This window comes from Takifugu flavidus, chromosome 1 (genome assembly GCF_003711565.1).
Source record: "Takifugu flavidus isolate HTHZ2018 chromosome 1, ASM371156v2, whole genome shotgun sequence".
Lineage (NCBI taxonomy): Eukaryota > Metazoa > Chordata > Actinopteri > Tetraodontiformes > Tetraodontidae > Takifugu > Takifugu flavidus.
The window spans coordinates 24,872,360-25,429,614 of NC_079520.1; the positions used below are offsets into that span (position 1 = coordinate 24,872,360).

At 45.8% G+C, this 557,255-nt stretch overlaps 38 protein-coding genes, 3 long non-coding RNA genes and 1 pseudogene across 98 annotated transcripts in view; 17 read left to right on the forward strand and 25 right to left on the reverse strand.

Moving 5' to 3' along the window:
* Positions 1–529: 529 nt before the first annotated feature.
* LOC130527418 (C-terminal-binding protein 2) lies at positions 530–69,486 on the reverse strand. Of its 7 annotated transcripts, XM_057035969.1 has the most exons (11): positions 69,146–69,485; positions 38,371–38,579; positions 12,302–12,456; positions 9,268–9,412; positions 8,350–8,556; positions 5,793–6,007; positions 4,588–4,718; positions 3,885–4,012; positions 3,424–3,541; positions 3,035–3,109; positions 530–2,154 (listed from the first exon to the last, which is right to left on the reverse strand). In XM_057035969.1, the coding sequence occupies exons 2-10, from the start codon at positions 38,426–38,428 to the stop codon at positions 3,046–3,048; spliced, it is 1,221 nt and encodes a 406-aa protein (XP_056891949.1). In that variant the 5' UTR covers positions 38,429–38,579; positions 69,146–69,485; the 3' UTR covers positions 530–2,154; positions 3,035–3,045. The 7 variants fall into 7 exon arrangements, with proteins under 7 accessions (XP_056891949.1, XP_056891913.1, XP_056891904.1 ...); XM_057035933.1 differs by lacking the exon at positions 3,035–3,109 and having other exon boundaries at positions 69,146–69,486; XM_057035924.1 differs by lacking the exons at positions 38,371–38,579; positions 69,146–69,485 and adding an exon at positions 30,197–32,018.
* A 26,416-nt stretch (positions 69,487–95,902) lies between these two features.
* LOC130535666 (matrix metallopeptidase-21-like) lies at positions 95,903–101,785 on the reverse strand. The gene is given in 18 exon segments (XM_057050810.1): positions 95,903–96,425; positions 96,428–96,709; positions 96,914–97,086; positions 97,153–97,410; positions 97,677–97,818; positions 97,898–98,037; positions 98,111–98,671; positions 98,674–98,935; positions 99,001–99,175; positions 99,634–99,752; positions 99,824–99,922; positions 99,990–100,075; positions 100,191–100,274; positions 100,357–100,431; positions 100,766–100,840; positions 100,931–101,027; positions 101,118–101,201; positions 101,290–101,785. Coding segments are annotated over 18 exon segments (2,799 nt in total). The 5' UTR covers positions 101,353–101,785; the 3' UTR covers positions 95,903–96,401.
* A 304-nt stretch (positions 101,786–102,089) lies between these two features.
* On the forward strand, positions 102,090–104,298 carry bccip (BRCA2 and CDKN1A interacting protein). Its single transcript, XM_057026781.1, has 7 exons — positions 102,090–102,354; positions 102,639–102,713; positions 102,805–102,885; positions 102,968–103,057; positions 103,139–103,326; positions 103,407–103,575; positions 103,765–104,298. The coding sequence occupies exons 1-7, from the start codon at positions 102,214–102,216 to the stop codon at positions 103,933–103,935; spliced, it is 915 nt and encodes a 304-aa protein (XP_056882761.1). The 5' UTR covers positions 102,090–102,213; the 3' UTR covers positions 103,936–104,298.
* A 16-nt stretch (positions 104,299–104,314) lies between these two features.
* On the reverse strand, positions 104,315–109,065 carry dhx32a (DEAH (Asp-Glu-Ala-His) box polypeptide 32a). Its single transcript, XM_057026769.1, has 11 exons — positions 108,583–109,065; positions 107,807–108,000; positions 106,910–107,282; positions 106,594–106,833; positions 106,424–106,517; positions 106,194–106,343; positions 105,636–105,827; positions 105,438–105,566; positions 105,164–105,354; positions 104,895–105,085; positions 104,315–104,707 (listed from the first exon to the last, which is right to left on the reverse strand). The coding sequence occupies exons 1-11, from the start codon at positions 108,829–108,831 to the stop codon at positions 104,509–104,511; spliced, it is 2,202 nt and encodes a 733-aa protein (XP_056882749.1). The 5' UTR covers positions 108,832–109,065; the 3' UTR covers positions 104,315–104,508.
* A 634-nt stretch (positions 109,066–109,699) lies between these two features.
* On the reverse strand, positions 109,700–139,008 carry LOC130535790 (disintegrin and metalloproteinase domain-containing protein 12-like; the record flags this gene model as incomplete). The annotated part of the gene is made up of 20 exons (XM_057051083.1): positions 109,700–111,055; positions 111,132–111,313; positions 113,170–113,394; positions 114,497–114,614; positions 114,692–114,827; positions 115,010–115,118; positions 116,177–116,254; positions 116,348–116,546; positions 117,376–117,484; positions 117,577–117,772; positions 117,857–117,946; positions 119,832–120,009; positions 126,064–126,212; positions 127,438–127,522; positions 128,160–128,329; positions 128,689–128,760; positions 129,264–129,329; positions 132,043–132,229; positions 133,911–133,987; positions 138,853–139,008. Coding segments are annotated over 20 exons (2,652 nt in total), but the record flags the coding sequence as incomplete, so codon positions are not given.
* Positions 139,009–155,288: 16,280 nt separating this feature from the next.
* Positions 155,289–156,615, reverse strand: LOC130522405 (uncharacterized). The gene has a single exon (XM_057026795.1). It carries the CDS (start codon positions 156,461–156,463, stop codon positions 155,579–155,581), a length of 885 nt encoding a protein of 294 aa, XP_056882775.1. The 5' UTR covers positions 156,464–156,615; the 3' UTR covers positions 155,289–155,578.
* Positions 156,616–165,103: 8,488 nt separating this feature from the next.
* Positions 165,104–176,548, reverse strand: c1h10orf90 (chromosome 1 C10orf90 homolog). 2 transcript variants are annotated; one of them, XM_057026755.1, is made up of 11 exons: positions 176,016–176,148; positions 175,240–175,937; positions 174,226–174,292; positions 172,611–172,702; positions 170,143–171,364; positions 168,838–168,984; positions 168,545–168,636; positions 168,286–168,454; positions 167,420–167,483; positions 167,016–167,103; positions 165,104–165,635 (listed from the first exon to the last, which is right to left on the reverse strand). In XM_057026755.1, exons 2-11 carry the CDS (start codon positions 175,774–175,776, stop codon positions 165,597–165,599), a joined length of 2,517 nt encoding a protein of 838 aa, XP_056882735.1. In that variant the 5' UTR covers positions 175,777–175,937; positions 176,016–176,148; the 3' UTR covers positions 165,104–165,596. The 2 variants fall into 2 exon arrangements, with proteins under 2 accessions (XP_056882735.1, XP_056882727.1); XM_057026747.1 differs by having other exon boundaries at positions 175,240–176,548.
* Positions 176,549–178,261: 1,713 nt separating this feature from the next.
* On the forward strand, positions 178,262–299,418 carry dock1 (dedicator of cytokinesis 1). 3 transcript variants are annotated; one of them, XM_057031228.1, is made up of 52 exons: positions 178,264–178,531; positions 194,763–194,846; positions 194,974–195,014; positions 195,173–195,228; positions 195,610–195,706; positions 195,939–196,087; positions 196,653–196,788; positions 198,120–198,277; positions 198,700–198,781; positions 199,479–199,614; positions 200,805–200,877; positions 202,441–202,580; positions 203,974–204,099; positions 204,316–204,440; positions 206,861–206,959; positions 207,443–207,515; positions 209,860–209,963; positions 210,396–210,579; positions 213,461–213,558; positions 214,550–214,639; positions 215,522–215,622; positions 215,718–215,846; positions 217,271–217,379; positions 219,739–219,809; positions 221,289–221,395; positions 225,175–225,302; positions 226,987–227,082; positions 259,370–259,471; positions 260,794–260,888; positions 270,391–270,469; positions 271,283–271,383; positions 274,497–274,555; positions 274,931–275,079; positions 275,908–275,993; positions 276,245–276,401; positions 276,873–276,913; positions 277,356–277,446; positions 279,388–279,507; positions 280,495–280,584; positions 280,668–280,772; positions 284,064–284,205; positions 284,383–284,464; positions 285,701–285,785; positions 286,400–286,486; positions 288,172–288,348; positions 288,664–288,747; positions 293,805–293,942; positions 295,558–295,700; positions 295,956–296,154; positions 297,466–297,634; positions 297,904–298,055; positions 298,756–299,418. In XM_057031228.1, exons 1-52 carry the CDS (start codon positions 178,489–178,491, stop codon positions 298,849–298,851), a joined length of 5,664 nt encoding a protein of 1,887 aa, XP_056887208.1. In that variant the 5' UTR covers positions 178,264–178,488; the 3' UTR covers positions 298,852–299,418. The 3 variants fall into 3 exon arrangements, with proteins under 3 accessions (XP_056887223.1, XP_056887208.1, XP_056887217.1); XM_057031237.1 differs by having other exon boundaries at positions 202,501–202,580; XM_057031243.1 differs by lacking the exons at positions 295,558–295,700; positions 295,956–296,154 and having other exon boundaries at positions 178,262–178,531.
* Positions 230,144–251,457, reverse strand: LOC130524805 (inhibitory synaptic factor 2A). Its single transcript, XM_057031254.1, has 4 exons — positions 250,955–251,457; positions 242,129–243,347; positions 238,771–238,842; positions 230,144–231,938 (listed from the first exon to the last, which is right to left on the reverse strand). Exons 2-4 carry the CDS (start codon positions 243,340–243,342, stop codon positions 231,755–231,757), a joined length of 1,470 nt encoding a protein of 489 aa, XP_056887234.1. The 5' UTR covers positions 243,343–243,347; positions 250,955–251,457; the 3' UTR covers positions 230,144–231,754.
* Positions 299,419–306,010: 6,592 nt separating the features above from the next.
* foxi1 (forkhead box i1) lies at positions 306,011–307,892 on the forward strand. The gene is made up of 2 exons (XM_057039666.1): positions 306,011–306,678; positions 306,880–307,892. Exons 1-2 carry the CDS (start codon positions 306,081–306,083, stop codon positions 307,398–307,400), a joined length of 1,119 nt encoding a protein of 372 aa, XP_056895646.1. The 5' UTR covers positions 306,011–306,080; the 3' UTR covers positions 307,401–307,892.
* Positions 307,893–321,723: 13,831 nt separating this feature from the next.
* LOC130521689 (clarin-3) lies at positions 321,724–323,773 on the reverse strand. Its single transcript, XM_057025436.1, has 3 exons — positions 322,738–323,773; positions 322,439–322,624; positions 321,724–322,366 (listed from the first exon to the last, which is right to left on the reverse strand). The coding sequence occupies exons 1-3, from the start codon at positions 322,967–322,969 to the stop codon at positions 322,089–322,091; spliced, it is 696 nt and encodes a 231-aa protein (XP_056881416.1). The 5' UTR covers positions 322,970–323,773; the 3' UTR covers positions 321,724–322,088.
* A 260-nt stretch (positions 323,774–324,033) lies between these two features.
* On the forward strand, positions 324,034–354,275 carry ptprea (protein tyrosine phosphatase receptor type Ea). Of its 6 annotated transcripts, none has more exons than XM_057025297.1 (22): positions 324,034–324,305; positions 337,830–337,991; positions 346,304–346,375; positions 346,815–346,911; positions 347,376–347,449; positions 347,805–347,849; positions 348,264–348,400; positions 348,744–348,834; positions 348,978–349,054; positions 349,129–349,165; positions 349,238–349,335; positions 349,770–349,889; positions 349,974–350,137; positions 350,329–350,464; positions 350,538–350,687; positions 350,775–350,868; positions 350,942–351,018; positions 351,090–351,224; positions 351,300–351,425; positions 352,044–352,195; positions 352,274–352,409; positions 353,015–354,275. In XM_057025297.1, exons 3-22 carry the CDS (start codon positions 346,309–346,311, stop codon positions 353,087–353,089), a joined length of 2,088 nt encoding a protein of 695 aa, XP_056881277.1. In that variant the 5' UTR covers positions 324,034–324,305; positions 337,830–337,991; positions 346,304–346,308; the 3' UTR covers positions 353,090–354,275. The 6 variants fall into 6 exon arrangements, with proteins under 6 accessions (XP_056881277.1, XP_056881288.1, XP_056881307.1 ...); XM_057025308.1 differs by having other exon boundaries at positions 346,818–346,911; XM_057025327.1 differs by lacking the exon at positions 347,805–347,849 and having other exon boundaries at positions 346,818–346,911.
* Positions 354,276–355,113: 838 nt separating this feature from the next.
* Positions 355,114–356,237, reverse strand: LOC130521719 (uncharacterized). The gene is made up of 2 exons (XR_008949423.1): positions 356,097–356,237; positions 355,114–356,008 (listed from the first exon to the last, which is right to left on the reverse strand). It is a non-coding gene; the product is annotated as an uncharacterized LOC130521719 (long non-coding RNA).
* Positions 356,002–359,473, forward strand: LOC130521670 (ankyrin repeat domain-containing protein 1-like). 5 transcript variants are annotated; one of them, XR_008949410.1, is made up of 7 exons: positions 356,002–357,818; positions 358,011–358,142; positions 358,216–358,323; positions 358,423–358,521; positions 358,598–358,696; positions 359,070–359,332; positions 359,423–359,473. XR_008949410.1 is itself a non-coding variant. In XM_057025404.1 (6 exons), the coding sequence occupies exons 1-6, from the start codon at positions 357,675–357,677 to the stop codon at positions 359,277–359,279; spliced, it is 792 nt and encodes a 263-aa protein (XP_056881384.1). In that variant the 5' UTR covers positions 356,002–357,674; the 3' UTR covers positions 359,280–359,366. The 5 variants fall into 5 exon arrangements, 2 of the variants coding, with proteins under 2 accessions (XP_056881384.1, XP_056881399.1); XR_008949412.1 differs by lacking the exon at positions 359,423–359,473 and having other exon boundaries at positions 356,910–357,818; positions 358,912–359,168; positions 359,234–359,294; XR_008949411.1 differs by lacking the exon at positions 359,423–359,473 and having other exon boundaries at positions 358,598–359,168; positions 359,234–359,294.
* Positions 359,474–360,103: 630 nt separating this feature from the next.
* On the forward strand, positions 360,104–366,712 carry slc16a12b (solute carrier family 16 member 12b). 4 transcript variants are annotated; one of them, XM_057025385.1, is made up of 9 exons: positions 360,104–360,441; positions 360,774–360,936; positions 361,459–361,672; positions 363,149–363,252; positions 363,324–363,467; positions 363,675–363,959; positions 364,139–364,469; positions 364,583–364,842; positions 365,406–366,712. In XM_057025385.1, exons 3-9 carry the CDS (start codon positions 361,560–361,562, stop codon positions 365,561–365,563), a joined length of 1,395 nt encoding a protein of 464 aa, XP_056881365.1. In that variant the 5' UTR covers positions 360,104–360,441; positions 360,774–360,936; positions 361,459–361,559; the 3' UTR covers positions 365,564–366,712. The 4 variants fall into 4 exon arrangements, with proteins under 4 accessions (XP_056881365.1, XP_056881375.1, XP_056881350.1 ...); XM_057025395.1 differs by having other exon boundaries at positions 360,774–360,853; XM_057025370.1 differs by having other exon boundaries at positions 360,774–361,672.
* LOC130535800 (kinesin-like protein KIF20A) lies at positions 365,830–376,740 on the reverse strand. The gene is made up of 33 exons (XM_057051092.1): positions 376,605–376,740; positions 376,067–376,171; positions 375,900–375,989; positions 375,443–375,562; positions 375,206–375,344; positions 374,602–374,786; positions 374,432–374,468; positions 374,202–374,344; positions 374,022–374,094; positions 373,564–373,675; positions 373,356–373,427; positions 373,137–373,283; positions 372,845–373,007; positions 372,335–372,610; positions 372,266–372,291; positions 371,946–372,032; positions 371,754–371,871; positions 371,541–371,655; positions 371,377–371,432; positions 371,183–371,290; positions 370,449–370,587; positions 370,187–370,375; positions 369,944–370,068; positions 369,521–369,670; positions 369,286–369,437; positions 369,071–369,216; positions 368,860–368,934; positions 368,578–368,735; positions 368,368–368,493; positions 367,515–367,568; positions 367,363–367,438; positions 367,133–367,233; positions 365,830–367,053 (listed from the first exon to the last, which is right to left on the reverse strand). The coding sequence occupies exons 2-33, from the start codon at positions 376,166–376,168 to the stop codon at positions 366,970–366,972; spliced, it is 3,744 nt and encodes a 1,247-aa protein (XP_056907072.1). The 5' UTR covers positions 376,169–376,171; positions 376,605–376,740; the 3' UTR covers positions 365,830–366,969.
* Positions 376,741–376,902: 162 nt separating this feature from the next.
* Positions 376,903–380,182, forward strand: bbs1 (Bardet-Biedl syndrome 1). Its single transcript, XM_057025359.1, has 7 exons — positions 376,903–377,344; positions 377,559–377,949; positions 378,141–378,323; positions 378,396–378,527; positions 378,665–378,771; positions 378,844–378,964; positions 379,153–380,182. Exons 2-7 carry the CDS (start codon positions 377,581–377,583, stop codon positions 379,981–379,983), a joined length of 1,743 nt encoding a protein of 580 aa, XP_056881339.1. The 5' UTR covers positions 376,903–377,344; positions 377,559–377,580; the 3' UTR covers positions 379,984–380,182.
* A 106-nt stretch (positions 380,183–380,288) lies between these two features.
* lect2.1 (leukocyte cell derived chemotaxin 2, tandem duplicate 1) lies at positions 380,289–381,976 on the forward strand. The gene is made up of 4 exons (XM_057025442.1): positions 380,289–380,490; positions 381,098–381,209; positions 381,294–381,445; positions 381,709–381,976. The coding sequence occupies exons 1-4, from the start codon at positions 380,466–380,468 to the stop codon at positions 381,873–381,875; spliced, it is 456 nt and encodes a 151-aa protein (XP_056881422.1). The 5' UTR covers positions 380,289–380,465; the 3' UTR covers positions 381,876–381,976.
* Positions 381,977–382,448: 472 nt separating this feature from the next.
* Positions 382,449–388,473, forward strand: asah2 (N-acylsphingosine amidohydrolase 2). Its single transcript, XM_057025286.1, has 21 exons — positions 382,449–382,534; positions 382,990–383,102; positions 383,194–383,297; positions 383,896–384,039; positions 384,164–384,340; positions 384,471–384,598; positions 384,671–384,748; positions 384,824–384,944; positions 385,054–385,179; positions 385,394–385,480; positions 385,697–385,801; positions 385,949–386,030; positions 386,104–386,219; positions 386,318–386,412; positions 386,956–386,995; positions 387,095–387,193; positions 387,272–387,367; positions 387,543–387,689; positions 387,778–387,834; positions 387,923–388,011; positions 388,077–388,473. The coding sequence occupies exons 2-21, from the start codon at positions 382,991–382,993 to the stop codon at positions 388,327–388,329; spliced, it is 2,256 nt and encodes a 751-aa protein (XP_056881266.1). The 5' UTR covers positions 382,449–382,534; position 382,990; the 3' UTR covers positions 388,330–388,473.
* Positions 382,579–383,103, reverse strand: LOC130521711 (uncharacterized). The gene is made up of 3 exons (XR_008949422.1): positions 382,968–383,103; positions 382,804–382,839; positions 382,579–382,696 (listed from the first exon to the last, which is right to left on the reverse strand). It is a non-coding gene; the product is annotated as an uncharacterized LOC130521711 (long non-coding RNA).
* A 6,198-nt stretch (positions 388,474–394,671) lies between the features above and the next one.
* Positions 394,672–396,438, reverse strand: LOC130536185 (microfibril-associated glycoprotein 4-like). 2 transcript variants are annotated; one of them, XM_057051898.1, is made up of 7 exons: positions 396,345–396,438; positions 396,072–396,126; positions 395,791–395,967; positions 395,636–395,674; positions 395,456–395,552; positions 395,210–395,377; positions 394,672–395,098 (listed from the first exon to the last, which is right to left on the reverse strand). In XM_057051898.1, exons 2-7 carry the CDS (start codon positions 396,075–396,077, stop codon positions 394,842–394,844), a joined length of 744 nt encoding a protein of 247 aa, XP_056907878.1. In that variant the 5' UTR covers positions 396,078–396,126; positions 396,345–396,438; the 3' UTR covers positions 394,672–394,841. The 2 variants fall into 2 exon arrangements, with proteins under 2 accessions (XP_056907878.1, XP_056907869.1); XM_057051889.1 differs by having other exon boundaries at positions 396,281–396,385.
* A 4,121-nt stretch (positions 396,439–400,559) lies between these two features.
* Positions 400,560–402,210, reverse strand: LOC130517832 (microfibril-associated glycoprotein 4-like; annotated as a pseudogene).
* A 4,738-nt stretch (positions 402,211–406,948) lies between these two features.
* LOC130517502 (microfibril-associated glycoprotein 4-like) lies at positions 406,949–408,732 on the reverse strand. Of its 3 annotated transcripts, XM_057019637.1 has the most exons (8): positions 408,641–408,732; positions 408,368–408,422; positions 408,183–408,263; positions 408,081–408,143; positions 407,926–407,964; positions 407,746–407,842; positions 407,500–407,667; positions 406,949–407,388 (listed from the first exon to the last, which is right to left on the reverse strand). In XM_057019637.1, the coding sequence occupies exons 2-8, from the start codon at positions 408,371–408,373 to the stop codon at positions 407,132–407,134; spliced, it is 711 nt and encodes a 236-aa protein (XP_056875617.1). In that variant the 5' UTR covers positions 408,374–408,422; positions 408,641–408,732; the 3' UTR covers positions 406,949–407,131. The 3 variants fall into 3 exon arrangements, with proteins under 3 accessions (XP_056875617.1, XP_056875451.1, XP_056875536.1); XM_057019471.1 differs by having other exon boundaries at positions 408,081–408,263; XM_057019556.1 differs by lacking the exon at positions 408,641–408,732 and adding an exon at positions 408,577–408,634 and having other exon boundaries at positions 408,081–408,263.
* Positions 408,733–415,620: 6,888 nt separating this feature from the next.
* LOC130517679 (microfibril-associated glycoprotein 4-like) lies at positions 415,621–417,522 on the reverse strand. 3 transcript variants are annotated; one of them, XM_057019748.1, is made up of 7 exons: positions 417,423–417,522; positions 417,150–417,204; positions 416,902–417,045; positions 416,748–416,786; positions 416,568–416,664; positions 416,322–416,489; positions 415,621–416,210 (listed from the first exon to the last, which is right to left on the reverse strand). In XM_057019748.1, exons 2-7 carry the CDS (start codon positions 417,153–417,155, stop codon positions 415,954–415,956), a joined length of 711 nt encoding a protein of 236 aa, XP_056875728.1. In that variant the 5' UTR covers positions 417,156–417,204; positions 417,423–417,522; the 3' UTR covers positions 415,621–415,953. The 3 variants fall into 3 exon arrangements, with proteins under 3 accessions (XP_056875728.1, XP_056875815.1, XP_056875890.1); XM_057019835.1 differs by having other exon boundaries at positions 417,359–417,451; XM_057019910.1 differs by lacking the exon at positions 417,423–417,522 and adding an exon at positions 417,310–417,332.
* A 3,559-nt stretch (positions 417,523–421,081) lies between these two features.
* Positions 421,082–423,045, reverse strand: LOC130518007 (microfibril-associated glycoprotein 4-like). Its single transcript, XM_057020338.1, is given in 5 exon segments — positions 421,082–421,484; positions 421,487–421,654; positions 421,843–422,010; positions 422,108–422,327; positions 422,444–423,045. Coding segments are annotated over 4 exon segments (441 nt in total). The 5' UTR covers positions 422,133–422,327; positions 422,444–423,045; the 3' UTR covers positions 421,082–421,404.
* On the forward strand, positions 422,475–428,554 carry LOC130536167 (G2/M phase-specific E3 ubiquitin-protein ligase-like). The gene is made up of 7 exons (XM_057051870.1): positions 422,475–422,479; positions 426,234–426,323; positions 426,449–426,762; positions 426,889–427,067; positions 427,190–427,362; positions 427,824–428,038; positions 428,117–428,554. Exons 1-7 carry the CDS (start codon positions 422,475–422,477, stop codon positions 428,350–428,352), a joined length of 1,212 nt encoding a protein of 403 aa, XP_056907850.1. The 3' UTR covers positions 428,353–428,554.
* Positions 428,555–430,181: 1,627 nt separating this feature from the next.
* On the reverse strand, positions 430,182–434,631 carry LOC130518296 (prolyl 4-hydroxylase subunit alpha-1-like). The gene is made up of 15 exons (XM_057020813.1): positions 434,390–434,631; positions 433,965–434,042; positions 433,793–433,889; positions 433,485–433,636; positions 433,238–433,375; positions 432,902–433,156; positions 432,573–432,748; positions 432,217–432,393; positions 431,840–431,910; positions 431,444–431,543; positions 431,276–431,329; positions 430,925–430,990; positions 430,785–430,853; positions 430,592–430,688; positions 430,182–430,504 (listed from the first exon to the last, which is right to left on the reverse strand). The coding sequence occupies exons 1-15, from the start codon at positions 434,427–434,429 to the stop codon at positions 430,434–430,436; spliced, it is 1,641 nt and encodes a 546-aa protein (XP_056876793.1). The 5' UTR covers positions 434,430–434,631; the 3' UTR covers positions 430,182–430,433.
* A 526-nt stretch (positions 434,632–435,157) lies between these two features.
* On the reverse strand, positions 435,158–438,149 carry LOC130518469 (cytochrome c oxidase assembly protein COX11, mitochondrial). Of its 4 annotated transcripts, none has more exons than XM_057021211.1 (6): positions 438,015–438,149; positions 437,296–437,435; positions 436,505–436,868; positions 435,918–436,073; positions 435,712–435,837; positions 435,158–435,633 (listed from the first exon to the last, which is right to left on the reverse strand). In XM_057021211.1, the coding sequence occupies exons 3-6, from the start codon at positions 436,838–436,840 to the stop codon at positions 435,451–435,453; spliced, it is 801 nt and encodes a 266-aa protein (XP_056877191.1). In that variant the 5' UTR covers positions 436,841–436,868; positions 437,296–437,435; positions 438,015–438,149; the 3' UTR covers positions 435,158–435,450. The 4 variants fall into 4 exon arrangements, with proteins under 4 accessions (XP_056877191.1, XP_056877360.1, XP_056877101.1 ...); XM_057021380.1 differs by lacking the exon at positions 438,015–438,149 and having other exon boundaries at positions 436,505–436,563; positions 436,661–436,868; positions 437,296–437,469; XM_057021121.1 differs by lacking the exon at positions 438,015–438,149 and having other exon boundaries at positions 437,296–437,469.
* On the forward strand, positions 438,105–441,359 carry LOC130518359 (chromobox protein homolog 2-like). Of its 2 annotated transcripts, none has more exons than XM_057021017.1 (4): positions 438,105–438,274; positions 438,362–438,405; positions 439,000–439,065; positions 439,157–441,359. In XM_057021017.1, the coding sequence occupies exons 1-4, from the start codon at positions 438,247–438,249 to the stop codon at positions 440,495–440,497; spliced, it is 1,479 nt and encodes a 492-aa protein (XP_056876997.1). In that variant the 5' UTR covers positions 438,105–438,246; the 3' UTR covers positions 440,498–441,359. The 2 variants fall into 2 exon arrangements, with proteins under 2 accessions (XP_056876997.1, XP_056876917.1); XM_057020937.1 differs by having other exon boundaries at positions 438,160–438,274; positions 439,150–441,359.
* A 394-nt stretch (positions 441,360–441,753) lies between these two features.
* ankfn1 (ankyrin repeat and fibronectin type III domain containing 1) lies at positions 441,754–460,679 on the reverse strand. Of its 4 annotated transcripts, XM_057020532.1 has the most exons (26): positions 460,346–460,679; positions 459,736–459,863; positions 458,817–459,065; positions 458,442–458,635; positions 456,887–457,128; positions 455,678–455,715; positions 450,680–450,811; positions 450,089–450,284; positions 449,644–449,854; positions 448,618–448,812; positions 448,408–448,521; positions 447,663–447,760; positions 447,460–447,550; positions 446,967–447,074; positions 446,425–446,524; positions 445,988–446,120; positions 445,775–445,891; positions 445,484–445,699; positions 445,244–445,410; positions 444,981–445,146; positions 444,684–444,852; positions 444,431–444,597; positions 444,062–444,284; positions 443,787–443,979; positions 443,648–443,700; positions 441,754–442,150 (listed from the first exon to the last, which is right to left on the reverse strand). In XM_057020532.1, the coding sequence occupies exons 2-26, from the start codon at positions 459,849–459,851 to the stop codon at positions 441,984–441,986; spliced, it is 3,855 nt and encodes a 1,284-aa protein (XP_056876512.1). In that variant the 5' UTR covers positions 459,852–459,863; positions 460,346–460,679; the 3' UTR covers positions 441,754–441,983. The 4 variants fall into 4 exon arrangements, with proteins under 4 accessions (XP_056876512.1, XP_056876429.1, XP_056876591.1 ...); XM_057020449.1 differs by having other exon boundaries at positions 442,009–443,700; positions 460,346–460,678; XM_057020611.1 differs by lacking the exons at positions 455,678–455,715; positions 456,887–457,128; positions 458,442–458,635; ... (1 more) ...; positions 459,736–459,863; positions 460,346–460,679 and adding an exon at positions 451,785–452,195 and having other exon boundaries at positions 442,009–443,700.
* LOC130518664 (transmembrane protein 100-like) lies at positions 458,891–465,300 on the forward strand. 4 transcript variants are annotated; one of them, XR_008948128.1, is made up of 4 exons: positions 462,413–462,528; positions 462,885–463,364; positions 463,442–463,674; positions 464,241–465,300. XR_008948128.1 is itself a non-coding variant. In XM_057021621.1 (3 exons), the coding sequence occupies exons 1-2, from the start codon at positions 459,009–459,011 to the stop codon at positions 463,351–463,353; spliced, it is 432 nt and encodes a 143-aa protein (XP_056877601.1). In that variant the 5' UTR covers positions 458,891–459,008; the 3' UTR covers positions 463,354–463,364; positions 463,442–465,300. The 4 variants fall into 4 exon arrangements, 3 of the variants coding, with proteins under 3 accessions (XP_056877601.1, XP_056877685.1, XP_056877477.1); XM_057021621.1 differs by lacking the exon at positions 462,413–462,528 and adding an exon at positions 458,891–459,028 and having other exon boundaries at positions 462,942–463,364; positions 463,442–465,300; XM_057021705.1 differs by having other exon boundaries at positions 462,399–462,528; positions 462,942–463,364; positions 463,442–465,300.
* Positions 465,301–465,411: 111 nt separating this feature from the next.
* si:ch73-256g18.2 (small integral membrane protein 36) lies at positions 465,412–467,317 on the forward strand. Its single transcript, XM_057021803.1, has one exon. The coding sequence runs from the start codon at positions 465,891–465,893 to the stop codon at positions 466,215–466,217; it is 327 nt and encodes a 108-aa protein (XP_056877783.1). The 5' UTR covers positions 465,412–465,890; the 3' UTR covers positions 466,218–467,317.
* A 3,260-nt stretch (positions 467,318–470,577) lies between these two features.
* On the reverse strand, positions 470,578–478,473 carry LOC130530423 (hepatic leukemia factor-like). Its single transcript, XM_057041601.1, has 4 exons — positions 478,221–478,473; positions 476,087–476,425; positions 471,322–471,536; positions 470,578–470,889 (listed from the first exon to the last, which is right to left on the reverse strand). Exons 1-4 carry the CDS (start codon positions 478,348–478,350, stop codon positions 470,674–470,676), a joined length of 900 nt encoding a protein of 299 aa, XP_056897581.1. The 5' UTR covers positions 478,351–478,473; the 3' UTR covers positions 470,578–470,673.
* A 3,684-nt stretch (positions 478,474–482,157) lies between these two features.
* On the reverse strand, positions 482,158–496,306 carry stxbp4 (syntaxin binding protein 4). Of its 7 annotated transcripts, XM_057041570.1 has the most exons (21): positions 495,954–496,305; positions 495,514–495,648; positions 494,470–494,543; positions 494,304–494,399; positions 494,154–494,223; positions 493,949–494,023; positions 492,978–493,063; positions 492,338–492,491; positions 492,129–492,261; positions 491,934–492,040; positions 491,594–491,801; positions 491,435–491,513; positions 489,823–489,881; positions 488,686–488,782; positions 488,075–488,184; positions 487,535–487,657; positions 486,901–486,966; positions 485,929–486,111; positions 485,705–485,821; positions 485,150–485,199; positions 482,158–484,021 (listed from the first exon to the last, which is right to left on the reverse strand). In XM_057041570.1, exons 3-21 carry the CDS (start codon positions 494,534–494,536, stop codon positions 483,883–483,885), a joined length of 2,019 nt encoding a protein of 672 aa, XP_056897550.1. In that variant the 5' UTR covers positions 494,537–494,543; positions 495,514–495,648; positions 495,954–496,305; the 3' UTR covers positions 482,158–483,882. The 7 variants fall into 7 exon arrangements, with proteins under 7 accessions (XP_056897550.1, XP_056897522.1, XP_056897514.1 ...); XM_057041542.1 differs by lacking the exon at positions 495,514–495,648 and having other exon boundaries at positions 489,823–489,878; positions 495,954–496,306; XM_057041534.1 differs by lacking the exon at positions 495,514–495,648.
* A 2,880-nt stretch (positions 496,307–499,186) lies between these two features.
* LOC130528876 (hydroxycarboxylic acid receptor 1-like) lies at positions 499,187–501,483 on the forward strand. 2 transcript variants are annotated; one of them, XM_057038697.1, is made up of 3 exons: positions 499,187–499,279; positions 499,580–499,981; positions 500,564–501,483. In XM_057038697.1, exons 2-3 carry the CDS (start codon positions 499,601–499,603, stop codon positions 501,266–501,268), a joined length of 1,086 nt encoding a protein of 361 aa, XP_056894677.1. In that variant the 5' UTR covers positions 499,187–499,279; positions 499,580–499,600; the 3' UTR covers positions 501,269–501,483. The 2 variants fall into 2 exon arrangements, with proteins under 2 accessions (XP_056894677.1, XP_056894668.1); XM_057038688.1 differs by having other exon boundaries at positions 499,206–499,326.
* arg1 (arginase 1) lies at positions 501,390–504,454 on the reverse strand. 4 transcript variants are annotated; one of them, XM_057038709.1, is made up of 8 exons: positions 504,235–504,454; positions 503,965–504,037; positions 503,507–503,681; positions 502,880–503,039; positions 502,406–502,500; positions 502,187–502,324; positions 501,981–502,117; positions 501,390–501,861 (listed from the first exon to the last, which is right to left on the reverse strand). In XM_057038709.1, the coding sequence occupies exons 1-8, from the start codon at positions 504,331–504,333 to the stop codon at positions 501,698–501,700; spliced, it is 1,041 nt and encodes a 346-aa protein (XP_056894689.1). In that variant the 5' UTR covers positions 504,334–504,454; the 3' UTR covers positions 501,390–501,697. The 4 variants fall into 4 exon arrangements, with proteins under 4 accessions (XP_056894689.1, XP_056894697.1, XP_056894704.1 ...); XM_057038717.1 differs by having other exon boundaries at positions 502,223–502,324; positions 504,235–504,453; XM_057038724.1 differs by lacking the exon at positions 503,965–504,037 and having other exon boundaries at positions 504,235–504,409.
* A 296-nt stretch (positions 504,455–504,750) lies between these two features.
* Positions 504,751–517,222, reverse strand: heatr1 (HEAT repeat containing 1). The gene is made up of 44 exons (XM_057038678.1): positions 517,141–517,222; positions 516,092–516,244; positions 515,798–516,014; positions 515,352–515,595; positions 515,114–515,254; positions 514,689–514,900; positions 514,488–514,621; positions 514,338–514,419; positions 514,094–514,195; positions 513,858–513,972; positions 513,684–513,791; positions 513,333–513,431; positions 513,168–513,253; positions 512,824–513,023; positions 512,515–512,636; positions 512,239–512,436; positions 511,987–512,146; positions 511,768–511,916; positions 511,508–511,697; positions 511,144–511,316; positions 510,926–511,075; positions 510,604–510,846; positions 510,408–510,539; positions 510,171–510,274; positions 509,922–510,068; positions 509,692–509,810; positions 509,497–509,618; positions 509,300–509,428; positions 508,988–509,209; positions 508,783–508,912; positions 508,539–508,711; positions 508,216–508,268; positions 508,009–508,132; positions 507,792–507,932; positions 507,415–507,716; positions 507,159–507,309; positions 506,784–506,948; positions 506,566–506,700; positions 506,382–506,486; positions 506,145–506,307; positions 505,862–506,016; positions 505,484–505,642; positions 505,271–505,379; positions 504,751–504,906 (listed from the first exon to the last, which is right to left on the reverse strand). Exons 2-44 carry the CDS (start codon positions 516,231–516,233, stop codon positions 504,818–504,820), a joined length of 6,396 nt encoding a protein of 2,131 aa, XP_056894658.1. The 5' UTR covers positions 516,234–516,244; positions 517,141–517,222; the 3' UTR covers positions 504,751–504,817.
* Positions 517,223–517,789: 567 nt separating this feature from the next.
* On the forward strand, positions 517,790–525,963 carry LOC130534401 (SUN domain-containing protein 1-like). Of its 8 annotated transcripts, none has more exons than XM_057048479.1 (23): positions 517,790–517,947; positions 518,576–518,704; positions 519,527–519,679; positions 519,863–520,023; positions 520,124–520,150; positions 520,270–520,524; positions 521,455–521,586; positions 522,064–522,141; positions 522,467–522,574; positions 522,930–523,002; positions 523,080–523,117; positions 523,285–523,475; positions 523,606–523,818; positions 523,928–524,005; positions 524,073–524,101; positions 524,178–524,304; positions 524,377–524,622; positions 524,703–524,787; positions 524,992–525,107; positions 525,193–525,360; positions 525,424–525,516; positions 525,602–525,756; positions 525,840–525,963. In XM_057048479.1, the coding sequence occupies exons 3-22, from the start codon at positions 519,576–519,578 to the stop codon at positions 525,716–525,718; spliced, it is 2,439 nt and encodes an 812-aa protein (XP_056904459.1). In that variant the 5' UTR covers positions 517,790–517,947; positions 518,576–518,704; positions 519,527–519,575; the 3' UTR covers positions 525,719–525,756; positions 525,840–525,963. The 8 variants fall into 8 exon arrangements, with proteins under 8 accessions (XP_056904459.1, XP_056904474.1, XP_056904485.1 ...); XM_057048494.1 differs by having other exon boundaries at positions 524,389–524,622; XM_057048480.1 differs by lacking the exon at positions 517,790–517,947 and adding an exon at positions 518,123–518,328.
* Positions 521,258–522,589, reverse strand: LOC130534448 (uncharacterized). The gene is made up of 3 exons (XR_008952899.1): positions 522,294–522,589; positions 521,917–522,195; positions 521,258–521,634 (listed from the first exon to the last, which is right to left on the reverse strand). It is a non-coding gene; the product is annotated as an uncharacterized LOC130534448 (long non-coding RNA).
* Positions 525,964–527,857: 1,894 nt separating the features above from the next.
* Positions 527,858–531,693, forward strand: LOC130532477 (phytanoyl-CoA hydroxylase-interacting protein-like). Its single transcript, XM_057045145.1, has 6 exons — positions 527,858–528,077; positions 529,084–529,280; positions 529,572–529,746; positions 529,838–529,955; positions 530,409–530,589; positions 530,698–531,693. The coding sequence occupies exons 1-6, from the start codon at positions 528,005–528,007 to the stop codon at positions 531,070–531,072; spliced, it is 1,119 nt and encodes a 372-aa protein (XP_056901125.1). The 5' UTR covers positions 527,858–528,004; the 3' UTR covers positions 531,073–531,693.
* Positions 531,694–531,827: 134 nt separating this feature from the next.
* On the reverse strand, positions 531,828–539,294 carry a1cf (apobec1 complementation factor). 4 transcript variants are annotated; one of them, XM_057045126.1, is made up of 13 exons: positions 539,150–539,294; positions 537,663–537,813; positions 537,393–537,527; positions 537,194–537,324; positions 536,815–537,053; positions 535,996–536,160; positions 535,771–535,868; positions 535,567–535,701; positions 535,342–535,486; positions 534,553–534,773; positions 534,088–534,224; positions 533,255–533,409; positions 531,828–533,055 (listed from the first exon to the last, which is right to left on the reverse strand). In XM_057045126.1, the coding sequence occupies exons 2-13, from the start codon at positions 537,762–537,764 to the stop codon at positions 532,901–532,903; spliced, it is 1,818 nt and encodes a 605-aa protein (XP_056901106.1). In that variant the 5' UTR covers positions 537,765–537,813; positions 539,150–539,294; the 3' UTR covers positions 531,828–532,900. The 4 variants fall into 4 exon arrangements, with proteins under 4 accessions (XP_056901106.1, XP_056901097.1, XP_056901117.1 ...); XM_057045117.1 differs by having other exon boundaries at positions 534,553–534,797; XM_057045133.1 differs by having other exon boundaries at positions 532,910–533,055; positions 533,245–533,409; positions 534,553–534,797.
* A 734-nt stretch (positions 539,295–540,028) lies between these two features.
* The window catches only part of LOC130530853 (cGMP-dependent protein kinase 1-like), an 18,971-nt gene continuing 1,744 nt past the window's right edge, over positions 540,029–557,255 (forward strand). The window contains exons 1-18 of one of the 2 annotated variants that reach the window (XM_057042366.1): positions 540,029–541,301; positions 543,511–543,677; positions 549,967–550,080; positions 551,028–551,133; positions 551,414–551,477; positions 551,619–551,696; positions 551,765–551,859; positions 552,447–552,512; positions 552,736–552,810; positions 554,991–555,087; positions 555,587–555,726; positions 555,991–556,080; positions 556,250–556,391; positions 556,520–556,683; positions 556,759–556,881; positions 556,954–557,016; positions 557,096–557,162; positions 557,238–557,255. The exon at positions 557,238–557,255 is cut by the window's right edge and continues 1,744 nt beyond it. In XM_057042366.1, the coding sequence (XP_056898346.1) occupies positions 540,982–541,301; positions 543,511–543,677; positions 549,967–550,080; positions 551,028–551,133; positions 551,414–551,477; positions 551,619–551,696; positions 551,765–551,859; positions 552,447–552,512; positions 552,736–552,810; positions 554,991–555,087; positions 555,587–555,726; positions 555,991–556,080; positions 556,250–556,391; positions 556,520–556,683; positions 556,759–556,881; positions 556,954–557,016; positions 557,096–557,162; positions 557,238–557,255 (1,989 nt within the window). In that variant the 5' untranslated portion in view covers positions 540,029–540,981. Of the gene's footprint in view, positions 541,302–543,510; positions 543,678–548,658; positions 548,746–549,966; positions 550,081–551,027; positions 551,134–551,413; positions 551,478–551,618; positions 551,697–551,764; positions 551,860–552,446; positions 552,513–552,735; positions 552,811–554,990; positions 555,088–555,586; positions 555,727–555,990; positions 556,081–556,249; positions 556,392–556,519; positions 556,684–556,758; positions 556,882–556,953; positions 557,017–557,095; positions 557,163–557,237 lie in introns of those variants that run through there. The other variant, XM_057042376.1, reaches the window with a different exon arrangement.

Below are 557,255 nucleotides of genomic sequence, written 5' to 3' on the forward strand. Positions count from 1 at the left end.
AAACGCACCGAGTCCAAAAGGCTGACAAAGATGGAAACAAACCAATGTTCTCTAACATTCTGCAAGAGACTGGTGCATATTATAAATATTAGCATATTATTCAACTATTGATACATTTCTGCTATATTATTTCTCCCCTTTGGCAATATATGCCCCGCCCACCCACTGGTGCGTTTAGGGCCCTCTGCTCGGAAGCGTCAACTAACATGAAAAAAATTAACTAAAATAATGATTAAAAAAAGAATGTAAATTAATGAATTCAGAAGAAATTAGACCGGTTTTCATCCAAATAATTATCCCATCATTGGTATTTCGGCTTCAAGTTAAATTCAAAAAATTAAATAAATAAAATTTGATGTGCAAATATATCAATCTTAATGAAAACATGTAGAAAATTTGTATTCAACCTAAATTCAGCAGCGACTGAAGCAGCAGAACTGTAACTCCTGTTTGAGAAACTATTGCATCACATCCAGCGTTATCATGGATTTTACACTTTGAACAAAAACATTTCAGCAGAGACGGCTGGTTCGTAGAATCGTATCTTTTATTTGAACTGCACTGAATGCTAAATGTTCACCTTGTACAAGAAACAAATACAAATACTCACACTAAAAACAAAAACATACTGCTGGCTGCCTCTTCTGCTATTGTTGGGACACTAAACGAGTTTCTGCTATTGCTCTTACAGAGTACAGGATGCCCGAAGAACCTGGCCTTCAATAAAACAAAGAAAAGAGAAGGAGGAGGGAGGGAGAGGGTAGCTCACAGAGGACTATGGTTATAGGAACATTTAACTAGGCAATACAAATCTAACAGGACTCTTCAAAACTCTTTAACACCAAAAACGGGGATGCACCTCGTATATAAAAATACCACAATGGAGAGAATGAGGGAGGAGAGAAAATATCCAGACTAACCAGAGTAGTCTCTTTTTTTCCTCTAAGACAAAATTCTGGGAATAAACTATCTGCAAAAAGTGTTTTCCTGAGTCATTAGAAAGTTGGGTTTGCTTTACCCCTTTCCTGTCTCTGTTCTGAAATGTGCTCCAAGAAGCGAGGTCGGGCATCAATCGTACTGTTTTATGAAAACAGATATAAAACATTTGCTCTCAGCTCGCACTAAAACGCAAAGAAAATGGTTGTAGTGCTTTGTTTTTGTCGCTGAAAAAAAGGAAAATGCGGTTGACATCCCTTATGCTGTTCTGAAGTGCCCTCTGGTGGTGAAACTGTGTAACTGCAGCCGCGAAAGCCTTCGTACTGTTTGACAGGAAAGGGTTAAAACATGCTCTGCGTGAGATGAGCAACCTATTCTTCATATTTAATAAATGATAAATATAATTAAGTCAATAATTCATTTTAAGTCATTCACACTAATGATCAAAAGAAAAAAAAAAGAATCAATAATTCTTTTCTGAGGAATAATGAGGGGCCTAACCAACACGCATTAGTTACAATAAGGGGGCGATGTGGGTCGGAGGGAAGCGGAGAGGCGGAGCAGGCGGAACAAGGTCTTGGTGATAAGGGGGTTAAGGTCCAGTAGCACATAATGCCAAAGTTGTTTTTTTTTATCTTTCATTATTTGCCCATAGGTGTGCTGAGATGTCGGCCGGCTGTTCCCATGAGCGTTGGGATGTAGACAGATGGGTGGGACCAAGTCTCACCTGGTGAGTTAAAAACACTGGACTCTGTGTCCACAATCATAGGCATGTCCCGAAGATAGACACCCCCCCCCAAAAAAAATCCCAAAAAACAAAACAAAAAATTCAAACATCATCAAAGATTAAAGTCGGTACTGAGTAAAAACTAAAACAATAAAAGTACAAATTCCCCTGGAACACACTGTTTGTTCCCAGTTGATGACGGAATTAACAAGCTCGTGTTGCTTCACTGTCTCTTGGTCCCAGTTGGTCGGGTGTTTTTGAGTGACAACAGGTCAGATGAGATGGTTTCCCGCTCGCGTCCCTTCGGCTGCTATTGCTCGGTGAGGTGCTCTCTGGTCTCGCCGTGTTTGGAGGGCTGGTTGGGTGACGGGGCCTGGGAGGGGTGCGTACCAGAGGGCAGGGTGTGGGCGATGGGCACCCCACCGGGCACCATGCCCTCTAACGCCCCTGGGATGCCGCCTGGAGCCACTCCAACTACACCCGGTGGGTATCTGGGATAAGAGCAGTGTGGTCAGCGCTGCACGAAGGTGGCGACATCGATAAAGGCAACATTCTGACCCTACTGGCTCTTTGCTGCCGTAGCAACGCGTCTTAGTAACTGAAAATCACAAAAATCTCGATGAGCTGCTTTGTGTAATGAATTATTATGCTGTTAAACTGCCAATCATAAAAAATAACAGCATAAGATGGGACTTGATGGGCCTTTGATTGTTCCGTTTTCTTCCAAACGATATTGTGAGATTTCAATTATTTTTTTTCTAAAAATAAGAAAAGGCAACAATCACAGCGAAGAGGCTGAAACCACTTTATTCTTCGCCTTCATCTTTACAATCCGATTTTTCATTTGGTGGCAGAGAAGGGCCAAAATGAACAACTATGAACAAAGATATAGAGGAAATACTAAAATGACCCGGAGCCCCTGAGAAGGCACAGAACTACTTTTGCATCCTCACAACAGGTTACAAGAAACAGCCCGAGGCAGCACTGAAAAATAAGAATAGAGGGATGATAAAATCTAGACTAAATAACTGTTGCCATGGATACTGCAAGGATATGCAAGTAATCGAGGAACAAACGTCCTGCTGTGACTTCCTCAGGGGCTCCCTACAGTAACACCACACGCCCAGAGAAGTGGGAGGGAACAAAAGTCTGAAAACTTTCCCCCAAATCCCCAGAGAAGGCTGAGCATGGCGCCATCCATGGATAAACTCTCGCCACGCTCCCCCCTAACAAAACACCGTCTATTATTGAAGCGAGGGCCGAAAGGGAGGGAGGGGGTAACACAAGGGACACACATCAGATGAGCTCAGGTCGGAGGGTCTTAACCGGGACAACCAGAGAAGAGAGTCGGCCTGGATTGTTGGTATTTACCTGCTCCTTATCTAGGCAATACTTTTGTCATGGGGGCCGCCGGTAGTGACAGCCGGAAGAGTTTGGTTCACTTGGCTGCGTGAAAGAAGCACACGGAGGTGGACTTAGGACAAGCCCTTTAGGGAGTGGGGGCACAGAGATGTATTTCTACTTCCTTTATAAAAGTTAGTTGGGGGGGAGGGGGGGTTACTGAGCAGAGGCAGTACTGCAGAGGGAGTGTTAGAACACCAAATAAAGTCACCACAGTTTGCATGTTTATGCTCCAAAAAAAGAAGAGTGTCCGAAACGCTAAGAGAATAAGGGAAATACATCAAAACACACTTTTAAAAGGCAGTGAAACTTTCCAAAAACGATCCAAATGCTTTTCATCCGCACACGCGCAAGTTTACCTGTAGGCGGCGCCGTTGAGCTCGGGGTGAACGCCCGGCTGGTCCAAAACTGCCCACGGTGCCGTGGTGACAAAGAACTCCTTGTTGACGCAGTTTCTTAAGCTGTCCGGGATACGACCTTACACACACACACACACACACACACACGCGCGCTCAGTTAAAAGCAGTGAATCACAGCAGCATAATACACACCGGGGGAGGGGCCGGATATGGGACACGCGTGCAAATTAGGATCAATTATCGCGGCGAGCCGCTGGCTGGGCTCTGTTGTGCGTCAGGGACCTGATGATGACATCTATTAAGAGGTCCGGATTTAATAACGGCCCCCCCGAGCGTATCCACGCGGAATCACCACGTCTGGGCGAGGACGACGTGCAACAAGTCACATCAAACCGGACCCGGGCAGCGGGCGCGGCTAGCGCCCCCGGCAACGAAACACTGGAGGGTTTCTAAATCCGTACCCGTGATGGCCCTCCGGATCTCGGTGGCGGCCGCCTCCCTCATCTCTAGAGACGCCTGCTCGCTGTACCAGGCTGTGTGTGGCGTGCAGATCAGGTTGGGAGCGTCCTTCAGGGGGCCCTGAGCAAAGCTACCAACAAAAAAAAAAAAAAAGGTAAAAACAACAGTTTTATTACGTTATTAATATTAATGTGACATTACAAAGATTCCTGAAGCAGCTGGGAGCAACTTAAGCAAACTGTTTTTCCCACCGTAGAAACGCCACTATGAAGCAACCCCAGGAGACCCTGGGGAACCCGATCAGACCGACACACGCTAAAACAGCGCCCACGCATCAGCTCCACGACCGTTTACACGAGGTAACGGCAACAAATGGTTAGACGGAACTGACTCTGGGCCCAGGATCTGCTCATTCTAACAATTTAGGAGTGGAAAAGAATTCAATCCGCATTAATAATAATAACGCAGCCTTTCCACGAAGGAATTATCACACGCAGCTTAACTCCCATGGACGCCCTGGATTCAAGGGGGCCCGTTTCCAGGGTGTCTGGAGGCCTGTTCAGATCAACTCTTGGTTCCCTTCACTCTGTTTGTGTAAATCAACTTTCACTGCATCTCCGTTTTGTTGTGGAAGGGCCCACAGCTCCTTGGCCTCAGCCCCCACCTTCCTGCCCGTTCCTCTCCGTTTCCTCTTCATCTTCCTACCTGAAGGGCTCCGTCTCGTGAACGTCCAGCGCGGCTCCGCGTATCCTCCCCTCTTTGAGCGCCTGCGCCAGGGCCTTCTCGTCCACCAGGCCTCCCCTCGCGGTGTTGACCAGGAACGCACCCTGACGCATCTGCAGAGCACACAAACCAGCAGGGGAGGCGCAGTTAGACCCCGACTCGAGCGTCAGCCTCGCCGGCGAATCGGTTTGATCAAAACAGCCACAACAATGACACAGGAAACACGACTCGGCTGTTGTTCAGGACTCAGGCAGGCGGCACCTGGAAGGAAAAGAGATGTGGGACAGAACGGTCTTAATCCCAAACCAGGAGATGAAAACGAAGGCTGAAGCGGCGCCGCCGCCCCTCGCTGCTTATGAGGGAAAAAGGCACAACAAAAAAGAGTAAGAGGGAGGAAAGGAAAAAAAAAAATCAAATGATTATGCTCAGAAGAAAGTAATCCCTTAATCTTGACAAAAGCTGAAATCCAAGGGCATGAAAAGCCTTCACGCTGGCAGGCAGTCTTTTATTAGGCCTTGGTGGTTATGACACACGCAAACAAACACGCGCACGCACGCGCACGTATCAACTGTCGAGTGTGACTGCCAAGATTTTTGGTAAGGAAAGAGAGGAAAGTGTTTATTCACTGCAGCACTTAAGAGGCAGCTAAGAGTCTTGAGCTTCAGAGGAGAGGCAGAGTTAACACATGCGCACACACGTGCACACGCCCACACACACTCATGCAGACTGTAACTGTAAGATGAAACACAAAAGACAAAAGTGGCAGCGTGGAGTGATATTGATGAGGGGGGAGGAGGAGGTACTTTTCCAGGCTGGGTTAGGTCCTTGACTCTCCTGCAGGGGTCGCTCCAGGCGATGCCTGGGAGCTTCGCTAGCGACAAGGAGCGCTGCGCTCTCCCCACACACACACACACACACACACGCGCGGCGCTCTCAGCCCCCCGCCGTGTGGCCTAGTCGATACATTTGCTGTAGCTGTGGGCTGCTGCTAATTGCATTTGACAGAGCAAAGGAATGAATTTGTGTCCAGCTTTGGTGAAGATAAAGAGCGGAGGAATGTGCAGACATGAAGGGAGCTGCCATTCCGACGTCTTTTCAACCAATCACAACGGCATCCGGCCGAGCCCGCGGCGCCGCTGCACCGGCGGCGCCTGTTCTGCCCGTTAACGGCGCCGCGGCTGCCGTACCTGTTTGATGGTGAAGTCGTTGATGAGGTGGTGGTTGTGTTCGTTCAGGTTGCAGTGCAGGGAGACGCAGTCGCTCTGGTAGAGCAGGTCCTGCAGGGTGTAGACGCGCTGGACGCCCAGCGAGCGCTCCAGGCCGTCCTGCAGGTAGGGGTCGTAGAAGATGACGTTGAAGCCGAAGACCTTAGCGCGCACCGCCACCGCCTGCCCGGTACGACCTGAGGAGGGAAACACGGTGGGGAGATGTTCATCTATTGTGGTGTCAATCGAACCATCAAGAAAAAACTTTTGTGGCGTTTCTGATTTTACTCCTCTGGGTCTGTTTAAACACGCATATATTTAAGCTAAAACAGAAAAATCGAACGGCCTGTAAACATCAATATTGCGCACTAATACAGTGGAAACAGTCAATGTCACTCCTGTTGAATAAACACAGATGGCAGGAGAGGAGGAGATAAAGGAAAGGCATCATATTGACAGATTAATATCCTGAAAACATTCCTCTTTATTGGTGAACCCATCTGGAGGGTGGGAACATAAAAATCTTATGAGGAAAGCCATCAAATCAAAGAGCCCGTCTGTAAGCTGCAACCTCCCGGAACAACATAAAGATCATATTGAGCAAGCGGAGAGCTTGAAATCCGTGCCAGGGAATGAGGATGGAAAACAAAATAAGTGATGGAGTGATGATGGATGAGAGTGTGAGGTGATGGAGGATCAGAGCGAGCAAGAGAGAGACAGAGAGAGAGACAAGGACGCTGCCACTCACGGAGAAGGAGTTACAAAAGCTCCTATTCCCTCTCAAGATCCTCATTATGACGGAGCATTATGTCACTCTGAGACCTCACCGTGCAGGATAATCCCTCTCAGATGCTCTTTTTTTTTAAAAAAACATCTGATTCGATCTCAATCTGACAGGATTCTTTTGCCTGATCCCGAACGGGATCACGGGACGGAAATCACCGGTGAAAAATAAAGGTAGGGAAGATTTGGCTCAGCAAAAATGCCCGTGGAGCTTATTCATAAGCGGCGGTGATCTTCGGGGGCGGTTTTTCCTCGATAAATGTGGCTCACAAACCGGGTGCTGGATCCCGATTTCAGATATTCTGTAGAGAAAGGTGAGAGAGCGCTCCGATCTGAGCGGCTCCATCGATCGCTCTCCACTTTATGTAGCAGGCTTTTCGCTGGTGTTGCTCATTCAAACGCGTCGAAGGACGAGGATGAAGCGGAAACACAAAAACGCGGATTCAGAAAAGCCCGAGAGTGATGCGGCGGACGTGGCCGCAGCAGCCAAGGCCAAGGCCAAGGAAACGAAGTCTGATTTTAACAAAAAAAAGAGAGCATTCGGTATTTATAAGAGCGCTCATGTGCTGCAGCTCTCTAACACCAAAGGGATACAGCATTTGTCTGCCTTTGTTAATTAAACATCACTGTTACGTTTTATAAATGGCCTCGACTCTTTTAGATTTCAGTCCTGGTTGTAATTGATCATTTTTAAACTTGCCTGGAGTACTTCAACACGCACTTCTATTTCTGCAGGCCTGTTTAAATAAAAGAATCACTCACTTTGGCACCACGGGAGCACGACTAGTTTTAGGATTGATACGCTGCGCACGTTAGGTTTAAAATGTGATATTGGGGACGTGATAAAGTGACCTGTGGGGTGAAGCCAAACCACATTTACAAACGCTGATCTGAAGAGGCCCTGAAGGCCGGCGCTTAAAGAGCTCCTGAGTCTATTGTCACCGAAGAGCCAGAGGTTTTTATCCAGCCTGAGTGCTCGCCGCCTGCATAATGGTGCAGCTGGCTGAATCTTTGCTATAAACACACACCGGGAAGCCCGTCGCTCCCCACCAACATCCCTCTGACAATGGACATTGTTTTGGAGAGATGATTCAAGCCAGAAAAACAGAAAAGACCAGGCTGGGAGAGAGAGGGAGATGGAGGACGGTAGGAGGGAGGGGAGGGCATTAAGTCGAGGAGGCTGTCTGGGACCTGTAAGGGGCGGAGGCTGTGTGTTTGTGTGCACAGAGTGCATGTGGGCAGATAAGGCGGTGCTCTGTAAAATAAAAAGCCTGTGAGGAAACGGAGCATGTGCCACGGATGCTGAGACGGGGCAGAATGACGCACAGGCACAATCAACATCAAAACAGGTGGAGAGAGGAGAAACACACACACACACACACACACACACACACACACAGGCATCCAATCTGCCAGGAGCCACCCGATTACAACATGGCGAGGTGTCAGGGGATGATGGCGACAGAAGACAACTCGAAAACAGAGACAATAATAGAGATATAATAGCGAGCACTAGAGCGGTGGGATGAGTGAACAGCGCGGTGGAGAAAAGGAAGCCAGCCCGGAGGGAGGCGAAACAGGCAACCTTGAGATAATCTGTGGGTACGGGGAGAAAAATAACCTTATCAGGGCAGGAAAACAGAAGGCACACCAAGCGGCCAGAAGATACGTAAGCACACAAGAGAAGGCAACAAAAAAAAACCCCTGGAAACAGAAAAGCTGCGAGTAAACAATGTCGGATAAGAGCGGTACCCACCGAAACCGATGAGACCCAAGGTTTCGCCGCGGATGCGCGCGGCCCCGGACGCCACCTCGCGGATATGCTCCACGCTCTGGACGCGCGTGCCTTCTCGCAGGGCCTGGTAGAGCCAGGTGTTTCGTCGGTAGAGGTTGAGGATGTGGCACAGGGTGGAGTCGGCCGTCTCCTCCACAGCTGCCGAGGGAATGTTGCACACGGCGATGCCTGGCGAAAAAACACCACAGAACATCTCATCAAACGATCAGCGCTGCCTGTCAAGCTGTAAAACGAAGGACTGAGACCATCACTCATTTGATACGTTTGGTGAATCTGCGGTTGAAGCGCCGCCTTCTGGAACTTTCCCCCCCCGTTTGCAGAAGTTCTGCACACAAAAGCCCTCCAGGGCCTCTCTGTCAAGGTCCTCAAGCATGAGCAGAAGTGGAACCCATGACCTTGGATTACCTTGCCTCTCCTCCATCACACATGCGTACATTATCAACACTTAAGCACTTCTGCCCACCCTTGTTCTCCTCTAATGCCGTCATCCCACTCTGTATCTCAAACAGCACAGCCGTCTCTGGACAGCAAAAAATAGCCAGAGTCTGCTCAATCAATGGGCCCTTTTCTTCTCCCCGAGAGCGGCCGTCACATCTGCATCGCCTTTTCCAGGCTCGATAGCTGTTGACTCCTGCGCCGTGGAAAGCGCCGGCGGTGAGTGGGTGGCGGTTAGACGCGGTATCTCTGGCTGGCAGGAAATGGCAGCTTTGTCAAGTGGAACGGGCTGTTTGAGCCACCATCCCGCTGACATATGTCTGGGTGGTTGTTCAGAGACGCTGACAGCGCGGTGTCCAGTCATCATCTGAGCCCCCCCCGTTTTGAAATTGATCAAAAAGAAAAAGAAAAAAAAACAGCAAAGATGTCTGTGGCTGCTCCTACCCAGCTCTCCGGCCGCCTTGATGTCGATGTTGTCGTAGCCGCTGCCGATGCGGATGATGATTCGCAGAGCTTTGAACTTTTCCAGGTCCTCTCTGGTCAGGGTGATGGTGTGGTACATCATGGCCCCCACTGCCTCGTTCAGCACCTGCGGGCGCACAGGCACAGTGAAGAGCCATGACATCAGAATTCTGCTCACTCGTTCACCCCAACCCCCGGCTCCTCCTAGACCTTAAAACTCCCAAGAACCTGTGACAATTGCAAACGCTTTGACCCTGAACACTGTCATAGTTTATGAAATATCTGCGGCTCCTTGAGTTTTGGGGCCATTTAGGGCACCTGCGCTCAAGTGGAACAAGTCATTTTGTGTCTGAGAATCTTTGCTCCTGCGTGGTCATCAGAATTTCACACCTGAAGGGAGATTATGGACAAAATGTCTGAATACCCGGCTCTGCGGAGCAGGTCAGGGCGGCCGCGTGCTGAATAATAAACCTTCACGAGTCTGAAATGGTCTGCCACTGCAGTAGCCTCCCAGGTAAAAGCAGCATCGGAGGTCTGTTTTTGTAATTCGACTAACGTTCATTCTGCCTCCCTTTTTAACCAGTGAACAGTTGTCCGAATCAACCTTGCAATTATGGGCTGGATGAATAAATTCAACTCGACTTGGAGTCTGCTTGAGATGTACTGTGGGCTTCAAATTGGCAAAGGAAGAACAGAAAGTGTCCCTCTGAGCCAAATATGTGATCTCAATTCTCCCCCAATGTCGTCACCAAACCCCAAAATGGGTTTGTGAAAGAGCACGTTACTCTGTTTTAAACCTCCCCATCGACGGGTCCAGGCAGAGATGAACCTGGATCCCCTTGTTCGGCTGGAATCATTTAAAATCAGAGAAATTCGAAAATGTGCAGCTAGCGATGGCGAACGCGCACTCACGTCAGTAATGCGTTGATGTCGGAAGGAAAAACACCGATTAAGAAAAAAATACTGAAAAAGTCGGCGCATACTGTACTCTGGGCTGGTTCTGATTCAGTTTTCACTCTGAGAAAGTTTCTTTTAGTTGGAACAATTAAGCCTTTGAGGGCATCTCTGCTCTGACTGGAGTATAATTTAATGGAAACTCTTAGCTAATCTATATTCCGCGCTCCACTTAACCAAAGCTTTCAGTTCCGATAATGCCTGGGTCTTTCCAGCCCGTCACTGAGGCCTCTCCTTTGGAGATCCACAGCATTTTTATTTATTTTTTTGGAAGGGGGGGAGCGATACTTGCACCATTAGGGGATTTTATGATTCTATGACGTCATCTCTCCAGAGAACGGCGAGTGGATGAGAGATTATTTTATAGATGAGACCAATAACGTCTCCGGCTGGCAGGCAAAGATATGCGTTTTAGCATTTAGGGCTTGTTTAAGCCTTCGTATTAACGACACATAAAACGGTGCAGAGCGGCAACGCACCAAAGAGAATGCTGCTGAATGATGGCACCTTTCAAATCCTGTGCGGCAGCAGCAAAGATGTGAGGGATAAGAGCGTTAAAAGAAGAGGTTCTCTGCCAGAATACGGCTGGCGCAGGAATGTCAATCTTAAATTATGGAAACATCTGTGTGCTCTGAGAGTGTGATCAAAGATGTGTTTGTACAATATATACACTTTTTTTTGCTTTGTTGCAAAGAGTTGCAAGATACGGATCTCAGATGAGAATACAGAGTAAAAAGGGAAGGATAAGAACAGCCAGTTCTACCTCGTTGATTACATGTAATTCAACACATAAAAAAACCACAGTCTGGTGCTATTGCTATTTTATTGCTATATGCTATTTTCTGACATATAACAAAACAGCCATCCGTGCATCTGCTTCTCATTTAATCTGAATTTCTTCTTGCTCGGGGTTCCAGCAGGTGATGGAAATGGAAATAAACACTTAAATAAAACGCCAGGTACAATAATTAGAGGGTACACCTGGCACAACTTCACTGGTTAAAACCAAACTTTTTTTAAAGCCATCTGAGCTGGAGGCATAATGGCCTGTGGATGATGATGACGATGATGATGATGATGATGATGATGATGGAACGCAGGTGTATTTCAGCTAACACTATTGTAAACTGGCCAGTATCCTGCCCTCCTAACAGGGGAAATAAGACATCTCTGGCTGGAAGATTCCACATCATCACAGGACGCTTTCATTTTCCGCCCCTGACGAGCCTCGCCTGCAAGTTTTTTGGGGTTTTTTTTTAACGGCGTGGATGGAGGAGCGAACGGCAGCTGGTGTCTGGCCTGACAGCGTCGCATTACAGTATCCAGTTATCAACTCCGCAGAAAGCAGAAATTGGACGTTTTCAATCTCGGCGGACCCTCTGGGTATCTCGACAGAAAGTTATTACTGCGAACTGCTGAATATGCTGGCGAGGTGAACATTACAATCATGTTTCTCCTGATAAGGCGGTGTTAAAACAAACAGAAAGCCAACCCCCCCACCACACACACACACACACACACACACACACCACACACACACACACACACTCACACCCGCGCCACCTTCTTTCCTCCGTGCTGCACAAGGTCTGTGATTGAATTGATCTCTATGCAAATGCCTTGTTTTTAATATGTCCCATTTTCATAAAAAACATTGAGAGGAAAGATGTAGCGCCTCTCACTCCGTCTGCAGATGGAAAGATAGCACTTTGGTGATACCCATCTCTGTGGCTACATATTGTTTTGCAGCCACAGCGCTGCATAAAAAGCAATAAAGAGCCTCTACAAGCCAATGTAATTACACCGCATCCCTGCTATACAAGGCTCTCTATTAGAAGAATGGCACTGATGTAGACATTGCGCGCTGTTCCACAAAGTGACATTAAATCATAATGAAGCCTCCAAATTTTGGATGGCAAGAGCGCTGGGAGCTGATAACCGCACACATCAGTGCTGTGATAGGAAGAGAAAGATGCAGGCTTGAGTGAGTGATGTTTGTCATCAGCTCTCAGCTGCTGTGATGTGGGTGGCTGCGTCGGTGGGGGGGTGGGGGGGGTCCTACCTTCTCGTGTATCTCTTGTGTGGACTGAGCGTCGCAGAAGGCCACGGTAGCCAAGTCTTTCAGGATGGGCATTTCCACGGTGCAGTCGCGCCCGTCCAGGAGCGCCACCAACGGGCGCGGATGCATGGGCCCGTTCATGATTTGGGGCCTGATACCTGGGAGCAGATGGAAAAGAAATGGGCGACGTTAAAGAATATTTAAAAGATCACATTGCACTTTTATTCAAATAGATGTATACCTCATCATTTCTTTGCACTGAATGCATTAAGAAGCAAAAATCCATTTGAAGATGTTCTGTAATTGTGTTAGTGGTTTCAGATGCTGATTAGAACACACGCAGAAGCCCGAGTGGTGCTCAATAAATCAATGCAGCCACTGAAGACTGGATCAGACCACAACCTCAGCTCCAGAACTCCTCAATGTCCCCACTTTAGATGCGACTGCGTGACAGCATTATGAGACACGCACACAAGTGGATGCCTCATTATACCTGTATGTTTTCACGCAATCTTTGATTATTTTCAGAAAAGAAAAGCACAAAAGAAAAGATAACACCAGCCAGGGATTGAAATAAGTTCATCTAAGGGTGAGACTGGTTTACTTCAGCGTCTCCGGCAAAGTATGCATCACTATCCTGTCTGAGCCGCACTCCGCATTCGCTCTCCTCCCCCTCCTTTGTTTTGTTTTTTCTCATTTCTAACGTGAGCAGAGCTGAGAGGGGCCGAGCCCCCCGGTGGGCCCGACCTTCTCACACTTCCCACTGAAGGAGACATGTCGCGCCGAAGACAGACAATTATGAATCCTGATTCATACAATTTTAACAAGTGAGGAGCATCAATATTCAAGCGGCGGGCTGCTCGGGAGCCAGACAGCACCAGCAGGTGGATGAACCCGAAACCAGGAAGAGGCTGGTCCCAGCTGAGTACAAACACCAGAGCGGTGCACAGGTCAAAGACACGAGGAAGCGTCCGCAGTCACGGATCGATTCAGCGAGACCAAACATCTTTTCTTCCTTTTGCCGTGCTTCCACTTCAGAAGTGGACGCCGGCGTATACTGGCGTATACTGTGTTTGGTTCTGTTGTTCCAATAAGATTACAACGACGTCACCCCGTCAGGGATGGGCTCTGTGGGATTACTGCGGCTGCGGAGGCTGGTCATGGCAGATAGAGGCGAGATTAGCAGATTAAAGACTGAGAAAGTTCCCTGTGAGTGTAAGTGGTCAAAGAACACACCGGAAGATCGGAAATAATAGACCGGTGGGGAGTAAAATAAAGAAATACCAACTAGAGTGACCAGCTAGAAGACATAGCTCAAAGATTCTAGACATCAAAGGTGTCAAAATCAAAAATAAAATAATTGTATTGAAAACAGATCAAATATCCAGTGTTAACATTGAGGCGGCGCCTTCTCTCCACATACCATCTGGCTGATCGCCTAACCATCAACACAAATGCAGATTTTCCTCTCTGGAAGGACAGACAGAACCCGGTCCCCTCCCCCCACCTGCCTACACCGACCGTCGCTGCGGCGGCGATTGCTTAAAAACAGGTGACGTGATGTGGGAAACGGCTGGAGCCGCCGGTGTCACATCTGCAGCTGACAGCTCGCCAAGCAGCAATGAGCGCGTGCCGCATCGGTTCCCATTACAGCGGGTTACAGCGAGACAGAAAACCACACGTTATTTACTGGCATTCAGATTCATCATCATCATCATCATCATCATCATCCACCTACACATCCGAATCACCTTTTACTCCATTTTGGTTGGACTCAGCGGGAATAACACATTTCAGATTAAAGATGCTCGTGGTGATACGAGTCGTGTGTGGCTAAATAAGAAAATAAAAAGAAGAGTCTGAGCTTTGCGAGATAGAGACCGAGATAAAAGCGCTGATTATTGGCTTTGCCGTCTTCCCTGACTGGCAGCGACGGCCCAGAACACCTGTAACCTTTTCCTCGCTTCATTTAAGGCACTAGTCACTGGCTTACAGAGATTATAGATAGCAGTGGGTGGGGAAGAGAGGGAAGCTGTGGCTGAGGCAGGAGGGGCTGGGAGGCAGCGCTGAACCCCCTCAGGCAGAAGTTCGACAGGCCGAACTCTATGAATCATCCGCTGGGTTTCTCTCTGACCTTTTACTCTTTCAATCTTCCTCTCGCTGCAACATTTCACCATTTTGGCATCCGCGGAGCTGCATTTTCCCAGATCCCCCCGCCCCTCCCCTCCCCTCCGACTCTGTATGATAGCATCTTCTGACAGGTCTTCATCTCCATCCCTCCCTCTGTATCTTTGTTTGCACACCATCTTACCCTCTACTCCTCTCTCCATCCCCTGTTTTACCGTATATTTTCATCACCTGCGCCTGCCATCACTCACCGGCTCTCCCCCCCTCCTTTATATGTCATCTTTTCACCTCAACCGTCATTCCATCTCCTCCTGTACCATCATTTGCTTCCCGCTCGTTCGCTCTGGCCGAGAGCTGCGGTGTGTGTTGGTGCTCGTCTCTCGCTGTGTGACAGATTGATTCGCACTCTGCTGATTTTGATGGAGAGGAGACGCCGGTGTTTTCGGGATGGAGAAACGGGGTAGGCGACAGGCAGCACTCCCGCTGTGGTAAACTGACAGCATGTAGATCAAACTGGTCTTAACCAGAACCGTGGTCCACTGTCAGCTGCACAAAAAAAAACAGTTCTCATGTCTGCATGACGTCCTTGCATCACCATTTATTTCTGTGGTCAGCATTCACTAACTTAAGATGGCAGCAGGTCCAGGTTGAATTATTTATCTTAATTTATAGGAGGGAAAAAAAATCTACAACCCAAAGTTCAGTATTTGCTCTTTTAAAGTCTCAAATGCAAGTGGGCACTGTGATTATATACCAGAAAGTTCATCCTCGTCTGTGAAGTCTTCCAGATCTGACTGGTAGTGCTATGAGTTTAATCAGTTCTGCCATGTTCTCTGCAGTCTCCAGCGCTGCCCTTCTGGTCTACATCAGCTGCTGGCTGACACCCAGGACTCAAACCGAGCCACAAGTCTGATTTTTATACACGCTAAAGGCAGGTACCTGTTAAGAGTTGCGGAGGGGAGATCGCAGCTTAATTTCTCCTTCCCTGTGGGGCTTGCACGTCCTGTCATTGTTGCTAAACTGTTGCTAGGCTGCGGATAATATGTGCCTGTGAGAACTGAACTGGGCCACTTTCACAAAGGACGGTAGCTGCTGCCAAAGCAAAGTATTAAACGCATGTAACGCTCACACCCCCTGCTAGGAGCTCTCTTTGCACCAATATGCACATACATTACTGGGACAGGCGGGGTAACATGTAATTTTCCTGATCTAAAGTGTTTCCCAATGACAACTATTTTACAAGCAGTTATGCAGTTGTGAAATAAAATGAAATACAGGCGTTAAGGTGAAAATGGGTCTTGAGCTTATTCTTTTAAACATAACATCTGCTAGCAGTCTAAAAACAGATCGTTTTCCTCAATTAGAACACACGCAATGGTCGTCAACAATGAGAACGGGGTCACAGTGGAAATTATTTTGGAAATCTAGGACTGGAGCGAACCGGGAACGGCTTAAAACCCACTCTGCATGCTCCAGCTTATTAAAAAAATATTTGCTCAATCTTTCTCCGTCATCTCAATCTTATCGTTTCTGCGAACAAACGCTTGTGGAGCCCAAACTCGGCTCAGGTTCAAGGCTGCGGTCCCTGAGCCAGCAACACTTAGTCAGAGTCTGGCAGCGGGACGCAGCAGAGCGGCACACCGGGAGATGAGGCCAAAGTTTCCATTATGTGGGGAAGGGAGCGGGGTTTCTTCCTCTGCTGGCCTCTGCTGCTGGTGTTGCATTACTTCCAAGAGGGAACGAGGGACCGGGAGGGAGGACAGGGAAACTCTTTTGTTATGGTCGGGAAGAAGATTAAAACACACTCACACACACACACACACATATATATATACAGTATATATGCAGCGCGTACTAATGAGAACTGTCAAAAGCTCTCCATATGATCATCAGCTACTGCCACCGGTTTCCTAGCAACCGCAAGCTGCTGTTTAGAGGTGGCTCCATCTGGATAACAAGGAGTGGGTCCGTACAGGTTGCCACAGACCACCAGCAGTTCCTTTTTACTGAGCTACTGTGTGTTGCGCTGGTCTGAAACCCGACTCGCCTTGTGTGGTTAATGCAGGCAGCCAGGCAGAGAGAAGGAGGCTCTGTGAAAGTGTAGAAACATGCCCACAGAGGAGCGAGAAGGCTTGTGATACTGGCATTGTATACATAGAGGTGTGAGAGGATTTGGTTGTGATGCCAATGAAATTCATTCAAAAAAATAAAGTTCACACTTGCGATTTTTCTGCGTTGAACTGGCAAATATTTTGTTCCATAAACCAACAGTAGCTAATTAATGCTAACGCCCCAAAGAAGTTGATTAAAGGGCATACTTGTGCTTCTTAAGTGCCTCCTGCAAGCTGTACAAAATAATTTTACTAAACCACACACAGACTTTGTGAGTCAACTGATTTTCAGTGCAGTAAAAAATCCTCATGCTCTCAGCTTTAATAGCTCCCATTAATTGGCTCCAGGCCAACCCTAGTTACTCATAAATGATAGGAATCTTTGCTGTAATCGTATTCAGTTAAACTGCATCGAGCTTCCGCAAGAATCCCGAAAAAAAATCCTGCGTTTGATAAGTCTTCCCATGGAGGCACAGGTTGCGAAGGCCAAAACGAGGAGTGTGTAAGGGCATGAGCTACAGGAACACACTTGCATGGATGTGGCAACAAATGAATAGGAACCCACACACAACCTTGGCCAACCGCCAGGAGCTACACTGGAGAGTAATGGAGAAACTTGGCATAATGCACAGATGTGCTATTGGGTCAAACAACACTTTGTTTTCCTTGCTGGAGTTTCCTCCCTTTTCACATGGCACTCTGCCAGAGCCTGTACTTCAGCTTTACCGAGGCGGAATTCGTCATTTACAACTCTTATTCCTCTCTCTCTCCACACACACACACACACACACACCCTACATCTGCCTCTGACAGAGCAGGTGAGTTGTAGTGGCTGCAGAGGGAGCGATACGCAGGGTGAGAGAGGTGGGTACAAACACCCTTTGTTGGCAGCCGAGCCCTCCCCTTCACTTTCCCAAAAGTAGCAAACAAAGGCAGCTTGTCCTGGGCTGCCTGTGCCCCACCCCTGTCACAGCCAGGCTGCCCACCACGCCACACCGTCCCCTGCCAAGAGCCCACGCCTGTTTTAAATGGCACCCCGTGTGTGTGTGTACGGGTGGACCGGGTTCACGTTCCAACACGGAACAAAAGTGGGTGTCAGATGCATCCACGGCACAGCCGTGCGGGACCTCCCTTCCCCTCCCCTCCTTTTCCCGCTCTTTTATTCCCTGATGTTGCCCCAGGCTACAGAAGGGCGTTCGGAGCATCAGACCACAGTGGAAGTGAGCACACCGAGCCAAGCGGATTTAGACAGGCGGACTTTGCAGTGACAACACTATTGGACTACTTGCCGACCTCAACAACTACGCAACGCACACTCCCCCACTTCCCCTCATCCACCTACTTCCCTCCCACCTCCCACATGCCAGACTTTATTAGACATCCAGAAGAGAAAACAAGAATCATGCTGCTTGCCTGGAAAATGTTGTCTCCACATTCTTCGGCTTAAAACTGACACATCGTAGCAAAAAAAAAAAAAATACAAAAAAAAAAACCTCTGAGGAGAGGAAAGAAGTACAAAAGAATGAGGGGGGAGAGGAATAAAAGGAAGTGCAAAATCCTCTGCAAATAATCCAAGAAGGGCACCGGCTTGCTCTCTACCTCCTCGCCTTGCTTCACTCCTTCAAACCCCCCTCCCCCCTCCCCCTGGAGTTGCTCGTCTTGCCCTGGCCCGGTTGGTGAGGGGAAGGGGTTTCTGTGAAGGATGCTCGCACTAAGCTCCTGGCTGCATCATCTTCCGTCCATGCCTTCGGGGGCTGGGAAGAAAGCAGCGTACACCCCCGGCGTCTGTGTGCGCGCGCGCACGCACGGCGACAGTCAGGCTGGTGGCCGGATGGCAACGGGATGCAGAAGGCAAAGGGATGGGGAGGTGGGGGTGCTTTTGTTCTTCCAAAAGAAAAGGAAAAAAAAAGATCTCCCAGGCAAATATGTCTGGTCAGGGAGCCAGGCAGCGCGGCGGCTGGAAACTCTCTCGCTCCCGTCCGCTGCGCAACATCTATTCACGCCTCTCAATCTCTCACCGTCTCAATCGCTTTTTCTTCACCCTTTGTCTTAGATGATAATGACGCTCGAGGGGCAGCAAAGAGCGTATCACACGGAGAAAAACCTGAATCAGAAGTGCCGGCTCAAACATGCAGCGCTGAGCTCTCTCTCAGCTTGCACAATATACTCCCTGGCTGCTTTCACTTCATAGGATCGGCACGGAGAACACACTCCAGCACAATCCCTCCTCCCCTTTTCCCTCCTCCTCCGCCTCCTCCGCCTCCGTCTTCTCCCCCTTTTTTATGTTTTATTTTAAACCTGGACGCGACCGTGCCTTCAGGACGATTGCCTCCTTTTCTTTTTACCGATTCACTTTTACGGTCACACACTTTTGAGCCCCCCCTCCTTCCCCATTTTGGTTTTGCTCCCCTCCTCTTCCGATACACTTTCATGTAGACTTCAACCATCTCTCAAACACCAAATCCTCACCCTACCCTGACGTTTGCTGGGTTGCCGGGAAGAGATCTGAATGGTGACACACACACGCACACACACACTCTTGCAATCCCCACCCTAACTTTGAGCATGTAATACGCACACACGTATTTCAGTCCAGAACGAGAACAATGCAACATTCAAGCCACTCCAGTTAAAACATCACAGCTGTAGAGTTGGCTGTTTTCTCACACCATCGGGGAAGTCATCAGAGCCGAGTGTGTTAAGTTCACAGTTTGCTCCCTGGAGGCGAAAGCCAGTGAGGGAGGGGGGGCGAGCTGACAGATTGCTGGGCTGTACGACGGCAAGGACGAGCGGCTGAAAACACCCTGTTTAGAATAACAATGTAAGCGGAGCCCTCCCTGCGCTTCTGCAGCGTGGCCAGAGCATGGCGACGCACATACGTACCGACACGCACACCTCGCCGGCTGCATGACAGGCGCGACTAAAAGACAAAGAGCCCCGCGCGGTCACACGCCACAACCCATTACCACAGAGCGGCAAAAGGGACAGAGGGAGGGAGACTTTGCTACAGAGGACAGGGTGGAAACGTCTATCAGAGCATCATTGGTATTTTTATTCAGTTTCATCATTATTGTGTGTATCCTACAGTGGCCATCCGGGCTGTTGTTTCTCAGCCCAATGAGCAGTGACATGCCATCTCTGTCTCCAATGATGACACATCTGAGGGAGTGTGACCATCAAAGGCAGCAGACCCCACTTCCTACCAGCCAGACACTCACTCTCTCACTCTCTCTCTCACACACACACACAGTATTGATGGAGTGTGAGGATACGCCTGCCCCTCTGATCTTTCTCTCTTCAATAAAATTAGGCTGTTGGGGGTGTTGTGTGGGAGGATGACTGACAGTAAGATGTTTTCTGTGGAACACGAGAGCTCAGAGTTTCTCGAGGGACACGACTATTCTGTGGATGTGAGGATTTTTTTTTTCTTTTTTTAAAAAAAGAAAGGAAAGCGCAGTAAGATGACTGGACTCTATGAATGGCCTCTGATGAGTGCAAACACCGCCGGTCAAAATGTCAAATAGTATTGAGCTCCACAGAGAAGATTCTGACGTCTGGCTGCAGCTGTGTAGTTGCAGGGCTGCCTAAAAACATCAACTCTTCAATAACATTATCCTATCAGTGCAAAAATAAAGAATAAAGGGGACTTTAAATAGGTTTTATCATTGTTTGAATAATTCGCTAAAAGCCACACAGTGGATTTAAAGTCATATCTTGATGGCTCTGGTGCCAGTGAGAAAAGTACCGCTGCAAAGATATGAAATTAATTTGTGGTGAACAATGTTTATAGTGGAAAATAAGAATACAATAGAAAATTGTGGGGAAACCTTTAAAAACATAAACATCACCTATGTGCATAGTGTTTGAAGTCCCCATTCAGCACCTGACAGGAGCCTTCAAAACTATATTCTGCAAAATTAAATTAGCATTACCGGTACATAATAAAACCAGACCTTGAATTTTTAAAAAGAACCATAATTGCACAGTGGCTGTCATTGATTAGTGATGTGAAAAGAAATAAAGGGAAGTGAGATGAGCTATACTCCTACGAACATAAGTGAATAGCTGCCCGACCACTCTCCCGCTCTTTACCTGTTTCTGAATATTAACGGCTGGTTCCAGCATTAGACTCTCCCATCAGGCACCAGCCCAGAAGCGGAATGGCGGGTGGGGGAGTGGATAGGAGAGCTAAGCTGGTCCACGGCCTGAACCAGCATCCACACATGTGCTTTTGACAGACTCCAGCAGTTGACATATCGGAGGTGGGGGCAAGTCAACTGGAGTGAGAGCAGACCGGCACCTCGTTGAAGAACACGTGCACACACGCACAGGAAGAACACACATTTCTTCCTTTCACGTTTGGGGCAGCCAGGCCTGGCTCTAAATAACTACTGAAGGTTACATCTGTTCACCCCCGCCAAACTCCTGCGCCGCCGCCGCCGTAAAGGAGAGCCACAATCACACCTTAGAGAGCTTTTGGTTACGCAAACAAGCAGCTGTTTCTACAAGTCAGTCCACAAGCTTACGCAAGCACAATTATTTGATACAAAAAGAATGAATCTGAAGCTTGTTTATTGGTTTTCAGTTATTTGGTCTGAAAAATATCAATTTATTATACCAAGAAGCGGTGGTGAATTGGTTTTCAAGCTGTTTTGTCATGTCTGTCATTTTTATAAGGTAGGAAATCTAAAGGTTCCAGTACCTTTTCCTTTATAAAGCCAAATAAAAAGACATCGCCGTCACAAAAAAAGTGTAAAGGTTTCCTTCTCGTAAAAAGAAGCACAATTTTTGTTTTTTTCACGTTCTTTTCCGGATTCCAAAAGAGTTCAAACTTTAATCTCTCTATATAAATCTCTGCTTGCTTTCGCCCCCCTGCTGCAGGACTTATAACCCTGACCTTTAGTGCAGTCAAATATCAACGGCAGCGGTCACGCTCTGAAAGACCCGGCAAGCGGTCCGAACCTCCTTGCGGCCTATGTGGATTTACCATAGAGAGAGAGAGAGTCCTCATCTTTAACCGGCCTAATTATACTGTAAGCGCCCTTTTCCTGTAAGTGCTGGAACTTGGCTGCTGAGAGGACGCTGGATGTAGAGGCCTGTTAAATCCCACTAAAGCACTTAAGGGGATTTTAAAAAAGCGAATGGTAGAGCAGGCCAACCTGCTGCTTGGAGACCAAGCTTCAGTAGACCACATTATGCCTCAAGGTTCAGGGGTCCATTTCAGAAGCTGGCCTGGCACTAGCAAAAGAGCGGGTTAGATTCTTGTATTGAACTCGTTTTCCACTATTACTATTATAACGTAGCACCATTAGCATGCCTGCCCGCTTTGTTGTCAAACCGATATCGTCTAGTAAATGAAAACATATCTGTGAAATTCAGCCTTCTCTCTAAGACGACGACCTACTTTTATACAAACGTTTTGCAACATAGGTACCATAAAGAAACAGCTTTTTCCCCAGATATTATCACCTACACTTTTTAGTTTTAATGACTGACAGAAGGACCCCCTCACAGCTCTTCACAATCGCAACCATGACTGCAGAATTCTACCAATGCTCACAAAAATGTAGTTGTGCAGTTTTTTTTCCAATTGCCACAACTAATGAGGGGTGTCACTTTGGCTCAAGATTGCACAAGTCTGCATCCCGATATGTGACATAGTGAAAACTGTTACGCGCCACGTGCATTATTGCAGAATCGCTCTGCCCGCACTTTTCTACCACTAAACATGTGAGGGAACAATAGGCAGCCAGTATCAGAGGGGAATAAACATGACTAACTTGCTTTGATCAAACCCGGAGGACTGAAGTTGCTGTAAGGACAAGGTGAAAGCAGCCTCTATCATAGGCAGAAGGCAGCAGGGTAGCCATCCATCAATTCATGTGAGTTAAATGATCGAAGGTACCAATTAAAAAGGTCAGACAGAAAACAACATTGTATTGAAGCATGATTCCTATGGATTTAGTTTAAAACCTTTGACCTTTCAAAGCTGGATCCAACTAAAACGTGAGGTGTCTCGTCACAAAGATGCGGTAGGAGCACAACGATAGTTGACGGCTTTACATTTCTGGTACAAAACACCTACAGCTCTGAGATTTTCTCTGTCTTTTATGCTCAGAGACAATTCATCTGGGGTTTAGGGAGTAAAGATGCCTGCTTGGAATGGACGGTATGGATAGAAAGTGCAGAGAGGTGGTAAAAGAGAAGTCCTAATGTGGTTTTGGTGACGCAAGTCTAATTCCCAAATGATGAATATTTATTTAGGAGGCCTGGGTTTATCCTTTGAGAGGCACCTGCTGGAGCAGCCAGGATAAATAACCCCCTTCAGGCATGTATGCAGACACACATCCGCATAAACCAAGAGCCCAAACCCCCTCGATAGCTGTGCAGATAACAACCCTGAGTCAACAACTGTCTCTCTGCTTTTGTGTTCTCTGCTGCCCCCCTCCTCTCTTAGCCTCCCACGCCTGAATCCCCATGGTACTGCAAGGACCAGGGCTAGAAAAGATGCAGGGATGAGGGACAGCAAAATGGGGACTAAAGGCAAAACAGAGTGGAGACGGCTAAATTAGACCATGGAAATGCAAATTAGTGTGTTTTTAGGGGGGGAAGGGAGAACTAAAAAGGACAGGCAGGCTGAAATTTCAAGGCAGAAACTCCCCAACTGGCTCAGGTGCAGCAACAGTTAAAGGAAGAGCCGTGAACATCGCACTCTGCTTTTTAACTTCAAACATTTAAAAAAAAAAATGCAACCTACACCTCGCAAAGACTGCTATAGGCACAAAATAAAAGGATATTTTGGTGCCTCTATCCCTCCACCCTTCATTCACACCTTCCTCCTCGGCGAACAGCGAAGACGCACTAAACTTAAAACTCGGACGCAAATGGCAGCCTGTTGAAACACACCTCCTCCATCTGGAAAACGAGAAAGTGAGCATGAGGGAAAGGGATGAGGACAGAGGGAGCAGGGTGAGCCAGCTGCAGGTGGTCTCCAGATGTGGTGGCTCTGGGGACAAGCCACTTTGGCGCTGTTCAGGCCTCCCGTCCTTACACTTTTCTTCCCATTGCTCCACCTCCTGTCTCAGTGACAGGAGCCATCTGGCCTGGCAGAGAGAGCGGAGACACAGCACAGTCCCACCCTCCCAAGTGTGGCCCCTGCATGCCACTCGGCAGAGAGTACAAGCAAATAAAACGCACACATGCGCGCACATACACAGTACTTCACGCCCCCATCTCCCCCTGAGGCTGTCACATGGCTATTAACCCAGAGAAGCTGCAGACCAGCTGTGTGCCATTACGATAAATACACCAGGGGTCGTGGGGTCTTGTCAACTAGGAGTCAACCATCACAACTATGAGGTGTCTGCTTACAGCCTTTTAAAGCTCACTTTGCTGAAGAGTTACAGGCATTTTCATCATCATAAACCCCCTCTCTTCATCTCCTCCACTCGCTGGAAACAAACTCCCACCCACTCACTCACCTCCCTCCTCCACAGCAGATGATATTTCACACTGGCAGAGGAGTCCCCTTCTCCACTAAACCTGCAGTATCGTAGGGTCCACACTTTGGTCACATGATACGACACCTGGCTCAAATGACACCTCTAAGTTCCAGCGACGCTGCCCGACTTCCTGCATCACCTGATGCACATCACTTAAGCTAAAGAGCCGTAACACCCCCGATGTTCTAAACCCCATTTCAGACTTTCAAATTTTTCCTTGGAAACCATTTACGTATCCATTTTCTCCCTATAGGAAAATAAAGCTGCACCCTGCTTTCCAATTGTCAGTCATTGTAGCTCAGTTTAGTATACTTCTGTAAAAGGTTAGCCAGTCAAAGCTTTGGCTAATGTCTGCAGCCTCATTTAGTCTGTGTACAGCCTGGGAATACTCTAAAAAGGACAGGGTTTATGTGCAGTAGAAATGGAGGAAAATGGACTGTAATGACTGAAAGGGTACAGGGGAGCTGTAACCTAATGGTCAATGAGATTGATGCAGGGTTAATGCGGCACTGTTCTCTCAGGTATAACTGAAGAAAATAAAAACACACAGCGTGTACATGCATGGACAAAATACAGATCAGGGGAGGAGGAGGAGCTCGTCTCCTTTTTTAGTTATTATTTATTTTATTTACACGTTATCTTAGCATCTGCTTTCTGGCATTACTTAGGCTCTTTCAAGTCTCGCTTCTTTAGGGAAACAGCGTTCAGCTTTCTAGTTACACAAATAAAGACTCTAAAGCAAGCGAGTACACACAGAAATGCTATGATATTACAGAAATGCCCTAAAGATATAAAAATAAAGCTCTGAAGCCCGAAGGATCCCCTCAAAATCCTTTCCTTGCATGTTTTCAGACGGGAGATGTTCTGAGAGTCCTGCTGCGTTTGTTGGCTGCAGGGCTGCATGGCAACCAGCATCATTGATTTGCAGAGCAGGCTGCAGATCAAACCACAGGACAAACTGGGCAGGAGGACAATGAAGGACCACAGAATACCACATGGGAATGAAATGACAACTGGTCTATCAGGAAGGCCAAAAGCAACCAACGACCGTCCTGCAAATCAGAGGGAGCTACAAAAACCTGCTGTTTCGCAATGAGGAATTCACTAAGATAAACATTCCATGTTTTTATTCAAATCTTATTCATTTTTTCTTTTACAAACCTTCACTGAAAAATGAAGAAAATACATATGTGCACGAGGTAAGGCAATCAGTTAACCTTTGAAACACCCTGGCAATGAGATTTGCTGCTCTTTTAAGCTGCAAAAAAAAAGGAGAAGAAAAAGAAGGAAAAAATAAAACACAAGGTTGGCCACCACTTCAGAGGAGATATTCAATATCCATGAGCTTTTTCATTTCACACTGATGAATAATTCAGGGTGACCTACCCACTGCTGAGCGGTAGTGGAAAAGGGGGATGGAGACACAAAAAATGACAGGGAGTGTGTGGAGGTAGCTGTCCGTTATCGCGGTTGCGGCTGTAAGACAAGCGGAACGTCAAAACTCCTAAAAGCTGCACTAGTATGCAGCAAAACCGACGACAGATAATTGGGAAGATCATACGAAAACGCTGCCTTACTGTCAGCGAGAGTACACATAATTGCCATTCTGTAAAGCGAATAACCGTCACTGTAAGACAACCACAACACTGTCACCAAAAGGAGAAGGTTCATCACGTCACAAGGCAGGCACCCACACATAAACACCTTATTTTCTTCTCACAGCGCTTAGCAATCATCGCTAGTACAATGAGGGGCCACGAAGGGTCAAGTGTCACAACTCGTATAAGCATTGCTGGTGGTAACTGAAATTGACACTCTGTTTTTTTTGCCTTTTAAAGCCAAACATGTATGCCTTTTAAAGCCATACATATTCTATGTATGCAAAGTATCAACTGAGAACCCAACCATTGCTAACGCATAGGAAATGAAATGCCAGCAACTCACTGTCAGCATCTATCAGTACTGGAAGGAGATGAGCCATTTGAAAGCCCACTTGCTGACCCTGGACAGCACTTTTGACCCAGAGCAGAGGTCAGATGCTACCATCACACACAGACATAAACACACTTAAACACTCAAGCTGTCACAAACAGGGTGAAACCAGCTGTTCCTCATTCTCTGAAGAGCTCTGTTCCCTCTGTGGTTTGCCTGGCTTCAGAGAAACCATTAATCCTTCCGTGATCATACCTTGCGACAACAGCAATAATGGGCAGAACAACAGTTTTGGTTTGATGTCTTTTGGAAGAAGTACAGCAGTGGAAAAACTTAATTTCTTGCATATTCTCGTGAGACAAGCAATGCAAAAGTCAATTTTCATGTAAAATTTAGCAGGTTCTCAGATATTGGAGACAGGTGACATAAGGACGGTGCACAGAAAAGTATAAATGAAGCAGAAGGTGAGCGGTGGCCTTCAACATTCAATGTTTACAGGTTATTACAGTGTAATTCACTTACAAGTGACCTGCAAAAGCTGGAAGAGCCAAGAATGCAGATAAACTGCTTCTCTGCTTGATCGACCAACATAATCACATGAAGTTATTCCAACAAATCATTTCTTTTACTCACTTAGATCCAGACAGATGTCAACAGTGGGTTCAAAGGAAGCACATCAACAAATGCACCTGTTTCGCTTCTATTTCAAGGCGATGGAGACGCTCCATAAGAGGACAAAAGTCACCAAATTGTTCAGCATAACATATGTTGATCAATTATAAAGATTAAATAATGGTGTGTGATGATGGTGTATGATAATAATAAAGCACTACCCACTACGCAGCTATTAAGATTAAGATTAAGATTAAGATGTACTTAAGACTATGTACTATACGATGTACTATAGACTATGTAATAACCGTGACCAATACCATGTGATGGAACCCTCCTGTCTGCCTGTGCTCATTCATATTAGCGGGATTAGTGAGGATGACACACAATCCCACTGACTGACGTGTGATGTCCTCATAGTACCAACAACGCACACCAATACACAATAGAGAAGGATTTATTTTTCCACTGTGACACATTTGTACTGTTTTATCCCATATTTTCTGTTCGGGATTAATGTTGTTAAACTACATTCTACAAATTGTCTTACATAAGGTTAGGTCTCGTTTTTAAGTAGACCTGTCATCTTGAATCACATACACATGAATAAAGGTCAGCTTTAAGAATATGCCTACAAAAGCAGTCCATCCTGGGTCCTTCATCGCAATGAAAGCCTTAAGTCTCACAGTTCCACTTTTATATCCAATGTGCTAACGCCTCCACAAGAAGCTGTTCTGTACAGTCAATAGTTTAAACCGAAGGAAGAAAAAGAGACAGAGGAAACTTAAGGTCTTATCCCCATGTCCTGCTGTCACATCCAGCAGGCCTCAGATGAAGACAAACACACTTCCTGCTGCTCAGACGGAACATCTGTGGGCTGTATTCAGGAGGGGCAGCCACACTGTGTGAAATGCACATACATGTCCATATATTACGGACAAACCCTTTGGTCTTGTGAACTCAGGGCAATGTTAGATTAAAAAACAACCTTGGGGGTGGTCAAGCAGTAATACACAAACTTACAAACCCAAGCAGCGAAAAGGTCTAAGGACACGATATCATACAGGAAACAAACACTGAAATCCTGACACCTGAACAATGCCATTTAGGCAAGGACAGCTGTGAGTACATTAGACATGCATCCTTGTAGATGTCCTTCCAAATAAAAGGCAGGGAAATTAAAATCCCATTCAGGGCCTTATGGCAGCCACGCACAGGAAGGACACATAACTGTTAGTCATATCAACTGTGGCTTGCTAAAACCTGGCACAATTATAGGAATAACTACCGACATATCCTACAAGACTATTGGCTGAAAGGGATCTTGACCACTTCCTGTAAGCTATAAGCCCCGCCCTCATCGTGCACCACCTCTTAATTCCCTCCCTGGTAAAGAACAGCTAAAGATGTTCTGTGGATTATCCGTGCAAGGAAACCACGTGCTGGCATTTGTGGACGACTTTTAAGTGTCCACCTTAGTTAATCTTATGAGCATGCACACAACACATTCTATCGGCCTTTCACAGCTCTAGCTAACAGGTTGGCTATTCTGCTTCACGTGACACTGAAGTCAGGTTTACCCACCTGTGCTGCTCTGTGAAATGCCAGTGACAGGCAACTCCATGGCCAATACGAGTGCTGCAAGGCGCTCTCCCTACTTTGAGTGGAAAGGAAATGTTGCAACTAAGCTCGACTCAGCTGTTTAATGCCATTATTAACACTGCTTACTGCTTTAGCCAACCAAGACAGGGCCTAGCACCATGCATGGCCCTCCCACCTGCAGTCTTTACATAAATGTTTTAAGCTGCAACAGATTTCCCTGCTACTCACGTCTTTGCTTTCAAAACTCAGCTTTGAGCATAACTAAGAATTGGGCTACATGAAAATGCGGACACCTAAATGGCTGTGTGCAAATTTACGCTTTGATGTAATACGATGAAAAGAAGTCTGGCTTGCCTTGGTGAAACATGCAATTTATTCAGGAGGTGCAAAAAGAATAATGTGTTAAATTTTCATCAATATGCATGTTTGAACATGAAAAACCATGCATGGCAATAACAGAGGCTCTTCACCGGTACAGCCTTCTCACCAGAATGAGATCCAATCCCTTGAGATACACGGTTCAGATAAACAGTAGGGGACAGAATGAGTTGAAGAGAAATGTTTTCATTGAGATCCCTGCAACATCTTTTTCTGTTTCCACTGAATTTGCTTGTGAACGTGTTCTCAGAGTTTCAGGTGCACAAAAATAAATGTGCACCTCTGCATGCAGTGCTACTTGTTTTCCCTTTCCTTAAATGTCTAGATTATCTATCTCTGATATCCGCCAAACGCTCTGGTTGCCAAGCAACACGCAATTAACAAGTAAGCGTTCCCGTCGTCAGCAAAGGCTGCCCATTATTGCATGAAGTTACTGAAGCAACAAATGTTGGCTGCATGCAAATGTTGTTGATGCGACTTCCATTGCATTGCTCCCCTAGAGCATATCTCTTTTTATAAGGTTTTTGGTATTTTTAAGACCACAAGAGATGTCACATGTGAGTAACAAGAAAAGGAAGACTAACAGATTAAGTAGATTACTTTTTGACAACTATTATTTGATTACTAATAATAGTAGATTACTATTATAGTAGATTATAATTATTACAGCAAATTGATTTGTATATTCATAAAATTTATGGGTTTCCATAACTGATTCTAAAAGGTGTTAAGATAAGAAGCATGAACATGCGAACCATGAGCATACTTCAATTTAAAAAAGATACATATTTAACTGAAAATTTAAAAACATTTTTATGAAAATGTTCTAGTAAAAATTAACAATTCTTAAATGGAATACTTGACTTGTACATTTATACTCTGAGAAGATAGATGTCAACATTAAATACCACTTTTTAAAGTAGTAAATGTGGTATTTTATAACAGAAGTAAGACAACAGTAACCGCTAACACGCTGGCTATAAAAACAGCTACCTATAATAGCCCACACAACTATACATCCAATTAGTCTAATTGGATATGAGGCAGTTAAGCTTGTGATTAAGAGAGAGTGCAGTGTAAAGTAGCATGACAGCAATTTGGCATCAAATAAATAAGTAAAAATAGATTTCAGATTTACTTGAGGTGTATAAAATAATACATTAATAGAAGATCTTGGTACTTCTGTGTTTTGCAGATGGATTTGTGAGTGTTCACCAATATTAGCTTTCATTAGACTGAGTGAAAACATTCGAGAGATGTTTAAAAAGCAAAGCAGTGCCACAGAACCCAATAAAATGCAATGTTTTAAAGAGAATCATATCATCTTGTAGATGAGACAGGATGCCTTCTAGCAAATGACACATCTCTGTTGCAATATATGTGTTAATAGCTGTGTTAAAAAGACCTGCACAGCAGCTTAACGTGTCAAATACATTGTAAACGCTACTACAGGTTAATAAAAAAACATGCTAGAACTATTGAAGGACACCAAAAAACAATTTACAGTATATTGAATTAAATGTAACCATGCATATGATTCTGGGGGAAATAAAACCAGAAAATATCTAGAACTGGCAGAAGGTTGTGAGACAGACAAAGACATTGACATTAGAAAAGGAGCGATTTGACATTACTTGTGTCAGGTGTGGTGGTCATCGTTGACACAATGACTGGCGGACCAGTACGACGTCCTACTAACTTGGTGGTGTTGAGATTTTGCCCTTGCAGTGTGGAAGAAGACGTCACGGGAGCGATGGAACTCTCAGGCGCGACATTCATCCCTTTCCGGAGAAGTTGAGGGCTATGGAGGGGGCTCGGTGCTCCCACTGGTGAGGCTGGTGGAAGGTTGGGTACCCGCTTCATCAGCTCCATGGGGGAAAAGGAGCCAGAAAATGTTTTTGGTGCTGTTCCAGGTGTGCCAGGAGCTGGGGGTGGCTGCTGTCCATGTGCAGACATGGCCAGACCAGTGTGCGCATTATATAGTGACAAGGGTCTTCCTTGGGTCAAAGCACTGTTGTATCCTCCTGGACTGACTGGGAATGTTCCCGTAGCCAGGGGACGTGCTCCTGGATAGGTGGTGGTCTCTAAGAGATGTTGAGATGGTGCACTACTGGGTCTTCTGCCAAGAAATTCTCCCATCCTGGGGGACATGGGTTGGATAGCGGAAGGTGGTTGTTGCATTAAGCTGGGGTCCATAGTCAACCCCTGGGGTTGCATGTAAAAATCGTTGCGGTGGCTAAAGCTGCTGGAACGAGCACGTGTCGCTGGTCCATTTGTCTTGCAACCAAGTATTACACGAGAGAGAACTCGAGCCTGAGCCAAATTAGGGGCTACAGAGCGGACATCGTGGTCCTCCAGCATTCCCAGCGTGGCAAGGGAATCGAAGCCATGTTGTAACAAGAGAGTGATAGTACTCTCGGCCAAGCCTTCTGCTCGCAAGAAATTCAAAAAAGTAGGATCCACCATTTTCTTTGGGTCTGCGGCACTGGGATGGTGCGATGGTATATTGGAAGTCATTCCAGCTGTAGCAGCCATCATGGCTGAACTAGGATCATAATTTGGGTCATAAGGCAGCCTCTGGGAGGCCATCATTCCATAAGCCCGGGGAAGAGCGCCGTCCATTCCTTGAGAAGCCGGGTCCAGCGCTGAAAAAGAAGCAGCCGTCTGACGAAAGTTCGATGACAGGCTGCCAGTGTTATTGTAAGCTCGGTGTGTCGAGAGAGAAGGTGGCTGAGCAGCGTACTTAGGGAAAGGGGGCTGAACCCCGTACACTGCAGGAGAAATAGAGCTTCCACTGATACGCTCAACGCCTGGGATCGTCTTAGATCCCAGAGATTCCCTGTACAAATGGCTCAGCTCATAAATGGGTGGGGGAGGAGAGGGAGGCGGAGGAAGTGGAGAAGGTGCAGGGGCAGGTGTAGAAGCGGAGAGGACTGCGGGAGTTGTGGTTCTTGCCTGTCCTTGATCCCAAGTAGCACACGTGGCCCCAGTGGTGGACCCCAAAGGTAGCGCTGATCTCGAGACAAGGTGGTGGTGATCTCCGTAAGACAAGGAGTCTTCTGGTAGCTGACCAGATAAAGTGGCATCAGCTAGGTAGTAATCCTGAGAGGGTGCTGACGTCTGGCCTGTGACCGCCTGCTCTTGATACAAGCTGTTGCTCAAATCGGACATCAAGTTCTTCTTTTGCAGCTGCCGTCCCTGCTGGGTCGGTCTATAAAAGGAAGACTGGAGGCGTGAATCCTGTTTCTCTCCCACATTCCTTTCATGGGGAAACCAGATTTCCGGATTCCCCCAAACAAATGGCAAAGAACTCCTCCGCCCTGCAATGGAGCCACAGAAGTGGCATTGAGCTGCAGTGCTATTGTCCAAGTCTTCAGTCCATTCGGGACCAGGCTTGCCCATAGACCCACCAAAAAGTGACTGCTTGCTCGAGTTAGGCATCACGGAACACAATAGAGAGAACAGCTATAAAAGTACAAATAGAGCTCTTCATCCCATTTCAACTATCAAGTTACACTAGCAACCAATCAAAAATGGAGGAGGGAATAGGAGTGGAGAAAAGGTGAAGCATGAGTTACCAGTTTACCTGATCTGTAGCTGACGAACCCCCTCCTCCTCTCACTACTATGTCGGCAATATCATGTGGCTCCCTGCTGGCAGCCTATCTAAATAATTCAGCTTTGGAAACATTAGAAATCCATGAACAAGACATAGAATACACACCAACAGAGACAGACACATACACATACAGATGGGGGAAAACACACCTTTAAGCTGAGGCTCTACTCCATTTTACAGAAATGGTCATGCTTGTGTTCGGCACGGTGCTTGCATTCTAAGACCGGGGTTAAAGAAATTGGGATACAAACGCATGCTGGACAATGCCAAAAGAATGGAGGAGGGGAGGAGACGCACTAATCCCAGGCGGTTGATGCATGCCATTGGCAGGGACAACCTTTTCCAACATAGCGACTACCACAAGGGGATTAGCATTAACTAAAACCTGCTTAAATCCAATAGCCCTTGTGACATCACTTGAACCGGATAGCATACATAGCCAGCATGCTGCCCTGGCCCTTGAGTATAAGCTCCAGTATTTACAATGCTTACTGTTACTACTAACCCCTTCAATGTCCAAAATCCCTCTAGGCATGAATGGATCTTCCCAGAGGAACTGAGCATGTTGGGATGGCATACAAGCTGTAGTATGTCCCTAGAGAACAGGGGTAGAGGCAGTTGGAAATGCCACACACAGACATGCGCCCACACAGATGAAGGTCAAAGGTCAACTGGAAAATGTACAGCCGCCCCTTAAAGTGACATACATGAATATCCACATAGAAGTTATTAAATGGGCAAATGCACGCAAACAGGCCAAGAGGAAAAACAATCCGAGCCTTCAATTTTAACCCCTCCTCCCCCCCCAAATGTTTATTCATTCCGTGAATCAGCATGACTGAACCTTTACCCGCCGAGCCGCATTTCCTCTCACAGCACATCCACTTAGCTAGTACATACAAAAGATACACAACAGAGCAGATGTGGCTTATCTGAGATGTTGGCATCAGACAGATAACCACTAGTGTTTGCTTGCCTTGGGGAGAGCAATGTAAACAAAGAAAACAGTGTCAGGAAAAAGGAAAAGCGAGATTTGATAAGTGTGTGATGGAAGAAAGGCTGATAAGGCAGAAGGCTGCCAAGTTTGACTTCTCTTCTTAGTCAAGCACTGTGGGTTAGGACAAGGGGAAGGGGGTATGACTGACTGCACTGGACTGTGACAGTATGATGGGAAAAAGGTTTAGAAAAAGAAACGTGTACTCTCATCTTAGTACTCATCTCAGTAGAAACAAAGAGAAAGGGTGACTGAAAGGGGCTAAATTTAAGACAACAGATTTTAAACAGCACCGTCTGTGTGTGTGGAACTAAGGCTTTAATCATTGTGGATCCTTTTAAATTGTAAGTGAGAAATGATAATACAATGTTTAAAAACACCCTAATAGAAAATTAAGTAGGTCAGAAACAAAACAGATCATAACATATTCATCTTCCTGTGGCTCTTGGCAGTTCAGGATGATGCACTTCTAAAAAGGATTGTTTCTCTCATTAAAGCTATACCTAGCAATTTCCTCAGAGTGATTTCTCAGCACTGTCCTCCCAGGTCTGAGTTTCCTTGTGCTTTTTGTCAGCTGTAAAAGACATTATTAATCACACCGTCGCATCTCTGTATGGCCAGCGCTGACAATAACTTCTTTTAATAAGCCCCTTCCAGGCTCTTGTGTCACTCAGATCCCCACTTCCTGACAAAAATATTAATAACAATAATAAACGCCCCAAGTGCAGCCGGCCTGGTGTGGCTAAAACGGAACAAGGATAGGGCACATCATATCTCCTGCAATGCAAATTGCTGCATTTCCCACAATTCATAAACGAGGAGGAACTGGGGTAGCATATTCATCTTGTCTACATTCTGTGATATGCCTCTCATGAGAGCTGCTCCATAATTAAGTGAGCATGCTATATTACATTCATCAAGCAACAGGGACCCTGGAGTTGCTAGCATGAATAATAAAATACAAGAAAAGAAAAGCCCAAAACATATCCACTGGATATTAGTGAACAGCATCAGAATTCATGCCAACATGCTGTGCACTGGCTCATCGCATGTCTTATGGTGTCTTTGAAAGACCTTTAGGTACAATGTGTTGAGCAGACATCCAGCAACAGTCACGCCTTTGGAACAATCTGGCCATCTTTCTAGGGCACAGGATGCTAACGGCAGGACTTGGCAGACAGGGCAGGGAGAGATAGCCGCAGAATGATTTAGATAGCTGCAACTCTACAAATGCTGATCCATTAAACTTTCATGGGGCTTCATAAATTAAAAGCATGACTGGAAGAACTTGAAATTCTACTCAATTACTGTGATTGTACAGTATATTAAAGTTTTAACAAGCCTCTGGGCTTTTGCTTGCTTTAACGCAAGTAGAGGGAAGAAGGGGGGGATACAAGGAAAGAAAATGCATGTCACTGTTCCAATAGCTCTCTGGGGGTATGCATCTGCTGTGTTATCGGGAGGAAGTCCACCGCCTCTTTACGGCCTCAAATCTCTACAGACGATGACACACACAGGGCATGTCACGCATTTATAGGGGTGAGAACACAGAGCACACCAAAAGCTGCTACTGGAAATCTATCATCGGCTGGGCCAGATCTTGTGGACTCGGTAAGGCCACTGATGACTTTCTCCCATTTTAGTGGGCTGGGCGGTTTGCTACTTCTTTTTGCCTCGTTTGTAACTCTGCGCCTCGCCCGCCTATGATTATCAAGCCAGTGGCCCATACTGCATCACAGATGGGGTAGACAGAAGGGAGAGACGACAGCCCACTTGCTTTTTGGAGAGACAAGGAGTGTGCAGCTGAGTGAGAGAATGGAAAGGGAAAGACAGTGTTAAGAGATGGAAGGATAGAACAGGACCAAATTTGTCTCCATGTCACGATATGGAGACTAATAGGGATATGGGGTCTCGTTGAGCAGAAGGAAACATAACAACAATGATAAATTCTGTCAGGACCTACAGAGTTCAGAACATATATCCAGTTTTAATTTTACACAAAGGTACATTAATCATGACTAATCTGTGCGAGGTACTAGAGTAAACAAGCCCAACTGAAAGCAAAGACCATCTGTCTGCATTTTGTTTTAAAAGAATGGAATTTCTATAAGAAAAGACAATTAAATAAAGCTCACATTGCATGCTGGTAATACCACAATGTTCCACTCTAGTTGTTTGACAGTGTTTTGTTATTAAAGGACTAAGTTAGATAAATCAAGTAGGATTTATTCCACACAACAGAAACATTTACATATAACCTAATCAAATTTTGATGGCGCTAACATTTAATGACCATTACATTACAAAAAAATGAGCTGCTACTACTTGCTATGCAGTGTATGTGGAGAGATTATACTCCCAATTATGAAATCGTGAAGCATTATCATCATGCAACATGAATTAAAATGCAGATGCTGATTAAAACATTATTTGACAAGATTAGAGTGGGTCTCGTCTAACCAGCGGGAAAACAATATCGCAGTCAACAAACAAAGCCAAATCCTGTCAACATTCCCAGCATCAGCCCAGTTGCTGGAAAATAAGGGGGGAAAAAAACACCAGTTAAATTCAGATTAAACTGAAAGCACGCTTGGACCCGAGGCTGAGCCCCAGCATTTCACCAACAAATAAGAAAAACTAACCAGGGAGCTGGTCACAGTCTGTCAGCAGCTCCCTTCCTTTATTTACAGATCAGCCAGATTAGTTAAATCCATATCAAGGCGTTTATTAACTTAATGATGCCCTGTCATTAAGCCAATTGTTTTCCACCATGCAAAACAGCCAGAAATACTAAATCATGGAGGATTACCACTTTGTGCGCTGTCTTGGACAGACGGAGAAGGCAAAAACTGTCGGTAAGTAGGTGACTGAGCGTAGTGACCCGACAAAACCTCTTCCGTTTTCTACCTTATCACGCCACGACTGTACATGCAGTCAGTGGGACAACTTTGCCTGGTCGCTGGCTCCTGAACAGATCACAAGCTGTTTTCCTTTCCAACTCCTTTTTAGTCTTTTATTCTTTACGCCCTCACAATGGGATCCAGGAGACTGATTCACCGATGCTTTGTGTTGGCCATCTGGAGTGCTGCTCTGCGTGCGGGTGTTTGTAAATGAGCGCGCGGCATTTGCGCGTGAGAACAGGGGCCTGGGCAGGTAGCTAGCTCTGCACGCATCGCAGCAACACCTGTTACTGTCTATCCGCGCGCCTCTTGTGGGCTTTGAGCTTGTGCCCAACAGAGCAGACTAACTGTTGTTCCCTCAGGAATGACTAACTACCTCAGCTGTCTAATTCTTGCGTGCAACAGCTGGATGTGGACCGCAGCTCTAATCAGGAAGAATTTCCCCCAACAACCGACACACCTGTGCTATGAAATATGGCAGACCTGTATCTGTTACTCAGTATTATCGTTCACTGACTTTCAGCCTCCCTTTGGCTGCAATTTAAAAATTAGCTTTGAATGCCACTATTCTTTCTTGCCACATGTAAATGGAATGCAAGCCGCTGCCAACTGGACGACAACAAAAAGTCTGATAACGGGGAAGAAAACAATCAGCCTCGTTAAAGTTAAGAGAACCCAACTGTCTCACAAATCCAGGCAGTTTAGAATTTACATACTCCTGTCTTTCAAGCAGGCCTTTTTTTTTTTAGATAAAAGGATTTTAAAATAATTGGCTTCAAATTCAAGAGCAGAAAATTAGCCATCCAAATGAATGTACAAGAGTTTTGTACCTGAATCATGCAGCTAGGAGCATCCTCTGAGCCTGCACGAAAATGCAGGTATGAAATTAAAGCCTGGCTATAGTTTAATCTTTCCACTTAATAATGAAATTATGCATTTTTTGGGGTCATTTTCTGTTCTCCTCCCAGTTGGCACTGATTATGTAGCGTAATTTCTTTTCTCTTAATGTATTATTACATTAGCGCTTTGCATGAAAAATTCAACATAATTTTCCGGTGGCAGTTGCAGGGGCTATAAACTACGATTCTTAATCCACAGTATGAACTTTTGGGGGTTGTGCGACACGTGTCCTTCATTTCTTGAGCACCACAAAAGTGCTTATATCATGCTGCAAAAAAATAAATAAAAAAATGCTGGCACTGGGGGTAATGGTGCGTTTCGCTTCATTTTCCAGTACTGCAGTCATGTCTGCCTCCCTGCATGCTGGCTCCAGGAGGGCCCGGCAGCATAACAAGCCTCTCAGGGACCCAGACAGCACAGAGGAGATGATTTTACCTCGGGACACAGTCTGACAGGCACAAAAACACGTGCGTGTCTGCACACATGCGCTGAGCAAAGTCAAACAAGTGGGTATATAAACGCAACATCCATCGCGCTTTGGACAAGTTAATACGCCCACACAAAGGCTCATCATCCTTGTTTACTTGGTGAATTTTATAGTTTGGGGTCCTCCTATTCTGTGTTCAAGCATTTTAATGCAAGGCAACGCCACCGATGCGTAATCAACAACCCCAATGATCCACGACGTAAACTGTAATCAACACTGTAGTTTATGGTTTTTAAATTGGCTGCTTCCAAAAAGCCGTGACAAGACAGAAACCATTTACTACTTTGCAGGAAATCCAAGTCCAGACATTCTGAGGTCATCCATTTCCATAAGACAGATGCACACGCACGTGCACACACAGATGTGCGGTTACTTCATTTAGACCTTTCACATGGCCGCTGGGGTCAACGTTTATACTGTGGTTACTGTGGTCACGCTGTGTGCTAAGAGAAAATTACAGAACTCAATAGGTATCGATCATCAATAGGTCTCGGGGTTGTACTAATAACAATAAAGATGATTGGTTAGAGGATGATCAGCTCTGGGTATGCCGCAGGAGTGGTACCGCAGCCAAAAGCAACAGGACTAAATTCTATAGAGGTTTTTTATCATCTTCATCAACCTATTACCACTACATCAACATATTAATCCATCATTTAATTATGTCCCAGAAATCCAAATGTGTCCATATTGAAATTAAAACCGTTAAACAGACATAATGCATCTGATCAGAAAAAAAAACAGAGAAGATCAACATTCAGATGATTTAGAGAAAACGATTTGAGGCAGCTGCATTCCATTAAAGTCACACCGCCTGAGGAAATTTACCATGCAACCGAATAGAATGTCAGCAGTTCTCGCAATTAGGAAGATTTCACAAGTTAACGAAAGTTTCGCTGCCGACTTTACCTTCACAGATTCGGTCCAGTCGCTGCCTCTTGACTTTGTGTTTATCAGCCAGGGACATGGCGTCACACACTGCACGGCACAGGACGGCACAGGACAGCAGGGCACAGCAGGGTACCTCTCCCCCCCTCAGCTACAAATACTGACAAGGCTCAGAAACCTAGTGCACAGTCAGCACTACTCCCCGGGGCATACCGCCACGGCACATACACCTGCGAGAAAAGAAAAAATAAATAAATAAGAACACGCATGTACTGTATATGTATGTGTATACACATATTAACATAGTAACAGAGGGAAAACACTCAGACATGGGTAGGCATTAAAGAATCCCCGACTACAAAGACGCTCAGTCTCTTGCCGACAGCATCGGGAAGCTGCAGGCGGCAGTTGTAGAAAAATCAGAGACGTTCTCATGCGGAGTGATGGAGTTGCTGCGGGTGAAAAAGTGCCCCGTTTCCTCTAACATGTGACAGAGCCTAAATGCTCTACACCTGCCACGTTCCGCTGTTTGAAGTTCGCTTCCCCTCTCTGACAAACGCTTATCTGACGCCCCATCTGATTTGTCGCATCCCTCATTGATCGCGGTGACGCTGGAGGTATGTCGACTCCGAGAAGCGGCAGTCTGCTTTTACTCTGGCATACTGATGTTTACCGACGTCGGGGGAAAAGTTGTTCTAAGCAGAGTCCGAACGCCGAAGGAGTCGATCGAACATCGAGCAGGTGATTCGTCACCTGACAGGCCGTCCCTTGAGTTGATGGGCTGCACCTGAACAGCTGACAGCCTGTCATTTAGTGTAATTACACATTCTGGCCAACAGAGGGTGGTTAAAATCTACTCAGAAGGGAGCCATCTCACCTCCACGTCTCCATCAATACAGGAGTAAGACAATAAATCAATATTGCTACTAAGTGGCTGCTTAAAATACAAAAGCTCACAATATCTCATCAGAACAAAATTTAAGTAGTCCTGGCACCGTGATTAAATCTACGTTAGAGATAAAATTGTGGGAAAACCCACAAGTTAAGTAAAGTCACATCAAGGATGACATTTCATGTATAATCATTTTTCCTGAGAAAAGTTCCTGCAGCGACTCCAGGGAGGGACTGCAGGCTCCGCTGCAGTGCACTATACTGTCCTTATCATCGACTCCACAGAGGAGCGCCCCTACTCTCGGAAAATGCTGAGACGAGGAAAACATCGTCTTTTTTTTTAAGCTAGAAAACACTGGCAGAGTCATGAATTCATTTTTCGCCGGTCATCTCTACTGTCAGCAGAATAGACTTGTGAGGAAGGCGAGAACAAAGATTTATCAGGATTTGTCAGGTCTGGATTGTGATGTAGCGACCCCAAGCTACGGTTTTTCATAGATTATCAATATGTCTAATGTTAGTATGTACATCTCTTAGCGTCATCTTGCCACAACGTATAGTTAGCAAACCCCCACCATCTGATGTCTTCCTCCCGCTGTCTTCACATTGAGGGCGTGTGTGTGTTGCGCAAGACCTTTTTACTGGAACAGCCCTGTTATGAGAACAGGGGAGCTAAACTACCTGCCTGAGCAGCGGTGCTCATGCACAACGCTCCCCCGGCGCCTCATCTTGATTCTTGCCTATTTTTTTTTATAGCAGCATGTGCCAGATTCCCGGCAGGAGCGAGCATGAAAACAATCCGCGGAGAGCCGCATCAACATCGACCAGCACTTGACTTCTCAAGCATCTGCCCATGCAGCATAAGCACAGAGGAGGACGGGTCAAGGATAATCATTAAGCGGAACTATTAATCAATTATGACAGCTTACACTGTATTAAACGCGAATCCCTGTCTAAAGTGTTTTTTGAAGTCGGAGCAAGCTGAGACAGGTCACATCCAGGGTGATTTCCAACATGGCAGCACACTGGTTGCAGGATGTTGACAGCCTGCTGGAAGGCCGCGCCGTGTTACTCGATTCATTTTCGTTTTGTTCTCCTACCCTCCCTCCCTTTCATCTGTCCATCTCTCGGTAGTGCTGCTGCCTCTGAGGCTCTCACATGCTCATCCATCATCTCTCTTCCGCTGCGAGTGTCAGGGAGGGAGGAAAGGAGATAAAACCAGAGCTAATCAGAGGAAGAAAACCCATACAGAGGCCAAAAAAGGCCTTGCTAAATTTAGATAATCTTTTTTAACTTTATGACTTTATGAATTTCCTCAGTCAGCCATGAGAATAAAAAAGAGGAACACCCTTGGAGCCTATGCTGTACTGATATATAATGCAGGAAAACTAAGCCTGATATCTTCAAACCTGAAACAAAAGGCATAAACTCCACCAGCAGGAGCTTGAAAGGGTATTTGATGGGGGCTTTCGTACTCTCAAGCCAAACACAAAGGTCATATACATGAATCTTAATATTTAAGAGGCATTAAAAGTCAGATGATCGATAAAACCATGCCCGTGGGGCCGCAGCTCATTGAAGGAGAAACATTTGTGCAAGAGAAGTGCAGACAATAAAAGCAGAAATCCATATCCGCGACAGACGGCTCTGTCTCCACAGGCAGCTCCTCTGTGAGCACCATCGTGGTCCGCAAGCTCTGCTCAATGTCAGCGGCACACAGAGATCCCTGTCAGAGTCCCGCGTTCAGACGTGGGGGAAGGGGACTTTATTACCGCACAAAAGACAAACATTCACAATGAGCCGTCTCAGAGCTGAAGCAGTGGCAGATAAATGGCATAATTAACAACTGGCTAAGCTTTTAATGCTTTAAAAGAATCATCTTAAAACAGTGGAATTACAATCCTTTTCAGAAAGTCAGATAATCGATGTCAAATATTTTCACAGCGGATAGAATGTAAATTGAAAGTCTTTTTACTATAGTTGACGCTGACATCACGTATATCCAAACCCTCCCATTAATGTTCACATCTGTTTGTCCATTCTGGGCTTCTGTAGGAATATGTCAGAACAGCATATCATCATTTTTTACAAATAAGCTACTCTTAATTGACCACAGAAATATATCCTAATGTATATATACGCAGCAAAAATCATGTCCATTATAAGCGGTTGACTGATAGAAATATTTATCAAGGATTTTTGCTCCTTGTATCACAGTGGAATCCATATTAAATATTAACCCCAGACGCCCTTTACAACTGGTCAATTTAAATAAAGATCTGTCATCATTTAAAAATAACAGTGGTAAACATCTAAAGGAAAATATACTGTAGTTCTCATTATATCCTAACCTTTTAAAACTCGTCAGAAAGACACTGAAGGCACCCGATGACCACTTAATGCAACATTGTGATGTTTTATTGACCGATCCACTTAAATGCAGCATTAGTACCGATATTTGGACCATCAGTCTTCTGACTGATAACGCAAACACTGACCTAAAAAAAGCCTCTGATGTGATTAATTGCCAAAATGAGAAAATAATTTGTTGATTTAAACAGTTACAAGCAGACACACAGACAGACTCTCATTAAAAAGAGCAGAACGCTTGTTTTATTAGACGCTGGTAGGATGGGGGGGGGGGGGGGGGGGTAGACCTCTGAAGCAATCTCGCAGAGTTAGAATCAGCCATTATTGCTGCGTATGACTTCAGTGTTGACACTGAAGACGGCGTCTGCGGAGCAAAGCAGAGGTTTCACTTTGTTTCCTGACAAATTGAAACGTGTTTGGACAGGAGGGCGAGCGCTAAAGAGCCGAACGGGAGACGGCATCGACACATGAGTTGGAGAGATTGAATAATTAAAAAGGTCAGGCTACCTGCCCGTCGAGCGTCAATTCACACGCACGTCGACACATCTCTGAGAGGCACATTTCACGACGGGGATAAACACCGAAGAGACGAGTCATTCGGGGGAACGATCATTTTCCCCTGAACACGCCGTAGTTTGTGAACTAATTGGGTGAATCCATAATTAATTTGCTGACATTATGCCTTCGGGTTTGCTTGAGTAAGACTACACTTTCTGAGGATGTGATGGGAAAGCTGGCGAAGCTGAAGGCCGAATTTGTGCCCTCGATCTCGGAGGTAGATCTGCATGCGTCAGGCACCTACCGAAATCTGAGTCATTTACCGTTGCTTTTTTAAATTCCGGGCAAATCTGGACAGAAATGCATCATTTCTGACATGGAATACAGTAATCGTAGCCGGCTCTGAACCTCTTTTTAAATCTACTGGTGCAGCGGCCTCTGTGCTGCTGCTCTGCGCTCGGCGCCGAAGGCCAGAATGTTAAATCATCACAGAATATCACACTATCAGGGGTCAGTTATGACTGACAAGCCGGGCTGCAGCAAAGAAGCCAGAAAGAAAACTGTCATTTCTTCGTGCTTCCATTGATGATTGCTCCTTGTTTTTACCGAAAGGGACAAAATAACCTTCCCTGTGTTCCACTCATGTGCAGCTGCCTTTAATTTACATTAAGTTTAAAAAAAAACACAAATTAAAAGCAAACCAGAATAAACAAGTAAAATTGGAAATAATAACAGCAATAATTTTTTAAAACAGTAGATGTGATCCGTGTCTTGGTTTTACATCTCTGGAGGGATCAGTGGAAAACAAAGCGCTCAGAAAACAAACTCGGAGCGTAAAATCAATTAAAGGGATAAAATCACATTCTGGAATAGCAGATGCGAACAGCTAACTGGTGCCGTAAGCATTTATTTAAACTGAAAACGTGTGAGAATCTCTAAACAATGTCTAGAAATCACCATACAAATCAATCATCTCCCTTATGTGTGCCTCCTCATTTTAATGGTGTTTCTTAATAAAACAAGCAGGCCCTGGTGCTTTAATTAAAGCCCAGCATCAGATCGGCTCAGTATCAGCTGATATGGGTAAAACCCAGGAGCTCATATCAGTCGCGCTACTCAAAATCCCGGATGGTTGCTTCACCAGTGAAGGCTGCACTTCTGACACCTTGTTCCTTCTGTGCTGCTGCTCGGAATATCAGGAGCTTCTGGAATATACCCTTTCAATCATGCGTCAGTAGATTCAGGAAAACTTTAGATTAAAAATAATCAATTAAATGGAACTTTTTAAAAAATGCTGTTTTTTAAAAAAAAAAAAAATCCCAGTTTAGCTTTACAATTCCTGAATTGTAATGCAACATCTAAAGGTGACTCCTCTCTTAATCCTGGCCGAGACTCTGAAATCATCAGCCAGTTGTTTTCTTTTGATCGAGTTTGGATAACTTACTTCTCCTGACTTAATTTCCCAGCGGAGTCTCGCTTTTAAAGTTATCTGAAAGACTGCAGCAAAATATGTACATAAATATCCGTACTGCTTACAGCTGATTTCTATCGCCATAGAGCGCCTAGCGCCTTCAGAGACCCGGAAACAAAATTCCTCAAAGTGCGCACAAACCGCACACGGAGAAGTCACACTTTTGCCAGGAGAGGAAAGAACACGTGTCGATCCCCTAGAAATAATGAATCAGGCTCTCAATGACAAAGTTGTTTGTATTGACACAGCAACCAATTATTACCCGCTTGTTAATAAAAACAGAGAGAGAGACTGTTCTTTTTTTCCTTATTTGAACAATAGAGCACCCCTCCCGCCGCCTTTCAGTTTCGAGTTCCTCCAGAGGTAAATCTGTCAGCGAGGGGCCAAAAGGAAGAAAGAGAAAACAGGAAGGTGCGGACACCCTGCAGCACCAGCTGGGTTTTACTATTAATATCAACTTACATGGGCCAATCCTCAGCACCTCAGGCAGAGAGTGCGATTTCCACGAAGTAAACGAAGCGTGTGACAGCGTAGGCAGGTGACAGCTTGACACAATTATATTTAGCTTCTAAGTGTACTAAATCCATGTGTTCAAACCGAGAAATGGCGAATCTATCGCGGAATCAGGGAACGGAGCGCTGGAATATAAGGACAGCAGAGCTACTGTAGCCCACCTAGTGCTATTTACATCCGATCAATAAAATTGTTTTCAAAGTTCCAGAGGCTGAGGTTATCGGTGCAAGGCATATCTGCAGCCAAGGCTGAGAACACTTCCGAGTACAGGAAAATGCCTGCAGCGGGCCAACCTGGTGAGGAGAGGAGAGGCGAGGCGTGGCCTGCCTCTGCAAGGGAAGGTACAGTATGAACCGCTCACCGCCAGCTTGGTGTCAGCAGGAGGCCGAGCTCCTGCACAGCCTGCCTGCCTGAGTCCAGTTGGCCCAGCCTGATTCCCTCTAGGTCCTTCCAGGAAGAGCCAGCATGATTCAAAGCTTCCTGGTCCAGGAGAACAAGGTGCCCCCACCTCACGCCCCAAACTTCCCAGCCCTCCCCCTACAAAATTTGCCAATGAACACACGCACGTATTGCTCGGCCCAATCCCTGCGGATGGTCAGACAGCCAACTCTGTGCTGTACTTGGGCTTCTGTTGGGAGGAGGCCAAGTTAAACAATGTGTTGATAAAGTCCAGAGCAGAGTGGTGAGAGGAACCCGGAGAAGGAACACAAGGTCCGTGCAGCACACAACTAGGACGAGGGATTCAAACAGGCAAGGACGCTTAAATGTAATCATTTTAGTTTGTCCGTTTACTGCAGCTTTGGCTTTCAGCCCCGTGGGTAACAATAACAGTGCATTCAGCAAGTTAATTGCTTAGATCTGGAAACACAGCATTGCTGAAAGGAAGTCAGCTGTCTGTTGTAAACGTCAATAACAATGTGCAGAACCTCATCTTGCCTCAACTACTGTAATGTGATATACACCACTAAATAAAATGAGTGTTTTCTGGCCTATCCAGAAGCAATCACACCATCAATCAACAACATAGGGGGAAAACAATATCATATCATGAAGCCTGAATCCACGTTTATCCTAAATTAAATGTGTACCATGCTAACATCCAAGGTAATATGTTAAGGCTGTGAAAAATTGTCTGTAATAAATACACAGTGAGGCATGTGTGGTGGAACACACACCCTTTTTTTTCCCCACTGCAAAATACACTCGGAAAGAGGAAGAAATGTGGATAACGGGCAGATAAGAGAGACAGCGGCTGCTGCGGATGTATCGCAACCAGCGCTGCTATTTATTTAAAAGCTGCTGTGAACGCAGGTACATTTTAACAATGATTCCAAAACCCAGTCAGCAAAAAAGGGAATGGATCCATCCTGACTGGCTTCCTCTGCATCACACTGTGGTTACAGCGTACTGTTACACCCTTATCATCACTGATACACGATCCCCAAATATACAAAAACTACCAAAAAAAAATGCTTTCCCTGTAAATGCAAAATCAGCAGTGTGGTTTATCTTCCTCTTGAATTGCTGCTCTAACTGGCCTGTATTTCTGAGAGCCAGAGCAATAACTGGTTTTACAGGGGAGCTTTTTATCCGAGCCGTCTCGCTGGGCTCGCGACGCAAGGCTGCTCCTCTCTCTTCACCACATCCCATCATCTCAGGCTCTGTTAATGCACCAGGCTTCAAGGGAGTAGGAGTGACACACACATACATGTATATTCAACGCACACAGCTCAGTCAATTAGTCCAGGCCCAACCTTGCAGCGGAGAGATAAATGGTGTGGAGTCTCAGCAGGCTTTTGCGCGAAGCTGGGCTCCTTGTCCGCTGTATGTAGAACAGCTCTCAGGAGGAATACTTGCACCTCCACCAAGAAAAGATGTGGCAAGCAGGAGGCTGCAAGGTGTTGAGAGTTCTGAAGCTCATATTAAAATGTGTCCAGGAGGACAACCCCCCTCTCAAACTGCCTAATCAGAACTGGTCAGAAAGGGAGAAACAGAAGAGGCGGGGATGCTCTGCTGAGGTGCAATTTCAGATGATTCCATTTACAGCCTCTTATCTATTGGTTTGTGCAGTCAAGCTGCAACCTATTGTGAAGCAAACAATAGTTGAAGAAAAATACAAGCACGTATTATAAAGAGACAAAAATGCCGCTGAGACTGCATTCGCAGCAGCGCCAGGTGGGCCAGGTTTGACATTACGTGGTCTAACATGCAGTTTTTGGTTGTTGTTTTTTTTTTTTAAAGTCATCCTCAAACTCACCACTGTCAATAATAAAAACTGTAAGTGAACAACAGATATTTTAGTATGCCAAGAGGGAGGAAAGGGAAAAAATATGTTTTTTTTTAATCTCAGCGGGTCAAAAAGGACAGAATTTAAAGCGAACATCATCTGCTTCTGTGTAGTAAATCAAAAGGTTAAGACGCAGTCTGCAAGGACATGACAATCCTTTTAACACCAGGCACACCCCAGTTACAAGCATCAGCCCCCACCAGCTCCAGCCAACCTACAATGCAAAACCTCCCCTTTCAACTTATCAATCCTGATGCTTGGAGGCACCTTTGTATCACATCTACGATGCAGATCTAACAGATGGGAGGCTCTTCTGGGGCAAAAATGCGCAAATGCATAAAAAAAAACAACAAGAACGTGCAAACAAACGCGATCCAACAGCGAGGTGAAAAATTACACTCTGGCCCTGGCAGATTAACTGCAGAATAAAAGTGCTGATGGGCAACAAAGAAAGAAAAAAAACAGCTATTCATCACCCTAGAAGAGGATCAAACTCACACTTCTCAACAACCCCCCCCCCTTGAGTTATTGTTCAGTGGGGGTCTGGTGGCAGCTCCACAGATAATGCTGCTGTACCTGAATTGATGAGAGCGGGGACACATCATATTTTTTGGCCCAAAGATGGAGCCAACCCCTGCTTTGACTTGCTGAAGTGCGTGGGGGCCGATCACAATCGTTAACGACTGAAGAGATTTATTTTTTTTAAAGATAATCGAGCATGCAGTCGCTGTAATTTTAAAATACGTGAAATTCTGCTGCTTCAGCACGTTTCTGAACCTGGGGGGGAAAGCGAATGGGTGAACCTAAAAATCACTTTCCTGCACTATTCACACTAAATTACGTACTTTCAATTTATTGTCATCTAAACTGTCTACTACAAAACACTCAAAAAATCTAACATTTGGTCAAGTGCTGAGATTTAAGAGGGTTAAAATCTGCAGAGTTGCAGCACACAAAAGCAACACTGACAACAAAATAAACTGATTAAATGCTTGGCTGCTCCATTATATATGTATATTACGCAGAAGTGCTTATTAATGTCTACATTACTTAAACGACAGGAGATCCTTTGGCAAATCTGACGTGCTAGCTGTCTTGTTCGGCGCTCGTTTAATACGTTAGCCTGCACATTTTGCTGGATTTGTTGTCTTAACCTGTCGGTTAAACGACCAAATTAATGTCATATTTTGCTCTGATACTGCCAGTTTGAGACTGCCATAGGTTGCCTTTAAAAGTGCTGCATTAACATTTTGATGATCGTTTTTTGCAAATTGTTGCCCGACTTGTCCCCCCCCCCCTTCCCCTACAACCATCAATGTCACCCAGCTCCTCTCATTCATGACAAAGAGCCAAGAGGGCAGCAAATAACGTGGATTTTCATTAAGAGTTAATTTGGCAATGATTTTCTCAGTGTAACTTGACAATCTAATTATTTGGTTATTCGATGAGTGTCAAAATAACACTCTCCCAGATGGCTCGCTCAAAATCAATCACCGAAGACCTAAAAATCTTTACGTTTTCAAGTAAATCGACGAAAAGCATGGCCGTAAATCCTCATGTTCAAACTATGTTGTGATGATGGGTGAATAATCATAAGTGTTGATCAATCAGTCAATGAGCTAATGCTTTTGGAACTTAGATACTCAAAGGGGGCTGTGCAATCTCTGCTCCGCGAGCTCCCATCTGTTACACTTTAGTGCCTTCTTCCAAAGACCAATCATAGCACAATTTTATCAACAATCTGCACATCAAAGGGGGCCAATGAAAACCATTAATATGGACAAAATGTCAGCAGTTTTATCTTTGAACTGCTATAAGTGTTGTATAATATCAGTGCTTCAATAGATAGGCCATTTAAATGCATTAAAGTGCACAGTTGTGTGTGAATAGTCTACTAGGGCGTGTGTGTGTGTGTGTGGGTGTGTGTGTGTGTGTGTGTGTGTGTGTGAGAGAGAGAGAGAGAGACATTCCTGGCCCTGACAGTACATAGCCTTACACAACAGGGGAGGAAATGCCATGAAAAAGGATGAATCATGGGGTTGGACTGAAGACACACTAACCGCCTCAGGGTTTAGGTCAGCTGTGTTTGTCTGAGCTGCAGCAACAGACAACCACACACACACACAGACACACACACCCAACACATGCACGCATGGATTCATTTCAGGTTCTGATCTGAAAATCCGATGTCTTCCAATTGTTTTCATTTACGATCACTGATAAACCTCCCACCCCCCAGCCACGGCGAAGCTCAAATGCCACACGATGATCAACGGTGGCCTCTATTTCAACTCGGTGGGTCACCGGGGTCGCCACGCCTTGTCACAACGCAGGGCTCCTCTCTTGCCTGCCACAAAATGTCCCCCGACACAAAAGCCCTCGTACTTATACCAGTGCACTCCCACAGCACTGCCAACAAATGCGACCTCCTTTTCTTTTCCTCCCACTACTACGAGAATAAAGAAAAACTTAACTCACCTCTACCTTGCCAAGTGAAATAAAATAAATAACAATGTCCTCGAAACGCTGCCAAACCAGAAGTAAAATGGGTTTTTTTTTCCTCGCTGCAGCTTCTGCCTGACATAGTCGGGTTGTTAGAGTTAAGGTGACGGCTCCAACTTTCGTTGTGTTCGAGGCCTGAGGGGAAAAAAATGTGTTTTGTTGTTTATCTTTGTCTGGCGTTTCTGAGCCAAGTCATCTAAAACACGTTAGAAACTAAAACTGCTACCGCTCAACCTGTGAGGAAAATAAAGCTGAACTGTAATGCCACATCTTTGAACGCTATGTTCCCAAAGTGAAAGAAAAAGAAGGCTGTGCAAATACATTAGACCTATTCTGCTTCAGCCACTCTTGTCCTTTAACTTGATTAATAGAACCAAAAATCTTTATTTATTTATTTTTTTAAATCAGCAGGGCTTCACTGTCTAATTAATACCTGCTAATGATTTCTCAAATGTTGGAAGTTGCAGCTTTTCTTTGTTTGGTATCTGTGTAAAATCAATGACGCTAACCTTTTGGCTTTTGGACAGCATCACCTCAATCTCTGCAACTGGTACTGAAGATATTTACTGACATTTAACACTGGAAATAATGGTTGCAAGCCCTCATCTCAAATGCCATGGTATATTATAATATGTACTCTTGTCTAATGAGGTGTGAAACCCCCATCCATCTGCTCCCACGAGCACACAACAGTCACAAAAACCACACAGAGGGGTCAGCTCAGATTAAATCAAATGCATCGAGAGCAGGGCCCCGTTACCCCTGCAGAAGCCACTTCACTGGTGGCTTTACCAGCCAGCATTTCCCCTCAATTATGAAAGCACAAGGTTTCAGTCGGCTGGGAGGTTGGGCGGGTCAGCCCCTTGTACGGGTGACCTAAGTGAACTTGGAGATGGGGGGTGAGGCCAGAATGTGGGTGAAAAGGCCAGGAGGTGAGAGTCCACTTTCTGGGTGAGACTAACGAATGCTCGTGTGCAGATTTAGCTGCTGAAGCAACAGCAACCAGGCGTTCTCCTGGAAAAATAAACCTGATGCTGCAGGAAATGTGGTGGGAGTGTGTGTTCTTTTAGCCAAATTAACTTGCAAAGTAGAGGGAAAAAACACACAAGGGCTAGAAAAGGGAGAGGAGGGCGGAGGAGCAGCATGGGAGTAAGGGGTGGGGGAGGGCGGCGGTGTGTGCAGTGGATGACAGGCAGGACAGAGATCTGTGTGTGTGTGTGTGTGTGTGTGTGTTGAAGAGGTTGCAATCTCAGCACGGAAAATTAACAATCCCACCTCGTGCTGTGTCTGCAAGACATTAAATGTATGAAACGCATGAATTATTACAAGGAGGGGGGCCTGAATTAACTCTATATATCAAGTGCAGTCTAAATAGTTCAGGGTGAGGGGCTGGGCCACCGCTGACGGAAGGGGAGGGGGCGGGATGAATGCACGGCAAAGGGAGGAAGAGGGGAAAATAAAGTAACTCAACATTTCTATCTCCTCCCATTAAAGTTACCACTTCTCTCTCTGCAGAGCCATAAAGCTGTCGAACTGACCTCTGATTTATTCTGCCCTTGCCCAAGCTCCTGTCCTAACTGGCGCATGCCTCCAATTAATTTTTTTTTTGTTGCTCTCCATCCCATCGCTGTAAATGTAATGAAATTGCAGGAGAGAAAAACCGCTGACTCCTGTTAATGCACCATTCTTTAATAATAAACCGACAGCTGACCACAAAAGCAGAGGGAAGATGCACGGCGGCTCAATAACGCCATTTGGAGCATGGGATTTGTGAGCGAGGTAATTAACATTATGCATCGTGGGGTGTTTTGTATATTAGCACAATACAGATGCGACTGGAACTCAAAGCGGACTGCTTTGAGTTCTAACGCAATCGGTGAAAGACGGACGGCGACAAACACAATTCAGTCCACAGATTCGATCGCCGTTGCTTCCATTTGTCTACCTACTCCTCACCCACTCAGCTGTCCTTTTCAAGGGAGACCGGAGGAAAAAAAGAGCGAGCTGCTGCGCGGAGAAGAGGAAAAGCACTTTGCAAAAACAGGAGCTGGCCAGCGGCTGCGGCAAGTACGATCAGATAAGAGAAAGTGGGTCCATGTAATACAGAAGACTATATTAATAAAAGCTTAACATAAAAACACATTTTTAACAAACCCAATCGTAATGTTTACGAGACCCAAATCACCTTCCTGCCAGTGATCGAGCGGCGTGATGATCATCGTAAAGGGTGGGCTGCAGGTGCACAGTAGGGGGGATTAAATAGCCTGATTTGGTCAAAGCCGAGCACAGCTGGCAGGTGTTGGTGTGGCAGGACTTTATTACCCTATAAACCATAACAGACAATACACTCCCTCCTCCGTGGGCAGCAGAAGCCCTGATTCAATTACTGCTGAAACTCGACATGGGCAGCCCGAGGAGGCCCGACTCATTGTTCTTTATGTCACCCTCCTAAGTATACGTACAAATGTTCTCACACAGCCTGAGCGAAGTGAAAGGAAACGCTGCCAGTTAAAGATGTAACCCAACACACATCAGTAATACCCAGAAATATAAGGAGCGATCCGTTCCCCAGGGCGGCTAATAACTCTTTTGTCAGTGGGAGAAAAAAAAGAAGAAAAAAAAAGAGTGGAGCCAGCGGCGGTGATTGACTGACGGGTCTGGGACAATTAAAAACTCAAGGAAGCGAGTGTTTCCTCCTTGTTTTTTGTCCTTTGTTTGTGTGCACAGAGAAGATTCATTAGGCCTCTGCATTGAGGATTTGAGGCCTGCGGAGCGAGGGGGACCCGGCCCAAGTGAAGCATGTCAAATTAGGAAGGAGGGGGGAGAAAAATCAAACCGCTGCTACTGGGACTCATTAGAACCTCAACAAACACGGAGTATTTTGTTGTGTACGCAGGCGTCTTCGTCTTCCTCTGCGTGTGTACTAATGAAACAGAGGAGCGGCGTTTGGTGGTGTAGTTTAAAGTTATTTTCATCACAGCAGTTTGTTTTATGAGGCACCGATGCTGAGAGACTCTCCAAACAACTTTAATGAAAGTGAGGATCCAATGGCCTCATGGGAACACAAGTGCTAATCCAATTCTCCGACAGAATAACCGACACGCTGCAAAAACACCGAGTATCGGGTGACTTTGGTGAAGTACCCAAGGTTCCTGTCTTACAAAGTAAACAAAGTATCACTGGCAAAAGCAGCTTTAGATGTTCCTCTTTACGGAAGCTTTTCCAAAAAAAAAAAAGGAAATATATTTCTAAATAGAGAAATTTAAAATGGTAATGATCTGTTTTTAAAAACCAGTAATGCACTGGATATGGCTACTGGCAATTTTCCATTTATAATTAGACAATCTAAAATCATAGCAGAAAAGTGATTTGATATTAAGGGGGAAAGCTCCGAACTCTTGTTCTGTCTTCCTCTAGGGAGCCCAAAAGATAAGTTGAGCCGTTATAGCAAAAATATTTTGGAAAAGTTGATCCCCAAATGTTAGCCAAGTCTCCCTGTGCGTCATTTTGAAGCATAGTTTAAAACATCTCACTTATACACTGATGCTATCCCCACATTTTTATGCAGAACTGGAACTAGCGAGCTAATACTCCAGCTAAAAGTAGCCCGTGGCAGAAATATTATGGAGTTGAAACTACAGTGTATTTGAAATTACAAAAGTTTCTCATTTTCACATTCCCAATGTGACAGAATTTACTGTTTTAGAACACACAGATCAAAATAAGCTAACCAAATGCACCATGCCATATATCTAATGCCACTAGGGAATATTTGTAGAAGAAAACCAAATGGCGAAGCAGAACCCAACTTACGCCCTCTTACCAGGGGCCACCAATCACGGCAGTAAAATATGCAGAGCTTTACCCCCCCCCCCCCCCCCGCAGTAAGAGGAGCCCAGTTTGCAGTTGAAGAACGGAGGACACATTTGCCACCTCACTGATTTTTGGAGGTTAAAGGGAAGCTAATATTTCCCCAGGTGTATCCACAACAGCTCACCTGGCCATCAAACAACAGCCACCAGCACCTCAGTTAAGACTATTCTGGGACTAATCCCCCCCCCCCTTTTGTTTTTTCAGCCAACCACTTCTCCCACTCATTGCATGCGTACCTGGTGATTTCTCCCCTACTGGATAGGAGGTGTAGTGTTTCCTGCCTTTCTGACACACCCCCTGCCCCTTCCCCAGATGACCTTCCTTCCTCAGATCATTTCAAAGGGCACCCGCAATCAAAGTTGGTCTTTCAAAGTGGACAGTAATGGGGGATGTATTTAGTTAATCATTTATTTGAAGGGAATATAGGCCCCCACCCATCTTCCCCCCAGCGTCTGTCGTACCACTTTTTCTCTTTTCTCTATGCTTTCCTCACCCTCCTGAGGCCCTCCCAGCCCCACTCTAGGCATTTTTTTTTTTTAATATGCAGAGAAAATAAGCTTGCCATCCTCCTCTGGCAATAGATGGGCAAGAAGGAGGCCTTGAGAATATAGATCGGCTGCAATACTTGCTTCAGATGGATTCCTGAACAAAGATACCAGAAGTGCCGCCTGAACATTGTCAATCGGTGACCATCTGCGTACTATAACGTGACAATTGAATGCATCATTAGTCAGGATTTGACATTTTGTAACACCGTGGCTATGTCTGGTATACATTTATTGGGGGTCAGAGGAGGTGAAACACGTAAATTATAAAAACAGATGCATTCTAAAAAGGAAACCTCACGATGGGTGTAAAAATAATTCCCTGGCCAGACTACATTCTCTCGCCCTTTTGCATCTCACTCACTCACCTATCAGCTGACCAGCCTCTAGCAGGAGGAGTGACCCTGTGAAGGGACTTCGTCACACTCCATGCCCAACAAATCGACTGGGGCCTGAGGCGGCTAATGGCATAATGAGCTCACAGCAGCCTGGACTGACATTTTTGGCCACGGTATAGAGAAGTACATCAACGGTGGTGACGCGCGACCACATACACACGGACATGGAGCAGGGTGATTACATGCCCGCAGCCTCTATCCCTCCGACAATGGCTCCTAGTTACCCAGTGATGTGTGGAACTGCCCGCTAACAGCATCAAGATAACCCTGTTTGTCTGTGACACCCCAGTTTTGATCATTGCAGCCAAAGTCTTCTCCCTTGCGCAAGAACAACTGTTCACGCTTTGACCTACGAGTTATTTAACGTTCCTCACATTGCGATGTGTGATCGATTTACCTGAAGAGTTGGTAGAGAGCAAACAAAGTGAATGCAAAACCTCGTAAGATTCGCTACACATAAATCAATTTAATTGATTAAAAACTAGGTCATGTTTTTACGGGGATGAATGCAGTGTTGCAAAGAAACGGCAGCTCTGGAGTACAGATGCTCCTACGTTTGTGTGCTGGGGTGTACAGCTCTGCAAGGAGCTGATATAAAGCCATAAATCCAGTTTAACGTTTCTCCTTGCTTGCAAGCCGCCTAAATAGGCTATCGATTACTAAAAATTCTTATGGAGGCAGAAATTAGAGTAATGAACACTCTGGTGGGAATTATTAGGGTTGATCTTGTCATGGCAGACACACTATCCTTCTTGCAGCATACAGAGAGAGTTATCTGGTGCTGATTATCCTTATCAGCAAAGTGTAAACTATTTGGCCGCCCGGCTCTGCCAGTTTTAGGATGATTAGACTTTGGACCTTGGGAACGGCTATGACGTAGCGTTACTCTGACTGCACATATATAAAATGCACACACAGGATCTGTTTTGGACAGGAAGTGGAAACTAGGAATGGCAACTAGTTGCTCAAAACAAATAATGTTTTCAGCCACATCCTTGGCAACAACCTTAAGCATCTCCCGGGGTGCTATTTTGGAGGTAAGTGAGGAGGCAGCCAAAGAAAAGAGGTCAAAAAAAGATTTAACAGTGACCTCAGAATGTCACATTTAATGTACTACCTTTCACAGAAGAGTTTTGGGGATAGATGAGGGGGAGAAAGTGTTGTGCAGCACAGGTCTTAGATCCCCTGCAACCAGGGAAAACAGAGCTCCCATCAAGTGGTAAAGGCTTCCCCTTTTCCCCCAGCATCACTCTCTGACCTAGATGTGCACATGCACTGGTGTGGATATGAACTGCCTGAGCACCGATCTGAACTGGGTGGTCCCATCTGATTAGGTGTTGGCTGTTATCCAAGGCCTTCTGCCTGATTCACCTGGGGTGTACATCTTCACAAGTTGTGATCGTTCTGTTCTGACAGTTGAGAAGAGGTCTGAGAAGAAGTAGACCTCACAGAGGGAAGAAGTTCAAACTAGACACCGAAACCAAATAGCCCAGATGAGTCCACCCAGACAAACAGAAGTGGGCCAAGCTGTTCTCCTGCACCCCAGAGATGTCAATCATAAAGACTTGTTCAACTGGCTGGGGGGGCATTGGCTGTCTGTCCGTCTCTAATACATACACACCACCTTCAGAGTCCCCCGGGTCACTTCACTGCATGCTGATGCTGAGAAAAACACAGATCAAACACCAAGCTGACTAAACAAGACAACTTAATTTTGGCAGGGTGAGGAGGAGGAGCATGAGAAGTGCAATAAAGTTATGCTCTGCAAATCATCTTTATTTATACAATCAAAATCGTCTCAGGGCGCTTTACAGAAAACCAGGGCCAAGGAACAGTGGCAAGGAAATACTCCCTTTTAACAGGAAGGAACCTGGAGCAGGCCCAGGCCAATATGGGGGGACCCTCCGGCTGATGGACAGCTGGGTAAAGAAGGAGGAGAAGGGGGGGAAGAAAAGCTAGAGGAGAGAATAGACATACATTATACATGCACATACATTAATTACACAGAGGAATCAAAGCTAGAGCTGAGTGGGTCAGTGGAGCCAGTTGGCAGGTCATTCCACAACTATAGGGTCGGCGATACGTGTAAATGGATACAGAGAACAAATACTGCCGCGACACTGACATTCTACTGTTGCTTTGCACTCTAACACATTATATACATTTATATACATTTAAGATTTTCTGTACAGCCTTTACTGTGAGCTGCATGTCAATATTAATGAACATAAATTTGGTCGGAACTACTGCAGTGGGGTATTTTTTTTGTCCTGCAGGTCAGTGTGTTGCTCAGTAAATGAGCATTCAGAGGACAATGAGCAACTCTGCAGGCATAGGCTAATGAAGCCTTTCATGGGGCGTCCGCTTTGGTCCTCCATAGGTTAATTACAGAAGCCAAGTCCAATTTGCGCAAAGCAGGCAAGGTAGAAACCTAGATTTTACCTGGTTGTTAGCCTGAATATTTCCACAGGTCATGACATCAGTGTATAAGCAAGGTCTGAAACCTTCCATCTTTCATGGAAGATTTTGAAAATTAATTACACCTTCCTGTCGCCTATGGCTGTTGACACGTGTTGCATCATCAAGTGCTATGGTTTGTTTCAAAGACTCATACTGTTTCAGCCAGCTTTCTTCAAGCTTTATTAATTGACAGATCCATGTAAATGTGAAATCATTTTGTTCAAAAGGCAGGTGAAAAACATAAAACAGAGACACATGCAGAGTCCAGGCAACTTGCTACTTGCTAGCTAACAACAAATTTACACGTTACAATGGAAGCTTGTGCAAGAACTGGGTAAACAAGCCTGTGATACGTGACAGTGCTCACACAATGAGGTATCATATGCCGATTGCTCCAACCAATCCTGGTAGATCAACTCCTGGGCGGTACAACAGGGGACTGGACCGCGTGCTCTCTGAGAGCGCCCAGTTCAGGCCCTAAGGGCGCTGACTGATCACATTTCACAGCAGGGCCCATGCTGCCAACAGAGGAGAACAGCGGAGAGCTGGTGGCCCAAGGCCCAGAGGCCCACTTTAAAGACCAAAGCATGCAGAGCTGTTGGCAGCTGAGAGAGCAGGGAGGAAACGTCACTATACATAAACCTCTTTTGGACACATAAACCAGCTTCAAGTAGCTGTTTAGCAATGGCTAAAAAAGGAAAAAGGCTCTTTGACAACTCTGCCTTAAAACACAAGACCAACATACAGGATACAAATACAAATTGCGCTCTAGTGGAGTGGTCTAAGGAAGTCAGAATAAGGTGTTCATCCAAAAATAGTGAATTTCTTTACAAACAGCATCAATGTCTGAATTCTCTTCTGCATCCATATCTGTTACAAAAACTGCTCACTCGGCAAAAACTGCCGCAGTTGTCAAATGGTCGTGGATTCACGTCTGGCCACGTCGATATATTCCAGAAGATATATTCCAGGGCTATCCCCTGTGGATACCACTGTGATGGCACAGAGACCAGAGGGATGAGAGGATGAAGCCCCAGAACCAACACCTGAGCTAATACTTGAACATATTTTAGATACAGTTACTGTAGCAACTGCCAGAGAAGAAATGACTATGACAGTGGCTGTCGGTGGTTATGGGATAGATTCCCATGACCTCGATTAGGAACAATGGGATGATTAACAGAGGACAGACAGATGGATAGACAGCTGTAGCTGTTTTTACTGGAAGGGAATATTCTAGAATAAGTTATTTCTTCAAATATTCCCTAAAAATATCAACAGGCAGTTTCAAATTTTGAATTTACACCTGAATAGAAGGAACAAATTGACTAAACCTTAAAGGTCTCATCTTTGACCGCCTGACTCTTCTAATACGCTGTGCTCCCAGGCTGTGCTTAAACAAGAAAGACACTTTTCCACCAGGTCCTTTTAACTTTTTTTAATCCAAAATATTTGAGGATTTTCACTTCTTGCACAAAGTGAATCCATTTAAATGCCTTTCGCCCTTTCACGAGACATGCAGTTCACGAAGTAGGCGACCACATCTACCAAGTCACCTTGAGATAACACTGAAAAAGGCAACAACAGAAAGAAGACAATTTCCCATCAGCGATAAGCAGATAGGTGCTCTCAACTGGAAGCTGACTGGTTTGTTTATCTAAGAAAACACACTGAACTTCAAATGAACCATAACTAATGTAGACTCGTCTGCAGCCGGCTAAAAACAAACACTATGGGCCGGAGGATAGTAGGTGTCGTTCATTACAGCTAAATATGCCCATCACATTAGCTTTCCACACGAAGCGGCATCAAGGCCAAAAATGGCGTTTAGTCATTTATCTACATGACACAATGTATATATCAGTAGAGGAGAAAATGATTCTTCTACGTGAAACTAAAGCACGAAGGTGACATTTTCGAAACACCAGCCCAATTAAAACTTGTTTTTGCAATTAACTCCTATTCTCCGGGGAAGCGGTACAAACACAGAGCGACACACCAAAAGAATGTGGGATTTTAGTGCCGTTTCTTTAGCCAAACGAGAAATCTGACTGGTGTTGGAGACAAGAGATCTGAATTTAACATTTTAATTAGACCCGTGCAAGAAATAATAATAATAATCGCTTGCAATTAAGCGACTCCATCATCAGAAATTTGACAATGACCAAGCACGGCTGACTCGGTCATTCCCAACAAGCCCAATTCATTTATTTTACTAAAATGTGCAACCTTGTTTTGGGTACCACATTTGAACAATTGATGTTGCCTCTTTTTTACAAATGCATGTAAATTACAATAATTTTGCAGGATATTATACAGTTACAAAACACATATTGCACGCACCTCTGCCAAAACTGTTTAATTTTTTTTAGATATTTTATAAACATACTTAAACGCATCATTTAAATAAGGTGTTGACTTGATATTCAATAAATCCTCTTCACAAGGGTTTCATTGGCTCATCTAGTTGGCTAACTGTTATAGTCTGGTAATGATTCGCGACGAAGCTGGTGCCAACGCCGCTCTCTTCTTCTTCCCAAGAAATAATATTGTTCACTTTACACTTAATTAAGCTGATAAATAATTTAGTTTGCCATTAGAAAACAGACTGCCACCATTAGTCCAATCATTTGAAGGTAACCAAATAGTTTTGCATACTAGTGTCACTAGATAACAGCTACTTGGCAACACGGGCATTCGTCTTACAAGAAGACGCAACAGCCCATGACGATGTTACTGTACCGCTTCTCCAAGTCACCACTTCTTTCTTTAGAGCCTACTCATTAGAACATGTGTAAATACAGACTCGCTTCTCCGCTCTTCTTATATGTTTATGGAAGCAAACTCCACACAAGCTCGTCAATAGCGCATCCATAATTCAGTCTAATGGATTATATAATGTCAACATTAATTAGCGTCATCTCTTATGCTTTAGTTTAATTATGGATACAGGCCTCTTTTAAAATAGACACTGTTTGCTGTGGCAGAGTTCAACATCTGTTTTCAGCACTGCGGGAAGTCAATCAGGCCGAGGATGGCGGTCGTATAGCCGTCAGTCCTCGCTGTGGACTCTGAAGCAGCTCGAGTCAGATTGGTGATAGCAGGAGTGGGGGAAGCGAAAGTGCACATTCCTTTTAGGAAAACACTTGTCAAGCACAGCTGCCACTTAAATCACATTATTTATTGATGCGCACGAGCAGCGGCGAGATGATAAATATAACGTGTATGAAGCCGAAACGAAAAAGAATTCCGGCACAGAGGCGCTCGTCATTTTGTTCAGCAGCTGGCGTGACATGTGAAGACTGAATCCGACGGTGTCATCAGCTATTTGTCAAGCGAGAGAGATGGAGGGCTTGACACCTTCCTAGGTTTTGTTGGTGGCTCGTTATGAAGAGGCTGGCTGACAAATTGGCCGAGGGACACGCCATGTATTTTCAATCATTTCTTCCTAGAAAAGAGCCGCAGCGTTTAGAACAAATGACTAGCTTTACGGTACAAGGATTTTTTACATTTCCTTGCTTGTGTACCTCCGTCTACCATTTCCTTGCTCAAACTTTGGACAGAATTTAGAAATTAATGTTTAATATTGCGTACGGATAGTTTGTGATTGTCGTCCACAACTCCACAAGAGAGGGGAAAAAGAGAATAAAATATAGCAGGATATATGTTTCCATATTGTGAGAAATTTCCATGCAACGCTTAGGGGTGGGAAAAAAGAAGCTTAAAGATTCACCTTGTAGAAGTGACATTTAAATAAACAGGAGCCACTTTCTGTCTCAATCCCTCCCTGTTCTCTCTGTGCCACTCTAATTTGAGGCTGTCACAAACAAATCCTGCTCACAGACCTTTCCAAATGTCAGGTTCTGTCAAGCGGGAGGGGGGAAAAAAAATTCTCCTGGAAACTTGTGCCAGGAAACAGGCATATTTCTGGCACTTTTACCGCCACCCCACCCCCAACCCCCAACCCCCAACCCCCAACCCCCAACCCCACATCACTGAGTCCTGCAAATTCATAAAATATTGCTCAATATCTGATGCCGGTATCGCAACATGTTGCAATCGGTGCATCATAACTACAGTGTGAAGAGGCAAACTGGAGCACCACATTCCCAAAGAATAAAATCACTACAGTGAAAAAAATTTTTAAAAAAAATGGGTGTAGCAGCTGCGACTTCATTCAAAAATAAATAAGGACAAATTATTTTTGTGTGGGAGACGTAAAAGGTTACGGTGGCAATGATTCAATTATGTGACGCGATTACAATCAAGCAAGCACAAAAATTAAGGAGGCTTCAACGCACATTTTTTGGAGCGCTGAGTATCTAATTGTGGATTCTAATGCTGTGAGGCAGACTCAGCAGGAAGCCCCACCTCAGTGACACAGTACACACCTCATTACATTAAACATAATATTTACTTTTCACTCACCCCATCAAATAACACCATGGGGGCATTTCACTTTCCTCCGAACGCAGTTCACTCGCCACTGTCAAATCCTGACTAGCGCTGGCATCCATGGTTAGCGGCTTCACTGGCGCCAGTCAAGTTATTTAAAAATCTTAACGGATACGCGGATCCGAGTCCTGGAAGGCACCCGATTACCATTTTTATCTGAGTTGTTGCAAGCCTGATGAACACATTTGAAATGTTCCAGGTGAAAAATAGTCAAAAAACCGCCAGTCTCTAGAAAAAGTCATCAATTCAGCGACTCGGCATTCAAATCCCACATCATTTTAATAACGTATGGCATGAAGAAAGTTAACAAGAAACTGTAAGCGGTGCACGCAATCTCAAGAGTCGCTTTACTGCCCTGAGTGTGAGGGAATGAGATGAGGGGGAGCGAGGAGCTAATCAACTCTTACACTTCAGCGGCATTTCATGCATTGCCTGCCACTAGTACAGTGTGCACAAAGGGCACGGAGCATCAAATAGTCAACACGTCACTGCAGCGAGACTGGATCCAGACTCTGCACCCATGAAAAGAAAATCTTGCTTCAGAGCGAATGGAAGATTTAATTAATTCTGCACATGAACTGCTCGTAGGTTCCAGGTCGGGGTTTTTTTTTTTGTGCGCGCACAGAAAAGTTTAATGTGAAATGAAAATTCATGCCCCCAAAACAGGACCTGGCGTGAATTCAGCTGTTAAATTTGCATTTCTTAAGACAGAGTTCAAGTAGGGAAAAAAAGCTGTCCTCTCGCTGCACCTTGTGTAAGATGTTGAGCCAATTGAGGTGGTGGATGGGGAGAGGGAGATAGAGAGGTGAGAGAAAAATAAGGGAGCGGAGAGAGAAAAAAAATCCTTTTTTCCGCTTCTTTATTTTAAAGACGTTTGTACTGCCAACTTTTAATCTGTGCCATCGCAGCTGCATGTCGTGACACCATGTCCAGAAGGCCAGACTGGTTCGGGCTTAGTTCTTTCTCTCTTTTTTCCCTTCCCTCTTCCTTGCCGCCTTGCATCAGGCTGAGGATCTGAGGCTTTAATATGGCTGCCAGTGAGGCAACAGCCATTTAATAACAATGCAATAGTTCCTCACAGCAGTGGTCCAGTGTCACTCATACACCCTGCCGTGTGCAGATGGTACATTGTCTGTGATTTCCGAACGCATTCTCCTTTCTGAGATGTTTTGCCCCCTTTCTCCCAACAATACACACACACACACACACACACAGCTGCTTTTGACAGCAGTGTTTAACTCTTAAGAGAAACACCATGCAACTGCTCGGCCGTCTTGTTTCTGCTATCATTGCTCCTGGCTTGTTTCATAACAGGTCAGCTGAAGTGCCCCCGCCCAGAGATCTTTGTGTGTACGTGTGTAGTGTGTGTGCATGTAACAGGCAATAAGCCTTTTGCATGTGTTTCACAGCCTCCCGCAGTGGGGGGGGGGACATCTGGAGGAGGCGTTGCCATATACACAGGGGGGGGGGGGGGGAAAAAAACCAAGAGTTCCGGCCAAAAATATCATCCTCTGAGGACATTGCTGACTTCTATTAACATACAAAGAAGAAAATATGGCACTGGAATATTTATTCAAATCAGCCCAGATAATATTGCCATAATCCAGTCACCTTGACGAGTTACCATAAAACCCGTCCTTTCGATCACGGGCACTTGCCTGACTCGCCACTGAGAGTAATTAGGAGACTTTTTGATGAAAGCGGTTGGTAATTCAGTGTAAGTAGAGGGGGAAAAAAGGCTTTGGAACGACCGTTTCACAAGGTAGATGTTCATTACGCGCCAGCAGGGAAGGACCTCCTCTTAATAGAGTGCCAGACCATAAACATCCCTCATCATCACCCGGCCTGCCATTTGATCTCACCTCTGGGGGTTGTGTGCTGGGCATCTTCATTCATTTCTTCCACGTTTCACTGTCTGTTTACTCAGTAATGGACTCTGCCCTGAGAGTTGTTACATGGAGGGGGGCAAAGCGAAAGTGCCCGACACTCTGCTGTGTTGGTGATTAAAAGCTGAATTAGCAACTCTAGGTCACCTTTAACGCTGTGATGGATGGACCCAAAGCAGCAATCTGATATTTTCTGTTATCTGGGAGCTACAAGCGGGATAACAGGGGCCGCAACATGAGCATTTAGGAAAAAAAAATTTGCCTTTTCATTAACTACAATCAATTAACACTCTTTTAATTAAAATCCAAAGGCAATGTGGTTAAAGCAGGATGCTATATTGTCCTGACACTAAGCACCTTGGGAATGGGTGTGCACGGAACTGTGTCCACCACTGTCTGTAAAGCCCTAGTTAGCATTGCCCGAGTTCAGCTGCGTATGTGGCATCTCTCCTGTCACAGGCAGTTTACAAGACCGGGAACGAGGGTTGCCATCTGTCCCACCTCTACGGGGTGCACAGAGGGACATTTTGCACAGTTTTGGCATGCCTGACTTCCCGCAATATTGCACAAATGTTTAGAGACATTACATAAGCGAGGAGACCTTGACTGGGGTTAAGCGGGAAATAGAATAGATATTTGAAGAGGGACAGCAAGAAGCAAGGTAAAGATAAAAGATGAAAAATTTTTGTTTCCTCTCACTTACCCGACACTCAGGGAAAGAATGAACTGAAGTCATGAGGCTGCGTGGGACAGGTACAAAACAAAAGGCAAGATCAGGAGTGCAACTCCAAGGACTCTCCAAACGAATTTCAGTCTATTAATACAGAATTATACAAACACCTTTAAGGTGAGCACAATAAATCACCATCAGTAATGACCAAGTAAGAAATCTACACGTTTACTTATGTAACATTCTCACAATGTAGCACTATTCAAGGCTAACCGATGAGTGGTTTGAGCACCAGCATCGCAGTAAAAGGAAATAAAGAGTTGAACTTTTGATGAGCGATGACCTGTCAAGGTGTCTCCTCTCTAGTTTCCATTTCACTCGCTTCCATGTGCAGCAGTGAAAAGAAGCACTTGAAAATAAATAAGGCAACGCTAAATCGAGCGAATCACACATATAGTCTGACATTCGGGGCGGACAATTTACTCTTTTGTCATTAATTTTAACCCCCCCTTTCCCCACAGAACATCACCCACCATTTTGTCTTTCTTTAGTTCCACTCACCACAGTGGTGGGTGGGATCTGGGGATGGGGAGGGTGGAGGATGCTGTGAATTTTCTACATTGTCAGGTGAAAATACATGGATGTCACGTGGCTCGAAGCACATGTGGTCTACAGATTATAAGAGGAGCTGTACATAGAGCGAATTGCTCGTATCAAATTAGGTACTACGGGGAAATTACGCTGATAGAGACTAAGTCACAAGACGTGATATTAAGGGCAGGAAACAAAACCAGCTTTTGCTAGAGGAGCTCAGTCACATGGTACATTTTAGCTTTGTCTGTCAGCTCCAGTAACCACTTTTCTATCAGAAACATGCAGAAATTAATCCCAAGGCACAGCACTTAGGAATTTTATACTAGCAGTCGAACATTTTAAGGAGGGGGATATTTCTGTTCAAACAACGCAGGAAGACGACAATATCGATCTTTAACCATTCCTGTTAAGTGGCGACTGGTCAGATTTCCTGCAAAAATGTCGACTCCCAAACTTGCATCCGGTTATTCTCCGAGTGAGCTGAAAACTGTTGCTAGCACCTTGAAATCTTTTGCAAAAAACCATTCAACAGACACTGATGTGACTAAATCCAGAAACACAAATATTTGGCAAACTCCTGAATAAAACATTCCAAAGCTTAAAATTTGCCGAGCAAATATGGCTTACGCAGTACAGAGGCTACTTTGTAACGCTCCAATTAATCATTTAATTAAAGGTGAGTTATCTGTATTGTGCAAAAAAAAAATACATTTCACATTACAAATGATTAAATTCCTAAAACTTCAAGGAGTATTCAAAAGTATGTTATATGTCCGCAATCGTGTGGCAGCAGCGAGATATGCAAAAGGAGAATGACAGAAGGCGCAGTGGGGAGAAAGCGCTAACAGTTATATCACCCTCAAGAAAAGCCTGCAGCCCACCCACTCACTGACTACCAATGACACCCTCCATCTCTGATTTAATCAGAAGGCAAATATGCTGTGATGTTTCCTTCTGCTTCTTCAAATTCATCTGATAATGCACACATTAAAGGGGAAGGTATGCAGATACAGACGGGCGGTTGCTTCACGAACCTCTTCTGTGTACTGAAACAACCCCCCCGCAACTGGTGTACAGTGAATTAACTGGACGTGCACTGCCCGCTTGCAACTGTTTTTACACGATTGCATGTACGAGGGAACGCCTTAAGAATGCGTGCACCGCATTTACATCTGAGGGTTTTGCAACCGCTGATGAATTTGTAAGCATGCATCATCGCGTATAATTCCATTTAGGAGCCAAATGAACCCACGGTTTATGCAGACGGTAGAACCCCCCCCCCCCCACCACCACCACCACCACCAACCCACCCTCGCCTCTCATTAGGCGAGCACATCTCCAAAGAAACCAAGGGCAGAAGAGGTGGAGTTATTGCAAATCACATTATAGGACATGAAATTAATCCTGCCTCCCCAAACATTTGGCCTTGCGTGAGTTTAACCTTGAAACCGCCTTTTACTATTTAAAGAAGGACTTTGAAAACCCCCGCCTTAATCCAAAAGAACAGGTGAGGTTACAACAAGAGCTCTGGCAGGGCGATTATTCACTGCGATCCTTCAGCGTGCCGATGATACGTTGTAATTTCATTTCACTTACGCCCGTTCCATAATGCACGACAGAAGTGCGCAGGGGCACTTTACCTCCCCAAAGACCACTTCCTCTTTAAGATAATAAAAGTCTTTTGTGCTTGCCTTTGAGAAATCCTTAGTGGATTATGTGAGCGCGGATTCGGGAGCACATCAATTAATATGTATTAAATGAAAGAGTATTAAGTTGTAAGAAAATAATTAATAACTCTAATTGCTGCGCTACAGCTTTGCCCGACCACCTTGTTCCGCAACGTGAACAGGACCCTCTTCGACATCAGCAAAGAACAAGAGTTCTATGACCTTTTACGTGGCTGAAAGACAATGTATTTCCATTTTATTACATGGCTGCCTCACTCTCCCTTGATACCAATGTAGAGCAGTGTGAGATAAAAGCGCAGACTGTTACACACAATCCAATATCTGTGGAGAAATTCCTATCTGCTGGCCAATTCAGAACCACATGAGGTTCAGCCAGACTAAAATACATCTGTTTGTGTTACAGAATACTGTAGATCTGTTATGCGAGCCTTATCGCTGGATCTCGTCCTTTTGTACGGCGCAAAGAATAGTGCTAGCGCAGGGTTCCACTTTCCCAGTTACCATGAAAAAGACATTCAGTGCACAAATTATCTTTCACCCCTGTGAAGCACTGGAAAACACAATCGCTGCCACTGTCAATGAAATTATAGGAATGAGGGAATAAGTGATGACAGCGGAAAAATCTGACGGCGACGCCAAACTGGCGTACGCGGGCATTGCGCAATTTCTAACGTTCTGTAACATCGGATGCCTCAGGAGAGCAGAGGAATGGGAATGACAAGTAAAATGTTTCTTTGAGATATCTTTTCAATATAGCACTTCTAACGGTTAGATGAGTTCTGAAGGAACGAGAGAGAAGCTCCACTTGAGTGATGGCGCCTTTAGTTGTTGTGAGCGTAGAAGACATTGAGTACTTTCCGCTGCAGCTCCCGTGGTTTAAAGTTATTCGCTTGGACCAAAAGCGATCCGCGGCAAAGAATTGCCGTCTTGATCAGTTTTTAGTTCTTTTTCCGTGCATTTCCCCCCCCCCCTCTCAAAGATTACCCTGGCTTTCAGCTAAATCAATCTTGTCTTTGGTTGGAGATAATGAGCGTGCTCGCTGGGCTTCAAATGAACACCGTTGCTCTCGGGCTCCTCGAGCTCAGTGCAGTCGCATCATGCAGACACTTTCGCGGACGGCAGGAAAAGAGAACCCCTGGCCTTCAGAGACCAATTAAAAACTCATATTCAAATTGAAGGAGCACAGCAAAGGGTTCTAACTATGCTCCATCCGTACAGCTTCCCTTTGCTTCCAGGTTTATCCCAACTGTTTTCAAACCTGATCAACAATATCAAAACAGAGAGGAAAGACAGAGAGCCTGTCTCATCTCTGGTGGATCAAACGATACCAGAAAGTAGCGAGGACTCCCAGATACACTTATTTCCATGCAACCCCCTTCTCTTGTGTTCGAGATACTCTGGTACAATGTATCAGCGCTGTAGCACCGACTGCATAAATAAGATGATTTGCATTATAGTGGTAATCAAGTCTGAATTATGTCACAGATCTTAGATCACACTTTAATTAGCTTTGCCTGCTAGCTTCATCGCCCCCAATTTGCAGTGAAATATTTGACAGAAAAGTGTTTGGCAATTTTGCTCTTTTGACAGTTTCATAAATGAATAATGACGCCAAACAAAACCTTTAAGGAAGACACACTTAAAGAGAAGTTACAGAGAAGTTGACTGCAGCGCTTTCCTCGGCCACAATTTCATTTCATCTCGTGACACATTTGGCACCAGAGCCCAGCGGGTACGCAGCAGCTCTTAAAACATGCTCTGCCGTGCTTCCACAGCACTTCCAGGGAGCCTGCTCCCATAAATCCCATCTAATGGTCACTGGCAAGGGGAACTTTTTAACACAGAACTTAGCAGCCTCTGTTATTCACCCTTACAGCGAGACTCTCGGGATGATGGATAGTAATAAATATTGCACGGGGCTCACAGAGGTCCCCTCTGAGACGTTCAATTGCCTTGAGTGATAGGGCGCTGCTCGGCAACACAGGAGAGGGTGGCAGAGGGCACGCTCTTCACGGGGTCGACTAACCGAGTCTACTCAATTTCCCCTCTCAGCGATCCTGATTTCCTAAGACTGCCTCCATGAGCAAAAATAAGCTGAAAAAAGTCAAGTTTCTGCAAAAAAAAAAAAAAAAAAATTCAAGTTATCTATGGCAACTCTGTTGGCTGTAAAAGAAGAATTGATTGTCCCATGGAAGAAAAAGAACTCCACTGTGGCGCAGCAAGGGTTGCAAATATACCTGGAATGTGAGGGGGGAAAGGAACACTGCTCGACGTTATGACCATATCCCTTCTGCACTTGTGACCGGAGCAGTTTAATGGAGCTTTCTGACAAGAGGGCTCTGTTGCGCAGCGCTGCCCACCATCTTAACAGCTTCCTCGACAATAGCCAACAACAGAGCAGATGTCCAGGCCGCACACATCTGTAGCAGCCCTATATTACTTAAGGCGCACACCCCCTTTCCTCATCTAATACAAGCAGTTGTAAACAAAGGGCAGCTTCTCCAAGGTCACAACCCTTTTAGCTTAAAGACACCAATTTGGGAGTTCTTGTATTGGGAAAGATGGATACGGTCAAATCCTTATACGGGTAATTAACTGAAAAGTATGAGAGATAAGGATAGCTGCTATATTAACCCAATATCAGTTTTGCTGTCATATTTCCGGAGCAATCAGCAAATTAATTAGCCTAAAAGAATATTTTTGTGTCTAATTAACAAGTGAGCACAAGACAATTAGCAGCCCATTTGTACAAGTGGCTGTAAACATAAGCTGCATTTTAGTGATAGATTTTGAGCACAAACTGTAGTCAGTTGTAGGAACAGCGTGGTAACAATTAGGATAAATATCTAGTGGGGGGGGTCTGTTCAATCCAGTCCTCCAGGGGATACTGATGGAAGAGGTTATCTCCAATGATCCAGGGAAATAAGGACTCACCGACTTCACTTATCTCCACTCTACAAGTCAAAAGCGGCATTCGGGATCAAAATGCGGGGACTCTTAATGTGAAAAGAAATAAGTTTATAAGGACAAGAGTGTTACAAAGTGCGCCGCGTTTCGCATGGGCCGGTGACATGGTGATGGGGCAGCAGATGTGCAGCTTGTGTTCAACTAAAGAAGAAGAAGAAGAAGAGAAGAGGAAGAAAAGAAGAAGAAGGATGCACGGGCGAACCGGTGAGGATTACAGACGATGACGTCTTTCACTATTCCCGACAAAAACTCCACTCAGTCGACTCAAGTGTGAAGCACGGCAGGATTTACGAACACACGCACTCTCTCCCACACGCACACACACACCAACACAACTCCGCAAAGCACTTCCTATTTTCTTTTAACCGACACACTCCTCCGCGGAGTCCCGCTGCGTCCAAAAATCCCGGATACCCCTGCGGGACGTGAACGGCGAGGCTGCTCGCTATTTTCCCGTCCACATTCGACAGTTTGCTGCGTTTTTTAGGCGACTAAAACATCCCTGATGTGTGCAACCCGCCGCGACGGTTCCCTCTCTTCCCCCCTCCATCTTCATGGCGCAGTAAGGTGGACACACATGGTCAGTATGCGGACCTGGAAGCTCCGAGGGCGGGCGGGCGGTCGTATCCCAACTCCCATCAGAAACACGACCGAATTCGAAAAGAAAGAGGGAAAAACCCCCAGCACCGCTGTTGGGAATCTAACAAATGAAATAAACGCGGTCTTACCTGGTTGAACGATGTGAAAAAGCAAGTTGTGGAGCCGACTTCTTTCAGGCACACGTTGGCGGCGGCAGCATCATCCGCTTCTTCTTCGGGGAGAAATGTTTCATGAAGATTTGGGAGTAATTCTGATTCCACCTTGTTAATCCTCCGGGTCGCTGGGAAAAGAGGGGGTGAGAGAGAGAAGCGAGCAGATAGAGGAGGGCTGACAGGCTGGAAACGAGCGGGCTGCAGGATTTGAAACGCGTTCAGTTTATTAAAGCCGAGCGTAAACGCCGAGTAGCTGTCTGTCTAACTGTTCCACCGCTTTATTTTCTCCCTCTCTTCCCCCTCTTTCTCTCCCTCCACACACACTGTCGAACTCTCCTGCTTTCATCAAGGCGGGGTCTTGGGTCGTTTAAGCCAATGACATAAACCAAGAAGAAGCCCCCTCCCTCCTCCTCCTCCTCCTCTTCCTCCTCCTCCCCCTCCTCCTCCACAACAACTACACACCTTCTGTTTCTCATAAGCAAACATGATGCAGCCAAATCAGAAATCTCATCTATAGGGTGATGGAATATGTGATTGTGTGTTCGTCGGTGGAGCTGTGAAGATCTGAGCATATTTAAAGTCCTTTAAGGACCCTAAAAATCCACGCGCTGTGGTTGAAGTTTCCCCGAATGCCACTAAAGTTCTTAATGTAAGCAGAACTGCAGCCGGTGCAGTGCTTGAAGTAGACGAAGCCCCGATTCTTGCAAAATAAAACGCCTGTTTTAAAGTGCTCCAGCGTTTTTACCGGTGTGTCGGCGCAACATGGCATTTTTCCCGGCGCGTTCGGCCTCCATCATGCCGGGATGACAACGGTCCACCTTTGTAAACAAGGGCTCTGGAATGTCAAGTAGCATCGAACGACACGGAAGTGTGTGTAAAGTTCATCACTAACAAGCAGGGTATTTGTCCAATATATGTACCAAGTCTGGTGAAAAACTTGGCCTGTGCATTCCTGATGACCCTTTATTTAAACAAATGCGCGGAAAACTCCACTGCACACGTTACCTGAGAATAAGAAATTATCCACGAAGCAGTTATCATAGAATCTGCTAATCCTGATTTAATAAGTGTCATTTAATCCCACGGTCATGGTACAATAATGAGGGCGAATATGCCATTAGATCGATGTTATTCTGCAAGTAATTCAGCGGTTTCTGTAGGCTTACTCACTGAGGGCTCACCCATGCATGCGTTACTGATTCGACACAACTATGTGGCAAAGCATGTGACACCCTCCACCCCCACCCCCCACATCCCATTCCCCCTCGGTACTTTTCAAAAGGCGCGGGGTCATGGGTGATATCACATGATTGATTTCTACTGTCCTTTCTTGGAAATTGTTGTGCGAAGGACGACCGTCGATACAAACCTCATCAGAGCGCATCTGCATCTCATTCTGTCTTTAATGTCTGCCGGCGCGGTCGCGCTATGAGGTCAAATGAACGGCTGCAGATTATGTTAGGAGGTGCCGGTCGGGGGGGCTCAATTATCTACATCCTACTTTTTCGACTTCTGCTTTCGGCCTGACCTTCTTCGACTCCAGTATTGAGCTGTGATCAACGATTGTCTACCTTTTGTCAGCACGATCGGAGAGACGTAGCACACGGCGAAGAGCCCCTCGGTGGAATAATGACGCTGAAAGGGAGCGTGGCCAAATCGGGTTCTTCAGCCTCACAGCCGGAATTTTATTGATGCATCAGAAAGATTGCATATTGTCTGCAAGAAAATCGACGTTAGGGATTTTCGAAACACTAACATAACTGATTGTGTGTTGCTCCTTTGTGCGCGGGGGCTGCAACGCTTGAACGACCTTTTGTGACACATTTGTTAGCCGGGACCATTTAGTCTAAAATACAGTCAGTCACAACAACAGATGGAAAAGACAGAAAATACAGCCAAGGGTCAGAAGCTACTCCTGCTGCCGAGGTGTACACAGCTACCTGCAGCCAATAACTGAGCGGCTACCTTGACATCCGGAGGCGACAGCCAGCGATATTGTGTTTATCTCTGAAAGAGTTCTTGTTGTAGAGAATATGGAACATGTGCAGAATAGTGACCTGCATTCAATGCTGTGTCACTGTCCCATCCTGCGCTCTCATTGGCTACAATTTCAAGAACTCTGGTAAGATGTGCGACATGCTCTTAACATTTTACATCGAAAAAAACTAGGCATCAATAATGTTCTGACAGGATCCGTGGCGGTGTCAACATAAAACGCGGCCGATTCCACATGGCCATTGATTTATTGCGAGCCAGCTTTCAGAGCTTGGCAAAATTAGGTGTCACTATGAAAGTAAATCCTCTTCTGTCTAATTTGGATTTGAAGTACTTTTAAAATAGAAGTTAAATTCTTTTTTTGAATTTCAAACAAAACGCCACCTAGTGGCCAGATCTAGCAAACACAGTACCCACAACACCTAGGTTGTTCCTATTTGTGGGCCGATGCATCCATGGAGGGGATCGTTGAAGGGTTTGAAGGCCATTGGAGGTCCAAATTCATTGTATCACTGGTTTCTGATCCTTTCATGTTGAACTCTGACCCTGGTCTCAATGCTTACAATTTCACAGCCAGACTCCACAGCCAAGAGGCAGGCAATATGTTATCCACAGTCGCCCCTGGAGACACACATCTATCAATCTCTGGATGAATTATTAAAGGGACCCCACCCCCATCATGTTTCTTACATAGGTTGGAATTAGTGTCGTTTGCATCGCACCAGGGCCGCGTTGCGCTACAGTTGGTGCTCTTCCCACCTGCTCTTTTTTTGCTTTGGTCCTTTAACTTTTTTATTTTTTTCAAAATTAGTGACTCAAGGAAATTCTGTAGCATGAAAGCGCGAACATATACGTGTTTCTTTGTTAAATAAAAAGCGACCTGATTGCTCCTGGCTGTCAGACCTCAACAATGAGGGACTATTTTAAGATTATTGCCGAGGTCAGTGTGCCACACTGACATGATCCACTCAGCAACCCAATAAGCACTGAGGCCCTCACACACACGCGCGCACACACACACACACACTCACACAGACACACACAGAGCTCTCTTGTTGCTAATGAGGTGGCAGGGCCTCACATTGTAAGGATAAAGAGGGGGTGAACAACCCATACCCCCAACGGGTCGGCTTGAACTTGTGAAATAGGATTGACACCGCACTGAAAATGAGTTCGAACGGCACACTCGAGCCCCCCAGGAGGCTAAGTTGAATCAATTCTCCTAACGATGTTTGTAATTTAGGAGACTAATGACATGCACTATGAACTGGGAGATCAGGCCTCGGTGTCGCCTCTCAGAGGTGCAGCGTAAAAACATCTCTCTTTTTTTTAAATGAGTGCAGTGACAAGTCGTTAATGCCAAGTTAATTCTCCTTAGCCTTTTTAATCCCTAGAAATAACTAAACAAATTTAAATGAGGCTCTTTTTTAAGGTCAGATCTTGAATTAATACATGAGCATACATTTAAACAGTTGACGGAATTCTGTTTTAAAGCACTTCTTAATATGAGTTGAACAAGAGGTCATAATAGTAAAGGTAGAATAATGCAGCTATAAGTGATGCTAATAATTTTGTATCAGGTTGTTGAGTACACATTTTACTTCACACTTTCATTTCAAACTTGTAAAATAAATTGTGTCAAACGTCACTTGAGCCTGTTGTATGACCAGAAACTCCAGGAAAGACTGGATGTCTGTGTAATCATCCTTTTGAGAGTCTGACCATTTCTATTTGTTTTATATTTATGTAGATACACATTTAGTTTGGACATTCGGACTAAAAGCAATTTGAATCTCAAAGATGTTTTGCCTAAAGGATCAATCCAATATTCACTCTCCGGGTGTATTGAAGGCTGCTTCCTCTGTGCAGAGGAAGTGCCTTATTATACATGGTTTTAAGTGTTCTATGCAGCCTTTTTGATGAGTAAGTGCCCCCACATCAGTTTACACGCGTGATGTGTGGCAGGCGAACACCCACAGAGGAGGCACGGCAGCAGTGCACGGCGTGATATGCAAATGCAACATGTTGATATGATTACTCCACAGGCTGCTCCATGTGTTTTAGGCTGGTCATTAACAACCCATTTGAAGACTTTGTCAATAGGTGCCAAGACAACAAGAAGCGACATTGCTCCCTCTGAGCTCAGCCGCACTCCCCCACCGCCACCGCCATCTACTTGCCTTTCTCCTCTCTCATTAATATGGAAATGAGCCGCTCATTGTTGTTAGTAAAGAAGAAAGCTGTCACGTCTTTGGTGACAGACTCAATGGATGTGTTTGGATTGCAGGGGCTTGCTGTTTTTCTGAGACCATGTCTTATCTTTGTTTAGGCAGCGAATCAAAAATGTAAACATGGCTTCATTAGCATCTGTCAGCGAGCTTAACAGTATGATTTTTAATGCATGGCAAAACCCTCTGAACAGGCAAACAGCCTTCTATATCCTGTCACTTCTTTTATCTCCGCTTCGCATAGCAGTTAATTTCTCCAAAGGGAAAGTTGCTTAATCTGCAGCCTTAGTTGGCGGAAGCGCCACAGATTTGCTCCCCCCTCCTCCCTCTCCTCCTCTATAAAATTGCCTGGGTAGTTTAATTATGCTTTTTACCGGTCGATAATGGTGTTTATTATGTCAGTTGCTCCTGAAATACGTTCTGATTCGCAAAAGTCAGAAAAGGAACCAGACGCAAAGTCCACGGACAATTGTTAACCTTTAAGGGATCAGAGTGTTGTTGTTCAAGGCAATTACAAAAGCTTTCTGGATCACACTTCTTCTACTTGATCAAGACCTTCACCCACATCCACCATTTACTTGAAGCACACCTACACGTTCAATTGGCCATATTATAATCATCATCGCCCTCCCACCTAAAGAAGGAGCTCACTTGAGCTCACATCACATTGGATGGCAACCTATTGCTTATGGAAGCTGTGCTATTTTATTTGTAACTTATTTCTCAGCATAGTTTGAATTTTCTATGCGCTCTACAGGCACAATCAGTGTGTTTGGTGTTTTTGCAGCTGCAGTCTCCCCAGAGTGGTTACAGGGGTGGAGCTCTCAGATTCGACTCGAATTGCAGGAAAACATATGGTACAGAGGAAGTACAGAGAAGAAAGTGACAGATTTAAGTTACTGCACGTGAGAGGTAGCTCATGGAATCATGTGAAATGATACGGCCTGTTTGGAGCTGCACACTAATTTTCTCTTGGACTGAGTGGACAAGGGCTGGTGATTTAAGGACTCTTTTAAATTACCACATTCACCTCGGTGAAAAAACATTCCAGGCCTTCATGGGTTTTCTCCAGTTTACAGGTGCCCTCCAGGCTACACCTATCGGCCATGCACACGTCCGTTTGTTAATTCATGGGTCAGTTTTGGGCTGACTGTGCGATAAACCAATATAAACTATGATTTCAGCAGCGGCACCAAAACTAGCGGAGTGAGCAGGACTACAATAGTTTCCAGAAGCAGCTCCCAAGGAATTTTAGATCATTCCCTGAGGTTATCTAACATACAACAGAAGAAGAAAAGCCCTTCTTGCCCAGTCCCATCTTCCCATAAAACTTGTTGATTTTGCCAGTTATAGATCTTAATACTTTGTGTTTTGTTTTTATGGAGCCACTAAACATGCAGACAAAAAACATTAAAGCGGCTCCAGCTGTCAGCATCTGATCTGTTAAAGACCATCTGACAGCTGGGATCTCATCCAGCCCACTGAGAAATAATGAGGCTTTATGATAATGATCATTTATTACCAGTGTGGGCGCACTGGTGACAACCACACCTTCATTCTGCCGCTCTCGCTTCAGCCTTCCTGACTATCGGACTTGGCGGATTTGCCGCAACTTTGGGTCGGATAATCGAGAACCATCAACATCAACACTCAGTACCATGTACTGTATCAGCATGTCATATTAGAAAGCCTTTTTTGTGTGTAAAATGGCATGAATTACCCACAACACCATTAAAGCAAAAGCTGCTATAAAGATTTGTCATCAGTGAGGTCAAAATTCCTGTGGCTCTTTATTGACAAGTGTGTCGACGGTGATTTATCTGCTCTGGCATCAACAGAAGGGAAGCGGTTGTGGTGTGTATAATAGCTACACACGTGAACGTTCAGGCATAGATTCCCCCCCACACACACACACACACACACACTCACACCTTTTAATATTCTGTCAGTCTCTTGTTGCATTCCTAATTAACCATTCAGAAGTTGTTCCGATTGTTGTAGTGCCTGTACGCGATAGGAGGAGGACGAGGTAGGGAAGGATGAATGCCTCTGTAATGTTTCTGAATTTGTATTCCTCTATCCGTATCCCCTTAAGTCAGAATTGTTTCATTTCCATGTCAGTGATTTATGTAGGGAGATAGGAGGGAGCCTGTTAATAGGATATTTCTTTGGCTCCCATCATCAACAAAAAAATGTCAAATTAAAGATAAAAACAAACCCTACGCTAGCTCGGGAAACAAATGAGGCATTGTGGGAATGTTGCCAAAAAAATAAGAGATCTTGTCTATCATCGCAAACATTAAAATACCTTCGGTTTGGCATGCACCTTCATCTCGGGCTGTAATTGAAACAAAAATATGACTGTACCAAAACTTGGCTTTAAATGTATATGGCCTTAAAAGTATACAGGTAAACTAACAATATATAATTTTAAATGTGGGTTTTTAAAAGATTTTTTTACAAAGATGTGCAGAATTATCCCATCGGGTGTAGTTTGATGATGCTGTCTTTAGTGCAGGAATATTTCCAGATGTGAAGGCTGCTACAGGAACCAGGTCTAGGGTTTGGGATGCAGGGACCAACGCCTTACACAGCCTTGTTGTGAGGCTGACGTCGTTTATGCTGTTTCCCTGGACGCGGAGTGGAGTGGCCCGGCCGAGTGCGAGCGGAGCCCACAGAAACCAAAGTGGGTCGCCCACTAACCCTTACCCTCCCTCGGAGTACGGTGGGTCCGAGCCAGACTGGAAGGGAGAGGCGTCCCGCTGAGATGCAGAGTCTAGTCTGAAGGTAATGGGTGTGTGTGCGGGGGGTTGAGGAGGGCGGGTGGCTTTAGCCTGTGGCATGGCACACAATGAATTACTGCCATCTTTCTGCTCCTCTGCCTCACAGTGAGAGGAGAGTCTGGAGGGCCAGATAACGAGGGCACACAGGCACAAACTCAAAGCAAAATGGAGGACTGGCCGAAACAAACAAGCTGGCCTGGTAGAGTTCAAATGGCATCGTTTACAAATATCTGAATGTCTGATGAGCTGCTTCTTATTTTAGCACTTTAACCAACGCAGGCCATGAAGAAACTGATGACAGTAAATTTTGAAAAGCAATTTCAACCCCCCCTCCCTTCGTGCACATGTTCCTCTCAGTTTAACGGTTTGCTGAGCTCAGAAATTTCCCATAAACATGATTTTAAATATCCTCGGGGATCAATACTCCACCGTCGTGAATCTCGTCCTCTTGCCTGATGCCTGTTTGGTCCGCGCGGTTATGATCTCCTGCCCGACAGGTCCGTGCGCCATGGTTACCGTGGTCAGGATGAGGATGTAAGACGATACCATCTGAACCCCTACAACATCCCGGAGAGGAAGCCGCTCGCCCATATGTGCGATCGATGAACAGGGAGATTTTGGTGCACTTCCAAGGGATGGCTGAGAGTGTTTTAATGCACGGTAGATTTAATTTAAGTCAGGACACAGAAGTGGTGAATCAGCAGCCTTTCCCATCCAAACCAATATGATGCGACTTGCTGGCGTGGAAAAAGGAAGCTAGGTAATTAGGTCAAAGCACTGGGAAACTGATGAATTGCATTTTGATTCATCTTACTTTGCCCCTTTTTGAACATGTCACCTGCATGCAAATGACTCCATTTTTGTCTGCTTTGGGACGGGGGCTCCTTGAATTCATTGATGCCATTGTCTGGAGTAAGATACAATCAATCTGCTGAGGTGATGGGGTTGAGAGCCCCACAGAGATTACACAGAGGACTCAACATGGCTGATCCGAAACACAAAGCAAATCCACTTTTTCCAGCTATGGAATATAGATCTATGGACAAAGCTTCCCTGCTGGTTCGCTCTCTGCTTCGGTCAGAATCTCCTAATAGAGCGGACGCGATCCGAATCTGAGGGGTGCAAAAACAAATAAGCCAGAGTGACTGGGCGGCGCGGCACGTTCAAATAAAGCCGAAAATATGCAAAAGAGGAATCCCAATCAGCTGTGATTGCATTAAAAAATCCTCAAACTTGAACTGCAGTTCATATAAGAAAATCCAAAGACTTTCTTTTCCAGCACATTTGTTAAGCTGCTGCAATATTTCGATCACTCGAGTGGGATTTGCGGGTGTCTTACACTGAAGATGAATTCAGCGCTCTGGCTTCCCCTCTGATCCGTTCTCGCCCTTCGGATTAAAATGAGTTCAGCTGTTAAACTTTGAGTAACACCCAGTGTCCGTGCCGCTGATGAATCTGCCCCTGTTTGTTTGCCTGCTTTTAGCGCGTCGGCTGCAGAATACAGTTTTACTCCACTCAAAAGAAAAGGGAAGAATCATCTTTTAAGGTGGTTTTTCTAGCCAGATCTGACCCTGGAGGAAAAGAAGAGAAAGTGTGGTTATAAATCCACTGGAAAAGTGTGTAAGGAAAAGGATGACACAGAAACAAAACCACCAAAAAAAGCAGTGTGGGCCCAGGTGAGTCCGTGGCACTTCTTCTGCTGTATAAAGTCCATTCATGTCATCAGTTTAGGGAAACAAAACTTGCAATTCTGCAAGAAAAGAAATTGAAAAAATTACAAGGACATAAAAAAATAAAAGCATCACAATACCTCAGTGACGCAGCTCCTTATATCCTTATTTTGATGGCAAAATGCGTTTAAACTGTCACGTCCTTATTTTCCGTAGTACTAAAAGAACAGTGTGGTTAAAAGAAAAACAAAACCAATGTGGCGTTAATCAACTTCGTTGATATTGTCACCATAGCCCAAGTCATATAACAGTACAGTTATTATGTCCACCCCCCTATAACCACTCCATTAGGATTCAATTAAATTAATATCTACTTATTATTGAAACACATCCCAAGGGGCTGTGTGTCTGTGTGTGTGTGTGTGTGTGTGTGTGTGTGTGTGTGTGTGTGTGTGTGTGCTCTCTAATGGCTGACTGCTGGTAATTTGTTCTGAAACAAGACGGGAATATTGCTGCATTGTCACTGCAGTGTCACTACACACTGCGGGACAAATTTTGCTGATGCGCCATATCCCCAGGGAAGGGGGGGTGTTTGGAGGGGAAAGGGGTGGTAGGGGTGTGGATGGGGGGGGGGGGGGTGCAGGATTTACTGAACACTTGAGAAAAAGTCATGTTAAGTTTCTGAGTAGAATATAGCAATTAGCTGAGCAGCATCCCTCCAAACAGCGAACCCTCGTCTCTCCTGTGTAGAGGAGCCAAACAGCCACCATCCAGAAATCAATGAGCGCTCCTCGTAGCGGCACTGTCAAATTCACGGCTGCGATTTGTTTTGTGGTAAATTGTGCAGGCTCATGCGTGGAATCAATATCGGGGGGGAAAAAAATCAGCAGTGGGGGGGATGGATGTGTATTGATTCATATTCAATAGTACAAAAGGGTCGGGTGGTGTTGTGGGTGCACACCGGCCGATTTGTTCACCACAGGAGGGAAGAAGGAGGAAATGGAAAACTAAAGTTTAGTGTTATAATAACTTCCACTGCAACTTGACCTTTTTGGACAATCGCCCCAGAACTGAAACTCAAATAAGACGCCAGCAGCATCGAAGGTTGGCCAATTCTTCTGATTAAAAGAGAGCTGGCCTTATAAAAGCCGAGAAGCACCGACAGTATCTTTCCGAGCCCCTTTCCTTGTCTGGTTTTAAAGAAGCCGTATGTTAGAAATGTATTTAAAGTTGACTCAAGCACCCTCTGATGTGTCAGCATTCATTAAAGAATCGTGTTAATTTCAAATATATGACTGAAAAAAGGAATCCAGTCAGAATATTCTCATTTCAAAAACCAAGCCTCAGCCCGGAAATAATGTTGATGTTTACATGTTTCTGTTTGGGTCTGTAGCTCCGCCCTCTAAAGATCTAACCACTCACGGAGTCAGGAATGCATCCAGGTTGCCAGTTACCACTAAGCTTCCATTCCAAACATTACTAAACCTAAATGGCCTCGAAACCTCAAAATGATTCCCAACGTCAGAAACTAAACTCGGATCTGTGGAAGAGATGCCTTTGAAAGATGGAGATGGCTGAAAGTGGAGAAGAATTTGAGAACGCCAAAGTGGGTCACTGAATTGGCTAGAAAATAAATTGTTTGAGAAAAAAAATTCATCTCATCATTGCTAACATTAGCAACGCTGGGGGAGATACCACTCCACAGTATTTTGACGGTGGTTGTAGTACCAACTTTGGCCACAAGTGTACATTTTTCTCCTATAAAACATCCTTGATTCCTAACATCCACCTGCTCAGTAAAACCCTCCCAAGATAGAGAACAAAAGTAACACCAAGCTCGAGGCTCCAGTATGCAATATGCCAAAGAGTTTTTTTAATGGGTAAATTGGTTCAGCAGTCATACACGTGATTAGCTGGTGATTTGCCTGTTAACCAAGCATCTATCGACACCTCCTCCCCTTATTATAATTTAAAAAAAGCTGTGATGAGAAATAGCAAGCTGCTCTCCATTTTGCAAAAAGTCATTACAAAACCTGAGAGAGAAGAGAATATTGTGTGCCCAGACTTGCCTCCTCTTATTGCACCATTAATAACTTTTTGCCACTGACAATGAGACAGCACAATGCTCGGTTTGAAAGGAGCCTGCTAATGCAGTCAGTAAATTCAAACCACCATCTTCGTTTTTTCCTTGGACGGACCGATTTCTGTTGTCAGATTTCGACCTTAATGTTGTTTTTCTTGCTATAATAAATCTCCACATTCCAATCTTACTCTCAGAGTTAGCTCATTGTCCCTAAACCAAATCCATGTATTTCTTGGTGCCAACTTGACCTCAGACGCCAAGTTTTATTCAATTATTTGGAATATCATGCAACACGTTAGCTTAAATGTGTCCTGAAGACAAATGAATGCCATGTAAACAATCGCCGCAGTTACACAGTGTGATTAATGATGGTGAAACAAAGCTGAGAACAGTTAATCTCACCAATCTTCTCATGCTTATCTTGTGTCATTAATGCTCTTTCCATAGACAATCAAAGAACTTCTAATTAAGAGTAAATACCATAGCTGATGCAGCATTAGCATGCACATGCATGCCATTTAATTATGGGAGCATGCGTCTGCAGCTATATTGTGGTATATGATTGCATACATTCTACATTCTGTGGGCTTTTGGAACGATATACGCCTGGGATTTATTGTCAAATTCAAATGAACTGCCTGACCTTAATAAAAAATAGTTCAGTTATTCAAATGGAGAGAGGTTATGTAAATATATTATGCATTAAGCTGGCAATATGTGCAACAGATTTAAAGTTAGAGAAAAAGAAACATGCCTATAGAGCTTTTTTTTTTTCTTTTTAGAGAAAAGACCACAACTTCTAATCTGTGAAATTGGATGAGTTTAAGTTGCCTACCAAATGGGATTAAATTGTATTTGCTGCAGCACGCTAAGGAGGGCACATGTTTGAAAGGGATGGATACGGATGTTACAGTATTAAAGAGGCACCCATATATTTCGCCCAGGAAACAGTGGTGAGCATCCAGCGGGACTCAATGGGCTGAAGTGCCAGCTCAAGAGACGGCTTGACAAAGGCTGCGTGGGAGGGCGCCTGTACAGTGCATGCTCATGAAGTGGAGCATTGTCTCAAGTTTTCTCCCCCCCACACACGTGTTCTTTAAAACCTATGGACTCAGATACACCAAATCACAAGGAAATCACTTCTCCCACTGCAAAACTGTCATTTTGCACACAAGCTAGGTACCCGTAAGTATACTGGCCTTAACCTAAGTGCAGGAGGGCTTTAACAAAAGCACTTTAAACACACTTTGAGAGCAGGAAATTATATATAGATTGCTGTTGCCCTTTAGTCCACAGTGCACTGCAGAAATGGTCAATTACGTCGAGAAGAATTTGAATCTTCGCAACATGAGACATCTGTTCTTTCTAAATGCCAAAGACCAAATTTCTGCACCTCTGCTGTGACACAGAAGGCAGACTAATGCCCAAATCAACCGTGCATGTGCGTAGGCCGGGAGAAAAATTGTCTTTAACGTGACCGGCTCGGCGAGCGTTTGTATCTGGGCAGATGCGGATCATCGCATAGGGAACTAGAAATGTATGGTGGTGGAGCTAATGGAAAAAACGGTTGGAAATGCTACAAATCAGCTCATGTAGACATGGAGAATGGTAAAAAATAAAAGTATAAGTCTTCAGGTTGCCCTTCTAAAAGAGGAATAATGAAAACAAAGCAGCTGGCCGTGAGTGTGGAAATCCAAAGGCAGACTAATTGAATCAGTCTGAAGAACAACAAGAGATAACCAACCCGTTCTGACTCACGTCGTCTCCATCAGGGGGATGCTGATTAGAGTAGAGGGGTGTTCATTTAAACGTCTCAGCAGTCACATGACACGGCAACAAGGTGGTAACAAGGTGCCAAAGCATCACCCACTAGCTGTAAAGCGCCTGTACAGGAAGTCAGCATATAGAGCAAACAGCATTAAACGAAAAACGCAACATTTTGTCTCTTCGTACCACAAGAAACCACCAGTTGTGAGCAACATTATACGAGCATTATATCGTGTATCATTCTTGTCTCAAACATGATAAGCTGAAGTAATTAACCCCAGCCACCCGGGGCTAAAGGTGTTCATGCTACCTACAGGGGCTAAGCCAGTCAAACAGGGGCTAATAATGAAATCAGATACAGCCCCTGTGGTGGGTCACATGCTGCTCAGCCCAGCCCAGGGAAAAAATAGCCAAACAACCTATCAATAACAAGTCCTGAAGCCCAGGATTTGTTTTTTTAAAAAGTGTGTTGTTAATTTTGCAGAAAAGGGAATATATGGAACATCTCTGTTTCTTTTTAAAATGATTACCCCCCACGCAAAATTGGCTATCGGCATTAGGAGATCCAAAGCTCCACAAATGGCCTTTGTCCAGTTTTGTTGTCAAAAAAAAAAAGAGCAGCATTGGATCAGGCTCTCCTAAATAATGAGCTCCTCTCCTGACTTGATAATTGAAGATATAATGAGAGAGAAAGAAAAGACAGAGAGCAACCGTGTCTGAGCGGCAGAAAGTGCCCCATATTTTTTTGTAGTTGCCCTGGGGGCCCGGTACACACACACACCCCCAGTATTGTAACCTACTTTTGACACCCCTCCCTGGAAAGAAAAGGGCCCAAAGTGTCCCGAGCCCACATCCAATCTGCTTCTCGTGACACTGTTGTCATTGGTGCGGGCGCCTCTGCCACTTCCCTAAATGTGCCGCTGCGCTGCTTGTCCTCATGTTCGGTGTTGACTCTGAGCACATAAATTACAGCTAAGCAAACATGTAGACACGACGAGGGGAAAAAAATAAACAAGTCAACAAGGGGCAGAAGGCATTTGAGATGTGTTTATCTTTGTACGGCAGGAGAAATGCTTGTTACGCGCATTCGTGGGTTTTTTTCATAAGAGCAACGCATCAGAAAGATTTCTTTTTCCCACCGTCGGCCTCAGCTTCCGTCACACTTACGACGCCGCATCGTGAATTAAAAGTGAACAGCCACGACATTAGGATGCAAATTAAAGAGTGGTAAAAAGAAAAGTATTGAAGTTGTGCTCAGCTGCCTTTACGACACCCTTGTAATCATATTCACACAGTTCTGTCAACATGTAGATAAGGGGAAAAAAAGAAGGATTTGCCTCATTTACAAATGTCGTCTTCCACGAGAAGGTGTTGTTTCCGAGCAAATATTGAGTCATTTGAAATATCTGTGCCACGCGCTGCTAAATTTAATCCGCCAAAACCTCCTGCAGCCATGTTTTCCCCCCTCTGTGAGAGGAGCCCTTCCACGCAGTATGCAAACATATATATTATCTTTCATTATTGCTAGTGTTCCCCACGTGTCCAAATGGCGGCGCGTCAGCCTTCCCCTCCGTTTGATTCCCTCCGACATTAACAAACCGCGCGCAGACTTAACAGATGGATATTAAAACCGTGCCGAGGATCTATCAGTTTAATGGATTGCTCACAGCTGTAATCTTGGCATCTATTTTTTATTGTGTTTGCACACTTGGAAGCTATTACATGTCACTTGAAGCTTTGTGCAACCACCCAGGCTCAAGGGGAGATGATAGATGTGATGTTCTGCTCTGGAGGAGGATTTTTACTCCTAAAAATGGTGCCAATTTCCTTGAGTAGGGCTGCGCTGTTTTCCCTCAGAGAAGCTTATGAAAACGGTCTTTTTTTAATCTGGTCTTCACCCCTCTGCTCTGATTGGTGAGGAGGAAGTTCTGCCTCGATTAACCTTAAAAAGAACAATTCTACTCATTGTGTTTTATGATACGATTGCAGAATACAACCGAGCATGTTGCACATTGAGCGTCTCGTGTTTTTAACAAACATGACGTCATTGCGGGCGCCCCCTGCTGGCCAGGTGGCCTTTGATTTTAAAATCTAACTGATCTCTTGAGGCTCCCTCCCCGAGTTACATAACTGACTCGTGGACTCTGTAGGAGCCACAACTCAGCCCGAGATTCTTCTGGTGGAGGTGGAAAACCAAAGACGTCAAGGCTTTGAACGGAACCACGGGTCAAACGAGGTCAGTGAAATCTCTGAGATCTCATTTTAACCGGCTTTTGTGTGACGCCATTGTTTTATCTTACCTATTTCATTTTGACCATTTTCTAAAGTTCATTATTATTATTTCTCCTCCCCCGCCCTCCGTTTCTTGACTTGGGAGGATGCTGGAGCCTGTCCCAGCTGCCTATGGGTGAAGGCAGGCAGGGTACACCAATGAATGAGTTGCCAGCTCATTGCAAGGCCCTAGCATTTTGGGGTTGGGTACCTTGCTCAAGGGTACCTCAGCAGTGCTCTGAACATGCCCTGGCACCTCCCCCTGCTCCCAGAACACTGCAGCAGGGCTTCAACAAAGATATATTATTATTAGTGGTCGCAGTAGTAGTATTTCCAAACAGGGCGTGATTGCAGATGTGGGGGTATAAGACAACATATTTAGTCCACATTTTTTAAACCTCCAGATGGAAGCCTGAGATGGACCCAGCAGGTATAAACAGAAGATCCTTTTATTAAATCTATCGTGTATATATCGAAATCCTAGGTCACTTCGCCAGGGACGCAGCGGTAATTCAATTCCAATGAGGCTCAGGGAAGCTTTTTTTCCCTGCAACTTATGACTTCATTGTTTTCCCTTCCGAAACTCATCTCGCAGCGCGCACGCTGCACCTTTTGTTTACTTGCAGCGATCATGTCTCTGTCAATCACGCAGGAGCGACGCTGCTCTCCGAAAAAAGCAATAAGCTGCAAAGACGGGAGCGAGTCGTGGCTGAACGATTCCCCGCCTTTTATCTGTTTTCCGTCTCCATCCATACCTCTCGGCATCACCGTAATTGCTGCCAGCAGGTACCGCGTTCAATTAGACACCCCATTCTAGGATACAGGCAGAACACGTCTTATTTCTGGATAGATCTTGATGCATCCGAATTCGCTTTTGAACAGGTGAAAGAGCATTCAAAGGAAATTCAATCCGCGATTTTGCTTCCCCCCCCTCCTCCCTCTCTCTGTAAGGGAGCCGCACGCAGATTTAACAGCCAAGAGAACCAATTAAAAGCTGGCACGGGGTTAACTTACACCCAGTGGAGCAAAATCGATCAGCGGCATCCTGCTTGAACTAATCACAGGAGTGAGGGTGAAGCCAGCGAGCAGACATGAAGAGTACAGGAAGCACTGACAGAGCAAATGGGTTGGAAAATGCTCCTGATGATTGAGGAGAAAAGGTCGCGGCTGTGTCTTTACCCTCTTATTTACCTTCCCTTTGGACACTGTAATAGCCTCGCTCACACGCTTCCTTTTGGGTAACGTGGCTCGGAGGGATGGATGGACAGACAGGTGTAGACCAGCGTCACGCACGCCACAAAGGGATTGACTCCAGGTGCTGGAAGCAAGCCGGCAGTTGCCTCAGCAGACATTAAGCCCAATGTCATTTACACAAAATGGTTCCATACCATTTTCTTTAATCTCCTCTGTGCAAATTACAGCTCGCAGGCTGTGAATTACGCCCCCCCACCCACCCCCACTACCACCACCACCACCAACAACACCAGTCAACCCACTGGGGAGCATCAGGCATCATTTTGGAAGCAACGAGCAAGCTAATGAAATCTTTCAGCATTAACAAACATGACCGGGGAAGAATGTTCTATTTGCAGTCATTGTTGGCTCCACAAAGGGAAGAGAAGGAGACAAAGGTGCAGGGGTGGGTGAGTGGGTGGGGGTGGGGGGGTTTGAAATAAAAAAAAAGACTTCCAATTGAAGACAGCACTCATGGCGAAAGAGTAAACAATGCGGCTCTGCATACAGCTTGGAGACTTTGCGGAGCCATCGCCATGGCAACCCCATTTCCGAGCCATATCTTTAATGAAAAGGTAATGAGAGAAACATAACAGTCCCAACTTCATTACCAGAGAGAGATTCAGCAGTAAAAATTTCAATCTGAGTGACTGTCATTTAAGGGAGCAGCAGGTTTGCTCTTGTTAAAGGAGCTAGCTGCAGGTCAGGTGACACGCCGCCACGTTATTAGGCGTCGTCTATTCCGAAGCACGATTGATTATTCTGCCTTCATTTCCAACGACACGCATCAAACGACGCGCTGGTGTAGATCTTATATCACCCGAACACAGGCCGGACTTGGCGGGAAGCGTTTTCGGGGCTTCTGAATGTCAACCGTGTGACCTGTTCATGCCGCGTTTCAACGCGGAGCCACTGGGTGTTTTGGTTTAGTCGGGGGTGGGGGGCGATTACAACTATGAAGGCTAATCTTGCCAGGGCTAATTTCCAAATTACCGCCGTGAGTCAAGCTCGCTCATCAGGATGGGAACATCAGATATATAATTATATGCTTAAACAGCCGCGCGTTGGCAGTTGAAAGGCTGATAAATAATTACGGCTGCGTTTCTGACACAGGTACCGACGTTGATCTGCCAACATCTTCTCTGAACGTCTCTTTTATTTTTTTTTTACAAATGCAGAATATGCAAAATGTGCACTTTAAGGGGTGATTTTAAAGTATACTTAATTTTAAAATCATCTGATGTTGCAACGTTTCGGGCTTTAAATGCATGGATTCAGCTCCCGTTTGGCTTTGCTTTAGGTTCACCGCACCTTGTTTAAATATGAAAACATTCATTACAGCCGCAAATAAAGGTTCTAACTCTCCCACTGCTGTACGGAGGGGATTAAAAGTGGACAAAGGCACTTTGAACCTGAGTCTGAGTCAGAAATACACCGCTGAAGGTTCATTATTTGGACGGTTGCTATGCAGAAGCTAAAGGCGTGCGTTTTCTGGGGGGCACTGCCTGTTAGCTCCCCTCGCACTCCCATTTCATACATATTTGACCAAGCTATGACACAAGTGGAGGGGGGAGGATTTCAAATTTTTCAAATGGTCTTTAAGCATTTTCTCCACGCCAGGCTGGAGGCTGCCTCTTTCCATTTTACATGAGGACAAGAATCTTGCATTGGTCTTGTTTGTTTAATTGGATCTCACCTCTGGCGGGGGTCGTCCTCCAGAACGCGAGACGCGGCCCCTCATTTAGCGTATCGGCAAAGTAAATATGCATGACGCTGGGATCCAGGTTCAGCTGCGGCAGTTTCTCCTCCTCGTTATCGCTTCAACCTTGCGGTGTGGACTTTCCCTGATGATGAATGCTATTGGGAAAGTGATTCTAAATGTACGACAGCGCCACCCAGCTGACAGGTATCAAAGCAGACGCTGGCTGAGGCTCCAGTTTAAAAACAGGGCCCGCCACCGGCTCACCTCCACCACCACCCCACAGACATTTTCCATGCATAATCAGGCAGACCCCCCAGAGGATGGGTGCCATTTCTTCTTTTTTAGACGTCCTAAACACTTCGAGGCGGCGGCGCTGCGGAGGCCGCCTAACTGAAGATCGGTCTGATTCGGAGTGACGAGCCGCGTTCTCACACGGCCGCGATTTAATATTAACAGTCCAGCCAGCAAACAGACTGAAAGGCGTGATGTTGTGATATCAGTGTCAGCAGAATAATAAGTCATGGCCAAAATAAAAATTAATGGTAACAATGCCCTGGGCTGTGTTTCAGATCTCCATGCAAGCATAATTAAGCCAAGTTCCTGGGCTACTGCGTCTGCAATGCCAAAGCCAGACAGTTCAGAGGAAGGAGAATGCACAGAGCGGCGTGAATACATTCTTTCCTCATTGTCCTCTCATGACAGGAGGATCATTACTGGCTGGACAGATTGGCTGGCAGCACCGGCCGGCGTTATTATGCAGCAGTCGACACAGGTTTAACAAAGAGAAATTTGTCCAGAATTTGTTTATCTGGAAGAGCAGAGTCTGGCAGCAGCCGGCTAAGGTGGGTGGAGGCGCAACGCACGCACACACACGCACACACACACACACACGCACACACACACACACACACACACACACACACACACATCCGCCCACCACCCCCAACCGCCCTCATACCCATCCTCTCAATACCGCCATCGCCCTCCCGAGCTCAGCACTGATGCGCCGTGCATCCCCCACCACACACACACACACACACACACACACACACACACACACACACACACATCAAAGAGATGGTGTAAGGACCACTAGATTCAGCTCCCATTTTCAAAAGAATGTTACTCTTTTTTTGGGCCCTCTTAGATTTTTTTATTATGCATTTGGATTTTCAGAGTTCAGGTATAAGATGGGCTGTTGTGCCCCCCCCCCCACCTTTTTTTGTGCTTTGAAAGAAAAAGCTACAAACTCCACAAGCTGAACAGCAGTTATTATTCTTCTTGTGCGTCAATGTCACGACCTTTTTCACGCGTCTGCAGACGCTCTAAATCAGAGGAGTGAAATGTCAAGGTCCTCCTCCTCTAGGAGTGGCAGCTCTTGAGTGTCTGATTTTTATTGTGCCCCCCCCATCCTCCTCCCCAAAAGATTTTTGTTACAAGAAGAAGGGCAGGGAGTTTGGCTCGTCCTTGACCTTCACGTGAACCGAATATATCGAGAGTTTCTTGCCGAGGAGATTAACATCGCCGGGCAATGAAAGGTGGCGGGAACAAAGAAAGGGCTTCCTCTGTAAATCAAATGGAAATCAAAGGTGTCTACATATGAATGTGGAATATGACTCTTTTAACGTCCTCTTCCATTATATGTAATTTAAAAAGAATATCAGCTATCATGGGTAGAACAAAGCCTGGGCAAAAGCAGCAAAAACAGCAACAATTTAAGCATTAAAATATATATTAATAGCAATTAGTCATGACGGCTGAGGGTAAAATGATGTGAATCCATTGTTGGATCTGGGCTTTTTTTTTCCTCCAACTTATTTAAATTAAACAAACAAAAAATGACCCATCGGGTGCACCTTGCCTCGCCTGGGTGTTCCTGTAACCTCCCTGGGGAGAGGGTGGGCCTGATTTCCCAGCCGAAACTGCCGACCCCTGTGACCCGGACCAGAAAAAGGAAACTTAATGGTGACCCTTAAAACGTGGAGATTTATTAGTCAAACAGGAGAACGGCCTCCTCCAAAGAAGATTTTCTTCCAAATTTCTGGTTTGCGGGTATCTAAAATGCCACACTGCAGTCATTCCCTTCCATCTTCCAGGTATCATGGGAAAAGGAAACTGTGTCCACCCTCAACCGTCGTTAAGGAGCAGATGGTTCAAGCCAGGTGTTTGCTGCAGAAAAAAGGAAAAGAAAAGAACAGAAAAAAAGAGAACAGGCACCTGGTCCTTGTGGCGTAACAGTGTGGAGCTGCTCTCGCTGTGATTAGCTTTGCTTCTCCAACAGAGCGCAGCGAGCGACACACACCTACAAGTTCATTACAACAGAGTGCAGCATCCTTTCTTTCTCTGCATTCGTCCTCCACTTCACCACGTCTCCATCGCTGCAGTCTGAGCAAGAACTCGACCTGTTGACCTGACGTGCGGAAGTGACAGTCACGAAATGGAGAAGTTCTACTTGGAGTTGAGGAACCAACCAAACTATTTCTGAAAAACACACTTGGTTGAAACTGATTATGCGACCTCCTGACCAGCAGGGGGTGCTAAACAAGTGGCATTACAAGGCTGCAACAAACTTAATTTATTTTTCTACACTTTGCAAATGATGTGCTGCAAAAAAAAGAGAACACCGGCGTAATTTTGCTCTTTGGAAATGCGCCTGTTAGCTTTACTTTTGTGAGGAATAAAGATGTCAGGGGTGTAAACAAGGGTCGGATTTAAATTGTAGATTGCGGCAGAAAACAAGGGAACTAATTAAGCTTTTGTCTGAATGAAGTGTTGAGGATTGACTCCTATCAGAGTAAAAACTGGGAAATTGAAGTGGCTAAAGAAAAATCCCTGGTAATAAAGGTCATTGTTCCAAATTACCTAAATTTCACAGGTTATAATCAGAGTTTCTGCTCCGGTTTCACGGCGTGCGGGACAGATTTATGAGGAGAAATATCCCGGTTTTATGGAACAGGGTAACAACATGTAGCCATCATAATACATGGAGCAGGAAATTTCATTTGACACTGAACCTGTTCCAAAATTCTGCTGAGCTACAATGAAAGGAGACTTTACCACGGTTCCCTCCTCCTGCTGTGAGGACATTTTGGGAGATTCTGCTTGCTCAATTAGCTTTAACGGCAGACCCCCGGGGTTACGTTGCAGGTGCCCGACCTCAAAGTTCACCCCAGTCAGGAGGAACCTACGGCGTGCTTCTTCTAGGATGAGCGGAGGAAACGAGCGCTAACAGTGATGTTTGTATTGTTGGAGCTCGTGGGCCCACAGATTTGCTTTATTCATGGCCTCACTTCGTCTGCCAGCCAACCATTGAATAATTGAAGGAATTATCAGGCTCTAGGATCCAAAGCCCCTCAGAAATGTGTCATGCCCCAGAGCAAAGCCGTCAGGAAGGAAAAAGAGGGGGAGAAAAACCGGCTGGTGAATTCAGAGCTCAATCCAGTAATGTTCCATCTATATAAAGAGGCGCAAAGTTAAAACAGAGGTTGATGATGCCACGAATGGCAACCTTTGACTGGCAGAATATCAATGGCTCCTAACAGCAGGGGCCCATGCATGTCAGATAGATTTATGATTCCCTCCAAACGCCGCGCTGCCGCTTGCCTCTGCATCGGAGTAGATGTTTTTGGAGCCGCCTGATTTCGCCATGAGGTTTTGGCGTGCGGCCCTCGTGCACAGAATGTGACTGACGCAACATTAATCTCTCAACAAAGCGGCTGGCACAACTACTCCGCACAAATTTCAGGGCTGTGAGGTGGCGACGTCAGTCTGGATTTCTCGCTGCTGCTTCGTGGGCTGTTTCGCTCTCTCCTCATTCTCGTTTGAGATCGTACAAAAAGGTCCAGAAAGGAAGCAAAACGCCGCCGTTTAAATCTGCGACAGGGCGGCCCTCTCCCCCCCTCAATTTCCCAAATAGAGCGTCATGGCAAGAACTTTTAAATTTATCATAATAAGGTGTGACCTACATGGGAGCAAGCCAAAGCGCAGCTGGCAGCGAGATTCCTGCCTATTGAGTATTCCAACGGCATGAGCTGGGAAGTGGAGGAGTGGATCTCCCCTGGAAAAAGACAGAATTCTCCAAAGGCTGGATGTGCAGAACTTCCCAGAGCAGAGGTTAGAATACATGCCACATCCTTCAAGGTGAAAAGCATGCAATATTTACTTAACTGACACCAGCCAGGGGTTGCAATGTAATATAATCTCTCTGACACTGACATATGAAAAACATTCCACAGCTGACATTCATGAATAATAACTCTGAGCTATATTTTCAAATAGCTTTCCTGCTGCAGCAATGAGTGGGGTGGGTGGGGGGGGGGGGGGGGGGGGGGGGGGGGAATATTGTGCTGCTTGTGCTGAGTGGGGATGTTGGAGAAATGCATCATTCATTACACTGTAAATATGTATGTTTAAGAGGAACGAGAGCGACGAGCGGGACGAGGCCGCTATGATTCAGCGACACACGGAGATGGAGATGGGGGGGATAAGAGAGTCGTGAGTCAGTCAGAACGCCTCGCGTTGCTGCAGGATTTCATCAGGTATCACAGGATGTGTTACAGGATTACATGATTCCTTCCCCCTTATTTTCTTCTTTCTTTTACACCAGAGCTGACATCAAATTTCCCCCACAAGTCATCCTGTGTATGTGTGTGTGTGCGTGCGTGTGTGTGTGTGAGACAGCTTCGGCAGACGTGTCAGGGGGTTGATCTTTCTGAATGGTCGTATTTTCTTATCTTTTTAACCATTTTTATGCTCCGTTAACTGGGTACAGGTAAGGCACGGTGTGGCTTTGATCCTAGATCTCCGAAGGATCAAGGCCAAGGGGCGTTTGATAACCATAAAGCACCCTTTAAGCGTCCCGCCCAACTTCAGAGTTGTGAATAAAACCAACACCCTCCGGCCGTAATCTGCCGTTTACCCTCCGACATGCTGAGATCTGCGGAATCCGGCAGCAGGTCGAGCGGGTTGCTCGCCAGCATCAACAGCACCGCCGTCCACCAGCGGCGGTCAGACTCGGCCTCCTCCTTCCTCACCGGCCGACGTGCAGCAAATGGCCAAAAACCACAATTTATTATCAGCCACCAAGCTGACGTAGTTCTGTCTCTATGGCTATAGGATCTCCCCGGGATCAAGGCCTTTATTATTCCTCCAGTGAAGGCTCATGGGGCTGAGCGGCTGTCCTCTTCCACATGCTCTTGCCAGTTCAAGTCAGCAACGCGGAGTTATAGCATCTCAATATGGGGGGAGACACCCAAGTCTCCCTCCCCGGCTCCTTCCTCGCGTCTGCGAGTTAAGGTTTGGACTGAGACGCTTTACCAGCAAACAACCAAATCCTTTGATCCACAGTTGGATTTAGCAAAAGCAGGAGCAAACGTGGCGTTCCGCGCGTTCTTTCTCCTGCCTCGTCCGTGTGGAAAGAGCCTCCCTCTTCCTACTGAGACAGTAGCTCTGGAGATGCAAAGTATAATTAGCTGCAAATGTGTGGAAGCAATCAGCAGGAATTCCTAGCATCCTTTAGCATTTTTTCTGTGTGCTGGTAATGTAAAGCAGATTCGTGCTCGTCCCTGGTCACGTAAATAAATGATTCTTCCCGGCGTTTGATGCTCCTCTTTAATTTTTACTGACAAAAATTAAAGAAACATTGTGTTTGCTTTCGCGTTGCGAGCTGGTTCCCCCAGCTCACAGCATTTGGGCGTCATTATTATCATACTGGGGTGGGGGGAACATAGCTGTAATAAAGCAGAATTATCTTTCAGGACTAGACACAGGGGACCGTTTGGAAATTTCGGTTGCAGCGGCTTTAGATGAGGGTAGCGGTGCAGCGCGGGGAGCTTTTAAAGAAGCTGAAACACATGATGAATTGTGTACGAGTGGCTGCGGCAAAACGATAACCATTTATTTTTAAAATGAAATGTTCCTCTGATACCGACACGTGTAAAGCGGGAAAACAGGAGCCGCTCTTTTCCGGAGTCCTCCCCACACAAAAGAGCTCGTTAGGATGAGCAAACAGGCCCCGGAAACCTGGACGCGGATAGGGGACATAAGCTGGCTGCTGACAAAAAGTGTGACTCCCTTCCCCCTTGGTTAAGTAAGACGCCGTTCGTGTCCAACCGACGTTCCCCTCAGAGTTAAACCCCATCTGTTCCTCCCATGGAAACAGGGAAGGGAGAGGGATGGAAAATCAGGGGCGGAGTGGGGGAGAGGTGATGGGAATAATCAGGGTGAGATCCGGGATGGATGACGGAGGGAGGAGAGGAGACAGAGGCTCCTGCCGCTCACCGGTAGGTGTTCCCGTGTGTCTGGAGGGAACAAAAAAAGGCTCATCAGATGGAGACAATTACGCTGACAGGTGGTGACAACGGCGGGGACTGAACCGCTGTTGTTGTGATCAAAAGGGGAAATGAAAAGACAAAAGTGACTCGGCGGCCGCTGGTGCCTCATTGAGTCAGTGAGATAGAAATGAATCAAAGCCTCCGTGTCCTTTATGTCGGAATAAATAAATCCTTATGTGTCATCTTGCTTGCAATATAACCTGACCCGAGGACAGTTATCTATCCTATCCACCGCTGGTTCTTAATCGGGGTCACGGAGGGGTTCTGGGATGGATCCTGTCACATGCTGTCATCTTTAGATCATAGCAGGGGAAAGTTCTTACAGCAGCTAACAGGTCTGAAAATATACAAATTTACAGCGTTCCATTTCATGAAGTTCAGGAAACGGGCAGATTTCTGCTCAAAGCGAGCAGATTTTGGGTTTGTCCTCCCGTTGGAGCCGTTACAGCGGCTCAAATAAACTAAAAACACAACAGGAACCGAGTCCTTTCTCATGGGGCCCGCTTCTAAACATCCCAGCAACAGCTGGAACGCGTCTGGAGTTACTACACACCTTCGGAACGCTGCTTCCTGCGCTCTGTGATGATGTGTTTATGCTTTTAGAGGGGAAAATACTTTTTATGAAGGCGAGGGGTAACTTTGGCCGTCCGTCGTCTTCGACACCCCCCGACACGCCGCGTACGTCTCCTGTCACTTTCCCAGACTGAAGGTTCTGACGGGGGCCTCTGTGTGGTCATGCGTGGGACAGCCTCCCCCGCCCCCTCCGTGACCTGAGGCTGCCACTCAGACTAACGTGCTTGGAAAGTGCTTTTGTTTCGCCTCCCGCAGGGTCAAAGGTCAAGGTTCAACCCATATTAGCGGGTCTGTGGGAGCGGCTGCCTACAGTGGGACCAACACATGCCCCTCCACACCCGCTGGGTGTGTTTATTAGGTGTTTAGTCGATACCTGGAGGCTGCATAATGCATGAGGACGCATGCTTAATTACACATGTATGATTGGGACGTCTCAGTCAGACGAGCGCGTGTGATCGGTGGACTCTTCTCAAGAGGAGACGTGTAATTACTGCAGAATTTCCATTCGAGAGGGGAGTTTACATGTATGACGATGAAGTCAAGGATCTGTCATCTGCTCGGTTTCGTCTCCTTCTTCGGGGTATAATGGCGGCATTAAAGCGCGCGTTTGTTGATTTCCAAACCCTCAACTCTGCTGCTCGGCGAGGAGGACTTTGGCTTCAAACTCCTTGACGATGAAAGCTTTTGAAATATTGATTTGAATGTGAAATTGAGTGGCGCCGCGAAGAAGGCGTCAGCCAGCGTTGCCTTTTTTTCCTCCGCTCTTTTAATCCAAACTTCATTTGTCTGAGGGCAAGAACAGAAGCAGACGAGGAGGAGGAGGGGGGAGGGAGAAGAGGGAGAGAACATCTGGTGTAAATGCATCTTTATTGTCTTTCTCTTCTTTTTCTGACTGAGGTGAGAGATTTCTTTGTGTTTCCTGGAGCAACTGTGAACAAGCTAGAGCCTTGTTAACAATGTCACTCAGGGTTAATGCGCCAAGCAACTTTCAAATCAAAATCCGCTTTTCAGGAAGGTCTGAATTCCACACTTGCATCTGCGGAATAAATCCACACTCCAGCTTTGGTGCCAAACTCCCTTTTGGGCACGGTGAAACAAAGCAGAGGCACTTGGATTTATTTCCATAAAAAAAAACCAGACGGATGTCAGCTTTTCCACAGCAGAGGAGGTGGGGGAATGCCCCAAAATTAACAAAAATACACTGAATCGCGATTGTGCCCTACGCAAGCGTTTAAAACTGACAACAGTTTGTGTGAACTGGTTTAAAAATCCCAACTCCGAACATGGTTCCCTGCCTTCAGGCCTATTTGGATTATCGCGCGGGCCGAGGCTGCCCCCTACTGGCCATCTTTGGAATAAAGGAGCCGCTGGGGTCCGACCTCTTCTGTGCACATTTCAGTTTTAAGACGGCAGCTACAGATCTAGAGAAAACAGAGTGAGGTAATAGTGTGTGGGAGGATGCAAATGACACGAGAACCAAAGAGCAAAAGGCGCAATACTTGATAGTTATTTTGCAAGACTGAATAAAGAATGGTTTTGATACCACTAAAATATACTTTTACTTATTCCAGCCTTGAAATTTAGCAGGCTGAGCTTAAATGTATTTATGGCGACAGAGGCTGTAATGTCTCATTTAAGGGTCAACGTGAATGTTTTGGGACGGTACGATCGCGCAAACAGGTTTCTACTTCTGTTTCTATGAGATGAGTCTAGTTTATAATATCCAGTTCATTCTTCTTCCCATACTGTTTCATTTTGTTGAAGGGAGCCTTGAAATGCTGTCAGTAAAGCCCCCCCCCCTCATAAATCAGGAGAGACCATCACCATCGGCTAATGACAACTGCAAAAATGGTTTTTAGTGGAGGAGACTCGGGTGAATTAAGGACTTCACTTTGGATTTCTCCACACGGAGAACTGTCGTTGCCCCATCATGGAAGGAAGAAACAGATCAGAAAACATCACATTTTACCAGTGTGCCAGTAACCCAGACGGATGTCAAAACCCCCCATTCAAAGCATATTCCGCTTTATAGATGAACAAATGTTCGGTTTAATCCGAGATGTTTTGCATCCACACACACGTAAGATGACTCAAACTCACAAACAAGTGGGTTTATTTGTATTCTCACACCTTCGCATTTCATCTTCTGACAGCTTCCCTGTAGCTCCCTGACATTTTGCTCCTTTGCCCGTCATTGATTTCAACTTTGGTTTATTAATACAGCTCGCAGAGCGCCTGGAGCAGCGTGCTAGTTATCTGGGGCCCGCCAGGAGCCTAATCACCACAGACGAGCTAAAGCAACCAGTTTTCACATACGCCATCGATTACAGAATCAATGTCCATTTCTCTGGAACGCGCTCAAAATAAATTGCCATAAAATTAAACATTAGCTGCCACCACAGCGCCCCTTTTCCTCAGCGTAGGTTATGCTTTTGATAACGGGAGGGGTTGTCAGAGAACTGACGGACAGATGGTTCCCACATTTTTTACTGATGACGTTTAATTTGCGAGGGTGATTGTTTTCTGATCCATTTCAGGTCCGTCCTCCGAGGGAGGAGGCCGGTCGGAGTCGCGATGAACGGATTCTCCGCGCCCTCAGCGCTTCAGCTTGAGGGCGGTGGTGGGTGCACGTTGCAGATGTCGAACCACTGCTCTTCCACCTCCTCGTGCGGCAGCAGGCCGTTCCGCGGCAGAGGGAGCCGGCGCCGGCGTTCGCGGCTGCCCGCCACCCGCCAGAAGCGCGACCCTTTGAGCAGAAAGACGGCGCCGTGGGTGTAGGAGAAGTAGGCGGCGTCGATGTTGCCGTCTGGATGGTCTCCGCGCCGCACGGCGGGGAAAACCTCTCGGATGCTCTTGGGGAAGCCTCTCGCCAGGGCGTTGGCTCCGACGTTGAAGGCGTACACCTGTTGGAGCAGACACACGTGGACCGGATCGGTTTAATATGGAAGGTCGCTCCTGAGGAGCACGCCATTAAATCTACCACAGATCAATCTGCTGTTCTGGCAAAATATTGAAGTTTTAATGGAGCACTAGATCCATTAAAAGGTTCTGGCTTTGTTCCTCGCACCCTCGAATTTTCATGCACAGAAAAGTAAATCAATTCTTACGAGGGCATTTTTAAAGAAGTAGATGTGGGAGTCCCTCCTGTCATAGAAGGCTGTGTCGATGGGGCCGATCACCCCTGGGAAGCCCTCGGAGATCGGCCTGGGGTAGCGCCGACCTTCAGGGTCCAGTGTGAACACCCGGTCGTTCTCACTGTCGTACCTCCAGAACCGAGTTCCTGAGTAGAGGAACACTGATATCTCCTGCAGTTTGTGACAAAGGGAAACCACGCTTGGAGGCTCACCTTTGAAGAAATAAACCGTGTCTCTTTTTCTCGACCACACGTGCACGTACGCGTCCACGCCGTCTTTGGGGAGGCCGTGCCAGCCGATCTGCAGCGCGACCGGGTCGCCGTAGCGTGTCCGGTTGTTTCGGTTCTCATACAGCCAGTACCAGCCGTCCCTCATGAAATAGGTGTTAAAGCGGACGACCACCTCCCCGTAGGGCGTCTTCTCTTTCCGGATCCAATCAAACACTGTGCTGAATCGTCCGTTACAGCCCCCTTTGATCGGACAGAAGCTGCTGTCACAATATCATCGGCAAAAATCATTTAAATTTAAAGCTGCTTAAATCGCCAGATAAGCAATTAATACATTAAATGTACGGCAGCTTTTTCAAGCAAAAAATTCGTCTGAGATTTGGAAGATTGTGTTATAAATCCAAACAAAAACGATCTGCAAAATTTCCCCCCTTTATCAAATCAAAATTATTCATTAAAAACACTGGTGACTGCAATGACACAGCGCGTCCACTAGATGTCGCTGGTACCGTAGAGATGCTGTATGGCCTTTCTGTCCATCCAGCCCATCTCAAAGCTGGACTCCTGGGGCAGGTAGCTGGGCTGCATGATAGATCCCGATCTGTAGATGTGTGGCAGCCCCAAAACATGGCCGATCTCATGAACCGCCACCTCAAATGAAGAAACCAGTATAAATATTAGTCAGCGAAAGGCGTAATATTAACATTCCATAGTGTGTGTGTGTGCTTACTTTGAGAAGGCTGATGCCACTGCCTGTGTTTGGAGCAGTAAAATGCTCATCATCATCAAAGTGAATGTCTCCAAGGAACCACGCGTGTGCAAATTCCTGTCCAGTACCGTCAAACCTCTGGTTGCAACCCAGATGTCTTCCTGTTCGGAGTACAGGAACTTTAGAACAGCTGGGTTCTGGGTGAATCATTAAAAACCCTCTGCGTGAGCGTACCTGTCCCAAACCCCAGCCTGATGTCCACGTCCTCCAGCGGCGAGCGCATGTCCTCCACAAACTCCAGCGGCGACACCTCGCTCCACATCCTGAAGGCCAGCCTGAAGATGTACCTCTGCTCCTCCACGGTCAGCTGGCTGCTGTAGCCTTCTCCTATCAGCCGCCATTTTAACAGCCTCTTGGAAAAGGCCACGTAGCCGCGCTCGCTCACGTCCCTCCGCTGCCTGTTTTTAGATATCAGAGTAGCCAGGTGGTGTTTCCTGCGGTGCCCCGCCTGGCTCTGGTGCGTGCTAGCGCTGGTATTTCCCATGTCACCATCATGTGACCCATTAACAGAAGTGTTGTTTGATATGTGACCTTTTAGGTCAAAACCATCCGTGTCATTTAAATGATACGCGTCATCTTGGAACGAGTCGGCAGAAACAGAGCTATTAGTCGCTGTCCTGTTAGCGTCGGTCTCATTAACAGTGTCACTGGCTGAGGAGCTGCTCTCAGGGTCTACGGCGGCGTTCCGGTCGACCTCCTTGTCCGGGACTCCGCATCTGGGTTTGTTCATAGCTTCCTGGTGGCCTCATCAAACACGCCAGTGACAGGCAGGCCCGACACCCTCTGGAACTCCTCAAGTGCTGAAATAAAGGATTGACTCGCACCGTCGGGGTCCTTGCCGTCCCAGGCCGAGCTTCTTAAAGGATGCTGGGATGATCCCTCTAGGACGGCGTCTCCAAAGTCATCCAGGAAGTCATCTGTGAAAGCGCTGGCAGAACCCTCAAACTGGGCCTCCTCCCAGTTCACCGGCTTGATGAATCCATACCTAGAGAGAAATACCTGCAGGCAGAAGACAAGTGAGTTCAACACGAGCCCTGGCGCCAACAAGTGAACGTGCGGCGTACCTCTGCGGCGTGCTTGTCCGTTATAACCCGGGCCTGATTAGCGTGCGCGATCCGCACATCAGAACGATCCCGGCGGTGGTAAAGTTTCTCCGCGCCGGCTGAACCGACGCTCGTCCAAAAAAGCAAAAGAATCAGCTGGATCAAAGTCAGCATCGTGGCGCCGGTGTACTCGAGGCTTTACAGGTAAAAATGGCAGGTGAAAGAACAGGAGTGCTTTATAGGGAGACCACCGGGGTGGGACGGGGTGAAAAATAAACCCGCTTTTACTGGCCGGCATTGATGTGCTACACGTGCTCCGCTGGTTTTAAACGGTTCTGCTGTCGTTCGGTGGGAACGTGCGAAAATCCTCACTTCCCCGTGGACAATAGCGCCTCAGGACAGGCCGGCGTGTGCCAGCACCTGCTCTGAATGGATGAGACGCACACACGAAACACACACGCTCGCCGCACGGAGCCAAATTTATTTCCAACATCCGACTTCATGGAGCAGATTTCACAGAATTAGCTTGGTGCGGCTAGGCAATATACAAAAATAAAACTCGTAGGATGAGCAAACAGATCAAGCACATAAATAATACAGCCTGTACAATTCAATGGTGTGGACTGAGGCCCGACCACGGAGGGGGGGTGCTACTGGAGAGCTTTAGCTATCGCTGCAGCGAGGTGTCCCGCTGTCGGCTTTTCCGCGGCGCAGCTGACGCGCAGACCCTCCGCAGCCATCGCCTCCTCTGTCGTCGGTCCAATGGCGGCAAACTGCAGAGACGTTATAGAGAGATTAGCAGCCGCATGGTCGTGTCGGAGTTTTAAGGACGAACGTGTCACACCTTTATCTGAGGCAGCTGGTCGCCAGACAGCCTGCGCACCGTCTCCAGGCAGAACTTCACCCCCGATGGGCTGAAGAAAGCGATGCTGGCCGGCGTTCCCTGTGAACGTGGAGCCTGATGAACAACTGCGCGCAGCAGCGCTCTCCGAAAGTCCTTGGGGTTTTACCTGCTCCGTGAAATAGCTCCTTAGATTCTCCTCCAGATTGGGATGTTCAGCCGTTTGATAGACAGTCAGCGTCTCTAAGGGGACTCCTGGAGACAAAGACACAAACCCCCTTGATGATAACGATAAAGCAATTATTGCTTTTTAATTAGTATCGACCCCCAATGGGACTTTTAACAGCGCTTGACAGGAGGACAGGCTCACCGCTCCCTCTTAACGCCGTAGGCAGAACCTCTCTTTTGATGGAACCGCAGGGGAAAAACAGCGGCGGGATATTTGTGTCTTCTCCTGCGATGTCGAGGATTAAGGATCGTCAGAACAGCGTAGTGGCGGAGCTGACGGTGAGGCCCAAGGGCGTGCGATAGCTTACGTTCAATGATAACACGCGATAAGACCTCCGCCGTCCCCGTGTCCTCACCTAGAGGGGTCAGACCCAGACTGCGCACTGTGGACGACAGAATGCATCGTAATGTTTAGTTTAGTCAAATAAACCGCAACAGATTTACTGGCACAAGACAACTTGTAAAAAAAAAAGATAACAGGCTGAAGAAAAGGACGTCAGGAAGACGCTGCACCTGCTTGTTTGGGAAGAGCGAATCAGGTCGCATCACAGCGAAGCGTCACATTTATACGACCCGCTTCATCCTGACCGGAGGCAGTGACACCACTTCACACGCCGGTGTCGTCAAAACACCAGGTGGCCGCCACACGCTGCCGCTATTAGCAGCGACTATTCAAGTGCAGGCGAAGGAGGCAGCGAGAGGATGAAGGTCACTCACCTAAAGCCGCCGTCGCCTTCCCGACCACATAGACGGACTTGGCGTTCCATTGGTCTCTTACACAATTGTTCCATTCTGAAAATGACCATTAGGACAAAGTTTCCACGAGTCTTAGCGGGCAGCATTGGAAGTTTATTTTAAGGTGCGACGTAAAACATAAATGACCTTCAACTCTTTTCTCTGCTTCCAAGCACATCTTCACAGCCTCCACGGCTCTCGGACTGGTAAATATAAGACCGCCATGTTTTTCTGGTTGGAACAGCTAACATAGAAACAACAAGCAACATGAAAAATGATACAAATGCAATAACACATGCATTAAATGATTTAAACAAGGTAAATAAAACTTTACCTTATCTGACAATGTACTTAATGAGACAAACGCAAAAGATAACACAGGAATGAGGGTTGCTGTGTGTCCATGTGATGCCAGCTCCTGTGATGTCACAATAAGTTCCAATTTCAAAAGCACATAAAAGTATTAAAAGTGCAGGTTTATAATACAACTAGGTACAAGCATCTACCTTAATGTAAGGATCAATTCCAGACTCCCCATCTCTTGGCTCTTTAAGTAGTAACACGTGCATTTTGTCTGAGGAATTTAAACGAAACAGACAGAATGTGACAAAGGAAACAAGTGCAAGCGTGAAATTTAAATTCTGCAGGAGAAATGCAAACAGCAAAGGGTGTGAAGACACCGCAAGTTAGGCTACACCCTAAAACCGTCGTAATCTGCAAGCAGATAACAGTATAGCTGAGTCACCATTATTGTTCTATGTGAGAATAATCAAAATAAGACACCGACGTCTTGGCGAATTTGTGTGTGTGTACGTTGCTGAGACGTGGCTTCCCTCCTCTGTGTTGATATTAGCAAACACAGCTACAGCCCACAGCTGTAGACTCCTTAATAGGACCTGACATTTTTGCACAGCACAGTATGATACATGATTATTATGTTTCTCTCGTAGCGTACAATAACATAAGTATAAAAACGTTCTCGAAGCCCAAATAATGTAAGAAATTCAGATACCTTGAAATTACCCCACAGTTTAGCGTATGACTTCATCAAGAAAGGGGGGGGTAAAAATTAAATATCTCACAAAAAGCTTAAAAATGTAACTCTATAAAACTCAACTTAACTCTTTTACTCTATAAAATAGCGTATTAGAACTTTTTTAAATGAAACGAATCACATACTTGGTCCACTAATAAATTTATATGGATTTAATTTGACTGTGGTCCTCTTTTTTAATAAATGAAATGGTTTCTTCCATTTAGTCGCCAGGTCACAAGGCTACATTTTGGCTCACGTGTTGATCGCTTGGAAATAGAAATCCTTGGCGTCAGAGCCAAAATGGCGGTTGCCCTGTTTTAGCTTCCGGGATAACTGTGACGCGTTCTCTGCCCCGCCCACTGTATTTACACGCGTGTTGTCAACTGTTTTCGGCATGGCTTCTTCAGCTAAGAAGAGAGCGGTAGGTTTGGATGAAAATCCCGAAGACAGCGAGAACAGTTCAGAAGACATTCCCGAAGATGAAGACGATTCTGAAGAGGAAGACAGCGAGGCATCCGAGGAAGAGATTAATGAGGTAAAGACAGAGAAAGGAACATTATCTCAAGGCCTTGCTAGCCAGAAGCTAGTTAGCTCGCTAGTTGAGCAGCTGTGTGCTACTAGGAAACGACCATTGAAGGCTACCGTCAGACATTTAAGTTATAGCTATAGGAAATAAATCCAAATATAATGTTCTTTCAGCGGCTGAGCATGCACAAATTTTGTTTAAAGGAAAGTGAATACGCAACTTGTAGTAACAATTTTTCATAAAATGTGATAATCTGCCATGTGTTTCATCTATGCGCTTTATTGCTGTTTCAGGAGGTTGTGGTGGACTTTGAAGCACACACCATTTCTGACAACGACTATAATGGCATCAAAAAGCTTCTACAACAGGTCTGAACATTTCTTTTAAAGAAATGCTTTAAATTCTATTAATCCGTGTATTGCTTGGCCTCGCTTATGTCTCGTTCATGTTTGGAAACAGCTCTTCCTGAAGGCTCATGTTAATACATCAGAGATGACAGACATCATCATTCAGCAGAATCACATTGGCAGTGTGGTCAGGGTGAGTTCCCCAGTGGTTTTCAAATAAACTCAGATGTTACAGGCGATACTCAGGTTCTCCTCCATTATTTACTGTGCTCCAGCAAGCGGAGGTGCCAGAAGATAGCGATGATGATGGTGAGCCCGATGAAGTATTTGGTTTAACCACCATGCTCAACCTCACAGAGAGGAAGGTAACTGCATTAGCACGCATCACCAACTCTCTATTGTTGTTATTCATTTAAATCCTAAAGTCATGCCGCTGTTGTTGACAGGGTGTGAAGTGTGTGGAAGAAGTGAAGGAGCTTATTCTAAATCAGTGCGAGAAGAACTCGACTCACAGCATGATGGAGCAGCTCGAGAAGGTCCTCAATGACACCAGCAAACCTGTGGGGCTGCTATTGAGTGAACGCTTCATCAATGTGCCACCACAGATCGCGCTTCCACTGCACAAACATCTCCAGTAAGTTGTTGTTGTGCTATATATCATTTATCTCTTTAGAAGGTTGATGACAAATAAAATGAGCCTGATTATGTCTGCAGGGATGAGATAGCGGAGGCCCAAAGAACGAATAAACCCAGCGGGAGGTGTCACTACTGTCTGATGATCAGTAAGACCTGCAAAGAGGCGAGCAAGAATATTCCAGCCAGAGGAGGAGCTCCAAAAGAGGAATACATGTTTGTCAATGCAGAAGAGGAGTTCTTTTATGAGGTGAAGACTCTACAGTTGCATTTAATGTTAATCCTCTCACAACATACACGGATGTAATTAAAATGCGAACTTATTTGTACAGTAACGACTCATAACTCTCGACCATTGGGGCCAGTCCGCAATAAAATAATGTTAATGTGCACCGATCAATAATGCTTAAATCACTATTTAAATTTGTCTTCTTTACAGCAAGCCACCATCAAGTTCCACTACTCTGTCCAGGACGAGGCAGACTCCTGTTTGAGCGGCAGGTGGTCGTACGACGACGTACCCATGAAACCTTTCAGGACAGTAATGCTGATACCAGCTGACAGAATGCCTGCCATTATGGACAAACTGAAAGAATACCTAACGGTGTGAGGCTCACAATAAACGGTGACCTGCCCCTTGAACACAGTCAGGCCCTTGGATACAGTTCAGTAGGAGTATGGCGATGTAACGATATCAGGAATTTATTGGTTTTTTACAGTCTTCTCAACTCGATTGTACTGCTTTTGTTGTACAAATATACCTTATAAACAGAAACCAGTTTGTGAATTTTGACATGAACCCCCAAAGTGAAACATGCCGATATGCAGGTTTTTGGTACTGATGTAGTGATGTAAAGTTCCATGAATACACCTTCTGCTGATGCACCGTCTTGTTTTTAATAATTCAGTGCTCGTGGGAGTAGCATATTTCTGTAACCAAGTTTCACTCATCAATAAAGACCGATTCAGACCACCTTTTGTCGGTGCAGTGGGTGTAGGGATTGTCTTTATTTTAATAGTGGAGCACATAGTATCCACACACTGATTTATTTCTAAATTTCCAAAATTTGACATGAGAAAACACGACTTAGAACCATCAAAATGAATAACTGCATTTTACAGTGTATGATTCCCATTTCACAAAACAAATACATTTGGTTGTACTCCCGCTCAATTCATGACTTCACTGAATCGCACATCTGTCAGCAGTCTGCGGCGCCTCTGCACAGCTGCTCTTGGCCTCAGTGCTGGCTGTGGTGGCGCTTAGTTCCTCCTTTGTACATTTTGTAGACCCAACTGGGTCCAACATGTCTTGCAGCATCTCTTTACTTTCACTAGGGGGCAGGTTGTAGAAAAAGTAGAGCGGGGCCATTTGAATGAACCTAAAGAGTCAAAACAAACAGATTTAATGCTTTTCATTACATTAGGAATGACAGCTGTTGTAAGAGGATTAGATTTAAACTGAGGAAATGGCCCAGTTTTAGTGTGACACCAAACATGTTTGTTACAGTAATACGATGAAAGAAAGAAATAAAATCAATTTGTGCGTGCATATCTGTGTCGACTTACACCTGAGGGGAAATTTCAGAGACGGTTCTAATGCAGTTGTCCTCTGACAGCGTGTACTCGTGGAAGACCACCCATTCTGGCAGCCCCAGCTTGTGCGATTGGGCCCCGTAGCTGGAGAGCGGATGAATGAGGGCGACGTGCTTGTGTGTCAGAATGAAGTAGTTTCCAGCTCCGTCCACATCTCGAGCGATCTTAGGAAATCACATAGTTAAATCCAACCCAGACTGGTTGGACACTAATTGGACCAAAGATGTAGAACCTCCACATACTTGCATGAAGAACCCAGCCAACAGGGCTCTTTTGATGTTGTGGGTGTTGGTCTTGGTTCCAAACGAGGCTTCGGAAATGGGGAGCTCGATTCTGTTCAGGGTGTCTGTCAGCTCTGATCGGACGGCCTCAGCTGTCTTCAGGGACGAGTGATCTAGGAAATTGTCCTCGCACCACTTTTCCGGACTCGAATCTGGGGTAAACAGTGGTTTAATGTCAAATCACCTTGATAAAACTTACAAAATATAAATAAAACAGGCTGGAGACTCAAGTTACATTGTGCTGTTTGGCTTTGTTTGAAAGCATTGTAGATGTTGATGAGGGTGAAGTGATCGCCTTCAGGGTGCTGGAACTTCCTGTGTCGCTGGGCAGCCTCCCGCGTCATGTTCACGTAGCAACTTGGCGCTGGAGCACAAACCAAACGAGGACGTTGTCATCGACGAGATTCAAAAAGACCGGCCAATTTCCTCGTACCCGAAAGCATCGCCGCGATGGTCAGCATCTCGCTCACGCAGTCAAACTCGCAGGATGCCAGCAACGCTTTGGCCAACTGCGGGTCCAGGGGGATTTCAGACATTATGATTCCAATCTCAGACAGGTTACCATCATCATCCAACGCTGCGAGGTAATCTAGCTCTTCCAATGCTTGCATGAGACCCTCAGGACCTACAGGGAGGAAGAGATAAACGTTTCTTAAATACCATCTCCCGGTTTGCTGAGATTTTTGGAGATTGCAGCGTGTTAGACTCCATTTTCATTGTACTTTTCCGGAGCTGTCCTGACCAGACATGTTAATTGTTAATGAGCTGGCCTCTTTTGACCCGTTCTGTTCGTGGCAGGCGAGTCAGAGCTCAGACAATAGCAGCGAAGTCCTGTCATTTCAGCTAAATCATGGCTGACTGGACCCAAACAGCTACACAGGCGAAATTCATTCGGGCTTCCTCTCCACGAAGACCCCCCTCCCCCCACCACCCCCCAACCATCCGCCTTCTTTTGTGGGAACAGTGAACCCGGCTATTTCCACTCGCAGACCTGGTCTGTCCATGAAATCGCACTGCCTGAGGCCAGCTATCTCCATCCTCTTCAGGAACAGGACAGTGGGTGTAATGTTGGCCTCCAGGATCTGTGGACAGTTCTCTGAGGGAAGTTGACCGTCTTCTGGGTACAGGCAGAAACACTTCCCTACAACAGAAATTCAGTTAATCCAACATTTTTCCCAATCAGAAACAAACTAAACCTTTAGAGTGATTTCGTGGACATACCCGCTGCTCCAGACAACTGTCTCCGAAGTTGGACCTGACATCGACTGATTGGACCGAGCACTTCCGAGCTCGCCCTTATTCTTGGATTATACACCTTTGAGGCCCAAAATGACAATATCAGCAAATTCCTGATTTCAGAGAGTGCGTTGGGGTAGTTGGCCATGATTTACCATCTTTTTCTGGACCCCTGTGTCAACCACAAAGCTGACAGACTCTGCAGGCCACCACATGTCCTCTTCCCTCGGTGTTGCCAGGAAAATCTTCCTGGATCTCTTGGAATTTGGTTCCTCAGTCAGGACAGATGGTGAGCCTCCTTCAGGAGGACAAAGGATCACAGGCACCACTCGGCCCAGCTCACCCCCCTGCCTGGAACCTTCTTTCTTGAGGATCCTATAGGCACAATCAACCTCCTGAAGAAGACACCATGTACGTGACATTAGTAAAACGTGTGATACTTCAATCAAACCAATTAAAAACATCTTATACCTCGGATGAGGCAAAAAACACAATAACATCTCCGTCCTCCTTGGTGCGATGGATCTCCAGCACCAGTCTCAGTGCCGAGTAGAAGTAATCTTTGCTCCCGCCTGTACTGTGGACAACATCAGCAGCAAAGGAAACCTCCAGGCGGATTGAAGGCATGTCCCCAAAGTGGCTCAGGAGCTTGTCTTCCATGGGTGAGACGGTGAGAACCACCACTCTGAGATCTGGCCTCTGCACAAGGACGTCTTTGAGAAGACCCAACAGCACGTCGGTGCCAACCGTCCTTTCGTGAGCCTGATCGATGACGATGACGCCGTAGCTCTCCAGGAAAGGGTCGGACATCATCTCTCTGAGGAGCATGTTGTCAGTGCAGTACCTGAGTGACAGTTTAACAGGAACTAGATTAACAGGAATGGGAAACTTCAGGGTCATTTCAGTGTTAAAGACCTTGAAAGACATTTGAGAAAACTTCTTTCAAGCGAAAGAAACAAGATTATAGCGCGGTTATTTTATTTTTAGAGTGAAAATCTTGACAAAAGTGCAGAGGGTAGCAGATCAGAGAGATCACACAGAGGTGGCAGAACATATCCAGGAATAATTTGAGTTTTTATCAAACAGAAACTGGAAGGATGTTGGCACAGAGAAGATGAAGGGCTTCTTGGCTTATTTACCTGAAATGTAAGAGACAAGGGTGACATTTTGAAACAAGGTCTAACCTAAAGTTGAGCCCAGCCCTCAGTTTGACTCTGGTAACATTGTGTATGGGCTTTTTCTTTTTTAGAGACAGTAAATTGCTATAATCACAGCCCAGTGGACCCCAGTTCTGGAGGTAAGTGGCCCGGGGCTCATCCCTGCACATCAACATGGGTTAGCAGGCAGCTCATCGACTCATCAACAAACCTGAGAATGGTGTCGGAGGAGCAACAGGTCTCCAATGGGATGGTGTAGCCCACTTCGTGGCCGATGTTGACGTCCATTTCATCGGCCACGCGCAAGGCCAGACCTACAGCCTGCTGCCCGCTGGTCTGCGTGCACACGACCATGCCGTGCTGGTACTGGGCCGACAGGCAGAACTCGGCACACCACTGGGGGATCTGAAAGCAGGCTCAGAAAAATAGCCACAGGTTAGAATTAAGGAAACAGGAATGTATACGATGCAATATTTTCCCTGCAGTTTTCAGTGACACATGCTGCCTTGGAATCCAAACAACGGCGTCTGTGACAGCGCACAGTAGCGGTGACAGGAGATATCCTATGGTGTTATCTCTCATAATGGAAAATTGCTTTGGCAGCACCAGGCGGCTCCAGCGGATCAGGGCTTAGCAGCAGGGGCTCCCCTAACAACCCCCACCGGAGCCTTTGTGAGGCTTCAGGCAGCAGTTTGGACAGCCTGAACAGCATCTGCTGAGCTGGGCAGCCTGTTTATGCAGCTTGTCACAGCGGTGCCGCTTCGCGTTCGAGTGCATGTCAAAGAATGGAGAGCGGTGTAATTTTAGATTCAAATCAGCCCACACACTCACACGCTCGCTCTGGCACGCAGATTGGATGCTGGAGTATTTTGAGGCTCAAACGACGAGAGTAAAAGCGTTTTTTTCCATCAATATTTCATCAGGCCTGATTGCTTCACCCTCCGCCCCGCAGAGGAAAGAAGATGCATGAAGCCGTGTGGCCCCTACCTGCGTGCTCCTGCCAGTCTTTGCCGCTCCCGACACAATCACCATTTGGTTGTTCGCCAGAGCATCTTCAAACTCGCACCTGACCCGCCACACGGACAGGCTCTTCCTCTCCTTCAGTAGTTTGTAGTAACGGGAGGAAAAAGGCAGACCGTCGAACTGATTTAACTCCAGATCGTCACCGAAGCCGAAGGAGTCTTCTGTGGGACAGTCCTCACTCTCACTCTTCTGTGGGATACTTTCCTCGGACATGTTGGATCATGCGTAAAGTAGGAGTTTCCTAGCAACCCCGCGATCGGTCCATTCGGTTAGATGTGTGATTATTATTATTACTAGTTTCCCCCCCAAAAAAGCCTGTTAAATAAAAGCCAATTACCTAACAAACACGATCAGAAGCAATAAAACTGGCTAAACTTTAGCGTCGTTCCAAATGAGGGAGGCTGCTTGACGCGCGGTGCGCACCGGCGCGTAATTGTCGCCGACGTGTTCTAATGCGCGTCCGACAGAGCCGAGGGCTAAACTGAGGGGGTGTGGGGGATCAGACCCCACAGTCACGTGGAAAACAAGGTTTACCTCACATCCCTAATATTCACAAACGTACAGATCAGTAGATCAATATTAAATCAATAACAGAGAAATGTATTCGTTGATTTAAGACGGCTTAAAAATAAGCCCAAAATGAAAGTCACCTAAACATTCTTGTATTTTTGGTTAACATGAATTGTACACACGTAAATTGAAACTTTTGTGTTGTGACCATAATCTGAATTCGAGATTTCTTTTTCTTCGTCGAGACTCAAGAGTCAAATGTTCTGTTATTAAATGAATTGTACAATTTTGCAATACATAGATAAGAACTAAGGATTAAAGCTGTGATCCAAAGGTCAAATGTCAATACAATTTTAAATACTGCCTCCACTCTCTCTCATATGACACACGTATGACGTCCATAAATGTGTGTATTGATCAGTCCAGGTCAAACACACTGTTCCACCTTTGCTCCTGTCAATAGCTCTCAGCAGTGACTTCACCAAGGCTTCCCTCTTTATAAGCTGCTGAAACACGTTTTGAAACATGCTCATTTATTCCATTTTACTGCATCAAAGAAGAACTTGCACAGTGCTTGAAAACCTGCTTTAATAATACTGCTGAGAATACCAGGACCAGACACATAAAGTGTTTTCTTTACATGTGGTGTATCAAAGAATCAATAAAAACAAAGAAGCATTCATCACACAGACGGTTTCACCTGCAACATGGCGTTTGTACAGTCGGGCGACTCCAAGACGGCGTGCTGCAGAAAGGCGACAGAAACAAAGCGGCAGACGCAAAACAAGTGCAGTATTAAAGGTAACCGTATCAAAAGTAACAAAAATCTAAAACCAGCTAACAGGGGAGCAGTGGGTAAAGGAGACGCTGCTCACAGCGAGGGTATATACAGCATGTTGCTAAATGAAAACAGTTCAGTTATTTCAATCCCAGTACGTACTTCTTCTTTTTTCCTTCCTTTTGTCTGACGTGTAGATCAGTTTTAAAAAGTCATCCCAGTATCCAAAATTGGAAAAGCATAGAAAAGCAACCGAAACGGAACGAAAAATAAGATGCTTCGGTTCTTCATGGCTCATTGTTTACTGTTCACCCCCCGACACTTTGTGGCTGAGGTGTCCTTGTCAAGTGAATCCATCCAAAAAATAAAACGTGCTCCTTGTGTGTAGACAGAGACGGAGGGAAACACATGTGACCTTTAGCAGTTCAGTCTCTTTGTGTTGGCTTCATATGTTGCTACCCACAATCCCCGGAGCTTGTTAATCAAAACAGAAATGTCAGTGGCATTTTATAATTCAGCTCGTTACATTTCTGAGTTATAAACGTTGAAGAAACAGACCAGAACTTCTTCTCCAAGGACAACTATTCATTTCTCTGAGTGCACGCCTGTTGCAGCTCCCGCTCATCCTTCATTGCAGTATTTTTTCCTCCATCCCCTCTTGCTGAGCAAAAAAAAGCTCCCTTCATTTGAACACATTTCACAAAAAGCCTTTCTCAAATCAATAATTTCACAGATTGTTCCTTGTATTTTTTTTTTTCCTAAAAAAAAAGAGTTTTACATCCCTCACGAAGGACAATTCATGTAATGGACGCAAACGACAAATTTTAAAAAGACAGGAAACCTCAAAGTTGCTGCTGTGCAGTAAAAGTGTTGGCACAGTGCAACGAGTGGCAATAAATACAGAATATAAATACTTCACAATGTACCTGAGCTCAGACTGGTAGCACCATTCAGAGACAGAGCACCGGACGGACACCGTCTCCAGACAGGAAACCCGGAGGAGCCGCCGTGTTTTTAAGGTTTCCAGAGTTTTCATAGTGCAAAATTCTTAGTGTCTTATCGCAACTTCCTCCTGGGTCTCAGCTGTTGAATTTGACGTTGGCAACGAAGCAAGGCTTTGGTAGAGTTGGGGGGTGTTTGGGACTGGGTCTAGAAGAGGGACGAGAGCGGGAACGGTCATTAATAGTGTTGTGTCTGCATAAATCTGGCGAATAGTAAAACTGACCTCTTAGGGTGCAGGGCCGGCCGGACAGGTGTGGGTACCCGGGGGGCTGTTGGGGGGCCACAGACAACAGAGGGACCCTGGACTAGAATGTGACCCTGCACCACCGAGGGGCTTCGAACCACACGGGTGCTCCTCGGATCAGCAGGGAGAGGTTTCTGAGGCGGGCTGGGCTTTTCCATCTCCTGGGAGACACAAACACGTCCAAACAATTAGAGCCCATCACCACCAGGGGGCAGTCACAGTCTGACAACTGCGGCCCCAGCGTGCAGGCCCGGTCCCCCGCTCAGGGCGGGGGCGGCCCGGCCCGAGCTGCTCGCCTCTGTGAGAGGAACTGTCATGTGGTTTTAATCTGGAGACTGAAATCATGATGGAGGACTGTTACCTCGCCCTCATCTGGTCTCTATTCTCGTCTTCCCCTCTGGGGTAAAGCCTCCCACAAACATCAGGAGGGAACTCAGAGCTCACTCACCCATACAGCCAGGGTTTCCTATTTAAAACATAATTCCTATGTTTTATTCCACGTTTTGTGTGAAGTGCCACTTTCTTATTGGATATTGTCATGTAATTGTCCCGTAAATGCCCAGCAGAATGGAACGTTAGCAAGGTACTAGCCACAATGGCACTGGCAACACATGATGTATAATAATAAAAAATTAAAAATAATAAATCACTCCATGGGCTTCAACAAGGCTCTCATGTCCTTCAGCACAGAACTCACCCTCTGAAGAGAGGGGAAGGACGGGGGACTTTTTCAGCGTCTCACAGCAGCCAAACAGCTTTTGAGCAGTTTACAAAGTCAAAACATAAAGTGATGCCGACGGACATGTGGAGCTCCACACTTTGACGATGCGTAGCAGAAAGATGAGAAGGAAGGGAAATCTAGTTCCTGAAGTCACAACATGGCCAAGAGCTTCTGGACCTCAGCTGCTTCACAGGTGCTTGGGAACCTATCAGGGCCCACCAAATGGGCATTTTAAATTAGAGTCACGCTCGTTTTCTGTTTACACGCCACCCTTTACGTACCCGCGGGCTTTCCGTTAATAAACACATCAGATTATATTTTAGCTGTTGCGTTTTATTCACTGTTTACAATCTTCAATGTTTATACCGTGGCAGTTGTTACCGCAGTCATTAATGGCACCAGCAGAGGTAAAAGGGAATTTTTTCCCTTATTTGATAATTCCTTCATGTGCCTAAAACCCAGAGCACCGACGTGACCCCCTCCATTATTCCGTACGAGAATAAAAGCCCATTATATGTTGAGCACACCTCTAATTAGCCCAGCGTGCCTCTAGCTCCCCGGTAGCGCCATTTGTGCTGTAGCCTAAAAGAGACTAGTCTGTTAATCACTAGTGAGCCTAATAAATCGCCTTTCCTCTTCATTCTGTATGAGCAGCTTCCATCAGGCCGGTGAATAATCAATTATCCAGTGATTCATCTCTTAATTTCTCGTCCTCGAGGCAACAAAGCTGCAGTGGACCCGGCTAACGCCAGCGATGTCTGCGTCTGTAATTTAGATGATTTCGAGACACATCACGAGTGTCTGTATCGCCATGTTTCTGCCTACAGAGATCTAAACCAGATTAAAGTCAGATACCAGATTTAGGGAATTGCTGGGAGAAGGAGAATTAACGCTGCAAACCTCTGGCATTCTTATCCCATCAACAAAGCCATCAGAATCTCAGCAGCACCAGATTTACCACCCTGTGATATTTGGACGTACTTCCTGCCTCCAGTTGCTGTTTCATCTTTTCCCTCCGTCTCTCTGCCAGTCTGGATCCATTTTTATTATTTATGTGGCACTTCGTTGTGGATTTAAAGTCTGGATGAAGAGGGCTTTTTAGCGTCTTTATTCATGTTTTGTAGCTGTCATCATGTATATTTTGTGTTGTACCCTAAAACCCACAGGAGCCAAGAAAAAGGTCACATCAGACCCATCTTAGGAGGTCAGGTCATCATTTATTGGGATGAAAGGCTGCGGGAGTCCCAGAGGAGAAGGTGCAGAGGTTTAATGGCATAAAAATAAGAATTATCTCACCATCACCATCCTGCAGGAGCCGTGACGAGCTCTGCCTCCAACGTGGACGTGAGGTGGAGGCACCGGGGGCCTCGGCTGCATGGGCCCAGGAGACAGGGACAACGTCAGAGACACGGGGACGGGGTGGCTGAGGTGAACAGGAGGGCACTGGGGCAGTGGACGCAGGCTATGAGAAGGGTAGGAAGCGGACGGGAATACCGGCTCCAGCCGATGGTGAGGAGAAGCCTGCAGAAAGTTCAAAAGAAGAAGAATCAGAGAGGGGGCCATCTGGTCCTGCTGACAGAGGTGAATAAATCAAACGCTCCTTCTGCTTACTATTCTCCAACTCCTTCTCAGGTAACCTTTCAAAATGAAGGACCAAACAGAGCTGTTGGCAGCCACCGAAGTGAAGGAAACCACGGCTAAACCCCCCCCACCAACTGAGACAGAGGTGATGGGATCAGTATCTGGAGCTTTACCTCTCTTGTCACCGAAGAAGGCAAAAGCTAGGTTTGCTTTCATCAAAATTTATGAAACTGGGCAGCAAAACAGAAAAAAATGGACTCTTTAATGAAAAAAAAAGACTCATCTCGTTTGAAATTAATTAAATACAGACCAAAAGTTAAATATCTGCCGGCAGATTCATTGAGGTATCTAGATTTTTTTTAAAAAAAGTGTTGTGTTAAAAATCAAAGAATGCTGTATTGTGACAACACTCAAAAACACACGCAGCGATTCAACGCAGCTCCAGGTGGGAAGTGACCTAATCTGCACCCACATCAAACAGCCTTACATCCTTTCTCCTCTTACTGGGGAGCTGTAACGAAAACCACATGCTACTCACAGAGCACATCAATCTCAGCGAGAGACCTCCTCCACCTCCGCTCGCCTCACCCGCACGGCGAGGCGCACCGCAAATGTCAATCCTGCCACGGCCCCTCTCGTTGCAGCGGGCCCTAACTCAATCGATCGCAGGTCTCCCCCCATTAAAAAAAAAAGCACGCCTTGGCAGCAATAAAGCCGTTAAGTCGCAAAGAGATGTAGACATACAATTCATTACAGCTGCACTGTCTTTCAATTATGTGCACCAGCATACTCAACGTTAACCCCCCACCTCTCCTCCAACCACCACCCACATTAGCATTCTTTGTGTAAGAGGCAGCTGTTAAAAATAAAGATTATGCTGCTCCCACCCTCCCGCCGCCACGGCCTAATTGGATCAGAATGAGGTGCGGTGAAAACAACATGCCAATCTCGATTAGCGTTAGCTTAGCGCAACGCCGTGCGGATCGTGTCCAGACGATGTGTCAAAACCCCCCCATAAGATGTGCTTCTACATGGGTTCGACCTTGAAGACTTTGGAGCTGTGAGGTGGGGGCGGGGCCGGTCGAGACGGAGACGCCGTGCTCACGGCTGGAGGCTGGCTTGGCGTGGCCGCCGCTCTGTTCGCATCAGCACTGATAGATCTGGAATTTGGGAAAAAAAATGTCAATCTCAATCATCTTTAAAGGATATGAGTGGATGATGTCATCGAAAAACGCACCTGAGCTTCTCCATCGGGTTCTTTTTGCTGGTGAAGAGCAGCCCCTGGAGCGTTTTCCTCTTGACGCAGATAATCAAGCCGGCTCCCAGGACAGTGAGGAGGGCCACCAGGATGCCCACGGTCAGGTTCCTGCTGTCTGCTCACGAGCACACATGGGAACAGGGACAGCAAAGTCAGTTAATGAGTTTTTCCGTGGAGGATAAGTTGGCCGGGAAGGTTCATTGGAAGCCATAAAAAAGTTTGTAACTCTTGGAATGTTTGAAATTCTCACAGACTAGATGCTGGACTGGGCATCCTGGAGCGAAATGCCCAACTTACCTGTTAATCTAATTGGTCCGCTTTCGACGCTCCCCCCAAAACCCGCTTTGTCGCAGAACGGGGGGGCCCAGTGGGCCTCACAGTGGCAGTTCTTGTTGTTGTTGCACACCTGCAGCGTTTAAAATGGACAATTAACTGTTAAATGAGCTGAAACTGGTCTCATCAGTCCGTCTTTCTTCGTGCGGTTCCAGCGCCTGTCTGCACTCATAGCTGATTCTCTATAGATAAACTACTTTTATTACATCGAATAAATAAGAGGAGACAATTCTCACGTTTGAAGGCCGTAAATGTTTCCAAATAATTCCAAACAGCCATGAAAAACTCAAAAACAGTAGATACTGTATGTCATGTCAGGCCAGCGCAGATATTTTTAAAAACTCTATTGTCTCCCTGTCCAGATTCCTGGGAATATACAATAAGCACGGGCCTTCGTCCCAGGGCTCCATCTTGAGCTAATCTGTGTGTCCCGTCTAATCCGACAGAAAACATCTTTTTAGTGAAACAGCTTCACAGATCCGTGGAAGATAAACAGATAGGAATGTTGAATGTTTCCAGGGCAGAGGCACAAAGGTAGTGTCCCAGTGTTTGTCCTAATACAACCTGAGCTTCCCAACAGCTTTTGGGACAAGGACGACTGCCTGAGAGTTTGATGAATGGCGCCTCCCGCTTGGCATAAATGAAGCCATTATATCTAATTGATGGAACCCTTCAAAATCTGTAATGATTAACTGCGAGCGATTGCGACAGCTCCCCACTCGCTGTGTTCGGGTCATTTCGAACCTATTACTGTTAAAATTAGCCTCTGTTTTAAGCTGGGGAGAGAACAGTGAGGACCGTACATAAAATGTTAGCTTGTAATATTAAAGAAACACATTTTTAGCTATTTTCCCCTCCGCCAAGTGCGCTTTCTTTTATCTCCAGCGCGTCAGAAATGTCATAGCTCTTACCATAACTGTTCTGCAGCCACCAGAGGCCACTTGAGACTGCTGTTGCTATGGCGACAAATGCATGGTCTTGTACAAAAGAATTTGTCTGCGCAGGGCGGGAGAGGAGTGAGGGTCGGATCATCGTGGTGAGAGCGCCGCGAGACTGCTGATCCACCCCGAAACTGTGCCGCACGTGCGCAAAAGTTTTTGTATGAAGAGTCAAGCAAGGTACTGTGCTCACCCCTCGACCGCTGCACTTGGCCGAGCACTCGTGCACGCCAAAAACGCTGACGTTCTGGCACTGGCGATTCAGGCACATCTGAAGCGGAGATACATGTTGAAAAAAAATCAACCGTAACATAAAAATCGGAATTCTAAGAGGCGATGGGCCGCATCAGAGCCCGTTTCTCACCAGTCCCTCTCCACACTTGGTCCCCGTCAGGACCAGGCCGGGGTCGGGCATGTCGTCGCCCAAATAAACATGCGTACCCCGACACAGGATCCTCCCTCCTTCCTGCAAGGGAATATTCGTTTCTATGGAAACAGCATTGGTACCAATTACGGGGCGGTTGGCTCCTCCTTGACATTGGATTTTGCCACATTTAGCATCGCTGCAAAGAGAACCAGGAACAGGGGAGAAAAAAACTGCGATAATTGAATCACGTCACTTTACCAAATGTGTATACACTACATGTGGTTATTTCTTTATTATTCTGTCATTCTTGGCATCCAATTAGAGAGACTTGCCAGAGAGGAAGCTTGTTTATGTGTTTCTAAGGCCATAACCCCAGATATTTTCCATCAGCCTGGATGTCTCCAAGTCACTATAAGCTTTCAAACAGCATGCCAAGTGTACTAATTATATTTGTTAGTTAATGTTAAAGTTTTGGGGGGGAGAACGAGACGTTGGCAGTGCCCGATGGGAATTTCTCCCCCCTGATTATTTGCGATGAGGAGAAATTAATCGGATCTTTTTCCGATTCCATTTTTCCCAACAATGGATTCTGTCAGTGTAGGTAGTTGCCGCGGTGCTGATCCATGGCCAAGTGTTCCTGTCATCGGCTTAAAACATCTCCTCACTCTCACTGCTGAATCACGGAGGGAGCGATATTGTTTCGCTTAATTACGTCCCACCCCTGTCAGAGGAACCACTGTGCGGTCCGTTGAAGGCCTCTACACGCACATAAACAGACTTCCTTTGCCGAATAAATATATTTAATACAAATTAAAGAGCAATTAATTGAGGCGCTGGTTTAAAAAAAATGTACCAGCTTATCAGGCCAAGTGACACTAATGTACAGCTTCTGAGTTACACTCAATGAATTTTTAATTTTCAGATATGCTAATGTGAAACATCTTGCTGCTAATGTTTTCGCTGATGAACTGAGTGAGTCTAGTTCATCAGGGAATTATGGCTAATTTCCATCTTTGAGGTCTTACCGTGCTTCACACTTGGCAAAAGACCCTTTGGAGTCTTTGCCACAGTTGCCGTATGGGTCTCCTGCGGAGTTAACCCTTTGAAAGCAGATGCCCGGAGCCGCTTTTGCTCCTGCGCATAAAAAGACAATAAAAAGCGATCTTTATTGAAGTGTCCACGGGCAATGTGTTCCAGTTGAGGGGGGTAAGAGGGGCTTCACCGACCTTGGCCCCAGAGTGTTATACACTGCTGCTCGTGAGTCTGGCAGATGCCATTGTAACAGTAGCCGTCCACGTTGTGACAGGCGTGGCCGTCGTGCAGGTAGACGTTCGCAGGACAGTCGGGGCTGCTGCCGGTGCAGAACTCGGGGAGGTCGCAGGAGTTGCTGGGCTCTCGGCAGGGCGTGCCTGCCGGCTTCAGCTGTGTTCAGACAACAATCATTGGGTCGAGAGAATCTCAGCAGGGTGCCTTTAAAACGGCCTCTCCTGTCGGCGTAGGTCTCACCTGGCAGTCCTGGCAGCACTGCCCGTGGGCACAAACGGCATCGCCTTTCAGAGTGCAGGTGGTGGCGTTACAGCAGGGATTCATGCATTCCTACAGGGGGGGAAGGGAAACAGAAGAAGCCAAGCAGAGGAAGAAAATATAGGTGAGGCAGCACAACGGTAAAATGGAATAATATGGCACAAAGAGTTCATATTTCTGAGCAAATATTCTGACTTTCTTATCAGGGCAGACACGGCACTATCTGGACTACCAGGAAAACCGTCAACTGAAAGCAAATAGCACGTTCAAACAATGCTTGCATCTGATGGGAGCTCATTTCGACACTTTCATCGCCGCCGTGCGAGGGAGGGTGATGGGAATACAAAATAAGGAGAGAAAGCGCCGTCCAGAATTACCTTTACTTACAACAAAGCCACATCGCGTCCTGCCTGCCAGCATTTCCATGCTATTTCTTCTGCCTGGTCAGCTGGACTGACCATTCAAGCGTTCGTCTTTGCAAAATTTGCCTTGCAGAAAGTTCTGCTTTTCAGGTGCCGTGTTTCCTCATCACATCCCATTCAGTCTCTGATTCTGCCGCTTCTTTGGCAGAGCTCAACCTGCCTGTCTGACATGCATCCCCTCATTATTGGTACAGAGGAAAGGAAAAGCAAATACCGGTATGACATTTAAATTCTACACCAGCAACGCCGCCTGTGGTCAAAGGTGCTATTGAATCAATACGAAGGGCAGCAGATTGAATGTGCTACTTTGATTATTGGCTGCAAAATCAGATTTTCTTCCTTCACTTGTGGAGCAGATGCAATATTCTAGAATATTCCTCATTACGTCCCATTTCACCATAGAGGCCATCTACCAGCGTGAGCCGTCCAGCATCTGTCTTCTCTCTGATGCTAAAGGAAGCTTTTGTACTTCCACGTTGGTCGTTGCCCGTGTGATCTCACGCTGTGGCGAGCTGACTAGACCCCCAGAGGGGTTGTGTCTCTCTCACACTCTCTCTCTCACGCCAGTAAGCCTTGGATCGTCCAGGCGGTGCGAATGAGCACCGTCAGCGTTGGGGTGGGGTAGATGGATGGAGTTGGCAGGGGACGTGGCTGACATGATGGGCCTTCCAGAATTTCACCATTAAGAGCTTTTTCCCATGGTCTCCGGGGCCAGAGGAGGCGGAGGAGTCATGCTGAAAGGAAGGAGCCGGTGATTGTGAGGATCCAAGCTTTCTAATGAGGCTTTTTAATGGTGGAAAGGGGGTACCGCCTGAGCACTTGGTGCCTGCATGGGCTGGCACAACACGGCACAGCTCTGAGGAGAGCTTTATTATCACTGCTGGCTTTGTCCCGCAGGGCTTATTGTCTTGAAGGACAAGGCCATTTTCAGCCAAAAAAGAGACTCAATGGGCATCAGAGTGAAAACAAATGCTGAAAGACAACAAAGCATTCTATTATGAATCCATTACATAATTCAAATACGCTTAATAGATGTCACTTTTTAACAGTCTTGCTATTGTTTGCCGCTACTTATAGTCATTATCATAATTAACTTTTCTTTTTGCTCATCGTACAGTGGCTTAGCGACGTGTGCCGCCACTGAGCATTTGCATGCCAATACGCAGCCATTTAAATAATTCCCCAATTTACACGATGGAGGCATCGGCGATGTCTCCTCTCCGCCAACAGTATCACAATCAGCTTCCTTCTAAACAACTCCTCAGTGGCTGAAATGAATAGATTCATCTTCAAGATGCTAAGCTCATTTTCCGGAGAGCGTTGGCGCTCACTTCAAAAGCTACAGGCTCCCCTCCCCCGACAAACACACACGCAAATACTCATTCCATTTCTCAAAGGTAGGAATTGTAATTAACTGTGATTTATGAGTAACGGTAAAGAACGGGGTCTCAATTATGGCAGGAGCTTGCTCAAAAAAAAAGAAAAAGGACGTCTAGAGGTTGAAATGCTTTATTTCCCTGACTATAGCATCTCACCTCGAGCTCTCCACAGTCACACTCCTCTCCCTCCTCCACGTAGCCGTTGCCACACTTCTGTCCGCCGTAGAGCACCTTGATCTCAGGCATGTTGAACAGACACATCCCCACTCCTTTCTCAAAGCTGGCAGTCAGGTCTTTCTTGCTGCAGCTGCTGAACACCGTTGGGAATGGGTACCTGTGAGTGACAGCAATATATTTTTGAGAAGAGGGAGGTGGGAAATGACCAAAGATCCCCCGGCAGGGAACCAATTCAGTCAGAAGTAATCAGCGCTAATTGCTGCTAATCACAGGAGCTATCAACTGCTCGAGCTCGCTAAACGCTCCAAAGCTCCATTTTCATGTGAACCGCGCAAGGCCCTGGTGACAGTGAAGGAGAGATCTGATAAGAAAGGTTTTATGGGAAAAAGAGCTGGAGGGGGAAAAAAAGCGTTTCCATTGCTGTACTTGGAGTGGCCGTAAATTTGTCTGGAAATGCAGGAAGGCGTGTTCCCAATGTGGTTTTTGGAATGGTCGGAGAGGGTGGTCTGCTCCGAGGGAAAGCCAAGATCATTGCTGCGAACCTGATGTGGTTTATTGAGCTTCCCTGTCGTAATATAGTGCCGGAGATAACCAGATGTGTGAAGGCGTGCGGGTTCTTCTTTAAAACAAATCTACAAGTAACGTGCAGAGAATTCCTGGCCTCAATTTTTATAAAAACAATTTTAGATAAAACTTTTAAATGCTCGAGCACCCAGGGTCACAACTTCCCATAAACAACAAAGCTCAGTGGAGTTTTTAATATTAACAAAACATGTTTATCTGCACTTTTCATCCATAAGGTTTAAACCCATTGGGTGCATTAATACCTACCGTAAGCTGTATAAAAACCCTCCCCGCGTCGCTCGTTGGTGACAAACCTTTCAAGCTGCCGCTCTTTGATCAACTTCTACAACTAATGCAGCTCTAAAAATGTCACGTCACTCTCCGAATGTTTTGACATGACCTCATTCTCAGCTGGCATCTGATTTCATGGGTGGAGGCAGCTTACATCAGCCACCCCCGACCGGCGCAGCCATTCCATCCGCTCTTTCCAAGGGTCGACTCGGGTGAAAGAGTGGGCACTTTGATTCGGCAAACACTCCAGATTTAGGTAAAAGAGTTTAATGACACTAAATTGCAAAATGAAAGAGCAATAAGGAAAGCTGTAATAACAGCTATTATTGTGCCCTCTTTTCCCTTCCCCTCATCGGAGTACCTCAGGGAGTCTCGCCGTGAAGAACAGCTGTCAAGGCTGCTGTTCAACAGGCGGGCTTCTTCCTGAGTGACTGCTGACTTCCTCTTTACCCTAAAACCCAGAGCCAAAATTGCTCGCTCCAGTTGCAACCTCCTGATTTGCTGCTGTGAAGTCGGCCCTGTTCTACAGTTACCCGCCCGCTCAGTCCGTGACAAATGTCGGGTCTGTCACCAGATACAAGGGCAGCTCAGGATCCAGCTGTTCTTTATGAGAGGCAATGCAGGCATAATTGTCTACCCTGAACCGGTCTGGGCTGGTGAGAGGAGAAATAATAGCTGAGCATTACGTCAAATGGAATTTAGCAGCTGCAGCCCCCGCGGCCATTAACGCAGTGCCCGGGCCAGCTAGGGTGGGCACATCTGGGGCTCATGACACACTATAGTCAAAATAACGTGACGCGAGACAGCAACTCTCCCCATGGGAGGCTGGTCCGTCACCTCGTGGAGACCTAGAATGACTCTGCAGCCTTTGGGCTTGTTGTCATCCCGTGCTCTCTTTCCATGTGACGAGCCACAGCCACGTCCACCTGCTCTCTATGAATGCTGTATTGTCTTATAAAGCTACGGTGTTCCATTAAGGACACGCTTCACATGTTCCCGTGTCAACATCTGGGCCGTGTTTGACGGCTTGCTTCAAAGGTCCTTCAGTTGATGGTTGATTGATTGTGCAAACCAATCCTGCCCCCTTTAAGATGATGTTAGAGCCTTGTTGATCGTGGATCATTCACAGATCGTTGACAAACCTCGATGATCTACCCCTGTGGTCTAACTATTTGATTATTAAATTTCAATCAGGTCAGTTAAAAGTGTATTTTTCATGGCTTCATGGTTTATTTTTCAAGCTTGATCTGACTCCCAAGTCATCAAATAATAAAACCTGTTCTCGCGATGATCACAGCAGAGCCGTCAATTTACGTTTCAACCCCTGTCTTAAAATGGTAACCATGGTGACAGAGCACAGGGGGACGGGAACATCAGAGACATCATGAGAGCACTCTCCCTGGTACCCGTGCCGTTGTTTTCCCGAGACACCCCCAGAGTCCCGCAGCAGTGGCCAGAGACTGGAGGGACTTTTGGAGGGTGCGACCTCTCACTCCCATCCACTTCAGGGAGGATACTGTAAATGTTCCAACAAATCCCTCAACAGGGAACAAGAGATGAGGTTACAGACATTCTGGCCCAGTCAGTTATTGGTCTTTTTCCTCTCATACGCCTCTTCCTCAGCACACATTACTGACTGAGCTAGTTGTGTTTAAGATTCTTCCTTAAACTAGGTGGGAATGAGACCGTATTGTGCTCGTTTGGGCTCTTTCCATACTAATAAATAATGGATCTTTTAAGGGGTAATAAGGATACGGCTGATAATTTCAGTTTGATCATATTCACACACACGTGTACATGTGCTCATGCACACGTGTACATGTGCTCATGCACACAATCAAGTGCAAATACTGCCTTTCTTTCACAATGTGAACTGGACGTGAGCTTCACAGGTCTCCCTTCTCTTCTCTCTGTCTGTATTCTTCACATCCCAGGAAAGGCCGTGAAACACATCCAGCACATCCTGCAGAGCCAGTTTATGTCACCGGTGTTCAGCCATAAATCTCTGATCAGGCTATGAATCACATCCCCCAGCCCTTTCAGTGATGCATCAGCTAAAACAGTTTTCCACCATCCTTGTGAAGAGTCTTTATAAAAAGGGGAGCAACGCTGGCTGATTTTTAAGAGCTTTAAAGCGACCTGCTCCTTCACGACACATTTATTATTAAGTTTACGGCCTCCTTTGTGAATGACATTACGTGATATGATCTGTTGTGGCCTTTTTATTGCCTGGTGTGAGATGTAGACAGAGAAGAGCATTTTCAAACTGATTTCCCAGTGGACCCAATTAAACAAGACATACTGGAGAGTGCTCGCTCTTCAGTGGGTCACATTTCCATGGCACGACTTAGACTCTATTTCTTTGATTCCTAAATATTGTATGACAAGGGAAATCTATATGTGTGTGTCTGTTTGATGATCCTGCTTTGCAGTTATCATTCTACTTGGGGCCTGACCCATGGGTGCAGGGACCATGTCTTAATAATGCATCCCCGTCTCTGCCGTCGCGTCTTGGCATAAAAGATGCGGTCCCGTTGCTTTGCAACTCATTAGGCGAACACAGATTACATGCAAACCCCTGCTGTTTAACTGCTACTTTGCAGTTACCAGCTATTGTGCAAGCGAAGAAAACAGCAGCAGAAACATAAACAATGGCAGCTTCTCCATACATCTGGATACAAGCTGCTTGAACTCATGAAAGCACTCCAGCCACTGCGGTGTTGTTCTTTTCTTCTTTTACGCCTGATTTTGAGTTAAATGTGTTACTTCTGTATCCATGGTTTTAAGGTTTGGGTTATTTTTCACTCTATTTGCATGTGTCAATTCTAATTTACTTCCTACTTCTTTTAAAAGCTCTGCTATTGTGTGCGTGCCTGTGTGTGAACGTGTGTGTGTTTTCTTTTATCTCCTGTTTCCTGGTTTTTATGTCCTTTATTTTCATCTGTCCACTCCCTTTCAATGCTTCTCGTCTGCAGTGCTCTTTATTTTTCGCACCTTTCCTGTTAAGTGTGGGTTTTCTGTAGCTGGGTGTTTGAAATGTTACTGCCTCTCTGTCTTGCCAGACCTTGTGTTCAAGGAATAATGGATGTCTGTTTTCTTCTTCCTTCCCCCAAAGCATCTGCTTTTTGGACAAAGGTCCAAACCAAACATAATCCTAAAGCACCAAAAGACTAATTTCACAAAATCTTTCAAGAAAATGCAAATCAAATTCTTTATTGTTATGTGCGTATAAAAAACCCTTACTATTTTAATGCTTATTTCATCACTGCATGTGGTTTGACCCCTCCAAAGGCTTATCCCACCTACCGGCATGCTCTGTATTAATCACATACCAGCATGATTGTGTGTATGGACATCTACATCTCAGCCCTCCTCATTATCAATGCACAAGTATTATATTTGCAAGGTTGTGTTTTAATCTCAAAAGTGAACCTCTGTTCTTGGAGCAAACAGTTTGTGACATGACAGACTTTACAAACACACGCGTGCCCTGCTGTATTTAAATCCTCTTTCCTGGAACGCGTCAAAAGGACCACAAGTTTGGGGGAAAACGTTCCACTTTGTTGATGAGAGAGCCGAGCGAGTTGACCAAAGGTCACAACCCAAGTAAAATAAACATGCCTAGAATCAAACCATCCCACGGAGCAACACAAACCTAAATGGCCTCAGAGTGGCCCCAGTTCAGAGCTGAAGGGTGCAGTTGAGAGATGGATGGAGCTGAGTAGGCGACAATTATTTGGCCACCGTGAGTCAGAAACAAGCAGTGTTCTGTGCACATGTGCACCAGGCGCTGGGACAGTACGAGCTTCTGCCCACCACCCATTACCTCTAAACCTCAAAACCCCAGTATCATAATATGACCTGGAACACTGACAATAGAACAAACAGGACACGTTGTGCTTGACTAACGATGGCCACGCTCTCCCATCAACTATGGGAAAAAAGCAGTTTCAGCAGCCGCGCACGTGGCCAAGTGGTGTTTAGCAGTGTGGAACAGCAAAGGGGACTGGACAGGACCTGTGGGACGCAGCACAGCCTCTGGCAAGGAGCGTGTGAGGCTGACTCTGAATTTAACTGAGGATGCAGGCTGAGAGAAAACATTCTAAACATCCGTATTTAGATGCATTGTGTCCTTAATCCCGGATTAAATAGCAAAGAAGCCTCTTAAAACAGGAACATGTCGCGTTATTCTCCCATCGGCAGCGATGAAGGAGCTGCAGAGCCGAACAAAAAACTGGAAAAATCCTGGATTATTGAGTTATTGTCATCTGTGTTTCCCACAAACTGTCATTATAACATTTACAGGTCGTCCTGATGGATGACTTCAGACTTCATGATATTTTTAAACCTCGACTCCTGAAACTGTATAATAGGCAGTTTTCAAAGGTGGTTAAGTATTTATTTGAATCAGCAGAGAGAGATTTTCCGACATTAAACTTGCATGCGTGTCAAAGAATAGATTCACTCAAACTGCCTGCGAATACGGAGGAGAAGCCAGAGGAGACGGAGTTGGAGAAAGACAAAAAGAGTTCATCTGTTTCTTCTTTTTTTCTAATTCTAGGAAACGGGCCTGGACCAAAAATAAAGCTCCATCAGAGTTAAATATAAGCCTACATCTTACAGCTGTTTACGAGTGAAAAATGAGGAAGAGCGTTTATTTTCCCCTGATTTAAGGGGGTTTTCTCAATATTTTTTCTTCTCCCTTAGGAGACTCATGGACCAACGTTACCGTGCACATTTGCATCTCCAGTACACGTATCCCTCTTTTACTATAGTACGAGCTCTAATAAAGATTTATAACGACATCTTGGACATCACTGAGCCACCAGTCACTCAACGCTGGACCTCTTAGCCAGGTTTTCTTCATCAGGCTCTTCCGGAGGACATGCTTCCAGCTGAGCTCTGGGCGCCGTCTCGCTACTGACACCAGTACAGGACGGAGCAGCCGTGTGCTGAGCTCCACCGGTCTCGCTTTTGCACGGCGACAGGAAGTGCCGTCCATCTTTATACATTGGAAATGTTCTGCAGCTCACAGAAGGACTCCTTGGAAGGTGCACTGTCACTGAACCGCCGCTTTCCTTCTGAAAATGACTCATATTGCCTCAAGGCAACAACAGCTGTCAGATCCACCATAACCTCACGGTCCAGCAGCTTTAACGGTGTTATATCTTTGCCACATTGAATTGCGAAGGGGGACAGTGTGGAATAACAATACGGGCGTTGAGAGTGACGGTTCAAGCTTGCTGCTGGCTTGATGAATGCAAACTAAATGTGGGTTTTAGGGGTTTTTAGATTGGTTTTCTCAGCCAAAATGCACTGGAGCTGCAGCTGACATGAACCACCGAAAGCTACTCACCCGGTGGAGGGAGTCATGATGCAGCCTCCGCGATCGGCCGTGACTCTGCAGCCGCAGCCCCTCTCCGGCGTGTCGTGGTTCATTCCGAAATTGTGCCCCAGTTCGTGGGCCAGGGTGACTGCGGCTCCCAGAGGGTTGTCCGAATGGTCCTGCAAGTGGACAAAAGTGCTGCGTTGATGTTGAGCTTTCCCGCCGTTAAGATATCAACAAAGACTTTGGTAATACCCTGTGGAAATCAATCACTAAATCAAGTGTTTCATGCACATTGAGATTAAAGCGAGGAAGTGGTTGGAGTGCTCCCTTGTTGCTGCGCTAAAGTGAAAAATGAAAGAAGCGACTGCGGGCTGTCTCTTTCATTCTGCTATGCTCGCTAAAACGGAGCCAGATGTGCTGCTTCGTCCTCACAAACGGAGACATGGAACCGGGCGAGAGACGTGAGCTGAAGGCACGGGCTGCAGAGATGCGCGGCGAGGACCGGGTGGAGGAGTGAAAGACGGCAGAGATAACCTGCAAGGTGTGTAAAACACGAACACGTGAGGCGCCCGGATAAATAATGGAGCGGTGGCAGCAGCACTTCATGGATGAGGGGGCGATGCTGCGGAGCACCTCTCCTGCAGAGTCTTCTGTCATCGTGCATAATTCAGCAGTCAGACCTGCACTCGGCTGAAATTAACGGTCATCGGATCTCCATATTTAACAGAGAACTAGCTCTGCAGCTATGAACCCGCTCCGATCCGCGAGAAAAACCCTCACTTCTCCCAGCTCATAAGCGCCTGGGAAGCTTTCAGAAAATGCCACCGTCTGCATTCTGTTTCACGACACCGCTGAAATTAGCGTAACATTCCGGTAAGTCGGGGTTCCAGATGTTTTGGGAAGTAATGATTTCTGTTTGGAAAAATAACAACGGGAGCCACGGGGGGAAAAGGGAACCTAATGAGTCCAAAAGGTTCTCCGTAAATGAACAAAGACAATTCAGACAAGGTCGTGGTTAGCCCCACGGCAAAGTCTGCGGTTTAGAAACTAATCATTTACGTCCTCTCCGTCTGCGTCAGCTTGCACAGCTCAGTTATAAGAACTCCTCACTTTGCCATCTGGGAGAGCACGGCGAAAAGACCAGCTGGGGACTAGCTGAAAGCCTTACCTCCAGTCAGCCCCTCACTGTCAGATGCTTTTGTGTATTCAATAAACACTGATTTGTCAAATCAAGGACACGATACGCAACATTCCGTGGTTTTTCTGGGGAAAAAACACCCCAGTCTGTGGCAAACTCACCCCTCCAAACCCTTTTAAAAGTTCATGATGTGAGAAAGGAAGAAGGTGGAGAAATGGAAGGGGGGGTGTACTCTCTGGAGGAGGGTTACGGAGGGTACGTACCATGACGATTCCACCTGACTGCTCAGCCGTGCACATGCTCATGATGGGAGCCATGCCAATGGTGGTGCCCTGGAAATACACCCCGCTGAAGGAGAGAAAACAAGATGGTGTCACTACAATTCCTATCGGGACCCTGAGCCCGCCCCACAAACAGCTGTCAACGCTGTCTTCATTACACAGTGAAGAAGGAAGGGTTGGGAATGCTGGTCCTGCTTGGTTGCTCTGAAACAGCATGGGGGTCACTTGGTTCAGGTAGTTAGATAGTAATTTGCCCGCTGACTGGGTGTTGAAAACAAACAAACTGGCTTTCCATCAGAGTTTAGCAACGCTACACAGCGGTATGCTAATTGGAAAGCTGTCAAATGCATTATGTTCTCTGTTGTGTTTAACATCATTCATATCTGTGGCCAGTAGAATTTCGATGACGATAGATCTCACTACATTTTACATATCGTCTGTTAACTGGCAATTTTCCTGTCACACGCTCTCGCTAACTCCACTTTCATTGGCTCGAATGCGATACAATTCCCAAACCATTAGACGGGCTCTGATTTGCAGATGTTTTGTCAAAATTATGGTCAAGCTGTTGTTAAGGGACACTCTTAAACTGGTAATTTGTGTCAAAAGAGGCTGCCGTTCCCTGTTTTACATGGACGGAGCGTTCGTGGAGCAACTCCCTGTCGCATTCCTGTAGAGTTTCAAATCTACATGAGCAGATGAACCTTATTAGCTGAGCGTTGTCATGCGGCCTCTGAGGGAGGAGCTTGACCTTCCTCCAGTCCAGGAACTCATGCAGAGTGGTGAAGGGGTCCTGAGTGATGGGACACTTGTCCACATCGCTCCACACCTCCAGACCCACCAGAGCCACGCGGATGTTCAGGGCTCTGTAAAACTGCAGATGGAGAGAGGAAACACTTCTGTTACTCCCTTCACTGTTTTATAGGACATTCCAACACACGCGAGTCTCTTAAACATGACAAAATGTCTCTGAGCAAACGCCTCAACATAAATCACAGCACACTTTTGCCGCGGCGACATAATCTGCCCCTGATGTTTTATTAAAGCGCATCCCACGGCCGGTTGCACGGACGCAACCTTTTCGCAATATCTCCCGCTCCAGTTATGGAATTGATTACCCGTTCCTAATCCAATCAGCCTATACTCACAGGTGGGTGACTCTCAAAAGGCTGGCCGCGTCCTGGAACAATTCACATTTCTACACTTCATTCCCTCTGTTGATTTGATTGTTACCTTGTCCACGTAATTGGCGATCTCAGCTAGCCGCTGCTTGACCTTCTCCATGTCCTTGCCTTGCTTCTGAAACTGAACAACAGCGGCAAACAAAATAAAGCAAGGGGACCAAAAGGTGATCCGACTTTTGGAATATTAATCGCCATCAAAGATACTGCTTGGGAAATATGTCACATGACAGTCTTGGGCTTGCACTGTAGCCGCAGGCACTGTGGTTGTAGCCGCTATCATCAAAGGCGCTCCGACTAGAGAGATAACCTCGTCCTCCACCAGCAGTTTTATATTTTATTTCCCCCCAGTTTCTGTGAATCTCTAGTGTTCAATGTTGACCTTTGTGTCCAATGTCCTCTCTTTATACTCTGGGATTTATAGTCTCATTTGGAAATCCAGACATGTGTGCAGAAGGTCGTAGGGTGTAGGAGAACATAGAGGCCTGTGACAACAAGGAAGAGGTGAGGGCGTCTTATCTCGGTCTCAAGGGGGCAGAGGGGGGCAGCTACGAGTCCTGGGAAACCCCTTACCATGGAAATGAACATTAGAGGGTGAAGATGTGTGACGGCACGACCTCTGCTTACCTCTCTGTTATCAGCCACGATGATCAGCTCCACATACTTGGTCGTAGTCTGGACATGGCGCTTATGCTGCAGAGAGCGGGCCGAAGGAGGAGATGCACGGGAACAGGAGGAGGGAAAGGGTGCAGGAATGATAAAGAGAGGGGAGGGGAAGGGGATTGATGTTAATAGGACACGCTTAAGGACATCTCTCTGGAAAAGGACACCTTTAATTTAGCAGGTGGAGGCTCCATATGGCTTTTCAGCAGAACCACAAGGAGGCGGGAACAACAGTAAGTGGCTATGCATCAAGTCTGACCCCAAAACAGCCTCTAAGGTCAGGCAGACCTTCGACTACGCTCTCATGGAATAAGCTCGGAGCTAATACATCACTGCTTTTCTCTGGCACACCTTTCAAAATGGGGTCAAAATGCAGCAAATAAGGTGACAATTTGTCCAAAAGATGACTGTCGGCTTTATTTCCAGCGTATCGGCAGCACAATGAATCAGGCATTAGAAAATATCCAACGAGGTTTGAGCCTTTTTGAGCTTCACATGACACCAAACCCTCCCAACGAGTGAATCAATTTACACTAATTATAACAGAACCTAAATTAAAAGTCATATCGTGACCTTTCACCCTGTTTTTAATAGCTGAGTTGACGCTTGATGGACCTTATGGTGGACCCTATATAGAACTGCATATAGAAACACACAAACGCAAATTCCATACTATCGTGCTGGCTGAGAGTTCTGCTTCCACTTTATGGCCAGCTTTCAACCTGAGCTGCTTTATCCTTGCTGGCCTGGCAGTCTGGATCCTCTCCGCTCTTATCTGCCCTCAACACAGATAAGCCAGAACCGGCGAATGTGCTCCAAACGCAACCTTTAGTGATAACCAAGTCTTAAGGAGGACAGAGGAGATGAGAGACACACACACACACACACACACATAAAAATGCTACATTCAATCAATGTAGCGGAGCTCCTGGAGAATTTCCCACCCAAATGTCCCTCTTGTTTTTCAAGTAAAACTCAAATTCGTAGGAAATTCAGCATCCGACAGTTCTACAGGGAACTATTAATATGTTTCCTTTCAAATGGAGAAAGAATATTTGCATTTTTCTTCCATAGGCTCGAGGTTTACACACAAATGCCGCATCAATGGCGCCGGCGTAAAATGAAAACGGGAAAACGGTGTTCCTTGACAAATGAAAAGCAAATTTACCGGAGCAAACGGATCGGGGGTTCGGACGTAACGCTGCTTTGTGATTCCACTCCCTTTAGCTCCTCCAAGATTCTCAAACTCACAATTGAGGGAAAAACCGACACCCAATCCATCAAAATTAAATGCGTGCATTTAATATTCCGCCCCAATATTCAATTTCAAGGAAGACGGAGCACTCTGGAACCCTCCGCCGTGTGTTTAGGTTCCACGTCTCAGACTCTGAGCCCAAGGCAGTCTGCAGGAAACTCATCGCCTTAGCTAACCGTCGTATCTCTGGACACGTCCCCACCACACCTGACACTCATCACCCCTCGCCAACACGCCGCGCTATCTTTTGACCCCCGAGGGGAGCTTATCGGAGCGGCGGCGGCACGCCACGGCGTCCAGGTGAGGCATGCCGAGCTCTTCAGATGCAACGCGGCGCTCACATACGAGCAGAATATCCTGTTTGGAAACGTGACAAAGAAATAGACGCCATTTTGAAACAGCACCTGGTGACCGTTGTGATCGAATCATCACCGCCGCCGCAAACACGGATGCCCAGAAAACAGACAAGGTCTCCTCTGTTTTATGGAAATGAATGATTTATTACCAAACTACAAACAAATGTTTTAGCTTCGGCCTCTCCTTTCAAGTCCCCGGACATCTGTTCCATCTTTCGCAGCGGCTGTCTGGATGGATTCCCTTTGTTCTGGCCACCGCCGCCATCCCGCAGTAGATGACTGGAGTCTGTTTTCACCTTATCGGCGCTCATCCCCTTCAAAGCCCCTATCCTTGGACCTTTATGATTCATCCCTGCACTCTATAGGGCGAGCAGAGGGTGTTTCGGTCTGTGTCCCACCGCAGCCTGATCTCGCTCTCGGAGCCAGCGTTGCCACTTATCAGCCCATGTACCTTCTAACGGTGTTTATCGGCCCCCGCTTTCCATACTCGCCGCTAATGGACGGACGGAAGAAATGAGTGAATAATTCAACAAGCAGTGGATTCTAAAATACACAGCAGGCCACTTAACGCCATCTACATTGCAAATCCTCAACAACAGTTAGGGTGCAGAGTATTGTATTTATAATCCGTGAGTCAGAATCCAAATACGGAGCGCGGTGAGAGGACATTTTTCACTTTGGCAGCTCGGTACAGGATATTCTCTCCTCGCAGTCCTTTTCAGGGCACAGTGAAGCACCAGGCCGAGGGAAGCAGAGCCAAAGAGCTCAATTAGTTTTAAATGTTGGGAAGTCTTGGTGAGTTTAAGGTGCTATTGAGTCAAAATTGATTTTTGGAGAAGAAGCAATTGGAGTTTTTGTGCATGCGCGGGAGCTTCGGTACAGAGGAAAGGAAAATGTAAGAGATTGTGAAGCTTCGTCGCGACGTGGTTTGCTGCTTATATGTTTAATGCTTGTGCCCTCCCACGTGCCCCTGTTTGCATCAGAAGCAGGAAGCGCTCGCTCGCACTCCCACGTCCTCATGGTGCACCATCGGAACACAGCCGATCGCTTGATTCACCTCAAAAAATGTAAAACGAAGGCAGGATGGGCAGAGGTGTGAATGCACAAAGCAACAGGCGAGCGTGACCCTTACTCTGGAGCCGAAGGTCCTGAAGGGGCTGCTGTCGGCAGCTCCACCAGGAGACGAGAGGTTGGAGTGGTGGCCGCAGGTGCCCGCGGCCAGCCCCAGGTGTTCGGCCGTGTAGATCCAGTGAGTCCCATCGGTGTGTTCAGGTGAGGGTTCCAGTACGTAGGACGTGTCTTCAAGTGATATGTAGCCTCTGCAGGGAGAGCAGCGATAACACGCCTGTCAGATGTGTGGAATGTCCCATCAGGGGTCTGTGAGCAGGTACAGGTGTGTCCAGGTCATATACACGTGCGCCCCCACCCAGGAAGGCTGATGCAGCAGCAGGAGCACAATATGTCTTGTACGTACATTCCCCACGTCAGCGAGTACGATTCACTTTGACAGCTGAGCCGATCGTATCACTTTGACCTTTCTCTTGCCTTACGTGTTCCTCTTCCTTCACTCTCCTCCGCCCTCACCTCTGAGATTTAAAGACACAGCCTGGATGAACTTCGAGATCACGGCGACCCGTCCTGCGATCAATTAGTCCCGGCACGCTGATCAACCCCCAACTTTCTGTCCAATTAGTTTCATTTTTATTTGCAGGAAAAACTGCAGTAAAATAACATAAAACAAATAAATGTTGGGGCTACAGCGAAGGCTCCCGCAAGGGAATCACTCAGCACACAGTTCAGAGCTTTGGCTGGGCTGCAAAAACATTCCTGATGCTTTCCAATGATATTACTGAGATCATTAATTATACTTGAAACGCGGCGACATTATAACTTCTCATGACTCCCAAATCCCGTGAGGAGTGCAAATGAGTTGGGTGTCACAATCTCTCTGACTGCAGACTGCAGAGTGTCAGCCCATAGCTTAGCTTCATTCCATAGACTGTACCTGCCTGTTAGCCTTGTGATTAGCCTGACATCTTCATTAGGCCGGGTAACAATGATGGATGACACCTCTGATAACACATTCTGGACAATACAGGCAACAGAACATCACTCACATCTTGCAAAGAGGCTTAAATCACGCAAACAACACAGCCGAAGGGCTGGCGGGGCTTCGGTTAGTGATCTGAACCAAGGAAAAGCCTTTAAATGAGTAATTTAATGCTTTCAGCAAGTTCAAACGGTGGCATTTTTGGGTGGAGAGGCACTGATTAAAATCCAGCACTGGCACTGAAGAGGAGCAGGAAAGGCAAAGCAGGGAGGCTCGCCGGCACGTTAGCATGCAGAGTCACCTTCCCCGGGTTGCAGGTGCTTTCTGTCAAAGCGTTTAGGGGCCGCGTTCACCTTCCTTTATCTTGCATCTCAAAAAACAAAGGAGGTAAGCGCCAAGGCAAGGTGAGAACACTCCCAGAGCTGCCTGAAAACAGTTTCAACTACCACAAACATGTCTGGTGGTAGTCTGGTCCACTTGTGACCCATCTTCTGGTGGTAACTGACAGCTGAAGATCAAGTTGAAGGCTTGACTGCACACATGCTAAAGCTAACATGTCACTTTTTTAGGTGAAATTTTTATTGTTCAAACACTCAAGGAAAGTTAAAGCAGCAACACACATCACAGAAGCGATGTTCCTTGAAGTGGAAAATTATCAGCTAGTACCAGAAACCAGAATTTTATGTATATGAGTGGAGAACAGGTGATTTGGATTCAAAACACATAGAGAACAGGGCACTTTGTGCTAATATAAAGTGAAAACAATTATTTAAAGCACATTTGCTGGCCTGAATCAGCATTTATTGAGAGAAAATGGTGCATTTTAGAAGCTGCTGCTTAAAAAATGGTTTGGTATGAAATAGATCTGCTAGCGGAAGCATAAAATTGAATATTAAGCCAGTTAGCATGGATTCCATGCCCATTGTCACAATAAAAAATGAGACACTTACTTAACACCGGTGCAGGTGCTGAGGCTGACATCCGAGTTGATATGACCCTCCACTTCACCGTGGTAGAAGCAGTTTGCCTGTGGCAGCACAGAGAAAATGAGCATTAAAATTCAAAACAGGAAGTTGGACCGGTGTGAATGAATGTGTCTTTGGGTTTATGCAGAGCACAACACTGGTTCCCGATGATAACAGTGAAATATGAGCTAATTAACGGTGGGGAATGCGTTTCTTTTCTTTCCTCTTTTTTCTTTTTTGCAAGGTTAGCAGCACCCATTCCCAGTCATCGCCACGGGCGAATGAGAGCGGAAATCTGTGCAGGGTTTCGCATTTCCCGGCACAAAACCCACCGGCAGCTGACGCATTCCCAGGTACCAGCTCTCGAGGACCACCTGTCAGGCTGCAGTGCGGAGCGGAGAAAGTAAATTAGGCTTATGTTTATTGAAGCAGCCCTGCCAACAAGAAGGCGGAGAGGAAATGTCTGCTTTGGCGTGAAAACATTCCTCCTGTTACAGTTAAACAGGCGTCCTCAGGTGAAGGCACACTAGGTCCCTCCTGCCACCCTGACTTAGGGAAATTTAAGTTTTCCACTCTCTTTTGGCTGCTTTCACACCCAGAGGGTGGCAGTAAATTTCAATGGCCTGCCTCCGTCTGGGCGCCTGCAGAGTGTAAAATAGGAGTCTTAGTCTTGCTGTAAAGTAATTAAGCAGCAAGACCAAATATAACGAACGGTTAGAAATGTAAACAGCATTTTCTTACATCTGAATTTCAAAAACATGACTGGACCATTTAGCAGAGGAGCAGAGACGGGGTAATTACTGAGCTAATTAGGTAATTGGTTGCAAACACATTTGCCAAATTAGTTTGAGCGGTGATACTTTGTCAATATGTGCTTAGGCGCTCCCAGAGGAGCAGAAAAATCAATTAGCAGCTAGAACATTAAAATATTTGACTTCACGCTTTTGTTTCATGTGTACTATCAGAACTCTAAACATGTTGCTCTGCACTCAATGCTAATGAAATATTCTGACTTCAGATTCCTTTAGAAACTCAACGATTTGGAAGCAAATCCACTCAGGGTAACACTAGCAATTATGTGTGATTAAATTAGATTTCAGGGAACCAACAGAGGTCAGCGATTGGCATTGAAGACTTGTTTAAAGGCGGATGATCCTTCCATAGAAAGTATGCAGAGGGCACACTTGTGCACCTTTATTTTAGGAGGGGCAAAACAAAAAGTCAAGGACTGTCTTCAGAGGAACTCTTTCACTTTTTCACATTTTGCTTTCAAGCTCACAATTAATCTGGGGAACTTGACATCACAGGTTTGATCGTAGCTCCCTCCTGCAGTCCTCTGTGGAGGTTTAGCTGTCTGGGGGCGCAGAGGTGAACGACCCAGGGCAAATGTAGCCAATAATTATGAGCGTGGAGACAGATCAAGGTATGCTTGATGTCAAATTCAACAGGAGGATGAAAGTTCAGCTGAAAACAAAAGTTGAGTACGTTCACAGTTGCTGATGAAACCTGGGGAAAAGCACAACCATGCTAATGTTAGCAAGAGAGGAGAGCACAGAGGACGTTGGGCCACGCTCTAGAGCAGGGTTGGGCAAATCCAGTCCTTGAGGGCCGGATTCAAGCCAGACTTTCTGTCCTACAGGTAAATACTCTCACCTGGGGCTCCATTTACCTTGGTGAAAGCGGTTTCTCCATGGTAGGATGCAAAATCTGGCTGGATTCCAGCCTTTGTGGATTGGACCCATCAGAGGAGGTCAAATCCATTCCTCGAGGGTTGAATTCAAGTCGGGATTTGCATCCTACCAGGCAGAAAATGCTTTCACCAAGGTAAAGGAACCCCAGGTGAAAGTGTTTACCTGTAGGACAGAAAGTCTGGCCTGGATACGGCCCTCCATGCCCACCCCTGCTCTAGAGCAAGGCTGCGCCCATCTGGTCTCAGAGGGCCACACTCCAGCCAGGTTTTCCGTCCTACCAGGTAGAGCTTTCACTGGGAGATGTACTTTCTGCCTAGTAGGACAGAAAACCTGGCTGGACTCCAGGACTGGATCAGCGCACCCCTGCTTTAGGGTATCCAATCAATCTAATGTGCGTGTTTTTGCATGTGAGAGGAAAACCCACGCAGATGTGGCAGAACAGGCAAACTCCACATGGGAAAAAGTTAAGGTTCACGTTTTCATGGAGCATTAATTTAATAATAAGCCCTGAAGTGCGGACATCATGTAATTTTTGCATGGTGAGGAGGAGCAGTGCTGGATTTAGAGCAGGAACTTAATGCTGCCACCTCATGTTTCTTTAATGAGATCATGACTGTGATCCATTGATATAAGGGATATGAATAACCTCTTTGCAGGAAGAAACGGCGCATAACTTTATTTCTGCAGGAAAGATTATCAACACATTATAGGGGGAGGAAAACCCGGATGTGAACGCTGCTCTGTTTAAAACACGGTGCATCCATCATTCCACACTAATGTGGCGATTCACTTTCCAATGGTGTAGCTTTAGCAAGGGCAGTGGTGTGTGGAGTTTAGGTTCAGTGGGAATGAGAGAGGATGTAAAACAGAGAGAGGGAACCGAGGGAGAGCTGAATCATGCTGAAATCACTCCCAGCAGTGACACATAACTGAACCCTTTGGATCCTTTAGCCAGATCAGTATATCAGCCTCCTCCCAGCCGGCAGGACAAATAAATTAGCCATGAATCAGTCTCGGAAGACCTGGTCAGTTCCAGTAAAAAAAAGACCCTCCCGTGAAGATCTGGCAGCGCTCATGGGAGAGGGATGAGGGATGGAGGTCTGGTTCGCAGGATGCAGGTTACTTTCACCACTTCCTCACTCCACCCTTGCAATCGTTAACGCGCCCGTCCATCCAGGAGATTAGTCCATGTCGGTCCAGGAGATCGTAGACACAAAATCGATACGAGTAAAAAAAGAAGAAAAAAAAGAGGAGTTTTTTCCACTGATTTCAGTTCAATCATGGCCTCTTTCTTCTGTGCTTGGAATCAAAACAAATTCATTGTGAGATCTTTATCCCTTCAACATGCATATAAATGCAACACTTTTGTTTTTGCTCCCATTTTCATGAGCCAAACTCAAAGATCAAAGATTTTTCCTATATAAAGGCCCGTTTCTCTGGAGAATACTTGGCCAGCCGGCAGCAGGAAGGTCCACCAGAGCTCATATCCAGCCCCCAAGATGGCCCAAGCGGGTTACGCAACCAAAGGATTTCTGGACAAACTGTCAGAAACTGTCTCGGGGAAGCTCTTCAGCACACTCCTCGTCCTTATCGGGGTCTCGAGTGACTTGAGGTGGTTATGAGATCCTGAGGCCCATTAGCTCATGTTGCAGCGTGATCAGGGGCGACTCACTGGACATGTGAGCCGTTGAGTGTTTGGGGTCTTCTGGATCGGCGTAGATGACAGCGTGCAATGTCCTACAGCCATTGAAGAGAAGAGGACCAACAGTCCATAGGCCACAATCAACAACCGGATCCACTCTATGAGGAGGAGACACGTTACGGTGGATGGGTCCACCCAGCGGACCCCCCAAATACAGTAAAGCTGCACATTTTAGAGGCCTTTTAATGCACCTGTGGATGAATTATCAGCACAGAATGCTCACCAGTTTACACACATTTATGAACAATATTTGAAAAGGAAAAGGCCTTTTGTGTCTTTGATCTTCCATCTAATGAAAAATGGGAGCAAAAACAACAAAGATTCTATAGCATTATGCCCAGGTTTCATCCGTCATTAAAAACATTCATTTTAGTCAAAGCCTGGTAATAACTGAGCGGGCCGGTGACCGTCTCACGGATGTCTCTGCTGGACACGTGTGGCTCGCTCATTATTGAATTTGGCTAATCTCCTTTGTGGATCGGAGAATAGGTACGCCTGGATTTTGCACAGAAATGGCCATTATCAGGCCGAAAAGATGCCTGGACAAAAAAAACAAATTCCACGAGTGAATCTGAGCAGCTGAGGGAAAAAACTAATTTCAGGATGATTCAATGTCTCTATTTAATATTATTCATTCCTCGATAATAAGCACAATTTAATAAGCCTGGAGATCATGTAGAAAAAGACTTTCATATCCAATATATTAGTTTATTTTTGTTTTTTTAGGTACTCTTATCAAATGTAAAAGTGATTTTCTGAGTAAATTAATGTAGATATGAGCTGATAAGGTTGCCGATGCTGAATTATCTGAAGCGCTCGCAGCGTGTTTTGGAAAATGTTTTTTTAGCTTTATATTCAATTGATTAAACATTTGGTAGTAATCTTCCCTATAATATCAAATTAGGGTCAAAAATATTTTCAAAAAGTAAAAATACAATGAATTTGTTGATATTTTGAGCCTTAATTCTCGGTCTGTTGCAACTTTTCCGCTTTTCTGCGGAAACTCGTATTAGCTGGTGTTAGCGAACAAAGCTAAACCCAGTAAGCTCTTTTGTGTTCAGGCACATCACATAATTGGACAATTACCAACTTCGAATGACATTTTCTGAGGTAAACAGAACACAAGACATATCAGGAGTTCTGTAAATCTGCTTTTGCAGCCCATCTCAGACGCAGCTGCTGGGTATTTCTGTCGCTGTGACATCTTTAGTTTCCTGCGTAACACTCTGCCCACAATCTGTTATGAAACACCTGAGCTGTTACCTAAAACGCAGACGCTTGTCTGACCTCTGTCCCCCTTTTATTTCATCAAATATGAATCGGCCGGCGGAAGCAAAAACAGGCCTCCCACAATTTCATAGGGAAAAGTCGGTCTCGCTGCAGAATCGGCTTTTTCTTTGACCCTGACAGAATAAAGCAGCTTTAAGAAAGAAAAGGCCAAAAACAGTAATAACTGTTGGGTGGCTGATGAAAAAAAGAGTTCAATGCGCCAGGAATAATTTAGAAAATAGATTATGAGAGTAAAAAAACATACCGTGAAGTCGTGAGTGCCTGTGACCACTGTGCCGTCTTCTAGGTAATGGGTTTCTGTGTAGTTACTTGCAAACAGCCCGCTGAAAAGGAAAGAGACAGGTGAAGCTTCCGCCACAGCGTTCCAAAGTGTAACACTTTTAATAAGGAGTGAGATCCATTAAGGTGTCAGCCTGCGATAGGAGAAAGGAAACGTTACAGTAGGAGATTATAAAATTGATTTCTATTGTTTCACAAGCTACATGTATGCAGCAGAAATCCAATAATAATCCATAACTCATTCCATGTGACGCGGCAGAGCAGCGGTTGGCTAAAGGGTGCCGGACCCTCGCAGGAGGTCATGAGCGGGAGGACACGTGCGATCTGATAAACGCTGGGAGAGGAGGTCGACAGGAAAATGGAATGGGAATCAACAGCGGTTCTCTCTGGGTTTACCAAGTGATCCATTAACAGTAGAGATACCTGAGAGGTGGATCCTGCTTTGGTGCAAAGGGAATCAGGTGTGATATTCACACCGAAACAAGGCTCCATCAGTTTATCAAGGCCGATCTCCGCCCCCCAACCAGAGCCCTCCTCCCCTCCTGGGCTGGATGGTCATATGAAAGCAGTCCTGTTGTTGTCCTCCGCCTCTGTTTTCTGTTTTTGGATGCTAATCCTTTTCCCTGATTGATTAGCTTCCCGCTGACTCGTGTTCCAGAACTTTGTGTCCGATTTGGAAGCCGTTGGGTCTGTGTGGAAGTTGTATTGCACAGCTGCACTTGTTTCCTCAGTGCACGTTGTCCTTGTCCCTGGAAAAGCACCTAGAAGTTGGCTAGAAGTTGAACCCATGATTGATGGAACATGCTTGGAAACGGAGGAGAGACCTCAACCCAAACCACAAGGATTACCTGGAATTTTTCGATCCATTCAAATTAATTCCTGGTAATCTGACAATGCTGTTGGAGCTCGACAACCAGATGTGACAACCAGCTCACAAAGAGAAGGTTTCGCTGTTGCAGTCTTCATGTTTGACTGGGATGAAGTGCCCCAAACTGCCCATTGAGTATTCCTGGCTCTCACCTGAGCACCACTGGGATAGCCTCCAGAAGCCTTCATTTGGAATAAGTGGCTTCTGCAGAGGGTAAACGTTTCTCCTCCATCTCGTCCTTCAACGCGGCGCCGTTTCATGGTGTAAACTGAGTGCAGACATTTAACTCGCAGATGGATGGCACTAAAGAAGAGCATGCTGGGAGGTGGAGCCAGTCTGTGCCATGGAACCGGGCCGCCGCTGGAATCCACTACACCTCCCCTGAATCCAAGCCCAACTTCTGCCCTCCAAGAAGTAGCGGCCGACAGACGCTCCAGCCGTCCGCGGCCTCGAGGACTGAAAGTCTCACCTGTCATTATAAATCAGTCGGGAACAAACAGTTCTTTGAGCCTGGAGCAGAAGTAACAAAGCCGGCAGATTGATCCATGCGAGGGGAAAGAAAGCAAGTTGTTGCACATCAAGGCCCCCCCCACGTCTGGCACATCTGCGCGCACTCGAAAAATCACGCAGCGGGTCAGCATTGTTGTTAGATTAAGTGATAAAAGTACTGTTTGTGTAATGACAGCGCTTCAGCGCTGGATCTCATCCTGCAGTACTCCATGAGATCAAACCAAAGCTATGCAGACCCCTCCTGGGTTAATTATTATCGCATGCGCGCGTGTGCGTTCGTGTTCATGATTTGTACAAGCGAGAATGACAGTGTTTATGGCTTCGCGTGGCCATACGTTGTTCATCGCATGTACAGTATAAACCGCAGGACGCCAGCAGATGCTCGGCCCGTGTTAATCCACAGCGGAGGAGCGAACATCTGCCTGCAGCTGGATTCTCTTAACTGACCTCAACCCAGCCAGGAGTGTCAGATGGAGCGACGTGGGGAAGGGGGTGGCTGTTTTGTTTGGAAACTGTCAGCGTGAGACACAATGCTCCTCAACAACCTCCCCCCCCCTCACCTCACCCCCACCCACAACCGGCGAGCCAAAGAGCTGGGAGCAATCAGCGGATCAAAGCAAGGCCAACGAATAGAACGCAGCAAATGAAACGATGTGTTTCTGCAGGTTTCACGAGGGTTCGCGCTCGCAAACCTCAACATCTGCCCGCTAAAGATAATCCAGTTGGAGGGGTGGGGGGGGGGGGGGGGGGTGCATGAGAGTTGACTCGTCTGCCTCGCCGCTCACTCGCAAGTGGGGATACATATGAAAAGTACCCCTGCCTCATCCATATTGTCTTGTTTTACTGTGCCTTTTGCGGCCTGAGGTTTTGGCGCCTGGCTCAAGGGCTCTGGGAGGAGGGGGAGCCAAGACTGCAGCCACTGCAGGGTGCCTGACAGACGCTCGCTGCATTACGGCAGACATAATTCAACGCCGCCGCGCCGCTCAACAAGCAGAGCATATTTCATGCCCCGGTCTCTTCTCATTTCAGTTGATTCGCTCAAATGAAGTAAGCATGACTTAAATTATTGCAAAAGAGCCGTTGAGGAACGAATTCCGCTCCCGGCGCTGCATTATAGAACACCCAGGAACAAATCAGCACAGCCGTGCACGGTCAGGGATGGAAGAATGAGAAGAACCAACCGTCGGTCAGAGGCATGGTGCAATGACCTGACACGTGATCACAATCCACTGGATTTAGTGACTCCTTACAAATACTGACGAAATCAGCACAACTTTGAAACAAGCCAAAGAGCATCCCTACAATGTCCATAAACAGATTACATAATGTATGTAGGCCAACCCTGTTGGGGTGTGTGTAGAATAACCCTCAAGCTCCTTGATGCCTGAATGACGCCCTTCCATCAAAGTGGGGGTCATTTTGTCTAATTAACCCGAATCAATGCATTTCAGATTCACCACCAGAGGAGATCCAGTCGGGAGGTGATTTACAGCTGCTCGGTGTTGAACCAAGGCCCCCATCCATGAGGGAATAGAGGGTTTTCATTTGATGTGTCACAGAAGTGTACGTGAGGAAAACGCAGTCAGCTCGATGCTCAAACAGTTTCTGAAGCCTTGCTCACATCCTGGGTGTCTCTTTTCCTCCTGAAACTACAACAATTAGACTCTGAGGGAAGATGGGAGCCTAGTGCAACGCTGCTATCAAAGAAAATAAAATACGCTGGTGAAAATGAAGACACGAAGAGATGAGCTTCATGGTAACGGCCGCAACAGTCAACCACTAGAGGGCAGCTGAACGGTTAGTCTCGCTCGGGAAAGATGGCCCCAGACGAGCTGGTCGGAACATTGCGTTATTTCTAATATAAAGAAAGCCATCTCACTTTCATCAGTTCTTTTCAATTTGTTCCAGTCATGAACCACCGGCCTATGTCCAATATGGCTTGGCAGCAGCCGCTCCCTGTTAATCAATCAGCGGGAGGTTAACGATGCATGAATGAAGGGCGGCTAGGGCGGGGTCACACTCGCCCATTTCAAATGCATTACCCAGGAGACAGGCGCTCAGCCGGGCTCCATCTGACGTGCAGGTCCTATGTGGAGGTGGCAAGTGCCAGTCTGACAGTTATTAGGTTGACTTTAAGCAATCTGACACCCCAACGCTTAAAAACACAAATGCCATCCTTCTCCTGTTAACCGCTGCTAATCAGAATGTTGGAGAGGATCCCCAAGGACAACGGCGACACGAGCCAGGACGCCTTCGATTTCAGACACCCACCGTTCACTCACGCTCACACGAGGGGCAATTTAGAGACTTCCATCAGCCTAATGTGCAGGGTTTTGAAATGGGGGAGGAAACCAGAGTAAATTCTATCTTAGCATCCACCCAAGAACCTTTGTGTTGTGAAGTGAAAGGAAATACTGATGGTGCATGAACCTTTCAGCAAGATTGCTCCATGAACTGCTCCCTAAAACCCGTACAAAGAAAAGAATCTTATTGACCCGTTATATCGTAGTAACATTGGTCGTGTTTACATCTCCTCAGCCTGTCTTCAAGCTTGAAAAGAATAAGTTCTCAAAGAAAAACACATTAGCTCAGTGAAAAGAGTCAGATTTTCTCCGTCTGGGGATGTGACAGCGCAGACAGAAACACAATGAAGTCCCTTTAAGCTAATCCTGAATGCCGGAAAATAAATGCCACTCCTGTTCCTCCTGCATTAAATTATCATATTTTCCTACTCAATCCTGTTGCAGAAAGGGTCGAGTGCTGTCCCATATCGAATGTTTTCACACGCAGACGTAAGCACCGCGGCTAACATTTCAAACATGGAACGCAATTTCTTTGTTGAGTTATCCAGACGTATCCGGCTTTCGTTTCCCCGTGATCTTCATTTGTGTTTAATCTGCTCTTATGCTTTTGGAGGAAACCTTGTTGTGTGTGACGTGTTAACTCCACCAGACTTGATGAATAACAATTTGGGTCTAATCAATCACCCTCACCAGAGACGTCTCATCTGTAGGTACCTGCCACATCTGACCTAGAAAGAGTCCTCCCGTGTGAGTCGTGTGTCAAATATTCCTCCTGGCAATCATTTCAGCTTTTATATGCTAATGCAACATCCCATCTCTATTGATTTATGATTCAATTTTACAGGCAACTCTGTGATCGTGATAATATTAACAAGAAACAACAGCTAAGGTGGAGTCACAGAGAAGAAGTTGAAATAAATTATTCAGAAGGATTCAGCAAACAAATTCTGACAGCCTCATTTTCCAAATACAAAATTCCGAATGAAATTATCCAGTTGAATGCCTCCGAGATTCAATGCTTTGCTGTCAATGCGCACAGTGTGATCTCAGGAATGCCGGTGATTCGTTCCAGAGCCTTTATCCATGATTCAAATGTCACGCTGATATAGTTTTTCTAGAATTTGTAGCTGAACTGATTGCTGCTTTACAGAAGATAAAACCTATCCTGTCTACGGTCAACGTCCCCCCTAACTTTAAAATGTTAGCCTTCATTAACATTTTCAGAAAACACGCATGATCCCCCAGTCACAGGCTCCGATTTGCCTCATTAAAACATAATCAGGAGCGTCTGGAGAACATCACATATCATGAATGAGAAGCCAGGAGCTGCCTTGAATTTTCAGAGTGGTGACTATATTTAGGAGACATGAAATCAAAGAAGAATCCCAGGTTCTTCTGCACTTTTTTATTATTTTTTTTGCTTTTTACGTGGCAGGTGGTGTGTGGAAAAGCAGGATCATGTCGTTGAAAACCCACAAAAGCACAGGGAAAAAAATGAAAAAAAACCCAAAACTTTTTCTCGGTTTAAGTAACACTTCTTTTTCCAGAAGCGAGGGAAGGCGGCCAGTCTTCCTGGCTGTGATCTGCCTGAGATCAGGCAGTGTTGTTGGCCAGTGCCAAGTAGAGCAAAGAAGCAGAATTCCCCCTTGCATACCCCGAGCTCAATGCAACTCGCAGTCTTTATGAAGCATGTCATGAACAGAACCGTTAGAGCATGCCAGCCAATGATTTCCGCGCAAGGAAGACTGGAGGGAAGCATGGAAAAAATATCAAGGCAGATGGTTTTTGACTTAGTGTAAAGAAGCACAGTGGGTCGGGGTGCAGGGTGGTATCATCTCAGCTCTAACACATTCAGTGCGTCTTTAAATGTTGCTTTTGGAAATAAATGCGTCCCTTAAAATGCTTGCGATTGCATCGGAAGGTACAAGATCTGTCGCTGAGTTTGGCCTCCCGACCGTCTCAAACAAGATTCCACTTGTGTCTTTACTGCAGCCGACCACCAGGAGGTGATGAAGACGTTTAAGTCTCACTTCTCTGAGGCCTTCACATCATCCAGCCTTGATTGGTCACAAAAACAAAGCCTCTTGTCTGTTTTGCTCTAGCTAATTCGTGGGGAATTGCACCAGCTTCATAACGCCGCCCCACAGCGCGAGCGCCAGAATTAAGAGGCGTGACTGGAAGCTCAGACATAAGTAAACATCTCCTGAAATCTGTGCTGTCTCTCCAGCTCATAGATGTTTCCTGCTGCTTTAAATTTCCCTGTTATGGATCAAACTTGACAAAACCACAGCCTCCAGAGGCCCGTCAGCAACGCAGATTTACGCACACTTGCGATCGGGACTGTCACACCCTCAGTTGCGTCTCTGAATTTGAAGAACTGTGGCCGAGCTTTCCGCCTGCATGATGCACAAAACAGTGGGAGCTGGATGGGGGCAAACCGGGCCTGTCTTTAAGCGCCTCCTTTGCAGCGGGATGGAATTTAAAACCTTTTAAAGCTGGTGATGAAAGCGTAGGAATGATGGTTGGGGACATGAGAGAAAGGAGCTCCAACTGCTACCAGGAAGAGATGGAAGGATGGTCCCACGCAGTTACCGTGGTGACTTTGACCATCAGTCTGACGCGGTTAGGCACAGGCGTGACCAGCCAAATCAATGAAATGTCATCTCCGCACAATGTCCGAATGATGGATGGCGCCCCAGGTTCCCAATTACAAAGACGGGATGATGGATACCGGCTCAATAATGGATGAGATAATTGAAAATTAGCCCGGATTGCAACAGAAACAGTAACACCGTTTAATAAACTGTGAAAACGATGAGGCAGCTTACACTGGGACGCGCACGTCTGGAGTCCGCTCAGCTCTTGCGCCATGTATGTTGACATAAAGCAGGCACGTACATCACGCCAGCTGCAGTAAGAAGCCAGGCATCTTAACATATGGATTATGTTTTTGGCAACTTAAAAGCTGGGGGGAAAGATGGATGGATCCATTGTGTAAAACATTGTGATCAGTGCCAAGAAAGATAAGAAAAAGAAAATTGGGGGAGGACAGATGTGGGCCGAGAGCAGCTTCACATTATCTGCAGACACCAGCTTTTGATCTTCACCCAAAAAACCACTTTTAGAGTCAAACCACTTTCCCTTCCCCATCTGTTGACCACTCGCGTTCAGACCTGTGTTGGGATGGAGACTCGCTTGCCCAGTGGCTAATTTGTTTGTTTTGATTTAAAACTCATGGATTCCGACCCTGGAATGAAATAAACCCTGGAACATTGCCTCATTGTCTGGGTCTGGGATTAACACAGCAACTCACATTACAGGTGGCGTACCACAGGGTTCTGGTTTAGGTCCTATTTTAATCTCCATCTGTGTCCTCCAAGTTTAATTGTTTTTCCCTTTGAAACGCTTTTTAAAGGCTTAATTTTTAGGAAACAAACATTTGGTGTCATTTAGGGTTTTTCCTTGTGCGTCCCGTGCCACAGTTGAGACACATGCTGCTGCGTCACCGCATTACAACGCTTCAGTTCAGTGAGAGGTGACGCACAGTCTAACCATTCTAGTCTGCCAAGCACAATGAAAACCTGTTAAAGTCATGAAAAAAGTTGAATTTCTGGCTTTTTCTCGCTTATCTCTGCCAGTCGGAGAGTCCTGGGAACCGTCTATACATTTTAAACACATCCAGAAAGTGACATTTGATAAACCAAAACCCAAAAAGCAAACAACTGTTTTTCCCCCACAACTTCAACCAGTAACATCATTATCTAGAACTAATTATGCTGAGTGCAAAAGCAGACGTCCCTCAACCCGCCTTTGTTGCCATGCATCACTGGAGGGCAGATCCTTCATCCCGTTTTCTACTCCTATCTGCCCCCAGGGCTCCTGCTCCTCCGTGGCAAAGCGCGCCTCTCTGCTCTGCCTTTTCATCTGCTTCGCTTCCACCTCTGGTTGTGTGTCTGACTGCGGGGGTGCGAGGGAGACGGAGAGCAAAAGTGTGTGGAGAAACCGCTGTGTGTACGGGTTGCTCATCATGATTTATGCACATACGGATGTGCACACGCAGTACATGGCCGCATGTGCTGCTTCCGTAATGTTTGCGCTAGCATGGCGACGGGGCTCATAGATCACGCAGCGTTTTCTTTCAGAGCTATTATTATTAAGTGCTAAACTGTTTCATGTAGGTGAAGGGTGCGGTGCCAAACAAGGAAGATGTGATGTTGAATTCAGCTTCATATCCTCTAAAACCTACACTTCAAGGTCAGGAGTATCAGAGTAGCACAACAAATCCAAGCACGTGACGTTCTCCAAGGTGTCACATCACATCAGATGTGTGATGCCTGGATGCCACTTGTCTCTTTTTGAGGACTTGGGGTGAAAATAAGTTGACTCCCCTGGCTTGCAAGTGTGATATTGACGTGACATCAGAGTTGTCTTTTAAGGCAACTCTGTTATTGGATGTGACAGGATTGTCATAGAATCGTACCGCTGATGTAGGGAGAAAACAATCCGCCAAACAATAAAGACACTGATGAGCAAATAAGAATTACCAGTGCCTCAAAATGGAATGTTGTGCTGAAAAAACACCCTTTTGGAGTTGACAATATTGAATTTATCCCATTTATCTGCAACCTACTATCTTTAATGCTGCTTAATCCTAATCAGGGTCAAGGGGCATCAGGATCTACCCCAGCAGACTTCGGAAGATAGGGCAGGAATCCACCCCAGACAGGTCACAAGTCCTTTGCAGGACACATGTTCATGTTTTTGGACTGTGGGGGTAAACTGGAGAAAGACCACAAGCACTGGGAAGGCACATAAGCTCTGCATTTAAAGATCCCAGCAGGAATTAAACCAAGAATCTTCTTGCAGACTTGTCCAGGGCAGTGGGGGCGGGGCTAAACTGTGCCTTAATGCATTACTTTCTGAACACACCAAAGGCATTACACCGATTTATCCGTAAAATGTTAAAGAAAACGCTTTCATGTCAACTGTAACCATGCCTTTTGATGTTTAGCTTTGAGTTTTGACTGAAGAATTCTATTTTTACAGCCACAGATGCTGTGGCTAGCTGTGGAGATGAGGGAAAATGCAGCATGACTTTAAACAAGGCAGGTTCAAAACCAGGCCGTTTTCATACAAAGGAAACACGAGTCTGTTACTGTATGTCCTGTTGCCGATGACCAACATATGCTGCGAAAACATGGGTTAAAACATGGGCTGAGATGAAGTCATCATGTTTATTTACTTTTCTGATTAGTGAATTCACTGACAGCAGCATCTGCATCAATCTTTACCCCAGGAGAACATCTGCTGAGGGTTTCAAGTCCGCCTCCCACCCCATCTGCATTTAAATTCTTCTAGAATACTAGATGGACACGATATCTGGGAGCGGCAATCGTAAATGTCGGGAAGAATCCTGCAATTACGGCATCTCTGAGCTTACCTTTTAATTCAAATAGCTTGGCCCAAGGCCCGGAGCTCTGCAGCTACATCCGTTTAAACCTTGCGTTTAAACTAACGAGCAGCTGGGGAACCACAGACAATCAAGATAATCATTCTTTTCACAAGGTAAATGCACACACTGAGAAGCATCTCCATTAATTATATCTTTTGTTTGCATCCCCCCTCCTTTTCTTCTGCCCCTTCCTGTATTCTGCACTCCCTCAGGGGAAATCCAACCATGAAGGACTGAATACAGATTTCCTCGCCCCTTCTTCAGTGTCTGCGAGAAGTCCTCCCGTTCCAGTCCGATGTTTAACGCGTTACACGAGCTTGGTCTGTGTGCGCTGGCGACGGACAGCCAGGAGAAGAAGGCAACCAGAAAGACTGCTGAGGGTGAAAGGTCAAATCTCCCATGCATGTGATCCAGGTGTCTGATTAAAATATTTAAAAAAACCTGTCAAAGGAAATTGCAAAATATTGTCGAGCCATGCTCCTTTAAATCAGTCCTTGACATCTTTCCACCTTAAATCTCGAGTTGGCAATTGATTTCTCAATAAATTTCCAGGAACTCATTGATCATTTGTTTTCCAAAGAGTCCTGGAAATAATATAGCCCCTGTTGTTCTGCCGAGATCAAGAGACTGAAGTTTTATTGGTTTTAGATAAGCGGCGGTTTGTAAACACTGCATCATATATCAGGTGGTTCTGCAGATGCAACCCGCAGCCCAGGTTTGTTCCGTTTTATAGTGTTATTAACCCTTTACGCAGGGAAAAAAAAGACTCCCCACACACACACACACAGGCACACACACAGATATTTATTAGCTTTGATTAGCATCACGATGGAATCCGTTCAAAGAGAGAAGAGGACGTCAAAGAGAAATAAAAGTATGACATGAGGAAGCAATTATTTCATTTTTAATAAATGGATCTTTTGTAATGCGACACTACGTTTCTTCTTGAGTTGGTTCCAGGAATGAGTCCGCTTGGATTAGCAGGAAGACTGGAAAGATGAAATAAGCTCTTCAGGTCTGGAGAGAACAGATATCTGCCTCAAATGACCTTCTAAAGTGACTGTTTAACACATTATATATGAATTTGATGAGGAAAAAATACATCTTTATGTGCAGATATTATTGATTCAATTGATTCTGAATGTTTAAGCTATGATTCTATCCAGCGCTAAGTCCAAAACTACTTCTTAGCATCTGGACAGCCAAAAAATTGTGTAATTGTGACCACGTGGCCATGGCAGCAGCAGGTCAGGACTGTGTGGTTTAGACACATCAGCCCTGAACGCAAAAACGCACCAAGAGTGAAAATGGGTGTGTTGAAAAAGCGAATGTTGGTTTGAAGCCAAGACCTCCGCTCGCTGCAGCCAAAACCCGGAGCAAGGCTTTCCACTGGTGTCCTGGTGGGTGAACCCACCATAGGATCCATGACACAAACTAAATAATGCCTTGTTTTTCATGCAACCTACATCTTTCCCTCCAGCAATCGCCAACGATTGGTTTCCTGCTCTGACCCTCAGTGAATTTGTAACCAGACCGTGACCCTCAGCCTGGAAACTCTGTGGATGTTTTTAAGGCGGCGGTGTCACAGACTCAGACCTTCAATTCCACGGGGTCTTTGCACCCTGAGGCAGTCTGCAGCCTCTTCATCAAACCGTGGCAGCTCCTATTGTTGTTGGCAGCTCATTCCTGTCCCCAGAGTCGGGGAGATTAGGTAAGACCAGGCGCGGAGGACAGCGTAGGGGGGAACCAAAGGAGACCCGAGCATGTCCCACACCCCGACGGGGAGTTATTAAAAGTTGCTGACAGAGCGAAAGTGCAGACGGAGACCTGTGTAGACAGAGAAGAGGAGGAGGACTGACTTCACAGCCCGTCTGACAAAGCAAAACCTCCCGTTCTGTCATCAGATATCCTCCATCTGCTCGCCGTGCGTCCATCCTTCAGCACCACGAGGCCTCGGATGTGTAACCCTAATGAAGAGTGCAATGGGAAATTAATGACATCTGCTTTCTGCGTGACATCCATGCAGGGATACTCTGAGTCCCTGACTTTCCCTGCACCATTTCCTTTTATCGCTAAGCTGTATTTAGTGATGAAAGAGCCGCGCGAACTCTCACTCCTACACAGGTTCCCACTGAGCGGATTTGCAGTTTTAAATGAGGCAAAGGCAGGAACACACACAAGGAGACAGATATGGAGGTCTGTCCACAAGTATTCACAGCAAGGTCCATTTTACGATGAAAGGGTGAGCTAAAAAGGCGGGGACGAGATTCTGAGAAAAGATACCGGATGCAGGAAAGTCACAATTTTACAAGACAAAGAAAGAGAAAGAAAAATGAAGCAAGTGCAGAAAGGCTGGAACATCCACAATTATGAGCTCAACGCAATCTACATAAGCTAGTTTCATGCTTCTGAGAACACAATGAAATTATGCTCATGAAATTCAATAAATTGGGAGAATGTGGCCCGCTGAGACACACCGAGACGCTCGCCTTTCTCGGGAGATGCAAAATCAAGGTAGTCCTCAGCCGACATCACAAAACCAGAACTCCGCCGCTCAGTGGTACAAGTTGTCCTCGTACTTGAGGACCCATCGTACTTGCTTTGTCCCGCCTCCTCATCCCATCCTAAAACTCAAATGCAAACATCCATCCTGGGTTTAGTCGCTGTTGCAAAAGGTCACTGGATGAAATATAAACGATGCGGTATCAAGCTCGATGACATAAAGGCTGAAAAAAACCTTCCAGTCCAATGTGGCGTCTCTAACGCGTCTTGGGAGGAGATTTTAAAAGAGGAAAATCATTTTTAATAACGGATGCGTTAGTACCGTCCCTAAAACTGCGCTGAAGGGGAAGAAGATTCTGCATTGGAATTGATCCGGCAGTAAAGTGGAGAGGCCAGTGGATTCCAGCAGCACAAAAGGCCTGGTTAAACTGGGACAGAGAGGTTAAAGGCACCGGTTAGTGTGATTTAGCTTAAATGGATACTGAAGCACACAGGTTAATGGGCTAGTGACAGCGTCTAAATGTGAGTAAAACAGAGACCAAATGGAGGAGCAGAGATAATTGGGCTGGTTTTAATGGAAAAGAGGCTAAATCATGATGAAATCTATCCCGGTTAGTGACCCTACATGCAGAGAGCGCTGGCCATAGGAGGGTCAATGGAGTGTGAGAACGGAGAGAACAGGATAGAGGTCAGATGAGAGCGAGCACCCCCCCCCCCCCCCCTCTGGCATTAACACTGTTACACAGAAAATGTATTTATCTGTCAGAGGGAGGATGGAAACCAGTACTGCGAGCCTGGACTGATTATCTCTAAGGTCAGCAGTCACACACGCTGTTTTTGTTTGCTTCCTTTTGCCACCCAGAGCCCTGAGAAAGTGAGAATTCACATAGATTTATAGGGAACATTGGGTTGAATAGGTAAAAGGAAGGCAACGGAAAGAAAAACATTACAAATGCGGGAAGAAAACGGAAGAAATAAATATGGGAGGCACATTTTCTAGCAATTCATGTTCAAATTACTTGTGTTTTAGGGTGAAAACAAGCCTGGTTTGCATGTCGTGCTGCAGCAATACATGAAACCCTGAAGGCAAACTTATTTAGGTTCCCTTATTGCTTCCCTCCCCCCGACAGCAGCATTATTATTGCAGGCAATTGGGGAAACAGAAAGACGGCGGTTGCCTCGTCTCCAGGTCGGGTTGTGGATGTCACATGTTTGAGAGGAGAATTCACAGCGGAGAACATTAAACTGTTGATTTCTCTCTTTAATTTCAGACGCTTTTTCAGACGCTAGCGAAAATGCTACGCTTGCCCACGCGATTTTTACAGTGCGCAAGATAGCATCCGGTACTTCTACATCTGATCCTCCTTTGTGATGGATCAAGCGCAGACACAGATAAAACATGGCGGCAGCACAAGATGGGGAACGTCTTGCAATAAATGTCTATTGATGTTTTGCATTTAGATATGGATTAAAGAGGACGCGGGAAAGGGTTTCTTCTGTGGCATCGACTGCAAATATGCACCAGGTCAATGATAGAGCAGGCAAAGGAGGCCCGATCGAGCCCTGATCGCTTGGTGTCTTTGTTTGCGATGGCGTATTTCAGTTTCTGACAACTTAATCTCAACTTTTTCTGGGGCTGTGAGATATGAAACAAACTCTCTATTGCTTCAGCCCAGAGCGCGATCTATCAGAACGTTATTAAAAACGTTTTACCGCACCGCTAACAGTTCAATCCCGCCTCAGAAATGACCGCGGGTTGATGGTGATTTATCAGCAGAGCAAATGTAAATATCGAGTGATGGGGCGACCGAGGCGCCTGCCGACGCTGGGCTTCGCTCTGCAGTGAGGGGGAGGGACGATGAGGAATAGATCCATCAGCCGGAGAGCCGAGACTCCTGGGGCCCGTCTGGAAAAGGGCTCAGAGTGAAATGGAAAGACCATGGCCATTGTGCAAGAGATTTTTCTGTCTCTCCTTCTTTTATAAGCCACTGGGTCTGAACGTCCGCCTCCTCCACTTCTGCTTCTAAATCTATACTTTGCTCACTGCAAATTTGATGATTTATGAACCGCACTTGGTCACCGTTGCCGTTTTTCCGATCGGCGCTGCAAAGCTTCTGGCTGCGAGAGGACTCCCCCGGTAACTTGAACCTGTCACAATCGTCCATCTGTGCGCGTTAAAAGGTGTGAAAACCTTGACCCCAATGTGCCGCATCGTGAAAAGTTAATGGAGCAGGGCTGAACCGTTCTGGAGAGGAGCGGATTTATTGGGGCCACCACGCTCGTGTGATACGCAGGTCTGTGGTACGTTTGTTTGTTTGGTTGTTTGTTTTATCGGCTGTTATTGTTCACCTGAGGTTTGAGCCGGCTGATTGGGTTCCAGTCTTGCCCGACAAGCTGCAGAGGCACAGTAGTCCCGTAGTGTCTCCGCTCGGCCGCCCGTCTGTGTTGAACCGCCGTTCCCAAAAGATTCCCTGCAAAAGGAGATGCACCTCGTGAGAATAGGCGGGAAAAACTTCACAGGATCACCCTTCGGAGGGATTCTCGGCAAAGCCAGGCTGATGCACGGGAACATTTCCCCCTCATTTTTTTTCAAAGCCGCTAATTCAATGCGAACCTGAGTGCTCGTCATCGGGTGTCAGGGCAGAATCTGGCAGAGCTGCACCCCCCAGCATGCAAATAAGGCTCTCTGGATACTTTTGTTTGTAACGATTATCACAACGGGAGAAGAAGCTACTCATGTTTATAGAACGTAGTTGGACCCCTTTACACATCAAGCAATGAGAAGCACCAGCCTGTAGCAAAAAGAACCCCCCCCCTTACCGCCCCAGCTGCATATATCGCTTCAGTTCCTGGGGAAGAGACAGTTCAGAGTGAAGAGGAACCGAGGTTTCTGCCGCCGCAGAGATAACTCCAAACACGGGGCCACTGTCCAGGATGCAGGGATTAGAAGCAGCTCTGGGGCATTGTTCTCACCACACTTTTATCTCCTCGCTCCCTTCTGACGGGCTGTTAACTGAGCCTCGGCGCTCGGCTGCGTTGGCGCTCGTTTAAGAATATATCCATCCCCAAATCCAATTCTGATGTGCCCGAGTGTGCTCGGGGCAGAAGAACGGGGCAGAAACAGGGGGCATTATGGCAGAGCCAACCTAATAGTCGTAGCAGAAACAGAAGCTGCAATCAGTCTAAGAGAGGACAGAGAGTCAGAATGCAATCGTGAGGCTCTGGAGGACGGCGTTAACAGGGTTTCGGGAGTAATCAGCTCCCTGCAGTGGGGAAGGCTGCTGCGGAAGCCTCTCACTTGTTTGTTCTAACCATTCGTTTCAGTGCAAATATCCTAAATCACATGTTTGCTTCTCCTCCCCACCCCACCCCCTCCTTCCTTCCACTGACACCACACTCCAAACAGCGCGGAAACAAAGTTGACTCAAGGATGATGTCAGTTGGTTTATGAGGGGGGGAAAAAATGTCGTTTTTGAAACTTTGTGGGTCTGAACTGAATTATAAATGTTTGGAGACTCGTCTCTGATTATTGTTACCAGAAGATTCGAGGCTCTGTGAGTCTGTCTCTCCGTGCATGACTCACGTGGCTAAATTGCTGAGCCTGCTCATTATCTGGCGTTATTAATGCAGGTCAGACAAAGTGTTCCCCAGCTGAGCTTTGTTCTGGTTCTCCTCTGAGGAAACCGGCCACTCTGGAGTTCATCACACCAGCTCTAGCTGATAGCGGCGCGCCTGACCTGACCAGCTCAGCAGTTCTCAACCAGATGATGAGAAGCAGGCTCCCGCAACGAGGGGAAGGCTTCAAACTGGCAAAACAGAGGGAGGCGCCTCCATTGGATGGAGACTGAGTGGCAAAATTTGGTGAAAAATACAGACGGATGAGAGGAGGAGGGGGGGATTCAGGTTGCTAGCATGCACTGATGTCATGATGGTCTGTGGAAAAAACTCCACGTCATTGCCTTCAAAGTTTTGCACATAATCATATTGTAAATGTGGTGTGCAATGGGGTTTAATTCCATTTTATACATGGAATTAGACCAGTGGAAATAGTCTGGAGGGTCTTTTTTTTCCACATGTTGGGAGAGACGTTCAAGCCGGAGCTCGGTGTGCCGAGAGTGCAAGTGGCTTTTGTTTGTAGGAACGTTATAAAGGCCACCAGCATTATGGGGGCGGTAAAAACAGCACCGGTGCCTTATTTATAAGTTCAATAAAGGGAATTGCAAACGGGGGTCTTAATAAAGCAGAGCTCTGACCACCATCGGTCCACTTTATGCTCCAGTCTAAACAAGGAGAACCTGTGCCGTTTCTATTAGCTCAATAAAGCCACAGCACGATGGAGGATTGTGTGTCAGTGCACGTGGGAACGACTGAAGGCCCTTCTGTTCCCCAACAGACTAAATAGAGTAATAAATACAATATCCCTCATGGTTTTGTTCCAAGAAAGAAAGAAATGAAAATAGAAGAAACATGTGAAAATATGGTCTTGTTGTTTTAAATAGTTTCACAGGGTCTCACAATAAGGATGATTCAGTGGTTTGTAGGTCAACAACGCTGGCTCAGCTTCAGCGAAACCTGTGTATCTAGGTCAGAGGTTCCCAGCCAGGGGACTGGAAGACAAATCTACTAGATGATAACCAAGATAAGAAAGTGTGACGGCCCGCCCAGGTGTTTTGTTTTGTTTACCCAGAGACTGGGTGGGTCGTCAGTGAGACTGGTTTCACCTGCGAGCTGGGAGGAGCCAGAGGACATAAAAGGGGCGGTTCTCCTTTGTCTCGCTCTCCGGCTGGGCTGCTGCCACCATACCTCATGGCCGTCTCATCATTTTGGTTTGGGTTTCTCAATAAAATATTTAGATGATTTGATCGTTCTGTGTGCTGACTCCCTCTATTTGTTACAGCTTTGAGCCAAGTCGTAACAAATGGGGGCTCGTCCGGGATGGTCCTGCTTCTTGGTGGAGTAGTGTGTGAGCCACTTGGTGTAGTCTGGGAGGCCCACTTGTCCAATCAGCTGGAAGCCAGAGGGAAGTTTCATCCCGAACACCTCCAGCTGCCTGTGGTTAACGAGCCACTCCCAGAACTGTCCCAGGCTCCGTCTGGCCGTCGGCGGGTGCAGGCTGAGGAAGTCGGACAGGTGGGACAGCGAGTTCCTTCGGCTGCAGTAGAAGACGACGCTGGCCAGCCGAGATGCCGTCAGGCCTCCCTCGGGCTTCTCCAGGAACCGAGTGATCCTGTGGGTGTCGGGACACACCTCCACGATGCCCCTGGAGCTTCACCGCCGAGCCGAACTTCTTCGCCAGCCGGACCATCTTCAGGTTCCCCGGCCCGAGACACTCGTCCGTGTAGACGGTCCTGCGCAGCTCAAAGTTCTGGTCCATCAGCTGCGCCAGGGTGGTCCAGTCCCGGTTCTCCAGGGCGACCCTGGCTTGATCGGTGAGCTCAGCGAACGTCCTCATCGCCTCCACGACCAGAGGTTCCCCGCTGAGCCAGCGTTGCCTGATGTTGCTGTGGATGCGTCCGGAGTCGCTGGGGTCACTCAGGTAGGCCAGCCAGAACGGAGGCAGCGCCCCCATGTCCATGGACACGTAGCTCCCGTAGCCGTGCTCGTCCATCAGCGTCCTGCTGAAGTCCATGTAGACTAAACCTTCGTAGACCTGCACCACTCTGTCCTGCAGACCAGCCGTGATGAAGAGTTCATCGGTCTCCACGTTCAGGATGAAATTGGCTCGGATGGGCTTCGGGAGGTCGTTGTCTGTAATGTTGTAGAACTTCATGAGGCACTTGAGGGTGGCCAAGACGATGGCGCTGCTCCCAGCGAGGCCCACCTGCCGAGGAATGTTGGTGTCGTATCTTAACATGAAGTTCTGCTTCGTTAGTGCGAAGAGACTGGGTGGGTCGTCAGTGAGACTGGTTTCACCTGCGAGCTGGGAGGAGCCAGAGGACATAAAAGGGGCGGTTCTCCTTTGTCTCGGTCTCTGGCTGGGCTGCTGCCACCATACCTCATGGCTGTCTCATCATTTTGGTTTGGGTTTCTCAATAAAATATTTAGATGATTTGATCGTTCTGTGTGCTGACTCCCTCTATTTGTTACAACTTTGAGCCAAGTCATAACAAAAGGGAAAAAAATAACTTTCCCGCCTTTGCTTCTGTTTGCTCTTGAGCTGATGAAAATTTGAACCTAAATAATTCATTTGTGAGCAAATGCTTGGTTATAAAAGGGCCACGAGGCAAAAGGTCTGAAACTGGGTCCAAGGTTTGCCCTTGATGACCATTAAAAGCCGTTTTGCTGCATGTTTAATGAAGCTGAACAGAACATGGTGCTTTTATTTTGAAAGACAAAATGCACCAGTTCACCCATGAGCCCAGCGTACAGACGGACAGACAGATGGACGGCCTGAGCGCACAGCAGCATGGTAGTTTGGAGAAGTCTTCCAGCCCGAGGAACAAAGCTGCTCTGTATTCCAGCGGTACAGCAGCAAATACAGCAGATACAGGGGGATTTTTTTCCAGACTCTGCCTGGAACTGCACAGGCACCCCATCTCTGGATCAATCCAAATCAGCCCGCAGATCACTCAAATTGATTGTTTGGAGACGTTTTTAGACAGATTGAGGTGGAATTATTGACCGACGCTTGAATTTGTTTGCCTTCCTCATCTGTCCACCTGACGGGCAACAGTGGGACGCTCACTCACATTTTGTGGGGCAAACAGGAATCTGTTCAGTCTTCAGCTTTGAGGGTGGAAGTTGGGGTTTACTCCCAGTTCTACCAAATATTTCCCATTTCCCAGTGAGGCTTCCCCTGGTTTTCAGCTACGTTCTTCCTCAATTCCATCGATTTGTTCAACCAAAACAAACCAACAGCTGTTCGGCTTTATTAAAGAACAGACCCACCCAAAACCCCTCCCTCTAGGCAGCTGTGAAATAATATATTCAGAACAGCCTATGGCACACAAACACTTCCATCACGCACGTCTGAATATCATCACCAAGATGAGATGCAAGATACACATACAGCATGTGCGCACATCAACGTGGACAAATCCTAATTAGTCGCCATGACTGTGCTGAAGCGCCCGGGGACGGGCTCCAAAGTCACTTTCACAGTGTCTTTCTGCGTTTAAAAAAAAAAAAAAAAGCCACGTTGAAAATGAAAAACAGCGCCTTTGGCAGCTTGAATTAAGACTCTGACACACAAAACCCGCTTGACTGGTAGGAGAAACAAGTGCGGAGGAGACACACTTGAGGTGATTCCAGATATGTCTGACAGGGGCTGTGGTCACTGTTCACTTACACAGGCTTCTAGAAGGAAATGGACCTGGAATGAGCGCATGTGGGATTAATTACGGCAGAGTGATGAGTTTAATTTGGCCCGTTTTGTGCAGAACTATCACACTACAAAGGCAAAAAGAAAATAAAAGAGGCAGCTCTGTCCTTGCCTCAGTATGAAAGTATGTTCTTTGTTAAAGCAAATCTGATTAAATGATCACTTTTCTACATCAAGGGGGATGGATCTGTGACCAATTCTAACTACATTTGTTGGAACCCTCGTGCCGGACTGGACTGGCGGACAGGATCCAGGGAAGTGAGTTGTGACGTGACTCCAATCAGGAAAGCTTCATGGCCGTGTCTATTGTTCTTCCAGTGACAGCCATGACACAAAATTCAATTTAGCCTCAATCACAGTCCCGTAATTATGCTAATGCAAACAGAATGGTGATTGGGAAGAGAAAGAGGAATAATACCCGAGGAAGACCAATCAAGACTTCTATAATTGACCTTGGAGACAAAACGACTTAACTCTGCTGCCTTGTTTTACCTTCTGCTCTCCACTAATCACTAATGGCTTTTCATTTTCAACAATGAACAACCGTTGTCAATGTTTTAGGTTTGAAACTGATCAGAAATTGCACATTTTGAGCCTTTGCGCCATGTTGATCGCCAGGTCTAAGTGACTAATCTTCCTCTCTCTGCGTGTAATTTGTTCCTGGAGTCACAGAGAAGGGATTTCGTGGATTTAGGAAACAGGGACTAAAAGTTCTTGGTATTCTTGGCATCACCCCCAAGTCAACATCTGACCCATTTGGGGGACATTAAGTCAACGCCCCGGGGCTTGCGCTGGGAAACATCTGAACCTGTAATGGGAACCCACAGAAATTGGAAAAAGGGTCACCTTAAATCAAATGTAATAAGGTTTGTGTCAACAATAAAAGATGTTAATGTTTGCCTTTTTTAAATGTGTTAAGGGTCATAATCAGCCCTTAACAGGCTATGATTGCTTCTCTCTCTTAGGGATCCCAGTCGTTTCTTTAATTTGGTGTATTTGTCCATTTTATGCTCTTCTTGTTTTAATCTTCTTCCGCTTTATCCGGGGCCGGGTCACGGAAGCAGCAGCCTGAGCAGCGACGGCAAGACTTCCATCACCCTAGACACTTCCTCCAGCACTTCTGGGAGGATTCTGAAGCCCTCCAAAGCCAGGAGCCATAACCTTCCAGCATGTCCTGATTCTCCCTCAGTGTCTGCTCCCAAGGGGACATGCCTGGAAGCCTCCCTAGGGAGGATCCTTAATGCCAGCACAGCTGACTCCTCTCGAGCTTGTCTGTGGGGGCTACACAGAGTTCATAGCCATTGGTGAGAGTGGGAGCATATGCAGGCAAATCGACAACATCACCAATCGACTCAGCTCTTTCTCCAATACAACGGTGCGGTACATCAATTCTTGTACGCTGCATTTCTGTTTCTCTCAGTGTTTTTCAGCGTTTCATTGTCTTGACTGCTGTTCCTTCTCTTCACTCATGTCTTCCACTTGTGTCTCATTGTTTTTGCCCCTCCCCACATCAATGCGAGCATTATTCCTCTTTCTGGTGCATCAATTCATTGAGTTCACCTCCATCATTCCCTTTGTTTCCTAGTAGTCCTGATGTTGCTAGTATTTTTTTCTAACCTTCACTTCTAAACCAAACCCTTTTACCAACACTCCAACCTGATGTCAACACATTACAATTACATTTCCTGAAATATTACACCACCCTGCAGCAAAACAAAAGCCCTGTACTGGTTCAGCAAGAGGTTGAAGTAACGCCATAACACCCCTGAAAGGTGACAGGGTTACCAAAGCTGGCTGCCTCAGCAATGAACAGTCAGACTTGGGTAGATCCTCCACCAGAGCCGTGTGAAAATGTGTTAAATCCATCCCTGCGACAATTCCTAGCAGCCTGGAAGTCTTCTCCGTCATGGGAAGCACATGTCTGGCGTGCACTCAAAGCACAAAACACAATCTTTTAAAACAAAACCGCAAGCCTCAGCAGACGGACATGGAAAAAAGGGGAGCCGCTTCATTATTAAGGCTCATTAAGTTATAAGAGAGCATATTTTGTTAGCTGTCTGATTACCTCAGATCAGACTGATACTTGGTTTATTGCAAAGTTATGAGACTATTTTTTTTTCAATCATTTTCTTAGTGAGCAGTAAGGCAGATTTTTTTTTCTGACTTTAAGGGCCTTTAATCGGAAAAATAAGAAATCGTGCGCTGGAAACGTGAATTTGTCGGTTTGAATTTGTTGTTTTATATCAGTCATTTCCTCTCCACGCTTCCATTAATGAGTTGTCTACACATGTGTTCACAGTTGTAGAGCCCGCATTTGTAGAAATGCGAGGATTTTCTCATTATATGATGTTTGGAGTGGTGGATCAAACACAACAAACCACATAAGATATCTGATATGACCTAGAAGAATGTTTTCCACATTGGCGCCCCCACTGGCAGCATGAGGTATTGCACAAACATTTCCTGCTGCAAATACTGATGCACCGAAACGTTCGTAACCTGTTTGATGTGCTACGTGCGCTGCTTAGCTTAAAAATACATCACAGGTCTCCCTGTGGACTACGTTCCCGGTAGAAACAAAGCAACCAAAGGGAGCAGGACTTTCTTTGGGCCTCTTCCTGACGTAACATGTTCCTGCTCATGTAATTGACATGTTACGGCTTTTCAACGGTGGACAATATGGCCAACTTTTGTCATTTAAGTATGCGTTATTACACTGTAATAACTTAGCAACATGATCGCATTGTTTTCATTAAAATTACATCATTTGACCAATTTAACACACCCAGCTCTTTCATCCAAGTGCTCATCGGATAATGAATCCCCTGCTTTCATCTACCCACAAAGGTTCCACTAAGAACTATTCATGTCAATAGGGCAGGGCATCATTTTTTTGAGGATTCCATGCGACTGGATTCCAGGTACTGGAACTGTTCTTACAGAACGGATTCTTCGGACCAACTAAATACAACCCTCTCATTTTTCATTCCCAGGCCATTTTAAGAAGAAAAAGGATCTTATTTCTAATAATGAAGTTCTGTCTGACCCAAATAAGCAGCAGAACAGAACCCAAGAATGGACCAAAACAGGCAGCTGTCACTATCAGTTTTTTAAAGAGCGATGGGGTGAAACGTGGACTAATCCTGACAGACTCGACGCCGATAAGTTACATCGGAGCCGACCAAGTTTTCTCATCAGACAAGAGGGAGGAGAGCAGCACTGATGTCCAGCTCTGACATGTCTGGGTGTGGAGGTCCGGAGAGAAACTCCAGACACACTCTCAGGTTTCAGTTTGCGTGTTAAACGTTCTGTTTTCTGGGTCAGGGTCAAACTGTCCAATGTAGCTTCGGAGCAACTAACGCAACCCTTGTATGGTCGGGCCGCATAGGCTACGTCTGTTTTAGAGAACATGTGTCCATCAGCCAGATCTTTTTTTTAAACGTCCTCTTGAGGCTGACTAACTTACCTGGAAGATCCGAACTCATTCATTCCGAGAAGACGCTAAATCTTTCCGACTGGACGCGGGACACGCCGCAGCAACAGCGTCTCTGGGGGAAGACTCTTTTCGCAACAGGAATGTTTTACTACTTGGGTCCAAAAATACATTCTGGACTCAGTTTTCATTTGTCTGAGGGCGCAGAGCCGCCCTGGCTGACACGAACAGTCGGAGGGAATAATTCACAAGTGCTCCTCAGCAAGGACAGAAACATTTGCAAGACAAAACCAACAAGGAAGCGCATGAAATATTTAGTCCAACATAATGTTGCGTGGCACTCAGATGCCACATCCTTTCTTCTCGCAGTCTTGGGTTCCTAACACAAGCTCTCAGTCTGGAGTTTAAAAGGATGCACTGATGATTACCGCTCATTGTGAAGTAACCGACGACTAATTAACAAATATTTCAGCGTTTCTTCCTGCCTGAATGGCCTTAATGATCGGCCGACAATTAATAACATTCCTTCTGTTTTTTTTAAATAGGGTTTGTCATCACTATAAATACTGTTTTACGCTTTCCTTTCCTTTCCCTTCTTTTTTTAAAAAAAAATAACCCTGTAAAAACATCTTTCATTCATTTCTCTGAAAATCTGTGGATAGTCGGTTAATATTCAGCCGGCATACACGTGGGGGTGCGAGTGTGGGGGAATTAATTCATACAGAAAAACACATATAGCTTCCTCGGGCGGTGGAACTCATTTCCAGTCTTCCACAGTGGGTGTCGTGACTGTTTGGGTGCAACAGCACCCTGTGGGCCCCTCTACCCTCGTGCACTGTGCAAATGAAGCTCACTGATCTCCACCCGGGGCGCGAACGCCTGGGACTGAGATGTCATGAGCCCTGGTCCGAAGGGTGAGCTTCACGCTCTGACATCACATCTGAAGTGGGTGTGAGGAAGCGCCCCCCCCCCCCCCCCCATCCCCACCAAAATGAGGTTTCCTGCCACTTTCACTTCAAACAAACAATGTGACTTCAGTGATTGGCTGGAATTGGCTCGTAATCCATGCAGGGACCAAACACTTTAGTATTTTTGAAGAGCTTTGAAAAGCTGAAGCTTCCCTGATGCGGTGACCACCCAAAACACCTCTGTATGCTGTGCACAGTTAGTTGCTCAGTGTTCCATACGCAGAATCACTACATACAGATGTACAAGTGTGTCACATTTGAGCCAAGACGCAATAATTCCCATAACGCGATGCGGCCAAAGTGGACAAATAATTGCGCCAAAACCAACTGAGGATGTGAGAAGCCTAACCAAAGTCGGCACCTCCTCTTCGGCTCTTACCTTCTTCGGGTTTGGAGAGCAGGCCGTCACACACAGATAACGCCTGAAGTGCTGCCAGGAGAACAAACTTCAGACTCTGTGGACTCATGGTGCCCGGCTGAAGCGTGGACGCGAGCTGGGCCAACTGCTTCAGTGCAGCGCGACCATCGTCGGGCGATCCAGCAACAGCTGATGTGCGGGAGACGAGCCTCCACACCCCCTCCCCGCCCGGCCCACAAAATAAGTAACTTCCTGAAATATGATCAAGTATATGAGCGTTGCTTTGAGTCGGGTGGGGGGGGAGACCCCCCCGCCCACCTCAACGACAGCTGATTCAACTCCGTGCGCTCCCGCGCACAGGAGGTTTCCAAGTCGGGCGCATCGCGCAAAGGCAGAAGTGAGGAGAAAAAGAACGCGGTCCGGGGGATGGAGGAAATGTGTTGCACCCAAGCCGCAGTGGTCTCCGTCGCCCGCTGGAATGACACCAGATCCAGCACATTACTGAGGACTACTGTTGTCTTGTGAGTGGGCACCATGTGCGTCCACGACGCGCTCCGCCAGGTCCTAAAGCCGCCTCCGGGACCGGGAGGCAGGAAAGGAGCGGTAACAGATGACAACATATTCCGGTTATTAAAGCCAAAATAAAGCTCACCCTATCCGGGTGTGAGGTAGGAACTCACTATGACATATGTGGGATAACACGGTTTAAGCCACTGGATCTTATTCATTCTTTTAGGAATTTACCAGTATATTTTTCTTGTGTCTCCAATCTATCTATGCCAAAAAACAAATAAACATCACAATACCAGGTGATTTTATTAAACCGTGTAAGCCTAAATCTGTATTCATATGCAATGGATATAGACTGTGCTTTCATTGAAAAAGGAAAAATAAAAATTGCAGGGGCTTGATTTCATTTTAATTTCACTTTATTTACACTTTAATTTCACTTTATTTACACTTCACCACTTTACTATCATTACAAACTAGATATTTTCACAAAAGACGACTAACCAGTACGTTTACCAACATAAAAGACATTAAAAACCTTCAAATCCTTAAAATCAACTTTAAAAATACTGTAGATGGATGGATGGATGGATGGATGGATGGATGGATGGATGGATGGATGGATGGATGGATGGATAGATAGATAGATAGATAGATAGATAGATAGATAGATAGATAGATAGATAGATAGATAGATAGATAGATAGATAGATAGATAGATAGATAGATAGATAGATAGATAGATAGATAGATAAAAGCGCAGGTGCGCAGCTTCGATGCACTTATTTTGAAGGCGGTCCGGTTATTTCCGGCCACTCTCGGTTTTCCTGTCGAAACTTGACCAGACTGGTTTGAAAGGCGCATGCATGCGCTGTAACAGCCCACACTGGGTGCAAACTTGAATTACACAGTCTGCACAGCCCCCGCTCACATTTGATCGCGGGTGCGTGTTGTTAATCAAGAGTCAGAGACGTTTGAACACATAAACGCGGACCAAGTCCAGACTCATCCCCTACACCCCAAATCCGCCTGTCTGCCCGTCACCTGTGCATTGAGTGTAAATAACAGTCGGATGCGCGCACAAGTCAGCCACATACATGCTCGACCAATCACGGCTAATGTCAGCGTGCACGGCAGCAGTCGTCTGCAAACCGGCTTCCATTTATTTGAATTCCATCTTTTTACAGCTTCACAGACATGGTGTCTTCCGGATGTAAGTCCCACCAGCACATCCAGCTGCCACCCCACTCTGAAATCCAGGAACTGCAGGGTGCAGCCGGCTGTCATGATGCCAAGAGGCCTCCATTTATCAGGACTCAACACAGAGGAGCATTCCCCCTGCATGCTGATCTGACAGGAACACGACATTCTGCTGGGATCCCACAGAGCTAAACTTTGTTTTCCGGAACCGGGAGAGGCTGGGAGGGAGCTGGTAATGTCTAGAGCGGACCTTAACGTGGACTTTCTGTTGTCTGCAAGTTCACCGGGACAATGGCAACAATAAAGACCATTTCAGATTTAATGAGCGCAGTTCGTGTGGAAGTAAAAAAGAACCTTTTGTCAAGCCAAAGGCAGGAAACAAGACGACGGCGCTCCTCTCTGTGATTCCAAAAATAAACACACTTCTCAGTTCTGATTTGGGCCCGGCTCATCACGTTTACGCATGACGGCGTTCGCCCTCCTGTCACACACATGAACCGAAATCTGAGGTGGCAGAACCCCCGTCCATCATGAGACGCGGACAAAAGCTCCATTCACAGCCCAACTGTCCATTACCAGGGGTTTTTCCCCAAGAGAAGGTCACATTCCTCCATCTCACCATCTAATAGCCGGCACCCAATGACAGCAGGGCCCACTTCCTCTGTGTTTCTAATGAGGCAGGCAGCTCTGGAGGAGGATAATGAAGGATCCTGTCTTATTTCACCGCTCCGCATCACATGGGATCATGTGAGGGATCAGTGCTTTATCACCACTTCACGGATCTTGGAAAGAGAGGCCGTTCTTGGATTCGGCGTTAAAAGGGGGATCAGACGGCGTGTTGAGGAGACGAAGAGCAGAAAACCGAGGCGTGATGTCACAGCCTGTTTAGACCTCCTCGGCAACATCCTAAGATGTTTCCAGCACGTTTGATAAAAGAACTGCGCTGCTCCGCTTATTTATCAAAATGAATCCACACCTTTTGCAGGATTTGTGGACTATATGGAGAGAAAAGTGGGTCTCGGCATGTTGGTTATTCATGTGGAAACAGTTTAAGGTCGTTTTTTGGGCTTTTTTATCCTTCAGCGACTCTGGAAAAGCCTTCAAAACACGGGCGACTTCCTGGGGTTTTGAAGGATCGCCCTGGTTTTATCTTTCAGAGGAGCAGATGTTGAGGCTGATGTGAAACGAGAGGAAAGGCAGCGACAGCTAAATCACGACCCGCGGACGGGCCGGTTCTGGGGCCGGCGGGGCCCTGGTTCACCTCATCAGGCCTCTGTCGGTCTCTCAGCTGTTGTTTCTCTGCAGAATCTGATCCAACAGCCTCTGCAAAAGCAAAGTGAATCCGCATTACAGGAGGGCTGCTGCGGCTCTGTCGACAAAAGCTGAATGTGTTCTGCTCCAGTCCAGCTGAAAAGAGCGGCTCCAGCCCTCCACTCTTCTTCCAGACACTGGCACCCCCCACCCCCCCCACCCTCCCACCATTTGCCACAACAGCAGCGTGGGTGGAGCAGATGTGTTGAATGGTGCCACTGCTCTGGAGCATTTGCTGCCATCAAGGCCCTTTTGTTTCATCAGGAATACAAGCCTCAAAAATGGAGAACAATGAGACGGTTGACAGTTTATTATCATCATTTGCTGCGGTCGATGAGAACTGAAGACGTGCGGGGAAAGAACAGCAAAAATGGGTCAAGGGAAAGATAAATAATACCACCTCCTGTGTTTAAAATGCCTGTAAGCTGGAGGTTTTTTTCCCCCGCATTTCTAAAAATCAAACTCTAAAAGCAAACTTCCTTTCGATAACGAGAGGAATATGTAAATATTTGACAATGCTGCCCTCTAGTGGACATTTCTATGGGGAAGTTTATTCGTGTAGAGTTTATTACAATGGTTTAATTATAGTATTTTTTTTTAATCTTGATAAATAATCATTCAATAAAATCGAAAAATAATTTGTAAATATACTTACAAAATTACCAATGTTGATCATTTTAAGGTGCTATCATGTATTGTGACACCATAACAATCAGTTTTTAAATGCGTATAACGTTCTTTTACACAAGCCCAGTGGTTAAAAGGTGGTTAAAAACATTATTGTCACTGGCCTCTACACTCAAGTGGTGCACCATTTGTCACTTTAAAATTAACCACATGCAATCTCACCTTTTATTGTCCATCATAATGAAACCTGTTATTGTTGTTCTAGTTGTTCTTGCCTATAAAATCTGTTCTTCCAAAGGCATTTGAAAAGGTATTTCATGTTCATTCTCCTTCTTTTTTCAATGCCTGAAGAATGCTGTCCTCATATATAGCACGTAGAGGCAGATGCACATTAAACTGAAGGCTTTGTGTTGAAATAAAGAGCTGAGTGTTGGAACATGAAGACGCTTCTGTCAGAGTTTGCTTTACTGATAGATTGATGGATGTGCTGCCTACATTAGCATGTTGCTACAGAGTTGTTATTCCACACATCTGTCAAATGCAGCCCTGTAATGGTGCTACAAGTTTTCACTCAATTTTATGGTTGCACTCAGCACATAAATCAGACAAATTGATGCGGAAAAAACTTGGCAGTGTTGAAAACTGTGGAAGCTTTAGGGGATAAACAATCCGCTGGTGCGGGGTTGAATGATGTCTGACTGCAGGTCAGTCAGGATTTTATTGGGCGTTTGTGTGTGTGTGGCGATGCAAAATGATCAAGATTACCTTTTTGAAAAGCTCCATTCGTTGTCTGTTGCTCAGACACAGCTCCTTCTTCCTCTCCTCCTCTTTCTTCCTCACCTCTGCCACCGTTCTGCAGCGGGGAGTTATTAATGATGGATTTTAGAATTAGTTTTTTCTGTTTTACTCTTTAAAAGCCTCTTGAAATGGCTCAGAAACGCATCGTGCGTGCATATTGAACGGCAACGTTTCTGCATCATCAAACCAACACTTGGAAAGGAACCAAATAACCAGGAAAAGGGAGAGAGAAAAGAAAATCTCGTATCAGTGATGTCAAATTTGTCAGAGATAGTGGTCCTGCTGCCATGTGGGAAAGTAATACAACAGATAAGGACAAACCTGCCAACAAAGAGGCCGTGTCTGCAAGAAGAGACTGAAATGTAACTCACCGTTTAGATCTGAGTGGCATTTCTTTCCCTCTAGTGGCCCTATCTCCTGGTTTGAAAAGGTTATCTGGAACACACACACACACACACACACACACACACACACACACACACAGATTATGATCATTTCTCAGCAAACGGAACGTACCTGTGATGAGAACTGCATTATAAACAAATATATTTGCATCCTTACCATTAAGACCACCTCTACCGATTTCAGTTATTAAATATCAATCGATTTATGAGACTGATCTCAAGATCAATTCTGTTTTGTGATATTTATGCAGCTGTAACATTTCGAGGCGCTCCCAGTTGTTGTCGGCACTGTTGTAGTTTTACTCTATGGCCAGTAGAGGGCAGAAAAAGATGCCCAATAAAAGAGAAAAGCCGGTCCAGGTTGCAGCTGATGTGCCTTCTGGCTCTCTGAAGGTAAAGCTGATTAGAAAGAGCACTGCGTCAAGGGCTTAATGGCAGCTGAAGGATGCAGAAATATCTCAACTGAATTCAAAAGTAGGCAATTAATAAGAAGCCTTGTTATTCAATGGAGTCGCTCTTATGCTGTATATATTTATCAATCTGGACTGGAGCCATTTGTCTTGTAACTTCAAGTGCATTTCAGCCGCTGAGCCACAGCTCAAGTCACAGTGACAGCTCTAGAATACATTTCATACAGTCGAGCCAGAATCCTTCAATGTCACAGTTTCCGATCTGTAGGTCAGATTTCCCTGTTGTTTTTTCTGTTTTGGGGGTTCAAGGAAAAGCTGAATATGAGCAGTTGGTATTTCACGATTGCTCGGCAGCTTTCTTCGTAAATATTAATAAATATAATGGTCAAAACAAAGTTATCTGTGTGTGTGCGGACGTGGTACCATTGCGAGGAGGAGGAGGAGGAGCAGGTCGACCCCTGTGGACTCTCCTCCGTCCAGCACCAGCTGAGGAGCCCCCCAGCTCCCTCCTCTCTAGTCTCCTCCGCTCCAGCTCTCGCAGTCTACCCTGGGAGCGGGTGATGAAGTCCGGTCGGGACCTCTGCAGAGCTTCCTGTCCGATGAAAGTGATAACATTCTGAACATTTAGGAAATATCCTGCTTGGAGACCGTTCTGTTGCGTCGCAGCTTGAGCTGGACTCACCTGCAGGGAGCAGCTCCATGGTTCCGGACCAAAGGCAGCGTGGGGCTGGTTCTGCTGCTGCGGTTCCCTCCCATCTGGACGCTGCCCATCAGCTGTCACAACAACAAGGCAGAGGCGATCAGAGTGTTTCCTGCACCTGGCCGGGCTGCACGCGCAGGGACGGGGGGCGTGGCAGCGTCTGAAGCATCACTGTTCTGGATCAAACAGGCTCAATGTGCAGGAGCCGTGCGACCAGCAGGAGTTTCAGGCCACTTTGATGATGAAATACGAGCGGAGGGAAGTAGGAATAGCACCTGAGGTTCCCTGAGGTCGGGCAGACGAGTCCGTCTCTGAAGGGACACTCGTCCTCCTACTGAGTTGTCTCTGGAGCTTGATGTTTGCGATGATGGCGGCGGCGTTGAGGGCCAGCACCTCCTCTGGAGACTGGCTGGACTGTAGATCTGAAACACAACAGAAGGGTGAGGGATGAACACTCAACACCCCCCCCCCCCCCTCCGTCCACGGAGCTTCTGTATCAAAGAAATGAATTTCAATCACGCCTGCCCCCGGCCTCTGTAATTAATAGATGACACAGTTAATGAATGTCATTAAAGAATAATTAATAATTTTACACGGAGGAAAGGCGTCGTGAATCAAGAATCACATGCTGCGAAGCAGACGCCCTCTTTAAGTCACTTTTCTGCCTGAATATTTAGCGTTTTCCAACAGCTGGAGTTTACTGGGGGGACTCTAGGGTAAAGTGCTCACTTGAAGTCCCCACAGTTATCATAAAACATGCCTTTCCTGCGCCTCAGACAGTTAGCGTAGCTCAGAAGCAAGACTAGCGTGCATAAACTATGGGTAAATCTAAATGTGAATGGAGACGGGGAGCATGTCTATGGTCCCTCCCTGCTGGTTCTCAAATACGGGTCAGGCTTGGTCACAAGTTTGCTTCTCTTGCCTCTAGGCCGCCGCTCTGTCTACAGGAAAATATGTCCCATGAGAGATGGGAAAACTTAAAATTGTTCGTGAGATTGATTATTGAGTAGCGTGAGGTCGTGACGCTCGTACGAGAGCAACAGGAGCATCAAGCCAGCTCAGAACGTCACCATCATCGTCATCATCATCTTCGCTCTAATGAAATCGCCTCAGGTCAGGAGAAAAACAAAGCTAACCCCAGAAACCATGGTGCCAGCAAAGCAGATGGAAGAGCTTCGGTGGCTTTTCTGGCTGGGGAAAATTCATCGGAAGATGTGCGAACGGCCCATTTTCAGCGTCTTCCTCAGCTTGTGAAGAATAAGAGAGGAGGCGAGAGCGAAATCACGTCTGACGGGGCGTCTGTGACGATGCTCTCTGAGGAGGACGTGCTATCAGTTGCACTCGGGCTGGCAGATAAAGCGTCCAATTATTCCTATCAATGAGACATCAAAGGTGAGGGACAATACAAAACCTGACAGCTCGCCCCCTGAATGCTGAAGCACGTCTGCAGTAACTTCTGTCTGAAGCGGCACAAAGGAGCCGCATATTTGGGGCCTCGCTTTTCTTTGAAAATAAAGATCAGAGACAAATGCGGAGCGAGGACTGACAAGGAGCGGCAGAGGGGGGACGCCGAGTCCTACCTGGAGCTTTGATGAGAGTGAGGCTGGGGGACATTCTCCTCTCTTCCGTCTCCGCTCGCGATCTTTCTGTGTCACCTCCGTTTGGCTCAAAGGCGCTTGCCACTAACTGACCTGCTGCTTTCGCATCTGCTGGAGGGCTGATGGGACCGCCGCTGGGGTGCACAGGAGCCGTCTGGGCCTCCCGCGCCGGCTCAAAGCTGCGTCTCCTTGCTTCGGCGTACCCACAGACGTCTCCATAGCAGCTGGCCGGCCTCTGCTGGCGGCGCGAGCTCTGCCCTGCTGCCCTGAGTGATGGTTGTGAGGGAGGGGCAGCTGCTATGGCGGGCGGGCTGCTGACAATAAGGCTCAAGGTGGACCGATGTAGCATCCCACCGCCTATGCTAGCAGTGGACCTGTTCGGTTCTGGGGCCGTGTCTGACAGCTTTGTGGAACCCTGATAGGAAGGCGCTGCGTTGTGTGATGGCTGGTGGTCTCCCGCGAAGCTATGCCTGTACTCTGGATGCTTGGGCCTAGATTCAGGACCCCCTCTGGACCCGCCGTAACTCTCCCTGCGCTCCGTCACCTTGATGATGGTCGCTTTCCGTCTGTGGACGACTGTGTCCACAACCTGGTGAGCCGGCGGTGCCCTGGCGCCTTCAGTGCTGGGCGCAGGGCTGGACATCACCCTCTGTTCCGTCACTTTGACTATGGTGGCTCTTCTCTGCACCGTGAACTGGCCGGGGCTCGAATCCATGGCCTGGTTTCGGGGGTGCTGTGGGGAAGGGGACGGTTTGTTGGTGTCGGTGCCTGAAAAGCTTTCGGATCTGCTGACTTTCCTGGAGGAGATGGTGATGGAGGAGATGCCAGCTTTGTTCTGGGGGATGATGGTGGTCACCGCAGAGCTCCTTTGAGCGTGTGAAGGTTCCGAGGAGCTGCCGGTTCTGTACGCCGGGGCCGTGGCCCTTACAAGCTGAACACCACTTGGGGTAGATGGTCTGTCTGTCCCTTGCAGGTGTGATTTACAGGGGTCTGCCGAAGTTGTTCCGCACGCAGCACACTCGTCGGGCTGTGGGCTATTTGTTGTCATCAAAGGGAACTTCCTGTTGGTCCCTGTGGGGAGTTGACTGGCTTGGCTGCCTCCAGGGACAGCTGACCCCCTGTTGGCGTTCCAGCCTCTCCTCAGCGCCTGCCAGCTCACAGACCTGCTCACCACGTTAGCCAGAAAGCTCCTCTTTTCTGGCACCTGCAGCGTGAGGATGAATGAGACAGAAGTTACAAACATACTTCCATCTGCATGAAAACAGCCCTTCCTCCACCTACCGCTAGCTAAACCGTCATTAACAACAGAAGCTATGCAGCACGCCGCCGTTCTGGCCCTGTTTTCCAGTGAAAAAGCACAATAGCGGCAGTGTCGACATGGCGTGTAACCCTTTAACGACGAGGCTGTAATGTTACATCAGCGGTTGGGTCCTTCTGTTTTTCTTCCAGGCTTTGCTGTTTGTTCTGCAGTCAGATGACTCTCCCCATGCTTGACACAGCCAGTGCCCCGGCAGAAATGGAAGCCGCAGCAGCCAAAGGCGGTGCACAGTGTGACTTTTCCCTCACAGAATCCCAATGAGACCAGGTCAACAACGAGAGGCAGATAGAAACAAGTCCTCTGGTCTTTGGGCCGGAGGGTTCTAATTTATTTATCTTTATGGAGCATGGAGAGATGCAGCTGTGTTGCAGGTGCATGCTGGGAAACGCCTCCTCATGTAGAATTGAAATCCTAAACAAAAACTGAGATTTATAGATACATAATCATTTTTATAAAGAGCAGTGTCAAATACCAGCACATTTGATTGTCCAGCATGTTAATGCCTTAAAAGGAAGAATTATCTTGACATCTGCGAGCCCATAAAGCAGCAGAGCCTTGTAATTAATGACAGCTCCGTGTTTGTTCTGCGTGCATGATGATGTTTACAGAAGCTTGTCCTTTGTTTGTGCTTCCCCTCTGACATGTGAAGACACCCCTTCTCGGGCCTTGCAGAATATTGGATTTGTTTTTGGGATTTTCATTTCCATGATTCTATTTGTGACGGTGCGGGTCGTGGTTGTGAAATATCCATTTTGCTCCCTGGCAGACAGCTTAAATGAGAGGGGGTCCGGGCGCAGTTGTTCAATTCTTGTAATCTCTATTCTCAAGGCTAGACGCCACCAGACCTTTGGCAGCCTCGACTGCATAAATCAGGCCTCGGAATAAGCAGGAGGAGATGAAATACGAGAAGCTTTTGCTCCTTTGTTTTTGCTTTTGTCTCAGAAAATTGAAGAAACAAGCCTTCAGGAAAGGTGCTGGTACCCCAGCAGACAAACTTTCAATGGATCAGTCATGCTATACCATGGCTAAACCATGCTATACCATGGCTAAACCATGCTATACCATGGCTAATCCATGCTATACCATGTGACTAAATAAGAGTGAATGTCATGACAGAGGTGGTTTCAGGTACCTGTGGAGTAACCGGAGGGTCCCGATCGGGCGTCTGCTGCGTCTTCACACCTCCTTCCTTCAGAGCCCTCTGACGTCGCTCCACCTCATCATCTACATTTCAAGGCCAAACAAATAATCTGCTGTCACATTCCCTCAGAAAGGACGGCGTCTCCCTCGCTTCCCCTTTTCTGCCCGCACGCACGCACTCACGCCCAAGCCGTGTTGACACTGTCAATAATTGACGTTAGCACAGCAGCGTGATTCTGCCGCCACCCCTGAGCCACTTCTCTTCTTCCCCGGGAGACACAGCAAACTTTGTCTGCCTTTCAGCTCTGTCGGATAACTCCACCCCCCCCCCCCACCCCCAACACACCACACACCACCGTGGCTGGATATACACCTGCTGCTGTTGCCATGGTGACTGGTTCTCGCTTTGGGAGAACCCTCGAGTACCGCGTAGATGATGTGTTGTTGTTTTGGGGGGGATTGCTGTTATGGAACAAAACAAAAGGGAGACCAAAGCCCTGATTAGAGCTGTTTGAGGCTGTCACGGCCTTCCTGACGCGTCCTTCTACCTGTCAGCATCTGCAGACATCTCATTTCTTTCCCACTGAAGGGCCAGACTCCGCCTCTCAGCGCCACTCTCATTATCCCACATTAAGCAAGCTCAAATAACCTTCCCTCCATCAACAGCTGACTTCAGTATCCCACAGAAAAGGAAAGAGGTGAGAACCTTCGGTGAAGTAGCCATTTCTTCCTCGCCCTCGTGAGTTTGTTGAGCGTGATCAGGCTGAGAATTACTCAGCCTGTCTAAAGATTAAGAACCCACCAGTCCAATTTTTCATCCCCCCAATCTTGTGTTCATTAACATCGGGCCTATTTGAGTCTGTTAAATGTGACTTTCAGAAGCCACCGAGCGTCTGCGGCGGCTTTGATCGCGGGGGCACTCGGCAAAAACAGCAGGATAAAAAGAAAAGAGACGGTTCTGTTGACAAAACACCTCTGATCGTCTTATTCTTGTTTGAGGTGGGAGCATTAACAGGAATGCAGATGGAGGGTGTTAATCAATGAGGTAGCTTGAGAAATCAATCACTGCAGTTTGGTTCTGAAACAGCACATGTGCCACGAGATGCCTGAGATGATTATATGTGTTATTATGCCACAGCGAGTAGCTTCTATCTGATGGTTTTTATGCTTCTCCAAACATCTGCTCTCTCTCTCTCTTGGTGTTCCTGCCGCCGTGAATGGATGGCTTTGATTTCTGCAGGCAGCCTGAGACCTGCCAGAATAATCTATGTACAAACAAGGACAAGGTTGGGAGATCAAACCTCAGATCAAGCCTGCAGCGTGTGGGCCTCTTGTGCCGATCAGTCTGCATCTCTCCTTATCTGCCTCCTAGGCTTTCTACTTTTTTTTTAAAGCTTCTCGGCAGCTCTCACCTGCACTCCTGTGTCAGTACAATCGGGAACGCTTGAGTGTTGTTTAAAGAGATCGCCCAGGTAAAGCGACTGGCCCGCCCCCTCCATTAGTGGTCCATTTGAGTCAGGGATCAAATGGAACTATGCTTTGTGCATGGGCGGAGGAACCGTGTGCATTTGCTGGATTCAAAGTGGAATGTTGTGCAGCATACGTACCCTTGCGGCTGTTGGCTGTGACTTGATTGGTCTGAATTGTTGGAGTAATGGGTTGTTTTAATTTGACCTGTAAAGTAAAGACCCATTAAAGACGCAAAACGTGAATTTAGCCCTGCGTCGATACCACCTGGTTATTTGCTTTTTCAGCTATAGGCTGAAGTGATAGGCCTCTTTCTGTGCTGAAGATGTGGTCACTGCTCAGTCTTCAGGAAGCCAGCTCCAGCTTCGGTGTCGCTCTCTAGTCTTTGAGCTCAGTACAGCTCAACTGGCAGCTATTGGCTGCTATTTACAGGACAGCCATGACAGTGATATTGATTTTCTTCTAACCCTTAGCAAATGAAGCCATTATGTGTATATCCCCTAAACAAATCATGTAGACTACTCTTATAAGCATAATATTTCAAAACTGCGTCCACTGAAAGCTATGTTTAGGCTAATAGACATTACCCTAATGTAATATAGCTTTTTTTTTCTTTTAGCAAAGACTCATAATGCACTTTTCACGCTTAATTTTGGGCAACCTGATACCAAACAGCAAGATATTGATTATGAAGTAATATTACCAGTTCTCTTGGCACGCTTCCCATCAAATGTTCTCTGCACATTGACTTACGGCCTCTGAGGCCAAAAAAAGGCTCTATATCTGCCGCTATGGCTCTAAAATGAGTCGTAAACTGTTGTGAATGTGCCAGGCTCCTGCAGAGTAAGCTGTTTTCAAAGGATGCTGGAGCTTTGCCTCCTCCCTTGGCGAATGAGACTTGACTACCAATGGTTCTCCATGGTACTGAGTGTGTGAGCGCGGTCCTAAGCGTGCCTGCATTGCTGGCTTACCTGCAGACTCGCAGAGCTAACAATAAATAAGTGTCATAACGTGCCAAAATCCAGTATATTCGCCCAGTACCTATTGCGCCTTCTCTGAATGGTTGCCATGCTAGAGAACAGACACTGAAGGACATTCTGAAGGACATTCCTTTGTTGAAATGAAAAAAAAAAGTATTTGTTGAGGTTCTTTACCTGGCTAGCTGAATTATCCAAGAAGTGTCTGTGTTTGGAATCAGCTGCCACTGTCACTCGTCTTTGGATCGGCAGCCACCCGATTTTGACTGGAGCGATGCAGCTTAGCTGAGCCTGCTCCCTCTTGCCGACTTGTGTGATACGAGCTTTTTCCCAGCTTCCTTGGCGCTCTGGAGGAGATAACTGCCCGGTTTGGAGGGACTCCTGGCTGCCGTACGAGCTCTGCAACCTGGGACTCCCGCAGGAGGAGGAACTCCCGCTGAAAGTCTGCTTGCAGCCATGTCCCGTGGGCTCTTTCAACACCGGGACCTGATCCTGAACTCTGAGGAGCTCATTCTGCATCCTCTGCAGGTGCTTCAGCCAGCTGTCCAACTGGCCTCCCTCTATGGCACTCTGTGGCCGAGCGGCACGTGGAGGGCAATAGATGCTGGAAAATTCTCCTTCCTCTGCCATCAAGCTCTCCCAGTTAGACTCATATTCTGATCTCCTCCAGGCTGGAGGCCTGCGTAGGTGGGCAGCTGGCCTGCGGAGAGTCATCCTCCCGGTGATCAGGTAACCTACCACAGCTATCAAGTTTCAGACCACAGTGCATGCAGGCCCTTTACACTGAAGGTAAGTCCCACCAATGAAGCACATGAGACGTACACTCCGAGAAACCGTTGACTCCAAGAACGTTGAAGTTCATCTCTGTTGTGGATCTGTGGGGGACGGGAAAGAAAAAGAAGGAAAAAATGTGTAAAAATCAAGCTTTTAATCCCTGGTTTCTTTAAACTGACCAGCGTTCTCTTGTCCTCAGGTTTTAGAAAGTGAATGCTCCTTGTTCTTGACATAAACTAGGTGCTGGTGGGTACTGTCTCCAGTCAGGCAGTGTGGAGGATCTTCGGGAACAAAAGACTTACTGAGAACTAGAGCTGAACATTCAATACAGAGAGATAGCTGGAGACAGAGGGGGCGGGTTCGGAGATGAGGGGGGAAGAAAAATACTTGTTGATTCTTGGCTTGATGTAATAGGATTTCAACTAACAAAGAACATAGCCAAGAATTTTAATGATAACGTCTAACTTTGGATTCATTTACGGTGATAACACCATCGTCCTGTGTATAAGAGTGGCAAATAAAAACGTTCAGACATCCTTACAAATGATAGGGCGTCACTAATGAGCAGATTATCCATGTCATTTCATGAGTCACTTGCTTCTTGAGAAATCCTCTGTTGAATTCCTGGTTTCTGCTCTTTGCTGTGATCTCGTGGTTGGTGGCTGATGATGAGGCACAGCTATCGTGAAGTCTCAGGACATGTGACTTAAGCGAGACCGGATTAAAAAATGGGCCAGTGTCCTCTTGGATAAATAACTGTGACCCACATGATGTCCCACAATGCACAAATGAAGGGTATTTATAAGCCAGGGGTCAGTTGCCTGGAGGTGGAGGCAACAGACTTTATTTACGAGCAACTGACAAAATCTGCAAAGGGGGTTGATATTTTCAAGGCATTTGTATGTAAACAACTCGCAACACAAGTCGGGAAGTTGCGTCAACCCCCCCCCCAAAACAAATTTAATTAAAATCAATTAGGAAAGTATGCCAAAAGGCAGCGTGTTTCAAAGTGGTAGCGCTATCTGCTGGTATGACTTCAACATAGCAGGCATATTACCAGGTCTAAGGAGTGGATTAAAAAGGGAACAAGGCCCTAAATTTATCTAACGATGCCTTTACAAGATGCAAATCAACATAATTCAGATGGATGAAGATCGGGTTTAAAGGCAGGGTGGGTTTAAGTCTTTTATTTTGAGCCTGATTTTAAAATGTCCCCGTTTGGCTCCATATGTACATACAAAAGGAATACACATGTAATTAGAAAAACTGATTGAGTTAATCAAAAAAATCTGTAAACATTAAAACACAACAGTAAAATTTCCAAGTCATAACAATTCCTGAGCGTTCATTTCCAGGCAAGAGGATTAAATGTGTTTGAAAAACATTTCAGTACTCAGTACTTTAGAGGAATTACAAAATATCAAGCAAAAGCTGGAGAAAAATTGCACTCATGTGAAACACACACCAACAGGTGGCTGTACCTCAGAATTTGGTAAATCAAATCAAATCAATCTTTATTTATATAGCATCTTATACAAAATTGTTTCAAGGCGCTTTCCAGAATCCCAGGGCCTAACCCCAGACAAGCAACAGTGGCAAGGAAAAACTCCCCTTTAACGGGAAGAAACCTTGAGCAGGACCAGGCTCATGTAGGGGGACCCTCCTGCTGATGGCCGGCTGGGTAAGGAAAGGAAAGGAAAGGAAAGGAAGGAAAGGAAAGGAAAGGAGAGGAGAGGAAAGGAGAGGAGAGGAGAGGAGAGGAGAGAGAGGAGAGGAGAGGAGAGGAGAGGAGATAAGGTGTCACTAGCTCCTCCAGGTAGGATGGAGCTCGGCCTCTGAGGACCTTGTAGGTCAAAAGAAGGGTTTTAAAAATTATTCTAAATTTAACGGGCAGCCAATGAAGTGATGCCATTACATGAGTTAAGAAGTAAGAAGGATTATTTGAAATAGTCACACTTACATTGAGAGAGACCCCTGGCAGAAAATTGCTTCACAGTATTGAGATACTGAGTCCGTTTTTTGTTTTAAAAAAAATCTTATTTCAAGACACCATAACGAAATTATATTCAGAGACAGGTGACTTTAATAATGCCTGGTAAAGACGAATGAAATACTGAAATATTAATTCAAACAGGTAAGACAAGAATTTGTTATTCTGAAAAAAGTCAGGAAAATAAAAAATGGAGGAGAGTGAGTAGTTATAAACTATTTTATTATCGTCCGGGGATACTAAATTAAAAATTTGATGTTCAAAATCAAAACTTTGAAGGGAGCAGTGCGGTACGTCGAAATAAAAAAAACACAACTTTTACAACAATTCGACTTCCGTACACTTTGCTAAGCTGAGTTTACAGTAAAAGACAAACAAAAACAACAACATAAAAGGTGGATGTAAAAAAAACAACCCAAAAAACTTTCACGGTTTCCGCTTTGGTTGGAGCTGCGCTGGAAGTTTCGTCCACAGGCTGAAAAAGTGCGATCCCTTCCTCCCCCTTGCGGAGCGTCCTGTCACTGGTGGAAAAACATGGCTGCTCGGAGTGGCTCCCCAAAGCTGAGGGAAAACTGAGACTTACAACTCCGCTGCTAACTCACCGGGACTTTCCCCCCCTAGCCGGACCAACGACAGCCCCGGAGGCAGCCCCGACGCCGACGATGTCTCGCTGGGTGCCGAGCAAGAAGGAAAAGTACGGCGTTGGTACGTAGCAAAGTTCCACGCTCCATCGTTAGCACGTAGCTCCCGGAGACAACTTTGGGGAGGATTTGTGATTTGCAGCCGGGCTGTGTTTTTGTCTCCCAGGTGGACGCGGGGGTGATTAAATGACCGTGGAGTTGCTCTGGATTGCACTTGTCCAGTTTGCAGGGCATTTATTAGCCAGTTTAGGGGAAAACGCTGGAGAAGGAATGCGCGTCCATTGTGAGGAAGAGTGTGTATAGATTGGGAATTGTGAAGAGGCGCGCCTTGTTACAGAGCAGTTTCCTGTGTTGTGGGGCCTCCGCCACCATCTAACTGTCGGCTCGGAGGCGATTCGCGGGTGGAACTTTTCAAATCTGCTGCCTGTTGGCGTTCATTGTTCCTTTTAGCAGTGGTGGGGAGCGGCTGTTGTCGCTTTTATTTCACCGCTTCCCAAAATGTTGTGAAATCTGGCGCCTGCGAACCCATCCCTGTTTGCCTCCCACTTTTCCTTTCACGGGGATTATTTCACCGCACAAATGAGCATGGAGATGGCTTAAGTTGGTTTAAGGCTTTAAATGCAAGTTTAGAAAAGGAAAACATGAGCCACTGTCATGATATTAATATATATTCCTAGGGTATTGCTGGAGTAAAACCTTAGTGATTGTAACAGTATCCTGATGACACCTTGGAATCAGAAAACAAGAGTATATCATCAAAACCAGGATCCTGAACTGAACAGAACTCTGGTCTGATGCACCTTCGATTAAATAAAATGATTTTTTTAAGTAAAAAAAGAGCAGTTTTTGCCACAGTATGGTAGACAACTGAAAGTTTATGCAGCTTAATGGTGAATAATCCAAACGACCTCATAAATCTAACATACACACACCCCAGGCTGGTTGGGGGCGAGTTTCGTTAGTATCTTTCTAATTGATGTTTGCATCTTTGCAGTGTTTTTCCCCCCGTCCGTTAGTCAGTGGACCAATGGACGACCAGAACCAGGTGATCAGGAAGAGGCCCATAGTAATGATGTGCGATCAAAGCAGGTTTTTACTTAAAGCGTCTGTAAAGAATACATTTTTTCTCTAAGCGACACATGGTTTACACAATAGTTTTTTATTTTTCGTTAGCCCTTATGGTTGTGTTTACGAGGGCTAATAGCATTAGCTGTTTTGGAAGCTGTAATTAACGTTTGGAGGACATGCTGAATTTTTTTAAAATTGTCAACTGACTGTTGTGATGCGCGTTATTTCTATCCATTCAGCGTAGCAATGTAGCAACGACAATGCCTTGTCTCATGTACTGTACATTTGAATATCCACACACCTTCATGAAAAGGGGGCTGCGTGTTTCGATTGTTTTTGGGCTTTCTGTGGATGCGGCTGTCATCGTTACAGTGTGCTGCACCCGAATCCCTGGAATAATGGTTTTATAGAGATGTTTTGGATACTTCAAAGGGGATTCACTAAATTATTAGTTTGTGAACTATGTTGTTCTTTTTACAACAATGGCTGGTTATTTTTAATGGGTGCAGTGTAGCCCAACACATGGACCCCGTGTGCGGGTTTCTAACTCCATCCGTTAACAGAACCAACTGTACAAGCGATGCTGATGGGTTTATGAAACCAGATCAACGCTTTCACAGCCACCTCCACCTATGTGTGTTCCAAATGACGCGAGTTATTTTCGGTCTGGTCCACGCTGCTGACGGCACACGTGGTTGGCGATGTGCTCTGCATGTACGCTGTTAAATACTGGGGCGGTATGTGGTCAAGTATTCATGAGATGTTGAAAGGGGAGGTTCTTCAGACCATCTTGGACAGTATTCTCGTGGGGATCAGTCATTAGTGGAGAAAGAGACGGAGAGGCAGCTGCCAGATCACTGCAGCGGAGAATTGGTGGGATGCGCTGCCAATGTGCTTTGAATACTTCATGTGTTGACCGCGAACACTAATGAGCACACTGTGAGACCTCTTTTCCTGGCGGTGCTCGCCCTGGACCGATTTCTGTTTCAGTGAAACTTTTGGTCACACTGTGACTTGTCTTGTTGCTCTAGGCTTTATTTTTTGTTGCAGAGTCAATAATGAATGGTTATTGTCTCCTTCCTAAAGCTTTTCTGCTAAAACAGCAAATCCATGAGGCTGAATCATTGTGAATAACCATCTTTAGTGTTGTTTGAAATTCGAGCCATGTTATAGTGCAAAGTTGTGGTTAAACTCACACATCTTTCTGCTGGTTGCTCTAGCATCCAATATGAGCTCAAGTGTTCATAGTTGTGCATCCATTTAAAACCAGGCAAAGTTTGTCCATTAATTTAAAGAAAAAGTGGAAGCAAGGATGGAACTTCATTATTTTCCAGTGTTGACTGAAGGTCAGGCGATTCAGTTTTTTCCTCTTTGTATATCAAGAATGTTTGTACAGATATTAGAAGGAGAAAAGGTGTTTTTATCGAGCGGTTGTTCAGTGGAATTGAATAAATAATCAACAAAAACTCCACCATATATAAGGTCAGTTTAGGCCTTGGAATTCAGCAACTCACTAAATAATAAAAATAGATGCAAGGAAAGAAAATGAGTCATCTTCGTCGATAGCTATACGTTCACATCTGGAATGCACTGTTCCAATCCCAATCCTATATGTCGCTCCGGAGTTTAAGTCGCACTAGCCAAAAAATGCATAATAACGAAGAAAAATAGATATTAAAAGATAGTCGCACTGGACTATAAGTCGCATTTAGGGGGGAAAATGTATTTGATAAAATCCGAGACCAAGAACATACATTTCATCTTGAAAGGCAATTAGCATCGATTAGCAATGGGGTTACGGTATGCTAACGTAACAAATTCAGCGACATCACCCACAACGAACTGAGTACGTGTCTGCTTTATTAACGTAACATATTACCAGTTATTCAGATAACTATAGCATAAAGAGTATCCGAGCAAGTTTACCAAACAATCAAGTCTAACTCCATAGACGTCTTCTGCGTCGCTGAAGGAACTCGTTCCTCAGGCACACACGCCTAGAGCGCCCTCTTGTGGTTGTCAGTGTGAAAATAACAAACATGTGAAATTCTGTAATGTATTTATTTAAGACGCTCCGGAGTACAAGTCGCACCCCCTGACAAACTATGAAAAAAAGTGTGACTTATAGTCAGGAAAATACGGTAATTGCTTTTTGCATTGTGTTTAAAGATAAGGAGCAACGCGAGGCATTTAGAATGCCGTCCGTCAGTCCTGAATTAACTCTGCCGATCTGGTTAATTGACAGAAGTCATTGGCATTCATGAGACGGCCGCACGCACCAGGAATTATTGACTGTTTTCAAAGGGAAATTGAGGTTTGGAGCTCAGGGCACGACTTCATCCTCAAACCCCCGTTCATAAGATAAAAGATCTGCCCATCAAAGAAATGCTAAAGTGCTATCTCTCTTGACCTTAAGCTAATTTCATTACAGCTTTAAATGCCAACAAACCAGTCAAAGGTAGTGGATTTGGAAATCAAAGATATTCTCGAGACAACATCGCTGATTGAACAGGGCCCGGGGGAAACGCGGGAAATGCTTTTTTAGCATCTTCTGTGATTGACTAAAATACTTTTTGATGCTAATTCCAAGTGTTGTCTCATTAATTCTCTTTCATCGGTGGATTGCTGTTAGAACTAAGAGAGAGACTTCACAGGGATTTGGTTTCTAGCAAGCGGACCGGGAAAGCAACAGGTGTGGAAATAACAGTTTGGAGCATATACTGATAAATGTAGTTCTATAATCCTCCTGCTTTTGTTATTCAGCTGTAAATCCTTGACATAGTAACGTAATACAAACAAGGAAATAAAGCCCAGGCTTATGCAAATGCTTCTTCCTGAGCAGGCACTTGTACTGCAGAATTAGGAATGCACACATCAGATTTCCGGATATGTCGGAATCATTCCGCGTTAATCTTCCTGACTTGAATGTTTCATCGATATAAATACATTTACAAAGTTGGTTTTAATTAATAAATCATCAGAAAGAGTGCATCATGCATAAATCTAAACCCATGTAGTTGTGCAGCAGAGTTTTTTCAGAGCTAAAACATCAAAATTAACAGCAAATCATTGATGGTAAAAGAGAGGGAATTAGCCGATTTTGTGATGAAACCTGTAACATGGTTTTCCTCAAAAAAAAGTTCGGTCTCTCTCTTCTCTCACAAACGAGCATCACATTTAATATTAACGGGTTCATTACGCTGCTCTGCACCCCCCAAATGACCAAATCACAGTTTTCTGCCGTTTCTAGTCAGAGTCACCTCAGAGGTGGAGCGGCGTTACGGCCGAGGGTGTGTTAAGGAAACGCTGTGAAAGGTGCCGCTGTCGTGATACCTGATCCATCTCTGGGTTAATGATATCAATCAGTGTCTCTCCTTGGGGTAAAATGGTGGAACAGGTTTATGATCGTATCATCGGCGGGGTTTAATCATGAGTGATGGACTAGCACAACTCGGCTGCGCGCTTTAGCTTTGGTGTGGCTGTGATTCACATTCTCAACCCTGCAGTTAGACAGGCTGGCCGACTGGACTGACCAGCCCAGACACTTCTCATTTGGAATGAGTTAGCGCTGAGTGACACACTGAGTAGAAAGTGGAGTCGCAGACATATTTGTCTCTAAATTGAGGCCATAAGTAATTTGTGAAGGCCCCGCACACACCCCAAAAACCCCCATCTCCCACCCACAAGTGCAGTAAGCGAAACAAATATGGTTGCAATTAAAACGCAGTCTGTGTTACTACATAAATTCCAACCATGTGTTCGCACTCCCCGCCTCGTATTTTACCCGTCTGCTGCAGCCCGGCCCTGAAGCAGTTGGTGTAAAATATGGGACGGCGAAATTGGACTTCTTGATTTTATATGCTGGAAGCTATTTTCATAGCACTTCATTCGGAAAATGCCCCGTCGCACGTGTGTTTTTGTTAAGGCACACAGGAAAAGTGTGCTGCTGGATGTTGCAGTGATGGAAGACAGCCTTCAGGGATATTAGTTACACTCATGTTTGTGTTTAAGGATGAAAAACGGATTTCTCAGGAAAGCAAGGATAGAGTAGCGAGAAGTGTTTCCTGGTCTGTCAGGAAGGTAAGATATACACTAGCTGAGCCTTTGTTTAATCTGTTGTAGGCAGCTAGCGTTTATGAATGTGTCTCTGCTCCTAAATGAAAGTCTACCAAGTTTTACAGCCGAGGTTGGCCGATCTAATTACAGGACGTGAAGGGCTGCGGTCTGAATCGCCGTTTGGCTTCCTTGGACGCAGCCATACTTGTCTGATTTTGGTCCCCCCAAGATTTTACAGTTAATTCCAGGATGTTCACAGCTTTTTACATCGGAATTTCATATGACTGTCAAAAATGACGCCTGTGGGCCTGATTGTGACGTTGATTTATCGTTGCCTGTTTATCAACCACGAAACATAATGGACGGTTTTTAACGTTGTCAGCCTCAGTCGGCTCTCTTGACTTTCACTGCTGCGCGACGCTTTAGCACATGTTTATTCACGTGCAGGGTTACATCTGCTTCATAGCCGGCGTGATTTATGAGTCACATTTCACTGTTTGGATGGAGGACCTGAATGAGGGATGCCGAAGTTCCTTTTGGGGAGCCTGTTTCCTTTTCCCAATTGTTTGATTTATTCCATTTATTTTTGAAACGACTTTATCGTTCAACTTTATTGATGGCGTCAACCTTTAGGGTCTTTTCCATTTGATTAAGCCTTGCGCTAAACTCGTCCTGCTCAGCAACACTTTGTGATCTGATTATAAGAATCCCTTTGCACCTTTACAGCATTAAGAAGTGATTTTCTGTTACCCCTACAGTAATTAGACAAAGCCTGTTGGTTTAGACCATCATTATCTATTTCTCTTTGGAGGTCAGTGTGACTTTGTGGTTTTTTTTCATTCACAAAAAGAATTACATATTAACACCGGGTCAGTCTGCTTGATGAGATGGTTTTAATAGTACAGAATTCTTCGGGTTGCTGAGAGATGGCGGATAAGACAAATGGCGGCAGGCCGCTTTAATTAGTAAAAGCCAAGTGGTTCCTCGATTCCTCCTTGTCCCACCGCTGAGACAAAGCAGGAGTACTTTCACCTCTGCTGAATGTTGCTCACATCCAGAAGGTGTCTTTAAGTGCTGTGCAACTAAAATAAACCCCGAATGAAATGTTTGTGAAGCAGATTACCTGGGTTGACACAGCTCAATGCTCTTTTTGTTGGTTTCCTTCTCTAATTGCAGCCATGTTTCCTCTGAGTCGTCTGCACAGGCAGCCGGTCTCTGGTCGCCATGGTATCGATTGAGGACATGCCAAGCAGCTTGAGCATTGTCTGAAAGAGCCCTGCTGTGCTACTTTTGCTAATTTGACAGATGGCTAATGGAGTGTAACATGTCCAGGTTAGAAAAAGGTCATTTGTGTAGACGTAGTATTGGATCATTTCGCTTCAGCCAGAGAATAATTTATGACATCCTTTTTAGCTGTCACATCATGTCAAACAGGCAGTAAATACATGAGCTGTGACATTGTTGCATGATATTTATGTTACTCAGTGAAGTTAACCAGGATGGGCTCGATTGAGGCTACTTAATGCTAGTGACCGACTACTAGAACATCTGTCTGCTTAAGTAAAATAAGACTAGTTGAATGGTTGAAAGCTTCGCCAAATGTAAAGTCCAGTGTAGAGATTATTCAGTCACCGAAAAGAGCCACAAAGAGAATCTCACACTGAACCAAGCAGCATTTTGACAAAACAATGGTCCAGCCCCTGGCAACAGCTGAAGCCTGTGTGGAGCTAAAGTGAATGTCAACCGAATTTTGACTTGACTGAGTATAAAAAACACAATTGGAGAGAAAATGTAGCGCGTCTGGTTTACAGTCACTTAAGAAAAGTGCATAAATTCAAAGGAATTTTCATATAGCTTGTTAAAAGTTAACAAAAAAGGAAATGCATCAGTGTTATTGGGATGCATTTTTTCATAGGCACCAACCCCTCACTTCGCTGAAGAGTTATTGCTTCCTTTTACAGAAATGTGGTTACAGACAAGACATTATCTCAGTCCTGATTATTCCTTTTAAAGATATATATATCCTCTGAAAGTCAAAATTTGATTCAAGGCCTCACAATATGGTAACAGTGATTCATCATATTTGCAGCCCCCCCCCCCCCGAAGACCTTCAAAAAGTTTGGTTTGCAGAGCAGGAACTGAGACTACTACCCCAGCGTGTGTAGCCGTTGGAAGATGTCAGGTTCCCGAAACCCATCTCTCAACGTACCATAAATGTATGGCTTAAAGAGGAGCTGACCTTTATTTATGAACCCTCCCCCGATGCTGTGATTAACGCACGACATTAATGATAGAACTGATATTATGAAAATGCTGCCTTCAAAAGGTTCCATTTGTCACCTTCAGTGGGTAAGTGAGGGACGTGTAATGGGGTTGTCAGTCAACAGCTGTGGTTGTTCAGGGGCTCGGGAACGCCACGCGCCTCCCTAAAGCCTTTCAATATGGCTGGATTCATGTGTGTGCTGGTGTTATATACAGGGTAAAGGCAGGACCTTGAAGCCCTCGCACGGAGAAACGTGAGGAAATGGCCACCGCAAACCTGCCAAATGTGAAATGTTGTTTGTCTAACTGAAACTGAAAAGGAGTCGGCGTCCTACACAATGGCCGGAACTAACAGGATGTTGTTTTTAATTTCAGTTTTTACGCACCATTAAGTCCAGCTATGATGCGTTCAGGAACATTTTTTTTTCACAGCGTAGCATAATAAATACAATTAAAGTTAGAGGCTGGAATAAAACTTTGTGATTTAAAGGTATTTGGTAATTTTTCACAACACGCAGCAGCACGCAGATCTACTGACGCATGCACCAGCATGAAGCCTGATTAACAGAACAGCACTGTTGTTAAAACACTTACAAATATAAATATAATATTGAGTTAAAAATACCTCTCCTGTCGCCAAATCAAACATTCCGCAGACATCTGTCAAACCACAGGTATTGTTTTTAGATCGAATGCTTCTGAGTAACCCGACACGTCGGACTTTATTCACAGAAACCTTGTCGCCACTTAACGCGTGCAGCCGTGACTGTAACGGGGGGTTAATTCCAGAAGCCGATGACATTAAAGCAGGTCAAATTGTTTTCTCTCGGTGACTAATCGTGTCGCTTTCAACGGGATTATGAGAGAAGTTAATTGCCATCATAACTTCAGGCGGGATTCTGATGTCGAGCAGTAATGGTGCGTTCGTGGCGTTGTGGTTCCATGTATGTCTGAGGAGGAGGCGGCAAAATAAGTGTTTCATTTCTTGTCCGGCTACACTTGGTGCGGATAACAAAGGAGTCAAACAGGTCGACTGGCATTGTGATTACACGACATGATTTTTTTATAGGGTGTGAATTCATGAGCGCTGGTTCAAAGAACCTATTCTGAACTTGTGGCTTGTTGCGGTAGGTGGATAAACACATCAGCCTTCGCTAGCTCTGGCATCGGGATCCCTGGGTGCAGCTCTCGCCCCCGGTGCCAGATGCCAGCACCTGCACCCTGGTTGTTTTAGCCACATGTGTGGACAATAGCAGGAAGTCGCAGTGTGTCGTCCAACTGTGTCGGCTATAAAGACAGGAAGAAAACAAGACCTTTAGGGTTTATTTCTTATAAATGAGCTGATGAAAACAATGAATCAGAATACAGGAACTCAGTGATGATGATGAGGATGATGATATTTGTTACTGGGGGGCTTCACAGAGAAACCTTTGAAGTTCCAGAAACAGCCATGTGTTGGTCAGCTGTCTGTCTCTCTCTCTGTGCATCTGTTTCCCTCCAGGTTGATGAGAATTTTCGGACACAGTGGGTGACTGACGCCAACCTTTTTAGGCAGCGTTATTGCTCTTCTCCACCTCCTCCTCAGTATTAGACGCCAGCTTTACTCTTTTTTAAAGGGACGTCTGCATCCTTGAAATGGTAATCGGGCATTTCCTAGGCGGGTCTTTCTTGCTGGGGCCCAATTATTGCAGCTACAACCTGATAAATGTCTGAAGGTCATGCGCTAATCACATGTCTGACAAAGTGAACCAGCCCAGTCAATTTAGCACTTTCTGTAAAGACTAGAATTCCATTGTTTACTCATTAGCATTGTTAATATGAAGTGAAACGCAGGGCACAAAGTAATTAGCTACTTAACTAATTAAAAACAAAGGACTAACTATACAAACATCTGCAGATGTTCGTCGCTAATTGCTTAAATTATGTACCGTTATAATGTGCTGTGGTATTTTTGATTTGCGGAGAGACGGTTTCAAAGTCGCCGGCAGCGCCTGCGACGCGTGCAGGCTGCAGAGGGGTTTGCTTCGCTGTGCCTGCGCAGATATTCTTGTTCTCCCATAAATAACAGCCCGGACCACTGGGTGAGAATCTCTGTGTGACAAGCTTCGCTCGCCGCTCTGTAATGAGCTGGGTTCAGCTCGCCGTCTCCACGTTGTACGGGGGAGATGATTTTCAATTAAAGGCTCTGCAGATTCAGTGGAAGCTGAGTAATCGGCCTGTGTTAGATTGCACCCGGAGGCCTGTGTTGGAGCTGTGGGCATGGCAGCAAGTGCCAAGAAGAATTACCGCTATTGGGATCTTGATTCTGGCACGTTAATGCAGCAGCTCCTCCTTTAACCTCACATATTCTGCTCTAAACTACATAATCTGCTTTTCTTTATGCTCCTTTTCGGTTGTTTTTCTGTATCTGTTTAATAAGGGATTGTTTATCCTTTCCTGGCCATAAAAAAGTCAGTATTTCCTTCTGACGTCCTGGAAAAGCTCCATCTATTGTGATACAGTAATAACTCATGGTATTTCCTGCTTGTTTCCAGGCACAAGGAAGAAACGGTTGTTGTACTAGGGCGAGAGAGATGAAGAGAAGCTCCCGAGGCTCTCCACAGTCGCATCTCAGCTGCCTTTATATTAATTCTAGGTTAATTACAATGGCATTATCACCACTTTCCAACTGTAGATAAAGCTAAAAGGTTGTAATTGGTTTAAAAGGAAAATGGCTGGATTTCCACTAAGCACTGGATTTAGAGCCATCACGTATTCATTCATGTGAAAACCATAACCTCTTATTAAACACTATTACAGAGGGACTTGAAACAAATTATGGCGCGTTCCTAACCTTGCGCCTATGAAGATCTGTCTGCTACAAACATGCTCATTGTGTCCCGCCATTGTGCATGCTGTAATAATCTTGTTGCGTAACCCTCGCAGATCAGGGCACTTTGTATTTTAATAGCAGACTCTGTGTTTAAAACTACGTTATAAAGGGCGAAGGCATTATCTCCCCATAAGAGAAGCTTTTACACAGACATTATTGAAATGATCTGGGGGATAATGACCACAGTATTGGAACTGTAAACACTATTAACAGTTGGAAACATTCTTTTCTACGTTTAGTCAGGCATTGTTAATATTGTGGGTGTTTTGTGATGCATTGAATGACCTAAACCAGCCCATGTTCTGACATAAATACTTTACTTCTGTTTGAACATGAAAGATGGGAAGCCATTTTACTAAACCGATGTTTATTTGATCGTAAGGTCAGATTAGCTACAAGTAGCGGTAGTAGCGGATACAGATCAAGAACAATACACACTTCAGTGTGACCATTTAACTATTATAAATTCAGAGGCAACTACGAAGGACACAAACTAAACAGCAGCATTTGAAGGGGTGGAAAAAAGCAGGAAATGAAATAGGAAAATGTATTGTGCGAAAAAATATCATCTGAGCTGCTGCTATAGCTCAGGGACTCCACAAATAGCAAAACAATAAAAGCATTTGGAGACACTTTGAGTTGGCCTAATGGGCTGTTCCAGCAAAGTTTTACTGGAACGTGTATAAAAAGAGTTGGAGGAAGGCAAGCTGAAGCAACATAATCCACTGACTCACACAAGATGGTATTGAAGAACTGTGTTTTTCCAAGAGCAACTTTGTGTTAGACTAGCAGGGCTACACAAAGCGATCGGCGTCAAACAGAAGCGTCTTACCCTGACACGCCTCTACGGGTTTGTTCTGTCGCACAGCGGTTACGTCACCGTCGCTCCCTCGTCTCGACACCACACCGTTTTTGGATCATTTAGCTTTGTAGCGCGCACAAATAACCATTTTTGGATCGGTGCTACTTTTATGCAGCTTCGACCGCCACTGAGTCAGAGATTAGCGAAAATCAAATCCATCGCAATATGGAAATCCTGTGGCAGATATTGGTCAGACCCACCGGGATTATGAGTAATAGTCATCAGCACACAAATCTAGAATTCCTGGCTCTTCCCCAGCGAAGCCCATAAACAGTCTGAGCAAGTGGGAACAATCTTTTGCCAGGCTCATATAAGAAATACGTTTAGCTTTGCTCCTTGGTGTTCAACAGGCACTGAGTGTATCACTTCAGAACAGAACAAGACATTGAGTTGAGTCTGTAAATTCCATAAATGTATGATCCCACGCAACGAAAATTCCCATCCAGCGGGGCCATTAAGGTGCACGAGTTGCAAAGTGATGAGTGGAACTTCTTCAGAAAGTGTTGCACTATAATGGTGCACGTGTACCAGCTGACGGTGCGTTTGTGTATCATCTTGAGTACCCGCGGCGTGATTTATGCAGAGCGCGGCAGGAGAGATATGATGACATTGCCAACCTGGGGGTAATGTTTTTACCTTTGTCCCCAAAAGCTTCTGCAGCATCTCCAAAGAATAGCTGTCAGCTCCTCCACGGAGCCCATTTAGCCAGCTCATTCCAACACCAGCAGGTCTTTTCAGAGAAAATCCAACTACCATCTCAGGCGGTTCGTTTTAATCTCATGCAGATTGCTACACCAGGTTGGTGTAAGAGGTGGGCTTGTTTCACATTCTAACTGTCCTTGAAAGCATCACGGCCTCTAACGTTTCATCCAAAAACACTTCAGACCTAAACGTTGGATAGATCAAAGCCCCCATATAAATTCAATGTAATGTAAATGTAAATTTGCACGTGTCAGGAGGACTTTTTCCATGTTACTCCAATCCACTGGCCAGCGACTTCCTATCCAGATCTAATATTTGTTCTCTTTGGAAATTACCCCACTGTTATTGCAGGGCGCTGATGCTTGAACGCTCAACTATCTGATGAAGCAATGATTTGTATCAGTCACCATCTGTACTGACAGACCTGAACATGTGTGCTTGTGAGGGCATGTGCACACATAGGCGTGTTTTTGCTGACTAGTCTACTTTGTCTTGGAGAGCAATTGTGCTGTTGGAGTTTAATAATCGTCCTCCATTGAATTTCTAGGAGCTCACAGTCTGTTGTGGGGTCACTGAACGCATCCTGACTCCAGTCAAGCACCACATTAAACTCATTCTACTCAGTCACGCTTCCCTGTTATTCTCACGCATTGCAATTCTTTAATGTCAAACAGGACCCCCCCCCCACATACAAAGAAAGTTCTGTCCTGTTATTCTTATTTTACTGCAACATTTCTACCTACTGTCATTGCTGCCTTGCGGGAGCCTCTTAAAAATGCAGCGTGATTCCCAGCTGTGTCCTGGCAGCGGAGCAACTCCCTGCGACGCGGCATCTCAATCTCTGCAGACATCATTAGGTAGAAAGGTCACGAGCTCTAAGATAACAGTCGCTGCCACACAAAGTAATTGCACAACAGAATCAGGAAAGAGTGCGGAGAGCAGATGGGCACTGCTTCCAATGGAAGGACTTAAAACATGGTTCAGTCCGGGACAGTGGGCATAAGAAAGTATAGGTCTCATATAGGGACATTCAGAGAGAAAGAAATGTCTTTGTTGGACACAGGAAACTATTAGGAGATTCTTCTCCCCCCATCCTGACAGCAGAGGCTTTTCCCCAGGGCTCCCTGTTTCATAACCAGGAAGTGGAGGAAGGATTCTGGGTAAATTGAGGCATTCCACGGTTGACTAATGAGAACTGTCTTTACACTGCACATCGAATTTAACAATACGGTCGCCATGTGTGTATTGCAACTGTGTCCTAAAATAATTACAGGTTTTTAATCGTTACGTCTGATCTTGGTGTGGATTTGTAGTGGCCTCTGGTCTGTTGTTGGCTGTTTCTGTTTTTCTTCTCAGAACCATCTTGTGTCGGATCATTTTATCTGCAGGTCTTTCTTCCAGCCTTTGAGGCACTTCTGTTCTCTTCCTTCCCCTTGTTTTTCAACCCGACTCCTTCATCAGCATACTGTATTCACATCAGTGTAATGATATGTTCCACCCTGCATGCATTAGCTAAAGTTGTCAGCGCATCCAGAGTGTAGAATTATAATCAGGCCAACGATCAGATGAGGCTGTTTGTAATTGTGAAGGAGACTAGATGTGGAGGTGTGCTAGCTAAGCGGATCGGCCTGTAATATAATGATTTCCTACTAATTTCCTCTGATGATAATGTTCTCTCTATTTGTTCAGCCTTTATATACAATGATATGATAATGAGCCCCTTTGCAAATGATTTTACTAATTATTGAATTCACAAGAAATAATACATATAATCCTTAGCGAACCATGCTTGGGGCGAGCATTTGGTCCAGTTCTTCTCCTTCCTCCCCGCCACCAATGCTGCAGCCAGAGTACTCTTGGTTCAGTCCTTCTGGTTTCTGTGCTAAACTGCGCTGCCTTTGCCTCATGTCAGCCTTGCGTTTAATTGCTGACGCTTATTTACGCTAGCATCTTCCCGGGGTGCCGTTCATTTTCATCTTGCCGACTGCACCGTTGCCCCCCCCTCCCTCTCCTCAGAGGTGCCGTTTTCTCGACGCGAACGATACTTTTGCTGGCGGCAAAGGCAGGATTTGTTTTCATTTCCTGATGAAATATTACGTCTCTGTGGCCGGACTTTCCTCGCAGCACCTGCTGCTTGGGCCTCCAGCTGAATCAGCTGCACTTGTGGCCCAGATCCATGCAAACACACTGATGCAGCATCTGATGGCTTTACAGGCTTTTCCAGTTACTCTTAATGGTCTTTTAATTGCACCTATCCTGCTGCACGGTCACGCCGGGGTCTCTCATGGCTGCACATAGATGAATCCCGCCCCACTTTTGATTGTTTTATTGCTTTCTGCCTGTTGTTCTCCTTTGTATCCTCGCTTTGTAGCACAGAATTAAGTTCCTGGGGTCTTTTGTTGCATTGTCAGTGCAGGGCCTGTGTTCTGGTGGATTCTCTGGGCTCACTGGATTCTTCAGTGTCAACACAAAATACATTGTGCTCCTGATGGTATGCGCATGTGCTATGATAACAAATCCAAAAAAAAAAAAAAGTTTAAAGGGGATAGAAACAATGACGATGCGCAGAGGTCCCCATATGTGGAGCTCTGGAGTGCTTTTTCCTCTTTAAATGATTTTCATATTTTGGAATTACTCAGCAAATATTGGGCAACCGTGTAGCGAAAAGCCATTGATGTCATTGTTTTTCTACATGTCTGATTTCATTTATCATCTGACGAACATGTGAACGTGGCAGATGATTTGGATAAATATGACTCCACCTTTTCCATCGTGTGACCAGCAGTAACAGGGGCCAGTAAGGTTGTAATGTGCCACTCGGGCGGGCGATTGTTGGAGAAAATGGGCGATTCCCTCGATGCACTCTTGAACAGGCCGGCAGCGATGGCCTTTTTTAATGAAGCTATTATTCACCTCTAAAAACATCTGAAGTGGTCCGGCATGCATTCCAGCTGCAGGGGACACACACATGCACACGGAGACTTGTCATTTATGCCTGCAGGTGTCCTAACAACACCGCCACCTGCCATGCCGCACCATTTGTTTCTTTGTTCGCTAGCAGATAGGAACGATAGTAAACATCCAGATTTAAATGAGCTGCTAATAGCCTTAGGGTGGAGTGATTTGTCTTGGATAGAATCACGTTTGCATGTTAACTTCCCAGGCGTCAGATTTGCACACAGTAATTCACGCTGCGTCCCGTATATGGCTCCTCCGTTAACCTCCTCATGACACCAGCATCACTGGTCCTCAGCAAAAGAGGTAAAAATAACTTGTGAGTGCGGCATAAACGATTAAATTTGTGCCGTATAAATCAGAACATTTCAAATGATGTGTGGGTTTGCCCCCCCCCCTTCCCCATATTCATAAAAAAATGTAAAAACAGACAAGAGACAGGCAGAAAACCTGGCTTTTGGATCTTTTCATCACATGCTAAAAGAGATTATGTTTTAGTATCGACTACACCAGGCCTGGCCAACCCGCGGCTCCCGAGCCGCATGCAGCTCTTTGCCTGGTTTCATGCGGCTCTAACGTTCATATCGAAGTTTGGGTTTGTGTTTTTTTAATGTGCGTGTTCGCTTCGCACGGGTTCAATACGGTACTTTTGCCAAAAGCGCATGCGCGTTAGATGAGATAGCGCAAAGTTTCTCAGTAGGGAGAAAATCTTTTGAGTAAACAATTAGTGTCAAGTTCGCCTTCAAAATGGCAGGAAAAAAATGCACGAAAGCTTCGTGACCCGGTTCTGTGATCTACAACTGAAAAGTCCACAGATCGTATTCCTTGTTGCCCCATTTAATGTGGAGACGCACTGTTGGAAAGCCCCGCTAGTCACAGATGAGGCTGCAGCTGAGTTGGAGATGATCGATCTTTGTGAGGAGCACCAACTGAAACCTGCTTTAAGGGAAGGGGCCATTGGGTTCTGGAAAAGTGTGCCAATGGAAAAATAGCCCAAATGACTGGCCAAAATGACTGGCCCGTGGTCTGTAGAAGTCAAATTCTGTCATTATCATGTTGGTGTGTGACATTTACAATAAATCTGGCGAAGCAGAGGTCTGTGTGTGAGGAAGGGATGAGGTGATGTTCATGTGTGCCCACGTGTATGATGTGGCTCTGAGGCTCTGACTGCTTGGCCACCCCTGGACACCTGCACTGTTTCCTTTATTTTGTTTGAGCAAGCCTAAGAAAAGTCAGATCTCTTGTGCCTGTACTGCAATTGTGAGGAAGTCACTCAAACATTTCAAGCCTTCTTCTTTATTTGTGGTCTCCTTTCGTTGGGTGGGAGAGATATTGATATTCCAGCTTAAGTCGTATCAGGGAAAACACCATTGCTGCGTGGTTGGTCACCACGTGGATGTATCGCGTCGCTACGCTGGCACACAATTCACGCCACAAGGGAGACAAAAGCTTTATTGCCTTTTCCTCCTGCTTTAATCTCGCCTCCTTTTATACGGCCTCCTCTCCATTCTTTCCTAGCAATCTATAACTACGATGCCCGAGGAGAGGAGGAACTGTCGCTGCAGATTGGAGACACCGTGCACATACTGGAGAAATATGAAGGTGAGCTCGGGCCTCGCCGAACGAAGCGGCGTTCTTTGCCTCGTCACGTTTGGGTTCAGTCACATGTCAGCCGCAGCCATTCAGGCACGGAGGCATCTTGTAGCTAACAGACTCTCTTCTCTATTAGACTGGTTCCGAGGACATAGGCTGAGGAGGAAATCCAAAAAGGTAAGACATATTAATAACCACAATAATAATAATAATAAATGGCCTTTGGGGCTTCAAAGAGGGCTGTGTCACTGCTGCTCAGGGCTACATTCATGTTGAACTGATCATGCGCAGTATGGATGTATTGTGGTCATGTCAAACATCTCTTTCTCTTGCAGGGCATATTTCCTGCCTGCTACATACACCTGAAAGAGGCCGCAGTGGAAGGCAGCGGGTTTGTACTTCATGTCTACAGCGAAAGGCCTCCTTCCACTCTCATTTCGTCATTTCTTTTCTCCCGCATTCATCGGATTGTTGTCATTCTTGGGCCCTTTTTGGTTTATTTGTGTTTTCAGCTGTTTCAAGTTCAGCACAATGCTGAAGTATTTTGTTAATTATTTAATTTCACTTGTACTGCACACAAATCAGAACTCCCAAAGACAGGGATTTATTACTTAGCAAGCGATGTGTAACATTTCAAAAAATCCCAAAACTATTGAATTACTGGCTAAGATCGAGATGTGATTATGATTTAAGTCAATCAGGATGTTTAATGACATTAAATGCTGCATCTAATAGCACGCCCAGGACAATTCTTTTTCTTTTTGGCGTGTAGGCAAAAGGAAACTGTCATTCCAACAGAGCTGCCTCTGGTTCAGGAGGTAACCACCACGCTGAGGGAGTGGGCTGCAATCTGGAGGGACCTGTATGTGGTGAGAAACCCTGCTGCCCCAGCTGCACTCATGCACTTAACACTTAGTAGTGTTAAGTGTTCTTTTTCACTTTTTCATCCCTACATGCTACAGCTTTTTTAAGGCCTTGTGGAGTCTGAAGCTGAATCCGCATCGGTCGGCCTCTCGGCTGCCGTTATCGGCAGCAGTGGCCACTCTCAATTTCCCGCCGCGTGGAAGCCGTGCGCTTTCATTCATCCTCTCTTGTTGACAGGGGGACAAGCGTGAGATGTTTAACTCTGTCCGCGACATGATGTATGACCTCATCGAATGGCGCTCTCAGATCCTGTCCGGCACACTCCCACAGGACGAGCTCACCGAGCTTAAGCAAAGAGTCACCTCCAAGATGGACTACGGCAACAAGTGAGGGTCCTGTTTTTCGAGGGGCCGGCTCCATCCTTCCTTTCCTACAGCTTATATCCCTTTATCTTCAAACCTATCTGGAAAAATGACTCTAGTTGGAATAGGTCAGCGCTGTCAGTCAATAGAACACGACAGGTCATCCTTTAGCTCCGGCATAAACCAGCGGGATTTTAGGCTCCAACACACTACACTCCACTTCATCCTGAAGTGTCAGCTCCTGCCGCGTCTGCAGCGGGAGCCCAGGAATAGTCAGAAAATGAAAATGGCGAAGCTCCATTTTGCTCCTATGATGAAATTTTGAGGCCGTGTTCAGGTAAAGGAATGGCTTTTACCTCTGCAAACGCAGAGCGATGAGGCGATGAAATGCATTTTTTCAAAGCCTTTATCGGTTCTTATTTCCTTCCTACGGGAAAGAATTGAACAGTTGTGAAGGAAAGAAAGATGGAAACCGGGAGCAAAAAAGCTTTCTTGTCTTTTTGAAGACAATGCAGACATAGCTGCAGGTTTGCAGTTTGTATGCAATGTCTTGAATTTATTTCACTACTCCACTTATGAATCTTGCTAGGTACCTGGATCTGGACCTGGTGGTCAGAGACAAAGATGGAAACATTCTGGATCCGGAGCTTACGAGCACCATCAGTCTGTTCCGAGCGCACGAGGCAGCCTCGAAACAAATTGAAGATCGGATTCAGGAGGAGAAGGTAAAGACAAAGTGCTGCTTGCACCTGAGGCCACTGAAGGTTTGGTTGTATCGAACACGGGCAAATCCAATAAATCGCCATACCAGGCGAGTGTTTCTCCGCGTTGGTTGTCAAACGATCCGCTCCTTGTAGTCTACTCGTAATTCTGGTCTGTTGATATACAGCTGAAATACTGACGTCTTAAATAAATGCTTATATAATCTTTTATTTAATGTTTTTTTTAATTTCTCTTCCTGTTTCTGAGTGCAGTCTCTTTCCTGTGTGTGTGTGTGTGTGTGTCCATGTGTGTGTCCGTTTGCGCCCCGCACTCTGTTTAAATATGGAGAAACGCACACAAAAATGATTTTGCTTTGATTGATTGTGGTGTTTTATTTTGAAAATCTTTTATTCTGAAAATTGCCCGTATTCCTGTTTTTTCCCATTTGACTTCCTGCCGGCTTAACCGCGGCTCATGCACAAAATAGACCAGACACGGAAACGATCGCTGCAAGGCGAGCGTTGGATGCATGTGAAGGACACAATCTGTTAACATGGCCGCCCAAAGGAAGCTGCATTCGCAGAGCTTCCGTGTCCAGCATGAACCCGGCGTAATAAACATGTGGCTAATGGTGTTTCCACACCACTCGTGATTATTTGCCTGACTTGGCTTTGTTCTTTTTTAATGATTAGCATTGTCTTTTAAAAGTTTCCCATTGAACAGAGCTACCCCTGACATTCATGTTTGTGTAGGTTGAGCTCAAAAAAACGAAACTAATCGGCAGATATTTGCCTGGTTCTGCAACTCCCGCTCGAGATTTGCAACAGTAGTGGGAAGAATGGGTTCACTTCCCTAATTGCCGGGCCTTTTTTGTGCACTGCAATAATGGCATCTTCCACCTGAGTGAGCAGTGGCGGCATGTAGGAGTAGCGAATACGAAGTGCCCTTCAGTTATGTGGTCTTATCTGCTGTGACCTTTTTATTCAGAGGTCTTTGTTGCATATGTATAAGCAATAAGAAGATGTCCAGGTCAATGCGATGAATATTGATAGTGCGGCTCCCTTCTATTCTTAAAGGACAGTCGCAGAAATTGCTGCATCTTTTTAGTGGGTCCGACAATTCCGACTGTCTGGGTTCACTTTTAGTGTGTAATTATATGCTTTCTGATACATTTCTTCCTGTCAATTTATAAAGATTCTGCGGCAGATGTTGTATAATTACAATCGACCGATCGCTCAAATGATCTGTGTTTTTACTTGCGGGATGCCGCCCTGAGCTTTATTTGCACTGTTACAAGCAAGCTTTGCATGAATAAGCTATTAGGTAATGCCATGCTTGTGTGTCGCATTAACAGTCTCAGAAGCAGAACATTGATCTGAGCCGGCAGGCCAAATTTGCATCGACGCCGGCTTTTGCCCTCTTTGTGACTCTAAAGAACGTGGTGTGCAAGATCGGGGAGGACGCAGAGGTGCTCATGTCACTGTACGACCCGGTGGAGTCCAAGTTTATCAGGTAAACATGCTGGTTCTTGTCCACTTTGCTCTCCTTGCCTACATACAGCATTCATAATTTAGTGTCTGGCTAATGTTATTGATGAATTCTGCATTTTTACTGTGCTTAGATTAGTGGTTGTGTTGTGGATATGAGTGAAACAGCCGTAAACAAAGTCAGTGCGTCGCACTCGTGCCACATGAGATCATGACCAGAACAGGTGCAGCCTGGGATTTGCAGTCCTTCAGCTGTACGGTGTGTCACCCCAACCAGTCATGTATTGTTTCCCAGTGGATCCGTACCTGGATTAACACCGAAGCCCCTGAGGCTTCTGGGAAAACTGCAGTAATTGTTCCACAACCGATGGCTTTCAGTCGAAGCGGTATTGATTCACGTGAAATTCTGTCCTTTTTTCCTTTCTCGCTGTCATCCCTCCCTCGCAGTGAAAACTACCTGGTGAAATGGTCGAGTTCAGGTCTGGTGAAGGACATAGACCAGCTTCATAACCTGAGGGCGGTTTTCACGGTGCGTGTCTCTGTGCGTCCTGATGTTTGTCTCTGTCCTGCGTTCGCCCGCCTCTGGTAACCCGCTATTTATTCAGCCATGTTATGAGACACGTGGGAGCCTGTTTGCAGAGCCTGTATTTGTTAAGCCCTCTGAAAAAGAGAACTCGGTGTATATATTTACTGAGGCAGTCACCTCTGTCTAATGGAAGCCTAAGGGAGGAAGGTCAGCATCCTCCCATCTGTCCATAGATTTGTGGACAGACTCGCTTGCAATGGATTTGTTTATGGCCTTCAACTGTAATTTTTCAAATTTCAGTTTACTAACTATTCATTAACTATTCAGGAAGAAAGATTCTTATGAGACCCAGGGTGCTGTTTCCTGGCAGTGGAAATACAGCTAAGCTATTTCTAACTTTTAGCGATGATCTTAATTTCTAATAAATATATTAACTGTATGTATAGAAGTCTACTGCAGGGACATCAGAAACCCGGCCTCGAGGGCTGCAATCCCCCTGGAATTTCTGTCCTTCCAGGTAGGAAGCGGTTGTCAGCAAGGCAAGTGGGAACCCAGGTGAAAGGGTTGTCTAGCTGATAGGTCAGAAAACCCAGTGGGATTGCAGCCCCCGCGGTCTGGGTCCCGACGTCCCTGGTCTACAGGAAGGTCTTTGCGTGTCTGTCTTAGTTAAGGATAAAAAGGGATATTTTTCTCTCTTCAGGACTTGGGAAGTGAAGATTTGAAGCGAGAGAAGATCAGTTTTGTCTGTCAAATTGTTCGTGTGGGACGCATGGAACTCCGGGACAACAACACCAGGAAGCTGACGTCGGGGTTGAGGAGACCTTTTGGAGTAGCAGGTAGGCTGTGACTAGATGAGGTCGTATTTCACTCTAAAGCATTTGAGAACAGATTTTATTCTTGATCTTGTCTGAATGAGAAAGTAAGTAGAAAGAGGATTTTGTGTCTTTTCCATGACAAAGCTCTAATTGGAACACTGTATCCCAACAATCATTCCACATTGCATTGTTTGTTAAACACTAGCGCCTCATAAGAAAAAGGTCAATGACAAGTTGATTTATGGAGTATTTTTCATCATTGCCTCTGTCCATGCTAGGATGGAGGATAATAGAATAAAGGTGCTGACACACCAAGTAGTTCATTCCAGTTGGAACCGATTCACAGCATCAGTTCTTGTTCCTTTGCCATCTGAATATGCACACTCAGCTTTTAATAAAGTACAGTTACTATTCAAGGGGTGTGACGTCCACTGTGTTATATAATGTTCATCACCAGACTGACTGATTACTGTGGCATTGGACTCTTTAGTGTAATGAGTGCGTTGACATACACATTTTAATCAAGCTACGCTCCTCGCTCGCTCGCCACCAGGCTTTGTGTCTATAAAGCAGGCTGCCAGCCCCCCCGCACCCCCCCCCCCCATCCCCTCCCACGCTAGGTGGTAATTTGCACTGTTTTACTTTGTTGTTCTTAGGCCAGCTGACCTATTATATTGCACCAAAACAATGAGTTTGCCATAGTTTGCTAGGTTCCTAGCGGTCGCTGCTGCACACAGCAGGCTGGTTGTATACAACTCGATGCTTCCAGTTCAGTGACATATAAGCGGAATGTAGCACGTGCGCAGACGGCATGGACCAGTTCGCTGTCCACGTGCTCTCATATTTCGACTCGCAGCCGAGCGATCTGCGAGTGTTTTTCCGGCTACCTTCGGACTGCTCCGGGCTGATTCTAGTCGAGCTAAGACATTTACATGCATTTCATGCAATCGAACTGACGCTGGAATTTGTTTTCCTTGCGTGCACGTAAACACACTTTATCACAGTTAATGGAATAAACATGTGAGACCCGTCTGCAAAGTAAAACAATGGAGTCGCAGATGACAAAATCACTTCCCGGTTGATTCCACAGAGATTTGATTGAAAGAGGTTTTCAAACAACTGTTTCTATTTCCTGGTCTGGGTGTGAAGCGCTGCAATAGTCTGCTGTCCTCATAAACAGTTGTAACCCCCTTTCTCCATTTTCTTCACAGTGATGGATGTCACTGACATCATAACGGGCAAAATGGACGACGAGGACAAGCAGCACTTTATTCCGTTTCAGCCGTAAGTCAATTATTCAGCAGTACAAACTAAAATTTGCATGTGGAGTTCCTTAAAGCTACAAAAGATGTTGGGCTGGTTTATTTAACTATGGTCATAGTCCCAAAAGAAGTAGTTTTTTTCCAGCTCTAAGTCATGACACCTGATTAGCTGGTGTAGCATTTAGGGGGTGATAAGACTGTAGCACTCCACTATTCCCTACTGAGTCAATTAAGTGGATCTCATTAACTAATGACATCTTTGTTGGACAGCAGAGGAAGCCAGGCTAACCTTTTCTTTAAAGTGAGTTTTTTTTACATTAGCATAATTGGAAATGGTTCTGATTTGAGCTGTTAAGTGTGGTAATCTGCCAACCGAACAGCTTTATCTGTCGGCATAAATCATGGAAATGAAGGCATCCTAAAGCAGGGAAAAAAGAGGAATGGGTGCTACATGAGGATATTAATGAGTAATTCTGAATGTTTGCCACCAGTTAGAGATTCTAATTGAGAATGATTTAAAATGTCAGTTTTACAGTCTTCTTTCTCTTTCTTTTTTAATATCAAGAGCAATTTTTATTATCATGCCCTCAGCAGCAGTCTTAAAACAGTCTGATGTCTTAGATCAAAATCTCTTTGCTGCATGATTGAAAGAATGTTGCAGCAGACGTCTTCAGTCTACCTCCGTGTTTAAATCGATCTTTGGGGCAAAAGTTGGTGAAGTCGCCGACTGTCTGAATGACGGCGATCGTTTGTCAGCTCCTCCATGTTGACGTCCCCACTGTTCTGCTCTCCATGCTTTCTGTCTCCTACTTGCGTAGTTTCCTGTTCCTCAGATGTCGTTCTCGCCCACAGACACTTTTTCCTCACACAGCCGCCGCACATATGGCGCTTCCAAACTCCCATCTGACGCACCAACATGACATGAAAGGAACTTGGAACCCACCAGCAAGAGTAAAACCCACCACCAAGTAGTTAGTGTGTTCGCTAAGAGGCGGTGATTTATTGCTAGTTGGTCAGAAAACCCAAAGAGGGCATTTCTCTGATCTGTCTGCGGTGATCGGTGATGTTGTCTAACGTTGTTGAGCATCAGATCATCATCAAAGGAAACAAATGGGAATTATCTTCAAATCACAACGTGTCTTAAACAGTCGATGTTTATTAGCTTTGTCAAATTTGGATCCTCTTTGTAAGCACAAAGTAACTGTCCAAAGAAACAACCCCTAGGGCCTAATTTTGTAGCTGCCTTTCCACATTTTTTAGGTTTGAGTTTTTCTCCTCGTGCCTCAGTTTTTGGCGCTGCCGACCGCCCCGAAATGATCCTTTAAAAAGGCTGACTGGACACCGATTCCTAAACGATGATTTCTCTGTTTGTTCCTGTCATTACCCCTCCTGCCCCACTGTCAACTGCTAACAAGCGGCTTTGTGTCTGTCGTGGTATTCGTGTCACGCTTCGGTGTCTCCCTCTCCCTCTGTCTCTTTCTCCCATCCCACCCCTCTTCTCACAACCACGACCTTCTCTTGTGTCCTCCTCCTTTCGCCACCTCTTCTTCTCCGTGGTGTTTTGCCCGTTGTGTACGTACTGCAGGCTGGCGTTGGATGATGCCATTCGCCACAAGCAGCTGAACATCTCCCGTTTTTCACCCAGGGTGGCTGGGGAGAGCGACTTCCTCCAGACAGTCATCAACAAAGTTATCACCGCCAAAGAGGTCAATCACAAGGGCCAAGGTACTGTGCAAGCACAAGCAGGACACAGACATCAAGTTTTTATCTTATTGTTTTAATATTAATATAGTATTTTTGATCTTTCCAAGGCGTTTTGCTACCTATTGTCTTGGTAATGAATGAAAGGTTTGTCATAAAATGGCAGAAATTAATGAAAGAGAAGGCCCTCAGTTCTCTTGTTATAGCTACAGTTAGATTTTCGTCCAGAACTTCTTTCCTACGAAGATTAAATGAGATTATTTGGACACTTCCGTCCTGTTTTGAAAGTTTCACTACCATTAAAACAATTTCAAAAATACTAATGAAGATCCCAAATTGTCGTGACGCAGGTTTTCGCAAAGTTTTCTCGTGCATTTCGGGAAATGTTCAGGTAGATTTTCCCATCCTAATGTTCCGCAGCTGTTCATCAGTTTAATGATTTGGTTGACTGCATGTTTGTTGGACCTCATTTTGGTTTATGTGCTTATAAAGAGAGTTTCCATGAACTCCTGACACACAGGCTGGCTCCTGAAAGTACAAATAAGAACGTCATTTTGTCAAGTGTCAGGCTTCATAAATCATTGCTCATTTTTATAAATGGTTGCCCTCGTCTCCATGACAACAGTCGGTTCTCTGGGAGTTTTTTTTTCTTTTTGCTGAGAGTAGACGATACGCTCGGGGATTTTCGCGAGGGGGGGCAGAACAAAGTCGACGGCCTCTGTGGTTTTGTCATGTCCGATGAAGATGTAGCTGGATAAACATCGGACCTGCTCTGACCCGCTGTGAGAGGAACAGCGACGGATTGAGAGCAGCTGTTGGGTCGCGCGTGCGTTACAAAAGACTTCCTGCTCGGCTGATGAGAGATGTGTCACTCATAACAAAGGACCGTCTGTAAAGTTGGAAATCAGCAAGCGTGACATCAGAAGAGAGGCTTCCGGGAGCACTGCAGGCAGCTCCGAGTGTTGAATCGTTGGACATACGACCCACTAAAGTCCTGAAGGCTCTTTTTTTTCAAAGGTTGATACTTTCAGGTTTTTAAAGGACAAATAAATTCAGGGGTTATTGCCCGGTTTATTCTTTAATTTAACCATAAAATGGATTCAAGGGCACTGGCAGCATGTTCTTGGTCAAATACTGTATGAATATATAGCAGGTAACAGTAATGAGGACTTTTGGAAATTAGCAAAAAAGAACAAAGTTGTAAAAAATATGTACATCACTGTACATTCCCACTTCTAGCTGTCTATTGTAGCCAGACCTCAAAAACACACTTGAGGTGTTCTTATATCACCCCTGGAGGAAGGGGGGGTAGCTTCTGATTTCTGTCTGGCCCTGAAGCTATTGGATGTCACCAAGAGGTCCAAACTGTCTTCTTCTGTCACTTCCCTCACCTATTTTTCGTCCATCACACCACCAGGCCTGTGGGTGACTCTGAAGCTGCTGCCTGGCGACATCCATCAGATCAGGAAGGACTTTCCTCACCTGGTGGACCGATCTACGGCTGTGGCTCGCAAGATGGGCTTCCCTGAAATCATCATGCCAGGTTGGGTGAAAGGCGACTGTTTTTAAAGTGTAGCTGGAGCCTTCAAATTGAGGCCTGTTTTCTAGGAAAATGTTATCGAAGCTGATTTCCGCTGAAAATGTTTCCACCTGAAATGGAAGTTTATGCATGAATATGAAAACATGAATAAATGCATGAACCTTGGTATGTTAGGGCCTTAGGCTTTTTGAATGCCTAAAACTGTTCTCCCCCCCAAAGGTGACGTACGCAACGACATCTACGTGACTCTGGTTCAGGGGGATTTCGACAAAGGAAACAAGACCGCGCACAAGAACGTGGAGGTGATCATGTCTGTTTACGATGAGGACGGAAAGAAACTGGAGGTACGGCCGGGGAATTTCAGCTATGTCAGGGTTCCGTTTTATCACCTGCCAGGATTCAATATTTCTATTTTCTTTTCTTTCTAGCCTTTAAATCTACCTTCCATTCCCTGCTGCTATACTGCATTTCTAGAACGGAACTTTTTTCCAGTTCCCGCGGTCCTAGCAGAGAGAACAGGACTCGGCTAACAGGTCGTGGAAGAATAGAGTGGCAAGAAAGAGCCTGATAATTGCTGCTGTGCTATTTTAATCAAACTCAAAGCCACAAAGACTAAGGAAGAAGTGCTGATTCCAAATGGCAGCCCCCCCCTCCTTCCTGTAACCAGGAAATCAGAAATGCATTATTCCTTTCAATTGTCTGTAGTTAGATTTATGGGCTTCATGTGTGATTTGACCCGGCAGGGTTCCCAGAGGAACTGTGTGCTGTGAGTACAGTTCTGAACTGGTGGTGGGGTCGAGATTAATTTTGGAGTGTCTGACTGTTTTTTCCCAACATATTTTGAACACTAAGATATTGTTTCCTTCCCTTTTTGACATTGTTTGCTTTATGGATGCAGAATTAGTGTGTAGACAGGGTATGAACCCCATTTATGCCGAGGAGGGAGGCTGGTTTTGAAGCGACATTGATCCTTGTTGATGTCACGCCATTGACACGGCGCTACAGCTCCTCAACCTCCTGTACGCTTGGACAGTTTCTCAGAAATGTTGTCACGCGCTGATTCATACTCCAGAAATCAGTGCTAACTGCTAAAATTAGCCCCTTTTCTTCCTTAAAGTAAATTACTCTCTGGTGAGGAGTTGACCAACTTTGAAAGGCTGAAATGATTTGAGCCTGAGCTTTTTTCAGATCCAACCTTTAGAAGAAATTTCCTTTTTATTTCCCCCTTAACTCAAGGATAATGATGTCTCAGATGGATTCCAGTGACTGGATTTTGTACATCCTGTCATTAATGACTGATTTCACAGAAACTGTCTCTTCACCTGTTTGAAGGCCAACTGAATATTATGGGTAGTTCATCTTCGACATTGATTTTTGATAGTTTCTAAACTTTTTCAAACATAACCAACATGACATCAGTCAGTACAGCTGACAAGAGAAACCCGGGGATATGTCCCGTTTGGATTTTGAAGCTAAAAATTGAGCAGAAAGTCCTGTAGCTTTATTTTTCCACCTAGTACTGATGTCAGCAAGTCATAAAAACAAGGTGAAGCTCTCCAGGGTGCTCACACAGGTTTGTAGAGTGGTCTACCTGTCCAAGATTAGAGCTATTTAACCACAACACATATTTATATTAATCAGCTCAGTGTGATTACCTCAGATGCTGGATAAGTTTCCTCTTGGCATCAGCTAACATTAGCAATAGCTCATTTTGTGATTTTATTGCAGATGAGAATGTGCCATGGGAAACTTTGCATTGCCAACAATGGTTGATAAATGAGAAATACTTCTAACCTTTCAGCACGTTGCAGCTTATTGATAGAGAACACCATTCTGTTCATACCCTGATATCCTTGGACCACAAAGCTTAAAAAACAGGTCTTCTCTTATATTGTTTGGTGTCGTTTTTCTGCCTCTGGAGGGTGTCAACATTCCCCCGTCTCAGGGTTGATCTGATTTCTGTTATTTTGTTATTAGTAGACCTCTCTCAAACCACTCTCACCTGCGGCTGCACGTCGCCCACTTTCCCCTCTTTCTCTGCACCAAGTCTGAAACCATCATGAATCTTGGCCACTTAGTGAAGGGGCCGTATTGCTGGAGCTCACACCTGCCCTCCAGATCTGCTCACTGTTACCGGGGGAGACAGAGACTGTTATTCCTCATAATTGCTTGTTGTCAGAAGCCATTAGTGTTTGAGTACTTCAGCAGTAGCACACTTGCAGGCTGGCGAGTCAGCTGGAGGAGTCGTGGGAGGAAAGTGATGGAGAAGGAGGCATGTGTGCCATCCGCTGTCACTCTGTCCCACATGCACTGTCCCCTATGGGCCTTATGCTGCTCTACACACACAGTCTGACCTGTTGTAAAAGTCCAGGGGGGGCTGCATAGGCCAATTTTCATGGTGGGATCCAAAAGCACCAGCTGGTCGGCCTCTGCACCTGGCTTCTTCCTCTCTCCACTACACAGGAGCTACTGCCTCTCCTGCTTAAATAATTAATTTCAATTTTATTTCCTATTTCCACATTACTCTGCTGAGATTGGCAGCCAAAAGGTAGGCGCTCATGCATAAAGTGAATCAAGACTTTTAAGGCCATTCTTGGATTTTGGCTTTCACACCCGCAGGACTCAATTTTATGAAATAACCGAGGCTCGGTTCCCCACATGCCGCGCTTGTGTTAATGCTTCGACATTGAACGTATAGCTAAGCCATTACAAGCGTGCCACTTTTGATGAACTTTGTGGGTGTGCTCCTCATATCTTCGTCTAGAATGTGATCTTCCCTGGAGCCGGAGACGAAGGCATGAGCGAGTACAAGTCCGTCATCTACTACCAAGTGAAGCAGCCTCGCTGGTTTGAAACAATAAAAGTACGTCTGCCTCCCCATATCTGTACTTCCTTTCTTTTCCCTCTTATTCTGAATATAGTTATTTATTTATTTATTTTTCAACTTGACTGAAATGCCACCCTTTGATTGATTCTTAAATCCATTATTCATCACCCCACAGTTCAGTAACTTTAGTAAGAAAGAGGTCTGTGTTGCCTGTTGAATATTTACCCATGAGGCTTTGCAATGTAGAAGTCTGGTGATTAATAAGGAGCCATATATAGTAGATTAGACAGTTAATGTGGTGGGAGCAGAAATATGTAGAATCTAATGCTGCAGAGCTACGAATCCAGAGGGACGATATTAGCTCATTTACTATAGATTATTCCTTCCTTCTGTCACAGTATTGACTATATTATGTGATATATTTAGTATAAAAACGAGCTGAACCTGTGCCCTTCAGGCTGTGTGTGGGTGTGTCCCTCCATAAGGGTGGATAGCTCAGACTTGCTCTGTATGTTTCAGGTCGCCATTCCTATCGAAGATGTGAACAGGAGCCACTTGCGCTTCACCTTTCGTCACCGCTCATCACAGGACTGTAAGTCGGTGACCGTGCGCTTTTGCTCGTGTTAATTAAGTAATGTATCCACAGGAGCCGGAAGCCTGTTTGTTGTGTGGCGACCAGATCGCATTGTCATGGCGTTCGGAGGCCATTTTGCTGCAGGGTGAAGCGGGGTTGTGGAGTGACTTTGTCAGACGCTGCTGCTAGAATGTGGAAAAAAATTTGCCTGAGGGCGACTGTTTGTTTTGCTAAATGGCGCCGCTGATGCATGCCCTTCTGTTTCATAACATCCCTTTTAATTTTGGAGGGGTTGCAGGCGAGGAAACCTGGTGTAGCGCCATCCCATCTGCCTGCCGCACGGCGTGCCCGCAGTTGGAGCAGCACGAGTGGCGGGACAGGATGCTGTTGGGGTGACTGTGCCATTACATGTGTCCGCGTGCTGGACAATTAGCTCATATGGCGGAACAGGAAGGACAGAAATCAGACACGTACAGCTTCTGCGAACCATACTCCTGAAATTCTTCTGCTTTGTTTGTTTGGTGGATTGGAGGAAGTGGTCAGGTCTCACGGCTCAATGCTAGGTTATAATTCATGCGCAGAGGCTTCTTGTTATGCAAGGCACTTTACCTATGCAGCTACTGCTGTTATGAGAGATTCTTTTTGAAAGTCTGTGACCAGCTGTGAAGGTTGCTTTAGAAACAGGCTACACTCAACTGAGGGGTGCAGATGCTGCTTAACAAATTGAGATTCACTCCCTGGGTTCGTTAAATGTATGGATAAGTGTGTGTTTTGTTTTGCCCTGTTTGTAAGGTCAACATATTTTATTAAACATTATGGACCATCTGCATCCACGCTGTCGAGTCTCCGTGGCATTAAGCTACTTCTGTTGTTTTAGAAATGAATCCGGGACCTCTGTAGTCGAGCATGAACCTGTTTTAAAGTCTTTGCTAGCTTGTTGGTGCGTTTGCATAACCCATTCTGTTACATTTAGAGCCAACTCCACAGTTTTACTTTCAGCTAATTAATTGAATGTTTTGGTCAAAAACAGTCAAAGACATTTGCATTTGATGGCTACCAAAACAATTTTATATTCTATTATTGACTGGTTTTGGGGTTGAAATCCACTATTTGTCCCCACATTCTTTGTCATTTCTCTTTCTGCCATCTGCATGTGTCCTTCCTGCTTCACCCACTGCTGTTATTCGATAATGATCTTTGATCAAGAATGCAGGCTGGCAGTACTGCTCATTAAGTCTCCTACCAGAGCTTGCCAGCTCCGAATCTCCACCCCTCTGGTTTGGAACGAGGAAAGCTCATCACTTCTCTACCACACTTAACATCATCAACCCTAATCAGACCGACGGCTGCTGGTGCAGATGCTGCTGCTATATTGGTTGGGATGGAACCTCAGTATCGTTTGATCGACTTCATGTGATGGAGTGGCACATCGTATCGGTCCATCTTTTTTAATTCTGCAGCCCATACTCATGCAACCAGGTTGTGCTCGAGAATTCTGTAGAAAATCCCATGATCTCTGTGATCTTTGTCAGGATAAGCATGTGGAGCCTTCCGCTCTTCTTCAGACGTCACTAATGCACTTTGTTCCTCACCTGGTTGCCATGTCTACAGTGGGTTTTTTTTCCCCTTCCACTGGTTCCTATCAGATTTGCTCAGCAATTATTCACAGGCGAGGCTGCAGGCAGCAAACCGGCGGAGAGATTTATGCAGATTGAACGCTCAGGACCCTTTGATGAATCATTTCCCCCCTGCACGTAAATTTGAGGTTGTTGATCCACACCGATGATAAATGTGGACCTATCCAAATGCACGGTTACAGGACAAAGTCATAACTCTCTGGCTTGTTTGCACTGCCTGCGCGCACGTACACACAAGGGAAAATGGGCTCACTTCCCCCTGTTTTGGAATCAGACAAAGTAATTAACCATAAAATCTTAGTCTGTGTTCACTTATATATGAACGGGAAGTGAAATTGCCCATAACATTTGCGTGCAATAAATTATAGATATTTAAGTAGGATTGTTAAGTAAAGAAAATGTCAGATTTAATCATAGAAATTCTTTTCAGTGACTGAATGTAGAACACCATCATTAACATGTATTCCACAGACTTGAGAAGGGAAACAGCGCAATTGTGTTCCTGCTTAAGAAAGTAATTATTTCTTAGGTATAGTGCACCGTGCCTGACAGAGAGGGAGGATTCTTTTAAAAGTCACTTTATTTCTACTGAAATGCTTTTCTCATATCCATAAATACAGATATTGCTCAATTATAGCAAGATTTTTTAACCATGGAATTCTGTTCAGCACTACTTGACGGACCATATTTGCATTCTTTAATGTGACTCTTCTCTTCTCTCACAGCCAAAGATAAATCGGAGAAGATATTTGCTTTGTCTTTCGTCAAGTTAATGAGATACGACGGCACGACTCTAAGAGACGGCGAGCACGACCTCCTCGTGTACAAGGTAAATAAATTAAAGAAAAGCCCCGGTGCTGTTAGCAGAACTCGCTTAGTGTCAGTGCGAGCCTACTTTGCCGGGTCAGCCCACACACGCAGGGTCACTGCAGCCATAATTAAAGCTTCCCTGTGTTCTCAGTGCAGTTGGACATCAACCCCCACAGAGAAATGCTGTTATTTCACAATTAAAACCATCACTGTAATAATACCTGCAGTACTCTTTTTAGATTCTATCAATTTTCCACTTATTCTTATGGAACCATTTAAAAATAACTCTCTTATTGATGTTATACATCAGCTCCCTTTAAAAACAACAGCATTCTAGTCTTTTGTTATGCTACAGGATAAAAAAATAGATCCTGATTTCAGTTATTGCAGATTCAAATAATAAGCTCCTCTAAATTTTCGATACGCTGATTGAATGTTCCTGTTAAAACAGGCTGAAGCGAAGAAACTGGAGGATTTGTCTCTTTACTTGAACCTTCCTGCCACAAAGCTGGAGATGGAGGAAAAAGGCTATTCTGCCACTGGGAAGAGCATCCAGAACCTGACCAACTGCACCATCAGCAAGGACTCCTTCCAGATCTCCACTCTGGTCTGCTCCACCAAGCTCACGCAGAATGGTAACAGCTTCAGCACCATAGTCTGACTCCAAATCGGACATCTAATCATTCCTCCCAAAAAACAGAGATCCAGGGTAGCCTCAAAGATGAACTGCGCTATTTTACCGCTTGTTACAGAGAAGCTGAAATGACTTCTTCTTATTGTTTGATAAATGGGTCATCCCCTCAATCTGCTGGGGTTAGTCAGGAAACGCTTGCAGGGACTCATCACACCTGTGAAAGCTCATGTTGAATTTCACCTGGGATTTCATTTAAATAGACCCTGCATTTTAAATCGGGTTCCAAGCCACAGCTTCTAATTTCACAGATATTATTCTTTAACTTATCTAGACTCCACAAATGTTGTTTTAAATCAAAATCTCCAGGCTGTCGGGCATCTGAGGCTCCTCACTCTGGCTAAAGGGTTTTAAATCAACTTTTCTCCTCATTTTCGGGGGCGCTGCTGGGGTGTTTACAAGATCTACTCTTATAAAAGTGAGGAAATACCATCTCCAGCAGTCCCTGGATTAAAGAGCCTGGCCCTTTGTGGGAACCTCAGCTTTTATATTTGTTTAAAAAAAAAACCTCGGACATGATTGTGTGAGCAGTTATGTAACTGTTTGTCTGGTCACTCCCAGATCTGATTTCAGAGTTCCGTGTTTTCTTTTTCTTCTCTGGGCCCTTTGTATCTGTTTTTCTTCCCCAATTATGGAGGACGGAGGCACCATTAAATAGAAACTCCATCATTTCTCTCCAAACAGGGATAATAAAGGATCAGATTCTCTGTAGGCTGATGCTTATTCAAATTGAAAGTGATTTGTTTTTCTTGCTATAGTCAAGAAATTCCCCATCACATTTCTTATGGACTGTTCTTTCTGATTAATACAAATATGATTTAAGCCCATCCTCCTTATAGGTAACAACATGAGCAGCTTATTTATTTCATCCAAGTTTATTTGGAATACACCCATCATGGAGATTATTCCCTCACCTTTGTCTGTAGGGTGGTTTGTTGAAAGTGACTGGGCCAGGGATGAATTTTAATATGAGCAGATTTTACAGCCTTGCCAGACTATTTTGAGGATAATTTCCCTCTTTAATTTGAATGAGAACTGGAAGCCACATATTCACTCAGATATGCTGTCTCATTGCCTTCAACAATACAAGCCGGCAGAGATTTTTTGGGGAGAATAAATCTAGCTTCATTTTGCAGCTAAAAATACAGAATCTGACATCATCCTCGCCATAAAGAGCACGACATCAGGCGTTTGACTCAAGAGGGTTGGCAGACAACTGTCTTTTTAACTGTGAAGGTTTGAGGTTTCACCAACACTTCACCCATCAAGGTCATTTTTTTTATTGAGCAGGAAACTGTTTCATATAAAAGGTGATAACGTAACAAAAGCAGACTTGTAGGATAATTTACCATTAAATTTTGAGCCAGTCTGTTTACCAGCCCTTAAAATACCAAATGAAGAGTCATTGTGCAAAATATTTATTGTATCTGAAGCACCTACCTGGGAGGGAGAGAAAAGATAATACATTGCCTCACGTCCTGCGGCCCAGATGACATTCGAAATAACTGCTCCAATAAAACTGCCAGTGTGGACCCCAGCAGAAATTTGTCCCTGAATAAGTGGGAGTTCAGTGTTTGACCTGAAGGGCCGTTAAGTTTCACGTGCAGTCAGGTGTTGCCTTCTCTTGCTGAACAGGTGATGATGTCAGCAGAAGAATCTGCCTCGCACGGAATTTACATGCATATTTAAAGAAAATCAGGGCCTTTTCGTCAGCATTTTATACCAGTTTGTGCCAAGATGCCCCAACTGTGTAGGGCTCTATGACACTTAAATGATGCTGGTTTAAATCAGACAGCTCCCTTGTTTGCATGTGTCTCCCAGGACATCTGCCAACCTCTCTGATGTGCTGTCCACGTCCCAATTTGTATCAACCGTTTTATTTCTTTGAGGTAAAAGACAGTGTCATCGGCTCACATCAGCCTGGCTTCTAAGGTTAACCTTAGTTACTGGTTGCTCTCCGGGGAAAATGGCCTTTGAACGTCCTGATACGACACCTCATCCTTGATCCCTGCAGACTCGATGAAAACCCGGTTTAATTTTAGCTCGATTTATGCCGCTGGTCTCCTGGCGCAGGGAGCTCCTCTGAAGTGACTGCTGGCTCATCCTGGATATTTTTTGTGGTCTTTAATAAATTCAAGCTGGGGGAGAATCCCACATCTCATGTCAGCAGGGCCGGGAGGAAACCCGTCAGCCTAAAAGAAGAATTTATGTTCGTGCCTTGTCGCCCAGGATAAAATACTCTGTGAAAACACAATTAAAGAGTAAAAAGTAAAGTATGACGGTCCCATCACTGCGGCACTCTTCACCTTTACCATTTAGATCAAGGTTACTGTTGCAGAAATAGAAAGTCTCTTTATTAGCAATTAATTCCTGTACATGAACAAATTGTGGTTATATTTTGCAGCCTTTCAGCAATCACTTAGCATTTTAATGTCGCCTGCCTAGTTCGTCTGCACATTCATACTTAAATGTAGCATTTCACAAGTAAGACACTGTGGATCTAATTTAAAGGCATGCATTGATAATGTTGCTGTGTATAATAGTGATGGCTCATTAATGATAAACGGCCCACTGAGTTACAGATGGCGTGAATGTGGAGAAATGCATCATGAAGCAACCGGCTGACTGAGCTGGTTCACTTTTTAATCAGTGGTTTATTTAAGCAGTCGCTGACGCTCTCTTTAAAGCTCCTCCAATGAGCTAAGTTTAAAAAAAAAAAAATCCTATTCAGCAAGACATCCGTGCACGGTTGCGATCCGTCTCTTCCACCAGCTGCAGCGTGACCTCGCAGCCCTTTTAACAGTCGTGCTGTTGTTTCTTCACAGTGGACCTTCTTGGCTTGCTGAAGTGGCGCTCCAACACCAGCCTCCTGCAGCAGAACCTGCGCCAGCTGATGAAGGTGGAGGGCGGCGAGGTTGTCAAGGTCAGCGGGGGTGGTGGGGCGCAGCTCAGTTGCGCTAATAGCCTACAATTTTGAATACGTGTCTGAAATAAAGCAACAGCAGCGCTGAATGTAAACACAGGCCTTTGTCTCCCTGATTGCTGCGGCGTCTTTGTAGTAATTTGATGATCAATTTCCCCGCCTGATCAGACAGGTTGTGTCATTTATTCAAGTGTCTGTTGCGAGGTGCTACGGAAAGGGGGGAGATGACCTGCTGTCAGATTGGCGGCTGAGGCTCTTTAAGCGCTCGGCGTGCTGGAGATGAATAAATCGCTCTCCAGAGGGCCAAAAGATCGGCGCTCCTTCATCCTGACGGGGTTGAACAGGCCAGAATGGTGCGGCAGCTTTAGCTGGATCTGTTGTGTGAACCACCAGGGGAGGGATCATTGCTGCCACGTTCTCCCCGTCCCCAAGGCCGTTGATGCGCATTTACACAACCTTGGCATCTCAGTATTTAACACTAAGAGCGCAGGTTCGTTCCTCTTTTTTAAGTTGAGAATCTCATCCACCCCGAGACAGACAGTGATAGAACCACATCTGTGGCCGCGGACTTTTACATCTTTTCCTTTTGCCTTGGAATCGGCAGAGTAAATGGAGCATGCTCTCTCAGGGAGGAAGGATGTCAGTAAGTTGCTGGGAGCGGTACAATGAATTTAGGCAAACGGCCCATAACAGGTTGACGGCGCCATCCAAATTGTGTGGAACCACAGTTGCCGTCGTCTGCTCTAACTTACCGTAATTTTGCATCCAATTTATTGTTGAAGAGTATTGATATACCTCTCCAAGTTTATCCTTTAGCACTTAAAACATCAGATTTAGTAAAGCTTGCATAAGGTCACTCCACTTAAGGTCATTTGAATGTTAGCATCATGTTGTTTCTGTCAGTTTTACCAGCAACATAATTGATTCAGTTGCTTTGATTCATGTTGGAACTTCTGTGTTTTCCTTGTTTTTCCTCCATCTTCCCGTCTAGTTCCTGCAAGACACCCTTGATGCTCTCTTCAACATCATGATGGAGAACTCTGACAGCGACACTTTTGATACTCTGGTGTTTGATGCCTTGGTAAGAAGAGAAGCGCACAGCCGAGACTAAACAGGGTTCATATCGATAGACGCTTGTGATATTTCAAATCAAAATAATTGTATTATGCGCTCAGCTGAATGCTAAAAGATCGATTTTAACACCCTTAGATGTGAGAACTGTTGACGTCAGACCACCCTAAGAGTATTAAATATTGGCAGTAAAGATTACTGTCGATAGAATTTTTTAAAGTTTGACTTCGTTAGTAAAATCAAACCAGCAGCCACACCTTAATTTAGCACAAAAATGTTGATTGTGTGCCATTGCTACCTCTCAAGGGGAAAATACCTCAGGTTTGACGCCTTCCTAAATCACCCCAACACACAAGTGTTTAATTTTGAAGCTTTATTAGTGTCATATAATCTGCCTTTGCTTATTAAATCATCAGAATTTACAGTTGAGGTTGAGAGAATTGAACCTAAAACCATATTCTTTGGTGGTCAAGTGTGGACAGACCTCATCCTGCACAGTTTGATTTGCTGCATTGATGTGCATGAATTGATCTCAATTTCACTAATGGTGCTTTTGGATGGTGTAAGATCATCACGTATAAAATGAAGCACCTATAACCACCGGCCTGACAGGGTATCTTGCAAAATCACATCTAACATGACACCGCCTGAAGCCGCGATGTACATCCCCAAAGAGCCGTTTTCTCTTTCAGAGGAAGTAGGTAGAAATTGTTTTGTCAGGTGTCCCAGATTTGGCTCAGTCTAGAGAATTGAGAAAATGGCTTTCTGCTCAAACGCAGTCTTGCTTAATTTTCCACCCTCCTTTTCAGCACATTGAGTGAGACTGACTTTCCCCCTCCTCTCTGCACTGAAGCATTTGGGCCAAATTTAAGTGAGTGTTTATTTATGACAGGTCTTCATAATTGGCCTCATAGCTGATCGGAAGTTTCAGCACTTTAACCCCGTCCTGGAGACGTACATACGGAAGCATTTCAGTGCCACGCTGGCCTACACGTGAGTTTAACACCCTCAGTACGCTTTAGTGAGGACTGAAATGTCAGTTTGGCTTTCTGATGAGTCAGGGAGCGCGTGTTTTTGTTTCTTTCTAGAAAGCTGACCAAAGTCCTGAAAAACTATGTGGACAACGCTGAGAAGCTGACAGAGCAGCTGCTGAAGGCCATGAAAGCCCTGGAGTACATCTTCAAGTTCATCGTTCGCTCCAGAGTCCTCTTCAACCAGTATGTGAAGTGATGTAACAATGACAGAATTCACCTGCATTTAGAGCAAATTTTACGACTTTGTTCTATTGGTTTTGTCAGTCGTCCACTTTCACCAAGGATAAATCTTCATTGCTGTACAATAGTAGTGCAACAAATGCTTTTAAATAAAGGATACAGCGTGCAGTGAATGGTTCTTGCTAGCACGCTTAAGCTTTGGAAAAGGAGGTTGAAACAGGTACGTTAATCGTCTTTGGTGAAGTTATTCATTTGCATGTGTTTTTAATTGGCACTGGGGCCTGTTAAATGGGGGGTGATATTGTCACGCTTGTGAATTGAGGCTGTAGGCTACTTAGGGGCTGATGTATGATCCAGGTCTAATCGAGTGTGTAGAGGTTGATCAGTTTTCTGTCAGACGTCTCGAGGACAGTCTGTCCTTCTGCCCTTTTCCACAGCAGCATCATCGAAGAGGTGTCTTCCAGCCAACCCTCCCCGCCAGAATAATGGATAACTTTTTGGTCCTCTGGCCTCTCTTTGGAGGGCTGCCAAACTCATGTTTTGTCGCTCAGTTAGACTGTTTAATCCTTTCATGCCTGCTGAAAGTTGACAAGAATACAGCAGCACATGTTGGGCTTATCGTTGGGAGCTAGCGGAACCTTTCCCTGCAATGGCAGAAGGAACATGGTATTCTCGCACTTTCCCACTGTGACTGGAAACGTGTAGCGGCCTCAGTTGCTTCAGGTAATTGTCGTGTGAGCCATGAGATGGATGACTCTGATCCCATAGCTCCTATATCCTCTCAACAGTGACAGTCTGGTTTCAGCAGCCAATACAGAGCCCCAAAATCCCACCCATCTGGAAGAAATCCGGCGAAATCGGATGCCTCTTTGACTTTTAATCTGAGTGAGCACAGTCTGGTTCATTTAGTGGTAATTCGCTGTTTCTGAAGATTTATGAGCTCTCCAAAAATGATAGAAGGCATTTGCATTTGAGAGGGATTATGGGAGAGCGCTTATGTTGCATCTCAATTCACTTAGAAATTTGAGGAAGTGTCTTTTTTTTTTAAATTTGATAATTAGCTTTTAACTGTTGCAATGTGGCCAGTATTTGATACACATGAATCCGTTTGAAGAAGAGGCGTTGGTCTGTAAAACTGAGTCCATAGCGGATTTGCTTTTCTCAGATTTTTGTGTCTGACATCAGTTTGGCGCCGTAGAGTGTTGTCGCGTTTTAAATGCTCCTCTCGCTGGCAGCGTGAGCGACGTCTGTGGTTCGGATCCAGTCCTTTTTGAATTGATAACATGTTCTGGCGGTTCTGCCAGCTGCTTAATGATTTAGTGGCAAAGCCCCCCCCCCCACTGCAGGTGTGCCTGTTTCCAGGGATGAAACAAACAGCCGCTTTGTGATCATCTGCCAATGGATTTCTTTTCTTCCTCCCCTCCCAGTCTCTACGAGAACAACGGAGAGGCCGATTTCATGGAGTCGTTGAGGAACCTTTTCACGTCCTTCAATGACATGATGAACAGTCATTCAGAGAACACTGGCATGGTCAAGGTAGGCCGACTCCTCTAACACTCATGCTGTCTCACACACTGCCAGAAGAATCTGCTGCTGTGTGAAGAGTAAACAGCTCTCCAGTGATTTGCTTTGGACGGCAGTCTCTGTCATTAGAGCTGCAAATCTCTTTAAATCAGACTTATTGTACATTAACAGGAACGTTCCTTCTGTTTGTTGACGGTTTTCTCTCTTGCTGCCTTCCTTTCCCTCAGATTTGTGACTCCTGTACAAGTTTTCCTGATCTTAGTTTGTTTTCTGATTGTTGGGGCTGCACATAAACACCTATGCATAAAAATATACGGTTACATTAGAGGGCATCACAAAGTACAAGGCCAAATTAACATACAAATACACATGTGACAATTCCACATGACAGATGATGGTAGATACACTCGTCTAAACCTATATAGCACTACAAATCTGACATCTTGATATTCTTAACATTGTCTCCCAATTCTTTGATCACATGCTAAATTTAAGACATTTATTCCCATTTGCTATGACACAGGCCATCCTGGTACAACTCATTTTTTGTTATTTGAAAGAAACCTGAAGAAACATTGATTACAGTGGCACCATATTTAAGGCTTGTTTTTCTTGCTAACTAGATTATTCTGCAGTTTATAAAAAGTGAGTTAATTAGCTTCCTCATGTGAAGGGATTGTTGTGTCACTGAGCAGAATTCAATTTAAATGGTGCTAAAAATGGCTATTTGTCTCATTAGTCATTGATTGAAGCTGTTGCTGTCATCGATCGGATATGTGAAGCCCCGGCATTTCCTATTTTCTGTTTGCATCCACGTACTGTGCATGTTTCTCTCTGTGTTTGTGCTTTTCCTCTCTTTTCCATTTCACTCTGACCTTGACCGTCCTGTGGTCTGGGGCTCCTCTGGCCTTCTCCTATTTAGCTGCTCCTCAAGGTATTTAATCTCACTCTATTGCTGCGTCCACCTTTATTTCCTTAAATCATTTTTCTTGACCCGTAAATACCGAAAGTGCCGCCTTGCGGGAACGCTCCATCCCCACATGCACACACACCTTTGCCTTTAGAGATAACACAATCACAGTACGCACGCACCTTGGCACACCTACAGTAGATCCATTTGCACACTCAACCATAGGAAAAGCTCCGGAGTCAATTAGGAGTCAGTTGCTGTGTAATTGGGTGCGATATTAGCTATACTGTCAGTAAATTAAAAACTGATCTTGAGGAACGGGCACGAAAGCGAGGAGTCCTGGTTTCTTCCCAAGCCCGCCCCTGTGAAAATACTGTGACGGGTGGAAACTAATGAGCAGGTCCATGATACCGGGTCTAAATCCCGATGAACATCTGGACAGGCCAGGCCAGTCCAAACCAACCCACACAAATACACAAAAAATCTTCCACCGCACGCTAGCAAACGCCTGCTTCCGGTGGCTGAGGCACGTGCAGGCCACACAAGTCCACAGAGACTCGGCGTGACGCTTCAAACATCTCGCAACAGGAAGCATTTCAGTCTGTGCTCTCAACAAAGGGGGAAAAGGATAAAAGACATTCTGTTAAATTGGCGGGAAAAACCTGGTGATTTATTTTCTCTCAATTGAGGAAAAAAAAAAATTTTTTAAATCTTAATTTTGATTCTCAATGCAGAGGAGGGTGAAGGTGTTGAGTTGCATCTCAGGCTAGATCAAAACAGGTTTTTCTTCAAAAAAAATATTAATTCTGAATGCTCAGAAATGCGCATTGCTCTGGATCAAATGCATTTTTGCCTCCATAACCTGATTTGTGTAATAATTTGTGTACATTAAAAGTGTAATAATTACGTTTGATAGTTCCAAACTGCGATCCCTACATCTGTACAGCTAATCAACCTGAATGAGACGGACGGACACTGCTGCTAATATGCACAGATGCCGAATAAACATTCCAACTCACCTCGGCTGGATTCAGCAGACGTCGGCCTCGGACATGTCAGCTCGGTTAACCGTTCCCATTATAATGGATAGCTTTGTAATCGTCCACACTCGAGGGCTTTGCTATAAAATTGATGATCACATGAAGATGGCATCTGGCTGTAACTGTCCCGGTATCAGTGCTGGGATGGTCCCTTTGGTCTCAGTGTATTTAGTTGAGAGATATCAAAATCATTAACAGTCCCAGAAATCAACATATTCATTGAATCCCTTAAGTCCTGGCGCTAACATGCATGATCAATCCCCCAAAATGGGTGTTTGAGATCCACACACTCATTCCAGCTGCACAAAGATGAGGTTTAACAGGAGCTTTCTATTTGTGACCGGATCAGCCAGGACACTTGATTTAGACCGGACCTGTCTAATCTTACTGCTAATGACTTGTTTTTATTTTCCTGCTTTAGGGGGCTGCGCTGAAGTACATCCCCACCATCGTCAATGATGTCAAGCTGGTGTTTGATCCAAAGGAGCTCAGGTAACTTCACCTTCACCTTCAGTACCCCAGCTATGAATGCAGGTGCAATAACCAAAAAGATCCTCTCATCGCCTCATTTTACGATGGAATATTTATCCTTCCCATTGACACTGGGAAGTGAAATAAAAAAAAGTGTCTTTATCTCCTTAACAATTTGAAGTTTGAACAAGAATGTAATGTTTAGATCTGTGGCTAACAAACTAATGGGGCACAAAGACACGGAAGCCCCAATTACTCCCCTTTTGCCATTTCTCTTGCGTTAATCAGCATCAGGTAGGTCTGCTTCCAGGGTCAATGGTTAATAAAGCTAAGTTGCCATGGAAATCCACCAACTGCTCATTAATGCTAACAAGCCAATGTTACTAATATACCGAAAATATAAATGACAAGGTTCAATATGATGTGGTTCAATTCTAGATTTAAGGTGGTTGAGCAAAATCAAGTTCCTCTGACTGGTGCATAAAGGCGTTCAGTCCATTGCGACGTATTGCATTCTGCATTAAAAGCCAGGCGAAAGCTGGTGTTTCATGTCTTGATTTAGTTAGCAAATGAGTCTCAGCGTATGAGACAAGATGCTGAAAAGATTTGTCCTCTTTAGTTTAATCCCATTCCTCAGAGGAAGCCTGGATGGTTGCACTTTATTCCAACTAATCATTTACCTGTGAACTCTTGTTACAGATCTGCTGTTTTGGTAGCTGGTGTCTCCAGACCTTGTAGCGGGTTTCATTTGTACATTTGTGAGCAGCCTTTTCCATTTGTCTCCATGTGTAACACCCGGACAGCCACCCTTTCATGTTCGGTGACACACGACTACCCTTCGCCACCTCTGGCCGCCTCTTCTGCTGTGACAGTGGTGGCAAACAGTGAGCGTCATTTAGCCCATCTCAATCCGCTCCCTGATTCCTACCTCAGCTGTTCTTAGAGCAACCGCAGCCGAGATGAGAGGAATAACTTAAAACCACGGTGGACAAGCCTTTTCATCACATGCCAGTATATACAACCATCCGTCCCCCTTACCGGAGCCTTAAACGTGCCTTTGAATGCAAATATATATGTCAGGGACCGCCGCTGCAGCTTATGGAGACGCTAAAAGCGCCGAGTTGACTGCCTGTCTCTACCGAACTGTATGTCCCTAAAGATATCTGCTTTGTGAGACATAAAGGCATCAGCGGTGAAGGTTGCCCGCTCCTGTTTATTCATGCTGATTAGACAAAAGACGTTTTATTGACATGCCTCAGAATCAGCATTCAGCTTCAGACTTCCGACTTCAAATCAAGGTTTAATAAAATTTGGGAGCTGCTCTCCATCTTCAGTACTATTGGCGACCCCTCCAGCGCTCGCAAGAGTCGCTGAAAACAAATCTAACCTTTTTAAATTTTGCTGTGGATCATCGCGCAGGATTGGAGGCAGTCAACCGGACCAGGATGCCTGATCAGTTTGACCTTTTCCCTCTCCGTTGTCCTCGTCCTCTCTCCACAGCAAGCTGTTCACCGAGTTCATCCTGAAGGTTCCTCTGGGTCGCCTGGTGAAACAGAAGCTAGATTGTCTGATTGACATCGTCCACAGCGATCTCTTCACTCATCACGGTCAGAGAACACACATTTCACAGCTCTGCGGCGCTCGTGGCGCTCTAATGTAAGCCATCGCGGCAAATCGCACACACCAGCTGCAGCCCCTTGGGCGGCTCTCGGTGAGCCCAAAGTAAAGGTCAATGTCAAGTCGAGGTTGAAATCCCTCGTGTTTTCTAAGACAGTTACACATCTCTGCGAGAAAAATGCCCGTTCTAATTTGTAGTGTCGAATATCAGTTTCAGCCTCATTTTTTGATCCTCTCCACTTCTCTGGATGAAACATCTCACCTGCATCCTTGGGGGGTAGAGATTAGAGTCTACTGCATTATTTAAATGTAATTTATCCGTTTTCAGGAAAAAAATAGACAAAAAAATCCCCTAAGAGTCCGTTAGTGTCCACGTCCTCGAGTTCGGTTCTTTCCCAACTAAGCAACATTAAATGGCCTGGTTTGTTTGGCCAGTTAGTCAGTAACTACTAACTATTGAAGAGCAGTTTTCAGGGCACAGTAGTCTGTCGATACCATCCACCTGTCGCTGCGCCATGATTGGTGAGTAGGACTCGTGCATTTTCATCTCCTGTTGTGTTGGAGGTGCACGTTTACAGTGGACAGATTTCAAAGCTTTGGAGATCCTTTCCTCAGATAATTAGCATTGCAGCGCCTACATGTGTCAACAGTGTAGATCAATGTCTCTCGTCAGCTGCGGGTGGAACTCGCATTAATCTGAGAGATCCACCTTCCGGACAAGTGAAGTGGTCTTTTTACCACAACAGGCCAGTAGATGATTCACATTGGTGTGGAAGCCTCATGAGTTCAGTTAATCTGCTCCATCTCTCTGTCAATCATGAAGGAGCAGCTGAGACACTTGAACTTTTACATTAAATCTCCCAGTGTCTACATTCCTCCTCTTCCTTCATCCTGAACACGTCTCCACAGCTTCAAACTGTCCCACTGGTACGCATACGCACTGAGCTTCACCCTATTCCTATTCTAGTCACTCCATTTATATAATTTTGATATTTGACATTATGACATTTGAAGCGCGCTAGCTAAGTGTCCCAAGGTGGATTTGCTGTTATCAGCTAGTGCACGAAGTGGTAAACCTAACCCCGCTCCCTAAATAGGGAGTAGGGAATAGGCAACAAGGGAGTGATTTGGGACTGTGTTGTCACCTGTGTTGTTGACTGTCTAAAGAGAGAGAGCAGGACAGGCACATAATTGACTTACAAATTGGCTCATTGGAAGAAAACAAATGTGTTGGCTTCTCTCCTGGACTCCGTCAGCAAGGAAAATCAGTGTAGCGTCTAAAATCTGTTTGGGCCGGAAGTTTGAGGAGAGCGCTTGTGGTCTAGATTGATAGTTCCAGTCTGCTTATCTCCCTAGCACCCTTGTGTGTGTGTGTGTGTGTGTGTGTGTGTGTGTGTGTGTGTGTGTGTTGGCGTGCACATCTATTCATTTGAGGATGCAACAGACATGGACTTGTCAAAAAGACATTTAACATTCCAGTGTTCAGAGCAGCGTTAGATGCTATCAGCTAAGAGGTTTGCTTTTGTGCTCAGGCCCAAGATGACTTGCCCATGCACACACACGGCACAGAACTCTCACGATGAGCTTTTATTTGACAGAAAATTTCAAAAATCCTAAGGAACGCACGCCGTTTTTCTCACACTTACCAAGGCGCACACCTCCACGTACGCTCCTGCAGCTTCCTGGGGGATTTGTGGTAAAGAATGGTTTTATTTTAGAGAGTTAATGCTGCCAGACACAAGGGGAAAATGCATGTGATGAGTTTCAGATCGGGAGGAGCTCGGAGTCGAGCCGCTGCTCCTCCGTGTTGAGAGGAGCCAGATGAGGTGGCTTGGGCACCTAGTCAGGATGCCCCCTGGACGCCTCCCTGGTGAGGTGTTCAGGGCATGTCCCTCTGGTAGGAGACCCCCGGGAAGACCCAGGACACGTTGGAGAGGCTATGTCTCTCGGCTGGTCTGGGAACGCCTGGGGATCCCCCCGGATGAGCTGGAAGAGGTAGCTGGGGAGAGGGAAGTCTGGGCTTCTCTCCTTAGGCTGCTGCCCCCGCGACCCGACCCCGGATAAGCGGTAGAGAATGGATGGATGGACGGAACTTCATTGAATCAATGTTATGTATTAATCAGAATTACCAAGACGTCAGGCCAAGCTTTGATTGATCACATGGGTTAATACCTGTTGGACAGCCGCCTCAGCTCCATGGCGCAACATGACAGAGCCTCCCCGCTAAACTCAACATGCTACAGAGCTGCCTCGGTGCACCCGCTGACATCCTCTGCACGCAAAGCGCCCCCCCCCCCGTCATAAAGCACAGCCTGAAAGTGCCAGGCGCCAGCGTAGCTAATCAACTTAATCGTAATGACCTTCTGCCGTGTCCTCCGGTCCAGTTTACTCGCTGATGTTGCCAGCCAGTTCAGTCTGTGTGTACATTTACCTGATAGGAAAAGTCACATAAGATAAATTGATGCCTGGTCCAAACACGTGCACAGACGGGTAAATTGCCGGATCCTTTGATGCCCTGATGGGTTACTAAGGTTTACTCAACCAGAATCCCTTAATGTCTTTACTGTTAAACCTTAAACCAACACACCTAGTGTTGAGTTATGTGGCAGAAAAGCACAATTCTGGAATCCCAATCAGTAATTTAGATCTCATTTTTGATATACTCCCTTCAAACAGAAGGCTTCCAGTAATTATTTTCATATCAGCGTTATTAGGAGACATTCAGAAGCAGAAATAGTCAAAATAACTGCAGGTGAGTTATCGTGTTCACTGATAAACTAATCAGTGTCCGAGTTACTTAAAATGAAGCCTTTCAGCCCTCCAAGACCTGTAATTTATTCATTTTTTAAATTACCAATCCATGTATTCATTATCTTTTGATTACAAAGCATCTCTAGATGGTGCTTTGGCTTTTTGCATTGGATACATTTCAGTAATTCTAGGAGTGAAAGGGAAGCACTGTCCCTTCAGTAAGAATGTTTTTATTTCCTTTTTTAATAGGTTTTGGGCATGAAATCATCCAGTTAGCATGTTCTCATTAGTCATCCTGAAACTGTGGATTCATTACAGATGGATTTAAGATGCGTCTCCGTCTGTGAAGGAGCAGGGCGAGAACGATCTGGCTCTTTTTCCACACCAGTGTTGTTTCTGAAGAGGTCAATAGGGCGCCCCCCCCCCCGGCCCCCGCCGTTATTGGCACTCGGTGACGTTTCGGGTTTGCGAGGGATGAATGTATCACTTCATTCTAGTTAATTAGCTTCTTAAAGATGTAGCATCATTTACGAAGCGGAGGGTTTGTATTGATTGGGTCTACTGAAGTGGAATCCATTGCTGGGGGAGTCTCATCTTGTTATTTTAGAGACGTTATATGTCAATGACCCACGTGGGGGTGGGTGGAGATTTGTCATTCTTGGACTCATTTAACCCCCAAACTAACTCCTCTTCTTTGTTAGCATGAATTGACAAAAGCAGTTGCTGTTTTCTTATTGGTGCAAGTTGAGGAAGTTTTCCCAAAGTTGACCGTTTGTTTTTTTTAAGATGTCTTGAATGATTAATCAAAATCTAACATATTGTACTGTTGGAACACATCCTGTGTAATTATCAGCGCCTCCTGGTTCCCGAACATCTTGTTAATTCATGCCCATGTGCTGCGAGGAAGCCGTGAACAGGCTGCACGCGGCTTCCTCCGCAGCGCGTCGAGAGCATATGCTGCTGCGCCTCGCGCTGTCCATCACCGGCTCACCGAGTGTGTGTGGGGGTGTCCCCGCAGATTGCCGCGAGATCCTCCTGCCACTGATGACGGACCAACTGAAGTTCCACCTGGAGAAGGAGGAGGAGCTGCAGGCATGTTGCCAGCTGCTGAGTGACATCCTGGAGGTGCTTTACAGGAAGGATGTGGTGAGGAACATGGATTTTGTACAGTTTTAATGTATTTCCTGCCCTGCGAGGCCTGGACAGATCATATTTTACAGCACTGATAATTTACTGACCTGCCGAGTTGGCTGTCCTCAGTATTTCACAGCTAACCCTGATAACAGATCAGTTTTTAGCACAATGTGTATAGTCTAAAGGACATGGGGAAGCCTTTGGAATTGTCTCTTTCTCTTTTCGAGCCAGAAAATTAGGTTTAACTAACCTTAATTGCTGCTTTTCTTAGAGTAACTGAGATTTATGCATTCATAATCGAACAAAAAAAACAAGAAATATTCCCATTCAAAGATAGACAGACTTGAATGACTACTTTTCCTGACTTTTTATCAGCTAATTTTATGGGTTTACTCGAATTTGCAAAGGTTTTATGCATTTAGCAAAGCAATTTGTTAACCACTTTTATGACTTGGGCATCTGAAAATGGCAACCTTTCTCTTCCTTTGGAAACAAATGATGTTCATTCTTGTAGCAATTCATCTCAAGTGTGTTTCATTTAAAGCATTTCTCTATTTCTTGGCTTATCGTATTTGCTTGAAAAATACTTGTCGCTGATTTCATTAAAATAATCCAGGCTCTGATAAAAATAAAAGTACCATGTAGGGGTCTACATTCGTATGGAAATGAGGGTGTTTCGTCTTCTTTATGTCACCTTTGAATGTGTGCTTGAGCGGGTTTGTTGTGCAGACTCGTGCGTTCGTGCACACCGAGACAGATTTCCCAAAATGTTTCTTTGATGCTGATGAAGAAGAAAACTCTGCAGACAGGTGGAAAGGTTAAAAACAACCCCGCTCCCTAACACGTCCAAGGATGTGTGATGTGTTGTGAACACCCTGTGGGCGTTTGAGGCAAAAAAAAGATGCTAATTTTCAGCTGCATCAGTAGTTCTGACTGGCTGGAGCACAAAAACGCTTTAAATCATCTGAAAACGCACTCATTACTTTCCCAATACTGATGCGGCTCATTTCCAACTCTAACGACGGTCCCTGGAATAGGAGGAATAACCTTTTGATCATGTATTCGCAGACGTGGATTCTCCCGTAATAGGTGTAACATCTGCGTCGGTGGTGATTCATGTGTTCGCTGCTGTGATGTCTTTGCACGGTGTTGCTAATGCACACGAGGCACTTTGATGTCCGACCTCTCACACTGGAGTTTTTGTTCGGCCCGTTCCACTTTCACTCGCAACTCTCAAAATCCATAACACAGACGGAGGCAGCACTTTTAAAATTGCAAGTAGCCCCAAGAGCAGAGTGCTGTTTCATTGTTCTGTCAGATGAGTAAACAAGCGCGTTTTTTCCTTCTTTTCTGCTTGGCCCATTTTCTTCATAACTCTTCACTGCAGCATTATATGAATTATAACTCATTAAGTAAAGACCCCAAAGACGCTTTATGCTTTCTTTTTCACTGTTTTGCGCGCCTAGATTTTAGTCAGGTCCTTCAATCACTGCTTCAAAGTGTGCAAAGTGAAGACACGTCAGTTTAAAAAAGCAAGAGCCCCAGTTTGTTAGCTCTGTTCCCAGTAGTCTGGTCTGCAAATGCCAGTCTTATTCTGGTGGTGTAAATGATTTTAGGCATTTAAAAAGGTGCAATGGGGGGTGATGAAACACTACAATCCCAGTGTGATCAGTGCCTCGCTTTTCTTCTGCTGCAGGGTCCGACTCAGTGGCATGTTCAGATCATCACGGAGAAGCTGCTGAGGACGGTCAACCAGGCGGTCATTAAAATGGGCCGCAACACCCCTCACGTCGTAAGTTTTGAGCACTCGGTCTGCTTTTACTCAGGACTGTCTCTCTTTCCGCCTGCTTTTCTGACTTGTCGCACACACTCCATTTTACCCGACCCTGTTCAGCATCTAGTGCAACTCCCACAGGCCCACTGCAACTCCAATCCCATTCCGAAGCTGTTCCTAAAGTCTACCTCTGCGGAATTGTTTGCCCAGCCTCAATGGAAGATCGACTGTGATAGCTTTATATCGGCCCCCCTCCTGCTGCATGTGGCAGCTAGTTTCCTGCTGCATTGTCATTATTGCTTCGATTCCTCTCTTGTTTCGTATTTTCAACACAACTGACGTTGTCACCTTCTCCTAAATCTTCTCAGCTAGTCTAGCCTGCGAAGGACGCTTTGCTGTTACTGCGATATCGCATGTTGTTAGCATGTTAACCCACCTTCCCCTCCTTTCTCCCGCAGGTTTAGGTTTTCCTTTTCTGTAGATCTCGGCCAATCGTCTAGTGTTTGTAGTCGAACTCGTCTGCTGACCTCATTGGTCGTCTCTGCCCTGTCTTCATCATTCACCTCCATTCCTTCCTCATTTTCTCTTGTAAACTGATTGGTGCTTTATAGATTCCTCAGCCGTGTGAGTGTTATCTCTCTCATCTCTTTAAGCTGTACACAAAGCTCATTGCTCTGTTGGGCAGCAGATCTCCAGCCCACGTTGTACATGCATTGTAGAGCTAATTAGGCTCAGCGCCTCGCTGGGGCCTCGCTGGGGCCTCGCTGCTGCCCTGTGTCTCGCCTGGGGGGGCTACAGCTCCCACTGACTGTGCCACTCCAGCTCATAAATCTGCCGTCTGCCCGGACCTTCGGACTCCGCGCCAGCCAACCCGGCTTGTGGTCAGAGGTCTTTTTAGAAAAGCTCAGGGATCCAGTAGACGGTCTGCTGCGGTTCACAGGAGTGGGGCTCTAAATCGTGTATTTAAGACCTGGAAGTCACCTGTCACTTTGTCCAGAAAGGCTGTCAACTGTCAAAATGTAGGTTTATCATCTTTTAGATTATAATCATTGCCCCCATTTGGCTGCATGGAACATTGTTCCCCTCTTTATAGAAAAGCTGAAAGCAGGTTGCCCTCCTGCTTGGTTAATGAGGGTACTCTACTCCTGGCCCTCTGTCGCTCTGCCTTTACTCAGCATACATATGCCACAGCCAGCCTTTATTTCACTCCCTGCACACAGCTTGATTTTATCCCCCCTTCCGACCTCTTTTTTTTGTTTTCACCTCTATAGGTAACCGTCCACTCTGCTTGAATGCTTTGACATTTCTAAGTACCTGCATAATATATGTGCTCGCTGTGTAGGACGTCCTTTTACCCAGTGGGAGTTAGAGGTCACATCAAAGCCTTTTTGAAGGCGCAGTCTTTTAGTCACTCGCTCTACATTATACAGTAGCTGTGACGGACCCTGCATCTGAAACAGGTCCCCTAATCACTATTTAATGATCAATAAAGTTGGTGTGAATTTTTAATAACCACAAGACCCAGTTAGCGCTGCCTGAAGTGGTGTCGCCTGCTAATCAGGGTACTGATGTGGCTGCTTCTGCCTGCTCAGCAGGGTGATTGCACGCACACAGCACCGCAGCCAGTAACCGGCCTTGTTCCAGTGAGTGGCAGCCTCATCCCTTTAGATTTATGCATTAACGTTTTACTCCTTCTCCCATATCTCTCCGTCGTTCTGTCTCCGCTCTCCTTGTGGTGACGAACCTAGAATGTTGATGAGCGTGATTGCTGAGACGGCTTCAGAGTGTTTGTATTGTCGCGGGCTGTTGCCGCAGAGCTACGCATGTTCACAGCTTAATGAAATGTGTCCCGCTGCAGCCAATTACATTAGCAGAGATGAAGAAACATTTCTGCTTTCCATCCTGTTGAAGATTCTACTTTGGTGTGCTTAAATTGCATTAGTTAGGGCGGCAGGGGGGTTGCTGCACCTTCGAAACACTGACTTTTATAATCCAAATATTCTGAATTCACTAGAAAACACTGATAAACTGAATTATTTAGAGTCAAATACACCAACATTGAGGTGGCAGAACATTTGATTTTGGAATTAAAGGCGTGTTTGCTGTGATATCAAACCACACATTTGGCTTTTAGTTTTCATTGTTCTCCTACATTTTACATCAAATAGGGTTCTTATGTTCAGAGCAGCCTTTGAACAGTTGTTAAAAAGGTTTGAATTGGTAGATTCAATGACTACCTTGGCGTTTAAAATATTCAGTATATTAGCATTTATCCACTGATCGATAAGCATGATAAGACCCTCCTGTTGTGATGTTACTGCAGTGTCAAGCTCAGGAGTAAAGACCAGCAGAGGGAGGACTTGATGTTATTGATGGACAGTTTGAGGCTGACCACTTCTGGAGGAGTCATTGATATTGCACACACCCTTCTCAATGATATATATTTCGACCAGGCACCTCTCCATCTTTGGCTCTGACATCACTTTCTTTTACACCCACTCCATCTTTATTCCCGACCAGCCTCATCTCTCAGAGACTCTTGATTCCCTCTCCCCGTCCTCTCGCTCCCCTCTCTCTTCTCCGCTGACCATCCTGCTGCAGAGCGCTCGCAGAAAAGAAGCATAGTGAGATATGGTGCCGCATCATAATGCCTCAAACGTGCACTTATTACTCGACCGCCGCAGCGTTCTCGCACTGAACCGCGACTGACCCCGCGACAATTCATGCTAGGCGCTCGCTGTCAACTCTGCGTAGAAATGACAGGGCTTTGCTTGTGGGAGCTCGCTGGCTTTAAACAACAGGAAGTACTGTGATTAGAGGGTGCTGGAACAAGATCTATCGAGGCGCAATGGAAGCTTCTTTTTTTTGTACCATCAGGAAAGCCATTCGCTCTCTGCTAATGGCCTTCTTTTGAAGGACAGGAAGGGGCTGCTTCTGATCTTGTGAGCATGACTCTGCATCTCTGCGGCCCCACTCGACCTAATGCATACATCAGCATACATCAACACCAAACACGTGCATCCTGAACTCACAGGCGTGAGAAGGTGGATGACCAGAAGGGCGACTACGGACGCTGTGATTGGAAGCTTCTGATCGAAAGCAGCTTGATCTTTATTTTTCTTTTTTTTTTTCTTTTTTTTTGAAAAAACCAGTATAAAATACACAGTATTGCACATAATAAATCAATTGCACTTCTGTAAGGTACAGATTAACTTCTACTTTTCTCTTGATGCTACAGTACAGCGTAACTACTGAAGGAACTCACCCTGGCATGTACGTGAGTGGAGGTGGGAATCACAACAGAATGGAGAACGTTGCAGCTGCTTCTTCAAATCACTTATATCAAATCTGTTTTTATCTACTTTTGTAGCAGAAGATGAAGATGTTTCCCTTTATGCCCTTGAAGCCACTTTGGCACCTTTCCTGTGTTTTCAGGGCAGTGTTTTTGGCTTTGAGTGTCTTCAGTTTCTGAACTGAGATGTTAGATGTTTCACATATTGGCTGCTTTCCCACACAAACCGTCCCAGCCCTGTTTAACGCTGTACAACATCTACAGGTAGAGCAAATATTAATTTGGCTGTACAAAACCTTCGGAATCATGGGATTTTAACTGTGGTCAAAAAGACAGGAACTGGTGAACGGCATTTAAAAAGGGGGGGATGGGGTTAGAAATGTGGTGTTTTTGTTTAAATATCATTCTTTTTAAAAATGCGTCATTGTTAAAAGCTAAAAAACATTCTGCAAAACCTTGAAACTCTTAAAAAGCATGCAAGGCTACAGCTCTGCCACCCAGTAGTGTAGAAGCCCTGGTTGTGTGGTGGGGGGGGGAGTGGCACATTCAGTCTCTGGCTTTGTTTTAGTAGCTGATGCAGGAGTACAATCACAGCTTTCCTAACGTCGTACATGTGCTAAGAACCAGCATTATTTATTACACTCGATGTTCATGACATAAACAGAAGAGGCTCTATTACCTATCAGTGTCCATCCATGACTCTTAAAATAAGCTCGATGGATAAAACAGAAATCTTTTGCTTCAGTTTCTACCCTACTTCTTCAAATATACACCCCCCTTCACAGCATCTTAATAAATATAGACCACTAAACCTTAAAGTGAATGTGTATAGATATATATTTATATAAAAAGGATTTACAGAGATGTCTACCGTTTGCAAATGTTTTTAAGAAAATAAGTGTTATTTATTCAGTCATTGTTTTAAAGACAGGCTTGTTTTAGTGAGGATACAAAGTCCATTCCAATAAAGATTTCTTCTATTATGCAGGTGACGTACATATAGAGGGAATCCTCAGAATAGTTTCTTTTTTCATTATTGTGAGACGATGCGTCCTGACCAGTGTTGTGCTTTTTGATGGAGACCTCAGAGCATTTCAGATGCCGCGCCACCACCTCCTGGAGGCTGGCAGGACACACGGAGTCCCACCTGATGAATAGAAATGTAGCATTCTCATGGCGTACAGCCCCACTGGTGTGGGCTTAAAAAAAGGGTGAAAAGTCTTGTGTGTTTTTTGATGATATCCCGTTTGTCTCAAACATTTAAGTGTCTATTGATTTCCAACTCAAAAAGCCAAGTAGCTGTAAAAAGAGGAGTAAACTAGAAAGACATAAATGTCCCGACGGGCGCGTGAATCCTGTGCATCAGTAGTAGCAGTAGAGGAGGAGAGTCCCTTCTTTCTACAGGAACCAGAGTTTCCAGCGCGCGTGCTTCTTGGAGTCCCCTTTGGACTTGCGTTTGGGGGTGGAGGTGAAGGCCTCCTGTGGGTAAGGCAGCGGGGGGAAGTGACTGTCCTCTGTAGGGCAGAGCCTCTTCATCAGTGGCTGCAGCTTGTCCTCCTGCTGCTTGAAGTCCAACTCGACGCTGCATCAAAGAAGCACAGATAATCAGGTCAGACAGTTACTAACTGCTGTGCGGAGCCATTAACTCTTGCTTAGCCAGTGTTGGTAGAGACTGTTCTGTTGTCTGGGTTGTGGAGGTCGTGACGCAGGTTAACCGGGAATCTTCTTCCTGTATCGTCAGTGCTCCAAGGCCATTTTCCTTTCCGTTTTTGTCCTTTTCTGCATCGCTTGTTTTGACTGATCCGCCTCCTCCCGGACCAAATTAAGTGCCAAGTCCGACCTGTTCTTAATTGACCCCTGCACGAGCATCTGTCACATCAGTGCTCAGAATGGAAGAGTGACCTACATAGCTTACTTAATTCCTTAGTCCCTGTGAAATCGCTTTATTTATTTCTTTCTTTTCATCAGGCTGCCCAGTCTGATTCTGCTTTTGCTGCTTCTTGATATTTCATTTTCCTATAGATCACCCTGCATGAGGAGAAACCTCCCAGTAAGCTCTGGTGGGTCGCTGGGAGATCACCATTTGCTTGACTTGGACTGGGATTAAAGTGTGGTTGTAGATGCTCACATGAGTATCTCTTATATTAGGTTGCGTTAATCCATGCACAACATGGGATCATCAGCAAAAGGTAGTTTGGATGGCAAATGATTTGATTTCTTGGAATTTTTCTGTGTTTTCCCGGCGTCCAGGGGGATTTATCTAGACTAGCAATCATTGTAATCCCGCACTAGTCACTGGTTGTGTTAAAGTGAACCTCAGATTACTGCATTAGCTGTGTATGTGTAGCGGGGGTTTTAATCTGCTAAAGCCTCCTTCAGCCATAGGTTGAGTTGTGCCTGTGCTGGGGGGTGGGGGGTGGGGGGTCATGGCTGGCAGACGTGTGTCACTGTTCCAGGATCTTCTTTGTGAAGACCAAGGATTGTTTCACACGGCTTCTCCCATCCGAAGCAAATATTCAGTTCTAAGGCAAAAATGTTACCGTTTATTCTCTCAATTGTTTCTTTCATTTGAGAAGCAGCCTAAGTAATAAAGGTCTGAGCATGGCGCACAGGAAATGACAGATACACTCTAAGAGCTTTCTGAGACTCCAATGCTTGTAAAAAAATAAAATAGGGCAAAATGTGCACAAGACTGTTTCACTAAAAACTTTCCTTGGCCCTTACAAAGCATGATTATTGTTCAAGTGTGTGCTGTTGATAGTTTTTTTTAACTTTCAGTTGTCTGTCTAGTCTGAGAAAAATAGATATTGATGTTTCAGGAGAGGAGCATTGGGGGATTTTAGACTCTTTGGTTCAATCTTTCTTTTGTGTACCTTCAATGTATTTTTCAATAGCCAGACGTCAGAAACCATCACATTAAAACAAAACGAACATTTATGCTTCACATTAATTGGATCCAGTTAAACTTGAGACCTTCTTGTCCGCCTCACTCACAGTGTGCACACACAGCTGCGCCTTAAGTCTGATAATATCCTCTCATTCCAATTTAGAAGAATGCAACATGTTAACAAAGGGTGAGCGCGGCAGTCGGATCCAGGCCGTTAATCCTTCGTAAACATCTTCCACCCGTTTATTCTTCGGGTCTATTTTTAATACTGATGTCACAAACGATGTGAAGCTTCCATGCAGGCGTAGAACGCAGAACGTGCGTGTTGCTCATCATTTCTGTGACGAGCAGCTGTGTTTTCTCACCGAGAAGTTTGTTTCTGGTTTGTTGCATTGACTGAATTAAAAAGACAATGTTGCCGCTGTCTAAAGCACAGCGAGCTACTCAGTGGGGGACATCTTTGGATAAATACAGCAGTGTAAAGCTTTGTCATTTTTATGCCTCCCCACAACACACTCACACACACACACACACACTCCCACACATGCGGAGGCTCTGGTGGCAGTGAAAGGATTTTCCCCGCTCTTCAGCCAGCGTAAGCCTCTAAAAAAGCCAAGACTGTTGTTGCGTTGTAGCCGTGCCTTCAGTTTATACTTTTAATCAGATTAAATTTGTGTAATTGCATCACAAACAGTGGTAAAGTAATAAGGAACGGGTGAAAGGCGGGGAACTCTTGAGCGAATAACACATCTGTCAGAACGCAACCGTTTCCAATTGTATTTAACGTTGAGAAATATTCATGTTTGAGGCCTATTGTTGTGGTCGGACTTCTCAAATACTCCTAAATACAGACCTTTGAACACAGAGAGTCACGATTTCTCCAAAGCCGCATTAGTCCTGGCAGCTGTTATTTATTTGCTTCATTTTTGAGGCTAAATTGTGCGAGGTAATGGTTTGGAATCAAAAACACAGGTAGTGTCTTGGGGAATGCTCTCGCTTGGAAGCTTAAATGTCACTGAAGTGGGAGAGGGGAAAAATGGCATAATTTCATCTTTTCAGAGTGAAAAGATAATCATCTCATCTATGAACCACACTCAAAAGGCCTTTTAATGAAAGATTTATTAGTCTCTACCCGGCCCAGATATCAGTTTCTCCATATGAATCCATCGGCATCACACTGCATTTTGATTTTCCGCTAAAAGCCATAGAGAAATGTTATTGCTGTCCTATGTTCTGGCCCCATCTGCCTCTGAGTGAGCCATCAGATTGGAACAAATTTTTTTTAAAAAACGCACTTAGGACCTTTTTAGGCTTTTTTTTTTTAACCTGGCATCATTTCACTCTTTTTGTGTCTTTCTCCCCCCATTATGTGTAAAAGGAAATGTAAAAAAAATCCCCAGGAACATCCCATATTGAGCCATGGATACACCTCTCACCTTCCCCGACCAGACTTCCATCTCACATTCGCAGCCTGCCTTCCCTTTTTATTCGCTTATCTTCTCTGGGTGTAAATGTGCTCTCCCTACCTGTCCTCACTATCCTCTCACACTGTGTCCCATCTATCTCGTAACTATGGCAACCCGCTTGTCACCATGTTGGGAAGCGTTATTGCTTGCACAAATGGATATCTCCCCTACCAGTTCAGTCGTGCAGTAGTTTGGAGTTGCTGCTGGTCAGTAATTACCATGTTAGAAGGTTATCAGCGCTGGAGCATTGTGCTAACACCTAGCGTGAAACCATTCTTGATCTATATTTTTTCACCCTTTTGAATTTTACAGGTGTTCCTAACAGGTGTTTGCTTGTTTGACAGCAGGATTTTGTTCACAATGATGTCCACGGTTACATGGGAATACTGTAGAAACTGGTTTGGAAGACAAAGTCCATCCAGATGTCTTAGCAGAAAAATTCCCTTGGTTGTTTGGCAGTGACATCAGTGAAACAGCAGGGGGCGTCTGTCCCGGCTTCATTTGCCAGTACAAAATACTGGATTACTTATATCTGGATTACAGGTGAAGTCAAGTCACCTCCCTCCCACTAAGTGGCGCTTTGCACTGTTTTACCTTGTTGTTCCACAACGGTAGACCTTTTCCATTATAACACAACAATCTTTAAAGCAGTGAGCCAGGGAGGTAGCAGCTCTATCAAAAACAGCGATGGTTGCTACCACCCACAGCAGACTTTGAAAACAACTTGGCGGGACGCTTCTGCTTCCAGCTCTGCAAAATATATGCAGAATGTAGCACACGGCGGAATCACATAGGCTAGTTTCGTCCACAGACTCGTGCTCGTTTATCGATTCCCGATTCGGGGTGCTAATCCGACTTGATTTAGACTTCGCTGCGCTGAATTTAACCGATCTAAGGCGTCCACATGCATTTTACTTGATAGGACTGATGCAGTAATTTGGTTTTCTTTTTTGCATGTAAACATACCTTATAAGGACCCTCCAGAGGCAATTCCAGTCTAGTTTCAGCAAAAATCTAATCTGCAGCACTGTTTATTTCCTTTAAAACCTTCGGAACCAGGACAACATTTAATAAATCTTAATGAGTACAAAGATAACAGATCAAATTGAGTATTTGAAGGAGATCAAGCAATTCCATGTGGTCTAATATTCAATGGAATCATGATAATTTTGTCACACAATAACTATAGTTTGATCTTGTGTTACATTTCAAAAAACCTTTTGAAAATTGGATTTTCACGGTTTTACGCTCTTTAACACATCAGGCATTTCTGAGGTATTGGCACATCGGAAAGAGCTCCACTACATGATGAACATTGACGTTTCACAGCGGGGAACCTTAATCACAAGTCCTTCAAACAGGTGATCAGCACATTATCTCATCTAAATGCAATGAGAGGAAAATTAGATTACAAGGTAGGCGACACCGCGCGGCTTAAAACCTGTGGTCTTGAAATAAATGGAGCACGTTTCAAATCCCCAGCTTTCCTCCGTCATCCCGTCTGGCTCCCTTTAGTCATTTTAGTCGCCTTTTTGTTACCCCGCTTCTCAAGAACTCCCCACACTGGAGCAGCTATTACATCACCTGGCGGGATTAAATGAATCGCTGTAATCTTTTCATCCCGCTCCCTCCTGTTCATGTGCGGCGTCACCGTTAGAACCCGCTGTCGGCTGCTAAGCAAGAAAGTTACCGGGCCTGGATTCAAGCGAGATGGGCTGCGATGTGGATGAGGAACCCGGAGCAGAACAGCATTTCAGGTTGAAGTCCTTGTCCAAAGACTACAACAGCATATTGATCGAGTGCTGTTGTTATGCAAAGAACGGGGCTGATGCCAGATGCGGCTTTCTCGGACAAATTGATTATGCTGTAGAGCGCGCAGGTTACGCTGAGATGATTTATGGACCCACGTGTGCGTTGAGTCGCAAGGTTTTTCAAACAATTCGGAGTTTGGACCTGATGCAAAGGAACAAATCCAAATTGCTAATAGATATTATAGACACAGCGCACGTCTTCCTCGCGGCTCCGCTTCTTATCTCCCGCCTCTCCACCTCCACAGAGGTTGTTTTCATGGAGATCTGACTAATTAGATTGTCATTTAATCCCGCTGCTTGTTTTGAAAGCAACTGCTATATTTGATTCTGTGTCCAATCAACACAATCCAAAATGCCAAGCGATCCTCTTAAAGGAGAGCACGAATCGCTTCAAAGCAGACATTTCACCGCTCAAGTGTTTGCCCTCTGTCAAGATAAAACTGTAGTGGGTGCTGACGGGACTCAAAAACCAACCATCTCTTTCTTTTTGCCTTTAAAAAAAAAAAAATTCCCTCTTCCTGCATAGATGGAGCGAGAGCCCTGAGATTAAAGGGTGAGTGTGTTAGCAGCACCGATTTAAAGCATGTATTTGTGATACCTTCCTCTAATGTTGGAGATCGCACATGGAAGGATCCGGAACCTCAGTTGACATTAAATAAACATTGTATAGATTGGGATGGGCGGTGGTATCAGGCTGTTGGGAGCTGGGCTGAGAAGCAGAGGGTTCTCGGTTAGAGCCCCAGTTCAGACAAAACATGGAAGCTGTTCTGGTAGCAGGGGAAGGTGCCGGAACACCTTGGGAGCCCTGCCGAGTTACCCTTGAGCAAGGCGCCGAACCCACAAATGCTCACGCAGAATCCTGCCATGAACTGCCGACTCATCCAGGGGTGGACCCTGGCTTCACCTATACTGCACCCTCCCCGTGACCTCCCCAATAAAGCTGTTAAGACAAGACCTTCCTCTAACATTGGAGATCACAAATGGTGCCAGAGAGGGAACCCGGATCCTCGCGGTTGACGTTAATTAAACATTGTGTAGATTGGAATGACGGCTATTTTGTTCTCCCAGTGCAGTTAATTTGCCTCCAATCATCTATGGGCTACTGCCTCGTTGCGGCTGTAGCTGTCCACCCTTAGCACTTGCAGCACTTCCTGGGTAACACCGCGGAGCTCCTTCCGCAGCTCTGAGGCTTCTCTGTCAGGCTCGGATTGAAGGTCGCCCAGTGTTGTTTCAGAGAAGTGGATATAACGGATTTAATTGGCTCATCGGAGACTAACTGTGGACCATGTTGCACAGCAGTTTCCTCTAAAAAAAGATTTATCGATCGCATCCCACTCTGCCGCTCTTTGAAACGTCCCGTATGTGACGTCTTTCCCACCTTCTGATCTCGGACTGTCAGATCTGCGCTCGTAAGCGCCTCGTAAGAGCTTCTTTCATGTGACATCCGCTCAAGCGCTCGGCGGCCCAATGGGCTATTTAAAAAGGGGAACTGGAGTCAAATAAAAGCATCAGGATCCTCTCCGCTTGTCAGTAATGGGGGTCACGGGGTCATAGCTGCGTCAGCTACACAGGAAGGATGACATCACGGCAACGCCGCAGAGCCCCTGAGCGGATCCCATCCCTCTTAAGGGCACGAACGCTGTTTAAATAGCAGCTATTTTTAACTTACTTTAGCTGTTTTTTCTATACTTTTCTTTCAGAGTATCAAGAAGGGGTATTTGGGCATTGTTTTATTAACTTTTTTGCAGCCACTGTTCATTAGAGACACTGGATCATTGTGTGTTTAACTTGTTAGCAGCTAAAGTAACTATAGCCTGGATCTGGAAATGTTGGCGGGGGGGAAATGGTGACCTACATGGTGGCCGAAGTAAGCCAACGCTCACAGTATCGATACCGTTAACACCGTTTCACCTTCTCTGACCCGCGCCCACTCTTCTTTTGAACCTTTTTTCATTAAAATCCAGCTCGCACCACATTTGAAACACCCTCCAGCAATAAACGAAGGGTGCGAAGGAAGACCGAAAAAGACACACACACACACACACACACACTGAGATGTATCTAATCAGGAAGAGAACCATGTGTGGAAAGGTCTGTGTGTGCTCATTAAAAGAATCCACATTAGAGTTGAATGTTCCTGCCCTTTCCCATCTCTCTGCTGTCTCTTCCTCCACCTCTGCACTTTCCCTCAAAGAGGGAGGACAGGGCACATTTGTATCCCTTTGCCTCTGAAGAGAAATGGCCACCAACCTGTAAATAATGCATGCGCTGTTCCGGCACGTGTCACAGTTGGCCGTGTCCTGTCCGGTTCGATAGGATAGTCTGTTGGGAAGATAAGAGTCGGGAATGAGTAATTACTCGTCGGGACCCTCTATCACGTCTTCTTTTCTCGCCTTGTTCGCCGCCGCTCATTAGAGAAGCTGAGGTAAATGAGCAGGACGAGGAGTCAGTGAGCCACGAGTGGCCCGTGTCCCGGCCGCTGGAGCCCGGTGTCGCATGTCAGCCTGGGTCGAGGGATGGAAGGTCACACATTGCCTCGTTAATTCACGAGAGCGGTTATATATATGTTTTTGTCACGTCACATTAACTTTCACGTTACCTTTCACTATCAACTCTCCTGTAAAATGACAGGAATACTTGGCAGAATTATTGATTATGTAACAAAGTGAACAAGAGTGGGGAGGTTGGTTAATCATTTATTTTGTTTCTTGGTCTTAAAATAAAATACACAGTAAACTGTTTTTAGTCTGGCCAGTTTAGCACCTTGAAAGAAAAAAAACGGGACAGTTCTACAGTTTAAATTCCTCTGAAGTCGGTCCTGCTTTCTTTCTGCATTATTGATCTACCAAATTCACATTCGATATCCAGTTATCTCCCCAGCATGCTTCCACACTTCCATTATTGTTTGTCATTGAGATAAAATGCTGTCTTGAAACAAAGATCACTATTTGGTTACGGTGGGACAGCGTTTAGTGTGACAGATTGGCTGATGGGTAACGGCCTAAAGCTGTGTGAAATCTGCTAGTTTGCCTTTTAAACATTTGAATAAATGGGAACATCTCCAGTTTTTACTCGGCAGTGGCCACACACTGCATAGTAATTAAATAAAAAAATTTATTCAGCATTTTTATTTGGATTATTCCCTCTTCTTCCTGCTATAGTGGAAGAACCTTGTTCTGCAGTGAACAGCACTATAGTCTAAACCGAACCGATGTCCTCATTACTCTGATGTTCAAACTGTAAAATAAAATCTTGGTGAGATCTGTGGATTATTTTCAGTAATTGGGACACTGTTTCTGATGATACCGACTCGTTTCTCTAACTTCCCAACTGTAGGAAACTCCCAACTTCCTGTCTTTTACCAAACATTTACTGCCATTCGTAATGTTCTTCTGCACATTTGTCGCCAATGTAGATATTTCACCGATCACCTGATGCAAAGTTCTTGACATTTTTATCCTTCTCTTATTAAAAGTTCCCACAACAAACCTACCCCAAAACCCACAGTGATCCTAAGCTTACTCGTCTTGTCCATTAAAATCTACAATATTAGAATGTTTTGAAGTAACGTTGTCCTATAGGAGGAAATTAGTGGTGGTGTTTGCTATTTAGCAAACACCACAAATGTCTGCATTAAACCCCATCCTCATTGGATAAGATGTGCTAATTCAACAGTACTTGTACTCTCCATCCCTCATTTTGAACATTTTCTTACATATCTCTCAGGAACCCTCGTCTCGTCACACTTCCCCTAAGGCTTCGAACAAATAAAACAAAACTGCTAGCACACATTTAACCTCTTTATGTATTCCTCTCTGCGCCATATTCTCCGGCAGGTATTTTAGAGCTGTTGAAATCAATACCCTCCCCTACGTCTGTCACAAAATGAAATACTGGAGGAAAGCCTAAAAAGGAAGTGCAGTAAAGGTGGGAGTTGGGCGGTTGCCATTGGAGGGGAGGTGACAGGGCAGCGCAGTGGCCAATTTCAGGTTCATCTTCACTCAGGAGAGATAATAAGCAGCCGCTGAAGGGCAGCGGCGCCACACCGGGGACAAGTCACCTTTATTGTCTCCGTCTCCCGCCACGATGCCGTCTGTTCCTATTTCTCCACCTCGCACCCTTGTTCAGTGACTTGATGAATATAAGTGGACACAGCTAATTTCTCCAGTCCTCCCCGGAGAGAGTGAAGTCAAAAGTGTCGTTATACCTGTACGCCTCACCTTCTTGCTGGGTTCTTCAAACCCAGATATTGTCAGTTTAAAAGGACTATAATAGGTTAAAATCCAGATCCATCCTGTTTGTTGCACTTTGCATCGTGGTTCAGCGTTTGTTATCAGCTGTGGACATGCTGCAGGACTGCATGTGTCTGAGGAATGCGCACAGCGCTGCATTTCCTACAAGGAAAAATGAGCGTTGGGCAGCATGTGCAGTTATATATCAGATGTAATTGTGCTCACGGTTCACCTATAGCCTGCGGGTGCTCCTATTTGTTGTGTGAGTGACATTTATGTAACAAGAGTGCGAAGCTAATGTGGTGTGACTAGAGTAGCCAGGGAATTTTTGCTTGGCCTGCAAAAAAAACAAAAAAACAAATCCGCCTTGGATATCGGAAATGAACACAGAAAAACAGTTTACCTCGGCTCCAGCGGATTACTCTTGAGTTTAACAAAACATAGGCATTTGTATTGTTTTGTCCCAAATGGAAGGTAAAATAAGTGGCTATTTGGATATTGTTGACTTAAAAGTAGTTTTGCCTGTAATTTAACCCTGTAGTTTAGTCAGCTTTTCTCTCTGTGCTGCTTCAGAAGCTTGTCTGCGTGGCCGCTATGATGCCGATTACACGTCTCCCTTTTTACCCTTTACTTCACCGCAGCGCTCGGTCAAAACACAGCGGTGTAGCATCCCATCAATTCTCTCAACAAATTGACTATTTTGTTTGCCTCATCCTTTTGGAACCAAACCTCCACTTCAATAGCTCAGATGTTATCTGGACCTTTTGTATACACGCCAAATGAATTGGACAATAAATTGCCTTTTCACAGTCCATGGATTTTTGACCTCGAACTTGGCTGAACCTCGGTTTAAAAAAAAAAAAAAAAAAACCTCCCTGGAACCCTACAAAATACATACATCAAGTGTACCTGATTGGAACATTTTAAAATCTAAAGGGTTTCCTGAGGTATGGGACTAAATGTGGTGAAACGAGTGGCATTCATTCAATGTTTCCTGTAATTAATCAAAGCAAATGTATTTGTGGCAAATAGATTCTGCAGCTCATGTTATTACCTGTGGAAAACACTTGCAAAACAACGTGATGTAAACGCACCACGGACCACGGAACGGGAAAGTCACATTAGCCCACAAACAATGTCGTCGTTTGCTTTTCAACACCGCTTGTGTGGGTCAGTCCAGGTTCTGCAGGACAGTAGTCCTACGTCAAACCTCTAAATGCGCTGGGGGAGGGGGGGGTAATAAATGAAAAGAAATAGTCATCGAATCCTTTCATCATCGTAGAAAATCCATTCTGTGAAGTTTAATTTTATTTTTTCCTTATTTCTGAGACGGCAGCAAACCCTGCATTGATGAAGTACATGTGAATTTTCCTTACCCTTCTCTGTGGGCCTCCCCCTTCTCCAGTTCCTGGATGACCCCCAGCAGCACCTTGATGGTCTCTTGGCTGGAGCAGATAAGGTTCTCCATGGCCTGGAGCTGTGCTTTAACGTCCCCATCCTGATTGATAGGCACTATTTGCTTGCAGGCCTCGTGTGTGGGGTCGGGGGCCGCCCTGCCAGGCTCGCCACTTCCACAGGGTGATGCGGGGTCTTCCTGTAGAGGATGGGCCGATAACTGTCCTGTGTGACACTGCGCCTGTGTCGTACAGCCTCTGCCGGGCCGCTGTAGTGTCTCGCTCTGCAGTCCATTGAGCTGCATGGCTTTCTTCCGTTTGTTCCGCACAGAAGGGCTGTCCAAGCACTCCACCTGGGTGAGGGAGTTCCAGGCGATCGGGCCTGTAACCTTAGAGGCCCTGTCCGGCAGGGTTCGAGACGATCCTTCCTCCAGATTGAGGAGCTGCCTCTTGGTCAGTCGGTCATCAGCCTCCTTGTTTTGTAATCCCGTCCTGGCATTCGCCGGGACACTGCAGAGCTGGTACTCCGCTTCGGCTCCCCTTCCTCTCTGTGTGCCCGCAAGGCAGTCTGTGTCTGCAGAGCAAGTCAGCAGCAGAGCGTCAGAGCACAGGCCATCAGGTGCAGTATGCTGCTCCACTGTGGCAATGCACTCATTAGTATGGAGCAGAGCCCTGGTCCTCCGGACTCCACTCCCCCCACAAGCTCCCTCCTCCTCCTCGTCTAAACTCTGCTCAGCAGCCTTGGACGGCTTCACCTCCATGACAAAACCGTTTTTTTGACCTTTATAGGTTTCCACCGCTGCCACGTGTTTAAAAGTGTGTCCTTTCTTGCGCTCAAAAGGAAAGGTCTGATAGCGTTTCTTCAGGTCGGGCGACGTCTGCACGCCCGTGCTCCTGGTAACATTTGGGATGGATCTGCGAGCGGGGACGGTCATGTACTTGCGGTACGCCACTTTGTATGAAAGCGGCTTGCCGGCCTTTCCCGCTGCCTGCAGCTCTGCCTCCCTCTGCTCGTTCTGCGCCTCACAGATATCCTTGAAACGCACTTGCAGGGCCTTATTTCGCTTCTTCACTTGCCGACTGGCTTCCAGGGAATACTTCACCTCCAATGCAAGCGAGGTGGAGGGCACAGGCGCTGACTCCGAGTCAGACTCCGAGTTCGTGAGCATGCATCTGCCGCCGTCCATGCTCACCATGTTTCCTGAGAGACATAAAGACACAATCCCCGTTAATCATCAGTAATAATCAGCTACAAACGCTATTAGGGGATAAACCCAACCTATTGCGTCAGCAGTTTTGGGGAATTTTGCAGAACGGTTCCGGATTCCGCTGGATTTAATGGAGAACTGTAAAAGGGTCGTAGTTTGGGCAGGGCTGTAAAGATTTCTAGATTTACTCTGCTGAATGAAACCGATAACTCCAATTTCAGCATCATGTTTGTTTAACTATCTTTGGCCGTTAAATAACCATTCAATAAGAGCGCCTTCCCTTTCCGATCAGACTAGATCAGGAGTATTAAGCGTGTGTGGCTTTTTTTTATTCGTAGTGCACGTTTTTGATGGTGCATTTTCATCTTTGGGGGGGATATCGTGGGTGCTTGAACACAGAAGGTGCCAGATGCTTCTGTCGAAAAGCCGAGCCAATCCCAAATGTTCTCACAGGCGTTCAGCCTTCTTTAAAACAAATGTCAATGGTTTTATACATGAAACGCTTTGTAGCTATCGAGGGTTGGGGTGGGGGAATGGAATCTAAACAATGCTAATGTAAAAGACCTATTGGCAGTTATGGAAAGCAAAGTAAGTATATAATACAAATTCGGCATTTACTTGCAAAGCTCGTGGAAAAGTGTTCACCTTTAAAACAAGTTATTCTGCAAGATATAGTGCAAAACAGTATATAGGATATTTGGTTGTCAACTGGTGTGAGAAAGATTTTATGCAATCTTTTTCCCTCTTGCACTCACCCAGAGCCACAAACACACAAAGCACATTTTATTATGGGTTTTTTCCTCATTACCGAACACATCTGTGACACATCGGGGGAAACGCCACCTTAAATGTAGAGATAATGTAAATGATCCTCCTTTGCAACCACAGGTATGACAAACAGTCCCCAGCCTTGCACTTCATTGCCCCAAGCCGAGACACAAACATCATTCTCCGTCTGCCTGTTGATTTACAATAAACAAACACTCGGCACGCTCCTAAAGATGCAAAATATGATGGTACAATTACCTTCCCAGCCTATCTACCATGACACCACTCTGTCAACACCACTTGATTGCTTTTCAACAGTGTCTGTTTACTTACCTCAGAGATATAGAATAAATATTATCTTCTGCCACCTCCTCTCTCATGTTATTACCTTAGTTTAGAATTATTGAATTACAGTCATGATGTATCTGGAGAGATGCAACTGGGATTTCCTTTTTTTTTTTAAATTTAAGTCCAAATAGGTGATCTGAAATCTCAACGCGACGTTGGTAACCCTCCTGAAAAAGGGCTTTTTGCAGCAAATGACGTTTGTGATTACGCGAGGTGATCTTCCAAACACTTGACATGCTGTTCTAGATCTGCAATTGTGTTTCCATTTTTCCACATCTGCGTTAAAGTTTTATACCGACGGTACAAAAGCCACAGATTGACCCTGCAGACTGACAGCCCAGAAACATGCCAACGACTGCCTTGTTTCATCCAAGCATACGCAGTTCTGGGAACATAGCGGCATGCTAATAAAGACAGGTTAGCCTCGACAGCTTCCCGCTGTCCTGGCAGATGGTAGTTTGATTCTCAACAGACAGGTAATTACCGATGTGAGTAAATGACCATAAGTGGAAACCATGTGTTTAAAAATAGCGTCAGATGGAGCTGGAAATCTTGGCAAAACTCAAAATATTCCCGAGTTAACATTTTCACGACCATACATAGAGGAGAAATTAAGGCTGTGGTTAAGAACCTATCAGATGAAGAACAGAGGAATTGTCCTACCATAGGTTAGAATGTATTTCCCTCCATTCGGACAACGGCTCTTTTCCTTTGGGTTGATTATACTCGGAGGGCAAAAGGATGCGCAGGAAACATCAGTCAGTGCAGCATTCTGCACAACCTAATACTCAGATTATGCAGTCTCCCCTCCCTCACTAAAAGTGTCATCCAGTATTTGGTCGGAAGATGACATTTTAAATGTTAAATGACATAGTTACCCAGCATTGCCTCCCCCATTCAAAGGTTAAGTTATTGCATTTATTTAAAAAACAGACTTGGGCAAACATTTAGTTCACTCTGTGTTCAGTGATGTCTGATTGCAATTTAAGATGCCCCCCTGCACCAGGGGGCAACAGACAGCGAGACTATTCCAGACCCTGCAAGCTGAAGCCACGTTTTCCCATCATTTCCCATTATTCACTGGCTCCAAAATGCATACATTCGTGATATTTTTTCATCCTCTCATTTAGGTTTGCCCCTTTTTCTTTTCCTATCAACACTGCAGGCTGAATGATAAGTCCCAGACACTGCATATCTCATTTGTAACCCACTGGGTTCATGTCCCTGCAACTGGAGCACCACTCAGAGCTCACCTCCGGCTGGAACAGCACCCCCTGGCCTCGTGCATAAACAGCATGACTCACCATGCAAGTCTGTGACAAGCGCCTCCTCTTCTAGGGTGCCCCCGATCCATTTTCAATTTACGACTGTAGCGCTGCCTTCGTGCCCCACTTTAAAATACTTCCAAATGGTGGACATTTGATCTTGCCAGCTGTTTATATTCCCTTTCCCAGCGACCAGCTCACGGCTCAGCTCACTGCCACTCTGCCTGAATGGCACACCCACCCACCCACTTCTCTTACCCACCCCACAAGGCCCGTCTTTGCCATTGAATAGGCGCCATGGAGCTGTAGTCAACTGTACCCTAGCTTTCTAGACAACCTTACATTTTTGGTACACCACATGATCGGACTGGGGACATCCCTAATTTTAATCCTTGTAATCCTGTTATTTAGGTGATCAATGCTGCAGTGCAAAAATAGTCCCAGTTTACAGCCATTAATTCCATCCCATGACTCAGCGGTTTTATGACTGACAGCCACATAATTTAACTTTAGGCCGCTGGAGGTAGAATCTCAAAAGGTGGAAATATAAGAATCTTGATTAAACATGGGGATTTAATGTTTTTCCTCACTTGAAGCCTGACTAATTTTGCGTTATCGCCTCGGCTTTGCTGAAGGAACTATTCATTAATATGGTATGCATCACAGACCGGGGGATTGATTAAACGCTGGAAATATGCTGCACACGGTGACTAGGACCAGCTCCCAGTTTACCGTTTTTATTTATCTTACATTTTTGTCAAGACATACCAGTCCGGTTAATTTCTCTACATAAATATCAAAGAAAAATCCCACATAAGCAGGTCTGTTCAAACAAACAAACACCACGGTGCCGTCAGACCTCTGCGATCCAGCTTCATTTCCTGTTTTGCAACCTCTTTTCTCCCCTCTCAACATTGCTCACGTCTCCAGGTTCCCCAGGTTTTCTGGGAGCAACCTGATTTTGTACTAAACACACGTGACGGCTGATAGATTGGATCGTCCTCTTTTGACCTTGCAGTTTTGCCGTTTGCTACTGCTTCTCTCGTCCAGCGTGCTTTCTTTTACTCTGGGTGTAATGGGAGGATGGATGGAGGCAAAAGATTGACAGAAGTGATCAGCGCCAAAGGATAATAGCAGTCCAGTGGACTAGGCCGACACCAAACACAGAAAATCACTCGGAGAAAAAAAGTAAATGGTCGCTAGATGGAACTGCTCAGAAACATTCACACGATTGCCTCCCTCGTAATTGCTGCGATTGTGGGATGGCGCAGTTTTCCCGTGCACCACCTCAATGATGAGTTCAGAATAATAACATAATGTCGGGGCGGGGGTAGCTCCGTCTGTGGGGGTCCGCGAAGCAGAGGGTCCTCGTTAGAAACAAGGAGGGTGTTCTGAAGGTGCCACATCAAGTTTTCATTATCAAATTTTCTGATTCTCAAAAAAAAAATCTTAAAATTGAAGTCTTTTGGCTCATCGTATTACACTGACTGAAGGTGCTCAGACAGTCTTTCCAGTCTGCAGGGGAAAGAAAAATAAGCAGAAATCACATTGAATGTCAGGATGGTTTTTTTTATACTAAATCTGAGGTGGGTAAAATTCTGTAAAAGGTCAAGTGTGAAAGATTACCCGGGTTAGAATACACAGAATTCTTCTTGGGCATCTTCTTTTTAGTCAAAAAACTATAGTGGGACAAAAAAGACTTTCCCTGAGTTCATCCACCTAATTGCAGGTTTGTTGTTGTAAATTTATTTGAAATTATAACTGGTAGAGAATATGGTTTATTCTATGCTGTGGTAGAAATATATTCCAGCATTTGATATTTTATGTTTCCAGAAATATCAAATTCAAACATCTAAGCAGAACATCAATCATTTTGCCTAAAGATAAATCTCACACATTTGGGGTAAATTGTGCAGTTTGGTTGATGTACAGGCAGTACTTCAGTCTGCTTGATCTATTATTACAGTAAAGGAACGATCATTAAAATTTGGAATTGCACCTACTATATTGGAGTATATAAATAACAATAACTAATTATTGTTATTATTGTAGCAATAATTACATGTTGTACTATGGGGTATTTATGTTGCAGCGGGGCACTCTTATAACTAAAAATTATCATGTGCAAGACCGCAGCAACTTTATTGAACATAATTACAGCCTGTCAATCAGCATTTGGGGTTGTTTTTAATAGAACTCTTATTCTGGAAATGGATTATCTTTGTTTTACTTGTAATCTCAGTTCTCGGTATAGGTGTTCTTCATGTCCTGCACCCACACTCAGGTGGGTTCTCCGGAGTTTGATGAATTCCGGGGACGCTGGTAACCCATACATCAGCGAGCACGCAGGCTAGATGCAGATCAGACCTACGCAAATGCTGCGTGAAGCAGAGGCTGCCTGCTCAAGTCAGAATGTATCCGATCACACTTCTCTTCCCTCTTTTTCTGTCTGCACTGCACTGCCTTTTCTGTCTGTTACCCTCCTCTTTTTCTCATCTTCCTCTTTCATTCCTTCTCCGATTCCCCCATTGTCTCTCGTTGCCTTCTAGACATGCCGAGGTTTCAAAGCTGATGGGTTACCCGAGAGCTCCCCCGCTGCCTTCAGGTTTCTTCTAGGCTTAGCGAGCACAGGAAAGGACACGACGGCACTGAGCGTATGAAAGAGAATGCAAAAATAAACGGATGCATGCAGGGTAGTGGGCAGAAATGAACAGGAGTAGGAAGAGACGATGGGAGAGGGGCAAATGAATCCTTGGATAGGGATGCGTGACGAGGACTAAGCAGCGACCTGAGCTGAGGGAGAGGGTGAAGGATTTCCGTTCTTTTTGATAAGCTGCATCATTTTGTCAGCTGAGCGGAACCTGCGCTCTGTCTCTGTGCTGGAGGCAGCAATTGCACAGTCATCTGTTCAAAGCCTGGTGAAAGACTCTCCATTGGATATGACAGGAAGGTCCAGCTATTGTTTACCGCAAACCGCCAAGAGTTTGTGAGTCACGGTCTGTTAGAATGACTGATTTGCTGATTTGTTCCCAATTTTGCTCTGCTTTCAGAACAGGCGATCCAAGTTACATTTATTCTTTTCTTTTCCAGAATGATGCACATTTGTTTTTGCAGCTGCATTTTACAGTCAACAGATTGCTTAACCCTACTTTAACATTCTCAGAAATCTCTTGTTCTGGTTTGATGTTTGTAGCCAAGATTGTTTTCATCTGCTCTTCTGTCCAAGGGCCTCTGTGGCTAAGTCCCTGCTGTAGAACACTGGGGAACACATGCTTTACACAGGCACAGATCAGCGCACACTTAAAACAAGACTCGGGTGCAAAGCTGCTTCTTAGGGATGGAACAGACACATCTTCAAACCCGGGCACATGCGATTCACCTTGACTGCATAGTGGTGCTGTTGTGCACCCAGGGAAAAACAGGACTCGTAATGAATAATCTTATTAGCACATGAAAGGTAACATCTGGCTTCTTCCAAAAAAGCAGTCAGCCTTTCAGAAGAGAGCGGGCAGGTTTCTGGATGAATGTGTTTCCCTCCCAAGTTGCAGGGCCACTGGAGGCAAGTGACCACTTCACCCCCCTCATTTGAAACCCTTGCACTCTCACCCACGCCTTCCTTTATGCTCTTATTTGATGAAGCAGAAAAGCTCGTTTGGAATGGGGGGGGGAATCAAAAAAGATGGAAACGATATTTTGGGAGGCGTTGCAGCTTTCTGGAGCTTTGTTTCACCACCCTTCGTGACTGCTTGCATCTGTATTTAGAGCAAATGTCCACGGAGGTGCCCTGTGCGCAGCCGAGAACACTCAGTCTTGCACTCGCGTCTTCTCTCTGGAGCATCGTTAAGGCAGGTGCTGATGGATTTCAGTGTGATTCTAAAAATAAAGATCACCGGTGATGTCTTGGAACATTGTGCTCACGATACACGAGCAGCCAAGCCAAATTTATCGGTGTGGATCACTTTTAACCGTGTCTGTGTCAAATCCTGAGCTTATTGTCTGTATTTGCATTTACATTATTACATTAAGCTCCTAGAGCTGACACTCCATATGCATTTGTGTCTCTTATGTCATCTTATAACTTCAATTTTTATGATAATTCCACATCCCCTTCTGCCATTATTTCTAACTGGCACTCTATTTTGGCCTTTCCTGAAATCCTTCTGGATATGGCGTTATCTATTTCTCCCACTCAGTCCTCTTCTAAGTGACTGCAGAAAGCGAAATAGAGCAGAGGGGTGATTGTATCACAGTGTTGATGTAAGATAGGTTTGAAGGGGGGCAGATAGGAGTGGCAGGAGGGATTGTGGAGGGTGCAGTGAGAGTGACATGTGTTCAGTGTGGCCAATGACAGGAGAGGCGCGATGTGAGGGTCCTAGACACCCGGGATCTGACTCTCATTCCCCGTTCCCACAGTTCCCACACGCACTCACTTGCGCACACATACTTGAGTATTCTGTAAGGACATGGTGGCTTCAGTCAGTCTATTAATCTAGATTAGTCTTGGATTTAGGTCCTTGATCCGATGCAGACTAGTTTCTGCCGCCTGCCTCTTGCTAAATTAGTCACCTGTAAGCCTTGAAATCACACTTGACGTCATATATGGAAAGAAACCTACGTGCAACAATCCTGCTTTTTTCATCTTTGTCTCGATGTCTGAGTGTTTTATATAACTCTCGGCTGCCAAACCGGGAGAAAATGCAGCATCATGGGAGCCCCGTCTATACACAAACACTGTTTTAGCGCTGTATGTGAAGCCAGTCGGGTTAAATCTGGATCGTCATCCTCCCGACAACACACACGCTGCCCTGCCAAATCCGATGAGCCTGAGCTAATAATGACAAGAAGTCATATTTCTTCATTCTAACGATTCCCATGTTTAAAGTTTTCCGGACTGACGGCATCCTCCCTTCAAACTGGGCACATTCCCCAGCCGCTGTTTGAAATCTTCCATAACCACTTCACTCCAGCAGAGGCACCTGAGCATCAAATCAATAAGAGATCCTTTCATCATCCTGACGTTTTTTGGGGGGTTTGATCAGCTGACTTGAATGTGCAGCGAAATCATTCTCTGTGCCTCATCCCAGGCTTGTCCCACAGAGAGAATATCCCTCAGATATCCTCCAGCAGAGTTTATTTGAACCGACTTTCCCTCCCAGTTGAAGCAAAAAATAGAGGAGGCGATGTGAGCAGACATTTATAATAAAAAAAAAAGGACTTACCTTAAACTGTGTATTACTGGCGCAAAGGATGCAATATCCTGGATCTGTGTTTAAGCCCGTGCATGCCCATTTCCATGGTGGATTAGAGGCGAGTAGACTGAGTAGGCTCTACCGTTGTAGAAGTTAAGAGGACGGGCAGGCAGTGGCATGCAGGCAGAGCAGCAGCGGCATTAGTTGGAGTAGTTGTTGCACATCAGCTTCCCCTCATCCAGCGGTGCGACGTTCCTCCAAGCTAAAGTCCGATTCCTCTACAGCCGCTTTTCTCTGATTTTTCCCTATCTCGGCACAGTGTCACTCACTCACTCACACGCACCCCCACACACTCTCACACACACGCACTCACACTCACACACGCGCGCGCTTTCAGTGGCTGTTGACCGGATGCCTCAGAGCCCACGTAGGCAGAATATCCCCATTGTGCCGCTGCCGTTTCCCTCCCTGGTTTTCACTGCTTTTCTTCGCGTGTGCATCTGAGTGTGTGAGCGGAGAGAGAGACACAGGGAGAGGGCGAGAGAGAGAGAGAGAGAGAGAGATTAAGTAAAAGGGGAGGGAGCGCGGGACAAGAGTAGAGGGAGGAGGCAAGAGTGCTGTTGAGAAAGTACAGATCGGCTTCTTTTTCTTTACATCTGGTAGCTCCATGCAGCATCTCATCATAAGTCGAAGCGGTTCTGTCAGCGACATCACTTCCATGGAGCTTTAAACCTTTCGTTGTCATCATCAGAGGGGTTAGCTCCTTGCTACCTTTTATCCACGCGTGAAAAGCTATTCATCGTGCTCCGGGGATCCACTGGTTGCAATCATGTCCTACTATAATGACATTAATGTATCCAAAGCTAAATCTCGTACTTTACTAAACATGACCAAGCATGGAGGAGTGGTCAGCATCAATAATAACAGAACTTTACAATAACTGGGTGCTAGTTCTCCTCCACACTTCTATGCCTCCAAGGCATCAGTTAGTACGTTCACGTTAGGTGGAGATACGCAGGTCTTTACAGCAGGTTTCTACGGCCCCCCTTCCCTTCCGGGTGACACGTTACATCACATAGTGCGCAACTGGAGCCACACGGCAGACCGGCATATCGACCAACAGGAAGATAGAAAATTGTACAGATTTGTTCCACTTGTACATCATGTACGCTTTACTTTATTGTGAGGTTATGGTGCGCATTATCCCTCACAGTCATGTTGATTTCAAGAGGCAGTCAAGTACTGTACGCCGTATGCTAGCGCTCGCTTACATCAACATTTTTGTTCCGATCGCTTTTATGTGCACTTCAAGTCTCCAGTTACGGTCAGATTGTGGCAAACAATTTATTTTTTCAAGTGTGATGTAAATGTGGTTGTTGAGCTTCATATTTATATTTACCTGCGCCCTGTCCTTGATGGAATTCCCACATAAGTGAAAACATGCAAGTTCGGCTGTGATGATTGAAACAGAACTCGAAAGTAATGTCTGTTTCAGAGAGCTGAAGAACATGTTATCAACAATAAGCCACGACCTCGGAAAGGACATTGCGGATGTAAGTGAATCGCAGCTAACGCTCAGGTTCGCTTTCCTTATTTGCCGCTCCCACTGTTGAGCCCTTTTACAGCACTTGTGAATGCTGTAAAGATTTGCTCCTCTTTGTTCTTACCGCTCGCTTCATCTTGTGCACAGTATGACATAAAATACCCCCCAGTTCCCATCTGACTGACTGCACCTTCAAGCTACTGAGCGATGCATTCACACTCTGAGACTCCAGAGACGCGCCTCTCCTTTTGGAGTGACGGTAACACAGTCGCTAACAGCATTCTTATTCTAGATGTGGCAGATTTGAATGTTGGTAGAGATTTAACCTCACAGGTCTTTGTGCCGCATGTGTTAATGACAGAAGCCCTTTGGGAGCCGGTGTCTTTTTCATGTGCTGTGAAAAGTTAACCTCTTTTCTTGTCGGAATCTGCTCAACATTCTGCTTGTGTCAGCAAACTGCTTCTGAGACGGTTAAATTGGTGATGTGGACAAGGCACTGGGGCGAAACCCTTCTTTTATTGATTTATTTAGGTTTAAATCTGAATCCTCGGGGGGCTCCTTTGAGTATAAAATTCCGGGGCTAGAATAAGATCAAAAGTCTCTTTTTAAGCATTATCTCCTCAGTTTGACAAACATGTCTTGTTGGTTTGACATGACTGGGCTTGGTGTGCCTGAATGATCACCTGAGCAAAGAGGCCAGAAATGTCCTTCCTTGGCAACTGTTTCTAAGTGAAATTTATGTATTAATTGATGTTAACTAACAGAGTCTTGGAACTGGTTCAATTGAATTGGTCCAATTGCATAATTTGTAATTATTATTAATACTTATGAGTTACTCAATACAATTTAATTATCATTCATCAAAATTAATGATCTTGCGCTCTACCCTGTTAACGGGGATTCTACCCAAACACATTTTAGTCTCAGTTATCTGAATTAAAGTTGTGAATTTGAGCACAGACTCTCTCAACCAGCGTGACACAATAAAAAATATATAAAAATCACCACAGTAGCTATATGTAGTAGCAATACCAATAGACATGTCAAACATAGAATATGCAGGTGTGTGTGTGTGTGTGTGTGTGTGTGTGTGTGTGTGTGTGTGTGTGTGTGCGTGCATATGAGGAAGAGAATGAATAAAGGGGGAAGAGGTGCAAAGAGATGGGGAAAGGAATGGAGCAAAATAGCTAACAGCCCGTGAATGGGTTTACGTCACTTGCACTAGTTGCTCTTATAAACTGGAGGGAAATTTAACATGACCATGCTGATGGCGTTCTGATAGGCCAATAGCTGTGTGTGTGTGTGTGTGTGTGTGTGTGTGAGAGAGAGAGAGAGCGAGACAGTGGTTAGACGCCAGTAAAGAAAGGCCGACAGAAGAAAAGACCAGGTACTGATCAGGTGGAGATCACGACAGTTATGCTTATGTCTCCTTACGCTTCAGATAGAGAAGAAACAATCTCTTACACCACACACATGATCTGAGGGTGCGCGTCAGCACCATGAACCCAGTTCACACACTTGGACACAGCTTATAGTAACACAGGCCAACACAGGCCCATATTTCACAGTCTGAGAATTATGATAAAGAAAAGGGATCTGACAAAATATAGTGAGGTCCTGCCTCAAGTGGAGGAGTTTTTCTGGGTCTTGTTCACAACTGAGGGAAAGATGGAGCATGAGGATATTCTAAATCAGATTTCAGGGCAGTCTGATTTAGGGGAACTTCCGACTTGCAATGTGGAAATTCCAACTTCCGAGTACTCATGGAATGCAGCACAGTACCTGCTTGTGAACCACAAAGCCTGCTGGGAAACTGAGTCTGTCTTGGACTCCCTTTGTTTGTTAGCACCTTTGTGGAGGGCGCCCAGTTTTATGGGGTCCATGAGGCCTCACTCAGGATCGGTAGTCCCAGAAACTTGTGGCTGCAAATTTCATAAATCCACATAGAGAAGCATCTACAAGTCGTAATCTTACAAGTTTAAAGAAAGAAACTTTTTGACACGTCTCTCACTGGATTCGTAAAGCCCTGATCTTTTGTTTCAGTAACCATTCAGAAAGGTTTTATCCTGTCAAGGTCGGGTAGATCGAAGATAAAATCAAGTAAAAAAAAAAAAAAAAATCCTGTGTCTGGATCCTGAAACGGATACAATGGATATACCTAAAGCACTCACAGCTCTAGTGTTTGATTTATCCCATTTTTCTGAATCTACAACAGAATTGCAGAGATTTAATCATGGCCGGGCCGACATTTTCCCATAAGTTTATTATTAAAACTTCACATAGTCTTTTTTTTGCCTCAACGAACTGATTGAAAACAAATGAAAACATCATTTCTTTCCATTCCTTCCATCCATTATTATCACCATATGAGTAAAGGCATTGTTGCAGTTGTGAATTGTCACCTCAAATCAGTGTCCTTTCGCCGTTTACATCTGTCCTCAGAGAAGCGAGGTGGATTCATCTGCACAGAGTGCTTTGGAGCTGAGTGATATGAAACCAAATTACAAGATGTTCCAGATAAAAGAGTTTTGTAAGCTGGCGCGAGAGAGAGAACGTAGCTCTGCTCATATACAGTGAGAATTCTAAATATGGAGAAAAAGGCTGCAAGAGTCTTGACGTCTAGAGGTTGATGTGGCTCCGGGTTTGTCTTTTCTTGGGTCGGGGGAGTTGACGTCATGTCAACTCAAATGATGTTTGTCAAAAATTCAAAGTCAACATTCTAGGAAGTGACAGTTTCCTACGAACAGATCTAATTTCCTCTGCTTTAGTCCTGCCTCTTCTCCTCTTCTCTGTTTAGTCTGCAGGGGAATGTAAGCTCATTTTGACTTTTGCTAAAAACAAAACATCAGTACGTATGCATTACCTGGTGTAATTCAATGACTCGGATGCATTAACAGACGGAACATGCAACCTCCATTACTGGCGTTTCCTCTCTGAATGATCTCTCGTGGTCCAAGAAGCATTAGTGGTCGATGTATTAGAGTGATAAAGTGTCTCCCCAAGCAGGTCTTAGTCGGTGTCTGTCTGTACGGACGGCGAGGCGGGTCACTGTCACAGCTGGCTGCACATGATTCCTGTACTTTTATTTATCTTCGCTCATCCCGACGTGTTGGAACGTGACGATGAATTACACCGGTAAAGAAAGAGATGTGTGAATATTTTCTGTTCATCTACCGCTCTGCAGTCTTGTTGGCCCAACGCTGGAGCCAATTTGCTCATCCAGGAAAGCCCATCATCTCAAAACCTGTCTCTTTCCTTCTCATCACCGCTCGCCAGCTAAATCCCCCACATTTTAGCAGTGTGGATGACTTGTTAGCTCAGGAGGAGTGCCTGGCAATGTGGAGCTCTGCCTGGGCTTATGCAGGTTTTTTTTTTGCAACGAGCCATCAAATTCATATTTCATTATGTCCTAAGTTAATTGAGAGAAAGAACGCGTCATTCTGGTCTCTGGTGGTCGTCCACCTTCCTTCTCCTTCCCCTCTCATCCTCTTAATCTCTCATTTTTCTGCTCTTCTTTCCCGTGTTAGCGTCCTCTCCTGCAGAGACTGGGTCTGTGTCTCCCCAGAGATTATTGTGCCATTTCCCCACCGGCTTAATTAAAGGCTCAAAACAATGCTCCCCTCACTGTTCAAACAAACATCAATTTTGGCTCCTCTGCTGTCAGGTGCTAAAGTGAGATGAATTATCAGAGAGATAGGCGCTCGGGAGCAGCGCATGATGGATTTGGCCTCTTCTAACTGCTTTTTCATTTCTGCACAGATTCTGCCTCATTTGCTCACATGTGTGAGATGGATATAGAGGCCGGGCGTTCTGACGTCTGCATGTTACTGGAAGCTGTGATGGATAACGCTGGCAAAGTTGCTATTTCTTGTTAAGCTGGAGAAATTGTTTGATGGGAATGGTTGAGATTGATGATGGCTCAATATGTGACTGTTAAATGACTGAATTCTATAAGTATTTTGGCCCCGTCAAGGGGCTTCATCTTGTTCGGGGGGGGAGTTTAAGTTTATTTTCATACCTGGACTGATCGTGCAAGTACAGAACCAATCATTTATTTTGTTTGTCATTTATTTAGAATTCGGGGCCTGTCGAACATCTGAAGAGGGTTGAGGTGCAAAGAAGTGGTTAAAAATCTTTTCATTTCATTTCATTTTGCTTTTAAATACATCATGCCGACGTGCTAGAAGATTTATGGCCCGCTTCGCCATAAATTACTCTACAAAATTTAGAATTTTAGAGTCAAAATGTGAAATGAGCCACTTAACTTGCTGACATTCGGAGATCAAGTTTAGACCTTCATTTTTTTTATTTATATGCCACAAAAAGTACTTTATTTAGTAATTTAGTTTTTTTTAATGCCTTTTCTTTGCCTTTTGTCTTTAATTCCACCCCCCCCCCCCCCGCTTAAAAAAGACAGGCTGTTGTCATGGTAACGGGTCTGGATTTATCTGCGATGAGAGACATATGACCTGCGATGCGAGGAGAAACTGGCCTTTGGAGTTGTTTTAGTTCAGCCCAGACACTGCGGGCGTCCAGGGGAGGCAGCTGTTTGCCGAAGCCTGTCACACCTATCACGTCCTCCTCCTTCGTCCCCTGCGTTTCGTGTCACCCAATCTTTAGCGAACAGAGGGTTTCACTCTTTAAGTGGTACGGCGTGAACTCTTCTTCCCTTTTTAGAAGGTGAAATCATCTCAGGATGACGCTTCTCTCTTTCTGCCATTTTATTTCCATCTGTATCATCTATAAAATCCCACTTTGGTGACTTCCTTCTAGGTTTTTTTTATTCCTTTTATTTATCAGGACGCAAGAACATCGGTGTTAGCTTAATGCTGACCCGTGTGTATGCAATGTAGTTTCGATTCAAAGTTGTTTGTCCTAATTTTGCACCAAGGTAATGATGCATGTTATTCTTTAGCATGAGGCCTATTTACTTTCAGTGAAACAAAGAGGCATTTAATAAGTATGAAGTGATAAAATCCAGATATTTGGAGGGCTGGGGCATCCATGTGGGTTGAGGAAAAGTGAATGTAGGTCCAGTTAAGACTGAGAAACAGAAGAATTGGGACAAAGTAGCCGGTTAACATAAGTGCCTGTGTAGAATATGCTCTGGGAGTTTTAGCCTTTCATTGGTGATGTATTTATTAAGGCGGCGGCTGATTTTGTGCCGTACGTGGAGGCTGGAAGCATGGTCTGTGTTTTAATTTAGCTTGATGATTTAACCAGCTGATCCCTCCAGCAGGAGAGGCTTCAGTTACATCCACGAGCAACACACGACAGCGGAAAAGTCAGCAGCGACAGCAGCGTGTGTGTTCCTGGCTGCCTCGTGTGAGCACCGAGAGTTGGAGCCTGTGAGGCTGCTGCTATTGTACGCTGCGCTGGAGCCACATCCAGGCTTTTTAGGCTTCCAGACATTTTCTTTGAAGCCTCTTTAACTCGGGGATTCATTCACAGCAGAAGAGAGTAAAACAATGGATAAACGCAGGATCCCCTCCAGCTCATCGAGCTCCTCCGCTCTGCTTGGCCAGTGACTGTGTGCTGGGGGGGGGGCTTCAGCTCAGTGCCAGCCACAACTGTGGATCTGAGATGTACAAGTTTGAATCAAAGTCAGATGGATTCAGCTGAGATAATGGACATTTATCCCCCCTTTGATTATTCCCACTAACCAGTTTGAACTTAAGTAAGTTCTTTTTATTTATAAACGGTCGGTATTTCCTCACAGATTGAATTTATTGGCACTGTGGTCTTAGATAGCTTTACTATTCCGAGGAAATGTGCCATCAAAATAGATGCTCAGTTTCATATTGCATTTTTAAAAAAAATATTAATATAAGTTTCTATGGCTATTGGTTTAGGATGGTTAGATATTTATTTAGGGAATTATGGAAAGGTCAGTATTTTCATTAATGAGTAGAGGTTGGAATTACCATCATGCACCTTTAATAAGTTATTTAATGTCTTGGGATTGGCAGTCAACCAAGTTATTTGGTCTGAAATATATTCCTTTTGCAACTGTTGAAATAACAAATACAGTTTATTATGTAGTTAATGGTGTCGGCCCATAAATGCTAACATTAGCGTCCCGGCAAAGCCTTCGTACATCAGAAAAAGCCCGATTCTTTCAGGATTTCAGCTTCTCCTGTTTCTCAACTGTTTCACTCTATTGCAACATATAACAAGCATTTGGAAAGTGGCGTTTGTAGCTAGTTATCATTCCTCCCTGAATGCACTGTATATGGTTGTGATGCGTCACTCGTCTCTGAACCCACCAGGTTAATGCAGAGCTCACCTCTACACAAGGTTTTCTCTTAGGTCCTCATCTTCAAAGTGGTGCTACTACAAAGTACTTCCTCATGGGGAAGCATTGAGGCTCTGTATATTTATGTATGGTGTAGAGCTGCCTGTAATGCTTCAGGAACACTTAGACTCGCCCACTCCCCTTTACACTATTGATCAAGAAGGGTACTTCCAATGTTATGTTCATTAGTTCCTTTATTTTTTCCATTTTCCTACTTTTTCCCCTCTGTCAGCTGCCTTGACGGCATCTTCACCCTCCTCCCAGTGCACCACATTCTTGCCTGCTGCTATATTTCCTGGCAGAACACGCTACAGCAGGTTTTCCAAAGCCACGATCCAGTGCAGCAAAGTAAAGTTAGCACTTTAGGGCCCTCACATACGTTTTAATCACTCGAGACAGACAGCCAGCGACTGCAGGGCAGTAGGTTAATGCCATCAGCCACCGACCAGATACCACCGCTCCATACGTGCAAAGCCAGGCCTGCTTCATTACGCGGATTCAATCACCTCACCCAGTCACTATCCATCACAATCAGAGTCAGAGGAGCAGTCTGTTTTCAGACTTCCATTGGAACATGATTGTATATTGAATGCACTTTCTTTCGCAGGGCAGTTTTGTGGCCAGTATGACTGCCACGCTGAGGCAGATGGACGACTATCATTACTCTCATCTGATCAACACCTTTGGCTCCATAAGGAGTGATGTGGTGGTGAGTATACCTTATCTTTGTGTCCGTATGACGGCATTTCTCGGGCTCTGTTATATGTATTTGAGGTTGCAGACTTGTGGTTTGATGTCATCTTACGTTTCTTCTCTACTACTCAAAAGTCAGATATGATATCTGTGGAAAACATCCTGGAATAAAGTATTAAATTGATCTCCAAATGCATCACAGGCTCATACTGAATGAAACTGGAAAGGGAAGAGGCAGACAAGTTACGTAGGTGGGACAAATATAATTGATTTAATTCCCAGGAGTTAATTTCCAAGCCTCATGGAAAGCAGAGGACTGATTTATGATGAGTCGGAGCTTTATGAGTTATGTTGAAAAGGTTGAACTAAACCTACAGTCCAGGCAGAAGAGGCTTCGCTGGTCGCCAAAAAACAGAAGAGGTTTGAATTTCTGGATTCTTCCTTAGCTGTAGGGTGAGAAGCTCAGTCATCCAGGAGGGGCTCAGACTTGAGCCGCTGCTCCTCCGCATGCGAAGACTCATGCATCTGATTTGGGTGCCTGCTGGATGTCTCCCTGGTGAGGTTTTTCTGGCATTTCCCACCTGGTGGAGGCCCCCAGAAGACCAGAATATACTGGAAAGACTATTTCTCCCAGAAGAGCCTCAAGATTCCCATTTAAAAGCTGGATGACGTAGCCAAGAAGAGGGAAGTCTGGGCCTCTCTGCTGAGGCTAATGCCCCCTCGACCCAACCCTGCATAAGCAGTAGTGGCTGGATGGAAGGACGGACTTAAATTGTTATTTTAATTAGTAGAAGCCCAGATTTGTTGTTCCTTTAGGTGCTATGCAACACATGAAGATATCAGAACAAGCTCTAAAAGCCTTTACTGCTTTGTGGTGATGCTCTTAATACCCCGCCAGAGAGCATGGAGGGACCACCCAGGAATCACACATCAACAGCCAGAAATAGACTCAAATTTCTGTTTTATATTTAGCTGCTGCAGCTATTAAGGGGAGCACAATTGAGAATAAAGTCAGAGTCTAGAAAGAAATATGTTCTGAAGCATTTTGAGCCGATCAGTGAGTGTTCTACTGAAACTGATTGTGACTATAATTGCCAGGATGAAAGATAGCTTTAATCTCACTAAATTATGACATGTGAGCACGAGGAGCCGTACATTTGAGCTCTGAAGTGCCACTGGCAAAACGAAATGCATGATTCACCTTGACCTTAAAAGTTGTTTCTGCCCAAAAGCTACAAAATCCACACAGTTCATTTTCAGTTTGCTCTTATCTTTGGCAACAGAAGAAAAAGTTTTCATTTTGCGGGGAATAAAAGATAAACCTTCCCTCTCTTACAGGATTTCCTAATGGAAACGTTCATCATGTTCAAAGATCTCATCGGGAAAAACGTCTACCCCTCAGACTGGGTCATAATGAACATGATGCAAAACAAGTAAGTGCCCAGCAGCTGGATTCACACACACAGACACACACATGCAGTTTTCAATACTATGCTCTGTTGTTGCTTAGGAACAGCAGCCAGGAGTGGGCAAGGGTGTTTTCTCCAGTTTTTCTCTCCATGCAAATGTCGGCACAAGGAATCAGTTGTAGCAATCTGATAAGACGTCAGCACAGGCCCGAAAACAATCACATGAATTATAGATGCTGGCGTATTCTGCCTGCTAATCTTCAGACTTATTCACAGCGTCTCTTTACTCTGTAGCTTGTTGCGGTCTTCTGGCGTATTGATGTGAACCTTGCATTTTTGTTTAAAAAAGGAAAACCGAACCCAAACAGACGAACTGCGGTTTGAAGTTCTGCTGCAGTCAGAACTACGGAATGAAAGAGTGTCGAAACCTTCTTTCTTGTTTTTGTGGAGTCTGAAATTTTGTTGCAGTTCAGTTGCGTCACATCAAAAAAAAGGGAGATTTACACCCTCCCACTGGAATGATAAGGGCAGATAACCATCCATCACATGCTTTCTGCCCCTGGGAAAATAGAAGTAGAAGTCAGGAGCCGCGGAGATGCGAACGGTGAAGCAAATCGACACCCATACAACAAATTCTTGAAAAGGATCAGAAATCCATGAATATTCGGTAATTGAGCTTCAATCGGCTTTCTTTTCGCCTCTTCGGTTTCTCGTCTTGTGCACAAATTTGCTGAATCCAAACAGCCAATTAGGGCGTTCTTCGCCACTCAAGGGCATTGAGGTTGACATATGGAAATAGACGAGCGATACGGGGCATGCCGGGGCTGGCTCAGGGGCTCCTGATGAGGCCAGATGGAACGTTGGGTCACCCTAAATACACTGCATGGAGTCGATGAGTGCGCCTTTAAATAGAACCACTAATAAATGGATACCGCAAGAACAGCCTCAGCCCTCCTGGTGGTGGTTTGTGTTTGTTCAAGTGTTTTTTGGGGCCGGTTGTGTGCTTTCAGGTAGTAAAGCAATTGCCACCTGCCTTCAGCAACAGCATGAAGGTTGGTTTTGAAATGGGCCGTTCATCTTTACGATAGTAACCTCACACACATGAAATCATCGCCATCAAATGGTGCGCGGTATCCAGACTGAGGTGATTTCCTGTAAAAGCCTCGTACCTGCAGCTGTGTGTTTGAAGTGCATTTCAAGGTAGCCATTGACGATGTATATAGGGCTTTAATAGTCAGTTGCCAGGTGACAGCAGGCAGTTTGTCTCACTGCCACACGTCATTGCCAATGAGGATGTTTCACTTTCAGGTGTGTACTGCTGCTTTGACTCCGTTTGTATCATCGATGCCTTTGATTGCAGCAAGCCTCGTGTCCCCTTTTTTATAATTTACCCATGAGCCATCTGGTTCATAGTACAGATGGCTTACAAGCTAACGATGCTCCCCTTTGTACCTCAGGTGTGTAAACCACAGGTTGATGTGTAGATTGAGCTGCGGGGTTATGAACTCAAAGCATCCCAGATTCTTCCTAACTCAGGCACACTACATACTGTTTTTTTTCCGGAGCAGTATTAAAGATTCCGAGCGTGTCCGCGCCCTTACCTTGTCTATTCTCAGCATGCTCTGTATTGTGAGAGTAAAGAGCAGCGTGCACTTCTTCATGTCTAAGCAGAATCTCTCACCACGGAGTCTTTGATGTTTCTGACAGCTGGTAAATCATTGTTCTTTATAAGGAAAAACAAGCCTGTCCAAGTCTTATTCAATCTTTCCCCGGCCTCTTTAAATACTGCGGAGATCCACTTGGGCAACAAATTAACCAGAGTATTCCATTTGTCGTCATTTATCAGCGTTTGATCGGTTGTTTCGTGCCCCCCGCCGCTAGAACACAGCGTGGAATGTTCATCCGTCCCATGAGGCGGCTATAAATGTTTTTCAGTAAAAGTCTAAAAGCAGCGCCTGCGTCTGTGCGTCCTGATGGGTTTGCTGGGGTTTCCGTGGATTTCACTGGAGAAAACCGAGCGGATTCACTGCAGTCTCTCCAAATTCAAAAGAGATGTTTATGACAGAGTGCTGGTAGCTTGTCTGTCGGATGTGTAGAGGCTTTATCAGAGCTTGTTTGTTGACAGCAGCTGCTGGAAAATGGATTAATGGCGCAGATGAGACTGAAGTTTCAATTAACTCAGCCATAAATTCACAAGAACAACCAGCCCCGTGGCTGCGGAATAGTTTTGTCAGTAGACTTTTAGCACTTTAATGCTTCTGGTTTTAGAAAATTGCAGGATTTTCCCCGCGCTGATTACATTTGTCATCCTCGTATAACATATTTGTGTAGTTTGAAGGCAATCCCACATGCTACGCATTCAGCTGAGAGGTAGCCACCCCCGACGCCAGCTGACAGTCCTTTCATGTCCATACATTATGATAGCATCTCTAATGAGACGGGTATCAGCGGTGGCCACAGCCATTTCCTCCCACTCCCTCTTCTCCACCCATCGCCTGTTGTAAACTGATTTATAGGCTCTAATTGCCCCGGGGACGCCGTGCCAACCGGACACTGCTTTATAGCCAATAGTTGTTCTAGAAGCTAACAGGATCGCTCAGTAACAGGAGGGTTAACTAGGAACCTGACTTTGTGATGCCGAAAACACGATCGGGATTCACATAATTGGATTTTTAGCTATCGGTGTTGTAGATCTACAGATCTCCCCTGACGGGTGCTGGCAGGGGTACGGAAATAATCCAAACAGTTTTTTGATTTGGTGACAGAGAATAATCAGCTGTCACTTAAGTCTCTTTTGTCGTAGTGTGGAGAAAAACAGCGACAACCAATATACTGTATACAAAGCCCCTTTCACGCTGCACGGAAATAGCACGCCCTCCGGGGTCGATGGCGGGGTCACAACACCTGCGGGGTCGCCTGCGTCGTCCCGCTAAACTACACCATGACGTCGATGTACCTGCCTGTCGCGATCTGATCTGATCTCAACGGAGACTGATCTCCGAAGGACAGAGATTTTTGCCGCATCTTCTTTTTATCAGTCAAACAAATCAAATATGTAGCTACACGCCCTGGAACAGAAGCGCGTGCGTGACGTACGCATTGAAATCCCACCGATCGGGGACGGTTTCTATACAGCTTGTGTAGCATGTAGCATGTTTTAAACACCCAGCTGGAGAGAAACCCCTCAGATTGAAGGGCAGTCTTCTGTTCTGAACACATCAGACCACGGCTGCTCTCTGGTGTGTCCAGTTAAGGTGTTAAGCATCGTAGGAACTCTGTGCCCTTTACACAACTAGGTTTTGAATTATTACGTATTGAGTGCCGCCATCATCATCGTCAGTTCTAACGATTCTCTGGCAATGTTTTTTTCCCTCCTTACAGCCATAATCCAGATCTATTGATGGCGCTGCAGCCGCCATAATAATGAACAAACAGATTGAGTCGAATGGTCGTTACATAATTAACTGTAATTCAATGAGCTGAGGCTTGTGAATGAAGGAAATGGTGTCATTACAGCAGATGGAGGAATGCAGCTAAAATCATTATTTTTGGAAAATATAATCATTTTACTTTCTTTAGTTTATTGACCAAATTAAATCTAAAATATATGATGTGCCATTCATCCCAGTTCAACAGAGGGATCACTTTAGAATGCACAATACTACTGAGGGAATCATTGAAAAGCAGCCCCGCACAGTCGGAATTATTATTTTTCTTCGTCAAGTCGGAGAACAGATGAGTTCTCTCAAACCTTGCAGGCTTCCTGGAACTTTTACATGGATTCTCAACGAATTAGCATCGAGTTAACCTCTGACGACCCTTTTTATTATCGGCTCCTCTCCCCAAATCACGAGGAAAAGTTTCCTGCTGAGCTGCTAATTATTTGTAAGAGCACCGGTAGTAGATTGAGAGATGAAAGGAGGATCCGGGGGGGCTCCGTGTCGCAGATGGAACCATGAAAGCCCCGATGAGCTGAAGAGGGCAGCTCGCACGCTCCATAACCATCGCCGGCAGCCCCCTCGCACAATCATTAGGATTGACATACAACCCAGCACTCACTCACATAAAAAACCACTCTGTGCCTGTGAGATTGTGGGTCGACGTATTCTTTATTGGAGGCGTGCGTTTGAAATGAAGCGCCGGTTTAACGGTCCTACGGTGCCTTTATAACTGCTGTAAAGATGCCTAATGGATGTTCACTTTACCACTCAAATCAACTCATTCTTATTAATTTCTTTGCTGTTTTGGTGCTGAGCGAGAAGCTGTCGCCCTTTTTCTCTCATCTCTCTGAATGTTACTGACATTTGGGGGAAGATTTGACAGATAGATTGACATTTCACAAAGTTATTGTTGAACGATGTCAACAGTGCTGATGAAAAGAGCACCGATGGCATGAAAATCAAACGGTGCGAATGTCTATTACAGGCCGAACAGGCTTCAAATACAAGTTAATACCACATGTAAGAGTTCTGAGGGAACGAGGCTGAAAGGAAAAGGTCAGTGTTATAGGAAAAAGGTTTGTTTTTTTTTTTTTTATGAAAAATCAACATTTGATGAGATGAAAGTTTTGAGAATAAACTTAACATGAACGTGGGGGGCATCCTGGACCCTCCCCTGGGGCAGCCCCGACTGATATAACTCCTGTCAGGGTTTGGAATTCAAGTCAACACATTGATGAAGCCATTTAATGTTTGAGGAGTCCGGTCTTTAAAATGTAAAATCACTTTGAAACTCTGACTCTGCCTCATCAAGTTGGCCACCATGTTTGACAGCAGTGTAGGAAGGAGCTTCCAAAGCACATTAGCGCTGCCTCATTAGTAATCCATCCACTACTTCCAACTAGTTTTTTTTTTCCGGGACGGAAAAACAACCTGAGCTGTCACTGTTATCATCTCTGTGCTTCCAGGCCAGCAGTAGCTAACCGTCTTCAGAATCACGCCGCCTGGTGCTGCCAACTTTAAGGGACTGCACCTTTTTTTTTTGCCCAATCCCACATTATTCACACGTCAGCCTGGCTTTTACAGGCTGTGGGGTGAGCCAGAAAACAATTGCTGTCCTGTTGACACCTTTTAGTTCCTTTTTTAGCCTAATCTGTTCCCTTTTCTTTAGAAATATCACTCAGCCTCGTATTTTAATTGTTTCACCCATTTTAACAGTCAACGCCTGCACATTGCATTCAAGCTTTGGCAGCCAACAGTGTATAATTTGCTAACTAGGCTTTAGCCTCTCAAGCTATGTTTTGCCTCAGCTTGAGCCTCATTATCACCCAAAACTGTTTTACTTTTGTTTACTGAACGGGAAATGACTCATGTAACTGAGCACTTAATCTCACGGACGTCGTGTTGTCGCGCAGAATTGGTTTTGGTGATTTGAAGCACTCTTAGTTTGGTAGGTAGCTGAGAATGGTCCCTGTTGTTAGGATATCAGAGCCAATTTCTTTTTATTTTATCATCCGGGGCGAAACTCTTCATGCCACACAGCGAGCGCAGGGAGGCGAGGATGAACATAAACAACTGAGCAGATGCCATCAGTCCACAGTGGTACTTTAGTATCCAAACCTTCCTCTGGCTCCCTGGGGTGCGTGGCTGCCTAATTTATCTAAAGGGCCAACTCATACTGAGCAGCATTCTCTGTGTTTCACACGCGCTGCAGGGAAGGCAACTCTCTGCAGGGAGATTTGTCAACGCAAACATGTTGACAGATTAATGGCGTTTTAATGTGGGATCAGGTGCCTGAAATAAAGGTAATCTAATTGAATACACTGGGCGTGATAATGAAGGTTTTTGACCTTGCCTTATCTCCGAGCACTCCAAAGCAAACGCGGCGCGCCTGCTTTTCAGCGACAGTATGCAAATAGGTCACGATCATTATCGGAGCCGCTCTCTGAACTCAATTAGCAAGTATGATCCGGTTCAACTTTTCATTAGACACACGTGATGCCAGCCGAAGTGTGCAGGAAGGCTGAGTTAACGGCATTCAGGAGGCAGTCCAAAAAATAGATTCTAGAGCACAAATCCTCTCACGTGCGCTCTGCGATGTAAATGTTCCGCTGGCACATCCATCAACAGTAATGGGGTGATTTACCTGACACTGACAGCTTGATGGAGCGTCTTTATTAGAAGGATGCTGCATGTGTACAGTGTCAGACGGGTGTGTAGGAGGAGCTGTCCTCTTTCAGCATTTACTAATCAAGGATTTCCACCTTATGTGCCGTGTCCCTCGCAGTGTCCAAGAGTAGCGTGATTGATTGGTACCGATGCCTCGTCTTTCTCCAGTGCGGAGACGGGCTGTTTTTAGAAAGAAGGCTCTTCTAAGGTCTTCCCTGAAACGCCTCCCGTCACTGCTGAAGGTGTAAAAACAAAGAATGAACCCACTTTTTAAAAAAATCTTTGATTACAGTAGTAGCCTAAATTCTGCAGTCATTAGCATTTGCTGCTACCGGAGAGCTAAAGGACTGGTTTGTCATTGTTGCTCCCTCTGTGGCTGAGCTCCTTATTTTCCTTCTGCAGCAGAGAGTCTGGCCTTCAGAGATGCTGATGCAAGCCGAGCACGTTCCCCTCGGCATTGGGCTGTGTTAATAATGCAGGCTTAAAAGAGCAGAGGGACCTCAGACAGTGTAAAATACAGTAAATGTTCACTTAATGCAGCCTCATTCCCTCGCTTGTCCGTGTGTCCGTGCAGTTTTTTTGCCCTGAAATCAATATGCAGTTAATTACAAACTACAGTAATATCTTTATGAATGTTTCATGTTGGATGAGTTCATACACAGGCAGAGGTGACTTTATCTTACTTTTCCCATGCTCGTGTCGTAACTTTCTATCTCCACATTTCATAAATTAGCGCCGAATTCCCTTAAGCCTGGGTAAAAAGGCTCTTTTAGAGTGGCTCACTCACTGTGACGGCGCTAAACCATATTGTAACCTTCCTCATTAATGTTTTTACTTTAATTATTAATGGGAGGCGATCAACCGCTCTGCTGTCTCCAAATGGGTTCGTGTTGCTGGCCATCAATGCCCTGCGACTGAACCAAGCTCGAATGAATCCACACTCAACCCTTTAATTAGGGATATTTCTCTGATCACAGCGCCCGGCATTTCCGCTGGGACATTTTTGATTCAGTTAGCTTCTTCGTTAACCAAAAAAAAAAAAAAGCCCCTCCCCCAGCACCAATGTTGTTGATGTGATTTGCCAGCAGTTTGGAACGTGTTCTTCTCCCACCGTTGAGCAGCCAAGCAACAAACTGCACATTTCTGGACTTCCAAATCGAGCCGCAGCGTCCAACAGCACGCGTCACGAAGCCGTTTTTACCTCATCAAATCGCTTTTTCAAGTCGGTCTTTAACGTGACAAATTTCAGCTCTTTGATTTATTGAAAATTAAAAGCTGTAAATCAGCACCGCCCTCGCGCCGAGCAGTAACATTTCTCAGCGCACGTGCGGAGGGTGAAAGCACATTTTAGCTGTAGTCCAGTATTAAGCATATCAGCTATATTGACATGTTCACGGCTGCAGAAAATTGAGTGAGGTGTGCAGAGCGTGCGCTCGCGGAGACAGGATGGTGGTAATAGGCTGTCTGAGAGCGCATGAGATGGGGGTGCAGTCTCACCCTCTGAGGACAGAGATCCACGGAAATGGACTTCTAATGGCCTATACAAAGGCGTAAAATGACAGTTAACCTTTTCCAGCTAATGATAAAGATGACTGTTAACAGGAATCACACATCGGCCCCAGCCGGCATTTCATCAGCCGAGGAGACAAATGTGGGATATTAATGCTTAAATCTCCCAGTTCCCACAGCATGTGTGTCCCAACAGTGATGGCTTTTCTAGTTCAAGGTCAGTTTGACAGGTGGTGAAGGGGGGAAACCAGGGGGGACCTAATATAAACACAGAGCAAGAGCCTCGGGGAGAGTGAGCCGCTACTGGTTCCCACAGTGGGACCTGGTTCCAGTGTGGGTTTGGCTAATGCCATTACAGCAGTGGCACATGTCTGCTCACCTGCCACTGTCACTTACACAAGCCTTACATCTTCATGTGGTGCGATGGCGCACTGATGAATCCCCACCACACATCATTTAGCGAGCAGAGCTACTGTCCTCCTTTCACCGGCCTCTATTGCTCCCGTTGTGTCTTTTATTTTTTTTGTGCCTCTGACAAACATTTTGCACTTGAGGCAGGGATTAGAATTGAGAAAGCACAAGAGCAGCTGTTGAACATTCTGGGGAGATCTTTTGGATTTCTTTGGGTAATTGCACTCCGTTTTCTGCTGGCAAATATTTGACAACGTGATGCTGGTGTTCTTATATGGAGGGCTGCCGGGGAAAGCAGCAGAATAGCAGAGTTGGTGAGCAGCTCTCGCGAATCTCTTCTGAAGGCTTGATGCCATTTAAGCTATTAATATTTAAATTTGCAGCATCGAAAGTAGCCTAGCCCTTCAGACGCTGTTCTCGTTCGGGTCTGCTCATCGCATCCTTTTTTTTTTCTGGGATCCCTCGTGCCCCCCTGTTCCTGGGTCAGGCTCACAAAGATGTTCACAGCACTTTATCACAAGGTTAAAGATTTATTATTCCCGAAATTGCAAACACGGAATGTTTCTGGACTCGAACAAATTGCAGCTCAGCTTTCCGACCAATGGCGCGATTTAATTCTTCAATCGAGCTAATAAATCTCGGTCACAATTTATTTAGCCTGGTTGGTTGGGGTGCGCACCCCAAATTTAGACCACAGCAAACAGCCTTTTATCCATGAAATGTAATATTTTCTGGAGTTGAGTGCAGCTCTGCAATGTTCAGGACTGAATCAGTCTAAAGGTTAATTGAATGGCCCAAAGATCTAATTTGTAGAGCGTAATTGAACTCTTCTGGTTATAGTTCATGCAGTGGTTGTGGCACTTTCAGACTGGGTGGTCACTGGAACTGAGCTCCTGGGGGGGGCTTCTCTTACAACTCCTTTTCTAATGCTCCCATTTCCCTGGTTGCTTTCATGCTGTATGTAAGTGGCCCACAGAGACATTTGTTTAAATAGAGAACACAGCAGCATTAACAACTGGAAAATGGAGTTTTATGTTCTTTTTGTGGCTTTATTTCACCGTCCTCCAGGTGTAGGTAGATGTTCCGAAGTGCATAGTAATGCTGGGACTGCTGTGTGCTGTGTTTAAGGCTATTATCTTTTTGTTTCTCCACGGAATATTTCTCCGTTTATTTCCTTTTTACTGAAAACAGTAACCTGATGGGGCTTTTTATGTGACATTTATGCTGAAAATGTCGCTAACAGTATTAGCAAGACCCTTGAACTGTCGCGACCTCCTGCGTGGCACCCCCGCCAACAGAAAAACTTGAATTGTTGCAGGTTGAGTGAGTTTTAAACATTGACATTGTTCCAGCATCAGCAAGAAAAGTGGTTTCAGTGGAGACTGCTGAGATCCGTGTGAAAGTAACTTTAAGGCTTGTGCACATAGTAATTATGAAATGTAAATAGCTCCATTTCATCAATACTAAGCCTTGATGCAAATACTGCCTTATCTTTTCAGAGTGTTCCTCCGAGCCATCAATCAGTATGCAGCCGTGTTGAGCAAGAAGTTTCTGGATCAGGCCAACTTTGAGCTGCAGGTAAGAGCAGAGGGCTCGTTTCACCGCTCACATTTTTGCACTTTATTCTTTGCGTCTGTCTGACCAGCAAACAAAGAAGCCACAGACACGTCGTAAAAGGAGCCGCCATTAGAGTGTAATGGCCGGCAATTTCACACACATTTCAGGATTTTTTCGCCACTTTATTAAACAAGCTGACATTTTCCTGCTGCTTTGTGAACACATGCCACGAAAATGCTTTGTTATGGGAAGCGAAATTGCTGTGGGCTTCGAAAGCAGACCCAGGATCAGCGTGATTATCATATTTTCAGTTCTTTAAAGACTTTCTTCATGAAGTGAATAAAGCATTTGACTTTTATTGTGGACCAAAGCTCCATGGGCTGAGAATATTTCACCTAGATCCATTGAGCTGTACCCTGTCTTTGCTTTTTTTTCGACATTTGCGGTTTTAATAATTGTGTTTTGGCTCATGGGCATGCAAACTGGAAGGTCTGCGCCTTAAATTCTGGGACTGACATTATTTCCAGGCCTGCGTGCACAACTTGTACAGGAGTGAAAAATAGCAGCTGCAGAAGCACTCTGTTTAGCTGCTGTCCTCTGATTGAAAGTGCACTCTGGGGGCCACTGGCCTAAATCACAGACCCTCTCCCTGGTCTGGGACAGCGTCCAGATTCACAAATGTACCCATCTCATTCAAGCCCTTTGATTTAATGAAACTGTAATGCTTGCTAGCCCACATACTGCACTGAATGATATTGCCATTTTTCTGTTGAGTCCTGAGTTATGTCCTTGTTTTCCTCCTAACACCACCCTCTTTCCTTCCCTCTCGACTAGCTGTGGAACAACTACTTTCACTTGGCCGTCGCCTTCCTCACCCAGGAGTCTTTGCAGCTGGAGAACTTCTCAAGTGACAAAAAATCCAAGATCTTCCACAAGTGAGTGCAATCTGTGGGACTTCCCCACGCTAACACGGCCTCCTCCCCAGCGGAGGGATATCCAGCACTCGTCACCTCGAGTGTGAAGCTCCTGTAGTTACTTTTGTTGAGCAAAGAGCAGCTTTGATGTGACTCCAGGGGCTGCTGAATATACTTTTTGTACTCAAATACAGGCCTCAGAAAAGGTGGGAAGCCTTTGAGATTTAAGATGTAGGTCATTACATCCGGCTACATTCTTCATGATGGAGTTTTAAAGGTTTGCAAATCTGGTCATCCAGCCAAACAAATGTGTGTTCTCCATCATGAAGGTCCCCTCTCTTCTTTTTCATCAACACATGCATCACTCGGACTTGGGGTTGAGAGGGGGACCACCCGTTGGTCACTGCTTCATTATCAGCCTTGAAAGATTCTGAAATAAACCATCAAATAAAAACAATGAGCAAGAAAGTCTCAGCCGCCCCCACTCTGACTGCGCCAGAATGAAACAGCGTTTTGATTCTCACACATGAGACCTTCTATTTGGGGCACGAGTGCAGGAAGGAGAAGCTCTCTGACGTGCCGCGTCAGTGGCGTCTTTCCCACAAAAGCAGCCAAAGAAAACTAAAAAGGGAGATTAGACAGTTTTATCAGATTCACCCACGCGTCCTACCTCCACCTCCTCATTCTCATTTTGTCCCTGCTTTCCTCGGCACGCCACTCATCTCTCTCGTGCTCTCAAATGTCTGTCCAAGCTGTGTTCTCCTTCCCTCTGCTCTGAGGAGAACTGCCGCTGCCTCTGCTTTTTCCCTGCGTCACATGGCAGCCTTGGCCCTTTAGCGTATGTAGAGCTGCATCGTTGCAGCGATAAAAGGAAAGAACTAGTTGATTTAACTAAACAGTGGCACAGATAGGACAGTGTTAAAGGTCAGACACCATCACAGTCGAGCACCAATAGGAAGCTTGGGTTGGATCCGAAGCTTTAATACTGTTACTGTAACGATATAAAGCGATCAAGTCAAATTAAAGTATTGCTTTGGTAGTAACTTTGCAGTAAGGCGGAGGGGTTGGAGACACCTTTGCTTTCCTCACTTTTTCCCTGTTGTTCCTCTGAGCTTTGGTTTTGATTTCTTGGGGTGGGGGTGGGTTTATTGTTGCTACAGTGATCAATATGGTTTAGAACTGCCGTTTAGCCTATTTCTTTTTTCTCCTCACTGCGTGGTGCAGCGTAACATCCACATGGAGGTAAAGCTCCAGTGGCCGGTGATTGGCAGTGGGGGGGTGTAAAAGGTCCACATGCAGAAATGCATCCATATCTGAATAGCAGAGCTGTAGCCCTTCCGTTACAGGTACAGGTAGGACGTCAGCTGTGGAAGCGGCAGTGTCATCGTCATCACACGGGTCCATGAGTAATGACTGTCATATTGTCAGATTTGTAAACGTCTGACGCCTTTCTTCTGGCTCTAATCCCATCTTGTCTGCTCACCGGCTGCTCCTCATCAGTTTGACATTCTCTTTGTATCTCCTGCGCTGGATTCTCCTGTCTTCCCCTCATGCCTGCGCATCCTTTCCCTCCATTCTCTCCTCTCTTTTCTGTCCCTTGGCCCGGTTGAGCACCACCGCCCCCTTATAGACATGTCGTTCTTAGTTAACCTTCCCGAAGAGCCTTCCACGTCATACCTGACAGGTACACGCTGCCGTGCTGGCAGCCAACAATCATCGGTCTGGCTGCCCAGAGGGCTCTGACACAGCAGTATTCTGCATCTGTACGCCACCTTTTCCAGCCATACGTGGGTCCATACGGGCAACACGATCCCCCAGACTTGTGCCGGTATACATCTAAGCTCTGAGCTTAGTGCCACACTCAGGAATACATTGAACACTTTGCCTTGAGGATTGGCACATAACTAATTCTCTTTATGTTGAAAGCTGCTTTAATGGGATTTATGGAGGCATCTGTTTAGATCTTATTGCCAACTCTTATTCCTTCAGTGCATCTCTTGGCAAAAACGACCATTTGCATGTCCTAATAGTCGTGTTTGCTTTTTCCAGGTCATGTTTGGGTGTCATATTTTCAGATTCGGCAGCTCAATATGCTGCCAGTTTGGTCTCGATTGTCTGCAGAGCGTTAGTTTATCGAAACTCAGACTCCAACATCACCCCTGCCATGACTGCGAAGCCTTGAGGTTTTTTTTTTGGTTTTGGTTTTTTTGCTACACTTAAGTCTCTTCCCTTTTATTTCACTGATTATTTCAGCATTATGGTTTTCTCAGGGACAAATTTGAGGGTTTTGCTTTTTAAAATTGCTGTTATTTCCAGCAGTTAATGTTGGCTGTATTAAAAGAGAGAGAGTTAAGGTCAGTCAGAAGCATCTCCATCAGCCTGTGTGGTTCACTTAATCTGTATTCTGAAGATAAAAAAATATAGTTCAGGCTCAAACTTAATCGCTTCTTATCAGCGCTCACATCAGTCCGAGCCATCGCCTTTGTTTCATACGATCAGGTTCACAGGAGGAGTCTCACTTTCCGTATCTCTGTCCAGCCTTTCAACTCCTGTTCTTCACTCCATCAGTCACTGTCTCTCTTTCTTCGTCCTTTCCACTTCACTGCATGTCCTTTTTTTGACCTGGGCCTTAGCCGGTAGGCTCCGAAGCTGCTGAGCAGATTAGTTTATGACCCAGACGGGGCACAGCTGATCATCTTATAAGCCCCGAATCAGAACACATTTCACAATGAGTCGGAACAAGAGTGGCCCCGCTCCTTGTTTTTTGTTGTTTTACACAGAATCTCATAAGTCTCCCAGCTGACCCCCAAGAACAAGTACAGAGGAGGATTTATCGCAGCTCCTGACTTCAGAAACTGAATAGAGGATTTAGCTCACAAAGTACAAGTGCATTTATGTTCAAAGAATGCAGTCGCACCACATTACCCTCATTCTGGCAGCTATAACTTAATGCTAGACTGCTTTTATTGAGCTCTCTTCCAGTAGACAACGCAGAAACACATGAAACGCAAGGATTAAGCTCGCTAAAACAAAACAAAACTGTCAATTATAAGTTTTGACGCTATTTGTTTGAATCTATCGAATCATTCCCAGGCAGCCATCTAAATCACCTTTTTCCTTTGCTTTTCTTCCAGGTACCGTGACATGAGAAGGCAAATTGGCTTTGAAATCAGAGATATGTGGTACAATCTAGGTAATTCAATCATCTGTGTGTTGCTTTAACAGCTTTAGCTTTGTGACTGAAGCCAAAGAGCCGTAATCTTAGTCATCTAACCATGGCAGCAGGCGTCTGTCACACATGTTTTCCCACTTTTCCCACTAGAATTACCTGGCTGCCAAGTACCTTTGCACTCAATCACCACAGCAGAGCAGCTAAATATAGACCATCCAATGTTAATTAGCTTTATTTTGTGTCCTTGTATTCCCTAACTGTAATCTTCACGATGTAACTCCTTAATTAAAGATTTTAATGGATAAGATTGACAAAAGCAGAGTTTCTTTGCTGAGCTTATGGCTGCACATAAGAGTTTTAAGTGAATTCAATACTGTGTTTTTGTCTCTTCCTCAGGTGCTCACAAGATTAAATTCATCCCAGAGATGGTGGGCCCCATGCTGGAGATGACGCTGGTTCCTGAGATAGAGCTGCGCAAGGCCACCATCCCCATCTTCTTCGACATGATGCAGTGCGAGTCGCACTTCACGTGCAGCTTCCAGCGGGTGCGTCCACTGTAATGACATGAATGTTGCGCAACAACAGCAAAGAGGGGAGTGCGTTAGAGACGAAGTTCCCCACACACGGGCTACACCGTCTCCATTGTAATTCTGCAAATCACTATTTGTTGTGTTGCGATTATCAACAGCCACGGTGGGGGGAACTCGATGTTCTGCCCTGTTACTGAGCAAAATTAAGCCTTTCTGCATGGGGGAATCCATTTGGTTCCAGCTGTTGTGTCATGAGAAGTCTCCGGCAGTCTAAAGCCTGGTGATGCTTATGTGAGCTCCCCAACTGTGCGATGCTTATTCGACTTATATCAACAGTTTAAGCAGCTCAGAAGCATTTAAACGTCTCTGCTGGCCTTTGCAGTCACGATGACACCACTAATTAGATCAGTGTGTCACTCAGAATCAGGCTCATTGGTGGTGAATGCCAGTTGTTCCTTTTAGTGCATTGTGATTCATTTGAATTTGACCTGAAGTCTGCAGGACTGAGATGGACCCCCAATACTAGTACTTTCAAGGTATATTTTGCTTTAAAAAAGAAAAAAAAAGAGTAATTCATGCTGTTCTAATGCCAAAATCCACCAGTTGTTGATACAAGTGCACAGTAATGTTGAAATTTGTAGACGTAAATAAGGATTTCTGTAATAAATCGCAAAAATTGCTGAGCCTTGGGAACATCGGTGATCACAGCAGAAGCAGGATCTTCTCATCGGAACCTCTCCTTGATGAAGAGAGGCAAAGCGAGTGGGGGGACGGGGAAATGGAGTTAATGAATTGGAAAAATTAGCTGCGCTGATTATTTACGCCTGCTCTGTCTAATTGCAGTTCGAGAACGAGATCATCACCAAGCTGGATCACGAGGTGGAGGGGGGGCGCGGAGACGAGCAGTACAAAGTTCTATTTCAGAAAATGTAAGTACTGATTAATGGGCAGGATTATGCACTCGGCTGTCGCACGTTGGATAATGCTAATTGCGACATAGCACTCCCCAAAATACTCGCAGCGTGCCGCCGATCGCATGACTCCCCGTCACCTCTCGTCTGTGCGATGCTTGTTTTTAGCACAGTCGGGCGGTGACGCAACGTAAAACAAGGGAAAAGAACAATTTGTACCGTGAATGTAAGAATTTTCTCTCTTTCTGCTCAAACCCAACACACGCTAGTTTACTGGAGCACTGCAGGAAGCACATGTACTTGGCCAAGACGGGCGAGAACTTCGTCACTCTGGTGGTGCGTCTGCTGGAGCGGCTGCTGGACTACAGGACCATCATGCACGACGAGAACAAGGAGAACCGCATGAGCTGCACCGTCAACGTGCTCGTAAGATGGCCCCTACCGGCGCAGACGCAGGCCCAGGCCGCTAGTTAGAAGCTAATGTTGGCAATCAGGCTCCCAACACAGCACAGGGAGATGTTATCACAGAGCAGCTGACGAGAAAACACCACCTCTGTGATGTGACATTTCACTCAAATGTCAGTTTTGTCTCACATGGCCTCTGATGTTGCTCTACGGGGCTCCGGCCTGCGTCCGGCATTCGACCGAGTCATGTTCCGTCAGAACGAGTGAACGCAGGTTTTCGGTTTTAGCCAGCAGCCGAGCGACATCGCTGTGATTCTTATATATCGCAGTTTGTTTTTATTCAGTGGACACATTTAAAGTGTTCTGCTGGGGGGGAATTTAATGGCCTAATAAGAGTGTTCTCTTCTCAACGCTAATCACCAGTTCAGGAATGCGTGTGATTTCAAGCATCAAGCACTCAACCTGATTTTGTTCGTGTTTCTTTCATTTTAGAACTTTTACAAGGAGATAGACAGAGAGGAGATGTACATCAGGTAAGATGAAGTCCCATCCAGCTTTTAGAGCTTTGGTCTAAGGTAGAGATGGTAGTTTAACTGGATTCTTTGTTTTTTGTTTCTTGCACAGTTTCATACTGTGGAATTAAGGTTCAGAAGTTAATAACTGTTTTGATAAATGCCTCCAGAGATGTTTTGATGTTTGCTTGTTATAAATTAATTCTCTCCCATCATTATTCTGACATTGTAAACAAAATAATTTGGCTCTTGTTCTCATTAAGAACTAATCTACATCTTTACAGAAGTTTCCCGGACAAAGAAAGAACGCAATAGGCGTAACGATAATAGCACTATTTAGCCTGGGTTGATCTCTGTCCTGCTGTCATTTCAGGGGAAAAGATGCTTCCATTGGTGTCCCATTGAGCAGAGTAAACATCTTGTAACATATATATAAACACATATCGCTACTGTTTCCTGCCAGGTACCTGTACAAACTGTGCGATCTCCACAAAGAGTGTGACAACTACACAGAGGCTGCCTACACGCTGCTGCTTCACGCCAGACTGCTCAAGGTGAACACGCCCACCAACGGACAAACCTGCAAATACACCCTGAAAAATCTTATTGCGAGATGTCGGGCAGTTAACCTCGAGCGTTAGCAGCCGTGCAGAGGACCAAAAGAGATTTAGCTGCATCCCAGTAATCCTACTGAACATGAGAGGTGCACTTGGAGGGCAGAATTGCTGAGCAGCAGCTTTTTTGCCTTGTGTAGTTGATGCAAATTGCTAATATCTGATCTTGCAACAGCCAGCTCAGGGGCTTTATAGAAGGCGGATTTACTGTCCTTTATCAAGTCACAATGTGACAGAATCATCTGGAGATCTCATTCTTATCTTTAACGGATGTACGTACATATATTAGCTATCTTAAAGTATTTTAAACGGCGAACGGTGAGCCTGCTGTGTTAAACCAGCAGAGTGACAGTTGTATTCCCAACTTCCACAGTCTGAAATAACCTGAATTTGGGGGCCTTCGCTCGGTTTCTTTTTTCCAAAATGGTTCCAGCCAACTGCTGATCTGTATTTGCATAAACGGCTGGCTGTTCCAGCCTTTGTGCCGGTCCCAACAGGGGACGCCAGGCTGTGACTGAATCGCATTCTCCTCGCCCTAACAGTCACAGCGGCATTTGCAGGAGTTGTTTGTTGTTATTATTTTAATTTGGCTCCTCTCGCAGCAGCTGTGGCGCTCGTGAGCATACCTTCAGAGGGAGATTCACTATAATATTATGCTAATTGGCTAGTATTGTTCCACTGGACTATGGCTAATTCTTCTCTTTGTCGATAAGCTCTTTAATGTTATCTTTAATGTCGCTGTCCTCATGCTTGTCCCACCACACGGGCTTTTGTAAACAAGCGGTGTATTGCTAACTATTGATCCACCTGCAGCTGCACAATTAAAAATGGCTGCTGTACCAATAATCAGTCCTTCTGTAAAGAACCTGCTACAGTAAAGTAATTAAAGGCTGATGGATCTTCAGCAGTGTCTGCAATTAAGGTCACATAGAAGGGCTGATGTGGGTCCCTGAGAGCATCTCATTCATTTAACATGCAAATGCTTCGGCCCAGTTGTTAAAGACCCGATACCCCGACCTCTTCATCCTCTGAATAGACCCCTTTGAGCGCAGTGTCACAGAACTATGCGCGTGCTACTCGAGTTTAGGAAACGAAGATTGGTTCCTCACATTTTTCTGCCCTTTGTGTTTCTCTTTTGCCACCACACTCATGTATCTTAGCAACCCTGACAGCGCTTTCTGTTAGTCGAGAGATCTGTATTCTAGCAAAACTGTCCGAACAGACAGGCAGAAACAGTCATTTGTTCCAGTTTTTTTTTTTTTTTAAAGGAAATTCAGAACCAAAAGCCTTCCCTATGTCCTTGTAGAGGATCTTTTGAAGGTGTCCAGGCAGGACATAGTTATATGCATCATGCGCCTTGTATGCGCGTAGACTGTCTAGTGTGTACGGCTTTGGTTGATGACCACTTACCAATGTCACCTGTCCAAACTTCGAAGGAATCCTGGTCAGGCAGACTGTCAGCGCCAGCCAGTACTAATTTATTCAGGTACTGTTTACTCAACAGTGAAGGTTCATATCCAGGATTATTCGCTGGAGGACTGTGGGCAAACATGCTCCTCTATTACCGGCTGTCATGTTTTCTGACCCCAAGCTGCGCTCATTCTCCCGAGGCTTGGAATGTTTGTACATACTGAAGGGGTCTATTGGAAGCAGTAAAGACTGTTGATAGCAGCATTTTGCTAGGAGCGCTTTGCTCTGATGTATATTGACTGCCTGTGCCATGCTTTTTCACTTTGGCCAGTTAAAGTTCTGATGTAAATAGGATCGATCTTCCACACATTTGCATGTTATAAGGCAGGGATAGATTTCTTGTAACCTACTCAGCTTTTTCTCTGGGCTGGATTGCGCACTGTTAACCCCAGTGCTGATTTGTCTCTGTAGTGGTCGGATGACCCGTGTGCAGCCCACCTGACCCAGAGAGACGACTACCACGCTGCAACACAAAGACAGCTCAAGGACCAGCTTTACCAACAGATTATCAATTACTTTGACAAGGGCAAGGTGAGTGAAACCCATTCTGGCAGCAGAAGCCACGGGGATTCAGCCATGATCGTTCTAAATTCAGGACACTCTGTTGTTCGACTCTGTCATTGTTGTTAAATACACTTTTGTCAGGTTTTGTAGCTAACTGGACTAAATTCCATTTCTATAGAACGGGGACAGTAAAAAAAACAGAACCCCAAATCCTCTTTATTCAGCTGATGCTCTTTTGAGGAAAGGTGCACACCACACAGGCGCTAGCGTGGCGTTCATTGTGTTGTCCCCAAATATTTATTTTTTCCTCGTCTCTCTCAGTCATTTTGATTTTTCTCTCGCACATTTGTGAAAATAATCCCTTTGTGAGTTCAGCCTCTATGAATCCAGGCTCCTGCGGGCCTCAAATAGCTGCAGCGGAACACTTCTAAATTCTGAAGATTTGATTCCAGACGTGCAAAATCGTTTTCGGCCCAAAAGCTAAGCCAGGAATTTGTCTCCAGGACTGAATCCGCAGTTTCTCTGAGACGCCATCCCAAGACCCGCATGTGTCATCAGTGTTTGCTTCCAACCGACGCTCTTGGTTCTGTTGCCAGCCGTCGCTCAGCAAGTTCTGGGCCAAACTGGGAGATCTTAAGCTAAACACGCGAGCACGGCACAGCGGTGCAATCCGGAAGTGCTGCAAAAGCACAGCGGCGAGCATCTACCGGGGACAGACAGACGCCGCTCTGACTGACGGCAGGCTGATCTGAGGAGAAGCCTCGCTCCACCTCAAACCAGTTCGCTCCAGTCTTGTTCAGGGAAGGCACTCAGGAGCCTTCCAGCATTTCGAGTGTCTGGCATCTCTCTGTGGTTGAAGTGGGTTCAAGTGTCAACAGCAGGGAGGGTGTGATGCTAAACACGAGGGGGTGTTTTCATTTTTTCAATCTGTGCGGAGAGAGCAGTTGTGTGTCATCTTCACCTATCAGACAAATCACACACACGCTGATGTCTCCGTCTTCATGTGTCCAATAGATGTGGGAGGAGGCCATCATTTTGGGCAAAGAAGTGGCTGAACAGTACGAGAATGAAATGTTTGATTTTGAGCAGCTCAGTGCATCTTTGGTGAGTACTTTACACCCCCTGTTTCACCGACTGGTTAAATGACCCCCAGAGCTCCAAATGAATGCGTGATTTTCTCCTCACAGCGGAAACAAGCCCAGTTCTATGAGAACATCGTGAAGGTCATCCGGCCCAAACCAGACTACTTCGCCGTCGGCTACTACGGGTGTGGGTTCCCCTCTTTCCTGCGCGTGAGTACTGGCTCGTGTGTACGTCCTCCACAGCACAGCAGCGTGGGTAATGCACGTGTCAAAACGGATGATCAATATGTTTACTAGAGACTTTACTTTCAGTTATGGCTTCAATGGGCTTTGCACGCCTCATTCCCATGTGGGTTTGGCTTGTTTTGGCAGCGCTCGCTAGTTCAACATCCCACCTGGTCTGTGTTTTCTCTCACATTCTCTGGGAGCAGACAGTGAATCATAACCCTTTTTTTTCCCTGCGTGCGGGCTTTACATCCGGAATATTTTACAGGATTGATGCTGGAGATGTGATTCAAAGAAGACCTCTGTCTGTATTTCTGAGCCTGTCTCTCTCTCCTTCACCAAAAAAAAGAGGAGGTTTTTATGAGAATGTCAGAACACCTATTCAGACTTTCTAGTTCAGGCTTGTGGATATGGATGGAGGTAATACTTAACAGCAGTTTGTGCAGCTCTGCACTTATTTGACTCATTTTTATGTCTTTGTCCTCATATGAGGTGTCCCTGCTCTATATGTCTGTGATTATATAGTTATCGAGAGGCCATTATAAAGGATATTCATGTTCCAGACTCCACAAACAGTAAAGAAGTCAACTAAAGACCAAACACCCAGATCAGTCTTGGTGGGAGTCATCGGGAATTAAAACAGCTGATTCCAGTTAATACAGACCAAAAAGGCCAACTGCTGAGCCGGACCATCCTTTTCCAAACTGGAATCATTTATTAAGATAAGCTCAGGCAATCAAATTAAACATGAACCGATCAATATTTGTTCTCCTGTGGCAGTTTTATATTACAACTCCAATGTAGGTTTAATAGGGCTTTGACATCTCTGCTGGGGCCCGTTTATTTAGAAAGATAATTAACCTGAAGGGATTCGGCGTGAAGAAAATGGACAGTGCTGACTGTGATTTGTTGGTTTTAAATATATCCCTTCTCACAGCTGTCATGTGAAGGTGATGGTTTCCTTTTTTAATTCTCCTTTTTTTAATCACAAGTGCTCGACGTGTTGGCCCCATCTCCCCTCCCATCTCATCTTGTCCTTCGCTTTCTGCTAATGTTTTCACAAGTCTTTTGCCAGTTTCTGATCTCCCTGTGCCCTTCCATGCCCCTTTCATCTGGCAGGGCGGGTGAGGTTACAGGCAGGTCTTATCTAACAGGCAGTTTAAACAGCCCGAAGGGACACATTTGAGTCCTTTTTTTCTTTGTGCCTGACCTTTTGACCAGTCTTGAAATAGCCAGAGAGAACGGCATGTCGATCAATAAAATCTCCACTTAATTTGAGCGTTCATTGTTTGATCTTTTGAAAGAGTGAATCAAGCTGTAATTTTCTCCAGACATGGTATCTTCTTCGGCTCCCGAGGCCCTCAAAACCATCTCAGAACCATATTTACAGCACAGAAAATGTCAGATGTGTTTGTTCGTCTTTCATTTCTCCACAAATCGTATAGTTTGTGCAGCTTTTTATGCTCCTGATTGCAGTTTGTGTTGTGCTGCCACTGTGTCCTACGGAAAAGTCAATTATGTGAGATAATCAATACCCTGATGAAGACGTTTTCAGCCCCTTAAGCATTGATTTTGTGCAAGATTACTTAATTCAACTGCTTATCATTTATTAGCTGTTAATGTGGTCAGGCAGCAGACCCCGACGCACTCTTGCTAATTCTGGAGTGTTCTGCAGAGCCCGTCTGGAACTGAAAATCCAGCCATCAGCACCCAAGAGCTGCATCATTACACCAGCATCCCAAAAAGTTTTGACCTGCGACCTCCAGCTTCTATTATGATCATTTCCTGTATGAAGAATCCTTACTCTGGGATTCAAAGACACGTTTCTGCAGCTGTTCGTCTGACTTCACGTGCAGCCCCCCCCCCCCACCCCTCTCTGCTCATCCCATCACCCCTAAACTTCACTTAAACCCTGTATTGAGTTTCTTGTGAGCGCCCAGCTTAAAGAACAATTGAGGATGTGCAGCAGCTGGCTGGAAATACATCTCCCAACATGCCACATTTCACTCAGAGGCACTGGGATATGAGCTGTCATGCTCTATCATCCAGAATGAACTTCATCCAGACCTCTGAGCACACGCGGGGAGATACGCGGTGCTTTCTGTGCTGATGGGAATTATTTGTTTTTGAAGTGAACAACATTCTCTGTATCGGTCAAAGAGGGTCTGAACCTGCCCTATATCTTCCTGATTTGAATGTATATATCTCATTAGAATTTCTGAACCTTCCCAACATTTGGCTGTCTTAGATTCCCTTTTTTCACCCTCCAGCCCAGAAGGCAAAGCCCATTTTTAGACTGAATTATGATCTTAATGGTGGTGATGTTCTTTGTCAGAAATGGCCAGTGACTGGTGAAAATGAGCGCGACTGACGTGAAGTTTACAGGTTACGTGGCCAGAATGATGAAAGCCTTCGGAATACTTGTGTTAATGGGCACATGATTCATTGTGAGTGATAATGAGGATATGCCCTCAGTCAGGTCTCAATCATTTATAGAAAGGATGGAAAGTCCACCATTTTGACATTTCCACATATGCCATTAAGCAGATTTAGTGGATTTTTCATCTTTTTTGGTGCAGGGATGACTTTAAAAATCAAATGCTTTTGTCAGCTTGTCTTTCAAAGCATATTTTGAGATGCCCCCCTCCAGCACCTTGCGTATTTGCAGTTTTCCTAATTAATGTGGGAATTGTAAGACGTGAGCCTCCGTGCTCCTTGTGTTTGAGATGATGGACAGAAGTAAATCTAAGGTCTACCAAGCTGTCCTCCCCAGGCAAGACCCTCACCTAAAGCCATTGGATCCATCTCAAGCTAATGAGCGGCAGTGGGGATTTTTAAACAAATGCTATTTGTAGTTTTGCGATAAAAGAGAAATTAAATCCAGATCAAAGAGCTGTCCTCTTCAAGCCTGCTGAACTTTCCGTCACCTTTATTTTAAGGTATTTAACATGAAGATTATGATAATGTATGTTAAACGACACCCTGTAGCGGGCGAAGGAAATTTACAAATCAAAGCCCCCTCACCTGTTTAACTTTCTGGTAATGTCACGGTTTTGTCTTTGCCCCCGTGTCTGCCCTCACAGGCACGATTGAATGAATTTTAGCTGCCGTCTCTAATCTTCCTGTGAAATGTTCTATGCAATCACACTGTTAACGCTGCCGCTGCCATAAAAGAGGACCGTTGTACCTTATGTTCACATTACGTGAGCCAATTAGCACGCGAGCGAATGTGTTTGCCCCGCGTAAGCGTCCGCTGTCACCTTTATTGTCTCGCAGAACAAAATGTTCATCTACCGCGGGAAGGAGTACGAGCGCTGGGAGGATTTTGAAGCGCGTCTCCTCACACAGTTCCCCAACGCAGAGAAGATGAAGACGTCCACGCCGCCCAGCGAGGACACCAAGTGCTCACCCGGACAGTGTATCCTCATCAAGAATCATTCATTCTCTTTATTTGTTATTCCTTTTGTTTCACTGGTTTGTTTTAGTGGTCCTTGGCTTGTAAAGGCCACTTACTGGGCATATTACAATGCAGTTAAATTGTCGTGCAGTTTTCTATATTTGTAAATTCCCTTTCCCTTGACCTTTCTGCGCACAGACATCCAGTGTTTCACAGTGAAGCCCATCCTCGACCTGCCTGCCAAGTTCCAAAACAAGCACGTCTCCGAACAGATAGTGAGGTAAGCATGTGAGCCGGCGCCTCGCCGCTCCACGCGCACCCATTTCATTGTGATTCTAGACTGAGACACAACCTACATTTTAGGCCATTTATTCTCAGCAGCCAGGCATGAACTCCCTTTAACGTTTCTCCTTGCGAGGCCAGGAGCACAAATAATGGTCCCGTATCCACTGGACCCTGCACACCAGTCATGACCTTGTGCGTCACTCAACGGTGCGAATCAATGGTGTGCCCCCATCGCATCAGTGGTCCGAATTAAAAGAAGATATTAACTCTGAAAAGCTTTACGCACCAACACTGAGCTTATCACCAACTGCGTCCTTTATCTCGTGATCCAGAATCCACCTGAAAGGAATTTGTAACTCTGTAAATAGTCAAAGAGCCGTGTTTCAAAGTCTGTCCTCTCTTTTTCCCACTGGAGCGTTTGATTTACCCCCCCTCCCAATTTACAACTAAGATAAAAAGAGCAAAACAACACAAGAACTCACATGCTGCCGACAGAGCAGATAAGATCGGGTGAAATGATCAGATGTAGAATAAATCTGTTTTGAAGCCGCTTTATTTGTCAGTTTAATAGATGGAAACTTCAAACGCTGTTTTTTATGTGTGATGGATGTGTCTCATCATATAAAGTTAATGGAGCTGGTATAATTTGCTGGAAACTCAGGTAATCTGAGCATAGAGACACCTTTGTTTGCTCTGTTAATGAAAAAACTAATTAACACTTTCTGATTTCCATCTGCCGCTGTTAACCTAATAGAGCTGTGTATTTTTAGTGCTGCCAATCTCTTTCATAGTTTATCAATAGTTCTTTGGCAAAATAAAAGGTGATGAGTCCTTTCAGAACCGCATGGTTTTTGGAATGCTGCTAGAGTATTCTGTTTGAGGCGAATAGATGGGTAATCTGAGTCGATGGATATCTAAATGGACTAAAAACTGTCCAGTCACTTGCTGTGGTCGAGTTTCGTTGCTGAAGTGTCTCACTCTCCACATTCCTGATCCAGTTGACTCGGTTTCGGGGGCCACCAGAGACGAATGGCCACAGCGTAATGAATTTATCGTCCGTGTAGATGAGCGTCAGTGAGTCAGATGCTACATGCTAAACAGTAAATTTCCCAGCAGGTCTATCCTGGTGGGGCCCGTCTTGTTTTTGAGCTGAAGCAGAGCAATCAAGCTTTGATTTCCCATAACTGTTTTCATTTACTGATTTTCAGAGTTGTTATTTTCTTCTTCTCAGCTTCTACACAGTCAATGAAGTCCATAAATTCCAGTATTCCAAACCTGTGAGGAAGGGAGAGAAGGATCCTGACAACGAGTTTGCGGTGAGGGCTGAACTGGCTCGCTAACTTTGATATCTGCATTAAACTAGCAGTGATACATTTCAACCACAGCACACCTTGAATGAATTCTGTGAAGGATGAAATGCAACAGGCAGGAGAAGGAGAAGGGCCAAATGCTGAATATCGCCCTGCAAATGATAAAACTGAAGTCGTTTCTGTTATTTAAACCATCTGTGCTTGTTTAAACTGACTGTGCTTGGTTTTAATTCATTTCAGAATGTTTGATTATATGTTTATATATCTACCAGATATTTCAAATTAAGAGCCAGATCTTCTATTTACCACATCCTTTTACGGCATCCAATTGTGGATCAATTTTCCTGAAGTGTCCTTGTTTTAAGAGTTAACACTTGTGCATCCAAATACTAGAAATTGCTTAGTTTGTAAATAGTTAAATATGCACCTAGAAGAACAAACATTGAAAGAATCTTACAGGAACTTCCTAATTCCGTATTCCAACATCCATTTAGTTGATCAACGCTTAACGATGCAGCACTTACGCTGAAGCTTGACATTGTAATTTTGAGCGGGGGGGCAACAACAGCTGTTTCACCATATGTCCTCTGAGTCTGTGTCTGTGTCATCATTCTCTACAGAATATGTGGATTGAGAGGACCACGTACACGACGGCATACAAACTCCCCGGAATCCTGCGCTGGTTTGAAGTCAAGTCGGTGTCTACGGTGCGTATGAAGGGCCTCCTAATGAGCGGAGGAGCTGCAGCCTCGCTCACAGGCAATCGATATGATTTGTCCACTTAAGCTGTATAGACAGGCTCGTGGACACCAGCGTGACGCTGCCCAGACCAACGGCAGGGCACGTTTTCTCTCTCTCTATCCCTCTCTCTCCCTCTCTCTCTCTGCCCCGGGGCTTGCATTGATTTCACCAACGCTCTTTCAAGCCAAGTAGCACCAAAAATAGTTACACAGCACAAACACAACTCAGCTGAGAGCTGGACTGCAATAGAATTACCGGTACATGCACTTTACCCTTTTCAATTAAGAGGATTGTCTGAGTGTCACACATGGACTTCAGTGTCACTGCAGCATTTGGATGGAGTGAATCTGTGACACCAAGCACAAACTGCATTACCTTTGTTGACTAATTAAAATGCTCTCCTGGTGTCCCCAGGTCAGTCTTGGATCTTGTCTTTTGCAAATAGATGTGTACTAATTTACGTTATCAGTCGAAACATGGCCTGCGGAGAGCGCGTCTACAAAAGAAAACCCAAAAATAATTAAAGTGAAGCAGAAAATGCTAACAGCACCTGTCTCATCCCTTTAATTTGCTTAACTTTTCCCCAAACAAATGCTCTACTTAGCGTAATTAGCCTGGGTAAGCGCTCTGCAATCAATTACTCCTCATATGCCGCTGTAGGTTGGTTACTCTGCTATACGGAGGGAAGCTTTGTGGCACGCCTTCTCTTATCCATCACCTCGTGAGGCCCCGGTGTTTTGGTGCAGCGTGTGTATTTTGCAGTTAGAGTTTTAAAAAATAGCAGCCCAGTGAAGCCGCTCAGCCCGGGGCCTGGCGTTTCCATCACCACAATGGTCCTTCTGGAGGCTCCATCCTCAACACGGACATTTCACAACTAATCCCAGTGCAGCGTTTCTCTTTGTGGTTGCGCTAATTCAAAGCAGCGGCCTCCTCCTTCAGGCAGGGCTGGAGCCGGGCTGACAGGAGCATCTTGCCCTGCAGTCGAGCCAGAGTGGGGCCAGGTCCCCGAGGCCAGCCCCTCTATTTAAAGCTTAATGACTGGGCTGAGATTCACCACGCTAAACCATCCATCTGACAATGCTTTTTACCAAGCTGGCCTCACACGTCCACGCACAGATTGCAGATTTGTCTCTCTGGCACACCATCCCTCTTTTTTTGGCCAGGATCTAAATCAGATATTTACTCTACAATCAACTCAGGTTTCCTCTAAACTCATACTGGCACGCTGGAAGGGCTCCAAAGTAATACAGCTGCCTACACGTGGAGGCAGCATTTGCTTTCACACAGGGGTGGAATTAATGGCATCATTTTCAAGTGTTCTCTCTGTTCTCTCGATTGGTAATAATATTTTGTTGACACGGGAATCGAAATTCCCCTACAGTAATGCGCAATCCGTCTTGATTTGACAGCTCCAGGTTTATGTATGGGCAGCAGCAGAAAGGACTTCACCGCTTCTCCGTCCCGCATGATTTATGTGTGTAGTTAAGATTTCTCAAGTCTTCTTCTGACCCATTCCCAGTCACTGGACACAAAATGCCAGCGCTTGATTGGTGACATTAGGGAGTCGATAGTGATGTATGTGTGGACAGTGACTACTGAAACAGGTAAATGAGTACCGCCTGGTGACGACTTCATTCTGTGGGTCGCGCAGGAGGAGATCAGCCCGCTGGAGAACGCCGTGGAGACGATGCAGTTGACCAATGAGAAGATCAGCAGCATGGTGCAGCGGCACCTCAACGACCCCAACCTTCCCATAAACCCACTCTCCATGTTGTTGAACGGGATTGTGGACCCAGCTGTCATGGGAGGCTTCACCAACTATGAAAAGGTAGCCGACGTGAAAAGGGGCCTGTGTTTTATGTCTGTACGGTGGTCTTTGCGCTATGCTAATTATCCCCTAAATCCCCCAGTTTTAGTCAAAAACAATGTCAAAGCCTTTTAATCGGGCAGCATATGTCACACCGTGGGTTAGATTCATGGTGCAGCATGTGTCAGAGGGCGGATCGGTGTAAATTCTCTTCCTCGGGGACCACATTTAATCAAATCCTAACTGCATTCTTCGCCACCAGCCAGACTTCTTGCATCGGCTTGCAATCGCCCTGCTGTTTCCTCCCAACATACGTAACCTTCCGTCTCCTTCCAGGCCTTCTTCAATGATAAATACATGCAAGAACATCCAGAGGACCTCGAGAAAATCGAGAAGCTCAAGGACCTGATCGCGTGGCAGGTGAGAGAGGGAACGCCTGCATGCAGAAATACATTCGACAGCATATTTCATCCTTTTGATTCCATTGGGAGGCCATTCGTCTCAATGCACTGAACAAAACCTAGAACTCCAACAGTGTCTGAGAGCATTTCCTTGTCTGTTTTGGCCTTTTCTGTACAAAACTAAACACAACATAAGTGTTGTGTTCAGCTGATTATATTGGTCCTTTCATTATTTTTCTTTTTATATTTAAAATATCTAGTTAAACATGCTGAAAAGCAGGTTTTTTTATTTTTTTAAATGAACCCCCTCTTTCCCTGCAGAGAGATCACCTTTGCTTTGAGCGTATTTATGTGTGTTCTTTCATCATCGTGTGCATCTCAGGAGGTATTAAATAGTGTTTTTCACAAGCGGGGAACATTCTAACTGCACAATTACATTTTTTTACAACAGTGCTCCTTATTAATTTTCCTCATGATAAATCAAAGAAATGGGAAAATTTTCCAGTCACTGAACATAATTTCCAAGTTGGTTTACTACTTAAGGTCCCAAAACATATTTCAAATCAAACATAATGCTGTAGTTAGTTGGATTTTGCCCGAGCAACTCTAATATTAACACTAAAACATTATTGTAATGCCCAGTTTTTAAGAGCATTGTCAGAAATGTCTTGAAGCCTCCACTATTAGAAGTAGGACAATGACATTTGACCTTCCTGTAAAGGTTCTATAGGTTGTATCAGCAATTCTGTGCAACGATTTTCCCCACAGATAGATAGCTTAAGAGGGGACGTGGAAAAACTCCGGTCACCACCTACCCGGCTCCCCAAACCCAGACAGAGTCTTCCAACCAATCAGAGGGCAGGAATGGGTGCCAGTTACATGTCAGGGAAGAGGGAACAGAAGCACAGCTATGCAAAATCCACAATAAATATTGGCAAAGTTTACATTCTGAGTTTACATTCTGACAACCAGGTAGGATTGGTGATCAATGTATAACCCAGTAGGCCCTAAACTGGGAGAACTGGAGAAATAGTTCATAGGAAACACTAACCCTGAAGTGATCCACTAGCTGTCGGTTTGTGTTTAAACAGCAGCTCCTGGGCTGCGCAGCTGTGTAACTATATTTATACGCCTTAAACACAACCCAAACAACAACTAAATATCAAACTCCATACAGCCCAGATGTGTCATCCTGCTCGTCACATTTCCGATTATCACAACAGTGCGCAAAATACCCGCCGCTCCCCTCGAAAGAATAGAGGGAGACTCCAGGCAGGCTGACGCCAGGCGTCCATGCGCTCAACACCTCTCTTACCTCTGCTGCTAAGACAGGTGATTATTCTTAATCCACAGCGGTTCCACCGTTTCAGCGCTGATGCAGCCTTTAATGTGCATGAATTAGCTTTTCTCTGCTAATATGGAAGAGTGTAGCGGTCGTTAGCACAGGCGTCTCCCAGCGTCGCGGTATTTCTATGTGAAATTTCCATCTTTGGCTGGTGTTTGTGAATGGGCAGCGTGTTCTCTAATGGAGTGGCAACAAGTTCAGGAAACAGTTTCAGAGCAAGCAGCCGTTAACAGAAAATGACGCCTGTTCTCTGCTACATGGCTCCGCTTTCAGCGCCGCCGCTGCAAAATAATGTCACTCTTGAAAGGTTTTGTCTGAAAATGTGAAGTCATAAAAAAAAAAAAAACCACAGCGAGAGTGCTGAAGCCAACATTCTGAAGTTTGGGAGGACGCTCCGCTGCGTAAAGAGATCAGCAGTGGCGGTTTTGCGAGCTCTGCACCCTCACCGGGCCCGAAGGAAGTGAACACGCAGCAGAGAAAAATGCACACTCACACACAATGTGGGAATAAATCACAACACATGCAAAACTTCGTAGCTCATCTTTCATTTATAACCTGCAGGCTATCTTTGATTTCTATATGAATAACAAATAACAAACATCCTTCCTATCGGGATTAAAAAAAGCTGCGCTTTTCTTTTTCTTGGAACTCTTCGGCTCTGAACTCCAGGTCACTTTAATACTTGTAAAGTTATGGTTTCCTGCCTCATATTTCACCCAGGAATTGAGCGGAGATGCAGGAAGTTTCTCCTCGTCATTTTTATCACTAGTTGCATTGGAAATTTAATTGAATTTGCAGTAGTTGCTCCCGTCTTTGTTGCTGTAAAATAGGTCAACTTTGTTCCCCCCACGTCGCTGGCGGAGCGCTGCCGAATCCAGAGTTCGTTCCTCTTTTGTGTTTATGGAACCTTTGGTATTTATAAGGCGCGACGCATCACGCAAGAAGCCGCGTTCACGTCTCATCAGCTTGGAGCTTGATGTCACTCGCGGTGCTTCTGGCACCGTTTTTATCACTGTTTTCCATATTAGTTCTTTCTCTAGTTCTCCCACACTTTTTTTATGGAGACACGAACGTGGGGGAACGAAGAGCGACTGAAGTAGAAGTTGGAGCCGAAAAAGCAGCGGACAGCCTAAAAATAAACGTGGGGCTCCGCCGTTAGTCCTGGAAAGAAGAGAAGTCCCAGATGCATTGGAACCGGGGAGAGCGTGCGGCTGGAGTCTACCTGCAACGCTTCTGTGTTCTCCTCTCTCCACCAGTTGTGCCTGTGCCAACTGCTCCTTCTTTAGAGCTCCGCGTTGCCTCCGTTGTTTCAACTGGACTGAATCAGTGCTGCACATCGTTTGTGTTATCGACGCTTCGCCCACAGCCTGCTGCTGCTAATTAGTACTTTTCCACCCTCCGGATAGACAAGGCGGTTGCATCTCCGCGCTACCTGTGTCGGGTCGGAAGTGTCTTCCTCGTCACGCTAATGAAGTATTTGATATTGTTGGGTTTTCTATATTTGGCGCCTTTTGTGCTTGTTTACTCGAATCCGTCTAAATGAGGCAAATAAAGGCGAGGCTGCACCAGCGAACACACTAAGTGGTTTGAAATGAGTAAACGCGAAAAGGCATGAGCAAATGAAGAACCTGAAAATAAGCTCTTGGATAAACTGGAGCTCCTTAGCAGATACAAAGATGTTAAAGTGGAATTCTAGCATGGAATATGACCCGAACCTATTGAATTGTCTTCATCTAATTTCTGGTTGACTCTTCGTCTGACCACAAGGCACATTAAAGGCTATGCGGCTTTATCGGGCCCCAGCGTGCACGTGGTTGCTCACTGTGCACGAGGCGAGACACCCAAAACTCCACATCACAGAGCAGTTTTGTGCTTCTTTCAATCAGGAGTTGAAATTGAATTTGGCAGCGTTATTGTTATTGTTGTTTACGTGCATGCCCAAAGAGTGCTGCTTATTCTTAATTCATAATGATGGGATGGAGGATTTTTGTCTGGGCAGGTCCCAGGTTTGCACCCTCTAGGTAATATGGATGGTAGGGATTAAAGGGGTGAGTAGATGGGATCCGTGTTGCAGAGGACGATTCGGGCATCTGGTGTATTTATGATGCCCTGGGGGCAAAGTTTAATGATGTAGTATTTTACATCTGACCTCCAGCAGCCCCAAAAGGAATAACTCTTAAAGTTAAGCCTTAAGTTTCTCAGCTACTTGTCAAACTTGGTTTTCTTTTACAGCACATCGGCTTTTTACCGTCAAGTTGTCAGGTTTTTAGAGGTTTAGTGGGAGTTTTTGTTATTCAACAGCAGTTTTTCCTCTACAGTTGCCATGTAATTGCCTGTATATTCATCAAGGTCTTTTTTATATTCTGAGTTCACGGGGGCCATTCCGTCTTCTTTTTTACCCATTCAGGTACTCTCGTGTTTCATTCTATACGCAGCATCGCATCTGGGCCTTTTCCAAATCCTAAAGCCGCCGTCTCGTTCCTGAGAGGAGGAAACTAACGTGTGTTTTTAAGGCGACACTTTTAATCAAGCATCTAAAATCGCGCATGTGAGCAACCTTGAACCCGCAGCCGCGGCTACAATGATCTCATCTACGCGCAGCCACCCAGCAGACTTCTGTTGCCATGCCGCCACTCATTCGCACTCAATCATCCCGAGGTCTATAAAAAGATGCGGGTATCCTGGGAGACGTGAATCTTGCCTCAGCTTTCGCTCTCGCCGTCCCCCCCCCCCTCCCCTTTTCTGTCTCTGCCGTCTCCCGACACATCCTGGCCCCCCTCCGTCTCTTCCACCACACCCTCTCCTCCTGTCTGCCTCTCTTTCCTTCACCCACAACCCCCCCTCACTCATGCCCTCGTCTCTCCTCCCAGAATTCCCAGCCGTGATGATGTAGGTTCTCAATATCAGGGGAAATCCCCCCCCTTCATCTTCCTTCTCCGAGCTTCTGTTTTTTATGGGGCACAACCTCATATCTAATATTCAGCCAGTGAAACATCCGTCAGGCCCTTTAAAGTTTGCATGACTGTATTTGATTCGTATTTTCTCCCTCGCCGGTAACGATTCTCCTTTTTTTGGGGGGTTTTTCCGATTCCGTCTTTGCTGGTTTGTTGCGCGAAGTTTGGCAGTCGTGCCAAACTTTGCGTGGGTCAAAGAGGAGAAAAGAGGAGGAGGGGGCTGGCGTAGCGATGTCTTCGCTCGCCAGATGTAGTCAGCAAGGTTGTCAGGGGGTTCCTAATTACCACTTTCCAGCTCTTTTCCTCCCTCGCTCTCGCCGCGTTCCTCTACCTGTGTTGACTTTGGTGTGTTCGGCGCTCCACTCAAATGAAAAGGCTGTTTGTTTGTGTGTTTATCGTTGCCGCGGCATGAATCCAGCATAAATACACTCGCATTGGCTCGGCGTGCCTACGGATTGTGCGTCCTGCCTTCGCTTTAGCACCGTTGTTTCATATACCTGCAGCCTGGCGCTTCGGAATCATTGGCGGGAAGCGGAGGAGTAGGAAGTATCATAGCAACAGAGTCCTCTGGTCCACCTGCATCAGGTTGCTGTGGTATTTGCTCAGTGTACCCTGACACGCCACGAATGATGTATAGTCACCCAGCGTGGTCATTAAATGTGACCTTCAAGGTGTTTACACCTTTGATCAACAAAAGGCTTCATGTTACCCCCCTCCGGGGGATTTTGAATGAATGTTGCCCACACTTGCATTTTGTGCCACCTGCCCCCCTCCCAGATTCCGCACCTTGCCGAAGGGGTCCGCATCCACGGAGATAAGGTCACAGAAGCACTGAGGCCTTTCCACGACCGCCTGGAAGCCTGCTTCAAGCAGCTGCGAGAGAAGGTGGAGAAACAATACGGAGCAAAGTCTTTGGTAAGAGCTTCTTCTTTTTCATCCGCTCTTTTCAAGGTGCTTTTCAAATCTGGGCCTGTTTTAACAAAAGAAAGTGCGTATTTATCTCTTGGTGTCTTCCTTTTATGAAGCTGTGTTGTAGGGTTTCGTCGTCCTCTTGTGCATCCTGTCAGCCTGAATCCTGAAATCCACCTCTCTTTACAGTCGCATCTCCAAATTCACTCAGGAAAACAATCGAAGCCTCGAGTTTATTCCGGGATATTTGTACATGAGGCGAAAGCATGAAAACACGACGCTGGTGGATGAAATGAAGACAGTACGGATCCGAAAAAGGAAGCAATAAGCAAAAGAGCACATGTAGATGATGTCACACGCTGGCTTTTAGCTGAAGTCAGCTCACGTTGAGAAAGATGCTGATTAGGACCTCCGCCTGTCTCCCTCCAACATAATTGTTGCTTGGCAAAGCTTTTTTCCCCCCAATCTTGCCCGAGGTGACGGCGTCCTTGCTCATTTAAAGGGAGAGGGCGGCGACCTTTTCCATGAAAGAAAAGCCATCACTTTCCACAGTGATAACAAGGTTATCCCATCAAATGTGTGACGACCCCTTGACTTCAGAGGTCTCTTTAACTGAGGAAGTAGTTAGAGCTGCCATGGCCACAGTTCCCCCCCCCCGCAAGTTCATTTAATGGCAAATAAACGAGCGTTGCTCTTTGACTGCGGATTACTGAGGTATCAGGTCATTGACCTTCATCCACGCCGGTTTAGCGCCCCCTCAAGGACAGAATGTAGATCTCGCCGGTTTCTGTTCATTCTTTTGGTTTATTATTGGAATCAGTTACTTTGAGAACTTCATCAAAACTTGACAGAAGACAGATGGTTGGAGATTCCAGCTTTATGTTCATGCCACAAAATGAGTCTGTTCTGTCCACCGGTGCATTTTCTGAGCTTTTATCTTTGAGGCAGCGCTGGCTGACTTCATGGTCGTATATTCTTCGTTCTGGATCCCTTATTTTCAGGCTTTGGTGTTCGGTGCTCGGTTAAAACTACATTTTCACTGGTTTCACACTCTGAAATCTGTTCGTGGATCCCTGCCGATCCCCTCGAGGATGAAATATGACCGCATTTATGGTGCTTAGAGCTTTTTTCAAGGCTGACGTTAAAGCTTTGGAAAGGCCTTTGGAATTGTTTGAATTTGTGATGATGAGATGTCTTTCCCCATGATTATTCTGTAATAAGAATACAAGCACATATTTACTTTGACTCTATAATAAGGAATCTGTCACTTTTGTTAAAAGATCAATAAAGGGGTTTCCATTTCTTCTGGGGCTATTTGTGTTCCTTAATATTGATAATAAATATCTGAGCTGGATAGATATATACTACGATGCCGCCCCTGCCTCACCCAAGGGTGAAAGACAGTCCATTTTCTCTATGTTTGAGCCCCCCCCCAATCAACTACTTGCATTGAAGGCCATTTTTTCCTCACCTGGCAGCGATGGCCGCACAAATGTCCTTAAATACAGTTAGAAAATGTGAGCGGCGTCGCTTTTCCCACTCTGGCCACAGGAAGAAAAGCGGAATCAAACGTCCCAAACAGCTGAACGTCCTCCCTTTTTCTTCCCTCTCTCTCTGCTAGCCGCCAGCGGACGAACGGCGAGGGCCGCGTCCCCCCTCCATGGTGCGCTCCTTCACCATGCCTTCCTCCCAGAGGCCCCTGTCCGTGGCTTCAGTCACCTCCGTTTCCTCCGACAATTCCCCCTCCAGGCCGGGCTCAGACGGGTAACACTCCAGATTTCTCCAGGCCATAAAACAGCACGCATGCTCTCCAGTCATCTTAGGCCTGACATGTTTAAAGAGTAACTTTTAAGTTCATTAAAATAAAGCACGTCTCTAATTATAGACCAACTCGCTTCATTAGTAGGAAGGACAGAGAGATCCTTCAGTCCTGCACCGGAAGCCGATGAAAGCTTGATAATGGTGGAACGGGGAGGCACGTATCTGTCTGCACCAGCATCACACTGTCTGTCCTTTTAGCTTTGCCCTGGAGCCTCTCCTGCCAAAGAAGCTGCACACCAAGTCACAGGACAAGCTGGACCGGGACGAACCCGACAGGGAGCGCAAGGAGAAGAAGAAGGAGAAGAGGAACAGCAAGCACCAGGAGATCTTCGACAAAGAGCTGAAGACCGCGGAGATCCCTCTGCAGCCGGCCGAGGCCGTCATCCTGTCAGAGACGGTACTGGGAAATCGACCTGCAGGGTCACTCTGGCCACATTCCTCTACCTGTTCTGCCCCCCTCCCGTTTCTGAATCCCAGGATGGATTTCTTTTCTGCTTCTTTCTTTTATTCGCTGCTGGTTTCCCAAAGCCAGTGAAGGTCGTCAAGACTGAGTCGCTTAATCTTTACAGTTTAATATTTTGAGGGTTTGATTAGGCTCACGTCTGCTTTAATTTACAGAAGTATTTGTTTCATTTGAACATCTTTTTTTAAGTGACCAGAGGTTTTAGTGGTTGCAGTGCATTGTGGGATTTGTTGGTGTTTTATAAGACCATTTGAATCGTGTTGTTAGCAAATCACACGACCTCTAACCTGTTTTTATTCCCTTTTCCTCCATCACCTTCAGACTTTTTCCTTTTTTTACTCTGGTTTTGTAGTGTCTCCCTGGTTCTCCCGGGGGGGGGGGGTCCTCAGTCGTCTCTCTCCTTTGGTTTACATCCTGCAGCTGTTATTCTTGCCACTCCCACCACGTTGTCTTTACATGTCCTCTGCTGGGATGGCGTCCCTCTTTACCACAACCGTGCCCGTCACAGCAACACGAGCATCCCTGGATCCCACGTGCCCACCGGGAATGCTCCCCAGGTCGAGGCAATTAGATAAGTGTAGCAGGGGGATCCAAAAGCAGCCCCTGGGAGCTGTGGAGCCGTCTAGCTTGTGATAGGAACCTACTGCCTCAGGGGTCGAGGGTAGACCACCTGGGGGGTTGTTACGTTCTAACAGTTAAGACCTCGTCACGATTTTAGCTGGAGCAGCTACAAAAATGATCTCTCGTGCTCTGCTTTTTTAATCTTCGGGGTGGGGGGGTCCAGCTCTGAACCAAGAGTGTTGTTATTTCCTCTGTCTCCCCTGTGGCCGACTGTTTCAGATTGGCCAATTACAAAATACTTTGTTAATGTAGAGTCATTCTGCTGTGTGAAAGGGCCCCAAGGGACCCTTTTTTTGTCTCATCTTCACATTTCAGGCGTAATAAAGCCGGCAGAGCGCAGCCTGGCATGAAAAGTCATCTGCAACCACAAATAAGATGTTGCAGCCCAACATTTTCTCCAAATGATTTCTCGTTTAGGGGGGAGAAACAGACAAATTCATAAAGGACTGTGTGGTGAATGGCTCTTTTTCCCATTTCTTTCTGAATCAGTGTGGATTTGACTCGTTTGCCCCACCTCAAATATTGTTTTGAGCCGGGTTTTATTAGATTGTTGTGCAACTGGGGGGGTTTGTGGAGCTCCCCGGTGGTTCTGTCCCCTGACGGTCTCCACTTCTGTCCAATCAGATCAGCCCGCTGCGTCCTCAGAGGCCCAGGAGTCAAGTTCTGAACCAGCTTGGTGGAGAGCGCCGCCTGTCCGTGTCCCCTGGACCCCCTCCTCCCTCCTCCTCCTCGCCAGGGCCCCCACCCATCACGCCCAGGAGCAAACTCTCCTTCAGCCTGCACACGGCCTCAAGTAAGCTCTCCCATTCATCCGCATGGCCATGCGAATCCCGGCTGACACCCCCAGACACGTCTTTGTTCTGCCGCCGCCGTGCAATTACTGATTATTGACACATTTATTACACCTTCTTACCTTTTTTTTGACTGGAGGAAATAATTGGAATAATGGGCTCAAGCCGTAACCCGCGAAAAGTATTTCTTGATTCCTCCTTAATCATTCTCCGTAGTCTCTTTTGCCACGTTGAACCTTTTTTTTACTTCACTTTTTTTTACGTCGTGCAGATCTGGAGCTGAACGGGACGGGCTGCTCTGACAAGGGTGAAATTCCTCCCCCGCTGCCCGTGAAAGGAAGCACGGGCGATTACGGCAACCTGCTAGATAATCAAGACTTGACGAGTCCCTCGACACCTCCGCCCCCTCTGCCGCATCAAAGGGTAGGTGTTGTAATTAGGGGCGAGGAGCTCCCGAACGGCGCGTGGCACTTCTAATGAATCCAGGATCTGATGCACGCTCTTGACATTCGGGTCGACCCCCTCCTCCTCACGGGCCGATCGCACTTGATTTCACTGCGTTAGCGAATGCGGGTGGCGGGAGAGCGTAGGCGCGGCGGTCTGTAATTAGAGCCGCCCTGCTGTTATTTGTATTCACTTTGTGCCCCCCCACAGCCTGACCAGGGCCCAGGGATGATTGATGGGACGATTACTTTGCGCCTCACGTCATCGGGATCTCTCCTGCTGGTAATCGGCGGCTCATCTCGTGCGTCCACGCGAGCCACCCGTGTTTCCCTGCACTGTTAACTAATCCGGTTTATCCGCCGTCACGGTGAGCAGGCAGATAGGAAAACAAAGCCCCCGCCGCCCGGCGACTAGCGCAGTGGGAGCAGACGCTCCGAGGGAGCTGTGAACGGTGCTTAGTGACGTCCTGGTGGGTTCGACAGGTTTCAGAGCAACTCGGGAGCAAAGTTATTCCTCAGTCATTCCCAAATCACCGTTTTGCCGTATCTAAATGATGACGTCGGAACGCTCAGGTTTAAATCGGCGCCGTCTGCTCGCCGTCCCGTTAAGACCGGATTGTTGCGGAAGCTAATCCGAAGCGACCCGTTTGAAGATGTGTGTTGTTTCATTCCACCCACAGCACATGCCGCCTCCGCTGCCCAGCAAAACGCCTCCCCCTCCTCCTCCCAAGACCACCAGGAAACAAGCATCCATCGATTCAGGAATTGTACAGTGAGCCGATCGGGACCAAACTAACAGCGACCGCCCCACCATCTCCCCCACCTGGTATTAGACATGCTATCGGCACTTCCTCACACCGGGTCGCAGGGTGACGACAGGAATACCTCACCCTTCCTGGACGTGAGTAGGAAGTGAATTCCCTCCCGCTGCCTCTTTGGGACTTAACAGGACCAACAGCTTTCCTTCTTTAAAGATGAATCCCTCTCCCCACTATGTACAGAGGATTGTATATAGGATGTTATTTTATTTCAGGATTTTCTTTTTTTTTTTGTATGTAGTTTGATCATGACATCTTTTGTATTAACGTGTCGGCGGCATTAGACACAAAGTGGATAAAAGGGCTTTTAGGCGTTTACGGACTTTACGGAGCTGAAATGCAACAACTGACGGTGGATTTTTATCGGTGAAACTTAACGAGTGCACACGCGACTAACGACCATCCCATTATCATCGTCCCGACCTTGTGCTAGATTGCTGTAACCTTGGACTTCAATACTACCGACTGTTTCCGGTTCACTACTGACTCCAATAAACTTTTAAATGTACGTATTTAAAACAACAACGCGGGTGTCTGCCTCGTTATTGTGGTCTCGCTTTTCTTATTCCCGAGGCGCTCCGGCTTTCTTGTGCGTGTGATTGACGTCTGTCGCAGCAGCCTTTCCATCGCCAGCGGAGTCGTCTCCCGTACGGACGCGTGCGTCGCCCGGATTTGCATAACATGTCCGCTCGCTTCTTCCTCCTTCATCGCTGGAAGCACCAGCCTGGAGGGCGTCCCGTCGTTCCGCGTCGCAGAGGCGCCCGAGAACTCCGCTATTTCCGGAAGACTCTGAAGGTCGCGCTGAGAGAATTTGGAGCTTTTTTGTGTTCATGTTCAAACCTTGAGAAGGTCAAACAGGTAGTTTTGCTTGTTTTCTTCTTGCTTTGAGGATTTCATGTATTTGTTCCCGTTTCCTCAAATGCTTTCAGTGTTTTTGTCATAACTCGGGTCTTTTCTAAAGACTCCACTTGAGGCCGAGCTGCATTTTCATAATCAGCCTTTCACAAAACCGTCGCCTGTTCCTCAGGTCGGCAGAACCACTTTATTTCCCGCTCTTCATTTTCCCAGCTGTCATTTTGGGCTTTTAAAATGTTTTCCAGCCCCTTCAGCTGTATAAAACCAGTTTGTGGGATGGGGGGGGTTCCATCTCCTCTGGAGGAACGTTGTGTTGACACTTTGAGTGGATCTCCATCTGAGGTGGAGCGTCTCCCCAGTGGCTCGGCTTGGTCCTGACCTTTGACCCTGCACCGTCCCTAAGCTGCCCGTCCAGCTGATGTGTTGCCCTGCAACGGCAGAAGCAAATGGAGTCCATAAGATTCAATAAAAACGAGATTCGCTTTCTTCCGGAGTGCTTTTCTCTGGGGCTTCGTGGCGGCTCCTTCCCCAGGGTCCATTAGCCCATGAGTTGGGCATCGTTCTCGCTTCAACAGAAAGACGAAGCAGGACGGTGTTCATTAAAGCCGTCCCTCACCGCTAATGCACGTTCGAGCTACTGCGCTAACGCTGGGAATTCGATCGATGATGTAAGAAGTTACCGTGGGGGGGGGGGGGGGGATTAGGAGCTTCACCAGTTCAAAGGAACATTGCTGCTGATCCAAGAACAGATCACGAATGGAGCCCAGATGTGTTGTTATTACAGATGTGTACGGTTATTACAGATGTGTACGGTTATTACAGATGTGTACAGTTATTACAGCCTCACTGTTTTAAACCCAACAATTAGTTGGGAGTCTGGTTAAATGAATGTTTCAGTTTAAAAACTTTAATTTGGGTCAGATGACGTCACATGGGGACCATGGATCCATGACAGTGACGAGCAATAAAACTTTATTTAATCAATTTCAGTCTACACTACAATAAAAGCTGCAGGCGGCGGCCCACCTACAGCCACTATTACCTTATTATGGTTTCCTTTCCTCCTCTCCAAACGGCGACGAAAAAGATTCCTCGGTAAAATAATTCCCGTTGCGCCGTTGAAAGGGGATGGGGGGTGGGCATTTCAAGGCTGCTAATATTATTCCTTTAACTGGCAGGGGCTTTTTCAGCGGGCTTTTGGCGAGTCGTGCTCGGTCATTATCCTCCACTCTCTCGCCTGTAAGCGCAGGAGAAAGCGGCTCCTTAATTGAGAGGATTTCCAGAGGCTTTGGTGGGGGGGCAGTGATCTAGCTCCATCCTCTGCTCTTTGTCATTCCAGTTTAAATGATTCCTTTGCATCCTGAGCGTCTTCAGTCATCGATGTTTGTTTTCAAAACTGACCTTTTATGGACGCTTTTCAAGTGGAAATATGATTATTTTCGCCACTAGGTGGCACCAGACCACACACATTTCTGTCAGATTGTTTGAAATCAGTAAAATTAACCCTTGTTTGGGTGTTTGTAACTCATTCATTATTTGGTTTCTGAAGTAATCTGACCAAATGAGATGGATAAATGGAATTTTATTGGTGTTTCCAAAATCCAACTCACTATACAGGGAGAAGGACTGAGTTGACTAATTATTATCCCAGTTTAATTCACTATTTAGGGAATAGGAAGTGATTTCAGACATCGCAGGTTACCTTTTTTACGTGTTTATCCCAATTAGCTTGGTGGGAGTGGGCCTATTTATGGGCTGAATGGTCCTCCAAGCTTCTTCCAGATCCTGTCAACAGTCTCCACTACAAAAAGTACCATCACTTCATTTAATGATCATCTATCACATTCACAGTAAGTTAATATTTTGCCTTCGAGCTCTTGTTCACGTTGAGTCTGAACAATAAAAGTAGTAGTAGAGTAGTAGTAGAGTAGGAACTATTTGGAGCTGTTTTCTTTGATCTGATCAGATTTCCCATCCCAAGTAGTGAAAATCTGAGTTCTCACCTCATTTGTGGCTGCGTTTCCTCTGGATCGAACACTTTTTCCTGTGATGCCACCAACTTTATACGTCCCAGACAGACACTCATCATGTCAAGATCCGCGATAACAAACAGCTCTCAGGAGCTCTGCAACAGACCGGATCGTTAAGTACAGAAGAACTGAGCCTGCTGCTCTGCTCAACCTCACATCCTTCTAGATACAAAATGTTCCATCAGCATGCAGCCTTGTTATTCTGTTGTGGAGGACGGAGCCAAGTGGTGTTGATCTATATTAGCTGAGGCCGTTATGAAGCCCTGGGTTTTCCCAGGCAGCCGTGAGATGTGTTGCTAGGAAACCTACCTAGAGACTGAGGGTGGAGAATCGGTTTGACGAGGAAACAGAGTTCCCTTCTCTGTTTTATACTGGGCTTAAATTGATGTTTCCAGCAGCAGAAGAGTGGAAATTGTTCCAATCTGACAAGTCTAAATGTCTAAAAACCTGCCAAGGACACGGATGCTGATGACAACTCGCTGCGGCTTTCATTACTCTGGTGAAACGGTACTCTCGGTCACACACTGGCATCTTGTTGACTTTTCTGCAGCAAAATTTTGTTTTTACTTTGAATGTATCGCTTTCATTTGAAATAGATTTGTAAGAATAAGAACTGGGTATGCACAGGTTTAACACATATCTTCAGCTTTACTTCAGTTGTCCTTAGATTTCTCCTTGATTGAAATCAATACCCACATTCTTCTGAAGCTGCACGTCAGGCCTGGTTGTTTGCGTCATTGAGGAATACCGGATGTGGTTTAGCTGAAGCTATGCTTCCCTCTAGTGGCCATTCCTGGTACCGCACCCATCCCTGTCCCTCGTGACGACAAAGCCGTGATTAAATTAAGAGGTTTGACACTAGCTGAACTCTACTTCAGCAAAACGATATCCACCGTAGCAAATGTGAGGCATAGGCGGAGGCCTTCATTATTTCTAAGCTCTTTCCATCACCTTCCCAGTGACTCCTGTTCTAATGGACGCAACAGGAAGTAGCTGGCAGGGGCTGGTTAACCTCTCCAGAGTGATCAAGCCAAAGATGCAATCGGGATGAGAGCTGTCGCTCTGTCCAGTGGAAGAGAGAATTAAGCTAATGCTGCCAGCCTGTCTGTTTTTCCTTCCCTCAGTGCTGATCTCAGGGTCACCCCCTCATCTCCAATGACTGTAAAGGACAAAAATGACCAGAAGGGCCACGCAAAGTGAATCAAAGCATCAGAAGCATGATCACCTCCAGGGTTCTGTGATGCAATGCTTTAAATAGAACTTCCAAACCTTTCCCTAGACTTTACCATCACAGAGGAACATTCCCGCAGTCTCCATCAGGGCCTTCACCCTCTTCAGAACAGACTGTCTGCTGGCTTTCATTTGGTGCCTTCTTCTGGTGGAGCCCATTTAAAGCACTTGTGAAAGCTACTTTCTAAAGATGTTTAATAGTTAACATTTTCCCTTTCATTCCAAAGCAACACAGGTGGGGAATAAAAATGTGTTCCCTGGTTCTGGACTGTTCCTAAAGCTGAAGGTCAGAACTCCTGAATGACAGCTGAGCTCCAAGCTGCTGAACAAGGACCTCAAAGATTAAAGATTATTCTTTATTGTTTTATTTAACATTTGCTGCCCTTCCAGGACCTGCATGGAAAGGACGGAAGCAGGAATATCAGTAAATGAAGGAAGTGTTCAGGGAACAGAGCAGCAATCTGTTCTGAACAAACAAACACTGTTTTAATTATAAATGAGCACGTGTATTGATTTGTCGCATTAAATGTAATCCAACAATAGAACCAGAATCTTTTCATCTTGTTTGATTCTGTCATTGTAACCTGATTTTACTCATTTTACTGTTCATATTTCATACTGAACCTCTTTGTCCCAGTATCACCAGTCTGTTTTACTGGATTTAAACCATTTAAAAACAACAAATGGGTGACGTGGACGAGAGTGAGCGATGGGCTAAACGTGTGTGGTTCATTCTCTGCTGACAGTTTGCTCCGTTTCCAGGGATAAAAGTCCAAAGCAGCTCGAGACAGGAAGCTTTAAATGAAAAACTGAAATAGGGAATTTCTCCCTAATTTCTCCTTCAGCTGCGCACCTGCAGCACATCTTTTGTAGCCCTTCTGAACAGCAACTCCTGATCAATATTTTTGTTTCATTTCTGAATTTGCTGGTTTAGAGCTGGAGTTTGTACTGGAAACCCATTGTCAGCGTTCAGGAATCTTGCAGAGGATAAATAGACCGTTATTCTCCTGCACAGCCTAGTCTGCACTAAAGCTCATTTCCGGCCGAGCTGTGGACTTTAAGCCGCGGCTGTGCTTCCAGGAGTGCGTCCAGACGGAGCTTCAATTAGCACGAAAGCTTCGGGCGCGCTTCTGTGTCCGTCCACAAGGGGGAAACAGTGAGCAGTGTGTTTACACACAACTAATGTATTTATCTGAGCCGCGTGCGGTTTCATTGACCTTAAGTACATATAATAAACTCATAATTACTTCAGAGCACTGAACAATCTACACATGTCTCACACACTCGGTCATGTACTTAAATGTGAGCCTGTTTGACAGGGAAACGAGCCCTGAGGGATCGGGTTTTTGCCCCAGTACATTTACTCAATAGAGTTGTGGCAAATGGCTGATTGTGCTGCAGCCTCACCAAGCTTCTCTGCTGTCAGCCTGAAGGAGCCCGCGGTGGTGCTTCTGCTGCTGCGGCCCCTGGCTCTCTGACCCCGCCGTGATGGATTCGATTTCCCGATGAGAAGCTCCCCGTGACCTCAGACATCTCCAGGAAACAGGAGATGAAGACAGGCGGAAAGTAGAGCCACAACAACCTGCTGCAGGTTTCCAACAGAATCCGGCTGGGAAAAAGAGACTTGTGGCTTCAATAACGCAACAGTGAAAGTAATATTTAGCATTTAAATCGATTTAAGCCTCAAATATATAATTGGTATTTCCCAGAATTAACAAAAAAACTTTAATTATTTATTCCCATTTCAGTGTCTGCTGAGCTCTAATAAGCTGTGCAGCAAACAGATCGTGTTGTTTTTAGTCGGGTTAAGCCCGTCTCACTCTGCTCTCCTGCCGGGGAGCCGCCGCTGGTCGCCGCCGTCCAGCGAGCGACACCTTGGAGCCAAACAATTACACCAAGGTCATGGAGAGGAGGAATGTTGTAGCGATTAGTGCTGAAGTCCGGCAGCATCCTGCAGAGTGAACTAGATAGCTATTCAAATGAGGAAAATGCGCTGGTTTTGTATTTTTACCTGCGGGCCTGGAGGTTCCAAACGGCGCAGACATTGGAGTCGGCGTGTTATGTTATTTTGTGAAGGGGGGTTGTAATAAAATGACATTAAGGTTGAGTCAAACTTTACAGGACGACTGGAAGGATCGATTATCGTCTTTGCCACATATCAGATCGAGACCACTGAGGTTTAAAAGTTCCCCATCGAGATCAGAGCCGCCTGTCGGTGTCTGTGTTTCATCTTTATTAAGATCCACATCTCATGTTCTTTTTCACGCCTTCTAACATTTCCCAGATTCGACTATTAAATATTTAAATATTTTTTAATCTAATTTAAAAGCTTCAATGCCAGTGCGGTCATTTATATCAGAGGTTTAATATTTATCTTCATAGATTTTTTGTTGTTGTTGTTAACAATAAACTTTTGCTTCTCATCGAATGTTCATTGCAAATAAATTTCTTTTGATTTGAGTTGAGCTCTGTGCATTCGTTGTTTGGGTTTGACACTGAATCCGAGCTCAGCGCAAAAACAGGCCCAAATCATCATTTATATAATGTCGAATTCACCTCTTAAATGTGGATTCATGCCCTCTTAGAGACCTACATTGAAGTACTTTGATCTGTGCGTAATCTATTTAAAATTTATTTTGTAACATTTATATTTAAATAACATGAAATAAAGCGGTTTTAGTTTTTATCAAGAAGAAGAACAGGCGGAATCACACTAAAACGCTTGTGTGGTGCTTCCCTGTTTAATATTCTGCGGGTTTTATAGTAATACTTAATCACCTTCGGAGCACTTCGTTCGTGCGTAATTACGCACAACGATATTTATTTAAGTCTGTGGCGTGCCTGAATGCGAAGGTGTCAGACTTCTGCGCTGCAGTTAAAGCAGTTTCGGTGCTCATTGATAGGGAGATTGGGTCGGTGCACCAGTGAGGAGGGGGTGTGACCACTCCAACTTTCTTCAATGGGGCTACCTGTAGCGCCGCGGATAAATACCGCAGCACCACAGGCTGAGCTCAGTCCGGAGGGAGAGACGCAGACGAATCAGCAGTTTGGGGAATTTGGTTAGAGCGGATTATGAACGCTTTTGGACACCAACCCTCGAACCAGCAGACCAGTCCTATTCAGCACCACAGCGCGCAGGAGCTCCTGGACATGGCCGTGTACTGTGACAACTACGGGGTGTACCAACAAAACATCCACCACCATCATCCCCAGAGGCCGCCGACGCACCCCACTAGCTACGGCCTCGGAGAGTACACCTCCCCGTCCACCAACCCCTACCTGTGGCTGAACGGACCCAGCATCAACTCCTCTCCGTACCTGCCGGGGAACAACAGCACGCCCTATATTCAGTCAGGATATGGGTCGAACCAGAGGCAGTTTTTACCGCCTCCCTCCGGATTTGGAGGCGCAGACTTGGGCTGGTTGTCCATATCCAGCCAGCAAGAACTCTTCAAGATGGTCAGGCCGCCTTACTCGTACTCGGCACTGATAGCCATGGCGATTCAAAACGCGCAAGACAAGAAGCTGACCCTCAGCCAGATTTATCAGTATGTTGCTGACAACTTTCCTTTCTACAAGAAGAGCAAAGCTGGGTGGCAGAATTCTATCCGGCACAACCTGTCACTGAACGACTGCTTCAAAAAAGTGGCGAGGGACGAGGACGACCCAGGTGAGCCGGGCTTTACGCACCCGCATTCACCTCTTCAGTCTTTTCCTTGAACACAATTCTATTTAAAAGAAACGCCTCAGTTCAGAGGCGACACCTGTTGCTCCATAAACACGCATTTACCAGCTGTTGCACTAATATTGTGCGATTGAAATACAATGAATCGTATTAATTAACCTTTTCTCGCTTTTGTCTTTGATTTAGGCAAAGGGAACTACTGGACGCTGGACCCAAACTGTGAGAAGATGTTTGACAACGGCAACTTCAGGAGGAAAAGGAAAAGGAGATCTGACATCACCGGGGCTGGCAGCACAGCTCTGCCCGTCAAGTCAGAAGACGCCGCGCACAAGCTCTCCGACACCGCCAGCCTCCTCAGCTCCTCCCCGCCCAGTCTGCACGGATCCCCGGTCTCCACGGAGCCCAAGTCCTCCTCCCCGTCTCCATCCACCGAGCACAGCCCGTGTTTCAACAGCTTCGTGTCCAGCGTGAACTCGCTGCTGGCGGGCAACACAGACGCAGCTCCCCGGAGCGGGGAGCGGGAGTACGGCTCCGGGCTGTCCCAGACCAGGGAGGGCATGTCCGGACTGGGCTCTTACTCGCCCGGTTTAATCTCTCCTGTGAACTCTGAAAACAGCAGAATGAACTATTACACATCAGTGCAGAGTCTGTCCAACCACTTCAGCGTCAATAACCTCATATACAGCCGGGAAGGAACCGAGGTGTAGCCTGTCGGGCCGAGTGGGCCTCCGAACCAGAATATGTGTACAGTTTCTGTCTCTGTCCTGCAGCAAATATCAAAATCAGCCCGCTGAAGCCTTCTCCGGCCTGATGGATGCCCTGCTGTAACCCTTTATCATTAAAATGTTCCCTTTAGCTGCTCAGTGGAGCTTATTCTCTGTCTTTAAGTACGAAGACAATTGTACAGAAATTATTTTCATAAAAAAAGACATGATATGTGTTTTTTAGAGTGAATTTTGTTTTATTTAAAGTCATCCTGTTGTTTGAATAAAAGACATTTATTATAAATCCGACTGAGGTCGTACTTTTTATTCACACTTACAAAGAATAATGAAATAGGTGATTTGCAGAACTTTAATTCTTATCCATTTTTCTTTTATTTTCTGTAAAGACGTCCAGAATAAAGTGTGTTCCTGTTCTGTCCTTTGCATCTTTCCCTAAACGAACCTCATTCAGGCCAAAACAAGCCTTTGCCCCCGTCACAAAGTGTCAGCACGACCAAAAATCCTCCAAAAACAAGAACCCAGATCTTTGGAGCACGTTGGGGGATCTGAAATAAAGCAGCTTTAAGCAGTAAAATCTGTAAGAGTGAGACATTTTTTCCGCCTGTCACTCCCAATACACTGGAACGAGCAATCAGACCTTTAACTTCCGTCCTCGGGGGTTCAGAAGTTCAGCTTTTTGTCTGGACTGGATGTGACTCGGGCCGCGCCGCTTTATGTCAACCTGTTTGTTGGACGTTGCACCTGTCTCCATCTGCTGTCACGCAAAGCGTTTCCCCGCATCTGTGTGGCGTTTCTGTAATGGGAAAAGTGGGCTAGCTCAACTGCACGTAATCTCCTTTTGTTGGGCTCCGTCCCCACAGAAAAAATCTGCTGCCAGGGGGGGGGAGGAAAATATCAAGCGTGCAGAGGAAATGTTCAAGTGATTTAACACCCTTGTCCCATCTTATTTTGAAACAATATGTATATGCACGGAATCAAAGCCGGTAAATAAAAGGAAACACCTCTTAATTGGGTGATAATTGAAATCGCTCAGGCGCTCTGTGGGCTGGAATAAAAGAAAAATTAATTGACAAGACTTTCGTGCCCCTTGTTGGAACACAATGGAAGCTGGCAATTCAAGAGATCCCCTCCTGGGCTCAAATGAAAATATTGCGATCTGAAGATCTGGGAACAAATTATCTCCCTCAGGCCACATTTTGCTCTATTATCTGTGGAGCAGGGCCACCGATCAGACAAAGAGGATTTTTGTAATGCAGAAGCGGGTTCTCACAGTAACGAGGTTTCTGCTCGAGTCCTCATCGCGGCCACTGAATTGAGGATAAAGTCCTTCGAGCAGAGAGAGGCCTTTAAAGAACTTTAAGCGTTTTTATCTCCCTTTATTTTCTGCCTTACATTAAAAGATTTCATGCTTATCTTTAGCTGTATTCATCTGTTTTACCCCTCGTGACCTTTTGACCTTATGTCCATCTTATCAATGACGCCTGTTCCCAGACAAACTTCAGCTTCTTTTTAGTTCTGTATCAGTTTTCGACTCCTCAGTTTTGAATTCTGTACCTACACAGTTTTACTCTAAGCTTTACCAAGTTCGGTTTGGCCCCCTCCCGATCTCAGACATGTAACGCTCCGGCGCCCCGAGCCTGCAGGGCACGTTTACTCGGCTCGCATGCATATCAGTCAGGCCACCGTGTCTGTGCTCCACCTGCTGCAGGGCCCCCCGGCCCCAGGGCTGGAGGCCCGGGTCCTGCAGAATACCTCAGAGTAAAGCTGGCCACTCTCTGGTCCCTGCACACGCCTCGTGGGCTAAACCCATAACGACCAGTGTGGCCCTCCAACGGCCGGCCCTCCCAGGCCAAGCTCTGCAGCCAGATTGTTTTAATCTCTTCACGAGACCCGATCAAACCACAGAGACCAAGAGGGTCTTGATCCTCGGTTGTTTCACCTGCGGCAACGTTTACTGGACAAAAACCAGACAAACAGGCTCGTCTCAGGAAGAGGGGGCCGCCTGCGGCCCCGACCCTGGAGGCTGGTCCGCGTGGGGCACCGTGGAGTGATGAATCGCATGTGGGTGAAGTTGCGCTCGCTGAGGTGAGAAACTTAACTCCCGTTTGCTGTCGAGCGTGATCTCTGCGGCTGATGGATCTGTCCTTCACACGGACGCGCGTCCCCGGCGACAGCGCGCGGAGACGCTGATTTCAGGAAGCGGCGGGGGCCCGGGCCCTCAAACCTCACATCTGTTTGTAACAGTCAGCAGGAATTAGAGGGATCATTTCTTATATTACAGTTCAATCTCTGGAGGAGGTTAAATGTTTGAGGGACCGACATGATGACAGCTCGTCTGTGGGGGTAAGGAGACAGGGGTGGGGAGTGTGTGTGTGTGTGTGTGTGAGGAAGGGGGGGTTGTGTGTGAAAACGATAGCTGAGGAGAATGTCTGTCAGCGAGCATGACGTGATCCGGTTTCATCCTCACGCATCCAGGCTTTTTACAGAACAGCGGGGAGGTTAGCGCCGACGACCCCGACGTGCAAGTGGCAAATAATCCAGCAGAGATTAGCTTAAAGGAAGCGAAAGGTTTGAACGGTCGGGAGTTCTGGCTGAGCAAACCTGCCGGGCTCGCCGAGTTCCAACCGTTGAGTCAGTAAATCCAACGCCTGCTCCTGTCTTCCCATCACTGCCTGGAAAACCGATCCCCCAAAAGCGTAGCCTATCTCGCTCTGCTCAGGGATCTACTCTGATAAAGTCTTTGTTCTCACATTAGGGAGCTGTGGGCAGATCCGCGACCTCTGTCATAACAAACCGCGGCGGCGGTTTTACACGCCGCTGAGAAGCCGGACAAGGCATCCGCCCCGGCCAGGCTGATGTTTGGGACTAGTTCTGGGGTCATTCCGACTCACGTGAAGCGTGTAAACGGCGACCTTCTCCCACCGCTCCACCCCGTAATCTTAATACCAGCCCGCTAATCTCCACAAAACCTCTGCAGCCGTTCTTTAAAATGAAATTCCAAACACGACCTGGCGAGGGTTCACGTCTAGGTTCACGGAGCATCGATTTCTCTGCGCACTGCGGCGGAACAAATATCCAAGAGCCGACGAGTAACCGTCCCAGCTCCATACGGGCGCTAATGACGCACGCTCATACCAAAGGAAAGCTGCGGATAATCTGGAGCTACAAATCTGGCGTGATACCACCCAGCTGGCGGCACCTGCGCGCTGTCATTATCTGCTCCTCCCAGACAGGAAGTGGTGACGGATGACAGAGGAAGTCGCAGCCTGGGGGGACATCCGTTTCCCTGGAATTCTGGTGGCGGGACGGAAGAGAGGAGATGATTCTGTACCCGGGGGACCCTGGAAACAGCTACCTCTGCGGCACTTGTCAGTCAGTGATGCTGTTAGGGAAACGGTCGCTCAGCGTTACATCACTGGGGGGGTGGGGGGGCAGGGGGGGTCTGGGTCTGGTCCCACATACACAGAAACACACCGCAAATTTGTTTTTGTTCAATCCTGTGAGTTTCAATCCTGGTGATGGTGCATCTGCCTGAAGAATTCAGTGACCGCCCCCCCTTCACACAACAGACCCCCCCTCCCCCCAACCCTCCCTTGCTCAGCCCCTAATGAGACCCCCTACCTCCTGTCTCTATTATGAGGGATGCATACCAATAGAGAGACAGAAGTGGGGAGACAGACCATGCCTCGCAGACCTCTGGAGCCCCCCCCGGCCTAAACCATCAAACGCACCCTCACACGGGGCCAAATAATGGGCCCAATCGACATTTACCCAACTTTTCCCCCACGTAAGCTGCAAGGTGATCTATGGTTGAAGGGTCTAAATGATAGGCTTTCAACAAGGGGGGGCAGCCCCACCCACACACACACACACACACACACACACACACACACACACACACACACACACACACACCAAATGCTCCTTTTGTGTTTCCCTAATCCAAACCTGTACTTCACGGCTGGTGCTCACTTCTGAGGCAGCTTCTGTCAACTGAGGGAGGGGGGCAAGAGCCTTTAAAGTGCTTTAATCAAGAAGATGTAATACCCTGATAAGCTGATAACCCCCCCTAAGCGTGTAATTATACTGCAATCAGTTATCAATCCTGACACATTCCCCTCTTCCGTCCCTTCGTTGGGAAGGAAAATGAAATTTCAGTGGCTGGTTACGTAACTTTTAGACAATTCTCCATCAAATGTCGGCTGGCTCCCACGGACGCTGCAAACAAACAGCGGCGTGCAGCGAGGGCTCCGCACGCCACTGGCATTATTAGAGTCTACCAACCCCAAACAGCTTGTGTGTCAACCGTAAACATAAGTCCCCCCCCCCCTCTCCCCCGACACACCTCCCAGTCTGGGAAAACTAGCTTCCAGGCTCGCTGTTAGCTGTAAAAGCTGCTCCGTTAGCGGAGCCTGGCGCCGTCGTCCCGGATGAAAACATGCGAGCGCCGTGTCATCCGGGCTGGTTTCCTCTCCGCCGTGTGGCAGCATTCCTGGGCTGTGACATAATCTGGGATGCGAGCGCAAGTGCGTGTGCACCCGCTCGGCGCTGAGAGGCCAGCATCATCCACAGGGGGGTGTTGACGTGCCCCCACTTGACAAAGAGGCCGTTTTTATGATTCCCCACAAAGGGAAAGAGGTTTGGACAAGCCTCAGATCATCTGAAGCACACAGCTGAACAGCACCGGCGTTACAGGTTCTGCAGGGGTCCAAACGGACACATTTCAACTCATCACAACTTTTAATGGGTCGCATATTTGTGGTGGGAGACGGTTGATGGGGGGGGGGGGCGCCATCACGAAAGATGTCAACTGCTAAAAACCCTTCTATTTTAGCTGTTTTTATTCTTTTTTATTCTTTTTTTTCGCGCAGCTGACAGTCTGTGCAGTTGGGGGCGGGGGGGGGGGGGGGGGTACAGGGCCCTCATTGGGGAATGATGTAAATCCGGATTAAACGATCCTCAACTACTCTGAGCCCATTACAGCTGCGAGCAGACACACTTTTTTATTGACTTTAACCTGCCAGTGAGCAACAGACTGAAGGGATGGGGGGGGGGGGGGGGGGGGGGGGGGTATTGAGATTGATGGGACCCAGGTCTTAATTAGGTGGGTCAGGACTTGGCCCAATAGCTTTGTGCAACTGTCAGTGCCCCTCCCGATATAAATCGCGTAATTATCCCTTTCATTACACTCTGCTTTCAGGCTACCTGATAGAATTTAAAGGGAGGTGTTGCTATCTTTTATCACTATGCTAACGGGGCTTGTGACCAGAAGTTAAATCACAATGGGGGGGGGTTGAAGAATACCTATCATGCTCGTCTGCCAGGCTCACCGACGACCCCGGTTTGAGACTTGTCTGTCTGCGGAGCGATGAGTTGCTGCATGTCCACGGGCCCACGGGGCATTTAGGCCAGGAGGAGAGCCACCTCAGGACAAGTCCTGGAGGCCAAACTCCCCCCCCCCCTGTCTGCATACATGGTGGGCCGCTCAGACGCCTCCTCCAGAGCCATTTGAATATGATTGGATATTAATGACATTCACAGTTGAGCAGATAGAGCAGCCTTTGTTTGGATCCACTTCAGGACTCCTCTGCTGTCTGGGCCCGTGGAACTGGGTCAGTCTAACCCCCCCCCCCCACACACACACACCATCCCCGTCTAACCTGTGCTAAAAAGGTCAGTCGGCAGCGACAAACGTGGACCCGTGGTGCTGTCGAAAGCATTTGCTGGGGTGGGGGGCTGACAAGAGGTTCATTTCCATTCAGTTAAATAAGCAAGGCACACTGTCGTCTGCGTACATGTCAACACTGACAGCTTGTGTAGGTCTCTCTGTCACACACACACACGCACGCACACACACACACACACACACACACACACAAATACCAACTAAAAAAATCAAAACAGCAGCAACAAGTTGTGGTGTAGCACCCTCCGGGCCAACATCCCCGGGGGGTTGAAGACCAAACTAAACTAAAGTTGCCCCACATCTGCTGGAACTCGCTCCGATTTTTCCTTTTTTCCCAGCTTAGTTGTCCTAATCATATGATTTACTCCATTTCTTCCGCCAAAAATGTCCACCCACATACCAGTTTTTCATTCCTCTTCTAAGAACCTCCAACATCTGCATTCTTTTAGTTATTATCATAATAGCCAGATATGAGATTCTCTTATTAAAATGCTCAAAAAACCCCAAGATTTTTCCATCCTCATAAACCCAGAAGCTGCAGCCTTTATTATTGAGGGGAGGAGAACGTGCAGGGCGGCCATTAAATGATGATGCATGTTAAGCTGCTTCTTGCTCCTCCAATTAAATCAGACAGTCGATCCAATAAATATAATGAGGATGAATCACAGAGTTGTGCTGTTTTTAATGGTGTGTAATGGTTGGAGCGCTGACAGCCTAATGGCTGCGGCTCTATTGGCTCCCCTCATTTCGCTGCCTGGTCCCACCACTATATTTAAGCGGGAGAGGGGCAATCATCTCGGGCCCATATTTCAGTGCGGTCTTTAATGAAGAGCGCCGTCGTCGGCCAATTGAGCTTTAATGAAAAGAGCCACCTGCTGAAGTGCAGCGGCGGACCTCTGAGACAAACAGCCGTTTGAAAAGAGCCTTCAGATGAAGCGCGCCGCTCCTGGACGTCACTGATGCTTTTTAGGCCGCCGGAGTCCAACAGAAAGTGGAGCCCAGAGAAGCTAGTTCTCGAAATCTCAACAGACAGGTTGAAAACCTTCTTCAGGTGGGATTCATGGAGTTGTTGGCAGAGGACTCGGAGGCTCTGGTGCATCCAGTCTGTCTCAGCTCAGCTTTGAAGTATAAATTTCCCAGTTGTCCCAGTCTCACCTTTCCGTGGGGTCTGTTGGAGGGATCGCACCTGCTCTCCGCTTGAACTTTTATTTACAGTCAACAGTGCTGGAGCTTCACGTGCGGGACGAGCAGGAGTTTGACAAACGCACTGAATGAACATTAAAACAGCAATGATGCATTCAGAGTCGCCTCCGCTGGCCACTTATGATTAAACAGCAGTTGTGATTCAAATGAAATGTATTCAACTGTTGTTTTAGTTGTTTTTTTTTAAATCTCAGAAACAATTAACAGCAAAACGGGAGAATTGGGATGAAAAAATCAGGAATTGACCCGATTTTAATAGAAAACTGGTCTCGTTAAAGGCCTTTATTGCAAGATTAAATAGAAAAAACTAATAATGACAATCCAAAACTGCTTTTTAGTGGAAGGACGCTTCAATAATGGCAGGAATCCAAACAAAATAGGAGGATTAGCTTCATCTTTGGTGGGTCGAGCGGCGGCTCTTGTGTTTTGGGCTGCTTGCAACGCGGATTCTGCTGTTTCCACCACTGTTCTGTTGCTGCGTGGCGTTCACACACACTGGACCCTGTTTGCTGGCCAAAGCTTTGAGGCCGAGCCAGCTCCTGAACACTCTGAGCTGATCATTCTGACATCTTATTGCGAGCAGAACTCTCCTCCCAGCAGGCCGTGCTCCGCCACAGGGACGGAGAATTCCTTTGTGGAGAGTTTGCGTCGCACTTGGAGGATTAGAAATTGTTTGAAAAGCACCGCGAATGATGTTTCGAATCGCCCAGGGAACCATTCTGCCGCCCGTGTCTCAGAGCAGTGGAGTGGAAATGAATTTATGGGGTTAAAATTAGCAGCTTTGTTTTCTTTTTTTAGTCCGAGCGAGGAAGAAAATCCCAGGATCCAGATTTGGGCAGCGTTCCAGGAGCTGGTGGGGGGTTCACTGTATGTTACCAACATGATATTTTACCCACTTGACAGAATGTCCATTTATGCTGCCATATTTCAGACCTTCTGTCAGGGTCCTCTGGAATCCCCTCACCTGGACCTCACATTTAAATCTTCACCTGTCGCAGATCTGAACCCGGAATGGTGCGCCGGGATAAATCACTGCATGCATTTCGACCTCGACGGTTCCCATACATCTCCGATTTTACTGTGTCCCGGGATCCGCTTGATCTGACGGTGGTATGATGACAGAGGTTTTTGGTTACGCCGAGGAGCCAAATCCTGGAACGAGGACCTCTGTTGGGCAGGTCGTGCCACTGATCACCCCAAGAGGAAAAACAACAAGAATTTTATGGTATTGATCTTCCCAGTTAGCTTTTTCTTCCTCATTGACAGGATTCTCAAATAAACTGTGTTGCTAGTGGGCGTAATCTAAGATCTGAAAGCTCTAAAGTAGATCTGTCACTAATAATGCTGCAGATATTTTAAAATCGTGGGCTAATTCGTCAAAATCTATCAAACTATCATCGGCCCGTTGGTGACTTCAGCAGGACTTGGGAGAATGGATAGCTTTTAAGGGTCCTAAGAGAGCGAACTCAAAGTGTCAGTCATGTTCTCCAGTTTCAGAGGGGGAGATGGACGTCACCCAGGGATCCCCAGGGGAAGAAATTCCTGCAAGACTTAGTGCTTTGCTCCCTCTTCCTCGCTCCCAAGCCAGTTCCATTAAGAGACTTTGGACCGGCTTCCCAGAATGCGCACGCGGCCGAAGGGCAGGGTTTTGTCAGACAAACCTCTGGAGGTGTAATCCAGAGTGTTAGGAGCTCAGAGGCTGACCCCTCTGAGGCCTATCTGCTCCATCAGGTTATGGAGGGCTCAAATAAACGGCCACGGTTTCCCGCCTGCTGATAAATCACCACAAAATGAGCGACCCGTCTTAAATGTTTACATGCTGCCCGTATTCTTCTGCTCTGGGACAGCTTGCCCCCCCCCCCCCCCTTCAACAGCCCCCTGGAAGGTTGTGTTACCGCGCCCATACATCACCCTGACACGGGTGCACTCACTGAAACGGCCCGACGAGACCCCGTCACAGGACGATGACATATTTGCCATTCCTGTCAGGAAGGCGCGCGAGCGGCTTTTTACCCGTCACTGTCAGAGAAGCGGGAGCTTGAACGTGCGCGTCCTCCACCCGAAGACAGGTTTTATTTGCGGCGCTCACCTTTGCTCTCTCACAGACGCCCTTTAAAATGCCACTTCGGTTATTTTGAATTGCAATCAGTTGTTATAAAGGTGAGGATGCGCTGCGCAGAGGCCTTTTCTGGCTGTTACCGCTTTGAAAGAGGTTAGATCTTCTTGATCTTCTTTAATCTGGCTGTTAAACTCTTGTGGAAATGTTTCACATCTGTAAATCACATGGTGTTTGCTCCAGATTTCCACATCGAAGGACGGTTTCTGATTTAGATTTCTGATGTTTTGTGATACAGAGATACTAACCGTGGGAGAAAAGTGCAGAAATAGAGACTATAACGTAGCTGAGCCCATCGTGTCAGTAAATATCTATTTGCAGAGCGCCAACATTCTTCTCTTCTTCTTCTTTTATAGTTCTGAAATCAAATGAGCAGCTCTGACGGAGGATCTGACATCGATACTCCCCTGACCCTGCCCGCCCGGGAGTCCCCTTCCACACAACTTCCCCTGCTCCTCCTGAGGGTAATGGAGGGAGGAAGAATGTGGAGGGAGGAAGTGAGGTTCCTCCAGGCGGATTGTTAGATGGAGAGGGTGAGAGATGGACAGATGACAATGGCGGGGAGGCCGGGGCCTGAGAGTCGCCTCGGGCAGACTTCCACCCCGCTACGCGTTGGCTCCGGCTAAGTGCACTGAGCTGGGGCCTGCACACATTCGGCAAGGTGATCCCCCCACCCCCCACCCCCCTTCCCTCCTCACCCTCCTCTTCCTCCCGTCGTTGACACCCAAGCAGGAGGTGATGAGTTGAGTGCGGACGAGTGAGGGGGTGTTATCGACGCCATTATCACTCCGGTGCGGTCAAACCGATTTAGTCATGCTAGCGTCAGCAGCTAATGATGCATTTTTGCACAGAGGATAACAGTTTTATACATTCTCTCTACATCTTCTTTCATAGGCCCCCAAGTTGCCCCCTGGTGGTTGGAGGCGGGGCAGAATGCTGTTCTGACTAATGGAACGAATTTTGAACACGGTTAATATGCGCTCAGAGGCCTATATCTGTTAGATTTTGGTGTTTTTAAGAAAGAACTGTTGCTCTGATGGATTATTCAACTGCAGTTGGCCGATGCAGGCTGCCTGGTTCCAGCCCCGAACACACACTCCAAACACACGGCTTAAGGAGTTTAGAGGAAATCCCAGCGCCGCTGCTTTGCCTCATTAACAGAAATATTTGCTGTCTTTCTGGGGTCTGTTTGTGTTTATCTGTCAGCGGGGTGGTTAGCTTAAGCCTGTGTGGCTTTTACAGGCTCAGCTTTGTCTAGTGTTTCTGATCACATTTGTGGTATATTTCAACTTTTCAATCTTAAATTGGGCTGGAGGCTCAAGTTCTGTAGCTGCACAGGTGTCACCAGCCTTCATGAGGTTAAATTCATTCACTAAAAGTGCTTAATGTTGAGATTTATACGTCTGATTATCCAAAGGACTCTCCATACGTCGACGGTTACTGCAGTGAATATTCATTTTTAGAATAAAGGTGAGCTATCAACTCAAGTGCATGTTTGTGCTGAACCTGGGTCTGACCTCCGAGGGGTCCCGGGTTAGTGCTGAATGAGGGGGTCTGATTGCCGCGTAGGCTGACAAATTGTTTCAAACACATGCAAACAGGCCCGAAGCACTTGGGATCCTGGCAGCAGACAGACACGGTGTCTCCGAGGTGAACGACACCGAACATCGCCCTCCTGTAGAGAGCGGCCGTTGCGTCCCACACTGGCTTCATCAAACCTCTGTGTTACTGGGAATTCACTCAAACGGCTGCTTTCTCTGTGGGAACAACCGTCATGTTCCCTCTTTATTGTCTCGGCTGCTCTCAGGTGTTGACGCTGAGGTGAAAGACTTGACAAATGAAGTTATACTCATCGTGACAACAGCCCTTGGGGCTTCTTCTGTAGTCAGCACCATAAATATCAGGAAGCCGTGACAGTGAATGACGGCCTTATGACAGAGCTTTGCAAATCCTTTAATCCGTTCATAAAGCTCAATAGGGGGCACTTGATGCACTTTAGCCCAGCACCTCTGCCCATCTGGCTCCTGAAAATGACACTCTGTGCTGTCAGGAGTTCTGAGGGCCTCAGCAAGAACCCGTGACGACGCTTTATATGAGGTTTCATCGCTGAGACTCACAGAATTTATGTGACATTCGGACAGAGGCACATTTTCTGACACCTTCATGCTAATATGTTTAGCTTTAAATCTAAATTCTGTCAACAGGAGCCAACAAATGAGTGGTTTTCTTCTACTAGAACAAGCAGGGCAGACTAGAACAAGCAGGGCAGACTAGAATTTATATGCACTGTCAGCGGGTGCAGATTGCTGGAATCTTTGGAGTTTTATGGCCATATGGACTGGAGTGCAGTTTGTGGTCTGTGACCAAGTGTCTTGGTTTCAGGCTGTGATCTATGAAACGTGCCCACAGATGTCTCTTCCAGGAGCATTTTCTTGTTTTGTTTTTTAAATATTGACTTTCTATTTCATGCAAATCTACCACCATACACTCGTAATGATCAATTCCTGGCTAACGTTAAATAAATGTTATTAGCGCTAGCCTCAGGGCGAGACGACTGTTCTTTATTTCAAGTAGGAGACTCATTGGTCGAACACTGCCCTCTAGTGGAAATATGGAGTAAATGCGCCTGAAAAGGGTTCATGGAAATCTACTACAAACTACCAAAAAGACACAAAATGATGAAAAGAGGGGAATATAAAAACAAACAAACAAACAAAAACCTCTGTTCAGCAATTCAAGTTTTTTGTATATGAGCAAGAGGATACCCGGGGCCATATTTACATAGAAATAGAGTTAATATTGGGGGGAAACTTATAGTTAACATTGTTAAAAGTAGGATGTTTACTCATTGAACAATAATGTCGTCTTACAGCTCAGTTGTCTCACTGAGCCGTTGATGTTGAATAATTGTGCCCGGGTCAAACGGCTGCGGTTCAGTCGCCGTGTCAGTAGGTTAAACCGTGTGACACGACGCGCTGATATGTATCACACCCGTCAATCAGGGGCTCGTTCATCAGCAAGGTTGTCAAGAGGGATGCAACAGAGAAAGTGCTCAGTCTCCCCCTCACTCCATCCATCACTCTGGGTGTAAACTGCTGTAACCCCCCCCCCCCCCTCTTTTTTTTAAACTGATTGAATGGTCATAAAGTTTCTGCATGATCGGATTTGTTCAGGTTTTCCCTAACTTGGGATCTCCCCATACCACCCCACCCTCGGCCTGTCAGCCAGGTAAAGTGGGGAATTGGCTTCAGGTAATTTGGAGAAGATCTTTATCTTTCTTTTTAACAGTGGAATGACACCATAATGGAGCAGCAGGGGTGCAATTACTCCCCCCGCAGCCCTCCTCCCGCTGGCCTTCCCTCCGCCTTCACCTCAGCCTTCACTGACAAATTAAGATTAATAGCGGAGATAAGTGTGCAACCTGCCTCCACGGCAACAGCATGCGAGGGCCAGGTTTCCCCATCCAGGTAACTCCTCGCGTTTATATCTGTGGACACTCTAATCTGCAGCCTAAAACTTAAAACTAACGATAGAACAAGCACATACTCATCACGTGGGCTCCTCCTGCTTCCATCAGTGCAACATGGAGCCTCCCCACATGGTGCACCCACGCTTTCGCTGCATATGTTGGATTTAGAAACAAGTCTGACGTGCAAAATTGCCTCCCAAAGGTGGAAGCAGGGAAATGACCTCCCCCCCACCACCACCATAGCATGCCCTTGCAGCGGGGACCGTGTGTGCCCACCCCCGTCTCCCCCTGCCCTGCAGCTGGAGGTGTCTGTTTCACAGGCCTCTGTAATGCGGGAGCGGGGAGGATAAGGTTTCGCAGGTACAAAAGTTTTTAATCCCATCACACAGGAGTGAGCGGTCGGGGCTCAGGGCTTCCGCATAATCCCGGTTGGGTAAAGACACCCAGAGAGGGGAAGAGATTACGGCCGTTTCTGATTTTATTCAATCAATGTTTGCACAGCGAGACGGGGCCGTCAATAGCCATTCGGCTCTTCCACACCTCAGTGCACGCAGCAGATCAGTCAGAGATCTCCTCTGGCAGCTGTTAAACAGGCTCCCCTTCAGAAGAGGAGACCCAACTCAGCGAGAAGCTTTTCCTTTTTTTTACTTCTAAGAGGAACTCGCAGTCGGTTGTGGCGGCCGATGGTGTGCGAAGGGGCTTAAAGGAGCGTTGGCGGCAAACGTGCCGAGTCGTGCCTGGTTTTGCCTTTGCGCCTTGTCAGAGGTGAGACCCGGAGGTCTCACCTCTGATGGGTGAGAAGCAAAAAGACGACCGCAGATCAGAGCAGCTCGTCAGTTTCACAGCAGGTTTGCTCTGAACGGAGAACACAGGCCTCAAGCTGGGCCGCTGTCGCGGCTGCAGGGGAGCGGCAGGTGTCCCATTTAATGAACCATTAGACAGGGAAGAAACTAGTAGGCTGATATATTGATCACAGCTTTGCCTCCAAGTAAGAAAGGTCTCCAAACTGGATACTGGAGTTTCTGTCACGCTTGGAGTCACTGTGAAGAGAAATCTAATACATTTCCACTCTGACGAGCACAAAGCAGATTGCTGCGTCCTTCCACAGGTCCCTTGAAGTGTGAGACATTGGAGGAAGAATGCTCCTTTTGAAGGCAGGTAGAAGGCGTTGCGGAGCTGAGAGGTGCTGGAAAAGGGCATGTCCAAACAGAGTTTAGGCCCTGAGTGATGGGAACACAGGAAAGGGTAACAGGACACTTGGGCTGGATCTCATGTCAACACAGTCATCAGAATCAGAGCTGTGAGAGGTCCAGGAAACAAGAGATAAAGACACTTGACAAAAGCCTCAATCGTGGAGGGTTTGATGCACATATCTGTGATTTTTACTGACTGTGAGCAAGGATGGTGAAGTCAAGTGTTCGAACGACCCCAGCTGATGTCATAACCAAACTTACTGGTGCGTCTGCAGCGAAGAGAAGAAGAGCTGTAAGTTATGTGCTATTGAAAGAGTTATTTGAACCTGTTAGCGGGTTAGATTGATCTTTTTAGTCTGATAAAACATGGAAACCATAAAACAGATGGTCAAAAGTACTGGTGGAAAAATCTTTTAAACTGTCTAAATATATAGACAATCCATAGTTCATGCATACTTGTGTATCTATATGTTAAATAACTCAAAGATTTCCACAGTATTCTGTTTTTGTATTTTTTTAGTCAGGAATGAACTGAGATAGAACAATTCCTGAACGTTCCTCTTTCATTCGTGCACTTGCAGCATCTTGTCAATAGAGGGCAGAAATGATCAGCAAACGATCCTTTATTCACTTCAGTCTTTCCTTTTAATAAAGCGCTTCTTCCTTTTTCTTTATTTATTAACACGTGCTGGTAAAGTTAAAAAAAAAAATCAGTCAAAAAAGAGAAAATAATTTAACCAAATACATAGGTATATGTTTCGGGATTTGGCCCAATTTGTCTTTACATTTACAAATATTTGCGTTATCATTATACAAAATAAATAGATGCTATTAAAACTTGGTGAAAGTCAGGCGGGTTCCAAATCCACCCTAATCCTCTTAGTTAGCTGAAAAGAGCAATAAGAATCATTCCAGCATGACGTGGCCATCAGCTGGATCAATAGAATTAATGGAAATGCGAAATTACTGTGCAACCATCCAGTTTCTGCCCTCTCCAGAGCGACTAATACATCATGATCTCCTTGGGCGCGTCCTCGGTGGGCTTCTGCTGCTCCCTCCTGTGTGTGTAGGTGGTGTGGTCGTACATGTAGGTCACCCCAACGGCGAGAAGAGACAGAACCGCGTAAGGGATGACGAGGTAGTAACCCAGCTGCATCTCTGCGGACTTGTTCTTCAGCTCCACGGGGATGGCCTGGGTGAAGTTCCTCACCGTCTCCTCCGCCAGGTTGGTGAATGTCACGTTCAGGACAAATACGATGAGGACTAAGACAGACAAACAGGCTGTGGAAGCAAGACAACTGCTCTTCAATATCTTTCTTTTATTTCTTCCAGATGTGCGTCTGTGCCACCCACCGCTGAGGCAGCTGCTGGCGTAGATGCCCACGGGCCCCATGTAGGTCTCATAGGGGTTACTGATGCTGTTGTAGAGGGAGATGAGGATGCTGGCGGCAGAAAACAGAAAACACAGGACCAGCAGGCACATAACCAGGGAGTGGAGGGCCAACGAGGATCCTCCGATTTTAGCCAACATCGCAAACACTGTACACACACACACACACACACACACACACACAAGAAGATTGGGTGACCTCACCAGAGTTAACATCTATATTATAAGAATAACAGTGATAATAATAGTTTTAATACATTACCTTCAAATGTGTCTCTACTTCCAAAGGAAGGACAACTATCGCGGGTTAAAGTCCCGTTAAAAAACGTGTAAATGACCTCCGCTGTTCCGTTGAAGAGGTTATTATCGCTCCTGGCACAGTCCATGGTGACTATGGCCCAGTTTGTGGACAGTCCATACCCCAGGACTCCCACCGAGATAGCGGTAACCAGCGTGCTGGACAAGAAGTACAGAGTCTTCTGTCTGGAAGGCATGGTGGCTGAAGTCCAGGATCTCCTTCCCAAAGATGTGATGAAACCTCTGGAAGTGAGTTGGATCCTTCTGGAGGTTCTGAGCTCCAACTGCTGTCCCGACTGGAATAAAACTGCGGATTGCTGGTTATAAAACCCTTCTCGATACCAGCTGTGACCTTTGGTTTAGAAGGGCGGAGATGGTTGTCATGGGACACCACCTCAGCCAAGACATCAGCATCCCAGCTGGCCTGCAGAGGAGAAGAGTCTGGGGCATCTGCGGTGCAGCGAGGGTCGAGTTCGGCTCAGAGACGGAGAAGAAGCTTCCAAAATCAGCAGTGAAAACAACGTTTTGTTTAAATTGCAAGTGCGGAGGTTTCAAAGTCCTCCTGCAATCGTCGCCATAAACCATAATGCTGATTAATCATTGACTTTTCTCTCAAATGACGGGAACGTGTGTCATCAAGGAGGCCCAAGAGCCTGAAGTCAGACCCTGGAGACATACGGAGCCTTTTGGCTTTGTCTTGTGAGTAAATCTGAACAGAATAATGTGTTCAGGGACTCGGATGGGTGACACTTAAGCTTTAAACAACATTTAACCTCAAATCTGATAAACCGCCGCAGCCATGGGAGCGTCACTAAACACACCTTCAATACAAACACACCCCAGCAGCCAGAAGGACGCCTTTGAGGCAGATTTATTTTATGTGCTTTGAGTTCTTTTATGTTTAGATGACATTGAGATTTTTAAAACTACATTAGGAAACACAATATTAGGATTGGTGTCTTGTTTTAAAGAGAAAACAGGAGCCAATCACGGGCTTGAACCAGGACTTAACGTTTTATTTATTTATTTATTTATTTATTATTTATTTATTTATTTATTTAAATGAATGAAGCCCGGCTGATCTGCAAGACCTCAGAAGTTCCCCCAGTAACTGAAAGAACAGGTTAAATTGTGGATTTTAAATTTAGTTTCAGATTCATAAATCGTTTGGGGATCAGACGGTTTCGGAACACGTGAATAATGAGGAACATGGCTCGTTTTCCTGATGTTCCGCAGAGCCAGACTGAATGAGCGGAAGTCTGATTCATGTCCGCGCATCTTTCCCAAGACGAAGAAGCAGAAAAAGACGCAGAGATGAAGCCGAGGTGGAGTTGCGCGCTGTGCGCGTAGGAGGCGCTCTCGCTGCGGTGGACGTTGTTTCCAGGCTGTGGCTCCCTCTCTTCCGTGTGCTCTCCCGTGTTGGAGTAAACACCAACTCCTCCTCTTTCTCGGTGGCAGGCGCCAACGCCGGAGCGTCGCCTCGCCTTTTCCAGGACAATCTGCGCTCTGGACTTTAACGCCGAGGCCGCCGAGGTGAGTCAAACCGGCACTTTATCCCCCCGTCTTCTGCGTCCTGGCACCGCTTTACGCGTAGGGAGCGTTCAAATGTGCGTCGTTTCCCCCACGCACACGGACGCGCCGTTACCTGGTCGCGGAACGCGCAGTGGCGCACGCTTGGTTCGGATCACTTGACCTGGACGCGTTCGGCTGTGCCAGTGTCTGGAACCGTCGCTGTGACCGCGTCGAAACCAGGAGCTTTGGGTTTAGTGAGCGGCAGCGAGCCCCGGTGCGTCTGTGTGGGTTCGGCACCAGCGCTTTGGAGTTCCTGCCCTGATTCCCCCCTTTTGACACTTGTTTCTGTCATTTCTCTTCATATTTGCGGGGTGGGAGTCGTCTGTGTGTGTGTGTGTGGGGGGGGGGGGGGGGGGGGGGGTGGAGATTTTGATATCCGGTTTGCCGTTGGCTTGGATCCATGTGAACGCAGTCGTGATTTGCTCTTTAGACCCACTGCTGACCCCCAAGGAGGAGGTCTTCACCGGAGAGGTCAGAGGTCAGAGTCAACGGCAGATCAGGGAGCCTGGAGCAGATGTTGAACTGCTGCAGCCTGTCAGATGAAGCACAGCCGGACCAGCCCGAGACTGGGCCGCACTCACCGATAACAAGGAAATGATTAAAAGGCAATATTCTCCTGGCTGCTAATGTTGTGTTTAGTGGTTTTGGAACATTTGGATGATCACATCATCCATCATGAGCCCAAAAGGGCAAAATGTAGAGATTCTGCAGGCTGCTTCTCAACTGGTGTTACTGGGGCCAGATTCTTATTGTTGCTATGAGAGCGGAAACATTTTGATTGACTATTACATATTCTAGGTTTGCCATACTAACAGGGACATTTAGAGTCTCCGGTCCACCTGATGTTTGTGTTTGTGGACCGTTTGAAAGAAACAGGAGTGTTTGGTTCCTTTTAAGCTCCATTCTTGTTGCCTCGTTAGTCCAGTTTATTTCCAATCTATCATCATTACAGCAGGATTTGATCAGCCAGGCTTCCGGCTCTGGGATGGAGCTCAAGATCACGCGCGTGTGAGTGTGAGTGTGTGTGTGCGTTACTTATGAAGCGTGTCTGCAGTTGTGGCAGATGTTAATAAAGATGCAACAAAATAAATAAGAACGGTAGCCCAGACAATTGAGGGTGTGTAAGCAGTGCTGATGATTTGTGGCTGCTGGAGGCTGCAGATGGATTCAGCTTCTCATTACATTTCATCAGCATCAACAATCATCTGCTTTCAATTATGGAACACGTCCGTTTATTGAGAGCATTTCTGTGTGGATCTTCCGCTATAAATGAGATTTTCTTCCACCAAACTGCAGAATGAGCTGCGCAAATTAAACAGATGTTGAAATGTGAGGATTCCTTAAGTTTCTACCCGCCTGCCGGCCATCAACCCCCCCAGATCGACTCCCTTCAGCTTATCCACCCTTCTATTAACCTGTTGTTTCTTCTCCTCCGAGTGTTCGATGCTCTGACCGAGACAAAGCTCGCTCTGCTCGTGAGGAGTTTCATGGAAGTCCTGAGATTTGGGAATGAGGGGGGCGGAGCCTGCACGCCGGCGTCACATCTCCATTTTGGATGCATCTGAACCCGGCTGCTGTTTTTCGTCCGGCCCTGGAAGAAACCTGCTGAAGCACATTAGGCTGCGTGTTGCAACTGTGAGCTTGTTTGTGCCTGCGGCTGCTGCCACAGAATGTTAACCCTGCAGTCGGGCTTTTCTTTTTTTTCCTGCTCTTCGAGGTTTTAGTGCTGATAAATGGGTGTCTGGGGCAAAGCGGCAGAAATAAGCTGTTGCAGTCCAACACGTAAAAACAGGAAGTACTGAGATGTGATGTGACTACAGCTGTGAACACTCACCTGCTTGTTTCGTCGTCCGTGCAGCGCCGTTGCCGCGGTTTTCCTTTCTTATTTTTGTTTTACGGGTGTGTTTAAGATGAGGTGGCTTGGGCACCTAGTCAGGATGCCCCCCGGACGCCTCCCTGGTGAGGTGTTCAGGGCATGTCCCTCCGGTAGGAGACCCCCGGGAAGACCCAGGACACGTTGGAGAAACTATGTCTCTCAACTGGCCTGGGAACGCCTGGGGATCCCCCCAGATGAGCTGGAAGAAGTAGCTGGGGAGAGGGAAGTCTGGGCTTCTCTCCTTAGGTTGCTGCCCCTGCGACCTGAGCCCGGATAAGCGGTAGAGGATGGATGGATGGATGGATGGATGGAGGTGTGTTTAAGACATTGAAGAGCCGCAGCTGCATTGAGGATGGAGGTCATGCTTCTGTTTTCTGAGGCGTCTGTACTCACGCGCCATCTGTTGGGAGGCGGCATTGGGGAGAGAGTGAGGTGGGAGAGGGGGATATTCCAGGATTACGCCCCTCTGGTTTAAACACAAGTGGCTGAAATACTCAGATGATAGAACTTGGGGCATTTAGTACTGTGTTAAGGCAGATTGAGACTGACCTTTAGCCCTGACAAAGGAGGTAAAGCCCCAGATGCACACAGGGTGCAATACAGGTGTGGGGTTAAAGGAAAACTATATATAGATTTAAGGTTTTTTTTATAGGATTGGGCCTAAACCTTAAGGGTCAGGTTCATTCCATTTGGCACGCCGCGGTGGTGTGAAGCACGACGAGTTTAGGCAAAGTCTGGCTGCGCTGATCGTATCAGAGATGCTGGCGCTGGCATCTCATAACACCAATGACTACGTCAAATATTACACTTGAGCTAATACGTGTTTTTTAATCTGTCGGTGAAAGTCCGAAAGAAATATAGAAACGGAGCCTTCTGGTTCGAATAAAGAGAATCCGTCCCGGAATTACTGCATGATGTCACTCCACAGTTGCTGCCCAGTAGTAAAATGGGTGTATTCCCTCCTCCAGGCAACACATAGTTTCTCTATTGTGTTTCTGTCAGACTGTACACGAGCGCATTACAAAACACTTCATCGAGCTCGACCTTGCACTTGTTTCATGAATGGGAAAATCCTCTAAAATCCTTTTAGGATCTGCAACTTATAGAAGCGGCCATGCCAGGGGGAAAGAAAGGCAGCAGGCTGCTAACGCTAATTCGTTTTAATCACACAATCCCATACTTGGCTCATGCTTCGGCTTCTTTTATTTTTTCAGGCTGAAATGAAGCAACCTAATTTCATGACCTGCTCAGGGAAAGCAGGGTGGCGCCCTGAAGAGATTAGCTCCCCGCGCTCTGTGGCCTCATTCGGCCTAAGTGAAAGCAAAAAGGCCTCCGTCGAAAACGGGACTCAGTTTACGTTATTTTATCAGAATGGATCGCTTGGAAAGTAAATATTGGCTTTTCTGGGGGAAAACAGAAGGACTAACCTGAGGCGCAGAAAGTGGTTCATATCAGTCGTGCAGGCAGGAAGGAGAACTTTGCCGAAAGCTGTTTGAGGTTTTTTATGAATGCGATTTTTATAATAAGGCTGCTGCAGTTTAAAAGGTGGCGGCGCAAAACTAAGGTCGTTATGGTTGATGGTGGTTCCAGGTCTTATTGCAACAGGCCCCTCCAACATGATTGGAAGCAGATTTCTGTGTGATGTGCATCAGAATATGAGGTTTTTCTTCTTTTTAAAGTTGCAACTCATAAAAGGACGATGATCAGCTGCAGCGCAGACCTCGAAACGGCCTGACATCAAATCCAGATGGATTATTATGTGTTTTATTGGCTCTTTCACCACATCGGGCTTTTGAAGTCGACTCTTACGTGATGGCGTGCGTTTGCCGTGACCTGACGCCAGCGAGACTGAAGTGAGGAGCTTTAAATGGGCCGCCACAAACCCACGCAGCTGTCAAGGCCGCCCGTCACCTTGGATTTTGCGGTAACGCGCCGCAGCCTGGAAATGCTTTCACGCTCACGCGGAGCGGATTTGGGCAGGTTGACACCTGCTACGTTTTTTGAAGTGATTGTAATTTATCGGCCTACAGTTCATTTGGTTGATCTAAAGGACCCGCGTTTGTGTTCAGATGAGGCCTGAAGGTGATTTAGCTTCCTGAGTCCTGCTGACGCCTGCGGATGGGATGTTCCATGTGTTGAAGTGTTTGGTTAATTTGATTCTTTAGCTCAAACTGGACTAGTGACTCTTCATTCTCCTGTTATACAAATATTAGGATAAAATTTCTAGTGCTCTTGTAATGGTTCATTTTTATTTATTTTTAAGTTACTAAGGGGTTAGCAAATGTTAGCGAGCTAAAGATACAAATTCAGGCTATCACGCTTGATAAACCTGGTTTTTTAACCGTTACGACATCATTTGATTAACGGAACATTCCAGGTTTATCAAACACTTTGTTCCACATTCTAGTGCTCAGTAAAGTGACTCGTAACTTGAAAATTTCTTGGCATGTGATCAACTTCACTTTTATGTACAAGGAATCTGTGAGACCAGTCTGCCCTCTCGATGACGCACCACATAATCTTCGGCTTTGGAATCTTTTTAAAAATACTAAATCTACATCCTGCATTTTTGATTTTTATCGCTGCCCAGAAAACCCGGAGTAAACAAGCACGTCTTTTTCCTCTCTCTCTGCTGTTCCAGATCAGTGCTTTAAATTTTTTTTTTACCTGTTTTAATCAAATAAAACAGGTTGTGCATGCATTGCTGGACTTGCTAGCTAAAGTACCGCTAGCTGCACATGATCACATGATGTAAAAACAAAAGCGCTAAGAGAGCACAGGCCTCTGCCAAGCAGGTCATTTCACCACTTGTCGATACTTATATAGGCAGTAGTAATACAAGGTTAAATAACTTAGTATGTTGCTTTATGGGTTGGTCTATGACCTTTGGAGGGCCAAAAGGTCAAGATCAAAGTCCCTCTGGAATCTGGAAGTTGAAGAAAATGTAATCATCTGTTCCGAGGCCCCTTTTCAACACTTCCTGAATATTTCATCAAAATCTCTTAGTAACATTACGAGTTATTTCGTTTGCACTCAGAAAGATCGATGCCAGCCATCGCATTGCCTCACCGGTGGGGATAAAAATAACTTGACAGCATGTGTTAACAGCGTAGTTCTTCTTACAAGTGCTTACTTGAAGCAATCGCACTTGCTGCCGTGATAAATACGTGTTTTCTCTGCGAGTCACGCAGGCCTGTTAGAGATCATGCTAATCATAATAATGATGCATCCCAGGCCCGTCTATTGCACAGTGTCGGCCTTTGTCGGCTCAGTAACATCAGTGGGCGGCTCTCCGCACAAACGTCTATTTTCCTGCTGGTGAACTATTGAATTGTTCTGATCCCCTCCGTGCATCTGGAGCCTAAAGAGACAAATATACATTATGGGCCATGCATTTTTAAAGCTGAAGTCTGCGTCCCCTGTGGATCTCCTCCATATGTCTCTGCACAATGGCTAATTTGTCTTCCTGCAGGAAAAGAAACCTGGGATCTTCAGAAAACTCGACCTCATTTATGTCGTTTTGATTAATAGATTCCACCAAATTCCTCCTCTGCTGTGGCAATTTCTGGATCCTGCTCCATATTTCCATGTTTAGATTTTCCCTAATCTGTATCATGACTGCTGGATGCACCATGTGACACATGGGTGGAGGTGTCGTGGAGATGGTTTTGTGATTTCTGACCAGTAACAGAGGTCATCAGTCCAAACAAACGGCTCTGAGCTGCTGTTTAATTCATTCTCATGCTGTCAAATTCAGCTGGCCGCAGCAGGGAACTCAGGTTCTCACGCTGACTAGCTGGGGTGTATTTTAGCTTCTCCTGGAGGTCGTTTCTCACGTGTGATTGCACCAGTGAGCCGCTGGTCTCGTCGGCACCTACAGCCAGAACTCCTGCGGCTCTGCTTGATTGTTTTCATTAGTCTGCTGCTGGTAGCTGCACACCAGCGGCGCTGGCCATCATTTTCCACGAGCTTGGAGGGTAGGTGGAGGTGCCGCCGGCTGGTTTGATGGCATCCACGCCCGTGTTGTTGCAAACATACCAGTGTGGATATTAAACTTGCACGCCCCGGGCTGCATATTTCACCCTGCATCACTGTGCCTGTAATTGGTTAACGCGTGTGGGGGGTGGGGATCAGCTGTGAACAGGGAGGGGGAGAACGATGAGAAAAAATGGGGGTGGGGGTGTGTTTGTCTACAGATTACAACCACAAGCCCAAATGGGACAGATGAAACCAGGCAGCTGGTGCCAAAATAACACCCCGTGTGATGAAGAGTCATTTTTACTCCTCTTTTACTTTAATTAGGTTTCCTTTAGATCCTGCTGGAATTGCCAAAGTCTGGAGTCTCCGTTTGTTGAGATAATATCAATGGGGCGACAGCGTTACGCTAAGAGTCTGAATTCATGTCTGTGACATGTGTTTGATCTTTGTTTTCCCAGGCGGATCATTAGTGTCCAACAAACCGCGGTAAATGTTATTTTTGTAGTATTTATCTATCTTGCCACAAAGTAATGGATGCTGCGACATTCAGATTTTTCAAAAAGGTAGCCGCAATTTAGGGATCGGCAACCCGTGGCAGGCGTTCCGCTACTGGCCCGCTACCGTATAAACAGCGGTCCACCAGTAAATGGTGCAGATATCCGATACTCCAGATACCCACACTTCAAATAATACATTCCTGGTCAGCCGGTAGTACTTGGCTGGTGCTGTCATAATTACCAGCAATATTTAACCAACTGTTGGCAGACACCGGCACTGTCGGCGACCTCATTAGCAAGAAACGACAGAAGGTTGCTGACCTCTGGTATTTTTCTTGCATTTATTAATCTGTGATGGGGGTGTATATGATTTATGCATGAACTCCAGCAGCCATAATATTGTAATGAGATGACCGATGTTAAGATCTTGTTAGCTGGATTAATGTCATCCGTAACAGTCTAAGCGTGAGCATCAGCAGGTGCTGGGCGAAGGAAGCGTTTGTCATTGAGGGACCAGATTGTTCTCTGCTCTGAAATGACAAAGTTTATTGCGGGCAGCAGCGCAGTTGGTCCTGGTTTCTCATCTTTCGTCAAAGACGCGTCTGTTAATTAAAGCTACGCCACATCGACTGCAGTAATTGCTTTTAAAACGCTCCGTCTAAACTGATCCTGTCTAATAGATGTGTAATTGAGTTAGACGGTGGTGTGCCGCCTGAAGAACAGCAGCGTTGAGCAAAGAGTGAGCCGGAAAACACACGAGGTTTCTCGCTATTTTTTGCTATGATGGCCACCGCCGCGCGTCGGGGAAGACGAGCCTGTCGTCTGATTGGCAGCTTCTCTGATGGCTTTGTTTTGATGGGGCAAGGACAGGTCACATGGGTGGGATTTCTTCCTTTTTTCCCTGTCAGCCTCCGTATTTTCCTGTCTTAGCTTCTTGTTTAGAGTAACTCCCATGGTCCCTCTCTTTGTGATGTCTGTCCTTCAGGTTTCTCTCCTTGTACTCCTTTGAAACAGCCACAACACAGTGAAAAACACACCAGCGAAACTCGAGATGGTTGAAATCTTTTTTTCTTTCTTTAATCTCAAAACACGAAACGCGATGCCTGAAATAGCAGGACTTTCTGCTGGCGAGATCCTGTTTGAAGCTGTGAGACAGGAAATTTGGTGCTCTCGTTGTCACTCGGAGAAAGTAGGTGGATTAAAATTTAACCATTTACCGAGACACCAGCAATCTCTTTAATGTGGCATCTTTGTAAGTTCTGTTGTTTAATATCATCGCGGGCTCGTAAATGATGAATCAAAAGCACTCAAAACGTCAGAAGTCAGACAGTTTGGTGCCAGCACAACTAAATCAATGTGGCCTGCAAAGAAAAGTTGCGGTTAAAGCACAATTTATTGTTCTTTTAACCAATTTAACAACATTGCAGCCTGTATCTTGGCATCCAGTCCGGTTCTGGAGGATTCCAGAGGCTCTTGGACCCCCCATGAGCCGCCAGGCGTCTAATCACTCCGCACGCCATTAGGAAAGAGTCCTTTTGTTATTGTGCGCCGCCGTCGGTCGCACTGGAAACAAAAAGCGCCTTTGTCTTTCTTTGTTGCAGCCGGGATAGAAGTAATCTGCCGCTCAGGGTTGCTCTAATCCAGATTGAGTATTAATGACAGTCTAATCCACATTTTTGACCCTCTTGAGGGGCTGACATGACATCTCTGATTGTGTAATGTCACTGGGATTCTTGTAGCTTATGTCATGATGGATGCAATATCCTGTTTGGATTTATTTTTTTCCCACCCTGCAAGGTTGATGCATGAGTGACGGCGGCAGAGCCGACGCGTTGCCGGATTTCATCGCAGCTAATGAGCGCTGTTGCGGTATATTCCGTTTCAATTAGAAACTGCTCCCGCATAGGCCTGCCTGTCCAACGAGCAATGATAGCACTCTGAAGGATCACCGGAGGCTTTGCCCACTAGCGCATGACGTGAACGGCAAACCGCAGCCGTCCGATGATGTTGTTTTTCTTAGCGCTCTGCAGAGGACGCAGACATCCACATTTGTGAAATCCATCACACAGCTGCTAGCTTTGCACAATCATCTGTGACCCCCCCCCCCCATCTTCCCTCCCCCCATCCTCTGGAGCCCCTCCTACGCCGTCTTATCGCCGCTCCTCAGAGCTGTGTGTGAGGTTCTTTTGTTTACAGCTTTTACCAATAATCCACACCAGTAATCAGCATGACAGGTAGCGCGACTGTTCACCGCCTTTTCTGATGGCCCAAAAAGCTGAGCTAATGCTAACAGCAACATTGCTATGCCATGTTTGTGGCGATAAGGCATTAATAACTTGATGTCCCGTGTTTGATATTTACATGTGTAAAACCCTCTTCATGTCCAAGTCCATCAGCATAGCTGCAGAATCGCTTTATTAATTATTTAATAGTATCTTACTTATTAATATGTGACCACATGTCCTTTTTTAACATGATTAGCCTTTTTTTTGTTTTTATTAATCCAGTTTATTTCACAGAATCAGACCAATCAGTTAGCTTTTTATTTCATATCTGCCTTTGGTTTCAGATTTCTTCCAGGTCTTTGAAGAATTTCTAGCTTTATTGACATTAAACATTAAAAAATGAAAGGATATCTCCACATCTAAACATAATATTTAGTGTCACCACACAATAGTGACAGAAGAGGGTAAGAAGAGCACTAAAGACATATAAATGCATTCTCTGACAGTTTCCATCCCTCATCAATGCCGCCGCAGTCGTTTATTAGTTTCAGTTGACATAACAATGTTAAATCAGCAGGTTTGGATCAAAGACAGAATCAATGGCGTCACAGTTCGATTGAGACTCCGTCAGTGGGCTGGATGACTTTGTGCTGGATGGACAGTCTGTTAGTTCTTAGGATCTCTCCTTCGATCACCATAAAGCAGCTCAATCACCTTTAATTCCTCTTGGACGGCGTTCCTTTGCCTTTGATGTTGTTCCCGGTGAACGCTTTGATGTAATTGGTGGAATTCTCTGCAGTTGTTTCCCCAAAAAAATAACCCAAAGATTTGCCTTCATCCACACCCACCTGATCCTTTCGCCCTCCAAAGCTTCTAAGAACCAACCTTCAATATGTTTCATGTTACATTTCAAATGATAACAGCAGAGTATTTACAGGACAACTTCCTGGAAACGGGGCAGGGAGGGGGAGGTTCCCCTCTGATCACTAGATCACAACAAAGATCTGCTCGGATATCATCACAAGCGATCCCGCTTGAAGATACCAAGTTTCAGAACCTTCTTTCAGGCTCGGTCAGTTCTTCCTCCCGGCTTCACTAGATGTTACCCTGTAAATCATCCACATCCTGTTGACTCAAGTCAACGGGGCGTTCCCCCTATGAGCTCTCACTTCCTGTTGCAGCCATTCTTGACATCACTGAGGTCTCCAGCTTCGGCAGTGACGTAACGATTATCTGTTTGGGAAAGTGGCAGAATTTAAATGATGCCGTGATGATTTGATTGACAGCGGTCCAAAGACGCAGGATGATAAACCAGATGCAGCCCGCTCAGGCTTGTAGATGTTCATGGGAAAGGTCAGGGGGGTGGGGGGGTCAGATAGGTCCTGTCCTCTGAGGCGACAGCGGACGCACTAAGTCATCGACATACATACCAATTAAATATGCCAGAATGGCTAAAACTGAAGTCATTTAGCAGGTTTTTACTGAAAGTAGCTCCAATTCTCCCTCATGTTCACACATCACAAGCGTTGTCAACTATGGCGCCCACACGAGGTCGGGTTAAGCCGGATACAGGGTGATAATTATTGATCCAGGTAACTAACGGAACCTCCCCGCACTAAAGCCGATGATGAAACAGCCAGACACTTTCACCTCGGAACACCTAATGTTTTGATTTTGACATCTGTTGAAGCACTGGTCTAATCCAGGGATTGATGTCTTCCATGAGTCATTTCACAGGCCTAATTCTTGGCTTATGCATGTGGGACGCTCCCACCCTAAATGTTCTAGGTCATTGGTCAGATATAGGCAGTTACAGTCTGCCGTTTCCGCCCGTAATCTGGCTTAGTACGCCACAACCCACCGGCCAGCGCCCAGCTAAGGGTTATCTACCCTATGGAAGCCAAAATTGTCGTATTTTTGCCAGGAAGCTGGTGCGGCCATCCCAGCTCCCAGGAAGTCCAATCCCAGTGATTGATGGATGAGAACAAAGGCGTGGTTCTCTTTTCTTTTTATGAATTCTCACAGGGTCCTTTCTATGCTGATTTATAAACGGAGCCCCGACAGACACTTTTCTGTCGTGAGTAACTAATCCTTCACTTCACGGCTACTTTTGTGCTCTGATTTTTCACTCTGTGACAGAAAGCAGAGGCGTTTAAAACTTTTTTTTCCCCTCCGAAGTGCGAAACATGTTCTTTCCCAGACGAGGTCGTCCAGGCAGCGGCGACGCGGAGCCCGTTATAGCTCCAGATATCCACTGGGCATTTTTCTTCCATCCTTTTGTGTGGGTGTGCATGTTTCCTCACATGCCCATTAATGTCAGCGTCTTAGCAATGGTTTATAAGGGTCTTTGTGCCGTTACGTTCTCCCCTCCGTCATGAATATTTATCAGGTCGGGTTCGTGGAGTTTAAGTGTTGCGGGGGATCTTCCACTGTATATTCCTGACCCGGTTCTGTCGGAGCAGATCCCAAATGCCTGAGAACATACCATACAGTGAGCTTCAGAAAGCATGTGAGGAGGACAAAAAGAGCATTACCACCGTTTCCAAGGATATATGAGCCTGTTAATGGGCAGCTTTGTCTGTTCCTGTAAAATAGATTTTTTTCTAAATCAAGACCGTGATGTAGAAGAACAGTCAGCAGAATGTTTGGGTTGGTTTTATGTCACAGCAGAACTATTATGAACAGTAGTTTGGGAGATTTGATCCGCTTTCTCTGGTCTCTCACCCACTTTTCCGGAACCATATCATGGTCAACGATATGGTGCCTAATCACACAGGCGGTACAAAAATTGAAAATTATAGGATGAAAATTGATCCCGATCTGTCCCAAACGTCCCTGCGGTCTTCCGCAGCCTTTCCTCACCCGTCCACCAGTTCTCCTTACGATCCTTGCTGTAGTTTTTCTGTAGTTTCTTCATTACTTCGTGTGGCGGAGCTGCAGGTGAGTATCAGATTCATCAATACTGGTGCCTCTTGTCACATCCGGGTCTGTGTGAACGATCCTGCCTGTGCCCTTTAGGAAATCCACAGATATTTGATTAGAAGAGCGACTGCCGAGTATATCGGAACGGCTGTTATCAGCGGTATCACACTCGAATCCTGCCGGCCTCAGAGGTCATCGGCAGACCTGGATTCCGAGATGGAATCGGTGAATTTGGAATTGAGGCTGACGGGCGAGGGAGATCAGGCCCGCGGGATCGGTTTCCTGGTATCCCTCTGTCCTCTCACTGCGCAGCGTTCCTCTGGGCGGGGACACCTCATCGGGGATGCTTCTCTGTCAGGCATTAAATCAATACACTCTGTCTCCTGCAGTGTCTTTTAATACAGTTCTGCACATTTCTACTCAGTTGCCGCAATAATAAAGGAAGTACCGGCTGTTTACGCTGCAGCTCCGGCTCGGGTCATTAAAAATGTAACGCCGTCTTAGACAGGAACTTTGTATCGTTTTTATAAGCATTTAATCTCGTGGCTTCTCGGCGGCAGACCAGAGGCCTTAATCTTCAAGAGGAATGTTAAATTGCAGCTTATCGGAAAACATTGTGTTGTTAAATTTCCCGTTGAATAATTTAGATGGCCTGAAAACCATCCAGGAACCGTCTAGGGAAAAAACCTACGTGTCTGGTAGGTCCTGAACTTTTCAAGAATGCATTTGTGTAAACACAGCAATGATTCTGCAGCGTGATGCCGATGGCTCCTCAGCGGGGGGACTGATATCTCTGGCTTATCTCGATTTTGCTGCACTCGGAAACGTCGCTGCGATGCTCCAATCTGATCGGGCAGAACCCTAGAGGAGAGGAAGTGGCCAAGAACGTGCCTGCGTCTCCATACATGCGTCTGACAGCTTGAAGCAGAAGAACAACAAATGAATTCTGACAACATGGTGTCCTAAAACCTAAAGGAGTCCAAACCACATGTGGCTGTGCAGATGATCACTGACCGAGGTGCCTGAGGGAGCTGTGGTGCCTTCTTCAAACACATAACAGCAGAAGGTGCTGCATGTATAAAAGGCTTCTACCTCGTCTGAGTAATGCACAGCAAGAAATCTTCTGGATGTGATTACATTAAAGAGAGGCCGCTCTATTATTCAGCAGCTTGTTGGATCTTCTTGACCATCAGATCTTGTTTTATTCATACGAAAGAAATGTGGTTTGGAAAAAGTGGTCCAAATTCAGAGTGATTTCTGAGATTTCTTTACTGTTTCTGCAATGACCCCCCCCCCCCATCCCCCCCAACCACCACCGCCTTCTGCTGGGGTCACCGAGAAAATGGTGCCGTCCTCTTTCCACTGAGCTCTCGAGGAAAGCACGGCTGTAGGAGATTTGACATGTCCGTCAGTTTATCAGGGCAGCTATTAAAAGCAAGAAATGGGGGGATTTACGCCCCCCTTCCGCTCGTCTAGAGGAGCGCATCACCATGGCAACCGCTCAGCATGGTCCCCATGGCTGGCAGGTGAAATCCTTCTATATCTCAAATGTCAAAGTTGCAGGAACAGAGTGAATTGACTTGCAGGCGTGGAGCCGTTTCACGTGCGTTACCACCGTTCGTGCTTTCGACCTGAATTCTGCAGGTCAAGCCGAACAAAAACAAAAACTTAGTGGCAGAACATTAGTTTTGGTCTCCAGCGTCCTGCTGTGACATTTCTAGACCTTCTGCATGTCTCTCCTGGGCAATTCTTTCTTCGCTGTTGCCTTTTTGTCATTAAAGAGGAGAAGAAGCAAAATTCCCTCCAGAATAAGTCACCAGTTGTGAAGGATGCCCTGCTGCACGTGGTTATTACTCAACTCCTTCCTCCTCTACCTATTTGCCTGTTTTGTCACACCCGACCGAGCTGCACCGCAGCTTCTCCTTCTGTCTCGGATTAGTCACCTTGCTCTCCTGTTCTCTGTTTGGTTGTCTGTTTTTAAATACAGGCGTTGACCAACATCACTGCCACAGCTGCGAGGCCCCCCCCACCCGACACCGACACGCACGGACCACCTGCCCAACACTTTGCCAACCTGCAGCACGACGGCTGAGCTCTGTCAGAACCATGTGACCTCAGAATCTGCACACATCGGATCAGCATCATTCAGGTAATCCGTCAAAAAACTGTTGTTCTTTTTTTTAGGTTGGAGTGATTAATTCGGACAACCCCCTGCCCCCATGATTTCCCCCTCCTGTGTTTTTTTAAAATAATGATTTCCTGTAATGTTTGAGGCCATTCAGTCACTTTGGGGAATTTGTTGGTTTGGTTTGTCGGCCGGTTTAAAGGCTGAAGAAACAGGAAGTGCAGCAGCCGTGAGGACAGAGTGTAGCGCTGCACAGCCAACACTTGTAAAAATACCTCGACTGCAGCCATAACGCTGCGGTTCAAGCTGTGACAGTCCAAAAAATAGACTTTGGGCATTTTAGCGGGAGTCATGAAGTGTAAATACTGTAAATGCCGATGTAAAGAGGCAGAGTTTTTTTGGCGTTTGCGTAAAAAAAAACATGGCCGTAAGGGCAAGTGGAGGCACGGGCCCCTCTATGTGCGTGTGTGTGTGTGTGTGTGTTTGTGTGTGTGTGTGAGACAGAGCAAAGCCAGATGAACCAGATACACACTGAACTTGCCTTGGAAAGACAGTCTGATGTCATATTACACAAAACGGCTACACCGGAGTCATTTCCTGTTGTATATTCCATGGATCTGGCTTCAATTCCGCAGCGTGTTTGTTCTAATAATTTGATCCCACCTCCTCTGTGTAGCAGTTGGAAAAGACACGAAGGAGAAACAGAAAACAAAGCCTCCCGTACCAAAGCGGAAGCAACGATAAAGCAACAGAGGTGGTGTTTATGTAAGAATGCGCGGCTAAGTCATTGTCCATCTGAGTGTCTGCTTGTGCCTGTATCGTATCCAGGGTCTTTTTTTTTTGTCAGGAGTGTGTGGCGGTCCTGTTCCCGTTTCCCCCCCAGAGCAGGGCTGCACAGGAAGGCTGGCTGGTTGGCTGGCGGCACCGGAAAGGAAACGGCCTCTGTCAAACGGCAGATGGAGGACAGCATGTGCTTACGCCGCAGAAACGCACACAACACACAAATGTGCTATCCTGCCGAGATTTCGCGCAAATCCGTTCTTAAAATTGTGACTCAGATGGGGGACCCAGGCGATGGAGGGTGCTTTCGCTGGTCTATGGAGGTCGTTACACAAGCAGAGACCTTTTCTCCTTCTGACCTCTGGCCTTTTGGCTCAGCGCCCCCCCCCCCCCCCCCCCCCCAAGCAGGTAAAAGCTCCGAAGCCTTTGTTTTCACTTCCACTGGAATATCAGCAGGGTTTTGTTCACAAAGGCCAAAGGAATTCGATGACGTAAGGTGGAATTACCGCCTTAAAAGAGAAAATTAGCTCCAATCCCACAAATAGGAACTAATAATGAAGAAAGAGGCTGTTTGGCACCACTGCCAAATGGATTTTCACTTAGTTCCCTGCAGCTGCTCTGCGCCTGTAGGTGTGCAGATCAGGAAGCTGTTCCTGGTCCCCCCCCCCCACTACGTTCACCGTTTGCTCTCCTGGGTTCCAGCATTTGTCTGCCGCCTGTTCAGTCTGAATGTTGCACTTCCTTTTACCACGAGGGCAGCGGGTTCTCCTCTTGGGGCGCGTTTGAACGCGCGTCACAAGGAGCACAATCGGCCGCGCGGCGGGCGGCACAACCCAGCGGCGCCTCATTTCCCGATCGGATTGGGCCCAAACGAGCGAGCGGTGCTGGCAGCACGCTCCGCGGGTCCTGAGATCCCGCGAAGGAGGATTGTGACAAACGTGTCGGGCTGGGGTTTGGGCAACACGCTGTAATTGCTGTGTTTGAGCCTCTGCGCCTCCCTCGTGGTTCTGGGCCGCGCTGTGAAAATTACAGTATTTTTCCTTGTCAGACCTGTTGTTGCTGGACTTGTGATAAGCGTCTATTATTCGGCACAACCAACGGCGACACCTCTTTGGCTGCTCGACAGTGCAAACCTCGCTCAGGTCTCTGGTGCCCTGATCCCCCTTTTTAAACACCCACGGTGGGGGGGGGGGTTGGCTTGTCTGCTGTGCGGTTTCTGCAGAGCGGCACAGACGGGCCTCCTCATCCTCGCAGCGTGGGCTCTTCACTTGTTCCTTCTGGTCCCACGTCGCCATTCCTCCTCCTCTCTTCCTCCCTCCTGCATCAAGTGGCTTTTTGTTCTCCAGCAGTGGTGCTTATCACTCGTTTCTCCACCGCTGCACCCCCACACCCTCTTGTCAGGCAATGAAAGGATATTTTAGGGATGGATTTTTCCTGTCCAGCAGAGGACCCCCCCCACACCAGGACTGTAGTTATCTGTGCCAGATAATAGAGGGTCTGTGCAACACCCACCTTGTTTTCTCCCGAGTCAGGTCCTCTCCGATGCTGGAGAAATCTCATTCCAGGTTTTCTAGAGGTGGAACAGCTCTGCGGATCGCCATGGGGACGAGCAGTGACGGCGCAGTCGCATCTGACGAATTAGGTTTCTTTGTCCCGCAGGGCTCCTCCATCGTCTGGTATTAATGTGATAAAATGAGCTTTGCGTTCTCGGGGGAGGCGTCAGGTCGGGTTTAAACTCAGCTGTCATGACTCTGCACCGTCTCGTCGCCCGCTTAGATCTTAATTTTTTGCTTGGGATTTACCCACAATTCGACAAACGCTCACCGATTTGCTGCTTATTTTTCAAGAATTCCTGTGGTCAGAAAAGCCCTGAAATGTTCTATAAACTATCTATATTTGCTTCAGAGTCCATTTTCATGGTAATTTCTAGCTACCAGAATGAAGTCTCAGTAGTTTTTAGTATTTGCGACTGTTAGAAAAGCTGCTGTTGAAAGTCCCACTTCCTGTGACCTCGATGGTGGTTTTTATTTCTCACAGCACATAAAGGCCAGATTTTTACTGCTCTAAAAAGGTTGTGCAGAGGACCAATATTGTCAGTTTGGGAGCTTGACGTTTGATGCCACTGATGGAAGTGGAAACGTCCAGACAAGGTTAAAGGGGGTAAAGCTCCTGATAGCATCGAGGGTAAATAGGGGCAAAGGTGTAGAATTGTCTGAATGACGCCGGTAATAATACCAGTTTAATTATTCCGGACAAATCCAGATCTGTGAGGTTAAATAATGCTGCCCATTAGCCTAAAACAGTTAGCCACGCTAATCCGCACACAATCCTCCTGCTGAACATTCAGCAGGAGGATTCCAGCTTCAAACGTGATCCCGTCTTCTCTCCATGTCAGAATACTGGTCATGAGAAGCGTCGCTGCGCCTCTGTTTTTTTTCCCCGTCTTGGTTTACAGGCCGTTGGCGTTACGCCGGATATCGATGCCTCTGATTCCAGCCAGTAATTGCTCTGCTGCTGAATAATTGAGTGGGGGGGGGTGAATCCCAGAGGTGTCTTGGTGGGAGAAGTGATGAATGTGTGGCCGCTCATTCCTGTCAGGTCAGGATGTGGAACTAGCCTGGGGGCTACACGTACACGTGGACAGACTGCTAGCGGAATGCTGGCATGTGTGTTTCCGTGATCCCTCCTGTGGAGCGCGTTTGGATTTCTGAGTGTTGTTTACGCCAAGCGGCCTAGCAGATTTGGGGCTGTGTGCTGTAAGATCGGCAGATCAGAAGTGACTTGGGCACCTCGTGGCAATGACTCGGTCCCGATCACGTGTCTCTCATATCGGGATAAATGGACACGTGCTGGCAAGATCGTCTTAAACGTTCGCAAATGAATGGAAAAATGTGAATTTTTGGCACATTTGCGCTAAATCTGTGGAGCGTCTGAAGCGCACCAGGTTCGTTGGGAGGCGGTGTCCGAGGCAACGGAAGCTGTGCTTTAAAAGCAGAAAGAGGAACGTGGGGGGAATCTTGGAATCACTTCTGATTGTCCGTGGGCAAAGTTATTGGATGACGTTCCCATAAGTATGTCATTCATTCCCATCCTCGTCTCCTCCTCTTTGACCCAGCTGGCCACCAGTAGGAGGGCCCCTCCACATAAGCCTGGTCCTTCTCAGGGTTTCTTCCTGTTAATAGAGGTTTTCCTGCCGCTGTTGCTTGGTCGTAGGCCCAGGCTCTTGGTTTTCCAGACGGATAAAAATCAGATGCGCGGTCGCAGTTTTTAAAGGCTTTAATGTCATAAAACAATGTCATATTCACAGTGGGAGCTGGGCTCAACTGTTAGTTATGGCTGGAATGTTTTAAAGAGGATTAACAATAATTATTTCTCATCTAATACTGTTATTCTTTGCTAATACGCAGCGGCTAAAAGCTTTTGTTTCCCAGGAGGGCCGCTCCGCCATCTATCGCACGTTCATTTCTCGGTTTGGGCTGAGATCTCCGTGGGAGATGGCGCATTTGTTGCGGTACGACACAGAAGGCTGACGCTGCAGCTCGGAGTCAGCGGATCCACAAGGTCATTACGGCTGCCGCATCTTCTCGGCACCTTGGGAATGAGGCAGGAGCTGATGAATGAGGATGCTGGAAGCGCAGGAGGGGCTGCGGAGCTAAAGTTGGACCGCGCTAAGGATCGTTCTGGGGTATCGTCGGGGGGCGGGGGAGGTAGACGATGAACTGGTTTTCTGATTTTCAGGAGAAAATCAGCAGGGCTCTTTGTTGTTTTTTTGAATGTGATTTGATGAGAATCCCACAGGTGTCAGGCTGGTGGTGACAGCGCTGCCAGCCAGGTTACCATGGGAACAGGAGAACTGATTTTAAATCAAATCATATTTTCTGCAGTGCCTTTTCTATCTTTCTTTCGAATGAATACAGAGTTACAGATGCACAGTCAGGCTTTAGTTTCTGCTAGAAATACACCTTTGTTTGGGGCAATTGTCCCTGTCTGACAGAGTAAAATGCAGCTGCACATCTGCGCCAGCCTTCCTCATGTAGGAGTGTGAATGAAGCTGGCCTTTATATAGCTTAACCCAGCATGAGTTTACACTCTACAGCTCCCTAAAGGCTAATCCAAGGACAGTCTATGCAAATAGAAAGCTTGATTGGGTCGGAACAGACTGATTTTAAGCTTTGCTCTGCCTTTATTTCCCAGGGGTCTCCTTTATATTGGACAAGCAAACACATTAAGAGTTCCTCGAGTGACTTTTGAACTGCACTTCATTAAAGTTGGCGAGCTCACAAGAGGCGCACTTGAACCCACTCAGCAATTTTACGTAATCCTGCTCATAAACAAGCCCACAAACCGTCAACAGTGTGTGAGAACGCGTGAGGTAGCAACGTACAGGTAAAGAGCAATGCGAAGCTAGCATTAGCTTAGCACTGACTAATGCTATTTACCTTTTAAATGAGGTCACCTGTTATTTACCGAGTTTTAGAAATGCCAGTCGACCAGCTTAGACTGTCAACAGCTTCAATCCTAAAACAGCTAACTTGCGGAAAGGTGTTGAAGTTGCTGGTGTTTTATTTTTTTGTTCTTAAGCCATAAAACAGGTTTCAGTCATTTAAAACCACGTTGCTCGGAGGGTAAACACACTGGTAGCGTTTTGAGGACACAGTGTACCTTGTGCCAGCTCGCTCTGTCACATTGCCCCCGCACCCACCACCCATTTTCCAAATTCCCCAGCTGATGTATTTGAAGAGACAGAGCGAGTCTGTGCCCAAAGAAACCACATTCAGTGGATGTGACAGCGCTGTCTGCAGGAAGACACAGTGGAAGGGAACGCCGTGTTTCCCGTCACGGGCAAAGACAGCCAATTCCTCCGTCTTCTAATTGTAACGAGCTCGTCCTCTCTGATGGCTCTGTTTCTGTGGCTAATTATCGAGACGGAGGCGAGCGCTGCCGGGGTGTCGTCGTGTCGCTGCCGGGTGGTTTTTCTGTCAACCAACAAAGGACAGGGACTTTCAAGGACTTGGAAAACCACAAATTGTATTCTTTCCTGCCTGGAGCGGGAAGGAAGAAGCATGTTCCCCGTTGGTAGCAACTGTTGCCGGGCGGTGCGGCGTGTGTGCAGGCCCAGCTTAGTTTATGCTGGAGGTCGCTGTCAAAGCGGCATTTGTTGAGGTTTTGTCATAGACTGTGAGCCGGGGAATGGTGACACTGATTACTCCGTTATCACGGACCGCCGTCTTAATATCGAATCCTGAGTTTCCATGTTAATGCAGAATTTGGGTTGCAGGAGAGAAAAGACGGCCTGTGGATCAATGGAGTAAATGGCATCATATGCTAACCTGCTACATCTACAGGGATGAGCAAATCCAGTCCTGGAGGGAAGGATTCCAGCCGGACTTTCTGTCCTACAGGTAGACAAAGGTTTTCTCTGGGGTTCCACTTCCCTTGGTGAAAGCAGTCTCTGTCTGGTGGGACACAAAACCCGGCTTGAATCCAGCCCCGGAGGACTGGATTTGTTCATCCGTGGAAGATTTCAAATGTTCAGACCCACGCTGATACACAGTAGCTCAGGACCGCTGAAGGGAGCGGGCGTCTAGCTCGCCGGGACAATACTTCACCCCGAGGCTACTTCTAAATGTCTCCTATCGGAAAGGAAGAACGCCCTAGAACTTCCCCCCGAGCTGACAGCTCCCATGACCTATTTTCATTATTGTCTGTGACTGGCTGCAGAATGCGACATAGAGAAAGGACAATACACAGATTAGAACAGGCACAATGTGGCGTTTGGCCGGAGTCTGACCCGAGCGAAGTGATGACTCGTGTTAATGGTCTAATATGAGGCTTGTGGCAGAGGCTGCGTGAGAGAAATGAAAATGCAGAGAGGAGGAAGTTGGACATGCTGGAGAGGTCATGGCGGTGACCCCCAGATGGGAAAAGCAGAGGATGAAGGACCCCTGGTCCCAGTTAAACCCCGCAGGGTCGAGAAATTAGCATATTTAAAGGCAACTGTAAGAGGCTGGAGCTTCTGGAGCTCATTGATAAAAGGATGGACAGCAACTCTGGGGCAGGTTTTCATCCTCATAAACAGAGCAGGATATGGTGTGTGTGTTTGGGGAGGGGGCTGTCCTTCACAAAATGTGGCTTTCCAATGTTTCCAAACAGATGCGTCACGTCATTTTCCAACATTTGAGAAAGACGAAAATATCCCAACAATCATTCACGACTTTGCTGCTGGTTCTCCAAGCGTTTTTCTTTGTTAGAAGCCCGGACCAGAGGAGGGTGGAAGGAGGTTGACCACTGCACTTCCTGCTTCAGTTCTTTTATTTTTGCACTATTTTAACCCGAGTGTGTGTGTGTGTGTGTGTGTGACCCTTCCTGTCAGCGTTCAGTCAGCTCTGTAGTTCGTCCCCAGTGATCCAAAGGAGAGTCCAGTTTGAACCTGACATTTAAGGAGGAAAAGAGGGAGGGGGGGTGCCTCTCCACTCCTCTTCTATTAGAATTCCCCCATGTCGCTCACTGTGTGTGAGGGAAGACATGTCAAAGCTTATTAATCGCTCCAGGAAGTATTATTGACCCGGACCTTCTGCAGAGTCGGTGCCACCGCCGCCTCCACATTCCTCCGGTGTCCTGCCTGGACACATCACAGGACACTGCGGCACAGCGTGGATGCTCCTGCACACAGTGTCTTCATTGACTGTCCGCTGGCGTGGGCTTCCCTTTCGCTGCAGCTGCACAGCAACACACACCTGCAGTCGCGGAGGAGGGGGGAGGAGTGGAGGCGCGCACTGCTCTGCAGGGTTAGAGCAACTCGGGGTTGATGAGATTTTCTCCTCTCTTTTTTGCGCACCTTTAGTTGGAGGAAGCCTTTCAGAATGTTCAAATAGTAGAATCGATCAGAGATGCTCCTCCATGTTGCCTCCTTTAGTGCTCTGGATAAATAAAGGAGGGTTACTCAGCCGTGACTCCTGGAAATGGATCATTGTGTGTGTGTGTGTGTGTGTGTGTGTGTGTGTGTGTGTGTGTGTGTGTGTGTGTGTGTGTGTGTGTGTGTGTGTGTGTAAGAAGAGAGAGGGAGAGAGAGATGAATAGACTCAGTTTTGTTTGACTGAACTCACTGGGAACGTGACCTTTTATTTACCCAATTCTCTTCTTTTCCCCAACTTCATTTATAGGCTTCTATCATGTTAATAAACACTGATAAATCATAAATGTAACTTCATTGAAAGATAATTGGAAATGTTCTTCATCATCCTTGTTTCTCCGTATATTGGGCGATGGTGCCGCCTTGTGGCCATGATGTGTATTACGCAGTGAGCTTTGTGACCGTATTACGAGCGTGGATTGTCCTATTGTGCCTCTCTGGACTTTTGCGTCCGTGAGCGCATTCCTGAAAGAAATCGTGCACAAATAATAATAATTAAAAAAAAAAAAAACTCAGATCTGTCAATAGCTTACGTGTTCCCCAATCTGTTCAATTACCCAGATTCCACGTTCCCATGGCGCTGGACTTTGCAAACACGTCTGCCAGTAAATCTAATATCAGCCTTTATTTTGTTTATCTGCAGACACAATGGTTCTGTTTTTGGTGGCGACCACAACAACATCCAATTCCACCGGCAACGGCAACCACACACAAGGTAAACACTTTCTCCTGATTACTGATTAGTAAGCAACTTTTCCTGCACTTACATCTGCTTGATAACAGCCTTTTGTGCAGTCTTGTTATTACTGGATGACATTGTTCTTGAGCCACCCCGAACCGTCATTTATGGCTTATTTTATGACTGTGTGTGGCGGCCCGGGTGGCTGTAACCCTTGGCCGAGTCTCCGGGCGTCCCGCCTTCGACGGCTGAAAGATGTTTATCTGTGCTCACATAATAGTGCTGAATCTAATCATTAAAGGGATGTGACCACAACATTAGACATGGGGTGTGAAGCTTTCGTTTTCTTTACCGGCTCAAATCATTTTTACACATGCAGTGTGCCAATGACCTTGCCCCCCCTCCCCTCTGTCTTCCTGCTTCTTTGTCGACGGCGCCCCCTGACCCCTGGGCTCTGCCTCTCCTTCCTCCTTAGAAGACGTTACGTCCAAAGGCAAACACGTCCTCCCCACTGTGCTGGTTCTGTCCCTGCTGCTGCTGATCATCGCGCTGCTAGCCTGGTACTTCCTCAGGTAAACGCGCCCGTCCACCGCACCTCCTGGACGACTGGACGCGAGCCAGTCGGGGTGGGGGGGGGGGGGGTGAGGGTGTGTGTGTGTGGGGGGGCAGAGCTCAGGGTGACAAACACTTCCTCCTTTAGTCACCGAGGCGGAGCCCGGTGAGGAAGTTGTGCAAGTTCACTCCCTCTCGTGCTCAGTGAGAACAGACAGTCGGGCTGCAGCAGTGACTCAAAACAGAAGACAGCGAGGAGCGAACCAGCACATTTCGACGGCAATCTAGACCTTCCTCGACGTCAGCTAATGAAAAGGAATACTTTCTCCAGTTTTATATGGTAGGGCAGATGAGCCGTTGCTGTATCTCCGCCATTTCAGGGGCGTTGAGTAGGCGAGAACTTGTCTAACTGTCCCACCGTTCGACTGCTTCGTGAGACTGCGCTCGCGGTTGTGCCTGTTAAATTGTCTTTTGTCGCTCACAGGCGGAAAAACCAGAGAAAAGCAGTTGTCACAGCCGTCGACAAGAAGGTGCCGAATGGAATCTTAGAAGAACAAGGTAACTGTCACAGTCGAGATGGATTGTAGTTGGCTGTGTGGGTGAAGAACTTCACAAGAATCTGAGAAATACCTCAGAGACAGAAGGTGTAAAGGCAAGAGTGGATGTCTGTCGCTAACTTTGACTCAAGTGCCGCTGTGCTTCTTGTGGGCAATGCAGAGAGAGTAATAGGATAGTTATTACCTTAATTTATAGCACAACGACGCAGCATGCATCAGCATGATGCTGCTGCAGAGGACAGAGCGCATCGCTCAGCAATAAGTAGAAGGAAATGTAATAAATGTTCTTTCCTAAAAGGGGCAGAGTGGTGGTATCGTTTTCCAAAAATGACTGTTTCATGTGTGTTGTGTTTTAGAGTTTGGACACTCTACCGACTCTTTATTCGACATTGTCCCACCAGGTCAGGTACACGTGGGCGGCGTCGTTAAAATGAATTGATGACTAACACTTTTCCGAGTTCTGGGGTCGCTAACCAGATGTTTGAGGTGAATGCGAGGGTCTCTGTCTGTGCAGGGTGCGTCTACGTGGGCCCGCTAACCGCCTGTCGAAGTTTCATTATTTCCGAACGCTGACATTCTTTGATTTTTAATGTGTGGGGAGACATTTGGCACTTTGAGCGAAGGTCCAGCGTGTTTTCAGAGAACTTTTCACGTGGAGTAGTGTTAGCGCGCCGACTGCTGATGCCTTTCGATATTCAGGAGGACCTTTTTAATGCTAAAAAGCAGCCAATCAGAAGCGCTGACCAAACCCAATCTGTTTCACTCTTATTCTTGAGTCTCCCGCCGCCGTGACCAACCCGTGCCTCTCCCCACAGATCAACAGACGGTGGTCCTTCTGCCCAGATCCTCTTCGGCCCCTAAGACCTACCTGCCCATCCCCGTGGACCACCTGGAGGAGGAGTACAGGCTTCGCTCGGCAGACGATGGGAAGCTTTTTAGGGAGGAGTACAATGTAAGAAGCCCCAGGCGTCCGGGATTCGAACTCATTGCACCGACATCACGAGCACGTACGCGCGATTCTAAAGAAAAGGCTGCTGCCTGACAACCCACTTGTATGTTCCTTCGAACTGGGGAAGGTACTGCAGACGTGTCACATTGCGCATGACACAGGCGTCCCTCAGAAATACCCTCCTGGCTATTTGAGTCCGAATGCGGATCTGAGATGTAGCAAAGTCGGTGACTCACATCTGCATGTCAGATTCTGAGGCGAATAGAGGAAGCTCTCCGCGCTTTAATTTTTCACCTGACCTCAGATTCGGCTGCGTTTTCAGCAGGATTGTTGCCTTATTTTGTAGTTCCTGCCAGGAGGCAATGCCAGCGGGACGTACGAGGCGGCGAACAAGGATGACAACAAGGAGAAGAACAGATACCCCAACATCCTTCCCTGTGAGTGCACGTTGTGTTCAGGAGGAACTGGGTTTCCTGTGCTTACCCTTTCGGTTTCTCTTTATTCTGTTATGGCTCATTGAAAGTAGCTTCATGTTCTTGATGCACAAGAGGGCAACTAGGTGTGTTTCTGTCGCCATCAGATGATCATTCCAGGGTGGTGCTGACTCAGCTGGATGGAAACCCCTGTTCCGACTATGTGAACGCCTCGTACATCGACGTGAGTCGCCATAGCGTGACTCTCTTCTCCTTTCTGGTTCTTTTATTAAAGACTAAAATCTGCTTTCCTTGCAGGGTTTCACTGAAAAGAACAAATTCATCGCAGCACAAGGTGAGAACGCGCGCTCGGACGCACGCAACCGAGCGAGGCCCGGATTCTTCTTACACCCATCTGCTTTCACAGGCCCAAAAGAAGAGACGGCAGCGGATTTCTGGAGGATGATATGGGAGCAGAAAGTAGCAACCATTGTCATGCTGACGAATCTGAAAGAAAGGAAGGAAGTGAGTGATTAAAGTGTTAAATGCCCGCTGCTTCACACACCCTCTACAGAGAATAATGAAGCGTCGCAAAAAATAAAAATAGAGCCTGACTGAGCAACGCTGTTTTAATCTGAGTTTGCAGTTTGAGTCTCTCGATGTGCAATAATCACCCGGTCTTAATATAAGCCGAGGGAGAGATCGAGGGAGAGATCGACGCGCAGAGATCCATCGAAGACTTAAATCAGTGTGAAAGGCTGAAACCAAAGGCTGGTTAATGCGTTAAAGCCGCCCAGTCGGCGCAGTAATCCCCTAGCAACAAGGGTGCTGGGGTTTTACCTCTTGCTGATCTGCACCTGCTTCCAGTCAAACGGACCCAAAGAAAAACCTGAATACGTTACAGGAGAACATCAGCTTTTAATGCAGGTAATCAGCTGAAGGCTGTGTCTGTGGTGCAGGACAAGTGTTACCAGTACTGGCCCGATCAGGGCTGCTGGATGTACGGGAACGTGAGGGTGGCGGTCGAAGACTTCACCGTCCTTGTGGATTACACCATACGCAAGTTCTGCATCCAATATGTGAGTGTTTCTACCGATGTTTGGGGACTAGACTGTCCTGGTGCCGAGGAGCTGCATCCGTAAATGTGGCGCTTTTGTTCCCAGCAAGCCAGCGATGCCTCCAAGACCCCCAGACCGGTCACCCAGCTCCACTTCACCAGCTGGCCTGACTTCGGAGTGCCGTTCTCGCCCATCGGAATGTTGAAGTTCCTCAAAAAGGTCAAGGCCATCAATCCCCCCTTCTCCGGGCCCGTCGTGGTCCACTGCAGGTACTGACGCTTCTAAACCCTCCGCTTGTTTCCCGGCACGTGATCCTGATCAGGGTTTTTCCGAAACACTGGCTTTGTCTTGTGTAACGACGAGAACTGGCGTCTCTTTGTTTCGCCACTGTTGACGACGGACGAGCAACCGTCAGCTGAGCGCCGCGCGTCCTTGATTTGGTTATTGTGCGTCCTCGCAGCGCCGGCGTTGGCAGGACGGGGACCTTCATTGTGATAGACGCCATGATCGAAATGATGCACGCGGAGCAGAAGGTAGACGTGTTCGGGTTCGTCTCGAAGATCCGCGAGCAGCGCTCGCAGCTCGTCCAGACAGACGTGAGTCGGACGACCCCCCCCGACGTGTCTCCCCGTGTCCAGACTGGAACTAAAGCCTGTGTTCTGACCTCAGATTCAGTACTCGTTCATCTACCAGGCCCTGCTTGAATACTACCTCTATGGAGACACCGAGCTGGACGTGTCGTCTCTCGAAGGACACCTGCACAAACTGCACAACACCTTCGTGGACGGCGATCGGGTCGGCCTGGAAGAAGAGTTCAAGGTGCAGAAAGAAGTCCAAATCTCATTAGTCACCTTTCCTAAACCTATTTTAAACCCTTTTGCGTGTGCTCGTTCGATTATTACCCAGAAACTGACCAACATGCGTATAATGAAGGAGAACATGAGGATGGGGAACCTTCCGGCCAACATGAAGAAGAACAGAGTTCTGCAAATTATTCCCTGTAAGAAAGAAGCAGACGTGTGAGAGGAGAGTGTAATGGATCCCCCCAGTTGACCGCTTGATTTCCTTTTTAGATGACTTCAACAGAGTCATTCTGTCCATGAGACGGGGCCAGGAGTTCACCGACTACGTCAACGCGTCTTTCATCGACGTAAGCAGGTTTCTGGAGAAGCCGTGTTGACATTGTTGCGCAGACGGAGCTAACAGAGTGTGTTTGCTCAGGGCTACAGACAGAAGGACTACTACATCGCCACTCAGGGCCCTCTCCCCCACACCGTGGACGACTTCTGGAGGATGGTGTGGGAATGGAAGTGTCACTCCATCGTCATGCTCACGCAGCTCCAGGAGAGGGAGCAGGTGAGCAGCCAAGCAGCCAACGTGACAATCGTCTCCGAATATCTCGGCGTTTAATATCGTGTTCTGGTGTCACAGGACAAATGCTGCCAGTACTGGCCCGCAGAGGACTCCGTTGCCTACGGGGACTACAAGGTGGAGCTGAAAGGAGACACTTTGTGCGACACGTTCAGTCTACGAGACTTGGTACTGACGTTTGTGCCGGTAAGAACATTCACTGCACCACTTTTATAGAGAAGGCTGACCTCATCGTTATTTTCTGATCACACACGTTCCCCTGCAACATGACGTGGAGAGGGAGGTCTCTAGCCTTTCACCCAGTCTCGGCACAAGCCAAAAGCATCAAAGCACCATAAAAAGGCTTCAAAGACTTGGTCCCAGTGTGACTTTTCCTGTGCAGCGGTGCAGGTCCACACAAACACGCCACATCGTAATTAATCAGGTGTCACCTTAGAAATGAATCATTTCTGCTTTTTCTTTTGACCTAAATGACAAATGTCAGAAATAACTACAGAGTCTATCCAGTTAAAGCAGCAAATATGGTCAAAACTATCTTTTAACCTGACTGTAAAGCATTAGTGGCACTAAGGCACCTTAATTTTCTGGAAGGATCCTGCCCGAGTGTATAAACCGCTCCGCTGCAGAGGGAATCCACTGGGCAGGAGCGTCTGTAAGAAGACTGATTTGAAGCCTCTTGTCTGCTGTATTCCATTAAATTCGAACCGCAACATCTCCCAGAGGCTCTCAGATTACAGACTCTCTCCTCACGTTGAGTCTTGAGAGACATGATCTCATCTTTCCGCCCGTTTTTTCCCCCCAAAGGAGAAGCAGACGAGGGTGATCAGACACTTCCACTTCCACGGCTGGCCGGAGGTGGGCATTCCCTCCGAGGGGAAAGGTATGATCGACATCATCGCCTCAGTTCAACGACAGCAGCAGCAGTCTGGGAACCATCCCATTGTTGTACACTGCAGGTAACTGGGCAGACGTTCCCTCTGCGCTGGGCTTGTACTGGGCCCTTTCTGAAACCTTCCTTTGCTTCTGCCTTGTAGTGCTGGTGCAGGTCGGACAGGTACGTTCATCGCACTGAGCAATATTCTGGAGCGGGTCAAGGCAGAAGGGCTGTTGGACGTGTTCCAAACTGTAAAAAGTTTACGCATGCAGAGGCCTCACATGGTCCAAACTGTGGTAAGCATCTTCGGTCCCCATCCAAGCTGGTCTTGAGTGCTTGAGTCGGGGGGGTTCTGGGGTCCTTGGGTTTGTCTGGAACGCTGGGTAAGGACGCGCTCAGGACAAATCAATTGGGGTTCAATTGTGGGGAATATTCCGCCTAAAATGGAAGCAGATGACAGATTACGGGAGGTGACATCATTATTTTAGAAGCCAGCTCCGGGAACGACGACACTGAGGGACGGATGCTGCTTATCCGCTGCCCTGGGAATTACTGGCGCATGTGGTCTGACTCATGGTGCCAAGAGTTGGGCCGTTCTCTTTAGCACCAGTGCGTCTGAATGGCGGTCAGTGTTGCGTTAATAGAATTTAAAGGTCAGACTGAGAGGTCACGTGATCTCTCTCCTTCTGTGGTGCCAGTGGGCAAACAGCTACATCTGGAAGGAATATTAACTTTAAAGGGAAAACAGATGAAAGAAAGGCTCCTACCAGCCGTCACAGGCCTCCTCTTTAAGGCTAAATGCTCAAGAACAACGAGTCCAGTTGCCTTTGACTCAAGCACTCAAGCTGCTTCCTAAAGAAATTGACGGAGAGCTCATGTGTCCTCTGTCTGTGTCTCACAGGAACAGTATGACTTCTGCTACAGGGTGGTACAAGATTTTGTTGACATTTTCTCCGACTATGCCAACTTTAAATGAGGAGCTTTGCCTTAAAAGACAAAAACACCCTTTTTAATGTTTTTCTAAAGCCGGTTTGTTTGTTCTGTCTCTCTTTAACGCCGTCAAAAATCTATTTTGCTATGCACTTGTCCTAACATGAACTTATATTTCCCCTTTATTGTAAAATATGTCCGTGAATGAAAATTGTAAATGAGAAAAGTTAGATTATTAATGTATATTTCACGTCATGTATTATAACTATGTTGCCATGAAGTGTTTAAGTCTCTTATTTCAGTTTTATTGTATAATACTGTATTTTAAATGTTTAAGTGTTATTTTGTTTTTTTTAATGTTGCAGTAAATGTATTTATGTACTTGCCGATGACATTCCATCTCGAGTCGGGAGAATTTAATGGAAATGTCGCTAAAACCTTGGAGCTTTCCTTTGTTCACGACTTCAGCCTAAAACGAGAACCTATTTTTTATGCTACGCTCCCATCAAACCTTTCAAAGGTTCAGCCATAATGCGGAGAAGCAGACGCCGAGGAGCTGATTTTTGTACCTCAGAAAAAAACTAGTGGTATGCAAAGCATTTAACATGGATGTAACGTTACTACAGCCTGCCTTCTATCAAACGACTGCACATTAAACAAGCACAAAGCGAAGCCTGTAGCCAAGAACACATGTACACATGCTCTTCAGCAGTCTCACAAAGTAGAGGAAAGAGTGGTATTGAAGCTACAACTTTCAATGCGTCGACAGGAAACCAATGTGGTGATTTAGTGCCTGCTTGATTCTAGAATAATAACCACAATTGCTTTTTGACACGTGGGTTTGCTTGCTCAGAGTTATCCGGGGGTCAGTTTATTCAAGAACAATGTCTGAGTGTGGAAGCCTCTGCCTGGTACAGAAAGCTCTGCTTAATTATGGGCTGCGTGTGCTGTAAATATGTTTTGTGCGCAAACGTTACAATGGCGATCGCTCCGTACGTAAGGTGAGACGACAAAACCAACCCGAGTCTGTTTATTTGTGGCCGCGTTTCTGTCCCTACCGTCTTTTTGAGAAGGTTAAGGGAGGTCTGTAGGGACAACAGCTCTTCACCCTGCTCTCTCTCTCTGTCTCTCTCTAGCTCTCTCTCTCACGCTCTCTCTGTGGGTGGCTCTTCCCTTTTTGGATTCTCTTTCTTTGAAATTCAACCTGCAATATTAAATTCATTTTAAAAATGCTTTGGGCCTGAGTGGAGGTTTGTCTTTAGTAGCGGGTGTTTTTAGCGCCAGTGCGAATTCATTTTACAGTGAACATTTCTGCAAACACCAAACACAAATATAGAAAATGCATTTAAGGTGATATTTAACTGAGATATTGAGTTTTTTTCAAGCTTCACTGAAACTGCATTACAGGCCCATTAAAGCGTGAACCTGATCATTTAATATTTTTTTAGAATATAAATGAGCTCTTTCATTCGTTAATGTTTAAACTTCGTTTGGTCTCAGACAGAGATGGTTTAATCAGCACATTCTAACCTTTAATATCACGTTTCTCGAAGAGTGACAAAGATCTGACCTGTGCAATTGCACAACGTCACCAGTAGGTGGCGGTAAGTACAAATCAGACGAAAAAGGTCAAAAGAAAAACAACTAATAATTCAATGACTGATCAAATATAATTATCATTAATACCTTCTTCTGAAACGAAGTGTAACATATACAGTAGTTGTTTCATGTTTGATCTTTTTGAGGGGGGGAAACCTTTATCAGGTGAAGTGATGACTTGTAGTGAAGTGAAAGACTTGTAAACTGACACCAGGGGTTGACAGTTGTTTTTTCCAGATCTATTTATGAGCAAATGTCTTCAACTTAGTCGTAAACAACATGTGAATAGCTACATACTAATTGAAATGGAGATAAATAAACTTCCCTTTTAGTTAGTAAAATCACATAAAATCAAAAAATTAGACTCACGGATGTATTTTTACATTCAATTTGATTTTTTTTTGATTTTTTTTAAGTAAAAGCTGTCAAGAATTTAATGGAGCTTAAAAAACAAAAAACAGTCCCAAAAGGTTTATAAGAGTTTATTTTTTGCTATTTATCTTTATCTTTCGTTTTCCTCTTCCTCAAAGGTTTTGGTTGAACAACTTCTTCTGAGTCTGTAGTCGAACCTCCGGGTGGTTTGGTTGGATCTTTATCACCTTTTCTTGGTCTTATCCTTTTTCTCCTTCCCGTCAGAGGTGCTTTACCTGAAGCTTCTCGGCTCTCTTTGCTTGGCGCTGTAGCTTGAAGCTGGGATTCCTTTCCTTTTTCCTTCAGCAAACGTTTCCCAGAAGGACCGGGAACAGGTTCCTCACTGGGAGAACGTCCAAGCTGAGCTGGTCTTTGTGTCATTCTTCTGGTTTTCAGCAGACTAAGAGTCTCCTCTTCAGCATCTTTACGCGTCCCTTCCCTTCCGGGCCATTTCCCATGTAATCTCTTCCTACCAGCTAATGTCCTTCTTGTCCTTGAGCGACTTTGACCTGGACGTTTCTGCGTCCTTAGGAGATGATGATGTTCGTCCCCGGAGGAAGAATCCAGAGGTTGGCCCGCAGCTTTATCGTACTTTTTTTTCCTCCTCTTCCTCCTCCTGGGTGTTTGAGGCTGATTTTCACCAGAGTCTTCAACAGAGGCGCTGACATGTCCCAGAGGACCGTCTTTCTCCTCCGTGTCCGATGTTCTATTGGCTGTTTCGGTGCCTGTTTCAGCCGCGTTGCTGCGCTCGGCGTCATTTTGGACCGAGACTTCGGGCCGATTTGGGGCCCTCACCGTATAGGAGGGTCCGGTGCTATTAAATTGTTGTATACCAAAGGCGACTCTAGTCTTTCATCGGCAAATTCTGTCTGCAGAATCAGTCGCATCAGGTTGAGAACCATCACATCTCGGCTGTTTTCGCCGCGCGGAAAATTACGCAGCGTAATAACGATGACTGAGAGACAGAACCAGGAGTTTGTCAGCAGACTTTGCATAATTAGCAACATTAAAAAGATGATTCCCAAGCCTTCTGGAATACTCACAATTTCTGCCGTGCTGGATTCCATCTCCTGAGTCTGCCATTATTAACAAAAAACATTTGCAAAACCATTTATCCAGTTTCCCCTTAACGAAGAGGTTGTGCGCTTTGATCAGCTTTAAATATCAAAGCTGTAAAAATGAACTCGGGATTTAGAGCTACTAAAAGCAGATGCAAGCTACAATAACATAAAACTGAACATAGCCAGCGGATATTGTCTCTACGTTCAGACAATTCTACCTCTGGTTCACGTTGTTGGCAAAAGATCAAAAACATTCGCATCTTGTCTTTGATGCGCAGATACAGATGCGGAAATCCGTCGTTTTGGCCAATTAATACACAACTTATGTACGTTTATCTAATAAAATACACATATTGTTAAGAGAAAATAAATGTAAGGCTCTTAATCCCTAATTAGGGAGCCATTTTACCCTATTTAGCGCACCTATTTAGTGTGTGTGTGTTTTACTAAGGGCATGTTTACAGGATTTTCGTGGTAATTGGTTAAAAGTCCTATAAAAATTACAGAGAAGACTACAAGAATAGATGGAGAGGGAGATCTTCTCTGGTTACTAAGGTCAGACGGGATCAAGAGTCACCTCCTGCAAGTTTAACTGACAAGGCCGAAGGTCAGGTGCACGCATGTGTCTGCGTGTGTGTGTGTGTGTGTGTGTGTGTGTGGGTGTGGGGGTATTAAAAGGAGCGAATACCAAACATCAGTTCATCTTCTGCTCTGAACACTGACATGGCGCTGCAGAGGTGAGCTCAAGGATGATTTCCCCGGTGACCTTTTCGTGATTTCCGACGGAATGGCGGCGTTTCGGCACGGGCCTGCTGTTCTCTGGAAGCTTCACGAGACAAAAAGAAAAGCTCCGCTGTTCATCCGTGAAATGTGAAGAGAATCTGTCGTAAATTAATCGAAATTTTACGGTCAAAATACACTTAAATGGAAAAGAAACGTTGGTGTTGAGGTTGATTTCATTTTTTTTGCTTCACCTCATTTAACCGACGCTGATTTTTAAGCCCGGTTGGATCCGATCCTTCAGACCAGACTCAGTGTTTGTTTCTCTCCAGTGGCGACAGATCAGAGCCAATCAGCTCCGAGGGTGAAGAGGAGACGGCGGTGAGATTTAAAATCCTCATCCTGGCTCGTGCCATGTGTGTTTTCCTCTGTGGTGTCCTAAACAGACGTCAGATGCCTTGACCTCTGTGTTTACGTGATCGGACCTTAATCGAATGAATCCACCCACATGTGGGTCCGAGTCCACGTGGCCTTCTGAGCATGACCCGTCTTGTTTGTTGACCAATGCAGCGACACCAGAGAAGGTCGTGTTTGACACTAAAGAGAGGCTGCTAATAAAGATTTAACGCAGACCCAAAGTCAGAGGTCAGCTGCTGGGTCTGTATTTCTGTTCTGGGTCGCTGTGAGGCCCTCGTTAAACCTCTAAATAAAGTTTTAGGAGTCATAAATGTGGTTTTTTTTCTTCCAGTGATTAAACTGAGCGAACTCACTGTCAGGTAGAGGACATAATGTTCAATCTGCTGATTATTACGTAGCCATAACAGGAAAAAGACGGACAGGATGTCCTTAATCCTTCATGAAGACAAGGTTCATGTGTGTCATCAGCAGGGAGGCAGCGGTGGCTACGAGTTGTCCGTTTCCCAAGAGAAACAGGACACACGGAGCGGCGAACACGCCAACTTCAGCCATCCCAGCAGCCTCAGGGTGAGAAGACTTAAGCATTGGTTAGCTTCATTTTCACCCTAAACTTTTTTTTCATCCATAGCAAACTAATCTGTACACACTTGTGTCTTGTTCTGGTCCTTGATGCTCCATTACTACAGTAACGGAGTACATCTGTATTCGCTGATAAGCACATTGATTTGCTTAAAAGGGTTTTGCCTTGTTCTGGTTCAGACCGATAAAGCAGGTCGGGTGATCCTGGAGACTACTTCGGACCTCCAGAACCTCCTCATCCTGCGACAGAGCAAACGAGAGCAGAAATGTGCAGTCAGGAGGGCCGCTGCGCCCCCTGTTGTCCACACTGCGGTAATACACGACACGCGGCGACGTTACAGCGCAGCTCGGTGGTCATGTGATCAGTGACGTGATCGTTCCGCAGCCTTATTACGTGGATGAGGAGGACTTCTGGAAGGCGTGTGACCGGAACGACCTGCTGGTGATCAATAGGTACCTGAGCACGGGCGGGGATGTGGATGCCTGTGATGCGGTGAGTCCGGAAGCTGTCACCACACTCTGATGATGCTCTGGTCAATATCTTTCATGTGTCCGTGTGTCCGTGTGTGTGCGTGTGTGTGTGTGTGTTCAGTTTGAACGTACTGGTCTGCACAGAGCGTGCTCACATGGCAACACCGGAGCCGTCGCCAGACTGATCGAGGCGGGTGCAAACATCAACAGCAGAGACAAGGTCAACTCCCAGTTGTCTTATCATACATTAATGGTTTGACTTGGACATCTGAGCCTCCTGTTTTGGGTCCTTCCAGCTGTGGTCCACCTGTGTCCATGCGGCCTGTCGAGGAGGACATCTGTCCGTTCTGCAACTGCTGCTGGACCACGGAGCGGACATCACTGCAGCTGACAAGGTACTCCCCATATTATCAGGGCTACGAATATCAGGTCCTGACACCTGCGGTGACATAAACTACACTTAAAGGTCCATTTTGGGTTGTAAACTCATTCCTGTTACCTAAGGAGATAACCCAGAGTTATCACCCTGACCTTGTCTCGTCATTGGTTACTCATCTTCACTTATCTCAGCATCAGTGTGAAAGGCTTCTCTCTACTCGTGCTTTTCCAGGTGAGCCTCGGTGAGCGGTGTGATACCCACCCGACCTCTGCCCCCTCCTCACGTTAAAGCACCACAATTACATGTGTCACGCATTTCCTGCCCTATGTCTGTTCTCCTGGACCTGCATCATAACTCCCATCTGATTCTGTTTGTTCCACCGCGTCCAGCTGAAGAGCAGCCCTCTTCATGTTTCTGTGAGGACCGGACACCTCCGCTGTGTTGAGTTCCTGATCCACAACGGGGCCTCTGTCAACACGCAGGACCGAGTGAGTGTAAACGCAACCCCGATGACGAGGGTTTCACCCGTGTTCAACAGGATGGTTGTGTTTAGGAGGGAGACACTCCTCTGCACGATGCGGTTCGACAAAGCAGATTAAAGATCATCCAGCTGCTGTTGCTGCACGGAGCCGACACGCGCGTGACCAACCAGGTACTCCAGGGCCGGCGGGTTCAGGAGCGGCTCCTCCAGAGTAAAGCCTCTCTTTTGTCATAAAATCCGGCCCTTGCATCTTTCTCTCAGGAGGGTCGTCGCCCCCTCGATGATGTTCTGGAGTGGCAGAATGAAACGAAGACGCTGCTGGATGAGCAGGCTGACAGGAAGTGATGTCACAGCAGTTCTGGATTACAGCTTGACTAACCTCTGGTCAACTATTTCATCCATCCTTAGTTTCCTCTTTGATTTCCCACCTCCTGCTTAATAAAAGTTCTACATGATGAAAACAAGAGTTATTTAAAGCACTTTTTTCATTAATATTGTTAATTAGATTAAATACAATTCACGTTATCTGTAGATTAAGGCTATACATTTTTTAAAGTACCCATTTTAGTATATGTAAGGAAGTATATTTATGTTAAGTGTTCTCAGGACATCCTGAAGTCACCTCATGGATTGTGGCACTGCTACTCACATTTAATTTTCTCTGATTTGATTTATTCTATATCACAGGCATACCTCAAATCAAAACAAACCATGGTGGTCAAACGGGGTTTCTAATGTAGTCGCAGTATTTGTGACGGACATAAAGTTATAACATGAATGGACAGAGTGTAGTGTGTAGTTACAGCGACTGTCCACAAGGGGCACCAAAATCGCGGCATTGGCTGTCATCAAAATTGGCCACTCGCAATCAATCAATCGCTTAATTGATTCACAAAGTGATTAAAACCAGGCCAAAACGCAAAGACAGGCGCACCAAACAGGACAGGATGATCACCGACGGATTGTCATTTCAAATTTTAATTTCTGTGCTGCCATAGATGAACACACGGCTCTCACGCACATACTTCTATCTTTGTGAGGACTCTCACAGACAACACAAGCGTCCACGTGTTTTCTTCTCTTAGACATGCGTGTTTGTTCCGGGTTAGTTGACTTTCAATGGAGTCAGGAGATTTGGTTGTGTAATGGCAGAAAATTAGAATCAGATGGCAGGGGGAGGAAGTGGAGGAGGGAGAACATTAAAGGCCTTGCAGCTGAGAACCGATGGTGTCGATCAGCGATCAACAGATGAGTGGAGGAGCTGCATGCGTCCGAACACGGTGAGAAACTTTTGGACAGTCACTGAGACTCGGCGCAGTTGGAGGTAGATGAAGATGTTGGAAGGGCTCATCTTTAAGTCACGGTTTTAAAAAACCAAATGGGATCGCGTGAGGATGCAGAAATGGAACGTCATGTTTCTGCTATTATGTTTCAGCCCATAATCTAAAAAAAACAAGTCTGAAACCTTATTTATTATACTTATATATTATTGGCTACCTGATGCGATGAACCAAACCCAACTCACTGACAAACTATATTTCAAAGGATTGATCACAGTTCTACGGAGCAATTTGGGCTTTTTTGTTTAAAATGTTTGTTTGTTTGTTTTCAGTATGACCTGACGTCACAGGATTACCAACCTTGAAACGGGCGTGACGTCAGTCCAGCGCAGAATGATGAAGAATTTGTGAAGTGCGATTTTAAAGAAGATGAAAATAAGTGTTCCGCGTTTGTCCACCGGGTGGCGCCACAGCCCCAGCCGAGCCAACAGCTCAGTACGTTTTGTACCCTGCAGCTCAGCAGAGAGAAACGGAAACAACTTTTCTCTTTAAACCCTTAAAGAAAACCGTGTTCATAATGTTGGGTTAGTGAGTCAGATGATACATTAGATTCAATATCGGAAGGATCACAAACTGTTGCAACATAAGAGAACTTCCTGATCAGCAATTTTGGAACACAAGTGTCCTCATTTCTAGTGAGGACAGGTTTTTTTTTTTTCCTTCATCACTCTGTTGTGGTTTTGTCAAACCTGTTTGCGGCCCCGTGACACCCGACACCTGCACGCTTAGCTCCTCCTGGGGCAAAGAATTAGAAGCTTCCTGTCATTGCTGTTGTTGATGCTGCAGCCGGCGAGCGTGTCTTACCTTCACCGTGGTTCTGGAGCGCTCGTTCACTATCATCATCTGTTAATGATTGAGGCTCGGCTGGTGACTGATTGACCCAACCGTGAGCTGGATGCACTCGTTCACACCTGACGGGACGGAGCCTCACAACCTCTTCCTCTCTGCATCCAGCAGGATCCACCCCAACAACACCTAAACAGCCAATTTACGCACTGACCTCCTGGATCAAGTCTCGTCCACCGGGACCAGTTGATTGGCATTCGCTTCTAGAAACAATGGTTGGTGGGAAACAACCTCAAGCAAGAACCTCACACCTGGATGGAGGCTGGGGTTGGGTGATTGTTGGCTGCTGCTTCATGGTGACGGTCTGCACTCGTGCAGTGACCAGGTAAAACACACACACACACACACCCACCCACCCACAGAGTCAAATTGACAAAGGAAGCGTGTCGGCCACTTCCGAAGGATGCCTCTTGCTTGTGGCTGCGACCCACAGGTGACAATAAATGACTGGAGCAGGGGAGAACTCTGTGAAAGAACCCCACGACAGACGGCATCTTCCACTCGACGGCAGCTGCTGCTGCCATGTCGCTAACGATAAACAATAGCGCTCATCGTCGTCCAGGGAAAACTGAACACAGCAGTTTGGTCCCTGGATTTGCTCCCCCACAACGCCCTAATTGTGTGCATGTTTCCTGAGCAAGCTGTTGCACGTGGTTCTGTCCCACAGTCACATCCAGTTAAATCTGAAACTGGTACAACTGGTTAACTCCTACAAAAAAAACCCGGTGTTCCTGAGATAATTTGTGAACGTGATGTCCTGTCCTTTATCTGCTTGCATGGACTTTAAACCTCAGCTAAATGCACATTGTCCGGCAGATGAACGGTATTTGCTGCTTCGCTTTGGAAAACAGAAACGTTAACGCTCACAACTTTACGTCCCATTGTGTGAGTCGGCTTTAGCATGTCAGCACCATGAGTGCAGTCTCTTAGACATCCTCATGCATATTTGATGGTTTTGCTTTACAGTTAAGTGCTTCATAAATGTACGTTCATAGTTCTAAGATGGACAGACCATAGAAAATCGAGACTGAAGAAATGATTACAGAAACTGTCAGAATAAAACAGATAAACCATAAAACATCTCATGGCATTTCCTGAACAGTAATACACACACGTAATTAAGTTTTTCATCCAAATGTCCCTCTTAATGAATTTCATGAAGCTGTGTTTATGCTCCTGTGGGTGTTGGTCATTAATGCTGAGTCATGTTTCAGCTTCATTAGGCGATTGTAACGATGCTAAATCATGTTTTGTTCCAAATTCTGTTCCAGTTTGAGTTGGATTGTACCATTGACGTTAATGTGAAGGCCCTACAAAGTGTGCGTGTACATGTACTTGCTACGTATTGAGTACATATGTGTAGTGTATTATGCCTATGAAAGTCCTCACAAAGGTAGAACAACAATGATGTGTATAGGTATTCATCACACCTGAACAAACACCTTCACAATAACACAAACTCTACCGTGGCACGTGTGAGTGAGTGTGTGTGTGTGTGTGTGTGTGTGAGAATGATGCCATCGGGTAAATTCACGTATGTGGTCAACACCTGAGACACAAACCTTTCTAAACATCCACGCTCGTGCGCTGCTCTCCCAAAATGCACTGCTCCAAGGATCCCGCACATGCCCAACTAATGATTACACTGGTTACACAACCACTGCTGCTGAGATCGTGTGAATTTACAACACACACACAGTGGATTCAGCACAAATGACCAAAATGATTAATCTTCATATTTTGTGCTATCACTGATTGACCTTTACTGTGTCCGTGTGTGTCTGTGTGTGTGTGCGTGCAGATGTATCTCCATCTTCTTTGTGGAGTTTCAGAGTCACTTTGAAGCCGACTACTCGGCCACCGCCTGGGTCCACAGCCTGGCAGACTGCACCACCATGCTCTGTGGTCAGTACTGAGCAGTACCGATCCCTCACCTGTGTCCAGTTCCAGAACACTGAATCCTTCTGTGTGTGTAGCTCCGTTCGGCAGCCTGATCGTCAACCGCTGGTCAGGCCGGGTGTCTGTTATGCTCGGGGGTCTCCTGTCGTCCTGCGGGCTCCTCCTCAGCTCCTTCAGCAACAGTCTAGAGTTCCTCTACTTCAGCATGGGAATCATGATGGGTCAGAGAAAATCATCTTGTCTCACTTTAACTCTAAATATTGACATTATGCCATGTGTAATGTCTACTGACATTAATATTAGCATGCTAATTTAGCCACTTTATGGAGTAGCCCCTGTTTATGCCACAAGAGGGTCAACAGGCTGTTTTTTGTGGTTCTCAAATGCAGTGTGGATGTCCTCAAATCATCAGTGTTCTGTCTTTGCAGGTCTGGGCTTTGCTCTCTGTTACACTCCCGCCATCGTGATGGTGGGCTGCTACTTCCGTGAGCGCACGGCGCTGGCGTACGGCGTTGGCCTGTCCGGCAGTGGCATTGGCACCTTTGTTTTGGCGCCACTGGTGCAGTTGCTCATCGATCTGTACTCTTGGAGGGGGGCACTGCTGGTCCTCAGTGCTTTTGTTGCCAACCTGTGTGTGTGTGGTGCTCTGCTCCGGCCAATGGAAGTGCTGGATTTTAAAGAGGAGGAGGAGACAGCTGAAGAAAAGATGACTGGTAAGATTCATAAATGTACAATTGTTGTCACTGCAAGATCATCTTTCAAAGCTATTTTTATTGATAATATGGAACGCGAGGCATTTATTCTCCAGCTGTGGATGGATGTTGATTAAAATGAAACCCCACTCTGAAACACGGGGAATGTTTTTTTTCATCCGACGTTCCTCATGTCTCAGGTCACATGTCATCCCAGGATGTTGACCTTGCTTTAAAACCACCTAAAGAAGCAGAGGTGAGCCTCTTGTGTTTACCAGAGTCAAGGAGATGGTGCTTGGACTCCTGCTCCCTGTCTAGTAAGGACTACAGTTTCCTGTTGCTTCCAGACTTCCTGGGTCTGGCCGTGTCATTCCTGTTGCTATCCAGCGGCTGCAGCCTCCCCTTTATCTACCTGGTTCCGTATGCCCTGGATAATGGCCTCAGCCAGCATAATGCTGCCTTCCTGATGTCTATCCTGGGAGTCGTAAACATTGTGGGAAATGTCACTTTCGGCTGGCTAACGGACAGGAAGTACGAGTCTCTCTTCATTTGATCGCCACGGCTGATCTTTGAACAAATCCGACGAGTGAAATGTACCAATGTAAGCGCTTTCCTCCTCCATAATGCTCTCTGTGCCCCCTTAGGTGTTTGAAGCCCTACCGTCTGACATGTTACATCGTCTCTGTGATGATGGAAGGCCTCTGCTGCCTCTTTGTGCCATTGCTGCGGTCTTTCCTGCCCCTCGTGCCCTTCGCCGTTCTCTACGGTTACTTTGACGGCGCCTATGTGGCCCTGATCCCCGTGGTGACGTCCGACCTGGTGGGAACTCGGCACCTGTCTTCGGCACTGGGTGTGGTGTATTTCCTCCACGGCATTCCCTACCTCATCAGTCCACCCACCGGAGGTGAGAGAACAGGGCAAATTTTAAGAACGTTCATTTATCTATGAAGTAGAAATAATAAATGGTGACGCAAACCCATCCAGACTAAACTCCCACAAATTTAACACTAAAAAGACTTTCTGGGTCCAAGTGAGGGCCCAACAGGACCAAATGTTGACCTTGGGTTATTCGTAAAGGTTCCTCTTTGCAACTACCAACTTTCTTAGATCTTGTTTTGGGACTTTGTATCTCTGTCCCAACTGCATATAGGTGAAGGCAGGGTACAACCATGAATGGGCCCCATGTGAGCATTTAGGCGGGCGTCGGTGCCTTGCTCAGAGGTACCTCGGCAGTACTCTGAAGGTGTCCCGTCACCTCCCCCCGCTACCAGAGCTCCAAATCTTCACTTCTCAGTCCCCTAGACTGAGCTGCTTCTGGGGGAGGAGGGTACACATAAAGATGAACAATCACAAGCCGCCAAGTTTAATCACTAAATACGCTGTAGTGAGAGGAACCTTGAGGCCCACTGCTGACTGCTGCACCGCCTGTCCTGAGGGGGTCTAACATCCTGTCTTTTCCTCATGCAGGTTGGTTGGTTGACATCACAGGAAGCTACACCGCCACGTTCTTCCTCAGTGGGTGTGCCATCCTGGCCAGCGCACTCACTCTGGCCATCATTGCAGGGATACGACACTGCCGCCATGTCAGGGTCGCCAAGGAAGCCAAACACCGGCCCCTTCATTAAACCTGTCCAAGCAAACGGACAACTCTGTTGCCATCAACACAGGAGATCAGCTAGACCGGCAACTTCTGTCCTCAGAGGAAACAAATGAGATCAAAGGGCTGATTTGAAATCAGGATAGTTACCTTCCACTCTTGGTACTCACAATAAGCCCCTGAAAAGGAACATTTAAGTTCTTGAGAACCACTCGCCCCTGAAACCTTCCAATAAGAATTATTTGAAGCTTTTTTATTTTATTTTTTTTAGAAAGGAAGGACAAACAAGCTGACTGAAAATCAGAGAAGCTCAATATCAGCTTCAGTGAGTCCACCACTGGAGAGTTTAATATTTTTACATCAGATAACTAGAAAACAAGTCGCGTTTGCATCTGAAAAATTACATCCAGAATCAAGTCTGAACAGGTGTGAATACATCAGACGTTCCACGCAGAACACTTGAACTATAAAACGCCTCCAACTCTTCCACTTAAATTATTCTGAATACATTTTTTATTTCTATGATCAACACAAGGATTTACCGATCGATTTGCAACGGTGGGATTGTTTGAGAATACAACACTTGGATTATGATGAAAATGTAAATGTATAAAGTCGACGTCACCTTGAAAAACATGTACACGGTCCGTGTATGAGGTCATCAGTAGTAAACATGTTACATGTTAACTGCCTGTAGTTGAGGATGACATCACTAATATTTGGAAGTCAAATATGGCGACATTACACGCACAAAATATCAGATCAATAATCAAGTTCATAAATTCTAGTGGGTCAGATGAAAAATGTTCAATTTAAAACAATTTATTGATCTGTTAAACAATCAGTTGTGACATGATCAAGGACTATGATAGATGGCTACAGAAGCGATTTTTCCCAGTTTAATTGAACTCAACATGGAAAACAAAGACGAGATGAATTAGAAGTAGCCTGATCAACATTGATCAGGTTCAACAAAGTTTGTTGTCTCTCTAGTGGACTGTGACCACACGGTGCTGTTGCACTTTAACTTGGTGCTAAAAACAATGAGTGGCAGCCTGGAGCACAAAGCTGCTGCTCAACTTCAGAAATTGCCTCAACTTTGTTACAAAATCAAGTTGGTAATAACCCAATTGTTTTCCTGCGTTGTTGATTAAAGAAACATTCTGTAAACAAAAAATTGTCTCATTTTATATCTATGCTAAAGAGAACTATGTAGAAAACCACTCTGACTTTGAGCCACAACATGGAAAATTGGAAGGCAAACTTTTTTCCAGGAAGTGAACAATCTGTTCTCTCTGCTCTTTATTTACCCGAATAAAAAAAAAAAAAAGGAGGAACTGTACAGAAATTTATTCATAAAATGCAAGTCTTCTTCAGAAATGTCCTGACAAAGTGTGAAAAGCAACTTTTACAGCTCTCTGGTCAGTGGTGACGTCACTTCCTGCAGGTCTTAGACCGCAGCTGCCTCTTAATAATAAAATGATCACTTTCTTTCTCCTCCACTGCCTCTGCAGATGACTGAAAAACACCCCCAAAAATGTTATTTGAAAAGAAAAATGCTAACACTTTGTTAATGATAATTTATAACTTTTCTTACCATCAGGGGAGAGTCGAGAAGGGGAGACGAGGCCGCCGTCTTGTAAAGCTTCCTGCGTCTTCGGCCCGCTTTGGTCGCCGTGGGAAACATTTCGTTATTAGCTGCAGACAAACCAGCAGGTGGAGACAGAGCACAGACTGTAAATCCAGCTGACAGCAGGTCGGCAGGCCCAACACAGAGCAGCAGAGCCCTCTTCTGAAGGATGATGTTACTGCGCTATTTAAACTGACCTCTGCTGCCCAAAACGGATGGAGAAGTGCCCTCAGAGATCTGCAGAGCTCCACCCCCCATCGCCACAGGGGACCCCTGGCACAGATATAAACAAGTTGTAACCTGACAGCTGACAGGACATCCGCCTCTGGATGAATGGGTCATGTTTCACCTGGTTGGAGTTTCCTCTCAGTTGGTTTTTCTTGCTCCCACTGAACACCAGCTCCTGTTCACACATGCACAGACACCATAAGGACACAGGCACAACACACACTGCATCACATGCAAATGAATGCACACAGCCAAAGATTGGCAGTGTGTCCTGTACAGGTTCCAGGCCAGTGTTTGGATTTTCATTGATTTAATTCCCCGAACCAACACTCATTTATAGAACACCTTGGAGGGAATATTGCCATAAACCTATGAATGGACGACTGAAGTGCATATATCACTTTATCCTTATCCGTTTAAGAAATCCAGATAGTGTGGGTGGAAATCGCCTCCCCCTGGTATACACCTAAATCTGAGTTCAACATGCTCCACAACTCCTACAGTGGCACAGGACAATGGAACAAAAACATTCAAGGAAGCCAGTCGCAGAATGAGGAGGCAATGACGGATAGTGTGTGACTTATGTCATTACGTACAAGATGAACAAAGTTGTACAATTATCCGTCTTCCTGTTAGAACTGCCAGTCTGCCTCCTGACTCAAGTAGTTTATTATGTAGTGTAATAGGTCAACCTGAAAGTGGGGGTTGCAGTAACCTGCAGAAAAGATGCAGATCACCACCTAATGTGGAGGAGGAGGACATCTTCCCCTCAGTTATCCAATTTTCTCTGTTGCGTGTAAACTGGGACAAGGAACGCATCCAGACGAGACAGCAAATCCAAAATTCATTTCAGTTATATTAAGCTGCGCGTGTACATGTACTGACTGGCTCCAGTGAGAGGAAATGAACTTTAAATGCTTGTTTTACAAGCTAATAGCCTTATTAGCTTGAACACACGCAGAACATACACACACCTCCAGCTGACAGCTCTTCCTCTTCCTCCCTGTTTTTTTTGGGAGGTTCTTCTTGCCAGGCACGCTGGACGTCAGAGGCGTCACGGGAGTCTCTGCCTGTAGAGGTAGAACATGACCACCCACCCTCTGTATACATCAAAGGATATTCAACACACAAATCAGCGTTGCCACGAGTATTGAACAATAAGTGATCGGTCAGTAAAGACTTACTTTTGCATCCTCCTGAAGATTCTGCACCGGCTGAGACTCCTCCTGCTGCTGCCTCCTCCCTCTTGTGCTCCTGACTGTGGACCTCTGGATCTCCACCCGCCTGTTCTCCTTCTCTTCTGCATCCCTTCTCTGAAGCTCCTCCTGTAGATGCTCCACTTCTAAAAAAAACAAAAAAAACAAAAAACAAAAAAAACCCCACACATTCTTGGTCAGATGAATAACAAAATAGTCACACACACGATTAAACAGGATGTACAGAAATGAGAGACTCAATAATCATACCTCGCCTCAGTGTCTCTGTCTGTCTCAAACCTTTATCTATCACTTTGTCCTTTTCCGACACCAGCTGCAACAGCCCTGCCACACACACACACACACACACACACACACACACACACACACACACACACACACACACACACACACACACACACACACAGAGTGAGAAAGCATGTATTTCTCTCAAAATGAAAATCATGCAGCATCTCTTCACCATCTCTTTCCCGATCCGTCTCCTCCAGTCGTTGTATTAAAGCTCCTCTCTCAGATTCGAGCTCTGCCTTTACTCGTGAGACTCTGTGACAAAATTCTTCTTTCTGATCGGTCAGCTCCTTTGACAGCTCAGTGCACCTGTTCTTGCTGCAGCAGAACAATGATGAGTGCTATTTGTTTTAATTACTGATCAATAAGCAGAATATTAAACCGGACCTTTGTGTCAGCATCTCCTCCAGTGTGGCCCTGTCTCTCTGCAGAGTTTGGAGCTGTTGTGATTTTTCAGATAATGCCTCCAGGGCCACCCGCCTCTCCTCCTGCGCATTGCTGCAGTGAACACAGGTTCTGACTTGCTCCTCCTCCTCCTCCTGAAACAATCAATCAATCAACCTATCAATAATGTCTGCCCTTGTCCTTACGCTGCTGTATTTGAGTCAGTGATTAGAACAACCTTGACAAGTTTGAGGTGATCCAGTTCCTGTCTTAGACTGTTGATAGAAGCAGCCCTCTCCTCTGAGTGGCTCTCTGTCATAGAAAGCTGTTCTGATAGGCTGTCACACCTGTCACTCTGCTCTTTCAACTGCGACTGGAGGCTGGTCACCTTAAGGTGTATAAAAGCAGAAAAAAATACCAACATCAGTAATTCTAAATATGTATCAATTCAAACTCACATCATGCAATATTTATTGACTTAGAGTTGGGCAATCTTATTTGAATAAAGACAATAAACAGGTGTAATATGGTTTCCATAGATACAGCCTGTGTCGTCTCCATGACCCGATTGGTTAAATATAAATGAGTAAATTGTTGAATGAATAAACAATGTGACATGGTGGACAGCTGTATCGTAGAAGACAGAGCTTTTGAAGCGTACCTCTGTCTGCAGCTGGAAGATGCCGTTTACTAGAGCTTTGTTTTCCTTCATCAGCCTTGATGTTTCTCTTTGTTCCAACTCCAGAGATGAAAATACAGAGTCACAGTTTGGACAGTTAACAGGTTCTAAAAGAACAACAAATGACTCAAGTTATTCTATATGATCTCTGATTAATCCTTAACTTCATGTGGACACCATGTCTTTATTGTTGACTATGAGGTATTCCCTCAATTTGTTTTATACCTGACAACTGCTGCACCTTCTGCTCCAACAAAACCCGATCCTTCTTCAGCTGGGTCACCTCCTCTTCACGGATATTCAGCTCCCTCTCCAGAACCTTCCTCCTCTCCTCTCCCATCCTCAGCTCAATGATGGTTTCCTCTTTCTTCTCATTTTCCTCCTGGAGCCTCCAGATCTCCTCTTCCAAAATCACTGAGGAGAATCATGATGCTAATTGAGAATGGAGAAGGTTTGACCTCGACAGTACTCCTACTATTCCTCTTACCTCTCTTTCTTGCTGGTCCTTGTTCCTTCACCTCATCATCAAGAGAATCACATGCTCTTTTTCTATTCTTCTCTTCCTCCTCCTTCCTCCAGGAGCCGGTCTGCTGAAGCTCATGTCTGCTGGCCTCCGCCAAAGTTCTCTGAAAGACATCAAATCTGACCTTCAGCCTTACTTCTGTGATAAGAGAGATGGATCACTATTTCTGACAAAAAATGTAAAGCTGAAAATTAAAAAAAAGAAAAAGATTTTGATCAATATATAAAGGGCATGTATGATCCGTAACTTTAGGTCTTTTGGAGATCATTTCATCTTCCAGCCCCTGAACGGTTTACATGAACAGAAACATTAACCTGGGGGAGGGTAAAACTTGCATGCAGCGTACATGTTAGGAACTTATGTAGTATTAAAGCCATCCTTCTTATGCCATAAGTGCCTCTTTTTTAACTTTTATACCATAAGTGGTTTTGAAATCAAATTTAAAAAATGTCAACCCTCATTCAAATGAAGACATTCTTGTGATACCCACAACTAAATATCTTTGAGATGTCTGGACGGATTGTTCAGCATATCCAGGTCTCTTGTTACTGACAGGGTGACTTTAGGAGAGGAGTCACAAGTCATAAGAGTTCTGTGAGGCATGAACTAAATCTTTGGAGAACAGTGTCGCAGATAGTCCAACAAAACGAATGCAACATTCTAAAACTTGTCTCTTCTGCATTACACGGTGGACTCACATCTCTGGTGGCATCTTCCACAGCCGCCTGCAGCTTCTGGATGATCTCATCTTTCTCCTGACACATCTCCATCAGTTCTGATACCTTCTGCTGATTTTTCTCCAGATTCTAAACAAGTCACAATTTAGCATTTAGGAAAAAACAAACAAATAAACAGGAAATCCCTAAGCACAAACTAAAAAAGCCCAAAATACCTCTCTGGCTTCCTGAAGCTGTTCGTGTGACTGCTGCTTCTCTAATTGCAGGGCTTCTGCAAAGACACAGGTCAGAGGTTACAAATAAATACAGATTAACACAACCAACATACCACTATAAACTAAAACATGGGTGAAAAAGAAACAGAGCACACTGTGCTTACCTGTAGTGAGCGGGTGTTCAGTCAAGCAGCTGTGAACACTCCGAGCATCCTCTTTGATCTTCTCCAGATCCTCCGTCAGTGAACTGATGATCTCCATCAAAGCTGTTTGTTCCTCCTTAATAATATTATATAATAAAATTATCAGATATCAATAATCAGCAGGCATCATCTCTGACTGGTCAGTGCATTTTTTGGTTACAGAATAAAAGTCACCTTCTCATTAGCGTTGATGGTGGACTGCCTGACTGTCTTGCTGATGAGATCTTTGAAGATTTCTACCCTCCTATCAGCTTTCTCCTCCAGGATCTCCTTCTCCTTCGCCAGACGTTCACTGAAACAACAGTCCACTATTATCTACCATGTCTAGCCCTCACCTACCTCTGTGCAGCAGTGACCAACACTCACCTATAGTCCTTCTCCATCTTACTGAAGAGCTCCAAGAACTCAGTGCTGACTTCTTCTCTGATCTGAGCCTCCAAGAGCAAACGAAGGCTGATTCACAAGGCATCTGCTCACACAAACACAAAATGGTGAACACTGCACTTTGCATGCATTCTTGGTATTTATAAGCACCTACTTCTATTATAAATCTAAAGTCACTTATTAAACAAGTAAAAATAAGATAGTAAGAAGCCATCTTTAAAGAGTCAGTCAGTAAAAGTAAGGTCTTCGGTGTGGATGGAAATGAGGCATTTATTACTTTAATGGTGCATAAAAAACTCAACGTTGTTGCCATTATTACAGCTTGTGTCTCACATGAAAAAAAATCATAATCTCCTGATTATATCTATTACCTTCTGTTCTTCTTCCATGGTTTCATTCTCCTCCTCTTCACCTTCTGCATCCAAAACTGTTCCCTCCATCATACTCTCTTCTTCTTCCCACTCCTCATCATCCTCATCCTCCATCACGTCTTCCAGAGTCGTCTCCCAAGCCACCATTGATGTCTTTCTGCCACGCCCTGACAGATTTCTGCGTTGGTCGGCCTCGTCAATGATCATTGATAGTTCCAAGGCTGACCTGTGGGGGGCATCATCTAGGGCTGCTGGTTTTGAATTCAATACCACAACCTGGACAAACAGACATGGGTACAGTCAACAAAGCTGAAGGTGAGTGTCCGGAAAAAGTTGATTAGACAGCACATGTGTTGCAACAAGTTTTGCAATAATTCCAAGTACATAAAAAGAACAAATTGCCACATGCTTATTGCATGCTGCTCGGAAATTAAGCAGTCAACAGTGCGGTGTGCGTATATATATAGATATATATATCTATATATATCTCTCTAGAGGTGTGATTTATACCTTCTGGGCAAGAGCAGAGAACTTGAGCACATTAAGCGTCTCGTCGAAGCAAGAAGAGCTCTGATTAATGTTGACCACCATGCAGACCCGTCCAGACCCACAGAAGAAGAACTGCAGGAAGTGGGTTAGCTTTGACTCCCTGAAGGGAATATGGTGCTGGAACCTGTGGAGGCCACAAAGGTGTCACAGGACCTCTGAATGAATAACAGTTATTGTAATTGTAAATGTACTGGTGTAAAAAACCTATCGCCCTTAATCTGTGGTAAAACATTCATGCACACGGTTGGCGTACTTTGCTTGCTGGTTTAGTCGCATGGCGCTGATGCACTTTCCAAGTGTTAGGAGAGAGCTATTGATGTTTCCCGCCTCCTTTAGTCGCTCTCCGGTGTTCTGAGTACGTGAGCAGCGTTCAGATCCGGCGAGGTCACACAGAGCTAGCCTAGCAATACACTGAAATGTGAGTAATTGCAAATGTTGTTTTGAGGTAAGACTTGTGACATGATGATCCTACTCGCTAATGCTGAGGACTCTGGGAACACCGATGTCCTCTACTCTGATGATACGGATGGAAAAGATGCTGTGGCTGCAGAATCACAAACATGCTGATGAGTCACAGTGAAGATTAACAAAAGCAAAAAAGCTACAAGCTGTAACGTATTTTCAACATTAATAAGCTGGACTGAGGTTGAAGCAGAAGGAACAAACACGTTGCTCCTCACCTCCTGCTGGAGAGCTGATTTAGTCTAGTTGCAGAGAAACTTTGGTTCTTTTTTCCAATCTTCATCACTCTGTAGGCCTCTTCAGAACTGTTCACTTGGACCCAACGCAGGTCTATAGAGTAAACATACAAACATATACATGATTAGTGCCGTGTTTATTTTAAAAGAAAAGATGTCTTCGTGCTCCTTGTGTCAATTTAAGAAGAAAAAAAATTATGGTATCATTTTTCCCACAAGCAGTCTGCATTCACATTTCTTTTCATGTTGGTCTTAACGCCATTGGAAAAATATAGCCACACACTCAAGCACGTGTGTTACTTTTTGCGCTGATCATTGTCTTACATAACCCCACAAATAGCATATATTGAAAATGATTTGTGTCTTGCTGCAGACCGCAGCAACATAGTGGTGCTAATCAAGAGGAGGCAGAACAACACACCTGAAGGTGTCAGTTTTACCTTTGATGAAGGAGTTTCCTTTGACATCCTGAGAAAGACGCAACACTGTGCGTTTGTGGTGTCCACTGGGAACCTGAAAGCATCAATCACAGTTGGAGAACTGTTCAACTCTTGCTAGATGTTGCATAAGGACTTTTCAGCTAAAACTGATTTATATGTCACCAACAGAGAGTGTGTTACCTGTTCCAGTAGATCGTGGATGTTATCGTTATAAATCTCACAGAACGAAACCCAAACAGAGAAACACACATTTGATGTTAAGCTTAGGCTGAAAGTGTCGGCTTCAGAGACACTGTTCACGCTACTGTCAGTGAGAGATGAACCTGAAGACACACACAAACACACACGGGAGGTGTCAGAGTTTCTGGTTGAACCTTTAATGACCTGGCCTTCGATCGAGACTCACTTACCCTCCAGAAATGTTGATTTTGAAGATGATTTGTCACTCTGCAGACAGATGCACAAAATACAAGTTAATGTATTAATATGTGTGTATGTATGTATGAAATAAAAGTTATGGGTAAGACTGTATCTTGCATTGACAAATACGTCTGCTCGAATAAAGGCTTGATAGTCTGACCTCTTTAAGGGGCCTCAGCAGGTTCTTCTTGCTGGTAACCTCTGCTGCCTGCTGGTCTGGGGTCAGCCGGCTGTAGTCTCGGCAGCGCTGTGGCTTCAGGTCATTACGGCTGTACAGACGACCATCGATGCTGTTAAAGATGACAGACAGAGACCTTGGCAACAGACCGCTGTCGTGATCTGGACCTGATACAGCAACAGAAAACAGCAGCATTAGTCAGAATCCTGTCTCTGATCTCTGGAAGCAGTTCTGACATCATGGTTTGGTTTTTCCTTTGGCTCTGATATTGTCAGCAGTGAGACCTTCTATAGACAGATGTGTGTCTTTACAAATTGTCAATGAATTCATTCTGATTGTCTTAAAAATTATCTAGAGAAATAAAAGATCTCCAAAGTGTCAGAGAGTCTAACTGCTGATGTCAGTAAAATGCTTTAGTTTGTCTTTTTATTACATTTCTGAAATTCTGTTTTCAGTTACGTAGTTGTTCTGAAGCATTGACTAGACTTATGCTGGATTTATTTATCCTTACAGCATGACAATGCTGCACAACAAAAAGTTGTCTCCAACTGCAGAATTAAATTTGTACTCAGTATTAGGTTCTGACCCAGGAAGGTGAATGTTTTTCCAGCATTGGTGACTCCATAAGTGAATACAAGACAGTTTCCACCATCAAGGACATCTCGAACCAGACCTCGCACAGAACCGTCAAACACTTTCTTTTGACCTGCATCTGGACCAAACACCTGCCAGCACCAAAAACAGAGATTAAAGAAGAACCCACAAGAATACAGATAGTGCTACTAAGAAGCACCCAGAACACAAAGAACAACAAGAGTTCTACCTGTGTGAAGCTGAACCTCTGGGCTGTCTGTGGTAAAGACTTGTCGCTCTGTCGGCTTGATTGGCAGCTCCTCGGAGGCTTCAGAACTACAGTGTCTGGCCCCTCAATAGTCACACAGTCCTGAGGAGCAAAAACCAACCATAACACCACAGAACAAAGTCTGAACACAACATAAACACCAACTAAGAGAGATTGAGCTCAACAAAACTGCTGGGGAGCAATTTGGAAAGAAGAATGCGTGCAAACAAATACTTTTTTATTGAGTTCTCACGGTATAGTTAAATATAATTCAGTGAACTAATGTCTTTAATTGAGTATTAAACTTGAGGGAAATATGTGCACGAGCACCAAATAGCAGGTCAAATTGAATGCAGATGATTTCTGATGTAGGAATTCCCAAATTAAGGACCAATTATTGCAGAGAAGTACTAAGAAAAGAAAATAGAGGAACTCAAACCTGTGACTCTCCATTTTTTGTCTCGGACACAGTCATCGGTCGAACCCTCAGATAGACCTGCAGGTTTTCAGACTGCGACAGAACATCCTCCTGAACAGAACCAACACAAACCCCTCTGACGTTATGATCACAAGTAACTTAGACAATAAATAGAGAATTAGACATACCTGTACTGGGAGTGCAGTGAATTCCCTCAGCAAATCTTTCCTGATGTCATCCACCTCCACCGGCCCAATTCTCTCGGGCATCCCCGCTAAACACGATTCCATCTGCTGACAGACAGACAGACAGACAGACGGAGGGAGCAAGATTACAGCAGGTCGGTCTATGAAATTTCAATAAATACTCTTGCAAATGTGGCAAAGGAACAAAACCCCTTATTTAATAGATTTACTGTGTGTGCTGGAGATAGTTTGGATAGACTTTCATCAAGATATTTAATCACAATCGCATTACCGTCAATAATCCACTACAGACCCGATAATTAAATAAATGTTACATTCAAGCAATGCATATTGATGAGAGAACTGATAAGTAACAAATAAAACGAGACAGACAATCCTTTTAAATTCCTGCTGCTGTTGTTGTTAGCATTAGCTGCCAGCTAATCTTCAAATGTGTAAGTGGATTTTAGACCAACATATCTGATTTATTGCTGCCTTTTTGCATTGGGGAAAAAACACAAGTTAACATTGATTCACTCACTTCCGATTTGTTTTAAAGACCATTTCCAACAGATAACATCGAAAGGCAGTACAGTATACAACGTTAGCTTTCACTCGTTGTATGTGCCGCGTTTTGTGTTTAAACAGGCAAGATCAACCAACCGGGTTGCGAAGAGGTGTGACGCACGTCGGACGACAAAAGCTCGTCTGTACATACTCTCGCGATAACTAAAACAGTTTTTCTCTCTCTCCCTCTCTCTCTATAGATGTGTGTGTGTGTGTGTGTGTGTGTGTGCGTGCGTGTGTGTGTGCGTGTGTGTATGTGTAACGTATTTTAAGTGCGTATACAGTATTGTGTATATCCGTATAATTTGACCAGACATTATACTGTGTTGTAGTTCCGGGAAATTACAGTGTTTAATCAGACAGAGCACAATGAATATGCTTTAGTAACTAGCACAATGCTGTACATTACAGGGGCATTTTTAGAGTTTTTCCAACTCAGTTTGGATTTCTTTAAAATAAATAAATAAACGTGTGTTAAATACCTGCACATGCGCAGAAGTGATACGGAGCGGTTTGAGTTCCGGGTGCAAATCTGGCGCTGACAGGATTACTGTATTATGTGCTTAGATTGAGAAGCTAGCGTCTTAACACTTTATCTGGAATAAATCTGACAATAAACCTTGGTTGGTTTTGGTTTTTTTGTAACGATTCACTTGTGAAAGGTGCGCGTTACAGGCAAATAGAGGTCGTTACGACTCCGTTTCCCTGACAACGGTGAGTAGCTTCATTGTGACAACAGAGAAGACTGTGGATTAAAACGTGCTGTTGACGCTTGTACAGACATTAAATTAACAACAACATAGTGCTACCATAAACGTTATTTTACTATTTGCGCTTACTGGTGATTTTATTAAAATATTGTTCTGCGTAAATTCGGACTTGTTATACTCGTTCAGGACATAATCTCTTTAATAACTGATTGCCACAGGTTACCATCTACCCTGGTGATCATGGAGTTAAGCAGTGATGCTGGGAAGTGGCTGGATGCTCATTACGATCCCGTGGCAGGCCTGTACACCTTCTCGTCGTGCATGGACCTGGCAGATCTGAATGGGGATGGGGAGAACCGGCTCCTGGTAGGGGACCTAGGGTCTGGTTCCTTGGGGATGAAGCTAAAAGTGTACCGCGGCACAGCACTAAGCAGTGAGAGCGCCCTGCTGGATTTGCCAACCGGTCTGGTCTCTTTCTTCATGGACCTGCACGAGCCACGCGTCCCCGCTGTCGCTGTAGCATCTGGACCTTGTGTGTATATCTACAAAAACCTGCGGCCTTATTTCAAGTTCACATTGCCAGGCTTGGACGTGAACAGCCTGGAGCAGGTCTGAGCTCTTATCTTGATGTTCTATTGGCTGCCAACTCACATTTTATTCCTTAAATATCTGCGTGTTTCTTCAGGCTGGTTCAGAGTGGCCACTTTTATTGTTTTCGCTGTGCAGTAGCTGTGTCAATTTTAAAGATTTATTTCAGATTTTCTGAAGGGTGTGTTGTTCATTGTGCTCTGATTGATCAGGACGTGTGGCAGCAGGCGAGGGAGGGGCAGATTGACCCTCTGTCTCTGAAGGAGATGTTGGAGAGCATCAGGAATAAGGCTGATGTCCCTCTGTCTGTCCGCTCGCTCAGCTTCCTGTCGTTGGAGCCCAGTGAAATGGACGAGTTTGTCCAACTGCACAAACAGCAGCCGGTAAAACGGCAGGTAAAGCTTGCAGCTCGATGTCATGCGGGAACATTGAGGAATGTGGTGTTCAGAAGGTCATGTGCCTTTTAGACCGTCATCACTTGCATCCAGACTCTGAAAAAGAGTACCAGCGACGACGACGGTGTCAGCTGCCTGGTGATTGGAACCGAAAGTTGCCACGTCTACATCCTCGACCCCGAAGCCTTTATCATCTTGTCCAAGGTGAGATCAGCTAGTTGAAGAACTGCTAACTTTGTGTGGTTACAGTTTTTTTCAGCTGACAGGCAAATAAGAGGGTGTTTGGGTCAGGCTAGTGTCCTGGGGGCTCAAACCTGTCAACAAGTCTGGTGCTGTTGCAGATGGTGTTGCCCTCCGCTCCCACAATGATGAACGTAACGGGTCAGTATGATGTGGAGTTTCGTGTCACGGTGGCATGCCGCAACGGCAGCATCTACGTCCTGCGCAGGTGAGGCGGTACTGCTCAGTGACTCCGGGTCAGTAAGTTTTCCAGCGGACTAATGTATTTCATGTTCCACAGGGAATCAGAAAAGCCCAAGTATTGCATTGAGCTTTCATCTCACCCAGTCGGCCTGGTCCGAGTCGGGAAGAACCTGGTAGTTGGCGGCACTGACGAGAGCCTACATGGCTTCACACAGAAGGTACAACATCACAGGCCACTCTGTGTTCTCACCCATGTGTTGCCAATGATCACGGATTAAAAAAGATATGTCCTCACTTCTCTACTTGTTTGTATGCTTGTTGATCTGGTGCTGATGCTGTTGTTAGGTCTCAGAGGACCCCGACTGAAGGATCCAGGTCATATACTCTGTTTATTTTTTTCTCTCAGGGGAAGAAGCTATGGAAAATCAGCCTCCCTGCTCCCATTACTACCATGGCAACCATGGACCTTCCCACCAGGGGTTTTCAGGCGGTTCTGGTGGGTCTGGCCAACTGTGAGGTGCATTTATACCGTGACAAGAACCTGCTGAGTACCATCAGGACGCCTGATGCCGTTACCAGCATCTGCTTTGGACGGTATGGTCGTGAGGATGGAACCCTCATCATGGCCACTAAGGGAGGAGGCCTACTGGTGAAGATCCTAAAGAGAACTGCAGCCTTCGAGGACAAGGACAGCACCCCTGGTCCGCCCCTGACGCAGAGCGTCCGTTTGAACACACATAAGAAGACAAAGCTGTACGTGGACCAGATGATGCGGGAGCGGGAGAGCGGCACAGTTATGCACCGTGCCTTCCAAATGGACCTGAGCCGCCTGCGACTGGCCACTGCCAAAGCCTACTTAAAGGCTCTGGAGTCCAGTTTGACACCCATGTCCTCCAGTCTCAGCGAGCCTCTCAAGATGAACGCTGTGGTGCAGGGATTGGGCCCATCCTTCAAGCTGACCCTGAATATACAGAACACAGCGGCGTGTCGGCCAGTCATGAACCTGGCCATCAGCATCTTGTACGATGAGACCCTCTATAAGATGAGGACCTCCTACATGAGGATCCCCCTGCTGGTCCCTGGACTTGTCTACCCCATTGAGACCTTTGTGGAGTGCACCAGCGACCGGGGCATCTCTGACATCATAAAAGTGTTTGTCCTGCACGAGGGGAAAAGCTCGCCACTGCTGACTGCCCACATCAACATGCCCATCAGCGAGGGACTGATGCTGGGCTGAGAAGATCTCAGCTCCTCAGAGAACCGACAGTTGAACTTGGGACAGGAATAAAAAGGGTCAAACATGACTCAAGTTATGTAGAGAAATATTTTAATATAATTTAAAGACCATCAGTTTGTCGAATCTTTTTTCTGAGCAAGTTTTCAGTATTTTCTTAGCGATGTGCTCAAGCAAATAAAAAAGGAGTTTGTGACTTTCAGCTTGTGTCAGCATTGGATTAAATAGCAGTGCTCTTTGTTTAATTTTTGCAAAACATGTTTTAGAGGTAGACGGCAGGTCACTTACTGCAGGTTCCTCCCTTTGTAATAACACAATCGCCACCAGTTGCACTTCAGCTACCTTCCTGATTACAAAACGTCATATTTACTTAGTTCCTTCCATCACACTGGACTTTCCCTTGTAACGAAAGAGGAACACTGGCTTTTATAAAAGCTGCAGGGAGGAAAGACCCACAGAAAGGTTTGGAAGAAACAGCATTCAGGATGAGACAAATCCTCGTTCTGCTGGGTGAGACATTTTAAATTTTTGGATTAAGCCTTAGATTTATGCAAGATTAACAGTTCTTTCAACAGCTCAAACTAAATGTGTGTTGCAATCGGGTCAGGTGAAATTTCTCCATCTGAAGCTCCAAATGTATTCCTCTAAATCAGTGGTTCTTAACCTTGCTGGAGGTACTGAATCCCACCAGTTTCATATTCAACGAACCCTTCTTTGTTGTGAACGTTGTGATTTTTTTTCAAATTCTAAATCAACCGTGCGTGAACAAAACTGTTCAGACGTGATTTTCACACAAAAACATGCGACCAGGTAAGCAACTGCGTGCGATGGCGTGGCCTTTTCATCGAATCTGGCTTTCTTCGCCTCGAGTTCAGCAAACATTGTGTTCTTGTTTTCCCCCAGCTCCATGCAGCTTAAGGAAGTGTTTCTTTAGTTTTGTCGCTGCTAGACTAGTAATGCCAAACCCCTGAGAATGACTCACCTGGTACGATCGAACCCAGGTTAAAAACCACTGCTCTAAATAATCAGAAACAACCAAAAAATCCATTTTGACACAATGTATGGATTCACTGTGTGTGCTTGTGTGTGTGTGTGCGTGCGCGCGGCGTATGTGTAGCTCTGGTGTGTCTTTGTGATGCTGTGAAGTTTGGACAGCTATGTGAAGGAAACCCCACCAACCAGAGGAGGACCTCAGACAGCTGGGGTCAAGGGCAGTACGGGGCCAGACGGTAACAAGACAGTAAAATGACCCGATGGTGATTTACACAAAACCCAAACTGAATGTTTCTGATGGAATATCTGCTGCCTTTCAGTGGAGCCCGAACTCACAAAGGTCTGGATATCGCGTGCAGTGATGGCGCCGTCGTCTATGCTCCATTTGATGTGACACTCAATGGACGGGTTATTGTCTACACCGACCCCGCGAAGAAGGCCATCAACGACGGCATCAACCTGAGAGGAGAAAGTCCGTTCACGCTCACTAGCTTTAGCCTCCGCCTGTTAGCATGTCACCTGTTAGCTGTAGTCTCATGTTGGTTAGCATGCAACAGCCACAGCTGAAATTCTTTGTGACTTTCTGAAGAGATCTGTGAACAGCTTGTGCCATTAGATGAACTGTGATTTTGTTTGGGGTGTTTCATCCGTAATCTCATTCACATTTGTTCTCCCAGGCAGATGTCACCATTCCTGATATCCCGATGGTTTTGTTTTTATTATCTCCCCCTGCAGATCTCTGTTTCAAGCTGTTCTGCGTCCGTCCTGATAAAGTCTCTGGGACGCTGAGGAAGGGCGAACGGATCGGGGTCATGCTGCCCATGCAGACCGTCTACCCTGGAATAACTTCACACGTGCATGTGCAGATGTGCGACAAATCTGACCCCACAGGATATTTCTGATGAGCTGAAGAGGCAACATAACCAATGGGACTCCGGCGTTGTCCTGAAGCTCGCAGCTTCATTCATTCTTTCATTCTTTAATAAAAGCAAAAGAAAAAGTGTTTTTTTTCCCCTCTCTTCATTTATACTGAGAAGATACGCAACTAAAAACAGACATAAGGCAAAATATGAACAAGATAAACAGAATATTAATCTACGCCAGTTAAATTAGCAACAAATTTTCTTTTTCCTTTAATCAGCATCAAATAACATTGTAAACCAAATTTTGAAGCTGTTTGTGAATTATTTAATGTTACAATATCAGAATAACTCTGTGTCTCGGTTTCAGATACAGTTATTATGTTTTTTAAATCTATCTGACAATATCTGACAATTGACATTCATTCATTCATCTCTGGACTCACTAACTGACCCCTGAACACTTTTGGAGGAAAAATGAGGCGAATGTTCACACTCTGCATGGGGATTTAATAAAGCAGAATAAATAAATGGCAAAGCTTTAAAGTGGATTGTTTTGCTTATGTAATGATCAATTCATAATCAATAACCCGTGTGAGAGTCGGGAGAGCAACCTTTGGAGTGAGAAACTTTATCAGGTAGATAAAGACAAATGAGATCAGTTTGAGTCAACACAACGACGCTCTGTCTCCATGATAAAGGTGAGTAGGATCCACAGCATTATTTCATGTCTCAACTCTCGTTCCTCTCGTTCCTCTCGTTCCTCTGCAACGAATCAATGATGGTGATGATGGTGATGATGGTGATGGTGCTGCGGAGCCTCTTATCTGAGAGGCCAAACATATCCCTTGTTATTTTGAGTGCTGTAATCACAAAAAATGGTGTAAAATTATTTCTGTCGATGTTTTTTCGCCATTTGTCATGGTTGAGGTTCATGCTCGCTTTCCACAAGCGACCTTGAAGTGCTTACTTTCTTTCGAAATCATTAATGGATCAGATCCAGAAGCTGTGAAATCAAAAGAAACAGGGGGGATCATTTCAGACAGAGTGTAAATGGGTGGAAGAGAGAAGGCAACATTAAGGAAAAAGTTCAACGTGCCACCAGAAACATGTTTAAACAGCAAGAACACACACTTCTGCCTTTCCCCACCCACAGCATGGCACGCAAGAAGACAGTGAGCTGTGGTGCCGTGGCCATCCTGGTAGTCCTTGTGACTGGAGGGATTGTGACACTCATCACCCTGATGTTCACCAGGAATACAGCCCCAGGTAAAAAGAAGCACGCTCTAACAACAGCAAGTCAGATGTCTGCAGATGGCAAGTCAAAGAGTTCACTTTTGTACTTCTGTCTTTCTGACAGGGCTGGAGTCAACGCCTGTGCCCAGCCAAGAGACAGAACATAAACCATACCTGATCGGCGTGGGCCGAGCTGACTGTACCGGACCCCCGGCCGAAATACCTTTGGTCAGTAGAGGAACGCATGAGCGGCCTCCCTTTGGTCCACAGCTTGAGCTGTGATGGCCACAGGCAGCTGATGGCCTGTGTAGAGCACAGCTCGCAAGGTCTACTTCAGACAGCTTTCGGTTCCTGACTAATTCTTCAACATTGCGGACAGTAAAGTACCCGTTGTGTCCTAAAATGACACAGTGTGGAGTGTAGGCTCATGCCGGTCTAGGTTAGGAAATAAGAAAACCTTTAGTGAGGAATGAACTTTGTTTAGGCTATCAGGCGTGTGTTTCCTGAAATGTGATTTTAATCTGCAGCAAAATCCAATTGTGCGGTTCAAGTGTGGGTTTGCTGATAATCTTTATGGTCTCTGTCGTAATCAAATACACCAAACTGATAGAACTGATGTATAACCCCACAGAGTCCTGTTATTGTCCTATCTTTATGACTGCTGATAGGCTTGAAATACCTATTTGTGATCATCAAGGACAAATCCAGGGCAGCATCTCTTTGCAGACAATGCGTCCCTTCATCTGGACAAACAAGAGGACTAAAAACGACAGAACTCATCATTCAAATGATACAGCTTTATCTGCCATGTTACAATCTTTTTCAGATGGGCTACGCTAACACTAAGCAGACAGGTGCAGGCATACACACTCGCCTGTACAGCCGAGCCTTCATCATTGACGATGGCAGGAAGAGAGTCGTGTTTGTTACTGCAGATGTGGGGATGGTTTCACAACGGCTACGACTGGAGGTGAAAAACAGTAGACTGCTAGATGTGCTAACAGTAGACCAGTGAAGCTAAGGAGATTATGCTGAACTCTAAACAGGAAGTGATGCAGAAGTGACATAATACTTACCCAAAACAATGTGTGCAGGTGTTGAACGCGCTGAAGGCAAAATATGGCAACTTGTATCGTCAAGACAACGTTGTTCTCAGTGGGACACACACACACTCTGGACTAGCTGGGTATTTCCAGTACACCCTGTTCATGATCACCAGTAAAGGTTACATCAAAGAATCCGTCCAGCCACTAGTTAATGGCATCGTCAAGGTTTGTCACTTTTTTTGATCAACATCTATTAAGATCTATGTTATAATTTGGTGTCCAGTTTTTACAATGTTCAATAAGATATCCAGCTGAATAAAACCACATGTTCATACAGATCTGACCTTTTCTCCAGAGTATAGATATAGCCCACAACAACACGAAGCCTGGCAGGATCTACAGGAGCAGAGGAGAGCTGGAAGGCAACAGTGTCAACAGGAGTCCTCACTCATACATGAACAATCCAGAAGAGGAGAGAAACAGGTACGTCACTTTACAGGCCTTTACTGGACATGCACTCCACTGATGTAAAGACATTGTAAATGGTGCCTTCAGGTACAAGTGGAACACAGACAAACAAGTGCTGGTGTTGAAGTTCACAGATCTAGATGGAAATGGGATTGGTATGCTAAGGTAAAAAACAAAGGGTGGTTCAGATTGCTTTCCCGAATCATAAATTATGTATTCACTCCTTCCTTTTTCTGAAAGCTGGTTCGCTGTTCATGCTGTTAGCATGAATTACACTAACCGCATGGTGAGTAGTGACAACATGGGCTATGCGTCTTACCTGATGGAGCAGGACAAGAACCCTGGAGAGCTTCCTGGACATGTAAAAACAACACATGAACATTCCACACCTGAAACACCTGAATATCAGATGGACAAAAGGAAATAACGATAAATATTGTGCATGCGTGTGTGCGTGTGCGTGTGATCAGGGAGGCTTTGTCGCTGGATTCTCCTCTAGCAACCTTGGTGATGTTAGTCCAAACACAAAAGGACCTCACTGTGTGAACACTGGACTGCCCTGTGATTACCTGAACAGTTCCTGTCCTGTAGGAGGGGTAAATACATCAACTAAACTTGAATCTAACCTTAAATCCAAGTCTAAACCCCTTGAATAGCCTAGATGCTGTGATAACCAAACGAATGTCTTCACAAATGTTCTGAAAAAGGTATTCTAAAGCCGAAAATGTCAACTCTGTGTGTGTGTGTGTGTGCGTGTGCGTGTGTGTGTGTGTGTGTGTGTGTGTGTGTGTGTGTGCGTGTGTTGGCTAGACAAAGATGTGTCAGTCATCTGGACCAGGAGAAGACATGTTTGAAAGCACGAGGATCATCGCACACAACATCTACCAGAAAGCCAAGGTACCTGCAATACCACCTGGCACCTAAGGTGGCAGCAAACCAATTAGGGCAACTATTCATCAATTATCTAAAGTTAAAAATCAATCCCATGTGATGTAGCTTATGTTTAAATAAACCTAGCTCAGTGGGGCATGGACATCAAGATGATTCTGACCGTAGGAATCACAGGAATCAACTGTTAATTTAATGATGATGTGTGTCTGCTGCCCCCTGCAGGAGCTGTATGTTAATGCAAAGGAAGAGGTCACTGGTTTCCTTCATTCTGCTCACCAGTGGGTCGACATGACCAACGTCACGATCCAGATCAACAGCACACACACGGTTTGTATTGTAGAATCAGTGAATTCATCACAGACTCCAAACTAATATGACAGCAAATTATCCACAGGCTATAGATAAGGGTCATGATGATGTGTACCTTCTAAAATTGCTAAAAGCTTTGTCCTTTTGTGCTCGTGTGTCTCTCAGGTGAGCACATGTAAACCAGCTCTGGGTCACAGTTTCGCAGCAGGTACCACAGATGGAGGAGGAGACCTGAACTTCACTCAAGGTGATTCTGGTTCTGTTATGATTCAAATGTCAGAGGGCTAGGGTTCGAAGATTTTCTGTCTGTCTTTCTGCAGGATCTGTGGAAGGTGACCCCTTCTGGGATGGCATCAGAGATGTTATCGTGGGAAAACCATCCAATGAGACACAGGAATGTCATCACCCAAAGCCAATTCTGTTTAGCACTGGGGAGGTACAGGCGACACATCAGCTGTAAAAATCACTGAATGGAAAATGATCAAGAACATGAATTTAACTCCCCATTTTGTGTGTGTTTGTGTGTATGTGTAGATGAACTGGCCATTGCCTTGGCATCCTAAGATCATAGATGTTCAGATCATCACCATCGGCTCTGTCGCTGTGGTCGCTGTTCCTGGCGAGATCACGTAATATTATTTATAAAAGCCCGTACTGTTATTGATGGCTTTAACGTTATACGTGACGAAAAAGGGGTTGATTAGTTATAATCAATTATAATAATTTATCTGTGTTTTTTTAGATGGTGATCTAGTGCTGTTTCATTAGGTTAAACACAGGAAGTCAATGAATGACACGAGTACCCACAGTTTGAAATTATACCAGATATTTTCTACTTTTCATTGTGGTAATGGGTGGTTACATTTAAATGGACTTTACTGAACCTCAGTGGGAAGAAAAATACTTTCTTTAGTGTGTGTTTGTTTTGTTTCTCACATCTTATGGGTTCCATTCTTCTCCACCCATCAAATAAAGCATTAAAGTATACGTTCCTGTCTGCCTGTGCTAATTGTAATTCGATTGATAGCACAAATCTTAAGGTCGCTAGATGGTTCCAAATCTGTCGAACCTTTAATGTTCTCAGTGCCATTAAATTATTGTTAACATTGTAAATGATCAGAAGTTAATTGGTGGTAGAACCTAACCAACTGCTCTGATCTGAATGTGAACAGAACCATGTCAGGGAGGAGGTTACGTGAGAGTGTGAAACAGGTAAGATGGAGCTTGAACCCACGCATAGACATACCTATGCACATCTAATCCCACCAGCAGGGACTCAAGTAACCATATGTGTGTGTGTGTGTGTGCCAGGAACTTCAGTCCGAGGGTGCGTTCAGGGATGTAGAGGTGGTAATCGCCGGTCTGAGTAATGTTTACACTCATTACATCACCACATTCGAGGAATACCAGGTACACACTGCTATGATCTACCAGTCAGTTATCCATAGTAATAGTGCCAACAGCACCATGTGACCTGTTGCTTTTCAGGTGCAACGATATGAAGGTGCCTCAACCATCTTTGGGCCGCACACTCTAAGCGCATACCTGCAGAAGTACAGAGGACTGGCCAGAGCCATTGCACAGGCAGGTTTGACACTGCTGGCCAATCTTCTTATGTTTAGCACAATCTAGAATATGCTAAGACACGTTCAAGTGGACCCTCAAAACACACTCCAGAGCAACCAAAAAAGTTGGGCTTTTGTGTTACTGTTAGCTCACTTTATAGGTAGTGATGATATGGTCTTGTCCTCCTTTTCAGGACAATGTGTCAGAGCTGCCCACGGGCCCCCAGCCACCATTCTTTAAGAAACTTTTCAACCTTATGACGGCAGCAGGGGTCGACAGGAAGCCTGAGAACAGTAGTTTTGGCGACGTTGTGCAGCAGGTTTATCCGGTATACAGAAAGGTAGGATCGTGTGCTCCTCAGGGTTCAGCATTCAGATCTCAGTGTTTTCAGCCTGAAGACACCACTAATATTTGGTTATGTGCCACAGGGAGATGTTGTGTCCATCACATTCATTGCAGGAAACCCGAGACACTCTGGAGACATCGTAAGAATAGAAAAACCATTTTTGTGTTTGACTTGCCTTTCAGGTTAACATTCTGTTTAACATCCATGTTTTTCTTCTACCTTTTTAGAGAGATAAAACCTTTGTTACAGTGGAGATATATGACAATAGGACAGACACCTGGAAGACTGTCCACACTGATGCATCTTGGGAGACCAGGTAGATCATTGTGCTGCGTTTACATCTGTTATGAAGCAGACTGCTGACGTGGGTTCTTGTGGCAGGTTCCATTGGTTGAAGGGCTCAAACCGGCAGAGTAACTCCACAGTCGAATGGTACATTCCACCATCAGCAGCCAGTGGATTTTACAGGATCAAACACTTTGGTCACTTCAAGCAATTGAAAGCCCTGCGGCCAGTCATCACGCCATATGAGGGCACGTCAGATGTCTTCAGTGTTACCGGAAGTTTTTACTCTCAACGATATTATGAGGCAGAGCTGAGGATGCAAAAGAAAGAGAGAATGAGTTATTACTGATGTGATGTTTTGGGTAGATGAAATTCTGAGAGTCCACTTCTCTGTTTATGAAGCAAGCGATGTAATCGCCTGTATCAAATTAATTTTAAATTATATCCACTAGTGGGACGAAAAAGCCTGTATAATAAAAATCTTAGATTTGAAGTGTAATTTTTCTATGTCTGTGGCATCAGGTTAATTTTCTTCCTGAGTAAATGTATTTATGGATGATGAATTATTGATAATTAGTTAACAGTCTTTCAATCAATATGCTCATTGAGGAGCAAGGCTGATGACCATAAGTTATCATGTTCTTCCTTTATTCGTCATCTAAAAGATTGCTTCACTGCCTGAAGAATCAAGGTAAAGACATCTAATTAACATTTTAGGATTTTCTTTTCATTTCTTAGCTTGGTGGGATGATTTCTTTAATACTTTAAATCAGAAATCAAAATGTTATAATTGTTATTATCTTGTTTATTGGCGATAGTAGAATAATCCTTTACCAGTCTGCAGAGAGAAGAAAGTTTTTAAAAAAAAATAAAAATAAGAGAGATCGTCATGATGTATTTCTTCAGTGAGTAGTCATGACCCTTCCAAGGCTGCCAGCTGACCCCAACAGCGTAAAGAGCGATACACCCTGTTGGGGTTTGTACGATGACATTTATTGTGCCAGAAGGTACAGGAATTTTCTGGCACAGTTGACCTTGTCTGCACGGTCGTTGTCTCTGTAACTTGTCTCTGTAACAGCAGCTGCTTTAAAAGACTGGGTAGCCTAAAAAATTGTGATGTTCTTCAGCCTATGACAGTGTTATTTCAATAACCTGCTCCTCCGTCAGAAAATCCACCAACAATCAACTCTCATCACCAACAGCCAAGGAACCATAGTGAGCAAACACAGTGTTCCCTTCAAAGTCCTCCAGCACCACTCGGAGCTCGTGCTTTCTACTACTCATCATGTGGTGGATGTTGTCGAGACCTACACATGCACAGGCACACACCTCATATTATAGATTTGGATAGGTTCAATGAAGTGAACCTACAACATGGATGAGACGACTGAGATACTCACCGATCCAGTGCTCTGAATCAGACTTGCAAAAGCCAACCTTATAATACTTCCAGGGTCTGTAGAAGTTGACTGTTCCATCTAATATACTACTAATCACCTGAAGAACAACATGGGACATAGGATTCTTCCTTTTGTTCATGGTTTGGAGTGTTCTGACGGAGCCATGTTTAGGATACTCACAGTCCAGCCTCCATTATCAGTTTTCATGTCGCTGAAAACCTAAAAGCAACACAAAATGGATAGAAAGAGAAATGGAATGTTTTTTGTACAAACTGATGTGTGGATGTAGTGACATGACTTTGGTGGATGGTAGGAAACTTATGAAAATTACCATCGAGTCTGAGCTGCTTTGAGAAAGAATGATGGGGTAGATTCCGCCGGGACTGTCAGTGATCTCAGGCCTGGGAACTAATTGACCACTGGCCAGTCTTGGGGCCACGAGGAAGAGGGATGAGCGATCCCTGCCACAGAACCAATTAAACTGATATTTGAATCACACAGCTAACTGATGGTTTCAAAGCAATCTTCCCAAAACCAGCAACTGGGACTCCCCACTTTACCTTCATGGTGGAATTTGGGGTGAAAGCAGAACTGCAGATTCAGGGGTGTGATTCTCTGAAAACATAGTGGGACATTTTTAACAAAGTCACATCCAGTAAAAAACAGTAACAGATTTTAGTAACAATGAGGGTCTATGGAGAGATGGGAAACCACTTTCCGGGCGTAGTTCTACCTGCAAATCATCAAAATCAAATGTAATTTAGCTCTCTGGTACTTGCAAGAAACTGGGTCCTGGAAGGAACCTGCAAATGGAACCTAAACACAGTTGATGGTCTCACCTTCAGAGAAGAGGAACCGCTGTTTCTGTCTGTCTGACTGTTGATCTCTGCTCTTTTATGGACAGAAATGGTTCTGAATAAGCCAGCAAACACCCGAGAGCATTTATTTAATTCAAAACAAATACTGAGTTTCACATCAAAGTCTCTTTCAACCAGAAAGTTAATCTGAAAGTAAAACTTTGGTGATAAAGTGAAGCTTCTGGAGCAACACTTTGTTGGTAGCACCTCTAGAATGGAGGCTGTTACACAATAGCAACATTGTTTGATTGGAAGCCAAAATTAATCTGAAAAGTGTCATTTGGCATTGATTCCCATAAATTCATCTTGTTTTTTTATATATATTTTATAAAGATCCTGGTGGTCCACATCTCCTTCTGCTTCACTATAGTTCCCACTACATTAATACACATGGCCCAGAAACATTTCTAGACAAGCGACTCTGACCTTTCTGACCTGTACAGATGTGGACACTCATGTTGACCTCTATTTTATTTTTCTTCCCTTCAAATCTGTTTGCTTTTGTTTATGTTCTTTTCTGCTGTAAATGCTCTGTTGTTCTTAGCTAAAACCCTTGATTCGATAGAATTTTTTATCATTTGATTTTAGTTTATGTTAGGTAACAAAATAGCAAAAATAAAAACTGTGTAACAAATCAGCAAAACAATATTAGCTTTATGCTGGGCAGAGATGTGATTGTGCTCAAAAAGGAAGTAGGATGAAGTAAATTTTATACAAAAAAAATATTTTAAAAAACCCATCAATTTATTTATAAATAAATTGAGTGTTTTAATTTTTAAGTTGAGTGCTGTTACTTATACATTTTATGGCTCTTTTTTGAAGGATAAATATTGGGTCTGCATTTGTTTTGTATGTGTTATTTCATACAATATAGATTCTAGATTAGATTCTAGACACTAGATTATGTATGGGAGTAGGGAGGAGCGGTATAATGTGCATGTCACTTTTTTATTTAGGATTTCTTTGATTTCAAGCATTTCTATTGTAACATAAATTCTAAGTGTCTTCCAACATAATTTACTCTCTTTTATTTGTCCTAGAAATTTGATTTCATTTAAAAATTTAATTTCTATACAATTTATCCCGAGTTCCGTGTTTGCAGAACTTGCTTGATTTTTAAATATTATAAATTTAGTCTTAGATTTAGTGTGTATTTAAATAATTAGGCTCTGTTGGGATTTCTGGTTTGTGTCTGTCTTTGGCCTGCAGGGTGTGGTGTTGAGCACAATTGGGTGCAGCTGGCACTGCAGGCGGGCGCACCCCTAAGCAGGTTGTGCCTGCCTGTCAGTGCCGGGGTGTCTGTTCATGTAGGGAATGTGTTTGTTTGTCTAGTGTGGGTGTTTGTTCGGGTTCCTTGGTGTTGGTAGGGTGTCTGTTTGCGGGGAGCTATTTGGTCGCTTCCCCTGTCGTGTGTTGGTGCTCTACGTCTCCTGGAGGGTCGCTCCTGTTCCCGTGCTCCTGGTTTCCCTGGAGGGCCGCTCCTGTTCCTGTTGCCCTGGAGGGCCGCTCCTGTCCCCGAGCTCCCGGCTTTCCTGGAGGGCCGCTCCTATTCCTGGTCTCCTGGAGGACCGCTCCTGCTCCCCTTGCAGCCTAGGAGGACTGCCTCTGCCTTCAGTGTCTCAGGGCACTTTTGTGTGGTGAGCGTGTCGCGCCAGACTCCCGAGTCCTCGCGGTCCTAGGGGACTGCTGCGGATTGAGGACCCACCGGTGTTCCGAGTTCCCCGCAGTCCAGGGGGACTGCGTATGGTTGGGGACTCGCCAGTGGACCTGTGACGGGCGGACGCTGCCTCCCGATCCCCTGCGGTCCAGGAGGACGATTTCTATCATCAATGTGTGCTCCCCTTCCCTGTAAATAAAGCTTTTGACCACTCCAGCACTGTGTCCTGGCCTACGTTCGGGTCCTCTACCACCACGTAACAGGCTCTTCAGTTTCAGTAATTCATACAACCACCGGATCCAAGAGGTGTTCCGGTTGTCCCCATAGCAGTTAATATTTGTGTCATATGCAAATCAAGGTCTTTTAAATATTTCAGATATTGGAAACCTCAAATATATTGTTTGTGTCCATAAATAAAGTAATAGTCTCAACACAGCCTTGGGAAGCGCCACATTCGATTTTCAGTGATAATGATTTCTTATCCTTAAATCCTGAATTTCTATGAATTATTTGTGTCTGTCCCATTGCTGTGGTCTGCAGAACCTGGACCTGTAAATCTTCTTCCTTGTCACTCAGACTTGGGCCATTTTTCAACAGGCATCAAGGACTGAAAATTGATGAAATATCATCAGATGGTGAAATCCTTCAGAAGGACATGTGTTCACTGTGCAGAAACAGAATTCATCTTACTGGGGTGCCTGCAGGCATTCATGATGACTCCTGGGCAGAACACCAAGCACATCCCACCTGCTGATAAGAAAGTCAGTTTTAGTCAATTATCTAAATATAGTTTGGAGGCAGAAGATGATCTTACCTGAAAGACATGTTTCAAAGGGTGTCTTCCATTGGGGCATACAGCTTTTCTGCATCTAGAAACTTGATTTATTATGATTAAGACTGAGAAAATATATCAAATACCAAGGCAGATAACACGGCTAATTAGCTAAAGTTAGACAGTTTCACTCATAGCACAGCTGTTTATCACACTAAATTGTTTGTGATGAGGGAGAAAGGCAACAACATAAGTGATCCTGTTAAGAATAAGGAAAGATAGTGATACAGGTCCAAGTGAGGAAGGGCAACAAGCTCGTATGAATGAGGAATGATGATATCACGCACCTCAAGAATGGAGGTTATTGTGACTCAGCAATATTCTTGCATCAGAAGCCAAATTTAATATGAAAACTCTGTTAGTCACATGACACATGGTTCCAGAAATTAAATTGTTTCTCATCTACACTTCATAGACTTCTTGTTGGTCCACCATTTCCTTCATTTCCTCTCTCTGCTTCACACTACAGGCTCTTAAAAGAAGCAACATTTCCCCACAAGAGACTCTGACCCTTCTTGACCCCTGACTGTATAGATGGGGGCATTAACATTTACATATTTTCCTTCAAAAAAGAAAAGAAGCCAGAATACTTTCCCAAAATAGTAACAGAAGTAGTGGCAACCTAGTCAGGTAGGCTGTTAGCCTCATCATCAATGATGATGATGATGATGATTCACCAACGCAGGAAAAAAGTAGTGTTTACCGTATTTTCACGACTGGAAGGCGCACCTAAAACACTGAGATTTTCTCAAAAATGGACCGTGCGCCTTATAATATGGAGCGCCTTGTGTGGACTGAGTTCCAAAATCTGCTGTGTGCCTTTGGTGGGTGCACTACGGTAAACGCTCCGCCAATCGATTAGCGGCACACCTACGCGTAAGGATCCCCTAAAATGGCGCCGGTCAAGCGAGACGCGTATGAATGAGGCTTACTTTAAACTGCAGGCCATTGAATATGCAGCTGAAAATGGCAATCGAGCAATCTTAGTGTTTTCGCTTTATGAGGCGGCGGCATCTCTTCATACACGCGAGGACAACTGTCGCGCAGCGGCTGCCCGCGGACTACCAGGAGAGGGTGGCCATCTTCTGCACCTACTGCCGCGACAAGATAACCGCGCCTAGCCACATCACCAACATGGATGAGATCCCTCTGACTTTTGACATCCCTTTGACCCACAAAGTGGAGAAAAAGGGACCAGCACGGTGGCGATACGCACAACAGAGCACGAGAAGTCGTCGTTCACCGTGGTTCTCGGCTGCCACGGAAACGGACAGAGTGCTGGATGACGGAAGGTGAACACTCCATCACAAAGACTATGAGGCAGCGGCGGGCAAGTTATGCCACCATATGCGGGTGGATTGTAGACGCACGGGCTATGATACCGTCTTCATGTATTGGAAGAGCTTTCACAAAATCAACGCTGAACCGGAACCGGTCGGTGAGTCCGATTCAGATGATTAAGAAGAGGAATTCAGGATGTTGGACATTGAAATAGTGCAGCTGTTTAATTCAGATACAGAAGATGAAAACTTTGATGGTTTTGTGGCGGAAGAATGAATATTTTGTTCAATAAATGTGTCGAAACTCACTGTTTTACTTCCGCTGTCATTTTTTACTGTATGTTTCAGCATGCGCCTAATAATACGGTGCGCCTTTTGTATGTTTTAAATACAGAAATAGCACCCATAACTGATACTGCGCCTTTTGATATAGTGCGCCTTATGGTCGTGAAAATACGGTAAGTAAAAGAATCTATCAGATTGATCAGGAGACCAGAGGTTGCAGCTTTACATTGCTAACAAGAAATCAATTTTAATCTTATGCGATCAACTCTTTGTCATTGATAAAGAGATCAAGGTTAAACAAAATTATCTGCTGACTCATGAAATGTTGACACATCATAGAATCTATGCAAGAACAACCCACGGAGGAAACAGGTCCTACATCAATTTGCTCAATATATTTATTGATTATTTATTGATTGATGTTATGATACATTAGGTATCTGAAATCACAATTCAAATCTTTGAAGAGAATCAAGAGGTAATCACACACTGTGCTACAGACTATCTTAGAGAAGAAGAAAAGGTTTTGCTGAGCATTGACCCTAAAGCTCTACTGGACAGGACGGATCATCATGATGAATGACTTCAGTGAGTAGTCTTGACCCTTCCAAGGCTGCCAGCTGACCCCAACAGCGAAAAGAGTACCATCGGCGCCCCAGCGATACACCCCATTGGGGTTTGCAGTGTGACATTTATTGTACCAGAAGGCTCCCAGGTATTTCCTGGCACAGTTTTCCTTGTCTAAAAGGTCGTTGTCTCTGTCCAAGGTGGTGAACTTCATTTGGTTGTGATAAGTCATTGCGTCTCCTACAGAAAGATAACAATAGAGAGTTAAAAGAACCATGAAAACACAAACAATGCAAATCATCTGTAAGTCAGAACCAGAAAGCCCAGAACATTCTGATGTTCATCCCCGACCTGCTCCTCCATCAGTAAAGTCTCCAACAGTCAGTTGATATCCAGAACTCTCATCACCAACAGCGAAGGAACCATAGCGAGCATACACAGTTTTGCCTTCAAAGTCCTCCAACACAACTAGAAGCTCATATTGTTTACTACTCGTCAAGTAGTAGATGTTGTCGAGACCTACACATACACAGGCAAACACACCTCATATAGATTTGGATAGGTTCAATGAAGTGATGAGACAACTGAGATACTCACCGATCCAGTACTCTGAATCAGGCATACCGAAACCAACCTTGTAATGGTCCCAGGGTCTGTAGAAGTTGAGTTCTCCATCCATTCTACTAGTGATCACCTGAAGAACAACATGGGACAGAGGATTGTTCCTTTTGTTCACAGTTTGGAGTGTTCTGACGGAGCCATGTTTAGGATACTCACAGTCCAGCCTCCATTATCAGTTTCCATGTCACAGAAAACCTAAAAGCAACACAAAATGGATAGAAAGAGAAATGGAATGTTTCTTGATCTAGCTGTCAAAGCTGTTAATGCAGTGTCAAGACTGTCGTGGATGGCAGAAAAAATGAGAAACCTACCAACATCTCAGACCCGTGTCCAGCAGGAAAGATGGGGTACAATCCACTGACAATGACCTCACTGTCATTGTCAGTGAGGTCACTGACGTCAGTGACCTCACTGCAGTCTGCAGGCTCGGGATTTGGTTGACCACTGGCCAGTGTTGGGGCCATGAGGAAGAGGAAAACTAGTGATCCCTGCAACAGCCGCAGAATCAGTTAAACAGATCAATCACACAGCCAACTGCTAGTTTCAAAGCAATCTTCAGAAAACCAGCAACAACTGGGGCTCCCCACTTTACCTTCATGCTGGGACTTGGTGTGAAAGCAGAACTGCAGATTCAGGGGTGTGATTCTCTAAAAATGGAGTGAGACATTTTAGCAAAGTCACATCAAACCAGTACAAGAAGTTAATAGCTTTTAGTAACGATGAGGGTCGCCGCTTTGCGGGCGTAGTTCTACCTGCAAAACATCAAATTCAAATGTAATTTAGCTCTCTGGTCCATCATACTTGCAAGAAGCTGGGTCCTGGAAGGAACCTGCAAATGGAACCTAAACACAGTTGATGGTCTCACCTTCAGAAAAGACGAACCGCTGCTTATGTCTGTCTGACTGTTGATTTCTGCTCTTTTATGGACAGAAATGGTTCTGAATAAGCCAGCAAACACCAGAGACTGTTTATTTAGTTCAAAATAAATACTGAGTTTCATATCAAAGTCTGTTTCAACTGGAGTGTTAATTGGGAGGAAACCTTTGGTGATGGAGTGAAGCTGCTGGAGCAACAATTCATTGCTTCCACCTCCAAAATGGAGGCTGTTCAATTGATTCTCATTCATACTTAAACTCACATCTACACTTCATAAACTTCCTGTTGTTCCACCATCTCCTTCATTTTCTCTCTCTACTTCACACTACAGGCCCTTAAAAGAAGCAACATTTCCCCACAAGAAACTCTGACCCTTCTTGACCCCTGACTGTATAGATGTGGGCAATAACATTTAGATGTGATTTCTTCCCTTCTGATCTGTTCTACTGTGTTCTGCTCTGTTCTGTTCTCTTCTGTTTGTATTTTGTTCAGTTCTGTTCCGTTCATCTTCTGTTCTGTTGTAAATGCTAGCTGTTCCTGACCACCTCTTGGTGTCACTGCCTTAGCTTACATCATTGAATAGATAGAATTTTTAGACTTTAGATTTATGTTATTCATTCTCAAACATATTAAATTAACAAACTAGCAAAAATAAAAATAACTTTGTAACAAAACTAGTTTGTTCTGACCATCCAAGAGTTCAGGTTCAGAATTAACTTAACTTCCTTATTAATAATAAGTAAATAAAATTTCTCAAAATGAGTTTATCATAATAGGACAAGTAAAGAACAACAATAGTACAACAATAAGAATACAAAAACTTAAAAATACAAAACAGATAAAACTGAAAGAAAATTAGTGTCAAAGGATTTACTGTTCCAATTTAAATAATTCCCTTCAACTGTATGTTCATCTATCTTCAGTCCAAGTAATTGTGTTTTAATATGTTTCAGTTTATTCAATGCCGTACATGTTTCCACTTCTTAATTACAGTTGTTGTATAAATGAACTCCCTTTATTGACATTCAGAGTTTTACATTTGTTCTCACTTATTTATTTTTTTTATACACAGTTTCCCCTCAGATTTCAACCATTTTCACTCATTTAGAGCAATTTGGTATATTGGTAACACCTTTTTTAAATTTGTACATGAATTGAATAGCTTTTAAATCATCCACATCCTTGAATTTGAAAGTTTTGAGTTTGACAAAGAGTTGGTTTGTTCATCTATGAGTGCTCTCAGTTATGAATCTTATTCTTCCCGTTGAAGGATGATTTTTGAGTCGGTCTTTGTTTTGTATCCCAAACTTCCAGACAATAGGTTCTATATGGGGGCATGAAGGAGCCGTACAATGTGTATATTGCTTGTTGATTTAGGAATTCTTTGTCTTCATGTAATATTGCAATTGAATAATATATTTTTAACACAAATTATTTGTGGCTGCCAACATAATTTACTGTTTTTTACTTCTGGAAATTTGATTTAATATACTCATTCAATTTCTCTGCCATTTATCCTGTTTCTTGTTTGAGTTGCTTGTGTCTTGTGATGGACCGTCTTGGCGGAAAATTGAACTAGAATACAGGAAAAGTCAGTAGATGTGAGTTGATTCCAAAATAAACACAACAGCAAGTTAAGTTCCCAGGGCAAAATACCAAAAAACAAACAAAAAGCCCTGAAGATGCCACAGGTGAAGACTGAAAAAAGGGGGGAAAAAGCGGGAGAGAAGAGCACAGTGACTGTCACTTGGCAACAAAAGAAAGAAAAAGTGCACCTCTGGTGCTGGTACAGACTGTAACCTGCACTATTATCTGGCACTGGAGGGAAGTCACGGCCAGTCTTTTAAGTGAGCCACTGGTATTTGGTTGTGGCACATTCAGATGCTCCAGTCAGTCTCCTGCCCAGGTGATATGACAAGAAGATGGAGTCAGCCTCCCGTACCTGGACAGGGAGCTGGTTCCACAGCAGGGAAGCCTGGTAGCTAAATGCACGCCCCCCCAGTCTACTCCTAGAATCTCTGGGAACCACAAGTAGACCAGCATTCTGAGAGTGGAGCGGTCTATTGGGCTGGTAAGGTGTCACTAGCTCCTCCAGGTAGGATGGAGCTAGGCCTCTGAGGACCTTGTAGGTCAAAAGAAGGGTTTTAAAAATTATTCTAAATTTAACGGGCAGCCAATGAAGAGACCCAGTACAGGAGTTATGTGATCTCTTGTCAATACCTGTCAGAACTCTGGCTGCAGCATTTTGGATCAACTGGAGGCTTCTTAGAGAGGAGTTTGGACACCCTGATAATAAAGAATTACAATAGTCCAGCCTGGAAATAACAAATGCATGGACTAACTTTTCAGCATCATGCTGCGTCAGTAGTTTCCTGAGCTTTGCGATGCTTCTCAGTTCTAGAGACTATTTTAATGTGTGATTCCTTGACTTGCATCTTTACACCTACAGCTTCATCTCTTTTCTCCTGGTTTTCTTCAGAGTCTGTGCCATCTTCCAGTGTGCAGAACCTGAGCCTGTGAATCTTCTTCATTCCCACCCAGACTTGGGCCACTTATCAACATGCATCATCAAGGACTGAAAATGTTGTGGATTTAACAAGTAGCATTGTTCAGAAGAACACGTGTACACAGTGGAGAAACTTACTGGGGTGCCTGCAGGCCTTCATGATGACTTGGGCGCAACATCAAGAACATCCAACCTGGCGATGAGAAAGTCAAGTTTAGTCATCTATCTAAATATATTTTGGAGGTAGAAGGTGATCACTGACCTGCAAGACATGTTTAAAAGGGTGTCTTGCATTGGAGCATACACTTTTTTGCCTTTAGAAACTTGATTTAGTATGATTAAGACTGGGAAAATATGATAACATGGCTAATTCACTAAATTTAGCTCGTTTCACACACATAGCAAAGCTGTTTATAACACTAAAGTATCACTAAAGTAAGTGAGAAAGGCCAACTACATAAGTGATTCTGATGAGAATAAGGAAAGGCAGTGATATAGGTCCAAGTGGGGAAGGGCAACGAGCTTGTACGAAAGAGAAATGATGATGTCACTTACCTCCAGGATGGAGTTATTGTGATTCAGTAATATTCCTGCATCAAAAGTCAAATTAATCTATCAACTCAGTCGTGTGACTCAAATGATTCCAGTACAGTTCAATTATTTCTTATCTACAATTCATAAACTTTCAGTTGATCCACTATCTCCTTTGTTTCCTCTCTCTACTTCACACCTTAAAAAACACCGGCTGAAGCAACATTTCCCCACAAGAGACTCTGACCCTTCTTGACCCCTGACTGTATAGACGTGGGCACTAACATTTAGATGTGATTTCTTCCCTTCTGCTCTGTTCTACTGTGTTCTGCTCTGCTCTGTTCTCTTCTGTTTGTATTTTGTTCAGTTCTGCTCCGTTCATCTTCTGTTCTGTTGTAAATGCTAGCTGTTCCTGACCAACTCTTGGTGTCACTGCTTTAGCTTAAATCATTGAATAGATAGAATCTTTAGACTTCAGATTTATGTTATTCATTCTCAAACATATTAAATTAACAAAATAGCAAAAATAAAAGTAACTTTGTAACAAAACTAGTTTGTGCTGACCATACAAGAGTTCAGGTTCAGAATTAACTTCAGTTCCTTATTAAAAATAAATCAATCAAATTTCTCAAAATAAGTTTATCATAATAGGACAAGAACAACAATAGTACAAGAAGAAAACAAAAAGTTAGTTGGACAAATCTGATTTTTGCTTTTGAATAATAACTGTACCATGTGACCTACAGTTGAAGTTGGATTGAAACATTTGACCGAGCCATGATGTTTAAGTCAAATGTGATCTTTGACCATGGAATATTTTCCTTCAAAAAAGAAAAGAAGCCAGAATACTTTCCCAAAATAGTAACAGAAGTAGTGGCAACCTAGTCAGGTAGGCCGTTAGCCTCATCATCAATGATGATGATGATGATTCACCAACGCAGGAAAAAAGTAGTGTTTACGGTAAGTAAAAGAATCTATCAGATTGATCAGGAGACCAGAGGTTGCAGCTTTACATTGCTAACAAGAAATCAATTTTAATCTTATGCGATCAACTCTTTGTCATTGATAAAGAGATCAAGGTTAAACAAAATTATCTGCTGACTCATGAAATGTTGACACATCATAGAATCTATGCAAGAACAACCCACGGAGGAAACAGGTCCTACATCAATTTGCTCAATATATTTATTGATTATTTATTGATTGATGTTATGATACATTAGGTATCTGAAATCACAATTCAAATCTTTGAAGAGAATCAAGAGGTAATCACACACTGTGCTACAGACTATCTTAGAGAAGAAGAAAAGGTTTTGCTGAGCATTGACCCTAAAGCTCTACTGGACAGGACGGATCATCATGATGAATGACTTCAGTGAGTAGTCTTGACCCTTCCAAGGCTGCCAGCTGACCCCAACAGCGAAAAGAGTACCATCGGCGCCCCAGCGATACACCCCATTGGGGTTTGCAGTGTGACATTTATTGTACCAGAAGGCTCCCAGGTATTTCCTGGCACAGTTTTCCTTGTCTAAAAGGTCGTTGTCTCTGTCCAAGGTGGTGAACTTCATTTGGTTGTGATAAGTCATTGCGTCTCCTACAGAAAGATAACAATAGAGAGTTAAAAGAACCATGAAAACACAAACAATGCAAATCATCTGTAAGTCAGAACCAGAAAGCCCAGAACATTCTGATGTTCATCCCCGACCTGCTCCTCCATCAGTAAAGTCTCCAACAGTCAGTTGATATCCAGAACTCTCATCACCAACAGCGAAGGAACCATAGCGAGCATACACAGTTTTGCCTTCAAAGTCCTCCAACACACTAGAAGCTCATATTGTTTACTACTCGTCAAGTAGTAGATGTTGTCGAGACCTACACATACACAGGCAAACACACCTCATATAGATTTGGATAGGTTCAATGAAGTGATGAGACAACTGAGATACTCACCGATCCAGTACTCTGAATCAGGCATACCGAAACCAACCTTGTAATGGTCCCAGGGTCTGTAGAAGTTGAGTTCTCCATCCATTCTACTAGTGATCACCTGAAGAACAACATGGGACAGAGGATTGTTCCTTTTTCCGTTTTGGTGTTTGGAGTGTTCTGACGGAGCCATGTTTAGGATACTCACAGTCCAGCCTCCATTATCAGTTTCCATGTCACAGAAAACCTAAAAGCAACACAAAATGGATAGAAAGAGAAATGGAATGTTTCTTGTTCTAGCTGTCAAAGCTGTTAATGCAGTGTCAAGACTGTCGTGGATGGCAGAAAAAATGAGAAACCTACCAACATCTCAGACCCGTGTCCAGCAGGAAAGATGGGGAACAATCCACTGATAATGTCAGGGACCTCACTGCAGTCTGCAGGCTCGGGATTTGGTTGACCACTGGCCAGTGTTGGGGCCATGAGGAAGAGGAGGACGAGTGATCCCTGCAACAGCCGCAGAATCAGTTAAACAGATCAATCACACAGCCAACTGCTAGTTTCAAAGCAATCTTCAGAAAACCAGCAACAACTGGGGCTCCCCACTTTACCTTCATGCTGGGACTTGGTGTGAAAGCAGAACTGCAGATTCAGGGGTGTGATTCTCTGAAAATGGAGTGAGACATTTTAGCAAAGTCACATCAAACCAGTACAAGAAGTTAATAGCTTTTAGTAACGATGAGGGTCGCCGCTTTCCGGGCGTAGTTCTACCTGCAAAACATCAAAATCAAATGTAATTTAGCTCTCTGGTCCATCATACTTGCAAGAAGCTGGGTCCTGGAAGGAACCTGCAAATGGAACCTAAACACAGTTGATGGTCTCACCTTCAGAAAGACGAACCGCTGCTTATGTCTGTCTGACTGTTGATTTCTGCTCTTTTATGGACAGAAATGGTTCTGAATAAGCCAGCAAACACCCAAGACTGTTTATTTAGTTCAAAACAAATACTGAGTTTCATATCAAAGTCTGTTTCAACTGGAGGGTTAATTGGGAGGAAACCTTTGGTGATGGAGTGAAGCTGCTGGAGCAACAATTCATTGCTTCCACCTCCAAAATGGAGGCTGTTCAATTGATTCTCATTCATACTTAAACGCACATCTACACTTCATAAACTTCCTGTTGGTCCACCATCTCCTTCATTTCCTCTCTCTGCTTCACACTACAGGCCCTTAAAAGAAGCAACATTTCCCCACAAGAAACTCTGACCCTTCTTGACCCCTGACTGTATAGATGTGGGCAATAACATTTAGATGTGATTTCTTCCCTTCTGATCTGTTCTCTTCTGTTTGTATTTTGTTCAGTTCTGTTCCGTTCATCTTCTGTTCTGTTGTAAATGCTAGCTGTTCCTGACCACCTCTTGGTGTCACTGCCTTAGCTTAAATCATTGAATAGATAGAATCTTTAGACTTTAGATTTATGTTATTCATTCTCAAACATATTAAATTAACAAAATAGCAAAAATAAAAATAACTTTGTAACAAAACTAGTTTGTTCTGATCATACAAGAGTTTGGGTTCAGAATTAACTTAGCTTCCTTATTAATAATAAGTAAATAAAATTTCTCAAAATGAGTTTATCATAATAGGACAAGTAAAGAACAACAATAGTACAACAATAAGAATACAAACACTTAAAAATACAAAACAGATAAAACTGAAAGAAAATTATTGTCAAAGGATTTACTGTTCCAATTTAAATAATTCCCTTCAACTGTATGTTCATCTATCTTCTATCAGTCCAAGTAATTGTGTTTTAATATGCTTCAGTTTATTCAATGTCGTATATGTTTCCACTTCTTAATTACAGTTGTTGTATAAATGAACTCCCTTTATTGACATTCAGAGTTTTACATTTGTTCTCACTTATTTATTTTTTTTATACACAGTTTCCCCTCAGATGGCAACCATTTTCACTATTTAGAGCAATTTGGTATATTGGTAACACCTTTTTTTAATTTGTACATGAATTGAATAGCTTTTAAATCATCCACATCCTTGAATTTGAAAGTTTTGAGTTTGACAAAGAGTTGGTTTGTTCTTCTATGAGTGCTCTCAGTTATGAATCTTATTCTTCCCGTTGAAGGATGATTTTTGAGTCGGTCTTTGTTTTGTATCCCAAACTTCCAGACAATAGGTTCTATATGGGGGCATGAAGGAGCCGTACAATGTGTATATTGCTTGTTGATTTAGGAATTCTTTGTCTTCATGTAATATTGCAATTGAATACTATATTTTTAACACAAATTATTTGTGGCTGCCAACATAATTTACTGTTTTTTACTTCTGGAAATTTGATTTAATATACTCATTCAATTTCTCTGCCATTTATCCTGTTTCTTGTTTGAGCTGCTTGTGTCTTGTGATGGACTGTCTTGGCGGAAAATTGAACTAGAATACAGGAAAAGTCAGTAGATGTGAGTTGATTCCAAAATAAACACAACAGCAAGTTAAGTTCCCAGGGCAAAATACTTTTACAAAATATTTCTAAATATTATAAATTTAGTCTTAGATTTAGTGTTTATTTAAATAATTAGGTCTTTCAGTTTCAGTAATTCATACAACCACCGGATCCAAGAGGTGTTCCGGTTGTCCCCATAGCAGTTAGTATTTGTGTCATATGCAAATCAAGGTCTTTTAAATATTTTAGATGTTGGAAACCTCAAATATATTGTTTGTGTCCATAAATATAAAATAGTAAGATAAAGTAATAGTCTCAACACAGCCTTGGGAAGCGCCACATTCGATTTTCAGTGATAATGATTTCTTATCGTTAAATCCTGAATTTCTATGAATTATTTGTGTCTGTCCCATTGCTGTGGTCTGCAGAACCGGGACCTGTAAATCTTCTTCCTTGTCACTCAGACTTGGGCCATTTTTCAACAGGCATCAAGGACTGAAAATTGATGAAATATCATCAGATGGTGGAATCCTTCAGAAGGACATGTGTTCACTGTGCAGAAACAGAATTCATCTTACTGGGGTGCCTGCAGGCATTCATGATGACTCCTGGGCAGAACACCAAGCACATCCCACCTGCTGATAAGAAAGTCAATTTTAGTCAATTATCTAAATATAGTTTGGAGGCAGAAGATGATCTTACCTGAAAGACATGTTTCAAAGGGTGTCTTCCATTGGGGCATACAGCTTTTCTGCATCTAGAAACTTGATTTATTATGATTAAGACTGAGAAAATATATCAAATACCAAGGCAGATAACACGGCTAATTAGCTAAAGTTAGACAGTTTCACACATAGCACAGCTGTTTATCACACTAAATTGTTTGTGATGAGGGAGAAAGGCAACAACATAAGTGATCCTGTTAAGAATAAGGAAAGATAGTGATACAGGTCCAAGTGAGGAAGGGCAACAAGCTCGTATGAATGAGGAATGATGATATCACGCACCTCCAGAATGGAGGTTATTGTGACTCAGCAATATTCTTGCATCAGAAGCCAAATTTAATATGAAAACTCTGTTAGTCACATGACACTTGGTTCCAGAAATTAAATTGTTTCTCATCTACACTTCATAGACTTCTTGTTGGTCCACCATTTCCTTCATTTCCTCTCTCTGCTTCACACTACAGGCTCTTAAAAGAAGCAACATTTCCCCACAAGAGACTCTGACCCTTCTTGACCCTTCTGACTGTATAGATGGGGGCATTAACATTTACATGTGTTTTCTTCCCTTTTGATGTGTTCTACTCGGTTCTGCTCTGCTCCGTTCATCTTCTGTTCTGTTGTAAATGCTAGCTGTTCCTGACCACCTCTTGGTGTCACTGCTTTAGCTTAAATCATTGAATAGATAGAATCTTTAGACTTCAGATTTATGTTATTCATTCTCAAACATATTAAATTAACAAAATAGCAAAAATAAAAGTAACTTTGTAACAAAACTAGTTTGTGCTGACCATACAAGAGTTCAGGTTCAGAACTAACTTAAGTTCCTTATTAAAAATAAATAAATCAAATTTCTCAAAATAAGTTTATCATAATAGGACAAGAACAACAATAGTACAACAAGAAGAAAACAAAAAGTTAGTTGGACAAATCTGATTTTTGCGGCACTTAAGAGTGTTTTTTGCTTTTGAATAATAACTGTACCATGTGACCTACAGTTGAAGTTGGATTGAAACATTTGACCGAGCCATGATGTTTAAGTCATATGTGATCTTTGACCATGGAATATTTTCCTTCAAAAAAGAAAAGAAGCCAGAATACTTTCCCAAAATAGTAACAGAAGTAGTGGCAACCTAGTCAGGTAGGCCGTTAGCCTCATCATCAATGATGATGATGATGATTCACCAACGCAGGAAAAAAGTAGTGTTTACCGTATTTTCACGACTATAAGGCGCACCTAAAACACTGAGATTTTCTCAAAAATCGATGGTGCGCCTTATAATATGGAGCGCCTTGTGTGTGGACTGAGTTCCAAAATCTGCTGTGTGCCTTTGGTGGGTGCACTACGGTAAATGCTCCGCCAATCAATTAGCGGCACACCTACGCGTAAGGATCCCCTAAAATGGCGCCGGTCAAGCGAGACGCATATGAATGAGGCTTACTTTAAACTGCAGGCCATCGAATATGCGGCTGAAAATGGCAATCAAGCAATCTTAGTGTTTTCGCTTTATGAGGCGGCGGCATCTCTTCATACGCGCAAGGACAACTGTTGCGCAGCGGCTGCCCGCGGATTACCAGGAGAGAGTGGCCATCTTCAGCACCTACTGCCGCAACAAGATAACCGCGCCCAGCCACATCACCAACATGGATGAGATCCCTCTGACTTTTGACATCCCTTTGACCCACAAAGTGGAGAAAAAGGGACCAGCCTGGTGGCGATACGCACAACGGAGCACGAGAAGTCGTCGTTCACCGTGGTTCTCGGCTGCCACGGAAACGGACAGAGTGCTGGATGACGGAAGGCGAACACTCCATCACAAAGACTATGAGGCAGCGGCGGGCAAGTTATGCCACCATATGCGGGTGGATTGTAGACGCACGGGCTATGATACCGTCTTCATGTATTGGAAGAGCTTTCACAAAATCAACGCTGAACCGGAACCGGTCGGTGAGTCCGATTCAGATGAAGAGAGGAATTCGGGATGTTGGACATTGAAATAGTGCAGCTGTTTAGTTCAGATACAGAAGATGAAAACTTTGATGGTTTTGTGGCGGAAGAATGAATATTTTGTTCAATAAATGTGTCGAAACATCACTGTTTTACTTCCGCTGTCATTTTTTACTGTATGTTTCAGCATGCGCCTAATAATACGGTGCGCCTTTTGTATGTTTTAAATACAGAAATAGCACCCATAACTGAGACTGCACCTTTTGATACAGTGCACCTTATGGTCATGAAAATACGGTAAGTAAAAGAATCTATCAGATTGATCAGGAGACCAGAGGTTGCAGCTTTACATTGCTAACAAGAAATCATTTTAATCTTATGCGATCAACTCTTTGTCATTGATCAAGAGATTAAGATTAAACAAAGTTATCTGCTGACTCATGAAATGTTGACACATCATAGAATCTATGCAAGAACAACCCACGGAGGAAACAGGTCCTACATCAATTTGCTCAATATATTTATTGATTATTTATTGATTGATGTTATGATACATTAGGTATCTGAAATCACAATTCAAATATTTGCCGAAGTGACTAGAAGAGAATCAAGAGGTAATCACACACTGTGCTACAGACTATCTTAGAGAAGAAGAAAAGGTTTTGCTGAGCATTGACCCTAAAGCTCTACTGGACAGGACGGATCATCATGATGAATGACTTCAGTGAGTAGTCATGACCCTTCCAAGGATACCAGCTGACCCCAACAGCGAAAAGAGTACCATCGGCGCCCCAGCGATACACCCCATTGGGGTTTGCAGTGTGACATTTATTGTACCAGAAGGCTCCCAGGTATTTCCTGGCACAGTTTTCCTTGTCTAAAAGGTCGTTGTCTCTGTCCAAGGTGGTGAACTTCATTTGGTTGTGATAAGTCATTGCGTCTCCTACAGAAAGATAACAATAAAAAGTTAAAAGAACCATGAAAACACAAACAATGCAAATCATCTGTAAGTCAGAACCAGAAAGCCCAGAACAATCTGATGTTCATCCCTGACCTGCTCCTCCATCAGTAAAGTCTCCAACAGTCAGTTGATATCCAGAACTCTCATCACCAACAGCGAAGGAACCATAGCGAGCAAACACAGATTTGCCTTCAAAGTCCTCCAACACCACTCGAAGCTCATATTGTTTACTACTCGTCAAGTAGTAGATGTTGTCGAGACCTACACATTCACAGGCAAACACACCTCATATAGATTTGGATGGGTTCAATGAAGTGATGAGACAACTGAGATACTCACCGATCCAGTACTCTGAAGTAGGCATACCGAAACCAACCTTGTAATGGTCCCAGGGTCTGTAGAAGTTGAGCTCTCCATCCATTCTACTAGTGATCACCTGAAGAACAACATGGGACAGAGGATTGTTCCTTTTGTTCACGGTTTGGAGTGTTCTGACGGAGCCATGTTTAGGATACTCACAGTCCAGCCTCCATTATCAGTTTCCATGTCACAGAAAACCTAAAAGCAACACAAAATGGATAGAAAGAGAAATGGAATGTTTCTTGTTCTAGCTGTTAAAGCTGTTAATGCAGTGTCAAGACTGTCGTGGATGGCAGAAAAAATCAGAAACCTACCGGTATCTCAGACCCGTGTCCAGCAGGAAAGATGGGGTACATTCCACTGACAATGTCAGTGACCTCACTGACATTGTCAGTGACGTCACTGACGTCAGTGACCTCACTGCAGTCTGCAGGCTCGGGATTTGGTTGACCACTGGCCAGTGTTGGGGCCATGAGGAAGAGGAGGACGAGTGATCCCTGCAACAGCCGCAGAATCAGTTAAACAGATCAATCACACAGCCAACTGCTAGTTTCAAAGCAATCTTCAGAAAACCAGCAACAACTGGGGCTCCCCACTTTACCTTCATGCTGGGACTTGGTGTGAAAGCAGAACCGCAGATTCAGGGGTGTGATTCTCTAAAAATGGAGTGAGACATTTTAGCAAAGTCACATCAAACCAGTACAAGAAGTTAATAGCTTTTAGTAACGATGAGGGTCGGCGCTTTGCGGGCGTAGTTCTACCTGCAAAACATCAAAATCAAATGTAATTTAGCTCTCTGGTCCATCATACTTGCAAGAAGCTGGGTCTTGGAAGGAACCTGCAAATGGAACCTAAACACAGTTGATGGTCTCACCTTCAGAAAAGACGAACCGCTGCTTATGTCTGTCTGACTGTTGATTTCTGCTCTTTTATGGACAGAAATGGTTCTGAATAAGCCAGCAAACACCAGAGACTGTTTATTTAGTTCAAAACAAATACTGAGTTTCATATCAAAGTCTGTTTCAACTGGAGGGTTAATTGGGAGGAAACCTTTGGTGATGGAGTGAAGCTGCTGGAGCAACAATTCATTGCTTCCACCTCCAAAATGGAGGCTGTTCAATTGATTCTCATTCATACTTAAACTCACATCTACACTTCATAAACTTCCTGTTGTTCCACCATCTCCTTCATTTTCTCTCTCTGCTTCACACTACAGGCCCTTAAAAGAAGCAACATTTCCCCACAAGAAACTCTGACCCTTCTTGACCCCTGACTGTATAGATGTGGGCAATAACATTTAGATGTGATTTCTTCCCTTCTGCTCTGTTCTACTGTGTTCTGCTCTGCTCTGTTCTCTTCTGTTTGTATTTTGTTCAGTTCTGTTCCGTTCATCTTCTGTTCTGTTGTAAATGCTAGCTGTTCCTGACCACCTCTTGGTGTCACTGCTTTAGCTTACATCATTGAATAGATAGAATTTTTAGACTTTAGATTTATGTTATTCATTCTCAAACATATTAAATTAACAAACTAGCAAAAATAAAAATAACTTTGTAACAAAACTAGTTTGTTCTGACCATACAAGAGTTTGGGTTCAGAATTAACTTAACTTCCTTATTAATAATAAGTAAATAAAATTTCTCAAAATGAGTTTATCATAATAGGACAAGTAAAGAACAACAATAGTACAACAATAAGAATACAAAAACTTAAAAATACAAAACAGATAAAACTGAAAGAAAATTAGTGTCAAAGGATTTACTGTTCCAATTTAAATAATTCCCTTCAACTGTATGTTCATCTATCTTCTATCAGTCCAAGTAATTGTGTTTTAATATGTTTCAGTTTATTCAATGCCGTACATGTTTACACTTCTTAATTACAGTTGTTGTATAAATGAACTCCCTTTATTGACATTCAGAGTTTTACATTTGTTCTCACTTATTTATTTTTTTATACACAGTTTCCCCTCAGATTTCAACCATTTTCACTCATTTAGAGCAATTGGTATATTGGTAACACCTTTTTTAAATTTGTACATGAATTGAATAGCTTTTAAATCATCCACATCCTTGAATTTGAAAGTTTTGAGTTTGACAAAGAGTTGGTTTGTTCGTCTATGAGTGCTCTCAGTTATGAATCTTATTCTTCCCGTTGAAGGATGATTTTTGAGTCGGTCTTTGTTTTGTATCCCAAACTTCCAGACAATAGGTTCTATATGGGGGCATGAAGGAGCCGTACAATGTGTATATTGCTTGTTGATTTAGGAATTCTTTGTCTTCATGTAATATTGCAATTGAATAATATATTTTTAACACAAATTATTTGTGGCTGCCAACATAATTTACTGTTTTTTACTTCTGGAATTTGATTTAATATACTCATTCAATTTCTCTGCCATTTATCCTGTTTCTTGTTTGAGTTGCTTGTGTCTTGTGATGGACCGTCTTGGCGGAAAATTGAACTAGAATACAGGAAAAGTCAGTAGATGTGAGTTGATTCCAAAATAAACACAACAGCAAGTTAAGTTCCCAGGGCAAAATACCAAAAAACAAACAAAAAGCCCTGAAGATGCCACAGGTGAAGACTGAAAAAAGGGGGAAAAAGGGGAGAGAAGAGCACAGTGACTGTCACTTGGCAACAAGAGAAAGAAAAAGTGCACCTCTGGTGCTGGTACAGACTGTAACCTGCACTATTATCTGGCACTGGAGGGAAGTCACGGCCAGTCTTTTCAAGTGAGCCACTGGTATTTGGTTGTGGCACATTCAGATGCTCCAGTCAGTCTCCTGCCCAGGTGATATGACAAGAAGATGGAGTCAGCCTCCCGTACCTGGACAGGGAGCTGGTTCCACAGCAGGGAAGCCTGGTAGCTAAATGCACGCCCCCCCAGTCTGCTCCTAGAATCTCTGGGAACCACAAGTAGACCAGCATTCTGAGAGCGGAGCGGTCTATTGGGCTGGTAAGGTGTCACTAGCTCCTCCAGGTAGGATGGAGCTAGGCCTCTGAGGACCTTGTAGGTCAAAAGAAGGGTTTTAAAAATTATTCTAAATTTAACGGGCAGCCAATGAAGAGACCCAGTACAGGAGTTATGTGATCTCTTGTCAATACCTGTCAGAACTCTGGCTGCAGCATTTTGGATCAACTGGAGGCTTCTTAGAGAGGTGTTTGGACACCCTGATAATAAAGAATTACAATAGTCCAGCCTGGAAATAACAAATGCATGGACTAACTTTTCAGCATCATGCTGTGTCAGTAGTTTCCTGAGCTTTGCGATGCTTCTCAGTTCTAGAGACTATTTTAATGTGTGGATTCCTTGACTTGCATCTTTACACCTACAGCTTCATCTCTTTTCTCCTGGTTTTCTTCAGAGTCTGTGCCATCTTCCAGTGTGCAGAGCCTGAGCCTGTGAATCTTTTTCATTCCCACCCAGACTTGGGCCACTTATCAACATGCATCATCAAGGACTGAAAATGTTGTGGATTTAACAAGTAGCATTGTTCAGAAGAACACGTGTACACAGTGGAGAAACTTACTGGGGTGCCTGCAGGCCTTCATGATGACTTGGGCGCAACATCAAGAACATCCAACCTGGCGATGAGAAAGTCAAGTTTAGTCATCTATCTAAATATATTTTGGAGGCAGAAGGTGATCTGACCTGCAAGACATGTTTAAAAGGGTGTCTTGCATTGGAGCATACAACTTTTTTGCCTTTAGAAACTTGATTTAGTATAATTAAGACTGGGAAAATATGATAACATGGCTAATTCACTAAATTTAGCTCGTTTCACACATAGCAAAGCTGTTTATAACACTAAAGTATCACTAAAGTAAGTGAGAAAGGCCAACTACATAAGTGACTCGGATAAGAATAAGGAAAGGCAGTGATATAGGTCCAAGTGGGGAAGGGCAACGAGCTTGTACGAAAGAGGAATGATGATGTCACTTACCTCCAGGATGGAGGTTATTATGATCAGTAATATTCTTGCATCAAAAGTCAAATTAATCTATCAACTCAGTCGTGTGACTCAAATGATTCCAGTACAGTTCAATTATTTCTTATCTACAATTCATAAACTTTCAGTTGATCCACTATCTCCTTTGTTTCCCTCTCTACTTCACACACCTTAAAAAACACCGAGTGAAGCAACATTTCCCCACAAGAGACTCTGACCCTTCTTGACCCCTGACTGTATAGATGTGGGCAATAACATTTAGATGTGATTTCTTCCCTTCTGATCTGTTCTACTGTGTTCTGCTCTGCTCTGTTCTCTTCTGTTTGTATTTTGTTCAGTTCTGTTCCGTTCATCTTCTGTTCTGTTGTAAATGCTAGCTGTTCCTGACCAACTCTTGGTGCCACTGCTTTAGCTTAAATCATTGAATAGATAGAATCTTTAGACTTTAGATTTATGTTATTCATTCTCAAACATATTAAATTAACAAAATAGCAAAAATAAAAATAACTTTGTAACAAAACTAGTTTGTTCTGACCATACAAGAGTTCAGGTTCAGAATTAACTTAACTTCCTTATTAATAATAAGTAAATAAAATTTCTCAAAATGAGTTTATCATAATAGGACAAGTAAAGAACAACAATAGTACAACAATAAGAATACAAAAACTTAAAAATATAAAACAGATAAAACTGAAAGAAAATTATTGTCAAAGGATTTACTGTTCCAATTTAAATAATTCCCTTCAACTGTATGTTCATCTATCTTCAGTCCAAGTAATGTGTTTTTAATATGTTTCAGTTTATTCAATGCCGTACATGTTTCCACTTCTTAATTACAGTTGTTGTATGAATGAACTCCCTTTATTGACATTCAGAGTTTTACATTTGTTCTCACTTATTTATTTATTTTATACACAATCCCCTCAGATTTCAACCATTTTCACTCATTTAGAGCAATTTGGTATATTGATAACACCTTCTTTAAATTTGTACATGAATTGAATAGCTTTTAAATCATCCACATCCTTGAATTTGAATGTTTTGAGTTTGACAAAGAGTTGATTTGCTCGTCTATGAGTGCTCTCAGTTATGAATCTTATTCTTCCCGTTGAAGGATGATTTTTGAGTCGGTCTTTGTTTTGTATCCCAAACTTCCAGACAATAGGTTCTATATGGGGGCATGAAGGAGCCGTACAATGTGTATATTGCTTGTTGATTTAGGAATTCTTTGTCTTCATGTAATATTGCAATTGAATAATATATTTTTAACACAAATTATTTGTGGCTGCCAACATAATTTACTGTTTTTTACTTCTGGAAATTTGATTTAATATACTCATTCAATTTCTCTGCCATTTATCCTGTTTCTTGTTTGAGTTGCTTGTGTCTTGTGATGGACCGTCTTGGCGGAAAATTGAACTAGAATACAGGAAAAGTCAGTAGATGTGAGTTGATTCCAAAATAAACACAACAGCAAGTTAAGTTCCCAGGGCAAAATACCAAAAAACAAACAAAAAGCCCTGAAGATGCCACAGGTGAAGACTGAAAAAAGGGGAAAAAGGGGGAGAGAAGAGCACAGTGACTGTCACTTGGCAACAAAAGAAAGAAAAAGTGCACCTCTAGTGCTGGTACAGACTGTAACCTGCACTATTATCTGGCACTGGAGGGAAGTCACGGCCAGTCTTTTCAAGTGAGGCCACTGGTATTTGGTTGTGGCACATTCAGATGCTCCAGTCAGTCTCCTGCCCAGGTGATATGACAAGAAGATGGAGTCAGCCTCCCGTACCTGGACAGGGAGCTGGTTCCACAGCAGGGAAGCCTGGTAGCTAAATGCACGCCCCCCCAGTCTACTCCTAGAATCTCTGGGAACCACAAGTAGACCAGCATTCTGAGAGCGGAGCGGTCTATTGGGCTGGTAAGGTGTCACTAGCTCCTCCAGGTAGGATGGAGCTAGGCCTCTGAGGACCTTGTAGGTCAAAAGAAGGGTTTTAAAAATTATTCTAAATTTAACAGGCAGCCAATGAAGAGACCCAGTACAGGAGTTATGTGATCTCTTGTCAATACCTGTCAGAACTCTGGCTGCAGCATTTTGGATCAACTGGAGGCTTCTTAGAGAGGAGTTTGGACACCCTGATAATAAAGAATTACAATAGTCCAGCCTGGAAATAACAAATGCATGGACTAACTTTTCAGCATCATGCTGCGTCAGTAGTTTCCTGAGCTTTGCGATGCTTCTCAGTTCTAGAGACTATTTTAATGTGTGGATTCCTTAACTTGCATCTTTAGACCTACAGCTTCATCTCTTTTCTCCTGGTTTTCTTCAGAGTCTGTGCCATCTTCCAGTGTGCAGAGCCTGAGCCTGTGAATCTTCTTCATTCCCACCCAGACTTGGGCCACTTATCAACATGCATCATCAAGGACTGAAAATGTTGTGGATTTAACAAGTAGCATTGTTCAGAAGAACACGTGTACACAGTGGAGAAACTTACTGGGGTGCCTGCAGGCCTTCATGATGACTTGGGCGCAACATCAAGAACATCCAACCTGGCGATGAGAAAGTCAAGTTTAGTCATCTATCTAAATATATTTTGAGGTAGAAGGTGATCTGACCTGCAAGACATGTTTAAAAGGGTGTCTTGCATTGGAGCATAGAGCTTTTTTGCCTTTAGAAACTTGATTTAGTATGATTAAGACTGGGAAAATATGATAACATGGCTAATTCACTAAATTTAGCTCGTTTCACACACATAGCAAAGCTGTTTATAACACTAAAGTATCACTAAAGTAAGTGAGAAAGGCCAACTACATAAGTGATTCTGATGAGAATAAGGAAAGGCAGTGATATAGGTCCAAGTGGGGAAGGGCAACGAGCTTGTACGAAAGAGAAATGATGATGTCACTTACCTCCAGGATGGAGGTTATTGTGATTCAGTAATATTCTTGCATCAAAAGTCAAATTAATCTATCAACTCAGTCGTGTGACTCAAATGATTCCAGTACAGTTCAATTATTTCTTATCTACAATTCATAAACTTTCAGTTGATCCACTATCTCCTTTGTTTCCTCTCTCTACTTCTACACACCTTAAAAAACACCGACTGAAGCAACATTTCCCCACAAGAGACTCTGACCCTTCTTGACCCCTGACTGTATAGACGTGGGCACTAACATTTAGATGTGATTTCTTCCCTTCTGATCTGTTCTACTGTGTTCTGCTCTGTTCTGTTCTCTTCTGTCTGTATTTTGTTCAGTTCTGCTCCGTTCATCTTCTGTTCTGTTGTAAATGCTAGCTGTTCCTGACCACCTCTTGGTGCCACTGCTTTAGCTTAAATCATTGAATAGATAGAATCTTTAGACTTCAGATTTATGTTATTCATTCTCAAACATATTAAATTAACAAAATAGCAAAAATAAAAGTAACTTTGTAACAAAACTAGTTTGTGCTGACCATACAAGAGTTCAGGTTCAGAATTAACTTCAGTTCCTTATTAAAAATAAATCAATCAAATTTCTCAAAATAAGTTTATCATAATAGGACAAGAACAACAATAGTACAAGAAGAAAACAAAAGTTAGTTGGACAAATCTGATTTTTGCGGCACTTAAGAGTGTTTTTTGCTTTTGAATAATAACTGTACCGTGTGACCTACAATTGAAGTTGGATTGAAACATTTGACCGAGCCATGATGTTTAAGTCATATGTGATCTTTGACCATGGAATATTTTCCTTCAAAAAAAAAGAAGCCAGAATACTTTCCCAAAATAGTAACAGAAGTAGTGGCAACCTAGTCAGGTAGGCCGTTAGCCTCATCATCAATGATGATGATGATGATTCACCAACGCAGGAAAAAAGTAGTGTTTACGGTAAGTAAAAGAATCTATCAGATTGATCAGGAGACCAGAGGTTGCAGCTTTACATTGCTAACAAGAAATCAATTTTAATCTTATGCGATCAACTCTTTGTCATTGATCAAGAGATCAAGGTTAAACAAAATTATCTGCTGACTCATGAAATGTTGACACATCATAGAATCTATGCAAGAACAACCCACGGAGGAAACAGGTCCTACATCAATTTGCTCAATATATTTATTGATTATTTATTGATTGATGTTATGATACATTAGGTATCTGAAATCACAATTCAAATCTTTGAAGAGAATCAAGAGGTAATCACACACTGTGCTACAGACTATCTTAGAGAAGAAAAGGTTTTGCTGAGCATTGACCCTAAAGCTCTACTGGACAGGACGGATCATCATGATGAATGACTTCAGTGAGTAGTCTTGACCCTTCCAAGGCTGCCAGCTGACCCCAACAGCGAAAAGAGTACCATCGGCGCCCCAGCGATACACCCCATTGGGGTTTGCAGTGTGACATTTATTGTACCAGAAGGCTCCCAGGTATTTCCTGGCACAGTTTTCCTTGTCTAAAAGGTCGTTGTCTCTGTCCAAGGTGGTGAACTTCATTTGGTTGTGATAAGTCATTGCGTCTCCTACAGAAAGATAACAATAGAGAGTTAAAAGAACCATGAAAACACAAACAATGCAAATCATCTGTAAGTCAGAACCAGAAAGCCCAGAACAATCTGATGTTCATCCCTGACCTGCTCCTCCATCAGTAAAGTCTCCAACAGTCAGTTGATATCCAGAACTCTCATCACCAACAGCGAAGGAACCATAGTGAGCATACACAGTTTTGCCTTCAAAGTCCTCCAACACCACTCGAAGCTCATATTGTTTACTACTCGTCAAGTAGTAGATGTTGTCGAGACCTACACATTCACAGGCAAACACACCTCATATAGATTTGGATAGGTTCAATGAAGTGATGAGACAACTGAGATACTCACCGATCCAGTACTCTGAAGCAGGCGTACCGAAACCAACCTTGTAATGGTCCCAGGGTCTGTAGAAGTTGAGCTCTCCATAGATTCTACTAGTGATCATCTGAAGAACAACATGGGACAGAGGATTGTTCCTTTTGTTCACGGTTTGGAGTGTTCTGACGGAGCCATGTTTAGGATACTCACAGTCCAGCCTCCATTATCAGTTTCCATGTCACAGAAAACCTAAAAAAACACAAAATGGATAGAAAGAGAAATTGAATGTTTCTTGTTCTAGCTGTCAAAGCTGTTAATGCAGTGTCAAGACTGTCGTGGATGGCAGAAAAAATCAGAAACCTACCGATATCTCAGACCCGTGTCCAGCAGGATAGATGGGGTACGTTCCACTGAAACGCTCAGTGATCTCACTGCAGTCTGCAGGCTCGGGATTTGGTTGACCACTGGCCAGTGTTGGGGCCATGAGGAAGAGGAGGACGAGTGATCCCTGCAACAGCCGCAGAATCAGTTAAACAGATCAATCACACAGCCAACTGCTAGTTTCAAAGCAATCTTCAGAAAACCAGCAACAACTGGGGCTCCCCACTTTACCTTCATGCTGGGACTTGGTGTGAAAGCAGAACTGCAGATTCAGGGGTGTGATTCTCTGAAAATGGAGTGAGACATTTTAGCAAAGTCACATCAAACCAGTACAAGAAGTTAATAGCTTTTAGTAACGACGAGGGTCGCCGCTTTGCGGGCGTAGTTCTACCTGCAAAACATCAAAATCAAATGTAATTTAGCTCTCTGGTCCATCATACTTGCAAGAAGCTGGGTCCTGGAAGGAACCTGCAAATGGAACCTAAACACAGTTGATGGTCTCACCTTCAGAAAAGACGAACCGCTGCTTATGTCTGTCTGACTGTTGATTTCTGCTCTTTTATGGACAGAAATGGTTCTGAATAAGCCAGCAAACACCAGAGACTGTTTATTTAGTTCAAAACAAATACTGAGTTTCATATCAAAGTCTGTTTCAACTGGAGGGTTAATTGGGAGGAAACCTTTGGTGATGGAGTGAAGCTGCTGGAGCAACAATTCATTGCTTCCACCTCCAAAATGGAGGCTGTTCAATTGATTCTCATTCATACTTAAACACACACATCTACACTTCATAAACTTCCTGTTGTTCCACCATCTCCTTCATTTCCTCTCTCTACTTCACACTACAGGCCCTTAAAAGAAGCAACATTTCCCCACAAGAAACTCTGACCCTTCTTGACCCCTGACTGTATAGATGTGGGCACTAAATTTAGATGTAATTTCTTCCCTTCTGATCTGTTCTACTGTGTTCTGCTCTGCTCTGTTCTCTTCTGTTTGTTTTGTTCAGTTCTGTTCCGTTCATCTTCTGTTCTGTTGTAAATGCTAGCTGTTCCTGACCACCTCTTGGTGTCACTGCTTTAGCTTAAATCATTGAATAGATAGAATCTTTAGACTTTAGATTTATGTTATTCATTCTCAAACATATTAAATTAACAAAATAACAAAAATAAAAATAACTTTGTAACAAAACTAGTTTGTTCTGACCATACAAGAGTTTGGGTTCAGAATTAACTTAGCTTCCTTATTAATAATAAGTAAATAAAATTTCTCAAAATGAGTTTTTCAAAATAGGACAAGTAAAGAACAACAATAGTACAACAATAAGAATACAAAAACTTCACAATAAAAACAGATAAAACTGAAAGAAAATTATTGTCAAAGGATTTACTGTTCCAATTTAAATAATCCCTTCAACTGTATGTTCATCTATCTTCTATCAGTCCAAGTAATTGTGTTTTAATATGTTTCAGTTTATTCAATGTCGTACATGTTTCCACTTCTTAATTACAGTTGTTGTATAAATGAACTCCCTTTATTGACATTCAGAGTTTTACATTTGTTCTCACTAATTGTTTTTGATACACATTTTCAGATGGCCTCAGATTTCAACCATTTTCACTAATTTAGAGCAATTTGGTATATTGGTAACACCTTCTTTAAATTTGTACATGAATTGAATAGCTTTTAAATCATCCACATCCTTGAATTTGAATGTTTTGAGTTTGACAAAGAGTTGGTTTGTTCGTCTATGAGTACTCTCAGTTATGAATCTTATTCTTCCCGTTGAAGGATGATTTTTGAGTCGGTCTTTGTTTTGTATCCCAAACTTCCAGACAATAGGTTCTATATGGGGGCATGAAGGAGCCGTACAATGTGTATATTGCTTGTTGATTTAGGAATTTTTGTCTTCATGTAATATTGCAATTGAATAATATATTTTTAACACAAATTATTTGTGGCTGCCAACATAATTTACTGTTTTTTACTCCTGGAAATTTGATTTAATATACTCATTCAATTTCTCTGCCATTTATCCTGTTTCTTGTTTGAGTTGCTTGTGTCTTGTGATGGACCGTCTAGCCGGAAAATTGAACTAGAATACAGGAAAAGTCAGTAGATGTGAGGTGATTCCAATAAAACACAACAGCAAGTTAAGTTCCCAGGGCAAAATACCAAAAAACAAACAAAAAGCCCTGAAGATGCCACAGGTGAAGACTTAAAAAAATAGGGAAAAAGGGGGAGAGAAGAGCACAGTGACTGTCACTTGGCAACAAAAGAAAGAAAAAGTGCACCTCTGGTGCTGGTACAGACTGTAACCTGCACTATTATCTGGCACTGGAGGGAAGTCACGGCCAGTCTTTTAAAGCGAGCCACTGGTATTTGGTTGTGGCACATTCAGATGCTCCAGTCAGTCTCCTGCCCAGGTGATATGACAAGAAGATGGAGTCAGCCTCCCGTACCTGGACAGGGAGCTGGTTCCACAGCAGGGAAGCCTGGTAGCTAAATGCACGCCCCCCCATTCTACCCCTAGAGACTCTGGGGACCACAAGTAGACCAGCATTCTGAGAGCGGAGCGGTCTATTGGGCTGGTAAGGTATCACTAGCTCCTCCAGGTAGGATGGAGCTAGGCCTCTGAGGACCTTGTAGGTCAAAAGAAGGGTTTTAAAAATTATTCTAAATTTAACGGGCAGCCAATGAAGAGACCCAGTACAGGAGTTATGTGATCTCTTGTCAATACCTGTCAGAACTCTGGCTGCAGCATTTTGGATCAACTGGAGGCTTCTTAAAGAGGAGTTTGGACACCCTGATAATAAAGAATTACAATAGTCCAGCCTGGAAATAACAAATGCATGGACTAACTTTTCAGCATCATGCTGTGTCAGTAGTTTCCTGAGCTTTGCGATGCTTCTCAGTTCTAGAGACTATTTTAATGTGTGGATTCCTTAACTTGCATCTTTATACCTACAGCTTCATCTCTTTTCTCCTGGTTTTCTTCAGAGTCTGTGCCATCTTCCAGTGTGCAGAGCCTGAGCCTGTGAATCTTCTTCATTCCCACCCAGACTTGGGCCACTTATCAACATGCATCATCAAGGACTGAAAATGTTGTGGATTTAACAAGTAGCATTGTTCAGAAGAACACGTGTACACAGTGGAGAAACTTACTGGGGTGCCTGCAGGCCTTCATGATGACTTGGGCGCAACATCAAGAACATCCAACCTGGCAATGAGAAAGTCAAGTTTAGTCATCTATCTAAATATATTTTGGAGGCAGAAGGTGATCTGACCTGCAAGACATGTTTAAAAGGGTGTCTTGCATTGGAGCATACAGCTTTTTTGCCTCTAGAAACTTGATTTAGTATGATTAAGACTGGAAAAATATGATAACATGGCTAATTCACTAAATTTAGCTCGTTTCACACATAGCAAAGCTGTTTATAACACTAAAGTATCAATAAAGTAAGTGAGAAAGGCCAACTACATAAGTGATTCTGATGAGAATAAGGAAAGGCAGTGATATAGGTCCAAGTGGGGAAAGGCAACGAGCTTGTACGAAAGAGAAATGATGATGTCACTTACCTCCAGGATGGAGGTTATTGTGATTCAGTAATATTCTTGCATCAAAAGTCAAATTAATCTATCAACTCAGTCGTGTGACTCAAATGATTCCAGTACAGTTCAATTATTTCTTATCCACAATTCATAAACTTTCAGTTGATCCACTATCTCCTTTGTTTCCTCTCTCTACTTCACACCTTAAAAAACACCGACTGAAGCAACATTTCCCCACAAGAGACTCTGACCCTTCTTGACCCCTGACTGTATAGATGTGGGCACTAACATTTAGATGTGATTTCTTCCCTTCTGATCTGTTCTACTGTTCTACTTGGTTCTCTTCTGTTCATGTTTTGTTCAGTTCTGCTCCGTTCATCTTCTGTTCTGTTGTTAATGCTAGCTGTTCCTGACCACCTGTTGGTGTCACTGCTTTAGCTTAAATCATTGAATAGCTAGAATGCTCTATCATTACAATTTAGATTTATGTTATTCATTCTCAAACATATTAAATTAACAACATATCAAAAATAAAAGTGAGTAAATAAATAAATAAAATGACTCAAAATGAGTTAATCAAAATAGGATAGTTTAAAAACTAAAATACTACTAAAATTAAAAAATGAAAGGAAAATCAACCTATAAAACAGAAACATAAAAATAATTCTGTAGGTTCATCTATCTTCTCTGTTTACATTATGCTAGGAAAGTGACATGTCTGCACTTGTAAAGAAGAACATCAACCCATGGAGGAAACAGGTCCTACATCAATTTGCTCAATATATTTATTGATTATTTATTGATTGATGTTATGATACATTAGGTATCTGAAATCACAATTCAAATCTTTGAAGAGAATCAAGAGGTAATCACACACTCTGCTACAGATTATCTTAGAGAAGAAGAAAAGGTTTTGCTGAGCATTGACCCTAAAGCTCTACTGGACAGGACGGATCATCATGATGAATGACTTCAGTGAGTAGTCATGACCCTTCCAAGGCTGCCAGCTGACCCCAACAGAGTACCATCGGCACCCCAGCGATACACCCCATTGGGGTTTGCAGTGTGACATTTATTGTACCAGAAGGCTCCCAGGTATTTCCTGGCACAGTTTTCCTTGTCTAAAAGGTCGTTGTCTCTGTCCAAGGTGGTGAACTTCATTTGGTTGTGATTAACCAGTGCATCTCCTACAGAAGCACAACAATATTAACCAGTGGTCAGAGATTTCATTGTGATGTGACAGCACATTTTTTAACTGATGGGATGGATCATGTTGACTGTAGTGTAGTGAAAAGATCCAAGAAAACACAAATAAAGCAAATCATCTGTAAGTCAGAACCAGAAAGCCCAGAACAATCTGATGTTCATCCCTGACCTGCTCCTCCATCAGTAAAGTTTCCAACAGTCAGTTGATATCCAGAACTCTCATCACCAACAGCGAAGGAACCACAGTAAGCATACACAGTTTTGCCTTCAAAGTCCTCCAACACCACTCGAAGCTCGTGCTTTTTACTACTTGTCAAGCAGTAGATGTTGTCGAGACCTACACATACACGGGTACAAACAAATCCCACGTGTTGTATTTGGTTACGATCAATGAAGTAAACCTATAACATGGATGAGACAACTGAGATACTCACCGATCCAGTACTCTGAAGCAGGCATACCGAAACCAACCTTGTAATGGTCCCAGGGTCTGTAGAAGTTGACTGTTCCATCCAATTTACGACAATTTCACCTGAAGAACAACATGGGACAAAGGATTCTTCCTTTTGTTCACGGTTTGGAGTGTTCTGACGGAGCCATGTTTAGGATACTCACAGTCCAGCCTCCATTATCAGTTTCCATGTCACAGAAAACCTAAAAGCAACACAAAATGGATAGAAAGAGAAATGGAATGTTTCTTGTTCTAGCTGTCAAAGCTGTTAATGCAGTGTCAAGACTGTCGTGGATGGCAGAAAAAATCAGAAACCTACCGATATCTCAGACCCGTGTCCAGCAGGATAGATGGGGTACGTTCCACTGAAACGCTCAGTGACCTCACTGCAGTCTGCAGGCTCGGGATTTGGTTGACCACTGGCCAGTGTTGGGGCCATGAAGAAGAGGAGGACGAGTGATCCCTGCAACAGCCGCAGAATCAGTTAAACAGATCAATCACACAGCCAACTGCTAGTTTCAAAGCAATCTTCCCAAAACCAGCAACAACTAACCTAACCCCACTTCATAAACTTCCTGTTGGTCCACCATCTCCTTCATTTCCTACTTCACACTACAGGCCCTTAAAAGAAGCAACATTTCCCCACAAGAAACTCTGACCCTTCTTGACCCCTGACTGTATAGACGTGGGCACTAACATTTAGATGTGATTTCTTCCCTTCTGCTCTGTTCTACTGTGTTCTGCTCTGCTCTGTTCTCTGACCTGACCCGCCGGTTCCACACTGGCCAGGGTGTTCTATAAGCCCTTCCCGTCACTCCTGCCTGCTGTAAACGGAACTTTACAGTTCCGAGGGTTCACGTCCTCCTCCCTCGGTTCCGCATTCTAGCTCAGCTCTGTTTCCTTGTCTGCCTGAGTTCTGTTTGCCCGTGTACTAATAAAGGTCATTACCAACGGTCCCAGCTTTCCATAGTGCTGCTTTTGGGTCCCAATTGCACCCATCACAGTGGGAGGTCTCTCATTTATTCTCTTAGTAGACGTACCACTGTGATGCACAGGATATGAGCAATTCTGGGCTGGAGTCGATACTTTAGGTCTAACTCCAATGCGGTTGTTGAAAGGTGCTTGGCTCTGGAGACTCAGCACATATTTCAGTCACATTCAAATAAATCCATGGGATTGTATCAGCCATATCGTATGTGGGCTGCTCAACAATAGATTCAATTAAATTCATCTTTGTTCATACAGCATCTGTTTCTTTCCAAAATTGCCTTTTGGACAACTGGATCTCTGGCTGGAGATTTTTCCGCTTCCCAAAGTAAAGTTTTCTTCTGTTTATTGGCTCTACAGAGTATTGTCAGGAAGATGTGGAAATATTTACAAGAGTAGCATGTGCGAGGAAGAGAAAGAAAACAGAACAAAAGCAAAGTGACATGTCTGCACTTGTAAGGGAGAACAACCCACGGAGGCAACAGATCCTGCATCAATTTGCTTAATATATTTATTGATTATTTATTGATTTATGTTATGATACATTAGGTATCTGAAATCACATTTCAAATCTTTGCCTAAGTGACTAGAAGAGAATCAAGAGGTAATCACACTGTGCTACAGACTATCTGAGAGAAAAAGAAAAACACACACATCTACACTTCATAAACTTCCTGTTGGTTCACCATCTCCTTCATTTCCTCTCTCTACTTCACACTACAGGCCCTTAAAAGAAGCAACATTTCCCCAAAAGAAATTCTGACCCTTCTTGACCCCTGACTGTATAGATGTGGGCACTAACATTTAGATGTGAGTTCTTCCCTTCTGATCTGTTCTACTGTGTTCTGCTCTGCTTTGTTCTCTTCTGTTTGTATTTTGTTCAGTTCTGCTCCGTTCATCTTCTGTTCTGTTGTAAATGCTAGCTGTTCCTGACCACCTGTTGGTGTCACTGCTTTAGCTTAAATCATTGAATAGATAGAATGCTTTATCACTGGACTTCAACAAAAATAAAAGTAACTTTGTAACAAAACAAGTTTATGTTGACCATACAAGAGTTCATGTTCAAAAGAAAAGGAGAGGAATGAAGTAAAAACATTGGGCCAGATTCACCAATATGTTCTTAAGAATTTTCTTAAACTCTTTCTTAAGTTGTTCTTAAGAAGTTCCTTAATAAAACCCTACGTCGGATTCATCAACGCGTTCGTAAGCCCCAGAATTGTTCGCAGCTGTGTTCTTAGATTGATGAATGCCATCTGTTCGTAAGTTGAAAGCGCGTGCCAGGTGAGTCTAATTAACATACGATTAGCATAAGTCACCGCCCACTAATGCCCATAAAAGGAACTGCAGCAGGACCCTGTAGACAGAGCAAAAAGCAGCCAAATGCCCAAAGCTTGCCTCTCCACGCCTGATTTCTGACGCCGTGTTGAACAATCAAGAAAGGATGGCTAACACGCTTGATAAAATTGCCTCAACCCTGATGACTATAGCCACTACGCTTAAAGAAATCAACGAGAATGTAAAAAAAAGAAGAATGTAAAAAAAATAAACGTGTAAAAGCTGTGCTCGGATTGTGACAATAATGCATTTTATTCACAAACGGGCAATTAATCGCGCTCGAACGTGAACCGCGTGCCTGCAGTCTGGCCCCATCATTGCGTCAGGACGCACATCCTCACGGGGTTGTGGCTCTGTGTCCAAACACATCCAGCGCCCCTTTAACATGCCGATGGTGCGTTCAATGGTGGAGCGACTGCGCGCATGCATCTGATTGAATAAAACTCCTGTGGAGTCTGAGGGTTGGTCAGTGGTGTCAACAACCAGGGCATATCCTCGATCCCCTAAAAAAATAAATCAAGATAAGATCAAATAAAAAGACAGTTTTGGCATGGTTTCCAATTTGGTTGATTAATGTTAAGTCATTGGCACATTTACGTAATTTTAAAATTCTCCGTAAATCACCAAAAAATAGGAAATAAACAAATAAATAAATATGACAGAATTATCATTGTAATATTGAATTTTATTGAACTCCACAAGAGAAGAAAACACAACCATGCCAACATGTCGGCACTGAAATGTGCGCAAGAGTACTCCTGAGTGTTCGTAGGATTTGTTCTCACCTACGCATAAATCCAGGATAAGAAGAAATTGGTGAATGCCACAATCTTCATAAAAAGTGGGACTTAAGAACAAATTTGTTCATAAGAACGTTTCGTGAATCTGGCCCACTGTTCTTAGTTTCCTGTTTTTAAGACAATGGGTTATTCAGCTTCAAACAAATATAGATCTTCATCTGGAATTCTATAATTTTACGGTACAATTATCTTTGTGTTAATCTTTACCTTCAGTCTCTAAAATTAAACTGACCGTTCTAGCAGGAAGGGCTAAAACTCAAGAGTTTCCTCTTTACACGAGATCTCAAAAGATTCCCCTGAAGCCGTCTCATCACCACAGAGTTTCTCTCTGGACGTATTGAAATCTGATCAATAAATCTGATCAATACGTGAAGTTGATCATGGAGCAACAGAGAAACATCAAATAATTACGGTGGCCGAGAGGTGCAAAACACTTTTACAAGCGGATGAAACAAATTTACAAATGACGAAACAATTTTACAAGCGGCTGAAACAAATTTACAAATGACGAAACACTTTTACAAGCGGCTGAAACAAGTTTACAAACAACTTTTTCTACCGGAAAGGGAATTACCGACCCTTGGTACGATTGGGCCAATGGATGCGTTCCGTCGGTACAGTTGGTAATACCCTTTCCGTCAGAAAAAACAGCCGGCACAAAACAAATTTACAAGTTACTTTTCTTACGGAAAGGGTATTACCAACTTACCTTTTTCAGCCGGAAAGGGAATTACCATCATCATTACCAACTGCATCATTTGAATCGAAAGCGGGTAAGGACTTCATCGTGACGCAGGATGGACGACATGCGAGTGGCCTTTTGCCCGTTTTGTGGCAAACATTTGTTCAGATTGACGCCGTTTTGTGGTTTCTGTGGTCGGTCTTTGGCGTTTTTAAAAAGTTATAAGTACTTTCATTATTTTTTTTATGTTTATGAATTTTATGTTTGTAAGACGTTTTGATGTAGAGATTTTAATTTCCCAACAGTAACTACACAGACCTGTATGCATCAGATGTTGAGGACATTGATGAGGATCTGGTTGCGGTCGATGTTGGGAATTTGCAACACACTGCAGTGTAAGAACTTCTGACTGGCATTCCAGTTTTTTTGTTGTGAAGTATTGCTGGTATTTAACTAATTCTGTTAAAAGGGTTCATTGTGTGTTGATACCCATTAATTAAATCATTTTCTGTCATTACAGGGAGGAGATGAGCATTACACTGCCCGACATTGTGGCAAACTTGTCACTACCTATTGATCACAAAAGGGTCAGCAGGTTCAACATCTTGAGGGCTAATGTTTGGGATGGAGCAGTCAGAGGTTTCAAGCGTAAAACATATACTGAAAACTGTGACATGCTGGTAAGATTTGTTGATGATGTTGGTGTTTTTGAGGAGGGAATTGACACAGGTGGTCCCAGAAGAGAATTCTTCACTCTGCTTATGAGACACCTGAAAGATCGGCCCATTTTCGATGGACCAGATGGACATCGGTTCGTGGTCTACAATGCAAAGGGTATGCATAGGGTTAGATGTGCGCTACACTAATTAAATATATATAAATCACATTGCATTTGCTGCTTTTCCTCGACGTCTTCAAGTGTATATATGTTTTAATTTTGCAATATGAATTCCTTTGCAGCTGTTAGGGAGGATGAATATTTCATGGCAGGTAAGATGATAGCGGTGTCAGTGGTGCATGGAGGTCCAGGGCCCCACTTCCTGTCAGAAGATCTTGTACAGTATCTTGCTGGCCGGCCTTCATTCAAATCAACAGTTAATGCAATAACTGATGAGGAAATAAGGAAAGTTTTGCGAGAGGTGAGAATAGCATAAAGCACAGTTTGGTAACCATGGTTACATCATGTCAGCATGTCAGTGAATAAAAATATGGAAGGATATCCAAATATTTATTGTGATGTTTCTCTTTTTTTGTCTTTCAGATTGAGAATGCTGCTTCACTGGATGCTCTGCAAGAATGCACCATGAGACACAGCTCAGTGTTGCAGACAGCAGGCTGTCTGAGACGCGTGACCTCTGTGGAAGAAAAGAAGGACATTGTGGCAGACTACGTCCGATGGTACGTTATTGACCGCAACTCATCTGTAATTGACAGGTAAGTTCAATTTTCATTTGTTTTTTGTCGTTCCACCGCCCCCCCCCCACCCCAAAAAAATGAAATTTGCTTGAAATGTCTCATGGCATGTATATCTATGGTGTTACAACTGCTAGCCTATATGATGTCTGTCTCTCCATTCTCTGCCTTATGCTAATCTATAAATACTCACGCCAACCTGTTCTGTCATTTGTTCATGTGACCATGTTTCTGTATGTGATTTGTCTAGTTTGCAACACTTACCATGTGCAAAAGAATGTTGTTGTTTTTTAAAGTAACGCAACCAACCTCAATTATGCGCTTGTTTAAGTGGATTGTAATTGTTGAAAATATAAACAGAAAAAAATATAACCTTATAACTTATAAAATATATAAACTTAAGATAATACAATTTAGATAGTTTAATTGGTTGTTGCTGTTGGCACTACACAGCAGTGAAAGTGTTTGTGTTCACTTTGTAGATTCAAAGACGGCCTTTCAGCCCTTCAGTTTCTGACAGCACTACAGCAACACCCTTCTTTGCTGATCCCAGTTCTGTGCCACTCTGAAAAGCGACTAACTGGCGTTGACATTGAGAGACTCTTTAGACCTGACGTCAGCCCTGCAGGGAGCAACAGGAGACAAAAAGAAAGTGTAACATTGGGCTACTGGGCAGACTATCTCCGTGACTGTGAAGGTTTGTTTTGTTTTTGGCTATAACTACTTGGAAAAGCACATTACCATGTATATCTACCTGAACATTTTTTCTTTGCAGAAGGCAAGGCTGCTGTGTCTGTGGAAGACGTTTTGATGTTTGCCACAGGGCTGACATCACTTCCCCCTTCTGGGTTGGAACCGTTGCCAAAAATTGAGTTCCTGGACGGCTCTCCATTCCCAATGTCAAATACTTGTTTTAACTTGTTGAAATTACCACTCCTGGATTCCTACAATGTGTTTAAGGCACAAATGGACTTTGGAATTCAAAATAGTCCCGGATTTGGCTGTTTATGAGCCATATTGGACTCAAAAAATGTTTATTGTTCTGCTGTTATGCCGTTGTCAGTTGCAAGTGTTTGATGTTAAAGTAAGAGGCTGTTTTGTTGTTTGTTTTATTTGGGGGGGGGTTCATCATTCTGAAACTATGTTCTGTTCATGAAACGGTACTTCACAATTTTATCTATTAAAAAAAAAAAAAGGAAATCCATGCTCATTACTACGCATTATGTTTATTCATATTTCCAACTTTAAAATAATGATGCTGCGGGTGACAAATTAAGACACTTTGTGTACAAGTTACACCTTTCTAATGTCTTTTCAATCATAGCTGAGTAATTTCTTTTAGTTTCAGCTCAGTTGCAGACTGCCAGTACTCTGCCTTCTGTAACTGATTGCTCTGCATGGCCAAGTCCAGGTACTCCTGCATGTTTGCATCCCCACATGGAGCTCTTGTCAGGTGAGCCTCGGGAAAAGCCTCCAGTTGAGTCTGTTCGATTTGAAATCCACAGTCTCTGGAGTCAAACCTATGTTACACAGAAGATATTATTACATTTATTTGAAAAACAAATTTACTGCAGATAATCTACCATCAAATATTACCGGTGTGGTAAGTAGTAGAGCTCATTGGGCACTCCTCCTGGACATGATGCTGTTCTGGAGGGCCGGATCCTGTGACTGTTCCACAATCCAACACACTCATCCAAGTCCTTCTGAATAACATCAAAGCAGTATCTCAGTAGACACTGATGCTCATGACTCCCGTTGAAGTATCCGGCGTCTCTAAGGTCTGCAAATAGCTCCATCCAGAACTGACTCCTATGGAAATTGGCAAAATAAATGATAATTTTAAGCATATACATATGTATAAGTGAATGAGTGAAATAAAAGGTAAATTACTTGAAGGCCATTTACTGGTACCTCCCCTTTCTGAATATGGACCACCAGGACTCAATCCTCTGGTTATTTGTGGATGAGCCATACATGTGGCTGGACGCTCCAGAGTAGTAGTCTCTGTGGTGGTGGCGTAGGGTGCACTGAATTGCAGCCATGATCCCGTTCTCCGTGCCACAATCAGTCCTCAATCTCATGGGAATGAGAGAGGTTTCGCACGCATGACAGAAAATAGTGGCCGATCACACTTGGGTCATTATTTGAAAATCCATCAATACAGCCGGAAAGAGCAAAACCAATTGCCTTAAGTTTATCATAACCATCCACGTGCCACATATAGTTCGGTCCCATGGAGTGGTAGGTTCTTCTGACAAACCTTCTCCGTGCTCTCCTCAGGCACCCGCCAGGATTGAGCTCCTGGAGCAAATTCATCACGCGATCCCTCTTCACTCGTAGATTGTACTTTTGTTTGAGTACAGCTGTCCAGGTCCACGAAGTTCCAGTCGGATGGCCCTAATTATGGCGTTTGTAGAGGAGTAATCCTTTCTGCGATATAATCCGGCTCCATTCAGTTTGCTTTTAAGCGACCTCAAGCTGATGTGCACACTGTGTAAACTTGACATCATGTCATAAAAAAAATAATGAAAGTACTTTATGCACTGCTGAAGCAGATCTGGTCCGTCCCCTGACGTCCCCGGTACGGCTGGTTCTTCAGTCTGGGCTGCGGCATTTAAAAACGCCAAAGACCGACCACAGAAACCACAAAACGGCGTCAATCTGTTTAAATGTTTGCCACAAAACGGGCAAAAGCCCACTCGCATGTCGTCCATCCTGCGTCACGATGAAGTCCTTACCCGCTTTCGATTCAAATGATGGTAATTCCCTTTCTGGCTGAAAAAGTAACTTGTAAAAGTGTTTTGCACCTCTCGGCCACCGTAAATAATCCTTGAAAATCTAAATAAAATAAGTTTTATTTGTGTTTACATTAAGATAGGTTGTAACGATACAGTGAATAGTCACAATCAATTGAATGATTTACTGATAAATTAATTCATCAATAACATCATTGAACATTAGTGTCTCTTTCTGTTCATAGATCAGCTCAGATCACTGGTTTTTGATTAATAATTACATTGATCACACACACACACACACACACACTCTCTCCCGGAGGAGGAGGAGAAGTGGTGAAGCAGCAGCAGAGGTCAGACGTCCTCCTGGAGGTCGCAGCGCCGCCTGAACTCCTGCCCTCGCTCATGGATCCACTTGTTGGAAACTTTAGACAAACAACATTGGTGGAAATTAAATTAAATTAAATTAAATTAAATTAAATTATTACCACACACCTGAGAATAAAGCCCACCCCACTTGTTCCCGAGCAGGACCGGACAGGCGGCGTGTCTGGTCCGATAGTCTCCGTCTCCGCTGGGATGCAGGTTATACCAGAACACGGCTGACCCCTGCTGGCACACCCAAAGACTGCACAATCAATATCCCCGACAGGTGCTCACCCAGCAGCATTGACAAAAAAATACATAAATAAAACAAAACTGCACCTTTTTGGGCGACACAGACGCGCCGATGTCAGTGAAGACAGTGGCGCCCCCTGCCTGCACCTCACTCATCTGCAGCATGAAGGAGGAGACAATCAATCATCCATCAGGAGTCAACTCACACCCAGAGACGCAGTACTGACATAGAGCAGCCAGGTGGCGATCCTGTTTCCTGTACCCAGCTCTTTAAACGCGTCTGGCTCATCTTTCTAGAAAGAAAAAAGGAGTAAACAGTCAGTCAATGCATGGCTGTCAGTCAAAAACACAAACCAGGACAAATACTAAAATTGGAACTTGTTGTCAAGTCAATTTCCTTTGGAATTCAACTCCAGGTGAGGGTGCAAGCGTAGCAAACTGAGGTGTTAGCATTAGCATGCCTTAAACCTCATGTAGAGCTCCGATGGATGACCATGCGCTGACCTACCTGACCTGATCTTAAAAGCATGACAGAGCTACATTATCTTGACTGGACCAAGAAACTGGAAGTGATTTACCCGCCCAAAGTCATAATGAGGTTCGTACTGTCCTCCAACGCCATAGTTTGCCACCTAACCATACAAAAACAAACACACACACACACACACACACACAGATTAAGATACTCTGTCATCCTGTGGAGGTGGAGCTGTGAGCAGGTAAATGCAGATCCAGGTGAGTGTTACCTGCAGGTCCTCAGCAGTGCTGACGTCCAGGCCGGTGATGTCCTCGATCCTCTGATTGATCCGATCCACAACAGGATGTTCAAACGCCCCGAGCCAGGCGCTGACGGCCGGGAGAGGACATTTTTTTATTAAAGAAAAGAGCCCCGGCTGTCAAACCAGTAAAATTCCAATGAAAAGAAAATGACGTCATCCATCCGTCCATCTCTCTCCTTCGACATTCACACCTGAGGTCCGTGTAACCTCACCAGTTCATCCCAAGTCACTGTATCTGGACTGTGGGAGGAGCCAGTGAACTCACGCACACAATCAAACTCCACAAACTGCTGGATCGTGGTTGGATGATGATGATTGCTTTCATAGTTCAATGAGAAGGTTCTTGATCACTGATCAGGTTACCTCTTAGAGACTCTATAAGGAGCCGTGGTCAGCTGGCCCGTCTGAGGATCATGAACTGTTGCACGCCGCAGCTGTTCAGCCAATCACAGAGAGGTGGAGGAGGTGGCGACGAGGTAGGGGGGTAAAATAAGAGGGGGGGGGGGGGCAGTCAAGAGGAATTGTGTTTCTTCATGAAATGACAAAAAAGCTGCTAAAACGAACAGGTCATGCTTCCAAACAGAACAATCCAGAGGTTTCCCTGACCAAATTGATGTCAGTACTATTGTTTAATTATGGCAAGCTAGGTTAGTTAGCACAGACAGACAGACAGGCAGACATGCAGGCAGGCAGGCAGACAGACAGATAGACAGAAACGGGTCCTGGCTGTTTCCTCTCACCCTGGGTTTGGCGAGCTCTTTCACCGTCTCCATTTCCCTGTTGGACAAAATGTCATGGTACCTGACGATGTGAGGCCGATCCCACTCATCCTCCTGCTTCACTGGACCGATCACGTACTTTGGGTGACGGCCGTTGTCATAGTAACGACAGAACAGTCGACTCTGTCTCCAAGCAGTCTGCGGTAACGGCAGTTCATGGAGGGAGACAGACAGACAGACAGACAGACAGACAGACAGACAGACAGACAGACAGACAGACAGGTGTATTTTATTGCTCCCCAAATCCCAGGAAATTAAGCTGCTTTGGTTTTTTGTCACCGATGAGGTCAGATGAACACAGATATCGGTACGCTCACCATTTTCAGACCTTCACCACGACACAGCTGCTCGTACTTCTTCCTCTCTGACCGGTAATCGTTAGGTTGGTGGTTCTCTTCCCTCCCCCCTTGCTCGCTCTGCGCCACCTTGTTCTGCTTTGCTAACTGATACTCGAAGTACTTCCTGTTTCCAGTAGCTCTCTGGTGTGTTGAGTCTAGAGAGAAATGAATCTTAGTTCTCAGATGTATTTCTGGCCCTTCAAGAGGTTCCGTTAAAACCAAATGCCGTTGGTGGAGGTTAAAGCGAACAGCTTTAATTTTTACAGATTAAAGCCAGCAGGTGACAGGTCTTGTTTCCTTTTACTGACCGAGCTCCAGTAGTTTCTTGGTGAAGTCTAGCGCCCTCTCCAGCTCCCCCTGCTGGTACACAGAGTAGCTGAGGTGGTCCAGAATCATGACCGCATCCACAACACCAGGCGTTTCTCCCTTTTCCAGCTGCCTTAGAGCCTGAAGCATCCACAGCTCCGTGTGGTAGTAGTCTCCCTCTGAGTACGCTACCCTCCCGAGCTCGAAGCAGTCGTCCACCGTCAGAACGCTTTGGCTGGTGTAGGCCGAGGAAGAACCTGAGCAGTCGGGGAGAAAGCCTCCGATAAAGTTTTACCTCAGGATTTTAAACGTCAAGACAGCCCCAAATCTGTCCTAACCTAGGATCTTGCCGGTGGAGATGGCGTCGGTGTCCAGCTGATAGGTGTCCAGCAGCCTCGTCAGAGCTTTGGCAGCACCACTCTGGTCTTCATCGCTGGGGAAGTGCTGCCTTTGGATGGTGAGGTTAGAGAGAAAGGCTGGAAGAGCAGGGAAGATGGAGGCATACGGAGAGGGAGGACTCAGTGTGACTGACAGGAGATGGTCCAACTCACAAGAAGCAACATATCCCACTTTGTCAGTGTGTACCATCAGCGGTGTCTGTGAGGACAAGGTGCTCGAGCTCCGACCACTCCGTGTTAAGTCTTCGAATGAGTTTGAAGGCGTTCACTGGGTGCCCCAGGAAACCATCGGGATCGCTGGTAGCTGCCGTAGAGAGAAGGTCCAGTTTGTCCGCCCATCTAGATGTAAAGAGAGTTTTATCCCCAATGCAACAACATTTACACAACAGCTTCATTGACCTTTAACCTCCTGTTAGCATGCGGTCATGGTAGCTTCACTGCTGTGCACAACACATGCCAGTAACCTATCCTGAGGTCACCGTGTGCGAGTCTTACTGTTTGATCTGGGCGAGCTTGTTCTCCTCAGCTCTAATGTAATCCTTCAGCGAGGTGACCAGGTCCCTCTCAGTGAACAACAGGTCAGTCATGTGACCTGCAACAGCCACAAGCAGAGATTTTAAAATAGCCAGCTGCCTCCAAAAGGTGCATAGACCAGCTCCAACCTCACCAATGGAGGCGAAGACATCACTGTGAGCCAGGGAAGGAGTGAAAACGATGACCAACAGGAACTCAATCGCCATCAAGTCTGCAAGAAATAAAACCACTAGATTTTCACGGGAAAACGATCCCAACATTTTAACATTGAAGCACCTGGTGCTCATATCTCAATAGATGTAACCGCTGTTGTCGTTTTTATTCATTATCCAGCATTAAATCATTTCCGACAAATGATTTAGGAAAAAAATGATTTGTTATAAAACTATTATTGAACGGTAAATATTAAAATTCTGCAAAGCTTAGATATATACGATCACACACACTTCAATTCAATTGAGCTTCAGACAGAATGATAAGAAATGTGCAATTCATAATTCTAAGGTCGATGATAAAGTGAGATTGTGTTTTAATTTTTAGAGAAAACAATCTTCGCACCTCGGCAGGAAAGTAAAGAAAATCCGGTGACTGTTTTCATTTTAACAACGGTGACAGAACCGAGACATGAGGAAGCATTTTATTTCCAACTGGGGGGGAAAAACAGTAAAATGAAAACAAAAAAATATTTTAAAATCCAAAATAAGAATTCATATTTTAGAGAGAACGCAGCTGCGACATGAACTCTTCTTCTACGAACCTACTTCTTCTTTTTCTTCTTCTACGTTTCCTTTTCAATGTTCAACATGACCATACCCGGAGTTATACTGCCGCCTGCTGGACTGGTCAGATTTTCCACCATCACTGGAATTGGAACATGGAACGTTACATCGCTGTTGCTCCCTTTCTGACATATTACGTTTGCTTCAAGGTAATATTGAAAGGCGATCATATCTGGTCAATAAAATCGGAATATTGTTTTTTCATTGTTTTGCATGAAGGAATATTTATTGTTCGCCATTCTTCAGATCAGTGTACACAAGAATGTTTTAAATTACAGTTGACAATTCGGACGGAAAAAACAAACTCGATTCCATGTCAATGTGAAGAACATTGACACGGAATCCTGAGAAGATGCAGACATTCCACGAGAATTAGCATTTATAAAAAAAAATTGAGGAAAAACTCAGTGGCATCTGCATGATTTTGTGCGAGAATATGAAAGGACAAATGAAAGAATTAAATTAAGAAGTTAAAAGAATGAAAAATCTATATTAAAATTCAGCTAAGGAATTTAGAGGGCAAATGCACAAATATAAAGGAAACATATACTTATGAAAACATTGTTTATTCCACTCAATGTGAATTCAGGACAAGTCACTAGGTGAAATATTAGAAGTTGCTGACTGTTCACTGCTTACGGAGCAGAGTTCATCTTGCATAGCAACAGAATTTCTCTTCCATCCCTCCGACAGAAATTGGCTTCTTGACCGTTTCGGTCAGACAGCATCGATGATAATGTCATCAGTGTTACTCATGTTGCGTTCACATGAGAGAAATCGCAACCTTTGCGAGTCTTTTGATTTGGATGCGGACCAGAATTCGGTCCTGTCTGATCCAGTCTAGCTGTACCCTGGTAGAGGAAGCTTCTGACCCTCCTTGGCCTCAAAGAAAGTGTAGGAAAGTGTGATGGTGTCAACCCGCGCCATCCTTGGGTCTTCGTCAAATTCTGGGTCAATGTAGAAGAAGACGGGCATATCGACCTCCTCGTGGGGATTCAATCGCTGCTCTTCAAAGCAGAAACACTACAGACAGAACACAGAGGAAGTCATCATGGAAGACAACGGTGTGCAGAGGCACATGAGCTGGACTCGTCACTCCACCTGGATCTTGTTGAAGTACTGTCCAGCTTCGAAGGGAACCACATTGTAGGTGGAGATGCCGGTGATGGGTTTATCTGTGGGGTTCTTCGCTCTGTAGAATGCCAGTGCCGTCTCACCAGGAACCACCTACGCAGTAAACAACAGCAGTTGAATTTCTGCTTAGAACTGAATCCAGAATAGGAACACAAATAACTCGAGATACTCACAAAGACCTCTGTCTGCTGCGGTCTAAAGTTCCACTGCATGCTGGCATGTCGATCTGCGTTGAAGGTGATCTTGATGACACGTTCAGGTACAGGCTTCATTGTCTCCACCTGATCAGCGTCATGTCCAGCAACCGCCATGCCACCAAGGCCTGACGCCTGGTTGACAGAAGACAGCAGGTTTTTTGTTTTACCTAAATCTTTTATCAATCAAATCTTTATTTATACAGCATCTGTTCCAAGCAAAATTGTCTCTAGATGCTTTACAGAATCCCTGGGCCTGACCCCCAACAAGCAACAGTGGCAAGGAAAAACTCCCCTTTAACAGGAAGAAACCTTGAGCAGGACCAGGCTTATAGGGGTCCCCCCTCCTCCTGCTGATAGCCAGCTGGGCAGAGAAGGAGGAGAAGGGGGAGAGCAGGTAGAAGAGAGAATAGGCATAGATCATGTGCTATTATCACATATGAATACAGTTCAATCTTCCAGTCACAAGGTTATTTCCCCTGCCTGTGTACCAACACTGAAAATTAATGAGTTGTTGCTTGTGCTGTAAAAACACATGTTTATTTTGATATTTTTTTCCAACACACCTGACAGTAGAGTCTGTAGAGCGGCACAGCGGCGTACGAAAGGCCGATCATCCCCACTCCTGCAGCAGCAATGTATGTCAGAACAGTTTTGTTCCTAGCCTTCCATTCCTCCTCCTGCCCTTTGAACTTCCCGTTTCGACTTTTGACACCACGGACCTGACTATGGAAGTGTGCAGGAAACCGACGGGGTGTTAAGATCTCGGCTTGAGAGTGCAGCCTCGTCCTTGGAGCATCGAGGCGAGGCAGCGGGACGCATCGTGTAAATAACATTCGACTGTAGCTGCAGCACTGATGGGGAAGGCGGTGGGGCAGGAGCCCAGCCAACATGGTGCACATATGAAGATAGCCAGGAGGTAAAACTCAGCTGTGCAGAAAACAACATTTAGAACAGTAAGTAAGAGCTCATTAAAGTTAAAAGGATCATACACAGAGAAAGATTCACCCAATGGTTATCAACAGTACAGCTGAAAACAGACGCAATTACAGACAATCTTCCCCAACTAGCGCCACTCACTGGGCAAAACTTTAATATTCTATATTTATATAAACTTTATGGCGCTAAAAAAGAAACTGTCCATGCCCAACACTGTTATTTACCAAACTCGTAAATTCGATTTTAAAAGCTGTCAAACTCTTTAAGTCCCCAAGATGAATAATTCTGACCTCCACAATTAGAACCCTTGTCGGGTCTGCCGGATCCAACAGGCAGCTAACAGGTAGTTAATGTTAGCGTGCTAACACAACTAATTTCTGTCATAACGATTTTTAATAGAGAACACGAGGGGTCAAACCTGTAAAAAATGATATTCGCCGTCATCCACCGCACTAACATCTGAGAAACTGGTTATGAGACAGGACGGGAGGCGGAAACGTCCGGCTGTATACCCTCCCAACGTACAAAGGTTCCGCCAAGACACAAAAGTTCCGATGACTGAAAACAACCGGAACACCAGCGAGGTTACACACATTAACCATATGTGTTTCGGTCTAAATAACGGAATGGTCATGAAAATGCAAATTATTTTGTTGTCCAGTTACAAAATGCAAACACACAGTTGTCAATACATGAATAAAGGTACCTATGAAATTCTTCACCGCACTGTTTTCGCTTACGTAACACTTAAAGTAATCTACAATCCACTATAAAAAGAAGGAAAGACTGATAAATGACTCTCTCATTATCATTCGGTTTCTCAGGTTGGTTTGTTAGTTTTTTATTTTTCTGTTTTGGTTTGTGCGTGTAGGGTATTTCTGCATTGTCGTAATGTTTTAATAAACACGGAGAAACAAGGGCTATGATGACCCCCTTCTTCAGGTGCACCCTAAAGGAAACGAAACCTAACGGTCTGAAAGTAAGCCGCTCTGCTCATTCATTTTTTCAAGTCAGACCTATATTTCAGAATTCAAATCCGTCTTTCAAATTGTGTCACTTTTCTGAATTGTGTCTGAATATAGACATTTATTGGGAAATCTAAAATCAGTATTTACAGAAAAACCTGGAGAAATTTACCTTTCGCTTGTTTCTGTGATTATTTAAAAACACGAATACAGCAAACACGAGCTGCACTAAAGTGTATGATTACAAATAACCGTCTTAAAATATTAATAAAGCAGCATTACGACTGATTATTATTGTTTACGCGAGGAGAGCGGAAGTACGGTGGCCGTGTGAGATCTAAAAGGCTCCGTGTGTTCACCGTAGTCATGGAGGGGGTTACGGTCGGACAGGTATTTGACGCCGAATGTATCCTCAGCAAACGGCCACGGAAGGTAAGAGCAGGCGGCTGATAGTACCGCGGGGCGCGTGTTCGGTCCGGGCGTACCACCTGCGTCTGACGCTCTTTATCTCCTCTGCAGGGAAAGTTCGAGTATCTGGTCAAGTGGAGAGGCTGGTCGTCCAAGTAAGTAGCTAGCTAGCCCACCGCGTTAGCCGCCGCTGCTAACGTCGCACACATCAGTGAACAATGCGGCTGCACCGCCGCCGCCTTTACGTCCTGTCGCGGACTGGACTGCAGCCACCCCGCAACCGAGCCATTAACCCGGATCGATGCCGCTGCAGTTATCCTGACTATGGTTTTATGTTTTAAACGTTTTTTTGTTTTGTTTTTTAAATCGAACAGCTGACGCTAATGTCAACACTTGCGTCACGTGACATGACTGAGGAACAATAACCCTGTCACTATAGAAACATCAGTGCCCCAGCTACACCTGGTGATAGATGGTGGAGTGTTGATGACTTGGATAGGTCGCTACTGGTTTTGAAAGGATTCTGAAGCATTTGATACACACCCCTCGAAATATTGGAGCATCAAAAGAAAACCTCAGGCCTCCACTGTAGGAATCCAACAAGGGTCAAATCATACTCACATCAATGTTTTTGGTCTTTACCTAGTCACCATAGCTAATGTAAACACACTGCTTATCCACCAACTCGTGGGACCCAGAACATGACATTGACATGATGTAAAAAGTGAAAACTTGTGTGATGTTTTCAGGCACAACAGCTGGGAGCCGGAGGAAAACATCCTGGACCCGCGGCTGCTAGCGGCGTTCCACAAGAGGTGCGCTTGTTTTTACTGATTAGTGACCGACTGTCACTTTTGACGTTCTCGCCGCTGGTTTGCTGATTGTTTGCTTTCCTGTAGAGAACAGGAACGAGAGCTTCTGTTCCAGAAGAAAGGGAAGAGGCCGCGAGGACGACCCAGAAAGATTCCACTTCCTGAGGTGTCTCCAGATCCCTCTTCGTCGTCCTCCTCCTCAGGCCTGTCGGGACCGTCCTCGGATGATGAAGAGCAGGTGAAAAAGGTGAAGGCAGGTCCGAGGGTGCAGCCCGGCCCACAGAAGCGGCCTCAGATCCTCCTGGCCAGGCCGGATCTCCCACGCAGGAAGAAGCGCGGGAGGAAACCGTTGCACCCTGACCTCAAGGCAAAGAACGAACCTCCTCCTCAGCCTTCTCGCCACCATCACTTGATCAGACCGCAGAGGGCGGAGCTTCGCCCCGGCATAAAGAAACCTCTCCAGCCCGCCAGCTTCACTTACACCGGTCTGGCCCGGACCTCCAGGGATGAAAGTTCCACCAGCAGTTCCTTTAGCCATACCTCCGCCAAACCCGGGTCTGTGAGCGGCACCTGGTCGAACCGCTCCCTGGTCTCCTGCGGCTCCGCCTCCTTCAACAGAACTAGTCCATCCCCGCAGCACAAGATGTCGCTGTCCGAGCTGAAGCGCTCTGTGTTGGACACCGGCATCTTCAAGGCGGTCCCGCTGAAAAACCCCAGCGCCGCCTCGTCCCTGGGTCTGCACGGGGGCTTCGGGGGGGGTCAAGCGGTCCAGCGTCCTCCGCTCAGCCTAAGGAAGCAGGAGGGCGTCGGCGGCGCGTCGTGTTTGGTTCAACACAAGCAGCAGAACGCCGCCCTCTCCAAACCGTCTTCCTTGACGGCTCACCGGGATCGGATCAACCAGGCTTTCGGCCTGCGCACCCTAAACCTGCACGCCGTGGGCCGCACGCCATCCAGCGGCAGCCATCAGGGCAACATCAGTGGCGCCGGCGCCGCCACCTCCAGGTCCAGTCTACGCAGCAACGCTGGCGTGGTCAAGGGTGTCGCCGAGAGGCTCAAAGACACCCGGACCTCAGCCGGACAAGGGCGCGGTCTTCCTGCAGGGGGCGGGTCCGATCAAAGGGCGGCGAAGGAGACACTGGCAGGAGGCGCCAGGCTGGAGGACAGGAACCTGAGCAGGGGCGTGAACGAGCTCAGCGCCGGCGACTCGGACGAATCCAGCAGCAGCGAATCGGAAGCAGCGGCTGCCGCGTACCTGAGCAACAGCCGGCGGAGCCTCGGCGACGACACGAACGAGTCGGACACGGAGACGGACTGGCGTCCCGCCAGGAGCCTCCTGGAACACGTGTTCGTCACGGACGTCACGGCCAATTTCCTCACCGTGACGGTGAAAGAGTCGCCAACCAGCGTAGGATTCTTCAGCTCAGGCGGTCACTAACTTCCTGTCTCAACTCTCAGGGGTCCTGCTCCACTCCAGGTCCTGATCCAGACTCCAGCCCGGATATTTGTAGGAACATAAAACCGGAACCCTGAAGAGATTTACGGTCGCGAAAAATCCGAGATCATTTTGAATCGAACGTTTTATTTAGAACAAAAGCTCAACGGATCAAAACTTCACTGTGTACAAGAAGGTTTTTAATGTATCACCTGAACAGAAAGTTGTTTTTCTTAGTGACTTCAAAAGGAGCAGCTTTATTGTTTTAAGGCCACGTTTGCAGCCTTATTCTGTTACTCGACAGTTTGTGGTGACGATGATGAAGAAACGATGGATGTAAACGTGCCTCAGGTGTCAGTCGGCCGTCTGAACATTTGTACTCGTTGGACCTTTTAAACTAAATATTTTTTAATGTCCGAAAACCCCCAAATCTTGTTTGGGTTTTTTTTTTTTTATATATGTGTTTTGGACCAAAGCTGTTGTGATTCTGAAGGGTTTTCCTTTGTGTCAGTATTACGGAAGTACAGTTAAAACATGACCACGACTCCATCAAATAAATAATTGATTTGATCCGTCTGTTGAAATACATGTTAACTTATATTTGTAAATTTCTCGTTTCTGATATCTGGTGCTAATATTGATCCTTTATCTTCAGATACTGTACGTGTAGCTGATGTGAAATAAATATTGAACTGGAAAATGTGCAGTTCTGAGTGGCTCCACCAGAGGTCTCTGTCGGACAGTTACATGTAATGTTGCATTTATTGGGAAGATGATCACGACCACGTGGTCGGACGTCCTGAAATTAATCTTTGGTCGAATGATAACCGATATGGATTAATAAAAATTGATTTTAAAAAAATCATTAAGGCTTTCCGTTCATTTTAGTCAGAAATTCAATACAAGCTGAAAGAATTTCTTCCTTAAAAGGTGAGAGTGGCAATTTGATTTGCGAGCGTGTACATATTTACCTGTAATGATTTCAACAGTCTTGTTCTGATCAGTCTATTGATCAAAGTCTCAGAAATTCTCTTTTAATAATCGCAACTACAGAACACAAAAGGGGAAAAGTCAGTTCCATCTTCAGACCAGCGACAGTTTTTTTGTTGGAAAATAATGTTTTGTATTACTTTATCATGTAGATTTCGTTGGTCTGGTTCCGGTGACTTCAACTAGGGGTGGGCGATTAACTGGCTGAGGACCTGGTCTCAGTGGGCTAAAGGTCAGAGATCCCCCCCCCCAATCAAGAGCCACCAGAATAGAAAAACTCAGCCATTTATGAGTTAATTCAGCCACAATACAAACACATTGATAACAGTCCATTACAAACAAAGCCAAATAAATAAACAAAAAAAAATACAAATGAAATAAAATACAATAATTTGAATCTGAGAATTCCCAGAAAGCAAATTCCACGGCTCTGACTGCAGCAAAAGTATGAGTGAGTCTGTTCATTAACATGAGCCAATGTCTCCCACAGCAGATGCACCTACCACTGCTGACGGCCGCCGTGGCGATGATGTTTGCCCTCCCCCTCGCAAGTCTGGTCCGTTGCTTGACTGCAAACACCTCCAGGACATGTTGCCAGACTCTGGAGCCCCATCTGCACATCTCTGACCTTCACTGAAGAGAACAAGTCCTCTGGACATCCTCTGGCTGTAATGATCAAAGTATTGTTTGAAGAACGTAGGGCACAGAATTTCATTTAGAACACCAGACTTTGGGATGTGCTGCATCCAAAAGCCCAGGAATCTATCTAGGGGACAATCTGAAGATGGCTTCTACAAGTGGATGGTCCTAAACATTCCTCAAAATCCACAATGGACTACCTGAAGCAGGGCCAGTTGGAGGTTTGAATGTGACCTTTAGTCTCAAGGCCCAAACTATCCCTGGAAAGCTGTGGAAAAGAGCAGCAAGGCAGCTCGGGAAGACCTTCGTGGATGAAAACCCCCACAAAGAAGAGCCAAAGACCTCTTGACTGGCTACAAAGATCTTTACAAGGTGTGACACTGGACAAACTGAACGATTGCATGCCACTGTACATGTCCATGACCTCCCTGGTAACTGTTGATCTCTCCCCAGCTGGGTCAGTTCCTTGGTAACACCCACAAACTCCTCTGCCTGTTTAGGTTGCAGCTATGAGCTGTGAAACATCGTGTGGTGAGAAAACCGACGCAGCTTCAACCCTTGTTTTGTAATTAACAGTCAACCTGTGCAAACTCCATCCGATTTGTCTCTAACAGTCGACGCCATCTTGCGTGCAGTGACCCAGACGGCAACAAAAAGAGACGAGCTCAACAAAAAACACACAGTATTAGTTGTGGCTTGCTCTGGCAGACCTTTGTCAGGATAAACAGGATAAACGTGGCATTAAAACACTCAGATATTAGCTAGCTGCAGCAAATGTTGCAAGTGATGGTTAGCCATGGCAGATATTAGCTACTAGACAGGTGTCCCATAACCAACCATTTTAAATGAAATCTGGATTTGGTTCAGAACCAGAACCTGTAGCCTAGAGTAGCTTTGATTTATCCGGGACATCAGAACCTGTCTGCTATTACAGTGTGCTGCTGAGGATCTCTGACACTTGGGCATTGGTCTGGTCATCTGAGTCCACTTCCTGGTTAGAAGCCCCCTCTGGCTCCTCCCCTCCAGCCTCCTCCTGCGTGGCCGTCTCCCCATCGCTCATATGGCTTGATGATGATGTTTTACAGGCCTCCACAAAGATCTTGCGGACGTGAGGTCGCAGCTCCTTGTGCCGACCCTTCCGGCTCTCAAGGACGCAGGAGGCGTGACTTACGTATGTGGTGCTGGATGGGGGCAAGCCTGGGTCCACCTGTTTGGTGTAGGTACCCTCAGATAAAGAGCCACTGTAGCACTCTCCGCTTTGGCCCCTGAGCCAACGGTGGGGCCCACTAAAGTACTGACCTCGGTGACTCCGTGACAGAAGCTTTCTTTTGGTGGGGGGGTTGGCAGAGGTCCTGAGGGGAGTCACTGCCTCCTGGTGGTTTTCTGAGAGGGACAGGCCCTCCAGAGTTTTTGTCGCATCAGACAAGACCGGGCTTAAGGGACTGTATGGGGAGCAGCAAGAAGGAGCAAAGTCTTTGGACAGAGAGGGGGAGTGGCGGAGACGGGACAAAGGTGAGTCTTTACCTCCTGACTCCGTGGTGACCGGTAGCACGGCGAGTTCTTTGGGGGGACAGACACTGTGTGAGAAAGACAGAGAAGACGGCACTGAGAACGAGGAGAACACTGACGTTTTCCTGAACCAAAGATCTGTTAATGAACCCACCTGAGCTCGTGGATCTGGAGGACATCTGGCGCACTGCCGCCCAGCAAGTGCAAGGCCTGCTGGGAAAGATCTTGCGGGGGCGAGTAGAGCAGGTCCAAGTCACGGGGACTCAGGGCGTCGCTGGAGTCGTAGTCGCTGTCCGCTGGCAGAAAAACCTCCGAGGACCCGTCTTCGTCTGAACCCAGCAGAGAGTCTGATGGCAGAGTTGTCAGATTTGCTTCACGCGCTAAAAAGGACAACCAATTGAAAACAAACAGGCTGCGGTAGCGACTCACAGCTGATGGTTTTCCGCCTGTCAAGTTTGGGGGAGGGCGAGGGCGAGGCCATGTACTCCATTGCTGAAGATGTGGAGTCACTCGTGTCCTGGCTGGAGTTACAGTCTGGAGCTTTGGTGTCCACCAGGCGGGGGATGGGGACACCACTGTGAGGCTTCTTGTAGCGAGCGTACTGCAAGGCGTCGGTGATCCAACGGAGATCGCGCCGCATCTCGTCAAGCTGCTGCAGGATGACGAGCACGACGTAATAATTAATGCCCCCATTAACAAAACAGTTCCCCGTGCAGACGACCAGGGATGGTACACAATCTACCTGTAGTACACACGCCAGGCCAGTAGTTGGCGGTAATGAACCTTAAAGTATCTCACCTGGATGAAGTCGACTATGAGCTGATGCTTCTGTTTGGCTGTGGATACCTCATCGTCAGTGATGGCTTCTCGCAGTGCCTGCTGGGTAATCAGGGCATCCAGGTCGAGGACGGAGGACAGACGACAGTACAGGCTGATGAACTTTTCTTTGTAGGTGTAGAAATGAACTGAAGGAAGAGAAGAAGGGATGGAGGTCGCAGCCAAGGTGGGGCGTCGCGAGGTTAGTCTGAAGGCGTGCACGCGTGTGCGTTACCCATTTCAAACATCTGCAGCGGGAGGCGGAGGAAGCCTGACAACGGGGTGTAGAGGTTGGACTGCCCGGGGGCGGAGCAAACGCTGTCCGCCGCAGGTAGCAACAGCAGGAGGGAGACGCCGTGAGCGAGCTCAACCACTTCCTGACTGTAGAGACGGAAGTCACGGGCCTGCACCCACGAACACGTGCACATACATACAAAAACACACACATACGGACGCGGTCAAATGTATCAAAACACACCCATATACAGGATAGATGTGAGAGTGTGTGTGTGTGTGTGTGTGTGTGAGTGACCTGTTCCAGACGCAGGTGGAGGTGTTTCAGCAGGGTTTTGATCGCTGACTGCAGTTCATAATACAGTAAAGGGACGTGGCTCTCTATCTGAAGCCCCGCCTCCTCACTCATCTCTTTGCCCTCTTCACCTGTGATTGACAGCTTCTGGATCCAATCCCACTCTTCTCTGAAGACCAGACACACCAAGCGCACGCAGAAATGCGAGTTAAACACTTTCAGACAGATTCAAACACCCTCCTCCTGACACGGGATGGTGACATTACCTGGACACGTTGGCGTTGTCTCGGATGCGGCTGTGACAGAGCACATTGGGGGTCTGCTGGGAGACCAGGACCCTGATCTGGTCCACAGAGCTGCTGAGCTTCAGGTAGCCCAGGTAGAGACCCGGGGTGAGCTGTTTAGAACTGTGCCGGTGGAACGCCACCAAGTCCTGCAGCACGCATTTACTGTTAGTGTGAGAATGAGATGTCATCAGGAAGCAGTGGCGCGGCGTTCTTCCTCACCTGGATGGTGATGATGAGGATGTCGAGTGCGTAGGGTTCCTCGGGCGTGGACATGGACTTCCGCTGGCTCTGCAGCTTGCTCACTTGCATCCACTTCCCGCTGAACACCGAGGGATGACTCTCTGTGTCGCGGACGGTGACGAACAGAACGTTGCCGTGACGATCTTTGATCGGCTCATAGTGGACACGGCCTAGGTTGTGAGTTCCCAGCATGCTCTGCGGGAGGAGAACGACACCGTTGCTGTTAGGACGTAACGCACAGGCGGAGCAGCCGATGACGTCACAGCTGACCTGCAGCTGTCCGGCGGCCGTCAGCAGCTTGTGGCGGATCTGTAACGCGGAGGAAGCCGACGTGGACACGGAGGTGGTCTGTCTGAGCCATCGCACGTCCTCCCACATGCAAGACAGCTGCAAACGCAGAAAACAATGTCGGGCGTTTTCGTTACCATTCTTATGCTTAGTGGAGCGTGACGACGTCACCGCCGCAGAGGGAGACCTCGTTACCTTGGTGAACCACAGGAAGTCGTGCATGAGGCTGCTGCTATACGAGTCATCCACCTCCACAATGGGAATCTGGTCCTCTGATGTCACCAACAAGCTGTCCTGACAGTAGAAAATGGCCGCCAGGTAAACGCCCCTGCACACACAAGCTCCGTTTAATGTTACCTTCGTCTTGTCCTCCATGAGAGCTCTCGCTTCTGTCTCTGACAGACTGGAGAAATCAACTTCCTTTTTGTCACAAAAGGAATTTCAGTTAGTTTTGTGGGCTGCATTTTTTCCCTATCAAAAGTTGACTTTTAATGAGAACTTTGGGACCGCTTTTGAACTTTGTATGACGAATATTATCAATAAAGTCCAAAATGTCAACTTGTGGATGCTCACTGAGAAATGCTGTATCTGCCAGGGACTACTTTGTGCAGAGGAGGAGACGCATCACAAACCTTTTCAGGGTTTTTACAAATTTGTTGGAGCTGTTGAAGAGATGTTTTAGACTTCTGGACACCGACTGCTTCCTGCTCGTGTTCTGTAGTTTTGACACATCTAAAAACAAGAGAAGCAAAAACATAACTATGTCTGCAGTCGGCTGGTGCTGAATGAGCCAATCGGCTGTCTGTCGTCGACCCAGCTGTTCTGATGTCAGAGCACAAATCCATCATACAAACATGTTGGCCGGCTCTACCTCGCAAAAGAGATCTAATCTCAAGGGAAGAACTGGTCCAATAAAGATCAAATAATCTGATACACATGCTGCCAAGTTGTTTTTCTGCTGGCGGCAACGGGAACAATGCTACAAACCCACAAATGGAAGGCTAGGAGAGGAGGAGCTGCTTTCATGTTAGCAACACTCTATGCTAACAGCAGTCAGCATCTTTTGCATGAACAAGCCACCTGGAGCAAAAGGTGACTGGTAAACATGAAAATAATAACAACAAGGCTTTAAGATGGACATGTTACTGCCACACCTGCATGCAGCCAGACTCACCTCCGCAGCAGTAGTGGGTATGAGCCGCTCGCACCTGCTGCAGGAGGCGCTCCATGGCCTCGATGCGGCCTCGCCTCTTTGGCTCTCGGCCATCGCTCTCTCTCCAATCTGAACACAAAAGAATGACTTCTGTTAGATAATGAAGATGATAAGTCATTGAAAGACACTGTGCCCTGAGAGAAAAGGTAATTTTTTTGGGTGCAGATCTGAGGACGCTTCGAGACACACACATACACACACACAGACACAAACGGACACACACACACACACGGACAAGGAGCTCAAGGACACCGTGTTCAGATGCTGCGAGTCGTGACGGAGATGAGAGTGAGGTTCTACAACAGAGAAGCATCAGCTTCATTGCGGAAAACTGACAGTAAACACAAAAATCTTCATCTTTCAAGAATCTCTCCAACAAATTATGATCCAGTCTGTCTGATCCATCACCTCTTGTCAGAGAGACAGTACGGATCTGTAGCGAGGTGAGACTCACTGGATGGAGCCGCTGACGGGGGGCAGGAGGCTGCTGGGGGACCCCAACCCTTCATGTTGTAGGCCGACACGCGCACATGATACCGCCGACCCTGAGGTGTTGAACAAACACGTCCAGATCATTAAATGCCACGAAGAATCATTTTTAAAAAGGTCGCCGAAGCTCTAACTTCTGCTGGAATGTGAGGAGAACAGGACTGTTACCGTGGTGAGCCCGCTGATGGTACACTTTAGACTCTGCAGGTTGTCCAGCAGCACATCTCCGGCAAGAAGGGAGAAATCCTGCAGACAGCTCCATTCCACTGCAGCACACACACACACACACACACACACACACACACACACACACACATGCAGAACAAAATAAAAGTTAAATGCTCTGCTGGTCCCTAAAATGTTTCAGATTCTGGTAAAATAATCACAAACACGATCTTCAATCACCTGTGTTTAACGTATGGTTGTAGGAAAAATAGACTTTATTCACTCAGAAGAGGAAGTCTTCATGTAATGCACCAACGATTCGATAAACCAGGAATAGAAAATCAAGGCTCAATGTGGAGTCGAACATCAACAAGGACAAAAATGGCTGAACTCCTCTTTGAGAGTAGAGCTCTTTGACGTAGATCTAAATTCGGACCACCCCACTGCGTGCATTTGCACATCTAACATATTTTGATGTTTTACGTTTATGTCCTGTCTTATTATTCTTATTTTGGTGCTATTTTTGCCCAGTTCTCTTGTTTATTGTTTATTTTTGCACTACTGAGGTGGAATTTTAAGGTAACCATATTTCAGACCTCTACATGCTGCAGAATTGACAATAAAGCAAACCTTAAACCTTTGTTTAGAAGTTTGAGATGCTGTATTTTGGGGGCGAAAGGGGTGAAACTAAACGATACTCTTCACAAAAGCCCAAGAAACACGTGTTACCTTGCTATCTGAGCAATACCTTTGTATTTGGTTATCACAGAGGAGTTGAAACACTGAGGCTCCTGGAAGCTAACAGTTAGCGTGGTGCTACTGCTGACACTCAAACGCACCATAGACGGGGCCTCTGGGGCACCTGAAAAGGGGAAAAAAATGAATTTATTAGTTGCTCCACAACAGCACTCATTATAGACTCCCTCTGAAAAGCCAGGATGGGGCAATGACTTCTCACGTGCATGCTGGAAGCCCATTCTCATGCGCTTATATAGCTTTGTCCTCCACTCCCATGTTTGCAGGCCTTCGTCCTTCTGACACGCCTCCGCTGAAAGGCCATCACGCTGCGCACGTGCAGCCAGGTCTGCCGTCCTTTGAGCTGCCTCCAGCACCAACATGTCCAGGTGGGCCTCACGACTCTCCACACTCACAACTGCAACAAACCACACCCAGCTAGTTAAGAGCTGTCATATGGTTGTCCTGGCTAGCATGTTTCCGCAACATTATATTGACTGCGTGAGCTTTGAAGACTCCCGAAGATTCTGCTAGTGTGGAGTCAGTGGTTTACCTCTCAATGTCAGACCTGCTCCTAGTAACAGAAACTACTGCTCTTAAATTTGTGGACGGACAGCAACTACAACACCCAAAAAAGCAATTAAACTGAGAGAACAAGGAAGTGGGGATGGTGGGTGTTGCAGCACCCCCTGCTGGTAGGAGATGGTACTCTCGCCGGTACCAAAATCTATCTATGTATTATTAACAAACGAAGCTCAACAAATGTGTGTTTGGACAGAAATAAACTTCTAAAATAGGCTTCAACGTGTTGCATATTAAACCGGCGAGCTGAACGACATAGCCACAGCGTTGGCGATTAAGGCTCCTCGATGGTGGATTTTGTAACTCGCATTAGTTGCTGACCAAGTTTTTACCCCACGATGGGTCCAACACGTGCCAGGAGTCAGCAACGCTGCTGTCCTCTCAGCCAAAAGCTGTTAGCGCTGCGTTCAGAGCAGGTCGAGAGAAATCAGAGAATCGCCATGAAAGTTTAAGAGCCTCTTTGCAGGGCTAAGATACAAAGACAAACAACTATTCACACCTAAGGCCAATTTCTGCACGTCTTTAAGCAGTGGGAGGAAGTAGCCAAAGAGAACCCACAAGGGGAGAACATGCAACCAGAAAGCAAATAAACAGAGTGTCGTTGGGAGAAACGGTGCCCCCGGTGTACAATATTAAATACGTTAATGTTGTAATATGCTGGACTCACAGTGTGGACTCTCCTTAGCACCAGCCTTTAGCAGCAGCTTGGCGATGGGTATGTGGTTGGTCATGATGGCGATGTCGAGCGGCGTCAGGCCCCGACTGTCAGGGGTGTTTAAGTCCAGGTCCTCGGCTGAAAACTGGTACAGGAGAATCTGAACCGAGTCCAGGTCCTGCTGCTCTACAGCCTCCAGCAGCATCTCGTTACTGGGCATGGTCTGAAACACGGTCAGATTACGTCACGGTCACATGACCTAGACAGGGTCTGATTGGACATTTCCAATATGGCATAGATCCAGCTGATCTTCATCTATATGGAGGGAACATTCACCTCCTTTACTGTCTTCTAAAACTATTACACTCTAAAATAAACCTAGCTGGTTGACCTAATGACCCCATGTTGGAAGAGCTCCTGCAAGATCCTCATAAACCTCATTTCTCTAAACACTCACCGAACCTTTGCGAAGGCGGTCCATTTTTCCAAAGAAGTGCGTGTCCTCGAAAGAGGAGGTGCTCCCTCGCAGCTTCTCAGATAGGTTCCTGTAGAGGCGTTTGGCGGCACTGGGGGAGGTGGGACCACCAGGGCACTTCCTGTCCTGGGTCAAGTGCAAGTTCTGCTTCTGCTGGCTCATCAGGCCTGGGAGGCGCCTGAGACCCAAAGGAAACAAACACAGAAGGAAATAATGACAACAATCACCAACCATGGACGCGATCTTTCTCACACAGACATCCTTGTATCATTGTGAGGACCTTCATAACACATTGCCCAGCGCCTAACCCCAACCACCACAACTAACCTCTCAACCCCAACCAGAACATTCTAACCTCAACCTTAAAACCAAGTCTTAACCCTCACACTCCTTTTAAGTTGGAGGGACCAGCCAAAATGTCCTCACATTCCAAAAATGTCCTCACATCACTAGTAGAATGCAAGTTTGGTACTCAACATGTAGCAAATACAAGAACACACACATATATGGTGTCAGTAGCTGAGGCTCATGGGTGAATTTTGAGTGTAAGGGATGTGTGTGTGTGTTTGTCACCTGTCCAGGCTCGCAGACGTTCGCTGGGTTCCCGTGTAAATCAGCAGGGGATTTGAGTTTTGCATCAGAACATCTCCAGGTCCTGATTTTAGGTTCCACCTCTGAGCCAACCGATACACCTTACTGTCAGACCTGTCTCTCACAAACATAAATGCACACACACACACACGATTTCCTAATTAATTATTATTACAAAATGATGTCAAAAAGACATTTTATTTTCTTCGTGGGTGAAAAATATGCATTCATATTTCAGAGAGGAAAGAACAAACGGTCAGAAAATTTTACATTTTGACACTGAAAATAAATCGATGATTAATCAACCGTGATGGTTCACAATAACCAATAAGGTGCGTTTAAGTGCACGCAAGAAAAAACGAAAATTGGCCCAGAGAACTCCAACAAATCAACCGTGATGGTTCACAATAACCAATATGGTGCGTTTAAGTGCACGCAAGAAAAAACGAAAATTGGCCCAGAGAACTCCAACAAAGTCGGACTAACACCCCCAGATAGGGGAAGTCGATATATGAGTGCATGACCAGCACATGCCAAAGCATCCCACCACGTTGTTTACAAACAATCTGCTCTGTGCGGTAACAACCGGTAGGAAGTTAGCGAACCACGGCGTTACTGACGCGGAAACTCGTCCATTTAGCAGTCGTTGCTACCTTCCCGACTTCCTTATGACACCAACCGGCGTGGAACAACAAAGTTAAACAGCGAAACTCTGAAACTCGCCACCTAGCGGGCGGGGGGACGTGGGTGGACTCCACCCATAATCCGACTACAGCAAACTGGATTGTGGACAAAAAGTCCGGTTGCATAAATTGTTCACGCCAATCGAGCAAGAAGCGTAATCCGAGTTAGATGGGCATGGAAACACACTTACTGTTGAATTAGTGCGTGACGTTACACAGCAAACACACACACACACACACACACACACATCTGCAATGCTACAGTAATGTTGGCTGTTTAAGATCTAAGGATCCAGCTCAGAATTCCTCCTCCGTAACAGCAGCAGCAGAATCCAGAAGACACCTCAGTCCAGGAACACATGTGGAGTAAGAACCCATGTGGAAACTGCTCACATGTGACTCACTCTGAAGGTTGGAGGTTCTGGGATCCTGGAGCGCATCTTACACCTCCTCCCTACAGGATCAGCTCTAGAATTGTGCAGATCCTCCTGCAGCCTCGCTCCTTCTGCTGTGGAATGCCGCCAGCTGCTCCTTACTCCTGAGCTCCGGCTCAAACTGACGCAACTGTACAGCAGTTTAGTGTCCAACACATCACAACGCAGCCAGCGCACACACACGCGCGCGCGCACGCGCGCACGCACGCAAACACACACACATGCAGCTGAGAGAGAGCAAAAGAAACACTGAGAAACACTGATGGAGGAGGGGCAGCAGCTGGGAGCAACTGAGGAGATGAGCGTGTGGGGGAGAAGTTTCTCCTCACTGAGGAGACACAGGGGAGATGAGGGAGAGGAGGTGAAGATGAGGAGGTGACTATGTCTGAGGACATGAGGTGAGGAGGTGAGGATGAGGAGGTGAGGATGAGGAGGTGACTATGTCTGAGGACATGAGGTGAGGAGGTGAGGATGAGAAGGTGACTATGTCTGAGGACATGAGGTGAGGAGGTGAGGATGAGGAGGTGACTATGTCTGAGGACATGAGGTGAGGAGGTGAGGATGAGCAAGTGACTATGTCTGAGGACATGAGGTGAGGATGAGGAGGTGACTATGTCTGAGGACATGAGGATGAGGAGGTGACTGTGTGAGGAGGTGAGGATGAGGAGGTGACTATATCTGAGGACATGAGGATGAGGAGGTGACTGTGTGAGGAGGTGAGGATGAGAAAGTGAGGATGAGGAGGTGACTGTGTGAGGAGGTGAGGATGAGGAAGTGAGGATGAGGAGGTGACTGTGTGAGGAGGTGAGGATGAGGAGGTGAGGATGAGGAGGTGACTGTGTGAGGAGGTGAGGATGAGGAAGTGAGGAGGTGACTGTGTCTGAGGACATGAGGATGAGGAGGTGACTGTGTGAGGAGGTGAGATGAGGAGGTGAGGATGAGGAGGTGACTGTGTGAGGACGTGAGGATGAGGAGGTGACTGTGTGAGGAGGTGAAGATGAGGAGGTGAGGATGAGGAGGTGACTGTGTGAGGATGTGAGGATGAGGAGGTGACTGTGTGAGGACGTGAGGATGAGGAAGTGAGGATGAGGAGGTGACTGTGTCTGAGGACGTGAGGGTGAGGAGGTGACTTTGTGAGGAGGTGAGGATGAGGAAGTGACTGTGTGAGGAGGTGAAGATGAGGAGGTGACTGTAAGGATGTGAAGATGAGGAGGTGAGGATGAGGACGTGCGGGTGAAAAAGTGAGAGGAAGGAGGTGAACGTGAGGAGCTGAGAGCAAAGAGGCACGTGTAAGGAGGAGGAAGAGGAGGTGAGTATGAGGAAGTGATGGTGAGGAGCAGAGAGTGAGGGGGAGACGCTAAGGAGGGGGTGAAAGTGAGGAGGCGACCATCTGGACTGTTGTGCCCCGTCCACCCTCAGACTGTTGCTCTGCTACTCCTCGCCGATGCTGGAGGGGCCTCAGCAGAAAAAATACCCCAAAAAGTTTTCAGCCTTATTTTCATCTAATCTACCCGACAGGTGTGTGTTTGTGTATCACTGTGTATGAGTGTGTGTGTTCTGGGACACGCTACATAATGAGGACCATCGTATACATTTTAAAGACATTCTGAAGGGATGAGAGCATCTTGGCCACAGCAGGAGCGGTTGCTCCTTGGCTGCTGTTGCCATGGTTATATGTGAAGAGCAACAAGTGAGGAAGAGTGATGTGGAAACAGTGAAGAGACAGTTGGGCTTCAACCTGCTGCTGAGGACTTTGGTGAAGACATCCGTGGAAAACAATGATGTCACAACGCGCTGTTGGGATGTAAATAAACAAAACATCCCAACAACTAATTCAACGTTGACAAATGATGGCAAATAAGTGATTAAAGGAGCGAAAAGACTCCTTTTTGCATCAGAATCCTGAGAAATAAAAACATCTAGAAGGCAACGTTTGACCCTTCAGCAGCTCTGTGTTGGAGATGAGGAAGAGGATGAATGAAAGGCATCTTCATCAGTGCGATGATGTTTTCAGTGTACAGTGATCCCTCGTTTATCGCGGGAGTTGCGTTCCAAAAATAACACGCGAAAAGTGAAATCCGTGAAGTAGTCAGCTTCATTTTTTTTATTATTTTACAATGCAATACTGAACTATAGAATGAAACCAAAAATCAAAACCTGTTTTAAAGCCCAAAATTTGTTTAAAACAATAATTTTAATCTAGTAATACAAGGTTGGAAACATTGTCAAATCCGTGAAGCAGCGAAGCCGTGAAAGATGAAACGCGATATAGCGAGGGATCACTGTATTTTCATGGTCACCGTGTGCGTGTTAGGTAAAAGGTATTTGACCACAGGACTGTTGCCGGGTAACAGGTAACGTGTGTGTGTGTGTGTGTGTGTGTGTGTGTGTGTGGGTGTGTGTGTGTGTGTGTGTGTGTGTGTGTGTTGGGATTGCAACGAACAACGCTCCTGATTTTTAGGGGCTCCTCACACATACAGCTGATGAGAGCGACCAGAACAACCCATGAAGAAGTTCCCTCCATGGCAGCGAAAAGAAAACGAAAACTGGACCATTGAGACAGAGGACCGTTTGTCCGATGTCCACTGTCCATCCCGTCCTCTTAAGTTCCATTTATTTATTGACGAGATTGATCGTAGTTCCTAAAGTAAAAGGTGAAGTCTTCCCCATGTCTCACTGTTAACATGGAGGCTGCAGTTACATTTAAGGAGGCACAGCACAACAATAAAACTGCTCTGAACCTGCCTTTCCTCTTTTTAGTCACCATGGCAACGCACACAGGGTAGCAATTAAGAATAATGTGTGTGTGCGTGTGTGTTTCTAGTGTAGCAGGAAAATTAAATAATGCAACTGTTGTAAAGACAGTGCTCCGACATGATTTCATGCTCCTCATCACCACCATCATCATCTTCATCACCATCACCAAATAACACCATCATCATGACTATCATCTTCATCACCATCACCAAATAACACATCATCATGACTATCATCTTCATCACCATCACCAAATAACACCATCATCATGACTATCATCTTCATCACCATCACCAAATAACACCATCATCATGATTATCATCTTCACCACCATCACCAAATAACACCATCATCATGATTATCATCTTCATCACCATCGCCAAATAACACCATCATCATGACTATCATCTTCATCACCGTCACCAAATAACCCCATTATCATGATTATCATCTTCATCACCACCATCACCAGCATTGTCGTCATCATCATCATCACCATCACCACGGTTATCTTCCTCTTCACCACCATCACCAAATAACACCATCATCATGACTATCGTCTTCATCACTATCACCAAATAACACCATCATCATGACTATCATCTTCATCACTATCACCAAATAACACCATCATCATGACTATCATCTTCATCACTACATCACCAGCATTGTCGTCATCATTAACACCACCATGGTTACCATCATCTTCATCACCACCACTACTGTCACCATCACCAGCATCACTGTCGTCATCATCATCATCACCATCATCACCACCACCATGGGCACCATCATCCTCATCTTCATCCCCACCACCATCATCATCATCTTCAACACATCACCACCTTCATCACATAACCATCATCACCACCACCGGGATCACCAAACTTCATCATCCTCATCTTCATCACATACATCTAACCAGTCTAATTCCACAGAAACCAGCAGCTGTTCCCAGTCTCACTTGTACAGTGAAGTTAAACAGTTAGTAATCAATTCTCTTTTATTGTGTCATCATGGAACTCAATAAATGCAATTACATTTTTTGGAAGGAAGGAAGGAAGGAAGGAAGGAAGGAAGGAAGGAAGGAAGGAAGGAAGACTCACTTTTTCCTGTTGTCGTACTGAGGGGACGTTCCCAAATTCTGCAGGGAGACAGAAGACATGACGTAAAGACCCTACAGGAACTTTATGGACAGATAGGGCAGAGGGCACATCTGCATCATCCACCCATCCACCCACTCATTCATCCATTCATCCATCCATCCACCCACTCATTCATCCATCCATCCACTCATCCATCCATCCACCCACTCATCCATCCATCCATCCACTCATCCATCCATCCATCCACCCACCCACCCATCCATCCATCCACTTATCCATCCATCCACCCACTCACCCATCCATCCACCCACTCACCCATCCATCCACCCATCCATCCACCCACCCATCCACTCACCCATCCACCCACTCACCCATCCACCCATTCACCCATCCATCCATCCATCCATCCACCCACCCATCCATCCATCCATCACGGGTCAACGTCCGTTCATCCCCGATGGTATCAGAGCTGTGAACTATTGATCATTTCATCCGACCAATAATCAGATTGTTCAGCTTCATGAAGGACGTGCTGTGAAACAGAACCTCGGTCATGAAGAGCTCATGAGTAATTGATGAGGCCGAGCTGATGCCCGCCACCTGCCACTGCGGCTGGCCAGGTAAACACCGGAGGCTCCTGGGAAACTTTCCATCTGAGCAGCGTGCTTGCGTTTCTGCGCTGTCCCGTAGCTGCCGCCGTTACCTGGGAATCTATTATTTACACAGACACTGGAGCAGAAGGTCTTCATCTGCCACTCAGGTTCTGCTCACCAGAACAGGACGCACCTGAGCGGGAACATTGACCCCCGCCTGAGCAATAAAACAGCGCAGCATGATGACACGTTAAATAGCTGCATCGTACAGTAACGAGGTCACGTTGCGAGGTTACATTCTGATCGTTGACAAGCAACAGTTTCATGACCACTTTAGCGCTAACGTTAGCGAGTTAGCAGTAAAATGGTGAAGCTTAAAAGTTTGATCAGTCATGAAACCATCCACCAAAACTCAACTCATGACTATAAAACAGGGGGTGCCAGATCCAGTCCTCAACGCCAGCCGGGTTTTCTGTCCTACCAGGTAAACAACGCTTTCACTTGACTTGGTGAAAAGCGATAGAAATCCCGGCTGGATCGCTGCGCTCGGATGGATCTGGACATCCCAAGGGAAGAAGAGCAAACCCACATGTGGTACATGTGGCCCCGTGCTCACCTGGACGCTGCACGCCTTCTTGTGGCCTCTCTCCAGGCGCCTCAACAGTCTCAGGTGGGGCTGCTCTCCGCCTCCCACCTGCAGCAGTTGCTCATCCACTGAAACAGTCTTCCTCAGCATCACTCGTTCGCCAGCGCACATCAGCGCGCCTCCCTCAGGCGGGGGGAGGTTCCCCGCTCCTCCTCCAATCCGCCCCGACACCGGAGAGCGCTCAGGTGACCACAGGTCTCGCTGCACCAAACCTGGATGAAAGAAACCAGAGACACGGGTGTCACTGTACACCACACACACACATACACACTCATACACACACACACACACACATACACAGGCAATAGGATCAGCGAATCTTTTGTCTGCATCAGAACCAGAATCTTATCCAGGATAGAAAGAGGCAGTCAATTTAGAGACATCAACCATGAGTGACTGCGGGAGGTTGTTGGAGAACCTGGGGAGAACAAGGAGAGAATCAGGAGAGAGCCTGGGGAGAACCAGGAGAGAACCTGGGGAGAACCAGGAGACAACCAGGAGAGAAACTGGGGAGAACCTGGGGAGAACCAGGAGAGAACCTGGGGAGAACCAGGAGACAACCAGGAGAGAAACTGGGGAGAACCTGGGGAGAACCTGGGGAGAACCAGGAGACAACCAGGAGAGAAACTGGGGAGAACCTGGGGAGAACAAGGAGAGAATCAGGAGAGAACCTGGGGAGAACCAGGAAGAAACCGGGAAGAACCTGGGGAGAACAGGGAGAGAATCAGGAGAGAACCTGGGGAGAACCAGGAGAGAAACTGGGGAGAACCTGGGGAGAACCAGGAGAGAACCTGGGGAGAACAAGGAGAGAATCAGGAGAGAACCTGGGGAGAACCTGGGGAGAACCAGGAGAGAACCTGGGGAGAACAAGGGGAGAATCAGGAGAGAACCTGGGGAGAACCAGGAGAGAACCTGGGGAGAACAAGGGGAGAATCAGGAGAGAACCTGGGAGAACCTGGGGTGAACCAGGAGACAACCAGGAGAGAAACTGGGGAGAACCAGGAGAGAACCAGGAGAGAACCTGGGGAGAACCAGGAGACAACCAGGAGAGAAACTGGGGAGAACCTGGGGAGAACCTGGGGAGAACCAGGAGAGAACCTGGGGAGAACCAGGAGACAACCAGGAGAGAAACTGGGGAGAACCTGGGGAGAACCAGGAGACAACCAGGAGAGAACCTGGGGAGAACAAGGAGAGAATCAGGAGAGAACCTGGGGAGAACCAGGAGAGAAACTGGGGAGAACCAGGAGAACCTGGGGAGAACAATGAGAGAATCAGGAGAAAACCTGGGGAGAACCTGGGGAGAACTAGGAGAGAACCAACCTCTTGGTGTTGTTATTATTCACTTCAGAGGTTAGAGGCCTGTTTTTACTGAACTCAGTCTCTATTTTATAATCAGGAAGCTCATTAACATTTTCCAAAAGGGTGGAGCTAGAGACAGGAAGTGAAGTCCCCAGACAGTGTAAACAGGATCTTAGGGTGTTGCCACACTTGTGTTGGTCTGAAAAGTCCTGGACAGTCAGCCTACCTGCAGAGTTCCAGTGGAGGCCACCTGGACTGGCGGCCAGCCGCCGCCGCTTCCTGATGTTGACCCCGCCTTGGGCGTCCGCAGCTGAGGTCACTGAGCCTGGCCCGGTGGAAGAAGGGGTGGAGGAGAGAAGAGGGGCAGGGGGTGTGGCCAGTGATGGCATCTCCTTTACTAATGTCAGGAAGTCTGGAGACCTGCAGCGAGTCAAGAACAAACGATTGTGATGTCATTGTGATGGTCAGTTTGAAGGCCATCAGAGCTTTCAGCTTGACTGTTTTGACCCTTTCGGGCTGCCGTAGTCGCTCTGAATGACTTACATGGCGTCTTGAAAGAGCATCTGATGACAAACAAACACTTTGAATGTTACTGACTGACCTAAACGCCGCGTCGCCCTCTGCTGGCTCGCTGTAGGTGGAGCGGCGGGAGTCCGAGGTGGGTAAGCTGGAGGAGGAGCAGGAGACAGGACGGGAGGAGAGACCGGGTGCGTGTGAGGAGGAAGAGGAGGAAGAGGAGGAGGAGGAGGTGCGGGTGGACTCCAGAGGTCCGGGCAGCAGCAACGACGACGGCATGCAGAGCCACGTCTCCAGGTCAGAGAACTTGGAGAAACTCAACATCTCCAGGACGCTGCGGCACAAACACTGTAACTCAAAACTACAACATGAACACGCGACTCATGTCCATATGGAGTGGGAGGGGCTTATGACCTATAGGTCATTCAGGTAGCGTTCAGTACACGACGGTTTTTGGTTTGTTGTGTGTCGTTTCAAGCTTTGTGTGGGACACATTATATAAGATGTCTGATGAAAACAGATGAATAAATGCAGCAATTAACTCTGAGATACAATCATCAATCACCTGGCGAACACAGCAGTTAGCAGCTAACAAGTCAGACATTCCCTTCACATCCCGGGACGGACCAAAGTCAGAGGGGGCGGAGAGTCAAACGCCACAAATACGGCTGAAGTGCAGCAGCCAGATGTTTAATAACACCCGTAAAAATACTCTCACGTGCCGTCCATCCCTCAGCCGTGGCTGAGCTGCTCCAGGTCACCAGTGTTGCCAGATAATTAATAAAGAAATCCCACAGAAGTCTTGTAGAAGGAAGGAAGTGATGTTTGGGCTCAGAGCAGCCAGAGACTCATCTGGCCCAACAGGTGAAACTGCACTGTAGGCTAAAATCTCCATGGTTTATGATTATGGGCTATTAAAGCCGATGGGCCAGAGTCACATTGATAAATTTCAGCCGCCAGCATAATACTTAAAAACTTCTCATCGGGCAACGAGGTGCTGTTACCTCTCCTCGCCCCCTCCAGGGGCTTCATCTCTCTCCTCTGTGGCCTGGAAGATACAGGAAGTCCTCGAGTCTTGAGGCGTCGGTAGGAGGAAGGAATTCTCAGAATCCACGGACATCTTCAGCCATGTCTGTGCAGGATGTTCAGACAGCTAACACAAGCACCACCACACAAAGCCAACTTCATACATTTAAGTTAGCTGATGCTAGCCAGTGCTAACTATGTTGCTGTCACTCTATCAGCATGATTGGCTGCTCCAGTTTAACTTATTACACACTCTTGGTTAATTAGGCTGCACATAGCATGCAGATAATTAACAATTGATTAAAGTGATGTGTGTTAAACAAATGTAATCTTCTAAAGTTTAAGGTTAAGCAGGTTCCCATGTGGCCACATCAGGTGTTACTTTGTTGGATTTGGACCATAGAAACGAGTTTGCTCACAACCAGCCACTAACTCATCATATCAGCTTTTAAAATGCATTTCTCAGCCGTTCTGTTCCTTCCTCCGAGGTTCTGGTGATCGTTGATGAAGGACTAGTTAGTTGACGGATGGAGCTAAAGTGGCGACAGCAGCAACATCAGCAACAGCCGGCAACAGTCAGAAACTCACCGTCTTTTATTTCCAAACCAGCTTTTCCCTGCAGCAATAAAGAGTTTTCTCCCGTCTCTCCGCCCGGACCAGAACCACCCGATCACCCCCCTCAAAAAAAAAAACCCCGAATATACCCAAAATATCGCGTTCCCTCCGGGTCGAGCCGAGCCGAGCCGAGATCACATTTCCGTGACGTTCAACATCTGTCCCCTCTGACCCGAACCGGCTTCAGAACCGGATCAGAACACTGGGAAGTCCAGCTCCAAAACCAGCCAAACCGGGTTCGACAGAGATGGACAGGAGAAAAGAAGATTTCGGAAAGAATTGGGGGGGAGAAGCACAGGAAGAGGAGTGAAAACCCGAGTGGGAGGGAAGAACAATTAAAGAGGGGGAAGAAGAAAAAAGAAGGAAAGTGGGGAGAGAGGGAGGGAGGGAAGGAGGGAGGGATGGTGGAAAGAATGAAGGATGAGTGCAGAGATGGGCTTCTTTCATGGGGAAAGGAGAGATAAGAGGCAGGAAGTGGATGTTTGAGGCTGCAGAGGAATGAAGGAAGACTAATTATGCTTGTTGACCTCAAACATCAGAGAGAAACGCACTTTTTTTCAACCCCCCTGAGGCAGATAAAGAGATTCGAATCCGGCCAGAGATGCATTATTGATGCCAACCAGGAGAGTTTGTTGGCTTGGTGTTAGTTTGAGCCTCCAGGATGTCCCTGGTCGGGTTTGGAATCATTGTTAGAAAGGCCCCAGCTGATCTGTGCCTGGGTGATCCCGTCTCTGACCTCTGGTCATTATTCTGACCTCGTGGTTTGGTTTTTACCCTTATTGACAGATTCCATGTGTCTTTATAAATCCAGTAATCTGGATTTACCACAGGTGGGCTTCAATCCAGCTGTGGGAACATCTCAGAGATGATCTGGAGACGGTTTTGCTTTTTTCAATATGGATTTGAGTGGAGAAGATTGCTGAACGGGATGTTGTTATTGTTGTTGATGTTGTTTGTGATGTCGTCCTTGTTCTCACCACTAGGTGGCAGCAGAAACCAAGGATCGAAAGGGAGGCGCTCTTCTTGAGGTTCTCCTTGGTTTAAGTTCTCAGGGTCTCTGACGAGGTTCTGACCGTGTTCTGTTCTAACGAGTCAGTAAAGGGTCATTCTTTTAGAACTGTGAAGGTTCTTGCCCTCGTGCTGCTTAAGGCAAACGCAATCAAAAAGTGCCAAGTGCAGGAAAAATGGCAAGTTTAAATCTGAGTGAAAAGTGATGTTTGTGTCACAGAGAAACAAGAACGCCCTTCAGACCCAAGTTTCATGTTTTCTTTTTCCCCGTCTCTCTCTCTCTATCTATTTAAAGAGGGACTAAACCCCTGGGTTTGGGCTGAAATGCGTCCAGGATGGAACCTCAACAAATTCCATGATTGTGGGCGGGGCTAGTGCAGCAGTTGGGACACGCCCAGTCCCTCTGCAACACGAGCCCTTTAGTTACTCTTAAAACACGTAGTAGTTCCCCCTAATGGGCGGTTATGGTACATATCCGAGTCTTCACCCTGTTCCAACAGGCTTAGCATGATCTTCTATCCCAATGTTTCTGTTGCAGCCATCTTTGCTTAATAACTGGTGGGACTCTTTTCTGGTTTCCCTTATGTTTTCATTTCCTCCTGAAATGCTGCAGCCCCGAGGCAGATACAGAACCGCTGCAGAGCTGTCGTTGCACCTTTGTCGGACAGAACCGCAACCCTGGCCTGTGTGAGAAGCCAGAGCACAAATGCACCTGTACTGACAGGAAGCAGCGCAGAGGAAGACCATCATCACAGTGTAAAACATCTGCTGCTGACAGGAAGCCAGGGAGCAGGTCTCCAGAGGCCTGGGTCCATCATCATCCAGAAAAATGGACCAGAACAGGAAGTGGTTCAGCAGCATCCATGGATCTGCCTCAATATCTGCTCTTTAGTAAATGAATTTTTTTTTAAAACTACAAAAGGGAAGTTACCGGTTCAGACTGGTATTAAAACAGGAAGCAGTCTGTGGGGTGCATCTGCCTGTTTTTGATGTATAACAGTTCATTGGAAGAAATCAGACTGATTCAGGAAAGAGTTAAACGTTATGGGGTGGGCGGACCCGGGGCGTGACCTGGCGATGGTGGTCCCGCCCCTGGTGTTTTGAGGGCCGTTTCTTTGTGCAGAGTTGAAGATGAGGATCTGCTCTCTGTAAGTTTTGTTTTTCTGTCTTTGAGTTGACGATGTTCATTTTCCGATCAACATCACCGTGTTGTATAGAATATTGTTATTATGTGATAAGTTGTTTGGTTTCAGTTTAAGCTTTCAGATCTGAATGTGTTTATGTTCTGGACAAAAATATTTGTTTTCACGTTGCTCTTTGGAAAAATGTCACCAAAAGGCTAAATTTGAGGCGCAATCGTGATCACGTGACTCAGTTTATTATTACTGGATAGCTAGTGAAATCTAATGAAGTCTAAACAGAATTAAAAACATCGTTTCAACAAACAAAACTGCTTTAAAGTAAAAGTTTAAATAAGATAGAATGCATTTGGGTGCTGTTTCAGCTAGCTGTGCTGTGATTGGCTGCTGCTGACCAACATGGCACACCTCTACCTGCCCAGTCAGATCACACTGGACGACCTCCACAGGATCCCCCGGTGCGCCGTGAAGACCTCGGCGTTGTCAGAGAAGCCCAGGAGGGACCGCGTTGTCCTGGTGACAACAAGAGTCCCCTACGTCAATGAGAGCCAGCTGCTGGCGGCCACCGGCGGGACGGAGGGCTCCTGTTACCGCTGCACCGTCCCGTTCGGCGCGGTGGTCCTGGTCGCCGGCGTGGTGGTGACAGCCGTGGCTTACGCCTTCAACTCGCACGACTCAGTCATCGCGATTCTGGGCCTGGTTCTGCTTTGCGCTGGACTGGTTCTGCTGGGTTCCAGCGCCCTCTGCTGGAGGCTCAAACGCAGGAAGAAGAAAAACAAACGGCGGGAGAGTCGGACGCCCCTTGTGGTCAGCCAGGAGCACTGCATGGCCTGACGCGCTCGAAGGTTAGCTTCATCAAGTCCCGTCATTTTGTCACTGATACGTAAAATATAACGTGTGATTATTATTTTCTTTAAAACAGGGTGGGAGGAGCCAAAAACACACCTTTAGCAGCTGTCACTCAACTTCAGCCTCTCTCTTCATCACCATAAAGACTTTTTAAAAAGAGTCGACCAGAAATTCCAACATTTATTCTGCTTGACGCGGACACAGGAGGAGCTCAGAAACAGTACTCCAGCCGGCCAACAGGGGGCGACGAGTTGAATCCAAATTCTCAACAGTCAGGAGGATTTAGGCGAACGTTGAGTTCTAACGGTACTTTCCCGATGCTTCCTGAATGTATCCTCTCGTGGTATTCTGTAAAAAGCCGAAGATGCATTTATGGAACTCAACAAAGTCGTCTCCTGGTGACGTATGTCGAGAAATGAAATACTAGCTAGCTAATCTCTCCAAAGTAAGGCTAAGTACTTTTCTGTTTACTGTCACAAGCTGTTTGCACTTTACTGGGATTAAACAGCAGATTTTCAACACGTAATTTTGATAAATTTAACATTTACATATGCATATATACACATATATATTTGTGCTAATATATATTTACGAATGATCTCTTACTGATTTTAGGTTAAGAGCTGCTGTTGCCTAGCAACAGATGACATTTGTTAGTAGAGACAGCTATGGAGGAACATTAGCGCTCCAACATACAGAAGACCGCTTTAAACTCCAAAACAGGGCTGAAAAGTATTTATTTTTAATCCTTTGGGGACTGACGGACTAAATGATGTCATCAGAACACGCCAGGAAGTGAAGATGTGAGCGCCATGCGAGGGTGACCATGAACGTATACATGGTTTCACCGCGTGCCCTCTCTGTGAACACAGATCAGAGGGGAAATCCCAAACCTCCCTCCCTTCCTCCAACATGGTGACCCCACCTCATCCCCGTTCACCAGCTCACCCCAAGCCTGGCACGCAAAGAGACGGCACGATGAAACAAGGCGAGCGGGATAACAGGAAGCAGAACCTGAAGGTCGACTTCAGAGCAGACCAGCTCTGATGGATGTTCATGTACGGAAACCTTTTTGATGTCAAGTCTAATTTTAGAAACCAGGGGGCATCGTGTATGTTTGCTACTTTCAGATGAAACTGGAGGGAAATGTTAAATAATCTTCAGCTAATATTAAAGACAGAGGCTAATGCTAACCGATCGCATGTCAGCTCAATAAAAATGGCTTCCACACAAATGAGTTCTGAACATCTGGATGCTAAGTGGTGGCTAACAGAGTATAGCCCTGATCAGGTTTGAATCCAGATTAAACCAGGACCATCTCTGTCCTGAGAGAAGGGGGCTAGCACAGCCTGCTTTTTGCTTTGTATCTCAAATATTTCTCCCCACTTGTCCTTCGGAGCCCAAAACAGAAATCAGTCACATGACAAAATAAAATATGCCATGACTCTTTTGATCTGGTCCTAGCTCAGTTCCAGATATTTGTCCTGTATCGCCTCTCTTTATTATCACTTTGTTTTCCCTGGTTCTGTTATTTTAACCCCCTTCCCCTGACCTGGACAGTTGGGAGGCCTCTGCCAGCAGAACAGTTTCCTGAATCTGTTTTACAACAGCTGGATATCCTCTTTTTTTTTTTGAGCTTTATTTAGACAGATGTTGAGGCCTGTCTGCAAGTCTTTGTTCTCCATGAGCTCCAGACATTGAGAACCTTCAAGAACAAAGTTCAACACAGACGTCATGTAACTCTGAAGCCCCAGATAAGGACAGAAATGACAGGGCGCCACCTACAGGTAGAAAAGATGCAATATGGGACACCGGTGGACTGGTGGTTGTATTTACTACTCATGCTAGCTTAGCGTTAAGCATGATATTGCGACACGTGGACTGTTACGTTCATATCCTGACATTTTCTTCATTAAATTGTTTTAAAACCCACACAGGACTGATAAATAATATGATTTTTGTGCAGCAGATGAACGCTACAGTTGTTTAATCCTCAGCTAAAAGGACCTCCTGCTTTACTGATGAAGATGCACCTGGATGTCTGGGCACAAAGATAACGCCATTAACAGGACGTGCTAACACGTGCTAACAGCAGTAATCTGAAAATTGCATGTCTCCATCAGAACCACAGTCTGTTCTACGACCTTCAGTGCTTTTAGTCTAATTTGGCGTGTAAAAATAATCGCCGTGACGCAACAGCAGCTATTACATGGTGAAAATCCACAGAGCCACGCTGATGGCAGCTTGACAGGTGCGTGTCCCCGCCTACATCTGGCTGACTGTCTGCCGACTGTTGAGTGATGTTTGTGAAATCAAAATGGAGACTTAAGTTATTAAAAATGAGCAGCTTTAGTCATTGGCTGCTGACAAGCTGGCGGGGCAGCAGGGATTATGGTCCGGCTGTCGACCCCTTCCCCACCCGCCTCATCCGCTCATTTCATCGCCGTCATTTGCTCTTTCCCTCCATCCTCCTTGCTGATCTTCGCGTTCTCCGTTAGCTGGCGAGATATGAGGCGGCCGCCATGGGTTTTATGGAGTTCTACCTGGAGATCGACCCCGTCACCCTGAACCTCATCATCCTGGTGGCCAGTTACGTCATCCTCCTCCTCGTCTTCCTCATCTCCTGCATCCTGTACGACTGCCGGGGCAAAGACCCCACCAAGGAGTACGCGCCCGACAACGTGCCACCGCAACCCAGCCAGTCCCCCATCCGCCTGGTGGTCATGCAGAACTCGCCGGCCTCTTCCCGTTACGAGCCCAACAACATGGCGCCGAGCCACGGCGAGCTGCCAACACCAGATCTGAGCCGGGACAGAGGAGAGAGGGAGAAGAGGAGCACACTGGTCTGAGGAAGAACGTCCCGGTGAGTCCAGGTGAGGAGACGGTAGAGCTGCCCATCGAGATCACTGCAGAGCATCTGAGTAGAACATCACCGGAACATCACCTCACTGGGGTACATGGGTGTCGGACATCGGCGTGGAGCTGAAGCAGAAGAACTTTCTAATCATTTCAAAGCTTTTGCTGCAAAAACACGACAGAAATACCAAGACTGAAGCTGTAAATACCCACAACTGCTCACGCCCAGTTGGCTGCACCAAGGCCATTGGGTGGTGGAGGGGGGCTGAAGGTTCCGCTCGAAGCACGCTCGAGATAGCGTTGATGGTTTTTGGATTTATTGTCGTTTGATCAGGGGACGCTGATCAGAATTAAATTTGCTTTCAGAATCATAGCTGCTGAAAACAAACTGCAAATCCCAGAATTCCCTGTAACCACCATCAATAGGAACGGAGGACCCACAAGGTGACTCCAACTGTCCGTTCTTTTGTCGAGGTTCTGGTTCCCGACAGCCTTTTAGGTTCTCTGATTCGACTGATGGGAACCAGAACAACCAGGTGGAGACAGATGGAGATCAATGTTCTGAGCGTCTGACAGGCGGCGAGAACAGTTCTCACGGATCCATCAGCAAGCTGACGTTGGCATGACATCATAAAATCTTTACAATTGAACAGAGTCCGACCCAACCAGAATTCTGAGGACCTTGTGATGTCACAGGTCCCGTGATGTCATCTGTTTGGACAACAACACCTGATACCCACCATGTAGGATAGCCAATACCAGCATTTACCACAGGCCACCAGCAGGGGGCGCTTCCTGCCACGTCACCATTTATCCACTCTGTAGATTCATTTAAATATGGAATCAACATTTGTGGTCATGTCTCTGAGGAGTTGTGTGTAACTGTAACGACCTGCTGTACGACAACTTACAGCCGGATTCATCCACAACGCAAACGTTGAAGTGAACATCAGAAATGTTCTTGTCTCATAATTGTGCTTCACCCGTGAACTCCTCCTTAGAACTTTGTTCTTTTTTTTGTTTTGTTTTTTCAGGATAAGAACTTTATATTGGTGATATTTCTGAGAATGAATAAACATCTGTTTTGACTCCTCCCTGCTCTCATCCAGAAAACATGTTTAGGGTGGCGATGAAGGGCGCTCCTCTTCATCCTCTGCTGTTATAACACATTAAAATGTTTCATGGAGTTTGAAGGAGAAATCCTGCTGCTCTAAAAGCTTCTCGCCACTGGCGGCTGGGCAGCGGCCGCAGCCGATTGGCTGCAGCGCTGTGTGACAGATGAGTCTCCAGAGGACCGGAGCCACAGAGGTCCTCACAAATCCTCTTAGCAAAGCATCCCCAGCAAAGCAGCCCCCCCCCCAAAAAAATATATCCCCGGTTGGATTAAAAATGATGCTGTGGTGGCCTTTCATGTGTTTGTCAAGTGGTTATTTGTAGTTATTTTGTAATTGAAAAAAAAAAGATTTATGTGGGGGAAAAATGCCTGAGGAAAGTTACGTGGGAAACCAGCATCTACAGGGGACGTGACGGGGACACGGGAGGTGTGATCCTGATGGCTGGACGGGTTTTATGTCCTCTGAGCTACGGACCTGGAAGATGTTCCGGGCAAAGATGTTCCATGAGGCTTTGTAAAGACTGTTGGGCTGGTCTGAGGTGGCATGTCCTCCTCCCCGGGCTCTGTCAACGGCTGTCCCGTGTCTGCCGAGAGCGGGGAACCACCTTCCCCTTGTCCGGTCTTCTTGAGTCTTCTGGACCTCTTTGCGAGGTCCTGCTATCTGGACCTAACCAGTTCCGTTCCCTGTGTTTTAACTTGAAGGGAGTGACCAGATGAGGTCTGAAGGCCCCAGTTTAGTGTCTCCTGTGGACTCACTCAGTTCCTCAGGTGCTCCAAAGGCCTGGTGACCTCCTCTATCAGTCTTGCTGTGTTCCAACCAATGAAAAGGCTACTGAAAATATCCACAGCTTCACTAGTCACATCCTCCCTTTTATCAAACATTTCACCTCCAGTCACAGTGGAGTGAAGCATCTGGGCAAGAGGAAGGACCCCCCTCCACCGGGGGGCGTGTGGTGACAGAGGAAAGCGTTTCTGACCTTCAACCATCTCATTTTCCCCATCACGAAGCTTCTTCCTCGCTCTCATCACCCTCACCGTGTTCCCCCTGCTTTGGGGATTGTTCCGTTCAATATGAAGCTATCAGAGATCGGTGACACCACCCTCCAGTTCAGGTCGGCTCTCTGCTGAGGATATCATCAGTCCCAAAAGGGGGAGGGGCATCAGAGAAGGTGACCTTTGATGAGCCCTGACAGTAACCACCACTCTGCTCTTCCTCGCTGCTGCCTCCTGGCGGCAGGGACAGGACCTACAGCCTGGACCATCTGGACAGGACATGGCCCATTTCTTCATATGAGGCTCATGAACATTAATTCAACACGAGGAAGGTAGAGAGGCACATTTCTGACTTTTATTTCCTCTTTTTTTTATCATGAGAATCAAAAGATCCGACAAAAACAAATGTGTACACGACAGGAAACAGGCAGATCGGCTGACAAAAATCAAGGAATAGAACAAATGCATCATGGGAAACATTCAGCTACTCTAACATCTTCCAAGCCACCGTGATGGGGACATCAGGTGGGGAGTAATGTCAACTGCATTGTAATGCCCCTGCAGCACCCAGTTTCTTTTTCTGTACATGCAGCTTTACCAAAATACACGTTGAATATATTTCTCTACAAAACAATAGCTCTGTATAAACATCGAAACCTCTTATATTAACAGATCCTCGAGCCAGTTTTCTTGTTCCTGTAGTAAAGGTTATAAAGAGCGTCCACGTTAACAGGATAAAATACACTCGTGTACATTCATGTGTCACTCCGCCAGCAGGGGGCACTACTGTGCTACCGTGTGAGGAGAAAAATACATACATGAAACATCCATGCAACTGTGCCAAAGAACCACACATTGCACCAGAGTTTAGCTTCTGAGATAAACAAGAGACACGAAATTGTGAGGAGTCTTTCATACAGAAGAGGAAATACAGATCTTAAACTTCTCAACCAAGAAACATGTCAGGAATTCGGCCTTTAAATGGGATTTCATGAAATTGTATTTTCTGAATGAAAGAAATTACATCCCCAGCCTGGCAATTTTTTTCTCATTCAGACGGCTTTTTTACTGCATTTTGATTTACTTGATTTACATTTGATCCATTCTGCCAAAATTAAGGATTAAATCAGATGAAAAATCATCAGTGTCAATATTTTCTTCTTCTGTAACAGAAAAACGAGCTTCCTGACGGAGCGACCCTGTTCTTCATTCGCTGTCGGTGAACAGGACTTTTTAAAAAAATAACTATTTTGAGGGTCTGTTAGAAAAAAGATTTTTGGCACCAAAAGGCCAGTAAGTGCATCTTCAACATGCCAGAAATGTTTGACATCAACACTGCTGAACCAGCCTGGACAGAGCAGACAACCGACCAACAGGTGGCGACCACATTCACCTGGTGATGTACACACCCACAGGTGCATTGTGGGAACACATCTGCATTGGGAAAAAGAGGCTGTGAAAGCCATATCTGAAAGGAGGTGTGTGTTTGTCTGTTGTCGTGGAAACGGATGAAAACGGTAATACTTTGATGAAACAGGAAATGACCTTATGTGTTCCACACATGCTCTATTTAACTGCTGTGAACACAAAGCAGCCACACACACACACACACACACACACACACACACACACACACACACACACAGATGCTTCACTTCTTGTCTGATTAAAGGCAATTTTATCTTTTGGATCAGTCTGATTCAACGTGTTTGATGTCTTCTGTTCATACCTTTCATTTGAAATGCTTCGAGGATGATTGACACATTTTTAGTGTTTCCTTTGCTGGATTTTTTTTTTTTTTTTAAAGAAACACTATTAAAATGTCAGTCTGCGAACTGAATAAACAAACACTTCTATTGTTTCAAAGTTTTTAAAACCTTTTTTCAACGTCAGTTATTTGCGGTCGTTGCCATTCTTCCGCCTATTTACATTAAAATTTTTGAGCAATATTTACATTTGTGAGATTCACATGAGATCGTTTTAAGTTTTGTGGCCTTTAAAAGTGACATTTCTCAGTCACGTAATAAACAATAATAAACACCTGCTCTGGAAATGATCTCTTTTTCCTTTTCCGGAATCAATTTTTCCGTTAAATTAAGAAAAAACTCGTCTTGTTCTTGGTAGAACAGACCTCCACGTTGGGCTCCAGGAGAGCTTGAACTGTGAAAACAGACTTTGGACAATCAAATGGAGAAAAAATTAAGGCCACATGTGAAGATTCTGGCTCCAAAACCCTAAACCGCATCTCAAGTATTAATGCTTTATCAGTCATCTTAATGAGATCTTACGATTCTTTGAGACCATTTAACTCAGCTAACAGGTGTGTTGGCAGGTGTGTGACATCACAGTGGACTGTGCTGGGCTTCATGCTTGGCGAGGATGTTCTTAATTCGACCGAGCTCTTTCCTAAGATCGACCAATTCCTGCCTCAAAGCAGAATTCTCTTTCTCCAGGAAAGCGGCCCGGATGGCGATCTGGTTCTCTTTCACCCGCCGTGCGTATCGGGAGCGTTTGGCTGCCAGGTTGTTCTTCCTGCGTCGGGCCCAGTATTTGTCATCCTGCCCCAAAAAGGACAAAAGAGGACAGGTTGTGATGAAGGCAATCAGGAGATCCGGAAGCTTCCGTTTTAACAACTAGCTTCACTTTGTAGAGAAAAAGTCACAGCTGAAGAGGAATTTTCCCAATTTAAAAATCAGAGTAAAGTGGACAAAAAAGGCGCTTCAAACATTTAAAAAAGGAAAAAAAAACCACATTTATTAATTGGACATTTTTCTTAATCCGAGGACACGTAATTCCAGACTACTGAGATAGAAGTCAAATCTTTGATTTTTATTGAACTGACGTCACGTCATTGCAAAGGTTTAACGTAGAAGTCTAAAACTTTCGTGCTTTTATTTTGAAGACAATTTAAAGCGACATCCACTTCCTGCCGTCTAGTTTTCCATGGGAAAATTCCTGATCCAGCTGTTTTCCATGAGGCCCACGGTTACCTTCAGGTCCTCTGGGATGAGCACTTTGCGGGCCTTCCTGATCATGGGCTGCGGCTTCAGCTCCTCGTCGGAGAATTTGCATTTGCGCGGGTCAAACATTTCCTTGCCCGCTTCGCTGGACAGAACCAGGTCGGCTGGATCGGGCTCGTACTTCACAGGAACATGAATGGCGGTGGGGTCCATGGGGCTGGGGGTGTCTCTGGAGCTTGGGAGACCTGGAAGAAGAGCGAGCACAGCTGCCACTCAACTGTAATAATATAATAATGTAATAATAGTGACATAGTGGGACACAGACCACCGTGACATGTGACTTGCAGACACGGTCCTGGCCACTGACTGAGATGGTTTGATCCTGATCCTGCTCTACAGCTCAACAAAGAGGAAAAGCACCACTTCACTGCAACATTAGTTATTAAGCCTCTGTTACAATCACGAGTGTCTCCAGAGTCTTCCCAACACACCAGGAGTCTGATCCCCAAATATGCAGCGATGGCATGAAAACCACGCTTCTAGCAGGAAGGAACCTGAGGAGAACCAGCAGAGAGGATGGGCAGGGAGAGCAAACCTTGCTATGGTTTGGTATCCTGAAGATGTGAGTCTGAAACTGGGCAGATGACTGGGGTCAAAGGTCATTGTGCAGAGAAAAGAAAAAGATATGTGTGAGGGGACTCACGTTTCCATAGAAACTAAACATCAGACTCCAGCCTTTCTGGTAGCCATCTAATTGGTAGGATGCAAACTTGCTCATTTCTTTGCAGTAATTAGAAAAGAATGTTAATGGTTAATGGTTAATGTTTGCCATTAGAATTAGATCAGATTTCTGATGGTTGCTGCTTCAATACATAAAACATTAAACTTGTCATTTCCCATACATTCATTAATTCATGGCTGCTCGCCACAAACTGTCCTTTTTGGGTGTGAATTTATATGTGACAGCATCTAACCAGAGCTTGAGAGACGCGTCCACACGCAGGAGAAGGAGAAGAAATTAAATAGGTTGAATAAAAAGAAAGAATAGACAAACAGCAACCAAGAGGTCTTGACGTGACCTCAGTTCCGGATCCTCCTACGTTGGTGCCTATGTGGCCAAACAAGCCCAGCGGTGGTCTGAGCAGCGTTAATTCTTCATGTTTCATTAACCTGTTCCTATATTAAAGCAGCTGAAAGCTCGACATTTACAGAAGACATTAATTAGCACTGATGGTGGTGTTACCCAACAATACAATACAAACTCCAAAGGCAGTGTCAATCAAGTTTCCACCTAAGTTCTAATTTGCTATTTATTGTATTTCTTTCCCATTTGAATGTATTTAGGGTTATTTTGTAACCGCTAACATTGGATGATATTAAAATCCAAATCAAACTGGGTTTTATTGGGTTGTGTGAGCCCCAGTAAGCCACAGCGGAAAAAATGAAAAAATAATTCCAGTCTTGTGGGAAGATCAAAGCTTTGGAAGATTAATGTTCAAAATTCCCTGAGAATCCCAAACAAAATGTAACTTTTTTGTTTCTTGTCAATCATCATTTCCTGAGAATGTTTGGGACTTTTTGAGCTATTTTGCTGAGAAAAATGGTCGTTGTCACATAACCTTTGGTGGAGGTAATAACTAAAATACCAGTAGTATAGCGTAGACTGTATATACAGCACTAAAACAAGTTTACATAATTGCTTTATGATCAAAGCATTGATATAACGCTGAAAATGACCCCGTCGTGCAACACTAGCCCTCCAAAACCTTCCTGGATCCCGACAGTAATCCTGAACATCACTGAAATGTAATCAATTCTTCGTTATCAACATTACCTGAAAATAAACCTGTTCATGCCGTTTAATTAGTTTGCTAACAAACTGCCAAACGCAAAGATAATAAACACTAATTGAACTCGTTCTTTTACTTCTGCTTCAGGTTAAACTTCCACATGTTCGCTAAATGGCTGGAGAGCCACGTGCATCCCCGCCCCCTGCTGAATGTGGTTTTTTTTTCTCTCTGACATACAGGTGGATGTGTGTGTGTGTGTGCGTGTGCGTGCTTGTGCATAGATGAATCTCTACACAATCACCGAGATCATAAGTGCATTTGTGCTCCCCGAAGGCCCCACCAGCGTGCCCTTGCTGCCTTAAACGTGACGCCAGCACACAGACAGACGGACACGTGCGCATCCACCGCGTGCAGAGACATGTGCCCTGGTTGTCACATGCACACACTTCATGGCGTGCGTTTCCTCTGTATACAACAGGACATACGAAGGGAACGGATGACGTTAACGCGCGCCAAAAATCTTCCCTTTTTTTCTTGCCTAACGTCATTGGTCTAATTTTCTGGCATATATGGCAACACACCGTGACGTGCACGGTTGGAGAAGCTCAGACAAAAGGACCGTGCCCACACATAAAGGCTGTGCTCTGTATTCACCTTCAAACAATCAGTGACAAAAGAAACTTCTGCATTTCTCCTGTGGCTTCGACAGTTTAGCGGAGGCTGCGGAGGTCAGGGCTCTCCACACTTGAGGAGCAGGTGCACAGCCCTCGTTTCCATGGCGATCTGCATTCAGAGAAGCATTTTTCTCTTGAGAGTGAGGGGCAGGGTCTGGGTTTGACTGGGCGTCAGTGAGGATGTTGAAGAACATGAGTCATGAGCAAAATGACGGTTAATGAGGACAAATCCCTAAACCTTGACCTGAAGGAAAAGATAAGGAGTCGGCAGTGGAAACGGAAGTCCTGTCCAGCTTTGTGGAGGTGACTTTGGTAGCAATGAGCAGAATATTGACGGCTGAGTGAGAAGAAACAGGAACTCATTAAGAAATTGTGAGTGAACCCTAATCTGAGGATCTCAGCGACCTCCTGACCTTGTAAAGCTGATGAAGATGACTGATGTTGGCTGATGCCTGACTACCCTTTATTCCTGTAAACATCAGGACTACAATCTATAACTGGATCTGGGTAGTGCCCACGCCCCCACCAACACCTCCCTGCTCTGGCCTGTCCCTCACAACACACCAGGTGAGCAAGGCCCTGAACGAGAACAGGAAAGGGCCAGGGTCTGGATGGCATCAGCTCCAGACTCCTGAAGTCCTGCGCAGACCAGCCGTGTGGGATTTTCAGTCACATGTTCAACCTGAGCCTGAAGCTGAGCTGCCACAGCCGTGGAAGACGTCCTGCATCGTCCCAGTGCCGAAGACACCGCACCCCAAGGAGCTCAACAGCTACAGGCCGGTAGCTCTGACGTCTCATCTGTTGAAGACGCTGGAGAGACTCATCCTCGCCCACCTGCGCCCACTGGTAAACTCCTTCATGGACCCGCTGCAGTTCGCCTACCAGCCCAACATCGGGGTGGATGATGCCGTCATCTACCTCTGCAGCACCGGTGTCCCACAGGGAACAGTTCTGCTTCCTTTCCTGTTCACCCTCTAGACCATTGGTGTCAAACTCTGGCCCGTGGGCCAAATGTGGCCCGTAATGTGATTAGATTTGGCCCGCAAAGCCATACCAATTGACTATTAGAGCTGGCCCGCCAGTATTATCACTAAAAGCGCATGTGCTAATACCAGAATGCTCTGCTGGTGTTTTGGTGTGAAAATTCACACTCTACATCAGTTGGTGGTGGTAATGCACCAATTTGTGGCTTGCCAACCACCAAGAAAGAGAAAGTAGTCATAGCGACCTTATCTGCTAATGCTAATTCTTGCAAAACCTCTCTGAAAAATGATTAAAGGACAGGCAGAACAGGTAGGAGGCAGAATATCTGTTTAGATATGTAAAAGACAGATCTCTCTGTGTTGTATGTGTTGCAAATGTTGCTGATGTCCCGTGTTGCTGATGTCTCGTGTTGCTGATGCTTTGTGTTGCTGTCTCATGTTGCTGATGTCCCGTGTTGCTGATGTCTCGTGTTGCTGATGTCTCGTGTTGCTGATGTCTTGTGTCTGATGTCTCGTGTTGCTGATGTCTCGTGTTGCTGATGTCTCGTGTTGCTGATGTCTTGTGTTGCTGTCTCATGTTGCTGATGTCTCGTGTTGCTGATGTCTCGTGTTGCTGATGTCTCGTGTTGCTGATGTCTCATGTTGCTGATGTCTCATGTTGCTGATGTCTCGTGTTGCTGATGTCTCATGTTGCTGATGTCTCGTGTTGCTGATGTCTCATGTTGCTGATGTCTTATGTTGCTGATGTTTTGTGTTGCTGCTGTCTCATGTTGCTGCTGTCTTGTGTCTGATGTCTCGTGTTGCTGACATCTTGTGTTGCTGCTGTCTTGTGTTGCTGATGTCTCATGTTTCCGATGTCTCATGTTGCTGCTGTCTCATGTTTCTGATGTCTTGTGTTGCTGATGTCTTGTGTCCTTGATGTCTTGTGTTGCTGATGTCCTGTGTTGCTGATGTCTCATGTTGCTGATGTCTCATGTTTCCGATGTCTTATGTTGCTGCTGTCTCATGTTTCTGATGTCTTGTGCTGCTAATGTCTTGTGTCCTTGATGTCTTGTGTCCTTGATGTCTTGTGTTGCTGATGTCTCATGTTTCTGATGTCTTGTGTTGCTAATGTTTTGTGTCCTTGATGTCTTGTGTTGCTGATGTCCTGTGTTGCTGATGTCTCATGTTTCCGATGTCTCATGTTGCTGATGTCTCATGTTGCTGCTGTCTCATGTTGCTGATATCTTCTAGTGCTGATTTGTCTGAGACTGCTGATGTTGCTCATGGCTTCTGTTGCTGATGTTTAAAGTTGCTGGCATATCGGAGGTTGTGTTTGTGTTGCTGATGTTGTCGACGTTGTTCTTACCTGCTCTCGCCGGGCTGCTGTGCAGACAATTGCTGTGTATCGAGGTGGAGGCGTGGTTATTGAGGTCCATCACAAATGCTGCAGGTGTGGGTGTGGCCTGAGAAATATGTGGTTGGCAGGGAGGGGCATGTGGGTGGTGCTGACAGGGGAGGTGCTGGGCGTGGCTTGATGGAATACCATTCTCAGACAGGAACTCCTCCAGGTCCATGTAGTCTAGCTGGAAGTTGTCACCATCATATGGCAGCGTCTTGTCCCAGAGTGTGGGGCCCAGAAAGGCTGACTGGGGGGGATTCTGCTCCTCATCCAGCTTCTTGTCCTTCTCATGCCCTTTACTGAAAACTACACAGTTGAAAGGGAAGAGTTAGAGGTGGTAATAGATGGCCCACAGGCTTCAGGTGAAGTTTTTAAAATATTTAAAATGAAGAAAAGTCCCAATACTGATACTGACAATACTAAAAGCATTCTGAGAAAAGTCAAAAAGGGGTAGTGTTAAATTAGAAGACAGAAACTGACTGACAACAGTGACTGTTGCCCCGAAGAGGGCAACAAATGGGGTAAAAACTGAAACAGAGAGGAGGAGAAATGGAGTGAAGATAACTGGACCCTGGAAATGTTGCTGACAGTGCAGACTCTGACTATCATCATCCTATGATCCTCATCCTGATGGCAGGAACAAAAGTGGTCATGGTCCTTAAAGAACATGGCTGATGATCTGGGAACGAGTGTTGGGGACTCCAAAATGATCTGGGGTTTCACACAGAAGTCGTTAATAAACAAGGTTAGCTTTGAATGCTCCTGAAGGCTCCTGAAATAGGAGGAGTGTCAGGATGGAGGGAGGAGCTGCACGACTGGAGTGATTCCAGTAATCTCCAGTAATCTGTGCTGCATTACAGTGATGAAGAACGTGCACGAGGACAGCGGCGTGTTGTCCGGTGGGAACGATTGAGGAGTGAAAATTAGAGCTTTATAAGATTCCAGTAAGACCAGGAATGTGGAGGGTCAGATCTTGAGATAAATGGACGTGATGAAAGAGGGCATGAAAGCGGTTTAGGGCTGCACGCTTAAGCAAGAACAGCCCGATTTCTGTCTTTCAACATTTCTCTTGACAAAAGTTTTTAAGCGTTTTCAGTTATTTCATTGATCTGAAACAGCTGCACAGTGGGAGGAACGGACAGACAGAAGGTTTAATTTGTAAAAATAAGAGCAAAGTCGCCTTGTGTCTTTGAAACATTTCAAAAGATTCTATTTTTAAAGCAACGCGAAAGAGTGACGCCACACTCCAGATTACAGACACCTTGTGACCCTGGCTAATCCTACAGTCCACTGTGCGGCTCCTGTCTAGAAAACTGCATCTTGCGGTGTCTTTTTTGCGGGTGCGACTGGTCAAAGTGTTTGCGGAAGGAGGACATGAATATTGTAGGCACAAGCGATAATGACAAGAAATCCACAGGGAGCGGGACTATGAAAACAGTCCGGCACCCAGCTCTGTTCTGCCAACCTTGAAGCAACATGCTGACAATTGTGAGTCCTTAAACACAACATCAGGGATCTATAAAGTCCCTCGTCCAACGTCCCTGCCAGTGGTTACAATCCTATAGAATTGAAGACATAGTTTATTTACACATTAGATGTCTGCAGAATAATCATATTAATCATCCGTGTTGTTAGTGTCCTAAAAATTCAATTATTTAATATGTTGACTCAAACCATGAGGACAGAAAACTTGATTAATGCTCATATGACAGTTTAATTAGAAGGGAAAAGTCAGCTGATTGTGTCAAGCTGTGTCAAGAAACTAAATGTAATTTAATTTGAAAGCTGATGTTTATTTCCCCACCAGATTTTTGAAATAGAATTTTTTTAAAAGACTTTTAGAAGGATTTTACGCATTCAACATGACGCACGGCAGCGAACATGAGCGATCGTTGAGGCGCAGCTGTTGAGACAAGAAAGTTATCGATTACTTCTGTGACGCCAGAGCCAACTGACTGTCAGGCAAAGTTTGTCACGGTGAGCAGGTTCTGTTAAAACGGAGCTGCTACTCGGAACACGCCAACATAATGAAGTTTCGCCTACACAGCGTCACACAGGCACCCCGCGGTGACCGACAACGGTCACTTCCGGCCGGGCTCACCGTGGTGGTGCAGCGGCAGCTTCTGCGGGGTCTCCAGCAGAGACTTCAGTACTCCGTGGGTCGCCGGCGGCAAGAACCCGGGGATCACAGCGGATGGCCGGGTCATTTTCTCCATTCTGCCTCCTTGCATCGGTTCCGAAATCAGCAGAGAAAGAGGGAAATTGACAGCGCGGATGGGCGGAAGTCCTCAGCCGCCACCAAAACAAAACACACGAGACACACGAGCGGTGATGACTGAGGTGGTCCGCCGGACCTTTTCTCCAAGGAGAGGTCCGGGGTCTCATTAATATTCATGAGGAGCCCTCATCCGATTGGCCCGTTGGCCGGTATGATGAACCCGGGAATCTCAGAGGAATATCGATCACATCGCCAGAGGTTATGCAAAACCAATTTACTTTTTTCCCCCTACAGTTTATTCCCAACAAGCTTCCGGCCGCAGTCAGTCACTTAAGTGCCATTAAATGGATAGATATAGCTGAAGAGCAGTGCGAATTAGAGATCCACAGCCTTTTTTTTTAGGATTAAATAATGCTATTAAATAATGCTATTAAATAATGCTATTAAATATTGCGAGACTACATAGCAATATAAAGTATGCTTATGTATCTCATTGTTACAAAAGCATACTCAAAATCGCTGTAAACAGCAAAGAGAGAGGGGGCGGTTTGTTCGAGGTTTTGCTGCTACTAAAATGACTTCAACATTTTCTTTATTGAAATGTTTGATATATTTTCTGTGTTCCATTTTGAATAAAAATTTCCAAATCATTACGTTTGTAGCTACAGTTTACGTAACGTCCCGCCGTTTTGCAACCGCTTTTCTTATGCAAGTGTTAATGTAATAACTACTATCTGACATTTTAGTGAGAACAGAATGGAGATGCTTGAAACTATCCCGGAAAACGCAAATGCCTATCTACTGTTAAAGGCCAGCTCCATTTACAACAAATATTATATATTATCAACTCACAATTTTATTTAATATGTAACTGGTGGTTGCTGCTAGCAGTAAGTGTAATTTAGATTGTTTGAATATATATAGTGATAGGTTTATATTAACGTAGTCAGTTAGATGTGATGGATAATTTGTTCACCAACGCCCGCTCCTTTGATTTACGTGGTCACGTGACAGGGCTGGCCCGACCCATTTCTAACCAATGGCAGGGTCCTGTATCCATAACCCCTCCCACTATCATGGGGCTTCACATGGCCACGCCCCCGCGCTCAAGAGCACGCCCATTTATCCATCTTTGCCTGCATTTCTCTCTCCATAGCAACAGTGGTTGCTACAGTAAGTGATGAGTGATGGATGAAAGTGGGACGTGACCTTCCAACTGTGACACGCCTGAGTGCCGGTCTCATATTTCTGTTTTGGGGATCACAAATATTGGACGATTGTTGATGAGGTCTTTAGCTTCTTTGCAAAACTGAGGAAGAAATGTTGGAAATGAATTAAATAAGCTTGAAGCTTTTCCGATTCTTTAATTTGACCGCTCACACTTTTTCTTTATTGTAGTCAGCATCAAAGCTCATGCTAATTATAACACTTTATAATGTTATTTGCTCATTCATTGACCCAATATTATTTCTATGTTTCTTCATCAATATATAAATGGAAGGCATTTGCTTCTATTGACATTTTTTTTCATGTATTCAAAAACATTATTTGACTCATTCTTTCGAAAAAGGTCTTTGGTCAGAGGACGATCTACTGTGGTGCAGCATAAACAACAGAAAGCACAAAAGAAAGAGACAGAGGTGAAAAACAGTGACACGCCAGTGTTTATCATAAAAATGGGTGTGTGGATTTTTTTTTAAAAGCAGAAATTACACAGTGTTTTATTTTCACAGAGAGAATGTCTGGTATGAAATGACGTCATGGAGTCCTTATCGCAAATGTCGATTTCCTGAAAGGATCTACTGTTAAACTTCTAGAAGAGTTAATGGTGACTTTCCCGATAAATCGTTGTAATCACGCCACTGATGTTTGAAGGCCAAGATTTTTAGTAGAACCTCAGTACGGTTATTGTTCGGGGTTCAGGGACTTCGGTCTGTGACCCTTTCCACTGTTCTCGAACCCATCACGTCACGTGGTTGAGCAACATGGTTACAGTCAGCCACCAGGGGGCACCACGCTGACTACAGGAGGCAGTTCTAGCTCTCTTCCTGCACCCTCCAACTCTTAGATTTCACCTCCAACACCCTAATTTTTTCACCTGCAGAAGTTCTCTGATGCCTCTGCGATGATTGGGGACGACAAGGAGACAACCAGAGTACTGATGCAGGGCTTTGTGGACTGGTACCAGCAGAATAACCTCCAGGTGAAGGCAAGGAATCAGCGAGAGAATCAGCTCCAGCGAGCGCCTTCAACAAAAACGTTGACGTGTATGTAAAATGGCCAGATGGTGGCGCCAACTGGGGTCGGAGAGGTAAAACTGCCCCAGTTGGTCGATTTAAATGAAGAATACGGGAAGAATGTAGAAGAATATTTCACACTGCTGATGCACGTCACACATGAGTGTGTGGAAGCAGTACAGCTCGCCTACATATCGGTCTCAACAGCAGATCCAGACTTGTTCTCCTCCTCGTCCCACCCGTTCAGATCAGAAACTTCTGGAGGGCCCAGCAGTCCTGAGGTGCCGGTGCTGCCGGGCACATCGAGACTCCATGATGTCGTCTGGGTCACGTGACTGAAAAATAAGATCCAATGAGACCTGACGGTGGAGCAGCAGATTACCTCCTTGTTCGTCTATTTATAAAATTAAAAATATTCATTTTTCTCTCGTAGGAGTCACAAACTCATCTGAATTATTCTGGATTAACGGTCCTTACTTGATGTAGTACTTGACTCCATCTGCTGTGTAGGCCTCCTCAGAGCCGTACGGAAGACCTGCAAACCAAAACCCAAACTCCTGCCCGTTAAAGTCTGGAATATCATAATTCCCGACAGTCAGGCTGCAGTAATAACCTGCAAAGCTAATCCAGACTGCTGCCGATGTTGTGACGAGAACAGACAGAGGACATCAGTCTCAGGATCTTCCTCTTTTAGATGCCATCAGAAAACCTGATCACATGACCACATCTGTCATCATTTTCCTCCAGTTTGGCCAGTGTATCAAAGGGGAAAAAGGTTTAAAAAAAATAGCATATGTGATTTACATGGCATGAAAAAAATGTCCAAGTATTTTGAATTATCTGTTCACCCTCATCTGTCAACACAGGAGGCGGAGCCTAATGCAGCAGGTGAGAGGCAGGATTAACAGGGACATGTGATCAGTCCACAGGACACACACACACACACACACACACACACACACACACACACACACACACACTTACCTCCCCTCTCAGAGACACACTTTAATATTTGGGTTAATTTACAACTTTTAAACATTTGACAATAATTAACGAAAGCTTGTTTAAAATGTGAATAAAGCATAGTGTTAGTAGCCAAGGGGTGTCCTTTGTGTCTTTGCTTTGTGCCAGGTGTTATTGCGCCACCTACAGCATTGGAGTGTGTTGGCTTGTTCAATAAATGCCAATATTATCGGTTATTGTCATCAGGAAGAATTGTTACCTGGTAAATGTGATAATATTTTGGTTTTTTGCATTATATATATATAAAAGCCCTATTGATAAAATGCATTACAGTGTGGAATGTAAAAAAAAAAGATCTAATAAGAAGAGCAAAAGTGTATCTGATGTTAACATTAAGTTATACCGCAACAAGCCACTGGGGGCACATGTCCTCATTGTAGAGCTCTAATTTACAAAGCTTATTAGCTTGCTAATCATACACAGCTTATTAGTTGGAATCAGGCTGTGATATTTATGTTAACATCCATTTTCTGATATATTTTGATGGATGTATATGTTAAATGCATATGAAGGCGCTGATTTAAAAGACAAACACAGAGAAATAATGAAAACAAAGAAAATCAGTCGGTCATTTAACTTTACTCAGCAAATATTGAAGGACAAAAAGAAACTGAAACAAAGCAAAAGCATCTTAATTTCCTTCAGAAGTGTCCAAAAGCCGTGGCGTGGTTTTGCTATTAGACTACAGTTTCTCTCCTCACATCTGAGCGACTTCTTTTAGCTACTGTTTGCTGCTGCTGCGTTTTGATTGGAAGGCTAACTTATTACATAAACTTGGAACTTTTCAGCCTTCAGACCATAAAGTCAAACATTGTTTGAAAGTGTTTAAAAGATAGAAAAGTAGCTTCCACACAGCTTTAGAAATGATATGTCAAAATGAGCAATTTGACCAATTTCAGTCAGCAGTGAAACAGCCCTCCTTAAGGTCATAAATGCATCAAGGCATCAAAGACACAGCACTGGTTTACTGTTGACATAGTTTAGTGATCACCATAGCAACACTCATGGTTCTCAGGCTGCATTACCTGCAGCATGCTGCAAGGTTCGCTTTCAGGTCCAGTTTTATTTTCAGTCTTGCCTACAACTAGTTCAAAAGGCAGTAGTGAGTTCTTGACCCCATGTTGTCTTTCATAGAAATAATTCATTTTACAGTTCCTTTAAATGACCCTAATTTTTGTAACGTTGCTGTTTGAACTGCTTATTCAGCGCGTTAAAATTCTGGCTTGCTATGTAAATGAAATTTAGAATCTTTTTATTGATCCAGTTTAGCTCTGTGGCTCAGTAGCTAATGATCAAAGGACCTGGTTTTTTATCAGCTGGGCTCCGACCCGCATTCAACGTGATCAGCAGACGACGGTGGCGCCTCTAATTTCTGCGGTGATGAGAGAGAGCCAATGGCTCTTCGTCATCGTACTGACCGGGAACTGAGAAGAGAACTCTGCTTCTTGGGGACTGAGCACATCCCACTGATGTTTTCCATCGTTATTGCAATTTTTCTACGTTTTAAAACTCAACATTGGCAAGATTTTAAGGTGAGAGAGCTTCTTTCTGCTTATTCTTGGCCTTTTTCTGGCCACTTCTTATGAGATCATACATCACATGTTTTAATATGCATATTCATCGACTTAAAAAAAAAAAAAACCTTGTTCACCCACTAATTTTGATGTGAAATAAACATTAGTTTGCTTCATGACTCCAGAAAACCAAAATGGCTGCCATTATTTTTTGTGACCACGTTTTTCTGATCCTCTTAGGGAATCTACAGAGCCCCATGATTGTCTTATCAGTAAAAATTCTGACTGGTAGCATCATTAGCTTGGTCAAAATTAAGATTTAGTGCAAAGAGAAAGCTAACAGTGGATCGGGTGTCGGCCAACCTCATGGCTAACGATGAGCTCCGACTTCAACATTCGGAGTCGAAGATTTTAGTCTTGGCAGCGTTTTCAAATATCAGCTTATAATCAGGTTTTTCAGGTGAAAATCAGGCGTAGATGTTTTAACGGCGAGTCAACCCTGACAGATTGACAGATACTCTTTGTGTCGCAATCTTCAAATGTTCGGAGAACACTTTTCAGGGAGGAGGAAGATTCATAGTTGACGGTGAATTGGTGATCATGTCTCAGAGGGCTCGCCAAGGTCCACATCCACTAGAAGGTCTGACGCAGGGAGGACAGTTACAACAGCTAGCGTGTCGGGTCGGTTTGGTTTCCTCTGGCATCGGTTGCATGCAGGACAGCAGAGGAGCAGAAGGAAGAGGATGGACGAGGAAGGAGGAGCAGCAGGAATCACTTACAGTCGACCTCCATCATAGATCTGACCGTCCTGCTGAGCTCCTTTGCCTCCTGGGCAAGTGAGGCTGAGGTCCATGGGCTTTTTTTGTACGGCGGATTGAGAGACGACGCTCCGACTTTAAGATCTCCAGAGCTGAAACAGAAGAGGACACTTAGGTGGAACCGCTGTGAACCTTAAGTTGCCGTGTTTCTCAGTTTAAGGTCAGGAGGAACAATCGATGAGACACACTGTTTACGATCCTCTCGTTCTCTTGGATGGATGGACGGGTTAGAACATGTGTGATCAGCCTAGTGATCCAGAACCACAGATCAAAATCAAGTCACAGATCATCAACGTTCAAATCAAAATAAAAACGCTGATGTTCATATTTCCAATGGAAGCGGCTGTTATTTGCATGCGCGAGGAGCAATTTTTAATCAAAAATCGTAATCAAGACGATTGCACTTTGTTGGATTTGGGCTTATCAGAAAAATCAGTGACGAATCAGAGACGAGCCATTAGAGCGAAGGCACCCATAAACGCCAGCTGTGTCCCAGAGTTATAAAAGGTGAGTGCCATTGTCCCACTGACCCTGTTCGTAGAACCCATTACACAACCCAGGTAGCACTGGGTCAGGAAGACGGAGAGAAAAACAAATGGAAAGGAAAGAAAAAATTTATCGTCTGTGTGGCGTCCCCACATTTTTCAATCGATTTGTCTACGAGAGACAAAGCGCTAATGAAACGCCACCAGCGTTCCTCACCAACATGCTTCAGATATGCAATGTTTGCCGCAGGTGACTGATGAAGCTGCGCTCAAAGGTGTCCCTGAGGTTGTTAGATGAAGAATGCAGCTGTAGGTCACGTCTTCCTCTGTGGTGCTGAGGTCTGATGGGTGACCTTACACATCAGACGTTTCATAACAGCTACAGAACTCAGCAGGCAGCAAATAAATACAGAGCACTGGCGTTCAACCTGTGTGTGTGTGTGTGTGTGTGTGTGTGTGTGTGCGCGCGCATGTGTGTGTGTGCTTGCGCTCGTGCGAGAGACAGAGGGGAAGAGAGGCACCGTGATTGGATGAGAGATCCTGCAGCGAGCAGCACAAATCTGCGTGATGCCTGACCTAAATCCAATTCCAACCTTAACCTTAAAACCAGGTTCTCACTCTTGTACAGCCTTTTGAGGACCAACCAAAATGACCTCACTTTACAAAATTGTTCTCATTTTGCTATTAGAATGCAGATTGTGATGCTCCAAAAACAACACACACTCACACACACACCTGTAGCTCTTGGGGGGTCCAAGGTTCTCCAACAGAAACTCTTGAACGTTCTGCAAAACACAAAAGAACCTTTGTTTTCTTTGCTTTCTCAGATGGAAAGTGACAAATCTGAAAATTTGACCTACTTTTTTTTTTTTTAACTTTAACTCTCAAACAACAACACGGTCATCTTAACTTTAAAAGAACTTTTCAAGGTGTTTGTCAGTTTTGTTCTGGTGGCATTTTTATTCCCACTGACGTTTGTCCGTTTATCATTTGCATCCTGCTTGTTTCGTTGCAGTACCTCCACAAAGCGTGGGGGGGCAGTATCGAGCAACGTGACCTCGTTTTAGTTGTTGCAAAAGCCAAAAACTTTTTTGTGACATTTCCTCATCTACCCAGAGACAAACTTCAATAGAACAACAGAGAAGAGATCAGACAGGAAATCAGACAGGAAATTAAGGTTAGCAGGAAAAGAAAAAAAAAAAAGAGCAGCTCGGCAACATGTTGCTCTGCGGAGAAGGAGCAGCCTCCGGTGGGAAGTGTTGAATCAGAAAACAAACATTCAAAGTTTACCTCCACAAAACTCAGCAGTTTCCCCACAGACACCTCAAATCTCCTTCTGGCAGCTTCACTCTTGCGTAGTTGACACTCTAGAATGGCAATTTTCTTCTTCAGCTCATCCTTCTCCTCCTGGAAATAAGTTTAAGCCTAAAAATAAGACCTCAAAAATGCCAAATTATGTTTCATTTAATTTCATAAAGTGGCAATAAAACTCTTCTTCGAATGAAAAGCCCCACCTTGTTGGTCAACAGTGATGGCTCCACCCCCTGAGACTTCAGTTCAGCGATCTCGGCCTCCAGCAGGTGGATCACCTCCTCGTAGTCCATCTCCATCCCCCGGGCCTGCTTCTGGGCCTCCTCGGCCAGCTGGATCTGGGTGGTCAGAGCCTGACTCTCCTCAGTTCTCAGAAGTTCCATTTCCTGTCAACAGAGGAAGTGCTAACAATGAAAGAGGAGGTGCTGGAGTTTCAGACGGAGTCTCACCTTTCAGCAGAGACGCTGCCTCTTCAACCTGACCTGTCTGACGTAGCAAGTGTTGGGCTGAGCTAACCATTCCTCAGCTGACCGATGCCAATTTAATCGATGCAGCCAGCTAACATAGCTACAGCTGCTAACAGATCCCTTTCCTCAGTCAACGATAATGCTAGTCAGTCTTGCATTCTTATGCTAAAGGAAAAAAACAATTGTAGAGATCATCATCCTGCTTGTGATGATCTGTGTGCCGCACCTGTCTGCCTCAAACTTTATTAGCTTCGTGTGATGCACCTGTTCCCAAACAACCTGGCTCCTTTCTTGTGTATTTATATCTGTTCCTCTTGGGAACCGTCAGAGCTGAAGAAATGTTTTTGAGGTCCTCTGATCTATGCCTGGATCCAATCCTGTTTCTGAGCTCTGGAGTCAGTTTTTCTGACCTCGTGGTTCAGTTTTTACTCCTCAGTCGTCAGCCTCTTTACGAATCGCCTCTAATTAACTGAACAAACCTCACTTGGGCTCCGGTTAAGCTGCAGAAACGTCTCAGAGAGAGATGTTTGTTTCCATTTTGACATTTTGAAGTGTTTGATTGTAAAACGCTGAGAGAATATGTGGTTATTTTTCTGTCAGCTAACATTGGCCCTCATGTCTGCGTCAATCATCAACCCCCACCCCACCGGGTTTGTTGTCACGGCAGATACTTCCTGCTGAAAATGACCTGGAGCAGGTGAGACTCACCTGTTTAACGTTGTTAAGCTCCTCCTCCATCTGATGGTGGACTCTCTGGGACTCGACCAGCTGCTCCTGGGCAACAAACGTTGTCAAATCACTTCATCACAGTCAACATTGGTCAGACTGACGGTAAATTCCATCTACTGCAGGAAAACAATTCCAGTTGTAGTTTTCAAATCAGACGGCAAAACTGATCGATAATCAATAAAATATGGACACACGAGCATCACGTGTTCATGGTGAGGGAATGATGGAAACTCCTAGAAACTTAATAAAATGGTGAAAACGGACCCATTTTTCAGTTGTTTCTTTAAACGACGAAACAGTTTTTAAAAATTACACGTTGATTTAAATTTCACCTGATCGATTTGAGATTTAATCTGATCTGAGACGTGATCTGACTTCATCTGAAACTGAGTTTGATGCCAATGTGAGGTCTAATTTGGGACGTGTCCACACCTAATTGGATCTGATCGCAAGTGATTTGATGTGATTCACCTGCAGGATCGACGGCTAATCTACAGAATATAACGCACACGTGGGGATCAACGCGACCACAGTGTGCACAAAAGCAGCGGACAGGAAGTGGGAGCGAGCACACGGGGGGCTGATGGGAGCGCGCGTGGCAACATTATTTTACCTGCAGCCTCTTCATCTCCCTCAGGGCCTCGATGTGCTCCTTCCTCAGCTGCTCCATCTCCTCCAGCTCCTCCGAGTCCGACAGAGAGGTCTGTACGAGGGACAGAGCGGGAACTGTTTTCATCTGAGGAGGGATCCACACGCGGTGTTGGAGCGTCCGTTTGAAGCCAACACCGCGTGCAGCTCTCGGAGGGAGATTGATTATTGCTCTGGCAGCTTGTAACCAACTGGGCAAAAAAATCTTTATTTCTGTGGGCAGAACTGGTCCTCGCCAACAGATCGTTACCAGAGAGTCCACTCGATGAGGATGGATCAGTGCGGTGCCGCATCACAGCAGCGTTATCAATGGAAATATCAACATTCTTGAGGGTTAAGCTGTTTCATCCACAGCTTCCAATCGTTTGTACGAGGAAACAACCAACAGTGTCCATTTAACCGATGGTGTCAGACTACAGGGGAAGGCTTCAAAAGCCAGGTTTGTTTTGATTTGTGGATGTATGATTGGGAGTCGGGCAGGTTGCTGTTGCTGTGGGTTGGTTACCTGAAGGTTGCCGGGTGAATCCAACAAACCAAACAACCTGGATCGTGGACTGGTAACTTCCAGCTGGTCCAACTGAGACAGGAACATCTCGTGGATCAGGATTTGGAAATCTGAGCACACAAATAAACACAGATTTTTATGCATTTCTGATACTTCCATGAGGGGTTTCGTGTCAGCAAGATTTCTGCAATTGAAAACAGAACTGTCCCGTGTCAAATCGCCCCTCGTCCAGTTGGCGGGTCAAGGTTTGTGGTCATCGTCCAATTCTTAGCCTGGTCAAATGAAATTTAGAAATGAATCTCTTCTGGTCTGTCCACTCTCTTCTAGTCTGTTCCAATCTGGGCTTGTTGGTCCAGTTGGTTCTAATCTCGTCAAGCCCATTTGAGTCTTTTCTGGTCTATCCCAGTCTGCTCTGGTCCCTCTAGTCTATTGTAGTCCGTCTAGTCTGGTCAATTCTGTCCCAGTCTCGCCAGTCTGTTCTAGCCAAGTCTGTTCTGGTCTGTTCTGGTTTGTTCTAGTCTGCTCAGTCAAACTGTTCAGACTTTATTTTTCCTTCAGCTTCCTGAACCAGAACCCAGGACGGCCCTGAATTCTGAGCGATTGGTTCTCACCTGTGAAGGCCACAGTTCCTGCTGGATCAGCCTTGAGTCTGGACCTCAGCACCTGCTGCTGAGCTTCTGAGGGCTTCAGCCCAAACACATCCAAAGCCTGAACACAGGCACACATGCACACCAGGAGATCAATATCTGAGGTCAAACACATCACACACACACACACACACACACACACACACACACACACACACACACACACACACACACAGGGACACATTGGAACACAGAAGAATACACCAAAACACACAGGAAAATACACACGGCACAGACAGAAACATACAGAGACACACAGGAACACACACACTGTGTGTGTTCTGTGTCCTGCTTTACACAATACACCAATACAGCCTTTCAGCCCGATGTTCCCCCTCACATGTGTCCAGAATGTGCTGTATATTAAACGCATCTGAATGAATTACTGTAAATACACCAACTCAAACTGAGAAGCTCTAAATTTACTGTCCCCGTATTTAGAGGTATACAGAGCCCTCCTACAGTTCCTCGCGTTATCTTGGGGAGTCACGTTGTCTAAGGTCAGTAGTATTGTCCAGCTTGACAGCATCACAGACACCTGGAGATCATGCCTCTACAACAGGGGTGCTCAATGCGTAGATCGCGATCTACCAGCCGATCGCCAAGGTACTATCGGTAGATCACGTGACAGTAAAAAAATAGACGTCAGGCTCTCATCCATCCCGTCACTTGAGTGATCTACAGGGCAGCCAGTCGGATGACATCTGGATTTCTTTGACCCTTGGCTCACTGTGCACGCGCAAACAACGGCTCTAAGCTAGTCAGCTTGTTACCGCTAATTCCTTTTTTCTCTTAAACTTAAGAAAGGGTATTAAAATGAAAGATGAGATTTCCACACTACTTGCTGACATTGAGGTAAAGTCCAGACCTCATTGACAATTCTGGAACTTACTAGCAGAGGGAAATCCCAACACAAGGAAAGTGTTGGGCTGTGCAACATATGTGGTTATGCAACATACATCAACATAAACTGTAAGAATCCTCAATAGTTTTCTACGTAAATATAATGGGTTGATCATTTTGACTTGGTCGCCTTACACTATACACCCTTACAGCACAACAGGTACACAAACATGGACACGAATATACAAGAACACACACCTGTTCCAGATGGTTTAGTTTGAGACGCCAGCTTTGATGAGGTTGACCACCAGCAGCTTCTGGAGACACACACACACACACACATAAAGACAAACAGAAACGTTCTTGGGGATCCTTCATCTATTATCATCAATAATAATAATAATAGAATTTGAGAAAGTGAATTGAAGAATGTGGTGAAGACAGACGTTAGAGCCTTCAAATGAATCATCAAATGAAGGAGAGGCGTGTGTGTGTGTGTGTGAGATCGCCCCTCTGAATATTCATCTGGCTTATTCCTGCCAGATTCAGGGGTTACACACGTTATTTTGCTGAGTCATCATTTGCATCACATATGTGTACCGTTCACGTGAACAGATCCCCCTTTTTTTGCGGGTCGGTGTGCCACCAGATGGATGGTTTGATTGTCTAACTCGCACCGTCGGGTGACTGATGTAATATAACGGATACGAAAATCTGGTGATCCGTCTGGAACCGTGAGGATCGTGCAGGAGAAGATGCAGCTGGAAAAAGGCACCTTTAAATTTAAAATCCCTCTCAAACATGAAACCATGGATCTTAATGACAGGACAGTTTTTTGAACCCTGCGAGGGGAGTGTCAAAATAATCGCTGTAATGATGCCCCAACATGGTGACTTCAGTCTTCTTCTCATTAAGATTGAGGAAACTGAGCCTCAGCCAGGTCCTGATGTCGCTATTCCAGGCCAGAACAGCATCTTTACAATTCAATTTCCAGGGGAGTAAAGTCTGAGCATCTTTAGGAGATCAATGAAAATACACATTATAATTGGTAAAAATGGCTCAGACAATGAAAACAATAAAGGGCTTAAAACAGACCCTTGAGGCACCCCACAATAAGGGTGGTCCCACTAAAAGAAATAACTGGAAGGTTTGGAGCATCGAGTTCATACAATGAATGTCACATGACAGCGGTACTCCCAAAAATATACTGGAACTTTTTGGAAAATATCAGCACTCTCTGGAAATGAGCTGCTGGGCCTGACGCCTCGGACAGCAGGGCGGAGAGGGGTCCAAATTTAGAGAGGATAGATGGGTCAGAGCTGGGCTTTATCATTAGCTAAAACGAGCATGAAACAATGATAAAATGAGTGAGCCAGGCCAATAAAAAACCTTTTTTAAAGAGAGGAAAGGGAGTTCTATCTGAAAGGCAGTTCGTGGGGCGCAATTTCAGCTCTACATCCAACAGCGCGCGCACACACACACACACACACATCTATCCCCCTGACCCTAATCCTAATCTAAACCAATTCTCACCTCAACCTGAAAACCACAACAGTCCTCAAACAGTCCTGTAAGGTTGTAAGAACCAGCCAAAATGTCCTCCCTTTGCTAGTAGAATGTGGACGTTGGTATTCAAAGTGTAGCACATACAACAGCCTCTCTTTCTCTTTCTCTTTCTCTTTCTCTCCTCTCTCTCTCTCACACACACACACTTAATACATTTATATGCTCTATTATAATATCTGATGTGGTGATTGATTGTGGATGTGGTCGACAGCGGGCTGCTGAGCAGGCTGTGACAGCCCAGAGTGAACATAAACACCACGATGATAATGAAGCTCTCCATTCACGCAGGAGCCCGGACACCTACCACAGCTGCTCTGGGTGGCAGTGTCGCCCTCTGGTGGCGCCAGGGAGCTCTGCTCTGCTCTGACTGGATGCACTCGTGCCTGCACAGGTGAATTCAGCGTGTTCATGTCTGCCCGCTCAGATTTCAGTTTGTGGTTCTGAGTCAGAACTGAAGCCTGACCTGACTCTCGCTGACCGCCGGCAGGTTTTCGCCGATGGGCTGTTCGCCCGGTGTGACTTTGGTGACCGTGCCAGATTGCAGGGGCGCGGCAACAACTCCCAGGTGCCTCGTAACAGCTCCTGTGGACGCCTGTGTGTTGGGGGACCCGCGGCTGGAGCCAGACCACAAACTCCGACGGATAAAGGCAATTTCCACTGTTGGGTCGGGTCTGCTCGTTTGTGACAACACAGAGATTAACAGGCTACTGTTAGCTTCGCAGCTACATTGAGGCATTTAGCTTTCAATACAAAGGGAGGTGAAGGTTCATAGATGTTTATTATGGGTCATCTTTGCCTGGTACCTGAGTTTAGTACGTGTCAGGATACTCCGAGCTTCTTCATATGTCACCCCGATCAGAGACTCCTTGTTGATGGACACCAGCTGATCTCCAACCTGCAGCCGGCCATCCTGGAACAACAGATGTCTGAGACTAAAATCTGGAGAGTTTGGTCATGTTCCTCGTAGAATTCAGGAGTTTCCGAGTACTAAAAATCACCTTTTGACAGTCGCCTCCAGGCATCAGCTCCTGAATGAACACCATTGGTCCATCTGCGCGATTGGCCCCGCCCTTGATGACCAGTCCCAAGCCGGTCGCCTTGGCTACGCATATCAACTGAATGGTGCTGTCACTAGGGTCAAGGGGGGGGGGGTGAATAAATAACACAAAATGTGCTAGTTTGGATTCACTTTGAGGAAATCTGAGACCTGAAGACGCGTGAGGGCAACTGGCTGCTTTGAGGAGTGTTGGTGGCCTGGGGGGGGGCGTGACTGTGGGTGGCGAGGCCCTCTTTTGCACCGAGGAGCTGAGGGCTCTCAGATCTGGAGGAAGACGAAGATGAAGCCGTGTCGGCCAGCCTCACTGAACAGAACGATGGAGAGCCACGTGAAAATGTGCAGCTGAAACATTTAAACGTGCAGTCATGTGACCTACAGTGGCGTGAAGCTATGTAAAACAGTCGCGTTGCATGTGTCTCCTCTCCTCTCCTCTCTCTCCTCTCCTCTCTCTCCTCTCCTCTCCTCTCCTCTCCTCTCCTCTCCTCTCCTCTCCTCTCTCCTCTCTCCCTCTCCCTCTCCCTCTCCTCTCTCTTTACCCAGCCCCCCATCAGCAGGAGGGTCCCCCTACATGAGCCTGGTCCTGCTCAAGATTTCTTCCTGTTAAAGGGGAGTTTTTCCTTGCCACTGCTGCTTGTCTGGGGCTAGGCCCTGGGATTCTGGAAAGCGCCTTGAAACAATTCTGACTGTATAAGATGCTATATAAATAAAGATTGATTTGATTTGATTTGATTTGATTTGACATGTGTGATGTACAGTCATGTGACCTACAGTGGCGGAACGAGTGGGGCACCTGTGCTGAGCTGCAACGGGGAAATCTGTCCGGTAAGGGAGGAATTACCGGAGCTGCACTTTTCCATCAACTCCACAAACTGTGTCCTGAAAGAGCCCAATGAGACAAAGACAACAGGGACGTTTCAATCAGGCTGAACTCCAGACACAACAACTACTGTTTTTTTACAAATAAATCCGGCGGATTGCAGGTCACTCTCTGTCAGACCGTTGTTTTGCCGCTATTGGAGGTTCTGTTCTTCCTCATTGTGTAACTTTCATCATCCTCATCCTCTGGTGTCAGAAAGGACACCAAGTAATCGCTGACCAGCAACAGTCGGCGTTCACACTGTGACCAAACTGGGCCCTGCAAACTGTGTGGAAGTCAAGGCTAATGTGGCAATTTATGCTAATGCTTAGCTTAGCCTCAGTAGACCTTCTCACCCCCGATGAAAGGTCGGTGGTTCCCTATTTGTGCTGATCTCGGGAGTTTTGGCTCTTTCCTCAGCTCACATCAGCGTCCTGATTGTGTCACTGCCTGTTTGTGTCGACATGGCGAGCTGACGTGCAAACTATTGCGGACAAACAAGTGCCGGGTCGGTTCATCTCAGGGGCAGAATGGGGGCAGACGTGACATCACACCTGAAACTTACCGCTACGCTGTTCTGCACTTATTTTAACATCAACAAAGATGTGTCAGCGATAAATCGAGCTGCAGAACATTTTACATTCACAACAAACCACAGTATTTCAATATTAGCCATACCTGCTAATGCATTAGCATAGCTTTCAATCCTTCATATCATCAAATTCTTTGATGATTCCTCTTTGGAAACTACTACAAATCAACAGGAACTTTCCTGCCACTAAGTTTAGTTTCCTGTAGTGAAAAAGCAGCTAAAGCTCCCTGCAGGTGGAGTCAACAGAACATTTAGCGATGCTAACAAACTGCTGGTCAGCGTGGAAGTTGATCGCTCAGCATCTGCTCCTCACCTGGATTCTTCATCTCTGGCAATCAGTAGGGACATGTGATTGGAGAGCGAGGCCATCCTCAAGATCTCCACCGCCCTATCAGGGGACAGGATTCATGTGACATCATTGCTTGACCAAAACAAATCAGTAATGGGCTCGTTTTGAAGGTAGATCTGCACCTCTGTTTGTTTCTTGTGGACCTGGAAGGCGAACATGATACACTCACCTCTCATTGGTCACTCCAACCAGACTGATGTTATTGACATCCAAGATGAGGTCCCCTGCCTTAAGCCGACCTGGAACGCAAACAGCAAGTCTTTCTATCATCAATCAGAGCAATAATAGCAGCGATAATTCACAGAATCATGTTTTCTACCATCCAGAGCTGCCAGCCCCCCACTGACCACCCGCTTGATGTAGACCCCGAACTGTTCTCCACTCTGCTCTTTGTAGCCCCCAATTATCTTCACACCTGCAGCACAAAATTGCTGTTAAAGACGGAACCGCCATGACACAGCCAGAGGTCAGAGGTCAGAGCTCACCGAGTCCTTTCCTGCAGTCCCTAAACTCCAGCCTCTGGACGGCTCGGTTGGCGCCATGTGGACCCATGATCGTCCTGATAACGAGCACAACACAACTCGCTCAAACACATGTCACACACGCTGCAGCTCCTCCTCCTCATGCTCCTCCTCCTTCTCCTGTCACCATGACAACAGAGAAGAGGGAACAGGGTCCCTCTCAGTGTGTCAGTGTAACTGGTGGAGGCAGCACGCGTGCGCTGCGTGATGACAAACTCTGAGACCTTTAAAAATACTTCAGCATCATCGAACTGAAGCCATCAGAGATCGGATGACAAATGTAAGAAAGCAGCAGCACCCGCTGCTTCACCACCAGGGGGCTCCACCGCTCAAGTTGCATTTAGGGCGTCGTCGTGTCGGCCATCGGACTGATCGGCATTTAAAAAAAGTGGCCTATAAGCACAGCTAGCCGAGCTCTGTTAAAGCTTTAAAAGACCATCACGTTGCCTGATTGCTTGTCTGACGCTAGGTGGCGATAAAGAAACCTTTTAGATTACAGGTCAAAGAGTGGTTCAGAAGGTTGGCTGGTAGCGTGTAGCAAAGGCGGAGGTGAGCTAACGTGAAAAATCCTCCATTATCTTATGTCAACAAAGCGCAAAAGAGCGTCGGAAAGTCGTTTTTCTCTTCTTTTGGTTTGTAAAATATGCACATTTTCGTACTGACTGCGGCGCCTACGAACAAACGCTGCGGTTGACAAAAAGAGCCCGACAAGAGCTACAATACCTGTGAGCCGTCAACACCGATGCCGCTGCACGGACACGAGGGAGAGCAATTAAACTGATCACTTAATACCTGATAATCTGCTCCGCCTGTCACGACTGATTACCTGCACACACAGAGGCTATAGCGCTGCACGGTGTTGCTGTTAGCCTAGCTTAGCACCATCACAGCAAGCAGACAGCATTGTTAGCGTAGCTACCGATGGCTGAACCCTGGTTAAAAATGGCAGCAGTTGTATCGGGTTATTTTGGCTTCATTTTCCGACGCAGAGATTATCATCTTTGCCACCTTCGTCGTTAATATCATCCTTGGTTTGAGGGGGCGGAGTCATCAGCCATCTTTATTAATGTCGACATCCACAGCTGTTTTTGGTCTGAAGGTTCCTTAAGGTGCCTTAAGGTTCCTGAAGGTGCCTGGAAGTGCCTGTAGGTTCCATACGATACGGTTTTAATGTTGGTCCAGTGTGGTCAACCCTTCGCCATCCTCGCCTCCAAACCTTCAGCGAAGCAGCAAATTTGTTCACTGACTCAAACAGAACAATTCGCATGAATCCAGCCACAATGCATCATGGGTACTTTGGCGGCGCATACATGCAGAGCAGAGTTATGTCATTTCACATGTTTGTGACGCATCAGATCACATAACAGCAAAACATGAAAGCTGGAGGAGCAGACAACGGAAGGAAACAAGGAGGGAGGGAGCGAAGGAGGGAGGAGAGCAGACCTCACCAGTAGAGCAGCGACAGTCCATCAGGTTCGTTCTTGTCCTGAGGCAGTAAAGGCATCACTTGATGGTCCAAACAACCCAAAAACAGCCAATCACGCACGGCCGCATGAGTCGAGCGGCACGTCACGCCGCCATGACGACAACCACGGTTCAGATAGGGTTGGGGGAGAGTATGAAAATCCCCTCGACATGGAGACACACACCTTTACACTCTAATCCCGGATCATACCACACACACACACACACACACACACACACACACACACCACACACACGCTCTACTTGTCTACTTGTCTCTCTGTCTCTCATACACACACACACTCTGCCTCTCTCTCCCGCTCTCTCTCTCTGCCCCCCCACCACACACACACACACACACACACACACACACACAGACACACACACACACACGCTCTACTTGTCTCTCCTCTCTGTCTCTTATACACACACACTCTGCCTCTCTCTCTCTCTATGCCCCCCCCCTCACACACACACACACACACACACACACACACGCGCGCTGAAAGGTTTAATGTTCGTTCTTCAGCTGACAGATTAAAAACTGCCAGGGCTTAAATGTCTGAGACATTGACTCTCAGCAGACATCCACATTTCCTGCAAACACTGAACACAACACAAACGTCGCTCCCAAAAATCCAAAAGCTTGGAAATGGCCCGTCCGCACCGTTACGTTGGGAGGCTAAATGGCGTGAAAGGGTCACGTTGGGAGGCTAAATGGTGTAAAAGGGTCACGTTGGGAGGCTAAATGGTGTAAAAGGGTCACGTTGGGAGGCTAAATGGTGTGAAAGGTCAGAACAAAACAGGCGTGAACTGGGGAGAAGCTGGAGGAGCCATCTGATGCAACCTACTGCGAAGTTGCAGACATGTTTCCTGTTTACCGAGTGTACGTGTGTTTCGCCTGCTGGACCAAGCACGTGCATCGTGCACGGTGGCTGCCCAGGGATTTACCTCAGCTACATAATCGCCTCACCTTCGATATCACATATCACTGGAAAGGAGCAAAATGTCACATCCCCCCCCCCCCCCCCCCCCCCCCCGAGATGACCTTTGCCCCAACACCGCGATTTCAATTCCTCGTCTGGTCTTCAGATTGTTCATCAATGGGCCCAACAAAGGTGGATTCTTGTTGATTTCAGAATATCATTGTACAGTCTCCACATATAATGACAAATAAATTCTATTCTATTCTAATTGCTAAATCAGGATTCAGTGCCGTAGTTTTATAACTGCTGTTTTGGTTGCTAGGGGGCTTTTATAACTGCTGTTTTGGTTGCCAGGGGGCTTTTATAACTGCTGTTTTGGTTGCCAGGGGGCTTTTATAACTGCTGTTTTGGTTGCTAGGGGGCTTTTATAACTGCCGTTTTGGTTCCCAGGGGGCTTTTATAACTGCTGGTTTGGTTGCTAAGGGCATTTTATAACTGCTGTGTTGGTTGCTAAGGGCCTTTGTGTAACTGCTGTTACAGGCAGGGTCCACTCATAGGGTCATAGGCGAACTTCATGGTCCCCTAGGACGCCATCTGCTGGCCCGCATGGACCTCTGGGCCTCTTCTCCTCTGGTGTCTTCTCCTCTGGTGTCTTCTCCTCTGGTGTCTTCTCCTCTGGTGTCTTCTTCTCTGGTGTCTTCTCCTCTGGTGTCTTCTCCTCTGGTGTATTTTCCTCTGGTGTCTTCTTCTCTGGTGTCTTCTCCTCTGGTGTCTTCTCCTCTGGTGTCTTCTCGTCTGGTGTCTTCTCCTCTGGTGTCTTCTTCTCTGGTGTCTTCTCCTCTGGTGTCTTCTCCTCTGGTGTCTTCTCTGTCTTCTCCTCTGGTGTCTTCTCCTCTGGGTGTCTTCTTCTCTGGTGTCTTCTTCTCTGGTGTCTTCTCCTCTGGTGTCTTCTCTGGTGTCTTCTCCTCTGGTGTCTTCCCCTCTGGCTGTCTTCTCCTCTGGTGTCTTCTCCTCTGGTGTCTTCTCTCTGGTGTCTTCTTCTCTCTGGTGTCTTCTCCTCTGGTGTCTTCTCCTCTGGTGTCTTCTCCTCTGGGTGTCTTCTCCTCTGGATGTCTTCTCCTCTGGTGTCTTCTCTGGTGTCTTCTCCTCTGGTGTCTTCCCCTCTGGTGTCTTCTTCTCTGGTGTCTTCTCCTCTGGGTGTCTTGTCCGCTGGTGTCTTCTCCTCTGGTGTCTTCTTCTCTGGTGTCTTCTCCTCTGGTGTCTTCTCCTCTGGGTGTCTTGTCCTCTGGTGTCTTCCCCTCTGGGTGTCTTGTCCGCTGGTGTCTTCTCCTCTGGTGTCTTCCCCTCTGGGTGTCTTGTCCGCTGGTGTCTTCTCCTCTGGTGTCTTCTTCTCTGGTGTCTTCTCCTCTGGTGTCTTCTCCTCTGGGTGTCTTGTCCTCTGGTGTCTTCTTCTCTGGTGTCTTGTCCTCTGGTGTCTTCTTCTCTGGTGTCTTCTTCTCTCTGGTGTCTTGTCCTCTGGGTCTTCTTCTCTCTGGTGTCTTCTCCTCTGGTGTCTTGTCCTCTGGTGTCTTCTCCTCTGGTGTCTTCTCCTCTGGTGTCTTCTCCTCTGGTGTCTTCTTCTCTGGTGGTCTTGTCCTCTGGTGTCTTCCCCTCTGGTGTCTTCTTCTCCTCTGGTGTCTTCCCCTCTGGTGTTTTCCCCTCTGGGTGTCTTCTCCAATGACCTGACTAAGTGCAGACTTTTCAGTTTGGATCCTCGGATCCTTCGTGGATCGAGATGTCTACAAATACCTCAACGCTCCGTATCATAGAAAACCCTCTGGGCCTGAGTTAATTGACCTTTTCGCTGATTTACATGCACGCTTGCAGAAAGTCAATGTGGGTGCGACAGCTGTAAGGTTTCCCCCGTTTGGGTTTGGCGGGGGACATCTGTCCTGCTTCAGCTTCCTTAAACTGGTTGGAAGTTTTTGGACAACGAGGAGACTCCCAGGCTCTCTACATATGTAGCACTAACAGTAGAAGAAGTCAGTTTGCCACAGCTTTTCCATTAAATTGGCAATGTAATTAATGAATTTATTCGTCTTGCTTTGCTTATTTGTTTCACCTGTTTTGTATTCGCTGCTGCCAGGACTGAAGTCAAGGTTTCAGGCACCTCACGTCGGATTTTGTTCATTTTAGCCTTGAACATATTCAGAGAATGTGGAATTCAGCCATTTGAAGGCCCCCTCTAAAAACGACTGTTGAGAAACTCGGGGTTGTCCATCGTTTTACATCACTTCCTCAGTCCCTGATTGGCGGTTGTGGTGTGGCAACAGGATTTCCTCCCGTAACAAAACATCCGCACAAAGCTCTTTATCTGTATTTCATTCTTCTCTTTCTTCTGCCCGGTGAGTTCAAGACCTTTGGCTTTTGACCGCATAAACACAGAAAAGAGGTAAAACAAGTGATCACAGACGATGGACATACGTGTACCTGGTGTAGCAGCAGTTAGCAGACCGTCACCTGTGTTTCTACCTATTCATCGTTTCAAATGTTATTTTCTGGATGAATCGTTCAAAAACAATCAGTAAAGGTGTCGGTTCTTTTAGGTTTTCATATCTATTGACGATGTTTGACAGCTAGTGAAAAGGAATCAGAGGTGAAAATGAGGACCTATAATACTTCCTGAAATATTTTCTCTGCATCAGCTCAGAAATCGACTCACAATCATGATGAGCCAAAATGCCACCAGGCCATTGGCGCCGGCGGCGCCGGGGGGCTGCCCGCCTGTTGGTATTCAGCTGGAAGGGTTGATCTTGCCACCCATCCTCATTGTTGATGTCATACTGGGGCTGCTGGGAAACGTAGTGGCCCTGTGGATCTTCTCCTTTAAACTGAAGTCCTGGAACCCCAACAACCTGTTCCTCTTCAACCTGGTTATTGCTGACTTCCTGGCCCTGGTGAGTCTACCGCTTAGGATCGATGCCTTGCTCCGCCGCCACTGGGTGTTCGGAGACGTCATGTGTCGGATCAACCTCTTCCTGATGTTCTCCAACCGCTCAGCCAGCATCGCACTCATGACCGTGGTCGCATTTTATCGATATTTCAAGGTGAGAAAACAACTTTTTGTCCACTTCCTGTCTTTTACAACCAAGACGGCGTTTCATACTAACATGAGGGTTCCATTCTGGACCTGGGCCTTTCTCTATGAACTGGATGTTCTCCTCGGGTCTGTGTGGGTTAGAGGTTTCAGTGAAAAACACGATGCCTATTGTGGGCGAAGTAAAATTCTGTCAGACTGAGACAGGTTAAAGGACGGCTTTCTGTCACAGTGCGACAGCGGCCCTGACGTACATCTACTGCCCAACCAATAGAAATGCAGCAGGAGGAGGTAATGGTAGCGTTAAATGCTAGTCTATTTGAATAAATGCTTACGTCCAACTCCCTTTGGAGAATTGGCCTCCTAATCTGGCCATTTACCTGGGCCGCCATGAGTCCACATTTGCTTTCTTCTCTTTCTGCGCTCAACAATGCCAAAATAACAAAGGTTCCAGCTCGATTCCTCTTTGTTTCCGCCTGCGCGGTGTAGATTGATCACGCTGCTGATGACGGCGCATATTGACGCATTTCGTAGCCTGCGATATTGTGTTTTGCTTCAAATGACGTTAAAGGTCGCCCACGTGCCGTTCCAGGTGGTCCACCCCCACCACCGGGTCAACCGTATGACCAAGCATCACGCTGCCCTTGTGTCGGCGTTCGTCTGGCTGCTGGTCATCAGTCCTCGAATCCCCATGCTGGCTTACAACCACATCAAGGTCAGCGGCAACACCACCCAGTGTTTCTTCTTCACCTCTTACAAAGAGGCATCAAAGGCCAAAATCATCTTGGTGGGAATGCACCGGATCCTGACGGTGCTGGAGTTCTTCATCCCGCTAGCCATGCTGGTCTTCTGCTCCGTCCGGATCTTCAGGTTCCTCCAAAAACGACAGCTGGGAAACCGGGATAAGGTGCAAAAGGCGATGCGTGTGTGCGTTGCCATAGTTGCAGTGTTCATGTTGTGCTTCTTCCCCACGACGCTGACGACCATCGGGGTGTGGGCGGTCCGATCGTACCGTCCTCAGGACTGTAAGTCTTTCTACGTTTTCACCCAGATCAACATCGTGTCTCTGGGGCTGAACTTTTTAAACTCTGCACTGGACCCCATTATATACGTCTTCTCCAGCACCATGTTCAGAACGGCTCTCTGTGCCTCGCTGCCCCACTTCCTGCGCTGCCAACAGGCCGCAGGTGACCAGGAAGCATCGTCGTCACAAACCCAGTCCACCGTCCAGCAAGAACTGAAATCCGTGGATGGTGACAAAGGGAGCGAAGACATGGACAAACATCAGCACACCTGATCACACGTCGATGACGCAGATGCGTCACATCCAGTGCGGAAGAATAACACCTAGTGGTCAAACTACAGAATGCAGGCGTTCAGTCTAAAATCCCCTCAGACAGAGAAGCTGACGTGGCATCGAGTAACACACTTTTAAAATGTTTTTATTTTGTTGTTGCCAATAGGATTATTATGTTAAAGGTTATTAACAAATAAAGTACAAATATTCCAGTGTTCCAAGCTCCTGACATGCTAGCAATTTACAGCACCCTGTATTTGAAAGTGCGATTGACAGGTGATTAAACATGAGTGGTTTTGTCTCTAAAACTCTCGAAAAACGCAGAGAAGTTTGTCCAGATGTGCCGTCCTCTCTGATGCCTGAAGACTTGCTAATGTGAGGCGTTTAAGTGTCTTTCACCACAGTCAGACAGTCCAGCGCCGTCCCCCGTTAAGGCCCTGGCAGAAGAAAATCCGATGGATGGTTTCCTTCACGCCGTCTTCCGAAACAGCCGAGCAGCAGGTCGACGGCGGTGTTGACCGTAGACTGGATGGCGTGTTCGGTCGGACCTCTCAGCGGGTTCACCTCCACCATGTCGACCCCTGAGAGAAGACCTGGACGCAGACTCAGCTTCAAAAAAAGACACGTTTCTCCTTCTTGATTAACGGACGCATCGAGAGACCAATTTTAATTCAGCGATGATGATTTTTGTCTGTTCCGGTGTCAGTAATACCTGTCTGGCACAACTGTTCGGTGATGTACACTCCCTCTCTATAGGTCAGCCCTCCAGGAACAGGCGTCCCTGTTGCCGGGGTAACGGCCGGGTCGATGGCATCTACATCATAGCTCAGGTGGACTGGCTTCTTCCCTCTGGTGCAATAAGAATATGATTATGATAGTAAATTGTACAAGTATTTCAAAGCTAAACTGCACATTTACTGATCACATTTGAGCTTAGTCAGGTGATCCACTGACGTGCAGAGGTGATCGCACGTCTCCTCCATGACTCTGCCGATACCCAGTCGATCCACCTCTGTCATGGAGAACACCTTTGCGCCCAGGAGCCTCACGATGTAACTGCAACGCAGAAGAAACATTCTGAACCTGCGAACAATCCAAAATGGCCAACAGGGAAGTCGAGTCAGATGCGGGACGTACTGCTCTCCTGGGTCCAGGTCTCTCAAACCAATGTAGACCAGATCTTTGGCAGAGACGCACGGTGTCATCCACGAGAAGTTTGGCAACACGGGAATCTGACGACACAGCAAAGATCTCATATTCTAGAATATTCAGGATTGTTTCATCAACGAATGGCTAACGGAAAAACTCCCTGGAGGACAAAATCCTGCCCACAATGTTAACAAGGGTGCTGAGAGGTGGGCGCTAAGGTGCTGCAGCGCCCCCTGTTGGCACGTTAAGAACCTGCGTTGAGCTATAAATCAGGGTTCAGAGATTAAAGATCTACAATCTGAGGTTATCCTCTGTATTCTTAAATCAAAGAAATAAATAAAAAAGTTATCATAAAATGGCCCTGATGTGTCACCAGACACAGTAATGATGGGAGTTGATTCACAGTGATAGGTTCGCTGACCTCTCTCTAGCGCCATCTGCAGGTTAAAGTAGAGAACGAACCTTTGAGCGCAGCTCGTGCAGGAGGAAGGACATCGGCTGTCCGTGGAGGTTTCCGGTGGGCGTGGTCAGCGCTGTGTTGACGTCAGCGTGGGCGTCAACCCACACGACGGAAAGCGGCCCGACGGCCGCCGCGTGTCCGTGGATGGAGCCGATGGCCAAACTGAGCAGCAGATGATCGATGCAGCAGTCATCGAAGCCAACTTTCACTTTTTATTCTTAGTTGGGGGTTTTTTTCTGCCAGTGTCAAGTGATTTATCTACAAATGTGGACTCACTCCTACTGCTTTGTTTTCTTTTACTTTTTCAGGACTACAAAATTTAGACTTTTGTATTTGTAAATCTAGACTTTAATTCTGTATTCACGAGCAGCTTTGCTATTGTTGTCATGGTGAATATAACGTCAGCCGAGATGGGGGGTCGCTGCAGGTGGAAGCAGCTATTATTTTATTATTACGTCACCACGGCTGAGGGGCAGGGAAACCAGTCCGCCAGTCCCAGTGTTCCCAGTTCACGTCGCGCTTTAGCATCATTATGACAAACAAGCATCAAATCAACTGCGGTGCGTTTGGCTCCACGCTTCCCTGGTGGTAAACAGTGTGGAACCACTGTGGTACCTGCACACATTCACCTGTGGTCTCCTCCCAGCATCACCGACACGCGTCCGTCCCTCTTCACAGCACGCACCGCCTCTGACAGCCTCTGGTTGGCCCCGCCCACTGCGCGCACATGCTTGACTCCGCCCACTGGCTCGTCCTCTTCTAAATCCTCAAAAGTCAGGTTCCCATAATCCTTCACTTCACTGCCTGCAGGCAGACGCAGAGGGCAGCAGCTAATACTCGGCTCAGTTGATTTCTAGATGTATTTCCCAGAATGCAACAGTGATGTCCAGAACGCTCTGTGGTTAAAGTCTATACAAACATATGAAAACATTGACCTGTCACACACACACACACACACACACACACACACACACACACACACACACACACACTATCCTTTCTATAGTGTGTATTTTGAGTGTCTCGGTGTGTGTTTAATAATGATGTGTTTTAGCATGTTTGTGAGAAACATGCAGATACCCGTTACCCTGTTCCTGCAGCCGATTCAGCAGTCCTGCAGCTCGGATTAGGTCCGGTCCTCTGTCCACCCCTGGGCGAGACTGCAGTGTAAAACACACATTTGCACTTCTATCTTTGTAAGGACACTGACAGGCAGAATCCGTCCCCAGTGCATCCACATGACCCTAACCTTACTAATTTAACCCTTAACCCTTCTGCCTGGCTCAGCCCTCAAAAAGGTACAAAATATCCTAATTTCACTGTATTCTGGAGTGTCCACACACACACACACACACACCTGTCCTTTGGCAAAAGGCGCTCCTATCAGTCCCACTCGGCTCCTCTGCTGATGAAGATGATGAAGACGCCGCGTGAACGTAAACGCGAGTTGACTCATGCTGACTGGCACGCACCGTCATGCCAGAGACCGCTATAAAATCGTCCCCTGCTGACGTCACCGGCGAGTTAATTAGCAGCCCTTCGGATCCATACAAAGGTGACGAAAGGACAGTTAAACCCAAAGGTTGATTCAGGCTAGCGTGATCAGGAGGACGGGGCAGGACCAGCCCGACGCGTGACCATGTTTGTTTTTTGAAGTGTGGTTGAACGCAAGGTCAAACTTTTACCTCGCGCTCCTGGAAAAGTCCCAAAAACTCACCGCAGGGTAGAAATGAGAGTAAAAACACAAGTATCAGAGTTACAGGCTGCATGGGGGTCAGAGGTCGGGTCCTGCAGGTCCTACAGGACTTTGAACTTGGATCTGCAAAGGACCAGAGCCAAGGAGCTTTGATCATGAACATGCTCACACCCTCACTTGGACATCAGAGAAGGAAGTTTATTGAACATTAGAAAGTTTCCCATCATTCATCATTCATGTGCAGTTAAAAGTAACTTTGCAGAGGTTCCCCAAGAATGTTCTCCATCTCCTGAACCACCTTCTGGACCTGCTGCTCCACCTCCTCGCACTCATCTGGAAAGACACGCAGTTTTTGATCACTTAAACAGCAAATTGAGGTTTAAAGCTTGTGTTTTTAGTAGAACTAGCTGAGAATAAATGAGCATCTCTAACAAATGTGGAGCATCTCTGCATACATGTTAAAAAAAAAGCAACATTAAAAAGAGAAAAATGAGCGACCAGAAGATATGAAGATCGACACTGGTCATACATTAACACGAGATGGATAATTTACCCAGATGAGTTACACCTTAAGGATTATGAAGTCCGCCTGTCCCTGTACTTAGTAACTGGTCAGTCTGTAGTCGCAAGCAACTGACTTTCCATACTTTGCATCTCATCAGTGTGTGTGTGTGTGTGTGTGCGCGCGTGTGCTCACCCTCCATCAGCTCGGCCAGGAAGGGAATGGTCTCCGGCAGCAGCACCATGTAGTTCTCCTTCAGTTTGGACGTCAGCTCCATCAGCATCAACAGAGATGAGAAACGCACCTGCTCGGGCAGACGGGGGGAGGGGGGGCAACAGTGACGACGTCACGGATCAATACCAGAGCGGGGACGTGGATCGATCCGTCAACACACAGATTCGGTCCCACCTTGGCATCAGCGTGTCGGCTCTTCAGCAGGATCTGGTAGTTGAGGGTTTTCCACTGGGTGTCATCAGCCAGGGCCACGGCGAACTGGCCCACGCAGGGGATGAGGTGCCCAGTCACCCTCTGTCGGTAGGTCTCAGGGTCCCCGGCAGTGTTTTCCAGCTGTAAACACACAAACAGGTGGAACTGATCACCGACAGCAGAAGAAGAGCCGGGTCCAGATTGTGGTACTGGTCCAAAGTCAGTCAGCAGGTCCGAATTCTGTCCACTGGGATTTAGTCACCTAGTCCAGGGTCTATCATTGGTTCCTGGGACTGTCAGTGGGTCACCTGGACTAGGGGTCAAGTGGTTGAGTCAACGTAATGGTGCTGATTGGGTCACCTGGTCGAGAAGCGGGCCCATGAGGGCGTCCGCTCGCTCTCTGCTGAGGAACCTCTGAGTGTCGTACAAGAAGATCTTGTGGAGACAGTCGAGGACGTACTGGAGCAAGAGCGCCACCTTCTGTTCCCCCTGACCCGACTCAAACAAGGCATCAGCTGTGGTGGTGGTGGGAGGAGTAAACAAGGTGAAAAGCTGTTCAGAACTTGAAGAGAAGATACTGAATCAAAGGAAACAACTGTAAAAGAACAAAAAAGACAAAAGGCCAAATGAAACCCGCTCTCACCTGCCGAGGAGCCGTTGCTCTGCCGCAGCAGGTCGGCGAACGGCTTCACCAGGTTTCCTGCAAACAGGACGAAGAGTCCTTTGAGCCGGCTGGCGATGTGGTCGGTCAGGCGGCAGAACGTCAGCAGACGCTCGTTAGTGTCCGATTTCCTCCAGTCGCAGAGCTGAAAACAAACGAGGCGCCTGGATCAGCCGTCACACCCGACGCCCACTACAGCCGCGCGAGTCGCAGCGTTACCTTGAAGAAGAGCGTCCGGAACGTGACTTCAGACAGTTTCATCACCATGGCAACCAGACAGTCGATGACGTAGCCCTCGGTGGTCGCCGTCGTCTCCAGGTCGTCCTGAAGACAAGGCACAAAGTTGTTGTCGAGACGCGACATCAAGAGCGACGGACTGACCACGGACGACCGCCGGACCGACCTCACTGTGTTCCGCCCTGAAGTCAAGCGCGATCAGGAAGAAGGAAGTGAGCTCCGATTGGTGGGAATTGAGCTGGTCTTTCTCCATTTGACAGATGTGTTCTTTCAGAATACTCATCAGCGCCCCCAGCTGGCCCTGCAAAAAAACGTCCCGTGGGTCAGGTGGGGAAGATTCATCCCACTGGCTCATGGGAATAGAACGGTTAAAGGCGCCCCCACCTTCCTGTCAATGACCATGTCGTCGTAACACTTGGCGACGGTGGGCAGGAGAACCCGAGGTGGCAGCTTGGTGGCGAGGGTGGTCCTGATGGACGAGAGACGCGTGGACAGCCGCGTGGCTGTTGAAGAGGACGAGGTCTCCGCCAAGTGTGTTAGCCGGCACACCTACAAACCGAGACTGTTAGCATGACGCTTTAGCTAATTAGCGACCAATACGGGTCACATACATCACAACAATCCTCAATCTGATACTTTTTTTCCCCCAAACTAGACTGTCAATACCAACATATTAGCATGCTAACATGCTAAATTTATTTATCCTTATCACTTATCCTCAGGCCAGCGAGAAATGACTTCCCCGATCATTAAATGCACCTGGGAGGTGGCGTCCCGCAGGTACGGGCTGATGAAGTGAAGCAGCGTCTCTATAACATGCTGGAGGGCGGTGACGGCACTCAGCAGGAAGATCTCGTTGGTCAGCAGGTCCTTCCTGTCCTTCAATATAGCCAACACTGCCGGCATCAACCTGATCGGGGTAATCAGCGGTTTAAACAACGAGTTTGTGTTTCTCGCCAAAATGACGACATTCCCACTTCCTGTTCAGCGGGTGATGTCATTGCTGAGCTCTCACCTGGGTAACTGCGGGATGGCGAGGGCTTTCAGCGTGCTCACCACCTCGGCGATGCAGAGCAGAGCGCTGCCCGCCACGTTCTTCTCCTCCTCCGGTGAGGAGATGATGTCGACGGACTGCGCCAGGACGGGCAGCAGCGCCTCCTGGTGGGCGGAGCCAAAGCTGCGACAGAGCAGCTTCAGACTGTACAGCGCCGTTTGTCGGTTTATGGCCTGTTCAGCCTCCTCTGCCTCTGAAACCTTGCCGGGACATTTGCCCACAACCCCGAGGAGGTCGCTGGTGAGCTGCATGAGTGCGGCGACCTGAGGAAGAGGCGATCCGTGTCAACAACAATGGCGTACACAATTATATGGTGTGGACAGGTGAGTGGCGGTCACCTGGTCCTGGTCCCACTGCGTCCTGTGCAACAGTTTGTTGTTCAGCAGCTCCATGGCCTTTCTCCTGACCGACGGCAGCTCGTTTCCCATCAGGCCCCTCATCACCACGATGAACGTATCCGTGGGCAACAGAGAGTTCACCTGGATGACACAAGGCAGCGGTAAGATGGCGTCCGTCGAGACTCGTGCCAGTGTTGACCGTCACATCCGTACACACCTTATCCAGAACATCGTAGGCTTTGTTGAGCAGAACTCTCCAGAACTTTGCGGTGGGTTTGTCGGCGTTCTCCTCCACAGATCGAGCGACGCTGTGAATGTACCTGAGGAGGTCCTCCAGCAGCCTGCAGGTCACATGACAGTGACGTCCGTGTCAGGCAGACGCACACACGCACACACACACACACACACACACACAGGAACTCACTTCTGTTGCAGCTGCTGCAAAGACTCGTCGATGACATCATCGCCGCCCGCAACCTTGAAAAACAAAGATTGTTCTGACGTTACGTCTTCTGCTGTTGTTGGTGTCATAAATCAAAAACAGACTTTAAACTCAGAAGCTAACAGTTAAATATGTGTTTTATGTCTGTGGCCATGATTGTTTTGATCTAGAGGTTTCGCTCTGATCGACAGTGGAACATGAAGGCGCTTTTAACGGATAAAAATGAGCGAATAAATCCAAAATATTTGGTTGTTTGTGCCAGCTAACGGATAAATGTCAGTATTAAGGGGCGGGGCGTCGTTCACCTTCCCGATAAAGCTGGCCGAGCCGAGCAGCTGAGCCATGAAGGACACGCTGATGAACTTGAAGTGTCGCAGCTCTTTGCTGCTGTGAGCCTCCACGCTGAAGATCAGCTCCTCCATCTTCTCCTCTTTCTTCTTCTGGGCTCCTCGCCGACCGGTGCCGTGCTTCGACGCCCCTGCGGACAGAACGGGATCTTACAGGAGATGTTCCCGTCTCGCCCCATAAAAAGGCGAGTGCTCGCCGCACCTTCGTCTTTGTCCTCAGGCAGCTGCAGAAGAAAACCGAGGATGTGATTGAGTGAGGCGAGCTGCTCGCCGACCTCAAACTGGGAGCAGAGCGAGATCCAGAAGTCCACATCCTTCTCCAGCGCTGCGTCCTGCACAGACCAACACGCGCATGTTTACATGCGTGAGACCGTCTCGCCGTTACCGCCAGGGTGGCGACGCGTTACCTTCTCGCTGGTGGCACTGGCGGTGTGTGTGGCGTGCAGCTTAAACAGGAGCAGCATCAGAACCCACAGGAAGCGGGCGGGGCCCAGCGTCATCACCAACTGGACCAGCACAGGCAGTCGACGGTGTTCGGGCACGTGAGGCAGCGCGTCGGCGAACACGTGAATAATCCTCGTCACCACGGCGTCCACGTGAGACGAGGAATCGTCGGAGAGTCGGCGGGCCTGAAGACGCAGGTTGTTATCAATAGGAACCTCCACAGATCTCAGGCCTGATCAGAGAGGAAGTGACACGCAACGTCCTGTTTGGCTGACCTGGATGAGGGCGGGGATGACCATCTCGACCGTCTTGTTGATAACTCTGAAGCTGTAGGCGTCGTCCAGACGCATGATGTTGGAGCCCATGAAGGTGAAGATGGGCATGATGTTCAGCAGCACTTTTTCCTGGAGAATAAAAAGCCGTCAGAGGTCCAATCTGCCCCCCCCCAGGTGCTCAAACAAAGGTCACTCACAGGAAAGATGGTGGCGGCAGTGCCCAGCAGCAGGAGGGCGTGGTGATGAGTCTGCGGCACGTCAGACGCTCTGATGCACTGGACCACCAGCTCCACCATGAACTTGTCTTCATCTAGAACATCTAAAAGAACCAACGTGGAGGATAAGAAGCTTTAAATTAAAAGTGTCAGCGCGTTTCCAACTTGTTGACCGACCTGCGGCCACTGGCCCTCCGTCGGGCGCCAGTTTGGTGCAGATGTTCTGCAGACAGCTGAGCAGCAGCTGCTTGGTGTACTCCATGTTTGTGTGATCGGCCGAGTGCGGCTCCAGACTCCTGACGACAGATCAGACCCACTTCAGGTTTAAATAAAGTTCTAGAGATTTAGTTCACTTGTCTTTGGGACATTTTTTCTCTAAAAAGATCTAATCAGGTATCTGACGTTACCTGGAGAGTAAGGAGAACAGAGCCGGCACCAACATCTGGGCTCTCCTCAGCTTCTTTTTGTGCTGCAGCAGCTCCAGGATAAGAGAAACTCTCTGCCACGGCACAGCGCCACCTTCAGGACTAACCTCAACATTCTTTTGGGGATTCCTGAAAATGTAAATATGACCTTTAAGGGCTGATCGGGTTCTGACTGATCATGTGTGCATCAATGGTTTGAGAAACAGGGCAGGCGGGACATGAACGGGTCACCTCAGGGTCAGTCGGCTCCGGCGGCTCTGCTGCACCGTCATGCTAACGCTAGATGGCGCTGTTGGGGCGAGCTCATTGGCCACCAGTTGACCATCCACAGATATCTGTTTAAAACAAAAAGTGTCACATGACTCTGCTGATACAGTTGTTACAACTTATTTACAGACTTTAACTCTGATTTTTTTTTAGGTTTGAAAGCTAAAATAACCATGATGATCCTTAATTATCTCTGCTCACCCGTTTAAAGACGCTGTTGATGGTGATGGCCACTAGTGGGCTTGGATTGTCCGCCAGCAGGTCAAACATCACCGACAGCAGCCTCTGCTGCACACTCTCATCCTCAACAGCTGAGAAGAAGGACTTGGTGATCTGCAGAGAAACGCTGTTAGTTGGATTTTATCCTGGTTTGAAGCCTGATTCAGGTTGGGCTCACCTGCTCCAGGGCGTAGATCTGGCAGCTGGGAATGTCAGGGTGCTGTTGGGTGGAGCTCCTCAGAGCTCTGATGAACAGATCCAGACAGTTCTGGTCCTGGGCCAGCAGAGGGGCAGAAGCCTCGTTGTACTTGCTCAGGATGAGGAGCATGAGCTGGGCCTCGGCTCGCAGCAGGTTGGGGGTGTCTGGGCTGCTCTGCTCCAGCAAACGCTCCAGGAGGGGGAGTAATGCTGAAAGAATCCACTGACAAGAGAAGACGACGTGTGGGTTCAGGACCAGTTCTGACCTCCTTTGAGTGTGTGCAAAGGTGTTTTCTCCTCACCTGTCCGTTGACCTGACTCATCACCCGCAGGAGGGCGACGGCGCTGTACGACGGGCAGCACAGCACCTGAATGCTCTGCAGCAGCTGCTGCAGTGCTGGATGCTGCTTCGCTTTACTGGTCACGATGTTCTCATGGAAACTACCGAGAGCCTAAAGAAACAAAACACGTCAGGAAGCACAAACACGAATCAGGTGATGCTGTGGCTCCTCGGTCTCACCTGGCTCAGGTACGACGGGTCTGCTATAAGCTCGTCTGCTGTCTTCTGAAGCTTGTTCATGATGGGCTGGAAGGGAGAAGCTGTGGCTCTGGACAGGCTCTGCAGGGCACCAAAGGACGACCTTCGGACTTCCTGAACCGGAGAGGAGAGACAGCAGAGCAAAGATGGAACCACTAAGAGGGCAAGAACGAGAGAGAGAAAGACGGAGAGAAAAGGAGATTAATAAATAAACAGTATGTAATTAAACTTGCACGTCATGAACACATCCTGATTTTGGCATTTTTCAGAGGAAAATGATGAAGTTGGCATTGGTTTAACTTCTGCCGACGCATTCATTCAGGTAGGGCCTATTCTGGATTCTCACCAGGTGAGTTAGCAGCTGCCAGCTCCTCAAGAATGGCAACGGGTTGTTTGGCGAGCAGGGCTCCGCCCATGTGCAAGGCCTGCGTCTGTAGGATGACGTCAATGTGGGCATCGAGCTGGTTGTCGTTGCTGCTGTGTCCCCAAAGAACACACAGGAATCTGAACAGCATCAGTGGCTTGGGAAGGTGAATCTGAAACAATGGCGCAAGTCTCTGTAAAAGCTGTCTATGTCATTGCAGCCACAAGGAAGTGATGTCATACCTTAATGAGCAGCTTCATTAGGGCTCTGAATGTGCTGGCTGCAGGTCCCTCCATGCCACCATTGATGGTAATGCTGAAGAGGCGGCAGGTGAGGCTCAGGTAGCAGCAGGTGTGGCTGTCTAGCTTCTCAGGGTTCCACCAAACTTCATCTGGAAAATAGATTATGTTGTGATGCCCACTAGGTAAACAACTCATGTGATAAGGATGGGGTTTTTTTACCTTTAAATGACATGTCATGACACCTAAGGGCGGCGATAAAGTCTCTGAGCAGCGACAGCAGGGTGAAGCCAAAGTATCTGTCCTGGCCGTCACACCTGCTCAGGTAAGCAGTCAGCGCTGCAGAGAAGGACTGAGGGCAACTAAGATTAGGCTCCGCCTCCTGGAACAACACAAACTGTCAGTCAAAAATCTTTTGACTTTATTTTCCGTCTGGTGGTAGACGGATGTTAACTTAAATGATTAAAGTGTAACCTGGCTGCTGCTGTTCTTTATCAGCTCCAGCAGGGGGGGCTCCAGCAGCAGGTAGACCCTCTGGGCTGTGAGAAGGTGCTGCGTCTCCTTCAGCTCACCCAGGCTGAGCAGCAGAGTCTGAGTCAGCACCAGGAAGGAAACTCTTGCTCTGGTGTCACCACTCCGCTGCTCCTCCACTGCCAATGCTAGTTTCTCCAGCTGGACAGTAAACACATCACGGGTTACGCAACAGCCATTGCTGAAACCGGAAATAATCCCTTTCAAAATAAAACTCACAGCATCATGTCTGGTGAAGTGCTCCATGTTAGCCAAGTTTTTGACCAGCGTGGAAACGAGACGTTGGTTGGCCAAACCTACAAAGTTCGCTTCTGAACTCTGCTTCATTGTCTCATCGAGCTCTGTATGGACAGGAAGTACAATCAGGCTAAAAATGTTGACATAAGCATGTCGAAGCTTAGCATTTTTACAATTGTAGCCTGTTAGAGGTGGCAGAATACTGCTTGCTGCTAAACAAGCTAACACTGACTAATGACATCGAAGCTAACACGGATGTTAGCCTACTCTCATAAACCATTGAACAGTCACCTTCAGCCCAGTTCAGGGTCAAAGGGTGTTGGGTAATGACAGGAGACCGGGCAACACAGGCGGCGAGGCTGGACTGGGTGGGCGAGGTGATGACCAGAAACGGCAGCAGCCTCCAGCAGGCACTCTGCACCAGCTCAGCATCTCCGTTTCCCAGGCGGGGATCAGACAGTAAACGCACCACCTCTATCAGCACAGGCAGCCTGAAGATGACAGAGCAAACATGATGATTACCCGATGGTAAAGGCCAGTCATGGATTATTGAATTGCAAACATATTGAATTGTCTGCTGATTGCAAACGAAAAAAATCCTTTTTGAAATATTGCAATTTGTGTACGTCACTGACCATTGCTTGTCTGACGGTTCCGCTCTGTGCAGCACCGACAGTAAACACGACATGATGTGTTCAGGCTCCAGAATGTCATACAGCAACTGAACAAAGATACATGCAAATGTGAGAAATACTTCCACTGGCCCGTAGGGTAAATTGATCAACCCCATCCCCGCTAACCTCTACCACTTTGAGAGTAGCGGCCACCACTTCTGGAACATCATCCTTCAGTCGGTCGGTGATGGCATCGTTCAGGAAGGTGTCGGTTAAGCTGCAGTGCTGCTCAGGACAAAAATGAGTTCTACATGAGGTCATCTGTGCTACAGTGAAAACTAAACCCAACACTACTAACCAAAGGTGGACCATTCAGCAATGTTAGCTGCTAAAGGTCTGCTATATTATTATTAAGACTCTGGGGTCAAAGGGAAACAATTCACCTAGCTTTAGTCAGTGTCATTTGAGCACGAGTTGAGTTTTGTAGAAATAATTCTCTCTGGGACTGCTAACAGGAAGTGAGGCCTCCCGTCATACCTGTCTGTCCGTGACGATGCTCATCAGGTGTTCCACAGCCGACACTCTGATGGACGGCTGGGGGTGTTTCAGACTGAGGAGAAGCGACGTGTCCGAGTCACCCAAGAACTACAAGCAAACAAACATCAGCAACTCCAACGGTTTCAATTTATTTTAACATGAATTATAGTGTACCTGGTATTTCCCACTACTCATTGTCAGGGAGAGAAACTCATGGAAGAGACGTTTTTGCTTAGTTCCTCCGACAGTCACGTGACCTCCAAGCACGGTGTCCAAAGCCACACAGTATCTGATGAGGGATGGACAAACAGACAAAGATTACAGAGAAGTGCAGCTACTTTAAATGTCAACTAATTGGCTTGTAATTTTACCACCAAAACCAAAAGAGTGGGTCCAAAATATTCAGGTACCTGGACTCCAACAGTCGGATCAGAGGCTGCAGTCGCTGGTTGAGGGTGGTCATGTTTTCATCAGAGAGTTCTGTCAATCTCACATATTCATCCAAAAGCAAACTGAAGAACAGGAACAAAGAAACTTCTATTGGAGAATCTCCCAGAAACAAGGACTCATTTTAAATGCATCAGCAAAATGGCAGAACTGAAAAGGTGACGCAGTTTCTGACATCATCAACGGGAAGAGAAGGGTTCGCGTTACCGAGCCACAGTTTGATCCAGGCCGCTGGTCAGAGGAAGAGACTGCAGGATGGACGTCAGCACGGCGAGCTCACGCGCCTCAGCTGAAACAGAAAACAAAAAGGTGAACACTCGTTTCCTCTTCAGAGACTCCAGAGTCAGCTTCATTCACCTGAGCTGCAGGTGAAGACGGCACGGATCAGGTGAGGCAGCAGGTAGTGCAGCAGCGGGCCGACGTCATGCGTCAGCGCCATCACCTCCAACGTGGAAACGAGTGTTGGCATGACGCGCAGATGGGTGGAAGCTCTGTGGATGAAGAGACATCCTCAACACATGAGAACACACCTGAAGGAGATGTGTCTGCTGTGCTCACCTAGGACCGACTGCGCCATCCTTCTGGTTCTGAAGCAGCACGATGAGGCAGCCAACACCCTCTTTGGCCAACACGGGCTCCTTCAGCAAAGATTTGCTGATGTGCACAGCGAGCGTGTCCACCAGGCTCGCCTCCATCACCACCTTCACTGCCAGCTGGCCCACGATCATGTAGGAGGCGGCTTTATAGTCCATCAACATTGACTTCAAACCCTGCGACAACAACAGGAAGTAGTCATCACAGTGAGGTATCAATGCTGGTCCCGTGTTCTGTGAGTCTCCCTCAGACTTCAAAGAAAAATATGTTGCTCGCCCTCTACAGGTGAGCTCCTGCACTGCAGAAGAAAGTATCTTGGGCGTCACATTTGTGAAGCAGATACTTCTGTAAGGTTTTTCTCAGAACTAAGCAGCAGGCTAGTGGAATACCTTCTGAATATATGGCAGAAGTTTGGAGATGAAGCTGTCAGAAACTTTATCCATGGCTTCTACAGCTGGGATGATGGTTGAAGCGTAGAAGGAGAAAATGACCCTGAGTTGGGAGTAACTTTCTTTAGGTCCTGAGTATGCCTGGAAACACAGAGGAGTTCTGATGTTGGCTCAATGGCCTCACTTTCAGAAGATGTGCACCTGCACTTTCATTTATAAAAGAAGAACACTAGCTCACCTCTATGGACCGGGTCACCAGGGTGCAGATGAAGTCTAAGAAGCTCAAATCTGAGTAGCAGTGAGTTATCAGGGTTCCTTTGGACAATGGTACGCCTGGTTTCTGAAGGCAGTGCAGCCAGTTCCAGCGGTTGGTGGCGTCACTGATGTCGAGGAGCTGCAGCACACGGACGAACACGTTGGTGTTGTGGTACGGCAGCGCGCAGGCCAGCAGGCTGTCAACGTTGTATCGATGAATGTGAAAACTGCAACACAAGAGAAATTTATCATTTTACAAACTGGAAACTGCTCCTGAGGAAATTTTAAGGGACGTGAAACCTGAAAAAAAAAATGCAATTAAAGAGGCAACATTTGGGTGGACTTTTTCTCATTAAAAATCGAATTAAATTTTATTGAGGAAGCAAATATGAGCAATCTTTGATCAGCATTGGAACACGGGAGTCGTACCGGTGAACCAGCCACTCCATGCACTTGTGAGCAGGTTTGAGGAGGAAGTATGGAGAAAGGCGAGCGAGGAAGAGCGAGATGTTGCCGTCCAGCTTCTGATTCACTTCTCTGGACTGAACGCTTCGCTCCATTGTCAATGATGCGCTACTGAACAGCGTCTCCTGAAATTCCAGGAAGGCTGGTTCAATTCCCAGCAGCTCCTCCAGTCCTGTGCAGCCTGCAGAAGAAAAGGGGAGTTACAGATAGAGGCTGGACAAGCAACCAATGACAAGTCTGATGGTATGCACGACCTACCGAGGGCATAGAAGGTGCTTCTATCCATGGTGGCAGCATCTTGAGGGTCAAAGAGCAGAGAAGCGACCTCTTTGCGGGCGAGCAGCGAAGGATCGCTCTGAGGCAGCGCAAGCCTCTTCAGCTGGTGGGCCAATGACGTCATGGCAAAGCTGTCTAAGCAAAAAGCACACAAATATTATGTTGATACTCTAATATTATGCAGCAAGAATCACAAAGAGAAAAAATATTCTCAGATCATTTTCAGGAAATTTATTTGGAGTTTCAAACTTTACACCAGGATGCAGTTTAATAAAGGTCAGGTTTACTTTTTAAATTCAACTTGAAATGAAACTTTCAACGTGGATTTGAAGACTTCACCAAAACATTTTTTAACATAGAAAGATTTTGAAATGATATAATATTCATCCATCCACTAGACAAAGCCTGGACTCCATCATGATTTGCTTAATTTGGACGTCATATGCCGTCATGTTTTTAAAAAGTAGAAAGTTCTTCATTTACAACCAAGAAAGCAAACTCTAGTTAGATAGATTTTGTTTCATGCAGGTTATCCTACATCTATCTTAAATTAAGTCACTGAGTTTGAAGAATCACACGCTGCATCAACTAAAATAGAAAAGGAAAAATGAAAAAGCTCTCTAAATGAAAATCTGACCCTGGAATGTTTTTATTATTATTCTTCCCCCGAAAACAGCCTACAGCTGCACACACGTTACAGCAACTTGCTAAAAGTTGAACAAGGACCATGTATGAAGACGTCGTTAAACTCTAAAACACTTTTTAAAATCCAAGGCGCTTTTGCCTTTGGGACCTTCCGAGGTAAAGAAAAGTGAGTTTTTATTATTCGTTACTGAAATATATTTCGGGTGTTTCTACTAAAAAAGAGCAGACTTCAACAACCAGCCGTGCTAGCTAATGTAATTAGCGAGCTAACTCGTGGAATAAGCAAAAACACATCACAAACATACACCAACAGACGGAAACTGAAAACCTCCAATTGATATTATTGTGGTATGAATGTAATATGAAGAATATAACAATATTCAAACCTGTTTTATGTAAAAGTTGAAATCACGTGGATCAACACTGTCAAAAAGAATGGTGACCTCAGCCGGGACAACTACATCCGGTTCACGCCGGGATTTTTTTGGTAATATCTTTATTGATCCACATTAAACGACACAAATACAGTAAACATTCCAAATATAACTCATTATTTTGTGTATTTAGGCTTCTAAAAAAAAGAAACTGTTGATTGATCCAACTGATTCATTAACATGGAGAGAAATTCTATATGAAGGTGATCTTCCTGGCTTCAGGTGCTTATTTGTGTCACTGGAGATTATCAGGGGATCAGGTTTGGTTACAAGACAATAAAAGTTCAGGCCACCACAAATCTGGAAAGCTTCTAACACCGATTATCTCTTACCATGTTCATTTTTATTATTCATATGAATAAAAAAAATCATATTTGGATCAAACGGACTTGACTCTTCTGATTCCTTCTGCCTTTACAAGCAGCATACAGTTTTGAATTTACCAAGATCCCTCTTATGAATGATTTTTATTGACCCAGTGTAGTGACAGTATTTCACATTGTTGGTTAAGATCAGTTAAGTTCACTTTTAAGGTCACGCTCGAAATAGTAGCAGCATCCTAACGCTCTTGGCCAACCTCGATGGAATCCCGAAGGAGAAGAAGAAGAAGAGGGAAAAAGAAGAAGAAAATCGTAGAAGAAGAAACTGCTGCGGTTCGGGTTAAACCCACCGACAGAAAAGTGCTACTGTCCGCGACATCTATTTATTTTGTGGCTTGTCAGTCGACAATTAGATGACGTCTTCTTTAAACGAGTAATTGTAAGTTACGATCAACATTTAGATCATTAGCTTAAATTTTTGGGAGGGAATCGCGGCCACCTTTCGAGCGCAGCTTGATCCGTCCAGCCCGGTGGGACACTTTAAAACCCCGCTGTGGGTCACAGAGCCGCCGTTATGATTTACGGCTCTGCTTTGTCGGTTCTGTTGCTGTTTCTGTTTTATGTCATGCTTGTTGAGTTTAATTAGACGCCAACGCAATCTCATCGACCGTTTAATTATTCGCGGGTCCCGCCTGTTGCCGTCTGTGATTGGCTCAGTGGGACGTCATCAGACTGTCCTGCACGCTGATTGGTTGGGAAGGCTCAAGGTTGTTAAATGGCTGGTTTGCACGTGGGGAAAACACACACGTTTGTATTTATTGTGAGTTTAAGCCGAGTTTTGTTGAGTTCTAACGACTTATTCACTACTGATTCAAGTAACTCCAATCAATATATGGCTTTATGTCTATTATGAATGTTTAATTCTAATTAAATGACCCAGTATTTGAAATGTTCCTTTTTCAAAGGAACAGTTTTGCCCTCTGCAGTTTAATTTGACTATCAACCATTGTGGTTTTTCCCTGGAAAACTTGTGTAGTATGAAATTCTTTTTGTCTTCTGTCCTCCAGTTGGTGAACGCTGAACGCGGCAGCATTGTGCAGAGTGGATTACCAGCTTGAGTCGGGCTCCAGGTTAATTCAGGTCACCTCTGAAGGGCCCATAACAGCTGAGGTGATCTGGTCACCTTTCACGCTCAGGTGCATCTTTTCTTTGAAACTCATTTCTCATTCTTTTGACAAACTACCATTTTTTTTTTAGTTTTAACCTCATAAAAATCCAATAAAGTGAGAATTCAATCTTCAAAACTACAAAAAAAAGAACTAAAAAATGTATATTTTTAAAATCCAGTTTTGTAACAATACAATTGAATACTAAAAGCAACATAGTTTGAAATGGAATTTCTGAAAATCAGAACTTCATATTCTTTCCGGTAACCTTATGTTGCAAAGCTAAAACAAACCCTTTTTGGGGACATTCCGCGGTAACATCAAATACACAATTCATCCAGTTTATGATTGATTAAACTGGATCTGGTTTAAGCTGTTCCCTGACCTGTGACCGGATCAGGAAGTGCAGCGTTCTCTGTACGCGTGTGGATATGCGTGCAGCCGTTGGTCTGTCTGAAATGTGTGACGAAGACCTGCAGAGCTGGGGCTGGACTGACCTGTGTGTACCTCCTGTTGTGTTGGAACCCATGTGGCTGCTGGTTGTCTGTCTAAAGGATGGATTTATTTAGTTGTTATCAGTAGTTAGTGTAATTTCACTGATTTGTTTGAAGCTGAGACTTTGACCTAAACATTTATGGCCGCTTTTACACTCATTATTCTTCACTCAACGACTCTTTCTAGAGTGTGGACCAACACCCGACCTGGTAGCTGCCAGGTGTGGACTCGTTTGACTCGGTCTCCGACGAAAACGTTACTCTGATATCACGCTAAAGTTTGCTAGTGAGCATTTAGGTTTGTTTGAGATGTCGTCGCATCTTCTTCCACTTTTTCACGCTGTTCTCTCCTTCGTAGCTCTGAATACTCCTCTGCAGTGTCGGTCTCAGGGCAGCAGGTCGGGACCATGTCCAGACGCAGCCTGAGGCTCGACGATGGCCTATTGGACCGTAGTCTGCCACATTCTAGCGCCTCCTTCAGTGTGGGAGGAGCCAGCTGGAGGAGCTCCAGGTGAGGGTTCATGCCTTCCTGTGAGCACAGTAAAAATAAAAACTACTAACAGTAACAACTAACAACAGTGTAATTTCTTAAAATGTAACAAAATTCTATCAAATCCTATAAACCTATTGGAGCAGTTGGCACATTTACCGTCACATTTTTTTAACTCGTATGAATTTTGTGTTGCTCCTGCAGGTCTGGGAAATGTCGTGGGTCCCGGCAGCTCTCCCTCTCCTGCTCGGAGTCTCTCCTCATGGATTCTCCTTATAAGCTGAACAGCAGCGACGCCTCCCTGCTGTCCTCTTTGGTGGAGGACTCCTCCATTCGGGAGAACACTCTGGTGGACTCCTACTGGGGTACAACTCTTGAAACTGTTTTTCATTAGTTATTTGTCAGTTTATATCTGGTCCATGTTGAAGGGATTTTCCTCATGTTTATTTGGACGCGATGTTCCAGGGTTGGACCATGACATGGACCCCAAAGGTCAGTTGTGACGTTAATTATCAAACATCTATAAAATTAGGATTCCTTTAATGTAGAATCCACATCCAGCCACCAGGGGGCGACCTACATGTTTATCTCCACATCCCTTTTATTTTCAGAGAGCACCATCATTGCTGATCAGAGCACCGTCCTGGCAGACCACACTCTGGTTGGCCCAGATGACTGTGACTCCAGAGAGCCAGTCCAGGCACTCACCAGGTTCTACTGTCATGACTGCGAGCCAAACATGAAGGAGTCCACGTGCTCCATCTCCTCGTCCCCCTCCTGCACAACAGCGCCCAGAGCATCGGCACCTGGCAGCTCAGAAATTTCAACCGTCTACTCAAGAGTGCGGAAACATAAGGCACAGCGAGGTGAGAGGGGAAAGGAAACAGTTCTCAGCTTTCACAGTAAAATATTTTAGGTGGGATTTTATTTTGGAGTGGTCACGGAATCCTTTCTGTAGTATTGATGGTGACTCTCGTCTTTAAAGTCTAACCCCCAATTTCCCCATAGCGTGGCACAGATGCCCTCCCGTTCTAGTAGCTGCATTTCATCATCAATCCATCAAATTATTTATAATTTCTGGTACTTTCTAGTGCGTTTAATCAACCTGGTCTTGCAAAAGTAGTTCTAGTTCTGCGGGCGAGGGTCTGCAGATTGACAGCGCAGATGCTTTATGTGGCCGTTGGGGGTAATTTGGGTTTTGTGGCCCTTCCGTATTCAGCTGATGGTGCAAATGAGCGCCCTCTAGTGTTTAACTTAAACAGGAAGTGGAATGTGTATAATTCCTTGGTCCAACAGGTATGCCGGCATCCTGGGTGGTTTTTCTGCACGTTCTGCTGCAGAAAGGCCACGGCGTTGAAGGTAGAGCTCAAACAGCTGAGCAGGAAATAATAAAAGTAAAAATAACAAGTGCTGAGTGGATTCTAGATGAATCTCTCAAAGCTCTGGACGGTCTTATTTTGTTTAGTTGTGAGTTTTGTTTCCTGCTCTGCTGCAAATGTGCACGCTTGCGTTGTTTTCCTGGAGCGATCATGTGCCGCTCTCACGGGTGCATCCCTGCCGTGTCATTATTCTTTTGTCACTTCCTGTTCCTGTCACTGGGGTCTGGGCCCATTCACCTCTTCACTCGGCTGCTGCTTTCACAAAGCGTCTGTCTGGTTCTGTGAGAACATTGGAGAGCAACAAAGGTTCCACTGAGGAACCAAGTTTTCTGGCTCCAGAACCACAGTCGGGCCTGAGTCACTGGTGGAACCTGGAATGTGCTGGTGTGGATTTTGACTGAGGTCTGACTCTTGCAGATGTGCTGCAGCTCTGGTTGGACTGGTGTCTGCTGGCTGTGAGGAGAGCTGCTGTTTGCTGTGTGTTCTTGTTCTCGCACATCTGGCAGGTGTGTCGGGAGCGCCTGAAGGTCCAGTCCGAAGCAGCCGGAGGTACAAACTGCGGTGTAACTGACCCATCCATTTAGCTGCCTGCACATGCTGTGGGAAGATGGAAAAAGTAAAGTAAAAGAGCCTCCAAACAGAGGAATAGAGTTATCTGAGGGGTTTAAAGGGCAGCGTGACGGGGACCGGAACCTACGGAACCAAATGACCACCCACCCGCCTCAAAGGTCCAGCTGTACCATTGATGGAGAGTTATTAGTTATTACTGCAGAACCTGTCCGTGACCACAGTTTGGACGTTGTTGTACGCATGACGAGAATCTGATAACCGTAACAGACCTGGGGGGTGGTTATGTGATGAGGTTCTGGTTCTGCTTACATGTGGTCAGGTTCTCCTTTCAAACAAATGCCGACGTCCTCACTTTGGCTGTTTCCATGGTAAAATGCAAATCTGTGCCGCTACAGTCTGCGCCGGTGCTGGTCCGAGGCCACAACGAGTCCTGATTCTGTTTGTTTTCCACTGCAGCTCCGAAGCGTCACAGCGGAGTCATGAGCCTAAAGGAACCCAGACAGAACCAGGATCTTCACCCAAACGGAGCTCTGTGTGAGTCGCACATTTTCTACAATTTGACTCCCTGTTTTCCCGTTTTTTGACTTCCTAAAGAAAACAAAATTAGTGTTAATTTTCAGGAGGAAAATCAAGAGGAGCGCGATTCATCTTTATCAGGCTGCTGCTCTTTTATTTGCCGAGCTCACCTGTGATGTGGCGACTCGTACTTTGAGTCGTTGCATAATTTCTTCAGCCTTCGTCTCCGTTTTCATAGTTTTCTCCCATCAACGTGGCTCCTTTTTATCCGAGAGGGTGAATAACCCTCCAGTGGTGCCACTCCTGTTGTTCCTGTCAGTTAAAGTCGTCCCGACATCAACAGGTGACGACTGTGAGGAGAAACTGCGCTCGGAGACCCTCCCCTCGCCCTCGCGGTCACCTGTGATTTCTTCTTTGTTGGTGCTGACACGGAGTGCTGCTGCTGTCACAGGTTAAATGATTTCGGTTTTCTCCATCTTCCTTCGCTTCCCGTCTGCCTCGTGTCCGTCTCAGCTGACTGTTGCGGCAGCTTCAGGAAACGTGTGTGAACATGTGACGCTGTGTGGGTTAATACCGTGTCTCCCGACCTCCGCGCTTTTTGTCCTCTGGTGTGTGTCAGCGCTCCGTGTGTTTTCACTTCCTGTCTGGTTCTGTTTCATCTCCTTCCTGATGTCTGTGTCCCTGTTCTGACATGAAAGGCCAAAGGAATTAAGAGGAATCCTTCAGTCGTTCCCGTCGGGTCTTCCAGTGTGTGATGACATCATCACTTAAGTGATGTTGTTTTTCAAATGTCCGTCTGTCTCCAGGTAAAACCACAGGTCACACGTTCAGGTGGTTCCGTAGGCACCAACCATGCGTGACCTCTGACCTCCTGACTTGGTACGTTGCCCCACGTTAGAAAGATTCTGCGTCACTCGTGTTTACATTAAATTCCTTCTCCTCCTCTGCTCCTTCAGGCCCGTCCTGGTTCTCATCCTTCTGCTGCTGCTCTTCAGTAGGTTTTCTGTGTCGCTGTTTGATGACATCACACAAGCTGTCGAACATGCCAATACTTGGATAGTTTCACTGCTGAATCCCTGTTGTAACTTCCTGACGTTTGTCTCTTACTCCAGTTTAGAGTCTCTGAGTGTTTGAGAGAACGTGAGCTCTTTGTTGTTCCAGGTCTGTGTTGGTTCAGTCCAGCTGTGCTGCCGACTCTCCTGCCAGCTGCTGATGTGGCAGACACACTCGGTCTGAACCTCGTCGCCGACCTCACGTCCTCCCTGAGCCAATCGGACGAAGGCGTCACGGGTGAGAGGAGAGAAGCGCAGGAGCATCTCCACAGTGAACCTCCAGCAGAGGTACTGAATTCCGTAACTCTAGAACAATTAAACCATCTGGACCTCGGTTTGTGTATTTAATACAACCACGGGGTTGGGGGTTAAATGTGGAGGACCTATTACCACTTCCTGTTCCTTCCCAGGAACAGGTGCACGACGAGAGTCGAGGCTTGTACGGCTGGAGCAAAGTGTGACGGCGCTTTGGGAGCAGGTGGAGGCTGGAGGCCGGCGGGCGGAGCAGAGACACAGGGAGGTGATGAAGCTGTACACAGAGGTCCTGCAGGGCGGCGGCGGCGGCGGCGGGGCCTGGCTGACCAGCATGATGGAGCATCAGCTGCAGCCTTTCAGGGCTCTGCTGGACCAGAAAGGACGGCAGGTCAGACTGAACCCGTCCTGTCACAGTTCTGGCGTTTGAAATCAACAGCCTGGAAATCATCATCATCATCATCACTGCTGGGAATATCGACTAAATATTCGATCTGCAGGCGCTTCAGCGGCAGAGTCGGACCTCTCGGGTGGACCGGCTGGAGTCACAGCTGCAGGCGCTGGCTGCACGGACAGAGGTACGGACGGATCCCCTCTCAGGATCTAGGCTGCAGCTTGAGTCTAACTCTCTGATTCACTGTGCAGGAACTTCAGAGCAAACAGGAAGCTGGCAGGTAGCACCCTCCCCCACCACTCGTGGTTGGCTGCGTCTCCTGCGGCTCAACTTTGACCTGCTCTGACTTCCTGCAGTGTGGGGGGAGCGCCGCGGCTCCAGGACGGCATGCTGGCTCAGGTCGAGCGCTTGGAGGCGGCTCTCGAGGACGTCGGTCGGGATGTCGCAAGGCTGTCGGGACGCGGGGACGAAATCCAGCAAACGGTGAGACGGGAAAACATTTACAGGAACTTCAGTCGAGAAATGTGATACATTTTTAAGTTTTCCTCCTCTCAGATTTCCTCTCAGATCCGTGACGGGATTCAGGCTCAGATCTACGGCAGCCAGCTGACGGAGGGAGGCGGGGCCTCTGCTGATGTGGCCCCCCCCACGTCTTTGTTGCAGTGGCTGTCGCAGCATTATGTGAGCAGGGCCGACCTGCAGGTGGCGCTGGCTTCCCTGGAGCGCAGCATCCTGCAGAACATCAGTAGGCAGCTGGAGGGAAACGTCCGCGATGGCACCGGGGCAGCCGTCAGCCGGGAGGTAAGAAGGTGACGCCGCGGGTTGCCGTAGCAACAGTTAACATTGGAGGTGTTTCCACTTCCTTTTCCTGTCTCTTTCAGGACGTCCGCGTGATTGTGGACAACGCTCTGCGTCGTTTTTCTGAGGACAGGACGGGCATGTCGGACTTTGCTCTGGAGTCTGGAGGTCAGAACCACCAACAACCAGGAATAGTAAAGCGAAATATTATAAAAGACCAACTTTGCTCTTCAGAATCATGGTTCCGCCCAACGGACTTGGCGCAATGACTCAAAATTATCGACGCTTTCAATGTCGATACCGTTGATGATTTCCCAGTTGACTCATTTGCTGTAGTCACCTGTGAGTTGCGTGTCTGTGCCCGTCCTGCAGGGGGCAGCGTCCTCGTCGCGCGTTGCTCTGAGACCTACAGGACGAAGGTGGCTCTGCTCAGCCTCTTCGGATTTCCTCTCTGGTATTTCTCGCAGTCTCCTCGAGCTGTGATCCAGGTAAAGATCTGACCAGACCAAGTTCTTTCGGGGGGGTTCTGTTCACCCTAACGACGCCGTTCGCTCCTCTGCTCCTAAACTCAAGCCTGACGTGAATCCGGGAAACTGTTGGGCCTTCAGAGGTTCCAGCGGTTACCTGGTAATCCGGCTCTCCATGCCCATCTTCCCTACTGCCGTCACCTTGGAGCACACCCCCAAAGCTTTGACACCGAGCGGGAAGATGGACAGCGCCCCCCGAGACTTCAGCGTTTACGTGAGTGCGAGCTGCCCCTGGCGCCTGCTTCCTATTGGACACTAAGGGGGGGTTTGGTTCCAGGGTTTGGACGATGAGAACCAGGAGAGAGGCCAGCTGCTGGGCGCCTACACCTACGACCAGGACGGAGACGCTGTCCAGACCTTCACCATAACCGTGAGTGGTTTAATACTCCAGTAAACATGTGACGTTTAAGGAAGGACAAAGGAGCAGGGGGCGCGAACATTGCGTTTTTGGGCAGGAGGTGTGCGACCGACCCTTCCAGATGGTGGAAATCCAGGTGACGTCCAACTGGGGACACCCAGAGTACACCTGTCTGTACCGCGTCAGAGTACACGGGACGCCAGCAGACACGTGAGCACTGTCGGGTCATGGTTTTGACCCGACAGACTAGAGGTCTGTGAGGACGGAATCTTATTTTCTCAGTAAAAAAAAACAACTGTCCTGTTGATGAATTTGGAATTTTTCTTTCCCGACAGAGCTGTCAAACCGTCTCCTGTGAACATTAACTGCTCAGATGGAAGATTTGGAGATGGGAGTTTTCAACTGTAACGTCAGATGTAAATATTTGTTTTCAACCTGTTAATAAAGTTTTTCTATGAATTTGAAGTGTGGGTGGCGTCTTTCTAGTGGTCACAAATGGGACCCTTCTCTCCCTCTCTCTCACTCTCTCTCTAACTCTCCCTCTCTCCCTCTCTCTAACTCTCCCTCTCTCTCCTCTCATTCTCTCTTCTCTCTCTCTCTCTCACTCCTCTAACTCCCTCTCGCACTCTCCTCTCTCTAACTCTCCCTCTCCTCTCTCTCTCTCATCTCTCTCTAACTCTCTCACTCTCCTCTCATTCTCTACCCCATCTCTCTCCTCTCTCTCTCCCCCTCTCTCCTCTCATTCTCTCTCGTCTCTACTTCTGGCCCAGGTCCAGTCAAAGATGGTGGATTTCTTTTAGGACCGTCTACATTGGGTGCCACAGTCAGTATTTTTTTTACCTCGGGAGGAGGGGGGCCAGGGCCTCATCCACCTGGCCAGTAGAGTGGCCACGTTAAGATTACAGTTTGTCCAGAGGTTCCTCGGAGGGCCTCCTGATTTAGTGTGGAGGAGTGTGGCCAGCTGTGCACTCAGACGTGTGAACAACCTGGGGCTGGATGCTGCTCTGTTTTTAACTAAGTTAAACCTTTTATCATTACGGGGGCTACCTCTATTTTATCAGGGTGCTTTTAAATCCTGTGCTCTCTTTAGATGGAGCTTTGTTCAGACCGACTCTCTGCACTGGCTTTTAAAGGAGCCGTTAGTCTGTGGTGGCAGACTGGACGTCTGCAGCAGTGCCACCCCTGGGCTGAAGGAGGCCCTGATCCGAATGAGGATGGTGACACTGGAGCAGCTGGTGGCGGCAGCGGGACCAGAGCTCACCGATGCCCAGGCTGTGAGCTCGGCACTGGGGGTCCGGTCAGTCCGACTGATCCAGAGGAGCTTGGGCCTCTGGAAACAGAGACTATTGACAAAGGAGAAGGGTCTCCTCCTCCTTCACGGGAGAGGAGAGGCTGAGACTGACCCCACGGACGATTTCCCTGAACTCCACCTGCACCCGGACCTCCTGGACCTCGGGGGTCCTCTCCTGGATTGCTGTGGCTCAGGATCCCTCCACAGCATGGACAGGAGGATTTTATATGGCAACATTGTGAAGACACTCAACAAAGACAAACTGAAAAACAGAGAGGTGACAGTATGGAAGGACAGGCTGGGGGACAGAGTCCTCAGTGGAGGACTCTCTACAAGCCCCCTATCAAGAAGAGGACTGGTGACCTCCAATGGAGGATTTTACATGGAGCCATCGCCACCAGTGCCTTCCTGTCAATTTTAAATCCCAACACTTTAAGCAACTGCCCTTTCTGTGATTTTAACGAGAGTGTCTTCCATGTTTTTACTGGGTGCAGTAGGCTGGTGGGTCTTTTTAGGGTTTTAACTGATGTTTTTAGGCTTTTTAATGTCTTGTTCACCACTGTTGTTTTTATTTGTGGTATAAGACACAAGAGGGCAGAAAAGGGGAAATGCCAGATTTTAAATTTCTTAATAAGTGAGGCTAAACTTGCCATCTATTTGACCAGGAGGGACAAGATTAAAAATGGAGCGGCATGTGACGCGGTGGCTTTGTGGAAGCAGAACGTGAGGGTGCGCCTGAATCTGGAGTTCTGCTTCTACAAAGCCACTGAGAACCTGGAAGCCTTTAAACAGCAGTGGGGACATGACGAGGTTTTAGTGAAGGTAACAGAGCAGGGGGAGATGGAGGCTGCAGCATGGCTGCTCTGAGGGACAGGTTAGGATTTTAACTGTTTTTAACAGAGCACTGTAAATAAAGTACACTTTAAAAGTCAAAAGTCTCTCTCACCTCTCTCTAACTCTCCCTCTCTAACTCTCTCCCTCTCCTCTCTCTGACTCTCCCTCTCTCTCCTCTCATTCTCTACCCCATCTCTCTCCTCTCTCTCTCTCTACCCCTCTCCCTCTTGTCTCTACCCTCCCTCTCCCCCCTCTAACTCCCTCTCTCCTCTCCCTCCTCTCTCTCTTCTTCCTTGACTCAGCTCAGTCTCTTTAACAGAGTGATAGAGCGAGCAGCACTCAGGTTTACTCGTTCTCATTGTGGTTCTGCTTCTGATGGCTATGATGGATGAGATGGATGAGGACAGACTGAACGTGGAGCTCCAGAACGAGTTGCTGTGTGAGCAAGGTCAGTGTGTGTGTGTGACTGTGTGTGTGTGACAGAGAGAGAGACGGAGAGGGAAAAATAATCTGGTGATTTCAGAAAATCCAGATTAAGTGGACCCTGAATTTTCCATCAGGACGGGGCAGCAATGACGCTCTAACAGAACCTTGTTTGGATCTCGGCTGTGGTTCCTCCACAGTGTTTCTGGTGTTCCGTGAAAAGTTTCCTGCTGTGACTCTTCTTCTCTCAGCTGGACTCTGGCGACGGTTTCATTCGGGTGAATCTGGAGAAAACAAGCGTGAAAAACTCTTCCCACAGCGGATGAATGGATTCTTCACCTCCTCCATTCACTGACAGGATGGAGGGATTTTCTCTTTCACTCGATGGTCTCAGAGGCTTTTGTGGGATTTCTAATGCGAGCGTGTTTTTAATGTTAACACCTCTTCCCAAATTTATACTGGCTTTATTCACAAAAGCTAATGTTAGCGTGTTAGCATGTGGAGTACAGGTGTTGCTTAACAGTTAACTGTATTTGGACATTTACAGAGACCATCGGACCCATGAAGGGCGGGACTATAATCATCTTACCTCATCGGCGGAACCCCCCCCCCCCCAGTTAACCACAACTACCACTGAAATGTTGCTTTAATCCTTTTCTACCGCAACATGTCACGACTTTAATCTGCTGTTATCCCAACAAACAGCTGGTGTTAAACCCATGTGACCAGAGGCTGTAAAAATACCATGTTTGCATTAGCAAAGTGCACATTTCAGCACCTGTTTAATGCTAAACGAATACAATTAACATACTAATATAGTCAACATGTAACGTTAACCTTATATTCCAGCATGTCTGCTTCCTAGCATGCTTTCTTTTAAGCTTATGAGAATTTTCTTGTTATTAACTAGCTGGCTTAATGCTAGTGCTAAAAATGTCAACATTAGTAGCATCTATGCTACCGGTGCTCATATCAAGATTAACATGCGAATATATAAGATAAATTCCAACAACGCACCATCTGTCTTCCAGGGGCAGAGTCTATGGACCCTGGCCTCGGGGACGGCGGTGACCTGCCGGTCCCTCGGCAGATCCGGATCAGTAACGTCACCTGTGACTCCTTCTGGATCAGCTGGGACATGGAGGCCAGAGGCAAAGAGCGGATCACACACTACTTCATCGACCTCAACAAAAGGGAGAACAGAGACACCAACAAGTTCAAACTCAAGGTCCATGAAACGGAACCTTCTGGAAAGAAATTAGACGTCTCCGGTCCACAAAATGAGTTTGTGTGTGTGTGTGTGTGTGTGTGTGTGTGTGTGTGTCTGTGTGTGTCTGTGTGTGTTTGTGTGTGTGTGTGTTTGTGTGTTTGTGTGTGTGTGTGTGTGTGTGTGTGAGAGAATCGTAAAGTTGTCCATTGCCTTGGCTGTAGGTGGTTGTGATGTCACAAGCTCAGCTTTTGATTGGGTCTCGTTCAGTCAGGATCGCTGAACACCTCCACTTCCTGTTTCTTTGTCCAGGATGTCCCAACAAAGCTGGTGGCGAAGGCGGTGCCTCTGCCGATGACGGTGAGAGGTCATTGGTTCCTGAGTCCTCGGACGGAGTACACCGTGTCTGTCCAGACCGCTGCCAAACAGCTGGATGGAGAATACGTCGTGTCCCAGTGGAGCGAGATCATCGAGTTCTGCACTGCAGGTGACCTGTGATGGTTGCTGGAACCTTCAGCTGCCTCTCGGTCTCACCCTAAACCCTCTGAATCCTCCGTGTCTCAACGTTTGATTCTCAGATTATTCCAGCGTCCAGCTAGAGCAGCTGCTGCAGAAGGCCGAGAACATCGCCGGCCGCATGCTGCCGTTCTCCGTCTTCTACAGGAACCAACAGCAGGAGTACTTCCTGCAGCCTGGGTGGGTCTGTGTTTATAGTTGAGATGGTTCTAAATCTACTTCCTGTGTGTGAGTCAATCACACGCTCGAAAATTAAATCATTGTATCCTCTTGGCTCGGCTCCTCCAGGCTCTGGCTCCAGCAGGGCGACTCTAAGCTTTAGAACAGTGGTCCCCAAACTACGGCCCGCGGGCCAGATACAGCCCGCTTCTACATTTGGCCCGGCCCCTGAACAATACCAGAGATGCATTTTGATTTTTTTTCTTCATATATGTGTATTTGACCTTTTTAAACCTTTCCCTGATGGAGAGTTCGTCAATCTTTTTCCTGTTACAAGCTGACCCCAGACCCCCATCAGAGATGGGAAAAGTTATGTGGCCCTCACAGGCAAAAGTTTGGGGACCCCTGCTTTCGAACTTCCCAATTTGAATCTGTTGTTGCTCAGATACGACTGTCTGTCTATGTGTGTTTCAGCCTGTCTTATCGGTCCAGAGATGCCGAGTGTCGGCGGATGCTGCCGGCAATGAAGGATGACAGCGGCAGCCACGGCTCGCCCATCAGCGGTAAACTGGAGGGGCTTTTCTTCAGCTGCAATACAGAGTTCAACACTGGGAAACCCCCCCAAGACTCCCCCTATGGACCTTACCGTTTCCAGGTATGCGTTCCAGATCAGGCTCCGCCCACACGCTAACATGTCTGTACCGCTGCACCACCGCTAACATTACCGAACTGAGGTAATGAGCTAACTGTTTAAACCTCGCAGGTGGGAGCGGAGGTCCTTTTCAACCGCAACACCAACATCTACTTTGCAGATTTTTACTGCATGTACACGTCGTACCACTACGTGATCCTCGTCCTGGCTCCAGACGGTTCCAAAGGAGACCTGTTCTGCAAAGGGAGGCTTCCGGCACTCAGTCGCTCTGACAACCGCTTTCTGACCTGCGGCGAGGAGGATGGCGGCCTGTTATCGTTCCGTCACGCTCAGGACGTCATCCTGGAGGTGATCTACACCGAGCCGGTGGAGCTGAGCTCTGGAACGGTGACGCGGATCGGCGGGCACCAGCTCACGGGCCAGTCCACCGCCAACGCCAAGAAAGACCCCAGCTGCAAGATCTGTAACATCAGCGTGGGACGTTAGCTGCCCCTGTGGGAAGGGTCTGCTTACCTACACGATGGGTAGTCAAAGGTATCGGTCCTTCAGAACTCACAGGACTGTTCACAGAACTCTGCTCAAGACTGGTGGGCAACTCTATAGGTTTGTTTATCATTTCCTAATAATCAGAGATTAATTAGATGGGGGGGCGGTGACCGTGCAGTTTTGTCCGATAACGGGTAGGCAATTGCAACGAAGGGCAAATTTTCACATAGGTGCCTCTGGATTATAAAGTAGGGAAAATTCTGAGATTAGTGTTGGATTTTTCAGAGATTCTGAGTGAATTTATTTACCAGACACGAGACACACATTAGGCTCAACCAAGCTAACTGGCTAGCATCTTTTGTTTGTCAGAAATAAAAGATTCCTGTTGTGCTTTTATCACTTTGATGGGTGTGGCTTGTCACATGATTTCACTCCATTGTGAAAATGTATTTAGTAGCTAACTTTGATCACAGCACCACTTGGCATCGGATTAACCCGACCTCACTGAGTCACCATGATGCGTAACTCCTGAGGAACCTTCTGCCTCCACTGACCAATCAGAGCACGTGCCTTTTCTTTGATGTTTGAATTGAAAATAAGCTGCTGTGATCAAAGCCACGAGGTTGATGTTTGTTTGCAGATTCAAGTCGTAGTTAGCATGACGAAAAAGGGATGGAGCTAACGGTTAAAACTGGTTATTGAGGAGTCCGACCAATGGTGCGGGTTAGCATCAAGACATGTTTAAACAGGAGGCGTTTGAGGTTATTTTACAAACTTTATTAGTCAAAGCTGGAACAACAGAACAGGTGCTTCAGATTCAATAAGGTTCTTTCAGGAAATGACAGATTATCAAAGTACCCACAACTCCCCAAATCCTCCCAATTTGTGTTGTTCTGGTTTCACCCTTTCATTATGGAGGTAAAACCCTGAAACATAGACAGTATTTTTGATATTTGTCCTTTATCCCCTATGTAAAAAAATAAGTTCTAAGTGCTTTACACACTTTAATACTGTCTCCGCCTCTGCGTGTTCGTGGCTCGGATGACGCTACGTCGTCAACTCAGAAGCAAACAAAAGAAAATGATCGGGTCAGACTACTACCATCTTAAATCTCAAAGGTATTAGCAAACATCGCACGTCAGGACTTTTGCAGCTAACGTCGATTAACTTGTCCTTCGCCAACTGAAATAAGTCGTAGTATCGAATGTGAAACCCTTGCAAATGGCCGAATGTTTCAAACATTAAGTTGTCTTGCTTGACCAAACTGGGCCGCGTCAATCTTCAAAGCTGTATCGTGACTCGACAGGTAAATGTGGAAACACAGAAACGTGGCAACGAACTCGCAGTTAGAACCACTTCACACCGTTGCTATCCTCTGATTTATCGTCTGGACTAAATAGGGCAAAATGGTTGACAATAAAAGTTAGAAATGAAAGAGTGTGACTTCAGACATGTGCTTTTAAACATTTTCCCTCAAACTTTTCAGCCAATCTCAATGAAGCGGAACAGTCATGTGACTGAGGGAACGATGGAGAAGCAGAGACAGTGTGGAGGGAAACTACACCACGGGCCATCTTTAGGTTTGAGGCCAAAAATTCTTTTTAACCTTCTATTTGAATGAGACTTGACAGGTTTAGTCTGACTGTAAAAGAATAGAAACACCCAACAAAAAAAAAACCCTGGTAAATTCAAGAAAATGTTCACACAATACAGCTTTTTGTAGAAAAGACGCGGCTGATCACACGTTTTCCGTTTTCACAACCTCCAGCAAACGCCTCCCTGAAGTAAAAAAAAAAAAAACAACCCAAAACTTTTATTTAGTCTTAATCTAGTAAACGCCATATCTGTCACCGTGGCGAGCCGCCACAGCAAAGGCGGGGTAGCCTTCGTAGGTGGCGTAGGTGGTCATATCCTGACCCAGCGACACGGCCTGCTTCAGCTGGGATGCTACTGCCGACGACGCCGGGCTCACCAGTGCGTAACCTGCACACATCACATGATCAATGTCCTGCAATTACTGCAAAGCAGCCGGTAAGACTGCAGTACTTTTACTCTACTACAGCTACATCTGGTCATGATCGCATTATTGTGCAGCCTGTGAACATCGGAGTATCTGACCGGTTTGTTAGTGAGTGTTCTGAAGTGGAGAGTTAGTCAGATTGGGGTACGGACCTTCACATACCTGGGAAGGCTACCGAGGCAACGGCGGATGTAGTCGCACAGCCGGCGTCGCTAGCGCCCTCGGTTAGCAGGCCGAGCGTCTGCAGGGTGTGTTCAGCCGCATGGACCTTCGCTTCCTCTACAACCGCACACAGTTTGGTGGGGGTGAAGGGATGTCTGCATGGGAAAGAGACCACATCAATCCAAGAGTCGATGAACCAGCAAGTGGCCTAGTGGCTGCAGGTGAAGCACCAGCCACAGACAGCAGAAATACTGGAGTAAATACTGGAGCAGCAGTAGTAGTAATAGTAGTAGTACTAGTTGCAGTAGTAGTACTAGTAGCAGTAGTAGTACTAGTAGCAGCAGTAGTAACAGTAGTAGTACTAGTAGCAGCAGTAGTACTAGTAGCAGCAGTAGTACTAGTAGCAGCAGTAGTAGTACTAGTAGCAGCAGTAGTAACAGTAGTAGTACTAGTAGCAGCAGTAGTACTAGTAGCAGTAGTAGTATTAGTAGTAGCAGTTGAACTAGTAGCAGCAGTAGTAGTAATAGTAGTAGTACTAGTAGCAGCAGTAGTAACAGTAGTCGTACTAGTAGCAGCAGTAGTACTAGTAGCAGCAGTAGTACAAGTAGCAGCAGTAGTACTAGTAGCAGTAGTAGTATTAGTAGTAGCAGTTGAACTAGTAGCAGCAGTAGTACTAGTAGCAGTAGTAGTACTAGTAGCAGTAGTAGTACTAGTAGCAGTAGTAGTACTAATAGCACCAGTAGTGCTAGTAGCAGCAGTAGCACTAGTAGCAGTAGTAGTACTAGTACCAGCAGTAGTACTAGTACTATTCTGCTGATGAGGCGCACACGTACACGTTGGGATACTGTGTTGCCAGGGCAGGGATAGTGATCTTGTAGAGGAAAAGTTGTCTCTGGTCTGGACCAATGGCAGAGTGCAGCTGATAGACGGGTTGACCCCAGTTGTTCTTCTGACACAACTCCTCCAGAACCTGATAAGAACCAATACCAGAATCTGAAATGTAGCAAGTTTTGATCTGTTTCTTATTCTGACACAGTCATGAGTACTGTCAAGCTAAGCTAATGTGGTGATTGAACTCTTTAGTTCTTGGTTTGTCTCACACCTTCACCTCAGGAGTCAGATGGTCCATGACAGATGAGTCAAAAAGTTTAAGGGAAAGAAGGACCGTTTTGATGGTTCACCTGGGCTACGCTAAACTCATACATGTGAGCTAAACTGAAACAATTTGTCTTAAAACCTCTCGGGTCTGTTTTCTCCAGGGCAATAACTCAGGTGGTGGAGAAGCAACGTTTTCTTACTTGTGGTGCAGGTTTGATGGCAGCGGCGGCCTTGAGGTTCATGGCAGCGGTGCTCATGGGGGTTAGCTCCATGCCTGGCAACAACTCGTACAACTTCTCCTCTGCCTGTTTATCCACCTTCAGGTAGGACGCACCACTGCTGCCACATCGACCTACCGCTCCAAGCCCGGTGGTATAGGCCAAGTAGCCCCGCCCACCCAGCCCCCGAACCCCGGCAGCCCCTACAGGTACAGTCATGTAAATTTCTACAGGAGACCGAAAAGGCAGCAAAATCAATCAAATCACAGGAAATCAGGGCAAGAGCGGAATCACAACTGGTCAATTATTAGCGCGAGCTGCAGCAATTGTCATGGCAACAGCCAGTCTATCATCCACCATTTTTGAGGGTTTACTTTTTCTTCACACGAGTGGTTTTTGTTTATATTCTGATCCACTTGATCCTCTTTGATTCCAGTCGATTCAGCAGGAAAAACAGAGGAGATAGAATTGCGGTTCTTCCCCCCCTCAGGTCAGGAATTGAACTACAGCGGAATCATTTTGCGCTTTGATGACTCGATTATCGATCAAAACCCATTGTTCATTTTTTTCTTCAATCAATTTTCATTCAAACATTTGGAATGTTTGGATTCTCATAAGTGAGTTTTCTTTTTCTTTTTTTCAAAATCTATTTGGAAAGAAAATAGATAGTAAAAGGATTCTGTGATTACCGTATAAGGAATTCATTGATAGACGACTGTTCGCAGTGACGTCACTGAGATTCGCGCTCGCGCTTTTATCACATTTTCTCACCTCGGACAGACGGCGGCCTGATCAAACCTCGACCTCCGATGTGCGCCTTCGCCAGCGGAAAGCGAAACTGACCTGGCATGGCCGCGTACGTCTGTGGGGCGTAAAACATGGGCGCGCCGAGATACGCCGTCGAGGGGTCGTACATCTAGAGGAGGGGGAGGCGGAGGCCTGAGTAGATGTAGCCTACTGACGCTGTGGTCAGAGGGTGTTGACATAACGCTGTACCTGTCCCACTGAATAGGTGGCGTAGTCGGTCTGCAGAGATCCACCCCGTCCTCCGGTTCCTCTAGTGTATCGGACGTAGCTGTCCTTGTCCACTGGCTTCGCCAGAGTCACCTCGATGGGAGAGCCGTCAACCACCTGGATGAAGGAGACAGTGATGACGTCGCTGTGGGGTGGGGCTGTTGCTAGGACGACGGGGAAGCAGACCTTTCCGTTGAGCGCGTTCATGGCATGGATGGCATCTTCTCGCTGGGTGAAGTGCACAAAGGCGTAATCTCTGATTTTCTTCACTCGCTCCACTGCACCTGCATTAGCCGTCACCATAAAACATCACCAGGAGTTCTAAAGATCTTCAGGTTTAAAGATTAGCTGAAAGAGTTATGGGACCTAAACCTGATCCCTGTGGCACGCCACCTGTGAGTTGAGCTGTACCTTGTTTTAGGCTATTAAACTCCTTCTCGATGGTCTCCTCTGTGGTCTGAAGCATCAAGTTCCTCACATACAAGATCTTTACAGTTGCCATGGTGTCCTCGTCGACCTCCACCTCAGGCTCCGCCCAGTCCACTGCGATGGCATGACCCCAGAGCTGAATACGACCTGAGCAAGAAAACATCACGTTGTGTACTTGGAAAATGGTCTGAGGTGCTAGCAGACGATGATGTCGATGATGCACCAACCCGCCTGACCTCAAATGTGAACGTTTAAGCTCATTATCTTCTTGTGCTGGACCAATAAAATCTTATCACAGAAGCTTTCGAGTTCACTTTAAAATGCTTTATCACACAGATAACTTTTTTCTCCCTTTTCTAGGGAGTTTGACACTGATGTTTGAACACGATAAAATAATTTCTGAAATATTTCGATCACTCCCGTCATTTATCTTATCACTGAACCCATCAAATTGGATACCAGCCCGGTGACGCAGGGCTGCGGCTGGCGTGTGATAACAATCTCAACGAGTTTATTGCAGTTCCTTTTACGAAATACTTTCAGCTGTAATTCTGTAACTTTGGCAGCACTGAAATACTTTTAAAAAAAAAAAGGTTTTCACAGTTTCGGGGTTGGCTTTTGGACATCCCTTCCAGGTTAACCTTTGCAACAACGTTAGCTAATTACAGGTGCTAGCATAACTATTGATTTTGTCTTAGAATTGTTAGCTCTAGCTCTAGCTCTACTGTCGTCAGTTCCGCCTGAGCTCTCCACCACATTCATAAATCTCATACACGAAGGTGTGTGTTCTTTAGGCTTCACCTGGCAGTAGTTTGCGCCTCGCCATGGCGGCAGCTCGATGGCTTTCGTACTCGACAAAGGCGAATCCTCGGTTCTTTGATTTGTCAGCAGCACTCGGGTAAACGATGACATCTAGGACCCCGTCTGTGACCTTCCTCATCTCGCACATGATCTCCTCACGCTTCTTGGTTTTCGGAATCCCGCCCACAAACAGGCGGCAGTTGTCCACGCTGGCGCAAACTCCAAGGAGACGTCCGTTTCTGTGGAGGTGAAGCGCAGCCGCGGAGAGAGAAGGCTCAGTGACACGTTGCCTCGGCGCCATCCAAATGATTCGATCGTTTAACTGGTGAAGAAGACCAAAAACTTGGGTTCTTCCTCAACTTTCTATCTCTGGCGTCACCTGATCTCGTAGTTGTTGAGCTGCTTCATCGCCGCTTTGGCCTCCTGTTTGTTGCTGAAGGTGACGAAGGCGTATCCTCGGTTGTTCCCGCTGAAGTCCATCATCATCCTCACCTCGTAGATTTTACCGAACTGAAGACGGGGAGAGCAGTGGTTAAAAAGAGACAGGAGGAACGAAGGGACCTCCTTTCCTCCGTCACCTTCTCACATAGCGGCACCAGTTCGTCCTCAAACAGATCTCTTGGCAGTTTTCCCACAAAGATCTCGCTCCCCCTCTCTGGTGGAGGGCCGTTCCAGTCGGGTGGAGGGCCGCCGTAGCGCCGCTGGCCGTTCTCCTAAAACGAAGCAGGACGCTCTTGTTTGATAGCGGTTTGTTTGAAAAAGTTTGACGTCCAACCATAGCAACCGAAAATAAGCGTTTTACACTGCCTGGCAGCAGGGGGCGCTCTGCGCATATCGTACAATCGCACCTGCCGCAATTGGTACCCCGTACGCTGCGTTAGCGCTCGCAGCTGCGCCTCCTTCTGGGTCCCCGTCAGCTCGTCCCCGCTTGCATTCTGATTGGCTTCCATTGGGTGTGATTGACAGCAGTATGTAAATCAGGGAAATTATGGACGCTCACTGGAAGAGAAAAGAAACGGTTAAGCTCCAACATGTGAAAATACATTTACCAGTCCAGAAAGAAGAACAGAGAAAATGGCGAGTCATCGCTTGTTCGTCCGTCGTAGAACCAGTTTTAAAAATCGGTTTATTTGGATCGAACTGAAACCGTTGCTGTTTTACTCATAATCTGATCGGGCCGATGTCAGGATATACTGTAGTCTCAGTCTTTCTGCTGTCAGAGTGCTCTCGCCACCGCGTTCTGATCAGGTCAAGGTTCTGTTGCTAATCATTGACAGACTCTGATCAAACATGATGGAGGAGGATTTGACGTAAACTTCCTGTCCGGAGCTTATTGATCATCTCCTTGACTTTGACAGTATTGATGAACAATTGGCGGACGGGTGAAAACGAAGAGGAGACAAGTGATGAAGATGAAAACAGGAAACCGATCATCACACCCACACACACACACACACACACACATTTGTACTACTACCTTTGTGAGGACTCTCACTGGCATCCCCAGGCCTCACAACAGCATCTCGTCACGCTTTCATTACAAGAAAACAAACCAAAACCACACAATAGGTTGATTTCATCAAGTTAACGTCTGAACAAAAGCTCAGCAAAAGCTGTGACCCTGTGAGCCCTCACTTTGGAGGCAAAATGTCTATTCTGGTCCTCACAAAGTTGCATGCACAACAACACACACACACACACACACACAGCCATTTTGTGTCCATCAACTATAAATTTTTCATCAGTAAAACGAAAAAGCTTTTTCTTATTTAAAACAAAATCCCTCAACACAGCCTGAGACCGCAGTGACTCTGACCTTTGACCCTAACCAGGGCCTGAGACCAGCACAGACCACCGTGGTCCAGCTTCTGCATCTGCAAGCGCAAGGTTCAGCTCCTCCGCTGATCAGGACCGAGTCATAACGGCACAAAAAATAAGTCTGCGAAAATTCTGTGTGTTTGGAATTTCACACTTTGATCAAGGTTCAAAGATGATTGATTGATTTTTGTCACTTCTACTGCCACTGCAAGTGCTAACAACAATCATTACAGTAATAACAATCATTCAGAACAATAGTAATAAGGACACTTCGGGTCAAGAGACAACAACTCTTTCTCTCTCTCTCTCCACTTTAACACATGTTAAAGTCTCTCGGCCTGTTTGTTCAGTCAGCCATGTTTGTCTTGATGGCTACTGTTCTTAACATTCTTACTTCACCTCTGTATGTGTGTGTGTGCGTGTCTGTGTGTGGGTATCTGTGTGTGGGTTTCTGTGTGTGGGTATCTGTGTGTTCAAATAAAAATTATTTTGAAAGCATTTTAAAAGAAAAACTCACCTGAGCAATTTCAGAGATCACCTTCCTCCGATCAGAGCCGAGTCATTCTGATGACTGAGCATTCACGTGTCATTAGGGACCTGTGTGTGTATGTGTGTGTGTGTGTGTGAGAGAGAGAGAGAGAGAGAAAGAGAGAGAGGGAGAGATCACACATCATATCAGACTCCAAAGGTTCACTGTCTCCGTGTTAGCTTTACACGTAGTTAATGTGTAACCTGCTGCTATCAGTGGACACGCACAGATAATGACTGTGTGTGTGTGTGTGTGTGTGTGTGTGCGTGCGTGCGTGCGTCAGTGTTCCACAGCTAAAGAGAGGACTTTCATGCAGATAGAGGCTGACGGTCAAAGGCCTTAAAACACGCACATTTTGTTCTGTTTTCTTGTTAAATAAAGTTTAAACTGCTTGAGTGTTGAGTTATTTGACTGTTTCACGTCACAACGTAAGGATTTAATCACATTTCCCAGCATGAAATTCACAAAGAATCAGTTTCGTATTTATTTTAACTTTTAACATCTTTAACGCGTTTTAATTTAACTACCTTTTACGCGGAGTTTGCGTCTTTTTTAACTTACTTTTTAAAAATGACATGCTGCAATTACAACACCTGACCGACAGATGGCAGCAGTCCATCGTCTGCTACTCTGGAGGGTCTTTCCTTTCTGAGCTGCGCGAGACCTGAACTCTTCCAAAGACCCCCGAAGCAGCGAGTCACGTGACCTCAGGACCGCTATTCGGCTGTCCGCGTGCGTGCAGGGGAGGTGTGAACCATGTTTTAATAGGAGTGTTATATATCCTACTGTCTTTCCTAAATATGACATCATCCCCCGGAAACAAACTTTTACGCAGTTTCAGCTGGTTTTTTTTTTTTTTTGGTCCTTTGAGGGAAATTTGTCGTGATCATTTATCGCAGTGTTCTTCTCTTTACTTCAGCTCCAGTTTTGACACTCGCGCGTTGATCTGAAATTTACAGGAATACATCCGAAAAATGTATGAAAGTTCTGGCTGCTATCGCGGCTATTCTTGGCAGAGTCGTGCCTCCACACCACGTGTTGCTCTCCGGTTCTCCTGGCTCGGATCCGGGGGAGGAGGAGAAGTTTCAGGGGCTCCTCAGCTGCAGCTGCTGCAGCTCCGTGTTAATCGTGTTAAAATAATGAAGGTGATTAATTAAAGCGGAGCAGATCTGCAGCTCCGCATCCTCCGGGATCATCTTCTCACTCACCTCTCCGGACTCCGCGCTCAGCCTGACGCGGACCCAGCAGAGACCTGTTGTCCCCGTGTCCAGCTGGACCTGTCCGCGGATTCTGGACTGTTTTATTGCGCTTTCCTGGACAACCTTGATTTCTGATCAGCTGCAATCTTTTTACACGACGTCGATCACGCCAAGAAAACCTTTTTTATTTTTTTTAATGTTCTTTTTCATTATTTTCTCCTATTGTGACAATTCGGAAATACGACGTTTCATTTCAAACAACTTTATTTATTTCTTTGCTTTTATTTCCAAACTAGAAACCCTGCAGATTTAAGATTTTTAACAAATTGTTCTAAAGGAGTCTAAACAACGAGAGTCCTTGAAATCTTAGAGGGATCTCAGAGACCCCAAAGAAGGTCCACGGAGGATCCACAGGAAAACGTCAAGGAATTCAGATGTCTGAAGATCGCAGGACCGTCTTCAAGGATCTTAGGAGCCCTCTGAGGGGTTGGAGTTTCTTTCACTAACAGAAGAAGCAAGTAAGGGATCCTTAAGGTCCTGAGCGAGGGGACGTCTGATCTGAAGAGTCAAGCAATCAGAGTTGGGGAGCAGAGAAAGGGAAAGAACCCTATCAGAGGTCCAATGGGGACCCTGCGGGACTTGCAGTATGCTCTGCAGCTGAAGATCGAGGAGCTCCGGCAGCGTGACACCCTGATCGATGAGCTGGAGCTGGAGCTGGATCAGAAAGATGAGCTGATCCAGCGACTCCAGAATGAACTGGATAAATACCGGTCCGTGCTCCGACCCGCCACCGCCCAGCAGGTCCAGGCCCAGCAGCAGAGCTTGGTCCTCCAGCCGGACCAGCACCGCAGCAAGCGCCAGGCCATCTCAGCGGAGCCCACTGCCTGTGACATCAGCGACCTCAGTCACGTCACGTTGCCGTTTTACCCCAAGAGCCCACAGTAATGGTTCCTTTCAGCCCTCCTGTCTTTGTGTCATCCGTTCATTCTGGTTCTGATCACTTTCTACTCGTATGTTTTAGTTTAAGATTCCATCAGGAGGTTCAAAGATCCTCCTGGATCATAATCTGTTGAGAAGTAGCTAATTAGACCTATACACATCAGCACCATTTGCGGAGGCAACGAGGGAACTATCTCGGTAAAAAAAAAAGAACTGCTCCCCCTGGTGGTGAACTGCAGGAATCTCGTGACCTCGGCGACAGCAGATGGAGCAAATAAAAAATGTAGCAAATGCAACCGTTTCGACACAAATGTGCTGTACACACTGGCTTGACCACTAAGTGCTCCCTCGGGCCTTTACTGCTGCCCAGTCAGGAGGAAAACGTTCAAACAAGGCATCGATTTTCAGCTCAGCTTGTTTGTTCAGAGTGAGACGTCTGTTGTCTCCTCACATCATCTCTGTTCCCCGACTTTTTCGTGAGAAGTCTTTGTTTTTTTTAAGAACATCTGTACCGATGACAGGAAGTCATGGAGAGATTTTTTTTTACTCCCTATTAATTAACGGCTACTGAAAATATTTTATCACTGAGCGCAGATTTGAAAGGTTGCACACAGCAGTCCTTTATGTGTGTGTGTGTGGGTGCATGTGGGTGTGTGGGTGGGATGTTGATGCAGACTGCACGTGGCATTCTCCTATCTCTAACATCAGTTTAAAGATCCTCTGCTGCTGGTTCTTTTATACGGGTTCCTCTGTTGATATCCAGCACACCGAGGAAGATCAAAAGATCCAAAAGATCCATAAACAGCTATTTTTTCCCCTCTTGTCTGTTTTTCGAGTCTATGAATTGCTACGAGTTCTCTTCGTTAGCAATAGTAGGTATTCTGTTGGCCTCTCTATTCATTTTCCCCTCATATGGGGTATAAAATCTGCTTTTTTTAATCATCAGCACACAGTGCAAGATGCTGACGGGCAGAATCAGTGGGATGATAAATTAAACCCTGTCAGATGCTTTGTTTGTGTGCATGTGTGTGTGCGTGGCCATGTGTGTCTTACATATGTGCTTTTCTGTTTGTCTTTCGTGATAGATGACAGGTTAATGACTACCTGAAAGTCTCATATTGAAAGTTCGTTATGAACAGTCTGCGGTGCCTTCAGGGTCTGTACTGAAATTAGGACAATCTGTGGGTTGTTCGCGGTCTTTAGAAAAGCGACATTTTGTGTTTGTTCAGGCTTTGTAACATAGACTATAGAAAAGATAAACGTAGTCTTCAGGTCTGAAATGTGCAATACCATCATGGTCCGCTGTGGGAAATTTCCAATCTTGTACTTCAAATTTTTCTTTAATGTTCTGTGGAGATGTCAGGGTCTGTAGTGACATCAAGACAGTTTGGTTTGTCCAGGGTCTTAAGTAACTGTACAGTCTGTGGTGGGTTCAGGGTCTTTAGTAACAGGACAGTCTGTGGTGGGTTTAGGGTCTTTAGTAACAGGACAGTCTGTGGTGGGTTCAGGGTCTTTAGTAACAGGACAGTCTGTGGTGGGTTCAGGGTCTTTAGTAACAGGACAGTCTGTGGTGGGTTCAGGGTCTTAGTAACAGGACAGTCTGTGGTTGGTTTAGGGTCTTTAGCAACAGGACAGTCTGTGGTTTGTCTTTAGTAATAGGACAGTCTGTGGTTTGTCCAGGGTCTATAGTAATAGGACAGTCTGTGGTTTGTCCAGGGTCTATAGTAATAGGACAGTCTGTGGTGTGTCCAGGGTCTTTAGTAATAGGACAGTCTGTGGTTTGTCTTTAGTAACAGGACAGTCTGTGGTTTGTCCAGGATCTATAGTAATAGGACAGTCTGTGGTGTGTCTATAGTAATAGGAAAGTCTGTGGTGTGTCCAGGGTCTTTAGTAATAGGACAGTCTGTGGTTGTCCAGGGTCTATAGTAATAGGACAGTCTGTGGTGTGTTCAGGGTCTTTAGTAACAGGACAGTCTGTGGTTTGTCTATAGTAATAGGACAGTCTGTGGTGTGTCCAAGGTCGTTAGTAACAGGACAGTCTGTGGTGTGTTCAGGGTCTTTAGTAACAGGACAGTCTGTGGTGTGTTCAGGGTCTTTAGTAACAGCAAACACCTTTAAAGATTTGGAAATCAATTTTCTCTGATGTTTTAGTTTCAGATTCTTGTCCTTGTCACTTGAAGGCATCATCAGTTGTGCTGAAACTCCTCACAGGTCCAAGGAGATGATCCGGGAGGCCATCCTGGACAATGACTTCATGAAGAACCTCGAACTGTCCCAGATCCATGAGATCGTGGACTGCATGTACCCCGTGGAGTACGGCAAAGACGCCTGCATCATCGAGGAAGGGGACGTGGGCTCGCTGGTCTACGTCATGGAAGGTGAGTTCCTGAACCACGAACATCACACAAGAACGTCTCCGCGAGGAACTTCTAACAACAAGCTAATCCAGGCTAATTAGCAAACATAATCCAGGAGAACCTGTCAGACAGAGATCACTGACAGAACACGAGGATCCACAGAAGAACAGAGATGCCCAGTGCATCATGGGAAGTCCCTCAGCATTCCAAAGCTACAGCAGCGAACTCTAGTCCGAACTAGGCTGAAAGTGTGTGAAGGTGGACTCACACTCGCGAGCCCCGCCGTGCCCAAGCACATTGTTCACACACGTGCACAATAAAGTACGTAACTTGGCCATGACGCCCACATCCTGCCAATTGACGCCTAGCTAGATCCACAGATCTGGACGAGTGCAGGAATAGCCCAGTGATGGGTCAGCGGCAGCGCAGAAAGGAAGCAGTGATGAGTCAGGAACAGAGCAGGGACGGAGCAGCGAGCTGCGTTTTGTCTCCGTGTCTCAACAATGGTCCAGATGGTGAATGTTTGCTGTTGGTGGGCGGAATCAGAAGGTGTGAAGGAGAGATCTTAAATGTAGGGCGGCGGAACTGAAACGCTGAAACCATCTCTTCTTGATTCCAGACATACATCACTTCACAACCAGACTGCAGGTGTTTCAGTAAAAAAGACAACAACAAAAACAAAGCAAAAGTAGTTTTAAAACACTTATTTTGTCCGGTGTTTGACTCCTGTCCTTCGCGAAATCTGATATCCCCCTACTGGTCAGTAGGTGTACTGCAGGAACGCAACATCTGACAGTTCATTCTCATCAAGACGGCGATGATGGCAAGGGATGAAGAAACGACAGGGGGAAAAAAGACAAGATGGAGGATGAGTGCAAGAGAGGGGAGTCCATATGTGTTTGTGTGTGTGTGGGCGCGCACACGTGTGTGTGTGTGGAGGGGGTGCAGATGGAAGCTAAATATAACGGCTTTGTCACAGGAAAAGGAAGTGATTCCTAAAAACAGACCATGGCAAGATTGATAGATAAATGTGCATGCATGTGTGTGTGTGTGTGTGTATGTGTGTGTGTGTGTGAGAGAGAGAGAGAGAGAGAGAGAGAGAGAGATAAACTAATTCTGCATTTGGGGGAAGAAACAGATGCAGCAGTTTTGTCTCATTATGCAAAAGACAGGACACACACACAGAGACACACACACAGATATACAGAGTCATATACAAAGACAGAAACACACATACAAATTCATACACAAACACAGACACGGTACTCTGGATGCAGTTGTCATGGTAACTTCTTGTGTGTTTTTCCTCCTGTTTTACAGTTTTATAATCAGTGTGTTGGATTTAAAAATAATAATAATAAAAATTGAGATTTTGATCTCAAACACATAAACAAGGAAATATTCAAGGAGCATGATGGGAAATCTCTTTATTACAGTACAGCAAATTTAGGCTAGTAGCTAACCTAGTATAGTACCCAGTAGCTAACCTAGTTTTCATGTCAACGTGTCATTTCTGAAGCTGATGTAGGTGGGACTGATTTATACAAGTGAACATTTTGTGTGTGTGTGTGTGTGTGGTGTGTGTGAGAGAGAGAGAGAGTGCAGTACAGTACAGCCGTGTGTGTTTCTCTGCCCACTCGTGTTTATTCATGATGCCACGTGTCTACCGTGTTCAGCTTCACATGTTGCTAGTATCGAAGCAGCGGCAGTCGTGGTGAAATATTGATGAAAAACGTGATTTTCTTTTACCCCGATTAATTCTGAGAAACCGCCTCCATTACCCAGGATGCACTGGTCCCTCAGCTGTAGCCTCTTTGACATTAGAGATTCGACACTGAACAGCAGCTACGTTCCTGCTGGATGGACACAGGGGAGATGTTCTCACCTTTGTGACGTTCACTTATTATCAAACTGTTTGTTCCGCAGCCAAAGTTTCTGAGGCTTATCAGATAAGAGGCTGTTCAAATAGCCTTTATGAAGGTACGGCGCCTCTTTATGAAAGTACGGCGCAGTAAAACTGAGTTCCCTGTCATCATCAGGAAACTCAGCCACCATCCTAGCTGACATTAGTGTCCCCCGGGAGTCTGGACAGCCATTGGATCGCAACATTTATTGATTCATTGAAAGAAAAGTCGACATTGTTGATGTGGTGTTAGCTGCTAGCCAACAGGGTGCGTTAGTAGTCTGGCTGTAAAAACTTCGAAATAGGTTTATAAATTTGATGTTTGTTTTAATTATGCTTTAAAGAGCATATTGGGTGAGCTTGTGGTCCGTTGATGTTACAAACAGTATGTTATTGTAAATGCTATTTCATGGCCAGCTAATTCCACCAGCATAAGCGTGATCAATACATATGTTCTTTGTAAGCTATTTTCAATAAGCTTCATATTTGATGCTACGTTCCAGCATAAATATGTGAGTGAACGATTATTAAGAGTAGTACTAGGAATTGTTCTGTGATATTTTGTGTAACCGTTGAGGGAGGAAAGAAGACACAACGTGGACAATTTATAAGGACTATTAGTTATGTTCCTGCACTTTTTGTGAAGGCTGTGTTTTGTTGAGCTGATCTACAGACTGGAATAAGTTGCACCAGCTGCCTCTGTCTTGCTGCCTTCTGGCTTCATCCAACAACCAGAGAGGAGCTTGACTTATAATTTATAACAGTTTGTTGACTTATAACTTCATGCTGATGCTGATGGGTTATCCAGAAAACCAGATGGGGGAAGGATGATGAATTCCTAACAGAAATGGAATAAATCGAAGGCTTGAAAACGTGGTTCTTGTGTAATGAGTCTGAGTTTATGTCAAAGGAGGTCATTATCATGGCTACCATGAATATTTTGGCTATGATGGAAAATCTTTACAAAGTCTAGACCAGCCAGAGACCAAAAGGCCAGGACAGAAAGTGCCAAGGCAAAACCTTATAGCCCATTATGGCTTCCATAGCTCCCTCCATAGTGACCAAGAGGGGGAGAGGGGGTGTTGGTGTGGAATGTTAATATTTGGGAAGGATTCATAGTTGAATTGTACTTTAAAATATATGATCCAGTATGAGATAAGATACAACCTTTATGATGCTGTTACCTGCAAATTGGTTCTTGTTTCTTTATGTCTTGAAATTTGCTGCTCTTTGGCATCTTAAACTGCCCTTATGGAGTAAATAAAGTGGCTATATTGAATTGAATTGGCAGATTGGAGTGAACAATTCATGTCAGGTCAATGGGGGCCCATGTGTTTGGTCAAATCTGTAAGAGGGAAGGGTCCACATCACACACTACATTGAGATGTCCTCCTTCACTGTAAGTTCCTGCCCATTGATGCAGCCCCTGAAGAGACAACTGAGACAAAAGTGTCAAGGAAGAGAGGTCTTGAGAGAATTAGATCAGGATTAGATCATCTTGAATAGGGTAGGGATTAGGGATAGGGATTAGATCAGTGAAGAAGAGCAAGGTTATTGAGAGGGTCACCTCTGTAACCCGCTCTGCCCCATCATGCAACTAGCAGGAGCTGAGACCATCAGACAACTTCAACTACGTTTCCAAAACTAACACATTAAACTCACTGAACTGTCTGAATAGAACAGAGCCAAGAGTGAATTTGGCCGGCATAGGGAAAAAAGAGCTTACCTGAGTCTGAGCAGAGGTATATTGTTGGGGTATGTTATGTTTTTATTTATTTCAGACATAGACTCTTTCAATTCCAAAAGGAAAAAGGAAAATCAACCAAAAAAAGAGACGATAAAGAAGTAATGACATTCTTCTGTCAATAACTGTTCCTGAAAAGGAAAAGAGTGAACTTTTAATTTATTAATTCCTGCCCCTAATTCCAATCAAATTACATTTCATCACCCAGTTTAGCCAAGGCAAGTAGCTTTATCTGAAAGGCGACCTGATGAGCTCAGATGTTCCACTCGGGAGAGACAAATTTATCTATAATGAGCTTTGAAAGCTGCTGAATCTTTCTCTCAGTTTCGAAAGACATGAGCCTTTAAAACATAGTATTAGCCTCAACAGCAAGCTGTTATTGGGAAAAGACAACCTTTCACTCCTTCCTGCCAAAGTAAAAAAGTAGCAAAGCTGGTTTAGAAGAGGTGTTTAACCATTGAAAGAGACGTTTTCCAACAACTCTAGAGTTTCTGATGTGGATATTGAGTGATTATTATTATAGTTATTGAGTAGCTGCTAGCAAACATTGTGAATTAGCATTGTTGACAGCTTTGGAATATGTTTATAACATTGAGGTTTTCGGGGTATCTACGTTAAAAAAAACAACAACAATAAAAATAACCTAATTTCCTGTTGATGTTACAAATGGTACATATTTCAAAATGTTTAAATATTGTGGGAAAATTGCTGAATCATGGCCAACTAATTCAGTTGACTTGAGCAAAAATGATAAACGTATTGTGCCCACCGCATTAAGTGAACATGTTCTTCGTAAGAATATTTTCAAGTTGGGGTGGGACTCGTTTGGTACCTCAAAAGTTGATTTGATTTCGATTTGGAGGTCAATGATTCGATTCTAAACTGATTACCGATGTACCTCGATTCAGCAATTTATGCATGAATATTTCAAAATGTGATTAAAAAAAAAAAAAGGATATAAATCTTAGTTTGGTAATCATTTCCTACTTTTGTAATGATCATTAAAGAAACATAACAGATGACGCTCCAATATTTACTTTTTTATAATGGAATTTATGGAAATATGTAGGGAAAAACTGATTAATTTCTCTTTCCCTTCTAATCTTTCTTTTCTGTGATTACAGAAAAAGCTGCTCTTAGTCAATTATGGGAATAACATAGCAAACACAAAATCCTCTGTTATTGCTAATAATTAAACAGCACAGAAAAACAAAAAGTGCTTAATTTGTACTTAATGACTGGTGGGTGTTGATGGAGTATGCGAGTTCTTGTATAAGAACAGGAGTTGAGATGCATCAACTAGTTCTCTCTCCACCAGGTGAGAGGGTCCTCTGGGAGAGGAATTGGTAGAGCAGCACAGAACTTTTCCTCAGCTTTTCCAAACCTCTGCCTCAGCTTTGGTACAGATAGGATGCTGAGCTGTGGAAGTAGTACCAGCAAAGGTATATCCCAGCAGATTCTCCACCAAAGGGAAAGAAGCTGTTCTCTGAGGAGGAGAAGGGTTGATTGACTCATTAGTTGGTGTGAACTACAATGAGAAGGATTAAAAATGGTTTCATATACCGTAATTTCCAGACTATTTTTCCTACACTTTAAACACTGTGGCTTATTCAACGGTGCGGCTTATTTATGTTTTTTTTCATGGCGCACTATCACAACTATTGTGAATCAGTCATTTTTACTAACCCTCATCAACAAGGAAAATACTAGAAGAAAAGCAAGTGATGCAACTTTTAAGTTAAAAACGATCACTCTGGCGGTTGAAGAAGGAAATCGAGCTGCCGCGTGTAATCTTGGCATACATTATGGTAATCAATGGCGAGAAGGTGGAGACGCCAGCATAAAGAACTGATCCAAAGCAAAAAGATGACAAAAGTTTTTAGACGTAAACGTCGCAGGTGGCCCGAGCTTGAGAACGTTCTGGAAGACTGGGTGAACACACAGAGAGCGGACGGCCGTGGTGTTTCCACTGTACAAATCAGACGGAAGGCAAAAGCAATCGCCACCGCCATGAAAATAGAAGATTTTAAAGGTGGGCCATCGGGGAGTTTCAGATTGTTCATTGTTTGAGTAAAAAAGCATAAACAACGTAATTTGTGTGTAGCTGATACAAACGTATATTTCAAGGTAGCTGCATTACAGACACCGTTAGAAAAAAAAGCATTTACCGGTAGAATATATTTGTTTATGTTGCTAACAGGATTAAATTAAAAGAAAAGTTAAAAAATCCTGACGTAATAAAAATTGGATTTAAGGTCTCTGTATAAACATACAAGTGAAAAGAGTGGCTGTTGTTTCTTACCTGTCTGTCACTCGTCAGTGACTCGTCTCTTACGGTAATAAAAACATATACCGGTACTGAATGTTTTTGATCTAATTTTCCATATTACTACGTGGGATACCTGGGGCTTATAATCAGGTGCGCTCTATAGTCCGGAAATTACGGTACTTTACTGCATTTTGGAGGCTAGATGTACCTGCAGGGTTGGTAAAACACACATCAGGTGAGTTGCATTTTAGCTGTCTGGAGCAAAGCATGTGACACATTTCCATTTACTAATCCGACTTTTTCTTTCATTTTTTTGAGGGTGGGATACAAAACTGCTGTTAGCATTATTGATGAAGATGATAAACTCTTGTCTGTACTTGTGTCTCCTGCTCAGAGGGGAAGGTGGAGGTCACCAAGGAGGGGATGAAGCTGTGCACGATGGGACCGGGAAAAGTGTTTGGGGAGCTGGCCATTCTGTACAACTGCACCAGGACAGCAACCGTCAGGAGTGAGTGGACGACTTCACCTTCATCTGCGTCTTCAGACAGACGCTAACGCGACAACAGGCGTCTATCAGGAGACGTCATGTTGAGTTCATCAAGAGAGAGAGAGCAATAAAATGAGAGAGAGAAGAAGTAAGGCTAGAGAGAAAGAGAGTAAGAAAGAGTAAGAGTGAGGAGAAGGTTAGGGGCATAGAGAAAGAGACAAAGAGTGTGTGTATGTTTGTGTCTTCCTAACTTTTCTCTTCCTGATGGAGTAATTGGACATCGGTTGCCAGGCAACTCCGTTCACTACCGGCCAGTAATCCTCAGTTTTGGCAACGCTATCTCTTGGCAACCGCATTGGGTTCGAGGGGCTCTGTGTGTTCTCGTAGTAGCTTTTTGCCCCCGAGCATCAGGTTAGCATCAAGTGAGCCCCACCTGGAGTTGATCTCTAGTAGCATTCAGGTTGTTCAAGAATAAAAAACGGGCAACTGAAACTTTTGAAGCAAGACTGTGGTGAATGTGTGAGATCAGGTTTCTGTTGTTATGGTACCACCTTCTCATGATATCCACACTTTTATTACTGACGCCTGACTGATGTTGAACGGAAACTCTGAAGTGTTCACATGGGAATAAAAATCCTTCAGAACACCAGCACTTCCAACCTGTCCCCAGTCCTACATAATTCCTGCTGTCTCGTGTTGTTTCCATGGTTACAGAGACACTCAGCATCTCCGTAGCAACAGACAGGAGCTGAGAAGCATTCAAAACAAAAAATAAAAAGTGATGACCACAGTAATGCCATCAGGTTCTGTGGGAGGAATGCAGTACTGTTCTTATGGAGGAACATTAGAACCGCAGACACAGAACTTTGTGAAGAACAAAGACAAACAAAAAAATGCCTTTGACCCTGAATTAGGAGGTGTGCGCTAAAAAACAAACAACAACAATGAGGGTAATTTGCTCATTTCAGCACTGGTCCATGTGAAACTGTGGGCTATCGACCGTCAGTGCTACCAAACCATCATGATGAGAACCGGACTCATCAAACACGCCGAGTATATGGACTTCCTCAAGAGGTGAGGCCACTAAACAGCCAATTGAATACCAGCAAAAGAGCAACAATGGCCTCAGCACAGCAAACATCATAGATGCTATCTGAAAAAATACTAACAGAGTGAGACTGAAGATAGCAGGTGCTCGTTTAATACTAATGACGCCTGAACCCACACAGGCCAGATCACCGCATGCTAACAGATATAGAATGGATTGTGCTACCATGCAAACATACAAATCCTGTGGTATGATTCAATGACTGTGAGATAAAGAAAGAATAAAAGTCTCTCTCTCTCTCCACAGTGTTCCTACTTTCAAGGGTCTTCCAGAGGAAACCCTCAGTAAACTGGCTGATGTCATGGAGGAGGTTTTTAAGTCACACCCACTCAGACATTTACATATTAATGATGACATGATACTGTCCAATGTTTGTATTTACCGCCATGGGTCATCTTCTTCTGTGGTGGCATCATGAGTCCTCTATCCAAACGCTGCCTTGTGTCTTCAGACTCACTACGAGGATGGCGACTACATCATCAGACAGGGAGCGCGAGGAGACACGTTCTTCATCATCAGCAACGGCAAGGTAGCAGACACGTCTGATCACCTGTAAAACCACCGCTGACTCGCTCTGACTGTCCACTCGTGACACAGGTGAATGTGACCCAAGAGGATCCAGACAATCAGGGGCCAGTGCACCTAAGAGAACTGACCAGGGGCGACTGGTTTGGAGAGAGAGCCTTACAGGGGTAAGACTCTCCCGAGGGCCAGACTGTCCTGAGGGCCAGACCCTCCAGGGAGCCAAACCAGTGCTCTTGAGACCCAGACCTGATCCATCACCTTTTTTAACTCCTAACCTGAGATTCCAAACCTGCAGAATTTCAATCTTTGAAACCTGAACATTTAACTTTAACCTTAACAAACCCTCCTTCGCTTTTTTTTTACAGCGGCAAACCAAATATAAAACATGTCACACGTGGAACCTCTGGAGAACCATAAGCAGAATTCCATGTTATAGTCAGAAACAGAACTCACGTACACGCTAAAAACATGTGCAAGAGCGTGTGTGCTAAAAGCCTCTCACTCAGCTTTTAGCATTACCACAAATTAATCAATGTAGTGATGTCACCAGTGCACTTTAGCTGTCAATAGGTCTGAGTATTATTATTATTGTCATTGTATTTAAACGAGCTAAAAACAGAAATGAAAATATTCAAGCCTCCCACACGAACTCGCTTCATCCTCCACACTCCCGGTTAGCGTGACACACGTTTCTCATGAGATAAGATCTGAAATAAAGAGTTTCTCACGGAACAGGACTGTGTTGTTTTAACAGGGAGGACGTGAGAACAGCTAACGTCATGGCGGCGGACGCTGTCACCTGTCTGGTCATTGACAGAGAGTAAGACATCTTCCATTCTTCACCACGTTGGTAGAAGTTAAACACGGTTCACCCTCAACAGCTTGCACCACTGCTGCCCCCTGGTGGCCACCACGCTGTCTGCTACTGAGAAGATCTGAATTTGACCAAAAAAAATAGAAATAAAAGAATTAAAAAAAAAATAATCTAGAGTTGAATCAAATTGATAAGATTCTGTTCGTCTGTCCTTTTCTCTTCACCTCAGCTCATTCAAGCATCTGATTGGTGGACTGGAGGAAGTCTCAAACAGAGGATACGAGGATGTTGAAGCGAAAGCCAAGTGAGTCCTATGTAGCTAAACAGCTCATTGATTATTAATAAGTCAGAATTGATCCTGTTAAACAGATGTAGTGAAGCGACAGTGGACCCATGCCGCCTCCTCCTCCCCACCCACGCCAGCGTGTTATTAAGGGAGCTATTTTACTGAAGCATCTTTAGTTTAAAGTTTCGCTTTATATAATAAAGTCTGTATTTCAGTGTTCATCACACCGATGTTGAACATCAAAAACTGCCTTTTCAGACACTCTCGACAACAATGACAGAAAACTGCATGTGTCAACTTAAAATGCCCTCACAAAAGGGGTTTCACTCACAGTCCCCAAGAAAATAAGGTCAATTTACACACACACACACACACTCTCTCTCTCTCTCTCTCTCTCTCATCTGTTTGTTTCTTGGTTACAAAAATTTCATAATTGAAAAGTGTTTTTATTTTTGTCATCAAACCATATTTATATATATATAACTGTAATCTGACACACTGGGGTCACACACACATGCACACACACATGCAACCCTAACCCTAACCCTAACCCACTATCAGTGAGAGGACTTTCAGACATAATGCTTCTCCTTACTGCAGCCCGAATCTTCTGTTAGTACCTCCTAACCCCAACCATGACCCTAAACCCCCATTAGACCCTCAACCTGAAATCTGTCTCAACAGTCCTATTAAATTATGAGGACCAACCAAAACGGCCTCACTTCAAACACACACACACACACACACATGGAGTTGTGTTCTCCGTTCCCCAGGACACAGTTCTATGGTTGAGTGTTTATGTGGCCAGGAGGTGGCCGTGGGCGTTTCCTTTGTTAGATGAGATGTGTAGGTCCAGGAAGGTAAGGAGATCCTCTCCAGCTGTTCTCCTGGAAATATCACACAGGTCAAACTGAGCAGCACCAACTCCTGTCACATGACTGTCCTGATGACATCATGTTTAACTTAATACAACAGCGTTTGTGGGAGTTTGGTGGGTTTTCTAAAAGATCTCGACTCTCATTGTGGATGGATTTTATTTTTTTATTTTTTTTTGGGATGAATTTTGATTTTATTGCTTTTTTGTGTCAAATTTGTTGTTTTTGGAAGATTTTTTGTTCTTTCGCTAGTTTTTGGTCCTTTTCAACCTTTTCTTTGAATCAGACCTTCTTTTTTTTCCTCACAGGTTTTTTTCCCTCTCTGTTTCTAATTTCTGAATCTTTTCCCACATTTTTTCATCAGATATCCCAGAATTCAAAAGGATTTCACATTTTTTCATCTGGTTGCATTTTAACTGAGAACTTCCTTTAGGATCCAGCAGGTTTTGATCAGAACTCCTTCACAGTTGTGGTTCTTTGTTTTTCTTCTTCAAACCTTTCAAGGCGACCTTTGGGCCGTTGTCAGCGACGGTAACCTCCCAGTAATGTTACACGTGCTAAAAATAGCGCGCCCACAGTCCCTGGCTGGGGTTCTGAGAGGTTGACCTGTTCCCAGGCATCAGTGTGAGTGAGCTCAGAAACCAGCAGCCTCGGTGCTGAACGGAGTCTGGGACAGAACCATTGTCTTTTAGCAGCTACAGGTCTTCCCGTTCTGGTCTCCAGCTTCCCCAGGGGTCTGCATCGCTCTCAGCTGGTCCTTCACTGCCCACAGAGCTGGAGGATCTGGCTGCTTCCCCGTTTCAGCGGTTCCGCCTGAACAGAACCTCCGACCTGCAGCACTGCCATGTGAACTGGAGGTGGACCTCCTCGTTTGAGACGGCACTCTTACAGATGCTCTGCAGAACCTTCTCCTGAAAATAGAACTAGATATAGAAGTTCATATAGAAGTTCAGCCTCTTTTTTACGGTGTTGAACCAAGCAAAGGAAGAAGGACGACCACGTTTCCTTGGCCACCATTTTGTGTTGTGTTTAAGAACCCAGCTGGTCCTGCAAACTAAAGTCCGGAGATGAGGGAACTGTTTCCACTGGTGGTGAGGCAGCAGAGGGAGCAGCTCAGCCTCTCTGCTCCTCACTCCTCCTTCTCCATCCACACCACGAAAAAGTTCCCCTTCTTCCATGTGGTCAAATGCTGCAGGTACGCTACGATGGCCAACATCTCAACCATCTTCAGGAAACACTGTGGACCTGCTCCGCTGCTCCAGCGTCCAACGCTTTGTATCCCCGTGTTCAGTAAAGGTGTCACTGTGTTTATTTTACCTCCAGGTACGAGGCTGAGAACGCCTTTTTCTCCGGTCTGAAGCTGAATGACTTCAACATCGTCGACACGCTGGGAGTTGGCGGCTTTGGAAGAGTCGAGCTGGTAGGATCTGATTAAACACCTTATCAAATCGGATTAGATCAGATCAATGGCTCAGTATCAGACATAGTCTGATGTTTGTGTGTGTGTGTGTGGGGGGGGGGGGGGGGGGTATCAGTTCTGGTAACTGGACTCCTGTAATCACATGATCAGGTTCTGTGAGGAACCAAAATAGCCAGGTCAGAGTGGGTGGAGATGGTGGTGGCGTTGAGGGCGGGGCCCAATGTTAGTGAGGGGAAGCCCTGCAGGGAGATTGACCAAACACAGGAAGGAATCCCCCTTTCTGGGTTTCCCATCATCCCTCTGGAGGTATTTTTAGTGGGTGAGTCATTAGGAAACATGTGACCTCTGACCTCCAGACAGCCGCTCTGACCACGAATGCCAACGGTGAAACTTAATTCTTCCCATGTAAGAGGCTGTAAGCAGCACCTGTTAGCTTAGCCTAGCCTTGATAACATCCGTGAGAGGAGCTGATGACCAACGCGACGGTTCTGTCGTTCAGGTGCAGCTGAAGAAGGAGGAGGCAAAGACATTTGCCATGAAGATCCTGAAGAAGCGTTACATCGTTGACACGAGACAGCAGGAGCACATCCGCTCGGAGAAGCAGATCATGAGCGAGGCGCACTGCGACTTCATCGTCAGGTCAGAAAAGCTAACAACGCTGCACATCGGGTTAAATAAACCTTCTGTCCACCTTCAAGCATCCCGTCAGCAGTCTCATTCTACTGAGAGGCCATGGAGGACATGCCCACCCTGTCAAGTGTCCAACTGTCACTTGCTTTGGATTGTGATTGGGTGTATTATTACACTAACTAGCATGTTTGGTCAGAGATCATTTTAGGGCATGTTGCCTTCACTGTCTACTCTGCGTGTTGGTCATCACGATGCTGTTTGGTGTGTGTTCAGGTTGTACCGGACGTTTAAGGATCGTAAATACCTGTACATGCTTCTGGAAGCATGTCTTGGAGGAGAGCTGTGGACACTATTGAGAGACAGGTGAGTCCCCACACTCCACCCACTGATTTGCGGATAAAGCGCCCCCTGCTGGACAACAATGATGAGACGTGTTCTTAGTATCCCAGAAAGTAATTCCTCAGTTATGTGTCATCCTGAATTCTCTGGCTTTTCAAATAAAACTGCTTTGTCTACCCTGCCTGTCTTTCAGGGGTTCCTTCGATGATACGACCACTCGTTTTTACACGGGCTGTGTGGTCGAAGCCTTCGCCTACCTGCACGCCAAAGGCATCATATACAGAGACCTGAAGCCTGAGAACCTCCTACTGGACAGCCACGGATATGCCAAACTGGTACGTCCGCTTTTATCGCTAAGCACGGGCTTATGAGAGCGTGCTAGGCTAGGCCAACCATAATCTGCAAGCCTGTGGAAATTTCTTTGAGCGCGATAATAAAACTGCGACTTTGGTGACACCTCCAGGTGGATTTTGGGTTCGCCAAGAAGATCGGCCTCTGCAAGAAGACATGGACCTTCTGTGGAACCCCAGAGTATGTCGCTCCAGAGATCATCCTCAACAAAGGTCACGATGTGTCGGCGGACTACTGGTCTCTGGGAATCCTGATGTACGAGCTGCTGACAGGCAGGTGAGGATAAGACCGATGGACAGGACCCTCTTCTTGTCCAGCTCCCCTGCCTCATTGTGATCCTCTGTCTCTCAGCCCCCCTTTCTCAGGTCCAGATCCCATGAAGACCTACAACATCATCCTGAGAGGCATCGACATGGTGGAGTTCCCTAAGAAGGTGACTAAGAATGCCACCAACCTCATCAAGAAGCTCTGCAGGTAGGAGGTGCCGCATGTCCGAGCCGCTCCGTCAGGGCGGCCTTTTCTCAAAGGAAACATTTGTGCCCGCAGAGATAATCCGTCGGAGCGACTGGGGAACCAGAAGAGCGGCGTTAAAGACATCCAGAAACACAAGTGAGTTGGCAGAGGAGGCGTTCGAGTGTTGTACGTAAAAGCAGGGCCAAGATTCAAACGCTTTATGTTCTGTGTCCAGGTGGTTTGAAGGGTTTAACTGGGAGGGTCTGAGGAAAGGGACTCTGACTCCGCCCATCAGGCCTGACGTAAGTTGAGCTGAGAGTCCCCTCTCCTGGTGGACAGCGTCAGTCCGCCGGTCTTAACCATGTTATTTCGTCCAGGTTTCCTCTCCCACCGAC

Coding starts and splice junctions, on each gene's coding strand:
- LOC130530423 (XM_057041601.1), bottom strand. CDS start 478,350: ATGCAAGGAGGCAGAATGGAGAAAATGACCCGGCCATCCGCTGTGATC. Junction 476,426..478,220: donor GCTGCCGCTGCACCACCACG/GTGAGCCCGGCC, acceptor TCAACTGTGTAG/TTTTCAGTAAAGGGCATGAG. Junction 470,890..471,321: donor TCATCCCAGAGGACCTGAAG/GTAACCGTGGGC, acceptor TTTTTGGGGCAG/GATGACAAATACTGGGCCCG.
- ankfn1 (XM_057020449.1), bottom strand. CDS start 459,851: ATGTCCGTGGATTCTGAGAATTCCTTCCTCCTACCGACGCCTCAAGAC. Junction 448,522..448,617: donor AATGGGCTTCCAGCATGCAC/GTGAGAAGTCAT, acceptor TCCCCTTTTCAG/GTGCCCCAGAGGCCCCGTCT. Junction 445,892..445,987: donor ACTTCCTGTGGTTCACCAAG/GTAACGAGGTCT, acceptor CTGCGTTTGCAG/CTGTCTTGCATGTGGGAGGA.
- foxi1 (XM_057039666.1), top strand. CDS start 306,081: ATGAACGCTTTTGGACACCAACCCTCGAACCAGCAGACCAGTCCTATT. Junction 306,679..306,879: donor GAGGGACGAGGACGACCCAG/GTGAGCCGGGCT, acceptor TCTTTGATTTAG/GCAAAGGGAACTACTGGACG.
- LOC130528876 (XM_057038697.1), top strand. CDS start 499,601: ATGATGAGCCAAAATGCCACCAGGCCATTGGCGCCGGCGGCGCCGGGG. Junction 499,982..500,563: donor CATTTTATCGATATTTCAAG/GTGAGAAAACAA, acceptor GTGCCGTTCCAG/GTGGTCCACCCCCACCACCG.
- LOC130518664 (XM_057021497.1), top strand. CDS start 462,919: ATGGCACACCTCTACCTGCCCAGTCAGATCACACTGGACGACCTCCAC.
- bccip (XM_057026781.1), top strand. CDS start 102,214: ATGGCTTCTTCAGCTAAGAAGAGAGCGGTAGGTTTGGATGAAAATCCC. Junction 102,355..102,638: donor CCGAGGAAGAGATTAATGAG/GTAAAGACAGAG, acceptor TTGCTGTTTCAG/GAGGTTGTGGTGGACTTTGA. Junction 103,576..103,764: donor AAGAGGAGTTCTTTTATGAG/GTGAAGACTCTA, acceptor TCTTCTTTACAG/CAAGCCACCATCAAGTTCCA.
- LOC130518469 (XM_057021211.1), bottom strand. CDS start 436,840: ATGTGCACCATGTTGGCTGGGCTCCTGCCCCACCGCCTTCCCCATCAG. Junction 435,838..435,917: donor CGCAGCAGACAGAGGTCTTT/GTGAGTATCTCG, acceptor TTTACTGCGTAG/GTGGTTCCTGGTGAGACGGC. Junction 435,634..435,711: donor AGTACTTCAACAAGATCCAG/GTGGAGTGACGA, acceptor TTCTGTCTGTAG/TGTTTCTGCTTTGAAGAGCA.
- LOC130521689 (XM_057025436.1), bottom strand. CDS start 322,969: ATGCCTTCCAGACAGAAGACTCTGTACTTCTTGTCCAGCACGCTGGTT. Junction 322,625..322,737: donor AAGTAGAGACACATTTGAAG/GTAATGTATTAA, acceptor GTGTGTGTACAG/TGTTTGCGATGTTGGCTAAA. Junction 322,367..322,438: donor CGCCAGCAGCTGCCTCAGCG/GTGGGTGGCACA, acceptor TTGCTTCCACAG/CCTGTTTGTCTGTCTTAGTC.
- dock1 (XM_057031228.1), top strand. CDS start 178,489: ATGTCTCGCTGGGTGCCGAGCAAGAAGGAAAAGTACGGCGTTG. Junction 195,229..195,609: donor GCCGCAGTGGAAGGCAGCGG/GTTTGTACTTCA, acceptor TTTGGCGTGTAG/GCAAAAGGAAACTGTCATTC. Junction 209,964..210,395: donor ACGACCTCCTCGTGTACAAG/GTAAATAAATTA, acceptor CTGTTAAAACAG/GCTGAAGCGAAGAAACTGGA.
- slc16a12b (XM_057025370.1), top strand. CDS start 361,560: ATGGTTGGTGGGAAACAACCTCAAGCAAGAACCTCACACCTGGATGGA. Junction 363,253..363,323: donor CTGCACCACCATGCTCTGTG/GTCAGTACTGAG, acceptor CTGTGTGTGTAG/CTCCGTTCGGCAGCCTGATC. Junction 364,470..364,582: donor GGCTGGCTAACGGACAGGAA/GTACGAGTCTCT, acceptor GTGCCCCCTTAG/GTGTTTGAAGCCCTACCGTC.
- heatr1 (XM_057038678.1), bottom strand. CDS start 516,233: ATGACGTCATTGGCCCACCAGCTGAAGAGGCTTGCGCTGCCTCAGAGC. Junction 510,275..510,407: donor TCAACAGCGTCTTTAAACGG/GTGAGCAGAGAT, acceptor TGTTTTAAACAG/ATATCTGTGGATGGTCAACT. Junction 507,933..508,008: donor CCTACGATGTTCTGGATAAG/GTGTGTACGGAT, acceptor TGTGTCATCCAG/GTGAACTCTCTGTTGCCCAC.
- si:ch73-256g18.2 (XM_057021803.1), top strand. CDS start 465,891: ATGGGTTTTATGGAGTTCTACCTGGAGATCGACCCCGTCACCCTGAAC.
- LOC130517502 (XM_057019471.1), bottom strand. Junction 407,843..407,925: donor CTGATAATGGAGGCTGGACT/GTGAGTATCCTA, acceptor GTTGTTCTTCAG/GTGATCACTAGTAGAATGGA. Junction 407,389..407,499: donor CTTTACTGATGGAGGAGCAG/GTCAGGGATGAA, acceptor ATCTTTCTGTAG/GAGACGCAATGACTTATCAC.
- a1cf (XM_057045117.1), bottom strand. CDS start 537,764: ATGGAAGCCAATCAGAATGCAAGCGGGGACGAGCTGACGGGGACCCAG. Junction 534,798..535,341: donor CAGGCCGCCGTCTGTCCGAG/GTGAGAAAATGT, acceptor GGTCTCCTGTAG/AAATTTACATGACTGTACCT. Junction 534,225..534,552: donor CCATCAAACCTGCACCACAA/GTAAGAAAACGT, acceptor GGTTCTTATCAG/GTTCTGGAGGAGTTGTGTCA.
- LOC130535800 (XM_057051092.1), bottom strand. CDS start 376,168: ATGGAATCGTGTTTAGCGGGGATGCCCGAGAGAATTGGGCCGGTGGAG. Junction 373,008..373,136: donor CGACTAAACCAGCAAGCAAA/GTACGCCAACCG, acceptor TGGCCTCCACAG/GTTCCAGCACCATATTCCCT. Junction 370,588..371,182: donor TGGAAGATGCCACCAGAGAT/GTGAGTCCACCG, acceptor GATGTCTTTCAG/AGAACTTTGGCGGAGGCCAG.
- LOC130532477 (XM_057045145.1), top strand. CDS start 528,005: ATGGCTATGATGGATGAGATGGATGAGGACAGACTGAACGTGGAGCTC. Junction 529,281..529,571: donor CCAACAAGTTCAAACTCAAG/GTCCATGAAACG, acceptor TTCTTTGTCCAG/GATGTCCCAACAAAGCTGGT. Junction 530,590..530,697: donor ATGGACCTTACCGTTTCCAG/GTATGCGTTCCA, acceptor TAAACCTCGCAG/GTGGGAGCGGAGGTCCTTTT.
- LOC130522405 (XM_057026795.1), bottom strand. CDS start 156,463: ATGTCCTCTGGCTCCTCCCAGCTCGCAGGTGAAACCAGTCTCACTGAC.
- LOC130527418 (XM_057035915.1), bottom strand. CDS start 32,003: ATGCCTAACTCGAGCAAGCAGTCACTTTTTGGTGGGTCTATGGGCAAG. Junction 8,557..9,267: donor CAAGGCGGCCGGAGAGCTGG/GTAGGAGCAGCC, acceptor TTTTTTCGCCAG/GCATCGCCGTGTGCAACATT. Junction 3,542..3,884: donor GATCCGGAGGGCCATCACGG/GTACGGATTTAG, acceptor TGTGTGTGTAAG/GTCGTATCCCGGACAGCTTA.
- LOC130536185 (XM_057051898.1), bottom strand. Junction 395,675..395,790: donor GACACGGGTCTGAGATGTTG/GTAGGTTTCTCA, acceptor TGTTGCTTTTAG/GTTTTCTGTGACATGGAAAC. Junction 395,378..395,455: donor TGATTCAGAGTACTGGATCG/GTGAGTATCTCA, acceptor GTGTATGTGTAG/GTCTCGACAACATCTACTAC.
- c1h10orf90 (XM_057026747.1), bottom strand. CDS start 175,776: ATGACTCTCCGCAGGCCAGCTGCCCACCTACGCAGGCCTCCAGCCTGG. Junction 171,365..172,610: donor ACCCTCCGGTTACTCCACAG/GTACCTGAAACC, acceptor CTCACGCTGCAG/GTGCCAGAAAAGAGGAGCTT. Junction 167,484..168,285: donor TCCTCCTCCTCCTCGCAATG/GTACCACGTCCG, acceptor TGTGTGTTCCAG/ATAACCTTTTCAAACCAGGA.
- bbs1 (XM_057025359.1), top strand. CDS start 377,581: ATGGAGTTAAGCAGTGATGCTGGGAAGTGGCTGGATGCTCATTACGAT. Junction 378,324..378,395: donor AGCAGCCGGTAAAACGGCAG/GTAAAGCTTGCA, acceptor TGTGCCTTTTAG/ACCGTCATCACTTGCATCCA. Junction 378,528..378,664: donor CCTTTATCATCTTGTCCAAG/GTGAGATCAGCT, acceptor GTGCTGTTGCAG/ATGGTGTTGCCCTCCGCTCC.
- asah2 (XM_057025286.1), top strand. CDS start 382,991: ATGGCACGCAAGAAGACAGTGAGCTGTGGTGCCGTGGCCATCCTGGTA. Junction 385,481..385,696: donor ACATCTACCAGAAAGCCAAG/GTACCTGCAATA, acceptor TGCCCCCTGCAG/GAGCTGTATGTTAATGCAAA. Junction 387,368..387,542: donor TGGCCAGAGCCATTGCACAG/GCAGGTTTGACA, acceptor CCTCCTTTTCAG/GACAATGTGTCAGAGCTGCC.
- LOC130518296 (XM_057020813.1), bottom strand. CDS start 434,429: ATGAAAACAGTCACCGGATTTTCTTTACTTTCCTGCCGAG. Junction 430,689..430,784: donor CGTCTGTGTCGCCCAAAAAG/GTGCAGTTTTGT, acceptor GTGTGCCAGCAG/GGGTCAGCCGTGTTCTGGTA. Junction 430,505..430,591: donor CCTGCTCGGGAACAAGTGGG/GTGGGCTTTATT, acceptor GTTTGTCTAAAG/TTTCCAACAAGTGGATCCAT.
- stxbp4 (XM_057041534.1), bottom strand. CDS start 496,009: ATGCCTTTACTGCCTCAGGACAAGAACGAACCTGATGGACTGTCGCTG. Junction 491,514..491,593: donor CGGCGGTCAGCGAGAGTCAG/GTCAGGCTTCAG, acceptor TCACCTGTGCAG/GCACGAGTGCATCCAGTCAG. Junction 488,783..489,822: donor AACTAAACCATCTGGAACAG/GTGTGTGTTCTT, acceptor GCCTGTGTTCAG/GCTTTGGATGTGTTTGGGCT.
- LOC130524805 (XM_057031254.1), bottom strand. CDS start 243,342: ATGGTGAGCATGGACGGCGGCAGATGCATGCTCACGAACTCGGAGTCT. Junction 238,843..242,128: donor GGGGAGGCCCACAGAGAAGG/GTAAGGAAAATT, acceptor TCTTCCCAACAG/ACTATCCTATCGAACCGGAC. Junction 231,939..238,770: donor AGCGCATGCATTATTTACAG/GTTGGTGGCCAT, acceptor TCTTTGATGCAG/CGTCGAGTTGGACTTCAAGC.
- LOC130536167 (XM_057051870.1), top strand. Junction 427,363..427,823: donor AACTCATCTGTAATTGACAG/GTAAGTTCAATT, acceptor TTCACTTTGTAG/ATTCAAAGACGGCCTTTCAG. Junction 428,039..428,116: donor CTATCTCCGTGACTGTGAAG/GTTTGTTTTGTT, acceptor TTTTCTTTGCAG/AAGGCAAGGCTGCTGTGTCT.
- LOC130518359 (XM_057020937.1), top strand. CDS start 438,209: ATGGAGGGGGTTACGGTCGGACAGGTATTTGACGCCGAATGTATCCTC. Junction 438,275..438,361: donor TCAGCAAACGGCCACGGAAG/GTAAGAGCAGGC, acceptor TCTCCTCTGCAG/GGAAAGTTCGAGTATCTGGT. Junction 438,406..438,999: donor TGGAGAGGCTGGTCGTCCAA/GTAAGTAGCTAG, acceptor TGATGTTTTCAG/GCACAACAGCTGGGAGCCGG.
- arg1 (XM_057038709.1), bottom strand. CDS start 504,333: ATGAGTCAACTCGCGTTTACGTTCACGCGGCGTCTTCATCATCTTCAT. Junction 502,325..502,405: donor GACCTGGACCCAGGAGAGCA/GTACGTCCCGCA, acceptor TCTGCGTTGCAG/TTACATCGTGAGGCTCCTGG. Junction 501,862..501,980: donor CGAACAGTTGTGCCAGACAG/GTATTACTGACA, acceptor GTCTGCGTCCAG/GTCTTCTCTCAGGGGTCGAC.
- LOC130534401 (XM_057048479.1), top strand. CDS start 519,576: ATGTCCAGACGCAGCCTGAGGCTCGACGATGGCCTATTGGACCGTAGT. Junction 524,623..524,702: donor GGGCAGCCGTCAGCCGGGAG/GTAAGAAGGTGA, acceptor TGTCTCTTTCAG/GACGTCCGCGTGATTGTGGA. Junction 525,361..525,423: donor CCCGAGACTTCAGCGTTTAC/GTGAGTGCGAGC, acceptor GTTTGGTTCCAG/GGTTTGGACGATGAGAACCA.
- lect2.1 (XM_057025442.1), top strand. CDS start 380,466: ATGAGACAAATCCTCGTTCTGCTGG. Junction 380,491..381,097: donor ACAAATCCTCGTTCTGCTGG/GTGAGACATTTT, acceptor GCGTATGTGTAG/CTCTGGTGTGTCTTTGTGAT. Junction 381,446..381,708: donor CATCAACCTGAGAGGAGAAA/GTCCGTTCACGC, acceptor CTCCCCCTGCAG/ATCTCTGTTTCAAGCTGTTC.
- LOC130521670 (XM_057025404.1), top strand. CDS start 357,675: ATGTCCTTAATCCTTCATGAAGACAAGGTTCATGTGTGTCATCAGCAG. Junction 358,143..358,215: donor CCCCTGTTGTCCACACTGCG/GTAATACACGAC, acceptor ATCGTTCCGCAG/CCTTATTACGTGGATGAGGA. Junction 358,697..359,069: donor ACATCACTGCAGCTGACAAG/GTACTCCCCATA, acceptor CACCGCGTCCAG/CTGAAGAGCAGCCCTCTTCA.
- LOC130517679 (XM_057019748.1), bottom strand. Junction 416,787..416,901: donor GACACGGGTCTGAGATATCG/GTAGGTTTCTGA, acceptor GTGTTTTTTTAG/GTTTTCTGTGACATGGAAAC. Junction 416,211..416,321: donor CTTTACTGATGGAGGAGCAG/GTCAGGGATGAA, acceptor ATCTTTCTGTAG/GAGACGCAATGACTTATCAC.
- dhx32a (XM_057026769.1), bottom strand. CDS start 108,831: ATGTCCGAGGAAAGTATCCCACAGAAGAGTGAGAGTGAGGACTGTCCC. Junction 105,828..106,193: donor CGATTTCATGGACAGACCAG/GTCTGCGAGTGG, acceptor TCCTCCCTGTAG/GTCCTGAGGGTCTCATGCAA. Junction 105,355..105,437: donor ACAAAGCCAAACAGCACAAT/GTAACTTGAGTC, acceptor TGTTTACCCCAG/ATTCGAGTCCGGAAAAGTGG.
- ptprea (XM_057025297.1), top strand. CDS start 346,309: ATGGTTCTGTTTTTGGTGGCGACCACAACAACATCCAATTCCACCGGC. Junction 350,138..350,328: donor CCCGTCGTGGTCCACTGCAG/GTACTGACGCTT, acceptor GCGTCCTCGCAG/CGCCGGCGTTGGCAGGACGG. Junction 352,410..353,014: donor CTCACATGGTCCAAACTGTG/GTAAGCATCTTC, acceptor TGTGTCTCACAG/GAACAGTATGACTTCTGCTA.